The following is a 556541-nucleotide window of genomic DNA, read 5'->3' on the forward strand; positions in this document are numbered from 1 at the left end:
CTAAACTATCAACACTACTGAATCATCAATATCACCAAGTCTCCTTTCCATGTAATTATCTGATCCAACTGTGATTAGCATATGAAATCTGAGAAACTCCAAGCTCAAGATGGTAGGATGCAAGAAATAAGTAAGGAGGTTACTTTTAAGTTTCCTTTAAGTGACACAAAAATTCAGAGATATGCCATCTGGTTTTGAATTATGCCAGAGTCATCATTAATTAATTCATATAGAATGACTTGGAACAAAAAGAGCTTGCTTAAAGCAGACGTCTTTCCTGTCCATAGTGTGAACATTTTTTTGAATGAGATGGCATAAATCCAATGGCTCAGTTTCTTGCTAAATATTTTTCTCTAAAAACACTATCCCACACCTGTGGATGTGAAAGTAATACATATGATGGGGGAAAAACTGAGCATAAATTTACATCAAAATGATATATAGAATAATGGCTAAACATTAATTATATGTCTAAAGCTGAATGCAAAGAAATGTTGCAATTAAATAGCTGCACAGTATTTTTAAAGTAATAAATTAGGTAATAAGAAAAGGAGTATTAGGTAATTAGGTAATGTTAGTCAAATTAAAACAGTGGTGTACATCTGGAGCAGCAAGGGCCAACTATCTACTGCCCTACTTCCCTAATTTGCATATATATTTACAGATTTTTAATCAGGAATAATTTTATATATTTATTATTTTTATGAATGGAGCACTGTAAATGTAAATGTAAACAATGTATATAAAAAAAGACAACATAATTTTTGAGGGCTGCAAGAGAACAGAGTATCAATGTGAAGAATCTATTATTAACCACATTTAATGTGGTAGCACCTAGAGTCCCAGTAATAGACCAGGATCCCATTGGCCAGGAATGGTGAACTGCGGCCACTGAGAGCTGAGGGTGGCCGTGTCTGAGGACAGTCGATGTAAACAAACTGTCTCCCGGCTCGCCAGCGGATTACCCTGACCGGCCACAATTTGCCCACCACTGTGCTATGGGCTTTGCAAATACAGAGCAAAAAATTAAAAATAATAATAATGCTTCTCTAATACCATATTCTTCATGATTGATTTTAGTTTTGAGATGTCAACGTGCATTATAGAATGGAAGGCTGAGACCGTTAGTCAGCGGAAGTGTTTTGCTTTATTCAGACTATACTAGGAAAGGTCTGCTTACAAATACAAATACTTCCAAAGAGGCTTACACAAATAGCATACCTCTTATGTTACCCACAGTACCTTTCACCCAGCAAGATGGAAAATTAGTAAGTTTCCTTCCTAAAACTGTAAGCAGCACACCATCCTAAAGCAATCCAGTGGATTAAACAACCTGTAAAATTTTTGTGTCTTTTGAAGTCTCTGAAATGCTCAAGTAAATCTTGAATCTTCATGATCTGTTCCACACAGGAACAATTTATTCTTTTTTCTATAATCCAGAGGGAGTATGTAACCCACACTAACTCAGTGAAAAAGGTGATGTATAGCACCCACCCATGTGTATTGGTGATTAAAGTTAGTGACAACACACAAAACCTGGTACTTGTGATTAAAACTGTGTTCTGTAAGATAGCAAGACAATTCAAAGTAAATTAGAAGAGGTGTATAAACCCTGGAGACAGGTTAATCATTCTGTCAAGTGAGAAAAATCCTCATGAAGCTGCACCAGAAAAACTATTTGCTAAAACATCTGCTGAAGTGAGATGTTCCAGCTCATTGGAACGTCACTTAGTCTATGCTTGAATGCCCCCCAGAAAAACAAAAATCTGTGTGCATCACTAGCTATGAAAGTGGAAAATATGTAACACAGTTTTATTGACTTCCACTCACTAAAATTTAATAGCCAATTTAGTTGGGCCTTCTTCACATGCTGAGGACAGATTTATTGTAAGTTCTCCCCTATTTTGTATGTCAACGAAGGGGAACTGTTACTGTAACTCCAGCATATAACTTACCACCAATAAGATGTGACTCAACATTTTAGCACAATACAACATTGAAATCATACATCTGGTTCCATCACCTACACTAACCTGAGTCAGACAAATTGCAATGTAAGCATTTAAAGTGCAATGCCAACTTTATGGCATATTTATTTTATAAAAGGTAGAATCACACTGTCAGAAATATTAAAATATATACAGCAGTAAGTTTCCCTGTTGTTTGTGACCATGAAAAATTACACACTTGAAGCTTGTCATCTGTAAAATGTTGTGCAAGGTAAGAGAGCTAATAGAAAAACATGTATTTAAAATAATCTCACAAATTTCTCTGATTATACAACTCATCTTTCAATAATAATGGTAATGATGATTATAAATAAAAATAGCTTGAAAGATTGTATAAAGTGTAGGAGTTACAATACCCAAACGTTGCTACTTCTGAGGTACCTGATTCCATAAGTAGTATTTGTTATGCATGACACTTCGGTAACATCTCCTTAAGGGTTAGAAGAACTAATTATTTCTCAGTCAAATCAACCAGTCAAGTCTGCAAACAGAAAAATCTTTCTTCCTTTCTGCTGGTCTCCCTTGTCACCTTATCTTGGCACATTTCCCTTTTCCTTCCCAGCAGCTATTTGAATAGCAAACCAAATGTCAGCGACTGTTGTTTTAAACTTTTGCGAAGACATTTCTAATTTTTCTTCTACTGGTTAAGTACGTTAATTTGTGAAATTATAGTACAGATTTCCTAGGTGGGTTTTCATAATTATCAGGAGATGCAAGGCTTCCACAATTAAACCTCAGGCAAAAGCCTATCTCAGATTGTGTTGCTGCAATGAATCATACATGTGCTTAACTTTACAAACTTCAAATAGTACTATTGATTTCAAGCATGGGGGCAAACAACTTAGTTTTAAGAGAGAGAGGATCGAATTTAGGAGTGGGATAGTATGATGGGGTTCCTTATGATGGGGCAGGGCTTGAGAGCCCTGAGGGCATAGGCGCTGACTCCATGGGTGCTCTGAGGCTCAAGCACCCATGGAAAAAAATGTGGGAGTGCTCAGCACACACTGACCACAGTGGTTCTGGCCCCAGGCTGGCCACCGATCAGCTGTTTGGCTGGTGGGAGATGCTCGGGGGAGGCAGAGAGGAGCCAGCAGCAGACACATGGAAGGGGCTTTAGGGGAGGAGGCAGAGCAAGGGTGGGGTCTCGGGTGAGAGAACAGAGCAGGGGTGGGATGAGGCAGAGTGAGAGTAGGGCCTTGCGGGGGCAGAGCAGGGCAAGGAGAGGCAGAGCAAGGGCGTGGCCTGGGGGCACAGTGAGGTCTAGGAGAAGGGCCAGAGTGGGGGTGGGACCTCAGGGCAGAGGAGGGGTGGAGCACCCACCAGGGAAAAAAAGTCAGCACCTGTATCTAAGGGTCTGTTAGAAGCGTTATTTTAGGCTAATTTAACAAAAGGGTAACAAGGTTGTGGCCTGCCCTAAAGGAATTGCCGGAGGGTTAAAAGGGGCTGTCTCCAACCCACAGAGGGCTCCCCAGAGCAAGCTAACCCCTGAAAGGACACAGATACAGCCTTCTGCTCAATGACTGACACACACAAGCAGAAATTTTTTGAAAACAAAATAATTATTTATTTAACAGAAATAAAAGTTAGAGAGTTTAATAAAGCAAGAAAAAAATGCATAGGATTTAATAGAATTACACTGAAAAGCTATACAATAAAGAGGTACAGCAAAATAAAAGACACAGACTGCATTAAATATCTACCACACACAAAGAATACAGTAGTTTCAATGTAATATGCATATAAAGACCCCACATACAGAAAGGCTTTTTAGTCTTAGTGTTGTTATAATCTAACCCCCTACTTAGTGCAATTTAGTATATGTGGCCTCTATATACACATATGAGAAACCATCATCATATTCACAGATGAAAAAGAAAGCATTTTACTTAACATTTAGCATCTAACACTTAATATTTAACGTCCTGTGAGTGGTGATCAGCCAGTCACAGGCTGGGGAGGGGAGAGCTCATACAGAACCAGGCATCCAACTTTATGAACAGAGACACCCAGGCACTCTTAAATAATAGGTAGAAGATCAGACTTACACTTGTACTAAAATCCCTCTGATTCATCTAAAGAGCCTGATGCTCTGTCTGACGGAGAGGCTGGCACCAGAGATGGTGGCTGGTGTCGTCTTCATGGAGCCGAGGTGGTCGCTCCATCTCGGGGAAGCTGCTGCTGCGGCAGCAGTTATTTACCTCAGGCTGTCTGCCTTGGAGGTTTAGAACGCTGAGGCTTCTGGAAGCTTCGAACTGTTTCTAAAGGTAGTTGCTGTTGGTCGTTACTGCAGGCAGGTAGCTGTGCTGAAGGCCGTTGTCAAGGCAACCTCAGAGTTCTGCTGCTGTTTTTCTGGAATCTTCTTAAGATGCTGCTCCTTGAGGCTTCTGATGCACATGCACACACGGTCAGTCAGTCAGCTAGCTAGCTAGCTAGCTTGCTTGCTTGCTCGCTCGCACGCACGCACACACACACCACTCAGCCTGCTGTCAGCCTTATATACTTGTTGCTTTCTCAAGGTCAGCTTCTCTTAGCCAATCAGCTTCCAGCTTTTCTAGCTCCTCCCTGATATCATTCCTATTTTTGATGGCAAAGCTCCTCTCCGACTCCATCTTGGATTCTAGCCCTTTCTAAGCTCCTCCCCCTGATGCCATCTTGCTTGCTAGACCTTTCCACTCCTAAATTTAGACTATCATCCCTGTCTCTGCCATTTTAATCCACCATATTGGATTTTCTCAATTTAAACTATCATTAATCTCTACTCATTCAAAGCCTTAATCTTAAACTGCTTGCTGTTTTATGCAAATCAAAGTGTCCTGATACTGTTACCACCCTTGTTATGTCCTCTTGTAGGAGATGATTTAGCCTCATAGAAAAATCAAAGGCATGTTTTCCCAATTACTAGGTTGTTTAGTGGATACATGTTCTACTAAATGATATTTCAGGAACACGACCTTCTTGAATGTATGTTCCTTAATTGAGCTTTCAAGATCAAAGAATTGGTGTTTAAACATTGTAAAAATATTACTTCCATGTTTGGGAAAACACTGATTTATACATATTGTAGATGTAAACAAAAAATTCTGGATAGATTCTAATATTTCAAAGACATTTTTAATTCATAGCTACAGGAATCACAGCTTTTCCTAGCACAGTTTGCTCTAAACACAAATGGTATCATGTAGCCAAAATCTACTGTGATAGCATACATAAAAACTGCATTAACTATCACTCTCACCTTCCATCATTCCCCTATACTTTATGGATTTAGAAAGAAAGATGGGTTAGTGAGCAGAGAGGTATGCATGTTTCTCTCTGGCTCATGTCAGGAGTGGAATGCCAGGCATTCAGTGATAAGCATTAGAGAGACTTTGGCTGAAAATAATATTTTTGAAAGTAGGAAATTAAAAATCTGCTATTGAAGATATGCAGCCTTTGAGTGGATATGAGGGATCTGACCACACCACCCAACTAGTACTTTATTTTGTTCCTTCAGAAAACATGCTGTTCAGCCCATCCTCCTATGCACAATCACACAAAAAACTTAATCAAGCACAAGAACAGAGTAAATCCTGTGACTAAAAAATTCTATGTGCAGCTGTGAGTAAATGATAAAACTACCTGTGGGCTCAGCCATAAAGACATACAGAGCTCAATAGTATGAGGGTTTTTTTCTCCCTGCGGAATAATGAGACTAAGGCTTTGGTTGTCATGTTTGCAGTTTTGCCCTGTGGAGCCAAATAGTGGCATCAGGATGTGATATAACATTGGCATGTCATGGTGCTGCATCACATGACAATGTTTCATCACCATGTAGTGACACTGCTGTGTAGTGGGATGATGTTAAGAAATAAGATGCCATTGTCTGTTTTCCCCTTCTGAACTGAGGGCTCAAAAGCTGCAAAAGCTCTGTGTCAGGAATTGCCATTGACTTCAACAGGAGTTCCATACAAACGATAATTGTAGGATCAAGCTGTAAATGTGGAAATTTTTGCATCTCTCAGACTAATCTTGCAGGCACTGGACTGTCCTGCAATAATGATGAACTCTTAGAGACCCTACATTTGGACCATCTATATAATAAGATTCCAGGGATGTCATTCTGTGTGTCACTCTGAAGCCTAAAATGACTGGTGAGTCAGTGTGATGTGATGGAAGCAGCTACAAACCTGGCTAAGGGCTCTTTTTCTTCAAAATATCACCAGGATGAGTCATCTCTGGATTTTGTGGTCTTTACTATTCAATTTTTAAGTTTTCAGCCATTTTGACTTTACATATTATACCTATGTGATGTACATGCTATAGTAAGGCATGTATCTATGCCATGCCAGGGGTCTTAGACCATTGTGATATTAGAGGTAACTCAATTAGTCACCACCCTTACTTTGTAGCTAATTTGCATGCAACAATTTCATTGGTTGTGTTAGGGAGCCTGCGTAGATAGTGGACTATTGGGCCCAACTGCCACTCCCATGTGCTCCAAGTGCCACCAGCACAAACGAACACAAATCTCCCAGCACAACCCACACACAATACAAACAGCACACAAAATAACCCCAAGCATACATAGCCCCGCCCCATGGCACACACCCCTCGTTCATCACCTTCACAAATCCACACAAATCTCCCAGCACAATGCACACATTCATCCACTCTCGCTCATATGTATCATAAACTTGAGTGGCAAAGCTGTGGGTCCGTTGATAGTATCAAAATACAGTGCCAAAGAAAATTAATTGATTTTGACTAGTTAGCTTTACAGAATATATCAACCTTATACAGAACCATTATTTTTATAAGACTTCTGAAGCCTTGTATTGTCTTAAAAGCCATGTATAATTGCTGAAGATTATAAATGGAAGTAAGACTATGGACCAGATCCTGCAAACAGTTACTCTATGAATATGGCTACTCACTGATTTCCATGGGACTCCATATAAGAGTAAACTAACAAGTGGGATTTTCAAAAGTGCTCAGCATTGGTCTAACTTTGCTTCTACTGAAGTCAATTGGAACTTTACCACTGATTTCAATGGGAGAAAATTTAGGCCAATTTTAAGCACTTTTGAAAATACAACCCTATCTGTGTGATTATCTGTTAACAGGAGTCAGATATGAGAGTAAAAGAGTCAATAGGTTGGGACCTATATTATAAGGTAAAGAATTTACAGAACTGAATGCTCTGTGGTAGCGCACAACATATAATGAAGCACAGAGGTCATGAATAGTGAAACCATATGTGATTTATACAGGCTATTTCTCCCTGAACCTCATGAGGATGGATAAAGGATCATGGGTCATGAGTGGGGCTCCTTAGTGCTATGATAATTCAAATCATCACCATCATCATGATGGGGATTGGTCCTGCTTTGAGCAGGGGGTTGGACTAGATGATCTCCTGAGGTCCCTTCCAACTCTGATATTCTATGATTCTATGATCATCTACTACTCTATGTTTGTATAGTGCCCAGCATAATAGGATTCCATTCTTGGTTGGCCCTTAGGCACTACTATAATAAACATGATTATTAATAATAATTACTGAACTGGAAGTTGTTTGTTGCCTAGGGACCAGTGATCATGTCCTGATTACATTCAGTATGGGCAAACAGACAAGAATTCAAGTGTAACAGAGTAGTCGGCCCCTTTAAGGACCCGGGACCAGCTCTGTCAGATTATCAGAACATGCTGGGGAGGGGTGATGCTTCTAAGGGGCCAAGAGAGCTCAGCTGCAAGGAGAGTTGCAGAAGGGAGGTTGACCCCTGTGACTGGCCCTGGAGCAGAGAGGGGAGGTGTTGAGTGAAAGATCTCTAGGCTCCTGCATCCTGTGGTGGTAGCTTCATTTTGTTTCAATTTGTGAGTTGTTTTTGTTGTTTTTTTAATTAATTCATGCCCTGAGGGAAGAGCATAAAAGACATCTAGAATCATTTAATCCTTTGTGGGATAGGGAAACAGACCGGCAGATTACATGGTAATATACTTGGTGTTTCAAAAGGGCTAATTTTCCAAAGCTGAAGAAAATTCTTTGTGAAATAGATTAAGAGGAAAATGTTAGACAGTGGAGTTCTTTAGGAAGAGTTCATTAAATGGCCCAAAATCCACAAGTCCATAATTAAGAAAGAGGATAACTTTGGCTAAAACCCATCCCGTTTCAGTAGAGAAGTGAAGGCAGCAGTTAGAGATAAAAAAGTAATATATAATAAATGCGGCAAGGGGGGGGGCAATAGGTAGCACTCAGTATAATTAGAAGTCATGAAGTGTACAAAATTGATAAGGGAAGCTAAAGATATCAGAGAAAACTTCATAGCTGTTAGGTCTAATGACAATAAGAAGGAGTTTTTAAAGTATGTTGGGAACAAAACTAATTCTAGTAATCAGATGGTCCCATTACTATATGGAGATGATATATTGTTAATAATGATGCAGAGAAGGCAGAAGTGATTGATAAAATCTCTGATCTGTATTTGGAAGGAAGCAGGATGATGTACTGATATCATGTGAGTGTGATGTACCATCCAGTCCATTGGAAACTGAGGAGGATGTTACACTACATCAACTAGAAAGAAACATTTTTAAATCAGCAGGCCCAGAAACTTGCATCCGGGAGTCCTAAAAGAGTTGACTGAGGAGATCCGTGGCCCACTGATGTTACTTTTTTTATAATAAAAAATAAATCTCAGCATACCAAGAAAATTACAGAAGAATGAAAGAGTGCTTATGTTATGCCAATATTCAAAAAAGTGAAGTGGGATGACATGGGTAACTATAGACTGGTTAGCCTGATATCAAACCCAAGAAAAATAATAGAAAAGTTTATACAGAATTTAACTGATAAAGAATTAAAAGATGGGGAAATAATTAATGCCAGTCAACATGGTTTTATGGAAAATAGGTCTTTTCAAATAAACCTAATTTAATTCTTTGAGACTACACATTTGTTTGATAAAATTAACTTCATAGCTGAAATAGACTTTTGGAAGGTGTTTGACTTAGTACTATATGATATTATGATTAACAAATTAATGCTATGCAATAGAGCAAACATTAAAAGGAATAAGGACTACCTAACTGACACATCTTAAAAAGTAGTTGTCAACAGGGAAACATCATTAAATGGGGGTGTTTTTAGTGGGGTTCTGCAGGATTCTGTAGTAGGCCTGACACTATTCAACATTTATATCAGTGATCTGGAAGTAAATATAAAATTGCTGCTGCTAAAATTTGTGGATGACACAAAGATAGTGATGAGGACAGGGCAATCATACAGAGCAATCTGGATCACTTGGTAAACTGGATTAATTCACACAAAATGTGTTTTAATACAGCCAAATGGAAAGGTACACATCTAGGAACAAGGAATGCAGGCCATACCTACAAAATCGGGGACTCAGTTGCTCTGAAAAATATTTAGGGGTCATAGTGGATAAACAACTCAACATAAGCTCCCAGTACAGTGCTGCAGCAAAAAAGTCAAATGCAGTCTTTGGATGTTAACCAGGGGTGAAGTGAGTAGGAGCAGGGAGGTGATTTTACCTCAGTGTATGGCATTGATGAGACCAGTACTGGAATACTGAGTTCATTTCTGGTGTCCACATATTTAAAATAATATTGAAAAATTGGAGAGGGTTCAGAAAAGAGCCATAAATGATTCACCGACTGGAGAAAATGCCTTTCAGTGATTGACAAAGAGCCCAATCTGTTTAATTTATCAAAAAGATTGAGAGGTGACTCTATTACACTGCCTAATTACCTTCAAGGGTTCTTTAATATAGCGGAGAAAGGCAGCACAAGAATCAATGGCTGGAAGCTGAAGCCAGACAAATTCAAATTAAGAACAAGACAAAAAATTTTAACAGTGAGGGTAATTAATCATTGGAACAAACTACCAAGCAAAGTGGTGAATTCTTCATCTCTTGATGTCTTCAGATCAAGACTAGATGCCTTTCTGGAAGATAGGCTTTAGTGAAACACAAGTTATGATTTAGTCAAAAACAAGTTATTGGGCTCAATGCAGGATTAACTGGGTGACATTTCATGGCCTATGATTATTAGGTAGTCAGACTAGATGATCTAATGGTTCCTTCTATCCAGAAGCTATGAATACCGAATGAATGGCAATACAATCTCTATAGTACCCCATCATGCATTCTGTGCATGCAGCATATTTTACAGAAAAAAACATTTTAGAAATACTATTGTGAGTTTTAAGAAATATTATTAGTGTGACTTTTTTAATCATCTTCCACCTATGAAGTAAATTTTATGTCAGTATGAGTATACCTGTCTAGACCTATGATAAATTATAACTAATACATTCTGAGAGAAATTATAATTAATGTTTTTAGAAACTGAATACTTACATAAAATTGCCTTTTTTGAACATATCACTGATGTAAGGTCTAATATTTCAGGATCTACCATGACTAATAGTAAGCGCTGTACACATGCCATTGCTGTTCCAAGTCTATACACCTCCCATTTCTAGCCCCGATGAGTTGAAAAATATTGGCTCTTAATCCTGTCACTGGGATAATTCTGAATATTGCCCATCCTGGGCTTGAGGTAATTCTAAATTGGGCTGGGGATAGCGCCAGAGGTAGCAGGTTGGGTTTATTTCCTTTTTTTAGGAAAAAAAGTGGCTGTCTGAAGCATGAGTTTATAACATTACAAATAATCCAGCAGAGATTAGTAGGCAAAGTTCAGTGGAATCAATCAATGATGCATGATAAATAAGATATGTATCACATGGCTTTCAATGTATCATACAGATATTGTCACATCATATGTCGGGTATCTCAAAATATAAAATAGCATATATTTAGGCTTTGATATAAACCTAGTAGTAACATTCAAACTCTATTAGGATCATTTGTTTACGATTTTAAAAAATTCCATTGCTACTGTGGGAGGATTTATGCCACATATAGTATGGATATTCATACAATTTGATTTGAAAAAAGGCAGAACGTGACTATCCCATCTACTTCAGAAAAAATCAGCATTTTTAATACAAATAATTCGGACAAAGTCCCTGTGTTAAGGCAAAACCAACTTGCAGTTTAGGATAAATATGGATTCATTTGTACAGAATCAACAAGTTTATTGAAGTACTCATTGTACTGGTCATTTAGCCAATAGATGCTGACAGATCAGTTCCACTATTATTATTTTATTTATTTTAATAAAACAACAGAAGCAAATGATAAAATATTCATTTAAAGAATATGTTTTGTTCCCACTGCAAACAAAAGCACTTCAAATGTATTTACTGTGTTTTAAAAAGATTGGCACAAATCAGCTAACGATGTCGCTCCAAAGAGAGCTGAGAGAAGCATGTTCATATTCTGATGTCTTAACAGCAGGGCCGGCTCCAAGCACCAGCGTTCCAAGCAGGTGCTTGGGGCGGCAGTCAGAAAGGAGCGGCAGAGTTTCCACAGCGGCAATTCAGCGGCAGCTTCTCTCCCTCCTGCCATCCATGGCAGCAATTTGGTGGCGACAGGTTTTTTCACTGCTTGGGGCAGCAAAAACGGTAAAGCCGGCACTGCTTAACAGCAGGAATGGAATTCTCACCCCTACTCCAGCCCCTTTATGCCAGATAAAAGGGCCAACATAGTGTAAAGGGGCCCTAAAAGCAGGCACTGTACTAAGGCTGCTTTCAAGGACTCCCTCATAAGCCTGGTGTACGAGATATCCCAGAGGCCAGGCTGGAGGTGGAAGAGGCATGTCAGGGACAGAGGGCTCCAGGATTCTATCTGACCCAGCTCTGCAGTAATTAAAAATTATTGCCATAGAAATGATGGTTTTTCAATGGCCTATGTGGAGTGAATCAGTAACCTCATTCCATTTCTTAGTGAGCAAGTGTCCACAAAACCACCACTAACTTGGCAGTCTCAGCAGAAGCCGAGGACTGAATGGGCATGAAAATTACCTTCTTGTTCCTAAAGATGATCCTTTCTAAAGGCTCATAGGAGCCTGCATCACTGTCACTATGGTTATACTTGTACTGTGAATAAAAAGAGACCAGTACCAGTACTGTCATTCCAGCACCTTTCCTGGGCATCTAAAATCCATTTGAAGCAAACCCCCTGCCAAGTTTCTTCCAGAAAAGAAGAACCTGTCTTAGCATCCTGTGAAGAAGAGACCCCTGAACTGGGGGAACTACACATATAAAGGAGAACCTTAGATTTCTTTTAAATAAGTTTCTAGATCTTTTTCCTTGCAAAGATAAGCTAATATAAACCAATCTCCAAGGGCTCAATTCTTCCAGTCTTATGCTGAGTAGTCCCTCCCTTTATTTCAATGGGACAGCATACGGTGTAAGGAACTACTCAACATGAAGAAAGGGTAGGAAAAGCAGGCCCTAACAATGGAAAAAGCAGCTGAGCTCCACTTCCTGGCAGGAGACTGATAGGGGAAGGGTTGGGGATAGGGGAACAAACACAGAGATTACACACACATGATTTTAATGTGAAATGGGTCACATCAATATATGGGTATATCTCATGAGTGAAAGTAAGGGGGTACGGGCCGGTACGGCATAGCCGCCAGTACCAGCCTGTACCGCTGACTTTAAAGCGCTGCCGCAGCAGTGCTTTAACATCGCTGCCCCTTTTGCGCCCCCGGTTGGCGGCCCTGCCGGGTTCCTACCAGCAGGGCCACCAATGGGGGGCGCAAAAGGGGCAGCACTTTAATGTCGCTGCCCCTTTTGCCCCCCGGCCGCCAACAGTGGGGGAGGAGGCAAGAAGTAGCTGCCTCGGGGCTGCAATTTAAAAGGACACGGGGCTCCAGCCAAGCGCCGGCCGGAGCCCCAGGCCCTTTAAATTGCAGCTGGAGCCCTGGGTGGCACGGACCAGGGAAAACTGATGGACTGGCTGGGGGTTGCTGACCTCCAGCCCCACCCCTTCCACCCGAGGCCCTGCCTCTTTCAGGGGAGGCGGGCAGAGCGGCCCCGTACCGGTAAGAGCTCCATTTTACTTTCACCCCTGGTATATCTCCAAGAATTATCTCACAGATCCTTCCCCAGAATCCTCCAGTCAACCCTCTGCAGAGTGCTGTGATCATGGAATTCTGGACTTGGTTATGTTGGAGAGGAAGGTGTAAAAAATTTTACTTTGCAAGGTCACTCAAAACGTCTAAGGCCAGCCCTGGAAAGTGAATCTCATTGGTGAGGATCTCTGGGACTCATGTTCAAAGGACTGATTCTGATAAAATATTAATATATTTGCAATGAACATATGTGCCTGGAATATATATTAGAACTGAATAAAATACCTAGTCCCTACTATTTGACATTCATAGCAGCCTGTTAGAGTTTTATCAAAAAAAAAGAAAAGGAGTACCTGTGGCACCTTAGAGACTAACAAATTTATTTGAGCATAAGCTTTCATGAGCTACAGCTCACTTCATCAGCTGCATACCACTGTATGCATCCGATGAAGTGAGCTGTGGCTCACGAAAGCTTATGCTCAAATAAATTTGTTAGTCTCTAAGGTGCCACAAGTACTCCTTTTCTTTTTGCGGATACAGAAATATCTTTTTGCGGATACAGAAATATACAGAAATGGCTGCTACTCTGAAATCTTAGAGTTTTATGTTTCTCATGAAAATTTCCCTCTGATGAAATGCATAACAATGGGCAAATGAAAGGTTATTTGTCTCTTTTCTCAAATTAAAGTTTTGGCAGATACATGTTAACAGAAATCGAGAAATTATCTCCATGATAGGCAGGAGCAACAAAGTTTGAACTCAGGAAAATTCTTGCTTTTATCAATTAATTCAGCAGCTCAAATCATTCGAAAAAATGTGTCTTTTCATTTGGCTTCTCAGGTGCTAATCAATTGTTAATTATCTTTAACTATATCGACCTGCCCCCACTGTTTGTGCCATATAGATTAATGAATGGCATTATAAGGAACACAGCATCACACTCAGAGAGGAATAGATTCATGTATTATTCACTCCACATAAACTCAACTTTTACTGGGACTCCAAAAGGTCTCAGAAGGAACTGTTAGGGAGAGATCAGTCAATCATGCAGACAGAGGGGGTAAGAGGACAGAAAAACAGGAAAAATAACAAACACCTGCAGAAATCAGAGGGGAGAAAGACAGAGAAGTGCAGAGACAAAACAGACAGGAATTAATTTTTGCACTTACTCACATCTATAAGCCTTCCATTCCCACACATAACTCAGGTTTGACCTTTCCCTCTCTAGTGCACAAACACGTGGCCATCTGCATACTCACATATAAATTTCTGGAAAACGGACCCTATCAGCTCATTATATTAGATTTCTTAACTTTGTCCGTAATATTGAGGAAAGGGGGAAGGATAGATAGAAGGAATTGTGGACCTCCTAAACACCACAGGATTAATCTTCAGCTCTACTGAGTTTACACTCAGTTCACCTTTCTGCTCTCCTAAACCTGGGACAGCCTAAGTCATCCTGATCCAGGCTGTCACCCTGTCACATCAGGGCTGCTCTAAATTATCTCACCTGCAGCCAAATGCTTTGCCAGCCAAGAATCTGTCCCACATCTCACGTCTTCATATGCTGCCACCCTGGTGCGGGGCGGGGCGGGGGGGCAAGGCTGGTGGCATTGAGATGATTTTGCTGGCTTTGTGACACTCAAGGATTCCTCTATGTCAGGGGAAATCTTTGGTTACCCTTCTAGGCCACCTCTCCAGTTGCTTTGCATTGCCTCAGCATCATAAAGCAGATAGAAGAGGGGCCAAGCTCAAATTCTCTCTATGGCTTCATTGGTCTTATACCAAGGATGAATCTACCTCCAACTTTTGATGGATAAGTTGAGTATGTGATGTATCGGTCTGGACAGGATGCTGACTTTGACATTTTTTGAGGTAATGTCTATGGAACTAGATATTAGGGGCAGTGCCCTTGCTGATATAAATTAGCCTCATTTAATTTACTTCATTGGAACCAGATCAATTACACAAGCTGAGGATCTGGCCCTTCTACCAGAAATGGGACACAGGATGAAATTAACCCCTGTACAGAGAGCCCCCACAAAGCCTATATATCACTGAATTCTCACTTAAGACCTTTTACGAGGGTTTAAGCAGGATTTGAAGGGCACTTAGACTTATGCACGCCCTCTGCACAGGGATGAGTTTTACTCTGAAAGTGCAGTTATGATACGTCTTCCTTCCAGAGTAAACCAGTAGATCTTGATTTTCAAAGAGTGTCAGGTAAAATGATTTCAATCAGATGTGTCACAAAATGAACATTGGTGTCTTGAAAAGGTAATTTTAGTGACTTAGTATATCAGGTACATATTACTTTTTAAAGGTCTGATCTAGTGCTCCGTAAATTTTCAGAGCTTATTACCGTGAGCACGAAAAACCCCACTCGTCATCATCAGTCTTGACCTTCCTCAATATCCTGGATTTTTGAAAGTCCAGATACATGTCAAAGTGTATGGTTGTCTGAACAGTATTAGGTTACTTTACACATCCCTCTGCTAGACAGAAATATTACCTACAGTATATTTTCTAGTACTTTATCTAGTGTAGTTTTGAATGTTCTAAGAAAAGGGATTACTGCTTTTCCTGGGAGTCCAAAAGATTTCACTGTCAGGATATTCTTCCTATTTTTCTTTGTCCTTTGATATAATTGTACTTCATTGGCCCGGTGTACACAGCAAATGTGCCAAGCATTTATACTGTGATGACCAGACTGAGGTCTTGATCCAGATAAGCACTTAAGGACAGAAGCTTATTTTTAAGTACAGAAGTAATCCTTTCAAAGTCTTTGGAACTATACATGACCCTGATTCAGCAACGTACTTAAGCATGTGAGTAACTTTGTTTGTGACTAATCCCATTGACAAATGGGACTGCTTCTGTGCTTAAAGTTACACATGTGCTTAATGACAGGTTTCAGAGTAACAGCCGTGTTAGTCTGTATTCGCAAAAAGAAAAGGAGTACTTGTGGCACCTTAGAGACTAACCAATTTATTTGAGCATGAGCTTTCGTGAGCTACAGCTCACTTCATCAGATGCATACCGTGGAAACTGCAGCAGACTTTATATATACACAGAGAATATGAAACAATACCTCCTCCCACCCCAGTCAGGGCCCCTATGCTTAAAGTTAAGCATATGATAACATGCTTTGCTGGATTGGGGCCTGAGTGTGCTATTTTAGTTCCATTCTCTCTGCTTCTATCTAACACACATGCACAGTCTCTCTTGCTCTCTTTCTCTCTCTCTCTCTCTCACCTCCTTGTCCATGACTAGATGTCTCTGATTACGCAACTGAAGACTTTGACTGGCACTGCTGTCATCACTGCGTTGTATTGCAAGCACACAGAAAGTTTTCTGTCTATTATTACCAGTAGGTCATTTCTGGCATTATTACTTTCTATGCATTTCTCTCTCAGTGGATATCTGTGTTTTAGATTATTTTTCCCAAATGTCTTAGTTTGCATTTTTCAAGGTTGGATCTTATATTATCTTCTATTCATGTGTCTAATCTTCTACATCCATTTATATTATTTCTCTATGCTCTCTGGTGTTCACAAGTTAGTGTCATCTGTGAATTAATTCATGTGTGCTTTTACTGTTTCTTGCAGATCATTAGTAAAGATGTGAGATACGACCAAACCTAACATTAATTCACATGGCACATCATTGGGCACCCCCACACAACTTAGTTTCATTACACTTTGTTGTCATCCTTTCCCCCTTTTCATTCTTTGGGACACTGTTCATATCCAGCTGTACTGTCATTTGTCTAATGACACAAGGGCTGACTAACCTCTCTTTCTGTCTCCAGAGGGAGACCTAGGTGTCCTAGCAGGATCTCTGTATAACATTATTTTTTAATGTGACAGCTGGAATGTTGTGCTAGATAAAATTTAGAATACACAGAGTGATTAATATTTCATGTATCTCCAAATAATAGAAATCTATCCAAGCAGTGCTGCTCAGTGACCTCTGGAGTTGGTCTTGCAGTGGGAGACAAAAAGCAATAGATGTCCCTGTCATTCAAGAAGCTCTGAACACATGAACCAGAGAAGCTCTGGTTAAAAAGAAAAATCTCAAAGCGGCAGAACGTCAGAACAGTTTTACTCAATGACTGATTCTGGGTGAGTTTTCAATGACTAGCTAGTGGTGTGGGGGAAAAAAAACTGCACATTGCACTATATGAAATTATTTTTCAGGGCTGCTCTAACCTTTTTCAGCAATAACAGTCCAATTCTTCCAGTCCAGGATCATCAGAATATGAGGCGTGCCTCAGCCATGCCCCTGACCAGTCCACGGAACCGACCTAATCTGGGGAAGAGGTGCAGGCTGGTTATGCATACCTGGCCATGCTGAGTTTATGATACTTGGAGATTCCCCTTTGCAAGGGTAACCCCAGCTTTCCATATCTTTTCTTCTGCCGCAGCATCACAGAGGAGAAGGAATGAGGCTAATGGTCTGGCCTACTATTTCTCAGATACAGTATATTAAGTTAGCCTTGTAAGCCACACACGTTACAAGCTCAACACTGCTTTTTAAAACATGTTGCATATACTCAGTGTGATTTTTTTTATAAATGCTCATACTTTGAAAATAAGCCAGAATCAGTTCATGGGAACATTCAAAGGCATGCTTCCTCAATGAGATTTATTTTCATGCCAAATATTAACATTCTAGCCTAGTTGTTTTGACCCTAGAACTGTGAGAAAAAGTCACAGGAGTATGATATTTTATTCTATATAATGGGGGAAGTTTATTTTTTCATTCTCCTTGGACTCAAACAAGTGGAACTATTTTGGTTCAAACTTGCACACACACCAATCACTTTTGCACAGAGACTTGCACTGGAAAATTTCAGTCCAGAAGGTGTAAACTTTGGAAAGTTATGAGCAAATGAAAGCAGCAGTTAAACTAGAAGGCTTTATGCAACTTTAAATATAGCCATGGCTAACATTGCCAAGCTAATACATGTTAGGGATGGGACGATATTAATCAACCTACATCCAAACACTCCCAGCATTTAAAGGTTGGAATTAGAACTCAAGCCAAGACCTGGGCCTGAATTTTGTGACTTCATCCCATCTCTAATATATAAAGGCAACATTTTTATATCAGGGTGCCACAGATTTAGACTCCCAAATCTGTATTTAGCCATCTACATAAAAGTGACCTGCTTTTCAGAAGCGCTGTACATCTACAGATCCCATGGAAATCAAGGAGACTGCAGGTATTCAACACTTGAAAATCAAGCCACATTTATTAGGTGCCTAAATATAGTTTTAGGAGCCTAACTTGAGCCACCCAGGCTGGAACATTTTGGACAGAATTCCTAGCTTTATATTAAAAACAATGAGGAGTTCTTGTGGCACCTTAGAGACTAACAAATTTATTTGGGCATAAGCTTTCCTGGGCAAAGCTTATGCCCAAATAAATTTGTTAATCTCTAAGGTGCCACAAGGACTCCTCATTGTTTTTGCTGACACAGACTAACACAGTTACCACTCTGAAACCTAGCTTTATATTGTTTCTTTAAAAGGAAATCAAACAATAGGGCTGGGACAAAATTATGGAAAATGTACTTGTACAGATGAGGAAGGCTTCTTTGATGTAGATTTGAATTTTGAGATTCAGAGAGATGCATTATGATATTAAAGCAAATTGGAAGGAAGAATCCCTATGGTTGATAAGAAGCAGTAGATAAAAAGAGAGCATGGTTTTATTCTACCTGTATTTGTCTCTGTTTGACCAATAGCTGAGCCAGTTTTTTCCTAGTTTGATTCCTAGGCTGATTAATAAAAATAAATCTAATTTTAGCACTCAAATTGTGGTTTTCTTTCTTTGAAGAAATCTGGGGTTTTTATCTATCGTATGTCATATCCTATTGTATTGTATCCTTAGAGGTTTTTAAGGCCTGGCTTGACAAAGCCCTGGCTGGAATGATTTAGTTGCTGTTGGTCCTGCTTTGAGCAGGGGGTTGGACTAGATGACCTCATGAGGTCTCTTCCAAACCTAATCTTCTATGATTCTATATCATATAATCATTCTAATTCTGTAAGTCACATTTTAGATCCTGTTTCTAGGGTACTTATCCAGGGAAAAAGGACACTGAAATTTTGCCTGGGAAAGAACTACAGGATTTCATCCTCTATAAGGCAGAAATGCAAACCAAAAAAAAAAAAAGAACGTATACTAATCTGTAAAGCCATTTGAAAGATTAGCATAGATTTGAGGGCAGGTTTTTTCAGAAGTTGGACAACAGTTGTGTCAAGGTTCCTCCCCCACTCTGAACTCTAGGGTACAGATGTGGGGACCTGCATGAAAAACCTCCTAAGCTTATCTTTACCAGCTTAGGTCAAAACTTCCCCAAGGTACAAAGTATTCCACCCGTGGTCCTTGGAATGGCCGCTACCACCATCAAACTAATACTGGTTACTGGGGAAGAGCTGTTTGGACGCGTCTTTCCCCCCAGAATACTTCCCAAAACCTTGCACCCCACTTCCTGGACAAGGTTTGGTAAAAAAGCCTCACCAATTTGCCTAGGTGACTACAGACCCAGACCCTTAGATCTTAAGAACAATGAACAATCCTCCCAACACTTGCACCCCCCCTTTCCTGGGAAATGTTGGATAAAAAGCCTCACCAATTTGCATAGGTGACCACAGACCCAAACCCTTGGATCTGAGAACAATGAAAAAAGCATTCAGTTTTTTACAAGAAGACTTTTAATAGAAAATAGAAGTAAATAGAAATAAAGAAATCCCCCCTGTAAAATCAGGATGGTAGATATCTTACAGGGTAAATAGATTAAAAAAAACATAGAGAACCCCTCTAGGCAAAACCTTAAGTTACAAAAAAGATACACAGACAGAAATAGTTATTCTATTCAGCACAATTCTTTTCTCAGTCATTTAAAGAAAACATAATCTAACACATACCTAGCTAGATTACTTACTAAAAGTTCTAAGACTCCATTCCTGGTCTACCCCTGGCAAAGACCAGCATACAGACAGACACAGACCCTTTGTTTCTCTCCCTCCTCCCAGCTTTTGAAAGTATCTTGTCTCCTCATTGGTCATTTTGGTCAGGTGCCAGCGAGGTTACCTTTAGCTTCTTAACCCTTTACAGGTGAGAGGAGCTTTCCCCTGGCCAGGAGGGATTTCAAAGGGGTTTACCCTTCCCTTTATATTTATGACAAGTTGTATAAAACTTGTTTGTACACCAATATAATAAAAAGTATAGACATTATAAATGTACATCCAAAGCACATCACATCAGCCAGTCTGAATAATTTTATATATTTTTAAAAGTCTTTTAGACAATGATTTAAAACTTTTTTTTTGCTTACTTAAGTCTTTTTTCTCTATTTACATGCCTTGAATATGTTCCAGGTTAAAATTGAGACAGGGAATATGTTCCCTTTATACTCTCCGTACTGGGGAAAGTATTTTGGATATAGCCTTCTTTAAAAGGGATTTCACAGACACATTATTTCACACTTCTCTTTGTGATCAAAAGAAAAAAAAAAGCCTTGATAGCAATGATCAAAAGAAATTTTAAAAACCCACTAAAATAATTCACTTTAGCAAAACTAAATAAATAAATGTAAATCAGATAAAACCAAACAGACAGATGGTAAATAAAATCTTGCATAAATTAAATAACAATAAATTTATGACTTTGCATAAGATCTTTTATTCAGTACACAGAATCTACAAAGACAAAATCAGTAACAAATAGCTTTTTTTAATCTTGCTGTGTAAAATAAAATTTTCTGCTTAGAACTGAAAGACTATGTTTAGTAAAGATGGCTTTTTTCCTATCTTTGGCTGGACATTTTTGTCACATTACTGCTAGATATTTACAGTGATTCTCACATAATCCCTTGGGAATAACAATAATCTACATCAAAGGAATGTCCTGGGGTTCACAAAAGGAAGTCAAATATCAAGCTGTTAAAAGGCCAATATACATGCTTCAAAATGTACACGACACTACTGAAATGAAAATATTAGTAAGTTTTTAGCTTTATCATTTGACTCAATATTAAGTAGTAATGTTTGGGCTGGGTCTTTATGCTTGGAAAGTGCTTAGCACATTTTGGGCATTAGTACAGTGCCAGGCTCCTTACTGGAAAGATTTAGAGTAACTTTACTCAAGAGAGTAGTCCCATTAGTCTTGATAGTAAAGTTACTTGTACACATATACCTGTGCTCTAAAAGAATAGTGTTAATAATAACTGAGTGAATCATCATTGTATGCCACTATATAATTCAATATTAACACAAGATGACTGATTCACTATCAAATATCTACTTACTGTTTTTAAACCACCTTTGATGTCTTCTTGACAACCATAAGGTTATGCCATGAGAAGCCAGCCAAGACCAAGCAAGAATCAGACTGTGGCCATGGGCTGACAAATGGATAGAGCAACTTTGGGTAGAAAAATATTTAAGTACTGTAGTGATAATTAGTGTTGAAAAGCAGCAACAACAAAAAAGATTATGCCCCAATTGACTTCAGTAGGAGCACTGAGTAGACATGCACACTTCTGAGTGGTAATAAGCTGTAGTCAATGATCAGGGAAAGAATTGCGTGGGATCTTCTGGACTAATTTTGCAATTATACTATTATTATTCAATAATAATATTGCTATAGCACCGAAAGGCCACACTCAGGACTGAGGCCTCATTGTGCTAGACACTGTACAAATGAATATAAAAACAGTTTCCTGCCCATGAAGCTTAAAATCTAAGAAGGCAAGTTGCATACTAATGTTCAGGGAAGAGACAGACGTGGTCACCCCATCTCAAAAAAGATATATTGGAATTGGAAAAGGTTCAGAAAAGCGCAACAAATATGATTAGGGGTATGGAATGTCTGCTGTATGAGGAGAGATTAATAAGACTGGAAAAGAGATGACTAAAGGGGGATATGGTAGAGGTCTATAAAATCATGACTGGTGTGGAGAAAGTAAATAAGGAAGTGTTATTTACTCCTTCTCATAACACAAGAACTAGGGGTCACCAAATTAAATTAATCGGCAGCAGATTTTAAACAAACAAAAGGAAGTATTTTTTCATACAATTTTTGTCAACCTGTGGAACTCCTTGCCAGATGATATTGTGAAGGCCAAGACTATAACAGGATTCAAAAAACAATTAGATAAGTTCTTGGAAGATAGGTCCATCAATGGCTATTAGCCAGAATGGACAGGGATGTTGTCCCTAGCCTCTGTTTGCCAGAAGCTGGGAATGGGCAACGGGATGAATCACTTGATGATTCCCTGTTCTGTTCATTCCCTCTTGGCACCTGCCATTGGCCACTGTTGGAAGACAGGATACTGGGCTAGATGGACCTTTGGTCTGACCCAGTATGGCCTTCTTACGTTCTTATGAATACAGTCAAATATATAAATTTTTATAGACATATTTACAGTTGGGTTTTTTTTAACTGGTAGCTCTGCCTATGATTAAGGTTGCCTAACATTTCACATTATAAGACTCTGTTTTCAGTTGCTTGTAACTTTGCCAAACTTCAGCCATTTGGGCTGAAATTTTCCATGCCTTGTGTCTGCCTTAGGTTGAATGTTTTGGAATAACTCAAATAAAATGGTTCAGACATCTCTGAGAATGAGTTTAGGGAAAATACATTGTTATGCCCTGGTAAAAAAAATTCTTGTGACTTATTCTTTGAAAAACTCTAGCACCCGTGTTGGATCATATTAAAGAAGTTCTGTATTAAAATCACAAATGAGTTTGATTCCCCATAGTTTAAATTCCAGGGTATTACTAATTAAGAGGTCTCTTGGTTTTTGGTACTGTTTCTCTCCCTCTGTGTGTGAAACTTGCAAGCTGCTAATTGTGTTAGTACATTCTAAGACAGAGTCTGTTCTCAAAGCAATTCACAGAAAGAGAGACTCAAAGCAATACTCTAACAACAGAAACAGCACCCAGAGACTCCGCCCTTTTGTTGTATTAACAATTGTGATTAAAATAGAGATAGAGGATATATGTGGATGGATGCTTGGTGTGGATAATAACTGAAATGATCAGGGAGGTGCCAGCCTAAGAATCCAGTGTCCATCGGCTGAAGAAGGCATCAAGTGGAAATAACCAGAGGACCCCCGGAGGGCAGACTGGAATCCACCCAACAGCCTCAAGAATGGGAGAACCAAAGAACAAGATAACATCTAGCAGCAAGGAGCCGTCAGGAATGTCCTATCTGCTGATTGATTCAGCAACAGCATGATGAAGCAATTCCCATAGACTGGCATAGGAAGAAATTCCTATAAAAAGAGACTCTAAAAAGTGAGAACTTTGGGGTCTGATTCTGCAAACCAACTTCCAGGAGCATCAGATGAGCATCTGACAAGGCCCTGCTCCCTCCTCATGTCCAGGCCACTTGGCCAGGGGCTTGGCATGAGCAACTCTAAGGCTGGTAACTATGATAACAACCTTGCAGAACCTGTGTGTGTGTTTGTATGAATGAATGTGTGAATAAATATGAGATTGAATGGAATGTTATAACTATAACTAACTGCTTACTATGATTCTTTCTGTATTCACAATAAATGTGGTATTTTGCCTTTTTCCCTTTAATAAGATCCTGCTGGTTTTTATTTTATTGGTGTAACACCCGCCTGCTTTGGCGCAGGGATTTGACATTTGGCAGGGGAGTGACCTTTGTGCAAGGGATGTGCCTTTTGCCATTCTCATGAAAATCTGCCCAAATTTAGCCAATTTGAAAAGACTTTGCCAAATTGCAGGTCACACATGCTCAATAAAGATGTATTTGATTTTAGCAGCCAATTCCTGAAAGATTCCATCTGCACTGGGCATGTTCTAACCCAGGGCTGAACCAGACTTTCACAGCAATTGCAGCTCTGGGCTGCTGCAGGCCAGGTCAGGTACAGAAACCTGAATGGAGAGCAGGGAGCCTGTCTCTCCTGTGCTCCCAATGGCCTCCCTCCTGCCCCCCGCTGAGCCCAAATAACATGGAGAGGAAGCTCTCTGATTTGAATACAGAGGGGAAACAAGCTGGGACTGTGGGGAGAAGGCAGGGGAGTAGACTGGAACAAGGAGCCTGGTGGTGATGGGGAACAGAAACTTGGACTAGAGGCTGACAGGCATATGGGGTGTGGGTGAGAGCAGGACAGGTTTGCAAGGAGACTGGGACCTGGAGCAGGAGCTGGGATTGACTGGGTCAAGAGACAGGAGCTGGGAGCCAAGTGGGAGGACTGTGACTGGCTGGGCAAGGAAACTGGGAGATGGACAGTGAGACGGGGGCAGAGGACTGGGATGCAGTAGCTGGGAGTGGGTGAAGGGGGACTGGGAGTGGCTTGGCAAGGGTCCTGAGGGTGGGGTGGGGATACTGGAAGTCTGGAGAAATGAAACTCAGACTTTCTGGGTAAAAAGACTGTGATGAAAAGCCTGAGGAGTCGAGCCTAGGACTAGCTAGGTAAGGAGAATAGAGACTGGGCTAAGGAGCTAGAGGTAGGGAAGTGACAGTACTGGGACAGGGACAGGTTGGAAGAGGTTACACTTTGGGAGAAATGCGCTGAAGAGTCTGTCCCTCTAGAGCACACTCCCCTCCAGAGTCTGGAATGTAAACTCAGATTTCTGTGTCTGACTACTCCTCTGCTATCAGCAAATATCTGTGAAACCCACTGGCAAAGTGTGAGTCTCATTCCCCTCTAGTACAGGTCCACATATAGATTGACAACATACTACTCCTATCTGTTACTCCATTAGCTCAAGAGACTAGGGGCTGCACAGTAGATTTCAAGGTGCCAAACCTGCTGATGACCCATGTAGGCGTCAGTATGATGCCACATGATGGAATATCTGTTTTTTCAATTTGTTTAAAAAAAAAAAAACTAAAAAACTGCATGCAAAAAAAATATGTTAAAAGTACATTCTTAAAGTTGCAAAGTCAAGACCTCAAAAGTTAGGTCAGAATAAAGGGTTTTTTTTTCTGTTTTGGGCTAAAATCTCACAAGAACAACTTTGCTTGATCAAACGTAAACCCTACTCTAACCTAATTCAGATACATATTAGAACATCTGCTCTTTGCTCCATCTTTAATAATACCTGACCTGAGCGTTTTGAGACATCTGTGATGTGTTGCTGTTAACACAGTTCTCAGGACTTTTGCATTAAGGAGAACACACTAACTTTCTATACTTAGCACCCAAAAATAGCATAGTTGAATTAAAAAAACTAGATTCCTGCCCAAAAAGAGCTTATGATCAAATTTTAGAGGTGACATACAAGAGGATAACAGACAATAGGGGAAAAGTGTAAAGAAGGACAAGGCTCCCAAGATTAACAATTATGTCATAACTCAGTTTTCCCTACACAAAGTTTGATGGTTGCATTGCTTTTCATTTTATTTATTTACTTTTTTAAAACTTTATTTGCCTCAGCTCCACACATAATCAAGACACACATAAAATCAAAACTATAATTGGTCATGAATGTGTGCAAAGAATCTTTTTTGCCTATGCATCATATCAAAGAGAAATGAACACCAGGAGGGTTTATGTGATTTGGGCAGATTTCCAAAGCAAGTACACAATTTATACTGTGAGCTTTATCACATTCTCACTTTTCTAGTTGAGCATGCTTCCTATTGTTATTTTCTGTAAAGACTTTGACTTTTTAAAAGTGCCTGTGGGCTGGGTTGTTGTTTAACTCTATATATGTGTAAGCAGAGTCAGGATGAGCTGCACCCTGACATCTGGTGGTGAGTTGTGGCAAGCTGTGGAAAAGAACTTCAAGGGCTGATCTCATTTGAATAGGCACACCCACCCCGCCTAGCATGGTCACTTTGGCTGCTGTGGGATCCCCAGTTTCTCTGTTATTGAGGCAGGAAGAATAAATTGTTATTATCCTGATTATGTGAATCAAGGACAGTGGAACTGTACTTGGCCTTTTGTTATGATGGAGGGACTCGCCATCACCCAAATAGCACTCGCTAGGCAAGGGACATGGGTTCCAAAACTCAGCAAACTGAGAGAGGCTGAAGATGGATAGTGATACTTGGTGGTATAGTTCCCCTGGGTGAAGGTTTTACATGCTAATTGTACTGTCTTGTTTCTGTGTGGGAATATTAGAGCTAATTTTGATTCCCTTAGGAGTCTAGTTACAGGCTGCCGAGCTGAATTCACTTTAGGCTAATGGTGTACCAGCACTGAGGCTCCTCTACTACAAGCTGAAATCACTGAGTGGTGTATTAAGTAGGGGGGGAGCCTGAAGATCTATTGTGGAGCAGTTTGTGGGATGGCTGGCAGAGCAGAGCGGCTCTTGGAGGAGAGCGGTTCGTGGGATGGCTGGAGCAGTTCATGGGGGCGGCTGGCAGAGCGGAGCAATTCGCGGGACGGCTGGTGGAATGGAGCAGAGCCCCATGGAGAGGTTGGGGCAATTGGCTTTGGACCATGTAAGTTGCCCCTTAACCCACCCCCATCTCCACCCAGGTTGGGAGGTAAAACTCTGCAGATAAACTTTTGAACTCTGGTGTTGCACTGACCAGGGACAGAGACTTTTGGGACTTTGGGTGACTTTGGGTTGCTGGACTCAAGAACCAAAGGGAAAGGTCATGCCCCAATTTGCTTGGGGTGGGTTTTTTTGCTCATGTGTTATGAATCCTGTTGCTGGTGTTTCCCCAACATAATGCCACATTGTTTCTCTGTGTTATTAAAAGGCTTTTGCTACACTCAGACTCTGTGCTTGCGAAAGGGGAAGTATTGCCTCTTGGAGGTGCCCAGCGGGGGTGGTATATATTTGTCACTGGGTGGGGGCTCGAGCCGGTTTTGCATTGTGTTATTGGAATGAAACCCTAGATACTGAACCTGGCCCTTGTTGCTGCCAACTCTGACGGGCAGAAGGGCTACATATGGATGGGCAAACCTGGAGAAGTTTGGCCTTATATTTGGGTTCACCTGAAATTCAAATAGCTCAGAAAAATATCAGCTTGCCAGACCCCTAGTGAACCCTTCTGAAGATCCACTACAAACAGATTTCCATATGGACTCTGTAAAAGTGACATCATGGGTTCCATCTTTATTGTTTAAAAGTGTTAGTTACCAATCAGCCATGCAAACTCAATTCTGAAATTCAAGAGATCTGAAAAGTCAAGCATTCTCATTCATCATCATCAATAATATGATTTGGTCTGTGGTCCAAATTCTGCCTTAAATTACTGCACAGCCTTCTAATTATGCCCTGTAAATCCCATTGTTTTCAAGTTATGCCCTCAATTAATCTGTGCAACTAAGAGCAGAATTTGGCTCTGCATGTACAATATAGTTATTATGTTGATGAAGTGTGAAAAAGAATAGAATGCATCTTCTTCTCCTAGATCTGTGTGGATTCTGTAGGACTTTTGTCCTTGAAGTGGGCAGATAGACCCAGGGATCAGATCTGTTAAGTAAGAAGATGCCATTTTTACACAGTCAGTCTTTAGAGTGAAACCAGACTAACTTCAGATCTGTCCAAACTAAAATATATCTCCATCAGTTCCTGTTGTGAGAGAATGCAACATCTCCCATTACAGCAAAATAGGCATAAATGGAGTTATCTTGCTGAGAAAGTCAGAATCCCAAGGATATCTGGAGGACACAGATGGTCAAGAGAAATCCTGGATACACCCAATTCCCAGTAAATTAAGAGGGTCAAATGCAGGGCTGAATAGCTATTGAATATTTTTTAAATATTTTATAGATGAGAAAGAAGCAGTGGAATTTGGGAATGGACACTACTGTTGCACTCAAGAGTGGTAAAAATGATCAGATGAAATCCAGCAAGGGCTGAATAATATTCTATTTGTGTACATTGTTTATGGTAATAATTGGGCTTGAGTTTGGAAGTAGAGTGGACAATTCAGAATGGAAATTCACTGGACTAGTATTTGATACATCCCCAATTCCTAGCTCACTATAGAGAGACTGAGTTGGTCAATCCCAATCTCTTAGCTTATATCAAGTCACATAACATTCCAATTATTTAAATCTCTGATTGGCGACCAGTCTGGAATTATTTTTCACACTGTTTATCCACCTTTACTGATTTCCCAGGTGTTATTAATGAATATCCCAACCATCCAATATGACACAGCCTATCTTGCCAGCCACATGGGGCTCAAAAGCTCTTTCTACCTCCTTCCTCCACTGTTCAAGTATCCTTCTTGATTACATGATTGTCAAGTCTGACCAAGTATAAAAAAGCATTTGTCATTATTATACAATCCGATTTATTCTTTAGCAATAGTATTATCTGCATCATAGTAGCGCTCAGAGGCCTAGTCACTATCAATATCGTCGTGCTAGTTGCTATACTATGCATAGGAGAACATGGTCCCTACTCTTAAGAGACTGCAATCTAACTTAAGACAAAATGCAATGAGTAAATGTAGTAAACAGGAGGGAATGGAGGGTGAAGAAAGCATGAGCTCAACAGTAATTTGAACATGATCTTCAACAGGCTTGATGGCTTTCTAAAGAAGAGATGGCATTGTATGGAGAATCACATACAAGTGTACGCATGGGAGCCATGATTTACCTGTGGCAATTTCAGTTACCATTGACCAGGAGGACCTGGCAATGGGCATCTGCCATAGCACCATAGAGATCAGAAGACACTTTGCTGCTGTCACCTTCGTAGGATGACTTCTGAGTGCTGCAGTCATACCATTTATCTGGTATCAGGCAGAACGACATGCATGGCATTGGTGTGACTGTGAAGTTGCTTGGCTCGTAGACCTGCTTCAGAGTGACCCACTGTCACTGGAATCACACTCTCACATGTCCATCTGCTTTCTTCAAGGAAATGCAAGTGTTGAATAGAGAAATGGAGCCTGAGGTTGCAGAGAAACCCAGGAAAGCTCTTGTTAAAGTCACGAGTGCAGGCTATAAGAATGGACCAACAGCATAAACAATAAAATAGCAAGATTGAAAAACAAGTGGTTTACTACCCAGAGTTCTGACATTCTGGTAGTTTGGCCCCATCTCAGCATGTAACAGAACTCCACACAAAAAACTGTGAGGGAGGCACACCAGTCTAAGGTTCAGGTGAAAGAAGGATCTGCCCTTCCTCCAACATATGTCCTCCCATCCAGCATCAGAAGCATGATGATGAACTGCTTCTACAACACATATTAGTGCCTTCTATCTCTGGAGAGAATTATTTTTTGGACTATACCACCATAGCTAGGGCATCAGTCCTGAGTGCAAGCCATTCCTCTTGTCTTGCTCACCCGATAGCGTTGTCTATGGAAAACCACTCTTCAGTAAACCAGGACCATCAACATGGACTTGATATAAAGACCCATGGTGACCTTACTGAGAGAGTGTTGTGATAGCAAAAACAGCAAAAATATAGAGAATAAAAATACAATGACTGGGGCAGGAACTTCCATACAAGGAGAACTCAAAAAGAATAACAGCATACACCTTTTGGGGGTGAAAAGTTTGCTGAAAAGCATTCCGTGAGTTAGAACTGGTTAGCTTTCAATTCTACCCTCAGGACTGCAGCCATGAGGAGAGTAAAATGGGTGGCTTGCAAGCCATCCTCTGTATGATTCTTCTTGCCCTTTCTTCCCGGACTTCCTCTTTCCTGTGCCAGACTCCTTTAGTGCAGTTACACAAGACAAAAATTTTTAGAGGCTATCAGTCCCCATAGTTTATGGGCATAACACGGACACCAGCAAACATCAAGAAAAATATTCCTTCTTTGCAATAATGCACCAGGGCATTATGGTCATTTTACACCTTCCTCTGAAGCAGGTGACATTGACCTCTCTCCAGGACAGCCTTAAATAGCCACTAGCCTGTACTAGTACTTGATGTGGCATCCTGTTTTTCCATGCGGAAGGAATACACATTATTTCTGCAGAATAGAAACCTGGGCTAAGTTGTACTTTATTATATTTGTACATTGTTTAAAAACATGGAAGATAACAGCCAACAGATTCATTTCTGTTGTGTGTATTTCTCAAACACTGTCTGCTTTTTCATCTAAAATTTTAATTTCAATTCAACTAAAAAAAATCTGTATTTCTTTATATTTTTTTTCTTCTCCCCACCCTTTCTTTCCCATTTTCCCCTCTTTTCCAGGGAGAAATGGGTAGAGAAAAAAGGGGAGGGGGAAGAAAGTACTGTTAGGGGGCTTATTCCTTCACCCACTTATTTCCCTGGTCCTTCTCGCATGAATAGAGAGCAACAATACCCGAAGTCCAAAGGTGCAAATAATTCGATGTTTATTGGGGTGAACTTCCAGCAAGCATGATTCCAGTTTCCTTCCTTAGTGTCCCCCTTCCCAGCTCTGACACCACAGAGCCTTACCTGTGTCCTTGTTCCCATTTCCCCCCTTAGCAAAACATGATTCCAATTTCCTTACCCCCATTCCCTGTTCCCATTTCCCCCTTCACACACACACACACACCCACTCACTTCCTGATTGACTGCAGACTATATAGTAAAACTTGAGTTCTGCTTAGCTATACCTTAACCAATCATTTTCCTGAAATTTAACTAACCAATCCTAACATATTGTAACATGATTATGTAACCAATTATATCTCACCACCTTAATTAGTTTACACCCAGCAAAATTAATTATACAGCATACAGGAACAATCACAGAACTAGACAAAGATTATACAGACACAATAGCAAAGTGGGAACTATAATGACAAAACAGGTTTCAGAGTAACAGCCGTGTTAGTCTGTATTCACAAAAAGAAAAGGAGTACTTGTGGCACCTTAGAGACCAAATAAATTGGTTAGTCTCTAAGGTGCCATAAGTACTCCTTTTCTTTTTGCGAATGACAAAACAATACAGAAGTGAGGATTTCACATCCTAGCTATTGATAAGTGAGTTCTTGTCAGACAGGATGCTATCAGACTAAGTTTCCTTTTACATTTTCTAGGCACTTCCCTTTCCCTGGAGGTGATAGGCACTATCAGGACAGGATTGTATTCCTAACAGCGCAATAGCACTTTATTTCAATGTGACTAGTTTGGAATGTGAGGATGTGACTGTTCGCTTCCCAGCATATGGCTGCCTCTGCTGCTTAGCCAAAGGCCTTAGCCTAAGAACAGGGCTTCAGACTGTCACAGTAACAGACCGTCAGTCAGTGATTTTGATTCTTTCTTTTATACCTCTATAACTAGCCAAGTGATAAGAATACACCTAAATTCTTAGAGTACAGGTCTTTACAGACAGGCCTAAATAAAAAATGAGTACCACAAATATATTTTTATTTCAATAAATTTGAATGAAATAAAAACTGTTATTTCAAATCAAATGATATTTTTCCAATCAAAACAAAGTAATTTTTTTCTATTTGACAATTAACAATAATGGGACAGTCTCGCAGACTTTTTTTTTTTAAACAATGGCTTCGTCTTGGTGCAAAAACAACTACCAAAAAACCCTTAATTCTGCAAAATTTGAATGTTACTCACTGCTAAATGCACGTGGATTTAAGTGAAGAAGCAAATTTAACCATCAACTTGAAAAATCATATTTCCTTCTTAAAATTCAGTATTGGCAAGTAACTCCTAAGATTACTAGAGCAATTGGAAGAAGTGAGAGGAAAATTGGGACCCCTCTCTCTCTCTGTTCTTTTCTCTGCTTCATTACTGTGTATTGACAGTCATTTGCATCACTGTCATGCTGTCACTGCCATACATTACTGCAGGAAAGCTTGCATGCACACTCTTCTCTTGGTGGGGTACTTGGGTGACTATCTAGCATACATTGTGCACTGCGTGCTGATTATACATTTATTTTTACAGACTACATTTCTCTTCTATGATTCATCTGTCTTGCAGCCTTCACAAATTTCAAAGCAGAATAGCACCACCTAGTTGTTCACATACCAAAGCTAATGCCCTTTTTAGAAAAATGTGAGTCGGCTTTTGGCAACATTCTTGAGGATCAAACAGTAGATATGCAACCCAGTTACTGTTTCCCAGAAGACAATAAGATTTTCAATTCTCTATTACAGATATTAAAATGCTAAACAATTATAACAACCCTGGGTATAATAACAAAGCATACTCTTTGCATTGTTTAAAGTTTGTTGCTGTATGAGTGTAAAGGGGGGAATTGAACTGCTGAAGCCCTTGAACACAATAGAACTGATATGGTTCTATTGTGTGGTGGGGGAGGGGGGGAGTGTGTGTGTGTGTGTGTGAGAGAGAGAGCAGGATTCAAAGAACTCATGTAGGGCATCTGCACTCCATGCATCTGCAGAGCTGCTCTCAGTGAAAACTCTTTTTGTCTTCCCCCAGAGGGGTCTTCTGGGTGGGAGCTGAGTAGCCCACAAAAGTCCTGCTCTGCCGTGTGAAGGGGAGAGCAGTAGATGTGGGGGCTACAGCTTGTTAATGTAGGATTCAATCCTTCACAGCCCTTGTGGCCCTTCCCAAAGCACAGTCCAGTTACTCAGGATTTATCCTTTGTTTCTTGAATTTATCTAAATTTTTTGCAGAGTATTCTTGTCAACATATGCTTGCCATTTATTTTCTTACTTATGTTCCTCTCTGAACACCACTGTAGATATTTTATGTACACTGCAGATCAGTATTGTCCACAATGAGGATCTTTGTTTTACTCAGTCAAATCCACTGACAGATCATAAAGGTGAGTTTTACACTTTGACTTGCTCTTAGTCTGTTGTGTCTTTTACCAGTGCTCTTCTGTGTCACTGTGTCAAATTAAAACTTTGCAAATATGGATCAAATGAAGCCCCCTGAAGGATATGGACTGTAAAAGAATGTGGCAGAGAGCGGGCAAAGGGATTGTAGCCACTGGAAGAAAGTGGTAGTGTGTGTGTACATATATCAGAAAGACTGAAATCCTCCATACATCTTCATGTTCAGAGATCTAACATTACTTTCCAGCGGAAGCATGAAGGAGACTGCAAACTGTTAAACTTTCATTAAACAAAGTCAAGACCACTGTGATCCTTGCAAGAATGTCCTCTGTAAACTTCTTTACAAGAAATGAGTTGCCAAGTGAGATTACTGTAAAGGAAAAACCTCTCAATGGACAGGAACAAATGCCAGATCAGGTCAAAAGATTCTAGAAATGGGAGGAGATTTTTATAGTTAAAATCATTAAAATGTGCTGTAACTGGTTAATGTTTGTGGGATGAGGCTACCATCCCTTCCTATACATTGTTTATCTGAGGGTCACTAATAGATAGCAAGGGAAAACATGGATTGGAAGGAGTGAGCTTTACCATCATGGTTGCCACCTTCATTGTCTCTTGGGAACCTAGACTACCATGACACTGTTGGGTCTTCATTAGTCTGATCCTGAAGGAATCCTGATCGCATAGGGCCAGAGAGAGAGGGAGCCAATGACTTCACCGCCTCCACCTGACCTCTATCCTGACAAAAATGTGGAATGTGAGACTTGGGTTCCTCCCTTGTGTGTCATTTTCCTTCTCCACTTTATTTATTCTTTTTCCTATCTCTCCCCTTTTAGTATTCTGTCTTTTTAAAAAACGGAACAAAACAAAAGAGCAAAGAAGTTTTGCTAGCCAAGTCAACTCAATCTTTTGCAACACATCTTTTGCAAACCTGTGACAGAGAGGTAGCTGAAAGCTGACACTGACTGACACTGGTACAAGTTTGCCGGGTCTTGGAGGGCATGTCTGCATTGCAACTGGAATGTGTGATTGCCAGCGTCAGTAGACAGACTCGCACTAGCTCAGCTCAAGCAATGTAATAACACATTGGAAATAGAAATTTGGTCACCATGGGATGCCAAATGAGTAATAACCCACAATTCTTGTGGGTCTCATGTCAGCAAGTCTCTTTGATATTTCAGTTCAAACACACCCTGTCAAAGTACTGACTTCTGCATAGTCAAGTGGGTTAGCACAAAAGTCAGTAAAGTCAGTACAAGCAGCTACATATAAAATCTCTGGTAAATTTCATACTTACCATTGTTCAAATATTGCAACACACTTCACAATGCTTTATTAGGATCACTAACTCATGGGCAGGAGGATAGAAACCATCATGCTAACTTCTGTTAAGCTTCTTGAACCAAAAACCTTTAACCCTGAAATAGTTACAGAAGAGTCAGGAAAATAAAATAGAGGAAATACTTCAACAAAAATGCCAGACCCCCAATGGTAGTGGCAGAATGCGTCTGATTTGAAACAAAGTGATTGGCAACTTTCAAGATAACAATTGTGCCATACCCAGCAAGGTCATACATAAAAACACCTCAGGAGGAACACAGGATACCTAAATAAAACCAAAGAAGACATTGGCTCTCTACTTCTTCAGGATATCTGGTGTTATTGACCAGATCTCTCCACTAGACTGCATTTTGTAGTACAGTTGGCTTTGGACCCATTTGAGGCTCCCTGTTCTATCATACTGCCAGTGCTGGTAGTGTCCCACAGATGGCAAGGCAGTTTTAAGAGGCCAGGGTTACAGTCAGAAGCAAATGCTGGGTGGTGGGAACAGAAGGAGGAGGAGGCCATGCCTCTAAATGGTATACTGCCTGCATGTGCATGGTGGTGACATCATTACGCACAGGGTGCAGGCAGTGCGGGATTAAGTTATAGAAACCATGTAGGTTGCCTAAGGATATCAGCCCATGCATAGGGCCCCAGCTATGAAGTCATGTGATGAAGGCAGAATCTGAGCTTTCATTTAAATTGTCTTTTTCTCTATCCCTTGTGATTACAAAGAAACATTTAAAAGCATGAGTCACCTGAATCTGCAGATAGAATGGAACAGTACTAGCTCCAAGACGAGAAATGTCCCATGCATCTCTGTGGAATGTTAACTCCAAGATCCACTATTCCTTCTGAGATGATCTACCAATACCCTAGTTGCAGAAGAAGGTGCAATAACCTATGTGTGACAGGGAGCTATTTGTCTGTATGGTATGTATTATTATGTTTTGTTTGATTTAGGAAGAAACAAGCCAGACATAACAGTAGTCACTGTAGTTCACTGACCTCGTTCATGTGACAAGGGAATTTGATTCCGCTGGTGAGCAGAAAGTATCCAGGATGTTATTGGTGTTATACAATGTTAAACTGTCTGGTCCAGGTACTTTTACCATTTAATATGCAGCGTGCATACATACAGTGTTTTATACTTTTCATTTCTGGCATACAGATCTTGTCTGGATCTCAGCCATGCTCCTTCCCTGCTACTCTCCCATTCTTCTGTAACCATCTCCTTCTCCACTTCCTCTTCCCCTGACGCAAATTGTGTTGATAAGAGAGCTAAGCTCAGCCCCCTTAAAAAATATGTACAACTCCATCCTGTTTACTCCAGTTAGGGTTGACCTCTTGGTCAAAACTGTAGAGCTGCACCATTGTTTCACACTAAATTACAGAATTATGAAACAATGGAACTTCAAGGTAAATGTTTCTCTGCATGAAAGGACTTAATGGCACCCTAACAAAAAGAGTCTGCAAACGTTAATTAATAAATCCTCACAACACTCCTGTAAGTTAGGGAAGTAAAAAATTACTAAAGTGAACTGAGAAAAAGCAGCTGTATCTCCTTACATTTTGAAAACGTACCATTTAGTTTAACTCAGTTTACAGTAATAAAGGTTAAGAAAATTGAAGTTTGTCCCCTCATCCTTCTTTGCACCTGTTTATATTCAGAAATGAAAACCTTCCGTCATTATCTGTGAATCATTTTGACTACCCCTGAATTTACTAGACAAGATCTTTATCTCTGTTGGTCATAGCCTACTTTCAGAACCTGAGAGCAGCAACAATGTCCCTCAGTGTAAAAGAAAACTATTGGAAAAATTGCTAGCTGTGTTTTCTTTTAAGTTTCTAGTTGACTTTCTAAACTCAGTCTAAACCAAAAAGTTATGTAAGTATGGTGAAACAAATGAAGAAACTGCTTTCCCTGAAGCATTTTGTAGTTTCTCTGACATTAATGACACTCCTCATTTTCTCCTTGTAGCCAGAAGTATTGATCAGTTTTGATTTATGTAAAGATGAGCTTTTGGGTTGTTTCTTTTTGTGATGTTGTGGGTTTAATTTAATATGCTAAAACTTAATTTATTGTTTTAAAGCTTACTAGGAGAGTGTGATATTTCTGGATGTTATCCAGACCACTGAGGGGCTGTGTCATCACTTGCCCTGTAACTGGGATGCCTTGCAATACCTTGCTGCTGTAGCTCCCAACCTGGATTGCTCACAAACAGACACCAGCATGCATTATGTCCCTGGGTGTCTCTGTATAACTCAGCCTGCCAGCCACATTCTGGTCACACTCTGGCTCTCACTAGCCTTGGTTGCACTGCAGGGTGATCCCCCAACCCGCTCCCAGTCCCAGATTTCCCCCCAAAAATGTATGTTTTATACTGTCCAGCCCTCTCCTAGACAGTCCAGAGATATTGGGTCTGTTGTCCCTTTAAGGGAACAATATACAACAACTTGCCACCTTAAATGGATTTATCCAGACAATTTAACTTAAATACACTGGACTAGTTTCAATTAAAGAATAAAACAATCTTTTTAACTACAAAGAGATAGATTTGAAGTGAGTACAAGTAATGAGGCATAAAGGTTAGAATGGTATAGGACAAATAAGGATAACGCATTTCCTAGTGCCTAACTTAACAAACTATACTTGATTCAAAGTAAAGTCCTTACCATATCCTTCTAACAACACTTCTGACCAAACTTTTCAGGTCAGGACTCTTTCCTCAAAGTTCAACAGCTGTTTCTTTTGTCTTTGTAGGTGAAAAAGAGAGATGGACAGGGAGAGAGACAATCTGGGGTGGTTTTGCGCCTTACTTCTATAGTTCAGTCACACTTTGAAATGTATCTTGCTGAGAGTGTCCCTTACATAAAGTTCTTTCCAGCTGAAAGCACGGATGCATGGAGTCTGGTGTGGGGGAGGTTTGCTAAGTTGTTTGCTAGCATCTAGATCTTATTGTTCCTGCCCCCTTTCCTTGCCAAAGAATGGCCTAGTGATAGCTGATGAGCCATCAGCTTTGATGACACCTGACTGGGCATCAGCTTGTCCTTTGTCTTTGAGAAACAGGTTTACCCACTCCAGAGACCTATCATGACACACTTCATTCATGATTTCAACTAATGTTCATAACTTCACATATAATGTTGTTACATACATTTTACCATGATATTATTGATCAGTGAGCATTTGTTTTCAAATAATACCTTAAGGCATATATTGTACAAAGATTATTACAATAGTATGTTGGGTGCGAATACAGGAGTGCATTTGGTCACAGAAAGTTATTCTGATTATTTCATTTTTAATATTGATTTTTTTGTTGGGGATCAAACTGTGCCTGTTTCCTGTCTTTGCTAATCAGATAAAATCTTTTGCAGCAATGTGCAGAATATTCTCTACATTTTGGGTTCACAGTCTGGGAGTTGTTATCCCTACGGGTGGATCACAACAGGTCGGGAGAGGGAGCTTGTCATGATTCTCCTCCCTTTCTTTGTGTCTAGAAGAGAGGGAAGTCCTGAAACTTTTTTGTATTGTAACACAGGTTCATAATGTGGAAAAGGCTGAGAACCATCATAATGTGATGAAATGGCTAGGGTGTTTATGTATAGGGCCCTACCAAATTCACAGTCCATTTTGGTCAATTTCACAGTCATTGGATTTTTAAAATTGTAAATGTCATTATTTCAGCTATTTAAATCTGAAATTTCATGGTGGTGTAATTTTTGGGGTCCTGACCCATAAAAGAGTTGGGAGGGGTGGGGGTCACAAGGTTATTGTAGAGGAGATTGTGGTACTGCTACCATTATTTCTGTGCTGCTGGTGGCGACACTGCCCTCAGAGCTGGGCAGCTAGAGAGCAGTCGCTGCTGACCCGGAGTTCAGCTCTGAAGGCAGAGCAGCTGCCAGGAGCAGCACAGAAGTAAGGATGGCATGGTACAGTATTGCAACCCTTACTTCTGCACTGCTGCCTCCAGAGCTGGGCCTTCAGTCAGCAGATGCCACTCTCCAGCTGCCCAGATCTGAAGGCAGCAGCACAGAAGTAAGGATGGCATGGTATGATATTGCAACCCTTACTTCTGCGCTGCTGCCTCCAGAGCTGGGCCTTCAGTCAGCAGATGCCACTCTCCAGCTGCCCAGATCTGAAGGCAGCAGCACAGAAGTAAGGGTGGCATGGTATGGTATTGCAACCCTTACTTCTGCGCTGCTGCTGGCGGGGTGCTGCCTTCAGAGAAGGATACCCGGCTAACAACTGCTGCTCTCCAGCCGCCCGGATCTGAAAGCAGTGCAGAAGCAAGAGTGGCAATACTACAACCCCCCTAAAATAACTTTGTGACCCTCCTTTTTGGGTCAGGACCCACAATTTGAGTAACGCTGATCTCCCCTTGTGAAATCTGTATAGTAAAGGGAAAAAGCACATACAAGACCAGATTTCATGGGCGGACCCCAGATTTCATGGTCCATAACATGTTTTTCATGGCCGTGAATTTGGTAGGGCCCTATTTATGTACCACTACCATCTACTGAACAGAATGAGAATTGTGTGCCATCTGTCCTATGCTGCTAACAGCAAATTGAGGTTGTCCTTTAGTCCAAATAATAGAGGTCTGTAATTTTTGAAGCAGAAAAATGCAAGTTCTACCTCAGATGTTGCCAGGAAATATCAAGGGGTCATCGTGTTCATCATACTAGAATTATAATGATCCTACTTGGCAATGGATTTGTTAAAATATTGGACAGTTTATATCATCCCTGTAAGCTTGCAATTCTCTCACCCTGCTCTTAACACAGCACATACAATGCTGGACCAGATCCAAACGGTTCATCTTTACTGCAGAAAAGGATCTGTTAAAGGCTGTAGAGGACAGTGATCAATTGTTCTCCATGTCCACCAAAGGTAGGGCAATTAATAATAGGCTTATTGCAGCAAGGGAGATTTACTTTAGATATTAGGAAAAACTTCCTAACTATAAGGGTAGTTAAGTACTGGAAGAGGTTACCAATGGACCTTGTGGAATCCCCATCATTGGAGGTTTAGATGAACACCTGTCAGGGATGGGCTAGGTATATTTGGTCCTGCTACACCTCAGGGGGCTGGACTTAATGACTTCTCAGCTCCCTTTCAGCCCTACATTTCCGTGATTTAATGATTGTCAATATAAAAAAATCAAAAGCTCATCTTTACATAAATCAAAACTGATCAATGCTTCTGGTTACAAAGAGAAAATGAGGAGTGTCATTAATCTCAGAGTCAGATAAACTACACAATACTTCAGGAAAAGCAGTTGCTTCGTTTGTTTCACCGTCGTAGGACATTCAAGTGGACCAAATTTATTTCAGTTGTGACCTATTGACAGACAAATTGGAGTGCAAGTCTCAAAAGATGCAAAGGCAATGGGTTATCGTTTCGGATCACCAAATCTCACAGCCGCCATCTATATTCCTTCTTTATAATCCAGTTGGGCTCATCCTTTCACACGTCATCTGATACTAGATGGACCAAATTCATTATTGACTTCAAGGAATTCACACCAAGGGTAAATTTGGCCCCTGTCAACTAAGAGTATATTATAAACCACTTTAAAATGAACAAAATGTGTTTGTTCTTGCTGACAGTAACTACATGTTTACCTAACATTCGTAATTTCTATGGGAGGAACAACGTTTGCTGCTAGTCTATAATCTGTTTGCACATGTTACAGCACTGAGAGCTATACTTAGTTCTGTCACATCTGTTCTATCCACTTACCTTGATAATGAATGTAACTAACTAAACAGGAGCTAAGGAAATGCAAAAACATTTTGCAGCCATATTATACTGTATGCTGTTTAGATGTATTCATGGAGGAGGGGAGAAACAGAGAAGGCCGATGGAAGAGGAAGTAATATTGTGTTCATTTCATAGGCTATTCACTTCCAAAATGTACAGCATAAAGAAGATATTCCCTAAAGTACTAGAACATCTAATCAAATCTATTATATGCATTTACAGAATGCCTGTTGCTGTGGCATATGAGTGGCACAAGGCTTCAAAGGCAGTGGTCTCAATTTGGAGCTGTACCTCTCAGAAGGTTCTGCTTGGGGAGCGGGGAAAGGTGTATTTTAAACCACCTTTTTGCAACCTGTGATTTGGGAGCCTGGTCCCCCATGTAAGTTAGTGAACCACAGGGACTGCTCTAAATTATAAGGGCTTTAAATTGCCTCCTGGAGCCAGCCAAGACTAGCTGGAGCATGAAGCACTGACCACACACCTCCTTCTCTTGATACTCTCCTTCTTGGCTTAAGCTTGCCTCTAGCATGTCCCTCCACAAAAGACTGAACGGGGAGTGGGATAAAGCCACTATTTCAGCTCTACACTGCTGGGGGAACCACACAAACACTCACACCAGGGGTATTGCACAGAGGTCAGTTAAACTGGCTATACAGTCTCTTTACAGCTGCTGTCCAAAACTGCAGCCAGCTAGAGCTGTCTGGAGAGCAGTTAGTTAAGTTCACTAAACCCCACTACAGCACTCCATGAGCAATTAGGTCTCCTGTTTATTAGCATGGTGTTGAGTCCTGCTCTCAGTTCTGTGATGGGCTGTTATTTTTAAGCATGGCACTATGTTTTCCTCTATTCTGGCTCTTTGGGGAATGCTATGCCAAAGAGATGCGTTTTAATAGTATGACTAAAAAATCACAAGGGTAGGACTCTCTCCCATTATCAGCATTCCACAAACTCAAAAGTAAACCTGGTGCTGTGTCAGCAAATTAACTGCAGGTCCAAAAGCGGTCATTTTTAAAATTATAGGATGGAAAGAGAAAATAAAATTGGAGTCTCTGCTTCAGTTGAAGAACAAATATTTTTGCATTGATTTTTCTTTTTCTACAGCCTGAAGAAAGTTTTATACTTAGTACATATCACTTCCTTGACTGTGATCATCTGCACTAGAAAATTAGAAAAAAAGCCCTCACCTTGCTGAAAACATTTAAAAATTCTGCAAGACTCCAAGATATTATATTTTCTTTGTGACCAGAAACTGATGTTCCTCACAAGGTTTACCACATGCTGTTAGCAGGCTGGGAACATGTGTAATTCCATGCGAAAGTTAACGATAGAATCAAATGACACTTCTCTTACCTTTCTATCACTAACTTGTCATGGAATGAGATTTTATTACATTATCCTCCCAGACTGTAAATACAAATAAAGAGCAAGGCTATCAGTAAAGGTTTCTGAGAATAATATATACATATCCATTTGACAGGTTTACATAACACTCTCCTTTTGAAAACGCTTGCTAAAATACTTAGATTGTCTTAAAAACAACTCTAAGTTTTTTTTTTAACATCTTACAAAATAGAAGAAAGGGGAAGAGCTAAGAGGTAATAAATGCCCTATGTCTATTTAGGTTTTATTGCTTTGCAAAGAAAGATTTTTACTCTTTTGCGAAACAGAAGTGCAGAGCTATATTGTGGGGTTTTAACCAACAGTCACGTAAGAAGAGATCCAGGAGAAGGGGATCAACATACTATTGGCACTCCAGGGAGGGATTTTGTCTGTGGAGAAATTAGGCATGCAAAATACCCCTAGGGCCACTGACCAGTGACTCCTACATCGCCTTTTTAGAGGTGCAGTGTACTGTAAACTACTCCTAGTGCTGGTGTCAGACTGCTATTTGGTATGGAAGGTGGCAGGCTAACAGCATCCTCCCACATTGAATTTAATAGCACTAAGGTTCGGACAATGAGCTGGGTTCTCTGGTTTGCTAACGCCACTGGGCACTGTGTAATGTTGCCTCAAAGCAGCCGGATACAGCCAGCAGAGAATAACCCTGGCGCACCAACTACTCGCTGCTGGCATAAATTGGGCTGGGTGGTTCTGCTGCCTCCTACACAAACCCTGCCCTCCCATACAAGTACTGAAGTGCAATCTCTTTATCTTGAAAGTGTAACTTAAAAATTACATTTTTTTTTTTGGTCACATAGCTGCACTTAAAAACAAAACAGTGTAAAACTTTAGCGCCCACAAGTCCACTCAGTCCTACTCCTTATTCTGCCAATCGCTAACACAAGCAAGTTTGTTTACATTGTTTACATTGACAGGAGATAATGCTACCTGCTTCTCATTTACAATGTCACCTGAAAGTGAGAACAGGCATTCACATGGCACTTTTGTAGCCGGCACTGCAAGGTATTTACATGCCAGATATGCTAAACATTCATATTCCCTTTCCATGCTTTGGCCACCATTCCAGAGGACATGCTTCCATGCTGATGATGTTCGTTAAAAAAATAATGCGTCAATTAAGTTTGTGACTGTACTCCTTGGGGGGAGAATTGTATGTTTCCTGTTCTGTTTTACCTTCATGCTGCATATATTTCATATTATAGCAGTCTTGGATGATGACCTAGCACATGTTCACTTTAAGAACACTTTCACAGCAGATTTGACAAAACACAAAGAAGGTTCACATGTGAGATTTCTAAAATTAGCTACAGCATTCGACCCAAGGTTTAAGAATCTGAAGTTCCTTCCAAATTCTGAGAGGGACGAGGTGTGGAACATGCTTTTAGAAGTCTTAAAAGAGCAACACTTTGATGAGGAAACTACAGAACCCAAACCACCAAAAAAGAAAATCAACCTTTTGCTGATGGCATCAGACTCAGGGCTTGTCTACAGTGGCAATTTACATTGCTGCAACTTTCTTGCTCAGGGGTGTGAAAAACACCCCCCACCCCCGGAGCGCAGCAAGTTTCAGCACAGTAAAGCACCAGTGTAAACAGTGCACCAGCGCTGGGAGCCATGCGCTGAGCACACTGTTAGTTTATATAAGTTATATAATCAGTGTATACAAAGTATACACTGAGGGCTGAGAGAACTCTCTCCTAGCACTGTGCCGTGACTACACAAGCCATGTTAAAGTGCTTTAGCATAGCCAGTGTAGACTAGCCCACAGATGATGAAAATGAACATGCATCAGTCCACACTGCTTTGTATTGTTATCAAGCAGAACCCATCATCAGCATGGAAGCATGTCCTCTGGAATGGTGGTTGAAGCATGAAGGGACATATGAATCTTTAGCGCATCTGGCATGTAAATATATTGCAACGGTAGCTACAACAGTGCCATGCAAATGCCTGTTCTCACATTCAGATGACATTGTAAACAAGAAACAGGCAGCATTATTTCCAGCAAATTGTAACCAACCTTGTTTGTCTGAGTGATTGGCTGACCAAGAAGTAGGACTGAGTGGACTTGTAGACTCTAAAGTTTTCCATTGTTTTATTTTTAATGCAGGTTTTTTTGTACATAATTCTACATTTTGTAAGATCAATTTTCATGATAAAGAGATTGCACTACAGTACTTGTATGACGTCAATTGAAGAATACAATTATTTTGTTTACAGTGCAAATATTTGTAATAAAAATAAATGTGAAGTGAGCACTGTACACTTTGCATGCTGTGTTGTAATTTAAATTAATATATTTGAAAAGGTAGTAAACATTCAAAAATATTTAAAATAAATGGTATTCTATTGTCGTTTAACAGTGCAATTAATCATGCGATTAATCACAAATTTTTTTAATTGCTTGACAGCCCTAGTTTTGGGGTTTTTTTGTTTTTTTTTTTTACATTGTAGAATGGGATCATCTTTTTTTCTCACCTGAATGATAACGTAGTAAATATTTAATAGATTTCATTGCTTATATTCTCTTGGGTTTTGGAATTGTACTTTGTATACACTGATTATATAACTTGCATATATCGAAATTAATTCACCACTCATTTCTTGGTGGCTCTAATAAATTGTATATTTTAGAGAGGCCCGAAATGGAGGCACTTTGGTATGACACAGGAATCATCCAAATTTTGGTATTGCAAAAGTCAATGGCAAAATTCTCAATAATTTCAGGTTTCAGAGTAGCAGCTGAGTTAGTCTGTATCCGCAAAAAGAAAAGGAGGACTTGTGGCACCTTAGAGACTAACAAATTTATTTGAGCATAAACTTCCATGAGCTACAGCTCACTTCATCGGATGCATTCAGTGGAAAATCTTATGCTCAAATAAATTTGTTAGTCTCTAAGGTGCCACAAGTCCTCCTTTTCTTTTTTCAATAATTTCAGTGACGGCAGAACTGGGCCCAAATTCTCTGAATAAGGGCTGGAGTTGACCTTAGGACTTGAGCTTTGATCAAATATTCTTAACAAAATGCAAAATCATGGAGTTCAAGTAGTTTTCTTTTTGTAATGTTACCTACTTGAAAATGAACGGTTTCTTCCAAAATTAGGGCCTAGGTACACAATTTTTTTTATCTAACCACTCCCATATTGCTATGAAAATAGCCTGTTTGTTGAGTGAAGGTAGCTTTGCATCAAAAAACATGCAAGACTAACATTTTTATGTGAAACAGCTATTTAACCGAAACCTGCACTTATTGCCCCACCCAGTTGGATGGTAGAATTTCGCAAAATTTCATTTTGCAGGTTTTCACCTCTGCCTGTCACAAAAAGTCCACAGAGTGATGATGTTGTTGGATGGAGGGATAGATATCACTAGATCAAATGTCAAAAAATGTCATGATAAAGTTTGTGAATGTGTGTGTCCCCCCCCCCATAACACTGGCCTCAGTGGGGAATGTGTGTGTATTCACAACACTGCATGCAGTAGGGAATATGTGTGCGTGTGTGTTAGTCCCCACAACACTGCATGCAGTAGGGAATATGTGTGCGTGTGTGTTAGTCCCCACAACACTGCATGCAGTAGGGAATATGTGTGCGTGTGTGTGTTAGTCCCCACAACACTGCAGGCAGGGGGGAATGTGTGTTCTCATAATATTGCACTCAGTAGGGAATGCATGTGTGTGGCCCGAGATAGGTGGGGTGCTGAGAAACGTGCCGGGGGCGGGAGTGGTGATGCCTGCTCCGCGCACAGGGGCAGGCAGGGCTCCCAGGCGCAGAGATGGCCGCCAACCCTGCGTGGAGGGGGGCTTGGGCCAGCGCTGCAGGGGGAAGGGGGGCCGCTATCACCCTCTCACAGCGCTGCATTCACTGGGGAAGGCGTGCGCGCGTCCCCAAAGCAGGACACTCCGTGGGGAACGTGTTGTGTGTCCCCGTAACGCTGCGTACTCCGCGCTGTGTGTGTGTTTCCCCACCACGCCGCACGCGGTGATGCTTCTGGGAGACGATCCTGCAAGGGCCGTTTTCAGTATTTTGCATCATCCCCCTGGGGCGACACAGATACAAACGCAGCACTGACCTCGCCCTCCCCCCAGGTCATCACGAGGCTCTGAACATCCCGCCGCCCTTTTCCGCCAGCCGCAAGAGCAGGTCTCTCCTGGGCCGGGGAGGGGCGGGGCGAGGCGAGCGCAGTGCGCAGGCGCTGTCGGCTGGGCCGGGGCGGAAGCGGTTTGAACTGCGGCGGGAGCCGGCGGAGCTGATCCGGTCGTCGCGTAGCACAGAGCGTGACCGGCCCTGAGCGGGCAACATGGAGCCTGTGCTGGAAGGTACCGAGCCGCCCCTCAGGGCCCTTCCGCCAGCGTGTGGGGGGAGGTAGCAGCTGCTCTACGAGGGGGTGTAGCTGGAGGTAGCAGCTCGAGGAGCGGGGGGGGGGAGTCAGCAGCTCCAGGAGGAGGAAGAGGAGGAGGGGGTGGCTGGAGGGGGGGAGTCAGCAGCTCCAGGAGGAGGAGGAGGAGGGGGGTAGCTGGAGGGGGGGGGAGTCAGCAGCTCCAGGAGGAGGAGGAGGAGGGGGGTAGCTGGAGGGGGGGGGAGTCAGCAGCTCCAGGAGGAGGAGGAGGAGGGGGGTAGCTGGAGGGGGGGGGAGTCAGCAGCTCCAGGAGGAGGAGGAGGAGGAGGGTGGGGGTAGCTGGAGGGGGGGGAGTCAGCAGCTCCAGGAGGAGGAGGAGGAGGAGGAGGGTGGGGGTAGCTGGAGGGGGGGGAGTCAGCAGCTCCAGGAGGAGGAGGAGGAGGAGGAGGGTGGGGGTAGCTGGAGGGGGGGGAGTCAGCAGCTCCAGGAGGAGGAGGGGGGTAGCTGGAGGGGGGGGAGTCAGCAGCTCCAGGAGGAGGAGGGGGGTAGCTGGAGGGGGGGGAGTCAGCAGCTCCAGGAGGAGGAGGAGGAGGGTGGGGGTAGCTGGAGGGGGGGGAGTCAGCAGCTCCAGGAGGAGGAGGAGGAGGAGGGTGGGGGTAGCTGGAGGGGGGGGAGTCAGCAGCTCCAGGAGGAGGAGGAGGAGGAGGAGGGTGGGGGTAGCTGGAGGGGGGGGAGTCAGCAGCTCCAGGAGGAGGAGGAGGAGGAGGAGGGTGGGGGTAGCTGGAGGGGGGGGAGTCAGCAGCTCCAGGAGGAGGGTGGGGGTAGCTGGAGGGGGGGGGAGTCAGCAGCTCCAGGAGGAGGAGGAGGAGGGGGGTAGCTGGAGGGGGGGGGAGTCAGCAGCTCCAGGAGGAGGAGGAGGAGGGGGGTAGCTGGAGGGGGGGGGAGTCAGCAGCTCCAGGAGGAGGAGGAGGAGGAGGGTGGGGGTAGCTGGAGGGGGGGGAGTCAGCAGCTCCAGGAGGAGGAGGAGGAGGAGGAGGGTGGGGGTAGCTGGAGGGGGGGGAGTCAGCAGCTCCAGGAGGAGGGTGGGGGTAGCTGGAGGGGGGGGAGTCAGCAGCTCCAGGAGGAGGAGGGGGGTAGCTGGAGGGGGGGGAGTCAGCAGCTCCAGGAGGAGGAGGGGGGTAGCTGGAGGGGGGGGAGTCAGCAGCTCCAGGAGGAGGAGGAGGAGGGTGGGGGTAGCTGGAGGGGGGGGGAGTCAGCAGCTCCAGGAGGAGGAGGAGGGTGGGGGTAGCTGGAGGGGGGGGAGTCAGCAGCTCCAGGAGGAGGAGGAGGAGGAGGGTGGGGGTAGCTGGAGGGGGGGGAGACAGCAGCTCCAGGAGGAGGAGGAGGAGGAGGGTGGGGGTAGCTGGAGGGGGGGGAGTCAGCAGCTCCAGGAGGAGGAGGAGGAGGAGGGTGGGGGTAGCTGGAGGGGGGGGGAGTCAGCAGCTCCAGGAGGAGGAGGAGGGTGGGGGTAGCTGGAGGGGGGGGAGTCAGCAGCTCCAGGAGGAGGAGGAGGAGGAGGGTGGGGGTAGCTGGAGGGGGGGGAGACAGCAGCTCCAGGAGGAGGAGGAGGAGGAGGGTGGGGGTAGCTGGAGGGGGGGGAGTCAGCAGCTCCAGGAGGAGGAGGAGGAGGAGGGTGGGGGTAGCTGGAGGGGGGGGAGTCAGCAGCTCCAGGAGGAGGAGGAGGAGGAGGAGGGTGGGGGTAGCTGGAGGGGGGGGAGTCAGCAGCTCCAGGAGGAGGAGGGGGGTAGCTGGAGGGGGGGGAGTCAGCAGCTCCAGGAGGAGGAGGAGGAGGGTGGGGGTAGCTGGAGGGGGGGGAGTCAGCAGCTCCAGGAGGAGGAGGAGGAGGGTGGGGGTAGCTGGAGGGGGGGGAGTCAGCAGCTCCAGGAGGAGGAGGGTGGGGGTAGCTGGAGGGGGGGGAGTCAGCAGCTCCAGGAGGAGGAAGAGGAGGAGGAGGGTGGCTGGAGGGGGAGGAGTCAGCAGCTCCAGGAGGAGCAAGAGGAGGAGGGGGGTGGCTGGAGGGGGGGGAGTCAGCAGCTCCAGGAGGAGCAGGAGGAGGAGGGGGGTGCTGGAGGGGGGGGAGTCAGCAGCTCCAGGAGGAGGAGGAGGAGGAGGGTGGGGGTAGCTGGAGGGGGGGGAGTCAGCAGCTCCAGGAGGAGGAGGAGGAGGAGGGTGGGGGTAGCTGGAGGGGGGGGAGTCAGCAGCTCCAGGAGGAGGAGGAGGAGGAGGGTGGGGGTAGCTGGAGGGGGGGGGAGTCAGCAGCTCCAGGAGGAGGAGGAGGAGGAGGAGGGGGGGGTAGCTGGAGGAGGGGGAGTCAGCAGGAGGAGGAGGAGGAGGGTGGGGGTAGCTGGAGGGGGGGGAGTCAGCAGGAGGAGGAGGAGGAGGGTGGGGGTAGCTGGAGGGGGGGGGAGTCAGCAGCTCCAGGAGGAGGAGGAGGAGGGGGGGGTAGCTGGAGGGGGGGGAGTCAGCAGGAGGAGGAGGAGGAGGGTGGGGGTAGCTGGAGGGGGGGGAGTCAGCAGGAGGAGGAGGAGGAGGTGGGGGTAGCTGGAGGGGGGGGAGTCAGCAGCTCCAGGAGGAGGAGGAGGAGGGGGGTGGCTGGAGGGGGGGGAGTCAGCAGCTCCAGGAGGAGGAGGAGGAGGGGGGGGGTGGCTGGAGGGGGGGGAGTCAGCAGCTCCAGGAGGAGGAAGAGGAGGAGGGGGGTGGCTGGAGGGGGGGGAGTCAGCAGCTCCAGGAGGAGCAAGAGGAGGAGGGGGGTGGCTGGAGGGGGGGGGAGTCAGCAGCTCCAGGAGGAGCAAGAGGAGGAGGGGGGTGGCTGGAGGGGGGGGAGTCAGCAGCTCCAGGAGGAGCAAGAGGAGGAGGGGGGTGGCTGGAGGGGGGGGAGTCAGCAGGAGGAGGAGGAGGAGGAGGTGGGGGTAGCTGGAGGGGGGGAGTCAGCAGCTCCAGGAGGAGGAGGAGGGTGGGGGTAGCTGGAGGGGGGGGAGTCAGCAGCTCCAGGAGGAGGAGGAGGAGGAGGGTGGGGGTAGCTGGAGGGGGGGGAGTCAGCAGCTCGAGGAGGAGGAGGAGGAGGAGGGTGGGGGTAGCTGGAGGGGGGGGAGTCAGCAGCTCCAGGAGGAGGAGGAGGGTGGGGGTAGCTGGAGGGGGGGGAGTCAGCAGCTCCAGGAGGAGGAGGAGGGTGGGGGGAGTCAGCAGCTCCAGGAGGAGGAAGAGGAGGAGGGGGGTGGCTGGAGGGGGGGGAGTCAGCAGCTCCAGGAGGAGGAAGAGGAGGAGGGGGGTGGCTGGAGGGGGGGGAGTCAGCAGCTCCAGGAGGAGCAAGAGGAGGAGGGGGGGTGGCTGGTGGGGGGGGAGTCAGCAGCTCCAGGATGAGGGTGGGGGAAGAGGTTATTGGTTCACTTTATATTCCCCATTTTCTGTCCGTATTTTCAGGGCTTGTTGTTTAGCTTTTTGGTCTCTCTCATCGACAGAAATTGGTCCATTAAAATATTACCTCACGCACCTTGTCTTAGCTGGGACTTTACTTGGATTTAGGTAACTTAAGAACACACCTTTTCTCCTAGTGAAGATGCATCCTCTGTGGCACTCATTTGAATTGTTTCTTTCGACCTACCAGTTTCCCTGTCATTTTCAGTTTCCTCTTGTCCTGGCCAACAAGACAGTTGGGCCTTGTTAACATCTGAAAATCTTGTAACCATTCTCTATCAGCAGTGTAGCTGTGATTGCCTGAAGCAGTAGTGTAGATGGGATGGGGGTGTTTTTACCATCAGATTATGAAAACCTGCTAGGGTTGCCAATTTTCTAATCACACAAAACCGAATACCCTAGCCCTGCCCCTTCCCTGAGGCCACACACCCTGTTCACTCCATTCTGTCTCTATCGCCCTCACTCACTTTCACTGGGCTGGGGAAGGGCGTTGTGCCTCGGAAGCGACCAGTTAGTCCGGCTCCTAGCTGGAGGCACGGTAGGTGGCTCTGCAAGTGGCTCTCACCGACAGGCACTGCCCCCGCAGCTCCCATTGTCCGTGGTTCCTGGCCAATGGGAGTGCGGAGCCAGTGCTTGGGGCAAGGTCAGTGTGTGGAGACCTTTGGGGCCCCCCGCCTAGGAGCTAGACCTGCTGGCCGCTTCTGGGGTGCAACGCAGAGCAAGGACGGGTAGAGACTAGCCACAGCACCGCTGACTAGACTTTTAACAGCCCGCTCGACGGTGCTGACTGGAGCCGCCAGGGTCCCTTTCGACCGGGTGTTCCGGTCGTAAACTGGACACCTGGTCACCCTAAAAGCCGCTGTACCGTTTTCATGATTTGGAGAAAATCCCTGAGTTGTGCTACATTAACACACCATTGCAGGTACTGGTGCAACTGTACTGTTGTTGGAAAAATGATACATTTTGACACAGTAAGTTCAGGGTGGGAGTTGTTACTCCTGCAACTGCTCTCTGAGCTGTGTTTGTGGTGACTGGAAGGCACTTCTGGCCTGGTGTAGGTAGGGGAAGGGAAACTGCTACAGTGCTGTGAGCACCACATCCCATGTAAGAGTCCCTTAGGCCTTATTTACATGAGCAAAAATAAAAACTCAATTTCAGGAGCTGCCTGCAATATGAAGCAAGGTGAAGCTACACTGTTAGTAGCGGTAAAACAATAAGCACTAGTATAAAAACACTAGAACATTGTCTAACAATGAACATTGTCTACTGAGTAAGTCTTCATTAAATAGTAATAAAAATTCTAAAACCCTGTCTATACTAGCAGCGGCACCACTTCTAAATACATGTGCTAAATTTGCTTGTATAGACATGCTCAGAGATAGTGCCATGACAGTAGAAGCTGAAGTACGCCTGGAAGCATAAGGAATAAAAGTATATGGGATTTGTTGTCACCTCCCTAAAATAGAACGTTCACTTGCCAGTTGGGGGCCAATTAGCCTGAGTTTCCAACCCTGACAGCATCTGGCCCATAATGGATGCCACATGTGACAAACATGTCCTTGCTGGATGCCACTGTTGTGGCAGATGATGCAACCACTTCCTTTTCTTCAGTATTAGCAAGTGGCTGGTTATATTTCAGAATAATTCTTGAGTTTAGTTTGGAACAATTTAGATAAAACGTGTTGCTTATCATTATGCTCAACTTGTGGAGCAAGCCTGAGAAAAGGAGGCCAAGGAGAAACTCTTGATGTTATACCAATAAAATAAAAACCAGCAGGATCTTATTAAAGGGGAAAAGGCAAAATGCCACATTTATTATGAATACAGAAAGAATCATAGTAAGCAGTTAGTTATAGCTATAACATTCCATTCAATTTCATATTTATTCATACACACACACACACACAGGTTCTGCAAGGTTGTTATCATAGTTACCAGCCTTAGAGTTGCTCATGCCAAGCCACTGGCCAGGTGGCCTGGACATGAGGAGGGAGCAGGGCCTTGTCAGATGCTCATCTGATGCTCCTGGAAGTTGGTTTGCAGAATCAGACACCAAAGTTCTCACTTTCTAGAGTCCATTTTTATAGGAATTTCTTCCTGTGCTAATCTATGGGAATTGCTTCATCATGCTGTTGCTGAATCAATCAGCAGATGGAACATTCCTGATGGCTCCGTGCTGCCAGATGTTATCTTGTTCTTTGGTTCTCCCATTCTTGAGGCTGTTGGGTGGATTCCAGTCTGCCCTCCGGGGGTCCTCTGATTATTTCCACTTGACGCCTTCTTCAGCCGATGGACACTGGATTCTTAGGCTGGCACTTCCCTGATCATTCAGTTATTATCCACACCAAGCATCCATCCGCGTACATCCTCTATCTCTATTTTAATCACAATTGATAACAAAGCGAGATGAATACAACAAAAGGGTAGGGAGTCTCTGGGTGCTGTTTCTGTTGTTACAGAGTATTGCTTTGAGTCTCTCTCTGTGTGAGTAGTTGTTGTTACAAAGAATTGCTTTGAGAACAGACTGTCTTAGAATGTACTAACATAATTAGCAGCTTGCAAGTTTCACACATAGAGGGAGAGAAACAGTACCAAAAACCAAGAGACCTCTTAATTAGTAATACCCTGGAATTTAAACTATGGGGAATCAAACTCATTTGTGATTTTAATACAGAACTACTTTAATATGATCCAACATTGACACCTTAATTTTTTGGAGGCTAAGGATGATCCCTTGGTAAGGGTGCTAGTCTGGGACCTGGATTCAATTCGCTACTGCTCTGCAGACTACACGTGTAACATTGGGCAAGTCTCTCAAGTTCTCTGTGCCTCACCTTCCCATCAATAAAATGGATGTAATAGTATTTTCCTACCTCATAGGGATGCTGTGAGGATAAATACATTTAAAAAAAAAAAAGACACTGAGGTGCTCAGATGCCATGTTATTGGGGGACCGTATAAATACCTAAGAACATAAGTTTAAAAAAGAGAGAGGTTGTCAGGAAATAAATGCTGGATACCGTCCTGTTTTAAGCCGCATATTTAATATCCATTTGAACTTTGTGATTGTCTTTTTGGCAAGTCAGATAAAAGTATCTGGGTCATTTGGAAGGCCAGATTTAGCTGTACTTTCATGCTCTTACCAGGCTGAACTGGCCAACCATGGCAGTATATTCACCAACTTGTCAGTTTCAGTTTTACTAAAATTCTAGCAGCCCTTCTAAACAAGTCTTTTTAAAACAAAACAAAACAAAAAAACCCCTTCTGTTGCTGATGCATGGTGTTAAGTTTATTAAACACATGTAATTGCTGGTGATAAGCTTACACGCACTGACACTTCTTGCAGAGTAAGTTACTACTCAGTACAAATAAGGGTGGCAGAATCTGGTTTTAAAAGAGACTTGAGCAAGTTTTTTTTCAATATACAAACAGACAAAAGCACATGCTAATACACAGCTTTTGTTCCCCAGGTGTTTCAGCATATGTAGAAGTATGGTCATCCAACAGAACAGAGAATTATTCAAAAACATTTGCACAACAACTTCTGGATATGGGAGCAAAAGTAAGGAAATTATTTTCTTTCTTGCAAAGTTCCCTCTCAGACTGTTGCTTTCATATTCTACTTGTCTGTCTCCTTGTATGTATGGGTTAATCTAGGAGGGATGTTGTAAGAGTTGATACTGCTACCATCACTCAAATTCAGAATGTGAATGGCAGATGGGAAATGTGTTAAACCCTATTATATAGTAGTATACCAAAAAACACTTTGTTGTGAAGCAGTTAGACTTGCTAAACACCACATACTTGACACAAACCCACAAAAGCAAGGAAAAGAAAAGCTAAGCTGCTTACCAGGACATATCCAGTACTCTCACCCACCTTATCATTGCTACAATTATCATAAATCCCAAACCATGCACCACAATCGTACCTTTCACCTTGTTAACCCACTATCCTGCCAACATCCCTACTAGTGTGGCTCTGCTCCGAAGTGTGACTGTAAAAATAGTATTGGGGGATTCTGTGTATGTGTTTCAGTGGTGAATATCTCTAATGTGCTTGGTTTTCAAGCGTAAAAATGTTTAACTCCATTTTTTAGCTATGCTGAGCTTGAGCCGGAGGCTAGACATCCATGCGGATGTGTCAGAGGGACAGGCTGAGATTTTAGTTTGAATGGAAAGAGACAGGCCTGGATTAGAAAGGGAAATCTACTGTTTACTCATGTTAGCCTAGCAAAGCCCAGATGCGTGGGCTCCGTATCAAAGAGAGTGCGCTCAGTACTATCTTTCATGTGAATCAGAAAAATTGTTTACTAAATTACAATTAGACACCTGTGCAAGTCTATTAAAGGGGTTGGCATATGTGTCATTGACAGCATGGGCTATGGAATCTCTGTTAACTGGTGATGATGTGAAAGAAGGAAATATCCCAGCTTGACTCTAAGCTGATGGAACCTTACCTACGACTTCTCTGTTTCAGTCGGCCTACAAAAGGGAGTTCAGGAGAGCTGGCAGTTTCTCAGAGACAACATTAAAGGCACAATAGCAATCTGTCATAATGTGTATTGAGCTGTGACACTAAGGGCAACTCTACACTGCAAAATTAAGTCGACTTAAGTTATGTTGACGTACAGCCATCGCAGTAATTAAATTGCTTTTTCATGTCTCCACTACTTCTGTTGGTGGTGCTCATCCTCACTAAGAGCACTTCCACCGATTTAACTGACCGTGTGGGGCACTGTGGAGCATTGGGGCTGACAGCCGGAACAGTCAATGCAGTGTCTACACTAACTCTGTGTTGACCTGACTATGTTGACCTAACTCAGTAGTGTAGACCATACCTAATCTTCCCAGACCTGAAGAAGAGCTTTGCGAAACCTTGTCTCTCTCACCAACAAAAGTTGGTCCAATAAAAGATATTACCTCATTTTGTTGAGTCAGACAGTTTTCCAATTTGTCAGGGTTGGTTTGAATTCTAATTTTGTCCTCCAAAGCGCTGGCAGCCCCTCCCAGCTTGATGTTATCTGCATGGTGTTGTTCAGGTCATTAAAGAAAATAGTACAGGACCTAGGATAGACCACTGTTGTATTAATTTATATGGAATAAATGGGCCCAAAGAAGTTAACATCACCCTGAAACTGTCTAATGTTGAACAGTTTTTAAAAAAGTTCAGGGTTTAGTATACAGAGACTTCAGCCTGTTTAGCACCACGAGAAACACACTTTTTTTAACTTTAGTTAAAAAAAACAAACAGAAAAAGAAGGAAAAACAGTTCAAGAATTTGAAATATAAAGTGTTAAGGCTTTCATTTTACCCATATCCAGTGTTCCCTTTCGTTTAGCTATAGAGAATTTTTAAAAGGCTGTCAAACAAGTTTTTCCTTTATAGGTGCCATTAAAGATTATAACTGTCCTTTTTGTGCAAAGGAGCAAAAGTTGGTTGAGGTGGCCTGAAACTGTTGTTGCTGTTGCAGCTTGATTCCGTTTTTTAGAAGACAAAACGACAAACGAAGGCAGAGGAAAGAACAGCAAAAATAGCAAATGCAGCTTGTACCTCTGATATTGGCTTTCACTTGCAATCTTGCCGCTGGAAAAACACAGACACCACAGTGGTCTTATTAGCTCAGAGGCCTGGCAAACTTTTACCAGAATTAAGCTCTTTAGGGCACTGCATTTAGGCACAACAGCAAACTATCAAGATGTGAAGGAAAGTTAGGAAGAACAACAAGGCCAATATGGTTTCATCAGGAACTCTTTAAAGATCTGAAAATCAAAAAGGAATCCTACATAAAGTGAAAATATGGACAAATTGCTAAGGACAATGGCTGATGGTCTGTAATTGTCCGTGTCCTGTTTGTACCTCTCTTTAACCATAGGTTTTAGGTTTGTCCTTCTCCAATCCTCTGGGACGTCACCCATCGTACATGGGTTTTTGAAGATAATAGCTAGTCGTTCTCAGATTGCTTCACCTAGTTCCTTAAATGTCCTCGGGTGAATTCCATCATGCTGATTTGAATACATCTGGTGATATGTTTATAATATAGAGACTATACCAGTATAGCTACATCGCCATAGCTATTCTGGAATTACTGTATATGTAGATGCAGTCTACACCAAAGGAAGAATTATTTTCCATTAGTAGAGGGACACTACCTTCCCGAATGATGGTAGTTACATCGACAGAAGCATTCTTCTGTTCACATGACTGCATTTACGCTGGGAGTTAGGCTGGCATAGCTATATCAGTCAGGGGTGTAGATTTTTCACACTCATGGTCAATATAGTTACGTTGGTCTGCACTTAAGTCAGGTCAGGCCTAACTTGTCTAAATATTCTTTATCCTGTTCTTTCCTTATTCTGACTTGTGTTCCTTCCCCCTTGCTAATATTAATTGTGTTTTAAATATCTGGTCACAATTCACTGATTTAGTGAAGACTGAAGCAAAATAGGATTAAACACATCAGTCTTCTTGATGTCATACATTATTAGCTCTCCTTCCGTACTAAGTAGTGAGTACTAAGAGTACTAACTACACTCACCTTTGTCTTTTTCTTGCTCCCGACGTATGTATGAAACCTCTTCTTATTTCCTTTTGTATCCCCTTCTAGGAGTAACTCATTTTGTGTCTTAAGCTTTCTGATTTTGTCCTGACATGCTTGTGCTATCCTTTTTTCATTTGTCCTTAGCAGTTTGTCCATATTTTCACTTTATGTAGGATTCCTTTTTGATTTTCAGATCTTTAAAGAGTTCCTGATGAAACCATATTGGCCTTGTTGTTCTTCCTAACTTTCCTTCACATCTTGATAGTTTGCTGTTGTGCCTTTAATGTTGTCTCTCTGAGAAACTGCCAGCTGTCCTGAGATTTTCCCTTAGATTTTCTTCCCACCAAACCTTACCTACGACTTCTATGAGTTTTAGTCTGCCTTTTTGAAGCCACCCCTGAGACCAATCAGTCAGAGCACATTGTGCCCCACTTTTTGCATCCCTCATAGGATCATAGAATATCAGGGTTGGAAGGGACCTCAGGAGGTTATCTAGTCCAACCACCTGCTTAAAGCAGGACCAGTCCCCAACTAAATCATCCCAGCTAGGGCTTTGTCAAGCCTGACCTTAAAAACTTCAAAGGATGGAGATTCCACCACCTCCCTACGTAACGCATTCCAGTGTTTCACCACCCTCCTAGTGAAAAAGTTTTTCCTAATATCCAACCTAAATGTCCCCCACTGCAACTTGAGACCTTTACTCCTTGTTCTGTCATCTGCTACCACTGAGAACAGTCTAGATCCATCCTCTTTGGAACCCCCTTTCAGGTAGTTAAAAGCAGCTATCAAATCCCCCCTCATTCTTCTATTCTGCAGACTAAATAATCCCAGTTCTCTCAGCCTCTCCTCATAAGTCATGTGTTCCAGACCCCTAATCATTTTTGTTGCCCTCCGCTGGACTCTTTCCAATTTTTCCACATCCTCCTTGTAGTGTGGGGCCCAAAACTGGACACACTACTCCAGATGAGGCCTCACCAGTGTCGAATATAGGGGAACGATCACGTCCCTCGATCTGCTGGCAATGCCCCTACTTATACATCCCAAAATGCCATTGGCCTTCTTGGCAACAAGGGCACACTGTTGACTCATATCCAGCTTTTCGTCCACTGTCACCCCTAGGTCCTTTTCTGCAGAGCTGCTGCCTAGCCATTCGGTCCCTAGTCTGTAGCAGTGCAGTGGATTCTTCTGTCCTAAGTGCAGGACTCTGCACTTGTCCTTGTTGAACCTCATCAGATTTCTTTTGGCCCAATCCTCCAATTTGTCTAGGTCCCTCTGTATGCTATCCCTACCATCCAGCGTATCTACCTCTCCTCCCAGTTTAGTGTCATCTGCAAATTTGCTGAGGGTGCAATCCACACCATCCTCCAGATCATTAATGAAGATCTTTAATAAAACCAGCCCGAGGACCGACCCTTGGGGCACTCCACTTGATACCGGCTGCCAACTAGACATGGAGCCATTGATCACTACCCGTTGAGCCTGACAATCTAGCCAGGTTTCTATCCACCTTATCGTCCGTTCATCCAGCCCATACTTCTTTAACTTGCTGGCAAGAATACTGTGGGAGACCGTGTCAAAAGCTTTGCTAAAGTCAAGGAACAACACGTCCACTGCTTTCCCCTCATCCACAGAGCCAGTTATCTCGTCATAGAAGGCAGTTAGATTAGTTAGGCATGACTTGCCCTTGGTGAATACATGCTGACTGTTCCTGATCACTTTCCTCTCGTCTAAGTGCTTCAGAATTGATTCCTTGAGGACCTGCTCCATGATTTTTCCAGGGAGTGAGGTGAGGCTGACTGGCCTGTAGTTCCCCGGATCCTCCTCCTTCCCTTTTTTAAAGATGGGCACGATGTTAGCCTTTTTCCAGTCGTCCTGGACTTCCCCCGATCTCCATGAGTTTTCAAAGATAACGGCCAATGGGTCTGCAATCACATCCGCCAACTCCTTTAGCACACTCGGATGCAACGCATCCGGCCCCATGGACTTGTGCTCGTCCACCTTCTCTGTTGCATCAAAGATAAACTACTTGTCTTAACTTTCAAGGCCCTTCTTGACCTATGCCCACCTTACTTATCTTTCTTTTACTATGAAGATATTGGCACCACCTCTGTTTGACTCATGATGCCAGCCTCTCTTGCCCACTTGTTAAATTTTCAAACAAGCACCTTCATGCTTTCTACTATGCTGTCTCTCATGGTTGGGAGGAGCTCCCAAAGTTACCTCCTTCAAATTCTTCTTTGCTATGATGCCTGTGAAAAAGTTGACAATGATTAGAGACCATTGGAGTGCTCAGACCACTTCCTATCATGCAGATCAATGTTGTCTCATTGTGGGGAGTACAAAGAAACCATCTGTATGTCTGTATCCATCAGTTGTCTCTAGTCTTATACTTAGATTGTAAGCTTTCGGGAGCAGGGACCATCTTTGTTCTGTTTGTACCATGCCTAGCACCATGGGGATGTCGTCCATGACTAGTGCTCCTAGGTCTGTGGTAATATAATAATTTGTCACAAAAGCAATATGACTCGCAATGAACTCGGAGTAGATCTGTTGAATAAAGTGGTGTTGTTTCATGTGGACCAGGCTATAATTACACTGAGGTCTTGAAAATTCTGAGCTGCTGATTTTCAAGGTTCTCTGACAGTGGACGACAGCACAAGTAGCAAAATGCAGTTTGAAATTCTTCTGAATCCTTCTTTTTGGTCCATCTATTAATGAAACTTTTGATATCGCTCACTCTGACAGCCAGGAGTAAATTTGCACATCAAATTTCTTAGTCATTTGTGGAGGTAACTTATATATAAAAAAAATTTTTAAACACCTGTATTCTTCATCATTTGCAAAACACATTCTTAACTTTTAGCAAAGTCTTTAATTGTGTTTTAGGATGAGTGTCCCTGGTGCACGGTGAAGTTGGTTGACAGATGCTCAATATCTACACATCCCAAGAAGCTCTTTCAGTTTCAAGTCCAACACTATAATTTGTGCATAGGTCAGTTCAGCTTTCCCAATATGAGTTGTCTTTTGACAGACTGGTATCCGTTTGAACCCCACCAAAAGATTTCAAGATGCTAGTAATCTTCCAGCATCCTTTATTAGCGTGATTAATTGTGGTGCCACACATATGGATGGAACCTTAAACAGAGTACCTGCCTCAGAGAATTAAGTTGACAAGAACTATAAAAGATCAAAGAGGATGAGGTGAGGAGATGATCATGCAATCTCTTGAGTAATGCATGTGCTTCGAGGGCTACATGGATATTTTTGGTTTGGTTAAGATAATATTTTACAAGCCTGTCAAAAGCAAATTTTAAATAACTTAGATGAAGGAAGGGTGGAACATTAGAATTCTGTTCAAATTGTTTCACCACTCACCATCTTTCTAAACACTGGGCTTGTATTCACTACAAAATTTTACCATGTTTATATGTTTATGAAGGTTTAGTTAGGTGAAACTATGATCATGATTTAGTGGTCAGTGTAATACAGTTCCTGAGGGCTTAATTGTGATTAGTCAATATGATGATGAAAGTGACTTGTGCTGTTACACACTGACCGCATAGTTGTTCTCAGTATCTTGTCAGCTAACTTGATTCTTCCCAGCTGTGATTAGTTTTGTAGTGTAGACCAGCCCGCTGTGAGGGCCATTTCAAAAGTACAAATAAAGTATATATGGATGAAAATCAGTTACAGAGAGGTAACATTAGAACCCTTCAGCCTTGTGCATACTTTAATATTATATGATGATGCACTTATTATCATTTTGGATGATGCTGACTAGTTTCTGGGTCTACCTCTTGTGATACCTGATGCACGAAGACAGGTTTCAGAGTAACAGCCGTGTTAGTCTGTATTCGCAAAAAGAAAAGGAGTACTTGTGGCACCTTAGAGACTAACCAATTTATTTGAGCATGAGCTTTCGTGAGCTACAGCTCACTTCATCAGATGCATACCGTGGAAACTGCAGCAGACTTTATATATACACAGAGAATATGAAACAATACCTCCTCCCACCCCACTGTCCTGCTGGTAATAGCTTATCTAAAGTAATCATCAGGTTAGGCCATTTCCAGCACAAATCCAGGTTTTCTCACCCTCCACCCCCCCACACAAATTCACTCTCCTGCTGGTGATAGCCCATCCAAAGTGACAACTCTTTACACAATGTGCATGATAATCAGGTTAGGCCATTTCCTGCACAAATCCAGGTTCTCTCACTCCCTCACCCCCCTCCAAAAACCCACCCCCATACACACACAAACTCACTCTCCTGCTGGTAATAGCTCATCCAAACTGACTACTCTCCAAGTTTAAATCCAAGTTAAACCAGAACATCTGGGGGGGGGGTAGGAAAAAGAAGAGGAAATAGGCTACCTTGCATAATGACTTAGCCACTCCCAGTCTCTATTTAAGCCTAAATTAATAGTATCCAATTTGCAAATGAATTCCAATTCAGCAGTTTCTCGCTGGAGTCTGGATTTGAAGTTTTTTTGTTTTAAGATAGCGACCTTCATGTCTGTGATTGCGTGACCAGAGAGATTGAAGTGTTCTCCGACTGGTTTATGAATGTTATAATTCTTGACATCTGATTTGTGTCCATTTATTCTTTTACGTAGAGACTGTCCAGTTTGACCAATGTACATGGCAGAGGGGCATTGCTGGCACATGATGGCATAAATCACATTGGTGGATGTGCAGGTGAACGAGCCTCTGATAGCGTGGCTGATGTTATTAGGCCCTGTGATGGTGTCCCCTGAATAGATATGTGGGCACAATTGGCAACGGGCTTTGTTGCAAGGATAAGTTCCTGTGTTAGTGGTTCTGTTTTGTGGTATGTGGTTGTTGGTGAGTATTCGCTTCAGGTTGCGGGGCTGTCTGTAGGCAAGGACTGGCCTGTCTCCCAAGATTTGTGAGAGTGTTGGGTCATCCTTTAGGATAGGTTGTAGATACTTAATAATGCGTTGGAGGGGTTTTAGTTGGGGGCTGAAGGTGACAGCTAGTGGCGTTCTGTTATTTTCTTTGTTGGGCCTGTCCTGTAGTAGGTGACTTCTGGGAACTCTTCTGGCTCTATCAATCTGTTTCTTTACTTCCGCAGGTGGGTATTGTAGTTGTAAGAAAGCTTGACAGAGATCTTGTAGGTGTTTGTCTCTGTCTGAGGGGTTGGAGCAAATGCGGTTGTATCGCAGAGCTTGGCTGTAGACGATGGATCGTGTGGTGTGGTCAGGGTGAAAGCTGGAGGCATGCAGGTAGGAATAGCGGTCAGTAGGTTTCTGGTATAGGGTGGTGTTTATGTGACCATTGTTTATTAGCACTGTAGTGTCCAGGAAGTGGATCTCTTGTGTGGACTGGACCAGGCTGAGGTTGGTGGTGGGATGGAAATTGTTGAAATCATGGTGGAATTCCTCAAGGGCTTCTTTTCCATGGGTCCAGATGATGAAGATGTCATCAATATAGCGCAAGTAGAGTAGGGGATTTAGGGGACGAGAGCTGAGGAAGCGTTGTTCTAAATCAGCCATAAAAATGTTGGCATACTGTGGGGCCATGCGGGTACCCATAGCAGTGCCGCTGATCTGAAGGTATACATTGTCCCCAAATGTGAAATAGTTATGGGTAAGCACAAAGTCACAAAGTTCAGCCACCAGGTTAGCCGTGACATTATCGGGGATAGTGTTCCTGACGGCTTGTAGTCCATCTTTGTGTGGAATGTTGGTGTAGAGGGCTTCTACATCCATTGTGTAAAGAGTTGTCACTTTGGATGGGCTATCACCAGCAGGAGAGTGAATTTGTGTGGGGGGGATGGAGGGTGAGAACCTGGATTTGTGCTGGAAATGGCCTAACCTGATGATTACTTTAGATAAGCTATTACCAGCAGGACAGTGGGGTGGGAGGAGGTATTGTTTCATATTCTCTGTGTATATATAAAGTCTGCTGCAGTTTCCACGGTATGCATCTGATGAAGTGAGCTGTAGCTCACGAAAGCTCATGCTCAAATAAATTGGTTAGTCTCTAAGGTGCCACAAGTACTCCTTTCCTGATGCACGAAGTCATATTTAGGGCTTCTTAAATGAGGCAACCTTTCCAAGGCATTTGGAGGGTTGAAAATAAAGGTACAGCAGGCAGCTAAAAAGTGGTGGCCTAGAACAAACCTCTGTTTGAAATCATGAGTCCATTTTATCCTACCTTACATGGTGGAATTCTTGCTTTGAGGTGGTAAAAGCTCTTCTTTAGTAACGTACTGGTTTGACTAATGAATTAGCTTGTTTTTGGGTGTTTCTTGCTGAGAAAGGAAAGATCAAAACGATCTTTGACAATACACACTTTAAAATTTGTACAGTAACTTTTATGAAGTCCCTGAATTACTACTTGCAATAAAAGTGGACTATTTTATGTAATTTCATGAGGGTTTGCTGATCAGTGAACTGAAATTACTAATACTTCTCTTTGTATAATCCTGTAGGTTTCAAAAACTTTTAACAAGCAAGTGACTCATGTAGTCTTCAAAGAAGGACATTTGGCTACGTGGCGAAAGGCACAGAAGACTGGAGTAAAACTAGTTTCTGTACTCTGGGTAGAAAAGTGAGTAGTACTGGATATTAAAAATGTGACTTTTTCTAAGGGGAAGAGGAAATCTAAACAAGTCTAATTTAAACAAGCACTATGTTTTTAAGAACTGCAAGAAAGTACAATGTATGTTTTTTTATATATTTAAAATAACCTTCACAACTATGGCTAACTGGCCATTTTGAGAGGTCATACTGAAGTGATGTACATTTGGTATTTCTATTTTAAGGCATGTTGGTTCCCTAAAGAGGATGAGCGTGGTTCTATTTTGAAAAGTGAAATGACTGTAAACCTGATTTTACAATATATTCTCTAATAGTCATACAACCCTCTCTTCTCAGAGACCTGTGCCAAAACTACTTTGGACAGATGGGCAACGGAGGTAATACAGAATAAATGCACAGTAGAGTTTCTCCTTTTTCCTAGGAAACAGCTTCTAGTATGCTACCCCTCGCCCCCTCAAACAATCAGAGTAAATTGCCCAGCTTCTACAAATCAGCTCCATATAGAATGTGCCCGCATAGGAGAAAGAATGAGGGCCGTATTTAATCTGGTTCCTATGAGATCTGGCAGGGATAGATTGGTTCTGTGTTTGGAAGTTTCTCAGCAGCCACTTGAAAAAGTTCAAATTTGATGTTGACCCAGACAGCCATATCATAGGGAGGTTTTCTGTCATCCACAAGCCTCTGAGTGTCATAGACAATTTTGTCCAGCACAGAAGAAAATTATTTTACTTATGAATGCCAGCACTTAAATACAGAGCTTTGCCCTTCCAGTTAGTCACAGCATCTTGAGTTTTTGTCACAATCCTTCTGGTGCATGTGATTACTTTCTAAACACACAATTCAAATATTTTCTCAAAAAAATGTGATCCGGGGCTTTTGCTGTGGATGCAGTGTCTTAGGGTTGTTTACATTATCCGCTGGATCTACGGGCAGCGATCAATCCAGCCAGGGGTCGATCGGCCGCCAAATGCTCTCCCGTCGACTCCGGTACTCCAGCAGGGCATGCGGCACAGGAGAAGTCGACGGGAGAGTGTCAGCTGTCGACTTATCGCGGTAAGTAGATCTAAGTACATCAACTTCAGTTACGTTATTCACGTAGCTGAAGTTGCATAACTTAAATCGATTTTCCCCTGCCCCCAGTGTAAACCAGGTGTTAGACCTAGTCAGAGGATCTTCTACATATGTTTCCACCATTTGCTCTCTTCGAATAATCCAGAGAATGACGTGGGAGCAGAGCAACCATGGGGGTTCCAATGTTAAGAGCATAAGTTCTGTTTTATATAGGTTCTTAAACTACACTCATCACTGTGGTATCTGAGCATCTTCCAGTAGTCCATTAAGCAATGTGATAAACCTCTGTCACATATTTATCCTTTCACCTCCCTAGGGGGAGGAGAGTGTACAATGGAGTGTTTTGTTCTGGATTTTTTAAATAAATATTACTAAGGCTGCAGGTTCATCACGGGTTCCGTGACTTTCTGGGACCTCTGTGACTCCGTGGGTAGAAAGCTGGCTAGATTGTCGGGCTCAACGGGTAGTGATGAATGGCTCCATGTCTAGTTGGCAGCCGGCATCAAGTGGAGTGCCCCAAGGGTCGGTCCTGGGGCCGGTTTTGTTCAATATCTTCATAAATGATCTGGAGGATGGTGTGGATTGCACTCTCAGCAAATTTGCGGATGATACTAAACTGGGAGGAGTGGTAGATACGCTGGAGGGGAGGGATAGGATACAGAAGGACCTAAACAAATTGGAGGATTGGGCCAAAAGAAATCTGATGAGGTTCAATAAGGATAAGTGCAGAGTCCTGCACTTAGGATGGAAGAATCCAATGCACCGCTACAGACTAGGGACCGAATGGCTAGGCAGCAGTTCTGCAGAAAAGGACCTAGGGGTGACAGTGGACGAGAAGCTGGATATGAGTCAGCAGTGTGCCCTTGTTGCCAAGAAGGCCAATGGCATTTTGGGATGTATAAGTAGGGGCATAGCGAGCAGATCGAGGGAAGTGTTCGTTCCCCTCTATTCGACATTGGTGAGGCCTCATCTGGAGTACTGTGTCCAGTTTTGGGCCCCACACTACAAGAAGGATGTGGATAAATTGGAGAGAGTCCAGCGAAGGGCAACAAAAATGATTAGGGGTCTAGAACACATGACTTATGAGGAGAGGCTGAGGGAGCTGGGATTGTTTAGCCTGCAGAAGAGAAGAATGAGGGGGGATTTTATAGCTGCTTTCAACTACCTGAAAGGGGGTTCCAAAGAGGATGGCTCTAGACTGTTCTCAATGGTAGCAGATGACAGAACGAGGAGTAATGGTCTCAAGTTGCAGTGGGGGAGGTTTAGATTGGATATTAGGAAAAACTTTTTCACTAAGAGGGTGGTGAAACACTGGAATGCGTTACCTAGGGAGGTGGTAGAATCTCCTTCCTCAGAGGTTTTTAAGGTCAGGCTTGACAAAGCCCTGGCTGGGATGATTTAACTGGGAATTGGTCCTGCTTCGAGCAGGGGGTTGGACTAGATGACCTTCAGGGGTCCCTTCCAACCCTGATATTCTATGATTCTATGACTTTTGCAGTGGCCATTGCAGCTGGCCTGGGGGCTGCCTGAGCAGCTTGGGTGGCCCCCAGGCCAGCCGCACTGGCTACTGCTGGGGCAGTCTTGGGCCACCTCAGTCCCCCGTCTCCCTGCATCAGCAGCAGGAGCTTGGGTGTAAGAGGGGGCTCAGGGCTGGGCATTGGAGAGTGGGAGGAGGTGAGGGCTCTGGGCAGCGCTTACCTTGGTGGGTGGGGGTGCTCCCCGGACGTGGCAACATTCCTAGGCGGAGGTGCGGGCAGGTGGCTCTGCACGCTGCCTCTGTCTGCAGGCACCGCCCCCGCAGCTCCCATTGGCCGTGGTTCACGGCGAACCAATGAACGGTCAACCGTGAACCAATTTATTTGAGCATAAGCTTTCGTGAGCCACAGCTCACTTCATCGGATGCGATGAAGTGAGCTGTAGCTCACGAAAGCTTATGCTCAAATAAATTGGTTAGTCTCTAAGGTGCCACAAGTCCTTCTTTTCTTTTTGCGAATAAGGACTAACACGGCTGTTACTCTGAAACCTGTTCATGACCTGTCCATGACTCTTACTAAAAATACCCGTGACTAAAACGTAGCCTCATAGATTACACATGCTGCTATTAGTTTGTTAGACAAGGCAGGTCAAATAAATGAGCCTGATACTTGCAGAAGGTGGTGGTTTGTCATAGTCCTTATTTCCTGTGAGGGGTTCATTCGCAGACTTTAACCAGCCCCCAATGAAGCTCCGTCCCCTCAGCCAGAGGGGAGCACTAAGTATTCCATACTTTTGGAACTCATGCATCTGAGTAAACCCCTTGTGGTTGCTCTGCTCAGACAGGGCTTTATATTATAAAGACCAGTCCGTGGCCTAGAATAAAATACCATGTCATCTATAGCCAGGAAAATGGAATTAAGCTACCTGGTTGTTGAGAGGAAACAGCTAAAGAGCGAAGAGGCTATGGTGATTGATCACATTCCTGTCATTCAAAAGGAAAACAGCCAATTGTCTAGTTAGTTAAGTGAATAAAGTTCAAACACTGATGCAGAATATATCTCCCAGGTCAATCAGAATTCCATAAATACTGGAAACCTAAGTGCTGAGTATGGGAAAACCTCAATTATTTCTCAACCCTGACAGCAAGAGTTTCCTGAGAATAGCATCCCTACAGGTGCCTCAGACAATGTATAGAGTACCTCCATGAGAACCTAATTTAGTATTAGAGGCTTTTTACAAAACCACAGTTTGAGCTCCAACCTCATGTGTCTCTAGTGTTCGTGTTGCATCAGTCTGAATTTTATTTGAAAAGCTTTTTGGGGCAAGGGTAATCTCTATTTGTATCTGAGCGCAATATAATGCCACCACTTTACTTACAAGTCTATTAGAGAGAGAAATACTGTTAAAATAATGTTAAATTTGCAAGGCTAAGCACTGAAAAGTCAGAAAATGCCAAAAAGTAAAGAGAACTCAAAAGCAGAAGAGCAGAAATTATTCTTTGTGGAATATGTAGATCTGAAAGGTGTTTTTGTTTCATGTGTTAAGCAGAAAAACACTTATTTTTGCTTTAGAAATCCAGGTCTTGTCTATTTGTAAACATTATCTCACCAGTTTTTATGGAATATTTCATCAGAGATGCTATGCAATTCAACCTGATTGGCACTGATTTCTTCTTAGATTATTGAAAGTTGTGTGTGTGTTTAACACACACGTTCATCTTAGATCCCAAATTAAGTTTGGAGGAAAGGTGTTCAGATGCTACAGGGAACTGAAATTTCTAAATTCAATGTGTCTCTTTAAAAACTATACTGATGTAGCATTAAGGCTCCAGATTTCTACACAGAATGCTAGGAAATGCAAATCAATGTTCTCAGAAATGTGTAACTCATTCACATTGCATATATTAAATATTAAAAGGTGCTTTTATTAACAGTTTAACTGATCTTATGCGAATTGGACAAATGTTTTCATTTTCTGACTTCTGTTTAAATTTTCTCTGCCTCAGTGCTGTTAATATAACTTTTTTTCACATTTAAGATAGTCTAGTTATGTTCCATTGGTGGTAGCATCTGGGATTTAATAATAGCCAGTTGTTTAAAGCTCATTGATTATCATGTTTTTTGAAATCACTTTTGCTTGATGTTTCAGAAAACCCCAGTAAATTCAGATTAATGTACTAAAATTAACTATTTGAAACTGCACGTTTTGCATAAAACAGATCTGTGGCCGTGAAGAAATTCGTTCGTATATTTTCTACTCCAAAACTTAGAATTACTCAAATCATGCTGTACTGTAGTTCTGAAAATGTGTACTTTATAAATGTAAGATCACTAGGTGTCACTAGAATCACATATTTGAATTACTCTATCAGAAATTCCTAGTGCAGTGTTAATGATTCATAATTTTTTTTCCATAGTCAATTCTATTATTTATTGAAAGATTGTAGAGTAATGAAACTCTTTTACTGTTTCTGGTCAAAATTGTTTTTTTAGCTCTTTGTTTTATGTAGTGTATTCTATATTAGTACCCAAAATGGTGTCCCAACTTCCCTCAAATTATTCAAAACTACAGATGGATAGGACCCCAGCTAACAAAGATTTTAGTCCTAATATTCTCAGATCAAACTACCAGCAGGAAAAATGGAAGAAACATAGCTGACTGGCTTGAGGCAGCATGTTTGCCAAAGTCAGCTGGATGAGTAACAATGGACCTTGTCAGGGGCTTGTTCCTTCACAGAATTTCTTGTGTGGAGTGAGGAAACTGGGAGAAGACTGGGTGAGGAATGATTAAAAGTGAAAGTTAAGATGGGATAGGGCCTCTTTCTCATCTGCCTGATTGCAAACCCTTTCTTTTCAAACTATTGCTTACCCGTGAGATTTTGTGGACCCTGATTTGAGAGAATAGACTCTCGGCAAGGAAATTAAGTCCTTAATTTATAGGCACTTCAAAAGAAGTTCACTGCCTGATCAAAGGAGACCTTTAGTTCCCAGATGCAGGTCAAGGCCACTGGCATGATGGAGAGCTAAGTCATGCCAGATGGACTTTGTAAGGAGCTCTCTGCCTGCTGGGCAAACTAAGGAGTCAGAGAAACAGTTTTTGGGTTTTCCACTTCCCCTCAGGTATTCTTTCTTGGTCTGTTCTCTTTGTTAATTTAGATATTTGTTGTGGCTAATCGGTATGGCCTTTTTACCATTTTTAAATTAAATTCTATTTCTAAACAAAGTAAATGTATTAACTACTTATTTATTATATTGTACAGATGCAGAGAAGCTGGTGCCCGTGTTGATGAATCATTATTTCCTGCAATATATACTAATGAAGGGTTACCCCTTCTAATTAAAAAAGTGAGTGTGTAATTTTAAAATGCCACCCAAGTACAAGGCCATCTGACTCCCTGAGTCTGAGCTTGGACAGCTAGCATGAGCAGCTGCCTATGCTGTAACATACATGCACTGCTATTTCTAGCATGCTAACTCAAGCAGAGATAGGGTATCTGCCTGCCTGTGCTGGGACTCTTATCTCCCAGATGCAGTGTAGACATATGCTTAGGCACTTTAGAAAATGTTAATCCAAGTCTAAAATATTCCATATTTTCAAATGCTTATTAAAATGTCCACAGTGGTTTTGTCTGATTTCTTACTGGTCATTCTGATAACTCGGAAATCATTTTTTCCTTAATCCATACTGAAACTCTCATTGAAATTTCCCCCTAAATTTTTTAGTCTATCCATGGCTGGCTAAATGGGATTTACCTGGAGTCATAAATGATGTAGAATGATCATATAATACACATAGTATTACATGATAAAATTGAGAAATGTTAAGTACAAGTTAATTATGAGAGATTTATGCTGTGTTAATCTTGTAGCACAAATGCATGCAGCCCAAAGACTTCATTGAAAAAACACCAGAAAATGATAAAAGACTACAAAAAAAATTGGACCTGATGGCTAAAGAACTAGATATACAAAAAACAGCAACCGGTGAGTTAATACATAGTTCTGGTTAGATTGTAAAAATTAAACTCTGCGCCAAAAAGAAATGCCAAAATATCTTTGTTTTAAGTTTCAAGAGAACACATAAGATATAGCTTATTTTTCTTTTATCACTTTATAATTGAAGTTAACATAGTTATTTATAATATGAATTCTCATTAAGAAAAGCTACTATATGTATTATGCATGCTTTGATATTAAAGAATAATTTACTTTTTAGTAATTTAAAAAGTAGTATTGGACTTTTTTTTAAGGAGTTGTTTGGAATTCAGCATTATTAAACTTATGGTACTGACAGCATTATAGAAATGCAGTTTTTAAGTAACTTTGAATTTAAAAATACAACTTAGTACTTTTAAAAATTTATGCTCTGTTCAAATAATGCAGCCTCATATTTGCAAATTACAATTACTTTTTTAGAAACCGATATACCTGTTTTATTATTTGAGGATGATGGTTCACTTGCATATAGCCCTACAAATAAGATTAAAGATCAGTGCAGTGCAATGGAAAAGAGAATAAAGGACATGAAGGAAAAAAGGGAAAATCTTTCCCCTACCGGTAAGGAGTTAAGCCTTATGAATTAATTAAAAAGCATAAATGGTTGCATCTTTCTCGCTGAATTATGTTGATGCTAGCCCTGGACACATTCCAGGACTCTGTAATTTTCTTTTGATTTGATAAATGATGTTGCTGTGAAACATCTGCTTATCCTGACTTAAACTGAAAATGCATGATTAGAAATATATAAATATTTAAACCAAATAGAGGACTCTTGGTCCGACAACCAGTAGTGATGCGATTTTTATGTTGAAATCATTGAAGTCAAGCAGGGTTAAGTCATTGCTTGGATAAGGGATTTCCAAGGAACCCATAGGTGCTAGTAATCCATTAGAATGAGGGCTCTGCCCTCTGAGTGTTGAACTATTGACATAGCATAGTGTTGGGAGATGCTGTCTTTCAGAGAATATGTAAAACCAAATTCTTGACTGCTTGTAGTCTTTAAAGAACCTTTGACACCTCTTGCAAAAGTGGGGGTGCTGGTGAAATAATATCTTAATTACCTTCTTCCTGCAGTTAAAATTGTTTACAATATTTCTTGTAATCTAAACTGTTGATTATTGCTTTGTGCTCCATTTCAGCCCAGAATTAGTAGTTCAGTGGTAGATGAAGTCATCCTAGTTTCTAGAGTAGCTTAAGTTTTTTTTTTTTTTCCCAAAAAACTTTGGGTACTTCAAGATGATGATCATAAAGTAGAATTGAAGATGAGATGATATACCCCCTCCACAAATGAACCTCCATTGTTTTTACCCCTTACCCAGTGAAATCTGATGTGAACAACTGGTGGAACCCACAAATATCAGGATCGTTGCTCTCTGGAATTCCTTGCACCCTCTTTTGCCAGAGATAAAAATTGCATGGGCAGCATAGGTAACTCTGGATGGCAGCATGGATCTAAGCATGGTGGAGAGTAGTGGTACAATGCTCACAGTCCTACGGCCAGATCTGCACTAAAAGGTTACGTCGACTCAGCTACGTCGCTACACCTAACCCCCGGTGTAGACAGCGCTGGGTCAATGGAAGAATTCTTTTATCGACTTAACAATCACCTCTCAGGGCTGGGGTGAGGGGTGGAGTCCTTACGGTGATGGGAGAATCCCTCCCATCGCTGTAGTGAGTGTCTACACTGAAGCGCTACAGTGGTATAGTGGAAGTGCTGTCACTGTGCTAGTGTAGGGGTTTAAATATAGACATAGACTAATAGTCCAGTTTCATAAAATATCCCATGGTCAACCTCCTGGACTCTTCCTATTTTGGGGGTTGAAAACAGGTAGAAAATTGAGCTTTTTCCTTTGCACTCTGTCTTCAGAGTGTGTCGTTTAGGATCCGCAGATGTGTTAGTACGAATACCTGTCTACAATTCACCAACAGAACTTTGTTGCTCCACCCATTTAAAGAATTGTATTCTGCACTATTGCTACATGTTCCCTGGTCTAGTCCCCTTCTAGACAGTCACCAGTCTGTTGTAAGTGGACCCAAATGCTGGGTCCCATGTGTTTTTAAGCCACCTGGGTCTGGGCTGAGTCTAATCTGTTTCTAGTTTTGGACTCCAAGGTACACTCCTAGGGTGAGATCTTTTTGTCTGAGCCCATCCTTGGGACTCCACAGTCCAGCTACCCAAAACACTGGAACCAGTGTCTCAAACCGCGTGAGCTCCTATTTCCTTGCACACTCTCCTGCAGAGTTTGTCTTAAGGCTTAACTGTTAGCCACAGATTTCAGGGTCATTGTGGCAGAAAGGCAAGGAACATAGGCTTAGCAATGAAAGTTTTTTAACCACAGTCACTTTACTCTGAAAAAGCACTAGGGTTACAGATCTTTGCAAAATGACAGAATACCTGAGATGCACAACTCCTCCTGCCCAGTCTAATCTCAACCCGTCTGAGAGTGTGAGGTCTTGTCAGCATTTCAGGCTAGGCAGAGTCTCTCCTGCCTGACCGTTACTTTTGGCATGTGGCGATGAATGATCTACTTCAAAGAGAAACTCTTCTTAAATAGTCTTTACCACTTTGCCTTGTTCTCTCTCTGGGCTCCTGTGTAGAGAATCAGTTGTTCCATGGAGAACTGGTAGTTGAAAGACAACCGTTCAATGACCCTAGATTTTTTATTTTTTTGTTTGGCTTGGGGGCTTCTCAGATTGTTCTCCAATGTGTCGTCTCACACCTTTCTGGGCAGCCGATTGGAATATCTCATAATAGCCTGGCCTTGGACCAGGTTAGTCATGTGTTCAGCAAGTAATACCAAATGGATGTCCTAATACAACATGGAGCTTTTTGAAAACCTGACCTATGAGGAAAGGTTAAAAAACAAAAACTGGGCATGTTTAGTCTTGAGAAAAGAAGACTGAGGGGGGACCTGCTAAGTTAAGTGCTTCTATAAAGAGGATGGTGAACAAATGTTCATGTCCACTGAAAGTAGGACAGGATGTAATAGACTTAATCTTCGGCACTAGAGGTTTAGGCTAAATATTAAGAAAAACTTTCTAACTATAAGGGTAGTTAAGCACTGGAATAGGCTTCCAGGGGAGGTTGTGGAATCCCGATCATTGGAGGTTTTTAAAAACAGATTAGACAAACATCTATCAGGCATGGATGGGCTGGATGAATGCACTATAAGGTGGGTAGAAAGTTGGCTAGACTGTCGGGCTCAACGGGTAGTAATCAATGGCTCCATGTCTAGTTGGCAGCCGGTGTCACGTGGAGTGCCCCAGGGGTCGTTCCTGGGGCTGGTTTTGTTCAATATCTTCATAAATGATCTGGAGGATGGTGTGGATTGCACTCTCAGCAAATTTGCGGATGATACTAAACTGGGAGGAGTGGTAGGTATGTTGGAGGGCAGGGATAGGATACAGAGGGAGCTAGACAAATTGGAGGATTGGGCCAAAAGAAATCTGATGAGGTTCAACAAGGACAAGTGCAGAGTCCTGCACTTAGGACGGAAGAACCCAATGCACAGCTACAGACTAGGGACCGAATGGCTAGGCAACAGTTCTGCGGAAAAGGACCTAGGGGTGACAGTGGACGAGAAGCTGGATATGAGTCAACAGTGTGCCCTTGTTGCCAAGAAGGCCAATGGCATTTTGGGATGTATAAGTAGGGGCATAGCGAGCAGATCGAGGGACGTGATCGTCCCCCTCTATTTGACATTGGTGAGGCCTCATCTGGAGTACTGTGTCCAGTTTTGGGCCCCACACTACAAGAAGGATGTGGATAAATTGGAGAGAGTCCAGCGAAGGGCAACAAAAATGATTAGGGGTCTGGAACACATGACTTATGAGGAGAGGCTGAGGGAACTGGGATTGTTTAGCCTGCAGAAGAGAAGAATGAGGGGGGATTTGATAGCTGCTTTCAACTACCTGAGAGGTGGTTCCAGAGAGGATGGTTCTAGACTATTCTCAGTGGTGGAAGAGGACAGGACAAGGAGTAATGGTCTCAAGTTGCAGTGGGGGAGGTTTAGATTGGATATTAGGAAAAACTTTTTCACTAGGAGGGTGGTGAAACACTGGAATGCGTTGCCTAGGGAGGCGGTGTAATCTCCTTCCTTAGAAGTTTTTAAGGTCAGGCTTGACAAAGCCCTGGCTGGGATGATTTAATTGGGGATGGGTCCTGCTTTTGAGCAGGGGGTTGGACTAGATGACCTCCTGAGGTCCCTTCCAACCCTGATATTCTATGATTCTATGGTCCTGCCACAGTGCAGGGGGCTGGACTTTAACTTCTCAAGGTCCCTTTCAGCCCTACGTTTCTATAATACTTCATAATAACCAGCCACATACCACTCTGTCACACTCCAGTCATGAGCAGCAACTTGGTAAATTTAACATTTTTGTTCCTGCTACTAAAAACATTCCCACTAACCACAGAAATACTGGAAATTCTTAAAGATTCTTCCCACTCCCTAGTGCTATTATTTTAATATTCCCTAATATGTCTATTTAAATACTATCTGACGTTTCATACTTTAACTGAAATCCGTGATTGTCAGATAACATAAACTGCAGTGGTTCTGCTGATATGCATAGTAGAATTATGCAAGTAACACTTTGTGAGAGTGAAATCTTATTTAATCACATTTCTTGACTCATGTTTTTTTAGATTTAAAAATATATATTTCATAACAGAAACATGCTATTTTGCAGAATCTGTTTTTGTTTTGAAGTATGTTTTATGGGAATAAATTTGTTTAAAACAAATTGAATATTAAAATATTGATTTTTGTAATAGTATAGTCCTCTGGTTTTGAACAAAATTCCACAAATATGGACCTTTTTGAAAATTCAAACTAAACCAGCTTTTTCCTTTTTTTTTAAATTTTTATTCATATACTTAATGTCAGGTCACTGTAAAAGGGAGAGCTCATGATAGATAAAAATCGTATGCAATCTAAATGTTACTAATTTACTATACAAAGTAGCATTGGGTGGTCTGATTTGAAATAACTGATTTAAATATTTTTTTTAAGAAACAGGTTTAAATTGGCTTGTGGCTATATTAAGCTGTGCAAATTTGTGCTATTTGTAATATTAAAATTTACAATGAACTGAAGTATAAACACTGTATTTGCAAATGCTACAACTGGTATTTGAATTTACAGAACTATCTGCAGAATTCAAAACAATGAAGATTAAGGCCTCGATCCAGCAAACATTTAAGCACATCCATAACTTTACTCACATAAATAGTCCTACTGATTTCAATGGGATCATTCAAGTGCTTGAAATTTTAGTAGGTGCACGAGTGTTTGCAGCGTTAAGGGCTAAAATTGTATTTTCCCTTAGTGGCATAATTTATCTTTTCACTTCAAATTAAATTCCCTTCACTGTTTACAATACAAAGCTATTTAGACTTTCAGTACTTTAACAAAGCACTTGTGAACTTGTTTATACCCACAGGCCAAAATGTTCAGAAATAGGAGCCTAAAGTTAGGCTTCTAAACCCATACTTAGACACCTAAAAATATTTAGGGAGGGACTGAGATAGCCAGGTTGAAGCATTTTAGCTTTCTTGACTTATGGAAGTTTAATATATCAGAAAATGGTATTGGTTGCAAATATATCACAGGCCTGTTTGCTTATAATTTTGTATGTGCGTGTTTTGCCTCACAGTAAGGATGTTAATGATGTCTTGGATTTGTCTCTTAGCATAGATGAGCATTTTAAATTTGAAACTTTCCTAGGGAAAAAAAGTGTAATAAAGTATTCATAAATTATATTTTAGCTTCACAAATGTCTACACTTAATTCAACACAACCTGGATATGGAGAGTCTCTTGGTGTCACCAGTTCTGCAAGTGCATTGCTGCCAGGTAAATAATGTAATTTTAAGTTCTGTGAAATATATTTTTTAAAATTTTAAATGTACTAAGTAAAAAAATTTATTCTAGATAATTTGTATTATAGTGTAGTGTGACATACTCAGGTTTTGACTTCAATGAGACAACCTTTCTTATATAGCACTTTTTATTAGCATATCTCAGAGTGTTTCACAATCCTTAATGTGTTGTGAGGATAAATATCCCTGCGAGATTTGGGAAAACATGCTTATATTTGAATACAAGTGGTAAAAGTAAGCAAAAAGTTCTCCCCTTGATTTGAAAAGCATGTAAAGTGTAAGAACTGTAATGAAAGAGCATGAGGAACAACATGAGGTAAATACCCATCCTTGTTCTTGTGGCTTACTGTCTTGGTTCGCTATTGGTTATCTTTTCTTTTAGTAGTGCTATATAAACTTTTGTGTGTGTAGTTCAGACAGTCTGATGCTGGAAGCAAAAGGAGAACTTGAAGACAAGGCCGTTGTGGAGAAACTAAATGAATCCTTTGCATCAGTCTTCACTCAGAGAATGTGCGGAAGATTCCCACTGCTGAGACATTCTTTTTAGGTGACAAATGTGTGGAACTGTTCCAGATTTAGGTGTCTTAATTTTTTACAAGCTGATAAATTAAACAGTAATAAATCACTAAGCCCAAGGGTTCTGAAGAAACTCAAATATGAAATTGCAGAACTAGTAACTGTGGTATGTAACCTATCACTTAAATCAGCCTCTGTACCAGATGACTGGAGGATACCTAATGTAATGCTGATTTAAAAAAAAAAAAAAAAAAAAAAGACTCTAGAGGCGAGCCTTTCAATTAGGGCTGTCAAACTGTTAAAAAAATCGTGATTAATCACAAGATTTAAAAAAAATCACAATTAATTGCGGTTTAAATCGCACTGTTAAATGGTATTCTATTGTTTTTAAATATTTTTGGATTTTTTTTTACATTTTCAAATATTGATTTCAATCAAAATACAGAATACAAAGTGTACAGTGCAAATTTTTGCAATGTAAAAAAGAAACAAGAAATAGTATTTTTCAGTTCACCTCATACAATACTCCAGTGCAATCTCTTTACATAAAAGTGCAACTTACAAATGTAGATTTTTTTTTTTTGTATTACATAACTACACTCAAAAACAAAACAATGTATAACTTTATAGCCTACAAGTCCACTCAGTCCTACTTCTTGGTCAGCCAACCATTAAGACAAACAATTTTGGTTACGTTTACGGGAGATAATGCTGCCTGCTTCTTATTTACAATGTCACCTGAAAGTGAGAGCAGGGGTTCACATAACACTATTGTAGCTGGTGTTGCAAAGTATTTACGTGCCAGATATGCTAAACATTCATATGCGCCTTCGTGCTTCGGCCACCATTCCAGAGGACATGCTTCCATGCTGATGACTGGTTCTGCTCAATAACTGTCCAACACAGTATGGACTGACGCACATTCATTTTCATCATCTGAGTCTGACGCCACCAACAGGTGGTTCATTTTCTTTTTTGGTGGTTCAGGTTCTGTAGTTTCCAAATCGGAGTGTTGCTCTTTTAAGACTTCTGACATGTTCCATGCCTCCTTCTCACGTTTTGGAAGGCACTTCAGAGTCTTAAATGCTGGATTGAGTGCTATAGCTATCTTTAGAAATCTCATATTGGTACCTTCTTTGCGTTTTGTCAAATCTGCAGTGAAAATGTTCTTAAATCGAATAACATATGCTTAGTTGTCATCCGAGACTGCCATACCACAAAATATATGGCAGAATGCAAGTGAAACCATGGAGCAGGAGACATAAAATTCTCCCTCAAAGAGTTCTGTCACAAATTTAATTAACACGTTATTTTTTTAACGAGTGTCATCAGCATGTAGGCATGTCTTCTGGAATGGTGGGTGAAGCATGAAGGCGCATATGAATGTTTAGCATATCTGGCACATAAATACCTTGCAACGCAGGGTACAAAAATGCCATGTGAACTTCTGTTCTCGCTTTCAGGTGACATTGTAAATAAGAAGCAGGCAACAGTATCTCCTGTAAATGTAAACGAACTTGTTTGTCTTAGCAATTGGCTGAACATGAAGTAGGACTGAGTGGACTTGCAGGTTCTAAAGTTTGACATTGTGGTGTTTTTGAGTGCAGTTATGTAACAAACAAAAATCTACATTTGTAACTTGCACTCTCATATAAAGAGATTGCATTATAGTACTTGTATGAGGTGAATGGAAAAATAGTAGTTTTGTTTTTTACAGTGCAAATATTTGTAATAAAATATAATATAAACTGAGCACTGCAGACTTTGTGATCTGTGTTGTAATTGAAATCAATATATTTGAAAAAGTAGAAAAACATCAAATTTTTTATTATAAACAATAATAAAAAGTGACAGGTTTCAGAGTAACAGCCGTGTTAGTCTGTATTCGCAAAAAGAAAAGGAGTACTTGTGGCACCTTAGAGACTAACCAATTTATTTGAGCATGAGCTTTCGTGAGCTACAGCTCACTTCATCAGATGTATACCGTGGAAACTGCAGCAGACTTTATATATACACAGAGAATATGAAACAATACCTCCTCCCACCCCACTGTCCTGCTGGTACCAGCAGGACAGTGGGGTGGGAGGAGGTATTGTTTCATATTCTCTGTGTATATATAAAGTCTGCTGCAGTTTCCACGGTATACATCTGATGAAGTGAGCTGTAGCTCACGAAAGCTCATGCTCAAATAAATTGGTTAGTCTCTAAGGTGCCACAAGTACTCCTTTTCTTTTTGCGAATAATAAAAAGCAATTTAAATGTAAGTGTGATTAAAACTGTGATTAATCATGATTAATTTTTTACTCGAGTTTGTTTTGAGTTAATCGCTTGAGTCAACTGTGATGAATGGACAGCCCTATGGGCAATTATAGGCCAGTAAAGATAACTTCATTACCATGCAAACTGGTTGAAACTATATAGTAAATAACAGAATTACCAGACACAGATGAACATGGTGTGTAGGGAAAAAGTCAATAGGGCTTTCTAAAAGGAAATCATGCCTTACCAATCTATTAGAATTCTTTGAGGTATTCACCAAGCATGTGGACAAGGGTGATTCAGTTGATATTGTGTACTTGTACTTTTTCTGAAAGCCTTTAACAAGGTCCCTCACCAAAGGCTCTTAAGCAAAGTAAGTACTGCTGGGATAAGAGGGAAGGTCCTCTCATGGATCAGTAACTGGTTAAAAGACAGAAAACAAAGAGTAGGAATAAAGGGTCAGTTTTTTCAGAATTGAGAAAGGTAAATAAAGTGTGTGACTGGTTCCCCCTAGGATGCCACTTGAAACTAGGATACCACTAAGCCCCCCTGACCTAACAGCCTAGGTTCCCTTTACACTGTACTGCTGTCCCAGCCTGCCAAGCCCTCTCTCAGCCTGCAATTTTACCAGCACACATGCAGGTAGGGACACACCCAGCTGCAGTTACACAGAGATGCTGTGATCAGCTGTGCGTGGGGAAGCTTCAGCTAAGGAACTTTCCAGATACTCAGATACACCTCATTCCCCCTTTCCCCCCCGGGTGTAAACCCAAAATTTTACCTTCTTACGCTGCACAGAGGACTGTGCAGAGTAAGCTCATGAAATTCACCCCCTCCCTCAATGTGGAGAGGAAATATCCAACAGCTCTCTGCCCTGATTTATGATTTCCCCACACACACTGGTTTTAGACAAAGCAAAATCAAGTTTATTAACTACAAAAGATAGATTTTAAGTGATTATAAGGGATAGCAATATTAAAACAGATTACCTAGCTAATAAACACAAACTAAGCTTAATATACTACATAGATCAGATATGAATAGCAAATTCTCACTCTAAATGAAGATACCAGCATGTTTCAGATTCTAAAGGGGCAAGCTGCACTAACTTACAGCTTGGAATCTCCAGATGTTTCATTCACAGGTTAAAAATCCCTTCAGCCTGCGTCCAGCACTTCCCTCAGTTCAGTCTTTCTGTTCCTTAGGTGTTTTCAAGAGTCTTCTGGGTTGGGGAGTCAGTAAAGAACCCCCATGATGTCACTCCCCTTCCTTATATAGCTTTTGCATATCACAGGAACCCTTTGTTTCAAAGCTTGGTTCCCACATCTGTCAGTTGAAAAACACTGGTATCCCAAGATGGAGTCCAGCATCAGGTGACTGGGCACATGACCCTGTAGTGTTACAGTAGCCATAACTCGGAGTCTGTTTGTAGCGTCCCCAGGTTCAGGAAGATAAGCTTCTTCTAAGGCCTGTTGTTTTCCTAATGGCTCATTAACCTGAATGGGCCCTTCTTAACCAGCCATCTAGACTGAGAGTCTTTTGTCTAGTGGGCGTTACCCAGGTGTAGATATATTTGTAACACAGATACATAGTCAATATTTCTAATACAGATACAAAAATGACACGTGCATACAAATAGGATAATCATTCAGTAAATGATAACCTTTCCAGTGATATCTCTGTCATGGAGTCACCGGGCAATGCTCTGGAACTACTCCATACGAAGCCAGTCAGGACTCTGGGGAAGCCGCCTCTCTCTGAGCAGACTGTCTCCAGGCCAAGAAGCTTACACAACTTTGGCCTTCCTGAGACTGACCTTGGAGCATTTAGCATCCTCTCTTTGCACAGTGTGTTTCCTGCAGTGAGTCCGCACCAGCGGGGCGACTGGGGAAGCCAGAGGGCCCTGCACCCCAATTCCGCAGTCAGACATGACTCTTAGCCAGCCAGAAGGTTTATGAGAAGACAGGTGTACATGGTCTAAAACAGAGCTTGTAGGTACAGAGAACAGGACCCCTCAGTCAGGTCCATCTCGTGGGGTTGGGAGGCCATTTCCCCATCTGGGCCTCCCTCCATTTTCCCAGCCAGCTCCAAACTGAAACTCTCCAGCCCTTCCCCCAGCCTTTGTCTCTTTTCCAGGCCAGGAGGCCACCTGATCTCTTTGTTCTCCAATACCTTCAGTGGCACCTTGCAGAGGAGGGGTCCAGGCCATCAGTGGCCAGGAGACAGGGCATCAGCCATTCTCTGTGCAGACAGCATCACACTGGCTCTGCAACAATCACCCAGGTTATCCCACCACCTAGATACTTAAGAACTGCATAGGGGAAACTGAGGCACTCACACAGCATTCAGAGAAAACATTAAGAACATTCCCACTTCGTCACAACCTCACATGACCTATCTTGCATAAAATACATCATAATTATGCCAGTATCATATCATATATATATCTATATATATATACATATATATAAAATAATGTATCTGTGAGGAATATGGGGTTCAGTGTCACAAAACAATCTGTAGTAGGACTAGTGCTATTCAACATAGTCACAAATGATCTGGAAAAGTGGATGAATCGTGAGGTGACAACGTTTGCAGATAACAGTATTACTCAAGATAGTTAAATAGAAAGAGGACTGTGGGGAGGTACAAAGAGCTCTCGCTATACTAGGTCACTGGGCAACAACATGGGAGATCAAATACAATGTTGATAACTGGAAAGTAATGCACGTTTGAAAAAATAATCCCAAGTACACAGACAAAATGATGGGATTTGAATGAGCTGTTACCACTCAAGAAGGAAATCTTGGAGTTATCATGGATAGTTCTTGGAAAACATCTGCTCAATGTGCAGTGGCAGTCAAAAGAGCTAACAATGTTAGGAACAATTAGGAAAGGGAGAGAAAATAAGAAAATCATAATGTCACTCTGTAAATCCATGGTATGCCCACACCTTGAATATTATGTGCAGTTCTGGTCACCCCATCTCAAAAATATATGTAATAATTTGAAAAAGTACAGAGAAGAGCAACAAAAATGATTACGGGTCTCGAACAGCTTTTATAGGAGAGATTAAAAAGACTGGGATGGTTCAATTTAGAAAAAGACGACTATGGGGGGATATGATAGAGGTCTATGAAATCATGAATAGTGCGGAGAAAGTGAATAAGGAACTGATATTTACTAAATAACACAAAAAATAACGTGTTATTTACTCAGTAATACAATAACCAGGGTTCAGCCAGTGAAATTAATAGGCATCAGGTTTAAAACAAACATAAGGAAGTAATTCTTTACACAATGCACAACCTGTGGAGCTTGTTGCCAAGGAATGTTGTGAAGGGTATAATTCAGTTCAAAAAGGAAATAGATAAGTTCAAGAAGGATAGGTCCATCAATGGCTATTAGCCAGATGGTCAGGGACGCAAGCCCATGCTCTGGGCGTCTCCAACCCTCCAACTGCCAGAAGCTGGAACTGTGACAGGGGACCATTCAATAATTGTCCTGTTCTGTTCATTCCCTCTGAAACATCTGGCACTGGCCACTGTTGGAAGACAGGATACTGGGCTAAATGAACAATTGATCTGACCAGTGTGGCCATTCTTATGTTCTTACAAAACTTCCACACATACTGTAATGAACATATGGAATATTTTACTGAAGGCCATATAAACCAAAGTATGCAGCAATCTATTGCAGTAATAAAATGACAATATGTTTTTACATTTTCTTGCTCATGTTTTATGGTTACAGGTTAATCAGCGGCAGTATCGTAATCAGGGCTGCTGCTTAAGAAGCTAGATGCTTGCTTTGTATGATGTGCAGTATAGGAGATGACTTGCTGAGAGCTGCTCAGCTTTCTTTCATGCTCATCTGCCTATTAATCTTGTTGCTGGCACATGTAACTATGGCCTCATGCTTATTTTTTGTATTTGATGCAGCTTCTATGTTGGAGGCAAGAGCAAAGAACTAGATTTAGGTTGTAGCAATTGATCAAAGTAGAAAGTAAGATCTGCATAGCCATAAGAATTGTCATAATGGTAGATAGTTCAGTTGCCTGTCTAGTGTCTTACTCCTGACACTAGGCTGTACCATATGCTTCTTGCAGATGTTGTGCCTGTCACTAATGTACCATGTGGGTATTCTATAATTAATAAGAAAGCAGAGGGTTATAGGTATGTAAGAGTGGATCTGCCCCTGCGAATACAGCATGTGTTGGATTATTGTCATGATATGTCCTTCTGTGGCTTTGCTTTCAGTTATAAACATAGCAGTGTCTGGAGAGCAGTATTGATATTCCCATAAAAGAAGAAGCTGCCCTCTCTCTTTCCCCCGTAGCCTATGATCACCATCTTTTTGTCTGTACTGTAGGTTCCTTCAGGAATCTGTTGCAACACTAAAGCCACAACCAGCACACTTTTGACAAAGTGTGGCAAAGAAAAAGGAGAGATTAATTATAGTGTAGAAAGACTGCCATAATCCCCTGAAAAATTCAGATTTCTGTTTAGTTACATAACTGCAATAATAATTTCATCAGCACCTCTTTTAGAAAATGTTTAAAATTCAAATGCTTTAGTAGAATGAGCTGCAGTATGTAGATTTTTAGTTTGGTAGTGGTTAAAGTGATAATACAAATAATTTCCTCATTGTTTAAGGAAGAAGCTTCAGATGCTGTTTTTAACTCAAATTAACTTAATGTGGTGGATTGGCCCCGCCCCCCCTTCTGGGATGCCACCTCATGTACTGGGATTTCACTGAGCCTCTTCTGCTCAACCAGCCTGGGTTCGCTCTTCCTGATTTGCTGAATTAGGTTCTCTGGCCTCTTGCAGTGTGTGTGTGTGTGTGCGCGCGCGCGCACACACATGTAGGGTCACACCCTGCTGCAGACACAGACTGAAGTCAGCTGTGCGTGAGAGGGCTCCCCCAGCACTCACGTGCACACACCTTTTGGGAGATAAACAGTCTTGCACCGTAAAAAAAAAAAAAATCTGCACAGCGCAAGCTCATGAAAATCCGCCCTCTTTCTCGCTGTGAAGAGAGATGTGCATGACTTCTTCCCCATTCCGGTTAGAAATTACATAATCTGGGTTTAATAATAAACAAAATAAGTTTAACTACAAAAGGTAGATTTTAAGTGGTTAAAGGGATAGCAAACAGAACAAAGCAGATTACCGTAGTAAATAAACAAAAGCCAAAAACTGAGTTTAACACACTAGATAGGTGAGATACAAATTAGCGAATTCTCACCCTGAGTGATAAACAGGCTAGCAGATTCTTAAAGCACAAGTTGCCTTGGCTTTCCCAGGTTTCCATACACCGGCTAAAGATCTTGGCCTGGGACCATCATTTCTCACAGCTCAGTCTTTTTGTTCTTCAGGTGTTTTCAGGTGTGGTATTTTCGGGAGAGTCAGGACCCCCATGTTGTCATTTGTCCCTCTTTTATACCTTCCCCCCACTTGCTGGAAAGCTTTTTTGCTGTGACCTGGGTCAAACAGTTCTCCTTGTGTAGAGCTATCTCTGAGGGGTTTCTGTTGCACACAGTTGCTGGAGTAATCCTTTTGCTTGTGTGCATTTAAAGCCACTAACATTGTTTGGCCTCATTCAGTGTAGCACATTTGAAATATAGAGACATGGTCAATATTCCCAGCTTCAGATACAAAAATGATACATGCATACAAATTGGATAAACATATTCAGTAAATTATAACCTTTCTAATGATATCTTACAAGACCCATCTTGCATAAAGTATATCTTAATTATACCATATACATATCAATAACATATTTCTATGAAGAATATGGAAGTGTAACGTCACACTTAATTTTAGACATGAACTGAAGTCCTCTCTTTTATCTAGTATGTGCCCTTTTGTTTATGTCGGTTAAGCACAAATATGGATTTCACTTTCAGTTGCTGTCTCAGGTGTCTGATATGTTATGTGAAGTTTCAGCTCTCGTCTCCTCCAACTCAGTTAATCAGGATAATAGCCATATCATACTTAAATCAAGACAGCTAATAGACTTGTGCAATACCTATAAAACTTACTGTAATTCTTGTGGGAGAGCATTTCATTATAAACATAACTATTGCAATAAATGAGTATGTGTTTCAAAAAAGTAAGTATTGATATAGGGACCTCAGGTTTCTCAGAGCTGTTCTAGAATAATCAAAACTCTTCTAGTCTGTATCTGAGCATTGGTTTGCTAGAGTTCTGAAAAGGTTCTTTAAAATTATCACATTCTTCCACCAAACACTTTATAAAGTGAATATTGTAAGAGGAAAAGTACAGAAATGCATTTTTTCAATATTTAAGTGAAAATCTTAGCTGTGTGAATGTTAAGTGGCTAAATCTTCGGACAATTATTTTAGTAACTTCCCACATACTTCACTAACTTTTCTACTGTTCCATTTTGTTAGTGTTTATACTGCTGTTGTTAATGTCTTGCAGAAGAACACATCAGTGATTCTTTAAACTTGAGTTTTGATGACATTTGGGGAAACTGTAAATACAAAAATCAGAAACCAGCATCAGCTGAAAGTGATATTTACGTTTCAACACCTGCATCAGAGCATTCTCTGTTTTCAAGCAGTGACCAAGGGAATTTAACTCCAAAATCATCTAACAGAAAACATTTAAGCAAAAAACTAATTTTGCAACGCCCTCTAGAAGATAAACTGTTTGCTAAAAGGAGAAAATCTAAAGTCTCCCCTGACCTAAATCAGTGTGGTGAAGATACTCTGACTTCTGCATTGGTTTCAACCAAAAGTTCTTTTCTCCAGGAAAAAGACTTGAGTCACATCACTCTTTCCCAAAAAATTGTCCAATTGGAAGCTGCTGCAGTTACCACAGGTAATCAGTCTGATTCATTAGTGAGCAATGAAGATTCTATTAATATGCATTTGGGTGACATAAATATTCCTGTTGACACAAGGGATTGTAGTCTCCGATACAAAATAAGGGGAAAACCAAAAAGAGAAAAATATAATATGAAATTGACCACATTGGCGTTATGTAAGAGAGAGTCTGAAAATGAGTTTCTTCTAGCAATGACCACACGTAACAAGTCATCAGACATAGAGGAAGCTTCATATGAAGACTTTTTTTCACCTTCTAATTTGAAGAAAAGTGAAATGCATGTAAGACACTTCCCTTTGCAAGTTCAGCAGAATTCGCCAAGTGCTCCTGAAGTGAGTTGCAAAAGAGACTTTTTAAGCCACAAACAGGATAGATTGTTTGAAGGGTCAGATAAACAGTGCATTGCTCTTTCCAATAAAAGGAAAAGAACTGTTGAGACAAGTGGTGTTTCAACAGAGAGTGACTGCAAGCTAACTGAATTTTCAGAAAGTACAGTAAATGTGACCTTAAACTGCATGTCAGGTGGAGTAAACACTGAGACTGCAGAAGCCCTGGGTTCTAGCCCTCTGAATCAACTGCATCAAAATGTTCAGAAAATAACCTGCAGAACTAGCGTGAATAGCTGCCCTCAAGCTACTGGTAAGTTGCTCCATTCAAGTGAAAATTCAAAGATGCAGCATGATGATGCATTAAAAATGCTTGTGCAACTAAATTCTGAAATGGACTACCATGTTGAGGGAAAACAATGGCTTTCAGAAACTAGACTACCAGAAGAAAATACTGTATTGATGACATCAGATTCTTTAAAAAGTGACAAAATGGGTGCAGTGAAGCCAAAAGAACACCCACTTACTTTTCCAGACTCTGCAAATACAGAAAAGTCAACAGGAGAAAAGAAGGAAATCCTGCTCAAAAAATGCAGTCCAAGTATGTGAACTTCTTTTTCCTGGTATTTGGCACACTATAAAAACCCTGTGCTATTTTTCTTGTGTATCCTAAGAAACGGTATTATCATGGTTAATTATACTGTGATTTTACAAATTGTCCATATTATATAGTATTTAATTTGGAGTGTATATACCTTTCAATCCACCAGTGGAAAAACTCCCTTTAAATAAAATTGTGGTAAAAATCAGCAGGGGGAGATGCCCGTAAAAATATAAGTTGAAAACTTGCATTCCAGTAACTCATGCCATCGGTGTGGATGGAAGTGAAGGAGTGAGTCCAAGAGATATGGATGAATGGATTCAACTTAGAATTTGTTTTTCAGTATGTTGCAAGCTTAATTTTTAAGTCATCAGATTTTTTTTATTATTGGATAATCATTTAAGCTGGTTTAAAAACTACTAGAATCATTCTGGTATTAGAATATACTAGTATGATACAATACCATAGGAATTTCCCTGCAAAAAATTACTGCCTGTTGTGGGTACACTATTTTTAAAATTTGATATTTTTGACTTTTGAATATGGGAAAACTTTTTCATATAAGGTTAATTTCATTTTGTAAATTTAGTTAGACTTTTGTAAAAGAGTGCTAGAATGTCTAAATTTTATTATTAAAAACTTCATGCAAAGTTTTAGTGCACAGCAAACATAGCTGATTATGAATCATGGAAAAAAAGCCCAAGTTGACAGAGAACCTTAAATATAGCTGTATGTATGGTATCTCTACACCTCAGGCTACTGGTTTGGCTTAATTAATAAAATAAGTACCAATATTTTTAGGTCTGAAGTACCCCACAATTGTATAGCTTAAAAAAAATAGCTTTTGTCGCAAGTTTAAACCTAAATGATTATGGAGATCTATTTTTTGTGCCAGGTACCCAAACTTAGAAAATGGTCATCAAATTAATACCTTTCCTTTGTTCTTTTTACAAGATAAGCATAAGGACATCAAAGGTGCTTCTTCCAATTGTGTGGTTTTAAAGTTAGATATCTACATCAATTGCTTTGATTAACTTATAAATTCTAGCTCCAGATACAAAAATGAGCATGTCTTTGGGGGCACTCTGCTTTAATTCCCAAAGAAGAACTTTCAAACTTTGGCAAACTTGAAAATACAATCAATTTACTGAGCCTTTATATTTTTCTGCCTCCTGCTGCTGTTTGAAAATCTGTTTTTTGGTTAAGAACTTTCATTACTCAAGTTCTGCTTGATCAAATGATGTTATCTGACATTTACAATTGTTACTGTTTTCTTTGTTGGTGCTTCTGATGTCACATGTTCAGCCTTGTGACTTCACTGCAGGATCAAATAGAGCCTGAGTTTGGGGAGCCCTTGTTTAAAATCATTTGAAAGGGAAGGAGCAATAATAAAAAGAATAAGATTTGAATTTGTGTAAATATAAAGTTATGTGAAACACAAGTCCCACTTAAACTTTTAGAGTAGTTAATGTGGTGAATTTTCAGACTGAATCAGCGTGGTTATTAAATATTGGTGGCTTGTAAATAAAGCCTTCATTTTTATTTTGGATTGATTGTGAATTCCCTTCTAATGCAAGAGAATTTATTTGTTACTTTTTGTTGAAATAGTAAAAAATTTGTTAACTTTTATTTTTGTTCCTATGTTCCAGGTAATTGTTTGAAAGTGTTACATGCAAATGTTAATTAGAGCTAGCAGAGAGGAAACTGCTGTGTTTTTTAAAATGCTGAAAAAAATCTCTGATAAAATAAATCTTTGACCTTTCTCCTGAAACATGTAGACAAAAAGTAATCCAATATCCATGATGACAGAACTGATCTCCTTTCTGCATAAAAGATTTGTCCCTTGAAAAAAAATTTTTTTTGCTCTGGATACACTTATGCTAGAGTTTGAAACTTGGAGGAAAAAAAGATTTGAAATATTTCTCTTTCCTTTGGTTATTGGCAAAATTCCCATTGACTTCAATGAGAGAATACTTATTTGCAATGGATCCTCAATTCTGCCTTTGCCTGAGCATGTTGTTTTCCACCATCAAGACTTGTGTGAGCAGTTGATAAAATTTTTATGTGCAAACCATTTGTGGCCATAGATGTGAGTGCACAGGCAAGTGAAATCTGGGGTCTGACAATTCAGGTCCCCTGATCTGACTTTGCAAACTGTGCACAATTTCCCAAGCAGTTCACTTTTATAAGGCGCTGTTCCCACTGTTGTCTGTGTCTCTTCCTGAGCTGTGTAGGAATAAGAAAAGCTACGGTTAACATCTTACAGTGCTTTGTGATCAGTGACATTTGCACTGAACACAAGGGAGAGAATCGGTGGTTTCCTCATCTGTGAATAAGAGTTAATGGAGATGCAGCAGTATACACTATTTTCAGTGACCATTAATATACCATGAGATAAGGGAAGCCTAATGGATTTGCTAATTATCGAATTATGTAAAACTTACTTAATTAAACTATACATTTTATAGTAATACAATTTCCATCAGTCTGGTTGTGATTTATTTTTTGATAGGGATTAGATAATTTGGTGTTGTACTGTGGTCTAGAATGATCTATTTAATTCCTATAGCTACTTACCTAAAAACCCCAGCAATAAATGATAGGTGAGGCAAGGAATGGAACATTAATAGATTTTAAGAAAGATTAAACATTCTTCAATTGTTCAGATGACACTTGAACATAGGATTCTTTCATATTCTTTTTAGTCTTTCTGAATTAAAACTTGGGACTTGAGTGATTTTTTTTTTTTAAGATGCTTTATAGTGAATATAGAAACGATACATTCTCTTATGTGGCAAAAACTGTAATTTGCTCTGGTCCCCTATAGTCTTGTGGATGGAGCACAAGGCTGAAGAATCAGGAGTCCTGAAATCTCTTCATCGCTGCTATTTGCTTGTGGTGACAATGGGCAACTTTAGTCCCATTTTTTTGGATGGGAGCTCTGGGGGCGGGTGAGGGGGGTGTGATGGGAGCTCTGGGGGCGGGTGAGGGGACTGTCTTGAAGTCAACAGGAGTTTTGCCACAGATTTCAGTTGGGCCAGGCTTTCATCCTGGGTGTTCAGCACTGCTGATATTTGAGACATACAAATTTGAAAATACTAGCCTTAATTTCTTTACTTCATTTTTCCACCTCTGTAAAGACACAGACACTTTAAGGCTGGGTGTGCGTGTGTGTGGTTATATTACAGCTTGTCACGGGGTGTCAGGTTGAGGCAGACAATTTAAGAGTAGCTATGGCTCAAATGGCAAGAGTAACTAGGGTGTTCTCTGTCTTTAGGGCAGCTTGGCCTAGTGGCTAGAGTCCATAGGGCCACCATTGCTCCCAGGGCAGTGTGGCTTAGTGCCCAGAGTCCTTGGAGCTGCCCTTGGGCAGTCATGTCCACCCTACACGTGCCTGCACCCAGCGGTAAATGTGGGGCAGGATAGGGGGCTCCCGGCTCACCCTACCCCACCAGATCCTGACCCAGGACCTTATGAAACCCAGTCAGGCTTGTTTCCCATTTCAATCTTCGTATTCCCTGGGCTGCCTCCTACCCTTGATTCTGGCTCCATCAGGTCCTTTGGAGGTAGTGACCTCCTGTCGCTCTGTTCCTCTCTAGCTGAGGGGAGTTCCAGCTCAGATGCCGTGTCTTCAGCCTTGGCAGTCTGGAGCTCCAGCAGTTCTCTGGCAGGAGCCTGCAGCATACGTCCACACTTGTCCTCAGTCAGTCCAGCCTGGGCAGGGCTGCTACCTTTTATATCCTGCTTCCAGCTAGAGCATGCCCAGGAGGGGCAAGGGGCATGGCCTCTTCAGCCCACAATGTGTTGTCAATCCCAGGTGGGCCAGTGCGAGGTAGAGATACCCAGTCCCACAGCTACATATTATATTTCTTAAGGTTTTTAATCTTCTACTTGTAAATAAATATTTTATATAGGCTTGTCAAGCAATTAAAAATTAATCGCTATTAATCTCTCAAAAAAATTAATCACGCGATTAAACAATTATAGAATACCATTTATTTCAATATTTTTGATGTTTTCTACATTTTCAAATCTATTGATTTCAATTACAACACAGAATACAAAATGTACACTGCTCACTTTATATTCTTATTACAAATATTTTCACAGTAAAAAACAAAAGAAATAGTATTTTTCAGTTCATCTAATACACATATTGTAGTGCAATCTCTTTATCATGAAAGTTGAATTTACATATGTAGAATTATGTACAAAAAAGCCTGTATTCAAAAATAAAACAATGTAAAACTTTAGAGCCTACAAGTCCACTCAGTCCTACTTCAGCTAATTGCTCAGACAAATGTTTGGTTACAATTTGCAGGAGATAATGTTGCCCGCTTTTTGTTTACAGTGTCACCTGAAAGTGAGAACAGGAGATTGCATGGCACTGTTGTAGCCGGTATCACAAGATATTTACATGCCAGGTGCGCTAATGATTCATATGTTCCTTCATGCTTTGGCTACCATTCCAGAGGACATGCGTCCATGTTGATGACGAGTTTTGCTTGGTAACGATCCAAAGTAGAACAGACTGACATATGTTCATTTTCATCATCTGAGTCAGATGCCACCAGCAGGTTGATTTTTCTTTTTTTTTTTTTTTTGGTGGTTTGGGTTCTGTAGTTTCCTCATCGTAGTGTTACTCTTTTAAGACTTCTGAAAGCATGCTCCACACCCCATCCCTCTCAGATTTTGGAAGGCACTTCAGATTCTTAAACCTTGGCTTGAGTGCTGTAGCTATTTTTAGAAATCTCACATTGGTACCTTCTTTGTATTTTGTCAAATCTGCTGTGAAAATGTTCTTAAAATGAACAATATGTACTGGGTCATCATCCGAGACGGCTATAACAGGAAATATATGGTATTGTGCGGGTAAAACAGAACAGGAGACATACAATTCTCCCCTCAAGGAGTTCAGTCACAAATTTTATTGCACTATTTTTTTTTAACGCGCATTGTCGGCATGGATGCATGTCCCCTGGAATGGTGGCCGAAGCATGAAGGGGCGTACGAATGTTTAGCATATCTGGCACGTAAATACCTTGCAACGCCGGCTACAAAAGTGCCATGCACATGCCTGTTCTCATTCTCAAGTGACGTAAATAAAAAGCAGGCAGCAGTATCTCCTGTAAATGTAAACAAGCTTGTTTGTCTTCGCGAGTGGCTGAACAAGAAGTAGGACTGAGTGGACTTTTGTAGGCTCTAAAGTTTTACATTGTTTTGTTTTTGAGTGCAGTTATGTAACAAACAAAATTTACATTTGTAAATTACACTTTCACAATAAAGAGATTTCACTACAGTACTTATATGAGGTGAATTGAAAAATACTGTTTCTTCTGTTTATCATTTTACAGTCCAAATATTTTTAATAAAAAATTAATAAGTGAGAACTGTACACTTTGTGTTCTGTGTTGTAGTAGGTTTCAGAGTAGCAAACGTGTTAGTCTGTATTTGCAAAAAGAAAAGGAGTACTAGTGGCACCTTAGAGACTAATAAATTGGTTAGTCTCTAAGGTGCCACTAGTACTCCTTTTCTTTTTGTGTTGTAATAGAAATCCATACATTTGAAAATGTAGAAAAACATCCACAAATATTTAATAAATTTCAATCGGTATTCTATTGTTTCACAGGGCGATTAATCGCGATTAATTTTTTAAATGGTGATTTTTTTTGAGTTAATCGTGTGAGTTAAGTGCAACTAATCAGCAGCACTAGTTTTATAGTTTTCTATACATAGAATCATGAATATCAGGGTTGGAAGGGACCTCAGGAGGTCATCTAGTCCAACCCCTTGCTTATCCCAGCCAGGGCTTTGTCAAGCCTGATCTTAAAAATATCTAAGGAAGGAGATTCCAACACCTCCCTAGATAACGCATTCCAGTATTTCACCACCCTCCTAATGAAAAAGTTTTTCCTAATATCCAACCTAAACCTCCCCCACTGCAACTTGAGACCATTACTCCTTGTTCTGTCATCAGCTACCACTGAGAACGGTCTAGATCCATCCTCTTTGGAACCCCCTTTCAGGTAGTTGAAAGCAGCTATCAAATCCCCCCTCATTCTTCTCTTCTGCAGACTAAACAATCCTAGTTCCCTCAGCCTCTCCTCATAAGTCATGTGTTCCAGTTCCCTAATCATTTTTGTTGCCCTCCACTGGACTCTTTCCAATTTTTCCACATCATTCTTGTAGTGTGGGGCCCAAAACTGGACACAATACTCCAGATGAGGCCTCACCAATGTCAAATACAGGGGAACGATCACGTCTCTCAATCTGCTGGAAATGCCCCTACTTATGCCATTGGCCTTCTTGGCAACAAGGGCACACTGTTGACTCATATCCAGCTTCTCGTCCACTGTAACCCCAAGGTCCTTTTCTGCAGAACTGCTGCCTAGCCATTCGGTCCCTAGTCTGTAGCGGTGTATGGGATTCTTCCGTCCTAAATGCAGGATTCTGCACTTGTCCTTGTTGAACCTCATCAGATTTCTTTTGGCCCAATCCTCTTATTTGTCTAGGGCCCTCTGTATCCTATCCCTACCCTCCAGTGTATCTACCTCTCCTCCCAGTGGAGTGTCATCTGCAAACTTGCTGAGGGTGCAATCCACACCATCCTCCAGATCATTAATGAAGATACTGAACAAAACCGGCCCGAGGACCGACTTTTGGGGCACTCCACTTGATACCGGCTGCCAACTAGATATGGAGCCATTGATCACTACCCGTTGAGCCCGACAATCTAGCCAGGTTTCTATGCACCTTATCGTCCATTCATCCAGCCCATACTTCTATAACTTGCTGGCAAGAATACTGTGGGAAACCGTGTCAAAAGCTTTGCTAAAGTCAAGGAACAACACGTCCACTGCTTTCCCCTCATCCACAGAGCCAGTTATCTCGTCATAGAAGGCAGTTAGATTAGTCAGGCATGACTTTCCCTTGGTGAATCCATGCTGACTCTTCCTGATCACATTCCTCTCCTCTAAGTGCTTCAGAATTGATTCCTTGAGGACCTGCTCCATGATTTTTCCAGGGAGTGAGGTGAGGCTGACTGGCCTGTAGTTCCCCGGATCCTCCTCCTTCCCTTTTTTAAAGATGGGCACTACATTAGCCTTTTTCCAGTCGTCCGGGAATTCCCCTGATCGCCATGAGTTTTCAAAGATAATGGCCAATGGCTTTGCAATCATATCCGCCAACTCCTTTAGCACTCTCAGATGCAGCGCATCCGGCCCCATGGACTTGTGCTCGTCCAGCTTTTCTAAATAGTCCCGAACTACTACTTTCTTCACAGAGGGCTGGTCACCTCCTCCCCATGCTCTGCTGTCCAGTGCCGCAGCCTGGGAGCTGACCTTGTTCCTTGCCTGAATCCTGGTCTATGATTGGGGCCCATAGGCACAAATGTAATTCAAATAAAATATATATATAATAAACCAATAATGCTAAAGCTATGTAATGCTACTCTGCATTTAAAAGGACACTTTAATTTAAATTAAATCCCAATTTTAGCTTTTCCATATGAAAGGATTTTACCTGAAATGTAATATTAAGGTATATGCCTTCATGAATTAGTGAGAAATTTCATTATGTAAATATTACTCTGCAGTGCTGGAATTAAAATTTATCAGCTTTTTTCTGTTCTATGAGAACCAGAATGTGACACTCTAAAACCAAGTGAAACTTACTCATAACTTAGATGATAAAATTAAAATAGTAAGGCACAGACATTAAATAGAAGAAATGGTAGAACACTTAACTAGATTAAAACTGAAAAAATTTAAACACTAATAATGGATAAATGACACTCTTTTTGTTCTTAAATTACTTGCCATATTTTTGTCCTTTTAAGAAGTCATTTTTTAAAATGCTTGATAGAGAATTTGAAAGTTTTAGATTTTACTAATGAAGATTTTTTAAAAAAAAATCATTTGTACGATTCATTTTGCTTGGTCAAGTTTTAAATGCAGTTATATTCATGAATATTGATTTAGTACACTTTTGTATTTTATCCCCTAAAACAAATAGAAAATCAGCTTATTTTGGGGGAGTTGAATTTCGAATACCTGGGGCACTAAACTTTCTTTAACAAGACATTAACATTTTGAAATGAAAAATTGTGCAATGGCCTAGACTAGACTCTAGAAAATTAAATTGGCAATAATGACCTAGTTAAATCTTCAGTAATTAAACCTGCATTTATGAAAAGATTGATCAAAGAGTAAATATCTTAATCAGGCAAATTATCTTCTCAAAAGTGGTTTTGACAGCCCTGGAGACTGAAAGTTATTAAATCACAGAACAGATACAGCACAGGCAATGACAGTGCATGGTTCCTTTTGGCAGCCTCCCTATCAATGTGCTGTCTTCTTCTGGAGGGCCATATTTAGAGTAGTAGCTAGGCTCCATGCCCATTTAGTCCTCTTCCTGATGACAAGGTGCCAATTGCGTTTGGGGGTATGATTTGAAAATAGGTCTGAGACCGCCAATTTATTTTAAATAGGCTAATGTACATTGACATATAAGGGAAAATTCAAACATCTGTGCTTTATAATCCCCAAATTTAGGTTTTGTGTGGATACAAAGAAATTCTGAATACTTTTCTAAATAAAAATGCCTTTGTGTGTTTTGAAAATCCAGATACTGTATCATTGTACCACTGTGCATGAGCCTAGAAATTGAGAGGCTAAACCAGAGACATAGGATGGTAAATGCACTGTCATAGTTCGAGTGAAATAGAAAAGTAAACATGACAAATGTTAATATGCAAATTATATTTTGAAAAGATTTCAATCCTATTTGGTGGTACTTGGGTGAAAAGCTTTCCAAAACCTTTTTTTAGAAATTTTTTTTTTTACCAGATTGCACCTTGCTTTCCCTGCTAGGTTCTAAACTTGTAATGCACTTGGTTTTTAGGTATTGAAAATAAAACTTCAGTATGTGAGGCTACAGATGGCTCTTGTGAAGGTTTTAATGAAAAGAGTAAGCCCAGTGGGGAATCAAAGAAAACTGGGAGAATCAAAAAGGTCAGTCTTCGTAGACACAATGGCAAGACCATTTTTTATATGTAATATATAATTTTAACATCTTTAAAAGATAACTGTCCTCAGTATGCAATGCAAAATGATCTATTGAATTTTGTCATTTTTTTGTTTATATTTTGGGTGAATATTGAATAGGAAGGCCTAGACGGCCTACTCTAGTGAGGCTTGACTATGTATGAACTACATCATATGATTGTCAGTGTATTAGAATATGACTTGGAAACATGCCTTAAGTTTTTCTTTATCAGAGAACTACTAATTGTGATATTTTTAGCAGTTGTATTGTGAAGCATCCATTTAAACAAAGTGGGTTTCACTTCTATGTGATGTATAGTACTAAACAATTTATGGTTCAAGCAGGACTTGAATGTAAAACTTGGAAGATGAAGCATCACTATAGAACTACTGTCACTTAATCCTTCTAGTTTTTCACTTTTTAAAAACCTTGTTCTTGGTAAATGTAAAATTGATTAGCAGCAAATATAACTGGTAAAAGTAAATTAACACACTATGTACCAAATGGAAGAATGAAGATAAAGATGGCTGAAGTTTCTTGCAGACAAAATCACCCAGAGAGAATGCAGAGAGATGAAGTATAAATCAGCTAAAGTAGGATAGAAAGCTAGCTCATGTGTTTCAATGAATGTCTGTCTAAAGAATTTCAGAGATCTGCTGATCAAAAGATCTGTTTTCCTTCTACATTGAAATATTAAGTAGGTGCAATTATTAGAGAGCTTCCAAATTAAATGCCACTCTTGGTAGCAACTTGCTGGACTAGATAGACCAATGGTTGCTTTGGGTTGACTTTATTTCCTGCCTTTATGCTGCTTGATTCTTTTAACTGTTCACATACAGATTCTCTTTAAAAAGAAAGAACAGACTTGCTGAAATCGCAGCTGTTGCTATATTTGAAGATTTCTGGTCCACTATTTTGAAGAATTTAGTCAGAACCATCTCATGATTTGCCACAAAAATATGACACTGTATTGCACCCCCAGAAAATATCACCATTCAATCTTTGTTAGGACTACTTACAATAGCAGTGATTGAGATTTTGTATCAGATTTGTTGTTACTGATTCATTCATCTTTAGTCTGTGTAAATTATTTACTACCACAAGTGTATACAATAGTTCCAATTTTATCTCATTGCTCTTATCTATTTTGGGAACCTTGTTTATCTTAACTTTTTTTTTGCTTGCTTAGTATTAAGCATATTACATAATGCAATATACAAGCAGTATAGCAGAATCTATCTCATCACAATACAAATTCAAAGGCTCTTTCAAAAGTTCATAAATTGCTATTGCTTCCAGTCTAATTGAACCCAAGAGTGGTTCTGCAGAATTCCAGTTGTATAAGGCTGTGTTTGATCTTGCTATTGTAGTTACAGGTACTCATTTTGAAATGTGATCTGCTCAAGTTATTATTTAACCTGTAAAAAACAGTCGGGGAACAATATAATCTATAGTTAATTTTCCTTCAAAAGTTTGTTTAGAATCAGGACTCCCATAAGAAGTATTTTGAATGATAATTGACTTTAATACAGTCTCACAAGTGAAAAGGTTGTCATTATATTAACTGGGATTGAAGAATTGTGTCTCCAGCCCTCGCTCCTTCTCCATTAGTGTTGAACATCAATGATGCCTGTACTGTCTAGGTGAGATGTAGATTTCTGCAAAGTGCAGTATCTGTTGCTCCTTCCCACCCAGAACTCGAGAAGCCTGGGAGCTTCACCTATGAAAGCACCTGATGGAGAAGGCTATGAGGCCGCTCTCTGATCCGGGTCAGGGAGACCTCCCTATACATCAGCCTCAACTGACCAACAGCGCCCACCAAGTATGTGCCAACATCTAAGCCCCAAGACTCTTCTAGAGCTCCCCATGAGACTAGAGGGCACTCTCATGGGCATAAGGACAGATCCTCTTTGAGGACTGTCCATAAGAAACATGGTTCCCACCACCACCACCACCACCCCCACAAGCCACTTCAGGTCGGGTGGGACGTTATATTTTGACCTTAAAGAACTGGCTCCAGTGAAGACTCCCAGATTAGAAGGTAAAGCACGTGAAAAGAAAGATCAATCAGTCACCTTGGTACGAAAGCAAGAGGATAGGCGTTGGCTCATTCAGTCTGAGTGCTGGTCTGGACCCATCATCAGTAGAGCTTTGATCATCTAAAGACGGTCCAGCTGCCACAGGTGCACCAGGTTCTTCAGACTTGACTGCTGCACTCCCTATACTCCTGGAGGAATTCTATGCCAATAAATCTTAAAATTCTGCACACAATATTTCAAAGTTCTGCGTATTTTATTTGTCAAAATAACAATATAATCATGCCTCCCCCATGCAGATCCTGGCAGCAGTCTTCCCTTGCCGCTTCAGAGAAGCAACCATGGTACCGGGATCGGTGAGCGGAGCAGACTCTGACACTGGGGGAGAGCAGCAGGTGTCCACTGCAAAGAAGGCAGTCCCAGCCTCTTCCCCAGTGGTACAATTGTTGCCAGATGAGGCAGTTGCAGGGCCTGGGCGGGCTAGCTCACCCGATGACTTCAAGGAGCACCAAGCAATGCTGTGAAGGATGGCCTTGAATTTGGGCTTGGAGGTGGAGGAAATGGTGGAGCAATTGGACAACCTATTCAATGTGTTTACGTCATCAACCCCCTCACAGGTCGCATATCCTGTGCACAAAGGGGTTCTAAAGATAGCCAAGGCCTCTGGCAAACCCCATCCTCTATCCCCCCAACTTCCAAGTGGGCCTAAAAGAAATATTTTGTGCCTGCTAAAGGGTTTGAATATTTGTATACCTACCTGCCCCTGAGATCGCTGGTTCTGTGGCCAATGAAAGGAGCAGGCGAGTTCCACTCCCAAAAATAAAGATGGCAAGAGGTTGGACCTTTTCAGAAGGAAAGTTTATTCGATGGTCAGCCTTCAATTTAGTGTGTCTAACCATCAAGCCCCACTGGGCAGATACAACTTTAATTTTGTTGGACTCCCTAAACAAGTTTAAAGACTCCCTGCCTGAGGACCTGGGCCAGAGGTTTGCCACCATTTTGGAGGAGGATACCACTGTGGCGAGGAGCTCCCTCCGGATGGCCTGGGATGTGGCCAATTTGGCAGCATTTCAAAAATGGGTCTTCGGCCCCCTTTCATTTCTGAATTAAGAAATAGCAGGAGTAGAACCCTTTTCCCCTCATGTCCCGAGGGACCTCCTCCGCTTCCAGCCATAGGTGGTTTTCCACTTCTTGAATGAGGAGTTGCTCGTGGGAAGTGTCCCTGAAGAGGACACTGGGAAAGGAGGGAAGGCCGAAAATTACAGGGTGTTGCCCAGAGATATTATGTCAAGCACCCAGCAGTTTGAGGTTACTCGCAACCAAGCAGACCGGAAGGTGGCTGAGGAATGACTAGGGTGCTGGATCCTGAGGCATGCTTGGGCGCCATCCTTGAGCGCACCCTCAAAACTAGTGCTCTGATCCCCTTGGTCTTTTGAGGAGCTCAGCTGGACAGGTGAACGGGAAGTAGGGGGCAACAGTGACAGCTGAATGCCATGACTTCATCTCTTTTCTTAGAGGAGCCCTGACGGGGAGGCTAAGGCCTAGAAGATGGGGGTGGCCTGAACTGTCTCCTCACTGATTGCAGTGTATGCAAACCTAGTGAGTGGAGGGTAGCTTGAGTGTCCTTGAGTCCATGCAGCCTCGCAGCCATTTGCTCCAAGAAGAGCCCACTCCCATCAAAGGGAAGATCCTGGATGGAGGACTGCATTTCCTGGGACAGACCCGAAGATTGAAGCCAGGAACTCAGCCCCATCACCCTTTGTGGCCCTGTCGCTGATTGTGGTTTCCAGTGCCTTGGACCTTGGCTGGGGGGCCCACCAGAGCAATCTCAGCACTCAAGGCTGTTGGTCCCAAGACAATCGTTTGGCCTGCCAGGCTTTTCTGCCTTACCTGAAGGGCAAGGTGGTGCAGGTCCTGATGGACAAGGCCAGAATGTTTTACATTAGCAGGTAAGGCAGAGTCCGGTCGTCAGCTCTTTGTCAAGAAGCTCTCTGTCTGAGATTTCTGTGTGCAGCATGCCATTCATCTCATGGCTGCACACTTCCCCGGAGCCAGGAACATGGTGGCAGATTGCCACAGCACGACCTTCTCATTTCGCCACGAGTGATCTCTCCAACCGGAGGTGGTCAGCGTGATCTTCCGAAGGTGGGGGACTCCCTGGATGGACTTGTTCACTTCTTGGCAGAACAGAAAGTGCTACATATTCTTCTTGATTTGGGGGATTGATGGGGCTCCCTATCAGACGCCTTTTTGCTCCCATAGTTGTGGGCTCTAATGTACGCCTTCCCAAGGGTGCCATTAATCCATAAGTTCCTTGTGAAGGTCAGACAGGACAAGGCGAAGGTTGTCCTAATAACCCCGGTTTGGCCTCATCAATGCTGGTTCGGCATGCTGCTGGACCTCTCTGTGGCCACCCCACTGCGACTGCCACTCTGGATGGATCTACTGTTTCGGAACCACAGCACTCCTTTGCACCCGAACTTGGCAGTGCTGCACCTGATGGCTTGGCTGCTGCATGGCTAAACGCACAAGAGTAGCCCCAATCCCAGATCCTGTAGGGCTGGGTGGCGGCCCTGGACTCTGTGGGGCCGGCTTAGCCAGCAGCCCAATCCTAGACCCCCACCGGGCTGGGCAGCCTGGACCCCGCTGTGCAGGGCAGCCAGGAACCCAGTCCCCACCGTGCAGCCCGGCGGTCTTTAGCACACAGTTGGGCCGTAGCTGTGTGTTAATTGGGCCATGGGTTGAGAACCGCGGGACTAGATGATCTCAGTGGATCCTTCTGGCCTTATCTGTGAATCTATAAATTTCAGAAATATTATAGGTATAGTATATAGCAGGGGCTCTCAACCTTTTTCTTTTTGAGTCCACCCCCCCACTCTCCAACATGCTATAAAAACTCCCCGGCCGACCTGTGCCACAGTAACTGGTTTTCTGCATATAAAAGCCAAGGCCAGCGTTAAAGGGTAGCAAGCAGGGTAGTTGCTTGGGGCTGTGTGCCAGAGGCGCCCCTGCTAAACTACATTGCTCAGGCTTTGGCTGCAGCCCTGGGTGGTGGGCCTCCGGGCCCTGGACTTCAGCCCCGTGCGGTGGGCTTTCAGCTTTCTGCCTGGGCCCCAGGGAGTTTAATGCTGGCCCTGCTTGATGGCCTCCCTCAAACCTGCTTGTGGCCCCCTACGGGGCCCCGGAGCCCAGGTTGAGAATCACTGGTCTATAGAGTATCCCATTCCCAGCAAATTTCCTGTATACAATCGTCTTACCACTGTTTACCACTTTCAGATATTAATACACTTGTTTGCTTTTTTACCATCTATCCCAGGGTGTCTTACACCTTCTACAGAGGGGGCAAATTCCTTACTTTGTCTCCTGGACCATAAATATAAACTTACAGGCTACATTAGTATCCTTAATTTACAGTAGAACTCACACTGATAATCAATCAGTGGAGGCTTGCACAAAGGTAAAATATAGCTTCTATGGCAAACAACTGAAAGTTTAGTTACTGTTGTTGGGTACCTAATTGTTATTTTGAGGTTGTCATTATCATGCCAGAAAACCAAAGCAATTCAGTGGGCTGCAGCTGCCTTGTTGATGAGTCAGTATAAAACTGAATCTGTTCCCCTTTTGGCATGAAAATCACCAAGAGGAAAAGCCACTGCTGATGAGATCCTCCCATTTGGGATATTTAACTTTTGGAAAATGACTTTTGCAAGCTAACTGATATCTGGCATAATTCTGTATGTCGGAAACAGTCTAGTTTACGGAACTGCATTTTAAATTATATCCATACAGCTCTTGAAGATTGTTGTAAATCTCTCTGAACAACAGATTTCCTTTTTCCATTTCATTAGCAATTGACATAATTTTTTGTATTAGTAATATAACTCTTTTATTAAGTGAATTAGTTTGTATGTTTATGTCTTTATACATTTAAATTAACCACTTCTTTATGGATGCATATTGTAGGTTGAAGAGAATCTGTTAAGATTTATTTTACCTCTTTTGTATATTAGACTTATTTAAATAGTTGTGCCTTTCTTCATTACAGAAAACAGAAAACATAAAACGTGCTTGAAGCTGCAGATTCATTAGCTTTGAAATCAGTGGCAGTTTTGCCTCAGTGCAAACTGCAACATTTGACTGATAGCTTTTTAACACAAGGTGTGCTGCCATTGTTGGGGATGGGTGAAGAAATATTAATATTCATGGGGGTGCAAACTCCAACAAAGACAGAAACTGACTTTTAAAGCTGAAACTGTTGACACGCACAAACTGTGGCTTTAAATAACTTCATTGGCACTTATGTCAGCTTTTAAATTTTATTTTTTATATTTAAAAAGCAAATTCCTATAGTGGTGGTGGTGTATTAACTGAAAACCAACAAACTATCAAGTTAAACAACAAGCCAGTTGGGGAGGCAAGCAGATTCATCTGTCAAGGGACCAGGAAACTAAACCTCCTACATTTAAACAATTAGAGTAATGGTTGCAGGTGGTTTTTTTCTGTATGTGTCCAGTCATAGTTGTGCTAACTTTTTAATTGAAATTGTTGCTGTAGGAGATAAAACTTCTGTGACAGGTTTGGTCACAGAGACCCCCTTGGGACTGTCACCTGACGTGCTGGAATAGCCTCTGAGCTCATTTTCCCTGCCTGCTTGGGACTCCAGAACCCTGCCCTGTTGAGCCAGACACGCTATCTCCAGCACCCAGACACCCAGTTCCCAATGGGATCCAAACCCCAAATAAATCCATTTTACTCTGTATAAAGCTTATACAGGGTAAACTCATAAATTGTCCGCCCTCTATAACCTTGTTAGAGAGATATGCACAGCTGTTTGCTCCCCCAGGTATTAATCACTTATTCTGGGTTAATTAATAAACAAAAGTAATTTTATTAAGTATAAAAAGTAGGATTTAAGTGGTTTCACGTAATAACAGACAGAACAAAGTAAGTCACCAAGGAAAATAAAGCAAAGACACGCAAGTCTAAGCCTAATACATTAAGAAACTGAATACAGGTAAATCTCTCCCTCAGAGATGTTCCAATAAGCTTCTTTCACAGACTAGACTCCTTCCTAGTCTGGACCCAATCCTTTCCCTGGTACAGTCCTTGTTAGTTCCAGCTCAATGGTAACTAGGGGATTTCTCATGACTGCAGCCCCCTTTGTTCTGTTCCACCCCCTTTTATAGCTTTGGCACAAGGGGGGAATCTTTAGTCTCCCTGGGTCCTCACCCCTCCTTCTAAATGGAAAAGCACCAGGTTTAAGATGGATTCCAGCATCAGGTGACATGTTCACATGTCCTGTGAGACTCCAGCTCCCATTCTTCCAAGGCTGGCCCACACTACCCAGGAAGGTTTGCAAGTAAACAGAGGTCATTTACAGGTCATTGATTCTGAAGCACCCTTCATGACTTCCACTTAATGGATTTACATCAGTAATACAAGTTTATATCTTATTTTCCTAACTTCAGACATAGATATAATACATGCAAGCAAATAGGATAAACACACTCAGTAGATCATAAGCTTTGTAATGATACCTTACAAGAGACCTTTTGCATAAAGCATATTCCAGTTAAATTATATTCACACTCATAAGCATATTTCCATAAAACATTATGGATTGCAATGTCACAACTGCTCCGAATTAACTTTGAAAAAACTTTTTTCACATTGCTCAATGTTTTAATAAAAAGTAAAGTGTGCAAGATCTGCCTCCAGATCATTTGGAGAGATGAGCATACATTAGTCAGTATTTGGTATTTTTACAGGATTAAAATTAGATTCAGAGCAGTTTTAAAAATGTTTGACCTCTACTGTGTCTCTTTTCCAAACTTCCTCTTTTTTTATTTCATCCTCTTTTTCTCCTTTTTTCCAATAGTAGTCCATGGTGTATATTTTTCCAAATTGTCATCTTTGTGTGTTTCTTGTTTTCTACTCTCTCCCTTCGCCTGTTATCTTTGGCATTCTCTGTTGTCTTCTTTCTTCTGCCTCTAAAATCTCCCTCTCCTGAACTTCTTTTCTGACTTAAACAATTTAATCTCTCCCTGTCTAACTCTTCTTACATAAGAACAGCCATACTAGGTCAGACCAAAGGTCCATCTAGCCCAGTATACTGGGGGGACGGCGGGGGTGTTGAAGGTGGGATATTGGGATTCCTACCAGAATGCTGACTCTAGGGTCTGCAGGGGGTTTCCTCTTTCTTGTTCATCTCATGTCTTTAATTTGAAGCCATTCTCCCTGCCTTTGTAAAAGTATCTGGCTGTTGGAAAGGAGAGAAGATTTTCTCCTTCCCACTCCAAATTTCCCTGGCTTTTATGAGGGTGTGGAGCCTCTGTCGCTACTCCAGTCTCCTGGGTACTGTGATGGGAATTTTATGGTGCTGGTCTACCTTTCCATCTTTCTAGGAGGGAGGGATGCTACTCTGCTCTCACCCTTCTTTGTTTGTGGGTTGGCTGTCTAAGGGAATAACTCCGGTGCCTGTATTTGCTGTTAATCATAGCCAGGCAATTGTGTATTCTGAAACTGCAGAACTTGCCATGGAATTCTCCCCTTGCTGTAGAATTGTGCTCCGGGATTTGTTTTCATTTTAAAAGAACAGTTGTTTTTAGTCGTCGTTGTTGCAAAGGGAACACGGAAAATCTGAGCAGACTGTAAACTATTGCAGTGATGCCACCCACAGTGTGAAGACAGTCTGAAATAATAGCTCTTTGGCACTCCCTCAATCACAGGGAGGCCCCTTGGACTTTTGCTGTTCTGTGGCCATGGAATTTCATTCTTCCAAGGTGCAACAGAATCAATATTTTTGCAGTGAAATTTGCCATTTTGTTGCAGCCAACACCTGACATTTAGTTTTGTCTCCCTGTCTTGTCAGCACCTGTCTGTCACTTCCACTGATCTCTAGTGTCCCATGAGGAGTTAATTAAATTACAGTGCATATACCTTTAACTGCTGCATGGAGCTAGGAAGAAGAGCCAAGAATCTAAGTCTGGTATTCAGTTTGCAGGCAGGGGACAGAAAACCCAGAAATGTAGGCTGGCAAGCTGGGCAATTTTAGAGGTCCAGCAAGTAGAGCAGGGTTGTCTGGAGAGTATAGCAACAACAATTCCTTAACTTTAAAAACCACTGTGAATAACTGATGAATGTTGTCAGTGGGTGTTATCAATTGTGAGACAGTCATGCATTTATGTGTGGGAAGGTGAGGGATTGGGAATGAAAGGTGTTTCATGGTGATGCAATAAATGCCCTGGATTTTGGTGTCCTTGTGCTCTGAAATATGGGACCCTGATCATAGTTTTCCTAAGCTACACAGAGTGAAATTGACCTGATTCTTGCCCGTTTCATTGCAATCCACATGGTTCTGTGTTATGGACCTGGTTATTGAAGTACCTGATTTCTAAAATGCAACAGTGAACACTGAAAATATGTCCCTTAGTTCTGAGCCACTGGCAGAGGCCTGGGAGCTGGTAAGGCAAGCACATGACCTAGAAGAGATGGAGTAGGGCATCCCTAAACAAATGGAATATTGTTCTTTCACTCTGTTTTGCTTTTAACTGGACTTGACAAATCCAAACTAGTTATCTAGTGTGTGATCACCACTAGGAATGATTCCCCGGCCAAACCCTTGGCAGGATGAACATCTGAGTAACCTGTCTGAGCACCAAATATGGAAAGTTCAGTTTTTACCTGGCTTTCTCATCTGGTTGAGTAGATGTAAAGCACTTGTGGTCCTATTTCCTTTGTCACTGAAATAATTCCACTCTCTGTTATGGTTTTCTCCAGGTTTAGTGGTACAGCCAGTAGGGGAATATTTGGACAAAGTAGTGCATATTAAATAGGTGGCATATGTTGCTTGGACAAATTCTACTTGGCCTGTGAGGATGAGACACCTAACTTCCTCAGACCTTACGTCCAGAACTTAGCCAGGAACAAATGTAAAATATTATTGTTCCAAGTAAATTTTTATCATGGATGCATTTTGTTTAACAGTAAGAGAACAAATTTGGAGGTTGGGTGTGTCTCTTTGCAGAACAGGTCAGTTAACATACAGGAAATATCACATTGTTTTTAAGTATTGGCAGGATTTATAAATGCTGTTTCCTTTGAGAGGTATTGAAATACATGTTTTATATTTCATGTGACTTGGAAAAAATATGCTTGTTGGCAGACTCTAAAATGAAATATTTAATGCAACTGTATTTATGAGAAAGACTTAAAGAAAAAGCAGAAATCATGTAAAGGTCCTATAGGTGTCTAATTTATAACACAGCATGCCTTCCAGACTTTGTGTCATTTGGGAAAAATGTGTTCTGTTTTAGAATACAAATGTGAAGGTCTTTAGGAATCACAGATGAATGATAAATAAAAAGGGTCGGTTTGCCTACTGCCACCTTTTCCAGTGTTTTATTAACAATAATTCTGGTATAAAAGTGCATTAGAAACTCAGTGATACTCCCCAGATGGTTTTTTTTACCATTTAGAAAAGAAACTGCTAATTCAGAACATGTTTTATGATAAAAGCACAATGTAAAATAAACCAGACACAAATAGTGTAGATAGTGTATATAAAGGGGGAAAAGGGAGTAAAAGCAATTAATTTAAAAAATGTAGAACTAAAAATTAAAACACATAGTTTGGCTCAGTTTTCTACTGGCCAGCCATATTAAAACACATTGATTGTCCTATTGAAGCAATAGGACACATCTGCTTAATAGATGACACCTAGCTTACAGAAATGTGCACTTCTGAATGAAGAGGGAATAACTGTTCATTGGGAGTGAAATTCACCCCAGTTCGTAGTTTGCATATGGACTTCTGGGTGAATTTGGTGTTTCTTAAGCCTCATGGTAGACATTTTAAAAGAGAAGCTACTGACGGAGCATTCACACAGGCTAGTCGCTGTATCCATTCTGCGTGCTCCAGAGGCTCTCTGATGGCCCCACAAGGCTGTCTTTAAAGGGAGTGGTGTCAGGACAGGCTGAAGGATCCACAGTTGTGTGGACCCAGCAGTTTTTACACCCTGAGAATGTGCTCTGTAGGCTGCAGCCAATATCTCAGTTTATAGGCTTGAGAAGCAGCTGCATGAGGGCTGTACTAGAACTCTGTGTATTGACCTTCAGTTAAGCAGCTTTTGTGGTAGATTTGAGGTAACATATCTTTGAATGCAAGTTCAGCAAAGTTGGGAACCTGACTGTTAATACTAGTATATTCCAAAGTATTGAGTTCGTGCTGAGGCAACCCACAGTAATATAAGTACATAGGATGAGATTTGCCACCCAGGCGGAGGGAATTGGATGGGAAACTGTAGTCTTTTAAAGCCATCTTTGTGGTCTCCCAGACCATGGCTTCTGGGGGCTGGAGAGGCCTCAGTGTAACTTAGCCCCTAAGTTACAGCAGCCTCTCTGGGCTGTGCTATGTGCCACAGTGCTGCCTGGGATCTCTGCAGTGTGGCATGCTGGGGCCTTACCCTCCATAAGCCTCTGTTGCCCTAACCCCTGCCCCAATACACCCACTATGGCTACCTTTTGCAGTGCCTGTGCTGGGGCAATCCTTTCATAGCTAGATATGGGGCTTTTTAGGACTTCTTTACATGGCTCTAGCCCTTGCCCTGGGTGTAGAGTGGCCACAGTGGATCTGACTCCTAGTGTTTTACAGATATATAATCTAACTATTGATTGCACCAGTATTTTTGCTATCCACCATATTCTCCTAATGCCTTCCGTGACATTGCCCACAGGAAATATGCCCCATGCTGGTAGTAAACAGGACCATATCACCTGGATCCAGGTTGATATGGACTTTATTGGAGGGATGTATTTGAGTGCCTAATATGAAAATGAAAAGTCCAGAAGCTGGATTTATTTTTTTAGGAAATTGTATTAAGCTGATGAAGTTTCCAAGAGCTATTGACACTAACAGCTTATGTGAATTTGGCAAAAATAAAATGGAAAATCTTTTGGCTAAAAAAAGAATGAAATTTAATTATCTTAGATATGTACATTAAAAATCTTCTTTCCAGTCATTAGGATAGCAATAAGTACAGACATAATCAGCAGGTGCTACCATTAGCAAGTTAAGTGTTTGGTAAGATGCATTGTACGTTTCTAGTTAAGGTGCAGCAGGACTGAGTTAATAGCTTTTCACATTGGCTAATCTTCAGCTATCATTCATATTTATCACCACCATTTCAGCACACCACCTCACTCTTTGCACTGTTTTTTTTGTTTACTTTGTTATTCCTCTATGCTTGACTGTTTAATTTCTTTTGTATTCTATAATTGTTTACTTTTGAACTATTATATGCCTGTGTAATTTACAGCAGTGTTTCCTAAATCTCAGGTATAATAAATATAAATCTTTTCAAAAATATTTTTCATAACTGTGGCTAGCACTTGTCTGTTTTCAACACAAACATTTTTTTTGGTCCTGTTTCTGTATATGTGTAGAATCATAGAAGCATAAAGTCAGATGCAAGGGTCAATCTAGTCTAATCTCTTTCCAAGTTGCAGGTTTTGTTGAATCTAAACCATCCAAGATGGATGGCTATCCAGCCTCTTTTTGAAAACCTGCAATGATAGAGCTTCCATGTCTTCCCTAGGCAGTGTGTTTCATTGTCTTACTTTTCTTACAGTTAGAATTTTTTTTTATGTACTCTAAATCTCCTACGTTGTAGTTTGAACCCATTGCCTCTTGTTCTGTGCTCTGTGGCAAGAGAACAACTTTTCTTCATCTTTTTAATGGCAGCCTCTCGAGTATTTGAAGACCACTATCATGTCCTCCCTTAATCTCCTCTTTCCAAAGTAAACATACCTAGTTCCTTCAACCTTTGCTCATTTGGCTTGCATTCCATCCCTTTTATCAATTTTGTTGCTTGCCTCTGGATCTTTTCTAGTTTCTCTAAATTGGTGACCGAAATTGGACACAGTACTCTAGCTGAAGCCTAACCAGCATCATGTAGAGCCTCCCGTGACTTGTATGCTATGCCTCTGTTAAAGCAACCCAAAATTGCATTTTTTTTTAAATTTTGTTTTGCATCAGCATTGTATTGTTGACTCATGCTGAGGTTGTGATCCTCTACAACTCCCAGATCCTTCTCAGCAGTTATCCCCCATTCTGTATTTGTGCATTTGGTTTTTCTTCCCTAAGTGTAACACCTTACATTTGTCTTTGTTGAATTTCATTTTGTCATCTGTAGCCCAGTTCTCCAATTTATCAAGATCCCTCTGAATTTTAGCTCTATCCTCCAAAGTGTTTGTAGCGCCTCCCTCTCCAGTTTTGTCTCATCTGCAGATTTGATCAGTATGCTCTCTATTCCTACATCCAGATAATTAATAAAAATGTTAAATAACACCAGATCCAGAACTGATCCCTGTGGAACCCCACTTGAGACCTCCTTCCAAATTGCCATCATTTACTCCTAAGGGCATTCTGTGCCAAAAAATTAAAAATTCTGCAAGTTTTATTTGTCAATAAATAAATGCAGAGGCTCCAGCATGGCAGTGGGGAGCACAGGCCACTGGCTGTAGGAAGGTGGGAGATTACCCTGCGGCAACCCCACCCTGGGGACACAGACTCAGTGTGAGGCTGCACCCGACCCTGACACAGCACAAGGCCTAGGCCTGTCCCAGAAACCCCCTGAGGCCCTGCCCCTCTACACCAGGTGTGGGGCAGGCAGACTCAACCAGGCAGGATCCAAGTGTGGAAGGGGCTCAGTGTGGTGGGATCCAAGTGTAGGGCGAGAGGATTCTGTGTGGGACAGTTTGGGTGTAGGCAGTTCAGTGGGGGGGATCTGGATGCACAGAGGCTCGTTGCGGGGGTTCCATGTGGAGGGGCAATGGGACTCTGCAGGGGCTTGCAGGTGAAAGTGGTTGGGGCTTCCGCGGAGGGGTCTGGGTGCTGGGGGAGTGGGGCTTGTTGGAATGGTGGTCTGGGTGCATCTAGTTGGGGGTCTGGCTGGGGGTCTGCATGTGGGGGCACAGGGTGGTGTAGGGGGCTGGGGCTCATCAGGGTGGGGGTTTGAGTGCAGGGAGCTCAGTGGGGGGTGGTCTGGGTACAGGGGTTGGGGTCTGAAGGCAGGAAGTCTGAGTGAAGGGGGGCTCCAGATGCAGGGTTGAGGTTCAGTGGGGTGAGGTTCAGGTATGGAGGGCTAGGAGAGTTCTGTGTGTATGGGGTGAGCCCATCTGGGTATGGGAGGTCCAGATGCACGGGGCTCGGGTGGATGCGGGAGCAGCTCCCCGCACAGTGACCCCTCTCCCCACAGCTGAGGAGCGATGGGGGCAGGAAGCAGGGGAGATGCTGAGCTTCCTGCAGCTGGGGGAGGTTTCTGGAGGTGGGTCTGATACAGCCCCAGCCACTCTTTGCAGGGGAAGAGGAAGTCCCATCCTCTCCTGCCTCCAGCTGAGCCAATCCCAGCTCAGGGTAGGAGCCACCTCTCTGCCAGCTGCCTGAAATGGTGTAACTGCGCTGCTAGGGTGTGGTGCGTGACTGCTCTTGCAACTTCCCTTTGCATCCCTGTCAGTGGTGAAGAATTCCCCCAGGAGTAATCGTTCCATTAACAGTGACTCTTTGTTTGAGGTTGTGTAACAAATTATGTGGCCATTCAATGGTAGTTCCATCAAGCCCATGTTTCTCCAGCTTGTTTATCAGAATGTCATGTAGGACTGTATCAAAAGCATTGCTGAAGTCCAAATATATTATGTCCACCACATTCCTCCTATCTACCAAAACAATTACATTGTCAAAGAAGGAAATCAAGCTGGTTTGGCGTGATTTGTTCTTGGTAAATCCATGCTGGCTGCTAGTGATCGCCCCTTCAGTTATTCGCAAATTGAATGTACCGATATATACATTTCTAAAAATTCTATTTCTGTGTTAGTGTATTTATTTCTCAAAAGCTGAACTGTGGTTAGTCTCTCTTCTTTGGAATTTCCTTTAAGTTTTTATTGTCTATTTCAAACTCTGAAAACTGTCTTTTAATGGCTTTTCTGTGTCCTTGTCGCATTTCTTTTAAAAATAATATATTTAATTAACGCAGGATAGGAACAAAGCATTTAATCAAAAGGAAAAATGTGAACGTATTTATAACATTGATAGTTATAACTCACTGTATAATCTGAAGCCAAATTGTTTATTTAAAGTCCATTCACATCAAAGAGTGAAAATGCATTCTTGCTGCAAAGTAAAAGCCATTAGTCTAGTAAAATAATTCCAAGGAACTCTCCTCTTCTTATAGTGGATGAATTACTTAACTATACAATGGAGAACTATTCTGCACTGGTAGGGGAATTTATACTGTGGGTCTGTTCTTTCTCTAATTGTGATTCATTAATAAGTAAGATGCAGTGAGGCTTTCAGTCACCTCTTGAGCCTGTGCTACAAGCCTTAAGCTGATTTACAGTATCTTAAGCATTCTCAACTATGTACATGATTCAAAGGAAAGTAGTTGTGGGGAGGGGTCAGCAAACTTGGGGTTGTGGAATGGCATGGGGAAATATTAGAGGAGACACTGTTGGTCTCCTGTGGATCAATAGATTTGCAGGAAAAATTCTAGAACACAGATTTATTTAAAACAATATGAATCAGACAAATATTTTCAAACAGACCTTACATACTGTTTTGTTACTGTGGGTAGTATATGTAATATAGTACTAAGCAGATCTGCTTGCCTTCAGTTTTTGGAAAACTTATTTTAGGTATATCTGTTTCTTGGGTAGACAGGTTGATGCTATATGCTTCAGAAAGATGAATAAGTACTTTGCCACAATTTTCTATGTTAAATAAAAGCATAGACTTGCTAAGAGAATGAATATATTCTGTATCTAGGTAATATACCTAATTTTCTTCTAATGATTGGTTACCAGCTTGAAGGTATAACTCAAAGTATGGTAGCTGTACAATGGCATTGGACTGAAGTTTTTATAAACCAATTTGAAGTATTAATCATTATCTGAAATAATAACAGCTGAAACTAGTATTACAGAACCATCTTGTTTGCACCGTCTCTTGCCCAGGCACCACATTGGTGGTTTTACTCTTGTATCTTAACAAATGGTTGTCACAAGGGGGTTCCGAGGATCTGTCCCTCCTTTTATAATAGATTCTACGTTTTCCCCCAAGAAATAATTTTTTGTCCATATAAGTGATTAACATATTTGGATGGGCCCATTGGAGCATTTGTTTATGCTTCAGAGAAGGGCAGATGGCAGAAAGTTTTTGTGCAGTTTTTAGCGGTTGCCTTCCCTGATGCCGAAGTGCATCACTTGTGATATGCCTGAACATCACTGTCCTTGGAATCATGTGACATGTAATCTGTTCAGAGCTCTTATTTCCTGCAGCATGCAGCAGGCCTGCGAACTAGTGTCTTAATCCTGATTTACTTTGTGTCTTTAGTGGAATCTCTTACAACTTAGTTTCTGTGGGAAAAAGTTTTTTTCATATTTTTGACTGTTTTCTTGTTCTTCCTTTTCAAAATCTCTAGCCAACAAGAACATTAGTCATGACAAGCATGTCCTCTGAGTAAGTACTAGATATTTTTGTGATTTTCTATTCTGTGTAAATTTTGAACTTGTTTTCAGCCTTGGCTTTCACATACTATATTAAATTTATTTGTAGGTTATCCATGAAATATATTTCCTTCTGTTGACTGGCATGCATATGCTTAAATACATGGTGTTAATCTGTAGACTAGAGCATGGGTTCTCAACCTGGGATACGCGTACCCTTGGGGTACGCAGAGGTCTTCCAAGGGGTACATCAGCTCATCTGTATATTTGCCTAGTTTTACAGCAGGCAACATAAAAAGTACTAGCGAGGCCAGTACAAACTAAAATGTCACACAGACAATGGCTTGTTTATGCTGTTCTATATAATATACTATACACTCAAATGTAAGTACAGTATTTATATTCCAGTTGATATATTTTAGAATTATATGGTAAAAATGAGAAAATAAGCAATTTTTCAGTAGTGTGTTGTGACGCTTTTGTATTTTTAGGTCTGATTTTGTAAGCAAGTAATTTTTAAGTGAGGTGAAACTTGGGGTACAATAGGCAAATCAGACTCCTGAACGGGGTACAATACTCTGGAAATGTTGCGAGCCACTGAACTAGAGCACATGTTATACTTGTGCTACTCAGCACTTAACGGTAATAAAACTACAGTGAAAACTTCAATTTGAAATAAATTGGGAGTTTTGGGAAGGAAATGGAGGATTATACAGTAAATAGCATGGACTTTTTACCTGTGTCTTTGGTTTTGTCATTATATATTTGAATTGTTTTTGTAAAGAACATCATAACTGCCTGAAACATCAATTTAAATGTTTTATTTTACATAAATAGCTGCTAAAGTAGTATTTCTTTTAGGGTTTTTTAGACACTTGGTTACAAAGGTTGGATATTAGGAAAAACTTTTTCACTAGGAGGGTGGTGAAACACTGGAATACGTTACCTAGGGAGGTGGTAGAATCTCCTTCCTTAGAGGTTTTTAAGGTCAGGCTTGACAGAGCTCTGGCTGGGATGATTTAGTTGGGGATTGGTCCTGCTTTAAGCAGGGGGTTGGACTAGATGACCTCCTGAGGTCCCTTCCAACCCTGATATTCTATGATAAAGCATTAAAAGCCAGATGCCACTGCATATTTGTGGAAGAGTTAGTATTTTTATGGCATACTCTTTTTATTCTCCTTAAACTCCTACAAAATAAAGATCATCCGACAAAAACAAAATCCTATATTTTATGCTAAATTCCTTTAGAAAAAAAAAGAGTTATTTGTACCACCCGCATGTCTTTTTCAGGTTTGAAAACATTTGATAATCCATGATGGTTATATAAAGATGAATACTTTAAAAATGCACTTTTCTAAAGCATTTCTTTAAAGATAGCTTCTAACCGTGTTTCTGTCAATTTTTCCACTTTCATTATAAAATAATAGTTCAGGAAGCAGAAAAACTTAAAATATATTTTTAGTTTTATCTTCTTAATGCTTCATGAAACTCGACACATAACACCCATCCATTTTAGATCATCAGTGCACTTCATAAGCCTTATATTTAATTGCACAACGTGACATCCCCTATAAGGTTGGTAAATATGATCACCGTGTTACAGATGAGACAAATGAAGCACAGGGAGGTTGTGATTTGTCCAAAAACACAGAAAAAGTCTTGGCAGAGCTGGAAAAATAACGCAGGTCTCGTGGCCATATTGCAAAACCATCCTTTCTCACATTAAATGTAATCTTCTTGCACGGATCCTCCTTTTATATGTATTACTAAATCTGCTTAATATTTGAGTATTATTGCGCTCACTTAGTTTATGTTATGGTATGTTATATGGCTAATGGAAACCAACTTTGTTCCTCAAAAGTCTGTTTTCTACTTTGAGCTGACTGCATTCAGAGTAAAGAGAGCACATTATAGGTTGTGTTCCCCAGTATATGGGTGGGGCAGACTACCTCTGGAAAGAGGAGGAAATGCATCCCTCTAGAGAGAGAGAGAGAAACCATTGGCCAAGAGCCTGTTCTGTCTGAGTAGGAGCCAGGGCTACAGAAATGGGTCAGTGGAATTTAAGTAAATATAGGGTGTGAGATGAGTGGTGTCTTGACATTGTTTTCCTCTTATAAGAGCATAGCATCACCCGCTGGCCGGCAGCAATACCTAGCCATATTGTGCTTCATGGAATTGCAAACCCATAAATCTGCATGTAGTAGGTTTGTAGTTTATTGAAATGCGAATTGGCTAGTTTCTATTTAAACTATGATCTTAGAGCTATTTCAGTTCAGATTCATATTGTAAGACCTTTCCTCTCATTCCAGAGCATATCTCATATAGCTACCAAAAAGAGCCAAGATAAACTGCGTGTGTAAAACCTACTCCCTGAGCATATAGTCCAGGTAGGGTCAGCATCCCTGTGGGTTCAAAGTTGCCATGACCATCAAACACAATATCTGTCTAAAACACTCTTTGCAGGATAAAGGAAGCATAAATATATCCAGTGACAAATAAGGCTAAGATGATCACAAATGAGGGGCTAAAGTTAGGCTCCTAAGTATATATTCAGGCAGTTAAATAAGTTAAAAACAGTTCTGCGCTTGGCATCTCCTTCAGTGGGAAGTCAATTTGCTAAGCTATTTGTTTTCTTTAAATCTCATTTTAAAAGCTTTTGCTGTCTCTCTGAAGAATCCTTTTAGGATCTTCTTAGAGTTCTGTGCACTCTTTGTTTTAGCCAGTTTATTTTGGGAGCTTTTTTTATTGAGTTACTTTCTGCAGAGAGAAATGTGGATGGAATGAAAAAAATGCCCCACAAGCTATAAGAGATGTCCTGAACATGCTTTCAAGATGGCATTGATTGACTCATGAGCTCTGCCTATTTTTCCTGAGAAGATCAGTATTGCACTAGATGGGTAAATCTGCTCCAGGCTGTTTCTTAATTACTTGATCTTGAGTAGAGGTGTTTCTGAGCTTCCTCTCAAGCTCCCAGAAGTCAGGTGTATGGGCAGAAAAGACATTGGAATCAACCTTTTTGTTACAGCACTGCAGCAGTAAATAGTTCTCATACATCATCTTTCCTCAAGGGATACCAAGATCTCAGTGGTCACATGATGATGTATTTGTGTACTTCAATGTTCATACTCATAGATAATATACTTAGAACTCTAGTTACAGGTGGACATTCAGTATTTTACATGGGAATTGTATCTGGTGGCAATAATTTGTAGTACTAGTGAGCTTCATGCTCTGGTGATTGAACCAACATACAGTAATTTTTCTGATGGTTTTGAGGTGTCTACACAGTAGGGACAAAACTTTAAAATTAGGTATTTGAGATTGAGACACCTAGTTTAATATTTAGGCTAAATGTTGCCTGATGTTTGGAGGTGGTTGACGACTGGAATTTCCCAGTGAAATCTGTTAAGCAAAAGTTTTGTCTGAATTTTTACATTACTTTTTATACAGTAACTATTAAGGTGTATACATAAAACATTTAATATTGAGTTCTATTGATTGTGGATTCCCCGCCCCCCCCCCCCCCCTTCTGTGTTTTGGCAGGAAGCAGTGTGCAATAATTCAGGTGGTGAATAAACTGGGAGGCTTTTTGTTTTCGGATGATGTATGTGAAACGACTACTCATGTGGTTACAGGGAGTCCTCGTCGCACCTTGAATGTAATGCTGGGAATTGCCCGGGGCTGCTGGATTGTGTGTTACGAATGGGTAAGAGAGAGATCTGAATTTCACAGTAAAGTAAATCAAGTTTGTTTGTTCAGCATTAGCTAAGATATAACATCCCTATCAAAAACTTGCCATAAGCAATAGCATCTTCATTATTCTTTTGCATTAAATAGAATACTGTTCTGAAACATGTACAGTCAAACCTCGCAATAATACGCCCCGTGATAACGCGAATTCGGATATAACACAATCATAAGTTGGCTCCCCTTTAAGGCCGTAATACTGTTCGCGTTTTGCTGGAATACTTTTTTTATGACATTTATAAATAAACTGTGTTCTTCCATTATGGATATTCCAGTTTGCAAACACAAGTCATTTTCTGCCCAAGAGGAATTGTATGCCTTGGATCAACTAAAGAAGGGCAAACAATAAACTCAGCTTGCTAGAGATCTAGGAATTAGCAAGTCCACTCTGCGAGGGTGGAAAAAAGAAGAAAAGCTCCGTAGCCTACCCTGCATTCTTGAAGAGGAAACTGGTTTACAGCGTAAAAAGGTCAAGTTTGCTAGTGACGAAAGCCTAGATTCAGCCTTGTACCAATGGTTTGTCCAGGCTCACTCAGAAGGAGTTCCCATTTCTGGCTCTATTCTGAAAGCTCAAGCAGAGAAATTTTGATCGCCTTATCAATGGAAATGAATCCAAATTTAAGGTGAGTAACGGCTGGCTGGACAGATTCAAGAAAAGGCACACTATAAGCCAAGTTCTTGTTTCTGGGGAAATCCGCTCAGCTGTTAAAGAGGCTGCTGATTCCTACCCAACTGAGCTTAAAAAGTTGCTGGAGGAAGGTTGCTACACAGCCGATCAAGTTTACAACTGTGACAAGACTGGTTTATGCTTTAAGATGTTACCCGATCGCACCCTCGCAACCAGGACTAATAGTCACAAATGAGAAGGCTTTAAGCAGAGGAAGGACCGAATCACTCTCTTGTTTTGCGTCAACAAGTCTGGCAGCCACAAAGTCAGACCTCTGATGATTGGAAAAGCTGGGTCTCCCAGATTTTTCATCATGTTAATATGAAGACCCTTCCCTTTGAATACACCAACAGCAAGAATACATGGATAAATAGCTCCATATTTCAAGACTGGTTCCATAAAACTTTCGTGCCAGCAGTTTGGGCTCATTTGCAAAAACTCAAGCAGGAGCCAAAAAGCTCTCCTTCTGCTGGATAATTGCCCTGCCCACCCCCCAGCGGAAAATCTTGTAAGTCGTGACGGCAAGATTAAAGTCTCTTATCTCCCGAAGAACACTACATCAGAAATCCGGCCACTGGACCAAGGCATCATATCGGTATTTAAGCAAAACTATCGTTGCACAATGATCAAGCGGATGGTAGCAGATGATAACTCCTCCATTGACACATCACTGGCATCACACAACTTGAAAGAAGTCTGTCACCTTGGCGGGAAAGCCTGGGTTGCTATCTCTGCACGTTGGATTGAACGATGCTGGATAAAGGGTCTTGGTCCAGCTTTTCTGTCATCTACACACGATGATGGTAATGATGACGAGCCTGAATTTACAAGGTTCATTGAAGACGACGTACATTTAGCCGAAGAAGCACTCGGAGAATATGAGCACAGTCATCATGATATCCTCAACTCGTTTTCAGAAGATGACATCTGCCCCATATATGAACACATCTCAGATGGCAAAATTGTTGCAAATGTCAGTGGGAAGAATGAAGCTGCACCACCAGAGCCTGAAACCAGTGGCGCTAATGATGACTTCGATGACCATGATGGCACCTCAACTTCCCCACCAAAAGTGTCAGAGGCAGTAAAGCACCTAGAAGCTAGTTTGAGGTCGCTGGAAATTCAAGACTTGGACAGCGTCACAATCCTCCAACTCAGAAGCATTCTTGACTTTGCTAGAAGCCAACGGTCCACGGCAAATAAGCAGACCGCGCTAGATAGCTTTTTTAAGAAGAGATGAAATTTAAAATTATGGACTCATGCAAGCAGATTGACTTTGCACTCTGTGCAATGATTAGTTTAGTAGATTTCACAGGTTTCTTTCATGTACATGTAATTAAATTACTACTTTTGTGTTTAAAACACGCTAGGATAACCGTTGTTTTTTTTACAAGACTTTAAATGACGGGCTTGAAATGGTAAATTTTCGTGACCCCGCTATGAAGCGACCCCACATTTATCGTGATCGAATTTTTTGTACCCCAATTATTGCATTATAGCGGGGTTTCACTGTAGCTCTATTTTTGCAAATATTGAATACACAAGGATTATCATAAGGTTTTTTTTAGTATTTCTAAAGTGTTATTGAAACATCTGTTAAGGGAATCTATTTTTAGATAAAACAGTTTCTTCCTTTTTATGATCTACAAAAAGGAAGACGAAGATTGGAAAACATGCTTTATGAAAACCTTGTATACAAACAACTATGTAGTCTAAGGGTGTGCATAATGATTGCTTTGAATATGCGCTCTTGGTCAATTTCTTGTATTCTTATATATATTTAAAATGTAATAGTTTTTATTGTTTCAAGTATATCAATCATGTTGTTGCCTTATAACCAAGAACAGAGGACCAATGTCATAGGGCCAGATTTCTAAAGGTAATTAGGCACCTAAAGCAGCAGATATGTACCCAGGCACCTTTGAAAATCCCACTAAGTTCCTAACTTCCATGAAATCAATGGGAGTTAGGTGCGTAGGTGTTTGAAAATCCTACTAGGCTAGTGGTTCTCAACGTTTCCAGACTACTGTACCCCATTCAGGAATCTGATTTGTCTTGCATACCCCAAGTTTCACCTCGCTTGAAAACTACTTGCTTACAAAATCAGACCTAAAAATACAGAAGTGTCTCAGCACACTCTTACTAAAAAATTACTTACTTTCTCATTTTTACCATATAATTCTAAAATAAATCAATTGGAATATAAATATTGTACACCTCTACCCCGATATAACGCGTTCCTCGGGAGCCAAAAAAATCTTACTGTCTTATAGGTTATATCTGGTCTTATGGGTTATATCTGGGTAGGGAGAGGAACCACTCTCTGCCCTGGCTCACCTCCACTCCACCTCTGCCTCCTCCCCTGAGCACGCCACCACCACTCCGCTTCTCTCCCCCTCCCTCCCTCCTTCCATCCCTCCCTCCCTCCCAGGCTAGCTGCGCCAATCAGCTGATTGGCACGGCAAGCCTGAGAGGGAGAAGAAGCCAAGCTGTGGCTCTCTCATGGGAGGAGGTGGAGGTGTAACGGAGGCAAGCTGGGGGGAGGCGGGCAGCAAGTAAGGGGTTGGGGTGCAGAGGAACTGCTTGGGGTAACCTGAATTCGGATATAATGAGGTAAAGCAGCCCTGCTCCCCGGAGCGCTGCTTTACCGTGTTATATCCAAATTTGTGTTATAGTGGACCGCATTATATCGGGGTAGAGGTGTACCTACATTTAGTGTATAGTATATAGAGCGATATAAACAAGTCCATTGTCTGTTTGAAATTTTAATTTGTTCTGACTTTACTAGTGCTTTTTATGTAGCCTATTGTAAAACTAGGCAAATATCTATATGAGTTGATGTACCCCGTGGAAGACTTCTGTGTACCCCCCCAGGTACGTGTACCCCGGGTTGAGAACCACTGCACTAGGCAACTAGCTGATATTTTAAGTGCCTAATACTTTAAAAAATCTGGCCCATAATCATAGGTGCTGGAACTTGGGGTGCTGCCACATGACTGATTTGAAGTTGTTTCCATTACCTACTGGGTTTACAGTTTTGGTTCTGCGGGGTGTAAGCATCACCCACTATAAAAAATTGTTCCAGCACCCCTACCCATAGTCTTGTATAATTTAATACTTCACATAAAGGTATTTTAACAGTATATCTCTATAGGGTGCAGTTTTCATGAAAAGATGTAATGAACATGAAAATTATATATTTCCATCTGAAAATTGCTTCAAATAACTAAGATTATAAACAAATCTTAGTGATTTTTCCTGTTCTTTGTGTAGTTGACAATATTTACGTAGAATCAATTTCTCTGTTTTGTCGAATGTCAGTTGCACATCTCATGTAATATTCTATGTCAAGAGCTCCAACAGAGCATTAACTAGGAACAAAGCCAAAAGTATTGCTTGATTAGGAATAATCCACATAGGATCATATTAAGCTCAACGCTTTTACCCTTTGGGCCAACTTTATCCATACTATAATGCCAGTGAAGTGAATGGAATAGATTAGGGATTAATTTGTTCATTTAAGTATTATTGGACCAAATCTTTAGGCTGTCTTCACTCATTTTTTTTTTACTGAGTTGATGTGTGGGCAACACGCTCACTGAAGTAAGTAGGAGTTGTGGATGAGTAGGATATAGGCAAGTGCGATAGATGCTATGGAGTCATGGAATATATATGCAAAGACTATTGTATTAAGTTTATGTTATATGTATCTTTGTGGGCTTGCTTGTGATTGTATTCCTGACTAATGGGTCAGATAACAGATGCTTCCTGCAGGAACTAATCTCCAATACTTAAACAATGCAGGTAACAAGTCTTTTTGAAGTTTTGCCCCTTTGGGAAAATAGCACACAGATGGGTTTGACGCTTAGTTCAAAGGCTTTGGCAGACAAAGGACTTGAAAATAGATCTGGAGAGAGCGTCATGGACACAATCTGAAAACTGACATGCATAAAACTCAGTGCAGCAGAACTAGACCTTGACGGAGGATCTGAATTATTTTAGAACCTGCTAGTGTCTGCAGGTGGTAGGTGAGTGACCACCGGGTAAGCTAGCCTGTGTATGAGCTGTTTGTTGTTTTTAAGATACATTTACTCTAATATTTTTGTTTTGAATAAATAGTACTTTGTTTCTGAAAGCTGCCAGGACACTGGTTAACTCTGCCATTGCCCTAGAGAGAATAATGAACAGAGTTCAACAGAGCTCAACTGAGTTCACATCTGCTGAGGTGAACACAATGAATCGCAGGAGTCTGCAGCCTGAGACTGTGGTCTGAAGTGAGAGAATCATGGGATTCTATCCTGAGAAAGGTGTCAGGCCTTCAGCTGCCCCCTAGCTTGGGTGGCTTCCAGGAAGCCACAAGAGGGTCAGAGGTACAGGTAACTCAGGAATTTAAACTGCAAGGATAACAGGCATTAGTTTAATATTAATCACTAATTTATTTAATATTTAGATTCCTTTAACTGTGAATATTATAATATCATTTTGCTTTAACTGTCATCCAATCACTAAAAAAAGATTTTGGAGTCTGCAGAACTGCAGACGTTAAGTGCCAGTGGTCACTAGGAACTCTCCATATCAAAGGGTTCATAAACACTGTTTTCTAATGGATCTGAATAAAGTATTCCGTCTGTCACTAAGACCCTGAAATGAATTATTTCAAAAAAGGAAAAGCCTAATTAAGGGCACCTGTTATCTGACAGGTCCTTTTTGTCTCATTTCTAATTTTGTCATCAACATCAATTTACCATTATTTCACCCAAATTATTCATGACTCAACACCCTTATCAGAGGAGAGGAGATAGTTGAAGCCATACATATTTATATGAAAGTTCATCTGTCTTCCATGACCACAAGGAATACTGTAGAAAATTAGTTAGAGGAAATTCAGTAATGCAGAACATAGTCTGTCTTTTCCAATAATGCAAAAATAATGAATCCATAAAATGCTTTAACTTAAATCTTAATATTACTACTCTCAGTGGTAGAACATTTCAGATTGGACACTGAAAATAATTTATCATTTAGTTTTAGTATATAGAGTTGCTTTAAAAAGAGAATTAATTATAGAGACTTAGTAGTGATATTTAGGTTGCCTAATACTTTGCATTAAAAGGTTCTTTTGACCTTTTTGAGAAGCTTTAACATCTCCATTGTTTGCCACAGGCCTTTGAAAATCAGCAATGGAATTGAGGTTCGGCAAAGGAAGTGCCTTTTCTTTGGGAATTCCATACAAAAAATCTAGGTTAAAAAAACATTATTTAGGTTTCAAAATCAAACACACAAATGTTGGGGAATGCCAGATTTACAGTTGGCGAAGCAACCTTAATTCAATCCCCTTGTGCACATGTATTGAGATACGTTCTTTGATTACATGAGGGCATACTATTTTTCCCCTACGGGTGGATTTTTTTTTGTATGTAATATAGAGAATAGTTGCAGCATGGTACATTTTCCATATTATCCCACCAAAGTGCTTCAGCCAGGTTTTGGAGGTTCAATTGATAGTCTAGACTCACTAACTTACTTAATCATTGATTACTAGTAAAAATGCCAATGATACTGATGCTTTGTGTGATATGGATTGTTCCCCAATAGGAACTGAAACCACAAACTTACTTTACATAGATCAGTGTTGTTTTGTTTCAAATTCTAGAATATAATTCTAGAATATAATTCTCTTTGCCAGAAGCTGAGAATGGGCAACAGGGGATGGATCACTTAATGATTATCTGTTCTGTTCATTCCCTCTCGAGCACCTGGCATTGGCCACTGTCGGAAGACAGGATACTGGGCTAGATGGACCTTTGGTTTGACCCAGTATGGTCATTCTTAAATTCTTAGGTTCAGTAAATGACTTCTGGTCATTTCAGTATGTTCCATAACGACAGATGCTTAGACAACATCATCATTTCCTCATACATCACTCTGAACGCAAGACATGTCATTAATCAGCATGGCCATGTGGGCTTTTGTGTGTTACTGTTTAACAATGCTATAATACAACATGACAGTAATAAAGGAGTAAATATTAAGTAATAAATGAAGCTGTACAAACTAATGAATGGCATAACTAGTGCTTAAGCAGTGAATTTTTTTCTGGGGCAAAACTCTTTTGACATGAAAAACATGCACTAAAATCCCTTCCAGGCTAGGTTGGGAAGATTTCAGGAACAAGAAGTACTGAAGTGCCAAAGGTTTTATGCAACAGATGGATTATATTTGCTGTAATCATAATCAAAGAAATTATCTTAGGCCAGATACTCAGATACAGGAAACACACTTGAAATAAGTGTTGCTTTAACATACTTTGTAAGTTAAATCTTCTACTATACTTGAAAATATTATGAACTTTTCTCTTTTAGTATAATTTAAACACTTCAAATATATTCTGTAATTCTGCAACTTTCTTTAGCTTCTTATACATAAAAACATAAATTATTGTACAACGAATTTTGCGTTATCGCTAGCAGGTCAAAAGAAACTAGTTAACTCAAAGATGCTAATATATTTAATTGTCCCTTTTCATTTTATACTGTCAAAGTTACTTGGACTAATGTCCCTACGTCAGTTGTCTTTACAGAAAATATTTGGAAGTAGCTTATTTTGTTGTATTTTCTGAGTGCTGTTTTGAAAACTTATTGGATGAAATCCTGGTTCTGTTAAAGTTAGTGGCAAAACTCCCATTGACTTAGTAGAGACAGGATCTTGCCCACTTTATGAAAACTCTGAATTGACTCAGTGACAGATAAGTTATTTACCTCTGTGACCTGTTCATGGACTCTGTATCTAGTTTCCTACTTTAACAGAAAATTAGATACTGTGACTTTGCACTCCAGTCCAAAACCATGATAGACAGATGAGCTATAATCCATTTTATATTCAGATGAACAAAATTAGTGTCTAAACTAAATTGTGTAACTACTGTAAGGATTGATTTAGGGTTTAACTGTAAAATTGGATTTCATTTTGAAAACCAATTACCCAAACCTAACTAATCTTTTCGATTTATCTATTAATCTAGTTGATTGGTTGGTGTTTACTCTTGGTCAAAATATCTTTGTGGTTACAGCATTGACATGCTGCACATATTGTAGTTCATGGTACATCTGTTCCTGCTGGGTACTATCTGTAGAGGAACCAATTCTCATTTAATATATCTGAAATGTCTAAGGAAGTGCTGTGTGAAATACTACAATTTTCTCAGCTCAGCTGAATTTGAATTGCCAAACATTTTTCAAGCGATATATCTCAGACTAATGATGTCAAATGAAGCTGTAAATCTAAAGCTAACTGATATCTTAATGTTTATGTTTTAAGTGATATTAAATAAGAATGGCTTCCTTATTAGATGTTATCCTTTGTTCTACTTTGAGACATTACAATCTCTTGTCTGAAAAAAATTACAGCATATGTTGAGGCTAAATACAATACTGCATTATTACATATTTGGCATGATTTTTAAAAGAATAGACCATGCAAATTATACGACACAGTAATGACTTCTTTATTTTGGCATTTAACACATTAACTTTGGGTGCTACAGATCATAATTGCTAACTGTACTAAAAAAACAGTGTTGCAGTATCCAACGTCCAAATATTTTTTTTAAAGGTAAACATTATTTCTTTGGATTTCTGTAATAACAGACAAGTGTTCTAGGCTCCCTTTCCACTTACCAACAAGAATAAAATATAATTAAATAGCAGTTTATCCTCTCCAACATGCAGAAAAATTGACTTGCCCAACAATATACAATTTTCCTCTTGCATTGCAGGTCTCATCCCACCCTCTGTAGCAATCCGCGCAAACAGTTGTGGCATGTTCTGAAAGTCAGCAGCTCCTTCAGACTGAGAACTGCACATATTATACTTGATGATTAAGAGCCTGCAAAAGTTCATTTAAAAAACACAAAAGCTATTTTTAGTAACAGAAAATGGGCAAAAGAGCTCCTAAAACTGCCTTACTATAAAAAGTATTGCTGTTCTTTGAGTGGTAGTTTGTATTGTGTTCCACGGAGGGTTTTTGCAGAGAATTTGAAAATCATGTCCATTGGTCCGCTCATGCTCCTGACTCTCCTCCGAGGCAATAAAGCACAGGGCAGACTGACCACATCTCCAGTTACTTCTAACCGCTGCATGGTCCAGGTTGGAGCCTTCTGTGTCCTCATCTGACACAGTTCTAAAAAGCATAGTTGTAAATAGTTTTTGCAGTTTTAACTGTAGTTTTACTAGTTTTATTTCTTTCCTAGTTTTACTAGTTAGTAGTTTTAATGTCACTTTCAAGTAGACTTCAGGGATTTTCGTCCCCTCGCCTAGCCCTCGTGTCAGTACTGGACTGTGCCCAGAACTTCAGGCTCAAAATTTGCTGCTCCTGCCCCTAGACCAATGCTGCCTCTACTGCCTGGGAGAAGCTCACATCACGGCCAGGTGCAGTATTTCCCAGCCATGCCTGAGAAGGCCAGGCACTTTGTCTCCAGAAGTATCTTATGGAGGTGGCCATGAAACTGCATTCAGTCTCAGGACAGGGAACCCTCCATGTATATTGGACTGATTCAGCGAGGAGTGTGCCTCCCCCTACTGCATCTGATTCTGGTGTTGGTAGAACCAACCCCACTGACTCCATGGTGGGGCCTAGTCAGGAGATTAGGAAGAACTCTCATAAGCATGATACTTAGTCTTCCTCAAAGTCCAGCAAAATGAATGTTCCCTCCACCAGCATGACCCAAGGGGATGGAACACATTCCAAGTCCCACAGGTACAAGAAGATCCATAAACAATGGGATCCAGCACTTTCAGGGGATTAACCATTAACATTATTGGCTAAATACAATTTCCTGAATTACACTGTCACAATGGGATCATGTCTGCTTCTAGGCCCATGTCGAAGAAGGGAAACTCATAGTGAGAATTACCCTCCAGTCTGCAGTAGATGCAGCTGATACCTTTTCCAGACCCATGGCTACAACTATTATGGTGTGGAGGGCATCTTGGCTTCAAGTTTATAGTTTTCCTAGGGAGGATTAGAACACCATCAAGTAGCTCCCCTTTGATGAATCCCATCTCTTCAACCAGAAGACAGCTGAATCGTTACATACCCTGAAAGACTGCAGGGCTACTCTTGGTTCATTCCTGCCCCGAAATGAAAGTTTCACCACCTGTTGTCCATCCACTGGTACAGGTCTCCCTAATTTTACCAACAGAGACCTTACAAACCCCCTTGCAAACATCAAAAGGTGCAGAGGTCTCGCTTCCTGACCCTCCCTTCACAGGCCTTCGTGTCTCAAACCTAACCCCAAGAGGTATTTTTGATGCAGTTCAAGAGCCACCAACCACTGAGCCTAACACCTTATGACCTTCCCACTCCCTTTTGGGGGTTGTTTAGCATTCTTTTTCCATGCTTGGAGTGCAAAAACAAAGGAAAAATGGGTGTGAATGTCCTCTCTCATGGCTATACCATTGAATTTGTAATGCTACATCCTCAAAAATAAATAAATAAATCACTCTCCGTCCCCCTTTAGGGACCACTCTTGGGCAAGAATACTGTCATGAAAGGTGAACACTTTATTACAATGAGGAGCAATAGAATGCATTCCTCTAGAATATCAAGGAACTGAGTTCTACTCAATTTACTTCCTCAGACCCAAGTAAAAGGGAGATTGGAGAGCAATCCTCGATCTCTGCCACCTCGGTCACTTAATCTGCAAATTCAGGTTTCACATAGCCATCCTTGCAGAGATAACTCTAGCCTTAGAAAAAGGCATGTGGTTCATGGCTCTCGATATGAAGGATGCTTACTTCCATGTTGATATTCACCCCGCTGATAGATGTTTTCTCAGGTTTATGGTGGGTGCTAACCATTTCCAATACAGGGTACTTTCCTTCAGGATAGCTACCACTGCCAGTGTCTTCATCAAAGTATTTTCAGTAGTAGCAGCTCATGTCGGATGTTAGTCTCCTTTTTTTCCTACCCTTGATGAGTCGCTCCTAACTGCCAGGTCCCATCAGGAAGCTCACGTGTCAATCTCTCTGTTACTTAGCCTCCTTTCTTCACTGGGAGTCAGCTTCAACATCGAGAAGTTGATCCTCAAACACATGCAATCACTGGACTTCGTCAGGGCTACTATAAAGTCTATCACGACATGGGCATACCTACCCACAGACAGGTTTCAGAGAATGAACATCATTATAGCTTGTATCATGAACAACCCCTATGTACCAGCCAGGACTTGCTTGTCTCTTCTGGGCCACATGGCTTCGTGCACTTAGGTGACCCCCTTCCCGAGGCTTCACCTCCGCTGCCTTCAGACATGGCTTCGTTCCATGTACTTTTCGAATTGTCATCTGTGATAGACCCAGGCCAGTTGGGTACAACAAAGTAGTAGAAGGCAGATATACTGGCCACTGGATTAGCAGTTTTCTGTTCTCTGACTGACCAGAGCAGGGGCTGCTCCAAGCTAATGAGACCACCTGACTCCAATTAACCTGCAAAGAGTCAGGTGAGGCCATTAAGGTAATGGGAACACCTAATTAAGTCCCTTCTGATACTATAAAAGGGCTCACTCCAGTCAGGCTGAAGAGAGCCAGGGAGCCAGAGGAGAGGAAGTGCGGCTAAAGGGCTGGTTAATGAAGACACCCTTAAGCTATCAGTAAGGGAGCCCTAAGGTAAGGGTGAAGAAGAGAGAAGCGGAAGAGCTGTGGGGAAGTGGCCCAGGGAAATGTAGCAACTTTGGCAGTGAAAGGTTGGCTGCCAACAGCTGCTACCATTAGGGTGCTTGGGCCAGAACCTAGGGTAGAGGGAGGGCCTGGGTTCCCCCAACCTGCCACCTCAGACACATCTCCTGGGAGGGGAATACAGGCCTCTGTCAGGACAGTGGGCTAAACTGTTCTGAAATAAGCCCCTAGGGACAACAGACTGTGGGAGTTCTCTCACCAACTTCCTTGCTGGCTTATGATGAAAAGGGTTCAGTAGACTGTAACCTTGGCCCTAGAGAGAGAAGGGCTACATGGAGGGTCGCAGTGAGCCATTGAGGCTAGCATAAACCGCCTAGAAGCACGGGAGCCACGGGGACAAGTTCGGAGCTCTGCCACAGCTGGTGTAAGGTGTGGGATAGACATTGTTCAGCGCGTGGTGGAACAAAGAGGTTTTTTTATTTTTTAAAAAAAAGTGCACTGGGGTTTTGCGGTTTTGTTTGTACCACAATGGAGGAGGTGGTGAGAGCGCTGGTGCAAGCCACAGCGGCCCAGCAGGAGGTAACCCGGGCTCAGGCAATGGCGCCACAGGAGTCCATGAGGTTACAGCAGGAAACCAAACAATTATTCAGTGGACCAGCTGAAGATCCTCACCATCCAGGCCCGGGGGTCCAATGGGACGCAAACCCTGAGGGCCACTGGTTGTCTGCCAAAGATGGTGGCAGACGATGATGTAGAGGCGTATCTCCTTTCATTTGAAAGGACTGCTCAGTGTGAGGCGTGGATCCAGGAGCAGTGGGCTAGAATTCTCACCCCTTTTTTATGTGGAGAGGCCCAGAAGGCCTACTTTGATCTGCCCACTGAGGATGCTGCTGACTATTCCCGACTGAGGGCAGAGATCCTAGCATGATCAGGGTAACGGCAGCGGTACAGGCCCAGAGGTTCCAGGAGTGGAAATACGGGGAGAACAAACCTCCGAGGTCCCAACTATTAGACCTCCTACACCTCGCTCGGAAGTGGTTACAGCCCGAGGCATGCAGCCCAGAGGAGAGTTTAGAGACTTTGGTCATGGACCATTACATGCGGGGACTGCTGCCAGATCTCCGCAAATGGGTATGCCAGAACGATCTGTCCACCTACGACGAAATGATCACATTGGTGGAAAGACGGATGACAGCTAGGGACTTAACCCAACTACCTAAGGAAGGCCCCTCACGAATCAAACACTCGACCCTGACTGTGGAGGGTCGGGCGGCCAAACCCCTGGGAAGTCCTAGGTGGAAGAAGAGGGAGGCCGAAAACCAGTCGGAAACCCAGAAGGAAGGGGAAGGCCTGAGTGGGGGGGACCCTGGGACTAAATCCCCTAATCCACTTGATAGGGTGTGACTAGAAGCAATTATTGGTGTTACGGGTGCGCGGAGATGGGGCACATAGCTGCCCAGTGCCCCAGTGTTGTAGAGCCAATGCAGTGTAACCTGGGGGATGTAGCAGACCCATGCAGCCTACTCAATCTTGTATGGGTCGCAGTCACCCCACATAAATATACAAGGCAGGTAAAGTTGAATGGAGTAGAAACCATGGCACTCGTAGACTCGGGGAGTGCTATCACCCTAATTTTGGGTAAATTAGCGAAGTGCAGACAGTTAATGGAGGCTAAGCGTACGGGGGTAACCTGTGTCCATGGGACTGTTAGTTATTACCCCATCATACCAGTGAAAATTGAAATTCAGGGAAATGTCACCAGAGTGAAAGCAGGGGTAGTCCCAAACCTCCCGTACCCCGTGCTCATAGGTAGAGATTTCCCCAGGTTTGGAAACTTGCTCCCACCAGAAGGATTGGAGAGAGGGGAGCTCCCCGAGGAGACTTCCACGGCAGAAGGTCACCTCCCATTTTTCGCGGAAATGTCTCAGGAACTATTCCCTGTCCCAGGGAAAGGCAGGAAGACCAAAAGAGAAAGAAGGGTGGCTAAGGCTTTGGGTACCCAAATCCTGATGCAAGGACAGAGAGCTGCCTGTGTAGGCAGACGTACACAGCCAACTGAAGGGAAGGGCCCCGAGACGGAGGAGGGGTCAGAGACCAGTTCCAACCCCAATCTCACAGAGCTGGCTGAGAGGGCAGGGACAGATCCCTCAGAGTTCGGGCTGATAAGCCCTGGGAGAGAGACTTTTGGATGGGACCAGGTGGAAGACCCAAGGTACGAGAACACCTGGAAGGAGGTGGCTGAGATAGATGGGGTACCTATAGAGGGAAAGGCCCGGCGGCCAGGGCCTTATTTTGTGATCAAGAGGAATCTCCTATATCGGGTCATGCAAATGCGAGAGCAAGAGATACACCAGCTCCTAGTACCCCGGAAACACCAGAAGGCAATATTAAGCCTCACTCACGGTCACCTTTTTGGAGGGCACCTGGGAGTGGAGAAAACCCAGGTGCGAATCTTACGCAGGTTCTTTTGGCCGGGGGTACATGAAGATGTCCAGCAGTACTGTGCCTCCTGCCCTGAATGTCAACTGCACAGCCCTCACACACATCTAAAAGCTCCTTTGGTACTCCTGCTGATCATCAAAGTTCCGTTCAAGTGGATTACTTTGGATCTTGTGGGGCCGCTAGAGAAAATGACCCGAGGCCACCAGTATGTGCTTGTCATCCTTGACTATGCAACCAGGTACTCAGAAGCTGTCCCCTTACAAAACACAGCCTCCAAGAGCATTGCCAAAGAATTAGTGTCAATCTTCCCCTGGGTAGGGCTACCACAAGAAATCCTCACAGACCAGGGAACAGCATTCATGTCCAAGTTGATGAAGGACCTTTGTTCCCTGCTCCATGTCCAGACCCTGTGGACCTCGGTTTACCATCCACAAACCGATGGTCTGGTGGAAAGATTTAACCGGACCCTCAAGGCCATGATAAGAAAGGTGGTAAGCAAGGATGGGAAAGATTGGGACAATCTACTACCGTACCTCATGTTTGCCATCTGTGAGGTCCCACAAGTTTCCACTGGATTTTCCCCTTTTGAGCTGCTGTATGGACACAGCCCCTGAGGCATCCCGGACATAGCCAAGGAAATTTGGGAGGAGGAACCCAGTGAGGGGAAGAACGTAATAGAGTATGTGCTACGGATGAGGGACCGGATAGCCTGGGTCACTCCCATAGTGAGGGAGCACCTAGAGAAGGCCCAGAGAACCTACTACAACAGTCAAGCCAAGGTTCGTCAGTTTCAACCCAGTGACCGATAATGGTACTGTACCCACGGCCAAAAGTAAGCTGATGGCCCAGTGGCAAGGGCCCTATGAAATAGTCGAACCCGTAGGGGAAGTAAATTACAAGGTGCGACAACCGGGACTTTGAAAACTACAGCAGATATACCACGTCAACCTTCTGAAACACTGGCATGCCCGAGAGGCGTGCACAGTGGTGCGAGAAGACCTGCACCCAGGGAACAAAAACCTTGAACAAGTGAGGGTGTCTCCTGATCTGAAGACAGCCCAGAAGAAAGAGGTAACTGAGATGATCGCCCAATATCAAGATGTATTCTCAACAAAGCTGGGTCGCACAACTGGGAGATATCACCACATCGTCATGAACCCTGGGGCCAGAGTAACTATGAGGCCCTACTGAGTGCCAGCAGCCAAAAGGAAGGAAATAAAAGCGGAAGTCAGGAAAATGCTGGAGATGGGGATCATTGAAGAATCCCACAGTCAGTGGTCCAGCCCAGTAGTGTTGGTGCCCAAACCTGATGATACCACGAGGTTCTGCAACAATTTCCGTCAACTAAATGAGAGATCCCAGTTTGATGCCTACCCTATACCCTGCATAAACGAACTAGTGGACCGTCTGCGGAATGCCCGGTACTTGAGAACCCTAGATTTGACATAGGGGTACTGGCAGATTCCCCTAGCTGAAGATGCAAAGGAAAAGACGGCGTTTTCTACACCAGAGGGTCTCTTCCAATATACGGTTCTCCCTTTTGAACTACATGGGGGCCCTGCTACCTTTCAGCTCTTCATGAACAAGTTATTACGCCCCCATGCCAGTTATACTGCGGCCTACTTGGATGACATGGTGATTCATACCCCAGACTGGGAAACCCACTTGAAGAAAGTGGGGGCGGTCCTTGATACCTTCAGGTGAGAAGGCCTTATAGCGAACCCTGTTACGTGCGCTGTGGGGTTCACAAGAGGCCAAATATCTTGGCTATGTGGTAGGAAAAGGTCTGGTAAAACCCCAACTGAATAAGCTAGAGACCATCCAGAATTGGCCACAGCCGACTCATAAGAAGCAGGTCCGAGCATTCCTAGGGTGGTGGGGTATTACCGGCGTTTCATCCCCCATTTTGCCACAAGGGCAAGTCCATAGCAGACTTAGTGAAGGCCCATAGTCCTGATCCAGTCAGGTGATCCGACGCAGCAGAGCGAGCATTCGTGGACCTATGGACTGCCCTCTGCAGTAATCCCGTATTGATAGCCCCGGATTTCACCAAGAAATTCATCCTACAGACAGATGCATTTGAGGTGGGGCTAGGGGCCGTCCTGGGGTGTAGATTTGTCCTTGTGACCGACCATGCCCCTTTTCAATGGATGCAACGGAACAAGGAAAAGAGCACAAGGGTAACCAGGTGGTTCTTATCCCTCCAACCTTTCCAGTTCGGCATACAGCAGAGCAGGGAGTCGCCATGGCAACGCCGATGGCTTATCACGCTTACACTGTCTGGTGTCCCAAGCTGCCCAACCCCTTGGTGTTGAGCAGGGGGGAGGGATATGTGATAGACCGAGGCCAGTTGGGTACAACAAAGTGGTAGAAGGCAGATATACTGGCCACTGGATTAGTAGTTTTCTGTTCTCTGACTGACCAGAGCAGGGGCTGCTCCAAGCTAATGAGACCACCTGACTCCAATTAACCTGCAAAGAGTCAGGTGAGGCCATTAAGGTAATGTGAACACCTAATTAAGTCCCTTCTGATACTATAGAAGGGCTCACTCCAGTCAGGCTGAAGAGAGCCAGGGAGCCAGAGGAGAGGAAGTGCGGCTAAAGGGCTGGTTAATGAAGACACCCTTAAGCCATCAGTAAGGGAGCCCTAAGGTAAGGGTGAAGAAGAGAGAAGCAGGAGAAGCTGTGGGGAAGTGGCCCAGGGAAATGTAGCAACTCTGGCAGTGAAAGGTTGGCTGCCAACAGCTGCTACCATTAGGGTGCCTGGGCCGGAAACCGGGGTAGAGGGAGGGCCTGGGTTCCCCCCAACCTGCCACCTCAGACACATCTCCTGGGAGGGGAAGACAGGCCTCTGTCAGGACAGTGGGCTAAACTGTTCTGAAATAAGCTCCCACGGACAACAGAGACTGTGGGAGTTCTCTCACCAACTTCCTTGCTGGCTTATGGTGAAAAGGGTTCAGTAGACTGTAACCCTGGCCCTAGAGAGAAGGGCTACATGGAGGGTTGCAGTGAGCCACTGAGGCTAGCATAAACCGTCTAGAAGCATGGGAGCCATGGGGACAAGGTCGGAGCTCTGCCACACATCCTATGGACAGCATGCTGACAGTTCTAGCCAGGGTACTATACTCCTATGGTTCACAGACCCATATTATGTATTTGTGGAAGTCCTCTTTCTTTCCTCATGCCCCGACAAAACAGGTATAATAGACACATCCATGTTAGGCTGGGTTGACCACACAACGCAAGGAAGTGGATGCTTTGGGAATCCAGGATGCATGTCAATATGCTAGAATATCTAGCAGCAAGAAAGACATGAGTCCTTTCTTCTCTTCTTTGGCTCCCATCATGTCTTGATCATGTCGGACAACACTAACACTGTATTCTATGTCAACAAACAAGGGGGAAGGAGATCTGCCACTCTATGTGCAGAGGCAGTCAATCTCTGGAATTGGTTTATCAGCCATCGGATCATTCTCTCTGCAGTCTATTTTCTGAGGGCACAAAATGTAATCGTGGACTTGCTCAGGACATCAATAGACCAGGGTGGGAACTTCATGATACAGTGCTACACGACAGCTTCATGTGATTGGGGAGCCCAACCAAGGACCTGTTCGCCTCTCAGGTGAACAGCAAGTGGCCACATACTGTTCCAGGGAGCCCTCGACTACCACTCTCAGGGTGATGCTCTCCTCTTCTGGGCAGGCCAATTCAGCTACATCTTTCCCTCACTACCACCACTCCTTCAAATGCTTCACAAGATCTAATAAGACGGGTCATTCTGATCACCCCTTCTGGCCCAGATAATTCTGGTTCCCCAGTCTCCTGTGCATATCCTCCTGCCCACTGATTTCCATCCTGAGCTTTGTCAGTCTTCTGACCCAGTATAATGGCAGGATCAAGCATCCCAATACACATAAGCTCCACCTCAGGGTGTGGTATTTGGATGGGCATCTGCGCTAGAACAGATATGCTCCTCAGCTGTGCAAGATGTTGTCTCTGACAGTAGGAAGGGTTCCACTAGACAGTGTTACTGGGCTAAGTGGAAACATTTTTTATCTTGGACATAACACAAGGGGGTTTTACCAGAAGCAGCAGCAATTCCTCTCATTCTGGACTATATTCTATCCTTCCAGTCATCGGACCTCACCCTCAGCACTTTGAAAGTTCACCTGGTAGCGATCTGTGCTTTCCATCCTTCTGTGGAAGGTCACTCTCCCTTTATTCCTGCTAACTTCTAGATTTTGGAAAGGCTTCCTCTGCACTTCCCACCCCTCCAAACAATTGCACCTTGATGGGACCTGAATCTGGTACACTCGGTATTAAAAAAGCTCCCATTTGAACCACTGGCACTTTTTTTCATATTCCTCCTTTTGATGAAAGTTGCCTTCCTGGTTGCTGTCACCTGAGTGATGCGTCGGTGAACTCAGAGTTATGATGGAAGACCTGCCGTCTACAGTATTCCATAAGGATAGGGTCTACATCTAAAATTTTTACCAAAGGTAGTTTCCCAGTTTCACATTAAGCAATCCATTCACCCACCTGTTTTCTTCCCAAAACTGCACACATCTGCAGAAGAAGTTGACTCCATTCCCTCAATATCCGACAGGTTTTTGCCTTCTACCTGCAGAGGACAAAACTATTCAGAAAAATCCCTTAGACTGTTCCTTCCAGTAGCAAATAGACTTAGGGTACAGGCCATCTCCACCCAGAGAATTTCCAAATGGATTTCTGGCTGTATTAAACTCTGCTACCATCTGTCGAGCCTACCTCCCCCCTATAGGGGTATGGACTCACTCCACTAGAGTTCAAGCTATGACCATTGCATCCTTTAGGACATATGTGGAGCATATCTCATAGACATATGTAGAGCAGCCACATGGAGTTCTGTACGTACCGTCTCCACACACTACACCTTGGAGCAGGACTCTGTGGTGGATGCTTCTGCAAGACCCTTTTGTCCTCTCACCCTCCTTTTGACTTCGGTACTGCTTGTCATGAAGTTAGTGAAATAACTCAGGAAGTCATAACTCAGTGGAATACAATAGGGACCATCACTAGAAGAAGAGTAGGTTGCTTACCTGTAAATGGAGGTTCTTCAAGATGTGTGGTCCCTATCTGTATTCCACTTCCATGATTCTTTCCCCTCTGCTTTGGATCTGTCAGATTCATGGTGGAGAAGGAACTGGAGATGTAGTTGGTCTGCTCTGCCCTTCAACGCCTTGGACAGAAGCACAAGGCTGGTCATGGCATATGCGCAGACCAACGGATGCTGCTTTCTAATTTTTCGACTCTGTGCATGGTGCGCATGCATAAACCCTCAGTGGAATAACCATAGGGGCCACACATCTCGAAGAACCTCCATTTACAGGTAGGTAACTTCAGTGACATTCCTCAGGGTACAAGATGGACTTTTGAACAGCAGTGTCCCCTTAATTTTCCAGACCAGGGTGTCTCTTACACTGTTAGGCTAGTAAAAAGCAGCCTCTCCAGGCTCTGATCACACTGCCATGTCAAGGCACATAAAGGAAAGTTACTTGAATGCTTTCCTAGCCACTCATAAACTAATGCAGGACAACACCCGCATATCCCTCAGTCCCAGCCTTGCTCCCCAGAATTGTGCATCTTACACTGCTCAAGACCTCTTGGATCAGAGTAAGCTCATTAATTAGTTTGTCATTTTATCAATGGAAATGATCATGCAACAGCCTTTGTTTACTTGAGTAGAGATTCCCCCAGATACTTCAGTCAAAACGCACTGGTTTAGATAAAATATTAAAACAAGTTTATTAACTAGAGAGAGAGATTTTAAGTGATTATAAGTGATAAAAGCATAAAAGTCAGAATTGGTTACAAAAGAAAGAAAATATAGAATCACAATCTAATTCCTAAATTTAGCAAGCTAACCAAGACTTGAAGCAAGCAACTTGCTCACTCCATCAGATGCTACAGGTAGTTCACAGTTCATTTTTCTTAGTTCACAGGCTGGGTCTCCTTACAGCCTGGGAGGACTACTCCAGTTCAAAGGTTTTTCTTTGTTTTTTCTAAAGGATCTTTCTCTGTGGGTGCAGGGCAGAGGAGAAGAAGCCATTGTCTCTTATTTTATACCTTCCTTGTTGAGGAGCACACCCTTCCCCCTGCCCCCACTGGGGTGTAGATAAAGCAATCTCTTGTGTACGTGAGATTCAAAGTGTCTCTCAGGTGAATTGTAAATTTCTGGCTCATACCTTCTGTATACGTGACATTTGCGATACATGCAAGGCCTTTGTTTACAGTCCTCTGTTATTTCTGTGGAGGTGGTCTGTGGGCGTTCTCCAGACTCACAACTTGTTTCAGTAACAAACCTAAAGCAAAATTGAGTAACTATGTGTACAATGATGGTGTACACATGTTAACAGAACAACAATGTTCAGTAGATCATGAGTTTTCAAATGATACCTCACAAGGCATGCTTTGTACAAAATGTATCATAACCATACAAAAGTGGTGAACATGAGGTACAGGGTGCCACAACCTCCTCTTTAGAAACATAGGCGTTGCCATACTCGATCAGACCCATAGTCCATCTAGTCTAATACCCTCTCGGGCAGTAGCCAGTACCATTTTGAAGAATCAACATATCAGATGTGAGATCTGTTATGGCATCTTTCAGTGTAGTGTGTTTTATAGTTTATAGTATGGTTAATATCTTGGATTAGGTAGAACCTCTTTTTTACAGGATCCCAGAAATTTTGTAAATTTAAATCTAAAATATATAAAACTATCCACAGGAATAACTTCATGCACCAATAAAATTCAACTTGTTCTGGGATGAATTTTGGGAGTACTTTAACTGTGCATAGAAATGATAACAGAAAGAAATGGACCCCATTTGCCTGAAATGGCAGGAAGACTATGTAGGCATTTGCCAGAATGAGAATTGGGCTGGGACACAGGGATTTACCTTCTACATTCAGGCGGCCCTTTTTTGTACATATATACTTTTCCATTCAGGTTTTATTCTTATTGCTATGGAAACTGCCGAAAGCACTTAAAATTAATTGAATTAAATAATGCATGAACTATACTGTAATCCTTGTGGATGGGTGCCCATTTGGTCCACATTCAAGCCTTGCTAAATGGGAAGTACTGGAGGGATATTGTGGAACTTAAACGTTCTGAAAAGAGAGTGAGATGATTGAATTGGGGCAAGAGTGCATTAATTTATAAATAAATTATGCAAACAGCTTGTCAGCCATTCAATACTAGAGTGGGGACATTCATGACTCAGGACGAGGTAATAGGATGGAGCACGGTGGTCCTTCCTTTCAACAGAATGTGTATCTGTGCTTCAGAATTCTCAGACACCTACAATACAAAGGCTAAGATGAAAAATTGCAGGGGTTGGGGCTAGTACCCTGGTAGGAATTTCATTATTCTCTCCCTATCATATAGATGGGATGGGCTTCCTCTCCAAGACATTGTTCCTGAACACTATTAGTAAGGCTTCTCAACCGTATGTCCTATTAGCCACAGGTGAATAGGCTTAACGGTAAACTGTTTTCAAGAACTGATTATAATTTGTCTAGTGTTTCCTGATTTTTTTCTAAAGTCCTATGAAACTGATGTAATCCAGAAAATATAACATTTTCAAGAATCTGTAAAAATGAGTAAGTTTCTAGAGATGTGGCAAAGTATACTGCCCATTTATTTACCATATTAGGAGTAGACTATTTCTGCGACAGGTAGCGGAAGTGTCTCTGTTGAAACATGGACTGTCTCTGCAGGGAAAATGTCACTGAGCGATGTTAAAATACAATATTTTTTTAACTCCTTATCTAATCATTTTGTAATGGCCCTACTAGGAACAGAAAGCTGAAGTAACTGCTGAAAGTGTCACAGCTGCTCTGAAACTCTACCTCTGAAATGCTGAATGGCCAAGATCCTTGAATATAAATGATGTTGTTTTGGTCTATTTTATGCAGCTAGCCATTACGCTGTATCATTATTAGCCTTTTTTTTTTAGTGCTACAGTAAATACAATTCCCAAAGGATGATAGGGGAGGGAATTAATGAAATGGAGCCTTTCCTCTTTGCATATACACCTTGTGTAGTATGGGTTATGTATGATAGTTTTAAATTACAAGATCATATTATGTTTCCCCCACATGACCTCAATCTCATTTTACTCTGTAGGCTGAATTGTGAATGAAGCAGTTTTGTATAGGAAAGAAGCCTAACCTTATTTGTGTAGTAAATGAAGTAAGTCCTCAGGACACCTGCCTTATACAATGCAAGAGTCAGATGGTGTGTGAAGCCTGAAGCTTGCATTTGACAATGCGGATAAAAATAAACGTTAAGCAGCTGCTTCGTGCACTGAGCACCATCCATTTTGCACACTGAATGAGTTCGGGGCCTGCAGGGAAAAGTAGTATGTCGTTGTGCCACTTAAGACTGTATCATAGTGCGCCAGCATCTGGAAGAGAGTTAAGGTTGCAGGGAAACTCTTTATTTTATGAGTCTCAGTGTTTCACTTTGCAAACTTTGGTCTTCTAATTTGTTTTTATATGGGGTGATATATAATTTATGATCTTTCTAAACTCAAGATATGGACAGAGCATTGACACATTTACCCATATAAATAGGATTTCAGTGGTTTTTAGGGTATGTATAAATTAAGGGAATAAGATATGTTGTCATTACATAGTGCACGTTGGTTAAACCCTATTAATATAATTAGTTGCATATGACATTTGCGTAAATTTCAATATGATATAGAATTGTAATAATTTATTGGGAAAAATCTTTAAATTTACAATTTTGCATTATTAAACTGAAGAGCTAGATTTTTATTTTGGAGAAGTATATTGTCCTTAGGACTGTTTCCTAATACTACCTAATGAAGAACTGAATTGATTTGTTCACACTTAAAGCGTTAGAGAAATATTTACTATAATAATGATAGGGACCTCACCAGAGCACTCAGAAGGGTGTTCATTAGAATAAAAATAAATATAATGAAAACGTAAAAATACAAAACCTCTTAAAATATTAACACAAAAACAAATGAAAAGTGTCTAATTTTTTAATGGGAAAGACTGAAAAGGAAGGTAATATATTATAGGGTCAGTTGTCATTCTAGATTCACACTTTGTAAGAAGCACTTTAAAAACTTCCTTCCAAGTGAGGAGGTATGAAATCAGATAGTTTCAAGGTGGGGAGGAGTTGTGCGTGTTCAATATTGTAGTGTCAATCACAACATGGTGTGCTCCTGACTTCAAGCACAGCAATGGGATCCTTAAAAAAATGGTAGCCTGTGGGCACAGAAACCCACTACATAGCCCCATCAGTGTTATTTTCAGGTAATATTCCACATTATGCATCAATTTCTCTTAATGATCCTTTTTCAGTTACTTGTCTTGTGTCATAACCGTTATTCAGTAGCATTTAAATCATTAATGCAGACTTGCAGTTCTCTCTCAGGGCTAGATCCACAGATCCTCAGTGTGGGTTGTCTTCTGTCTGTAACTGTAGGAGGCAGAATCAAAGCTGATTGGACAGCTGACAAGGGACAAGCCCCCACCTTCTGAAGACCCCCTGTCATAAATATAAGGGGAAGGGTAAACCCCTTTGAAATTCCTCCTGGCCAGGGGAAAGCTCCTCTCACCTGTAAAGGGTTAAGAAGCTAAAGGTAACCTCGCTGGCACCTGACCAAAATGACCAATGAGGAGACAAGATACTTTCAAAAGCTGGGAGGAGGGAGAGAAACAAAGGGTCTGTGTCTGTCTGTGTGATGCTTTTGCCAGGGACAGAACAGGAATGGAGTCTTAGAACTTTTAATAAGTAATCTAGCTAGGTATGTGTTAGATTATGATTTCTTTAAATGGCTGAGAAAAGAATTGTGCTGAATAGAATAACTATTTCTGTCTGTGTATCTTTTTTGTAACTTAAGGTTTTGCCTAGAGGGGTTCTCTATGTTTTTTAATCTAATTACCCTGTAAGATATCTACCATCCTGATTTTACAGGGGGGATTTATTTATTTCTATTTACTTCTATTTTCTATTAAAAGTTTTCTTGTAAAAAACTGAATGCTTTTTCATTGTTCTCAGATCCAAGGGTTTGGGTCTGTGGTCACCTATGCAAATTGGTGAGGCTTTTTATCCAACATTTCCCAGGAAAGGGGGGGTGCAAGTGTTGGGAGGATTGTTCATTGTTCTTAAGATCTAAGGGTCTGGGTCTGTAGTCACCTAGGCAAATTGGTGAGGCTTTTTACCAAACCTTGTCCAGGAAGTGGGGTGCAGGGTTTTGGGAAGTATTTTGGGGGGAAGGACGCGTCCAAACAGCTCTTCCCCAGTAACCAGTATTAGTTTGGTGGTGGTAGCGGCCATTCCAAGGACCACGGGTGGAATACTTTGTACCTTGGGGAAGTTTTGACCTAAGCTGGTAAAGATAAGCTTAGGAGGTTTTTCATGCAGGTCCCCACATCTGTACCCTAGAGTTCAGAGTGGGGGAGGAACCTTGACACCCCCTGAGTTTTGTTCTGTCTCCACTGGCAGGCAGTGGAATCCAGCACCAACTGAGAGAGAATGGTGGGGAAAAAAGCCTGAAGAGGTAGTTTGTCTCTAGCCAGAATTATGACATCTCGCACTCCTGCACCCCCCATGACTGCTCAGGTAATAAGAGGTTGGCTAAGAATGGTCCAAATAGGAGACCAAGGCTGTGTTCCTCCTGCTTTTTATCTCTGCCAGAGCGTGCAGAAGAAGAGGCTTGTGCATTGTGCACTACAGCCGCTTGGTCAGAAAGGTTTCACTTTGGCCACCTTAGCCAGACTTAGGAGGCTGATTCCCCAGGAGTCTTGACAACCAGGCCACAAATGTCTCAGGGGATGATGGGAAAAATTGAGAGCCTTTCAGGTGGTTGCATGAAAAGGCAGCAGCCCTGCATGGGGAAACCATAAGTGAGACTGGCTGAATCCATCACAGGCGGAGCAAGGAGTGGTTGGTGAGACGATTTTGGGTGTGCATCTTCCTGCAGTGCAGGTTTCGTTACTCCTCACCCTTTCCGTCCCTTTTCAAGCAATTAAATCTCTTTCCCCATGGGAAGTCAGGAATTCTGCACAGAGGGGAGAAGGGACTCTCCCCCCAAGAAGAAATTACTTCTTGGGCTAGAGAGCCCCTGGATTTAGCACAAAAAGCTCCTTTACCTCAGATACCCAGGCAGCAGCTACAGTGTCCCATCACAGGCATTCTATTCTCTCTCTAAAGGACAAAGATAAAGAGGTACCTATTAGCAGAAGAGGTTCACAGGACTCCTCATCTGACCCAGGTTCCAAATCCCCACCTCCCTTAAGGAGAAAATTTTTTAAAAAGGGCAAACAAGGTTCAAGAAATTACCTCAGAAACTGAGAAAACTGGCCTGTCCTCCAGTTGACAGCAGTTCCTCTGACTTATCCCCAGAGGATGCCAGAGCTAAAGGCTCTTCACACAGGGTTTTCATACTCGGAAAGAAAAATCATAATAAAAGGAGTAGAATTTGTTGTCTGGTCCTTCATCATCATTTAATTCATTTTCATCCTTATCTTCATGGGTATCAACAAGGAAAAAAAAGAAGGCTAGGAAATCTGTTGAATCTAAATCGAAGGGAAGAAAAAAGAAGTCAAGGAGAAAGTCGGGACGTTCTTCACAGGAGTGTGGTGAACTCTCAGTCTCAGAATCTGAATCGCAGGATGAAGCGAATCAATAGGATTTTTTTCCAGCTGAATGATTTGAGAAATATTTATTAGATACTTAGGTATTCTATCCGATGAGCCTGCTAGAAAAAATTCTAAGGAGGAAGAAGAGAGGATTGATACGGAAATTACAAAAAAGTGTATTCCAACAGGTTAAGCTGAACCACACATTCCCCCTTCATGTCTTTTTGGAAAGAGGGATTAAGGCTGAATGGGAAACCTTGGCAAAAGTCTGACATTGTCCAGGTGTGAGAGAAAATTCTACAACATGCACCATAGCAAAGCAGATTTTGTCTTTTCGCAAAGTGGATGGGGCAGTTTCATCATTAGTCAAAGAGACTGCTATCCAAATGGAAGGGGACTTTTTCCTTAAAGAATCCAATGCCTGCAGAGTTGAAATATCACTGCATCATACATTTTGAGGCTGTTTCTTTCTCTCCGAGGGCTTCTGCTGTGGCAACATGTTGGGCAAGAACAGTATTGGCCTGGACAGACAATTTGGTAGTCAGACTGCCAAAAGCCTAAGCAATCATTGTGATTAGGTTCAGAGTTAAAGAAAATCTCAGTGGCTTCAGCATTCATAGCTGATGCAACCAGAGATGCTTTGAGGTTTTCAGCACTAAGCATGGTCTCCAATGAGGTGACCAGACAGCACCTCTGTTTACATTCCTGGAAGGGCTATATAGAGGCAAAAATCACATTAGTGGTTTATTTGATTTTTTTTAAATATTCAAGAGCTTGGTTATTTGGGGAGCCATTAGACAAAAGTTCCTTAGATAAATCAAAGATCTTGCAGAACCTTCCTAAGTCCAAATCCCAGTCTAAAGATTTTTACAGGTCTAAATATCCTTTTTGTGGCTTCTCTAAGTATAGAAGTCAACACAACGACAAAAGCAAACGTAACGAGTCTAAGCCCGGAAAGGAGAGAGACTAGTCTTTCCACAATGCAAATTCCAACTCTAGGAACAATGTTGTACTATGGTCAGGAGAATTCTGACAAGCAACACCTATGGGAGAGACTATTAAAGTTCAAGGACCCAGTGGCCTCTCTCCACATCAGACAGGTGGATCCCGGATGTGGTTTAACAATGGTACAGCACAGAATTTTAAAAGATTATGAATTGTCATTTTCCCTTTCACTAGTATCATCAAATCTGCAAAAGAGGTAAGATATGCTAAAGGCCATAGATCATCTTTTGTGAATCGGTGCAGTATAGTTCCTGAGATGGAGATGTTCTCTGGTCACTACTCAATCTCTTGTTCTGGTACCCAGGAGATCGGAGGAGGACAAAGCTGTGTTGGACTTAAAACACCAGAACAAGTTCATAAGGATCATGTTCATGAAGTCCATATCAGTGGCGATCTGCCAGGGGATTACTTTGTTAATTGATTTGAAGAAAACCTATATTCACCGGGCACACAGGAGATTTCAGCAGTTTGCCCATAGGACTGATCATTTTGCAGTGCAAAATGCTCTATTTTAGACTGTCATCTACACCTATGAGTGTTCTCAAAAATTCTCATTGTTCTGGTGGCTTTTTCTTAGGCAGAAGGGGATATGGGTATACCCTTTCCTATTCTAGGCAGGTCCCCGTCCAAGGAGGGGGTCTACTTGAGTGACTCAGTCAATGATCCAAACATTGGCAGCAAACCATTGATAACTACTCTGAGTGGTCTGTGAGGCTGAGGAAAGGTCTCTTCCAATCCTACGTTTCTATGAATCTATACTCAGCACCATGTAACGAAAGTGTCTCATGTTCTGGAATTTTTACAAGATGGTTTTGATATCAGGTTGCAGCTCCTGTAAGTTAAGTTTTTGAGTGCTTGCTCATGTTGATTCCAATGAGGTGTGTGCGTGCTGTGTGCACAGTAGCCGGAAGGTTTTTCCCCTAGCAGTACCTGTCGGGTTGGATCAGGTGTCCCCTAGAGTTGCGCCTTTATGGCATCTATATAGGGCCCCGCCACCACTTCAGTTCCTTCTTACTGCCTATGATGGATAGCTGGAATGCTCGTTTGCTCTTGCTTCGGCAAGCCTTCTTCCTAGTAGTCTTCAGACTGTCTTTCTGTAAATAGTTTGATCAGTTAGTTAATAGTTGTAGTTAGTCATTATATAGTTGGATTCCAGTAGGGAATTGTTCTGGGGGTATCTCCTGCTTCCCTACCCCCCTCCCCATTCCTTAGTGCCGGGGCATGTATTGGTCCCGGGGGTTTAAACCCTGTGCAGCTTGTAACAAGCCTATGACCAGGAGTGACCCCCACACTTCTTGCTTGAAGTGCCGGGGGAATCGCATCAGAAGGACCATTGCAAAATCTGTAGGGGGTTTTGCCCCAGGACTCAAAAAGAAAGAGACCAACGGTTGAAGATCCTTCTGATGGAGGCTGCCCTCTGCCCCCACTCGGAGCCGAGTTCAGCCAAATTGATACCTAATACCTCAGCGTTGGTGCGCAGTGCTCCGACATTGACAAAGGAAACTTCGTCCCTGAGAAAAGACTCTGATACAGACGCACGGCACTGTTCCCCAGTCCCTGGGGCCCTGCAAGAAGAGGAAGCTGGACAGAGGGCGCTCATCCACACCGAGGCCGGGATGGAAGGACTGTGGTGCAATGAGACCCATTTTGGGCCAAGTAAGTGTGGCACCACCTAGCCCGGCACTGCTGACTCCTGCACTGACAAGGGGTCAGTCGAGTCCAGCTCCTCATGACTCCCCTCCTTGGGAGAGTCGTGGAGAGGCTTTGGAGCTGCCCTTCACACCGGAGACCTTTGAGGCGGCGAGAGAGCTCATCGCCTTCATGGCACTACCTTCCCCGTCCAGGCGAGACAGCCTAGATCTCCATCTTGGAATTTGAACGTTGTACTCAGTGCCATAATGCAGGTGTCCTTTTTACTTGATTATCAAAACGACTCTTCTGACTGCTATCACTTCTTCAGCAAGAAAGATGTTAGAGTTGGGAGCTTTATCCATCCTGCTGCATCTTTTACAAAGATAAGGTGGTTTGAGAATGGATCCCACCTTTATTCCAAAAGTGAATTTGATTTTTCATTAAGCACAAGGGATCTCATTGTCTTCTTTTTGTCCACATCCTTCTCACCCAAAGGAGAAACTATGGCATTTGTTGAATGTAAGATAAGCCTTAAAGTTTAATGTGAAAAGGACTGAACATAAGAAAAACAGACTGACTGGTCTTATTTCATCCAAGAAAAAGAGGTGCTAAGGCATCTAAATCATCAATCTGAGTAGATATGCTGATGCATTGCTGAGGCATGTAGAGCAAAAGGATTCAATTCTCCAATGGGCATCAGAGTTCACTGTTCATCTATTTAAAGTACAAGTGGTGGTGGCATCGTGGGTGAGAAAGGACAGGCTGGTTGCAATGAAATCTGTAAAACTGCAGCTTGGTCCTCCCTGTGTATATTTACCTTGTTTTACAAGATAGATATTCAGTTTTCAGGTGACGCAGCCTTTGTCATGTGGCTTCTGCGCACTGGTGATTCCTTAGGGTAAGGAAATCCTTTCTTTCAGTGACATTATTTTGTTCTCTCCCTAGGAATTTTGTCACTGCTGAGAAAATCCCACGCAGAGATCTGTGGACCTAGCCCTGAGAGAGACAATGGGAGAAATTGTGGTTGCTTACCTGAAAATTTTCCCTTTTTGAAGGAATAGGCCCACAGATCTGTTCCTCCCTAAAAAGGGAGATCTGTTTGAAGTTCTCTGCAGTAGTTAAATTTTTCTTCGAGTATTATTTTTGCAAGGTGCTGATGCAGGATGAGATTCATTTTTTGTTTCACAATCCAGAGAGGCTAGCTTTGGAAGCATCTCAAAACTGAGGGGGTCTCCAGAAGATAAGGGCTAGTCTCTTATCAGCCATCCAATCAGCTTTTATTCAAAACCTACAGACAGGTGGTTATCCACACTGAAGTTATGTGGACGTATTCCTTTGAAGAAAAGAGACTACAAGTAAGCAACCACAAATTCTTATTTTTAAACCTCTTATTAATCTGCAGGAAAACATTTCATTTAGGTTTAAAAAAAAGTGTAACCAACTATTCTAATTTCATTGTTAATTTTTAGTTATATTTTCAAAGTGGCTGCTGTTTTATTGCCTCTTGAAAAGTACAATGGAATTTTAAGTGTCTACTTACTACTTAACTTTATTTTAGGTACTGTGGTCTTTGGAATGTGGACATTGGATTTCAGAGGAACCATACGAACTGTCAGCCAATTTCCCTGCAGCTCCTGTAAGTTAAATGTTCCTCTGTTTGTGAACTTACATTCATTTCTCCGTTAAATGAACAGTTATAGAAGTTGGGGGTAATAATGGTGACTGGCTCTCGTGAATAAGTGTCTTTATTAGAAAAAATATAGATACACATATTCACTCTCTCTCCCCACTCTTGTCCAATCTTCCTTCCGGAACAGTATGCAAAACCTGTGGTACATGTAAACATTTAGAAAGAGATTCACTTGTTGAATAACTTCTGAGTAAATAAGGGCAGGTCTACATGTAAAAAGCTGCAGTGGCGCAGCTTTAGTGAAGACGTTACTTTGCTGACAGGAGAGCTTCTCCCATCAGCATAGTTAATCTACCTCTGGGAGAGGCAGTAGCTGTCGACTGGAGAAACTCTCCTGTTGACATAACACTATCTTCAGTGGCGGTTAGGTCGCTATAACTGCCTCGCTCAGGAGTGAGGATTTTTCACACCCCTGAGCAATGTTATACTGTTACACTAATGTAAGTTTGTAGTCTAGACCTGGGCTAAGTTTCATGTTTAAATATGCACGTTCTTGAGTTTTGTAGTATCATGTCTTATTTCTTGCTGTGCTCGTGTCTCAGTTGGAGACTATCGTAAGGTGGGAAAAGGCAACAGGCCACATCTTTAATACTTCTGTTCCAGATGCTGCTTACATTACTGTTTTTTCCACTGAATGGATTTCAGGAACTTAAAGTCGCTATGGGCTTCACAACCCAGTAAGTGAGTAATACAGAGCAGTTCTTCTTAAATGCTAGCTTCCCAGCAATGACTTGAGCATTTGTGCAGAAAGTTTTATTACCTGTATATACTGGGCTATCTCCAGGTACACCCCCACTTCATGTTGTCTGAAGTTATTAAGCAGTAAATTCGTTTTGGGCTTTAATACAAGCAGGATTGTACCAACCTGATGGTTGATCACATCACAAAAGGGTTTACAATTTGTCTTAGCTGTGTAAGAGATATTTTCTTCAGCTACTTGTTTCATATAGTGTTTCAAACATTTTGATGAGAGAACATATAACTGGTGATTGAACTTTCCTAACTACAATTTTTTGAACTTGGGATTTTTAAAACCATTTTACATTCGTAATAGTTTTACCCAAACATTTCCAAGATAAGGGTTTCTCTTTGGTTTTAAATAACATGCTATTATAGTGTAGATAAAATACAAGTTATTCTAAAATGACTGTGTGACCGTGAAAAGAAACTAGTGATGCATTTATAGATTTGTTTAATGTAAGAGTCCTTTCAGAGAGAGGTAGAGGGATGTTTTGTGGGGCAGCAAATAACTAGCATGTTGTTTTCTATCCTGGTAGGTGTGCTGCTTCTGTTGTGTCAATCATTGTTCATAGAGTATGTTGAAGAGAGAAGCGGGAGAAAGCCAGATGATTTTAGCTTAAGGCTGTAGGGTTTTCTGTTTCTTTTAAACCCTTTTTCATGTTAATAACTTGGCATGTTATCAGTAGTTTTGCACAACATTCTGTAAAACCCCTTGAGAGTGATTTCTGCCTTTTGTTAACTTCCTCACTTCTGTCTAATATCTGCTTATCACCTTCATTCCTTCAGTAAAAATGGGAAGGCTTGGGGAACATTGAAAAGGCAGGTTGAGGCACATCAGGGCTGTGCAGAGAGTTAGTTTTGTTTTTGTCTGTGTTGTACTTTATCTGTGAATAAGTGAATCTATCATCTTTTCAAACATTCCCATCTCAAGGTGTTTTAATTTTTCTTGTTGTAATTAGTTGCGCTCAAAAGGGTTCCCTCCCTTTTCTTATTATACCTCATAAGAAGCATTTAGGAATGGAGAAATATAGAATGCTTATGCTTTTGAAGGTTGTTGGGGAAGGAGGCAGGAAAAGGCACTCTTACTACTTTGTAGTCGCTTCTTGCAGTCACTGCAGGCTGTGGTAAAAGTCACTGAATGGTTGACATTGCCTCATCCGACACCTGTATAGTCTTTTTAGATAGCGTTTGTGTGATGTTATTGATATAATCTGTAACTGTATAGATCATTGTTGCAACCACTGTTATATATTTGCAGCAAATATTGTATAAAGGTTATCATGTAAGGGGTCTATGGAGAGGTTATGGTTTGCTGGTTATGATTATGCTGTCTATATGTGTGTATCATTTTTGTAGTTGAAGTTATGAATATTGGCTCTATACTGTCTGTATTTCAAACTTATGCTATGCTTCTGACCCCAGACAAGTTGGTGTCAGCTCTGCCTAGCCTGCTTGATGGCACATTAAGACCATCAGCTATACAATTGACCCATTGAGAGAAGGCAGATAGGCCTTGTGACTCAGCAAAGTATGCAGGGACTTGCCCATGTGACTCCAAACTCCATTTTGCTGTAATTTTCCACAGTAAGGACAAAGAGGTGTTTTTACACCTGGAAAAGACTATAAAAGGCTTATGCCTCATCTTCATCTTGTCTTCAGACCTGCTTCTTACCTCTGGAGGGATTTTGCTACAAACTGAAGCTCTAAACAAAGGAATGAATGACCCATCCCAGCTGTGGATGTACTCCAGAGACTTGATTCGAACCTGGAGTTTATTCCATCACTTCTACAAGCCTGAACCAAGAACTTTGCCATTACTGTATGTAATTGATTCCATTTAACCAATTCTTGCGCTCATCTACATCTTTTTCCTTTTATGAATAAACCTTTAGATTTTAGATTCTAAAGGATTGGCAACAGCATGATTTGTGGGTAAGATCTATTTGTACCTTGACCTGGGTCTGGGGCTTGGTCCTTTTGGGATCGAGAGAACCTTTTTTCTTTTACTGGGGTATTGGTTTTCATAACCATTTGTCCCCATAATAAGTGGCACTGGTGGTGATACCAGGAAACTGTGGTGTCTAAGGGAATTGCTTGTGTGACTTGTGGTTAGCCAGTGGGGTAAAACCAAAGTCGTCTCTGTTTGGCTGATTTGGTTTGCCTTGGTGTTCACAGAAACCCCAGCCTTGGGCTGTAACTGCCCTACTTTAAGCAATTTGTCCTGAATTGGCACTCTCAGTTGGATCCTGCCAGAACCAGCATTGTTACAGTTTGCACCTTAAATAAGCCATGAAATCTTATTTAGTTAGAAAGGCATCTAAAATTGATTAATTGAATTCTAAACACAGGGCTGGCCTTACCATGAGGCAAATTGAGGCGGCCGCCTCAGGTGTCAGACTGTGGAGGGGAGCACCACTAGGACCCAGAGTATAGAAAATTGTGTCTGCTGCTGGTGCATATGTATTCTCTCTGCTCTAGATGCACAGAGATGGTGGAGTGCTGTGCTGGAGGAAGGAGGGCACAAGAGACATAACAGGCAGGCAGGAGAAAAGGTGAGAGGGAATAACAGAAAGCAGCAGGAGCTGCAGGGAGAGAGAGGAGGAGGATCCTCTTATGTACCTCTCTAGCATCCCCTGGACTGATTAACACCAGCTTCTATGGGAACTTCCTGTTTCCTGCTGCTTCCATGAACCCACTTGAGGACAACAGGCAGTCAACTGAAGTAGCAGGAGCCAGTTAGCAGCGTCTTAAGGACCTATCTTCCCTCACTCAGGCCCTGCTACCAGCCTGCTTAATTTTCTCCTTCAACTGAGTGTTGAGAGCCACTATAGTTGGCATGGAACAGCAGTCATGAGTGAAAGAAGAAAACACCCTTCTGGGGCAGCATTCAGAAAAAGAAAGAAAGCAAAGGAAGCTTTTCCATCTAAGCAGGAAGGATCTCTCCTGAGATACATAGACACAAATGTTCACAATGAGCCTTCCGGCCCCAGTGAGGATGAGAGTGGTGAGGAGATGCCTGATCTTCCAGTTAGTCAGAGTGCAGGTGACCTGGCAGCTACTGCAGGATCCATATCTCCATCTCAAATGGATGTAACCGTGCACATTCCTGAAGAAAAGTGTAGATCAGAGAAGAGTGTGGTGGAGGCGCAAGAAACGGCTGCTGCTGAGTTTAGTTCTTAAGTCTAGATGATCCAGGACTGTGGACACACTTGAGCAGTAGCCTGAGGGACTTCCTTCTAATGCATGGGCCACAGCAAGTGAAAAACTTCATGTTCTCTAAAGACAATGAAAATAGAAGTTTCCATCCAACACATTACTGGCGTGAAATCCCCAATGGTGACAAAGTGGAGAGTCCATGGCCTATGTACTCAAAAACACAGAACGCTGCATACCGTTTTTGTTGCAAACTCTTCCAGTCTAATGTTCCAGCCACATTGGGTTCTACAGGAACAAAGGACTGGAAAAATCTGGCTAGAAATCTTGCATGCCATGAGAAGGCAGCAAATCACCAGAGAGCATTCCATAGGTGGAAAGAGCTTGAGATGAGACTAAGGTTAAAGACCACCATAGATGATCAGCATCAAGAGAAGATTGCATCAGAGTCTCTTTACTGGCAAAATGTTCTGAAAAGGCTCATTGTGAGCGTGCTCGTTACCCAAAACCTAGCACTGCATGGCACTTCATGCCAAACAATGGAAACTTCCTTAAAATTGTGGAGATGATGGCTGAGCTTGATGCTGTACTCCAGGAGCATCTAAGAAGAGTCACCACCCAAGAAATGTACACACACCACTACCTTGGAAAAAGAATTCAAAATGAGATCATACAGTTACTGGCAACAAAAGTCAAACAGAAGATTTGTGGCAGATCTGACGTCAGCAAGATATTACTCTGTTATTCTGGACTGCATATCTGACATCAGCCATATGGAACAAATGACTTGAATGGTGCGTTCTGTAACAACAACTGAACTTAGTGAAAATGTCCCTTCAATGGTGACTGTCAGAGAGCATTTTCTAGAATTCATTGACTTTGATGACAGTGAACAGCAGAGAGGCTAGCAGAGGGAGTTTGCCTGGGATCTGCCTGAGAGGAGGTACGCTAAGGGCTGCATTAAGGAGGCTGTGTTGGTGAGTGTCTGAGTGTCTGTTGTGGGGACAGTTTGACCGTGTGCTTGACTGGTTGTTTGAAAAGTGTGAATTGGGAGTGCTTTGTTCCAGGTGAGCCTTGAGTGGGCCTGACTGTTATAAAAAGCCAGTCAGCTGCGAACCAGCTGAGCAGCGAACAGCAGAGAGGCTAACAGAGGGAGTTTGCCTGGGAGTTCGCCTGGGGAGAGCCCACTGAGGCTTACATCTTGCCGGCTTCTCTGAGTAGTTACTACAATTCCTGAGGAAGCTCGTAGAAGGAAAGTAATATGGATGGGGAGTGTTCAGCTGTTGTGACCTGCACTGGATGTGCCATGTTTGTCTTTCTTCCACAGGACAGAAGCGACTTTCTCTGTACAAAGTGCAAGCTGGTCTCCATATTGGAAGAGAAGGTTCAAGGTCTGGAGCAACAGGTATCGACCCTGCGTTGCATAAAAGAAACTGAAGATTTCCTGGACAGAGTCAGGATGTGCTTCTACGGAGACAACGTTCTGAAGGTTCAGAGCAGGCTGCACTGCGGGGACAGGAGGACGGTGAAGAAATTTGGCATCATGTGACCTCCAGAAGAAGAAAGGGGAGCATCCATATACTAGCAACGCAGATACAGGTAAGTAACCGTTGTCATGTTCTCTCCACAGGTATTAATGCAGAGAGTGGACTAGATGATACATCTGAGGGAAGGGAACAGAAAGAGACTCTGCTGATTGGAAGGCATGAGATGCACTGTCCTAGGGTTGGGGGTTCCACGACCACCGCTCCCAAGAGAAGGAGGCGGGTGGTGGTGGTCGGGGACTCTCTCCTCAGGGGGACTGAGTCATCTATCTGCTGCCCCGACCGGGAAGACCGAGAAGCCTGCTGCTTGCCAGGAGCTAGGATTCACGATGTGACTGAGAGACTGCCGAGACTCATCAAGCCCTGGGATCACTACCCCTTCCTGCTTCTCCACGTGGACACCAATGATACTGCCAAGAATGACCTTGAGCGGATCACTGCAGACTATGTGGCTCTGGGAAGAAGGATAAAGGAGTTTGAGGCACAAGTGGTGGTCTCGTTCATCCTCCCCGTGGAAGGAAAAGGCCTGGGTAGAGACTGTCGAATCGTGGATGTCAACGAATGGCTACACAGCTGGTGTCGGAGGGAAGGTTTTGGATTCTTTGACCATGGGATGGTGTTCCAAGAAGGAGGAGTGCTAGGCAGAGACGGGCTCCACCTAACGAAGAGAGGGAAGAGCATCTTTCCAAGAAGGCTGGCTAACCTAGTGAGCAGAGCTTTAATCTAGGGTCACCGGGGGAAGGAGACCAAAGCCCTGAGTTAAGTGAGGAAGTGGGATACCGGGAGGAAGCACGAGCAGGAGCGCGCGAGAGAGGAGAGCTCCTGCCTCATAATGAGAAAGAGGGACTATCAGTAAGTTATCTCAAGTGCCTATACACAAATGCAAGAAGCCTGGGAAACAAGCAGGGAGAACTGGAAGTCCTGGCACAGTCAAGGAATTATGACGTGATTGGAATAACAGAGACTTGGTGGGATAACTCACATGACTGGAGTACTGTCATGGATGGATATAAACTGTTCAGGAAGGACAGGCAGGGCAGAAAAGGTAGGGGAGTTGCATTGTATGTAAGGGAGCAGTATGACTGCTCAGAGCTCAGTCTGAAACTGCAGAAAAACCTGAGAGTCTCTGGATTAAGTTTAGAAGTGTGAGCAACAAGGGTGATGTTGTGGTGGGAGTCTGCTATAGACCACCGGACCAGGGGGATGAGGTGGACGAGGCTTTCTTCCGGCAACTCACAGAAGTTACTAGATCGCAGGCCCTGGTTCTCATGGGAGACTTCAATCACCTTGATATCTCCTGGAAGAGCACAGACAATCCAGGAAGTTTTTGGAAAGCATACAGGACAATTTCCTGGTGCAAGTGCTGGAGGAACCAACTCGGGGCAGAGCTCTTCTTGACCTGCTGCTCACAAACCGGGAAGAATTAGCAGGGGAAGCAAAAGTGGATGGGAACCTGGGAGGCAGCGACCATGAGATGGTCGAGTTCAAGATCCTGACACAGGGAAGAAAGGAGAGGAGCAGAATACAGACCCTGGACTTCAGAAAAGCAGACTTTGACTCTCTCAGGGAACTGATGGGCAGGATCCCCGTAGAGAATAACATGAGGGGGAAAGGAGTCCAGGAGAGCTAGCTGTATTTTAAAGAATCCTTATTGAGGTTACAGGGACAAACCATCCCGATGTGTAGAAAGAATAGTAAATATGGCAGGTGACCAGCTTGGCTTAACAGTGAAATTCTTGCTGATCTTAAACACAAAAAAGAAGCTTACAAGAAGTGGAAGACTGGACAGATGACCAGGGAAGAATATAAAAATATTGCTCGGGCATGCAGGAGTGAAATCAGGAAGGCCAAATCACACCTGGAGTTGCAGCTAGCAAGAGATGTTAAGAGTAACAAGAAGGGTTTCTTCAGGTATGTTAGCAACAAGAAGAAAGTCAGGGAAGGTGTGGGCCCCTTACTGAATGAGGGAGGCAACCTAGTGATAGAGGATGTGGAAAAAAGCTAATGTACGCAATGCTTTTTTTGCCTCTGTCTTCACGAACAAGGTCAGCTCCCAGACTACTGCACTGGGCGGCACAGCATGGGGAGGAGGTGACCAGCCCTTCTGTGGAGAAAGAAGTGGTTCGGGACTATTTAGAAAAGCTGGACGAGCACAAGTCCATGGGGCTGGATGCTAAAGGAGTTGGTGGAGTTGCTAAAGGAGTTGTATCACAGAATCACAGGGTTGGAAGGGACCTCAGGAGATCATCTAGTCCAACCCCCTGCTCAAAGCAGGACCAATCCCCATTTTTTGCCCCTGATCAACTTAACAGCCCCCTCAAGGATTGAACTCACAACCTGGGTTTAGCAGGCCAATGAGCTATCCCCCATGTGATTGCAGAGCCATTGGCCATTATCTTTGAAAACTCATGGCGATCAGGGGAAGTCCCGGACGACTGGAAAAAGGCTAATGTAGTGCCCAGCTTTAAAAAAGGGAAGGAGGAGGATCCGGGGAACTACAGGCCACTCAGCCTCACCTCAGTCCCTGGAAAAATCATGGAGCAGGTCCTCAAGGAATCAATTCTGAAGCACTTAGAGGAGAGGAAAGTGATCAGGAACAGTCAGCATGGATTCTCCAAAGGCAAGTCATGCCTGACTAATCTAAATCTCTTCTATGACGAGATAACCAGCTCTGTCGATGAGGGGAAATCGGTGGACGTGTTGTTCCTTGACTTTATCAAAGCTTTTGACACGGTCTCCGACAGTATTCTTGCCAGCAACTTAAAGAAGTATGGGCGGGATGAATGGACTATAAGGTGGATAGAAAGTTGGCTAGATTGTCGGGCTCAAGGTAAAGTGATCAATGTCTCCATGTCTAGTTGGCAGCCAGTATCAAGTGGAGTGCCCCAAGGGTTGGTCCTGGGGCCGGTTTTGTTCAATATCTTCATAAATGATCTCGAGGATGGTGTGGATTGCACCCTCAGCAAGTTTGCAGATGACACTAAACTGGGAGGAGAGGTAAATAGGCTGGAGGGTAGGGATAGGATACAGAGGGCCCTAGACAAATTAGAGGATTGGGCCAAAAGAAATCTGATGAGGTTCAACAAGGACAAGTGCAGAGTCCTGCACTTAGGACGGAAGAATCCCATGCACTGCTGCAGACTAGGGACTGAATGGCTCGGTAGCAGTTCTGTGGAAAAGGACCTAGGGGTTACAGTGGACAAGAATCTGGATATGAGTCAACAGTGTGCCCTTGTTGCCAAGAAGACCAATGGCATTTTGGGATGTATAAGTAGGGGCATTGCCAGCAGATCGAGGGACGCGATCGTTCCCCTCTATTTGACATTGGTGAGGCCTCATCTGGAGTACTGTGTCCAGTTTTGGGCCCCACGCTACAAGAAGGATGTGGAAAAATTGGAAAGAGTCCAGCGGAGGGCAACAAAAATGATTAGGGAACTGGAACACATGATTTATGAGGAGAGGCTGAGGGAACTGGGATTGTTTAGTCTGTGGAAGAGAAGAATGAGGGGGGATTTGATAGCTGCTTTCAACTACCTGAAAGGGGGTTCCAAAGAGGATGGCTCTAGACTGTTCTCAGTGGTAGCAGATGACAGAACAAGGAGTAATGGTCTCAAGTTGAAGTTGGGGAGGTTTAGGTTGGATATTAGGAAAAACTTTTTCACTAGGAGGGTGGTGAAACACTGGAATGCGTTACCTAGGGAGGTGATGGAATCTCCTTCCTTTGAAGTTTTTAAGGTCAGGCTTAACAAAGCCCTGGCTGGGATGATTTAGTTGGGGATTGGTCCTGCTTTGAGCAGGTGGTTGGACTAGATGACCTCCTGAGGTCCCTTCCAACCCTGATATTCTATGATTCTATGATACTACAGGAGCTGGTATGACAAATGTGCTTCTTAAAAAGCTGGAAGATACGGGAATTGCGATAGCTGACATGAGAGGTCAGGGCTACGATAATGGTGCCAACATGAGAGGAAAGAACAGAGGAGTGCAGACGTGGATCTGAGAGTTAAACCCTCGAGCTTTTTTTGTCCGATGCAGTTCTCATTCATTGAATTTGGTGGTCAGGGATGCAGCATCAGCTTCTACTGAGGCTGCTGAATTTTTTAATGTAATTCAAAGCATCTATATATTTTTCTCTGCATCAACTCATCAATGGTAAATTTTGAAGCAACATCTGGAAACATCCTCTCTGACACTGAAACCACTGAGTGCCACACGATGGGAAAGTCAAGTGGAGGTGATAAAACACCAATTTGGAAAGATAGATGATGCCATAGTTGCCATTATGGAGGATAACGCTATGACAGGAACTGTTCATGGGATAACAGTGGCAGAGGGAAATGAAATCACTAGAAACATACATAACTTCAAATTTCTGTGTGGCTTAGTGTTGTGGCATGACATACTGTTTGAAATAACTGTTGTAAGCAAGAGACTCCAAGGTGTTGACCTTGATATATCTGGAGCAATGGAACAACCTGACAAAACAAAGTCATACTACAGTCTTACCGGTCAGATGAGGGATTTCAAAACGTTCTGAAGAGTGCACAGAAGTTGGCACAGGAACTTCACACGGAAGCTATTTTCCCACCCATTCAAGAATACAAGAGTCACCGAAGAAGAAGACGACATTTTGATTATGAGGCATGGGATAATCCCATAAGAGACCCCAAACAACAATTCAAAGTTGAATTCTTTAACCAGGTGCTGGATTATGTAATACAGCCAGTTGAAGAACTTTTCATGCAGCTCAAGGAACATGCAATATATTTGGGCTGTTGTATGATATTCCAAAACTCCTCGCTATACCTGACGAAGACCTACACCAGAATGCAGGGCACTAGAGACAGTGTTGACACATGATGACATGCGCGATATTGATGTGAGTGATTTAGGTGATGAACTGAAAGCCCTTTCAAGATACATTTCAGCAGGATCAACTCCAAAGGCTGTTCTGGAATATCTGTGCACAAATAAGATGACCACCCTCTTTCCAAATGCTTTTGTTGCTGTGCGCATACTTCTAACGCTTCCTGTAACAGTTGCCGGTGGAGAACGCAGTTTCTCCAAGCTGAAGTTGTTAAAAACATATCTACGCTCCACGATGACACAGGAGAGGCTGGTCGGCCTTGCAACAATTTCAATAGAGCATGAGCTGGCCCAGACTGTGGACCTTCAGCAGGAAGCAGTTCAAATCTTTGGAACCAAGAAGGGACGGAAAGCACCACTTTGATTATTCAAACAGATAAAAATGCCAGTGTTTACTATGCAGACAAGAAAAGTTACATTTGCTGTTCAGGCGTTTGAAAGTTAAGTGTTACTTAAAATTTTTGAACAAGGCGTTTTAAGTTGTTAGTTCTCCTTTATTGGGGTACTTTTACTCAAGTGCCAAAATATTGTGGGTTGGCCCTGTCTAAACATTAAGGTTTGATTTTAAAAAAAACTACAGAGTTTTCAAATAAAATTAGAGATGGTAATTACAGAATGATGATTTTAAGACTTTGGTTGGGGTAATGATCAAGGTTAATACCCTGGTAATGATTGAGAGTATTGGAAAATCAAACTAGACCAGCAATGTCTGCTTGTTAGATGTGCTGAAAATTTTGAGCAACTCAACAGATAATTTTTAACAATATCATGAAACAAGAATTCATATTTTACAGATCTGACTCAAGCAACTCAATTCCTAATAGGAAAAAATAATTAAACCTTAAATCAGCATTAGTTTCATCATCTGATATTGTCCCTGTACTTTCCTTAGACAAACTGAAGATTATAGTTGAGGACAAGGAAGCATGGTTTTTATTTAATGACTGACCAGTCATTCATACTGTATCCATTGTTGTGCTGTCTGATACCAAGAGGTTCCTTAATGAGCACTTTTAAAGAATGGATTGTTGCTGTGGGTAATGACCTAAATCTTTCAGAAGTTGAGGATATCTTTTGTATTTCTTCATATGGATAAAAGTATTATGAGTATTTTGGTGATCTATTGAATTAAAAATGGGGAATAAAGTATCATTCCATTGTGAGACGGCTGTTTTATGGAAGTGATTTACAAAGTAATCTTTTGACTTAGTATGTTTGAAGAAGAATGTTATAAGCTTGATAGAAGTAATATTACATTTTTAAATAACGGTCTTAAGTATTTTACATAATAGGCAAAATATAATTGTTAGGGCAACTCAATTAACTTTTAATTCATGGGGTTCATATAAAACACTATGAAGTATTATTTTTATAAGTCTCATAATGTATATTTTGCCTCTATTCTCCTTGACTAATTCTGATACATTACTTGCTACCAGTACAGCAGTCTGTTTTTGCCACTGAAAGCAAGTAACTTGGGTAACTTTTTGAGAGCAGTTGATTTACAACAATATGGTTCTTCTTAACTCATTTCCCAACATCAGTCACAATTACTGATGTAATGTGCATATAGAAAAGATAAAAATACTTTAACATGTTTTGTTATCTGAGCCTCAGAAAAATCTAGAAAAATTTTCTGTACCGGAAACATGCTTTTTTGTTTCACTTTTGGAACTCAAAGTTCAATAGCGGTCAATGAAAAATTTCTAAAATTGTCGTGTTGGGGCTGATATCAAGCATGAGAAATTTCGACCCAGAAGTTATTTTTTTGGTGTGACTTCTATAAAACATTGAAAGGGTTTAGAAGAGAAGTGTCTTCTGAACCTTAATTTTAGCATTTCTGTCAATACTCTATAATACATACTTTTTCAGCATATTGTTACAATAAACATTGGGAAAAATCACCAAATAAAGCCATTTATTCACTTAAAGATCTACATTGAGGCCTAGATTATCACCACACTCAGAATTGTCTGAGTCTCATGCAGCTATTTCCCACACAGAAAAACTGTCTGACCATAGGATATTTTTAGGTTTCTCTTCTTTCTCTTTCTAAAATGTAATAACATTTATCTTAAGAAATAACATGACCTTTTTTCCATAAAAGAGCAGATTGGTTTTAAAGAAGTTATTAAAGTTAGCTTATTTTTCACAAAGGGTCTAAACAAACATCACCAGGTGATATTTAATTGCATGGAGAACAGCAGTTGTCTGATGTTTAAGTGAGGCAACAGCATTATGTAATACTTAATTCTCAGTTGTTATACATTAAACAACTAGAAAGGGGAAAAAGTGCAATCTTCATAGAAAATGTAATAAAACACACGATAGTATACTATAATTGGCAGGATTGTTTGTACTTTAAAATATCAACGGCAATAAGTACAACATCTGATAGTTTAAAAAAACCCTTAAAATAGTGATCAATTATACACAGTATTTTCCAAGAATAAATGCAAAGCACTTAAATGGAGATGCTATTTCTCCTAAGAGTGTTAAATAAACTAATGTGGACTGCAAGAAAAGCCCCAAATAAGTCTAAATGTTATTTAGAAACCTTTGCAAAGGAATGTATCCTTTAATTATGACAATGAGCTAATTACAAGGCACTATATAGTTTTATGTACATAAACTACAAACAAGGTATGGGATAGAAAAATAGTTCTAGATTTAGATTGCAAGTTAGGAGAGTTTTATATTAATGTTTTATTAAAGTTCAGTGATGAGCACAAAGGCGCATTTCTAAAACTAAGTTTTTAGATATTTTTCACAGTTCCAGTTATTTACTAACACACAGAACATAAACCATCAAGAAAACAAAGTCCTTAAATTGTCTGACAGTTTCTTGGACAGCCTTTAAACTCAGTCTTTCTGCCAAAATCATTGTTACACAGATTATTTCATGTTTTAGACTTTGCTGTGTCTAGTTGAGTAATGTGAGCTTGAACTGATGAAGACTATCACAATTCAAGAATTGGAACAAATTGATCCCTTCGGAATACTAGTGCATGTTTTCTGGGCTGGAAAATGACACATTGTAGCTGTGAGTTTAAATGTTTGGCAAATATAGTCTTTGAAGACTATACAATACACAATTCATATACAATGCAAAGGGCATTTAGAAATCTGCTGGTCGGATCATCATAGTTGTGGCTTTGAGAGAGTAGCCTGATCCTTTCCAGTAATACCACTTAATACCATTAAATTTGTTGGTGTTCTGCCGCAATGGATAGTACATTCCATTCAAGTTGGAGGGACCACATGCATCAAACCACCAGCCTGTAAGAACAGAAAGCAAACAAAGATCTGAAATAATGAAATTATCAGTGTAGTTTTCAAAATTGTATATACAAATACCTTACAGCGTCCTGGTCCTGAAACTAGAAAAAATATAGGAATATTAAAATACCTAGTTTTCAATTGTGTGCCTTCAGGTCTCTCCTCCTTGCTAACTTTAACCATGATGAAATGTATATAGCAGAGTAACATACTTGAGGAATAGGCACTACAAAATTTGGCTGTAAGAGTTGTAGCATTTTATGGGATGTGGTTGTAAGTTAAGGGAGAAGGCTTCAATCAACTCCTCAAAAGCTTAACTTACGACATATTTCAGAGGTTGATGGTGACAGATCTAAGGGCAGAATCTGGCTTGAAGACGATAATCATGATATTGTATCTTTCTCTTTTTCCTTCTGCCTTCTCTCAAGACTATATAATTTTCCACTTTTAAATCCTACATTTCTACTTAAATGAAAATTGCTTCCCTTGCAGTGAATTCAGCTTGCTTCAGTGCTTAAAGTCTGTAAAGATGTGCATTATTTCTAAGCCCCTCAGTACTGAAACTCTGTATAAAGGAATGATGAGAAAAAAGTAGTTGAACTTATTCAGTTTCACATCTTTTTCTTCAAATTTCGCTTGTTGTCCTGAGTTGTTAGTAAGGAATAGGGAAACTTTATTTTTATTAGTAAAAACAATATTTTTACACTTTTATTATACTGATGGTAATATGAGTGCTATGTTTTCCAAGGCAATAATCCAGTTCTCCCTTTGGATAAATTTAAACTGCCTTCAGACTTGCAATGTATACAGTCAGAAAGCAGATCACTGCTTTGTAAATTGAGTGTGACTCTCTTTATCTCTTAAGCAACATTTAAATTACAGAAAGTGTGACTGGATTGCAGAATTATAGAGGAAGTTAAACCTGCTTTCAGATACAGAAACAATCTAAAATGTAATGTCAATAAACCTGTGAACAAAATTGTTCCAGAATTTATCCACCTACATAATAATTTAGGTATGCTTTGAGTAAATGTATTCTCACTTCAAATTATATTTAAATATGAAAAAAAGTAATGTTTTATATTACTGAAATGTATTCTTTCATGACAACTACATTCTAATTGTCATGCTTTTAAAGAGCCTATAAAATGCTTAGTTCCCACAGGAACACTAGAGATTTCTTGTGCCTAATTAAACAATTAAAAACTATTTTGTTGATTTAAAAGATGATTTCTGATTTGTTTTGGGGGCATTTTGACCATTGGGCTACTTTCCCATGCTATTTGGAAGCGCACTGTGCTGTCTTCCACTCATACCAGTTTCACAGTACCATGCCTTGTTGCACCAGTTGTGAGAGAATGCTGGCCTATTTTCCCGCCCCTCCCCCCCCACCCCCCCGATTTTAACTCCTCTCATTTTTACTTTAGCTGAGCTGTCTGAAACGGTAAAATAGTAAATTTGAACTCACTGAACTAGCATTTCCAATCGTGAGTTTTGGACTTTGTCACTAGTCAGGATTTAATACGTCAAAATTACCATCTATTTACCTCATGGACTGTTTTACTGCCAATAAAAATAGGAAGATTGAGAAACAGAAAACCATTCCTACCTCCTGTTAGCATTTGTGAACATTTGCAAATACATTTGTCATTGTCTGCATCCTTTGTGCTAAAATCATTTCCTGGTTGGCTGATGCTACTTATTTTGCCCGCCGTCCCAGTAAGTCCTTTAAGGTGGATCCTGTAGAAGTGCAGAACGGAAAAACAAATGTTAGAAGCTAATGGTAGTTGATCTACACAGTAATGAGGAAATTTTTTGTAATAAATATCCTGTTTAAACAGTTTGGTTCTCCTCTTGTTAATGTACGGCTATAAACTTTGTTTGAAGGGTATTGTGTTGGTATGAACAATAACACTGTCAGCATAATATTATACTGAAGAGATAAAATCACCTCTGCTTTTATAGATGTTTGTTCCACCTGTGTGAAATTAACGGAGATTATATGGAGGTATATATTGATAATCCTTGAGAAATATACTCTATGTAAGAACTACTAATACTATAGTAACTTGTAATATTAAAGTGCATTGAATGCAAGCAATACTATTAATGGATTTTTAAATCCTTTACCTAATTTTCTCCCTGCCTTATTCTTACACTGTTTACTCCTGGGGGAATACTGCCCCTGCACAGAATTCATGTCCCCTGCAGATTTCTTTGCTTCCCACAGAAAAATGACTTTCTGACAGGAACATAAAAGGACGCTGCAAGAGCAATCATGCACCACTCCCTAGCAGCACAGGAACAACGTTTTAGGCACCCAGAGTAGCTGGCAGAGAGGTAAATCACCATGGGGCTAGGGACACCTCAGCCAGATACTCCTACCCTGAGCTGGGAACAGCTGCTAGTCCTGACTGGGCTGGAGGCAGGAGAGAATGGGACTTCCTCTTCCTCTGCAAGGAGTGGCCAGGGCTGTGTCAGACCCACCCTCAGAAACCAGGAAGCTCAGCATCCTCTCCTGCTTCCTGCCCCAATCACTCCTATGGGTGTGGGGGGTCACTGTGTGGGGAGCTGCTTCCTCCATCCGCGCAACCCCCATGCATCCAGACCTTCCATACCCAGACATCCCTGCCAAGCCTCACCTGGTACATCCAGAACCTCCTAGCCCTCCATACCGAAACCCCACCCTGCTAAACCTCAACCCCTGCATCTGGAGCCGCCCTGCACCCAGACTCCCTGCTTCCAGACCCTCACATCTGTACCCAGACCACCCTTACTGAGCTCCCTGCACTCAAACCCCCACCCTGATGCCCTACCCCCTGCACCACCCTGAGCCCCCACATCCAGACCCCCATGCCACTGACTGCCAACTAGCTGCACCCACACTCCCACCCTACCAAGCCCCACTCCCCCAGCATGCAGACACCCTCCACCCCCGCTGAGACCCCCAAACCCAGACCCCTCGGCTGGGCCCCAACAACCTTCACCTGGAAACCCCTGCAGAGTCCCATTGCCCCTGTACCTGGAAACTGCCCCAAGAGCCTCTGTGCATCCAGATCCCCACTAGACCTCCCACTGAGCTGCCTGCACCCAGATTGTCTCACACAGAATCCACTCACTCCACACCTGGATTCCCTACACTGAGCCCTTCCATACGTGGATTCTGCCTGGTTGAGCCTATCTGCCCTGCACCTGGTGCAGAGGGGCATGGCCCCAGGGTGTTTCTCGGGCAGGCACAGGCCTTGTGCTGTGTCAGGGTTGGGTGCAGCCTCACCACTGAGTCCGTGTCCTCGGGGTGGGGAGGCAGTAGGGTGATCTCCCACCTTCGTACAGCCAGTGGCCTGTGCTCCCTGCTGCCATGCTGGAGCCTCTGCATTTATTTATTGACAAATAAAACTTGCAGAATTTTAAAATATTGTGTGCAGAATTTTTAATTTTTTGGTGCAGAATGTCCTCAGGAATAACTGGTATTAATATGCTGTGGCAGTCTAATATGAAAACTGTGTATCAGTGATGGGTAAAATTTATTTGATAATAAGGATGATTTTCTCTGTCCTTTCCTTCCCACTTTCCAAAGGGACTCTTCCTTTGCAAATCTTTTAAGAATAAAAAAAAGTCAAATCAATTCATGGGCAACAGTGATGATTTTAATTTTCAAATATTGCAGCAAAGATACAGGCTATATAGCACTTCATAGTCATATGACAATTCTAACTTTCAAGTGAGGCTGCTACTATATTGTTTTTAAAAACTGAAAGATTTATATCCTTTGCATTATCAAGTAGTATAGAGCAGTGGTTCTCAAAGCCGGTCTGTCGCTTGTTCAGGGGCTTGTTTACCTGCCGCGTCCGCAGGTTCGGCCGATCGTGGCTCCCACTGGCCGCGGTTCGCTGCTCCAGGCCAATGGGGGCTGTGGGAAGGGCGGCCGGCATCCGATGAAGTGAGCTGTAGCTCAGGAAAGCTTATGCTCAAATAAATTTGTTAGTCTCTAAGGTGCCACAAGTACTCCTTTTCTTTCTACATAATTATTGTAATAATCTTTGTGCAAAATGTGTCTTATTGAGGTATCATTTAAAATCTAAGAACACACTGATCGTCAATATTCTTGTTATATATGAAACATGTATTAAGAGTTATGAATATAAACTGAAATTGATTACAATGTGTTTACCAGCAAGTTTGGAGAGTGGGTAAACCAGTTTCTCAAATATACAGGATAAACTGGCTCCTCTAGCCAGGTGTCAAAGTTGATTGCCAATCATCTGTCAAGTGACTATTGTTTGGCAATGAAGGAGGGGCAGGAACAGATCAGTCTGAATTTTAGCAAACAACAACATGGAAATGTTTTCGTCATGAGACTCCATGTCTCCGTCCGCACAGCTGGAATGAACTTTATTTAGGGGTAATCCTCAGGAAAATGCATTTCAACAGGTGACTGGACTATAAAAGCGAGGCGCAAAAAGCACCCCAAACTATATCAGTCTCTCATCTAAGAAGACCAAGGAACTAGCCCTTTGATTTCTGAGGCATACCTGACCTGAGAATTTAGTCAGTAATGTTGCTGGGAAACTGGTAAGGATTTTATCTTGAACCAAGTCTAGCTTGTTATGTTTAACTACTAAAAAGCATTTTATCTTTATTTCTCTCTTAACCATTTCTGACTCAAATACCTTATACTTGTACTCACTTAAAATCACTTTGTTGTTAAACTTGTTTTATTTTTTAATAAAACTAATCCAATTTTGTGTTTAAATTGAACAGTTGAAGTAACAAACTGTTGCATATTGACCCCTTACAGAGGCAATAGACCTCTAATATCTGAACTGTACAGTAGAGGGCTGGAAAGTGAAGAACACACTTTTTTGGGAAAATTCAGGACTACGAGTGTGTTGGGGTCACCCTGCAGGTAGTAACCAAGGCTACGAAAGCCAGAATGTGACTGGAGTGTTGTTGACAGGCAGCTGATGTCACTGCTGCTGGGCCAGGTCTGTAGCTATACACAGACACTCAGTGTGTGAGCTGCATGCTGTTAGATTTAGAGTTGCCAGACGTCTGATTTTCGACTGGAATGCCCGGTCAAAAAGGAACCCTGGTGGCTCCAGTCAGCACTGCTGACCGGTCTGTTAAAAGTCCAGTTGGTGGTGTCGCCGGGCTAAGGCACGCTCCCTGCAACTCATAGAAGCAGCCAGCATGTCCCTGCGACCCCTAGATGCCGGGGCAGCCAGGGAGGCTCTGCTCACTGCCCCGCTCCAAGTGCCATCTTTGCAGCTCCCATTGACCAAGGGGAACTGCGGGGGTGGCACCTGGGGACAGGGCAGCATACTGAGCTGCCTGGCTGCGCCTCTGCCTAGGAGACGGAGGGGGACATGCTGGCCGCTTCCAGGAGCCACCTGAGAGGTAAGCGCTGACTGGAGCCTGCACCTCAACCCCCAGCCCTCCTGCACCCAAATTACCTCCCAGAGCCTGCAACCCACACCCCGTCCTACACCCCTGCCCCAGCCCTGAGCACTCTCCTGCACTTCAAACCCTTTGGCCCCAGCCTGGAACCCCCTCCCAAGCCCCTCATTTCCTGGCCGCACCCCAACCCTCTGCCACAACCCACTGAAAGTGAGTGAGGGTGGGGGAGAGCGAGTGACGAAGGGAGGGGGGATGGAGTGAGTAGGGACAGGGCCACTGAGAAAGAGTGATGCAGGGGGTAGGGCAAGGGTGTTAGGTTTTCTGCAATCAGAAAGTTGGCAACCCTGGTTAGGCTGTTTGTGAGAAGCCCAGTTTGGGAGCTACAACAGTAGAGCATTATGAGGCACCGAGGTTACAGGCGGTGACGCAACCTCTCACTGGCCTGGATTGCACCCTGAAATGTGACAATGGCCTTATTTCCAAAAGTACCCAGCAACCAGCATCTCCCAGGGTAGACTATGTGAAATTAGAAACCTAAGTATAAATTATTGGCCAATGATGATAATTTGGATAGAAAGTGAGAGAGAGATTGTAAGTACAAAGGTCTCAAAGCACTTAATAGGCATTAAGTTAAGGTTAAGATTCACAGCCTCCTTTTCAGATAGATAGCTATAGTTCTCCCAGTTATATAGATGGAGAAACTGAGACAATAAGTTGCCATGTCCAAAGTCACCCAGCAAGTCTGTCAGAGGTGGGAATAGAACTAGATCTCATGACTTAGTCTTGTCTTGTTCTGACCATATATGTTCCTGTGTTAAGTGGATCAGTATATCATTTTGTTTCCTGGAACAGCTTACATTGTTTCTTTGAAGCATTTAAAAAACTTACTGATGTAAAAGGAAATCATTGTTATACCATGAACATTACAGTGTGCTGAATATTTTCCAGATAATTTTAAAATGTATATCCTTTTTATAATGTTAAATAAAATATACTTTAAACCACTGCATTTTATGGCATGTCAAATACTTGCTTGCATTTCAAGAGAAAATATCTATTTGCAGACAGCCATCTTAGTTTGCAGTAATTATTTTTTAATAATGTAAATGGACAAGGGTAATGACCCATTTTGCAAAGGTTGCCCTTATAAGTATTATAGTGCCTTAATTTAAAAATAAAATCTCTGCTATAGAGTCTAAATGTTTCCAGATGAGAAAATATTTGGTTTGGATTTGAAACAACCACATACTATTTAGGCATTAAGATCTAACTTTTGTTGGGGGAATGGGGGTAAGATACTGATAGTTCAAGTGGCCCTGCACATTCCCACTGATGGGGTACCTAGCTGCCTTTGGTAGAACCTCCTACTAACAGTGTCACCTACAGCACCCTCACCCCCTCATGGATGGATATGAACTTCAGTCTGTTTGTGAGCCAAAGCCTTTTTCTTCTTAAGGTAGTGGTAGCTTGTTAGTATATTTAATGTTTTCTGTCGTTTTGGGTTATAGTGGAATTGAAGCAGAGGACGTGACCACATGTGGAGGCTCAGCTGCCAGGGAGAAGGACACCCAGCTTCCAGATGTTTGATTTGCTGAACCTTTAGTCCCAGAGTCTGCAAGGACAGGGAGACTCACTTGAAGGTCCTTCTCCAGGAAGCTCTCAAGCCTAGACTCTCTGGATCTGATCAGTCCTCAGATCCAAGGTCTCAGAGGCCAGTCATGGCTCCTGTGAGTTCCAGTGACTGAAGGGTTCCAAGAAACTGAAATCCCTGTTGGGGCTGGATTCAATTCCTGTGGCTTCCTCAGTAAAGCTCCTGAGGCTACACATGTCCAAACCTGGGCTGCGTGGTCAGATCCGACTACCCTAGTTCTGGAAGAGAGGTCAAGCGACAGTTCGATCATCCTCACCAATACCATACCTCATGGCTTGCAACTTTCTGATCCTGATGGATCCCTCTCATCTGTAAGACCAAGGTCAATTCCTACTTCCACTTCTGGATCCAGGAAGATGGTTTCAATCAGTGTGTCAGAACTGGGGCCATCAGCACCTTCAATTCTGAGTGGTGTAGCACTGAAAAAAGCTACATAGGATCAAAGTAGCCACTGTTGGCTGTGCCACTTCCCATGCAACAGAATGATCTATTCTGTCCAACTCTGACAAGATTGATATGGTTCCAGAGCAGAGACCTGTTTCACCTCCAATTTCAGTAGCAATGGAGATGGATTTGTGTATAATGTTGGATCTGATGTTGTCCAAGTCTTTGGACTTGCTGTCAGTTCCTGCTTTGGTTCCAGTGTCAGTTCCAGCTACCTCCATGGTTCTGGAAAGGTCTGTCACCGTGCAGCCCAAGTTCACTTTTTGGCTCCAGTTCATGCTTCAGATCAGAGGGTGAAATGCAAGATTTCTAAAAGGAGGCATGCTTCCCTGGTTCTAAGATCCATCATCATCTTTGTCTATTGTTAAGAAGAAGAGGCCAGAAAGTGGCATGCTTCCTCTTTCTGAGACCCGTACAGGATCTCCACAAAGAGCTGGGTACTCAGACCTTCCTCTGGATTCATTGTCATCTCTGGTGCATTTTCTCTCTGATCCAGACCTGGATCAGTACCAGGGGGAAGATAGAGCAGCGGTTCTCATACTGTGGGTTTGGACCCCAAAGTGGATTGCAAGCCTGTTTTAATGGGGTCACGAGGGATGGCGTTAGACTTGCCAGGATGGAAGCTGAAACCTGAGCCCCACTGCCCAGGGTCAAAGCCGAAGCCCAAGGGCTTCAGCCCTGGGTGGTGGGGCTCAGGTTACAGTCTCCCCCGCCTGGGGCTGAAGCCCTTGGGCTTTGGCTTTGACCCCCAACCCGAGGTGGTGAGGTTTGGGCTTTGGATGGGCTCAGGAGGGCTCTGGCTTCGGTCCCCCCTTCTGGGGTCGTGTAGTAATTTTTGTTAGAAGGAGGTTGCGGAGCAATGAAGTTTGAGAATCCCTGAGACAGAGGAATGCAAAGACCTATAGCTTGCTTTGTATCACCCTTTGATCTATCTCCTGTAGACATGTTCTTGAATCCGAGTTGCTGGGGAGACTGGCGGTCCTGGGACTGATGGCTTTATTGAGGGCCACCTCAGGAATTCGTCAGTTATCCTCCATGTGGATGGAGAGGTAAAGTTTTGTCTATAAAGTATCCAACAGTTCAGAGATCTTCTGATCCAACTTCTCTGGGGCTGTTGACATTTCAGACCATGATGCCCGAAATGCTTTCTGAGGAAGAATGTGTGGGGATAGCTGCCCTCTTTGAGCAGGAACATATGGAAACAGACTGTGAACCTGATTTATCACCAGATGAACATGTGGGAGTGGCTTCAGCCTCCTTTTCTTTTGAAAACACTTTGCCCTTCCACGATTTGGTGTACTGTATGGCATCCACTTTGAATCTGCCTGCAGTGCCTGTGGAGGAGACTTCTCCCATGCTGTTTGATATCCTTGGTGCTACTTGTAGGAGTAGACTATCTCTACCCATTTTGGATGGTTTGCTACAGATGGCTAAATGTGTGTGGTCTGCTACTGCCTCTTGTCAACCTGCCTCCAAAAAGGTTGACAAGTTGTGTCAGATACCATCTGAGGGGTTTTCCTGTTTTCATACAAATCCTATACCTAATTCACTGTGGTGGCTGCTGCCAGTAACAGGGCAGCATCTGGACAATCACACTCCACCCCATCTGATAAGGAGAGGGGAAAAGATTGATTCATAAGGGGAGGAAAGGCGAATTATCAGGTAGTCATGGCCCACTACAGTTCCATTTATGGGAAAAGATGACATTGTTTTAACAAGACTTACATGACACTTCGGACCCTGCTGCCAGAACATTATCATTTGCTCTATCAGGAGGCAAGTTTGGCTTTGTTCCTCCTCTCTAGCTCTGGACATTTGGCTTATGTTGAAGGAGCTCCCTTTTCAAGGAGGGGGGAGAGCCTTTTTAGTGAAAAGCAGACAAATTACTAGAAAAATTAAAGGACAAGAGATTGACAGCCCACTCTCTGGATTTAATTTTCTCTGCTTGGAAAAGGCCCTCTATTTTATTTCTAGTACCAAAGGCAGTCCTATCTCAGTCTTCATTATTTTATTTTTTGTCAAGTCAAAGACTTCAACAATACCAGCAACCTGTAGCCGTCCAGAATCAATGTAGAAAGAGGCCTTTCAAACCAAGGTCTAAATCTAAAAAGCCCACTTCCTTGTCATCATCTTCATTGTGGAACAATCAGCTTCAGTTTTGATGAGAAAATTAAGAATCAAGGAACACCCAATCAGTTTCGGTCTAGCTTCTTCTTTCAAAACAGACTAGCCCACTTTATCAATGCATGGAGGCAAATTACATCAGACCAATGGGTTTTAGAGATTGTAGAAAGGGCTATGCCATACCTTTTGAGACTCACCCTTCCTCCCAGTTTCTTCTACCTTTAAATCTTCAGGGACCCTTCCAATGAGGCTATTCTTCTTGCAGAAGTTGAAAAATTGCTTCTGATAGGAGTAGTAGAGGCGGTCATGCAAATACCAGAGGGATTTGGGTTTTTTATTCCTGTTACTTTCTGATGCAGAAGAAAGATGACAGAATTTGTTTAATACTAGACTGAATAGTCTTGAACAAGTACATCTGGAGGGTTTGGTTCTGTTTGTTGCTCTATAGCAGTGGTTCCCAAACTTGTTCTGCCGCTTGTTCAGGGAAAGCCCCTGCTGGGATTGGACGGTTTGTTTACCAGCCATGTCTGCAGGTTTGGCCGATCGTGGCTCCCATTGTCCACAGTTCTCTGCTCCAGGCCAGTGGGAGCCGCTGGAAGCAGCGCGGGCTGAGGGACATGCTCACCGCCGCTTCCAGCAGCCCTCATTGGCCTGCAGCAGCGAACCGCGGTCAGTGAGAGCCGCAATTGGCTGAACCGGCGGACACAGCAGGTAAACAAACCGGCCTGGCCCACCAGGAGCTTTCCCTGCCCAAGCAGCAGAACAAGTTTGGGAACCACTGCTTTATAGCATCCCGTACTTACTTGACTCCATTTGCACATCTAGGAATGAAACCTATGTAGTACTGGATGTCTCAGCTCTACAGACCAGTTTGGGACAGCCTTTATAGGTTGATCACCATGCCTCAGAACATCATAGTTTTCCTAGAATGGTGGTCAGTCAGAAAGAATGTGCTCAGAGGTGTACAGTTCTTTCCCCCAGGCCATCCCTCAGGGTAATTTCAGATGCATCAAACAAGGTGTGGGGGGGACTCACGTGAATCATTTATGACAGTTCAAGGGCATGTGCAAGAGAGAGCACTGCACTGCACATCAATGTGTTGGAAGTGACAGCTGTTCATCTGGCCCTCAGACTTCCTCTCTCACCTACAAGGGAGGATTGTGACAGACAATGTATGGCTGATGTATTACAACAGCAAGCAAGAGAATGCTTACTCCACTCTCCTGTGTGCAGAGGCTTTAAGCCCATGGGATTGGTGTATCCATCACAACATTTTTACTGTGGCCCTATATCTGGCAGGGGGAAACAATGTAGTTGCAGATCATCTAAGCAAAGACAGCTTTCAGATGCACAAATGGTACCTAACAGATCAGTCAATTATCATATTCTCCAGCTGGAATTGACCAGATGTGAAGCTGTTTGCAACATGGTCCAACAAAAAGCGTGATCTCTTCTGTTCCAGAGTGGATAGGGACTATCTTGGTAAGATGCTTTCCTGCTTGCACTGGGGGGAAAGGGCTTGATGTATGCCTTCCCCCTGCTTCCCCCTCCAGTGATTCAGAAGGTGGTTAGATACACCAGGATAGGGTAAAGATAATTATCATTGCTCTGGCTTGGCTATGTCAACAGTGGTTTATTGATCTCCTTCAATTCTCTGGTGGAGTCTTAATGTGTCTGACACTGTCTCCAGACCTGCTGTTTCAGCAGGAGGGCAGGAATCTTTCACACAGATCCATAATTTCTTCACCTGTCGGCATTGGCAATTGGACTTTGACTCTGTCTGCTCTTGAGCAGTCATGTTCTTTGTTTTTGCAGGACATGCTAAGTAACTCTAGAAAACAGTCTAGTAGAAGCCGTTATTCTTAAAGTAGACCCAGGTTTCAGGCATGGATGAGGGAAAATCTGATTCCCTTATGTCTGCTTCTGTTCCTTGTGTTCTGAATTCTTAATGTACTTCAAATCTCAGGAATTATCTAACTCATTGTTAAAAGTTCATTTGGCAGCCATCTGACGTTAGTTGATGTTAGATTGATTTTTTTTTTTTCATAGTTCAGTTAGCCATGCTGGTGAAGTAGCCCTTTCAACCCTTGGCTCTGTGTTCTTTCTATTGTTTATTGATCAAAATGGCTTTCATTATTGCCATCACGTTGGCTTGGGGAGGGAGTGAACTGAATGTTCTTATGGCTTATACACCTTTTACTTCTCTTCATAAGGACAAAGGTAGTTTTCAGACTTGATCTCCAGTTCTTACCTAAAGTGGTGGTTGATTTTTTTTTCACATCAGACAGTTAATTTGCCACCCCCTCTTCCCCACCATACTCTAATAAGGAGAAATTGGTCCTGCTACACTCTTTGGAAGCCAGAAGGTCCCTTGCTTGTTGTTTAGATAAGAGTAAAATTTTCATATATCTTCTAGATTGTTAGTGTCTTATGCTAAAAACTACATAGATTATACAATTTCTTCTTCTCTCGATGGATAAAATGTATTAATGAAAGTTACACACTAGCAAAAGTTCCTATATTTGCTTCAATTCAACCACATTCCACTAGCTACTTCCTTTGTTTGTCTTAAGCAAGTGCCAGCTGCTGAAATTTGCAGGGCTGGAACCTGGACTTCAGTGCACACTATTACGAAGCATTATCCTTTGGATTTCGCCTATATGGCAGATGTTGGATTTGATAAAGTGGTGCTTCAGTCTCTATTCAGTTAGGACTTTGTTCCTGCCTCCAAGTTAGTTTTCACCACTGCTTCTCAATATGCAGAGCCACTCAAAGAAGAAATGAAGGTTACTTGCTCATAATTGGAGTTCTTTGAGAGGGCTCTGCATATTCACACTTCCCACCACCTTCCCCTCTCTGTCAGAGTCCTTGTTTGTTCTGTGTCTCTGGCTTTGCGGTGGATGCAACTAAGGTGGTGAGAGTGCTCTGCCTCCTACATAGCCTCACCCACAGAACATCAGTGACCCTGAGGGAAATGGTGGGAGCATGAGAGCTCTAGCTGACACTGCTAGAGGAGGTTCTACCACAAAGCACCACAAGGTGGCATGGTATACTGTAATTGTGACTATGCAGAGCCATCTAGAATAACTCCAATTACAGGTAAGAAACTTTCAGTTTGGACTGCTTTGTATATGGGAGTTGAGGTGAAGTCAAAGTATATTTCAATTTACCTTTGGTAATCTCTTGATAGCAAAAGTTTTCTATTCTAATTTTATTTTCCTTGATGAAAAAAATGAGCTCGTTGATTAATGGTTTCTGAGCTGCTTGGATACAGTTTAGTTTTTGGGTGCAAAATTGTATTTTATAAAGGTTTTCATTTAGAAATATATGAATTTGGGTATCATGAAATGTGTCAAATTGACCTTCCTTGTAGTCTCCTAACTCGTCTACTGGACAAAGCGTGGACAGCAGTACTATAAGCCTCCTCATGCTATTCTGTCCAGTGGTTCTCAAAGAACGGTAAACCTCCTCATGCTACTCCCTCTCATGGGTCTCAACTCTTTTCTAGATAGTTCGCCTAAAGCAATGTTTCCCAAAGTGAAAGGCTCCTTATCGCATTACCAATCCCCTTTGTCATCCAGCTCCCAAGACCTTATTTATCCATAGGAATCATGGCTTCAGTGACTCCTTTCTTTCTTTTTTTAAAGTAGTTCCTGACCTTAGTCTGGTAACTTCTTTTGCCCTAAAGACAAGACCATTTAATTCCATTCAAGAATAGAATTTTAAAGATCCCCCTGAAGACTTCCTTTTTTTACATATGGGTAAGTGTAACTGTGGACAGAATATATACAGGCTAAAGTTACGAGAACACTCTGCTAGGTATAAAGTTTTATTAAAATAAGAGGAACAATGAAACTAGAAATTAAACCCTTGCCATTTGGATAAACCGAGGACCCACCATTCAGCTTGAGTAACTCAAGTGGGAGCTGCATTGATTCTCAAAAATAAGAGAACAAATCAACCCTACTTTGGCAGATTGTGGGTCTGCTCTGCAGCTGCTACTGCAACCTTGTGGTTGCAGTGTGCATGTCTATGGGTGTAGATTGTGGGGACTGTCACTAGATGTAATTCCTGATTTGCTTACTTCTGCCTCTTCATCTCCTGAATAGAACAAATGCATGCAGGAGGCCACCCCTTCACGGCCCCCTGAGAGCTATGTGCCAACATCCAGTTCTGGGCTTGTTGGGTTCTCCCCCTACACACGCGATATCAGGTATATTGTGTGTTGGGCAACCTATAAGGGGAAGGAGGGGCCTGAAGGTAATTTACCTACTGTATACTGGTGAAAGGTATATACTGTTCTATTTTTTTAAAAATCTACTAAGATTATGTAGGCTATAGGTGAAAATTAGTAGCAGACATACTTTAAATGCATTCAGAGCAACTGCTTTGTAATTAATATAAAAAGAAAGTTATGTAGCTGAACAATTTACAGGAATTAATAACTGGCTGACTGTTTTTTCAATTCAGTGCTTTGTTTGCTTACCTGTACTTTAGTTCTTCACTTGCTAGATAGAAATGTTCATACAATGAATATGCTTCATTTCCTTCCCAGTCTTTCAGGTGTATTTTAAGAACATAGCGTTTCTGATTAGTCAGTTGAGAAACTAACTCATTTCCCAGCCAGTACTCCCCAGCAGGATCACCAAATCCCTGTAATCCAAGTTGTATATTTAAATAACTTTAATTTGTTTTTCTTTGATTTTGAAATAATCAGTTCATCAATTTTTAAATGTAATTGCTTTGTCAACACAAGAAGTGTACTACAAATATGAGGATCCTAGGTCTTTGGTATTTGAAATTTTGGATTTCAGCGGGGACCAATTTAGGAACTTTAAACAAAATGTATCACTATTAGACTTATTAGATCGGGGGAATATTTGCCAATAGAAACACAAATATAAATAACTTAATGAAAATTAAAGATGTGGACGCAACATGAAATAGCTGACTTAGGGGAAAAAATGCTATATTTCTTTGTAAAAACAAACATCACACTTGCAAGTCTCTGCTTAGGCAAACAGTTTATATTACTCTGACATTTCCCAAATGAAAGCACAATTTTTCATTTAAGAACTAAAATGCAACTTTAGAACCTGTTTAGGCAATACAACTTTAAGTAACTGATTAATATTCTTTTGTGATTGTCTGCGTAGATTTCAGAGATTATCAGAAAAATAATAAATTAGATTTAAAGCTTCAAAAGAGTGTGGCTCTTACCATCTTGTACTCTTTCCATGTCCGGTGAAAGTCCACACTGCCATCTTTACGCTGCTGAATAACTGTCCACCCCCCTCCACTGCTTTCCATATCACAGTATGTCTGTCAATAAGAAGAGTGTGTAATTGCATAAATGCAGGTACTCACATGTCAATTGACACATATTGCATATATATTTTATATAGCACAGTATACATTAAAACTACAGTTGTCTTTTGTTTGCCTAGCAGAGCATGCCAGGTTTGCTAACACCTATGAAGCTGAGCTGTTTTGAATAGCTTGTATTCTAATTAAAATTGTAATTAATGATATTGAATGTTTCTGAAATACTGTACTTACTGTATATTGGTTTTATGTTGTAGTAGTTTGGTGCATCAGAATTAAATCCTTCCCTGATGTGCCTTAGCTATAGTTATTGCTGTAAGTGTACAGTAGGCAGAGCCAGTTAAGACAATACTGCCAAATCTGCAGCTGATTGGGGCCCCAGAATATGGAATCCTCATTGGGAATGTCTACACTGCAAAAAAAAAAAAAGACCGACAGCAGCAAGTCTCAGAGCCTGGCTTGGTGTCACAGGGCTTGCACTACAGGGCTAAAAATAGCAAAAAAAAAGACTTCAACTCTTTAATTTACCCCACATGGCTGGACACCAGCTGAAGTCATTGGGGGCCTGCGTAGGTGCAGGAGACCGTCAAAATACCATTTTTACAAGAAATATGTACTAGTGTGCTAACAGTGGGAGAAAACTCCATGATCTTATCTAATTCTCTTTTGAACCCAGTTATAGTTTTGGCCTTCATAACATCCCATGGCAACAAGTTCCACAAGTTGACTTTGCATTGCACCTAATTTATACAAATATATGTTTACATGGATTATTTTAAAATGTCAATATTTACTAAATATTAAACACTTTGTTGTGCAAGATACTGTAAGTACATATATTTCCTATTCTAAGTGTATGCAAGTACTTTTTAATGGCCACCACTGTGCACATGCTCATTTTATGACTTTGCTTTTTTACATCATTTATTGCACTTACATGTAAGTAAGAATTTCTATTTGGAAGTCTTGTTTGCTTCAATTTATAAACCGGCTTGTAAGGAATTGCTTTTGTGCAAAAATTGTTTAAGCAACTCTCAAACAAAATATTTGTTTTATTTTTATGGTTTCTCAGAAAAAATATATATTTTAGTTAAAAGGACACATTGATTTTAAAACAATTTAGATTTTTAAAATGCCTTGCACAATGCAGAACATATAATTAATTCCATCAGTTTCTGCAATAATGGGATGAAAGACTGACTTCAAAAGCTGCGGCTAAACTAGTGGTTTAATAATATTGCTCTAAGCTAAGTTGTATATTAAAAACATAAAACAAAGTTAAGCCAGTATTTGTGACTTTTCTCAAAAGTTATCACAAAGCCTTGAGAATCTCTCAAGATGTTCACTTGAGCTAACCTTCACTTTAATATTATTTTTAGATATAAGTATTATTTCAACATAGGGATTGTTACCAATGTCTGAGTATAAATACAACAACATTTGCAGTCATACACTAGAAATTTGGATGGGTCTGCACCATGTTCTTAACTAGTCAAGAGTGTGTTAATTTTTTCATTTGTTACATAAGAATGAGCTATGTGATAGAGTAATTTGTCTGAGTGGTATTCCTGTCTCTGCCACTGACCTGCTGGGTGACTCGCCTCCTCTGTGCCTCAATTTCCCCTTCTGTAAAATGGAGATAATACTCCCCTCTTTTTGTAAAGCATTTTGCCATTGGCTAATGAAAAGTGCTATATCAGAGCTAATTGTTACTATCATATGTACAATATTATATGTAATATTACAGTACATTATATTATCTCCTAAAGCTTAGTAAACTTACTGTGACTTGGTCATTAAAGTATTACATGCAAAGAACTGCCTGTTACAGTTTAAGGGTCTCTGTGAACTACCTTTTAGTGTTCTGTCCTTTCCTGTTTCTTGTTATAGAAAATCCTTGGAGCAGCTTTACCAGTGTGAAAACACTGATAGAAACTAATTCATGTAACATACATTCTGGTTTAAAGAAGTGATAAAAATTAGATCACTTCAGTTTTAGAAATATTAGGCCATATTTAATTTGGTGGAGTTAGATTCACATTTGCCAGTGGCAATTTTGGTCCATTAACTACAGTAGTGTTTTGTTTTTCAGACCTTTTAATCTAATTTACCTTATAATATATAAGACTGAGGCTTCATACTTTCTTGGATATACCATTTATACTACTGTAGCTTAAACATGGAATAATTGTTCTATGTTAGTTTTAATGTGAACATATAAATTGATGCTCAATATGAGCTGTGTGTTGTAGGCTTAATTGCAACTCTTTAAATGTGAACGATGTATATATTAAATTAGACCCAAGCTTCCTAGTTCTGTGGGAAGGTGAACTGTGTTTCCACTGGATAAAGTAGCCACACGTCATGAAAAATGCCTGCAGCCAATCCCTTTGGGCTGAGATTTCATCAGCTAAGCAATGTTAGGTCTAGTTAATACTTAGATGGGAACCCTCTAAGGGAAATCTGAGCTAGAGGAAGTGGTTTGGTGAGTCAATTTGTAATCTTACAAAGAGATGCTAGAAAGACATTCTGCCGGAGACATAAAACGGAGGTTTGGACTACTTACGATCATTAAAGATCCCTTTGCTTATTCTGCCTGTATTAAAATTACACTGGTTGGTTAAAAAGAAAAAAAAAAAGTGGTGCTGTGTGACATGTGACTCAAGGACATTCAGCCACTAGTTTACGTTTTGCATAATGTAAGCTAATGGCTAGTTCATTGAGAACCTTTCCTTTAATTTTGCAGAATGTAAATGAAGTCCTAAAGACAACTAATATAAAGTATTAAAGGGACAGTGTCAACTTCAAATGTAGTTTGCAGTGTTATTGTAGCCATGTTGATCCCAGGATATTAGAGAGGCAAGATGGGTGAGGTAATATCTTTTATTGGACCAACCTCTGTTGGTGAAAGAGACTAGACAAGCTTCTGAGCTACACAGAACTCTTCTTCAGGTCTGGGAAATGTATTCAGAGTGTCACAGCTAAATACAGGGTGGGACAGACTGTTTAGCATAAGAATTGACACATTGTAAGAGATCATTCAAGATCAAGTGGCTGGTTAAGACTTCTGCAGTCAGCGGACAAAAAAAGTGGGAGTTAATGGATTAGATTGCTATAATAAAACCACAAATCCAGTGATTTCTAATCCATGATTTTTAGTGTCTAACAAAGCTATGAATTTAAGCTCCAGGCTTGTATTTTGAAAATGTTGTGCAGGTTTTCTTTGAGGATTCAGAGGTCAGATATGGAGTGATTGCATTATGAAAAGTGTTCAACTACAGGTGATATGGTGTTTTTGTCTTTTATTGTTTTTCTGTTCAAGTTCATTTGAGAGCGTAGCGATTGTCTCATTTCACCCACATAGTTGTAATTGGGGCCTTCAGTGCACTGGATGAGGTACACCACATGTTATGATAGGCATGTGTAGAACCCATGGGTCTTGAAAGACATGTTGTGTGGCGGGTATTGGTCATCTTAGCAGGGGAGATATGTCTGCAGGTTTTGCATCTGTTCTGGCAGGATCTGGCACTGCTTTGAGTTGTTGTGTTCTGATCTGGGGGAGCTTACTTCTGATGATGATCTTGGTGAGGTTGGGAGGTGTTTTAAAAGCCAGAAGAGGGGGTTCAGGAAAGATTTATTTAGGATGTGGTCCCCATCTAGTATGTATTGTAATTGTTTGTTTGATTTCCCCCTATGATCATCTACCTCCCAATGCTGAAATGTATATGGGCTAGCACTAAGATTCCAGCCGGTTTCATTTGGTATTATTAAAGACTGTATTCCCTGCTACCTATGCAGTGAAGGTCTGAATCTTTACAATATGCTTCCAACTCTGAAGGGTTAAAAATATCTGGATTTTTTAAACACTTGTTTGAAAAGGTTTAAATATATTTTTATTAATGTTAAGATAAGCTATCTTTTAGTCCTTATGTCAGACATTTCATCAAAAGAATTGAAGCATTTCTATTGAACCCAACTTAGTCGGCAAGGAAGCATTATCACCAATGTTTTGTTGATTTAATCTCTACCCTCTTTCTTCCATTTAACTCCGGGTGTCATATGGTCTAACATCAGATAAAGTTGTTCATTCCCACTTAAAACAATGGATCGATCATCATACCCATAAGTCAAAACAGTATACTTCAATGGAATATATTTTTATGTACTGCCCCCAGACTGGATTTAGGGGGAAAAAACCTGTAGACCACTGAATATCATCTACCACCTGATAACAAGAATTTTCCTTCATGGTTATGCTCCGACTCCTCCCCCCGCACCCGCCCCCCAAGAGACCTCTTATATATTCTCCCTCCTAAAGTTATCATTAACTGTTACAAGGTACACTTACATCCCCCAAAATCATGTCTACGCATGACCTTTAAGCTGTCTCCCTATTTCACACTGTCCTCTAGCTCAATTTCTATGTCCTCCTATCAAAGCTGTGAATTATTTTTTTTTTAATCCTTTGTATTGAGTTCCTGAAATCCTGGTTAATTGAAGTCAATGGCAAAACGTCCATTAACGTCAGTGGAGCCATGAGTTCTCTTGCATCCTTGAGTTCTCTTGCAGCCTTTGTATGTGGCAATAATGTGAAAGTCATCTTGGGATGACAAGTATGTCCCCTTAAGTATATGGGCACAGCAAGTGTGTATGACTATGCCTAATTATAAAGTAATCAGGGAAATGTGTACTGGTTCATTGTACCACTTTCCAAGGAGGAAGCTCTAAGAGTGTTAATATGAAATACAGGAAAGAGGTTTTATCAATTGATCTTAGGATGTAGGATATCCAAAGTAGAGAAGATACTAGTGATAGGTTGTACTTGGGGTGTGTGTTTAAGTTAGGATAGTCTTGTGTCATGCTATTGAAACTTGTTGGGAAGGCTAAAGAGAGGAAGAAAATGAGTTGGACTAGGGACAAATTTGGTGGCTATTAAATTGAAGGCAGCAACCTTACTATTTAACATTATTGGTAAATAAGGTTACATTCAGTTGAGCAGTTCTATTATACCCTATACCTGTTGTTTTTGATTCACTTCTATTTTATAGTTAATGATTTGGTACAGCATGCATATAAGATGTAGTAAAGACTAGGATTATTTATTTTGAAAAGGAAAAGTTGGAGCATTAAAAATGATGAAAGGTATGGTAAAAATGGATCAAATTTAAAATCAGTAAAAGTTGATTTATGTAATCGGTAATGCCTAGGTAAAATTCATTACCATGAGAGGCAATCGAGACAAATACCATGGCTGGATTTTAAAACGGGTGTAAATAAGTTTATTAAGCAGCTACCCAAGTTAAGATGTTGATATGGCAGAGTCATCAAGGCTTATTCATCAAACTGCGTTAATCATTGAAGGGGTCAGGAAGAATTTGTACCTGTATGTAAAGCATTGTATAATTTACCTGGTACATTATAAAGAATTTGTTCACCTTCCTCTGAACCATCAAGTATAGCCAATGACAGAGGCAGGATATTAATTTAGATGGACCTAATTTTACAATTTCCTTATCGCCTGAGAGCTTGGGCTAAACTTCAGTTCCACTGGAGTTTGTTTTCAAGTTATAAATTCCTTAAAATAGGATAAACAAATAGTTCTAATAAGCTTACAATGTTCTCAAACCGTGGGATTTTACATCACATAAAATAGAATAATTTACTTAAATTCTGCAGATGTCTTCCCTAAAATATTTATATGTTCTAGCAAATATTCATCTACCCCCAGAGCAGTAAGAGTGTATGCTTCTTTTTTAGATTTTACAATCTTAGGGCTAAAGACTGAGTTTTCACTTTTCTTTGGAAAGTACCTTGCACGCTGTAGTGGCTACAGAAGTACAAAAAATAAAATCCTCAAAACTAATAGGAATGAACACATGAAGTGGTTCCGGGGACTGGGGGGGGGGAGTTAGTCTTATTTAATAGATTTTCTTAGCAGTACTGATTTTATAAATATAATCTTAAAACAAAGGCAGGATGCATATTTCCACATCAAAGATTTCTGAATCAGTTGGGTTTTTAATGTGTATTATGTTCTTTTGAAAGGTGCCACTTTTATAGCCATGGAGTTCAAAGTCAATTTTATTGGCAGAAAAGGTATTGCAAGGTAATGTGAATGTGTCAGTGTACCTCACCTGAAGATACCAGTTTTAAGGGGTGAGAAGGTAGCTATCTACCTGAGATTTCAGTGTATGGACTCTGAAATCCATTTTGCATGTTATTACTTTACAGACCTCTCCTCAGGGAGATGGACTGGAGGAGAATCACACGCAGAGTACTAAATGGCCTTCAAACAGTGAAACTTTTTTTACTTACAATCTTGATTGGCAACCTAGGCCCCCAACCTGTAAACACTCATGTACTCAACTTTACTCATGTGAGTAAACCCCTTTGACTTCAAGATCAGTGCCCTCGAGGTGAAATTTAATATCCTGTTACTAACTACCTAACTGATGCAGGCTCCTATCTATATCTGCTAAATGTAATATATATTTAAATTACTATCTTTAAAATAAATATTTCAATAATTTTGTGTTTTAAAGATCAGTCCTTCAGGTTGGAGAATAACAAAGTAGAAAAATAAAGATGAAGAGTAAAGAGAAGGAAAGGTTAAGTTAAAGAAACTAAATTGAGGGGAATAAGATACTTTAGAAGGAGTTATCAACATTTTTAGAGATTACAGACAAAGATAGCTTGATTTTAAAAAAAAAAATTAAAAAAAATCTTAAAAGCCTAAGGAAAGAGATGGGCCATGTGAGTAAGGGGAAGACACAGGGGCAACTGCTTAGTTTAAAATAAACACAGTAGATTTACTTGTGTGAAAGTTTGCTTCCAAGGACACGGATTTCTTTTCATTTAGTAATTTATGTGAAAATTGAAAAATGAGAGATGGCTAATTGGTGGTGTATATAATTGGATCAAAATTCCTTTAAAAGGATTACATTAAAATGAAAACATATCAGTATATAGGACTTTCTTTAGCATGCTCTACTCAGGTACAACTCCCCTGGACTTTAAAATCTCAAAGATACGAGTGCCAGAGTTACAGACTTACCAGTCAACCAGACACCCTCTGGAACTGGAAATAGCGGAGACCAAAAAAAAAAAAGAGGCAAATGCTTAACTGCCTTGGGGCTTTTGGCGCAGGGAGGTTAGGGCTGCAGTTGCAGGGTGAAGGGGGGGATCGGTGGTTGGGTGTGTCAGGGCTTCTGATTCTCAGGGGCACGGGTCTTCAGCTCCACAGCTCCTTTCCCAGCTTCAGCCCTGTGGGGGCCACTGGGGCTTCAGCTATGCGGGAAGCACCGGTTTCAGCCCAGTGCTTCCCCCATAGCTAAAGCACCTGCGCTCTGGTGCTCCCCCTTCTCCCCCCCACCCCCCGGCTGAAACTGGGAGCGGAACCGTGAAGCCACCCCAAGCCCTGGCGCCCACCCTCCCCCCCTGTGGGGCAGAACCAGGAATGGAGATGCAGGGCTGAAGCCCTAAGTCCCGGCGCCTCTTGTAAGGCTGAAACTGGGCGCAGAGCCATGAGGCTGAAGCCCAGAGCCCTAGTGCCCCCCAGTCTAAAGCCCTGGTGATCCTGAGGGTCAGATGCCCTAACACCTATCCCCCCACAGTCATGGCTGAAGCCTCAAACGCTCTCCCCCACCCCTCCGGGGGGCTGAAGTCCGTAAAGTCTTGTTCAGAGTTACCTCCATTTCCGCGGCGTCCGTAACTCTGAGGTTCTACTGTAATGTTGGTTGGAATCAGGAAAAACAGATATCAGGTTTAGACACGCAGCAGGCGTCTTCAGACAGATGCCACACACAAATAAAGATATTAACCTCTCAGATTACAGCAAACTGGGCATGGGTGCGCATGCACGTATGTACCTATTTGATGTATTTTGTGAACAAACTGCTTGATGGCTCAAGGACCTAGCAGCTGTGGCACTATGTGGAAACAAAACTTGATTATTAGTTATTTGTATTATGGTGACATTAGTGGACTGAAGATCAGGGCCATATTGTATGAGGTGCTGTATGAAGGTCCTTGTCCCAAAGAGCCTAACTTCATGCATTGTGAGAAGTCAATGGGACTACTCAATGTGTAAAGTTGAGCATGTGTGTAAATCTTTTTAAGGATCCAGCCCTAAAAATTGATACTATTGGATGATATGCAATTTGAGTTAAACTCTGTACCTTGCCTAACAGGTTATGATGAAATGATAAACTAAACAGCAACCATTTAAGTGTTTCCTACATGTACAAAACACTAACATACGTCAAATACTGAACAAAGTTTCCCATTCAGGGAAAAGGAGAGATTCTGGATATACTTGCCACAGCACCAAAATAAGACAACAAGGACTATTTAAATTCATAAATTGTAAGTGACGTGACTTTTCAAATCATATAATGTTGCCACTCTCACAACTTCATTGCACAATATTAGATTGTTTTCAGATACATTGATGCATGCAATTAGTTGAGAATCTCAGGTTTCCTTTTCTTAAAAAAAAAAAAAAAAAAAAAGTTTCCAGTCTTCATGGCTGTGGGGAAAAACTTGAAAATGTGACTTCTAAAGGTTCAAACACCAGAAGGCAAATGCAAGGATACCATTTTTTTTAGTCTCATGATTTTTAAACCAATGTTATTGTTTTGGGGGACTTGACTCTCAATTTTTGGATGTTTGGCAACACTGAGTATAAAATGGAGTAACTTAAAACTTCAACAGGTCCCAGGAGTTTTATGCCAATGAAGAATGAGAACATTTTCAAAATCTCAAAAAAAATTCCTGTCAGGAAAACCATTTCCCACCTCGCTCTATACTACACTTATTTAATTCTGTGTTATGATGAAATCTACTGATAATGCAGTAACATAGGTTTACACAGAAATTGTTTATAAGCAATGGGAGGTCAGAAGGTAGTATAAGAGGAACAGATGAAAACATAAACAGTAGTGCAGCACTTTGGCAAATAAAAAGAAGTCATTCTGTTTCCTGGTCTGTATGGCAATCCACATCATAAACAGTAGAAAATTGTGTTACCATGTTGATTATCTAGAATATATATATATACACACACCACTTCTCTTGACACTTCATTTTATGCATTGTCAATACAAAACTGACTCTGACTGAAAATGTAGGGGTAGTGTAAAATAAAATTTAATTTGATACCCTAAAAAATAACAAAAATGTATTTTCTGTTCCCTTAATGTCTTCTTTTTTCCCCATCTGCAGTACACAAGGTGAATTTATTTTTCATTTTTAACATAGCTAATTACCCCATTCTCAGAATCTTCAGAGTATCTTAGGTCTTTCTGTTTAGACATTTATTGCAAAACTAAATATTCAAATATGAGCCCTACAAATATTTTACAGTCAGGTATATTTTGCATTCTAAAGAGTTTGATTGTAATTAATCAGAAGGATGATATATTTTGACTATTTTTACACACAATTTCAGAAGTTTGGTTTTTTTAAAGAAATAGGTGAATCATGCTATGAATACTTATACTGGAAACAATACAAAAGTTACTTAAAATGTTTTTGAATTTAAGCCATGTTATTAAACTCTCTAATAGTCATAAATCAGTTTTCTCTTGTACTGTTAACAGGCACATTAACTTCTGTTTTTACAAGCTACATAGTCATGATCCCATATATTATATTTGAAGGTGGAGTCAAGACCAAAGGCCAAAAAGTGGGACCACAACAGCTGTTCATAGAGCCACCATAATTTTACTGTAATGTTTGACTGCTGTAGTCCCGTGCTTACATATTCAGTGGTTTGCATCTCTTCTAACATTTGGAGTTGTGAATGCAAACTTCCATTGCTTTTAGGTATCTCAAACACGCCAACCTACCCCTCATTTCATTACAGTAGTGGAATCTCATGTTACATAATTTTCCTTGTAAGATAGATATATCAATTCACATATTAGTGTCTCCAAACATCCCCTTTTTTAATCTTTCATTTTGTACAATTTTTCTGATAATCTTTTTGTAAGTTCCATATGCTCTACAGAAAAAAAGCTATGAGAATTCATTAGATATTTTTTCTCTTTGTAAATATATGGCAGCAAGATTAAATCCTGAAGCACTCATTGTGCTGTTGCAACAAGTCTGAAAATTTAAACTTGTGCTGTCAGTCAAATGCTTTCAAATTGTCAGTTTGTCCACCAGTTGACCATGATGGTTTTCTTCCAAGAAACTATTAAATTGTGGGTGTATAAAAATCAGATGAGGCTATAAAATATGTAAAGCTGCCAAGTTCCATCCAGAGGCTGAGGGAGATTTGAGAAGGAGTGTTGAAGTAATTAGTGCAATCGTTTAATACACAGCCATTGCCATTGTCTAAATATTTGCCAAAAATGGACTTAAGAGCACACCACACTAACTCCTAACATTGCCTTGGAAACTCAAAACACAAAAATATGCATTAATCCAGCATCACTCCTGTGGATGCTCATTGAATTTTTGTTTTGTTTTGTTTTGCAGGTTTTCTTTGGCTCTGCATCCGGGCATTATCTGTCTTCCTAATTCTGTTGTCCTTATAAGAACATAAGAATGGCCCTACTGGGTCAGACCAAAGGTCCATCTAGCCCAGTATCCTGTCTTCTGACAGTGGCCTTAACTGACTCTGGTACCTCTCTCAAGTGTCCAACGTTTCACACAGTTGCATTTTGCTCAGGTTTTGTAGGCTTTTTCCACCATATTGCTACATCTCTAGACCTGCTTGCACTGGTGGTTCTTGCCAGAACTGTATGCAAGCTGCAGAGCCCACATAGCTTCTTCTCTGCCAGTCCTGCCAGCTATCCTTAGAGCCATCGTAGAACTCCTCCCTTAGGCCTTGTCTACATGGTGAAGTTACACTGATTTAAAATTGATTTTGGAAACTGATTTAAATTAAGGTGGTGCAAAACCCCAGATTCCTAAACTATTTAAAATAAACTGAAATAAACCTGGTTTAAACCAAAATAAATGTATCCATACAGGGGTTTGCACCAAATTAACTAACAGTATGTCTACACTACAAAAAGGTGTGTTCTTAACTTGCATGAGCTAATTTGGCAACTCAACTTTTAACTCTGGTTAGCATCTCAAATTTAAGGGGTGTTGCAATGTCTTCACTGCTATTTTAAACCAAATTAGCTCACGAGTTAGCTAATCTGAATTAAGAAAACATCTTTTCGTAGTGTAGACATAGCCTCAGTTTAAAGTCATATCTTCTAGTTAAACCAGTGCAATTTTCTTATGTAGATAAGGCCTCACTGACTGCATAGCTGGGCTGGCTGAGCCCCATGAGTGTGTTCACCCATGTTGGGCAGCTTCTGCCTGCCTACAGCATTCTGCCACCACTTACATTTACTCTCCCACATGCAGTTTCTTAGAGTAAGGTAGACTGCCAAAATGGCTTAACTGCTAGGCCTTTCTCCATATGAGAGGGCTGGGCTGGAGGGAACTGTGGTCTGTGTAAAGGGACAAAGACTGCAAGGCCTGCCTTTCCTCCTTTCCCATGCCCCACCTCACCCTCAACCACTGATGAGCATCAATGGTTTATTGGGCTTTCCTTTATTGGCAAAGGATTTATGGTCCTAAGATTGTGCTGGAGAATCCTGTTGGTGAACTGGCAGGTGCTGCTAAATTGAGGAGGTATTTACAGCAAGAATGCTCCAGTTGCTTACAGTGTTCCCTCTCATTTTTCCCACCCATGTGCGGAATGAATTTTATGTGCACCAATATCTTCATATAAAAATTCATGTGGGGGTGGGGCCGAGGGGTTTGGAGAGTGGGAGGGGACTCAAGGCTGGGACAGAGAATTGGAGTGCAGGGGTGTGAGGGCTCTAGCTGGGGGTGTGGGCTCTGGGGTGGGGCCAGGAATGAAGGGCTCAGGGCTTGGGCAGAGGGTTGGGTGCAGGGGGTTGGGTGCAGGGGGTGAGGGCTCCGGCTGGGAGTGCAGGCTCTGGGGTGGGGTTTGGAGTGCAGGAGGGTGCTCTGGGGCTACGGGGGGTGGAGAGAGGACTCCCCTCAGCGCTGTCTCCCCTCAGCAGCACCTGGGCTTGTGGGGGAAGAGGAGCCTCTCCCCACTGCTGGGGGGGGGCTTGTGGAGCTGGGACTGCAGGATAGGTGCCCCTCCCCTGATCCCAGCAGGTCTGCATTGTGCAGGAGGTCAGACTAGATGATCATAATGGTCCCTTCCGCACCTGGGTCTGGGCTGCTTCAGCTACTGCTGGGTCTGGGGTGCTCCAGAGTTGGGCTGTGGCAGGTCCAGGCTGAAGGCTGAGATGGGCCCAGGGGAGGGGCACCTCTCCCGTGGCAGGTTGGGGGCTGGGTTAGGTGGGGGCCGGAGGAGGGGCACCCCAGCTGCAGCATGTCCCTGGGCAGGTTCCTTGAGTGACTGCATGGTGGCCGCACAGCTTACAGGGAACTTAAGTTGCTTATACTGTCCTGCTGTCCTTGTTCAGTCAGGGTACATTTGAAGAGGCAGCTAGCCCGGTAATGTGTTAAATACAGCAGTGTGCTGATACATACAGTGATTTTAACTGTTGCAGCACAGTTAGTGGAAGTAAAACATCAGGACAGTAGAACCTCAAAGATACGAACACCAGAGTTCACTCCAGTGTCTACCAGATACCCTGTGAAACCAGAAGTTCTCAATCAGGCCTCAGCACGCATGCATGTGCACGCACACCCACACCCACACACACTACTGCCTCGGGGCTTCAGCCACTGGGGGGTTGGGGCTGCAGCTGCAGGAGGGTGGGAGTCAGAGCTCTGGGCGGATGTGGGGGCTCAGGACTTCTGACCCTTGGGAGCACCGGCGCTCACGGCTTTAAACTGGGCGGAGCGCTGGGGCTCGTGGCTTCAGCCCTGTGGATCTGTTCCCAGTTTCAGCGGGGGAGGGGGAGCGCATCCAGGATCAGGGCTTGAGCCCTGTGGCTCCACTCCCAGTTTCAGCCCCACGGTGCAGTCCGGGGCTCAGGGCTTTAGCTATGAGGGGAATCATAGAATATCAGGGTTGAAAGGGACCTCAGGAGGTCATCTCGTCCAACCCCCTGCTCAAAGCAGGACCAGTCCCCAATTAAATCATCCCAGCCAGGGCTTTGTCAAGCCCCCAGCACTCCCCCCGTAACTAAAAGACCCGATATCCAGTGCCCCCACTACCCAGCTGAAGCCGGGAATGGAGCTGTGGGTCTAAAGCCCAGAGCCCTGGTGCTCCCAGGGGGCAGAAGCCCTGAGCCCCCACTGGGAGCCCTGGTGGACCCCTAGGGTCAGAAGCCCTAACTGCGCCCTGTGCCCTGACCTCCCCTCAATCCCTGAGGCTGCAGCCCCGACTTCCCCTTGGTCCACCCTGGCTGAAGTCCGTAATGTCTTGTTCAGAGTTATGGACCATTTTGGAGTTATGGACAACCTCCATTCCCAAGGCGTCCATAACTCTGAGGTTCTACTGTAGTTTGTCTACACTAGCGTTCCTTTGTTACCTCCTGCGTAGTCCCACCCGTGTTATCAAGGGTACTTTTTTGGGGGGTTTTGTGTTTTGTTTCCAGAGAATAAAGGTTAGTGTAGACCAGGCCTTTTACTTTTTCCCAGGCAGTTATGCTGTGGCATGTGAGCTGTTGCACATACGCAGAGCTGTTGTGTTGTGTATGTAACAGAGATATGTTGAGGCAGAACCTTACGGTATCAATAGCATTAGTTTAGTTCTGTACTGTTCATGTGGAAATGAGGGGTGAAATCCTGGCCCCGCTGAAGTCAATGGTAAAACTCCAATTGACTTCAGTGGGCCCAAGATTTCACTTGAAGTGCTTTTTTCCCCCACAGAGTTCAAACCAAGTAATTCAGCTGAAATAATTTCCACATGGACAAGTGATAAGCTGCCATTAGCAAACATGAAGAAAATATTAGTTTAAAAGACTGGTTACCCAATTTGGATTTAAAATATCTTATTTGCTAGATAAATTAGAGTTGCAGACTTTGGGGAACACGCTACCTTTTTTTCTTCTGCACTATTAGGAACTGTTAAGGTGTAGATTCCACTGGTTGTAAGTCCTGATTTGAAAGCTTCGGCACAGTCTTTGAAACGGATTTGTTCTTCTTTAGCCACAAAGTTGTTCTTGGCTGCTAAAAATGAAATAAAGACATTGAAGGGATATAAAAATAGATAAATAGCTCTGAGCTCAGGTTCTTTTCCGAGAGAAAGTTACCATGATGTAATAGTAATTAATCATGTAATGAAGTAACGGTATATTGACTTTGCAGTCCTGAAGTAGGTTTCTTGCCCTGCCCCTGCTGGTGGAAAGCACCAGAGGAAATTAGCTTAACGTGCTAGTGATATTTTGCTTCTTCATATTCAGATACAAACATACCTGCTTGACAAGTATCAATTCCTTTATACCTATTTGCATGCTTGAATGGAATAACATAGGCATATTTTTTCCTTCAGTTGCGCAGTTTCAACTCATTAGAGAATTTGATGCTATCTGTATTACAAACTGATTACTAACATGTACAAAGATATCTGTACAACTATATGCCTTTGTGATAATCTTATAAGTGAGCAAATGTCTTCAGATGAGCAAGATGTCTGAATCATAAACGAGCTTTTTCTTAAACTGAAATCAGTTAATACAGTAGCTTTTGATGGGGGCAAATGGAGCTGGTCTACACCAGAAAGCATGTTCTTTTTGATGAATTAGAGTTCAAAAACATAGCCTCTTAGCCAGTACAGCAGTATGTCCTTTGCTTGCAGAGATGGGTCTCTCCATAGTATACACATATCTGGGGTTATCCGTAACTGTTGGTCAGAAGTTTCAGCTAGTGTGCAACGTACAGTCTCTGCACTCAGCATGAATGCTTCTGTGTGTTCAAGGGTGAAGCTGAGGGCATTCTCAGTGAGGGTTCCTCACTTCTGGAATTTGTTGATGTAAAAAAAAAAAATTACATCTGTGCCTATGCTTGGCCATGTTTTAAAGTGCAATCTAAAATGTATCTTCTTGTTTGTTGATAGAGGGTTTGGAATTTCCTGGCATTTAGTCGACTAGCTGATATCTATATTTGACCGTTTTGCGGTAGATACTGTGTTGGGGCAGTAGAATATATGTTCCCTATTTTTGATTCAAAGAGAGGCACGTGCCCACACACTACAATGGTAAAAACCCTGTAAATGTGTGTAAATAATACCTGCATAATTTTTTATTATTTTCAGCTTGTTTATCAATTTACCTGCTTACATAGTTAGTTTACCTCAAATATAAAAAGAACACATTCAACTTTATAATTGCTTTTCCACACACTATTGTTTGTAAGCTAGTTTAGAAGCTTTCCCTGTTGATTTTTTCTTGTTGGCAATCATTATTTTTTCCGCTCCAGGTTTAATGGTTCTGTAGCCAACATGAGTTTGACTTGCTTACTTATTTGTTCAGTAGCATAACAGATAACATCAGCAGGAATGTGCACAGCTTCAGGAATGATATTCAGTGAGATACTATCAGGTGCTATAGGGCTAAAGTTTGAGGGTTGTTTTCTTTTAAAAAATTGACAATCCTAGATATGTCTTCAAGATTTTTCAAAAAACAATGTTTTCTTATTTAAAAACTAATTGCTTGCATTTGCAATCAGACTTTGAAGCATTGTGCCTAGTCTTGAGAAATGCAAAGAGAAATTACTACAAATCAGCTAAACTAGACTGTTTTCATTACTTTCTATATTGCATTCATCTTAGATAGAGAAACAGAGTAAAATTTTAAAAATAAGGTTAGATTTTTAAACTTTTACTTTCAATAATAAAAGATATTGGTAATTAAGGAAAAAATCTAAACATAATTTGAATGTCCTTTTTAATTGCTGTGGCAGAGCCAGCATTTAAATTTATATGTTCCTTGGTTTTTTGGTGGAGTCTACAAAGTTGGTGCCAATGTTTGTTTATTAAAGAAAATACTCTTAAACAGTTTTAATTTTAATTTAACAATAAATATTTAGAATACACTGGAAATTCTTTTTGAGCTGCAACTTTTCAGATAGGTAAAAGTATAGGCCCAAACCATTTATGGTAGCTAAAATTTGGGTTCTGGGGAGATTGTTGAATTGAGAATACTGAAGTGATCCACACTTTCAATTGTACGGAAAACATTTGTTTTAAATTGTGCGTGTGGGGCGGGTAATTTCAGACATTATAAATTTAGAGGCTATGCATGCTGCACTGTATTCTCAGCCCCTGTCAACCTAAAGAACAAAGATTCTATAGTCTGTCTTGGAAATAATTTGCATATAGCAATAAACTTCAGCATCTGGTCAATGCACCCTTTCCCAAGTACTGGTAAGGTAGGATGTGGAGTGCACAGATCTTGCCAGCTATGGTTAGCATAGGTGGGTGAGGCTGGGGAATATCAAGTGCTGAGGTGAGTGGGGTATGTGGGGAGGGGTTGGGAAGTCTGGGTGGAGTTGTCAGCCCATGTCTGTGGGCTGGGGTCTTGCTTGAGGGAGCCTTGGCCTAATATTGAGCCCCTCTTCTTCAGCTGCCTATCCTGGCTGTTCCTTCCTTGCTCAAACCTGGAGAACTGAAAGGAGGAGACCGAGAGGTTGCTGGTGCCAACAAAGCTTGTGCCCACAGTGATCCTCAGGAAGAGAAACTACAACCCCTGGTGGCAGCCCAGCTGGATGTGCAAGGATCCAGCTTGGATGAGGGTTGTTTGACAAAGCTGCCAGATGTTTGTGCCATGTTGAGACTGTGTGCCACTTGGCATCCCTGTTGAGTTTGACTACTGGGAAACGAATATATGGGGTATTTGTTTTGTTTTTTGGCCGGGGGGGGGGGGGGGGGAAGGGTTGTGATTAATGGGCTTACCTCTTCAGGATAAGTCTTAAATTGTATAGCGAGTCAAACGATTAACTGATGCAGGATTTTAAGACAATACAATACATAAAGGCGTTTTTGAGATTCTAAGGTGGGGAGAAGATAGAACAACATGTAAGGATACATAAAGTTAGTGAGTGCTACTCAGCTGATATAGTAGTGTTTATACTTCACTTACAGTTTGGTGTAGCTATCATAGTAAGCAAGTTGTGAACAGTCTCCATCAGATCATGTTGCTGTTTTTGCAGAACTGAATTGTTTACCGTAGCCGTGACTAACTGTTTCTCTAGTTCTTCTATTATAGAATTTTGTCTGGATACTAGTACTTGAAGTTGATCTTTTTCATCCTTGATTGACTGAAGCTGAAATGTGTGCTTGTCTTCCATATCAAGGACTTTTTTTTCTAGAAAGCTAATAAAAAAAATATAATTAGGGTAAATTCAGCATTTCTGTGTTTTTAGCTGAAGACTATTAAGCCTGTTATAGAAGTTATTTTCCATTTTAACATATTTTTACTCTGACTTTTTTTCTAAGTGGATTCTGCAGAGAATGTTATACATGCAGTGTCATGCAGAACACTGTGAACTGTATTTAGTTTGACATATGCTTTGTTTGATGCATTACATAACTATAATCGTCCTAGTAGTCAAATAAATGAACAACCTATAGTTTTTTCGTTGTTGTTTTCGGACACTCTATAGTATGCTCCATATTGCTAGTTCATACACCATAACAACTCTTGCGTGTTCCACAATACTTCAGTAGTATGAAGGGAAAGATATTTTTCTTTCTGGACTTGAAAGAAAAACAATCTCTCTTGAGGGTAGTAGGAGAATCAGACATGAAACTGATTTAAACCTAGAGTAACTATTCTTTATGGTTATTCAAGTGTCGCGAATAATACTACTTTTCTCTTCAGTAATTTAAGGAAAAGCTAGCCTCGGAGACCTTTATCATTAGAATAAGTGACCCATTTAAAAATCAAATCTATTCAACTTTCTATTTTCTCTCCAGTTTTTAAATAAATACTTCTTTGGCCTCAACAAATATAAATTGGTTCTGACTGTTATGTTTGGGAAAGCTATGAATATACAGTTACCTAAAGTGTGCTTGCTACTTTTTCCAGCATTGGAGAGGTAGATGGTTAAAAGGATGTAACTCGTTCTGATGCTGGTCAAATCTTTAGTAGTGTTTATTTAAAACATAAGACTTTTGAGTTTGGTGGGTTTTGTTTTATTTTGTTTTTTTTAAGCGATAAACTGAATGCTGGAAAATTAAGAAATAATACTTCCAATATTCAGATCATTCTTACATGTTTCAGTAATGATGTGGTGATCTCAGGTCTGGTAACTGTAGTCAAAAACTATAGTGACATTTTAAAATTTAATATTTACTTTATTCCCATTGGATAAATATTCTTGTTTGTAGAAAGCTGGTAGATAAAGTCTTCAGGAAGTATACACAAATATAACAAGGCAGTAAACACATATCAAACCATGTCTGTCCAACTTTCTTTCTGATTGAAAAATATGATTTTGACGTAGACTAAAGTATTCTGCTATTGCTGCTTTTAGATTCATGTCCAAATTGTTTACTATTTGAAACAAAAATAAACTTCTGAGGCTTGACAGTTATGCTTCATTCATATTAGAAACTAGTTTTGTCCCCCTTGTAACATCCTTCAGAGATGATTAATATGACAATGTGGTGAATGAAGGTGGTTAAGCAAAAGCTATCGCACCTTTGCTGGCCAACGATTGGATATGGAAGAGGGCAGGGATAATGGCTAGATTTTAATCCTAGCTTTCAGCAAATTGAATGGTTGGGAGCCTGGGGCCTGAACAGGATCATCTCCTCCACAATATAATGGATTAGAAATGGTAGCAGTAATCTTTGGCAGTGATCTGGCTGTGCACCTGGATAGCCCTGTGCAAACGGACAACAACACAACTTTACTTTTAGCTGAGATGAGACAAGGTTTGATTGGGTTAGGCTGGATAGTAAGTAGCTGCAAGCCCCATTCCAGAGCCTGGCAGCTGCGACACAACGTCATCCAAGATCGCCTGATCAGAACCATCCTGCCACCCGTAGGGAAGGTTGCCGTGAACTACACCATCCCCGGAACCAACAACCAACTGTAACCGGACATCGTCATCACAAATGAGAACCGGAAGATGATCATCGTGGTGGATGTCACAGTGTCCTTCGAGAACAGGACCGCAGCCTTCCACAACGCCCGAGCTCGAAAGGTAGAGAAATACACCCCTCCGGCCGAAACCTTGAGCGCTAAGAGTTACCAGGTTCAGACACATGCTGATCATCAGAGCCTTGGGTACATGGGTCTCCAGTAGCCAGCGAGTGTCGAGAGAATGTGGAATCAGTCAACGCTATACTCGGCTGATGCGGCAACTCATGGTGTCTGACACCATCAGATGGTTGAGGGACATCTACATAAAACACATCACTGGACATCAGCAATACCAGGAGGGATGAGCTGGAGTTCCGATGAGAAATGCAGTCGGTAAAGTATCTGAAATACTTCCCTGATAGACTGTACTTTCTAAATGGACAACCTACCCTAAATTCTCAATTATTGAGGGACAATCTTCGCTCATCGATATATTTGCTTTCCACAACCAACTCTCTGTACAACTTCTCGCGAGTGATGTACCTGAATACTTGGATGTTAATATCTAAACTGTATTCTTAAATTTATTCATCTAAATTTGGGTTATTGCTGATTATGCACTATATGTATCTTATGACTTTTAAAACAAACTTTGTATTTGTGGATAAACTAAGCAATATATCCAGATTTACAGACACTCTTTTCTCAACCGATGTATTATATCATTTTTTAACACTAGCTCTAATAAAATTTTTTAAATCTGTCCTCTAATCCTGTGTCTAGCTCTGGTGGGCCTAGAGAAGAATTTGTATCTTGGTTGCAGTTAGCAGGTTCAGAAAGTTTGTCAAGAAGTGTTCAATTCTGAGAAGTAATTTTGACTCTACCTGGAAAACGCTTCAGTGCCAACTGTTCTATAAAACTCAGGCCTGACAAACTCACTACTACTAATGCACCACTTTCATGGCACTGATTCATAAACGGTGTTTTGTAGGGTATCAAATGAAAGCTGGTGACATACTGGTCACTAATATCTGTGTAAAATATATGTACTGACACTATATGAAGAATTATGTATACATTCTGAAAATGTTTTAAAGTCTGTATCACAGCAGAGTTAGCATGCAGGTTTTCTGCCAGACCCATATTCGCCTATCCCTGTCTCTCATGTAAATTAAGCATAGTAAACAAAACACAATGGGAGCTGTGTTTGCATTCCATGTTAACAGAGACTTGTGAAGTCAACAGGAAAGGAGTAGACAGGAAAACAAGCAGTGGGGGGGCGCGGGAAAGAGAGAAAAGAGTTTTATCTGGTGGTGCACTGCGAAAGGATATACTTCAAAGGTTTACTGGACTATCACTGGTGGACAAGTAAGACATTTTGTTATGAGTCACTGAGGGAGAAAATGGAAAGGTGCTTTTTACATCCATGAATGGCCAATCCCAGCCACATGGGTTGGTGACGCTGGGAAAGATTGCTTTAGGTGACAAATTACTTTAGACAGGGATTTTAGCCTGTTAAAGTTAAGTTTAGATGCTAATAACCATGTTATACTTTTGGTTTGTGTGTAACTATTTTGTTTCCAATACTCTTACTCACTACTCATTTGAATCTTTGAATTCCTGTGCTCTAATAAAATTATTCTCATTTTTATTATAAATATGTTTCAGTGCTGTGGTATTAAGCAGAGTGTGAATCCTCAGTAGACTCAAACAAGCTGAAGTATGCAGTTCCCTTTGGGGACAGCAAACCTGATCATTTCTGTGAGTGTCCAGTGACAAGAATACTGCAGGGGATGATTTTAGAGGGGTTCAGATGCTGGGGTATATCTTTTGTTACCCGCAAGGCAAAATAAGGCTAGCAGAGCCCTGAGGAGATTATTTTGGTGGGTAACAGACTTGTGTTGTCAGGGAGCTGATGAGCAGTTAAGCACAAGCAAGTCTCTCTCATACTGAGGCAGGGAGGGGGAGTAACAAGGTAACTCTGTCTTGGGCACCCCAAGGAAGTGTCACTGTGACTTAGGCACTTAGGAGCCTTTTGGTATGTCTACACTTAAACTGCTACAGCAGCACTAGTGCTGTCTATATCAGGGTTTAGTTCAGAATTTTTCATACCCCTGAGAGATACAGCTATGCTGCTATAAATTCCCAATGTAGACCATCCCTATGTCTCACTGCAAGTCAGTAGGACTTAGGCTGCTAAATGCCTAGTCATTTTTGATGATCGGACTTAGGAGTTTAAGTCACTTAGGGTAAACTTTTCAAAAGTGCCTAACTCAACAAGAACAATCTCTTTTCACATAAAGATATCACCTGTGACTTCCCAGGACTGTTTAACCAAGATGTGGTTTCCTGTATAACATAGATTAAAATCTTTTAAACCTAGACATCTTTACTTAGCTGTGCCCTTTATATTTAGGCTGGCTGGTGGAGAGAAGGTGCAGCCAAGCTTGTGTGTCCTGGCCCTGCAGTGAGCTCAGAACTGATGCTGGCCAGCTGGGGCTTTCGGACCCTGCTGGACCAATGGGCTCTGCAGACCATGCAGAAAACAAGGCTCGTAAGATGGCTCTCTGCCTGTCGTCTTATATGTATTGGATTGAATAAAGCTATGGCTTTTTTATCCAAACAAGTGTGCCAGTCCGTTTATTAGTTGGCTACTGTGTCTCCAAAGTAAGATACCATTCTAACAAAGGATCTATGTATTCATTATGAGAACTGTCATGACATGACAGTTGTTTGGTTTCCTCTTTAAATGCAACATTTCTCTTGCAAAACAATGGCATTAAAATGCATTGCTGAGCCCATTTCAGCTCCTTTCTAAATAACATTCACAGAGGCAGAGGGAGAGGTATGACAGAAAGTGAGCAGGCAATAGATTGGGCATGTGTGGCAATGTTTTTATATGCAGTATTATCAGTCCTAGGATATTAGAGAGACCAGGTGGGTGAGGTAATATCTTTTATTGGACCAACTTCTGTTGGTAAGAGAGGCAAGGTTTTGAGCTACACAGAGCTCTTCCTGAGGTCTGGGAAAGATACTCAGTGTCGTAGCTAAATAGAAGGTCAAACATAGTTTAGCATGAATAGTTAGCATGTATTCTAAGGGACCATTGGAGATGAAGTGGCCAGTTACATCACTCTAATCATAAGACAAAGAGTGGGTTACAGATTGTTGTAAGACCATGATTTTTAGTAACTAGCAAAGTTATGAACATAGGCTCTCTGGCTCATTATTTGAAGGTGTTGTGCGGGTTTCCTTTGAGGATGAGGACTGAAAGGTCAGATATAGAATAGAATCATAGAATCATAGAATATCAGGGTTGGAAGGGACCCCTGAAGGTCATCTAGTCCAACCCCCTGCTCGAAGCAGGACCAATTCCCAGTTAAATAATCCCAGCCAGGGCTTTGTCAAGCCTGACCTTAAAAACTTCCAAGGAAGGAGATTCCAACACCTCCCTAGGCAACGCATTCCAGTGTTTCACCACCCTCTTAGTGAAAAAGTTTTTCCTAATATCCAATCTAAACCTCCCCCACTGCAACTTGAGACCATTACTCCTCGTTCTGTCATCTGCTACCATTGAGAACAGTCTAGAGCCATCCTCTTTGGAACCCCCTTTCAGGTAGTTGAAAGCAGCTATCAAATCCCCCCTCATTCTTCTCTTCTGCAGGCTAAACAATCCCAGCTCCCTCAGCCTCTCCTCATAAGTCATGTGTTCTAGACCCCTAATCATTTTTGTTGCCCTTCGCTGGACTCTCTCCAATTTATCCACATCCTTCTTGTAGTGTGGGACCCAAAACTGGACACAGTACTCCAGATGAGACCTCACCAATGTCGAATAGAGGGGGACAATCACGTCCCTCGATCTGCTCGCTATGCCCCTACGTATACATCCCAAAATGCCATTGGCCTTCTTGGCAACAAGGGCACACTGCTGACTCATATCCAGCTTCTCGTCCACTGTCACCCCTAGGTCCTTTTCCGCAGAACTGCTGCCTAGCCATTCGGTCCCTAGTCTGTAGCGGTGCATTGGATTCTTCCGTCCTAAGTGCAGGACCCTGCACTTATCCTTATTGAACCTCATCAGATTTCTTTTGGCCCAATCCTCCAATTTGTCTAGGTCCGTCTGTATCCTATCCCTCCCCTCCAGCGTATCTACCACTCCTCCCAGTTTAGTATCGTCCGCAAATTTGCTGAGAGTGCAATCCACACCATCCTCCAGATCATTTATGAAGATATTGAACAAAACCGGCCCCAGGACCGACCCCTGGGGCACTCCACTTGACACCGGCTGCCAACTAGACATGGAGCCATTGATCACTACCCGTTGAGCCTGACAATCTAGCCAGCTTTCTACCCACCCTATAGTGCATTCATCCAGCCCATACTTCTTTAACTTGCTGATAAGAATACTGTGGGAGACCGTGTCAAAAGCTTTGCTAAAGTCAAGAAACAATACATCCACTGCTTTCCCTTCATCCACAGAACCAGTAATCTCATGATAAAAGGCGATTAGATTAGTCAGGCATGACCTTCCCTTGGTGAATCCATGCTGGCTGTTCCTGATCACTTTCCTCTCATGCAAGTACTTCAAGATTGATTCTTTGAGGACCTGCTCCATGATTTTTCCAGGGACTGAGGTGAGGCTGACTGGCCTGTAGTTCCCAGGATCCTCCTTCTTCCCTTTTTTAAAGATTGGCACTACATTAGCCTTTTTCCAGTCATCCGGGACTTCCCCGGTTCGCCACGAGTTTTCAAAGATAATGGCCAATGGCTCTGCAATCACAGCCGCCAATTCCTTCAGCACTCTCGGATGCAACTCGTGTGGCCCCATGGACTTGTGCACGTCCAGCTTTTCTAAATAGTCCCTAACCACCTCTATCTCCACAGAGGGCTGGCCATCTCTTCCCCATTTTGTGATGCCCAGCGTAGAGTGATTGCTTTGTGGAAAATGTTCACCAGTAGATGATATGGTGCTTTTGTCTTTGATCATTTTCCTGTGTGAGTTCATTCGAGAGCTTAGTGATGATCTGGTTTTACCCATAGTTGTTGGGGCATTTAGTGCACTGGATGAGGTATGCCGCATATAATAGGCATGCATATAATCCCTGGATTGTGAAAGGCTGTGTTGTGGGGGTATTGATCATTGTAGCAGTAGAGGAATAGCTGCAGGTTTTGCATTTGTTGTTCTGGCAGGGTCAGGTGCCACTTTCAGTTGGCGTGTCCTGGTCTGTTTTTTTTAGTCCTGGTAGTGCTTTTATTTGAGTCCTAAAGAAGATGTCTGAGCTTCTGCACATTTATGGCTTCATTGCACACAATGGTATTTCCTTTATTGGTCATGGGGAAAACCAAACCATCAAACTAAAAATGTTGAATTTAAGAACAATTTTGTAGTGCACAGAATGGAAATCACTACTGAAACAAATCAGTTATCCAACATTAATCCTTAACATTGCATAATAGAATGTGTAGCTAATATTAATAGTTGTATACAAAGACAATGCAGAAGTGAGGGTTTGTATTTATAATAATACATTTACACTTTGAGGAGCAAGAATTCATGAACAAAGCTAATCATTTATAAAATTAGTGGGTTCTAAAAATTTCAGTTTTTACATAATTTTTCTTTTGAGAATGTTTTAGTAGATGTTTTTTAAAAATTACTATTTCAGTAGAAAAATGGTAGAATAGTTAGGTTGAGACTTAATTTAGGCAATAATACCACCAATGACAATTTGTATAAATTGGAGAATACAGAGGTTCCAGTGGGGTTTTTTTGCTCTGCTCCTCTCATTCCAGCTTTATTATTTTATGCTTACCAAAATAAAGGATTTCCCCTTAGTATTTCTTAATTGAGTAAAGGTTCTGTAAGTTGGGCACAACCACTGAGGTATCATTTTGGAAGAGAAATGTTTTCATGCAGGAAAAAAATATTAAAAGGACAATTTAGTACGCTGGATAGGAAGAGCTATCTTACCTGTTTTTTTCTTGTAACTTAGTTATTTCATTGGTTTGATCTGAAATCTGCCTTTCTAATTTGTTGGTTGAAAGAGAATGTTCCAGAAGCTGAAGTTCAAGTCTCGTTGTCTGATTTAATACCTAAATAAAATAAATAAATAAATCAACTTTGAAAACCCAGACTAAGTTTTTTTGGCTAGTTATAATTTAATCCTATTCTAGAGTCACTAGTTATCACATGTAGAAAATAAAATAAAAATATATAGTTTGTCATATAATCTGAAAGATGTACGTATGCATGCATACGTATACTGATTTGGGCATGAATACATTAATTAGGAGTATAATGGAAAATGCTCAGAATTACTGTCGTTTTTTGTTCGACCACTAAACAAATGCATCATAATTTATATTTCCACTTATCTTTATCCTGAGGAATGTTTCAGTGGTGGTTTTCTAAGCCACATTTGTGATTGTGTTTCAAAATTACTTTGTCCATTAGCTTTCTAATGAGGTAGCTGAGAATCAGTATTTGAAATGTATTTACTCTTGGGGGGATTCTGCATGACTGCGTGCCCTCAGAAAATGCCCCTCTCTCGCCTCTTTCCACCCCCCCTCGCAGATTTCCTGTGTTTCCCTGAAGAAAGCAGCTTGCATGGGGGGAGAGCGGGAGACGACCATGGTCACAGTTTGGGGGGGATTGCCCCCCTCCAAACAGAAGCAAGGCATGAGGGGGGGCACAGGGGTTACATGCCACTGCCACTCCTCATTCTGCAAACGCAGAGCTGCCCCGATGAAGGAGGCTGTGTCTGTGCTCCACTGGCTCTGCAGCTGAACACCACCTCTTGGGTCCTAGTGCCGATCGTGCTCCCCTTCTGTGTGCTGGGAACCTTCCTATTTTCTATGCTGTGCAACAGTGAGTGCCTGTGGCAGAAGTGGGGAAATGAGAGAAGCGAGGTGGGGGGAAGAGACAGTGGGGAAGGAAGGGGAGGTGGAATAGGGAAGGGGGGAGGGAAATATGGGAGTGAGATGGAGCAGAAAAGGGGATATGGGGAACTGCGGGGGGAAGCGGGAGCCAGACATGCCGCATCCCCTCGGCAGCAACTGGGGCTCCCCCGTTAAACAGGCCCATCAAACCCTCACCGTGACAAACCCTACCCCCTACGCCTGGACCCCTTTGACGAGCCCCACCCCCCAACCAGCTGCACTTGGACCCCCACCCCATCAAGCTCCACTCCCCCACCACTCAGACCCCACACCCAGTCCCCCCCGCAGAGTCCCAACCACCTTCACCTAGATCCCCTGCAGAATTTTTAGGTGCAGATTTTTAAATTTTTTGGCGCAGAATTCCCTCGGGAGTATTTATTGTATTTGCTCTTTAAGAATAATTTCCTATGTAAGATTCTTGCCATTCTGATGTGAATATATAAAGCATTTTCTTTTAATATGACTGGGTGAAATCCTGGCCATGCTGAAGTCGTTGGGAATATTGCCTTTGACTTCAATGGGACCAGAAAGTCACGGGTGTCTAGAAGTGAAAAACATAATTTGGATTGAACTGTTTACCATGTGACCAAATTTTTAAGAGAGTCATTCCATGGTTTCAGTTTTAGTAAATTATTTCCTTATCTGAGTTCCTTTTTATTCAGTAATACATCTACTACTGAAAAAAACAATAGTATTGTGATGTGGCGTGGAAGATTGGTTTTGCTTTGTTACGTTACATTCTTGTGTGTTCTCTAGACAATGTCAGTTTTCTGTTTTAGAATAGCTTTTTTTAGTTCATCAGAATTTGGCTTTAGTTGACAGGAAGAATTGATTACTCACATCCTTCATGTTAAACAGTCATTCAGGACATGATTTCACACTTAAGTGTAATTGAGAATTATTGCCAAAGAATGAGTGTCCTTGAGAGAGCAATTGTTTGGTTAATCTCCATCTGTTATTAATTAAGCTTTTAACCTACTCAACAGTAATTTCAGAGAGAGAGAAAGAAAGTTGCAGTGACAGTCTTTTTCCTAGCTGGGTAATTTCTGTGAAGACTTTACTGTGAGTGAATACAAATATTTTCTCAGCAAGTGAAAAAACATGGGGATCCGTGAAAAATGGTGGTTCTTAGTGATAAAGCCATAAAGATGTATTTAACTTGTTTCTGAATGGAGCCATCAGTTTACCATACAGACTCAAACAAATATATATTGTAGGTGACAAATTACCTCTTCCAAGTAACCAGATAATATCTATAAATAGCAGTATGTGCTGTGAATATTTCTTAGTTAATATTTGTACAGTACTTTGAACATATGAAGCATAACATAAATGCTAAATACTTTAAATATCTTCTATAGAAATACATATCTGAATTTGCTTACCGTGTTAAAAGAAGTTACAAAATACACAATGCCATTTTACTTCAATCCAGGATTTATCCTTATATATCTTAGCTCTGGTCTACATTACAGGGTTAGATCGAATTTAGCCGCATTAGGTCGATTTTATAATGAATGCGTCTACACAAGCAACCCTAAAGGGCTCTTAAAATCGACTTCTGTATTTCTCCCCGGCGAGGGGAGTAGCACTAAAATCGACCTTGCTGGGTCGAATTTGGGGTAGTGCAGATGCAAATTGACGTTATTGGGCTCCGGGAGCTATCCCAGAGTGCTCTAATGTGACCCCTCTGGACAGCACTTTCAGCTCTGATGCACTAGCCCAGGTACACAGGAAAAGCCCTGGGAACTTTTGAATTTCATTTCCTGTTTGGTTTCAGAGTAGCAGCCGTGTTAGTCTGTATTCGCAAAAAGAAAAGGAGTACTAAGTGAGCTCTAGCTCATGAAAGCTTATGCTCAAATAAATTGGTTAGTCTCTAAGGTGCCACAAGTACTTATTTCCTGTTTGGTGGGTGTGGCAAGCTCAGCAGCACAGGTGAACATGCAGTCCCCCTATAATCGCAAATGAGCTCCAGCATGGAGCGAACAGGAGACACTGGATCTGATGCTGTATGGGGAGAAGAATCTGTGTAGGCTGAATTCCGATCAAAAAGAAGAAATGCTAATATATATGCCAAAATGGCACAGGGCGTGATGGACAGAGGTTACAACAGGGACACAGCAGTGTTGCATGAAAGTCAAGAAGCTCAGGCAAGCCTACCAAAAGACAAAGGAGACAAATAGTCGCTCTGGGTCAGAGCCCCATACATGCCAATTCTATGATCAGCTGCATGGCGTTCTGGGGGGGGACCCTACCACTACCTCACCACTGTCCGTGGACACCTGCAAGGGGGGAGTCTCACACAACCGGGAGAAGGATTTTGTGGATGAAGAAGAGAAGGAGGAGTAGGAGGAGGAGAATGAACAGCAGGCAAGTGGTGAATCCGTTCTCCCCAGCAGCCAGGACCTTTTCATCACCCTGAAGCCAATACCCTCCCAAGGCGGGCTCCCCGACCCTGAAGGCGGAGAAGGCAACTCTGGTGAGTGTACATTTGTAACTACAGTACAGGGTTTAAAAGCAATTGTGTTTAATGTTTGATTTGCCCTGAAGAATTGGGATGCATTCACAGCCAGTACAACTGGAAAATTCTGTTAACATGTCTGGGGATGGAGCGGGAATCCTCCAGGGACATCTCCAGGAAGCTCTCCTGGAGGTACTCTGAAAGCCTTTGCTGAAGGTTTCTGGGGAGGGCTGCCTTATTTCATCCTCCATGGTAGGACACTTTACCACGCCAAGCCAGTAGCAAGTAGTCTGGAATCATTGCAGCACAAAGTGTGGCAGCGAATGGTCCTGGGTTTTGGTGGCATTCAAGCAAGATTCAGTCTTTATCTTCCTGTGTTAGCCTCAGGAGAGTGATATCATTCATGGTCACCTGGTTGAAATAGGGAAATTTTTGTAAGGGAACAGTAAAAGGAGTCCAGGAGAGCTGGCTGTATTTCAAGGAATCCCTGTTGAGGTTACAGGGACAAACCATCCCGATGTGTCGAAAGAATAGTAAATATGGCAGGCGACCAGCTTGGCTTAACAGTGAAATCCTAGCGGATCTTAAACATAAAAAAGAAGCTTACAAGAAGTGGAAGGTTGGACATATGACCAGGGAAGAGTATAAAAATATTGCTCGGGCATGTAGGAATGAAATCAGGTGGGCCAAATCGCACCTGGAGCTGCAGCTAGCAAGAGATGTCAAGAGTAACAAGAAGGGTTTCTTCAGATATGTTGGCAACAAGAAGAAAGCCAAGGAAAGTGTGGGCTCCTTACTGAATGAGGGAGGCAACCTAGTGACAGAGGATGTGGAAAAAGCTAATGTACTCAATGCTTTTTTTGCCTCTGTCTTCACGAACAAGGTCAGCTCCCAGACTGCTGCGCTGGGCATCACAACATGGGGAATAGATGGCCAGCCTTCTGTGGAGAAAGAGGTGGTTAGGGACTATTTAGAAAAGCTGGACGTGCACAAGTCCATGGGGCCGGACGAGTTGCATCCGAGAGTGCTAAAGGAATTGGCGGCTGTGATTGCAGAGCCATTGGCCATTATCTTTGAAAACTCGTGGTGAACGAGGGAAGTCCCAGATGACTGGAAAAAAGCTAATGTAGTGCCAATCTTTAAAAAAGGGAAGAAGGAGGATCCTGGGAACTACAGGCCAGTCAGCCTCACCTCAGTCCCCGGAAAAATCATGGAGCAGGTCTTCAAAGAATCAATCCTGAAGCACTTACATGAGAGGAAAGTGATCAGGAACAGTCAGCATGGATTCACCAAGGGAAGGTCATGCCTGACTAATCTAATCGCCTTCTATGATGATATGGGCTGGATGAATGCACTGGATGAATAAGGTGGGTAGAAAGTTGGCTAGATTGTCGGGCTCAACGGGTAGTGATCAATGGCTCCATGTCTAGTTGGCAGCCGGTGTCAAGTGGAGTGCCCCAGGGGTCGGTCCTGGGGCCGGTTTTGTTCAATATCTTCATAAATGATCTGGAGGATGGTGTGGATTGCACTCTCAGCAAATTTGCGGATGATACTAAACTGGGAGGAGTGGTAGAAACGCTGGAGGGCAGGGATAGGATACAGAGGGACCTAGACAAATTGGAGGATTGGGCCAAAAGAAATCTGATGAGGTTCAACAAGGATAAGTGCAGGGTCCTGCACTTAAGACGGAAGAACCCAATGCACAGCTACAGACTAGGGACCAAATGGCTAGGCAGCAGTTCTGCGGAAAAGGACCTAGGGGTGACAGTGGACGAGAAGCTGGATATGAGTCAGCAATGTGCCCTTGTTGCCAAGAAGGCCAATGGCATTTTGGGATGTATAAGTAGGGACATAGCGAGCAGATCGAGGGATGTTATTGTCCCCCTCTATTCGATATTGGTGAGGCCTCATCTGGAGTACTGTGTCCAGTTTTGGGCCCCACACTACAAGAAGGATGTGGATAAATTGGAGAGAGTCCAGCGAAGGGCAATAAAAATTATTAGGGGTCTGGAACACATGACTTATGAGGAGAGGCTGAGGGCACTGGGATTGTTTAGCCTGCAGAAGAGAAGAATGAGGGGGGATCTGATAGCCGCTTTCAACTACCTGAGAGGTGGTTCCAGAGAGGATGGTTCTAGACTATTCTCAGTGGTGGAAGAGGACAGGACAAGGAGTAATGGTCTCAAGTTGCAGTAGGGGAGGTTTAGGTTGGATATTAGGAAAAACTTTTTCACTAGGAGGGTGGTGAAACACTGGAATGCGTTACCTAGGGAGGTGGTGGAATCTCCTTCCTTAGAAGTTTTTAAGGTCAGGCTTGACAAAGCCCTGGCTGGGATGATTTAATTGGGGATTGGTCCTGCTTTGAGCAGGGGGTTGGACTAGATGACCTCCTGAGGTCCCTTCCAACCCTGATATTCTATGATTCTATGACCTCGTTCATGCTGGGCTGTTTGCACTTGGCTAAAAGGGATCATCCCATAGCCATGCGGCAGGGGGAGAGGTGAAGGGATCATCCCAAATATCCACGCAGAAGGGTGGGGGCTGGTGTGTGCTGCACATCCTGAAAACCACAGCCCCTCCTTTTAAATGGCAAACCCAACCAGCATTGTTTGCTATGGGAAAGGAGGACGCTGCAGTTTGAAAACATTCCCACATGTTACGAAGGCGTTAGAAGCCAAACCCGTGTACCCTTTGGCTTACCATGGCTGCCTGGAAATTGAATTCTGTTGCCCAGCCGTGTGTGATGTGTCACCATACCGGCAGGTGCTCAGTATAAAAGGCAAAATGAGACCTTGTACCTAAAGCACATGTGCTATCTGCTGTGAATTGCTTGATTCACTGTGAAAGACTCTCCCTTTTATTCTCAGAAATGTATCATCTTAAATTTTACTTTCCCTTTTTATCCGCCTGCAGCTGCAAATGTTTCTATGCTCCTACTATCATCTCCGTCCCTGAGGTTATCACAGATCAGAAGGCGAAAAATATGCACTTGCAATTACATGTTTTCCAAGCTCATACAGTCCTCCCGCACTGATAGGGTACAGCTGAACGCATGGAGGCATTCAGTGGCAGAGTCCAGGAAAGCATTAAGTGAGCATGATGAGAAGAGGCGGGATGCAATGCTGAGGCTAATGGGGGAGCAAACGGATATGCTCAGGCATCTGGTGGAGCTGCAGGAAAGCCAACAAGCGCACAGACCGCCGCTGCATCCACTGTACAACTGCCTGCCCTCCTCCCCAGTTTCCATATCCTCCTCACCCAGACACCCAAGAACGCGGGCGGGTGGGGGAGGAGGGGAAGCGGGGAGGCTCCGGGCACCCAGCCACTCTACTCCAGAGGATGGCCCAAGCAACAGAAGGCTGTCATTCAAACAGTTTTGATTTGTAATGTGGCTACAATAAGCAATGTGTTCTTGTCCTTCCCTCCTCCCCCTCCCCACCCGGGCTACCTTATCAGTTATCTCCCTTTTTTTTAATTAATAAAGAAAGAATGCAAGGTTTCAAAACAATAGTGACTTTATTTCCATTGCCAGCTGTGATCGAAGGGGGGAGGGTGGTGGCTTACATGAAATTAAAATCAACAAAGGGGGTGGGATTGCATCAAGGAGAAACACACATACAATTGTCAAACCAAAGCCTGGCCAGTCATGAAACTGGTTTTCAAAGCCTCTTTGATGCGCAGTGCGCCTACCTGTGTTCTTCTAATCACCCTGGTGTCTGGCTGTTCAAAATTGGCAGCCAGGCGATTTGCCTCAATCTCCCACCCCTCCATAAACATCTCCCCCTTACTCTCACAGATATTATGGAGCACACAGCGAGCAGTAATAACAGTGGGAATATTGGTTGCGCTGAGGTCTAACCTAGTCAGCAAACAGCACCAGAGAGCTTTTAAACGTCCAAAGGCACATTTTACCATCATTCTGCACTTGCTCAGCCTATAGTTGAACTGCTCCTTACTACTGTCCAGCCTGCCTATGTATGGCTTCATGAGCCATGGGAACAAGGGGTAGGCTGGGTCTCCAAGGATAACTATTGGCACTTCAACATCCCCAATGATAATTTTCTGGTCTGGGAAGTAAGTCTCTTCTTGCAGCTGCTCAAACAGCACGGCGTTCCTAAAGATGCGAGTGTCATGCACCTTTCCCAGCCATCCCACGTTGATGTCAGTGAAAAAGTCCCTTGTGATCCACTAGTGCTTGCAGCACCATTGAGAAGTACCCCTTGTAGTTTATGTACTGGTTGACAAGGTGATCCGGTGCCAAGATAGGGATATGCGTTCCGTCTATTGCCCCACCTCAGTTAGGGAAACCCATCCACTATGACCTGCACATTTCCCAGAGTCACTAACCTTGATAGCAGAACGTCAGTGATTGCATTGGCTACTTGAATCACAGCAGTCCCTACAGTAGATTTGCCCAATCCAAATTGATTCCCGACAGACCAGTAGCAGTCAGGCGTTGCAAGCTTCTATAGTGCTATCGCCACTCGCTTCTCAACTGTCAGGGCAGCTCTCATCTTGGTATTCCTGTGCTTCAGGGCCAGGGAAAGCAATTCACAGAGTTCCAGGAAAGTGGTCTTACGCATGCGAAAGTTTCACAGCCACTGGGAATCATCCCATACCCGCAAGACTATGTGGTCCCACCAGTCTGTGCCTGTTTGCCAGGCCCAGAATCGGCATTCCACTGTATCAACCAGCCTTACTGCAGCCATGATGTCTCAATCGCCATGTCCTGTGCTTTCAGGAATGTCTGTGTCCATGACCTCCTCACATGTCCTCATGCTGCCGTCTCTTAGCTAGGTTCCGCATATACTGCAGTATAGTGCACGAGGTGTTTACAATGCTCAGAACAGCAGTGGTGAGCTGAGCGGGCTCCATGCTTGCCGTGCTATGGCGTCTACACGTGTAACCCAGGAAAAAAGGTGCCAAATGATTGTCTGCCATTGCTTTCATGGAGGGAGGGGAGACTGACGACATGTACCCAATACCACCCGCGACAATGTTTTTGCCGCATCAGGCATTGGGAGCTTAACCCAGTATTCCAATGGGCAGAGGAGACTGCGGGAACTGAGGGATAGCTTCCCACAGTGCAATACTCCGTGAGTCAATGCTAGCCATGGTAGTGAGGACGCACTCTGACGACTTAATGTGCTTAGTGGGGACATACACAATCGACTGTTTAAACTCGCTTTCTAAAGATCGACTTCTATAAAATTGACCTAATTTCATAGTGTAGACATACCCTTACTCTGCAATTTAGAACTGTTTGTTTGCTGAGGCATTTAGAAAAAATCAGTTTTTGATGATTTGTCTGCTAGCAGACTTTTCAATTAGAGCAATAATTAATGATACACCTTTAAATTCATTCATTTTGAAAACTGTGCGTCACTTATTGTGTGGTAATAATTGTTAAATTGTTTTTTGTTTGTTTTTTTTAACTACAGCAATAAGATAAAAGAAGGTATGTGGTTATTCAGTAGTGACCATACTTGTGGATGCAATTGTCTTGAGCCTTAAACCAGTGCTGGAATTCTGTAAAGTTTTTCCACTTTTAGTATGGGAACTTCTCAGTTTCTTTTAAAGACCCACACTTGAATTGGGACTTCACACTGAAGTCAACTAGAAAAAAAATTGCCCTTTACTTTTTCTAGTAGCTTCCTCTAATTCCTCAGCCTTTCTTCCACGAATTTAATCTTCTTGTGGTTCATCCCACAGTGAAATCATAAAAATGTACTTATGACATTAGTGTCTTATGGTGGAAATGACTGTGATTATCCTAGATTCATCATGATATCATAACAGTGTCCACAAGGAGAGAATAAGCTATCATGGAGGACACTTATTGATTAGGAAAAAATAAAATAAAGAGCAGAAATAAGAATCATTTTTATTTTTACAGTACTCTGAAGCCTAGAAAGTCATTTAGCAGATCAGAAGCATGGTCCCTGTCCCAAAGAAAATAAAACTCCACGTTAGCTGTGACTTGACAAATTGGACGTGAATAATCAGGAAGGGGAAGTAGTATGGGTTACAGCAGATCATATGATTATTCAATTTAGGCTGGGGCAGACCTTGGAGGTTTTAAATGTATTATTTATTAAAGAAATATGCAACTAACATTTTAAAATTTCCCTGTTATGACAATCCCTTGTATGGGTTGCTCCAAAGACCACTAAAGTCAATGAAAATCTGAAATGTATTACTTACTTGAGCTTCAACATCTGTCAACTTGCGGGTCTGTTCAGCTGTTTGATTCAGTAGGTTTGTGCCTATTTCAATCATTACTGCAGTCTGATTCTGCACTGCATTTTGCTGGATCTCTACCATTTCTTTCTTCATATTGTCTTGGATATAATTCTCAAGCTACAAGAGGAAAAGAAAGATAATTGCTTTCTTTACATTTTTGTTTAAGAATACAGTCAACATGCAGATTAGCTCCACCAGAGGGAGCAACAGCAGGAGTGCATGCCGAGTTAAAGATCTTGTGGCCACCAGAGTTAATCACTATTACGTAGAACTATTCTGGGCAGGTGTAGAAATAGAATCATAGAATATCAGGATTGGAAGAGACCTCAGGAGGTCATCTAGTCCAACCCCCTGCTCAAAGCAGGACCAATCCCCAATTTTTGCCCCAGATCCCTAAATGGCCCCCTCAAGGATTGAACTCACAACCCGGGTTTAGCAGGCCAATGCTCAAACCACTAAGCTATCCCTCCCCCCTCAAATGCTCAGAACAGCAGCGGTGAGCTGCTATATTACAACTATATTTGTCACCCTAAGGAATCAATGAGATTCCTTTTATAATCCAACACATTTTGAAAGGTTCATTCTTTAGTCTGAAGCTGCCAGGCTGTGCCTATATCTTGTTTTATTCAAAACCATTCACAAAACCAAATCCATAGAGTCTGAGATGAAGGATCAAAATGGACTCTTTAAAATCATTTTATGGATTTCAGTACTATGGGAGTTTTTTAAAAAAAAAAAGGTATTCTTTCAAAATCTCAGGATTTTAGAGCTTATATGAGTAAAATAAATAAAAACTTTCTGTTTGAGGATCTGAGAGGTTTTGGTCTCTATGATGAAACCTGTTAAAGAAAGAAAAGGAAGCTGGCATCTCCGAATTACATTTCAGAATTTCTGAAGGTCTACAGGCTTATAAAGCATCGAGGCCTTTCAGAAGAATTAAGAATAAAAGAAAGAAACCCCTGTTTGCTGAAGGGCCAGGTGTTTTCCCAGTGCTTTGGAATTAGAATAGAGCATCTCTCTCAAAACCCAACATCTTTATGGGGTTAAATATAGCGCACAAACCCCCTTTTCTCTTTTTACTGCTGCTTGAAGAGAAAAAGTCTCTAACCATAGTCAATACATGAGACTTTAGCGAGTTTTAACTTTATGGGAATTCTGCATCTTCGTTATTACATTAAGATTTTTGGGGAGGAAATGTTCAAACTCCAGCTGCAAAATTTTTTAAATTACCTGTTTTTTTATATTTGTTTTAATTCAGAAACTGATTTACCTGTAAATTCCCAGAAAATCTGTGTACTCGAAAGTGCTGTAATTTTGGAGAGAATACACAGTATTTGTCCTGCAAAGTAAAGTGGTTACATTCCTGTTTTTAAATGCAAAATTCAATTCAGCCTTAAAAAGAAGCACAGCTCACAGAACCACATAATAAACAGACTTCAAAGGTTCTGTTTTGAAGGATCGGGGAAAGGAGGTAGATTTCTGATAGAATTTGAAAGAAGGCACAATATGACAATATTCTAACTGCACCATGCAGTGATATTCTCCAAGGTTTTTTTGTCATGGAAGTTGGTACTGGATGAAATTTTTGTGTAAAAACCATATGTTTAATACATGTTAATGACACCTAATTAAAGAAAGTAACCCTGAGTGAATTCACAGAAAAGTAACCCTTTTAACACAGGTTTTGATCCCAAAGCTTTTAGAAAGAGTTAAAAAAAATACTTTAAAAATTAGTTTATTTCATAGTATAACGATGATAAAACATTTTTAGACACACATATAAAGCACTTTATTTAGATGTAAAATCTGGACTGTCATCCCTTATTACTTCAAATCGTATTAAATTATAAAATTTGACAGAAATGTTTAACTTAAATTGCCAAAAGAACGAGGGCAGATCAATCATATTGGAACACATTCTAAAACATCACTATTATAGCCAAGATTTTTTTAACAAACAGCAAGCTTGAAATTGGTGAGGGAAAGAAAAACATGTATCTGTTAATAGAAAATTATCTTTCAGCTGTTGGTTTGAGTATATTATTAATCACTTGCAGAAAGAATTGACTTGCCAATTCTTAGTTAAATGAAGAATCTTTGTGATCCATATTGTTTAGTTTGTGTTCATCTTACAGAACAACTTTGCTAATAGACTAACAAATGATTTGTGCTTTTCTGGAAACATTTTGTACTTTATCCATTTAAAATTATAAATGAGATTTTGGTTTTGTCTTCTTGAATGTTAAATGGTTTATCTAAACAAACTAAACATTCGTGTTCTTGGCAGCAATAATTCTTTTATTAATACACACATTAAAATCCCTACTTTGCCAAATGTCAACCCGCATGAATGGCACGAATAAGCATATAGTACATGATGCAGATCTCAGTATCAAAGATCCCTGGGTGGAGTGAACAATCAAACGTTTTAATCAAAGTAGGCTCATCCTGCTAACAGCCACATTTATGCCCCAGACAATGAGAGATATGTACCATGAACCATGAGTCCCTAACCCACCCTTGTAACCCAACTAATGAAGCCTTGCCATAGTAGAAGGACTTGATGATGAAATTGACTAAAAACTAAAACAAAAGGGAAACAGATTAGCTCATTTATTGTGGGTGGATGTAAAGTATCATCAGAATATAATTAGTGAATTTAAATTAAACTCATTTTTATTAATATAACATTATTAATTATGAGTATTAATCTAATTTATAACACAGTTAACAACATCTGTATTTTAACATCTAGTTTTAAGATGTTAGCATCTCTAAGGAGGGAGTGAAAATAATAGTAGGTGGAAATAAGTTATTCTGGTAACTATGATTAAAGCATGATGCTAACAAATTGGTTGAAGTAACTGATATCTGCTATTGAAATGAGCATGATCTTTTATTTAGTTTTCAGTCCAGAAAACATAAATCTAATACAAATTACCTCTCAGCAGGATGAGATGGGAGGAGAGAAGAGAACTCACAGCAATTACTAGTAACTGCTTGCTTATTTCCTTATAGCATTCTGATACTACTGTGCATGCAGTGTGATTATAATCTCGGACTACACTGAGGATTTTAGGGAAATCTCTCACAGATACTTTAGCACTGGCACAGCTCCTCTGGTACTAGCAACAATGGTAAAAATGCCTCCAGCTGAACTACACTAGTGCCTCTACCATTATTAACCTTGTGGGATCTGCATTTCTATTTGGAAATGGTACACAATTTCCGTGAAATCCTCAATATAGACTTTGTCTACGCTACCACTTTTGTCCGTCAGAGGTGTGAAAAAAGTTTCACTGACAAAAGTGCTGGTGTGGAGAGGCTCTCCTGCCGACATAGCTAATGCTGCTGATTGGGGTGGTTTAATTATGCTGGCAGGAGAGCTGTCTCCTGCCAGCAAAGAGTGGCTACCGGTGAGACCTTACAGCAGTACAGCCGTAGCGGTATAGCTCTACTGCTGTAAGGTCCGTAGTGTAGACATAGCCTTAGCCATCAATAGAATATGAGGCTATGTGAGGTTGGGTCATCAGCACTAAAACAACCATTCAGGCTCCCGAAGAGATCTCCCAGGTTCTGCAATAAAGGAGATGCAGTTAAGAAGAGAAAGCTGTAGCAAGTAGGTCACTGAGAGATTTCAGCTCTCTGGGAAAGTGCACACCCAACAGACAGAGGAAAATGGACAATCCATTGCTAAAGAGAGGAGAAATGTACTGTACCCACCCTCCTAAGAGAAAAATAGAGCAGAAGAATTCATTAAGCTTGGTACTTTGATTAGATGGCAGAGGAGGAAAGCCTGAACTGCCCACTCACTTGTGAAGAAGTATCTGAGGAGTAAACTCAGAGAAGAGAGATGTGAGGGGAAAAAAAACAAGAAAAGGCTCCTAAGCCGCTTACCTCAGTTTGTTGGAAGGATCTAGAGAGGAGAATTTTTTGAGCATAGCAGAGGTTTTCTGAGAAACTAGAAACAGTTTCATTCCCATAAGGTGACAATTGGACACCTAACAGAATGGATTTAGGAATAGTCTGTAGCACAGTAGGTTTGCCAGGATAGCTATACCGGCAAACTCTCTTAATATAGCTTATCCTGGATCCCCAAATGAAATAAACTATACCATCAAAAACACTTTTTGGGTAGTATAACTGCATCTAGTATAGGGCCTCTGCCATTAAAGAAATATTGTTTTTTTTGTTTTGTTTTTTTTAAACCCTCCTCTAACTACTATACCAGCAAAAATTTTAAGTGTAGACTTGGCTTAACACTTAACGGTACATTGTGAGGGTAGCAGTAAGAGGTGGTGTCCTCACAAAGTCATCCTCTCTCTGTGGTCAAGAGACCTGCAATGTCAGTTGATCATTTTCTGATAGTTTGTTTAAAGCCCTGCTCTCTCCCCTCTTGTTCTTTTCTCTGACAAACACTGAGAAATATGGTGAGACATGAAAGTAGGAGACATAGCAAACCTCCATATTTTCAGCAGAGGAGGCAAGAGTTTGAGAAGGCCATTTCTGACCCTCTTTTTATGTTAATCCTGTTTTTCAGCATTCCTATTAATCCCTTCCCCCAGAAATAGCTATAGTGGTTGTCTTTGCATATAGTGCTACAGTAGCGCAGCTATCGCATGTTAGTGAAGACACTATTCTGCCAACAGGAGAGTGTCTCCCCTTGGCATAGTTAATCCACCTTCCCAAAGAACTCTCCCATCAACATAGTGCTGTCTACATAGAGGGTTAGATAGGTATAACTGTTGCTCAGGGGTTTGGATTTTTCATACCCGTGAGTGACGTAGCTATACCAATATAGATCTGTAGTGTAGGCTTGGCCGTAGTTGTCCTCAGACTTTGATTATATTCAGCAGTGTGCTCTGCAAAATTATGTATTTTAAACTTTTGTAAAATACTAAACATTATTTGGCATTATGGAACACGAGTGAGTTAATATTCAAACTTACAAAGAGCTCTTCTTCAGGTCTGCGAAACATATTCAGAGTGTCACAGCTAAATACAAGGTGGAACAGATTGTTTAGTATAAACAGTTGAACATATTTCAAGGGACCATTCATGGTAAAGTGGCCCATTAACAGCTCTCTAGTCATAGATGGGGAAGAGGGGGGAAAAGCTGGGGGTGAATTAAGTGGGTTATAGACTGTTGTAAGAAGACCTAAAGGTATAGAATCTAGCAAAGTTATGAATTAAAGCTCAAGGCTTGTCTTTTGAGGGTGTTGTGCAGGTTTCCTTTGAGAACGAGGATTGAGAGGTCAGATATAGAATGATTGCTTTGTGAAAAGTGTTCACCCACAGGTATATTTGTTTTTGTCATTTATTGTTTTTCTGTGTGAGTTCATTCAAGAGCTTAGTGATTGTCTGGTTTCATCCACACAGTTGTTGTTGGGGCATTTAGTGCACTGGATGAGGTACAGCACATGTTGTGATAGGCATGTGTAGGACGCATGGACTGTGTTGTGGGGAGTGTTGATCATAGTAGCAGTGGAAATATGTGTACAGGATTTGCATATTTTATGGTAGGGTCAGTACTGCTTTGAGTTAGTGTGTCCTGATCTGTGGGGAGCATACTTCCGATGAGGAGGTTGGTGTGTGTGAAGGCCAGAAGATGGTGTTCAGGAACAATTTCTTTCAGGATGTGTTCCCCATGTGTATGGATTGTAATTGTATGATACCCCATATCCCAATGTGGGCTGGTAGGTGACAACTAGAGGTGTGTGCTCAGAGGGGGATTTATTTTTGTACTGAAGCAGGTTCTTCTAGGGTATTTGGGATGGCCTGTTTCATGATGCAATCTGTTTCTCTGCAGTGTCCTTATTTCATGAAAGTGGTGGTAAGTGTGTTAAGGTATATATCTTGGACTTCCTGTCGTACCTGAGTTCCTGGCTGTAGATAACGGATTTCTTGGTGTTTGGCATGGTCAATGGATCTGTGAAGATAGATCCATGGGTTTCTTGTATATAGTTGTCTCTAGGGTTCCATTGTTGAAGCTGATTGTGGTGCCCAAGAAGTGGATGTTAGTATGGGTGTGTTCTACAGAGAGTTTGATGGATGGGTGGTAGGGTTATTGAAGTTGTGGTGTAAATCCTGTGAGGGAGTTTAGGTTATCCCTCAAGAGAATGAAATATCATCAATGTAGCTCAAGTATATCATTGGTTTCATGCTGCATTCAACCAGAAATTCTTCTTCAAGGTGGCCCATGAAGAGGTTGGCATACTGGGTAACCATCCTACTATTCATGGCTGTCCTCATACTTTGTCCAAAGTGTTTTGTTCTTGAATGTAAAATTGTTATGTGTGAGGATGAAATGGATGAGTTTGACCATTTGATTGAGGTAGATATCTCAGGGTTTGAGATATCTGGTAAATATTTGAGGCAGACAGCGATGCCATCATTGAGTGATGTTGGTGTATAGGTAGGTGACATCCATGGAGGTAAGGTTGGTGTCTCTTTCACCAACAGAAGTTGGTCAAGTAAAAGATATTCCCTCAACCACCTTGTCTCAATAATGTCCTGAGACCAACATGGCTACAACAACACTGCATACATTATGGAACATAGCAATTATTTCGTGCAATTAATCTCCTAAATTGATTTAGAAAAAATCTGAGGGGAAAAAACTAAAATAAAACAAGGTCTGCATGATATTTAGTTAGGAAAATATGTATAATTGCTTTGTTTCTCTATACTGCATTCACTACGTTGTCTAAGTTTCCTGTTTCTAATTTTCTAGATTTTATTGGACAAAATGAGAGAGATTGAAAGAGTCACTGTAGTCACTTACAAAAAATAAACTATACCTCTAGCACAATTAGGGCCTTGGTCTCACTTTCTTGCCTGTTTCAGAGTGTCTGCTGTATGGCCCCATTCAGTTTCTCACTGGCTGACTGAGTTACATGAGGTAGCATCTGTCCCACAACCTGGAGCACCTTTTAAAGCACTTCCCCCAAATGTACAGATGTGGCAGTGGGAATTAGTTCAGGTGGCCCTGGTGGAACTCCTGGGAGTGCTAACCCACAGATGCATTCTTGCTCAGGCTGGAGATCATAGTGTATATAGACTTAAAATACAAGTCTCTGAAATCTACGTCATTTAAATGACTATGTTTTTTTAATTTAAAGCTAAGAGATTAAATATTACATTTTATGTTTTTATTCAAAATTAAAAGCTACACTAAGTGTTGCTTAAGGTGAAGTTGTTTTCCTGTATGTCAATGAACATGTATAACAGTGAAATATATTTCAGGCTTTATACGAAGGAAAAAGTATAGTTTGGTTAAACATACGAGCATACAAGTCTTCCATCATTCTTACAGGTACAGAAACATTAATATTTTTTCCAGAAATATCAAATTTGAGAAATCTTAAGCCAGTCTTTGACAGTGGGGTTCCTGAACTCAGATTTAGCTATCATGTATACTGTAATGTAGAAAGAATGAAAAAAGATATTAATTGTTCTCACCATACTCTGCATTAATTTGCTCACATTTGTCTCTGCATGGCTGTAACTTCTCAGTAATATGAAGGCTAAACACTTTAAGATTTCTATTTTGCAAACGTTCTAGTTTTCTTTATCTCCGTATTTGTTTTCACTTTCTGACAATGTTAGCTATTAACTAAAATGGAAGCATAAATTGAAAATATTGCTAGCACTTTCATGTTCCATTTATATTACTGGACCTAAGGAAACAAATTTTAAAGTATTATCTTCATGTTTAAAAAGAAAAAAGCTAGCTTCATTTGCCTATTTGTGATCATGTTCTCTTTGTATAAAAATTCCCAATTAAAAGTATGTAACATGAGGTTTTTGTTGCAACAGTATTAGAAAAATAAAATAAATCTTATTCCATTTTACTAAAAGCCAAAACGGAATCAGGAATTTAGTGTTCTGCAACTTGAAGAAAAATGAATAGACTATAAAATGAGCACATGATTTCAGGCTGGAAGAAAGTCAGTTTAAAATTGTTTGCAGTGTTGTCAATTTAAAACTGGTTTGTTGCTGTTGATGCTTAGGGCAGGAAGTCCCTTTAGACTTCTGTTTCACAAGGGAAAAATAATCCTCTTGAGAATGCATGTGGAAATGCTTGAGAAGCCTGCAGTGTTAGTTCTTTACATGCCCTACTGAGTGTATTTGTGCCAGACCAGGCCTCCTGCTAAGCTTTTGTCTCATCTCTCTTTTCTGTTGTCCCCCCCACCATCCCCCCCAAAAACAAAGTGAAAGTAAAAGTAAAAACATAAATGAATAATATCTGGACATCCATTGGGATATATTGGAAAATGTTCACAATACAATTTTAGAATAAAATGCTAAAGGTTTAAGTGATAGTGTTTAGAATAGTAAATAAGCACATTAAAAACAAATTATATGCCTGATGTCCCCTTCAGGGAAATAAACTGTTAAGATAAAGATGAAAATCAAATCTCCATTAATAACATGAAACCTAATGAATATAAATATCTCCATTGTCTTCACAAGCATATATAAAACATGACAATGTCAAGAGAAATTGTCTCATCTGAAAGCACAGTGGTTTATGTGGAGCTTCTCAATACTAAAAGATTTTGTAGCATTATATGAATATTTTCCCTTACGTATTTTGAGCTAACTGCAAATATTGTGACCCAAATGACTATTGTGAAAAAGCACAAGAGTACATAGTAGGTAGAGAGGGATTTTCAGATCTCAAGATATCCAAAAGCTCTTCACAATTCCAAATATTGTAATTTGTAATCTCACATATGCAAATCATATTTTTTCCTAAATAGTTTGCCATTTAAAAGAGAGTGAAGGTGTTTAATATCCTTGAAGATATTTAATATTGGGGTGGATGTATATTTTAGACTATCTGGACTATAAATGAAAATGACTCACATCTATTTTAATTTCTGTGCTTGAGGTTTCTTTAAATATTCTCGGCAAATAAATGCATGCTAGAAAACATTGTAATAGTTTTAATCACTTTCTGTATGAAACCCAATGTGTAAATATATCAGTAAAAAGCAAAAAACCCCAACCTATTATATAATCAGAAATAGATGAAATTACCTGAGCTTTTATTCTAAAACACTGTTTTTCAGGATCAAAGCTAAGTGGTATTTGCTCTTAGAAGGCAGGGAAGGAATTCATAAAGTTCCCATTAGTCTAAAAATAAAGGACAAATAAATAAATAAATGTCTGAGTCATTAATGGCATTTTGCCGAAGTTTAGTAGCAATGAAGCCAGGAAGACAGTGAGTCAGTGGTGCTCCTGCTATTCACTAGACTGTGTATAAAAAGTCTTGTGTGAACATAATGAATGGGTTCATCCAAACCACTTTAAGCTATTTAGAGTTAGGACTCCTCGTTTACAAAGAATATAAGTAACCTTGCCACACGTTACTTAATTTTTTATTCAAGATTCGTGTCAGGCCAGACTTTCATTATAACCAATTAAATATTCTCACTTTTTTGGAGAGGATGTGGGATATCTAAAGCCTTTGCATTGTCAGTATTAGTAATATTTGTACAGCACCAATAATGAGCGGGGACCTTTTGCAAACGGGTATAAAGACGTTCTTCCTGCCCTGAAGAAAATACAGTCTGAATAAATTGTCAGTACTCGGGAAGTGAAGTAATCCTTTGCTACTTGCTTAGTCTGTTTTCAGCAGGACAGTGAACGGGATAGAACAAATAGACTATAAGTGACTTGCTTCATTAGTAGTACTTATCACCAGGGATGCTCTGGGATCTGTATGCATACAGGTATTGTCCAACAAATTTACTAACACCATGAAGTTTTTAGGAAGTTAGTGGAGCTACTTGGGATTAAGCTCTCTCGTTACCTTTTTATTGTACTTTAGTTCCCAGATCCACTGAAGTCTGTCATAAATTTCTCCTTTGAGAAGATACCCTGTTTTACAAATGTCTTATGACATGGGCTGACCTATAATAACTGAATTATTTTAGGAGATAAAAAGTAAAAACTTCCTTTAAAAATTTGCTCGTAGTGGAAATGCTAGGCATTCACAATTTGCTCTAATATTTTATAGTAGTGCTTTTCAGGGAAGCAGTAATCTTACTTTGCACCCGCACCAGAAGAAAGAATGATTTGGAGTTCAGAGATCAAACTAGTTAGGAAACTGGAGAACACAATTAGTCCCTCGTTGGTTATAAAATTTGGGTGCGTCTCATTTCAAGAGTGTTCTCAGTGGACCTTTTAGCGTCAACCTGTTAGGTGCAGAATTATTGGCATTTTCCAGACTTACAGAGAGGGAGCACTGAAAACATTCACAATATTTCTTAAACCCTGGAACACTTTTGACTCCAAGTCAGTAACGTTTTGTAAAATAAACCTCCTCTTTCTGAAGAAACTTCATGTGAAAAATCAGCCACTTCTTTTTTTAGGATGAAGACAGGCATGGTTTTGAACATGTAGTATTTTGAACCAGTGCATGCATTGTTGTTTGCTGATGTTCACTTTTAGTGGATTACATTTTATTGCTAACAATATGTGTTGTAATGTTCCTCCCAGTGTCACTTTTTTTTTTAAAGTTATTATTTGCAGAGATTTTTCTTTACAGACTGTAGTAACTCTCTCTAGGTTGTTTCCCTTATTGATGTTTTTGAGTGGGTCCTGGGAGCCTCCTGTTAAAATTTCACCACCAAACAGAAGGAAAGGTGAGAAGGATTTCCCTGCCCCTTATGGCGTTAACCTCTCTGGATAGCACTAAAACAAACTTGTCAAAGATGACATCCCTGAGGCTCCTAACAGTACTTCTGAAGAGAAAATGTTTGACCTTTAAGTGGACCAGATTGCACTCAATGGCAGGTCTTTCAGAAAAATTTAGCTGGGAAGGACCTTATAAGACCACCCTGCTACAAAGTACACAAGCTGAATACTTTGCAACTTAATACATTCGTTTGCCAAATGGTATTTTTTACTCCTTTTCTTTTATTGTTCCCTCTGCACAGTTAGAGCTTTCAAAGTATTCCAACCTGAAGAACAGCTAGGATGCTATTCTGCCTAAGAACTAAAAAATACAAATATCTGGTGGAAGATTGAAGTCCTCCTGTAGGTGACATGTAATATCTCTTAAACAAAACACGACACTGCAAATGCTAATGATGGGAGTAGTGCCTAGTTCTGTGTTTAACATTGACACTCGAGGAAAATTATTTATAAATGTTACCTTAATTAAAAAGACTTCCCACCTCAATAGGCTTGTGCTTTGGGGTTAGTTCTCCTCATTTGTTTTGTTAAAAAGGCACCCACACTGCCTGGCTCACTGATGGTCAGAAAACTGGGCAGTCATGTTATAGTGTTGCCTCTTGTGTACAACTCCAGCCAGGACTCCTGAAAGCCAGGAGCCAGATCTTCCACTACTCTGTAAATGAAGCTGCCTCCTCCACACTTCCCAGAACCAAGAGCAGCCACTGTCTGGATAAAGCGGAACCCATTGCCACTGGCATCAGGCCAAGGGAAGTTCCTACCACATCTACTGAGAAATGAAGAGGGATGGAGAGATAAGAAAGTTTAAGTAGTAGGGACTGAGAAGAAATGAGTCTGGGTTGGGAGTCCTGAATAACAGGGGAAGTGGGGAAGGAGAAGGCTGGGCTGGGGAAGCTGGGCCCAGAATGAGTTAGAGGAGGAAATAAAGGGGTCCAAGCGCTAGAAGAAAACTGGACATGAACAGGTCATGTAAGTGGCTGCATGTGGAAGGAGGCCAAAGAGTCTTCAGGAGTAATGAATTGCAGGGAAAAGGGCTGAGAACTGATTTTAAAAACGGGTGGAAGGAAGGGGTTATTTTTGTATTTGCTTGAGGCTAAAGAGAATTGATTGCAAAGTTGGTGGGGAAATTCATTTGGAAAAATTATTGTAAGTGAAAGGAGGATGGAGAATTAATTTTATATGAAAGGAAATGGATTGGATGGGGAACTGAGAAAGAGAGCTCTCTCATGTGCTAGAGGAAGGGAGGAAGGTGGGGTAGTCTGTGTGATTGTGATTGGCTGGATGAAAAAGGAAGTGTTTCATGAGATGGCCTCACTATTAACAGGTTTCAGAGTAACAGCCGTGTTAGTGTGTATTCGCAAAAAGAAAAGGAGTACTTGTGGCACCTTAGAGACTAACTAATTTATTTGAGCATCCGATGAAGTGAGCTGTAGCTCACGAAAACTTATGCTCAAATAAATTGGTTAGTCTCTAAGGTGCCACAAGTACTCCTTTTCTTTTCACTATTAACAGTTGCTCTACAATATGACAGTGCTTGGGACTCACTGCTCTAATGTACTATTCTATTGTCTTCCTGGGATATTATTTTTTTTAAAAAGCTTCAAAAGAAAAATGCAGCAATCTAGTAACAAGACCCTTGCTGGAGCACAGTCCCCTTGTTTGGCAAACAGTATTTTTACATCTTTTGCTGTTTAATGGTCTCATAATCCTTGTATGTGCAATGGTTAGTACTTTCAAATGAGGCCATATTGTTTATATTGTGTTGTGGCTGACATGCCCTTCTAAGTATCTCTTTATTAACCTTAGATGTTGCCCTTTTGGAATTTGTACCATGTTTCATTATGTGTAAAGAATCTTTCAAAAAGCTTGGTTGTTAAAGGCTCCAGAGAGAGTCATGATGATATCCTTTTATTTAGTATTTATTTGTATCTGATTATAAAATAAAAGTTGAGGTGACAGGATAGAGGCTGAGGAGGTGTGTGAAACAGAAGTGCAAACGCAGGGATAGATATTATGGGCCAAAGTCAGCCCTCATGCAAGCAAGCTCTATTGAAGTCAACTGTGTCACTTTCATTCCGATATGTGTGTCTCAAGTTTGGGTATATTGTAATTGACTGTTCATCTAAAACTCTGTGACCTTTTGCTTTATCCAGCTGTGAAAATTGGGTCTAAGGAGGGGAGCCTGGTGTTTACTGAGTTTGACTTGCTCTGTTTTTGGAAAGGCCTTGTATTTAGATGTATTTAATTAGCTTACATTTCTGAAGGGATCAAGCAGAGACAAACAAGGGAATTGTTTCTTTAAACCCATGAAACTGCACTGGGGGAGTTTTCTTGCACATTAAATTGAGACTGATTGCACAGGTTACCCCCTGTTACAATGTAGGGAAATGTAAAAATGTACTGCACAGCTAGGCCAATGTATCTCAGTCTTGATCTGTGCCATTCTTGGCATTCTAGCACTGACTTCTTCCAGGACAGATATTGCCAATTGTGCACATTCTGTGTTGGTTTGTATTTTAAAAAAGCAAGAAATAGAGGATTACTGTTACTTGCCTGATTAGTGCCACTTAAGAGTATGCTTTATACTGTATTTGGTTACAAAACTGAACAAATTTGAATTAAGTGTCCAGAAGCTGACCAGTCCTTGTTGTGACTGAAATGAAGTGGGAGAAAAAATGGTTGTTTACCAAACAATTGATCTCAATTAACAGAATGTTGCTGTTGAAAGTAAAAATCTATGGGAAATATGTTCCATTATTCTTTAGCCTGAGCCCAATATAGCAGTAAACTCTCTCAAGCAACTGATTCCTGATGGATTATACAGATGTCACTAACCTGGATGGTTCTTGTAATGGAAGATAAAACTCTGGAAATTATTTAAGTGATGGCTTTCACATCTCTGTTTTGAACTGATGTGTTTATCTTTTGAGCACGGGATTTGAAGGTACTAATCCTCATTATAAAAAGCAACACTTTTTCCTATTCCAAATAATTGAAATTTTCTTCTCCTAAAAGTTCTAGCATATAGTCCTAAAAAGCCAAAGAAATTTATAAATTACAGAATATACATATAAAATTTTTTATTCTGGTATTATCTTAACTCATATTCCATTTGCTAGAAACAATCCCATTCTATTTAACTAGAATTGGAAAATGAAGAGAATTGAGACATCATGTTTTATATGCTAACTTTGGGGTCAAATTTAATTATCCAGGTCATGAAAGTTTCATTTTGTGTTTTTTTTTTTTTTTTAGTATACTTGTCAGTTTTCATTATCACAATGAGTGCGCTAACATAAGATTTTTCAGAGTCTAAAAATATAAATAATAAAATAAATAGATACGCCTGTTCAAGAATTCCTGTTGCACTAGACACAGCTGTTGCAATGTGTTCTACAGGCTTTCCTCTCTAGAAAATTTAAGATGAATAAGGCTGCCTTTGCTGTTCCGCGGGACATTGTAAAATTTCAGTTGTTGTATAAAGTCAACGATATATAGTTGAGGTGATATGAGTGAAGGGTTCTCTATAATCTCTAATTCTGTTCAGTACTCAAGCTGCACATGATACGAAACCTACAACTGTAAGGTATGATTTTCACTAGAGTATCAGATGGTGTCATAGGATATTGCACATTGCTTGGTTTCAGCAGGAATCTCTGAAGTCCATTGGTCTGGAAAGAAGTGGGCCAACTGCTGATTCACCAGCACCTTTTAGATGTTCTTCAAATGTCACCCATCCAGGGAAGTGACATCTCATTTCCAGGCCTCTTGTAAAGGAGAGAGCAAGTAAGAGAAACTCAAGGTCGTTGGGGAAGAGGAAGATGACTGAGGATAGGGAGTCTTTGTTATAGCCCCAGTAGGGCTGGAAGTCCTTGGGATAAGCTAACAAACATTTTGAGGCTTTTTGGAGGGAGCAGTGTAGAGACAGAGAGCCTGTAGCTTCATAGACTTCCCAAATTAATACATAATAATTCCTTAGTAGTGTACTAGAATCACCATTCTATAAATTATATGGGGGGAGGGGAGGAGTCTATTCACCATCTGAGAACTCTAGACTAATTCCTGTCCATGCTAGTTGCTGGATGCATTTTGACTCAAATCTTTCAGTATCCTAATTTGAGGTTTAGCCATGCTATACAGGCTGATGAAGACAAAAAGCATTTGCAGGAATATGTTTATGGTGTGATGCAGTGAAAATGCAGAAAGCAAGCTGTTAAAGAAGGGAGTTAATGCCATATGACATGCTTTCTTGGGCAACTTGAATTCTGACACTGAGAGTGTTTGCAGAACCATTTAGGTGTGGAATCTCTTGATACAAAATATGGATCTGGATTTTGTAATCTGAAGTGTTCTTGAACATTGTGTGGTTTATTTGGAGTGTAAGGCACTTGAGATGCACCAAACAGAGCATTCCATCCTGTCTTAAAGAGCAAACGTGTATTTTCCCTTGTACTCTGGAGATACCTTCAGAGAGTGGGATAAGTCTGTTAAAAAGAAAGCCAAGTTGATCAATAATTTTTCCAGTTGACAAGCAATTTTGTAGGAAGGGACATTAGCTTAAATCATTCTACTGTAAAATTTAACGGTATAGGTTCCATACTGCTAAAGCAGATATTTGTAGGGATTAAAACAGACTTTTAAAAAGCAAAATTTCATTTGACATGATTACACTTTGTAGATTTTTTGTGACATTTTCTGTCAAATTCTCTGGTGCTGCTTTTATTCACTTTTTATTTCTGGTATTAATTAATTATCATGAGGGACTTATAGGTGTCATCTGATGCATTTGTATTGCAAAGTCACTCAGGAATCCCTAGTCACCAGGCATCCTTGTTAGGCATCTAACACAAGCGTAGGAAAGACGAAGGTAATACTCCATTCCCCATTTTGTCGGTCTTCTTGCCTCTCCCTCAAACCAATGGTTTTGGAATTGTTCTGCTGCTCTTGCATGCCAGGCCAGGGTGAAGCAGCAATGCCAACCACAATAATTTAATTAGCAATGCTGACAAATTAGCACCTCCTGTGAAGGGTTTTCTCTCTTTCCCTCAATTCCCCCTCCCCCCTCTTCGCCCCAGCCAGAAGGGACTGATCTGACTGCTTTGATGCTGATTCAGATTCTATTTGAGTGAGCTGATGGGGCTATGTGGCTTGTTATTCTGATGATCCCTTCTCTAGCAGTTAAGTTATTCACCAATGTTGCAGACCTTAACACTAATCCAGAGACTGTATTTTCTAAATCACGTTATCTCCTTGTATATGTCCAATTCTATAATGTGACTATGATGCAGAAAGTAGCATTTCATTGCACCCTGTACTGGCTTTCAGCCAAAGCTATTAAAAAATAAAGCAATAAATGTGGCATGAGGCTGTTGTATAAAAAGTGTGGTAAAACTTGTCAAATAAAATGCATGTATTCTGCGCTCTTCACTGAACAGTCTTGATTTACTATGAGAAGTGGTTGTGAATCAAATAAGGAAAAATGCAGTGAACTTTTCAAAACCCCAAATACTGTAATACTAAATAATATATAATATGTATAGCTCTTGAGAGAATTAATGTTTAGAATTGTGGATTGTGAATGGACCCTGTTGTCTGTCTTATACAGAGCTCAATGCTGACAAAATACTTGTTTATAGTTGGGGCAAAGGAGTTTTCAGTGAGAGTAGTAATCACATCAGTGCTGCTGATTGTTTTGCTTGGTACGTTTTATAAAGAAATAGATACTGATGCACCTGTTGCATACATATTTTTAAAAAACAAATGCAAAAGGAGGACCAGTGGTAAGATAATTGTACCCATAAAAAAGAAACCCAGTTTTTAAAGGTAACTGTCTCTGCATGTAAGGCTATGGGAACTTTATGGAGATTATGCTCTCAGACTCCAAGGGCAGGCTCTGGCTGGAATGTGTGAAATGGGGATGCAAGCAGGCATCTTAGTCGGACTTTAGTCCTGGAAACTGTCTGCTCAGTCATCTCCAGGTTTGGCTGCTACATATGCAAGAAGAAGAGCAGTTTAAAGGGGAAAATGTCAGTCAGGAATGAATTGGGAAAGCCCCCAACTGCTGCTCCAACTATCATATGCCTAAATTGCGATCCTAGTTGATGCACAACTTGAGCCAGATGGTAAATCCTCAGTCTCATTTTTGTATTGTAGAATTGCACAAGAAACATTCTGCTACTGTTTGGCTGGTTTCATCTTGCCATAGAGTTTCATTCTTGTTTCATATTGAAAATTGGAATTTTGCAATTTAGAATAATGACATTAGCCTTTCCTTTAAGCTTGTGCGGGAATGCAATTTCAAAACATTTTTCTGGGATTTATCTACATGACTTACATTAATAAATTGAATAGTTGCTTGGAAAATTTGCCCCAAAACATAACACTGATACTGTCTCAAAGTGGGGAAAAAAAGGTATTTTCTTTGTGTCCTGCCAGTACTCTTCTGCTTAACAAATATGTAACTGGTAGATGGAAACATGTAAGTGAAAACAGATGTGTTATGTAGGAAAGGAATGTAGTTCTTAGATTTGAGAGTTAGAATCATCTGTTGGATCTGTCCCTATGCATTGCATAAAAGTTTGGTTTATGGAATATTTAATATATTTCCTTTTATATTCAAGGTGCTGAAAAATGTTTCATAATAATTTAATTAAGTAGTGATGCAGTAGTTGTGCAGGCAAATGAGCATTTGCTGGTAGTATTCTCATGTAGTCTAAGATTTTCGAACTTCTTTTGATTGAGAAGAAACATTGGTCAATTGAGGTAATTTCAAAGTGTCAGAGGATTTTTAATCTCAAACTGAACTGAGAAAGGAAAATGAATCTGTTTAATATTACCGAAAAGAGTGAAACTCTACCAATACACCTGCACCCCATAATAATCCACTTTAAGGTCAGTAGTGGATACGAACCAAGTTCTGCTGTTGTATTAGAGCTGGACTGTCCTGGTGCAGACTACTACCAGCTGGTCTGTGTTGTCCCAGTCAGCAGATACCCAATTTATTTTGTACAGTTTAAGTTCAGTACTCCATGGTCAATATGTTGTCTTTAACTGTTGCTAATAACATAGCCTAGGACTGCACAGCAAATTTGTTAAATAGGGTCACTCTTTATAGAGAGCCATCCCTCTTGTTTTAAAGTTGCTAGGTACAAAGATGTGAATACAATGATCTTAGCATCTGTTCTCAAGCTGATATACATGGAGCTTTGGCTGTGAAATTGCCATTATTCAAATGAGTGATATCTGCCACTAATTTTAATAGGATTTGGTTTATTCATAAACCTTAGGGACAGGAGTTGTATACCTTGCAGCAGCAATGTTTGAAGATCTGCTATTGCTGCATAACAAAAATTCACAATAGGAATAGTAACTACTGCATAAGCCTGGAAAATTAAAACGTTAGTGGTGTATCTTAATTGTCCCCTCCTTCTTCCCCTGAACTAGTTTAAAGTTGAAATGTACGCAGGGTTATTTGGCACTCCCCCACCCCCATTTCAAAACAAATAGGATAAACAAATACCATGTTACAATAGGTAAACTGATCCTTTGGGATGGGGGATGTCCAGAAGGATTGCTCCCTTTGGGTATGTCTATACAGCAAACAAAACCCTGTGGCTGGCCCTTGCCAGCCAATTCTGGCTCCCAGTGTCAGGCTGTGGGGCTGTTTCATTGCTCTGGGACCCTACAGGGTCCTAGAGCCGAGGCTGCAGCCTGAGCCCAGAAGTCTACACAGTAATGAAACAGCCTTGCAGCCTGAACCCTGTGAATCCAAGTCAGCTGGCACAGGCCAGTCGCTGGTTTTTCTTTGCTGTGTAGACATACCATTAATGTGCAGGATTGCACAATTGTGTTAGGTGCATTATGGCTTTTTTGCCTTCCACTGTAGCAGCTATTGCTAGATGCTTGATGGTATCTGATGGCTTATTCCCAGTTTCCTTCAAATTTAATGATCAACATCAGTTATCAGAAAGGTATCTCTGTTTATAAATCACTAAAAATGGTCGCAGTATAGATTTAGGTACTGTATTTACAGTGATAACATCTGTTATTAGCATGGTTCTCAGCGATGAATATGGTACCATGAAATAAGATACAATGTGTGGCAATTATAGGCCAAATTCTCCTCTTATTTACACAAAAGCAAAAACAGTCCTGTGCAACTAATTGTCTTCCCATTGTGTTTGTCTGTTAACCAGATACAGTGTACGTTTCTCAGGCTGTTCCATTCATATAGTCCAGTGTTCATTCAGAAACATAACATTTCCTTTGGTTGATAGATTAAAGGGGGAAATGTGAAATTGTTTTGGGATGTGCAATACACTTGGAACAAAGCCTGTAAAGTTAATTTACGTTAGAAGCTTGTGAGACAATTTTAGATCATTTTAATTTCACTTCAAAATAAAAAGATGCCACGTCTCAACTGTGCTTTCCTGAATAAATAATTTTTTAGAAGAACAAAAGACATAATACTTCTCAAGTTCAGTGTAATCACTAAAGAAGAAATTGCAGTGAATGTTACAATTTTCTGTCAGTGTTCTAGTAAATTTGATACAATTTAAATTATGAGTTGATCATTAAAGAGTTTTCATTAATAATCTGAAATATTAATGAAGTAGCATGTAGTATGGTATGTGATAGAATGAAAAAACAGCAAGTAGGGTAGATTAAGCACTTTAAGGCTTTCTATTTGCTTTTCACATCCCCTTAGACCAGGTGTGACTAACTAACAAAGTGAGTCTCAACAGAAGTTGACTTTCTGAGGTGCTCTTTGTAGATATAACAGAAAACATAAAGAACCAGGTGTTAAAGCAATGAAAAGGTAAACAGTAAGTCATTCTACAGGATGTTTAGCTGCTAAAACAGTTCAAAATCAGCACTGTGCTACTATGGAAACATTTGCAGAACTCAAAGAAATACTTCAATTTATTTGTGTCCTCTTTGGGGAAAAAAAAAAACCTTACCTTTTGAATTCTCAGTGTTGGATTTGCTTATCTATTCTTTTTTAAAAGGATTTCCCAGAGATTGACAGGAAAAAGAGTATTTTGACTAAGAATGGTGGAATTATCCTACAGGTTTTTGCTTTACCTGATGTCTCTTAATTAAGCAAATGCAACATTGTAATAACTGGCATTTAGCACAGAATTCTGCTGTTCACCTTTAATATTTATTTTATGAAATGGCTTATCAACTGAATAGATTAGACTGGTTTACTTTGTATATTTTCATCTTACATTGCACATCTGTTAGTGTTGGTCTTTAACACTGCAATGGGAAATATTGCTAAATAAATATGAATGTACATATGTGTGAAGGGAAATATTTTTTTCTTATGAAATGGGAAGTTAAAGCAAAAGAGTAGTTAATGGCTAGATATTTAAGCTGTAATTTGCAAACTGAGATGCCTAAAATATTAAACACCTTAAACCCCTAAAAGAAGGCTTGTTGTTTAGGGGCCTGCATAGAATCATCCAAGTTTCCAGATTATGGACAGAGTCCAAGGCCTACTTTTACATATGAAAGTACACATTGCTTTATATCTTGAAAATAGGGCTGTTGTGTTTTACACATGCAAATACACTTAGCTGGTTTCACAGGATACATCATACTGTGTATCTGTGTACCTGCTGGGAGGAAGTAAATCCTAATGAGAAAATAATATTTTATAATGATGATTCATTACAAATGTTAAAATAAAGAATAAAGTTTATGTTTAAGAAAGTCACTAACATACTGGACTAGTAATGAGCTACTTTCTCCTTTTGTTTACAATTCAGAACCATTTTTGTGCTGTCATTGAAGCATATGAAGAGGAGTATTTGCAGCATTATATTATGGTGATTATGTTAAAGCATCATAATACTTTTTGCTTAGAATATAGGCATAATAGTGTGAAACAGATTCAGGATTAGAGCTATACTGTGCAACTAAACTATTCTTCCTGTACTAAGATTAAAATGATACAGCTGCTGGTATAACTCAAGCTTAAGTCAAAATTTAACATACTGTTTAATGTTTTGGGAATGTCTGAATTAGTTTCTGTAAAAATGTAACTTGTTTGTGTGGAATTGAATGTAATTGTATCCTCTGTTAACATGAACGTTTAACAGTGAATTATTTAATTGCCTTTCCATTATTCATGTAGAAATATATAAATATTGCCTTGTTTGGGGTCTGTGTGTACATGTGCATCTGTGTGTACATGTGCATCTGTGTGTACATGTGCATCTGTGTGTGCGCACACTTATGTATTCCCTCAATTTATAACAGGTTGTTTTGTAGGAATTATGAGGACAGACGTACTTTCTGTACTAATGGAAACAATGTTTTGTTTCTGCTTTTTCCTTTGTAAACTCTGTAGTTGAGTGGAAGAATTACAGGATTCAAAGGTCTTTAGTTAGTGGAGCTTTCTTGAAATTGTCATTTCCCTAGGTTAATTTCACTACAAATCAGTCCCTGGAGATAATCAAAGAAGCATTTGTAGATTGCTAATCTTGAGTCTCATACTTAAATCTCTGTACAATGTGCTGAAAATGACTCCATGTAAATAAACTGTAGGCACTTTTAAATAGAGATAAGCTAGCCACTGTCAGTTGTTTGTAAATAACTAGCTGATCAAGTTTTTCCTATTACTGTTTCATGTTTCAGAGTAGCAGCCGTGTTAGTCTGTATTTGCAAAATGAAAAGGAGTACTTGTGGCACATTAGGTGCTCAGATAAATTTGTTAGTCTCTAAGGTGCCACAAGTATTCCTTTTCTTTTCACTGTTTCATGTGTGACTTTTCACATGTATGCCTGAAGCCAGCATATATAACTGCTAGTAACTGTTGTCATTAAATTTGAGTTGCTTACAAGCTAAACAGCATACGTGTTCTGCAGAATAATGCAGCTCTCGCTCCCCTTCTACTTATTATATAATGATCCCGGACTTCAAAATGAGCTTTTGATTGAACCTCTTAATTCACAAATGTAGCCTAGGAAAGAAAGTTTGGTGACAATTTTGTGAAATTAGAGATTTACAGAAGTAGAAAAAGCAGCATTAGCAAAAGTATAGAAACATATTACTGTAAGTCATACCCTGTGTTTAGAATAGAAATGATATTGTCTTACCTTCATTAGCCACTGAGTGTTGTTTTCCATGAGGTTTTCAAGTAGTTGCAGTCTTTGTACTGAATCATCATAATCTAGTGGTGCATCCCTCTGCACTGCATTAGACACATAAGAGCTAGAAGAAGAGCGGCAGTTGTCCATCTCAGGCAATAGAAAGGTATAGCTGCATGACCCATGCTGAACCTGATACTGCTTCTTGCCGATAGTCTCCATGCTTTTACGAAAGGAGCTATACCCTGAAGCTAAAACAAGATTACAGCTCAAAATAAAGTAAACAGCCAGCCACATTTTAATTGCTATGATAACCCAGCAAATCTAAAATACTGAAGTATTTTATTTTCAGTATGCTTAACAAGAGTCCAGATTATCAAGTTGACCTGCCCTGAAATTCAGTGCTTTACTGTCATGTGTAAAGTACTCTGAATGAGGGCTTTTTTTTTTTTTACTTTCCCGTTGCAAACTTGGTAAAAAAAAAAAAAAAAAAAAGTGCTGTCTTCTCTCCGGCTGTGCCCTAAACTGTCAGATGCAATAGAGAAACAGTCCTGTCTCAGCTGCAAGTTCTGTGTTAGTTTTAAAACTAAGCTTTAATGTTTTCTTCTGGTCTTTTGGCAAGATTTTACAGCTTCGGTATCTGAATCAATCACTTTCCTTTCCTTATATGATAAGTTGATAAGAGTAGCCAGACATGTGTAGCTAAACTGCTCCTCCCTCCTGGCTTATCCGTTATCTTCCTGTAGGGGGGGTCACTTGCAAGGCAGCACAAAGATCAGAGCACACTGCTGAATGCTGTATGGTATGCTGCACTAAATCTCTTGAAAAACTGATCAATTACAGGACCCCTGTGAATTTCTTAAGCACAACTCTAATTACGAATTTCCTAGACATCAGTTCTTATAGCCTCCAAGTATGTTTTCAGTGTGAGCTTGTAAATTTTTTCTTGTGATCATTTTAAAATATGCACACAAAAGTTCCTTTGTTTGTTCGGTCCTCTTAAAGAAAAATTCTTTTGAACTAGGAGTACTTGTGGCAACTTAGAGACTAATCAATTTATTTGAGCATAAGCTTTCGTGAGTTACAGCTCACTTCATTGGATGCATGTGAGCTGTAACTCACGAAAGCTCATGCTCAAATAAATTGGTTAGTCTCTAAGGTGCCACAAGTACGCCTTTTCTTTTTGCGAATACAGACTAACACCGCTGTTACTCTGAAACCGTTCTTTTGAACTGTTTCTCAGCCCAGCATTGCTTGGCTTATGTTTAATAGTTTGTATAAATAAGGAGGAAGACACTTTTCTAATCAGACAAAGGTAGGCTTCAGCTTATCCTTTCAGAAAGAAATCATGCTCTTTTTTAAGAATTGAACCTTCAACTGAACATATTGTGCATAAATACATTCTACTGTAATTAGAATAGAATGATCTTTTATATGAATCATGTAAAAAGTGAATAGGAAAGCTTGAAAACCGTTTTTTAAATGTTAGTCATGTTATTAACTGGCTATTTTAAATTATGTTCATTTTAAAAATATTCATCAGTTAAAAGTTTCGCAGCTGGGCAAAAGGGGATAATGTTTCAAACAGAGTGGCAGCAGGAATTCCTCAATAAATGCAGGACTGGCTCTAGGCACCAGCAAAGCAAGCACGTGCTTGGAGTGGCACATTTCCAGGGGCGGCGTTCCGGCCACCCTTTTTTTTCGGGGCAGTTGTGCTCTCAGAGCTGCGCCACTTAGATGAGGCAAGGAAGGGGAAGCCCCAGCCCTGGGATGCTGACCTGCCAGGGCCCAGCCGCTACCTGGGGAGGAGCGGGCGAGTCCTGCCGGGGAGCCAGGGCTGTGCTACCTCATCTGCGAGCTGGCTGCTGCGCTGCCTTGTGCCACCCCTTATATCAGGGCTTCTCTGCGCGGCCAGGCAGGGGAGGGGGTAAAGCCCCTGCAGGCGCTGGGAGAAGGTGACATCGCTGCCTCCACTTCCAGCACCGCCTGCGAGCCCCAGCCCCACCTGAGCTTGAGGTGGCAAATTTTTTGTTTGGGGCGGCAATAAACCTAGAGCCGGCTCTGAATAAATGACATGGGAGTATAGGATTTGTTATATTAGATCATACTGGCCTAATATCATGCCTCTGGTTGTGGTCAATAGTGGTGGTGGAAGATGAAGAAAAATACATCATGGAGCAATATTTAATAGTGCAGGGCTGTACATGGGGAGGACAGGGATTACTCTGTGTCCTGCAATGATCAGCTAACTTCAGAAAGCATGAGACTACTAAACAGCTAAGAAAGACCAGGAAAGAGTTTGCTTCCAATAAAATCTTGGAAAAAAAAATTGTCTGCTGTAGAAAATATGCTCTGGAAACCATCATGCTGGGGAACTGATTCTTGAGGAGAAATTGCCCTATAATTCCTTGGATCTGGACACAGAAACTGGACTTCTCTTATTAAATATTGCTTTTAATTTTAAGTGAATGTTGTGCTAAAGAAGGTTCCAAAATAATACGCACTGGAGACCAAAGTCCCCTATTTATCCATAGGACAAGCACTATATCATAAGAAGCGTCATTACAGGTTTCCCTATATATCTTTCTCTGCCAAAACACGTTAACACTGTTTTACTTTCTATGATATGGAAACTGTATAAAGGCTGTGAAAGCCAGTTGTAGGAATTAGGATCTCTACTTTGTTGCTCATTGGATGGTTGAGATGTCTTACTCCACCTTATGTTTTCATGACTGCCTTATCTAAAGACAACCCAAAAAGTTTACTTCTGGAGAACTCCAAAGGGGACAAAATGTGCTTGATTTATGTTTCATCTGCATGAGATATAAAACAAATATGTCAGATTTGCTTTCTGGGGAGTATTTGTTTGTCAACGACCATGCTTTGGATCTCAGTACATTGAGGTGTTTGTCTGAGGCTTAAGACATGGTGAGGATATTTCCTGTAAAATAAATGTAATAGTGAAACATTTGTTTTTGGCAAATAGAGAGAATGCATAGCCTGGTGTTGCTCTACCAGAACTAATAAATGTGACAGATACCCTGAAAGCTTGTTGATGCAGCCACAAAACTTTTTTGAAGAGAAGTTTCTACTTTTCAATCTATTGGTTTCTTTGAACAAAAATATCCTTCTGTTTGTATAACTGTTTCTTTCTCAAGGAATGAGACTACTTGTGGCAACCTTCAGGGAGTCTGCACAATCACATTTGTTCTCTTAAATTTTTTTAAAAATTTTTTGATGTCTAACCAGACAAAATTAGATTTATCGGGTCATTCGCATTATTAAAGTTGAGTTAAGTTGGATGCAGATCTTCCTTTACATTTTTAAGGGATTTTTGCTTCACATTTTTACTTAGATGCTGTCAGACTGGCTTCTCCCCTGGAAGTATATCCAAAGCACTTACGAACCTTGATAACTTAGTTTAAAAATACTGAAGAGGAAAATATCTTGCATGAGGTTCTGCCTCTGTTTCATGCTCCAGTGCTGAAAGTTTCCTTTTTCTTAGTGAGGAATACTTGGAAGATTTGTCTTACTTTTCTTACACTTTTTGGTGAGACCTGTGTGTGTTTTCATTCTTCAGTTTGACAGTGAAGTGGAGGATAATGTTTACCAGTGTGATCTGTTAAAGGTTTTCTTCTCAATTGTTAGAGCTGTGCTATCACCTTTATCTCAAGGAGACCGGGAGTTTGAGAAGTTGTCAGACAAGGAAGGGCCAAGAACCCTTTCCTGGGAGGATTTATAAAGTAGCTCTTGATCTGGAAAAACTCTTATGAGATGGCAGCTCTGATTTACTAAGGATGATGCATTCATCCCTCCATAACTGGACGACTAAGTCACGGAGAACATATTTGCACTTCAGTTCATCTGGGTTTTTGAGGAGGGATCAAAGGGACTGGATGTGATCCAGCAGCCTCTCAATGCCAACTGGCAAGAGGGTTACAAGAATATTCTGATTCTGGTTCACCAAAGAATGTCATATGAGGTCTTAAACAACTGAAAGCCAGCATCACACTGGTCATTAATATTGTTATGAAATGTACATACTGTGACAAAGCTCCAAGCCTGTATTGGTGGGTCCCGCACTTCCAGGCAGATTCAGTGGCCTCAGAAGCTCACTAACACCCTCAATATGACATCCCTTTCCCAGCATAGCAGCAAAGGTCACAGCTTATTGAGCTACTTTCATCACAGGCCAGTATGGAAGGTGGAATACCCACAGTCTCTGTTGCTCCTTAGAGCTCAGTAGGCTGAGTTTGGCCTCCTGCCTGGACCAAGTCTGCTACCCCTCTCAAGGGGATCTCTGTAGAACATGGAGGAAGGGGGGAACCCAGACCCGCCCTCCACTCTGGGTTCCAGCCCAGGGACCCTAATGGTAGCAGCTGTTCGCAGTTTTTCCCTTCACCAGTGATGCTGCTTCAATTCCCTGGGCCACTTCCCCATGGTCCCCTTTTCCCAAGCTTGGCACTTACCTCAGGATTCAGCAATGCTCCACTCCACTCCACTGGGCTTCTCAAGAGAGAGCTGGAAAGGAGAGCTTTAAAGCAGTATGAGTAGGACCTTAATTGGTTCCAGCTGTCTCCATTAGCCTAAGGGCCTTAACTGACCTGTTGCCAGTTAATTGAGGTCAGGTGCCAGCATTCACCTAACGACCTTAACTGGTTAAATTGGCATCAGGTGTCTTGATTGGCCTGGAGTAGCTTTGTTTGGCTATCTAGGGAACCTGCTCATTCTGAGGCTGATATACCAGCCTTCCACTACTCTCTTATATCCTTGTGGTCTGAGTCCGTCACAGTACAGATACTATCTAGGAGTTATGTATATATGTTGAAAATGAAGTTTTAAATTCTGTATTATGGCAGAGATAACAGAGCTTTTCTGTTAGACAAAAGATGTTTATTCACCCCTCTCTCTGTCAGCATATAAATTAAGTATTACAAAGTCAGCAGAGAGGTGTAGAGTCAACAGGGAACAGCACAGAGGAAAAACAAGCAACGGGGTTGTACTGTCTCAATACAGACTGAACTTGTTGGATGCAAGTATAAAGTAAAGAAGACACTGATCCTGCACCTTAGAAAGTAAACAGGCAGTGCATTTACATTCATGAAAATGGGATCACAACCAGCCTTGGTTGAAGATGCTGCAAAAGGCGTTGGTGAGATAAACATCTTTAGACATGAGATTAGCCTGTTAGTCTCTAGAAAATGTACTATGAGTTTGTTTTAAATGGTAACAAAATATCTTGAATCATGAATCTTTTGGTAATAAACTTATCCTTGTTTTCGCTATAAATATATCTCAGAGTTGTGATATTAGGAAAGATGCTGCTGAGCCTGAGTTAAATCATACAAGCTGGTATGTATACTGTTCCCTTGGGGACAGCAGACCTGGTATTTCTGTGAGTGTTCAGGGGATAAAGGGCTAGACACAAGAGGGGAATGCTTCAAATGAGCTCAAGGACTGGGGTTACACCTATTCTTAACTTTCAAGGCAAAGTTAGGGCTGGCACAGTCCAGTTGAGAGTGGTTGGATGGCTAACAGGCTGGTGATATTAGGGTGCTGACAGTTAAACACAAGCAAATCTCTCTCTCTGTCACTGAAGTCAAGGAAGTAACAAGATGAATCATAGTCATGGGTATCCTGAGAACCATCACACTGGAGCCCTGGCTTTTGAGGGTTGAACCTGCTTCTGTGTTGGGACTGCAGGAGTCTGAGAGGCTGTTTGAGTGTAGAGGGTCAAAAGCAAGATTGGAGTAGAAGACCCTTGATATATCTTGGACCTCCACAGGAAAGAACTCTAGTGGTTTGAATGTTGGAAAGATCAACCAATTTAGCATTTCTGTTGAATGTGTGGCTCCTAATTGCTGCAGTGGCATTCAGGAGTAGTGTGGAGAGTACAGAAATCTTTCTCCAGGAATGCTGGCTGGAACTCATGTGGAAGCAGTGGGCAAGTCAATAGCTTCCGAGCGCAGCAGCCTCTTCTGAGATCTGTGGCTGGGTGCACTGCTGTGACTAACCTTCTGTTTGTGGAGGATTAGTTTAGTGCTCCTGCACAAGGAGAGACTGCTCTTCTTTCCTGTCTGATACATGCTGTCCGGTGGTGAAGTAGATTGAATGTCCCCCCTCAGATACATCAGTGAGGACTTTGCTGTCTCGACATCTGTCTCAACTTACTCTCTACTTTGCTGCGAGCTTCTTAGCCTTTCCCACCATGTTTAGGAAGCTGAAAGTGAGGCACCTTGCCAACAAAATGAGCATAACCTCTCTTTAACCCTATGTTGGAAAAAGTTGCTGCATTTGGCGCGTCTTTTTGAACATTGGTTGCTCCTGTCATCCATTTGGGAGCAGCTTTCCCAGCAGAGGAGGGAAAGTTGTGCCTCGAAAGTAATTCCCTCCTGCAAAGCCAAACTAGCCATAGCTCAAGGGAATGGAAATGGAAATGGAAGAAGCTGAATTTGGAAAATTAAGTGTGAAATGTTAGGAAAGTTTAAATAAATTTTTGTCCTCGAAAGTTCCGGTGAGGAGGAGAAATTCTGAATGCTGCATTGTTACTGTATCTCTGAGGAGTTAGAACATGTCTGGCTTCTCGCTTGGAGGGCAGGGCTTATTCCACAACTGCTGAATGACAGGCTGATCTGCATCCTATCAACAGTGAGTGGGAACATCGTATTGTAAGATTGTAAGACATATTAAAGTAGGAGGATTCTGAATAGCTTGGCACAGGGTTTTTTATATTTCAGTACAAAATTCAATAAAAAGTTTATTATATTTCATATTAGTTGTAGTTGCCTTTCAATACTTTTGTTATGTTACTCATTTTGGTCATCTCCTTTTGGTGGTGCTTTATAGATGGAGGGGCCTGTTTGAATGTACAGTACAATGTATTATCCAAACTGAAATTGTGATGCTTAGTCTGCAGTTTCCTGATTGCCTTTTAGTTAAGTGAATAGAGTGTTTGACATAAAATAGCAAATACTGCCCAGTATATTTAAAGTAAAAATTAGATATTTCCCCCTTTAAAAAAAAAGCCATTCACTTTAGAGAACTCACCTTATAAAAAGGAGTGAAATGTATATTTTGCCATAATTAAGCATTTAAACCTTTTTGCCAGATGTGCTTCAGGCAATTTCCTTTCTTGGGAAACAGTAATTCCCTTACTCAACCAGTTCTGTTTTTATTTCTTACAGTATATGAGTATGCTGCATTAAAAGCAAGACCACTAATATTATCTTTCCAATTATCATTTTACATTCAGCTGCACAGCTTCTGTTTGTCAGGCAAGTAGAGAGGCACTTCTCTGAGATCTTTGATACTAAAGGAAGCATAAAAGTTTGTGAAGTAATATAAGAAAATGTTGACTCGGTCTTAGTCTCTGTTTGTAGATTTTTTTCCTCCATTTCATTTTAAGGTTGTTAATTTTGTAGGAGAGTGAATTGTCATTTTAATGCTTTTTTTATTCACATTTTTTGCAGTGAGACTAAATCTGAGGGGTAGAATAAGAAGCCAGGCTATGATAATGAGGCACAAGTGCTATTTGATTCACTATTATAGTAATATTTAACACTCCTGAATAATTTAAAGAATTGTTGTAATATGAGAGAATTAAACTTCAAAATAAAGTACTAGATGCAAATAAGAGATCTGAAATCTTGTCATAAATTTTAAAATCATAAAAACCTTTTTGTAGATTGCTGGTACCTGAATTTTTGCCATTTTGATACTTTTCTGCTCATCTTTGATTCTTGGGTCCTTTTAATATTATTAGTCTATAATAATTTCATTTGATGACTCCAAAAATTTTCTTTCCTTCATTTTTTTGGAATGTTTCTCAGAAACAAATGAAAACAAGGACAAGATTAATAAAATCACAAAATTATAAACAGTAAAAGGGTTTTGAATACTAACTACTAATCATGCCATCTAGTCTGCAGTCTTATTTTTTTTCCCCCAGGAGAAAGGAATGACAAATATTTTGTTGCAATGAGCTGAAATTAATGAACGTATTTTCTTCGTGACCCATAGTTAAATCAAGCCAACTCTAAATCCTTTCTGAAGTAAGCAGTAACTTCCTATCAGTTTATCTTATACCATGCCCATCACCTTATTATCCGAGCTTATCAATGTAGGATGTACTTGTATGTGTATTTCCTATGAAATTTGCTAAACTTATTGTGCAAAACAATGAGCTTATTTGAAAAAGCCAAGACATTCTGAATAACTTTAAGTTTACTGCAACCTGTCTCTTTTAAGCATATAAATAAGAAGTAATTTTTTTCAAATAAGTTTATTCTGGAAAATTATTTAGAAATGTATATTGTGCCAGTCTCAAATTGGTCGTATTGTATTGATGTAATGCCATGGAGAATTAGTTACAAAAGAGAGTAACAAAATCACTCTTTGTTCTTGACTCATCTGAGTGACTCACATGTCCTCAGTACCTGACATCTATTTGTTGCCACATTTTACTCTCCCTCTTCAGACAGAATCTTACCAAGTTTTTCGAAGACCTTCTTCCTTCATAAAATCATAGTGCTGGAGGGGACCTTGAGAGGTCATCAATTCCAGCCCTCTGCAGTGAGGCAGGACCAAGTAAATCTAGACCGTCCCTGAAAGTGTTTGTGCAATTGGTTCTTAAAAACCTCCAATTATGGGGATTCCACAACCTCCTCTGAAAGCCTATTCCAGAATGTAACTAACCTTTATAGTAGAAAGGATTTTTCTAACATCTAACCCAAAATCTCCCTTACTGCAGATTAAGCTCTTTACTTCTTGCCCAACTGTGATGGTTCTCAGGGACCTAGGACTGAGAGTCTCCTTATTATACCAATGCCTCCAGCATGTGAGAGACTTGTTTGTGTTTAACTGGGTGTCAGGCCGCTGACACCACTAGCCTGTTAGCCTTCCAAGCACTCTCTTCTGGGTACTGTCAGCCCTAACTTTGCCATGCAAGTTAACAATAGGTGCACCCCAATCCCTGAGTTCCTTTGAAGCATTCCTCTGCTTCAAAGTATCTTCTCCACTGAACACTCACAGAAATACCACGTCTGCTATCCCCCAGGGAATAGTATACACACCAACTTGTGTGATGTCACTGAAACCATGTACAAATAAGTGGTAATAGGTAACCAAGCCTATGAAAGATTTGCCTTGCTTTTTAGTTTGGGGGGAAAGGCCAGTTAACAATAGATTTGTACTCTCAAGGGATCAGGAGAAATTTGGCCACCACCTACCTACCTAAAAAAGACCTTTTGGCTACTTCTAGTTTACATTTTGACACTTTTCCAGTGAGACCCGCATCTTTGAGTCTTGTCAGCACTGTTCCCAAGTGGTTTTTATGATCTGACCAAGAATTGCTAAATATTGCAATGTCGTCAATATAAGCCTGTGCAAAGTCTTGTAACTTTTTAACACTTGATTTAAGATCCTTTGAAAGGTGGCTCCTGCATTAATCAAAAGGTAACAGATTCAACTCATAAAATCCCAAATCAGTAATGAACGTGGATTATTTTTCTGTACTGTCTAAAAGGATTTTCTAGTATCCCTTCATGAGGTTTAAAGTAATTAGATATTTCCCCTAGCCTAAAGTATCTAACATGCCATCAGTTCTGAGCATCGGATATGCATCAGGTACTGTGACAGTATTAAGTTTTCTGTAATCAACACACAACCTTATATTCCTATCCTTCTTAGGAACCATAACAACTAGTGAGACCCAAGGCCTGTCTGACTCTTTAACTATCTCCATTCCAGCATTCTTTGTATTTCCTTATTAAATTTATTCACATCTTTCCCAAAGTGTGGCACCCAGAATTGGACACAGTACTCCAGCTGCAGTCTCAACAGTGCTGAGTAGAGTGGGACAGTTACCTCTCATGTCTTAAATACAACATTCCTATTAATATACCCCAGAATGATATTAGCCTTTTGTGCAACTGTATCACATTAACTCATTTGTGTGATACACTACAGCCCCCAGATCCTTTTCAGCATGACTGTCACTTAGCTAATTATTCCTTATTTTGTAGCTGTACATTTAATTTTTCCTTCTCAAGAATAGTACTTTTCACTTGTATTTATTAAATTTCATATTGTTTTTAAACCAATTCTCTAATTTGTCAGTTCTAATCCTGTCTTCCAAAGTGCTTGCCACCCCTCCCAGCATGGTGTCATCTGCAAATTTTACAAGCATACTCTCCAGTCAAGTTGAAATAATATTAAATAACATAAACAACTCATTAATGAAAATACTGAATAGTACCAGACCCAGGACTGACCCCTGGAGACCTCACTAGATATGCCCTCCAAATTTGACAGCAAACCATTGATAACTTTGAGTACGGCCTTTCATTCAGCTGTGCATCCATTTTATAGTAATTTCATCTAGACTACATTTCCCTAAATTGACTATTAGAATGTCATGTGGGATCTTGTCATGTGAGATGTGTCAAGTGGAGTGACTCAGGGGTCGGTCCTGGAGCCGGTTTTGTTCAATATCTTCATAAATGATCTGGAGGATGGTGTGGATTGCACTCTCAGCAAATTTGCAGATGATACTAAACTGGGAGAAGTGGTAGATATGCTGGAGGGCAGGGATAGGATACAGAGGGACCTAGACAAATTGGAGGACTGGGCCAAAAGAAATCTGATGAGGTTCAATAAGGATAAGTGCAGGGTCCTGCACTTAGGACGGAAGAACCCAATGCACAGCTACAGACTAGGGACCGAATGGCTAGGCAGCAGTTCTGCGGAAAAGGACCTAGGGGTGACAGTGGACAAGAAGCTGGATATGAGTCAGCAGTGTGCCCTTGTTGCCAAGAAGGCCAATGGCATTTTGGGATGTATAAGTAGGGGCATAGCGAGCAGATCGAGGTACGTGATCGTCCCCCTCTATTTGACATTGGTGAGGCCTCATCTGGAGTACTGTGTCCAGTTTTGGGTCCCACACTACAAGAATGATGTGGAAAAATTGGAGAGGGTCCAACGAAGGGCAACAAAAATGATTAGGGGTCTGGAACACATGACTTATGAGGAGAGGCTGAGGGCACTGGGATTGTTTAGTCTGCAGAAGAGAAGAATGAAGGGGGATTTGATCGCTGCTTTCAACTACCTGAGAGGTGGTTCCAGAGAGGATGGTTCTAGACTATTCTCAGTGGTAGAAGAGGACAGGACAAGGAGTAATGGTCTCAAGTTGCAGTGGGGGAGGTTTAGGTTGGATATTAGGAAAAACTTTTTCACTAGGAGGGTGGTGAAACCCTGGAATGCGTTACCTAGGGAGGTGGTAGAATCTCCTTCCTTAGAAGTTTTTAAGGTCAGGCTTGACAAAGCCCTGGCTGGGATGATTTAATTGGGGATTGGTCCTGCTTTGAGCAGGGGGTTGGACTAGATGACCTCCTGAGGTCCCTTCCAACCCTGATATTCTATGATTCTATGATCTTCAAATTCCTTACTAATATCAAAATATATCAGGTCTACTGCTCTCCTCTCTTCCCCCATCCACCAGGCCAATAATACTGTCAAAGAAGGAAACTGGATTGCTTTGGCATGGTTTTTTCTTGATAGATACATGCTGGCTATTCCTTATAACCCTGGTATCATCTAGGTGCTTAAAAATTTATTGTGTAATAATTTGTTCCAGTATTTTTCCAGGTATTGAACTTAGGCTGACTGGTCTATAATACCACAGGTCCTCTTTGTTCCCTTTTTTAAAGATAGGTACTATACTTACCCTTCTCCAGTCCCCTGGGACCTCGCCCATCCTCCTTGAGTTCTCGAAGATAATTGCTAATGGTTCCAAGATTGCTTCAGCTAGTTCCTTAGGTTCCCTAGACTGAAGCAGAATAGGCGTTAAACACCTCAGCTTCTTGATGTCATCAGTTATTAGCTCTCCTTCCCCGCTAAGTAGAGGGCTTCCACTTTCTTTCATCTTTTTCTTGCTTCTAATGTATTTAAAGGTTTCAGAGTAACAGCCGTGTTAGTCTGTATTCGCAAAAAGAAGCAGGACAGTGGGGTGGGAGGAGGTATGGTTTCATATTCTCTGTGTATATATAAAGTCTGCTGCAGTTTCCACGGTATACATCTGATGAAGTGAGCTGTAGCTCACGAAAGCTCATGCTCAAATAAATTGGTTAGTCTCTAAGGTGCCACAAGTACTCCTTTTCTTTTTGCGAATGTATTTAAAGAATCTCCTCTTATTGCCTTTTATGTCCTTTGCTAGGTGTAACTCATTTTGTGTCTCAGCCTTTCTAATTTTGTACCTACATGCTTGTGATATTCTTTTGTACTCCTCCATTGCAAGTCATCCATGTTATCAGAGGAGTGCTTTTTGATTTTCAGGTCATTAAATTCTTCCTGATGGATATTAGACACTTCCCTCCTTCCTTCTTTGCATTGGGATAGTTTGCAATTGTGCCTTTAATATTGTCTCCTTGAGAAACTGTTAATCCTCCTGAATTCCTTTATACCTTAGATTTTCTTCCCATGGGACCTCATCTACCAGTTCTCTCTAATGTCCTCCTAACTTTGTTCTCTGCATCTAAAACTGGAGCCTCTCACCTGCTTTCTTCTCTTAATCTCTTCAAATGCATTGTGACCCCATTCCTTCCTGAATTAACCTTTGACTGGTTGCTTCCTCTCTACATAGAATATGCTCTGATCTCCCCCATCCTCAAAGAAAAATGTCCCTTGATTCCCAGTTGCCTCTCCTGTGGGATTTTGTCTTTTTTATTTTTTTTTTATTTTTGGCGGGGGAATCAAGTGTAAAATTAGTTGAATATGAAAGAGTCCTGAATGCTGTTGGAAAATAGGAAAACAGCTATGCTCAAAGAAGAAAGTTTATTATGCTTAATAACTTGTTTAAAGCAATGCCTTTTAAAAAATGTTTTAGGCATTAGACAGTAATCCAGCCTTCCAAACACCCTTAGCCCTTCTGATTTAAGCCTCTCCTCTGCTCCACAGCCATTCATATGTTAGTGATAGACTCTCTGATCTAATAATGGTATACTTATTAATAGCATGTCTTACTTCCCAAGAACATGTTATTTCAACTTAAGATTCAGAACTCAAAGAAAAATTTATGTCAAAGAGAGAATGAAAAGGAAGTGAGAAATTGTGCAAGAGGAATAAACAAAGGTTTCAGGGAGAGGACATTTATGGCACCAGTAAGGTACCGAGTTCCTGACATCTGTTTCCCTCAAGAAAAAAGTACAGTACATGTGTTAACCTTTTTTTAAGAGTGCAAGCAGAATATTTGCAGAGAGAGGTTTTCATGTCTTCATACTTGTTGCGGTGTATTTGGCTACACATTTGTAATGAGCAGAGCCACTGTAAACTAGACTTGTCTTCACTAAAGATGATTCTTTGTCTTCCTCTCTACTAAAGAACATGGTCAGGTGACTCATAAACAAAAAAACCAAACAAACCAAAAACCTGAGCTCTTGCATGTGCCCTTCTAGCTCGAAAGCAGCAGCTAATGATTACCATCCTCATTATTATTGGCTTACAAACAAGGAAATAAACAAATATGTTACAAAGACTTCCAAATAAGGTTAGGGCCAAAATGTAAGATTTTATGCTTATTTTTTTAAAGGTAAGAGTGTTAGGAATAAAGAAAAGGAGTACTTGTGGCACCTTAGAGACTAACCAATTTATTTGAGCATAAGCTTTCGTGAGCTACAGCTCACTTCATCGGATGCATAAAGTGGAAAATACAGTGAGGAGATTTATATACACACAGACCATGCAAAAATGGATGTTTACCATATACATTGTAAGGAGAAAAGGAGTACTTGTGGCACCTTAGAGACTAACCAATTTATTTGAGCATGAGCTTTCGTGAGCTACAGCTCACTTCATCGGATGCATACCGTGGAAACTGCAGCAGACTTTATATACACACAGAGAATATGAAACAATACCTCCTCCCACCCCACTGTCCTGCTGGTAATAGCTTATCTAAAGTGATCATCAAGTTGGGCCATTTCCAGCACAAATCCAGGTTTTCTCACCCTCCACCCCCCACGCACAAACTCACTCTCCTGCTGGTAATGAGAGGCTTTCCCAGTTCTAATGTAAATAGAAACATTGACTTTTTTTTTCAGTATTTCTCTTAAGATTGGCTGTGAGCATTTCCCTGGGGTATGGTGAACTGAAACAAAATAACAGCAATGTGTTAGTAACTAGGAGGAGAGGAGGTGAGACATTGTGTTAAGGCTAAGGAATCCCTTGCCTGGGGAGAAGAAACGGTAATAGTGGTATTTCTTCTCCATTATTATGTCCTAGTGATTTATCTGTCCCTATAATACAAGTACAAGAAGGCACCTGATGACAATAAAATGGAGCACATTATAAATAGTTAAAAGGAAATCCTTTTTTTATGCAACACAAATTTTCGATGGTCAAAACCACGTTTTTCCATGATCCTTTCGGATCTCATATCTAAGCAGCATCAGGTGAAGTGCTGGATGAAGTGATAGTGATTTTGGAAGCTGGCACAATTTTCTCTGAAACAGTATTGAAGCAATGCCTCAGCGAATTTGTACACACCAGCATGGCTGGAGTTGAGATGCCATGTTTCAGATGAGGTACAAAATTGAAATTTTACTATTTCTGGTATTAAAGCTACCATGGCAATTTAATTTAAGAAATTATATTCTGGAGATAGAAAAAACTATATAAATGCAGCAGTTAAACACACAAATCAGGAAATGAAAAGTTAAAGTTGAATACACACCCCAACTCTGCTCCATACATACATTGGCAATTCTGTCTTTAGTTATGATAACATGCTACTTCTCGGTTAATACTGTATGGTCTTTTTCTATAATGTGAAAAACACATTATGTAGCTAATAACCTGTGATTGTGTAATTATATGGTACTGCAGTGCAAACAGGACAGAGACGTAGTTGTGTATTCCATCATAACTTTTGTCAGTTCCTGAGTTGCATGTGCCATAACTGTGCATCCTTAATATTGCATTAATGTAGGGTTTTGTATCTAATTTTTGGTCACTTTCAGTTTTGTCCTTAATCCACATGAGAAAAAGAAGAAAAGTTCTCTGTCTTTTATAACTAGCAGACACTGTCCTGCAAAGTGACCTGTTAATTGATGTTAATCAGCATTTCTAGAAAACTACATGTCCGTCAATCATACTGCCAGTCACTGACTACAGATGAGCACCTTGCCTACCTGTGCGTAGACAGAGTAATAGATGCATTGTTTTGTTCACTAAAGTGGCTTCCTTTGAATATATCCCATTAAATTGAATTGGAGGCTCTTGGAAACTTCTTTTACAACATTCATATTAGAGTTATAATATCTTTTCCAGTAATTTCCAAAAAGAACCAAAGAGAGATTAAAGAAAAGAGAACAAAAAAATGTTCTCCAACCTGTATATCAAAAACTCTCAGAACACTAAGTGGTGCTTTTTAAAACGATATAAGTAGTAGTATCAGAATCTGCTTTACAGTCTGTTCTTTATTCATCTTGCTGAACAAATTATCTGCTAGAAAGATAATCATCCATCTATAATAGATTGTGTACAGCTAATAGCTGACCAAATCTTTTAGCAGCATCGTGATCCATAAAATGGTATCTTTTCTTCTCAACATGAATCACCAGTTTATCAGGCTATAAACCAATCAATCTGCTCATTTGCTTTTTAATTGTATAAATCTGCATCTATCAGTGAAAAGTAGATCTTGAAACATTACTATTGTATTCTACTACAAATTAAATGCAATCTTTTTTTAAATGGAATCCAAAAACACTTTTCATATCTGCCTTGACAGGAGAAAAATCACTAGTCAGCTTAGCCACAGCCAAATCTTGCTTCATATGAACATTAGAAGTAGAAATCTTATCTAATGCATCTATCTTAAGTTCCATTCCTGATTTTACTTATAAAAAAACTTATGTAATTATATATTCTCACATGATTTTGAGTCAGTTCCTTCCGTTAAAGGAGGCAATCAGAGAACTGTCAAATATCTATTTTAAAATATTCTCCCAAGGATTCACCTTTAAAATCAAGTGATACATTATCATTAGTTACTGCATTAACCATATCCTGTAGGATGTTGACTTAATGGTCAGTGACTGGCATTGTTCCTCAACATTAGTAACTTTAGATCTAATTCATCAAATTCCTGATCAGCTGACTGTTTTACTAGTTTATATCCTTTTCCAAATTCCCCACTCAAATATCATTTTTTCTTTTTCCATGATTATACTGCTAACAAAATTTAAATATTACTCTTATTAATCTCAGTAAATCGTTTAAACTGTTAAGGTGACATGGTGTCTGGAGGGAAAAAAGCCTGAAGCAGCGTGCTTAGAAAAATTTCCATGTCAAGCAATTTAAGTTTCATTTCCTGGAACAAGGCCCTAGGGTTTGGCCCACTAGTCCTTACAAATGTCTGTTTGCTGAATCCATTTTAAAGTAAAATGCTTTCTGTAGTCATGTGGATGAGGTAAAAGCCTTTTAGAAACCAGTTTTCTAGACTAGATGTAGTTCTGTTTATCTATTTTGTCTTCATCATCAAACATATCATGCATTCTGGCACAATACCACTTTCTAGACTGGAAGGTCAGAATGATCTGGAATTGGGGCTAGAGAAAATATTCTGATTACATGTATGCAGACAGCTAAGAATTCAAAGTAGATTCCCTAGAAAGAAAATGTGGTTGTCCTCGTTTTCGGCTGAGGTTCATTATCTCAAATAAATTTAAATGAAATACTTTTGATGGTATGGTCTAATAACATTTCTTTGTGTTCTACTTCTGCTTTTTTTGGACTGTTGTGCTAGGTTTTCTCATTTTATTCTCTTGTTTTTAACCTTTCTGACTCTGATTCTCACTTGGTCTATGAGTTGGTTAGAATTCAAAGGTGAGCAAGACCGATAATTGAGATGGAAGGTATTGATCTATGAGGAACGATGAAAGAGACTTGTTGCTGCTAAATGATTATTTAAGTGGAGATATATCTGAATGTAGGTATTCAAAGGGTATAAACATCATAAGGGAACAGAGTCTTAGCTGAAATTTTCACCCTTCTTCAGGCCCCTTTGTTCCATATAAAAAGACTATAGCGGCATAAAGGGGGTCTTAAATCTCTGTTAGTGGCTGTAGAAGTATTCCCCCAGTGCAGGTAGACAGCCAAGGAGTCCATTGTAAGCCCTTGTATTAGAGGGTGGGGCAGGTGTGAGGCCACATTAAGCAGCAATAGAGAAATTACAAGCAGCACTGTGATACAAGGTCTCTCCTGCCATAATTTAGAAAGGCCTCAAGGCTATCTAAATTACGTTGGGGACCTCTCCAGCCCCCAGAGTAGCCCAGTATCATAAGGGTGCAAAGATGGCTGAAAGCTACCTTGGCTCCCCCACACCCTGAGGAGCAAGATCTGTGCTGTGCCCCTTAGAGTTGTGGTACAGAATCCCCTCCCTTGCGTAGAACAAGGGGAACTAGCTCGGAATCATGGCCTAAATTTTATTTTTTTTAATTTCATGCCAAGTATCAAGAAATAGCTCTTAGTACTGAGACCTATTAGACCTGGGGGTTGGAACACCTCAGGGTGTTGCGAGGTTATTACATGGGGGGTCGTGAGCTGTCAGCAACCACCCCAAACCCCACTTTGCCTCCAGCATTTATAATGGTGTTAAATAAGTGTTTTTAATTTATAAGCAGGGGGGGGGGGGAGGTCACACTCAGAGTCTTGCTAAGTGAAAGGGGTTACCAGTAGAATAGTTTGAGAAACACTGTATTAGACTGTGGAATGGCCTCTCATGAGAAGTGGTACAATCCCTATTGCTTGTATAATTTAAAACTGCATGGACAAAACAGTAGAAAATGTACTGTAAGGAAAAATCCTGAATTGGCAGGAGTATGCACTAGATGATCTAATAGGCAGTTTTCATCTCTGATTAAATCCCACCACTTGCCTTTAGAAAAATATTTATCTTGGACCTTCATGTGAAAAGCACTTAAAGCAAAGATTTCTATACCCATAACATATAAATATAATTAATATATTTAGATAAATCATGCATTTTCTCACAGCCGTGAAATTAGAACCTTCACAAGTACATGAAAGTGTTAATGACTGCAAACTGCTAAACACAATATCTGAGATTATATTACAACATTAGCAACAATTTGCCTCTCAACATCAGACATCCCAACATCATTGAATTACATACCAATAGTGGAGTGACTGTATTATATTCAGACAGATTCCATCAGTGTTATATGTTCAGTAACATTCTAAGAGCTACAATATCACCTTGTTACTTTTGGTAACAGGATAAAGACTATTCTTCTACAATTTGGCCTGTTTTGCTAATCAAACACTCACAACCAGGCAAGTTATTCTAATTTATTAACACCTCAATTACTACTTTTGTCTTTAAATAAGAATTTTTTTAAAAAATGTAACACTTTAACAATATTAAAAAAGATACAAAATGCACCTCATAATAAGTAATACATATATAATAACCCTTCTTAATGGTAATTTATGTAAAATCAGAATGGAACTTATATCCCCATTTAATTTATCAGTTTAAGGGTGGTTATTTTCTCACTGGCCAGATAAATCCATTATTTGAAAGCATTTTTTCCTCAAAGAGATTACTTTTTATATTCATATATTTTATGACCTGCACTGGCCAGAGTCTCCTGGAATATGATGGGGAAATACACTCCTTTCTAAATCTGCTGAGCCAGTATCTCTTCATTGCCAGAGCATCATAATAATATCTAGCTCTTATAAAGTGCTTTTCGTGAACTGACAAATAGCTTGGATCATGAAAACTTTACTCTCCATAGCATACTACTACACCATTGTGATGCCATATAGAGGGCCTATGTCTTTTCTTGAGGCATCCAGCATTGGCCAAAGTCAGAAAGACTGACTCCTGAACTAGGTGGAATGGTCTGTTCTTCATTATAACAATTCTCATGTCCCCTGTCTCCACTGCTAACAAGCAGAAGATGGCCCAGGGCACCTGTATGTTGTTATTAATATGAACAAGGGGAGTATATACAATTTTAAAAAAAGAAGACAAAAGTAAATTCGAAAAATAGTCCTTGAGCGGAATCTGCAACCAGTTGCAGTTTGCATAATGATTGATGAAATTTTAAATGTCTCAACTTCGTACCCAATTTTAACTGCACTAATTTAACTATTAAAAAGAAACCAACAATAACACGTTTCTACAAGAGGTGTCACCATGGGCTAAAAGGCTGACCTTTCACACCTGGCAGCTTGGATTCAAACATGGACCAGGCTTCAAAGAAACTAATCTTCATGCAGTTTGACAAAATTCCAGTCAGTGTCAGTTCTTTCTTACAAGAAAAAGGCATCTATTTCTGGAAAATAAGAGGGCATCTAACTTATTCAACTTGGAGGAGGGACAAAGCTAAGAGATGAATAGCAAACTGGAGGAAAGTGAAGCAGGGAGAGAGAACTGGGAAAGGAGTAGGAGAAAAATGAGAGAATGCAGGGGGAAGAATGCCAGAGTGAAAAAGAATAGGAATAGGGAACAAAAAAGGAGGTGGTCATCTGATCTTTTTTTATTATTATTATTTTCTTTCACTGAAAGAAAAGGCAAGATAGTGAAGAGAGGATAAAATGGGAGAGAAGCAAATGAATGTCAAATCCTAATTCAGTCTCTAATGTTTCTTACAAGATTCAAATCTAATCTAATCTTTTCTGCTTGTAAACAGTGCCTTTAAGCGAAACATGTGAATTCATATAGCATATCTAGAATAGTCAGCCCTACAATTAAACACACTGAGGGTAAAAAATTCAAAAGTGTCTAAGTCCTATTTTCAAAAGTGATATAGGGTCAGGTTTTTAAAGTAAGGTATTTAGGCACGTACTGGGATTTTAAAAAGCACCTAACCTGCTTGGGCACCAGGGTCCCATTGCAATTAAGCACTTGAGCTGCTTCAGTGCTTTTTGAAAATCCTACTAGGCACCAGTCTACCTCTTTAGATGCCCAAATATCTTTGAAAATCTGGTCTTTAAGCACTAACAGGACTTTCAATGTGAGTTAAGCTCCTGAGTACCTCAATCTCAAACAAGTCTTGTAGCACTGGGGAAATGCCAGAAGACTGGAAGAAAGCTAATGGTGTGTCAATTTGTAAAAAGGCTTTATGGGGTGACCTGTGTAATTATAGGCCTGTCAGTCTGATAAAGGCAAGATAAAGGAGCAGCTGATATGGGACTTAATGAATAAGAAAGAAGAGTAATGTAATTAAATCAACATGGGTTTATGGAAAATAGATCCTGTCAAACTAACTTGATGTATGCAGTGTCGTTGTAGCCATGTCGGTCTGAGGTTGTTAGAGAAACAAGGTGGGTGAGGTAATAGGTTTTATTGGACCAACTTCTGTTTGTGAGAGAGACAAGCTTTCGAGCTTACGCATAGCTGTGACACTCTATATACATTTCCCAGACCTGAAGAAGAGATCTATATAACCTCGAAAGTTTCTCTCTCTCTCTCCAACAGAAGTTGATCCAATAAAAGGTATTACTTCACCAACCTTGTCTCTCTAAACTAACTTGCTATATTTTCTTATGAAATTACATGTTTGGCTGATAAAGGTAATAGTATTGACATAAAGAAAAGGAGTACATGTGGCACCTTAGAGACTAACACATTTATTTGAGCATAAGCTTTCATGAGCTACAGCTCACTTCATCAGATGCATTTAGTGGAAAATACATTTGACTTGGTACCCCAGGACATTCTGATAAAAAAAACAAACCTAGAATGATACAAATTAACGTGACACACATTAAATGGAGTAAAAACTGGCTAACTGATAGATCTCAAACGGTAAATGGGGGATCATCATCAAGTAGATCTGTTTCCAGTCAAGTCCACAGGGATCGGTTCTTGATCCTATGCTGTGTAACATTTTTATCCATGATCTGGAAGAAAACATAAAATCATTACTGAAGTTTTCAGGTGACACAAAAATTGGGGGAATGGTAAATAATGAAGAGGACAGGTCTTAGATTCAGAGTGATTTGGGCACAAGCAAACAATATGCATTTTAATACAGTTAAATGTATACATCTAGGAACAAAGAATGTATTTTATGCTTACACGGTGGGGGACCCTATTCTGAGAAGCAGTGACTCTGAAAAAGATTTGGCGGTCATGGTGGGTAATCAGTTGAACATGAGTTCCCAGCGTTATGCTGTGGCCGAAAGAGCTAATGCAATACAGGGATGCATAAACCGGGGAATCTTGACACAGGATTAGAGAGGTTATTTTACTTCTGTATTTGGCATATGTGCAACCACTGCTGGAATTCTGTGTCCAGTTCTGGTGCTCACAATTGAAGAAGGATGTTGATAAATTGGAGAGGGTTCAGAGAGGAGTCACAAGAATGCTTAGAGGATTAGAAAGCATGCCTTATAGTGGTAGACTCAAGGAGCTCAGTCTATTTAGTTTAACAAAGAGAAGGTTAAGGGGTGGCTTGACTACAGTCTATAAGTAGCTACATGGGGAACAAATATTCAGTCTAGGAGAGAAAGGTATAACAATCCAGTGGCTGGAAGTTGAAACAAGACAAATTCTGTCTGGAAATAGGGAATAATTTTTTGACAGTAAGGGTAATTAACCATTAAACAATGTACCATGGGTCACTGTGGATTCTCCATCACTGACCATTTTTAGGTCAAGATTGGATGTTTATTTAAAAAAAAAAATCTGCTCTAGGAATTATATTGAGGAAGTTTTATGGCCTGTGCTATACAGGAGGTCAGAGTGACCTTGGGATCTATGAATTTGAGTCAGTTTTGAAAATTGGACATATGTTCCTAAATCAGTGGGTGCTTTTGAAAATTTTGCATACAGTTATAACAATGTTCCCAGTTCTTTTATGGTGCAAAATGACATTTTACTATACTCACAAAGTATATTTCCCACTGCAAACCTGATGACAACAAAATCAGCAAAAAACTTTTTTTCAAATTTTCAGATTTGCTGATGTGGAAACAAACAAGGTTCTATGGTTTTGTTGTAAACCACTTGGCAAACAACTGGGTCTACTTCACCAGCTAGGATGGAGACATGACATGTCTGTTAGACAAGTTACAAAACAGAAGCATTCATCATCAAGTTAAATTCTACACAATAGATATTTGCCCAGTAGAGGGCAGAGGTAAAAAGCCAGAAATGATGAGTGGAACCGAACAAATATGTGCAACAGCACCCTAATGTCTAGATTTTATACTCATGACTATTCCTTGTTGAATCTAAAACACTAGTTAAATCTGCTCTAAAGCAGGGCTAAATTAAACTCCAGATGTAACCCAAGTTTTCAGTGTAATTGCAGTATTGCAGGGGTAGTATTTTCTTAGGATTTAACTGTTGAACATGTTAGCCAAATTACTCTTGATGACAGAAGTTTGTTTTCCTTAGATGTTAGATAAACATCTTATCTTTTTCAATTTTTTTCTGGGGCAAAGGTATTTACTGTAGCTAATGAAAAGCAAGTGCCTCTTGCTAAAAGCTGCATCCAATTGTGTTGAGCTATGGAGTTCAGCATCCTCCAAAACTTCAGATATATTTAGCGTCCTGCTAGCAGTATAGAACAGTGCGATCCCACAATTATGTACACTGCAACTGTCCCACAAGTTTCCTGTTTAAATGGGATCGTTTGGGTGAACACCACAGGGTAGCTGAAACATACTATGGTGGCCACAGCAAGAAATGTCATGGCATGTGACCCAGTGCAAATGCAGCTGTTTTTGAGCCTTTCAACTCACGGTCACCCATCCAACAGAAACCCTGGAAAACTTACAGCTCTTCTTCATTTACTGCCTGTTTGAGTAACTGTTAAGTTACCATTAAGTCCAAAGCCTGAGACAGAGATGACAGGGTCATATGTCAGCCATTTTCTTAGTCTGTCTGTTGGGACAGAGACTGAGCTATAGGATACCACGCTGGCAAATCCTGCAAGCCACATATTGTCTTTCCATGCATCATTCCACAGCTTATGCTGATGTCTGTTTTATGTTGGTGCATGGAATAGTCCATATTCCAATTCCCACAGACAAGAAAAAGATTCTTCAAATAGCCATCATGAACAATGCAAAAGTATACTACTACTATTTTTTATTAAATAAAGATACATGGTTGAAAGCTGGCACTAACTTTAAAGTTTATTACCAATTAAGACATGAGAACTTGAAGCCAAGTCATTAAAACAATATATCCGGCTTCCACACCAGGAAAGTTGGCTCAAGGTTGAAAAAGAAAGAGGTATTATAGTTTTTGTCTTTTAAATGTTAGTTTGCAAAGGTATCCAGAAATCAAGGGCCACTTTCACCATACAGATACTTCTAAATCTTCTTAAGATGGATATAATTTACCCAGACAGCAAACCAACCAGGACAAATCACAATTTTTGAAACCTCAGACTTTATGTATGCTTTGTGTTATTCCTCAGAAAGTTTAGTTTGCTGAGGACACCCAAGCTCCTGTATGATTTCCTTCTTTGTTGCATTGGATTTGTGTATGAGTAAGTGTGTGATGATGTCCTCTGGTGCTGGCTTACAGATAACATATGTGATCTCTCACTACTAGTTGCTAAGGGGGACTCATTGAGCTAGATTAGGGAGGTTGGTGACAAAGGTCCAGGGTTCTAATTCCACTCTGTGTGTTTTGTGTAATTCATATAGTGATTGTTTGCTGCACATGCATTTGTTACAGCTCCCAGCATCCTCCTTGCTGTCCCTGTCTTTTTCGTAATGGACTCCTATTGCCTCAGCAAACCTTGGCCCTCCCTTTCCCACAGACAACCCCTCATCCCAAAGTGTTCCTTTCCTTGCAGGAGTTGCCTTTCTGGTAAGCTTTCACATTTTGAATGTTGTGGCGTCCTCAGCATATCCTGTAAGGAAAAGTTAAAGTGAAGTTGTAGTCCCCATACATTATAATGCTCCCTGGTAGGCACACACTAATCTCTGAGATTTCTTTATTTAGCAGTTTAATTTAGGATAATTTTTTTAAAGATTTTTCCCTTTCAGTCCTTTGATTCTGATTCTATGAACACAAGACTTAAAATCAGAGGGTCAGATTTCTATTTTCAGTTATACCACTGGAGTTATTCTAGATTTACAAGTGTTACTGACACCAGATTTTGGACCAATATCACTGCTGTCAAATTTTTTCCCCCCCAAAAAAATTTTTAGTTACACATCATCATGTTGGTGATAGCTTTTGAAATGTTCTGACCCGCTCTAGTGATAACACATTGTACACTTACATTTATCTCTCCAGACTGAAATTGTAACCTTACACTTCCACAGGGCTTGGGGAAGTTAAGATTTTCATGTAAAAATACAAGTAAAATTTTATGTTGGTCTTTGTCCTCCCTAATGAAGGAGATAGTTGAAGTTATGTGCCTTTGGCTTTTTGCCAACTTTGTAATGATGACACTGATGGTATTTTGAGTTCCCTCATGCTTGAACTTGGCTCTGATGCTATGCTTTGCTCTAGGCTTGCCATCACACACACTGTCTGCAGACAGTCACCTGTATTTTGTGATAATTCCTGGTAACTAGTTAATGTCTAGCTTTATAGAATCCTTTCACCTGAGGTGAATGGATGAGACTTCATTCTTCATTAATATCTGGTACATCCTGAAAGTGTATCTGAAAGATATCTGCTTCTTACCATCCATTAAACAGCAGTACTGAATACTGATATATCTAGGCATGACCAGCATGATGAGCCAGAACCTCTGTGCCAGTTAGTACATCACAGGATGGGATAAGAAATAGACATTTTCTCCACTGGTAATTAGCTGCAAAGATAGTGTCTGTCACTTCACATCTAAATACCTTTTACCCTTTACAGTATAACTGGCTGTTTGCTCTCTGAGCATGCTCAGTGGTTTATAAGTAGTGACTATATTCCATATATGGGTCATGGTAAAGCATGAATTCTTGCTCCATCTTACTGGGATGTTGAAGGCTAAATTTTTCATGAGAGCAATCTAGGGTAGAAAACCTCTTGGTTCCTGTATACTTTGTGGTAGTTAAACCTTTGGAGCCCCACAGCAGCTGTAGAAATCTGTAAAATCACAGAAATCCTACTTTGTCTCATTTGATCCCTGCATTTGTTATAATAGAAGGGCATTGTTTATGTATATTTTATTTCATAATAGTAAATTTGGCTTTTATGCAGCATTTATCTATCTTTCATTAAATGTTAGTTATTCACAATATGGTCCATACATTTAAACTGCAGAAATGCAGGGGCTTTCTATTACAGTAAAATTAGTGCTATCAAGCAACTTTGTTATAAAGGAGAAGAAATGTGTGAAATATGTGATCTTATCACTATAACATGTCAAAGGCAGTCTTCATGGTTCTTTTAATACCCGTGGTTACAAATATTTAACAGTAGTTTTAGATGGAACAGCTGAAGAATCAACAATATGGTGAAGCTTTGTGGGGGGACTATTTATAGCTATCTTAAATCTCAGAAGGGAAAAATCCTAATTCCACAGTTTTAGTGAAGACAGCTGTTGAGGAGCCTTTGTTGGCTTTTGTTTATCAAGAACGTAGTACACTATATCCAGGCTATAAAAATTAGTTATAAATCTACTGCACTTATAACACTGACACATAGTGGTTCCAAAAAAAGTGAATCCATGTATTTTTATTTAAAGGTGTCTTGTTTTTCTTTGTTCTATAATTCCTGATTCATTTTCCACTTTCTTTTTAAAATAACATCAAAGGACTATGTGGTTCAGTGTAGACATACCTACGCTGATGGGAGAAGTTCTTTCATTGGCATATATAATCCACTTCCCTGACAGGCAGCAGCTAGGTCAATGGAAGAATACACAGGGACCCCTGAGCAACGTAGTTAACCGAGCTAATTTTCTAGTGTAGATGAGGCCTTGGTTATATTCTTGCAGCCCCACAACATGTAGACTACACAGGTCTATGCTAGGGGTTTCCAGAGCAGGATCAGGGTCTATCTCTTTTCATTAAAGATTACATACTTTGGTCCAGTTTCTGTCCTCAGTTATTCCTGTGCACGAGTCCCCTTGACTTCAGTGGGGCATCACAGGGTACACACTAGCAGACCACAATGCAGGTCCTTTTTTAGGGCTGCTTCAAGACTGTGACTGAGATGAGGTCTTTCCTTGCTGTTCTGTTCTGCTCTTCCAGCGTAGACTTAGAGCCCAGTTCAAAGAAGATACCATGCACTATGCTCTGCTAGTGTGGACACCTGTAAGTCGCATTGAAATTCGGGGACTCTGTATGGGTGCATGTTAGCTGATTCCAGGATCAGGATCTGTTTTTTAAAATAAAATAGATGCTCTTTTGTCCAAATTCTGCCCTGAGAAGGTCCATTTCCTCTGATGTTAAGCAAACGCTGTGAATAGCACCTTGGATTCCTGACTCCCAAACCCCTGCTCCAACCTCTGGAAAACACTCCCTCCCTCGTTTGAAAATGTTTTCATAAGATAGCTGCAAACCAGAGCTCCAGTTTGAATGTATTTGTTTTGGATTTTATTTGACTTATTGTATATATAAAAGTTTCTATTCTTGTCCATAACACATTTGATTTATTATGTGATGAGGAGATTCTGTTGTAGACCTTGCAAGCTTTTCCAAAGACAAGAACTTGTTCAATTATCAAGTTCTTATGATGATTTATGTGCTCTATACTGAAGCTATTTATCATCAGAACTATTTACCAGAGCATCTAAATTAGCAACGTTTGACAATATTATTTTTAATATTTATATTAAAAAAGCTCCCAGAGTCTCTAAGCAAGTGCCAGGCTCCATTGTTCTAGTTTATATACAAACATATTGTCATCATTATATATTTGTATTACTCTATCACTAGGTTGCGCTAGTCATCTTAGCATATGCGCAACGTGCCTCAGGTTGATTGTGACCAGGACTCTATTGTGCTGGGCACTGTACAAACACAGAACAAAGAGACGGTCTGTGTCCCAAGGAGCTTACAAGGTAATGAAGACAAAAACATAATTCCACTTTATTTCTAATAGAGTGCATCTAACCTAAATGTCTTGGTATCTTCTTGCCTGAAGAACCCATTCTTGCCCTCTTCCCTTGTCCTACTGACACAAATGCAATCAGAGGAAACACTCAAACTGGATCCCACTCAGTTTAAAAAGAGAGCAGATTGGCAGTACAACATTTTCTATGAGGGACCATTAACTGTGGACCTTAGTTCCTTCCTCCCCACTGATCAGAAATACACAGTTATATTGACTTTCAGTGCTTCATCCTGCAAGGCATGTCTGTTCTCTCAGGCTATTCCAGAGGGAGAAGTTTAGTGGGAATTATGTTTGCCTGGGAGGGGAACTTTGTGGGCAGTCTGAAAGAGATGTTGTTATTGTTTTGTTGTGGGGTTAGCTACTAAGTTAGTTTCTTTTGTTTTTGTAACTTATTTTGGGGCATCTAGGCCGTAGGGTAGATGGCCCTTTTTATTTTTAAGTTAGAAAACTCAAAAGGAAGAAGCATTAAGAAATCACCATAGAGATTGAAAATTGAAATGGTGCTGAACTTTTATACTGCAACCCCAAAACAAGCAGTTTCTTTACCAACCTAAAATTTGGGATAGCTGTACCAAAAGGTTTTCTTGATTAACTTGGATAAGTTTTATGTGATGGGGTTGGGATTTCTGGTTTAGAATCAGGTTAAACTCTGCCACTCTTGTTGAGTGTTAGTCTTTGAGATTCTGGGTCTACTCTAACATGAAATTCAAGAGATGAAAACCCATGTGGATAAAAAACCCACAAAAGTTTGCACAAAACCATGTCAGCTGATGGTCACATAACTCAACTGAAAAGCAACTAAACATTGTTGATAATACAGATCATTTATGTATATATTTATTTTACAAGGGTGACAGTGTATGATGAAATACTGTTCATGCACTTCAAAAAAGCAAAATTGTGTTTGTATCTGCATAGCTTTTATAGCTGAGTTAGTTCTAGCTGGTGAGAATCATAAAATAACAAAACTGTACACTACTGATAGGTAGTTTTGTTTGTTTGCTACTCGGTTCTATTGAATTTTCATCAGACAGTAATTAGTAAATAAATGTGACATTGTTATAGTTTCCTGCAGCTGTATCAACATGTGCTGTGATTCTGACTGATCTCTCTATGTAGATTGGACTGGGTCAGTTGTCCGTCAGTACTTGGATAGGAGACCTTTGAGCAAAACCTTCGGAGTCCACAGAGGTGGTACTGGTGGTGTAGAAGTTCTTCTCTCTTGGTCAGTATTAAATCAGTATCCCAGCAAATTGCTAGGGAAGGTGCCATTATTTGAGGCATGATATCATAGTCAATTTGCTACCACTTTCTTAACAGTTTGAGACTGAGGAGAAGTGAGATCATTTATGGCAAGTTTTGGATTCTTCATGACAGAACAGACTATCACATGTTTCAAGGTATGACAAATGTCCCCCTAAGAGAGGTAGTGTTGGCTATTTCTCTCAGCATTCTCTATTGGCCTTGACCAGCCAATAGTGGCATACCACAGTGGTACAGAGCTCTTTGAAAGTATCTAATACTTCCACCTACAGAACTGAACACAATTCTGACAAGGTTGGTAGTGATTCTATCTACATTTGACTGACAAATTATCCCAGATTTTTCAGAAAAATAGGAGCAATGTCTCCCACGATGGTATATAAAATGCACAAACAAACACCTTTAACATAGGCATTCCATTTTGGATAAGTAAATTATATGATGTCATTTTTTTAAGCTTCTGTTATAATTTAATTTTTGACCTTAGTTTTAGTACAGGTAAATCAGCTATTTAAAAGAGCAACCAATGTAGGTTACTAACATATTTCCAGTTTTATCACTGAGGTAGATTCTAAAACAAGGATGTTTGCATATTTTTCCTCAGCTTTGTTTTCAGGTGGTTTCTAAACAGAAGCTAGTTGACAGAAGTGACTATCACTCTGTGCAATGTATTGATTCTAGGAAAGAAAATGAAAGAAATGTTGCTCGGACAAAAGGCTTCGTCCTGTGCTTATTATAACTAAGTGATACCAATGAAATTAAGGAAAGAAACTAATGCATAGGGCTTGTATTGTACTTAACCAGACCATTATGCTGTAGTCATGTATTTGCAGCGCTGCGATTTAACTCTACTTGGGAGGTTGCCTTTCTCATAATAGCTCTAAATCAAGCAGAAAGAGCTTTTTTATTTGGATTCTTGATGTTAATGTAGACTGTTAATATGGAAGAAAGGGTAAGAACAATAAAAAGATACTTATTACTTTGATCAATTAGAACATGTTGAGACAAAAACAGTGATCACTTCCAATTAGGATGGGAATTATAATTTTCAAATTATATTTAATTGTGTTAAATGGTTTAATTGAGAGATAAAATTACCTACACAGAACAGTATGATATTTTAAAATACAATGCCATTTTCCCAGAAATACCTTTGATCCATTTCACACAGAAAGCATTCTGTTTTGTATGCCATTAGAATTTTAGTAAGAGAATTGTTAATCACTTTCCATTTTTATACTAATAGGACCTCATCAAAAGATATTACCTGTGTTTGATTTAGGACTAGCATATGCCAAAATGAAATCAAGCTCTTTAAAGCCAACTTAAAGTGAATGAAAGAATTAGCCAGCAAAGATGATCTTTCAAACATTTGCTCTGTGATGAATGATGCTTGTTTTTCTCTACTCTTTAATTAGAATGTTTCTGCATTTGCCAAAAAAAATGTTGGAATGCAGACAAAAACTGAAATTATAGGAACAGGACTTGATGTAAGAGCATATTTGTAAAGGAAACACAACTTGTTTGGTATTTTATTGAAACAGGAAGTTCAGAACCCCAGTACATACAAGCACAACAAATTCTCAGGTGCTAGTTGAGTCATCTGTTGTTGGAAGTAGTCTCATAGTAGGTTTCCCCTTGATTTGCTTTGAATCTTCAGTTAAAAAGGGGAAGGAAATTACGTACAGATTCAATTTTAGATTATGTATAAAATTCTCTTGTCTGCTAGCAAGCCTGATTAAACAACTCAATAAAACAGGTGTCTGTCTATGTCATCCTGATATACATATGTTTGTGAGTATATCATGTTGGCACAATAGCATTGTTTATGAATGAATATGTTCAGCTTTTAATGGATGTAAGTGATCTGTTACATTCTACCTTTAAAAGTAATATTTAAAAGGCAGTTAATAAAAATGTTCTGTTTTTTTCTCCCTTTATTCACTCTACCTGAATTATAATATACAGCTGTTCTTAATTTATATACCAATCAGGCATAATTTTCAGATCTTGCATGGTAATAATAGACAAAATAGCCACTTTCATTTAATTTGGGGCATATTTATTTTTAATATAAAATTATTTGGTCTACAATAGCAGACCCCAGTGGAAGATTTTACTTTTCCCCTTCCCTCAAAGTTCCATATAACACTGGTATTCTGCGAGTAAGTAGGGCTTTGAGCTCCCTTTAAATCCCATCAATACAACTACTTTGCTTAGCCACAGAGGTATATGCAGAGTGATCTCTCCTTCCCTCAACCCACAGGCTGAGTATGCTGCCTCTGCGGCACAAAAGTGAGCATGGGTGTTGGACAGTGGACAGCAGTGACCAAAGGGCCACCACTTCGTTCAGTAGTTGAGTTTTAAAAAGAACTTCCTTTTATGCTTCTGGAACTGTTATTTCAGCACTAATTAGTTACAAAAGGAAATGCCTCTTTTCAGTCCTCTAACCAGCCTGGGCATTTGAATATAGATCCTCTCAGCCTACATATGAAGACAGAACAGCTACGTCTTGTAATGATGTAATTCCCCAACATATATAGAATTCACAATGGCTTCACAGTTTGTCCACATGTTAGTAATTCTGAGTATCTTCCTGTGTAAAGGAGTCAGCATTGCCCTCCATATCTCATTTAGTCTGTATTGTATTGACCATGAATTCCTGTTGTGTCCACCAAAATTCCCACTGAACTCAATGGGAGTTTTGGGTGGACAAGGACTGCAGCCATCATTTTAAAACAAATAAATAAATAAATGGAAACTATATGTGGAACATCTTCTAACGAGAAGTTATTTAACTTGAATGTTCTTCAGGTCTATTCTTCTCTGAGTGACCCAGTCTGTTGGCTGGGAAAAACATCTCTAATCGGCTTGTGTGAAGCCCCATCTTATTTCTGTGTTTTAAAGTATTTTCTGCCTTTACTTATCCCTCACCTGAACTCTAATATCCAGCTGTTCATAATTTATGTACAATAGCTCTGGAGTCTTTAATCTCCATTTTCTTGTTTATGCTGTTAACAACCTACTGGAAAGGCTTTCTACTCTCACTAAAATACATTAACTGCAATGGAGCTTTAAAAAAAGAACTGTGGATCTCGCTGTCCTACATAGTCCTTAAAATATGAGAACACCTAGTCCACCTGACTAACAAAATAATAAAGGAAATGAGAAAAGAAACTAGAAAGGAGTCCTCCTAGAGGGAAGAGTCAGCAACTGGCAGTGCACGGTTCGTCCAACAACTCTGAAATGCCACCAACACTATCATATAAGGACTACTCAATTCTCCATATTTAGCCATGTCATATCAGCTTACCTTTTTTTAAAAAAAAAAAAAGCTTTGCAGCTTTATTTCAAATGCAAAGCAACTTTTCCAATATACAGAAAAATCTTAAATTACATTTACAGTAAATGGAATATCTTGATCTGTGCCTTCTCCGTGTCCTTATATGTTAGAGTCATGCACAATGATAGTCTTATCTACAAGCCAAGCCTTTTTTTTACCTGCAGCAAATCCTGCAAGGGTGAACGTAGACATCATGTAACTTAAATGAACATTGCTCCACTTTTTGTTTAAAACTATAGGGAAACTCTTAGTTAAGCAGAAAATAAGTAATATCAATAGTACTGTCTCAGAATGCACAATATGCTCCAATATCTTTTAAAGGTGAATGAAAACACTTAAAAAAATTAAAAATGTTTGAGATCCCAAAACAGAAGTTATATTATATTTTAAAATGACAGTATATTTGCAAAGAAAACATTTTGAAAATTTTCCTTCTTTTACTCCAAATACCTGCCAAGACCACTTCAAACTTCTGTTTTCCCTTCAGCATCTGATGTGATCACTGACAGTTAAAGTAGTGTGAAGAGTGCAGTTCCTTTGCTTTGCTTCAGGTTTCTGTAAGGTCACCAGCTCTTTATCAGAAAGCACAGGAGTGTGAAGTAATCTTGGCAAACAAAAATGATTTCTGTTAGCTGCTAACTGTGTACCAAACCACAAGATGGGGGGTGGCAGTTTCTGAAATTAGAAACATTGAAAATGAGTGCTTTGAGAAGAAAATCATTGGCCATAGACCATATCCTTTCTTTTTGGTTTTGTGTTTTGGGGTGGATTTTTTGTGATGTGGTTTTGTTTTGTTAAAACAAATCTTTTAAAGGGACACTGTCAACTTGAAATCTACGAAGTTTAAAAATGGGGTAAAAGTAGTTTCAGGTACTACAATTTGGCCCTAAGCCTCCCTGCCTATGTCTGTGGCATTAGAACTACTCTTGTCTATTTTTCCAGGGTTTTCTCTCCTTCTTTGCTGAATGAAAGGCCCACCCAAAGTGTGCTCAAAGCACACAGTAAGCAAACTGGAAAATACTACTTCTGTAATTTTTCATTTATAATCACTCTAAGGGTTATAACAGTAGTAGATAGATAAACTTCAAACAGAAGAGCATTTTTAAATGCCTCTGAAGGAAGAGCTGCTGCAGCAGCTATCATGGAATCCCTACCTTTTCGAAGTGACTGTTATTTAACATGTTAGTTAAAAAGCATACGACTAAATGTTTTTAAAACAGAACCATGTTTTACTATGGCAGGGTGTGTGCTTGAAGCTGCAACCACTACTATGTCAAGGGCAGGACTGAATGACTCCACACACTCCTTGTGTGCTGTATCTCCCGTGAGATTCTCTCCCTTAATCAGTCACAATAGTTTAAGTGGACACATCAGGAGAGATGGTGTTACCCACAAATAAAATGTTCTGCCATGAAGTGATGGTCATAAAAACCCTGGACCAGAAATATTCATAGTAGTAGGGCCATAAGGAGCTCCTGGAAGGCAGGTAACTTATTGTGTCCTATATTTCCTATGTTACATTGTTGCAGTAAGGATGCATTCCACAGAGGTCACATACAGTTGAATGATATATCAGCTAATATACTTCAACAATTTTGCACTGTTAGTTTCAGAATGGCTTTAAAGACTTTGCACATCTGTGCCAATTTTAGCTGGCCCCTCTGTTGGTAGTTGGGCAAGGTACACACTGTTTTCAAAGTGGTTTCATTTTAGTGCACGTGAAAAGAGTTTCATGATTAAAAGTTTTTTTCTTCATAAACTATTTTACAGAATTGGTGCATGATAATGACATTTTTAGTGTTAATATGAGATCTCTGAGCTTTGCATTACAAAATTATATGTACTGGTACCAATTACTGTTGTTTCATCATAAGATAATGTATTGTGATATTAAAGTGCATCATTTCTTGGACAGAGGTGTTTTTACAATGTTAAAAAAATATTGAGGGACTATTTTAAGCTGTCGTACTTGAATGGGTACATGTTGTTCTCTTTTAATATAACTGAAAAGAACAAAGCTAAACTTTAAGTAATTTTGTTGGTGCCTAATTTATTTTTTTAAAAGCAACGTCCTTTCTATTCGTTTCACTGAAGCATATCAAAAAAGATTGAGAAAAGTCAAGCCTAAGAAATGTGAAGAAAAAAGAACCTACTGTGTTCAAGCTTTTACATATTTTATGAAGCTGTTGAAAACTAAGGCATAAAAGCCAGATTTATGAGCTTTTTTAAAGTTATTTGTAGATTCCCAAGACAATTGTGTTCCCATCACTTACTGTAGCCTTTAAAACTCAAATGACGCTTAAAAAAATTCAAGTTTGGCACACATTGCGGTACTGTTGGGCGTTCTTAATGGCATTCAGCTTCAATTAAGGCGGGGGAGAGAATGTACTCTTGTCTTTGCTAAATAATTATGGTTTGTTTTAGATGGAATAGAAGGACTAGAATATGTATATTTTTAGGATAATAAAACTAGGAGTTACTTCAATGTAACATTACTTTTATGATGGGCTAATACAACTGTTTGGGGAGAGACTCTTTAGGGAGCATCTGTGTAACCCGTCGCATTTGCCAGGCTTTTCCTTTCAACAAGCTCACTGATTTTGTTATTACTGGAATAGGAAACCTTTTTCTTTATCAAAGTATTATTCATCTACACTTTGCCAGGTATAGCAAATCTGATGACAGCACTGGATTTATCATTTACTCCTAAAGGCTGATGGAAGCATTCCCCCTGCCTCAGTCACCAAAACAAATGTCATTCTTGGAGCTTTCTGCAAAATATCCTGTCATTTAAAATAATAATAATAATGTAGGGCTTCCCAAAGCAACAAATTAAATAAGAAACCTAAGATAATTCACATGATGCCATAATTTTAATATATTTCTTCTATGCAAACATTGCTCCCTTGCCTAGTAACTTGATCTGTACAATAAATTCCAGGATTGTCACACTGTGTGTCAGCCTGAAGCCTAGAGTGTCTGTTGAGTCAGTGTGAAACAGTTGAAAACAGCTGTAAGAAATGTTGATGTCTCTTTTTGTTCAAATATCACCAGGTGGAATCATAGGGTTTCATGGTCTGTTTCTGGCCAGGTTTTAAGTTTTCAGTCAATTTGACTTGATGAATTACACCCATGCAATGTATAGCTACAGTAGTAAGGCATGTATCTGTTCCATGCAGAGTCCTAGACCATTGTGCTATCAAAAGTATCACTCACACCCTTACTGTACAGCTAATTTGCATGCAACAGTTTGACTTGTATGAGGGAGACTGTATTGGTGGATTATTTGGCCCATTTGCCACAGTTCTTCTAAACCATCTACACAACAACACAGTCGCCATGGACAATAACCCTAGACACACTCCATGGCAGCACATACCTCTCATTCGATGCCTGCACAAATCTTCCAGGCCTGTCCCTCTGTCTGTCTATCATTCTGAAGTCTAGAATGTCTGAGTCATTATGAAGTGATGGAAACAGCTACACACATAGCTCAGAATGTCACCTGGTGCAGTCATCACTGGGCCCTGTGAGGACCAGATGGAATGTCGGCTTCCAAAGGTTCCGTGGCTATTGGAATGTGATAGCTGATCAGGGAAGGTGGGAGTAACAAAATGGTGAGGTAACAATGTGGAGTAACAAAATGGTGGTTGTGCTTCCAACCAGGGGGCAGTTCGGTGCGTTATCTTAGGGGAACATGTACAAACATCAACATGGCTCGCTACAGCACAGCCCATGGAAACAATAGTCCAAAAATACCTACAGGCATGGCCTTACTTCCACTCTATAGGATTTTCTGGTCAATAATACCCACTGCTTTGTGTTGGGTTCGTACGTTCACCTCTGTAGTGTTTTGTGAGTGTTTCCTGGTACAGTGTTTGGTGAAAGGGTATACAAGCATGCTGATGTGAAGACCTGCCACGACTACTGAAATAATCTGATTCCAAGCCGTGCAGAACTGGGTACAAGTGAAAACAGTTCCCATACGTCTAGTACCACTCTAAGCTCTGACCTCACACAATGCCAAGCAAGAAAGCTACCCTGACTGGCCCCAGAGGGTATGTCTACACTGCAGTTAGATCCCTGCGTTTGGCCTGTGCCAGATGACTCGGACCAAGAGGCTGTTTAATGATGGTGTAGACATTTGGGCTGGAGCCTGAATCAGCTGGCGCAGGCCAGCCGCAGGTGCCCAGTTGCAGGGTAGACCTATCCAGAGAGCTAAAACAAGGAGAACCCTAAGGAAAAATTAATCAGATACTGAACACAAATGGTGGATTACCTGGCCCAACTGCCATGCCCCTGAGACAGCACAGGCTTTCATCTACTAGTTCAGTGGTTTTCAAACTTTTTTTCTGGGGACCCACTTGAAGAAAATTGTTGATGCCCGTGACCCAATGGAGCTGGGGTTGAGGAGTTTGGGGTGTGGGAGGGGCTCAGGGTTGGGGTGAGGGCTGTGGGGTAGGGCCAGGAATGAGAGGTTCAGGGTGTGGGAGGGGGTCTGGGCTGGGGCAGGGGGTTGGGGTGCAGGAGGGAGTCAGGGCTCTGGGGTGGGGCCGGAGATGAAGGGTTTGGGATGCATGAGGGTTTTGGGTTGTGGGGCTCAGGGCTGGGGCAGGGGGTTGGGGTGTGGACTTACCTCTGGTGGCTCCTGGTCAGCAGTGCTACTGGGGTGCAGAGGCAGGCTTTCCGCCTGTCCTGGGACCGCAAACCGCGCTGCGCCTGAAGCGGCCAACAGCAGGTCCTGAGGCGCACAAGCAACACCACCCCCACAGCTCCCATTGGCCCGCAACTGGCCAATGGAAGTGCGGAGCTGGTGCCTGGGGCAGGGGCAGCACGTGGAACCCCGTGGCCTCCCTGCCTAAAAGCCGGACCCGCTCCTGGCTGCTTGCGGAGCGCAGCATGGTGTTGGAACAGGTAGGCCCTAGCCTGCCTTAGCTGGACAGCACCGCCGATGGGACTTTAACATCCCAGTTGGAGGTGCTGATCAGAGCGACCCAATGCCTGACATGCCACAACCCAGTACTGAGTTGCAACCCAAACTTTGAAAAATGCTGTACTAGTTGATATGTAACATTTAGCTGCATCGTACACAGGTTCTTCTTAATAAGTTATGGCTCTATGTTAGCCTGTGGTGCACCTCTCTTAAAGGGCTGCCTCTTGTCATACTGTAGTCAGCTTGTTAAGTACTCTACATTTCAGTGTCCTGTGTTAAGGCAGATATGTTTATGGTGTTCCTCAGTTTTGCTTTGGGTCAATACATGTTTGTATCTCTTGGCAATGTCCTTCTTATGTTTTTCTCTAACCAGATTTTGCCACTTACATTCAGTAGTACCTTACTACTCAAGCTGTTCTATTAAAATCAATGGGACTGCTCATGGAGTATGGGAAAACTCAGTAAGGGTATAACAACTGACATTGTATGAGCTGAGAAGGTAGATCGTATGTGAAAGCCACATGGCAAAAATGGAAAATGATCACAAAAAGAAGGATGGATATATCCAACAAAGTAGTGTTCCCTATTGCTGTCATACAGGAGACAGACTGTGTGAGAACAATAAGGTTGTATGCACAAAGGTTAATTAACTAAATTTAATTAAGTCAGCCATATTTCTTATGGGTCAATCCCAGATTGGCTTTCCTTTCTGTACCTGCATCTTTAGAGGCTATGGCTGGCTAAACATTCTCTCACATCTGTCAGAGTTAACCTCATACTCACTGCCATGTGACAGTGTTTGTAAGGATATGTGTGGTAGTAGTGAGCCTTTGGTAAAAGCATGCTCATTTTTGTATTATATGCCTTTTTCAGTTGTCCATAATGTTCTTAAACAAGTTCTTTGGAAACTAAAATGTGCAACGCTTTCTTATTTCAACAGTTTGTTTATTTTTGGTTCAGCTACTTTTGTCCTACAGCTTGTTGTGATCTAGGTTGCAGGTGGGGAAAGAGGGGGTGAAAGAATTTTATTCTCAACTACTTTTGAGGAAACAGAATCTAGACACTTAAAGAAGTAGTCCTTATTGAAACTTAAAATGTATTAAACTCTGGAGAAAATCTCTTAGTTCATTTGTAAATTATTGTCAATTGTGTGAGTCAATCACACACAGATGAATTTATTTTGTGTTTTTTCTGACCTAGTTGAATGGATGCAAGCAAGCAAGGATGCTCTCATTTAAAGCCATCCATCTTTCTTTTCCTTTTTTGTGGGTAGTTAAGACCTCATTTGTTAATGTAAGTTTGCATATTTAAGTCCCCATGCCTACACAGGTTTCAGAGTAGCAGCCGTGTTAGTCTGTATCGGCAAAAAGAACAGGAGTACTTGTGGCACCATAGAGACGAACAAATTTATTAGAGCACAAGCTTTTGTGGGCTACAGCCCTTCATCGGATGCATAGAATGGAACATATAGTAAGAAGAAATAGATATACATACATATAAGTTGGAAGTTGCCATACAAACTGTGAGAGGCAAATGTGGTTGTATCTTAGAACTTGGCTGTAGACAATGGAGCATGTGGTGTGTCCTGGATGGAAGCTGGAGGCATGTAGGTAAGTATAGTGGTTAGTAGGTTTCTGGTATAGGGTGGTGTTTATGTGACCATCGCTTATTAGTACAGTAGTGTCCAGGAAATGGACCGCTTGTGTGGATTGGTCTAGGCTGAGGTTAATGGTGCTCCAATCCCTCAGACAGAGACAAACACCTACAAGATCTCTATCAAGCATTCTTAAAACTACAATACCCACCTGCTGAAGTGAAAAAACAGATTGACAGACCCAGAAGAGTACTCAGAAGTCACCTACTACAGGACAGGCCCAACAAAGAAAATAACAGAACGCCACTAGCTGTCACCTTCAGCCCCCAACTAAAACCTCTCCAGCGCATCAACAACCTATCCTGAAAAATGATCCCTCACTCTCTCAGATCTTGGGAGACAAACCAGTCCTTGCTTACAGACGGCCCCCCAACTGGAAGCAAATACTCTCCAGGAACCACACACCACACAACAAAAACACTAACCCAGGAACCTATCCTTGCGACAAAGCCTGATGCCAACTCTGTCCACATATTTATTCAAGTGACACCATCATAGAACTTAATCACATTAGCCACCCCATCAGCGGCTTGTTTACCTGCACATCTACCAATGTGATATATACTGTCATGTGCCAGCAATGCCCCTCCGCCATGTACATTGGCCAAACCGGACAGTCTCTGTGCAAAAGAATAAATGGACACAAATCTGACATCAGGAATCATAACATTAAAAAACCGATAGAAGAATGCTTCAACCTCTCTGGCCACTCAATGAAAGATTTAAGGGTGGCAATTTTGCAACAGAAAAGCTTCAAAAACAGACTCCAATGAGAAATTGCTGAGCTTGAATTAATATGCAAACTAGATACCATTAAGTTGGATTTGAATAGAGACTGGGACTGGCTGGGTCATTACACATATTGAATCTATTTCCCTAAAGTTAAGTATCCTCACACCTTCTTGTCAACTGTCTAAATGGGCCATCTTGATTATCACTACAAAAGTTTTTTTCTTCTGCTGATAACTCATCTTAACTAATTAGCCTCTCACAGTTTGTATGGCAACTTCCAACTTATCTGTATGTATATATATTTCTTCTTACTATATGTTCCATTCTATGCATCCGATGAAGTGGGCTGTAGCCCACGAAAGCTTATGCTCTAATAAATTTGTTAATCTCTAAGGTGCCACAAGTACTCCTGTTCTTTTCACGCCTACACAGACTTTCACGTGAGTAGTTCCACTAAGGTCAACAGCATTTCTCACCTGTGTAAAGTTAAGCATACGTTCAAGTGATTGCAGGATCGAAGCCTACATTTCGAGGGATTTTCTTAAATTTTCCATAAAAATTCATTTGTGCTGAGACCAAATATGGAAACTTTCAGTTTAGAAAGAGATTTTTTTGGGGAAGTTATGTGCTAGTAAAATGGAATTATAATGAAACTTACTATATCTTGCAACCTTAAAGTTTCTGATGTGATGTATTTGCACTTGAAATACAAACCTTAGTTTTAAGTCCTATTGATCTACACTAGGGAAAAGCATATGTGTTCAATAAGCCTAATTTCTTTTCTTTTTTAAAATATATAGCTGTCATATATTTATGTTACACAGTATTTTATAAATTGTTCTGGTTCAGTGGGAAAAAAGCAAATCTAAACTAAAAGTAAGTAATTTTGTTCTGTTTTTTCTGCAAAAATTTGCTCTGGAGGAAGAAGTGATCCAAACATCTTCAAGTATGATTTTGAATATCTGCCAAACAGTAGATACGTTTGCCAAACATTTTTGTATAGTATTCCCAATACGACTATGTCTTTTAGAGAATATATTGTTGAAGTAAGCCTTACTTATCAGTCTATGAGATTTGAGAGAAGTAAGGCTTGTCTGTCAACACATAGTATAAAGAAACTTTATTAGTAAAATTGTCTTCATTCTAGTTTTCTTTCACCCTTCACTTTCTTTTTTGCCAGAAAACACTTCTGTAGAAAACTACTGAGGAAAAAAGAGAAGTATTTTGGAGGAATTTCCACAGTCTTTGCTGTGTATCAATTGTCTTTATAACACATTTCTCTTGATGTTGTCAACAGAAGAAATTGGCGGGTAATTTTTCTGCCTCAGATTTTCAAACAGATGCTCAAACTTTTTCAGACCCCCAAACCCATTAATGCACATACATGGATTTGCCCGCAAACAGTCTCCACTTGTGCATGTTGAGATGTTAACATTCCTTTATCAGTCATACAAAAAGGGTGTTAGCATTTCTGTCATTTGAAATCGTGTGCTTCTACAGTTTGACAAAATGGGAGCCCGTACTTTGGCTGGACAGTATTGATAGTTTATAGAAAAACATCAGTTCCAGTTAATATACTAGAATGTGGATATGGTATTTTCAATAATTTGCACTAAACATTACAGATTGAGTTTTCTTCACAGAATGATAAGTACCTGCCCTAGTAACGAAATTCTTTGATGCTGATAAAGGAAAGGTTGAGACAATTGTAGCTATTAGAGCAGACAAGCTAACCCAGGTAATTTTTGCTGAGCATACTGTTATGGCTCTGATCATGCCTGCTGGACTATGCACTCATGTGCAACCCCATTAACTTCAATAGAATTCTTCACAGGCAAAGAACAATGTCTGCATGGAACAGCTGGTAAGTTTAGGGAAAATCCAGTTCTTAACCAGATCGTATTAGTTATGAAGCACCTAATTTTAAAAATCCACTATTTAGTGCAGCATTCCAATATAGTTTTAAACTAAATATTTACTGAATAACATTTTCAAGTTTAAAACTGCTTATAATGTTAAATGACTAATAGCAAATTTCTAAAATAAATAAAGGACAAAAAAGATCAAACCAGCTTTTTAAGCACTATAACAAGTTTGCACTTTACTTTGTTACTATCTAAACAATGACACTGTTTGGTTTGATCATTTTCATCCTTTTATACTGACACTTAGAAAGATGAAAACCTAGGGCATTTCTCCTTGGACCTACCCAAGCTAGTGTATAATTATGCAGGCTTCCTTGATCCCTGTAGGATCCTGCAGATTCTTCAAGACCCTCACTGCAGGATAACTGTACTTCTAAGCTGTCTTCACTGCATTATACTATTCTTTATCAGAAGCAGGCTGATACTCTATTTCACTTTCATGTGTGTGTAATCTTCATCTTCAAATGTGCCTGGGGTTCCACATATGTGTTTTCCTTTCAATTTTTTAGAAAGTGACAGACTACCTGAAAATGTAGGACAATGTAAGTGTAATGTTTCCTATATATGCAATAAATTAGGCCCATATTCTTCCCTAGATGTTTCTGAAGAACTACAGTGTCAGCAAATACAAATACTAATGGCTCAATCCTCAGAGATACTGAGCACCCTTAACGATATTGAATCCCACTGAAACTGTAAACTCAGACCTTAAGATTTCACCAGCAATATTACCCAACTCCATTAAACTCCATTTTTAGAACTATCTTTCTTACTAAATTTGTAGCTTAATGGAGCATATTATTTTTTGTGCCTGATTTACCACTCTGTTACACCATAGTTTTATGCTGCTGTAAATCCATTGACTTCAGTGCCATTATACCAGCCTAAAACTGGTATAACAGAGTAGGGAATCAAACCTTTCCCCCTTTAGTGGTCAGAGCCTGTTCTGGTTAAAGGAAATGGTCAATTACCCATTGACTTCACAAGCAACAAGATTTGGTCCTCAAAGTGTGCCAAAAAAATATGTATCTCCTGCGAATGACAAGCATTATGGACAAAACTCTGCCATCATAATTTTGAAAATGTTCACTCTACCTCTCAATTATATAGCTATAAATCTGTATTAATGGTGGATTTTATTTGATGTTATACTTCAGAAGCTTGGTAAGTGGACTCAGCCTTCGTGACAGTAGCCTAAATTCAAGGTTTCCTTTAGCTGAAGTAATTTAGGGCAATATTTTTCCCTTAATCTTTGTGCAGAATTGCATGCTTACTACCATGTTTCAGGCAGGAGAGTACTTCAAATACAACACTGTTTTTCTTATAGGATATGCATTAACACTTGTGTAGTTCATAGGAAGGGAGCAGTTTCACTGATGAATAATTTTCCAGTGACATAAAAAAAAAGTAGGAACATTAGGCATGTCCTTATACTTTTATTACCTGAATTTGAAAGGCCACTCTGGAGTATATTGTGGGGAAACCACATGCATAATTCGCAAAGACAAAAGGACTAATAACCAAAACAAATCATGTTTTTTAAAATATATTTTCTTTAACCTAAATTTGTTTTATACCGAGTGCATTTTTAGTTAAACTCTGATACCTACTGTACTGTACCTTAAAAAGACTTAGAATAACTTAGATATTTAATGTAACTTTCAAAAGAATGCTAATGAACTGTGTGTGTCAGGTATATGGCCATTTGCTACTAACCTCCCCTCCTGTGCCAGCCATCCCTTTTCTCATACTTGACCTTATTCTCCCAAAATCAAAAAGGAGGCTGAGGGCAGATAGAAAAAGATAGAGATGCAGGTTACTATATACATGATACATATATACATTTTGTGGGGTCTTATTCCAACCTCACATTGGTGCAAATCAGAAGTAATTCCACTGATGTCAATATTTGCATCAGTGTCAGCAAGATCGGAATCAGCCCTATGACTTTTCTTTTGCAATCCTCACTCATCTCCTCCTCAACCTGATCATTTACCTTCTTTTACTCTGGTATGACTTGGGCTCCAATCTTACAAATACAGTAGAACCGCAGAGTTACAAACACCAGAGTTATGAACTGACTGGTCAACCACACACCTCACTTGGAACCAGAAGGATGCATTTTTCTTCTGCATAGTAAAGTTTCAAAACTGTATTAAGTCAATGTTCAGTTGTAAACTTTTGAAAGAACGACCATAACATTTTGTTTAGAGTTACAAACATTCCAGAGTTAAGAACAACCTCTATTCCCGAGGTGTCTGTAACTCTGAGGTTCAGCTGTAGGTGGATCTGGCCTTCTCCTGAGTCTGAAGGATCAAGGTCTTGGATTGGAAGTACTTTTGTCCAGGGACCTGTTTTTATACATTCTCATAAAGTTCCAGGCACAACTGTAGCACTTGTTACTAAAATGATAGTGTTTATGGAGGTGTCTAGTTCAGAAAGAGGAAGTTAAATGTAACGGCTGAAGCAAAAATCCCAATCCTGCATACGTGCAGTATATTTAAATACATCATATGTTACCTATTTGTTGCTATTGTTAATATTCTTTGTAACATACAACCCACAATCTGAAGAATTAAAAATGTAAGACATGAAAAGTGGAGGAAAGTTGATCAGTTGTTGTTATTGTAATGAAGAAATGCTGCATTACTACATCATAAATTCTCAATACCTTTAACTTTCAGTCAGTGTAATGATGATCTTTTTCAAATCCTCAATTCAAAGGGGATTATAAATTGTTAATTTCTATTATTTATGATTTATAACAGTGCCAAACAATGTAAGGGGGGTGCTATTGCCGGTTCATCTGTCTGATGAAAGAACTAAGCTAAATATCTAAATCCTGAATAACTACTATAGTCAGTGGGACTCTCTTCTCAGAGCCACCTGATAGGAATATACAGTAATTAGACAGGAGAATTAGCATCAATGTTTGATATCATAGCAGGTGCTGGTCGTGCCTATTATAGGTACAGTTATGAAATAGTTTCCATAATAACTGTTTGCACAAATGCTATTTGTGGAAATACTCACTTCTTTGGGCTGAATTTTTCTCACGTTTGGTCTCTGATTAGGATTGAAATGAGGAAGATTTTGCTCAAACTTTAAAAAAAAAAAAAAATCAAAGGGTGTGCAGCAGTCCTGGAGTGCTGCAAACTCTTTGATGTTACAAAGACAGTTGGGTAATTCAATTTGAAGAGGTGGATTGTGCCATTCAATCTCTAGTCCAAGTTGGGGGTGGTTAAATGGCTTCCAGAGCGTGCAATATGTTTTCTCTTCTAAGACTGGCTACCTCCACTCCTCTATGCGTAGGCTGGCTTTGAAAGCAATGCTAGCCCTGCAGAGTCCTTGTGCTGTCTGAATACAGGATTTTCAATTATTTCTAGCCTCTGGATGAGTTTCTCTCCTTGTTGTACACCTGAGCAGGATCCAAGCACAATCTGGCTGGAAAGCTGTACTTAAAAATAAAAGTGTCAGGAAAAGCAAAATGTAAGGTCCAAACAGAAACTTAATTTTGGTCATATTGCACAATGTACAATATGCTGTTCCTTTTATTCCAGTCAATATGTAGATTAATACATTATTCTGAGATTTTCAAAAGAGGCTAAAGGTAGGAGCTATCTCAAAGGGATTTCAGCATTTTAACTCCTTTGAAAATCCCAACCTTAGCGTTTATAACACAAACATATATACCAAACTACATGGATTGTGCAACACAGCTTGACCTAATGTTTCTGTTGGAATCATAACATTTACATTCCAGACTCTTTGTGATTAGCTGTGCAAATTTTTAACATAACATTCATGCAATTTTTGCCTTTAATATTAATTTAACCCAAGTGTATTTCCAGTAGTAGGACTAACTGTACAAATAACACAATTTTTCATTATGAGTCACCTGAACAATAAATGCATTCAGAGAAAATGTTTGAAGAAGTGGGAATACAACGGGCCTTTTAAAATCATGTCCTGTAAAATGTGTGAAACAGCAGGATTACAATCAAGTTAAATTGTATGTCTTCCATCTAAGAAACTCATGTCCTGTTGGGTTTTTAACATAAACAGATTTTGTCAATCCTAATCAGTTTAATCTTGAAGCCCTAGAGCGCCAGACTAAAAAAAGCAGCATGGCAAGTCGAGCACAAAGGTCCCTTGGAATCAAGTCTGATTGTTAATTTTAGATAAACTAACACTAAATTAATGTCTCCTGGTGATTATTTTTTCTCCTTTCAGATATAGTTGATTTGTCTATGTAAGCAACTCAGGAGATTCGTAGATGTTCTCAATTCTCTCTAACGGAAGAAGAAGGCTATTTGAGCCACCAAAGATAGGATCATGTTTATCATGAGGCTCTGTTTCTGTGTTGTTTTCATTAGAGTATAGTGTATAATTTGTTGAACTTCTTACCTGAATGCTTTTTAGCTAAAGCATTTTTATGTTTGCTTGGTGAATACACATTTTGAAATAACTGGTAATTCATGAAAGTGAGTAAGTGCAATCACAGGAATACCAGAATCCTGCCTTTTATTTGCACATCAGAGATTACAAAGTATATTACGGTCTTGAGCGTGTACTCATTGAAGTCAGTTGGGAAAGCTCTCTTTGACCTTATTGATGCATATGTTGTTTGAACACTGTAAGAATAAATAGCTACAACACATTTTTGACCATATTTTAGCCTTTTGGCCTGCCTTAACTCTGTCAGCTTCTGGCTTCTCTAAAATGTCCTGCAAGCTAGCTTATAGAAAACTAACAGTTTGTAGTTTCAGCAGAGCAGCCAAGGATTTCATGAGCATAAAAAGTTTTACCTTCATTTAGGACTGACTCCTCTGAAGAATGACATCGATGGAGATTGTGCAACTGCTGTCTGTGGTATCTCAGCATGGGCTTTGTTTTTCCTTGTTCGTCTGGCACTGATCACCAACACTAAGAAACTACCTCTTATAAAGATAATAAACATGCTTTGTAATTTTATCTGAGGATCTGAAAGCTCTTTACAAACATTAATTAATCTTCACAACCCCTTGTAAATTGGATGAGCATTTTCATCCCGACTCCATAGATTTGTGAACTAAAGCACAAAGATCTTAAGTGCCCAAAGTGACACAGTGAGTCAGTGTCAAAGTCAGGAGTCCACTGTTCAGATCATTTCCCTATTTTTCACATTCGTGAAAAACTACCAGCATCGAAAAATATCTCAGCCACTCTTGTGCCCAAACTTTTATTTTTGCCTTCATCTCTTCTTGTATTGGCAACTGTAGCTCTTGTTGTTTATTACCTAAGAGCCAGTTCACCAAGCTTCCACAAGGAAAACAGGGACAAAAAATATCAGATAGGTTTGGCAGATCCAGTTATCAGTTTGTGCATTTATTGTATATGTTGTTAAACCTGAACTAGACTGAGGAGGCGCTGCTGGCATGAGGAAGATATTTCAATGAACTAGTCAACAAGGACATCTGCTCCCTCACTGATCAAGTGGTATTGTAGCACAGTGTCCTCCTAGAACCTATACTTACCCTGGAAACCTAAATAGCAGCTGTTGTTGTGGTTTGTTTGTTTTTTTAAATGCCATCTTCTTCCTGTGGCTGGCCATGAGACTTTACCTAATCCTGGCAGACAAAGACTTAGATGTGATGTTCCATGTATTTGTGACCTCCAGATTTGATTGCTGTATTGAACTTTACCGGGAAGTGAAATCAGACACTGAAAAGACTTTAACTGGTGCAACACACATCTGTCATCTTTATGAACATCATTTTGAACCCCTGCCCGAATGCTCAAGTCATTATGTACTGCAACTAATTGGCTTATAAAAAAACCCTTTTATTATAATGGTTTGATTATTTCAGCTCTAGATAGTTTAGGGGTAATGGTTAGTCTTTAGTACTTGCAGTAGCAACCTGACCAGAATAGTTCTGAACTTCATAATTGAGCTAAAGAAAATGTTTTTTCATTCCACAGTACTCTATCTGCCCTTTCTAGAGCAGTGTTTCTCAACCAGGGGTCCAGGGCCCACTGGGGGGCCTCAAGCAAGTTGCAGGAGGTCCTCCAAGCATGGCCAGTGTTAGACTCACTAAGGCACAGGGTAGGAAGCTGAAGCCACACCGCATGGGGCTGAAGCCTGGAGACCTGAGCCCCATCACCCAGGGCTGAAGCCGAAGCCTGAGCAACTTAGCTTTGCAGGGGCTCCTGTGGCGTACAGCCCCACGCAGTTGCCCTGTTTTCTACCCCCTAACGCCAGCCCTGGCTTTTATATGCAGAAGACCTGTTGTTGTGGCACAGGTGGGCCATGGAGTTTTTCTAGCATGTTGGGGGGCCTCAGAAGGAAAAAGGTTGAGAACCCCTGTTCCAGAGTATACCAAACCAACCAGAAGAAGAAATTGCTAGACACTCCTCATGTATATCAATCAGCCCTTTTCTTGTTTAATTGTAAGTACACAACCACATTAATAGTGTTAAGGACTTCACAGATTTGTAAAGGACTTTCCTTTTCTCTTTCTATGTTACGCATGGAAAAAGTCTTCTAAAGAGGGAAAGAGTTTGCATGCAAGAGGTACAGTGTGTAATAGCCCCATTATATACACACATATGTTGTTAATCTTAAATCTGGATTTGGTTGTTTTAAGTAATCTTCTGTCCATTCATTCTCTGTATTCTTGGCCCAGTCTGATCCTAGACTGAACAGACTTCTCTGGTATTCTTTACCATAATTCCAGCATTTCTTCTGCTTAATCCTCAACACGGGGGGGAATCACAAAGGGGTCTTTATCCTTACCATGGCATATTTTCCCTGGTTCCATGTTCTGGTTGCCTAGGGTTTTTTTCACTTCATTATACCTACCAAACCTTCTAAGCAAATATAGACAGTGGACCTGCAGGGAAAATACTGTTTTCGGTTTTTCCCCGGGTTCAGGACTACATTTCTTTTCCTTGAAATATGTTAGGCTCTTTCAGCTCTGCAGCTGGATCCAGCTTCTTCCAACAATACAAGTCTATGATGTTTTGAATGTGGCCCTTACACTTAGTCATCTGCATTTTCTCAACCAAATTGCATGTGTGTTATTGTGACTAAGGATGCTGAGCACCAACTTCCATCGAGATCCATTAACATACCGTATCTTACTTTCCTAAAGCCCAGTTTACACTGGAGTTTTTAGCAGTAGTGTAACTACACAAATATAGTTGCCACCGGTAAACCTGGGTGTAAGCTGCACCAGCACAAGCCGTGTTTACAGTAGCATAGTGCATCTCAATACCAGGGGTGAAATCCTGGTCCCTTTTGAAGTCAATGGGAATTTTGCCATTGATTTCAGTGGAGCCAGGGTTTGAGGCGTTTACACATATGCATTGCTATATCAGTGCTAAAGCCCCTACTGCAGACAAGGCCTATTTTTAAAGGTTTCCCTTAATGCCTCTTAAAACTGGCTCAAAGTAAAATATAGGATTAAGTTTATTATGTGTTGGTCTTAATGGTCAAAGCCTTCCAATGGCTTGGACCTGAGCAGTCTCAAAAGACTTCATGACCAAGATTTACTGTGAACAATGATCTGTCTATAATCAGACCGATGATCTGTCTATAACCAGAAGAAGCAGGAGATAGAGGTTTTTCAGCATCTTGCCCACCAAAGTGGAATTACTTACTACAAGACCTAAAAGCGCCCACCATTCTCACTGCATTCAGAGAGAAACACAAAACCCGTCTCATCTACTTAGCTTTTTTATTAAAAATTACTATGCAAATACTATTAAACAAATTCCTTCAACCTGTGCTGCAGAAAGGGGGGGGAGAGAACCAAAGGTAGAGCTTATCTTTACACTGCCTGCTGCATTTATACACTTGTAAGGTATTCAAGTACCATGTTAGATTGAGCATTGAATAAATACCTGGCTAGATTATGGAAATCAAATAAATGGCACATGGATATTTTGGCTTTTGTATCAAGCCAAAAAAAGTCATAAATAAAAAAATAAATATATAGTGATTGTTAGCTAATCATGGTATGACTTACCCAAGAGTTTACATGGGAATGTAAAGAGTTGTTTTCATATCCTATAATTCTTTTCCTAAATGCAAAGACTAGCTTTACTTGCTGCTTATAAATGAAATTGAAACATGTTAGTTCTTAATTTCCTTGTTTCCTTAAAAACAGATCTGCAGACGTCAACGCCACCTGTCATCAGGAAAATATCAGCAGGACCTCTTTTCAAGTCAGCCTGTAATGTTTATATCTCTTGCCAGTCAACCGCCATGTGACAAGCTAAGTAAACTTGTTCAGTTGTGTGGAGGAAAAATATGTAAAACCCTACGTCAGGCCAAAATCTATATTGGAGAATATTTGGGAAAGAAGCAACCTGAAATAAAATATTTATCAGAAAAATGGATACTAGGTAAGAGATTTAATTTCAGCCCAATATAATATTATAAAATGTGCTTTCAAATGTGCTAAGGGGTTTTCTACACAGCGTGGTAATATGCCATATGGGGGATGTGATTTCAAAAGCACATTAATGTGTGTACATTAATCGGTTCTTGTAAACTTGCTGGTGTGTACTAAAAGATCCCTAGTGCGCTTTAGTGTAGTGCACTTGGTCTGTGTAAACCCTGCTGCTGCTCACTAAAGTTTCTGTTGGGCCTTAATGTAGTGCTCTGCACTATGTTCCAGAGCGCTAGGGAATCTTTAGTATGTACCAGCGGGGTTTACACAGACCAATTAATGCACAAGTGAATTTTAGAAATTGCATCCTCATACTGAGCGTTGCTGCTCCATTTAAACAATGGACGGAAGTATGGACGGAAGATTACCAGAGAGAGAGTGTGGAGAGAAGAGAATGGAACAGACTATGCTACAGTTGCTACCCTTTAGGAAGTCCTGACTTCATGCTGTCAGGAACTTTCTGGTAAAATTAGGGCTGGGCTGTGTTGATCTTCGGACCCACCTTTAGGGATTGGACCTAGCATAGTGCTGTCCAAATTACTTCAAATTGTGCCCTCCATATTTCATGGGAGTTGTTTCATTTAAATGTGATACTTGTCTAATTAAAGTAGGTTATGAGAGAACACTTAGGAAGCACTCTCTTGAAAATGTCTGGTGAAAAATTTGTCTTTCAAGATTATAAAAATACGTGGGGAATATGCTCAGCTAGTGCAAATTGTCAGAGCTTTGTTGACTTCAATACGCTTTGACATTTTGCACCAGCTGAGGATCTGCCTTGTAGTATATAATATGTAATTTAGTATGCATGTCTGAAATGTTCTTTGCTATGACTATCACTCTGGTTGAAGAAAATTTCTTGCTAAAATCTGTGGGTCCTGTGGTTTTTCCTAAGACACCATAGAAATTAGTTTTAAGCTTGAAGTTCTTGCAATAAATTGAGTGTACATTTGCAATATCCCCACAAAAGAAAACTTTTGGTGATCTACTTGGGATTCACAGTCCTAAGAGTATTTATCTTTTAGATTAGCTCCTTGTCTTCTCCTCCTAAAAAGAATCTTTTTGCATAATACAACATAAGAAAATAAGATATTTGTGTTTTGAATAACAGTTTTCTTAATAAGATAGCTTTAGTATCTGCTGCAAAGCAGAAAGTAAAGCTAAAGCTTTCAGATACTAGTTGTTAAATAAATCAGTCTGATCATAATGTTGCAAAGTCTGAGTAAAAACACTGCTGAAGGTTGAAGCAGAAAGAAAACCTGGGTTGTAAGGGAGAAAACACTTGTCTAAACAAAAGTATATTTCATACTTTATAAAAGATAAAATTATTGAAGAGTTGAAAGACAAGTGAGTTTTTAGTTAGATTGATCTGCAATGTGAGAGCCACTCTCTAAAGTCATAACAGAATTAAATAACAGGTGTGCCAAAAAAAGGAAAGATAAGATGAGACAGCATAGTATGGTATGTAAGAACTCCAGAGAACCAGAAATAGGGCATGAGGAGAAGACTGGAACTGTGATGTAGTAAATTAAACAATACATTTGGACATATTAGTATTTCAAGCATAACTTCCAGATGGACATAAATAATAATCCCAACTGACACTCTAACATCCGTTTAGCAATGTATGCATAACCAATAATTTATGTTGTTTGTGTTGTTTTTGAGTTGGTCCATAATTTTAGTCCAGGGATCCACTTTTTCTCCTGTGCCTTTTTCAAATAGTACAGCATGGCTACTATATTAAATTCTGGTGGGGAAATTAATACAATAATCTTTGCCCAAACATTATAGCCTCATCATGATTTTCTTATAATTGCATTCTTCTATTTTAAACATCTGACTTCTGTTGTTGTTTTTAATTGTTTCACCTTCTAGACAATTTTTAATAAAAGATCAATATTGGCACAAGAGCCTCAAAATATAGACATCAAGGGCTCTGGAGGTGAGATGTTTCCTCTACCTGACTGCCAGAAATGGTCATTAACGTCAAAATATGCACAAGTACTTGAACCATTAGGTACATGATCCATTGGCACCATGGAAGGATGGTGAGCCAGGCCATCAGTCTTCGAACATCAGCATCTGGAAAGAGTGCAGTGGACTAACACCTCTAACTTGGTGAATCTACGCCTATAAGAGGGGTGCTTTGGCACATCAGTGCTTTTGCAGCTTTAGCTCATCTCTAAAAATATTTTATATACATATAATTCTGAATTATATGTATATTTTCCATGGTGCACTGTGTAGCCTCTCCTGCCAGATTCTTAAGGTCCAAAATTGAGGATCCCAATTCCCCCATAGAACCTAGGGGGACAGTGAAACCATGCTCAAAGCAGAAACACTCTCAGGCCAGCTGTCTGTTTTTATTGTAAATTCCTTGAGGTGTGGACAGCAGCAGCCCACACTGTCAGCATGTAAAAAATAAACGATCTAGGAAATATTTTTAGTTCATTTAACTGATCTCCTTCCCAATGCAGAAAGAAAATCAAGCTGTTAAAAGAATGCTTGGTAATTACTGTGTATGAAACAGTTAATTTACAGCTCTCAGTAGGAAAGGGTACGACTACTCAGGGATAAAATATCCATGGCACAGCCACGGCTGGTCTGGGTCAGCAGCTTTGGGCTCATGGGGCAGCTGTGGGGCTAAAAATTGCTGTGTGGATGTTGGGACTCAGGCTGGAGCCTGAGCTCTAAGACCCTCCATCCTCACAGGGTCCCAGAGCTTGGGCTCCAGCACAAGCCCAAATGTCCACACTGCAATTTTTCAGCCCTGAAGCCCGAATCAACTGACCTGGGCCAGCTGTGGGCTTTTTATCGCTGTATAGACATACGCTAAGTGTCGTGCTCTGTATGTTAAGCTGTGAGAGTGTTCTATGTAATGCCTTGTGCTTGCCTTTCATTAGTTGCATATTGTCCCTTTGTATCCTGCTGTGAGAGCTGTGTGGGTGGAGCTCTGTGAAAACCAGTCTCAGCTGGAATTAGCTGCCACTTGAAACATTCCCCTTCATCTTGCTAGGGGTATTGAATTAACCTGTTATAATTAGGCGTGGAAGGATTAGATTTTTGTCAGTAAATGTTGGTAAACACAGATTTCACTGTACACACACAAACCAAATTAAAAATACTGATAGGCAAAGTAAAAAACTGCTGCTTGCGAACTTAATGTTTGATTTAAGGCTATTTCCTTTATATGTTTTGACACAGTATTTTTTAAACAGCTATAAAACTTTAACTTTTTGAATCTCAAAATCTACTGTCATTAGATAATTGTTTGATCCCCCATAATCTCCCACAACTATAAAAAATTAAATAAAAAAATAGAATAAAGTTTAAAACCCAAAACTATGGCAACTGTAAAAATTCAAATAGATTAAAATAAAAAAATGCTTAAAATGAACATTGATATAGTCTCCAATTTATTTTAAAAAAATTGAATTCTGCCATGCCTAGTTGTAATGAAGTAATTACTCTCCTAGTTCACCTCTTTGTAGTGCTTTAGAGTTGTGCCTGAACCAGATCTCTGAATCCAAACACTACTGAAGTTTGCAGGAGGGGCTGTCAACATCCAAATTAGACTCTCAATTTTGCAAAAAAGCCATATCTTTATAATGGGCTGACCCAAAATCCCATATCAATCAATCCAATCCTGAATCAATTCCAATAGATGCAAGTTTTCTAGGTATACACATAGGTTTGTAGATCCACACCTAGAATAGTTAAAGTGTGCACGCAGGTCAGTGTACCTATACATTGTGAGTGTACATACATACCCAAGAAAAAGTGGAGGCTGAGTACAGACCTGTATGAAAATGTGTCCCTTCCAATCTAATATTGAAAGTATGTGGGATATCAGATTTGTACAAATACAAATCCAGTCAAATGGCTAGATTCATATATTACTCAGGGATTTATCCAGTGTTGATGCTCTTATTCTTATCAGAATGTAGCCCTAGTTTATGTAACCTAGTTAGTTTCTGGTTATATACCTTCTGCTTTCCACACCCAATGCCAGTTGTTCGCTACTGAATAAATTAGTCCTACAGTCAATCACATATTTGATACCTAAGAGATAGAGCATTTTTTTAAAAAAGCAGATTGGAGGTATGTGCAGTGTACATACTATACCACTAGCATATATCTTTATGGTCCTTCTCATTCCCTATGTTCTCAGCTCCTCAGAGGTACTTTATACCAAAATTTCAGTCTGCTGAGTTTATTTTGTTAGTAGCGTATATTGTGTTATACAAAGCATATATTTCCTTTTTAATAAGAAGCTATTTGTTATGCATTCATCCTAATATGCTAGTATATAACATATTTCTTTTTGATTTCCTGTAGATTCAGTCACTCAGCACAGGATATGTCCTCTGGAAAACTACATGTTCCAGCAGTGAGCGAACTCAAGAGCCTCCTTATGGTTGTGAGGAAATTAGTAAAGGTGTCCAGTTTTCAATTAAGTAAGAAGCTGAACAAACAGTGAATACAAGATTTTATGAAGAGACAGTAATGGGTTTTTAAATACAGCCAAAAGTTTGGTATAGTGTGGTGAGTCTCATCTAAATGTCTGTCTAATGAAATCCTATGATTAGCCTTTTGTAATAAGGTATTTGCCCAATAAAAATCCTTTTGCTTTGTATTTATTTGTATACTGTGCAAGTCTTTGGACCTAATTCTGGTCTCATGTACAAGGATTATACACTGGAGGCAACATTTTCAAAAGCACCTAAGTGACTTCGGCTCCCAGGACCCCTTTTCGACTTAAGAGCCTGTCACTTAGGTGCTTATGGAAAGATTATCCTGGTGTAATAATTCCAAACACAAATCAGTCTGAAGACAACTTTTAAGTGGGCACAGGGTTATGTCTAATTTTTTTTAAACTTAGTATGTAGTATATATTTAGATATAATTATACAACCTCATATTTATGGGATGACATATGAGCACCAGTAAAAGTAACGGATAATCAAATAATTTCACTGCAGCATATTACACATGCCTTTCAACCCCAGTCCTCCCCTCAGAGAATTGTTAAACTAAGACAATGGAAATTCTGCACTAAAAATAAAAAGTTCCAAGCAAAAATCACAGACCTAACAAGATACATACTTCATAAACATCATCATTTCATCGCACTGCTCTAGTTCCCGCTTGTAGTTGTGCACTGAAGCTGAGATTTTCAAAGCTACACAAGGATTTGGATGCCCAATTTTCATTGAAATTGATGGTGATCCAAATTGCCTAGATTGCTTTGAAAATCTCAGCATCGTTATCTAGAGTGGAAGGTTTTGAGGCCAAGAACTTTGTTTTTATACCTGCCCTGTAAACATGTAACACACACAATGATAAAAACTCAGGGATGTGAATTAGCCACCCCCCCTGAGTGGCATAGCTCATGCTGACTTAAGTGCCAGTGTGGACATAAGAATGGCCATACTGGGTCAGACCAATGGTCATATAGCCCAGTATCCTGTCTTCCAACTATGACCAATACCCATACCAGGCTTCAGAGGAAATGAACAGAACAGGTCATCATCATCATCATCAAGACCCAATGGCCTGTGATGGGCTACTAGATGGGGTGAGATCTGAGTTACCCAGGAAAGAATTTTCTGTAGTATCTGGCTGATGAATCTTGCCCATATGCTCAGGGTTTAGCTGATTGCCATATTTGGGGTTGGGAAGGAATTTTCCTCCAGGGCAGATTGGAAGAGGCCCTGGAGGTTTTTCGCCTTCCTCTGTAGCATGGGGCACAGGTCACTTGCTGAAGGATTCTCTGCTCCTTGAAGTCTTTAAACTATGATTTGAGGACTTCAATAGCACAGATATAGATGTGAGGGTTTTTTTTGTAGGAGTGGTGGGTGAAATTCTGTGGCCTGCGTTGTGCAGGAGGTCAGACTAGATGATCATAATGGTCCCTACTGACCTAAATATCTATGAATCTATGAAAAGTGATCCAAGTGCTGCTGCACATTGAGTGGATTTTTTCAGAGAAGCAGCCACAATGACTCCAAGATCTCTTTCTTGAGTGGTAACAGCTAATTTAGACCCCATCATTATATATGGATAGTTAGAATTACATTTTCCAATGTGCATTACTTTGCATTTATCATCATTGGCCATGGTGCATTATGTATAATCATTAGCTGAATTCATGTTATTAAATATAGATTCTTATGTTAACAACAACATTGACATTGGGTGAGAGGAAATCAGCTAAAACGGTCTCCACTAGTCTTCAAATACTGTAAGTCTTCTATATTGGCATTAAAACTGAGAAGCATTATCTTTTTAGACTGAAATGTGAATAAAAGCAACAATAAGACTGCCATTAAGGGAGGATATTAAGACTCTCAGAAGCTACAAGACACACATTAACAAGAAAAAGTTACACACTAGTTTCTCTTTGCATGTCCACAAGCCCTTAAGTCAGTCAGTGCTACTGTGCAGCATTGTTCACTATAGCAAATTGCATATTAAGATCGTTGCTGAAATCAAAGAGAAAAGAAACGTCCCTGACCCCAGATCACAGTGTCATCCCTGCATGAGAGCTTTAACTGAAATTTGACTCCTGTGCTGTTCAATAACTACTCTCCATGACGGTTCAGAGGTCAACGTCAATTGAACATACGCATGTATTTAAGTGCTGAATTGGGCCCCAAACAATTAGCTGGCAGATAGTGGCTCACCCCTCGCACCCTGCATCATTCTAAAAGGGCTCCTTCCAAAACAAAATAGGGCCGAAAACATCCTCTTTACAGCCACAGTGGCTAATAATACAAGATTGACTGAAGAGTGTTTGATGGCAAGAGTGGAAACTAATGGTAGGTGTGTGGAATGGGCATTGATTTCCTTGCAAGCAGTTTTAGATTATAAATGCCTTTGGGCACTATAAAGAGTGGATAACAAGCCTGTAAATGGCTACGTTGTTGCTAATATAGGAGCCATCTGTTGTGGATTTATTAAAGCACAGATTTGTTTAGCTACTTTTATGTTTTTATTTTCCTGATCCATCCAGAGGGCCACATTTTGGAGGTTATTACTTTTTAAATAAAAATGCTTGTAAAATGTGTTGTGTAGCTTAGTTTTCTATTTATGGTTCCAATATAAGAAACTCCTGTGTCTTAATGAAACAGTACCCAGGATAACTGCATCATCTGGAAAGGTATATCAACAGATTCTGAGCCAGAAAGCTGCTATTAACTCTAAAGCTTGTTTCTCTGTGAAGGCACTCAAGATCTTAGTTGCAAAAGAATTTTTAATTAATGTTTCTGAATAAGAAGAGTGGCAGTCAGTGAAGTTTGGTTTGTATAATTTCCAAACCATGATCGGAGGTGTCGCAAAAACACTACGTCAGCTGAATAAGCTAGAATCCTGTGGTCAAGAAAGGTTAACAACTCAGAAATAGAAAGAAGTCTGGCTGAAAACTGGAGAATATGGAAGTTTGAGTGTCTGCAGTAACTGGAGTCTGGTTTGATCAATGAAAGGATGAATAACAGGTTAACAAATTGCAAGCTGCGTACCTACGTGTGTTAAGCAGTGATTTTTTTCTCTTAGTATTATTCTCCATCTTTAGGTCTTCTTATGGTAAGAGTAACTGGGTGGTTATTCTGGAACATTCTCTGCATAGTACAAACATTCAACCTTATGGTATTTTAAAGCTTTAGGTGGCAACTAGCAGCTGGTACTTTAAACTTGTATCTGATGAAGTGAGCTGTAGCTCACGAAAGCTCATGCTCAAATAAACTGGTTAGTCTCTAAGGTGCCACAAGTACTCCTTTTCTTTTTGCGAATACAGACTAACACGGCTGTTACTCTGAAACCTACTTTAAACTTGTTAGCTATGCTTTCTGTATAGAGCTCTTACTGGGAATTGGCAAAGCAGATCATAGTTCTATGGTTGGCCTAGATATGAGACAGTGCTCTGGCTTCTAACTGGAAGCTTAAACTCTTGCTCAAGGCTGAGGAGTTGATGGGGTAGCACGAGGGTGTAACTAACGTGGTGCCAAAGGTTTGTTTGAAGCTTCTGAGGTGACTTTCCTTTGCAGAGAGGCATTATCTGGTGGTTTGCAGCGTGTTCCTGGAAAGCCAATGCCCCAAAGCACTACCTGATAATCGTTGTGCAGAGGCCTGTTCTCTAAATTATCCAAAGTAACAAAAGTCCAACTCTCCCTGTTACATAAAATTGCTTTTAAAAGTCAGCAAAAATTAAAGACAGACTGAATTAGTCCAAACAAAGGTCTCACTCAGGACTGTGTCAAGATTGTGAGTGGTAAACAAAGGAGAATGGAATGGGAAATTATTGGACCAAAGTTGGAGTGTCAGAAATTAGGCCTAATTGGTGGACAAAATGAGAGGTTGGCCTATTCTATCCATCAGCCCTTTTTGCCATCCTTTAAAAAATAAACTTTGGGGAGGGAGGACCAAAACACCTGGGATAGGTGGACTGAAAGGAGCAAGTTTCACCATCATGGTTACCACCCCCACAAGTCTCCTGTGTAACTGATTTATGTGTTCTCAATTAATAGTTTAAAGATAAGGAATAGAACCAAACTGAACTCTTTATGGTTTGATCCTGCAGGGTTGGGCCTGATGTCTGCTATAACCCCATTGTGACTTGCAAACAGGCAAAACTCCTGAATCTGGAACTTGAATCTCTCCACTAAATAACCAGCTTCTGAGGCAGGTGAGACTTCTATAGATGCTACCTTTTAAGTGGTGGCAATCAAAACTTCATCATCTGATATCGTTAAAGTGAAATCGTTAAAGAAATATAGTTACTTTACCATGACCAGTGGAAATTAAATTTTGTCTCGTGGATAAACTTAAAACAGCAGCTTTTCAATCTCAGAATTGTGAACTTCAATACATACTGGGTACAATGTGTAGAAAAAGAGACAATAATAAACTTACTCCATGCTGTTGCACACTGAGAAATTGTCTACTGATTCCAAAGATGACATCATGTCCAAATTATAAAGCAGGATGTTTACATCTAAATATCAAAAGATCACAGACTGAAACACAGGGTAAACAAGGAAGAATTAGCCTTGACAAAGGTGGGAGAACTTCCTTTACATAAGGATGTCGCACAGACCCTGCTTACAGAGAAAGAGGACTTGTCGGCAAAAGGGCAGGTTCATTTACATGGGTGCATGTGTATACACATAATCTTTTGTTTAAATCAAAAGGAATTATAACCAGTATATCCCATTCTATCAGGCCACTGCCCTCTCTTCATTCAAATTGCTCCAAAACCCCACTTTTTCCATAATGCCCACAAAATTCCATGATCCTCTGTCATTCAATCCTATAATCCTGGATCCATCGTTGACTCGTCCCTCTCTTTTGAATCTTACCTCCAGATCATGTCTAAATCTTGCCACTCCCTGCATAGTATCTGTAAGATCTAATCTTTCCTCTCTGCCAAAACACTTGTCCAAACCCTCCCTGCTCATTGGCCCCTTATCTACTGTAATCTCACTGGCCTTGGTACCTGAACTTGCTCCCCACTCAAGTCCAGCTGAAATGCTTCTGCTTAAGATTATTTTCTTGGCTCATTGCTCTGACTTGCTATGAGCTCACCCTTTAAGTCCCTCTTACTGGCTCCCTTTCTTCCAATTTATCAGAGAGAAATTTCTTGTCCTTACCTACAAAGCTGTCCACAGTTTAGTCTCGCCCTATCCACCTGGCCAGTTTCTCTATCACAGGTCACCTCCCAGCTTCACTCTGCAAAGATGCCGGCCTTGATCACCTGATTTTCTGCTTCTCTGACAAGCACTTTTGCACTTTCTCACACACTACCTCTTGTGCCTAAGAAGAGCTCCCTAATCCTTAGAGCCACCACCTTCTTCAAAGTCCCTCCTTAAAAATCACTTCTTCCTTAATGCAAACAGTAAACTGCAACCTGATAATGGCTAGGCAGGTGGAGAGCTGTGATCAGTGCTACTGACTGGCTAAGAATTGTGCACATTCTGTTATATCTGTTGCCTTGTCTACCCCACTCTCACCCCCATGGCTTGTTTGTATTCTCTGACTGTTATGTCTTGTCTTTTAGATTGTAAGCTCTTCAGGGCATTATATGTTTTTACAATACTTTCTGTGACAGGATCCAACTTGGTTGTTGTCTTTAGCCACAACTGCAATACAAACGTTGAAAAATAATAGACATTTACTATATATTTTCTAATATAAACTGTTAAATTACCTCCTCTTAACTAGCACTTCTTGTGTCGTCTAGATTAGAATGTAAACTCTTTGGCAAGACTGTCTTTGTTTGTACTTTGGAGAGTTCTATGCCTGTTTTCAGAACGTAATAAATAATGCTGTAAGACTGTATCCTATCCCAATGAGGCTTTGTGTAGTCTCATGATATATACACCTAGAGATTTCACTTTATATCAGATGATGATGTTGTGATTGCCACCACTTAAAAGGTAGCATCTACAGGAGTCTCACCTGTTAGGATATAGATATTCAGGCCTGTCTGTAAAGGCCTATACTCTAAGAATGTAGGTATATGTTTATCATTTAGTTAGTAATAGAAGTATACAAGAAAGAATCTGTGTAAGGGCCTTCTCTCACTGTGACAGTCTGAGGCCCTGTTCTTAGGCCAATGCCTTTGGCTAAGCAGCAGAGGCAGCCATAAGCTGGGAAGCGTACGGTCACATCCTCACATTCCAAACTAGTCAATATGGGGCTGTTAGGAAGGTGATCCAATCTATCACCTCCAGAGAAAGAGAAGAGCCTAGAAGATGTAAAAGGAAATTTAGGTTGATAGTTTTCTGTCTGGTAAGAACTCACTTATCAATAGACACTGCTGGGACACTCCTTATGTCTTTATAGATGTAGTTGTTGTTTGCACGTTCGGACTTCAGGTATTGTTGCTCTCTGTTCATGCGAGAAGGACCAGGGAAGTGGTAGAGTGAAGGAATAAGCTCTCTAACATCACCTATCCCAGACGCTGACTCACTGGAGAGATCTAAAGTTCCAGGTTTCGGGAGTTTTGCCTTTTGTTAAAAGATCATGTCACAATGGGGATGTAGCAGACATCTGGCCCCTCTGCTTAACCTTTAATTGAATTTTCTCCGTTTTTATCTTGCATAAGTCTGGTTGTATTGAAGGGAACTTTTCAAATGTTGACTGCCATTTGGGGTAAGTACTGCAAGATCTTTTGGGGGTGTGGGTCAGAAGGAAAGCCACCCTTCAGATTTTGATGGCTTAGAGTGGAGACATAGATATCCTTCTGGTTTAGTCACTCAAAGTCAGGGGCACAGAAAGCTCAATTAGGAGAAGTGTTGTGGAGTGGTCACTTGAGTCCTGGGATAAACCTAAAGACAAAGAAGAACAGAGTGGATTTGATTTAAATCACTAGTTAGGAAGACTCTATTTAATTATGGATTTTACATAAAAGTGCATTCTTGTTGGTTGTTATACCCTTAATACATATTCTTCACAACTCAGAGATAGATGTAGGTTTCATTTTTAGAAGGTACACACTATACATTTTTAAAAAAAATTTATTTTAAAAACTTTTCAGATTACTTTTACAGCTATATCAGAAAATGAATGATTGTTTGGTTATTTCATTTACCAAAGGCAATTGAAGCAGATATTTATGAAGTCATGGGTAGGTGAACTATCTCCAGTTCAACAGGTTAATCATTAATATTTGGAGGATTTTCTTTCCATGCTGTATTAGGAGGAGAACATGATCAGACAGACATTTAAATTGTTTTATTTAACTAAAACAACAATGTTACGTATTCTGGATTTTTTTCTTCAACAGCAAACATAATATTTTAACAAAACAAGCATATTAATTTTTGAATTTAGTTAAACATTCACATTTTTTAAAATCAGGTTTGTTTTTGTTAAAATTGTTTTTAACTAAAATATTTAAATGAAATTTTTTTAAAAAAACAAAAACAAAAATTTAATCAACTATGTCAGCCAGCTCAACATGATCAACTTAAAATATTGGCTTCTGCAGCTAACTCAGTCGTCTCCACCTTCATTTTCCTGTTTGTTCATAATCTGGAAATGAAAAACAAGCTTTCCTGCTTTTTCAGGTCCCAAACGATTTCTCAATTTGGAATGAATTAGTCCAAAGGAAGAAAATATTCTTTCTACACCAGCAGAAGAAGCTACTGCTGTTAAAAGTGAGATTATCACTTCAACAGTCTCTGAATCCAAGTGCTTAAGTGACTTCCAGCAGTTCACTAGTGTGACTTTCTTTAAAACATCATCAGCAAACTTATATTTCTTGAATGGTTCTTATTTCCAAACTGGGTCTCTTTTACGGCCTGCTGCCATTATAGGTTTTCCCTTCTAGTGAGAGAATAAGGGATTGACTCTATGTACACAAATTTGCAGAGGGACAATAGGGGTGAGGTCTGTTATTTCTAAACCTCTATATATTTATTTATTTAAAAACATTTTTTCTGTTAACAAGCATGGAGACACAAATCCACAGTTTGGGAACTTCAAAACTAAGCATCTCTGATGGTATCTTCTAGATTAAGCACTGAGTCCCAGTGGGTAGATAGAAAGATTAACCTAAATAATCTATACAGAAACCTCTGGAGCCCCATAAGATTGGATCCATGAACTATTGCAACTCATTTACAAAACTTTTCTTAAACATTACATTAATATATTGTCTCATACTATAGAATTAGAATTTATAATCCCTATTCCATTATGAGATATCTTTGAGCTATAAAGTGTCTTAATTAAAACTATCTTTAGATAGGTTTTTTCCCTCAAAAAGCATTTTATCAAAAAAATCCAATTTTTTTGATTTTTTTTTTTTAAATCATTGGTTTTTATCCACCCTAAAGAGGAATGATGTGCATGGGGGACTGAAAGTGAATTGACCTGTAATACTCTGGATGCTAAATGAAGATAGGGGGAGGGATAGCTCAGTGGTTTGAGCATTGGCCTGCTAAACCCTGGGTTGTGAGTTCAATCCTTGAAGGGGCCATTTGAGATCTTGGGCAAAAAAAATTGGGGATTGTGCCTGCTTTGAGGAGGGGGTTGGACTTAGATGATTGCCTGAGGTCCCTTCCAACCCTGATATTCTATGATTCTATGTCTCTGTCCCTATACTGAGTAAACTGAACCAAAGTCCAAAATTCTGTATCTTAACCTTTAGATCAAGAAAATTCAGGGGCATCAGTTAAAACAGACAATTCTAGGAGCAACATAGCACTTTTATTAATGACGGGGCAAATTCAGACCTGCTCTGAATTTAGCCCATGTGTTACTGTGTAGGAAAACCAAGACATTTGAGACCATTACAATAAACTGTAACTTACATGTACTTGACTTTTGTGAAGAGGTTTCAAAGTGTTGATTCTTATGCCACTTTTAATGGACTCTTGAAGAAATCTGATATACCCCATTGATGGTTGAATCTCCCAGAATAACTTTTAAAATTCACACCCACTTGAAATTCTCCTGATTAGAAATATGATTTTTGGACACTTTCTCCATCATATTTCAGTAAAACACAAAGAGAGCCATTTCAGAAGTTTGGAGACAGAGTACTTCCTCTTTAAAGAACAGAATTTATATTTTTCCAGACATTGCCCAGGCAACACAGGCTTGAATAAAAAAATTGTCACTAAAAGCAGAGTTCTCTAGTCTGGGAATCAGTGCTGTTATTTTGTTCCCAGCTAAGTTCTGCTTCTTGCTTAATAAAAAGAGGAATGTCTTTAATGACTGTAATGATGCTGAACATTTTGATGTCTCACGTAAAAGAGATAAGATGCAAATAATGGAGTCTAGACTTTTAGAAAAGGGGCGAGGGGAGGGGGATTCTATTTTCCATGGGGTTTTTTTTTTCATTTCCACATCTGGGTATCTCTTGAAGATAGTTATTCAGTTGAATCTACATGTCCATAATTAAGGAAGATACTGAAGGATTTTGGGGTGCAAATTTGAATCCAGAAAGACCTCAGACTCTTGAAGATTTCAGTGGTAACACTCTGACACAATTTAACTGACAGCTAGAACCATAGTACCTTATTTATAATAAAAAAAATGAAAAATAAAAATGTAGAACTATTAAGACAAATGCGAAACATCACCATTCAATTATGTTACATTGTCAATTTCCACACCCTCTTCCTTATGTTTGTTCATTGTCTATTTAAGTGGTCTCTCTGGACTCTAAGGATTTTGTGGTCTGGAGGTTGTCTTTATATCCATCTCTAAAGTGCGTGGCACTCTACTTATGCTATACAAATAATGTTAAATCAGACACTTGTACATATGTAAAATTGTTATCACGAGTTAAACTTTTACATGTATAACTTAATATACATTGTTTGGATTGTGGCAGACTTAACTTGCTATTAGAAGCTTAAGTTTGCATCTCCTGACTTCTGTGTGCGCAAATTTGCAACCTTATAGTGTTAATATATATTTTGCAGCGAGATGGTTAGAGCATATGACTGACAGGTGCTCTGTGTCCTATTCCTGATTGTGCCTCTGATAGTCTGTGTCACTTTGGGAAAGTCATATATGTTCTCTGTACCTTAGTTTATCCATCCATACAATGAAAGAAATATTACTTCACACAGGCATTGCAAAGTTATTAAAATTAAAGTGCTTGTAAAGCATTTTGAGATCTTTGGCTGAAAAGCATTACCAAAGTGCACTGACTTTACTGTTACATTAACACATATCTTTCCTGTAACTGCAGCATGGTGGGGTGTTTCTTTTGGGATTCTTTGTCATTAAAGGTGTATTTATGATTAAGTTTATAAATATATTATGGCTGTCGATTAATTGGAGTTAACTCACATGATTAACTCAAAAAAAGTAATCACGATTTTAAAAATGTATCGCAATTAATCGCACTGTTAAACAGAATACCAATTGAAATTTATTAAATATTTAGATGTTTTTTAAAATTTTCATATGTATTGATTTCAATTACAACATAGTGTACAAAGTAGACAGTGCTCACTTTATACTGTTATTTTTTATTACAAATATTTGCACTGTAAAAATGGCAAACCAAAGAAATACTATTTTTCAACTCACCTCATACAAGTACTATAGGGCAATTTACAAATGTTGATTTTTTTTGTTACATAACTGCACTCAAAAACAAAATTATGTAAAACTTGAGAGCCTACAAGTCCACTCAGTCCTACTTCTTTAGCCAATTGCTAAGACAAACAAGTTTGTTTGCATTTACAGGAGATAATGCTGTCCACTTCTTATTTACAGTGTCACCTGAAAGTGAGAATAAGTGTCCGCCTGGCACTTTGGCAGCCGACGCTACAAGGTCTTTATGTGCCAGATATGCTAAACATTTGTATGCCCCTTCGTGCTTTGGCCACCATTCCAGAGGACATACTTACATGCTGATGACACTCATTAAAAAAATAATGCAAGAATTAAATTTGTGTCTGAATTCCTTGGGGGAGAACTGTATGTCTCCTACTCCGTTTTACTCACATTCTACCATATATTTCATATTATAGCAGTCTCGGATGGTGACCCAGCACATGTTGTTCGTTTTACGAATGCTTTCCCTGCAGATATGACAAAATGCAAAGAAGGTACCAGCGTGAGATTTCTAAAGATAGCTACATCACTCAACCCAAGGTTTAAGAAACTGAAGTGCCTTCCAAAATCTGAGAGGGATGAAGTGTGGAGCATGCTTTCAGAAGTCTTAAAAGACCAACACTCCAATGCGGAAACTACAGAACTCGAACCATCAAAAAGGAAAATCAACCTTCTGGCGGTGGCATCTGTCTCAGTCTATTCTATGCATCAGTCTACTCTTCTTTGGATGGTTATCGAGCAGAACCTGTTATCAGCATGGACACATGTCCTCTGGAATGGTGGTTGAAGCATGAACGGACATATGAATCTTTAGTTAATCTGGCACATAAATATCTTATGATGCCGGCTACAACAGTGCCATGTGAACACCTGTTCTCACTTTCAGGTGATATTGTAAACAAGAAGTGGGCAGCATTATCTCCTGCAAATGTAAACAAACTTGTTTGTCTGAGCGATTGGCTGAACAAGAAGTAGGACTGAGTGGACTTGTAGGCTCTAAAGTTTTACATTGTTTTATTTTTGAATACAGTTTTTTTTTTACACAAATCTACATTTGTAAGTTCAATTTTCATGACAAAGAGATTGCACTACAGTATTTGTATTGTGTGAATTGAAAAATACTATTTTTTTTACAGTGCAAACATTTGTAATAAAAATACACTGTACACTTTGTATTGTAATTGAAATCAATATATTTGAAAAGTAGAAAATATTCAAAAGTATTTAAATAAATGGTATTCTATTATTGTGTAACAGTGCGATTAATCATGCAATTAATTTTTTTAATCTCTTGACAGCTCTAAAATACATAAAAAAGAAAGTATTTATAACAATTTGTGTGGATAGTTGAAGGTTTAAATAGGAAGCTGGTGAACTGATCAGATCTGTTTTAAGATGTGGTTGTCTAAAGCTAGACACCTAAATCTATAATTAAGCACCTAAACCAGGTAATCAGTATATTCACACTTGCACCCTCCGAGGCACCTACATAAATTATGGATTTAGATGATTCATTTTAAGCATCTAAGTTTGAATACTTTTGGCTAACGTTTCAGAATTCAAGGTACTGAAAATAATTAATGTGGGAATTACTTGTGAAATGGCACAAAGAAGGGGCTGGTTAGGCATAAAAATTTCAGAAGTGCTTAAGTGATTTAGCAGCCTAAGTACCACATTCAAAAGTGATTTAGGCAGCTAGGAACCCAAATTCCATTGACTTTCAATGAGCAGGGCCCTACTAAATTCACATCCGTGAAAAATACATCATGGACCATGAAATCTGGTGTCCTCCGTGAAATCTGGTCTTTTGTGTACTTTTACCCTCTACTATACAGATTTAATGGGGGGGGAAACCAGTGTTTCTCAAACTGGGGGTCCTGATCTGAAAAGCTTTTGGGAGGGTCGCAAGATTTTTGTGGGGGTGGTCACTTCGACCTCAGGAGAAGGGGCAGGAACAGTAGAAGGAAGCCTTCAAATCCCACCTCTGGGCAAGGCCAGGGCCTGACTAAACCATCGTCAGATTCCAAGCAAGCCTTTTAAAGGGGTGCTCGAGGACGGTGCTCAGGTGTCTAGTCTAGATCCTTCCCTGTTTTTTCTGAATAGTCTGTCCCACTTCTACTGTGCTTGATCCCAAATAACTTCAGACCACTGGGTCCTCCACATGGTGGAAGTGGGATATTCTCTCCAGTTCTGCTCTTACCCTCCCTACCACTCCCTTCCCCGTCCCTGTTCAGAGACCCCTCTCAGGAGCAATTCCTTATCCAGGAGCTGCAGATGCTCCTCGCCATGGGAGCTGTCAAGACTGAATCCCACTCTGTCACTCTGAGTGCAGAAGGTAGGGGCCTGCAAGAATTCTAAAAACTAATACGTGCCACTTCAGGCTTGTATTAAACTCCCAAAGTTACAGCTTTTCTCTGACCTTGGCTTGGTAAACGCTGCCAAATGCAAAAATAACAAAACAACAAAAAACACAAAAACAAAACAAAAAAAAAACCACCCTTGGACCCAGGAAGGAACACTTGGGAATTCCTCCCTGTGGAGTACCCTCAAGCCCTTACACACACACACACACACACACTCACACAGAGAGAGAGAGAAAGAAAACAAAGGAAATTAGCTGTTGCCACCAGCTAATCAAACAGAATATGCACAAACCTCTTAGGACACCAAAAATCCAATCCTGTTTTTAAAAAAAGGTTAATTTTATTAAAAAGAATAAATTACATCTGAAACTTAGGCTTTTGCTAGATTTTAAAAGAGCAATTCCAAAAATTAAGCACCCAAACTAGCTTTCTTGGGGGGTTCAGCTTAAAGGTTACAAGCAAACAAAAGCATCAGGGGTTAGAACAGGGGAGATCCACAAGCCAAAATAAAAAATAAACCTGATTGTGTCTAACGAAACATTCCCTATCCAAATAATTTCTTCTTGAAGAAGACAGACCAAGGAGTAATGGTCTCAAGTTGCAGTGGGGGAGGTTTAGGTTGGATAGGAAAAACTTTTTCACTAGAAGGGTGGTGAAACACTGGAATGGGTTATCTAGGGAGGTGGTGGAATCTCCTTCCTCAGAGGTTTTTAAGGTCAGGCTTGACAAAGCCCTGGCTGGGATGATTTAGTTGAGGATTGGTCCTGCTTTGAGCAGGGGGTTGGACTAGATGACCTCCTGAGGTACCTTCCAACTCTGATATTCTATGATTCTATGAATTTTTATACCTGGTTCAAGCCTTACACAGCATTGCTGCTCCGTGTCTCCTTCTCCGGAGAACAACAGACACAGGGTAAGTTTCTTTCCCAATTTTAAAAGTTCTAGCCTTCCCATTGGGTCTTTTGGTCAGGTGCCCACTCCTTTTCTTTTACCTATGGGCTTATTAACACTTTACAGGTAAAGCAAGCAGAGAACAGACATCAAGAGGGACTGGTGGCTGGCTAGGTGTTTATAAAAGGGAGCTCCCCCACACCCTTCATTTGTCACAGGAGTGGTGGAGGGAGTTACTCAGGAGCTAAGGGGCAAGGGATTCTAATCCTGATACTTCCTAATCCCCAAGGCCAAGGAGGGTCTCGGACCCTTTCTAGATCTGCGTGGACTCAACAAATTCATGATAAAGTTGAAGTTCCGCATAGTCTCCCTGGGCGCCATTATCCCCTCCCTGGATCCAGGAGACTGGTATGCCGCACTCAAGATGAAGGACACATACTTCCATATAGTGATCCGTCCTGCACATCGGCACTTCCTATGCTTCGTGGTCAACCACAAGCATTACCAATTCACTGTCCTACCATTCGGCTTCTCAACCACCCCCCTAAGTGTTCACCAAGTGCATGTTGGTCGTGGCTGCTTTCTTCAATCGACAGCAGGTGCAAGTATACCCCTACCTCGACGACTTGTTGCTCAGGGGCTGCACCAGGGGGCAGGTGGAGTCCCAAATCCATTTGTCAGGTACACGTTCGAACAACTGGGTCTCCTCCTCAACTTGGGGAAGTCAACCTTGGAAGCAACCCAAAGAATAGAACTCATTAGGGCAGTGTTACACTCGGTCCAGGCAGGAGCTCTTCTGCCAGAGACCCGATTCTGAGCCATCACGGACATAATTCAAAGCCTCCAGCAATTCCCAACTATAACAGCAAGGGAGTGCCTAAGTCTCCTCGGCCACATGGCTGTTTGCGGTTCAGACCTTTGCAGGCATGGCTCACTACAGCCTACCGCCCGGGGCACAACAGCTTGAATTCAGTAGTCACGGTGCCAGGGCAGGTCCTCACATCCCTCCACTGGTGGCTCAATCCTCAAGCAGTGTGCGAAGGAGTCCCATTCCACAACCCCCAATCTTCCTTGTCCCTGGTTATGGACGCATCAGCTCTGGGATGGGAGACCTCCAAACACAGGGCCTGTGGTCGCAGGATGAGCTCTCCCTACATATCAACATCAAGGAGCTGAGGGCGGTGCGCCTAGCCTGCCAGCAGGCCTGACTGCAAGGCGAGTGCGGAGCAGTTCTAACGGACAACACCACGGCCATGTTTTACATCAACAAGCAGGGTGGAGCCCATTCCTCTCTCCTGTGCCAGGAGGCCCTCCGGCTGTGGGAGTTCTGCATAGCCCACTCCATTCAGCTAGAAGCATCCTTTCTACAAGGAGTTCAGAACATGCTGGCGGAACACCTCAGCAGGTCCTTCTGCACACACAAGTGGTCCATCCGGCTGGATGATATACACTCTGTTTTGCAAAGGTGGGGGTTTCCCCAGGTCAACCTGTTTACCACCCCACGCAACAAGAAGTGCCCAATGTTCTGCTCTTTCCAGGCTCACTCACGGATGCATTCCTGCTACCCTGGAAAGGTCACCTGCTCTACGCCTTTCCCCAGTTCCCTCTCGTGCACCAGGTCCTGCTCAAGGTCCACAGGGAGGGGACAAAGGTATACTGATAGCTCCAGCATGGCCTCGACAACACTGGTACACTTAGCTACTGGCGCCGTCGATGGATGCACCAGTCACATTACCTCTCCTCCCTGACTTACTCACTCAGGGCCACGGTTGCCTCCATCACTCCAGCCTGTGGTCCTTCCACCTCTCGGCTTGGAAGCTTTGTGGCTGAACCCCATGGAACTTCTGTGCTCAGAACAAGTAAGGGACGTCCTCCTTGGGAGCAGGAAACCCTCCACTAGAGCCACGTATCTGGCAAAGTGAAAGAGATTCTTGTGCTGGTCTGACCAGCATCGTATACCTCCCCCCTCCAGGCACCTGTACCTCTCATCTTGGATTACCTCCTACACCTGAAACAGCAAGGCCTGGCAGCGTCTTCCATAAGGGTACACCTCGCTGCTATCTCGGCCTTCCACCAGGAGCGTCTGGTTGATCCATCTTCCCCAACCCTATGGTTGATCGCTTCCTCAAAGGTCTGGACTGCCTACATCCCCAGATCAGGCAGCCTGTCCCTGTGCAGGACCTTAACCTGGTCCTCTCCAGGCCCATGGGGCCCCCATTCGAACCACTGGCACCTTGCTTCCTCCTGTATCTGTCATGGAAGGTAGCTTTCCTGGTCGCCATTACTTCTGTGAAGAGGGTGTCTGAGCTAAAGGCCCACAGCTCAGGCTGCACCCAGCCTTTCTCCCCAAGGTGGTGTTGCACTTCCTCACCAGACAGGACATTTTCCTGCCTGTCTTTTACCCTAAGCCTCATGGCAGTAACTGGGAGCAGAGGCTGCACTCCCTCGATGTTCGGCGAGCACTAACTTTCTACATCGAGTGCACTAAGCCGTTCAGAAAATTGAACCAGTTGTTCATAGAGGTGGCAGACTGGATGAAAGGGCTCCCAGTCTCATCTCAAAGAATATCTTCCTGGATCATGTTGTGCATCCGCATGTGCTATGAACTGGCCAAAGTACCAGCCCCAGCTCTTATAGCACACTCTACTAGGGCCCAGGCCTCGTCAGCAGCGTTCTTGGCCCAGGTCCCGATCCAAGAAATCTGCAGGGCAGCAACTTGGTCCTTGGTGCATACCTTTACCTCTCACTATGCCATCATCCGTCATGCCAGAGATGACGCGGCTTTCGGCAGAGCGGTGCTGCAATCAGCATTTCCTTAACTCCGACCCCACCACCTAGGTAAGGCTTGAGAGTCACCTAATTGGAATCAATATGAGCAATCATTCGAAGAAGAAAAAACGGTTACTCACCTCTCATAACTGTTGTTCTTCGAGATGTGTTGATCATATCCATTCCAAACCCACTTGCCTTCCCCTCTGTAGGAGTAACCAGCATGAAAGAACTGAGGAGGTGCCGGGTCAGCAGGGTCAAATATTGAGCGCCATGAAGATGCCACTTCAGGGGGCTCCACAGCTGACCTGATGGGTGCTGCTAAGGGAAAAACTGTCTGATGACTGAGCACGCAGCACGCACACACCTAATTGGAATGGATATGAGCAACACATCTCGAAGAACAACAGTTACGAGAGGTGAGTAACCATTTTTTTCAGGTAGTGCCTGAACATCACTTCCCCTGTAACTGGAAATTGGTGAAGTAGAACTCTGTTCCACTGTGGCTCTGGTCCTGAGGAAATCTGGGTAGTAGATTGTTGAATATAATATATTGTCATAGACTTTAGATAATCTTTCTACTGAGCATCAGGACCAAAATCTATCGAAATCTGCAAGTAAATTTTCCCATTTAAATTCAATGCTTTTCTGTGGTCAGATCGAGGAAAACATTAATATCTACTTATTTGCACATGAGTTACCACCTTTTCCATTTAATGATGTCAGCTAAGTGAAGCTAATTTTTGCATCCAAAAGAAAGCTGTTGAAATTCCATTTAAACTGGCTTTCCTCTCTCCACTATTTTTTTTTCCACCTCGTGTCTTCCTCCCATTGGCTAGATAAAGGAGAATTTCCTCCCACAATAGATGGCCTGTGGTGTGTCATCCCTTCCCAGTACCACTCACCTTGTGGGCTGTCTCCTCATAAAAGAGGAGGAGTCTATAATTGCAAAAATGTTCAACACAAACTCCATGTCCAACCATTCCAACTTTTTGCTGGGAGAGTTATACTACTTAATTTTCAGTGACTGGCACTAAAGTTTTACTTTACTATTTTTAAGAGATAGAGTTGATTTTTAGGATGTATGGGGTTAGGTAAAATGGTCCTCTACATAGTAGACAGCTGCACCCACAAAGGGTGGTTTGCTTGCAGCTGGTCCCTGTGAATCACTCAAATCTGACTAGTGGCTCCTAGTAGCTATATGTTCACTGCAGCACCACATCCTGAGACTTTGCTTTGACTTGCATACTAAACCTAGTGAGGGTAGCTAATGGTAAAAGCAACCAGTGAAAGGGCATGTCTGGCCTTCTGACTGCAGAAGTCTCCTACAGCGAATCTGACCAAAAAAACAACTTGCAAAGTATTATAATAGCAGAAACAGTGCTGGAGCAAACCAGTAGATAGCTTAGAGGAGTGTTGCAAATGGACTATGATACCCTGGTCAACACAACCAAGGAGCGAACACTTGGTGAATACTAGCCCACAGAAACTGAATGAAGAATGGAAAGAGAAACAAAAGCATGTCAGTTCAGTCATCACCGTACAAACAAGGGAAATTCACTACTCAGAAACTGAGGTGGGATGAAAAGTCTGAGATCAGAACGAACACAGCAACATGCAGAAACAAACAACTGGATAAGTGAACAGTGTAAAGATGAACAAAGCCATGGAGCTGGTACAAGACAAAGTGGTGGAAAGACTTCATTTGGCCCCATCATTCTCCTGAACTAATGGACAGGAATCAAAAGAGTTGATCTCATGAATATATGGGGAAAAGTGAAGTATATACTGTACCAGTACACTGGGAGAATACCTCTCCTTTGAAAAATACCTAATGTTGTCTCAGATGGTGCTAGGAGCAGTATATATGTTGCTGATAATGAGGCGATAAATGGCTGCACTAGTGTCAATATGGAAGCCCTCTGGGTAAGTCAGTCTGTTAGAACACAGGACTATCTAACTCTCTCTAAACCTGTTTTAGTTTTTTTAGAAGGTTGTGAAGTTGTTGGGAGAAATGCAGAGATATTAAGGCCTCCTGGTATAGTTCAAGCACTGTGTCGAAATCATGCTTAGTAAAAATAGAGGATGTGGAACCAGACATAAATGAACCAAATGAATGTGTATTAGGTCTAACTGGTGGACAAATAACAAGGAATTGGGCTATCCATCCATCACTCCCTTTTTGGGTCCTTAAAGAAAGAGACTTGGGGCAGGTGGGGAGATTGAAGAACAGACCAAGGCTCCTGGAGTGAGCTTCGCCATCATGGCTGCCAACCCTGCCATCCCCTGGGACTCTTCTTCATTCTAATCCTGAGGGATGTCCTGATCAGACTGTGCCAAAGAGAGGGATCCAGATGACATTGCCACCCCACCCACTCCAGCTGAATCCCACTGAAGATAAAATGGGATCAGATTTTAACAGCAGCAGTTCCAGCCTATCTCAACTAACTTATTTTCTTTCCCCCAAAAGGACAGTTATTACCATCTAAAAGACTGTCAAACAAGGGGTTTTTTTACTTCTAAAAACTCTCTCCAGGGAAAGGAAACAAGGGATATTGTTAAAATGAAAGCCTTACTTAATACTTAATTTCATATCCTTTAACTGTTTTTCCTTTTTTTTTTTTCTTAATAAAAGGTTTAAATGATTTTAATGATGTGTTTGTCACGGTACTAAGCAAGGTCTCTGTACAATCAAACTCTTGACCTTTGTTGAACACTGTTTAACGTTGGACAGTGACTGGGTTATGTTTACCCTTTGACCCACTTATTAATCTAAATTAATACAACAATACTAATAGAAGGATGTTGTGGTAAAGTGTTGGATTATGAAAGGAGAATCAGGTTGTATTTTTTGTATATTATATCTCCACAGTGGGGAGTAACTGAAGGCACACATTTGTCATAATATGACGTAGGTGACTTTTTAGCAACAGAACTGATTTTGCACTGTAATGCAATCACAGTGATGGACAAGTTTACTTAGTACACTCACAGGCATTTATTATTAACAGTGTTACAATATTATGCGTGTTATAATGGAGGAGACATATGCACGAAGATTATCAGAACAAAATAATATTGCTATATGAGACTGTTCTACTTATAAACTATATTTTGCCTTCTTTCTGTGTGAATACAACCTTTCACTTAATGCTGAGGTGACAGTTTATTTTGTCTGTTGATTATTTACATCACTGTTGTCAACTGTGTACTAGATAAGTCATTGTCTGTAGTGTACTTTGCAACACTGAATAACTGGAGTTGTTGGAGTTAAGAGATGCCAATTACTTGACTGTGGCAAAATTATCACAAACTTTACATGAAAAAAAACTTTTTAAATTGAGTATCAGTAGCCAATGTGATCTGTGCTGTATAAAAACATAAGAAGATGAGCACCTTTATTCAATCTGTGGTCCCAATCCTGCTAGGCATCTAACTGTGGAATCTATATTCCAAGAGTTGTAGGATTGGACCCTAATTTAAACAAATAAAACAAGATATACATATAATACACATGGTCATGCTGCAAGCACAAATCAGCAGTGATATCTAGAAAAGATTACCCATTAAAGGGCCTCCTGGAAAAAGTTCAAAAGAAAGATTTAAACAGAGAGCGAATTTGATGTATGAAAACAAGAAGAGACTGTAAGTTTGTTTTTAATAATTTTGGGGGGCTATTATACTATAGTTCTGCAACTTTACAATAAAATAGTTTGTTATTCAGTCACAATTGTTTAGGTAATTTCAGCTGGAATAACTCAGTTTATGGTAACTCAGCAATAGTGTCAGTTTACCCGATATGAAGATTTTCTGTAGCAGTTGGTATAAAAAATCCTGAAGCAAAAAGTCCCCATCAATCAAACTGTCTAATTTGCAGTTATTATGAAAAACTGAAACCACCTGGGCCCTGATCCTTCAAGGAGCTGATCAGCCTCAATTCCTAGTGAAATCAACAGGAGATCAGGATGATCAGCACCTCAGAGAATGGGGCCCTCCAGCAGTATGGAAAAAAAATGATACTCCTTTCCAAATGTAAAGTGTATGTTTGCTCTGCTGAACACCATGTACTGTATTTATCTTGTTTCTAGAGTTCTTTTTATTAGTTATCACTAATATTTCAAACGGCTGTTCCCCCTTCCCCACCCCCCAAAAAAAAACAACCTAAACCAAAACTTATTAGTTTAACTTGGATAAAAGATATGTAGATTTTTGAATAAAATTTCTGGGCTTTACCCTTTTAACCCAAAGAATATATATAAATAGATGATAATGTCTGGGATTTCCACAGCCTAAGAGCTGCTATAAATAGTTCTAAACATTTTCCCACTTCATGCTTTTCAAAAGAACATTCTTTACTTCCTTTCTTGGAGAACCCCTGGGAATAATGCTAGATCACAACTCAGAAAATATGTATATTAGGAGAGTTTAAGAAAACAGAGCTTACAAACTTGCTAACAGCAGCTCTCAAATTAATTTCACACAGGAGAAAGGGTTAAATATATTCTGTTGCAAGTTCATGTTCATAATTCACACCAAAATGTCCCAGCTAATCATTTGTTGCATGTGTCTATTCACTTCGTCTGTAACTATCTTTTTTTTTTTTTCATTTTACTAAGGAATTAATTTTTTTCTGGCCTCACAAGCGATAGTGGAATTTATTTGTATTTACTTGATATATATGCATGCATTTGACATTCTGTAGATCTAACACTAAAGCAAAACACATCCCTTCATATTTTTTTAAATATAAACTGGATAGCCTTCTAGAGACATCTGTTTGACTTCAACATTGAAGTCAAACTGTTCAGACTAGACGTAAAGTTTCTATCTAAAATCTCTGTTCTCTAAGTTTTTCCCATGACAGCAGAATCCCTAGCTGCAGGCTAGGCTAAGTGCTTTGTGAAACTGCCTACATCTCTAGAGAAAGGTGCCAACTGCCTGAATTGCAGCACCCCCTGCAGGAGTTGAGCCATGTAGCAAAGAACGTTTTGAGTGTAAAAGAAAATAGTCACAGCTGCCCTTCTGAAGCGTGACAGGGCAATGTAAGGACAGAAAGGTATAAAAGAATTGCTCTGTGACTATTCATAATAATGAAAGCCAGGGCCTTAATATAGCATTGGTCTCACAAAAAGAAAAAATGAAAGAAAATAGACATTCACATCTTGTGCAAATTAATATAGTTGTAAAAGGGCTTGTAAATCTGAAGCCCAGGAGGAATTAATTCTAAAGAAAAACCGTATAATTGGTGTATGGTAAATGTGACAAATATAGCTCCCTGCCACTCTGCCCCTCATCCTTTTAGAATATCCTCTTATCTGATCCTTAAACTCCTATAGTCCTTTTAATTAGACAGGCGCCAAGTATCTGTGCCAGTCTTGACTTGCAGTTATTTGAAGCAACTACAGTTGGTGACCTGAAAAGACTGAGATTTACTGTTACAGGGGACAGTAAGAAATTATTTGTCTAGGAAAGCAAATCACACATCCTCTCGTAATGGACGGTCCCTTGCAACATTCAACTATACAGAATAGCTTCCAGCTGAAAAATGTGGCAAGTAGAGCGTGATAGAGCAGTTCAATTTCAGTGACCCTGAATGGCTCAAAAAGTATACATATGAAAGCAAAAACTCCCAAACGCTTTTAAACTATTACAAAATATATAGCTGTTTACTGGAAGTGTTTCATGCATGGCTTAAATGTATGCAAAGATCTAGATAAACATTAATGAAAGACCAGATTCAAAACACACATTTTAAAATGGGGTCTAAAAACTGGCAGCAATATGGAGTTCCTAATGTTAGATGACAGTAACTTCTGTAAACAAGAATTATGAAAAGAGAAAATCCTAACTGCACAGGACCTCCAGTAAAACAAGACAACCTCTGCTTTGTGAGGTGCAAAAAGTATGATCAAAGAGATTAACCAGTCAAAAATATATACTGGATGCACCCCTGTGTGAAATGCCTTGCAAGTCATGGGTAAGTCAACAACGGATGCCTCATGAATCCAGGTTTGCTTTGTTTTGTTCGATGAGTTTTTAAAAAATGTATTGTACTAAGTCATACTTGGAGTCTGAAAGTTACTTATGTCATCCAATTTCTCAAGGAATGGCCCGATTATCTTTATATTTTTCATACCTCAAGAACCACAGTTCTTTTTCAGATCCCTAGTTAATTCATAATATGGTGTGTGATCACTACACTAACTTAAATAGTGAAGAGGTTTAAGGCCTACATGTTCCAAAGTGGCTCTATTTTGAGTATTTCTGACTTTGGGTACCCATGTTTAGAAACCTTAGGGACTCATTTTTCAGAGCTGCTCCAAATGTGATTGATTTGGATTGTGAAGACGGAAAATTCTTAATAACAAAAAAGATTTTACTCTGTATGTGAGCAGAGAAAGCTCTTATTCACTAGACTGGTGACCTCTCAGGACACTGCTCTAGACTTTGCACATGCTGTGGTGAGAGGAAAACTTTCTTAGACTCCACTGCAGCCAGAACACAGGGACATAAAAACTCTATTACAGCTGGTTGGCCACAGAATAGGGCAACTGCACCCTAGTTCCCTTCCAAAATACTTCATCTGTCACTGGTTACCTATACACTAAGGTGCTGTGAGGACAGTATAAAGAGAAGAACATCTAAGAACCACAGTATCGATGGACAATGACAAATGATGATCATGATGTCTTACTAGCTCACTGGGCGAGTAACCCAAAGGCTGAACATTATTCTCACTAGTATTCTGCAACAACATTGAGTCTATTGGTCTACACCGGCAAACCAATATTATAGGTTTGCCATTTTGATGGTAGCAAGGTAACCCAGAAACAGAATTGGTGACGTAATCAAGACAATGCTTTGATCATCACTCCCTCTAACTTCCAAGTCTACCCTGAAAACAGAATATACCAGCCAATGTGTTGTACCAGAAACCACCTGGGATAGTGTTATGTTTTTCCCACAAACTCTGTAGAGTCAAATAAAAACGACAGTAGAACCTCAGAGTTACACACTGACCAGTCAACCACAGACCTGGCACTGGAAGTACACAATCAGGCAAAGACCAAAAAAAAGCGAATAATAGAATATCAGGGTTGCAAGGGGACCGCAGGAGGTCATCTAGTCCAATCCACTGTACAGTACAGTATTGTATTAAGCATAACCAACAAAAAAATACAGGGAAAGCAGCATTTTTCTTCTGCATAGTAAAGTTTCAAAGCTGTATTGTTAATGTTCAATTGTAGACTTTTGAAAGAAAATATATATTTTGTTCCATTATGAACATTTCAGAGTTATGAATAACCTCCATTCCCCAGGTGTTCATAACTCTGAGGTTCTACTGTATGATTCTCTGAAGGCCTTCATCCCAGTCGTCTGCCTTTCCCCAAATCTTCTGATTTTTCAGTTACAATCTTTTACCATCAAACTTTGTTTTTAACATTCACAGTATTATAGATCAGTGGTTCCCAAACTTGTTCTGCTGCTTGTGCAGGGAAAGGCCTGGCCGGGACGGGCCAGTTTGTTTACCAGCCGCGTCCGCAGGTTCAGCCGATCGCGGCTCCCACTGGCCGCGGTTCGCTGCTCCAGACCAATGGGGCCTGTGGGAAGTGGCACAAGCCAAGGGACGTACTGGCTGCCGCTTCCAGCAGCTCCCATTGGTCTGGAGCTGCGAACCGCGGTCAGTGGGAGCTGCGATTGGCCGAACCTGCGGACGCGGCAGGTAAACAAACCGGCCCGGCCCGGCCGGAGCTTTCCCTGCACAAGCAGCAGAACAAGTTTGGGAACCACTGATCTATAGCCATCTCTTTTCCAGGAAGTGGCAATCTCATTCTCTTCTCCCACCCATGCCATATTTGTCTATGTAGCCCTCATCACTGTAGTATCTGAGTGCCTCACAATCTTTAATATATTTATCTCCAGAAAGCTACTATAATACCACATGTAGTAAGGACATTTGAACCCCCGAGCCAAACTGATCATTTCAAAAAAGGAGTAAGATGCTAAGATGGCTTAGTCCCAGGAGAAGCTTTGTTGCTGTACCCTAGATAAACTATAGTGGGCAGCTGGACTGAACAGGAAGTTCCGCAAACAAGGAGTTACAGTGATCAAGTTGAATTATTAAAAATCAGCAATTAAAAGATTCAGGCCAGCTGTAGAGAAGAAAAAAGGCAGAGTTTGGCAGTGTCCCTAAGAAGGTAAATGGAATGTTTAGAGACAGAAATCTATATCTGAATCCAAATAGGAAACTAAAATCAACAAAGTGGAGCAAGGAAAATAATTTTGGTTTATGACAAACAACAGAAAAACAGCTAGAAAAATAATTTCCTCAAATACAAGGAGACTCAATATATCTTAGTGTGACTGGTGTCACTGATCTTACTTCATAAAACAGTGAGGATTAAAGAGAGTTATGGGCCACTCATGGTATATTTTTTTAAATGTCTGTTTTAACTTGAAAGTGCATGTTTCTATCTGCATCTCACTCTCCTCCATCCTTCAGTCATCTAGGAACAGCAGACGCACCCCCACCAACTGCCTAAGAAAATCTTGATTTCAACCAGCATAGATGGCCCAGGATAGCAGCCACCTGTGCCTCTTCCAAAGAAAACTGCCAGCCTGGGAAGAAGCACCTCCAGTAGCCTCTATGTTAGGGCTGAAAGGAAAAAAGGTGAAGAAATCTAGGGAGAGCAACGGATGGGTCACTTGTCATCAAACTGGCATATTCAGTGCCGAGTTTCCCTCTCCCCTCTTGCAGAACCATCTGTCTATCTGCCTATACCTGGAGTGGAGTGGAGAAAGGTAATTCCTTTTTGCAGAGAATTTTGATATTTTGTAATCTGGTTTCATTCTGATTAGGAATGAAAACCAAAAATTTAGATATCCTCCATGAAAGGAAAGAGCCCTGGCTCCAGAGCAGTCTGCATAGTGGGCTGCCCTAGAACTGCAGAGCCTGGAAGTAAGGGCTACCCAGTAGCACTCCACTGGGGCTCCTGAAGTGCTTGGCAGGTGAACTGGTAGGATACCAGGCAGGTTTCCATCAGAACTGTGGTGAAATTGAACCCATCTCTGAGAATAGTTCAGATTTCACCAAACTGGCAAATTCCAACAAAACAGTGTTTTATCTGAGTTTTTCTGACCAGCTCTACAATCACTTCTAATCTCTCTTCCTTGATGCTGCTGTCAAAAGGGAAGCAATCACTGGACATTAGTAAATTTCACCTACTCCTCTCTTCCACAACCCCCCAGCCCCCGCAAAGCAGAGGACTGAGTACCCCACACCTAAGAGGGGAGAGATGGGATGTTCCTGATTCTACAGAAACATGCTGACTCACTGAAAACCAAAAAAGTGTTGTTAAAGAATTCCTATTTACACTAAAAACTGGCTATAAGAACAAACCCCAGAACAATTTAGTGGTCCATTTAGCTCAGTATACTGCTGCTAGCAGTGATCAATTCCATATACTTCAGAGAAAAGCATAAAACTCCATTATATACAAAATTGGGCAAACCAAGATCAAGTGTAAACTTCCGGATTCAGCTATAGGCACAGTAATTTTATCCTAAATAATGTAATTGCAGAGGCTATTTAACAATTTCCTGTGGGAACAGGAATTGCAGGTTAGTTTTCAGAACTTATCAATTACACAGGCTAAAGTAGAACTCTTCCAAAGAAGATTTTCCATAAACTCAAAGATCAAAATAAATTAATAGGATACTATTTGACTGACTAGTGGGTCAGACAGCCTCTGTTTGAATATAGAGTATGCCTTCTCCTAGATCAGATATCTACTGGGGCTAAGGAGTCTGGTCTATCCCTACAATGGACTGCTATTTGTTTGGTCCCTACCCTTTGACCTGTTCAGTTGGGGTGATCCTATAGCACAGCTCTCCAGGTCACTGGAACTCACAAACCTTCCCACCACATCAAGATACAACCCCCAGGGAAGGCTGACTTGACTATAGGAAGGGGAGAGTACCGGGGAGAGGAGAAGGAGTAGACACAGACTGGAAGGGGAAGGAGAGAAACTGTAACTAGGAAGTGTGGGGTTCGAGGGACTGGGACTTGCTGGACAAGTAGATTGCAACTGGGAGCTGGACAGGGAGAATGGGACTGGAAGGAAGTGAAGGAAAGGGGGGGGGGAGGAGCCAGATGATTGCCGGGTGGGAGCAATAAGATTGAACAGGGAGCTGGAGGAAAAGTGAGACTGATTGGACAAGAAGACTGGGTCTGAATGTCAGTGAAGGGGAAACATGGGTTGGGGTGGACAACTGGAGGCCAAGGGGAAGAAACAGATTGGACAAGGAGCCAGGATGGAGGACTGGGGAAAAGAGATTGAGTCACAGCAGGGAAACTAGGACTGGGCTGAGAAGCCTGAGGAATGCAGTATTGAACTGGGAAAGAAGAGACAGGGCTGGGCCAGGAATAGGTTAGAGCAGTAGTCTCCAACCTTTTTACGCCCAAGATCACTTTTTGAATTTAAGGGCAACCCAGGATGTACCCTTCCCCGAGGCCCCACCCCTTCCCCAAAGACCCGCCCCGCTCACTCCATTGCTCGCTCTCCCACACCCTCACTCACTTTCTCTGGGCTGGGGCCCAGGAGTTCACAGTGTGGGAGAAGGCTCTGGGCTGAACATGGGGCAGAGGGTTGGGGTGCAGGAGGGAGTGATAGGTGCAAGCTCTGGGAGGGTGTTTGGATGTAGGAGGGAGTTCCAGGCGGGGGCAGAGTGTTGGGGTGCAGGAGGGGGTTTGGAGTGCTGGTTCTGTAAGGGGGCTCAGGGCTGGGGGTTGGGGTGCGGCCTCCCACTGGGCAGTACTTAGCACGGGTGGCTCCCGGTCAGTGGCGCAGCAAGGCTAAGGCAGGGTCCCTGCTTACCCCAGCCCCACGTTGCTCCCGGAAGGAGACAACGTGCTTCTGTGGCCCCTGGGAGGGGCGGGCAGGGGCATGTGGCTCTGCACGCTACCCATCTCTGCGAGCACCGCCCCCAAAGCTCCCATTGGCCACAGTTCCCTGTTCTGGCCAAAGGGAGCTGTGGGGGTGGTGCTTGCAGGCAGGAGCAGCGCACGGAGACCCCTGCCCCTTCCATGGGTCCGCAGGGGCGTGCTGGCCACTTCCAGGAGCAGCGTGGGGCTGCGGCAGGCAGGGAGCCTGCCTTAGTGGCTGCTCTGCTACACCGCCGGAAATCACGAGAGATGGTGTCATAAATATAAAGGGAAGGGTTACCACCTTTCTGTATACAGTGCAATAAAATCCCTCCTGGCCAGAGGCAACATCCTGTTACCTGTAAAGGGTTAAGAAGCTCAGCTAACCTGGCTGGCACCTGACCCAAAGGACCAATAAGGGAACAAGATACTTTCAAATCTTGGGGTTGGGGGAGGGAGAGAAGGCTTTTGTTTGTGCTCTTTGTTTACGTGTTTGTTTTCTCTTGGGACTGAGAGAGGCCAGACAGAAATCCATTTTCTCCAACCCATCCTAATCCAAGTCTCCAATATTGCAACCAGTATAGGTAAGCCAAGCAAGGCGGATTAGTTTATCTTTTGTTTTATGTGAATTTTACCTGCATTAAGAGGGAGGTTTATTCCTGTTTTCTGTATCTTTAAGGTTTTGCCCAGAGGGGGATCCTCTGTGTTTTGAATCTGAATACCCTGTAAAGTATTTTCAATCCTGATTTTACAGAGGTGATTCTTTTACCTTTTCTTTAATTAAAATTCTTCTTTTAAGAACCTGATTGCTTTTTCATTGTTCTTAAGATCCAAGGGTTTGGGTCTGTGTTCACCTGTACAAATTGGTGAGGATTCTTATCAAGCCTTCCCCAGGAAAGGGGGTGTAGGGCTTGGGGGGATATTTTGGGGGAAGACATCTCCAAGTGGTCTCTTTTCCTGTTCTTTGTTTAAAACACTTGGTGGTGGCAGCATAGGGTTCAAGGACAAGGCAAAGTTGTACCTTGGGGAGGTGTTTAACCTAAACTGGTAAGAATAAGCTTAGGGAGTCTTTCATGTGGGTCCCCACATCTGTACCCTAGAGTTCAGAGTGGGGAAGGAACCTTGACAGATGGGTTGGTGACCACTGGGTTAGAGGGACAGGATAGAAAGGCTTAATCTTGGGGGCGGGTGGGGAGGGAAATTGGGAAGAAGAGTCCTACTACAGCACATTGCCCTCCAGAGCCCAGAACAGAATCCAAGATTCCTGAACCTTGCCATACCTCTGTGGTCTGAAAATATTTGTGAAAATCATTGGCAAATGTCTCTCAATCCCCTGTAGCGCTGGTCCACATAGAGGATGACAACCTACTGTTGCATTCAGTTATTCCATTAGCTCAAGTGGCAGGGGTCTTTGGGGCAGAGCTAAAGGATGAACCCACATGAGTATCAATATGCCACATGATGCAATTTCTATTATTTCAGTTTGCTTTTTTTAAACACTTAGGAAATTACACACAAGAAAAGCCTATGTTAAAACAACATTAAGGTTGCAAAGTCAAAAGCTCAAAAGTTAGCAAATGCCAGAATTAAGACTGCCCACAACCTTAATTCGGTCACCCTGTGTGTATGCATTATAATACAGTCTTTATAAACATGATCACATACTATTTTTGACACAGGACTCCTGCCTCATTCAGTGCACAGGCCTATTTGGTCCCTATGTTCTCGATGGATTCCTTGAAGGGCCAAAAAAGAAGAGAGGGACCAACTAAATCTGGGAGATAACAAATGAAAAAAATACAGAGTGCAGGTTAAAGATTCAAAATCAGCATTCCATAGAGGGCCACCGAGCAGAAAACACCAGTGACCACCACTCCTTGAAGGAATTGAACAAACCAGTGGATACTTCCCAGAGGAACTCTGCCTGGAGATGTGAACAAACTACTGACTGGAAATGAGGCACATGGTCACAGAGCACCCCCCCACACACATCCAGCTCAGTCCGGTCCCTTTCTGTGATTAACAGAAAAATTAAATCTTAACTCAAATTAGCCACCAAGGCATTAAAGTCCATGATGTAAATATTAGTTCTTCATGGAGAGCCACGGCCAATGTGGTCCAATCTAGGCCCCTGACTAGGCCAGGTTATTTGGGTTAGGGTAGGTATAGCTTTCCTTCCCTGTCCTGGCTTCACCTTTTACTGGCTCCAAAAAGCAGACAGCCCTTTTTATCGGTCTTGCTGGGAACTGACATGTTAAGAGTAACAAGAAGGGTTTCTTCAGGTATGTTAGCAACAAGAAGAAAGTCAAGAGAAGTGTGGGCCCCTTACTGAATGAGGGAGGCAACCTAGTGACAGAGGATGTGGAAAAAGCTAATGTACTCAATGCTTTTTTTGCCTCTGTCTTCACGAACAAGGTCAGCTTCCAGACTACTGCACTGGGCAGCACAGCATGGGGAGGAGGTGACCAGCCCTCTGTGGAGAAAGAAGTGGTTTGGGACTATTTAGAAAAGCTAGACGAGCACAAGTCAATGGGGCCAGATGCACTGAATCCGAGAGCGCTAAAGGAGTTGGCGGATGTGATTGCAGACCCATTGGCCATTATCTTTGAAAACTCATGGCAATCAGGGGAAGTCCCGGACGATTGGAAAAAGGCTAATGTTGTGCCCATCTTTTAAAAAGGGAAGGAGGAGGATCCTGGGAACTACAGGCCAGTCAGCCTCACTTCAGTCCCCGGAAAAATCATGGAGCAGGTCCTCAAGGAATCAATTCTGAAGCACTTAGAGGAGAGGAAAGTGATCAGGAACAGTCAGCATGGATTCACCAAGGGAAAGTCATGCCTGACTAATCTAATTGCCTTCTATGACAAGATAACTGGCTCTGTGTATGAGGGGAAAGCCGTGGACGTGTTGTTCCTTGACTTTAGCAAAGCTTTTGACACGGTCTCCCACAGTATTCTTGCCAGCAAGTTAAAGAAGTATGGGCCGGATGAATGGACTATAAGGTGGATAGAAAGCTGGCTAGATTGTCGGGCTCAACAGGTAGTGATCAATGGCTCCATGTCTAGTTGGCAGCCGGTATCAAGTGGAGTGCCCCAAGGGTCAGTCCTCGGGCCGGTTTTGTTCAGTATCTTCATTAATGATCTGGAGGATGGTGTGGATTGCACCCTCAGCAAGTTTGCAGATGACACTAAACGGGGAGGAGTGGTAGATACGCTGGAGGGTAGGGATAGGATACAGAGGGCCCTAGACAAATTAGAGGATTGGGCCAAAAGAAATCTGATGAGGTTCAACAAGGACAAGTACAGAGTCCTGCACTTAGGACGGAAGAATCCCATGCACTGCTACAGACTAGGGACCGAATGGCTAGGCAGCAGTTCTGCAGAAAAGGACCTAGGGGTTACAGTAGACGAAAAGCTGGATATGAGTCAACAGTGTGCCCTTGTTGCCAAGAAGGCCAATGGCATTTTGGGATGTATAAGTAGGGGCATTGACAGCAGAGAGGGGAACGATCACGTCCCTCTCTATTTGACATTGGTGAGGCCTCATCTGGAGTACTGTGTCCAGTTTTGGGCCCCACACTACAAGAAGGATGTGGAAAAATTGGAAAGAATCCAGCAGAGGGCAACAAAAATGATTAGGGGACTGGAACATGACTTACGAGGAGAGGCTGAAGGAACTGGGATTGTTTAGTCTGTGGAAGAGAAGAATGAGGGGGGATTTGATAGCTGCTTTCAACTACCTGAAAGGGGGTTCCAAAGAGGATGGAGCTAGACTGTTCTCAGTGATAGCAGATGACAGAACGAGGAGCAATGGTCTCAAGTTGCAGTGGGGGAGGTTTAGGTTGGATATTAGGAAAAACTTTTTCACTGGGGGGTGGTGAAACACTGGAATGCATTACCTAGGGAGGTGGTGGAATCTCCTTCCTTAGAAGTTTTTAAGGTCAGGCTTGACAAAGCCCTGGCTGGGATGATTTAGTTGGGGATTGGTCCTACTTTGAGCAGGGGATTGGACAAGATGACCTCCTGAGGTCCCTTCCAACCCTGATATTCTATGATTCTATGAATGGCCTCAGCCTGCTACCAGCCCTTATAAGTGCTGAAAGGCCAACTCTTGCTGGTTCTGCCTGGAGTTCATCATCATCTCTAGGCAACCCTGTAGATCTAAACTTGCTGCTCTTCCCTACCAACTGGGCACCTTCTTAGTGCAGGGAGTGCCAAGGTGGTGGGGCCTTTGGTCAGGTGTAGCAAATGCCTAGTACATCCTGCCACAGTGCTCAGCTTGATACCATAGGGTCTGATACGGGGAAGTGCTGAGCTGTGGAAGCTGTGCTTCAAATGTAAAAAATGCTAAGTAATCTGAAAAATCAGATGCTAGTCATTTCTAATTAGGCACTGAATTACTGAATACTTTTGACCTTGTTCTCTCTGTATTTCAATTTCTTATTTGTAAAATGGGGATAATACTACCACCCACTCATCTTCACAAAAGGGGTAGTAAAGCATTCTGACACTAAAGTGATGCACACCATAGAAGAGCCATGAGAAAATTTATAATTCTGTCTTCAGAACAGGGTTTGAATACTGTGCACTAAATAAGGTATGGAGAGACACATTGAACAATGAGGAGAAAACACAATATTTAAAAGCTGCCAGGTAGAAGTCCTATAAAAAAATACCATATGATCATATAACTAGAGACTTTATCACAATCATATGCACAGGGGACCAAATTTAAGTTGCAAAGTCAAGTTTGCTTCAGAATTCCATCTTTCCAGGTGCAAAAATAATTAATCTCCAGCCCGAGCAGAGCATAAGATATCAGACCACAAGATCATAATGTTCTAATTACCACCTTGCCTTTTTCCCCTCCGTTCGAGTTCTGACATGATCTTATTGGCTTCTGTCTCAAACTTATATCTAAACATGAATGGAATACCAGTTTTGAAATGGTATAAAAAGTATGAATTTCCATCTCTAGAAAGTCAAAAGATGTTGGTTGCAAAAATCACATCGAAACTGAAGTGAAAAAACAAAATGGTAATCAGAATAACATGATTTTATGGACTGTTATGTGACTTGTTGATAGTAGGACACCTTTGGTAGAGCAGAGCAAATTATTTCCAAACAGGATGTTTTTCCAAATAGTGGTCCTAGACCAGTGAACAGAAACAAAATACTGTGATCTTATGAAAAGTAACTTGAAATACTATGTCATCTGTGCAATATGACCATGTTAATGTTGCTGTGAACTTTGACTTTCCAAACTTGTGAGTTTAAATGTTCATACTTAAGTTGGTATTCACATAGTATTTTATATTTATGTGTTTGATTTTTTTGTGACATTATCTGGTTTCATGCATTCTAATTAATATTTACTGGTTGTGGGTGGATTAAATTTGCCAATACCATCATATAATTAACGCTATGAGGAATAGTTTTAATATTTTAAGCTGTTGCCTCTAGTGCTTTACATTTCAGCGTTCCTTCTGGAGGAAAAGGGTGGAGTTAGGTAAAATGCCATTGTATGGTATGAATTGTTTAGTTTGATTTGTGGGGTGGGGGAATTTATAGGTGGAAGCTCTAGACAGAGAAATGAATACACACACATCTGTGAACCAAACAAACCTCGTTTGCAAGGCTGGAAGGCCTAACCGAAATTCCTCTCACCAACAACCAAACTACATGAACTTTAGACACACCAGGTTGCTATCTCATCTTAAAAAAACCACAATTTGTCAAACATGCTGTTTCATTTAAACTGAAATGCTTTGCAGAGACATTTTGGTTTCAACAAAATTTTCAGCATGAAAGGGGAGGAGAGAGGGAGTGTATGGCTTTAGCCTGGTAGACACACACAAACTTCCTGAATTGAAAAACTCAATCAAAAAAAAAATTTTGATACAATTTCATTTTCACAAAAGCATTCAAAAGATTTGGGTTTCATTCCAGATTTCAAAAGCTGTCATGAAACAGAATTGTGTTCTGGTCAGCTCTAATACATAGCACCTGAGGGCTTGTCCACATAGAGAAATTTACCAGCATAATTTTACTGATATATAATTATGCTGATGTATGTTCCCACGTGGACACTTATTCCAGAATAAATGCTTCCACATGTGGAATTATACCAGTATAACTGTAGCGGTATATTAGTAAATTTCCCCATGTAGACAAACCTTAAACATCAGTGCAAGAGTTGTACTCTTTAAATGATCATGAAAACTACATGGAAAAAGCTGAACCATTTTGGGTGAAATTAAACAAACAAACAAAAAACCCCAAAACAATCAGTTTGAGGCAGACACCCAGGATACAAAATTTCAGGCTGAACAGTTACACTATGGCAAAACGATAAACAACTGAAAACAGGGTCTTAGAATGGGATACGTCAGGCACCTTGCTAATAGGTGGCCCTAGCAGCCCTTTCCATAATAATGAGCAGCCCAGGTTTCTAGAAAAGAACTTTTTTGATAGGTATAAACAATCCACTGACAGGGCTTAGTAAGAAATTTCCTCTGTGGGCCGCTTATTATATAAGCGTCCCCTACATGGTGTCTTGTACCTTTCTCTGAAGCAGGTGGCCACGGTTAAAGATAGCATATTGTTATTATTTATTTGTGTTGCAGTAATGCTTTGGACCCCATGGTGCTCGACACTGTACAAACATGGGTCAGACAGATGGTCCCTGTCTCAAGGAGCCTGCAGTTTACTGTCCAGTATGGCAACTCCTAGGCAACACTCACAGAGAAGGACCGCCAGCACACACTGATGCTGGTGACACAGTTTTCTTGCTACACTGGCATCCCAGCAGCTATAAACTGGGGGAACCCTCACTAAGCCTGCTCCCCTGGTGACAGGGGTTGGGGTGGTGGGCACCCAGGATGGGGGCGTATCTGTGTGGATGAGGGCAGGCGTCCAGAATAGGGGTTAAGGGTGGGAGGAGCCCAGGATGGGGCTGTGAGGCAGCGGGTGACTAGAATATGGCTGGGGAGGGGACAGCAGGGCCCAAGACGGCGGTGAGGGCTGGCGGTACCTGAGACGGCCTATGGGGGGAAAGGGGTGCCCGCGACTGGGGAGGGGGCAGCAGGTGCCCAGGATGGGGGTTGGGAGGAGAGGGTGGCCAGGGCTGGGGGGGGGGGGGAGAGAAGGAGAGCGGGTGCCCAGGATGGACCTGGGGCGGCGGGCGGTTGCCCGGGACGCAGCAAGGGGGGAGGGGAAGGGCGGAGGCCCGGAGCTGCGGAGGGGGCGGGGAGGGCAAGAGCTGCCTGTTCCCCGCCGTCGCTACCCAGCCCTGTCCCGGGGACGCACCTCACGCCGCCCAGGCTCCAGCCCCACCAGCACCCGCCGCCGAGCTAGGCGGGGCGGGGCGGCGGCCTCCGGTCTCTGCCCGCCCCCGGAAGTCTCCCCGCAGCCACTGAGGAGCCACCTTGTTGCGGCCCGCGCCGCTGCTGCCGGGCAATCTGGGGCCAAGCGGAGGCGTTTGAGGGGCAGCGCTGAGCCTGGCCCAGCCCCCAGCGCCGCCGCCGCCGCGCTCGCCCTAGCCCTAGCCTGGGCGCCGCCCCTGCCCGCGCCCGCCGGGCGGGCCATGCGGCTGGGGGCCGGAGGCGGCTGGAGGCAGACCGGACGCGCTCTCAGCCCCGCCGGGCGCCGCGCACGTGGATGCTGAGGGGCGGCGAGGCCGGGCCGGGAAGATGCTGTTGTCCCTGGTGCTGCACACCTACTCCATGCGTTACGTCCTGCCCGCCGCCGTGATGATGGGCACCGCGCCGACCTACGTGCTGGCCTGGGGCGCCTGGCGCTTGCTCTCCGCCCTGCTGCCCGCCCGCGTCTACCGGGAGCTGGATGACCGGTTCTACACCATCTACCAGAGCATGGTGCTCTTCTTCTTCGAGCGCTACACTGGCGTGCAGGTGAACCCCCCGCGCCTGGCACCGGGAGAGGGCAGCGAGCAGAGCGGGGGGCCCGGGGCGGGGGGAAGGGAGGGCTGCATTTGGGGTCACTGCCAGTCAGCTGCCACGTGGAGGGACCGGGATCTGCCCTGGGACTCGGGTGCCACTACATGGACTGCTCAGAGCGGGCGGAGCCTGGTCGCCCCGCGGCAAGCATTTGTTGCACCTAAACTGGTGCCCTCGTAAATACTTAGGCAGATGTTGGCCTTGCTCCCCCGAGTAGTCTCACTGAGGTCAGAGTAGCATGAAGGCAAAGAAAATATACTCAGACCACCACTGGATGTTGTGATTGCCCACCTAACCCTCTGTTTGCACCTCTCCCTTCAACCTCGTCACTCCTTCCTGTTCTTGTCTCGGTTTTGCAACTAAGCGAGCTGCCCTTGATTGCTGCCACTGACCTTGAAGCCCTTGAGCAGCACTCTTGGAAGTCAGTGGTAAAACTCCTACTGACTTCTGTGAAGGCTCTGACCTTTCCATTGTAAGCTCTTGGGGGGGCTCCGAGTCTCTTATTTTGTAAAGAATCATCACAATAAGTTTTTATCTGCACTTTTCATTCACAGCTCTAAAAGTACTTTACAAAGGAAGGCAAGTATTGTTATGCTCATTTTACAGGTGTGGAAACTGAGTCATACAGTGGAGAAGAGACATGGGCACAATAATGCTATGGAATCCAGACCCCCCAGTTAGTGCTTTTAACAACTGAACCGTGTTGTCTCTTTTGCACAATCATGATACTAAATAGATAGGTATTAAAATAATAGTCACGAGTAAGGCAAGCAGAGTTAATGAAACTACTAGATGTTGCTACTGCTACCCAAAGCAAAACTTGAGTGACCTTCCTTCAGTGCTTTGCAAATAATGGATCCAAACATATCTGTAGTGCTGAACACTATGAATACAGCTTGGATTATAATTGCTGATGTCTGACTTGGGTTTCAGGTTGGACTTTTTCTATTATCCTCTAATTCAAAGTAGAGGGAGTGTTAAAGGGATACCTTTGAGATAAAATAGTATGTAAAATGAAATTCCTTACTATATTGCTGCTAATAGTTTAAATTATTATAACTAATGAAAGTAAACATAATGTCTCAATATTTGTACTGCTCATTTGCCCAAGTTTTGGGTCAACTGAAGTTAATAGGAGCTGTGATCACTCAGCAGCTCTGAATTCAGGTTCAAGACGTCAAGTTAGGAACCCAGAATTGGTGGCCTCTCTTGCAAGTTTCAGCCGTCTGTTGCTGCTGTCAATGTGCATCTGTGTGCAAATAATTATACTTCATATTTATTGAGCACCTTATCTTGGAGAATCTCAAAACACTGTACAGATATTAATGAAAAGTCTCCTAATGCCGCTGTGGGGGGTTACATCTCCATTTAGAGTAGGAGAAACTGAAGTATAGAGATGTTAAGGCCTACATTTTCAAAAATGTCTTAGTTTTGGATCTCCATTATGAATCACCTATGCCCTGATTTTCAGAGCAACTGAGCACCCCTTATAGGTCCAACTGTAGTCAATAAGAGCTGCAGGTGCTCTACACGTATGAATATAAGCCCTAAGTGTCTGAAGATGGGTAACCAAAATTGTTTACGCTTCTGAACATGTAGGACTAAATCGTTTGGCCAGGTTCACACAGGAAGTTTGTTACAGAACTGGAAATGGAGCCCAGATCTCTTGACTCCAGTTCTGTAACAAGACTATGCCTCCAAGCATTAGCATTCTTGGAGACTTCAGGAGCCAAGTTAGCGATGTGCATATTTTTGTTTACAAGCTTGTTAGTGCCTTTCAATGCTAAACTTGGACTTCTCCTGTGTGGAAGTTAAATGCATAAGGAGCACTAACTCATTTGATTTGTGATATAAACTAGAACAGGGGGAAGGATAGTCCTGTGTTTAAGGCACAGGACTAAGATCTGGGAGTTCTGTTCCCCGCTGTGCCACAAGTTGTGTTACTGTGGCCAACTCAATTAACTTCTGTCTCTGTTTCCACATCTGTACAATCAGAAAAACAATACTTCCTTATGTCACAGGGTGATGTTAATTGCTTACTCTTTGTTCACAGCCTTGTATTCACATAACATCTTCCATCCAAAGATCTCAGGACATTATTATTTATTAGAAATGATCCGCCAGAGGTGAAAGGCTAGCCGTTTAACTCAACCAATCTTAAGGACAAAATTCAAAATCAAGAATATATGTATGATGTAAACCATAACAGAATAAATATTTTGTTCAGATTTCCTATTAGGAAGGTGCACTGGGGTAAATATTATGAACAGGACACTTATCATTGAAAAATGCCTGCTCTGTTTGAAAATCTAGCACTAACTCATAAGAAAATAAGAATAGAGAATGTCCAGGAAAGACATAGAAGGGAAAACATCAAGAAAACCACTAGCTATGCCAATGCTGTGCTTTTTTCTTAATTTCCCTCAGTTACTTCAGTGCAAGTCTATCAGTGATGGCAACATAGACCATCAGTTGCTATTTTTGTCATAGGATCAAGTAACCCTGCTAAGAATTGCAGCAGTGGATGATCTTTGGAAAAAGTGCAGTGCAGGCAAGGCTAAAAAGAAAGAGGGAACAGAAAGGAACCGAAAGCTAACAAAGGGGAGAGTCCCCAAGACCAGTGCTTGTGGAATAAAGCTTGTGGCTTAAAACCAGGAGATGGAAAAATAAAGGGAGGGAAGAGGGAAACTGAGAGTAAGAATTAGTCAGAGAAATGCCAAATACCTGGTACTTTCAGCATTTTCAGGTGTAGGAGAGAGAATCCCTGAAACTCATTTTATGTACACATTTTACTGCTCTTGATTGCATTTCTCTGAAAAATATTCCATAGCTCTTAACTTGGAGAGGGGTCAGGTCATGGCATAGGCCCCAGCCTTGCAAACACTTAAGTAGGTGTTTGCTGGATTGGGGCCATAATCTTGAAACTGCTACTTTTGGGCACATAATTAGGTTAACAGGGCAGGCAACAATTTTCCCCTAAACTTCAAGGCCTGGTGCTTATAGTAAAATATCACTAAACTGAAATCAAACCACAAAAATAGGATATAAGAATGTTAACATTATACTTCTATAGCATTCTTCATCAGGGCTCTCAAATTGCTTTACAAACATTAAAGCATCCTAACATCTCCCTTGGGGGAACTAAATTACTGGATGATGAATTGCATAAATTAGTAGAAATGAAAAAGATCTAGCTTAAATCATTCTCTGGTTTTACAGACAGGGAAACAAGATGTTAAGGACCTGATCAAGCAAAGCACTTAAGTATATACATAGTGTCATTGAAGTCAATAAAACTACACATAAGTTAAAATGCTTTGCTGGATTAGGGCTTTAAGTGACTTGCTCAAAGTTGTACTGTGAGACAGTGGCAGAACTGGAAAAGATAATTTTATTTGAGACTGTATCCTGTCCAGGATTCTTTGGATCTGTTATATTTGCATGATTTGTGGATTTTTAATGGAATAATATATCTATTCTGTCATAAATATTGGATGTGCCTGCTTTTAAAATCCTATCGGTCATGAAATTTCCATTGATATCAATGGAAGTTTTACTGGGTTAACACTGTGAGTTGAGTCCTATATGTAGATTATTTTTTTAACTAAATTAAATAATAGTGTATCTTATTTTTGCAGGAATGGAGAGGAGAGAAAAGGAGGTTTCTGTGTAGCAACAGCTATTAATCCACTAAGTATCTAATTACACACAGTTTTTTCATTCCTCTAACTTAGGGTTTCTAACCAACTTGAGTTTATAAAAACAAAAACCCTCCTCCTTGCTGCATATGAATTTTAACTTTATAGCAAACACTTTAAATTTAAATTTGTGAAATAAAATGGAAACTGGGATATATATTTAATTATGTAGCAGAGCTAGTCTGATATGTAATAACCTATAGGGATTGGGACTAGAAATATATTTAAATATATAGTTGTTATTGCAGAGCTCTACAACTGTAGGAACCACTGCTCCAGCGTTTTGTTTTAGAGTGTGGTTCTGGTCAGTGATCATGTAGAAGCAGTGCCTTCTTACTCAATCAGCTGCTGTTCTTATATTTTCTGAGTCATATCTGCTTACCTTCCTGCCAAAAATATGCTTTTTGCTCCTGATAGATTTGCAGATCCCGTACAGCAATGAAAGAGAGAACTAGATTCTGTTGTGGCTCTCACGTAATCAACAAAACTGTTAATGGATTTTCAAATGCAGTCTTATTACTGATAATGATGCGTCGCTTGGCTTTCAGAACCCAGAGTGAATTTACAGAGTTGGCAATTAGAAAAAACTTCCTAACCTGCAAATGAAGTCAGTTTAGTCAGACACATTGTGACTGTAAACATGAAATCCCATGATGCCACTTAGAGCCATTTTTCAGCATATAACTATATTTTAACTGATATTCGTGCATTTTGTTGTGACTCACATGCTATAAATATTTATTAAAATAAATCTGTATGCTACGTTCTGACAATGCCCAGGAGCACGAGCTTGGATTACAAACTTATAATACTGAAATGTGTAAATGCAATCTGCTGAAAAGTGGGACATGGTTAATCGCCACATTCCTTTCCCTCACATGTCTATCTTGTTGCGAGATCATTGTGTTCTTAAGATACATTTTCTATTTTTCTTTGACTTAGCTGTTGACTCCTCTTTGCTCTGCTGTGAGCTACAGCAGTGTTACAATATATTTTTTCTAGCTAGCACATATATAAGATGTTTAAATACTTTTTAAATTTAGTTTAAAGTGATAGAAAATTTGACAGCAAAGGATGTTACTGAATGACATGGTGGGTCAGAACGGCCACTGACACAAACAGGTGCAACTCCTCTGAGTCATTGGGGTAGCATTTGCTATGCTAATTGTAGATTTGGCCCCAAGTTTCTAAATCTTCAAATATGTGGGCTATTTGCAGTTGGTTCACTTAGTTTATTGTCTGTTAGTATGTCTATTGTTTCTTTTTGAATTCACCTTTGTGTTTTGAAGCAGTACTGTACCCTTGCCTTCAGGGAGCCCAGAGTTTGTATGGTTTCAGAGTAACAGCCGTGTTAGTCTGTATTCGCAAAAAGAAAAGGAGTACTTGTGGCACCTTAGAGACTAACCAATTTAGCTCACGAAAGCTCATGCTCAAATAAATTGGTTAGTCTCTAAGGTGCCACAAGTACTCCTTTTCTTTTTTCAGAGTTTGTATGTTCTTATTTCAAGGTGTGACTGTGAAAACTAAAATGTTTAAAAATATTTCTGTGATTAGAGTGCTTGAATGGCTGAAAGAATTGGAAATGGGATATGGTAAAGCCTTTCACCTCTCAGTGACTATTTAGACCAGGTGTTCTCAGGACAACGTTTTTGGTGGACTGGCCTCAGAGTGCGGCCACCAACTCTTGTTGGTGGCTGCTCTCATTTTTTTCCTAAAATACTTGCGGGCTGGAGCCTGAAGCCCTGTGTCCAGCTCCTGAAGCCCCACAGATGGGGCCGTGTGGCTGGAGCCTGAGGCCTGCTGCCACACAGCCAGAGTCCAGGTCTGGAATCTGAAGCCCCATGGTCAGAGCCTGCCTCCACTGGGCTGAAACCCAAAGACTGAGCCTCACTGCCCCTGTGAAGGTGGGGAACTCAGTGGCTGCCTGCTCCTCCAGCGTTGTGCCCCAGGTGTCTCCAGAAGGGGGCAGAATCCAACCCCTGCTGGCAGCCCCAGCAACCAACACCAAGGCAGTGCATCCAGGAGCAACAGGGAGGGACCACTACTTTGCCACTTCCCCCCACCACCCCCAGTTAACAGCCCAGGAGGCTTTGGCCGCATTTGAGAAACGCTGATTTAGACTCCTATCCCAGTTGCCGTCAGGGTGGTGAAATTAATGCCTGTGGTGGTTGTGCATGTGTTTCACAGCTGGTGAGGGGTAAATGCTCTTTATTGTAATCTTTTCTAATTTTGTTTGGTATTTGGGTTGACTGGCAATGTAGAAATGTTAAAGAAGCAGCCAGAGTGATGATTTCTTTAAGAATTATATTCAAACTGCAGGGTTTTGACAATGATATAAAATCCATGCCTGATTTACTGTGAATGGTTTTTGGGTTTATTTTCCTTGTCCAGCATGCACACGTCTACATTTCTGTCTCCTTCTGGACCCTCTTTGGAGCAGGAAATGTTAGAAGTGATGCTTCTAGAAGCGTTATGAAATTCTAATTTTAATAGGGCTCAAGTTATTAGGAGAATTGGATGTGTCTCATTGGTAATGCTTCCACAATTATAGTCAGCACAACCATGTTGTTTCTAACATCCATTACAGAGTATGTACTACACCACAAGTACGCTACATTGTATAATATGCTTTCTGCAATGGGAGTTAAAGTTTGGACCTGTATACATTCATAGACAAATAGTTTTTAACGCTTTGGCCTAGTCTGTACTGGGAAAATGGCATGGTGTTAGAAAATGTGCTGAATAACACATAGTTAAAAAACAACTTGGCACCTAGTAGACAAGGACAGCTGTGTTTAAAAATGTTAGCTGCTGATGGCCAGGAATGCCTTGTTTGTCCTAGAGCTCTCACTGACATTGCCACTGGAGATGCTATAATAGCAATCATGAGATATGTTGGGGGGGAAAAGTCCAGTATAGTCACAGCCTGGTATTTCTGTCTAATGCTAGAAGCTCTTGGTGAGGCAAATGGGTGGCAAAAGTTTGGGAATGGTTAAGGGGACAGGTTTGAGACTATAATGAGTGTGTTGATGGGAATGAAAGTTAACTATCCCTAGAAAGGGCATCCCTTTAGTGACAGACACTATAGAGGAGTGCTAAATCTCATGATATAAGGTAATGAAACAAGGAAATGTTGGGACCTGACCCTAAGTTTTAAAATTATGACCAATTTGTTTGGGTCTGACTTTCACAAACTTTAGAAAGGTTTTTCACAATTATTTCCCAACTGGACACTCACAGAGACTGGTTTTAGAATAAACTGTCTCACCAGGGATGTTAGATAGACCAGGTGGGGGAGGTAAAATCTTTTATTGGACCAACTTCGGGATAGTCAGGAAGAGGATTCTTACTAAGGAATATGTGCCTTATATAGTGCAATATTTCTTTGTGTATATTATTGTACAGGTGTTAAATGATGCTGCTTAAGCACGATGGATAAAGTTTCCAAACGTAGATACCTAACTTTAGATACCTAAATCCACAAATAGATCTAGGTAGCTAAAGTTAGGCACCTGAGTGAAACTTTGGCCATACTCTGTATGTCTCAAACATATTTTTGGATATGTGTTTCGTACTACAAGATGCAGAAAATCCCACACTGGGGGTGCATGTATGCATGCAAGATAGATAATGTGTGTTTAATTTCTATTCTGATTGCCTTTGACTGCCACTGAGGGTGAAAGTGATGTCCCATTTAAACACACAGAGACGGTGTTTACCATTCAGTTGGATGCCAAGTAGAAGTTTGGTATATTGCAGCCTGTGACTATATGTTAGGGGCCAGCACTGGGAAATTCAGTTAAATCATACAGGGCCTGACATTGAGGTGTTTTGTGCTTGTTGCTCCCATTGTCTTTGATTGAAGTTGTGGGTACTTAGCATTTCTGAAATCAATCTTCTATTGTCAAAACCAAAAGTAACCTAAAAGCTCCGGCAGTTGGCAAACTAGTAAAAACCTGTTTGGACAGTCTTGTAAACTGCACTGTCTTTTTGATCTCCAAGTTATGACTGTACTTGAGTTTCATAATGATGTCAGCGATCGAAGGTTGTATCTGTATCTAGTACCAACATGTGGAATTGTCAGTAAATATAAAGTTAGGCATCTAGGGAAATCCTAAGAAGTCAAAAATATATGCTGGCTAGCACTAAAGAGAAAAGGACTTATGAATAATACCATGGGGGATTAAAACAAAAAAGGCTTTGTGTTTGAAGGCAGGTTCAACTGCAAGAACAAGAGGATGAACTAGAAGGATTTGCATTTCTAAACAATCATTTAAACAATCCTGTTTGTGATTGAGAGTCAGGAGATTTAACTTAATCACAAACAGGATTGTTTAGATTAAGTCAGATCTCTTGACTCTCCATTTTTACAATCCTGTTTGTAATTAAGTCAAATCTCCTGGCTCTCAATCTAGTGCTCTATCCTCTCAACCTTCATATAGGGATAGTTTCTCTCCTCAGATACATTTTACCCCAGTGGTGACTGAGCAACTGAAAGGGTGACCAATGTGTAGCTGTTGCCTTATTTAGTATAGTGAAACCACCTTCTCTTATTAAGCATCTGTTTTGCAGATTTTCCTACTTTGATTGACCTTATAACTCTTCAGGAATTGTTTGAACTACATTGACCCTTTTTTGTCATCATAGTTATTAACTAGTGCATAATGGATTATGGAAATATCCACAACAGCTTTATATTTAATACAACCAAATAGTTTATGTACAGTTGACTGTTAACAGAATGAGAAAAGACTCCTTTATATTTGGTATAGTGCCCCTCTTGCTCTGCTATTGCCATTCTTAACATTGTTTGAAAAAATTGGGTGTTACTCTGGATTGACAGTGAATTATTCAGATTTAAAGTGGTATAGCAGAACAGAATTTATCCTAGGGTCCCTTAGTAGTGTTTAGATTTGAAAATAGGTTTGGATGAAAGAGATCCTGACACTTCAGATATAAAGAAGTGTTCTGTTGAGGAGAAAACTTCCCTTATCTATTTTGGATTATTTTTTAAAGAACTTTATGCAGAGTGAAATGGGGAAAATCTTCTTTCCCTCCCCCTGCTTCTGTCACTCAATATGTACAAAGCAACCCCACTATAATAGATGGGGAGCTGGACGATCATAAGTATTGGAGGGAGAGACTAGTTTGTTTCAAGTTATTTTGATTTGCATTTAAAATTAGTCACTCATACTTGGGTGAATTCTGCTTATTTGAACATATGCCTATATACTAAAAAATTAAATTTCAGACTGCATCATGTTTATAACATGAATATCATTTACGGAATCACACATTGCTGTTAGACCAGAGAAGTGTTGGAGAACTAAGTAAGGCACTTTTGAAAATTTTTAAGTAACATTTTCAAAAGTAACTTTGGCGCCTGCATTCCACTGAAAGTCAGTAGTATTTAGGCTTCAAAAGCACTTTTGAAAATAGAGAATAGGTGCTTATGAAAATCTTATCCTGAGTCACAAATGAAGAAACTCTAGCATTTTCACTATCTTCCTTTTCCATCCCTCATGATTCATTGATAAGTACATGCCAGCCTAAGAGTTTAGGGCAGAGGTGGCCAACCTGTGGCTCCGGAGCCACATGCAGCTCTTCAGAAGTTAACGTGCGGCTCCTTGTACAGGCACCGACTTTGGGGCTGGAGCTACAGACACCAACTTTCCAATGTGCTGGCGGGTGCTCACTGCTCAAACCCTGGCTCTGCCACAGGCCCTGCCCCCACTCCACCCCTTCCTGCCCCTCCCCTAAGCCTGCCATGCCCTCACTTCTCCCCTATGCCCCCAGAGCCTCCTGCATGCCATGAAATAACTGATCAGGGAGGGAGAGGGAGGTGCTGATCAGTGGGGCTGCCAGTGGGTGGGAGGCACTGGGAGCAGGATGGGGGAAGTGATGGGAGCTGCTGACGTATTACTGTGACTCTTCGGCAGTGTACATTGGTACATTTTGGCTTCTTCTCTGGCTCAGGTTGGCCACCCCTGGTTTAGTACAAACATTTGTACAATGTTACAGATAACATTTAACGAGCGCCCTCTTCAAGTCCTTAGCAAGAGGTTAACTATAAGGTCCTGTACAAGAGTGTTTCTCTCGCTAGAACTCCTAAAGATGTCGTCTGTCAGAATGTCCCTGATTCTTGCTGTTAGGGGAGGGACTAAGGATAATATTTTCAAAAAGCACCTAAGTGATTTAGGCTCCTAAGTGTCATGTCACTTTTGAAAATTTTAGCATTATTCTAATTATTCATTAAAGGAAGGTGTGTTTTTGGGAAACAATAGTTCTTACATTGCATTTGAGTCACTCAGCTCTCTTTTGAGGAAATCCCAAATTTTCATAAGTCTTGAACGGCTTTGCTACAGGATTATAGGGGAGACTATTTCAGGCATTTTTGCTATCTTAATGAAGTCAGTTAGAACAGCTTGTTCTAGGTGGGAAATGGTTTCAAGTTTTTAAAAAATCAAGATGTTTACTTTCCAGGTAACACTCTTCATCTGGTTCAGCTGAAATCTCAGCTTGTAAATAGATTTCTTCTCACTTTACTTTTTCAGTGTGTGCTTGAGGGACCTGCAGTCCTCTCTAGAAAATGCAGTGTTTTAGTAATTTATATTAGGGCCTGCTTAAAGGGTGTATTGACTTTCGTCTTCCCATCAATCACCCACTATAAGGACTGCAAATTTTTGCCAATGCAAGTAATGTCGGCATAAAGCCACTGCAGTTAGTATATTGCTTGACTCCTTGTGTCGGCAATGGGTGTGTTCACCAGGAGTGCTTATTTTGAGGCACAGTGCAGTGCACCATGGATATGTATCCCAGCATGCAACTCGCCACCGTTCAGCGCACTTTCTTTTGGTAAGTTTTTGTAATGCATTGAAGGGCAGAAACGGGTGACTGGGACTATAGGGTCAAGTCCCCATCATACTGTTTTCGCCACCCCATAATGCCATCTCTATTCCATAAATTTTGCGCCTATTTTAAAAATCCCATGAACCCACACAGGATTTATCACTGTCTGCCATCTTGGACAGAAGCATGTACCTTTACAGCTTTGCACTGTTGTCATGAGCTTTGCAAGAACAGGATGCATAATCTTTGGTTTTTGCAGAGCCACAAGAAGAGCCATGGGGAACATAGAATCATAGAATATCAGGGTTGGAAGAGACCTCAGGAGGTCATCTAGTCCAACCCCTTGCTCAAAGCAGGACCAATCCCCAACTAAATCATCCCAGCCAGGGTTTTGTCAAGCCTGACCTTAAAAACTTCTAAGGAAGGAGATTCCACCACCTCCCTAGGTAATGCATTCCAGTGTTTCACCACCCTCCTAGTGAAAAAGTTTCTCCTAATATCCAACCTAAACCTCCCCCACTGCAACTTGATGATTTCCTGGAGGGCATACTGCTGTGGTGTTCATGGAGCAGCTGGAAATGGTGGAGTGCTCCTTCTGGGCTGGAGAAATGAGCACTGACTGGTGGGATTGCATCATAATGCAGACTTGGGATGATGAGCAGTGGCTGAAGAACTTTCAGATGCATAGGGCCGTATTCCTGTGTGCTGAGCTTGCTCCAGCGCTCCAGTTTAGGAACACCAGAATGAAAGTTGCATTGACAGTGGAGACGCAAGTGGTGATTGCATGGTGGGAACTTGCAACGCTGAGTTGTTACCATCGGTCAGTCGGAAATCATTTTGAAGTTGTAAAATCCACTGTGGAGGCCCGTTGCGATGTGAGACTCACCTCGCCTCAGTATATGGCTACTGCCAGTCACCACCTAGCCCCCATTCACTGTGGCGGACTGCAGTGTACAAGCCACTCATCACAGGCAAGGGGGGTTTGGACCTGCTGCCTCTACCTACCCTTGGGGTGCCCTGTGGCAACCCCAGTACCCTGTCTTAGGCCATCTGCCAGGCCTGCAGCCTGGAGCTTTTCCAGTCTGGAGCCTCCTAGCTCCTCTGGCCTTCCCCAGCACTGCTTCACCTCAGGTACCCTGGTACACTCCCCAGCAGTCAGGCCGGTCTCTCTCCACAGCTAGAGGAGACTCTGAGCGTCTGGCTCACAGTCGTTTTATAAGGGCCAGCTGTAGTCTGTTTGGGGCGTGGTCCCAGCTGCGCCTACTTTCCCAGTCAGCCTGGGAGCTACTTGCCCCCAGCCACAGCCCTCTCCTGGGCTGTTTTAAGCCCCTCTGGGCAGGAGCGGGTGACTACCCCACTACAAGGCCATTGTCATGCAATGGTACAGGGCCATTAATCATCTCCTGCTACGCAGAACTGTGACTCTCGGCAATTTGCAGAACATAATGGATGGCTTTGCAGCAATAGAGTTCCTGAACTGCGGTACTCCAGCGATAGACGGCACTCTTCTTCACTATTTTGGCACCAGACCACCTTGCCACAGAGTATATCAACAGAAAAGGCTATTTTTCTATGGTTACGCAAGTGCTCGTGGGTCACTCGGAATGCTCCAATGACATCAGTGTTGGCTGGTAAAGGAATGATGCTTGCATCTTTAAGAACATAGATCAGTTCAGAAAGCTACAAGCATAGACTTTTTCCCCGACCAGCGGATTACCATTGGTGATGTTGAAATGTCAGTAGTGATCCTAGTGGACCCAGCCTACCCGTAGTCCCCTGGCTCATGAAGCTGTACACTGGCCACCTCAACAGGACCAAGGGAAAATTCAGATATTGGCTCAGCAGGTGCAGAATGGCAGTTGAATGCACTTTTGGTAGATTGAAGGAACAGTGGCATTGTTTACTCACAAGATTGGATCTCAGTGAGAAAAATATCCCAATGGTTATAGCAGTCTGCTGTGTCCTGCATAATATCTTTAAAGCAAAAGGGGAAAAGTTGTTGCCGGGGTGGTGGGCGGAGGTGGAACAGTTCTCTGCTGCGTTTGAACAGCCAGACATAAGGGCTATCAGAAGAACTCAATGCAGAGCTATAAGGCACTTGAAAGAGCATTTTAACAGCGAACCACAGTAATGCATCATGGTGTACAGTGCTCTACCTGCAATTTGGGTGCCTGTTAAGGAATTGTTTGGTGCTTAGTGCACATCTGTGAATATAACACTGACAATGCACATACTAATTTTGTGGAGCTTGCTGTACATTTGATTGTTACACTGTGTTTGCCACTGATCCTATGAGTTGTGTCACAGTGTGTAAAACAACTAGTGGGTGCTTCCAGTACCGTCAGGCACTCTGCAGCATATGTTGGGAACTAATAAAGATGAATTGTTTTCCCAAACAATGGAATTTTATTGAGTAGCAAAAACACTTTAAAAATTCTGTGCAAGTTAAAAGCAAATACATTAAAACCTCAATAAATTTATGGAACAGAGCGTAAAGAAGAGGAAGGAACATTCAGGTTCATTTTAGCTACAAATACATCAGTCATAGCTCTCAAAGGTCAGTGTATGTGAAGCTGTGATTCTCCTGAATGTTCCCTGGTGTGCAGCGGTAAGAAAGGGATGTAGCCCTCGATGCCACGTGGAATGTAGCGGGGGTGTAGGGAGGTGCTATACTGGGGTTGTCCAGGGACTGCAAAGGGAGGTGAGCCTGGGATTGTTGTGCCTATAGATCCACAAGAGTTTGCAGCATCTGTTTGCGCTGCCAGAGAAGCCCCATTATGTCCTGGTGCATCTACCTGTCCTTTTCCTGCGGGGCCTCTTGGACCTTTCTCCTGTTTGCTGTTTCCTTCTCCATATAGTCTGTATTATTCATCCTCCAGGCCCTCTGTTCATGATCTGATGCAGCCCTGGCTTACAGAATCTCACTGAATGTGTCACCCCAAGTCATCTTGTTTCTCCTCCTTATCTGGCACAGGCATTCTCTGGGTGTGGAAGGGGAACCCCTCAAGGCCTCAACAGCAGCAGCTACAGATAAAACACACAGAGCTATGATTGCCAATATAATCACAATGGAAAGTGAAAGTTAAGATTCAGAACTCCCTTTCCTTGTTCCCCTAAAATCTAAAACAAGACATGGTTATTACATACTTCTGCTTTATGGTGCCACGCACAAGCACTCTAGCACCAGCCATGGTGACTGTGGACGACCAGGAGTGAGGGAAATGAGGAGGAGATTGCTCGGTTGCACGAAACTATGATTATAGGGCAATGGCACTGAAAATTGGTACCATTTTCCATAGGCTTTGGTGACATTAGCTGATATCTCACTCATGAGGGTAACAAAGGCAGAGAGCGCACAGCTCCTGTGGGCATCCCAAAGCTACTCAGTCCCTTTTTACTGGAACTTTTCCTGCCAAAGTTGTCACTGACTGGCGAGGGAAAGTGTCCTGCTGTGGAGGAAGAAATAGGGCTGCCATCCTAGAAACGTTCTGGAGAGGATTGCAGAGCACCGCCATGAAAATTTCATCAAGATCGTTCAGGTAAATTCTAGGGACATCCCTATACATAAACAAAGGGCTCTGCATGGCCCCTCTCTTGCTCTACAGAGGAATGGAAAGCAGATGACAATGCGCTCTCTTTTTGTTCTACTGCTATCTCTTCTAGTACGAGTAAATAAATGAAAAGTTGATAGCTGTGTCCTGCTAAGTTGGGGCTGCCATCACTGTAATGTAAAATAAATTTACACACTTAGCCAAGGTTTCTTTCCTGCATTGAGCTCACCCATGCTCAACTGCCAGGACTGACTGGACTGCGGTGGAGTCTCAAACAGGTCGTGACTCATGGCATCGCCGCCTCTTTCTCCTCCTCCTCCTTGTTCATGCCAGGGGCCTGTGACTTAAGCTTCATGGCGATGTCGGTGGTGTGCGGGCTGGTGGTAGGTATGCAGCTCTTTGTAAAAGTGGCAAGTCTGTGGCTTGGCATTGGATTGACTGCTGGCTTCCCTGGCTGCCTGATATGTCTGACACACTCTCTTCACTTTCACGTGGCACTACTGCTGATCCCTGTTGTACCCCTTCTCTTGCATCCCCCATGCAATCTGCTTGTAGGTTTCCACATTTCTACAGCTGGTCAGGAGCTGTGCTTGCATACCCTCTTCTCCCCACAGGCCCAGGAGATCCTGTCTGTTCCAGTCCAGAGAACATCTGGAGCATGTAGCCAGCATGGTCAGCTGCGAAGTTGTGCACGGCAATGAAGAGCTGCTAGGTGTGCTCGCCAAGTTGGGCAATCAGGATAAGGCATTTTAAAAATTCACAGGGTTTTGAAAGGCTTCTGGTCTCCGTGACCTCTGGGCAGTGGAGTTCATAACTGTGATCAGAGAAGTCAGTGTTGGGCATTGTGGGACAGCTGCTGGAGGACTGTTAAGATTGACATAGGTAACACAGTGTCTACATTCGCACGGTGTCAGCTTCAGTTTATTGACTGTAGGTCACCATTGTTGGGGAGTGGTGTTACAATGTAGGCGTAATGGAAAGCTTACGTCAGTGGGAGACAAATACAAGTGTAGATACATGCACAGCATCCTCGATGCAAGCCATCTTAGATAGACCTAACTTCGTACTGTAGACTAGGCCTCGCTCTCCGCGGGGCTCCAGTTCCAGCTCTGCCACAGACTTTCTGAATGGCCTGGGGCAGGTCACTTGGGTGTTTATTTTAAGAAGTGTCCACTAATTGAAATTACTTGAAGATATTTGGCATGTGGTTGTTCAGTATCTCCAAAAAATAAAGGCCCTCAATTTAGTACCCCAAATTAGTGGATATTTTTGAACATTTTGTTTTTCTCTCGCTTAGTTTTTCCATCTCTTAAAATGGGGTCAGTAAAGCACGTTGAGACTATTCAGGCAAAAAAGTGTTAATAAAAGAAACTCAGGACTGCGTTTTGTATTTTTCTGTATCTAGGCAGAACAAGTAAACGCATTTGTAGCTAGCTTTCCTCCTGTGAACTTAGTTAACTGAAATTAGTGGTTTAATATTTATAAAATGTCTTTCCTGCTATTATCACCTGCCTCTTGTTCTTTTGAGTAAGGTGAAGATAATGAGCCTTTTTTCACTTTACATTTTTCCCTTCCAATGGGTTATCTGCTGTGGAAATATCTTTTTACCCATTTTAATAGAAGCTTTATGATTCTAGATGGGTAGATTACTATAGTTTAAGCCTGAATATTTGAAAGTTTACATTTTTAGGGTCAAATACTAAAAATATATGTAGTCAGAGAAATATATAAGCAGAATGAAAGACTTCAAAACTATATTTTTCGTGCCATTTATAATGCTATTTTATTACAATTATTGTTGTATGTTTTCTTTGGCTGACTAAAATAATCCCATTTCCTTTTAAAATGTCAATGATTCCTTTTAGCTAGGAATAGCACCTGCTGGCAATGCTAGATCAGATCCTTTGCAATTCAGACTCAAGACACATTCATAACTGTCAGATGTTCTTCTTGTTTAATTCAGGTGGGAAAACTAGTGGAGCAATTCTTTATATTTTAGTGCCTGTAGCGGTGCAGGACTCACCCCTGCGGCGCCTCTTGCTGGTCGTCCAGGGAATTAGCGTTCCAGCCTCCAGAGCACCCTCTGCAGGCCAGTGTCCCACTTGCCACTGGCCCCCCGTGTCCTTCCTGGACCCCGGTGCCCCTTTTACCTGGGGTGCTTCCCCCTGGCAGTACCCCCACAGATCTGGGTCTCCCCACCCCGGGGAACCCCCACCCTCTCTCCCACACCTTGCCTCAGTCTATAGCCACTGCCAGTCATCAACTAGCCCCCATTCCCTGCAGTGTAAACGCCACTCATCATAGGCAAGGGGAGTTGGGACCTGCTGCCTTTGCCTACCTTTGGCTGCCCCCTGCAACCCCAGTACCTATTTGGCTTAACTCCCCAGCTCCTCTGGCCTTCCCCCAGCCCTGCTCCACCTCAGGTGCTCCATTCAGCTTCCCAGCAGCCAGGCCCCTCTCCCTCAGCAAATGCGAGGAAGAATCCTCTCAGCTGCTGGCTTCCCTGGCCTTTATAGGGCCAGCTGAGTCTGTCTGGGACATGGTCCCAGCTCTAGCTGCTCTGCCAATCAGCCCAACTTTCCCCCTGCCCCAGCCCTCTCCCAGGGCTGTTTTAAGCCCTTCCAGATAGGAGTGGGTGACCACCCCGCTACAGTACCCAAAACCCTGACCCTACAAAACTTGAACATTTGCCTAATTTTATGCTCGTGAGTAATCTCATTCACTTCAGAGTAAATACTCAGGTGTTTAAGTGTTTGCAGGACTAGCGTGTAAGAATAAAAGTCAAGGCAAACAGTTGAGGTACAGAAGTTTAGTACTCTACATCAAATGACATAATAGGAGTAAACAAAATAATAAATTGCTAGCTCTAAGTATCATTTCTAGACAGAGCAAATAAAATAAATCAGAATATCTTTTTATTAAATCCTCTGCTTCTCAATACAGCCAAGTAAAGGATTTCTCAAACATCTTAATTTACTCATAAGATTCTCTGCAAGGTGCCTGTAAAGTTCAGTCTGTGGGGTTTGGCAACAGTTTCCTTCCCTGAAGACAAACAGAACACACAAGTACCTCTATTTCTGAGTGAATTACCTGCTTTAGTAATCTGGATTGGATGTAAACTGTGACTTCATTGTCTGATGAGGTGTTCAAGCCAGGAAATTGCACTTTGTGACTATGAAGTCTCTTTGCCCACTGTATTGCTATACCTCATATCTTATTAAGCAGTTGTATAAAAATATGTGAATGTAAAGGATTTTTTTTTCAGGAAAAATGTTATTTAGAGCCAAGAAGTTTGGAGTTGCCCTTTCGTAAGAACGGCCATACTGGGTCAGACCAAAGGTCCATCTAGCCCAGTATCCTGTCTTCCGATAGTGACCAATGCCAGGTGCCCCAGAGGGAATGAACAGAACAGATAATCACCAAGTGATCCATCCCCTGTCACCCTTTGCCAGTTTCTGGCAAATAGGGGCTAGGGACATTATCCCTGCCCATCCTGGCTAATAGCCATTGATGAGCCTATCCTCCATGAATTTACCTAGTTCTCAAATTAATGGACTAAAAAATTAAAGGACTCTTTCCTTCCCTCTCCTTTCATCTCTCCTGTCAGATGGGGGTTTGAACAATACTCTCTCTCTCCCCCCCATGCCCCCCCTCCCCGAGTATTTTGTTGCCCTTGAAGCACTGGTCCAGTGGTAAGGGCATTAGCCTGTGGACTGGAAGACCTGAGTTAAAATCCCTTTTCTGCCACAGATGTCCTGTGTAACAAGTCATTCGGTCTCTCTGTTCCTCAGTTCCCCATGTGAGGGGGAGAATGGGGGTAATAATACTTCCCTACCTACAGGAATGTTGTGAGGATACTATACATGAAAAGATTGTGAGATGTTCAGTTACTGTGATTTTGGGGGCCTTATAAGTACCTGAGAGAGAGAGAGTTCGATCTTCCAGCGCCTACAGTAGCATTCTCTCTCAAGCCCCATTACTGCTAAATGAAGGAGAAGGTTCCGTGATCTGAACTACTTCTCCTGAGAAGCCCATTGTGGGCTATTCTCATCAGCTGAATAAGTAGGAAAGAAAGAAGGGAGACAAAAAACCCAGGATTTTTTTAAAAAGTAAAAATGTAAACAATCTCAAACATACAGAAGCTGTTGTGATTTAATAGTAAATAAAACTGACATCAGAATGGTTATAAATAGTTATTTGTTTCCTCCAGTAAATCCTTTTATAAGAGCAGTAACATCACAGGACCTCAGTACATACACAGTGTATGTTGGTTTCTGAATGCATACCTTACAGTTTGTTTGGTGTTTTGTGGGTGATACCCCATTGGACACTGCTATGAAAATATCTCCATACTGATCAGTTGCCATTTTGAAAGAAAGAAACAAATGAAGTAATGCCCCCGAACTTACTGTATTGGAGTCTCTTTGTTGTAGGTGTTGTATTAGAATGAGTTGGGCTCCACCCCAAAGAGCTCACAGCCAAAAACTATAGTATCATGATAAGCTGTAGTTATTTGGGCTGTTATTGTACAATACTTCTTTGAGGTTGAAATATGTACTTTTTTGAGGTTGAATCTAGGGCTAATGATTTCTTTAAAAAATCATAATCGCAAGATTTAAAAAAATAGTTGCAATTAATCACAGTGAATTGAAAAATACTATTTCTTTTGTTTTTTACAGTGCAAATATTTGTAATAAAAATAATATAAAGTGAGCACTGTACACTTTGTATTCTGTCAATATATTTGAAAATGTAGAAAAACATCCAAAAATATTTATAATAATTTTAAATTGGTATTTTATTATTGCTTAACAGTGCGATTAAAACTGTGATTAATCACAACTATTTTTTAACCTAGTTAATTTGTTTTAAATTAATTGTATGCATTAGCTGCGGTTAGTTGACAGCCCTAGTTGAATCCTTACCCTCTACTAGATCTGATTAGTTTAAAAGGACCTGATCCACCTTCCATTAAAGTAAATAGGAACATTTCCAGTGACTTCAGTGGAAATTGGATTGGTACAAGTATCCCTTTATAGAAACGTAATAACCTTTATATATAAACAAAAGGGAGATCAGGCAGCACTTGAAACCTACCACTGTGCAGGAAGAAAGAATAACCAGGTATTTGCTTGCATGGACAGCTGGCTTTTTCTATCTGCTTTATTCTCTTTTTCTTCAGCTCACTACTCTGACACTGTTTTCTCACTCTCTTTAGCCTGCTCCCCATTATTGTTAAGTTTCAGTGCTACTTCATTAAACAGATAACAAAGTCCTGGTGCCAGAGAGCTCACAATCTTAAATTAGTAACACAGGAAAAGGAGGAGATGACAACACAGAGCTGGGAGTTGTGGGTAAGGGAAGATTGAGAACAATAGGATCTTGTGGTTGTTTGGAGGAGAAATGCTGGTAGCTTGAGTGTGTGTTTCTATGAACTCTTTAACCCTTGACTGTTCCCTATTTCTTTTTCACCTATGGACAGGAGGGAGAGTAGCCCTGCTAGTATTTTTATACTTCCAGTTCCTCTCTAATTGGCATTCCCCATGTACTTGAAACCTTATGTAACTTTCTGATTACACAGTCTGCCCTTTCCTTCTGTAAAAGGAGCATGGTGCAAAACACTTAGCTTGGTGCTGGAATAGCAGCAAAGAGGAGAAGACTGTTACTTATTGTGTATTTCAATGTGCAGCTGCCATCCAGAAAGCTAACAGAATGTTAGGAACCGTTAGGAAAGAGATAATAAGACAAAAATATTATAATGCTACTGTCTAAATCTATGGTATGCCCACATCTTGAATACTGCATGCAGTTCTGGTCACCCCATCTCAAATATATATATATATTTGAATTTTTAAAAAGTACTGAGAAGGCAACATAAATGATTAGGGGTATGGAACAGCTTCCATATGAGGAGAAATTAAAAAGACTGGGACTGTACAGCTTAGAAAAGAGATGATCAAGAGGGATATGTATATATATAAAATAGAGGTCTATAAAATCATGAATGGTGTGGAGAAAGTGACTAGGGAAGTGTTATTTACCACTTCACATAACACAAGAACTAGGAGTCTTTTAACAGGCAGCAGGTTTAAAACGAACAAAAGGAAGTACTTCACAAACAAACACAGTCAGCCTGTGAAACTCATTGCCAAGGGTTGTTGTGAAGGCCAAGAGTATAACCCGGTTCAAAAAAGAATTAGATAAGTTCATGGAGGATAGGTACATCAGCGGCTATTAGCTAAGATGGTCAGGGACGCTGCCCCATGCTTTGGGTTTCTCAACTTCTGACTCCTAGAAGCTGGGATTGGATGACAGGTATGGATCACTTGATAAATTGCCCTGTTCTGTTTACTCCCTCTGCATCTGGCATTGGCCACTGTCGTAAAACAGAATACTGGGCTAGATGGACTGTTGATCTACCCAGTATGACCATCTTTATGTTCTTATCCAGTTTCCTTTTACATTGGAGAAGAATTTCTGCAACTGACACTGCAGCTGGTTAACCTGTTGGGACTGCCCTGCACGGCTCTTCTACGAATGAAGCATTTGCCTATAGTGATAGACCTCTCTTCTGAACCTTTGTATCTAGAATATAATTAAGAGACCTGCTTTATTTTCTTTAGCATATGTGGGGCTTCCTAAGTGCAAAGCTTTTTTATTACTATTATTCTTTAAATCTTTGCCTAAATGAAATGATCTCACATATTCTGTTAATCATAGAATCATAGAAGTGTAGGACTGAAAGGGACAACAGTAGGTCATCTGGTCCAACCCCCTGCACTCAAGGACTAAGTAATAATTAGACCATTCCTGACAGGTGTTTGTCTAACCTGTTCTTAAATACAGTACCTCCAATACCAGAGATTCCACAGTCTTCCTAGGCAATAGTGCTTAACTACCATGACAGAAAGTTTTTCCTAATGTCCAAACCTAAACCTTCCTTGCTGCAGTTGAAGCCCACTGCTTCTTGTCCTATCCTCAGAGGTTAAGTGCAATTTTTCACCCTCCTCCTTGTGCACAACCACCATTTATGTACTAGAAAACTGTTATCATGTCCCCCCGCAGTCTTCTCCACACTAAACAAACCCAGTTTTTTCAGTCTTACCTCATAGGTCATGTTTTCTAGATCTTTAATCATTTTTGTTGCTCTCTTCCGGACTTTTTCCAGTTTGTCCATGTCTTTCCTGAAATGTGGCGCCAAGAACTTTAGACACAGTACACCAGTTGAGGCCTTATTAGCGTGGAATAGAGTGGAAGAATTACTTCACGTGTCTTGCTTACAACACTCCTGCTGATACGTCCCGGAATGATATTCACTTTTTTTGCAACAGTGTTATACCGTTGATTTGAATTTAGCTTGCGACCACTATATTCCCCAGATCCCTTTCTCCAGTGCTCCTTCCTAGGCAGTCATTTCCCATTCTGTATGTGTGCAACCGATTGTTCCTTCTTAAGTGGAGTACTGTGCATTTGTTCTTACTGAATTTCATCCTGTTTATTTCAGACCATTTCTCCAGTTTGTCAGATTTTGAATTTTAATCCTATCCTCCAAAGCAGTTGCAACCCTTCCCAGTGTGGGTATTGTCCACAAATTCTATAAGTATACTCGCTATGCCGGTAGTCACCAACCCATTGATCACGATCGACTGGTCGATCCTGGAGCCTCTGCCAGTCTGTTGCAATTTCCGGGCTGCTAAAAGTCCAGCAGTGCAGCTGGGCGCAGGCAGCAGGCAGCCTGCCTGAGCTCGGCTCTGCCGCCGGCTGAGGCCGCCTGTGTAAGCACCTCCCAGCCGGAGCCTGCACCTCACATCCCCTATGCCCCCCAACCTGCTGCCCCAGGTCAGAATCCCCTTCTGCACCTAAACTCCCTCCCAGACCCCACACGCTCTACTGCACCCTAACCCTCTGCCTCAGGTCAGAATTCCCTCCTGCACCAAACTCCCTCCCAGAGCCCGCACCCCTCACTCTCTCTTGCACCCCAATCTCCTGCACCAGCCCGGAGCCACCTCCTGCATCAAACTACCTCCCAGAGCCTACACCTCTCACCTTCTCCTGCACCCCAACACTCTATCCCAGCATGGAGCCCCCTTCTGCACCCAAACTCACTCTCAGAGCTTGCACCCCTCACTCCTGCATTCCATCCCTCTGCCCCAGGCTCAGCCAATGCACACCCCACAGTTGAGAATGTTACACTGATTTGTGACAATCCCTGAAGGATTTTGGATCTATAAACCACAAACGACACTAATAAAAAGTAAAATTCATGAAATGTCCAGTGGATTCTATGAGATTATGTGCAGTGTGACCATATGACCCCTGCACCCAAACTCCCTCCCAGAGCTTGCACCCCTCACTTCTGCACCCCAACGCCCTGCCCCAGGCTCAGCCAAGAGCTACCTCCCACACTCCAAACCCCTCAGCCCCAGCCCAGTGAAAGTGAGTGAGGGTGGGGGAGAGTAAGCAATGGAGGGAGGAATGGAGTGAGCGTGGCAGGGGCCGGGCCTTGGGGAAGGGGTAGGGTAGATCCTGGATTGATTTTACATTCAAAAAATGATCTTGTGCATAAAAAGGTTGGAGACCACTGCTCTATGCCATTATCTAAATCACTGATGAAGGTAGTGAACAGAACCAGGACTCATCCCTGCAGGACACCACTCGATATCCCTTCCATCTGGACTGTGAACCACTGATAACTATTCTCTGGGAACAGTTTGCCAACCAGTTATGTATCCACCTTATAGTAGCTCCATCTAGGCTGTATCTCCCTAATTCGTTTATGAGAGGGTCATGCGAGACAATATCAAAAGCCTTACTAAAGTCAAGATATACGATGTCTACCACTTTTCCCAATCCACAAGGCTTGTTGCCCTGTCAAAGAAAGGTATTAGATTGGTTTGACATGATTTGTTCTTGGCAAATCCATGCTGACTGTTACTTATCACCTTATTATCTTCTAGGTGTTTGCAAATTGATTGATTGGTTATTTGCTCCATTATCTTTCCAGGTTCTGAAGTTAAGATGACTGGTCTGTTATTCTCTGGGCTGTCCTTATTCCCCTATTTAGAGATTGGCACTATATTTTCCCTTTTCCAGTCCTCTGGAATCTCTCCCATCTTCCATGAGTTTTCAAACATAATTGCGAATGGCTCAGATATCTCCTCAGTCAGCTCCTTGAGTATTCTAGGATATATTTCATCAGGCCTCGATGACTTGAAGACCTCTAAGTTGTCTAAGTAATTTTTAACTTGTTCTGTACCCTATTTTAACCTCAGATCCTACCTCATTTTCACTGATGTTCACCATGTTAGATGTTTGATCGCTCCTAACCTTTTTAGTGAAAATTGAAACAAAATACGCATTTAGCACTTCCGCCATTTCCACATTTTCTCTTACTGTCTTTCCCCCTCATTAATCAGTTAGCAACCTACGTCTGTGACCTGATTGAACTGCTGGTTTGACTATGACCAAATTGGTGTTTTAAACATGGATGAGCTAGTCTGTAGGCAGCAAGTCAAATTGCATAGACTACAAGCAGGGCTTTGAAATAACCAAAACTGACTAACCGAGACACTTGCATAAAAGTCAGGGTTAGAAATAGAATCCTAGGACTGGAAGGGACCTCGAGAGGTCATCTAGTCCAGTCCCCTGCATTCATGGAAGGACTAAGTATTATGTAGACCATCCCTGACAGGTGTTTGTCTAACCGGCTCTTAAAAATCTCCAATGATGGAAATTCTACAACCTCCTTAGGCGATTTATTCCAGTGTTTAACCCCCCTTACAGGAAGTTTTTCCTAATGTTCAACCTCAAACTCCCTTGCTGCAATTTAAGCCCATTGTTTCTTGTCCTATCCTCAGAGGCTAAGAACAACAATTTTTCTCCCTCCTGCTTGTAAGAACCTTTTATGTACTTGAAAACTGTTATCATGTCCCCTCTCAGTCTTCTCTTTTCCAGACTGAACAAACACAATTTTTTCAATCTTCCCTCATAGGTCATTTTTTCTAGACCTTTTATCATTTTTGTGGCTCTTCTCTGGACTCTCCAATTTGTCCACATTTTTCCTGAAATGTGGTTCCCAGAACTGGACACAATACTCCAGTTGAGGCCTAATCAAGCACAGAGTAGAGCGGAAGAATTACTTCTCGTGTCTTGCTGTGCTCTAACATAGTTGCAATTTAAAGCCTAAAATAGTTGTCTGCTTTACTTTCTATATTGTCAATCACATTCCTGGTTAAAAAACGTAGCTCACTATATTGCTCTTCCCTTTAACTTATTTTCCTTTCCTGGCTTCACTATGCTATTTTTCTCTTCCTGTGTTGTCTTCAATGTTTTTCCCCCCCTTCTTCTCCACTTGCCTTAATCTCTCTCTCATAAGAACATACTCTTCTTTCTTAAGCCACTGATCTCTCCCACTAATGCATCGGTAAGGCTTAAACACTTTTACATGGTAGGTAGAGGACTAAACTTACAAGCCAAAGTTTGATATGAAAGGCTGGGATGAGGGTGGGAGGTATTCTGCAGTGAAACTCCCAACAGCCCATGCTTCCTCTCCCTCAAGCTGTTGGAATTGACAAGACTAATCAGGTCACTTTGCTGCAGCTTGGCAAAATTATAAGCAGCAGGAAGGAGGCTGAAGCTATCTGTCTGCGGACTTCAGAGTACAGCACTGCATTGTTGACACTCGTTTCATTTTGCAACCATAAATGTTAGGCTCTCTTGTTCATAGTAAGGCCTAGATTGGCTAGAAGTTGAAGGCATTTGCTGAGGAAAGCTTCCCACACTCGTCATGGAAAAGTAGATTTTTCAAAATCCATCTCTGAGCATTAGGTCTAGTCAGTGTTTTCAAGCGCTCCAGTCAGGAACACCTGCCTTTATATACCAGTTATATGTCATAGCTAGTCCACAATGTTGAAGGGTCAGAAATTACATTTTTTTGCTGTCTGCTGTGGATCATATTGGACTGATTTGAAGAGAGATTTTTATAATGTACTTTCTAGCGCCATCATTTAAGGTCTTTGTGAGACTCTTCAGCTGAACTTGCTAAGGAAGGGGTGTATTATTTCTGTTCAATAGAGTCCTTGAAGTCTCCGCTAGTCCTGTGTTTAGTGCCCATGAAGATACTAGGTATACGGCACTGAAAACAAAACTTATCCATCCAACGGAATAGTATGACATGAGTGACAACAGTGCAAGCTTCTCGACTGTTCCCTGCTGTGTCCCTCAACTCAGACCTCTTAGAGTGAGAGGGTGGCCCTGTAGTTTCCATCAGGTTCTTCTTGCCAACAAAGCTAATGAGGGTTTAGATGATGTAGTTTCAGTGCAGTTCCTAGCGGATGAGTGTCTAAATTCAGTTCACTAAGGCCACCAAACAGCTGTCAGATGGTAACAACCTTTTGGTTGTCACTGAAATGGGCCAAATTGAAATCGGTGACCTAGGAGTGAAAGTCTTTACATCCTGTTAACCTGAGCCATCCTGTCCCTCAAGACTTGACAGTATTTGGATCCTCTCTTTCTCGTTTATAAAATAAGAGGTAAAAAAGGCTGGAAATGCTCTCTTCAGTTCAAAACAGGAGAATATAGATTTTATCTATATAACTAAATAATGTGTCTCTTTTATTGGATATAGCTGTATTTTGTGCTTAACGTGTGTCTTGAATAAATCAATTTTTCTTTGGTCATGTACATGGAAAACCTGTTATGAACATGGAATACTCACTATGAAAAAAATTGATTTAGAAAAAGCATCGTAAAGGTTCTTTATAAAAAAGGTTATTTATAAAAAATAAATTATAGGGAAAGATCCAACTCTGTAGAAATAAATAATGTAGATTTCCTCTTGGATTTGGTGGATAATCATAGCTATATCATAGGATGCTATCTTGGGAAACAGTACTGTTTGTTTTTTAAATTCATTTTTCTTATTTATTAGTCATAAGTCAATTGTGTATCTCAATACTAGTGTGGGGTTTGGGAGGAGAAAAGGAGGCACTAAAATTTTGTTTTTTAAAATATTTGTTTCTCACTGGTAGCTTTATCCCTCTTTTGTTGTACAAGGTTAGTGATAGTACACAGTTTTGTTGTTGTTGTTGTTCTTGCAAGACTTAAATGTTGTGAAATAGCTGTTACTGTTCAGTGACCTTCTGCATGAGCGTTTGTTTCGTAGGGATGGATTTAGATTTAGTTTTCCTTCTTCATCTGAAGCTTTATCTTTGCCAGGAAGGGTGTCATTTGATTCAGAAAAATCTACATAATTTCAAGAATGTCACCCTCTGCAGCATGGCCAGTGGAGACTTGCTTCCTTCCCTTTCCCGCCGGCTCCTAGCTCCAGGTCTTGGTCAATGTTCCCTCTGATTTTTTCTGTCTATGTGTGGAATGAATTTTATGTGCACCATATCGAGTTAATGTGCAGATGTGTACCACCAGTAGAAACAAAAAACCTAGGTATAATATATATATTTTTTAAAGTTACCATAGGGATAATTATTCCAGTCAGGACAGATTAGGCATTATAGAACTCACTACTCACAAAATTAAATTTAAGCGTAAGAGAGAAATAAAAATTATGAAATGCATAGAACAGTCAAAACACTAAAATAAGAGCACTTTGAAAGAATATATGTGTATTGCATGAGGTGTCAAGAAGTAACAACAATAATACAAGTTTGTACTGGGAGGTGAGCGTGAAAGACAGACACATAGAGTGTGTGTGTGAGAAAGAGAGAGATGGGGGGGTGGGTGTGTGTGTGTGTGTCAGACAGACAATGCATGTGTGTGAGTGAGTGAGAGAAAGACACACGCTGCCCCTTTAAGTATGCTGCCCCTTTAAGTAGATTGGCACTCGCCACTCTGAACCCTGCTTGTTCAGACACAGCAGCAGCCACTAGCAAGCTCTGTCCGGTGTCCCACTCCTGAGCCTTGTCATGTTGTCCCCCTCGCTCTGGAGATGGGGTACAGAGGAGGACATCAGTGCCCCTCCCTGGCCCCCCAGCTCTGCACAGCAAGCAGAAGGCTCCTGGGAGCAGCTAGCCAGGGGCTCCAAGGTGGAGGGCAGGAGCAGTGCAGCAGTGGGGGTAGGGGCACCTGAAGTGCATGGCATTTGATAGATTGCTGGGCGGCCACGCAGCTTAGGTGTTGGTGGAAATTTTGATAATACAGTGTCATCAGAAATGGGTCAACTTGGGTATTATTAAAAACCCTTTATCCCATGAACACAATGGTACCAAACATGGCAAACCTAAACAATTATGTAAATGTATATTCAAGAAAATTTTTAAAAATCAACATTTTTTTAAATGATACTCTGACACTGGCATATCAAACATGCAGCCCTCACAAAGTTAGATTGAGGCCGTCAACTGACTGTTCTTTATCACTTCCTAAAATGACACCAGATTAATTTTTTTGAATGCTTAACAGATTACTATAAATTGATTTGCCATCATGGGCCAAAAGAAAAAAAAGTGGCTCAGTGGTATTATCAGATTTATTATGCCAAAAGAGTTATAATGGGGCACCAGTTAAAACGTCAACAGCCAACCAGAAATTACTGAAATCCCTCTTCAAATAAGTATGCACTTATTTATATAACATATAGTACATAACATAATATAATTACAATCCCAAAGTAATTTATTACAAAATCCTTGTCTTTACTTTGGTCTTCATGATTTTTAGGCATCAATGGGGAGACGAACAGTACTGACTAGTAGTTGAATCTTTGGAGATTATTTCTGGGGAGGATCTGGTTAAACACAACGCTCAGTGGCTTCTGACATTCTGTAAGAAGTGCACCCGTAAACTGAATTTGGCAAGGTTGGAGTGGAAATCCATCAGGAAAAAGTTGAAAATGCCAGGACGAATGCCAGCTGTGCATAAGACTCACCTTCTATTAGGTCCCATGACATGGGTTTAGAGAAGAATGCCTGCTTCTTCTGCAGTAAGCTGGAAACCCAATGGCATCCACTGAGCACAGTTTCAACATGTGAGATAGATGAGAAACTGTATGAGGCAGTCACTCTTAGCAAGAATGTTGCATGGAAAGTAAGTATGTGCATTAACTCAAAAGACATACATGCATACAACATTACATATCACATCATGTGCTATGCCAAGAGTAAATGTAATGTGTTGCACCCAAAGGAAAAAGCAACAGAAATAACAACTGTTTTTTTTACTGTAAACTGTGCAACTCAGCTGGAGTTCATAAATTGCCTCGCAGAGGCTCTAATGGATGGGAAAGTGGTGGTGGTGGCCGTTACAGAGGCTAAGAACAGAGAAATATGTGTTTTGTATGGAATTGAAGGGGAACAAATGCTCAGCAGAGAGGCTCTTAAAGGACTTATTGAAGATGAACAGTGGGATATGGATATAGTTTTTAGCAATCCTATCTGTAGAAATGAATCACAGCGCATATCTTTAAAAACTGCAAAATAGGTGATCCTATCAAAAGCAGAAGAAAGTGCTGATGTCAACAGTAATATGAGGACTGTTTGCAGATGCTAAATTTTTAAGAAAAACTATTTTGTCTTGTAATATATGGGAGTTCCAGAGATTCATAACTGATGGCAAACTGAAGAAATAATATTGTGTGACCTGTATTACTTGAAGTTTTGCATTGGTAGTCTCAGTGACTTCATCACCATCAAGTATGACAGTAAGCAAATGGAGCACAAGGATGCCATTTTATTGCAAAGCCTCATATATGAGAGTTTGAGCAAAAGATAAGTTTCCAACACGTACACAACAACTGTATGGGATCTGCATAATTACAGGTAGGTGTTGGCTTAACAGTTCATTCCAAAATCCATAGCAAATTGCTTGTGTAGCTTATGCACAGGATTGGCTCCTCCATTGACTATAGCAAAGTAGTCCGCCTGGAGACTGCAATTGCAAATGAGGTTCTTCACTGAATGGAAGTGAATGGAGAGATGTGCGTTCCCCCAGAACTCGTCAAGGGTGGGTTTACATTTTGTGCTGATTTCCTTGAAGATACATCAGGTGACAAACATACCTTCGTGCTTCAGTTATGGTCTGCTATCAGGAACATATTAAGGGGGACCTGTCCCAGTGTCAAGTCCTGTCTGGATCAGCAAAGACCATTCCATGAAGGGGCTTCCTGTCTTCATGGCTTGCTTACTTTCCTGCCAAGGTCCAAAAATTCTGAAGCCAAGAAGTCCAGTTTTCAATGAATCAGCAGTTGAATTGAATATAGTAGAGCTTTCAACATTCACTAACCTTGACTTCACTTGATCATTGTGCAGAAATCAGGTACATTCCAGGGGTGAAAAATCATTGAGTACGCCATCAGCTGAAGAGAGAGAAGACATATCCTCAAATGATCCAGATGCTCAGCACATAGCATACCACACACCCTTTCAGGAGAAAGCTACATTCCGACATGGTCAGCCTTCAACTTGGCACTACGTGAAATGCAAGAGTGAATGACCTGCAGATGCATCCTGCCAATTGTTACTGTTTGCCCCATGGTTGCTGTTTGAATGTGACAGAACATTGCATACGTGCCTGGGGAAAAGCAAACTAATGCGTATCTTGCATGGTCTTCCTAAGCCAGCACCTACTGACAGTTTGGCTAGTACCCTATGCCAACAGAGGTCTCTCAGCATAGCAATCATAGATGGTACGAGGTACAAGCTTTTGACCATCCAGAAAAAGTTAATCTTCTGAGATTGGCTGAATTCTTCATTATAAAGCAACAGAGAAAATACTGGACTTATGACAAAGTCCGCTTTGTGTTTGACACGTATGCAGGAGAATCAATTAAAATATTACAGAAACAAAAGACTCCATGGGATTGCACCAGTCCACTACAAAATCATTGACTCCACAAACATCTCCAATGTCACAATGAAGAAGTTATTGTCTCATTCTCACAAGAATGAGGATTTAACCACATACATTGCAGGAAAAACCGCTCCAGCATGCAAAGAATTTTGTCATTGCATGGCATAACAAAGTTGCTGCTTCACACTGTTCTGTGGAGTTTCTTTGTAGGTCCCATGAGTAGGCTGACACTAAAATTATCTTGCATGCCATCGGTGCCACAGAGAGAGGTGCTACTAAATTATTGATTTTTTGCACAAGACACAGGTATTCTAGTGCTCTCTATGAAATGCGACCAAAGACTTTTGCAAGACTCTTTTTGTGCCTAATGCTATAGAACAGAATTGCTGGGTATCCCTCAGCAATGTGTTCATATCACTTGGACCATTTAAGCCACCACACTGCCAGGTTACCACACCCTTTCAGGATATGACACTACTGGAAGGTTGGCTGGAAAGACCAAATTATCTTTTTCTGGAAAGCATTTGATTAGCCTCCGAAGACTTTTCTTGCTGTGAAGATGCTTGGAATAGCTGAGACAATCACTGATATGCTGTGTGGGTGAGGATCCGTGTGATAACGTGTCTAGCAGTGGTGCCCTAGACTAAGACAACACTGATGATGACTTTGATTTGAATAAGTATTTTCAGTCCAACATGTCAAGGCTAACTTCCCTAGAATTATCAAAGATCAATGCCTGTTTTATGTAAGCAAACCATCCCTATTTTAAAGTATAGTTTTAAAAAGTTGATTTAAAAAAAATCTTCTCAAATATATAGCTACATAATTATTCTAGGCTTGTCGCATTTGGTACCATTGCATTCATGGGAGAAAGGACTTTTGAGTAATACCCAGCTTGATCCATTTCCAACTACCAGAGGATCTGGATCTGGGCCTCAGGGGGACAGCAAGTCCCCCCCAGCACTCTGCAGAGGGTGACGCTGTTGAAATTATGATTCTGTGGATTTTTACAAATCAAATGATACCTCCCTTGCCTTTCTATCACTAAATTGCCCATGAAATAAGATTTTACTACATTATGCTCCCACACTAAGAAGACAAAGCTTTGTTTCGCAAACTAGATGATTTATAATTTCAGTGGAATTCCTGTAAATGACTTGTAGGATCAGGCCCCTAAACTGTTGCTTTGTTCCTGAACAATGCGTAATATCTACAGTTAGCATTAAAATTTAAAATGTCCAGTGTAATGCAGTGGCCAAACGGGTTTATGTGATCCTGGAATGGTATAAACAGGAGAATAGCAAATAAGAGTGAGGAGATTACACCTTCTTTGTATTTACAGTGGTGTGACTGCTGCTGGAATACTGTCCAGTTCTGGTGTCTACAGTTCAAGAATAATGTTGATAAATTGGAGAAGGTTCAAAGAGCCACAAGAATGATTAAAGAATTGAAAAACCTACCATATTGAGATAGACTGTTTAGTTTAACAAGAGAAGATTAAGTGGTGACTTGATCACAATTCATGGAGAACAAAAATTTCATAATGGACTTTTCTGTGTAGCTGACAAAGGTATAATGGGATCTAGTGGCTGGAAGTTGATGCTAGACACATTCGGACTAGAAATTAGGTGCAGATTTTTATCAGTTAAGGTAATTAACCATTGGAACAGGTTACCAAGATTTGTGGTGAATTTTCCATCAACTTTTAAAATCAAGATGGGATGTTTTTCTAAATGATGTTCTCTAGATAAAACCTTAATTCAGGGAAGTCTTATCGTTTGTGGTTGTGCAGGAGATCAGACTAGACTAGCACAGTGATCTTTTGTGGCGTCAGCATCTATGAAATCTTTACATAAGAAAATGTTCAGACAAATTCCATGAAGGTTTTGGAGGGCTTTCATTCTGGATATTTTCCTTGAATTGTTGACTGTCCTACCATTCAAATTACAAAGACAGTTTTAAATTGGAGTACTGACTCTTGGGCTAATTTTGACTCAGTGGGAGTTACACCCATTTATGCCAGGCCTGAATTTGACGTGTCTCTTTGCCATATACTGATGTAATTCTCTGCAGACATTGTAATCAAGTAATTTGTGTCTGTGTGTATAAATCCACTAAAGCAGTAGTCCAGTATTTTCTATGTTTTCTCTGTCTTTAGTAGTAGAGGAGCTGAACGTGTATGTAACATAGTTTAAAAAAAAATGGTTACAGGGATTATGAATAGGAAAGTTTGCCACACTTATTATAAACTTCCCTGGGCCTGAACAGAGACGTCTGTTCATAAGAGCCAAGAACTAAAGCTAATCCACAGAAAAATGCTTTGAGACAGTTTTATTATGGAAGTTGGTGGTTTCTCATGACCTGATTACATTCAATATGGGCAGAGGACAGTCCCAACCCGTACTATATATTGAGTGTTTCAAAGGGCCTATTTTCCCAAAACTGAGGGAAATTATCAATACAGTTATTTAGGGGGGAAAAATTGAGACCAAAAACGTGATTCAAAATTGGCAGTTTCTTTTAAATGTTTATCAAATGGCCAAAAAAGCACAATGCCACAATTAATAAAAGAGGACTGTGCCGCACTCTATATGATTTTATAAAAATATGCTAATGAGTGTGAATATAATGTAGCTGGAATATGCTTCATGCAAAAGGTCTCTTGTAAGGTATCATTACAAAGCTTATAATCTACTGAGTGTGGTCATCCTATTTGTATAAATGTATCACTCTTGTATCTGAAACTAGAAATATAAAATGTAACTGTGAGGGCCTATTGTAATTATGCAAAGTGTGGGCTATTAATGGTGGTTTGGAATCTTGATGGCTCCCATTAACCAGGACAATCTAGATGGCTCTGTTTCACTTGTAAGCCTTCCTGTATACGGGTGTGCTGGCAAGTGGGTAATGAAGTCTTACAGTGACATGTGATCATGTCACCTGAACTGGAATCCATCTTTAACCTGGTGCTTTCCATTGAGAAGGAGGGGGTAGGAACCCAGAGAGGGACAAAGGATTCCCGCCTTATGCAAAAGATATATAAGTGGGTGGAACAGAACAAAGTGAGGCAGCCATCATGATAAATCCCCTAGTTACCACCTGAGCTGGAACAAGGGCTGTACCAGGGGAAAGGATTGTGCCCAGACTAGAAAGGTGTCCAGTCTGTAAAAGAAACTTATTGAAACATCTCTGAGGGTGAGCTTTTATCTGTATTCAGTTTTACCCTGTATAAGCTTCACACAGGGTAAAATGGATTTATTTAGGGTTTGGACCCCATTGGGAGTTGGGCATCTGAGTGTTAAAGGCAGCACCACTTCTTAAGTTGCTTTCAATCAAGCCTGTGGCTTTGGGGCACATGGATCAGACCCTGGGTCTGTGTTGGAGCAGACTGGCGTGTCTGGCTCAGCAAGACAGGGTGCTGGAGTCCCAAGCTGCCAGGGAAAGCAGGGACAGAAGTAGTCTTGGCATATCAGGTGGCAGTCCCAGGGGGGCTATTTTCCCAAAACTGAGGAAAATTATCAGTAGAATTGTTTGGGGGGAAAAAATTGAGACCAAAAAATGTGAATCAAAATTGGCAGTTTCTTTTAAGTTTATCAAATGGCCAAAAAGCACGATGCCACAATTAATAAAAGAGGACATCTTTGGCTAAAAGCTCATCCTGTTTCAGTGCTACAGTAAAGGCAGCAATTAGCTATGAAAAAACAATATATAACAAATGGAAAAAAGGGGAAAGATGTAACAGTCAGTGTAAAGTAGAAGTCATGAAGTGCAGAAAATGTATAAGGAAAGCTAAAGATAACAGGGAAAAATCCCTGGCTGGCAGGGGTAACAACAATAAGAAGAGATGGTTGCATGTGTTTTATAAAGTTTGTTGTTAACAAAAGAGATCCTAGCAATGGAAGAGTTCCATCACTAGACGGAGATGGTAAAGTTGTTAGTCATGATGCAGAAAAGGCAGAAATATTCAATAAATATTTCTGTTCTGTATTTGGAAAGAAGTGGGATGATGTACTCCTATCATATAAGTATTAAGTACTTTCCAGTCAATTGGTAACTAAGGTGTCTGTTAGACAACATCTACTAGGAATAAACATTTTTAAATCAACAGGCCCAGATAACTTGCAGTCAAGAGTCGTAAAAGAGCTGTATGAGGAGATCTCTGGCCCACTGATAATTTTTAATAAATCTTGGGGTACCGGGCAAATACCAGGGAGTGGAAGAGTGCAAATGTTGTGCCAATGTACAAGAAGTGCTGGGTTGACCCAGATAAATGTACGCCAGTGGTTAGCTTGACATTATTCTGAGGCAAAATAATAGAAAAGTTGATACAGGAGCCTGCATTCAATTTAATTGATAGAGAATTGGAGGATAGGAATATAATTGTCAGTGGACATGGATTTATGGAACATAGTCTGTCAAACCTTATTTTATTCTTTGTTGAGATTGGTTGATAAAGGGAACTGCTTAAATGTAATATACTTAGACTTTTATTAGCTATTTCATTTAGTATCAAACAACATTCTGATTAAAAAATTAGCACTGTACAAGATCATTAAATGGATTAAAATCTAGCTAACTGACAGATCTCAAAAAGCTGTCATTCGGGAATCATGATTTAATGGGGTTGTCTCTAGTGGGGCTCCGTAGCAATTAGTCCCAGGCCTAATGCTATTCAACATTTTCATCAATGATCTGGAAGCATAAAATCAGAGTTGATAGCAGATGATGCAAAGATTGGTGGAGTGGTACCATAATGATGACAGGGCATTTATACAGAGCAATCTGGATCACTTGGTAAGCTGGGCCCATTCAAACAAAATGTCTTAATACAGCCAAATGCAAAGTTATCCATCTAGGATGAAAAGCAGGCCATGCCTACAGATTGAAGGATTGTATCTTGGATAGCAATGGGTCTGAAAAAGATAGCATGTCCCAGTGGACAAACAAATCAACATGAGCTCCCCATGTAATGTTGTGGGAGAAAGGGCTACATGTGATTGGGCCCAGTTTTGGTGTCCACGTTTTAAAAAAAAATATTGAAAAATTAGAGAAAGTGCAGAAAAGAACCACAAAAGTGATTTCAGGGCTGGAGAAAATGCCGTACAGCGAGAGCTTAAAGATCTAAATCTGTTTCGCTTATCAAAAAGATGAAGAGGTGATTTGATTGCATAAATACCTTCACAGGGAGAAAATACCAGGTACTAACATACTCTTTAGTCTAGCAGAAAAAGGCATAACAAGAACTAGTGGCTGGAAGCAGAAACCAGACAAATTCAAATTGGAAGTTAAGCACAAATTTTTAACATTGGGACGCACTACCAAGGGAAATGGTGGATTCTCCATCTCTTGATGTCTACAAGTCAAGACTGGATGCTTTTCTGGATGATATGCATTAGTCAAGCGCAGGTTATTGGGCTCAATGTAGGGGTAGTTGGGTGAAATTGTGTGTCCTGTGTAATCCAGGAAGTCAGACTAGGTGATATAATGGTCCTTTTTTTGCCTGAAATGCTATGAATTTATGAATCGCATGGGCATAAGGATCTGCCTTCCTCGATCCAGTGGCAGGATTGAGACTCAAATAAGGAAATGTCTTTCTTACTTCAGAAGCGGCTTATAGACATTACTCACTATTTGGAAATAGAGTATACACATAACGGGTCCTGATAAGATCTCATTAGAGGTTATTTTAGTTAATGGTGGTAACTGGCTGAGAAGTTCTGTTGCTTATTCATTAAGTCTCTTTATTAATTGAAGTAATGAATGTAAATAATGAAGTAATGTTTTATTTCTTTTTTTAGATTATAATCTATGGGGATTTGCCAAAAAATAAAGAAAATGTAGTATATTTATCAAATCATCAGTGTACAGGTTTGTATCTCATTTGTTTGCACTTTTTTTTTTTTAACTGAAAGATAGAAAAACAGAATTTTAAAGCTGTTGGTCATGCCATTCCTCTGAATAATCTTAAACTATAGATAGTAAATATGTTTTAGCTAAATCTCGGTAGTATTTATGTAATCTGTATTTTTTAAAAACAACCTTAGCAACAAAGTAGGAGATTTTTTTTAACAGAAAGTCATAAACTGACCTTGAAAATGTGTATTATAGCCACTTATTTCTTAAATTAGTTTCTTAAAAGGAGGGTGTCACGGATTGTTAACTCAGATTATTAGCTAATGTGAGTCCAGACAAATATAATCTCCACATCAGAACCTGTGCTTTAAATTTCTGTTGGTGTTTCTGGACCTGAACCTGCAAAGTGTCTTTGCATATGATCCTATTCAGCACTGCGTGCAGCTAATGAGAGGCACTTGGCACCTTGCAAGGCTCAGCCCTATCTGAATTACCACAAAATGTAAGTCATAACATTTAAACTCTAAAAACCAATATGCACCGTAAACGGAGGGGATGAGGAGGCAGCTAAATTCAGTAAGAAAAACTCCTGAAATGATTTCCTCTCTCAAGCACCTTTCAGGATCAGGTCCTGAGTACCTTAACTTCCATTGACTTCAGTGAAGGCACTCAGCACCTTAGAGAAGTAAGCCTTTTAGTCCAATCTGCTATGCATTATAAGGTAACATGGTTCAGCTCTGCTCATCCAAGTTTCCTTATGTCTGGATTTCTCTACAGGGAAGACAGATACCACCTGTAACTCAAGGATAAAGGTTCAGTTACCTCCCTGCTAAACATTTGATTGAGTCTGTGCACCTCCTCAAACAAAGGTTGAGTGAGAAATCCCCCTGAAAACTACAGCTAAGAATTGGTACCTACAAACTTATGTGATTTATGGTCCATTTGTTTTAGCTTTCCTCAGAGGATTTAGGTGTACAGTTGGCTGATATGTGGGGGTGTTGGTATTAGATTTGTGGTGCTGCTCGGTACAGGGGTGAACTGACAGTATTGCATTTTGTTTTTGTAACTTTAAAGGATTGGCTGGGTGCTCAGACCTTCTGTATGAGAGCTTTTTATTTATTCTAAATTGAATGAAATGTATTCATGAAGCTGTCTACAGCATGGTGTCTGGGCAATGATCAACAGTAATGATTCTGTACCTAACTTGTTGATCATTGTCAACTCTGGAAGAGTCTCACTCATCATTTAAATTATATAGCACCCCTTAAATGCCCCCATTAGGCAAAAGCCCAGGAGAAAACAGTCTTGCACTGTGCTCTGAAGATCAATGGAATCTGGCTTTGGCAACCTAGGGAGAGCAGCAAGTTCCAGAGCTAAAGGCCCTCCACTGGAGTGATGCCACTGTATTTCTTTTGATTGATTTGACAAAGTCTGTTCTTGCTTTAGATAAGTGTTTTGCGCTATTGATCATTGGTCTTTGCAGCTGATCTAAAAAGCAGCAATGAAGGACTCCAAAGGAGAAATACATGGTGTCCTCAGAGGTAGGGGTCATAAAGAAGAAAAAATTAAATGGCAAGGAAGTGAGGGAATCTCTCAAGCTTGAGTAGGGACATACAAAGTAGGGGACCTTCCAGGCTTGGAGGAGAGGAAAATGTTTTTCATACATGGTAGAGAAAACTAGTAACCTAAAACAAAATTGCCTGATAAATTCAGTGCACCTGATGGCTCTTTGTACGAGCAAATTGCAGAGGTACGTGCCTAAATGCCACAAATTGGACTTTGTTTATCAATGAAACCGGAAAACAGGCAAGGCCCCTTTAAAATATATTGACTGTAATGTTTAACATATTAAAATAAGATGATTGTTATCAGATGTCTGCTTTCCATATTGTGGGACATGTAAGAAGTTGCCAATATGGAAATGGATTCTGATGCAAGGTTTTTCAGAAAGATGTAATTTGTGTATGCACATGGCCATACACACAAAATGAGTGTCATGTAAGGTTATTGCAAGCAACATGCCTAATGCAAATCTTCAACAACAAAGAAACAAAAAGTTAAGTAACAGTACATACTGTCTGTTCTTCTACCCAGAAAGATATACCTCACCACTAGCTCAATCACTGTATACCACAGATAATGTATCTCAACCTTAACTCTGCCCCATTAGGAATGCCCCTCTTTCAGTGACCACTTTCTGAAACCTCCACTACAGTTATCTTCATAAAGACCAGATACCACCCACTGTGTTACTTCTACACAGTTTTGGGAATCCACGTGAACTCAAACTTTATAGAATTTAAGTCAATGTGGCTACTTGCATGCATAAAGTTATGCTTGTGCAAGATCAGCCCCTTAATCTTTGCAGGTAGTTGATGACAAAATTTCAAGTGTCACCAAGTTTTTGGATCTGGAACTAAATTTTTTTTTTCTTGTTAAAGATGTAGTGAAGTGCTGTCCGTGCATGGGAAATGACTGCCTGGGAAGGAGTACTGCAGAAAAGAATCTGGGGGTTATAGTGGATCACAGACTAAATAGGAGTCTACACTGTAATACTGTTGTTTAAAAATAAATAAATAAATAAACATTCTGGGATTTATTAGAGAAGCATTGTAAGCAGGACACAAGAAGTAATTCTTTCACTCTATTGAGCACTAATAAGGCCTCAACTGGAGTACTGTGTCCAGTTGTAGACACCACACTTCAGGAAAGATAACGGACAAATTGGAGAAAGTCCAGAGAAGAGCAACAAAAAAGATTGAAGGTCTAGAAAACATGACCTATGAGGAAAGATTACTTCTCCAGATTAAACCCCATTTTTTTCAAAGACTGCGGCGGAGGGACATGATAACAATGTTCAGGTACATAAAAGATTGTAAAGAGCAGGGTGATAAATTGTTCTCTTTATCCACTGAGGATAGGACGAAAAGTAATGGGCTTAAATTCCAGCAAGGGAGATTTAGGTTAGATATTAGGAAAAAATTACTTGGGGTTGTGGACTCTTTGTCATTGGAGATTTTTAAGAACAGGTTAGACAGACATCTGTCAGAGACAGTCTAGACAAAACTTAGTCCTGCCTCACTGTATGGGAATGGACTAGATGATTTATCAAGGTTCTTTCCAGTCCTACATTTCTATGATTCTGTAAAACTAAAAAACAAACAAAACCCCAACACCCATCTCTTGGAATGAAATATTTAAAGTTATGAATGAACAGGAGTAATTAATGTGTCGGGAAAAGTTGACAAGGAAGTAACAAATAGACATGATTCTGGGAAGATTTCTTAGTATTGCCATTGAAAAATATCAGTTATCTTGAGTGTTTACTACATGCTTTTTTCCTCTCATGAGATTTCTGTTATGAACATCAGAACCATAATTACTGTTTCAGAAGCACTTTACTACTATCTTATGTACAAAATGTTTTTTGTTTCCTCAGGGATATTTGAGGCCTAGTTTGACTAAAGAGTTCTGGATTTTTGTCTTTGCAGTTGACTGGATTGTTGCAGACATGTTGGCAATCAGACAGAATGCTCTGGGACATGTCCGATACGTTTTGAAAGATGGGTTAAAATGGCTTCCCTTGTATGGGTGGTATTTTTCTCAGGTAACTCCCGTTTGTTTGGTTGGTTTTTTTTCCTACTGTTTGCACAGGTAGCGTAAAATTTATTATCTTCTTTACTGTGTATTTCTAATACTACTTGTCCAAAAGCAGTAGCAATGAGTCAAAATTTTCTTGGTGTGCCTTTATTTTAAGAAGAAAATTACTTGGTCTCATTCAGAAGTGTGTACATTTGAACATTTATCTAACATTGATGTAAAAAACAGCTGTTTATCAGAGGATCGATTCAGCTTTTTTAACTAATATTTCTAATTAACAAAATACTGTGTTTTAGAGTAATATCAAAATTAAAAACATGGGGCAAAATTTAGAGGTGGTGTCTAACTTGGGGTCCTTTACACTTGTTCTCCTTTTCAGATATTTACATATGTGTGCTTGTCAATGTGTAAGAGCCTGATTCTCCTTTCATACTTCTGTAAATTGGGGGTAATTTCATTGGGGACAATGGAGTAATACTGATGTAAAACCAGTAAGAGAGGAGAACTGGGAAAATATTCTCTCAATCATTTTGTCAAGGGAGGTTGAAGTTTGCCTTCATGCTATTGCCACTACAGAATGGTCAGGGTCACCTTAACCTGCAGGTGTCATGAGAGCTGCACGGATCTCATTACACCAATAACGGACTAGTGGTTCTGCACAAGCTTCTAGGCCAACCTCTCCCGCATGACAGCATGGCTCCTTTAGTACAGTAGAACCTCAGAGTTACAAACACCTTGGGAACAGATGTTGTTTGTAACTTTGAAATGTGTATAACTCTGAACAAAACGTTACATTTGTTCTTTCAAAAGTTTACAACTGAATATTGACTCAATACAGCATTGAACTTTACTATGCAGAAGAAAAATGCTGCTTTTAACCATCTTAATTTAAATGAAGCAAGCACACAAACATTTACCTTATCTTATCATATCTTTTTTTAAACATTCCCTTTATTCTTTTTTAGTAGTTTATGTTTAACACAATACTGCACTGTATTTGCTCTTTTTGGTCTCTGCTGCTGCCTGACTGCGTACTTCCAGTTTCAAATGAGGCATGTGGTTCACTGATTATTTCATAACTCTGGTCATAATTGAGGTTGAACTGTAACTACTGCCAGTGGCTGGCATCTCCATAGCTTGGGACTAGTAGTTGTAGAGATGGTTTACTCAAAATCAGTGCTGCTTGGAGCAAGCATCAATTCTCAAACACCTTGTGGGTATGGATGGGAGCATGCCACAGAAGGTATCTGCTTCCTTGCTCCACTCAACTCAATACGCACAGAGCCCAAACCCTGTGGTGCTCCAGTGAAGGGGCTTCTATTGGGTCCTGAGAAAAGGGGAGAATGTGCTGTGGAGACAGTGACCCTTCCTTCTGTGTTTCCTCCCCTACCCACTTAAGCCCCCAAACCAAAGTGACAGTTTCTAATGCTCTTTTATTTCTCCTCTGCCTTGCAGAGTGCAAGGAGAGACTATGATTTGTGGAAAGAGCACTATTGTTTCCCTTGCATATAGTCACTATGTCTCTGGTGGTCTAATTCTGCTTTTATTATAATGCTAACAATTCAGGTTCTCTATTGCATCCACTGTCACTAGGTCTCCAAAGTTATTTTTGTTATTTTCCAAAATCTTGCAATGGCTCGCTGGAATATTCTGTGTTCAACTTCCTGACTACTATACTGACTGTTAATAGACTGTTCCTCTGGAAATTAGTGTAAATGTAGGCTACACTTTTATACAGAACATAGTTATTAACTTAAACCTGTGTAGTTTTGTGTGCCCCACAATATTTTTCACACAATTAAAGACATTAAACAGAGATGGATATATTACTAATCCATGGACACAAATGGAAGACTGTTTACAGACACTAGTGTTGGGTGTGTATTAAAGAAAATGTGTTTAAATGACTGAAAAGGGATACACCAGGACTGTAGTGCAAGCTATTAGGTATTTTTATTGTCTTTATCACACCAAACACTGCAAAAACATAAAACACTTCCTCCTCTTCCTGTTGATGCTCTGTCAGTGATGTCACTCACACTCCACTAAAACTTTCCAGTGATATGTACTTACGGAATACTCATGGAATTTATATTCCCTACCTCAGGTAAACATCCTGTTTGGAATATACACATATTTTGGCTACTCAGTTGTGCAGAATTCAGGCGCTAAGGAAACATATTTGTAAACATAGTTCATTGTTGATCTAGAAACATGTTTTGAAGTACAGAGGGAAAAAATTGAAAATATAGACAGTGTGCTTATGGACCTCCAGAAATCTGTTTTTGAGACATACACATATATTTTGATATTATTCAAAAGCAAATACAGTAGAAATTCAATATAAATTAGGAAACTGGATCTATAGATGACTGCATAGCTAACAAATTCCTTTTTTTAAATATGTATTTCTAATGGTAACAAACAAAGAAGCGCCTTACATTCATCTGCTATGGCACAGGATTGTTCTGTTAGCTAAAAATATAAAAATCTGTGTATCTAAAGTTGTCCTTAGTGTTTTTGTGTGGGTCTGCAGAACAGTTTCTGCCCAGTCCTTCTCCACTAAAATGCAACCATGCTGGATAAAAGGTCAGCAGAGAATTTTGGGAAAAATTTAGCAAAAAATATTATATACTCTTTTTTCTGTGCTTCCTTCTAGTCCCCTACTAGCCATCACTGCTTGTCTGGGTAAGTAGCCATGCCTCAACTGGCTATCAGCCTGTAGTGGTTTTGTGATTCCCTTCTGAGGTGGAGTGACAGAACAAGTAATGCGGAGTTAATGCTCCATTGAATTTATGCTCGCTTTTTATGCTTTTTTTTGGAGAGCAACATGCTAAGTGTGGCTCTTACTCTTCAAACAGAATATCACTTCTAATACTATGTGGGCTTCTGCAACCCACAAAGCTCATTTGGGCAAGTCCATCCTCAGTTTAGTCAGTGTCTAAAAAGATGGACAAATTATATGAATATTTACCGCAAGAGGATTTTTCAGACTCTTTGGTAGCAGAAGCTGCTGTTCAGAGACCTAAGGGTGGATTAGTACACTCTATTTCCTCAGATAAAAATAGAAAGAAAATGAATACATTGGGAAGAAAAGTCTTCTCATCTTCCACATTAAGTTAAATTCCATGAATTACCAAGCCACAGTGCACTAACAATGCCGTCTTTGGAAGAAAATGTCAGTGTTTATTGACTTGCTCCTGAATGAACAGAGAAAACATGCTATCATAACAGAAGGTCTCTGAGTAGCATGACATGCCTTGATAGCATCTATTGACTTCAGATGCAGCAACTAGAGCTGTAGCTACTATGATTTCTATCAGAAGGTCTGCTTGGCTTAAATTTTTGGGACTGCCTCTATAGAGCTAAGGTGGAGGATCTTCCTTTTAAAGGAGGAGGACCATTGGGAACCAGCACTGATGAGTTTCTGTAAAAGATGGAAAATAGATATACTGCCAGTTAGTTGGGCATCTGGAAAAGGCCACAAGTACTAGGTTTTAAATACCAAAGAGAACACTACCCTTGATTGTCTTCTTACCTTACTCAAAGGAGACAGTAATATCACCAGCAACAGCCTCTTTGGCAGTTTTCTAAACCAAAAAAAAAGAGCTTCAAACTGAGATCAAGGGGCAACCAGGCATCTTGAGTAGCTATGTTATTGGGCAGTATGTCAACTTTGTGATCTAAGGCCCGAGAGCTCTGATCCAGTCTTAATCCAGGTTCACGCCCCTCCATTTGAGGACTGGCTATATCATTTTTTTGCACTGTTGGACTTTTATAACCATGGATAAGGCTACGATTTTTTTACGGAGCTCACAGAAGTCACAGAATCCATGACTTCCAGCGATCTCCGTGAATTCAGCCGGGAGCTGCAGGGTCCCCCGTAGCTCCCGGCCCCCATGGGAGGCAGGAGCTCCTGGCCACTGCAGGGGGACCACGCCATAAATTCAACCAGAGCTGGGAGCAGGCCTCTGCAGCTGCCCAGCCTCTATAGGTAGTGTGCCGATCCCACAGCTGAGCTCCCCATTTTGTCATAGATATTCTTAGTAAAAGTCACGAGGTCAAAGGCTTCCATGATTTTTTCTTTAATGCCTGTGACCTGCCCCGACTTTTACTAAAAATAGCCATGACAAAAACTTAGCCTTACCTATGGACAAGTGTATTTTAGAGATTGTCTGTAGAAGATATTCAATACAATTTAAAAAAAAAAATCCATCCTTCCAATCATACTCTCATAGAATATCAGGTTTGGAAGGGACCTCAGGAGGTCATCTAGTCCAACCCCCTGCTCAAAGCAGGACCAATCCCCAATTAAATCATCCCAGCCAGGGCTTTGTCAAGCCTGACCTTAAAAACTTCTAAGGAAGGAGATTCTACCACCTCCCTAGGTAACGCATTCCAGTGTTTCACCACCCTCCTAGTGAAAAAGTTTTTCCTAATATCCAACCTAAACCTCCCCCGCTGCAACTTGAGACCATTACTCCTTGTCCTGTCCTCTTCTACCACTGAGAATAGTCTAGAACCATCCTCTCTGGAACCACCTCTCAGGTAGTTGAAAGCAGCTATCAAATCCCCCCTCATTCTTCTCTTCTGCAGACTAACCAATCCCAGTTCCCTCAGCCTCTCCTCATAAGTCATGTGTTCCAGACCCCTAATCATTTTTGTTGCCCTTTGCTGGACTCTCTCCAATTTTTCCACATCCTTCTTGTAGTGTGGGGCCCAAAACTGCACACAGTACTCCAGATGAGGCCTCACCAATGTCGAATAGAGGGGAACGATCACGTCCCTCGATCTGCTCGCTATGGCCCTACTTATACATTCCAAAATGCCATTGGCCTTCTTGGCAACAAGGGCACACTGCTGACTCATATCTCGTCCACTGTCACCCCTAGTTCCTTTTCCGCAGAACTGCTGCCTAGCCATTCGGTCCCTAGTCTGTAGCGGTGCATTGGGTTCTTCCGTCCTAAGTGCAGGACCCTGCACTTATCCTTATTGAACCTCATCAGATTTCTTTTGGCCCAATCCTCCAGTTTGTCTAGGTCCCTCTGTATCCTATCCCTGCCCTCCAGCATATCTACCACTCCTCCCAGTTTAGTATCATCCGCAAATTTGCTGAGAGTGCAATCCACACCATCCTCCAGATCATTTATGAAGATACTGAACAAAACCGGCCCCAGGACCGACCCCTGGGGCACTCCACTTGACACCGGCTGCCAACTAGACATGGAGCCATTGATCACTACCCGTTGAGCCCGATAATCTAGCCAACTTTCTACCTACCTTATAGTGCATTCATCCAGCCCATACTTCTTTAACTTGCTGACAAGAATACTGTGGGAGACCGTGTCAAAAGCTTTGCTAAAGTCAAGAAACAGTACATCCACTGCTTTCCCTTCATCCACAGAACCAGTAATCTCATCATAGAAGGCGATTAGATTAGTCAGGCATGATCTTCCCTTGGTGAATCCATGCTGACTGTTGCTGATCACTTTCCTGTCATGTAAGTGCTTCAGGATTGATTCCTTGAGGACCTGCTCCATGATTTTTCCGGGGACTGAGGTGAGGCTGACTGGCCTGTAGTTCCCAGGATCCTCCTTCTTCCCTTTTTTAAAGATTGGCACTACATTAGCCTTTTTCCAGTCATCTGGGACTTCCCTCGTTCGCCACGAGTTTTCAAAGATAATGGCCAATGGCTCTGCAATCACAGCCGCCAATTCCTTTAGCACTCTCGGATGCAACTCGTCCGGCCCCAAGGACTTGTGCACGTCCAGCTTTTCTAAATAGTCCCTAACTACCTCTTTCTCCACAGAGGGCTGGCCATCTACTCCCCATGTTGTGATGCCCAGCGCAGCAGTCTGGGAGCTGTCCTTGTTAGTGAAGACAGAGGCAAAAAAAGCATTGAGCACATTAGCTTTTTCCACATCCTCTGTCACTAGGTTGCCTCCCTCATTCAGTAAGGGGCCCACACTTTCCTTGTCTTTCTTCTTGTTGCCAACATACCTGAAGAAACCCTTCTTGTTACTCTTGACATCTCTTGCTAGCTGCAGTTCCAGGTGCGATTTGGCCCTCCTGATTTCATTCCTACATGCCCGAGCAATATTTTTATACTCTTCCCTGGTCATATGTCCAACCTTCCACTTCTTGTGAGCTTCTTTTTTATGTTTAAGATCCGCTAGGATTTCACCGTTAAGCCAAGCTGGTTGCCTGCCATATTTACTATTCTTTCGACTCATCGGGATGGTTTGTCCCTGTAACCTCAACAGGGATTCCTTGAAATACAGCCAGCTCTCCTGGACTCCTTTCCCCTTCATGTTAGTCCCCCAGGGGATCCTACCCATCCGTTCCCTGAGGGAGTCGAAGTCTGCTTTCCTGAAGTCCAGGGTCCGTATCTTGCTGCTTACCTTTCTTCCCTGTGTCAGGATCCTGAACTCAACCAACTCATGGTCACCAACTCTCCTTCCCTCTCACAGGAACCTTTTGAGATCAGAGATTCTAGCTCTCCTCAAAATAGGGCTAAAGAGGAGATAATATGTACTGCACCCCATAGAACCTGCATCACTCAATCCTTGAGATGGTACTTCTAAAAAAAAGTTTATCATCTAATTTAAAATAAACCTGCACGCTTATATAACAGTAAAACTGAATAAAATAATAGTGTCTTTCACTGACATAATACCAATCACTTGAGGGCCACAAAAGGCTTTGTAAACATGAGTCATATCAGTATCACGATCATGCTGTGAAGTAGATGGTCCTCATGCTCCAGGACTTCCACTGGTTGCCTAGAGGGGTCAGGAAAGAATTTTTTCTCCAGTACACAATTGGCTAGGTGTAGTCTAAGCTGATTTATTTAGCCTTCCTCTTAAGCAGAGACTGGCCAGAGCAGGAGACGGGATAATAAATGGTTCGGACTAGTGCTCTGAGGTGGTACAGAGAATCCTTTTTCTATATGTTGGACTGGTGTATCTTGCTCACATGTTCAGGGTTATAACAGGTTGCCAGATTTCAGGTTGGGAAGCAACTTCCCCATGTCAGATTGGCTGGGACTTTGGGGGTTTGGTGGTTGGTTGTGTGTGTGTGTGTGTTTGTTTGTTTGTTTGGCCTTCCTTTGAAGCAGTGGGCATGGTTCATATGCTGGGATCATCTGGGCATCTCTCACCTAATCAAGTCCCTGCTATTGCAGAAGTCTTGGGTATTCATGGCACTTTGGTCTCTCACAATCTCTCCTTGTGACACAAAATAAAAGGTGGAAGCCTTTGCCTTATATTAAACCTCAAGAAGTTCAATACTTTCATCAACACATCTTGTTTCTGTATGCTACCCTAGCCTCTGTCATACCCTCACTTTGAAAGATTGGCTTGCAGCTCATGATTTAAAGGACAGGCATTTCCATATTTCCTCTTGTTCTTATTGCAAATACCGTCGTTTCTTAGTGGGAGAGGACTACTTCCAGTACAGGATCCTTCCATTTGGACGTTATGCTGCCCGCATAGTATTCTCAAAATATCAATCAGCAGTAGCAGCTCACCTAAGAAGAGAGGGAATTCTCGTATACCCTTATTTGGAGGATTGACTAATAAAAGTGTCATTAAAGGAACATTTTTGTAATGCTGTCCTCTGCACATGTACTCTCTTCAGAAATATGGTTTCATGATAAACCCTAAGAAGTCACTCTAACAAATCAGTTAGCAAATCTTATCTCTGTTAGACTCTGAGATAAGCAGAGTACTTCTTTCTCAAGAGAGGTTCCTGAATGTAAAATCAGCAGTAGAAACTTGGCACTCTCAAAGGGTAATGTTCTATCTCAAGTTGATAGGACTCTTAACTTCAACAACATATGCATGTCTCAAAATAAGAACTTCATAGCGCTGGCTGTCAGCAAACTATAGACAAAGTGCAGACAGATGAATCAAAAGCTTTCCATTCCAAAGAAAGTGCTAATATCTCTAGATTAGCAAGCTCAACCTTACGATGTCCTCAAAGGGGTATCGTTCAGTCATCTTCCGTCCATAACAGATACTGCATGTGCATCCAACATAGAATGGTATGCTCACTGCTGCAGGTTCACAGTCCAGGGACATTGGAATCCCCCCAAAGACAACATTACGTTAAATTATATTAAAACCTTCTAGAGCTCAGAGCAGTTTGTTGGGCATTTAAAAACATTCTAACCTCACGTCCAGCACAAAGTTGTTCAGGTGCTTATGGACAGCATCTCTAATATTATATATATGAAGAATCAGGAAGGTGCCCATTCTTAATTTTGCAGTGAGGCAATGGAAATGGTGCCCTCTCCACAACATGTGGCTATGCATCTAACAGGGAAAAACAGCCATCTGGAAGACCAGCTAAGCAGAATCAAGATAGCCACCTTTGAGCTGTCACTGAAAACTTCAGTGATACAGGAAATCTTCACATGCTAGGGACACCCATAGACAGACTTCTTCACAATGAAAGAAAATGCAAAATGGCAGAAGTTTTGTTCGGGAGCAGAGACGGACAGACATTCAATTTCAGATGTGTTCCTCATATCATCATGCCTTTCCTCCTATTATGTCTAATAACAGAGTGTTATGGGGGACATGAAGATAATTTTAATAGCGCCCATTTGTTCACAGATTTACTACACATCTCATAAGGGATGTACAAAATGTTGCCTGTCATTCCAGATTTGCGTACTCAACAGGATGGTTGAGTCTGCCAATCAGACACATACTCTGTTCACCTTATTTAGTTTTCTAATGGAACTGAATTTATTCCTATCTTGTTCCATTTCTGTTCAGGATATATTAGTGAGCTCTGGAAAACATTACATTATTTTAAAATAGAAAAGGTTCACAATTTGGGCAGAGGATGACGATAATGATCCCATCTCACAGCCTCAATCTAATGTATACTGAGTACTTCCTCCAGCTCAAAATAGCAGACCTATCTGTCTCTTCAATTGAAGGTTCATTTATTAGCCTTATCCGCCTTCCATTCTCTCAATGATAATAAATTGTTGTTTGCTCATAAGACCATATTTACCATCCTATTGAAAATCCATCATCCTCTTGGCACCTTAATGTAGTTTTCATATATTTAATGAAACATCTATTTGAGACACTAAGAGAATGTTCTTTACTTATGTGTTTAAATCTCTCAAAGATTTTTATTGAAAAAAATCAATGCAAGTAGTCTATTACAGTACTTAGAAAAAGCAGTAAATATGCAGCAGTGATGAAAAGATGATTTGGTAAGATAACAGATTTTAATTTTGAACATTCAAAAATATTGTTATTTATAACAATGAGGAATTTATTTTAAGAGGCAAATTTTATTTATATCCTCTTTTTTATCTTTTTTGCTTTCATTGTGTTTCTCTCTTTTCAAACTTAATAGTGCAATCGGTCTCTCAGTTTTAAAATGTTAATAGTAATATGTCTGGGACAAGTTATAAAACTAATCTTTTCCAGGAAATGGTTTAGTTTTTCATAAGGTTTTCCAGTGAAAATGCTATTGTTGTGAAGAATCTTTTGCCTTCTAAAGCAAGTAGTTATTTTCATTTATCTGAGTATCATCAGTGGTTAATGTTCTCTTTGCAATTACCAGACTTTCTTTTGTTTGTGAAAGTGTATAATAGTGTGATATGATCAGTGCTGCTTGTTACTACATACGCACATACATACATACATATGTGTATCTTCAATATGATACCTATTACATGTGTCTTCAATATTTGTCTTGTGTTGCTATTTACAGCATGACATCCAGATTTGAAAATTCTGATCTGCAAATACTTATGCAAATGAATAACTTTACTCATGTGAGCAGTCCCACTAATCTCAGTGGTACTACTTGCATTAATAAAGTTACTTCTTTGTGTGTATTTGTAGGAATAGACCATCGTGTCAGTTCCAGTGTTGACTTCTGATTCAGTAACATTATTAAATGAGACAGGTCAGGTGCTTTCTAATTATTTGTGTGGACATTGTGATCTGCATGTATAACATTTCTCCTTTATATGTAACTTTGTTGAAGAGTATGTATTGCTTATGCAAATGTAAAATAGTGTGTCTTTCATCCTGAGAGAGAATGTTCTTTACTATGCAGGCTGCTAATTTTATCTCAGTAGATACTTCTAATGACCTGTCACCATAATATCTAAAAAATTTTGTATCCAAATTCAAACATTTGTTTTTTCATCAAATGTAGTACGTGATAAATACTAAATACTTTTCATTTTGAAATGTTTATGTCCTAGCATGGAGGAATCTATGTAAAACGAAGTGCCAAATTTAATGAAAAAGAAATGAGAAACAAGTTGCAGGCCCAGGTGAAAGCTGAGACTCCCGTAAGATTACACTTTTTTCTCTTTATTTTATTATTATTTTTAAATAATCAATCTTTGTACTGGAAATGACTACATCAGAGGAATTAGAAATAACTAATATTTGTAAATTACAAGACAAGCAACCATGTGCATGTTTTCTTTATGTATTTTCACTGATTATTCTTGATAATTAAGACTTCTAGTTAGTCACTGTTTATAAAGTCTCTAAAGTCTATATTACATAGGAAAAATTAAGTGTTCAAACTTTTCTTCTCCAGTAAACCTTAGAGCTACCATTACAGCAGCTGAATTTCTTTCCAGAAACAGCCAATTTCACTGTTCCCTATATTTTAAAATAGCTTCTTGCTTACTGTAGTAATGCCTGTCAGACTGATTTTTTTTTTAAACTGTATATCAAATTAGTTTGGTCTTTTGAAAGTCAAGAAACATTCTTACAAAATGTTTAATTAATCAGCTGTCAGGATGATTAATCATTTTTAATGTAAGTGACATTTTAAAGCTGAATAACTTAGTCTGCTACAGGGAAAATCTCTTGATAATTTTCTATTTGAAGAACAACTGTTACTGCCAAGTGACTTTTCTCATGACTCCCTCTATGGTCCGTGGATCAGTGGTTGGAATCACTATGCTTTCATTTGTATTAGTTATTGTACATTAATATGTTGTGTTTCCCCCCTTGTTGGCTTTGTGCATTATAACCCAGTTGGTAACACTTGAGATATCTCAGTTGATCAGCTATGCTTTAAATTATATGAAAAAGGAATATTACAAAAAGTGGAAACATGGACAAATTGCTAAGGATGAGTACAAAAGAATAGCACAAGCATGTAGGGACAAAATCAGAAAGGCTAAGGCACAAAATGGGTTACACCTACCAAGGGACATAGAAGGCATTAAGAAGAGGTCTTATAAGTACAGTAGGAGCAAGAGAAAGACAAAGGAAAGTGTAGGTCCTCTACTTAGCGGGGAAGGAGAGCTAATGATGGATGACATCAAGAAGTATGAGGTGTTTAATGCCTGTTTTGCGTCAGTCTTCACTAAAATGGTTAATTTTGTCCAGATACTTAACACAATTAACATTAACAACATGGGGAAAGGACCATAATCCAGAATAGGGAATGTACAGGTTAAAGAATATTTAGATAAGTTAAGCCTGGTCTGCACTTAAAAGTTAGGTCAACATAGCTGCATCCAGTTAGGAATGTGAAAAATCTACACCCCTGCCTGAGGTAGCTATGCCAACCGAACCCCCAGGATAGACACAGTTATATCAAAGGAAGAATGCTTCTGTCAACATAGCTACCATCATTTAGGAAGATGATGTTTGTACTCCGATGGCAAAGACCCATACCGTTGATATAGGCTGCATCTACACTAACAGAGTTTTGCTGCCATAACTACAGAGATTTGGCTGTGCCAGTATAGTCTCTGTACTGTAGGCATACTTCCAAATGTATCCAAGTTGATGGAATTCCCCTTTGGGTACTTAAGGAACTAGCTGAAGCAATCTCAGAATTACTAGCTATTATCTTCGAGAACTCACAGAGGATGGGTGAGGTCCCAAAGGATTGGAACAGAACAAACATATTACCTGTCTTTAAAGAGGGGAACAAGAGGACCAAGGGAATTATAGACCAGTTTGCCTGACTTCGGTTCCAGGAAGGATACTGGAACAAATTAGTAAACAATCAGTTTGTAAGCATCTGAAGCATAATAGGGTTATAAGTAGTAGCCAACATGGATTTGTCAAGAACAGATCATGCCAAACCAATCTAATTTTCTTTCTTGACAGTGTTACTGGCCTACTGGATAGGGGAGAAGCAGTAGACACTAATTATCTTGATTTTAATAAGGCTTTTGACAGAGTCCCACATGACATCCTCATAGTCAAACTAAAGAAATAAGTCTGTCCTGTGTCTAGTACCGTTTAATATTTTCATTAATGACTTGGATAATGTGGTGGAGAGTGTGCACATAAAATGTGTGAATAAATCCAAACTTGGTGGGTTGTAAGTGCTATGGAGGAAGTGCAAAATATTATACTTAAGAAGGAAAAATAAAATGGGGAATAAATGGGCAAGGCAGTAGTACTTCTGTAAAGGATCTGCAGATTATGGTGGATCACACTTTGAGTATGGGTCAAGAAAGTGACACATTTTGAAAAAGAATGGTGATCAGTTGTTCTCCATGTCCATTGAAGGCAGGACAAGAAATAATCAGCTTAATCTGCAGCAAGGGAGATTTAGGTTAGATGTTAGCAAAATCTTTCTCACTATAAGGATAGTTAACTACTAGAATGGGCTTCCAGGGGAGGTTGTAGAATCCCTGTCTTTGGAGGTTTTAAGAACAGGATAGACCAACACCAGTAAGGGATGGTCAGTACACTGGACTAGATGTCCTCTTGAAGTCACTTCCAGCCCTACCTTTCTATGAAATATACACACAAACATTTTTAATGATGAGTCCTAATGATGGCACTTGTTTTAAAGCTGAAACCATGGTAAAGATTATTTGGTCTTAATACTCTTCAGTATTCAAGGATTCAGCATGGTATGACTTTCTTCAAATATTAAAGTGGCCTTTTTGAATAGTCAATCAAAAGAAGTTTATACTCGATAGTATGTTTTCAGTCAAAGCTCTAATGTGCTTACTTAAGGCCCTAATTCCAGAAGGCATCTGTACTCAGAACAGCATTTAAGCACATTCTATCCTCAATTGGGGCTTAGTATGGACATATTTTGTTAAAATGAAAAGAGCAAACTTGTCTGTTCAGGTTTATAAAAGTAAAAAGTGGATTTAAGTTGACAACTAAATAGTTGACAGAGTTTTTCTGTCGGTCTTTGGCTAGTGCAGGGGTCGGCAACCTTTGGCACACGGCCCATTGGGGTAATCCGCTGGCGGGCCGCGAGACATTGACCGTCCACAGGCACAGCACTCCGCAGCTCCCGGTAGCCACGGTTCACCATTCCTGGCCAATGGGAGCTGCAGGAAGCGGCGCAGGCTGCAGGGACATGCTGGCCGCCACCTCCCGCAGCTCCCATTGGCCAGGAATGGCAAACCGTGGCCACTGGGAACTGCGGGGGGCCGTGCCTGAAGATGGTCAACATAAACAAAATGTCTGGTGGCCCGCCAGTGGATTACCCTGATGGGCCACGTGCTGAAGGTTGCCAACCCCTGGGCTAGCGTGTGAAATGTCATTTAGTTTAGCAATGCAAAACTCTTATTTGCCCTGTGTGAGAACTTTTTTTTGTGGGTAGGTAAGTGATACAATTATTATTATTAGGGCATGGTAGAAGGCGAATTAGTACATGTCTTGGTGGTTAGATTTTCATGACACTTCTGTAATGCTGGCTTAGTTCAGTTTTAGTAGCTATATATTATCATATCTGTGTTTGTGTGTGTATTTTGTTTTTTAAAAGGGCCAAATTCTGCCCTATGTTATATGGGTAAAATTTACTTTGAATTAAGTTATACCTCATAGCAATTTCATGTTATAATTAACAATAAATGCTCTCAAAATTGTTGGCTGCTTAAAAATATTTCTGCTAATGAAAGTGATCATTTTTTGCACAAAGCAAGCTTACGTTCAAATATTTATGTAATATATCTAACCAGTTTTAAGTATTAATATTACAGTGAAGTCAGATTTATACTGTTGCGTTTGTGTTTGAAATTTTACCACGTGAATACATTAAATATTTGTGCTTCCTGTCAATCTGGATAAGAATCCTTCCATTTTCTTTCCAGCCCAATGTGCCATGAAATAATAGCATAGTGAACACATACATTACATTTAACTCGTACTAGCAAATGGCAAATACCCAAGTTGCAAAATAACCTACAGAAAAAAATGCTTGCATACAATACGTTGTCCTCTCATCACAAATTAGAACCATTTTATTCTTTCTGTAAATAGACAGCATATTAATTATTATAAATCTGCAGAAAGACTCTTTCTCTGCCTTTATCATACACAAAAATGTCTCAACATAACTTGAAGACCCAGCTTGAAGTAACCGTGAAAAATAAATAATTGGAAAAATCTTTCCTTTCCCTGTTTTAAGATATGAGATTATGTCAGGATTTTGGGTGCTTCCAGTATTTAAATTTGAGTCACTAAAGTCTAGGCCATGTGCATGTTTAACTTAATCCTTGGAGTTGGGTGGAGACTGAGTGACACTGCCATATCGTTTAAACAAAATGATGCTTCAGAATCCTCTTTAGCAATCCATCAGAGATTACTAGTATTTCTGAAATGGCTTAACATATTTACATTTAGTAGTGAGCACAGTAGCAAATGTGTTAATCAACACTGCCTAGTCTGTTGAGGTGAATATAAAATAGAAATAATTACTGAATACCTGGATTGATGTTATGACAGCATGTCTTAAACCTTTAGACCTGGTCTACGCGCGAGGGGGGGGGAGGGGTGGTATCGATCTAAGTTATGCAACTTCAGCTATGTGAATAACATAGCTGAAGTGGATGTACTTAGATCTACTTACTGCGGTGTCTACACTGCTGTAGGTCCATTGCTGACGCTCCCCCATCAACTCCGCCTACGCTTCTCGCTCCGGTGGAGTACTGGAGTCGACGGGAGAGTGCTCGGCAGTCAATTTATCGTGTCTTCACTAGACACGATAAATCGACCCCCCGCCAGATCAATCGCTCCGGAGGAAAGTATAGATGTGCCCAGAGTATGAGTGGCCTGTTTCATTTCAAGTATTCTAAAGCTATGAAAACAGGTTCAGGAAAAATAAACAGTCAAAAAACACACTCTAGATACAGGCTGGATTACTGTAATGTTCTCTACATGGCATGACTCTTGAAGTTCACTCAAAAGTTATGGCTGGTATGTTATTCAACTGCTTATTTATTGATTGGTGGTAGTCACCGGGAGCTTTGCTTCGGTGCTCCAATTGATTTGCTGGCTCTCTATTCACTTCTGGGATCTTTTTATTGATATAAAGCAGGAGTTCTCAACCTTTTTGGGCTCAGAATCCATTTGTAAACCTTAGTGGACTGTCACACCTCACAGGCAACCCGCCCTTCCCCAATTACTCCAGCCATGATAAAGACTAATGCAAACCTAGGATGCGTGAGGTGATGTATTTCCAGTAGAGAGAGGGAAGTGTTGTTACCATTGTACAAGGCACTGGTGAGACCTCATCTGGAATACTGTGTGCAATTCTGGTCTCCCATGTTTAAGAAAGATGAGTTCCGACTGGAACAGATGCTACTAGGATAATCAGAGAAATGGAGAATCTGGCTTATGAGAGGAAACTTAAGGAATTTGGCTTCTTTAGCCTAACAAAAAGAGAAGCTGAGGGAGATATGACTGCTCTCTCTCAATACATCAGAAGGATAAATACCAGGGAGGGAGAGGCATTATTTAAGTTAAGGGCTAGTGGCGGCACAGGAACAGATGGATATAAACTATCCATGAACAAGTTTAGGCTTGAAATTAGTTGTAGGATTCTACCCATCAGAGAAGTGAAGTTCTGGAACAGCCTTTCAAGGAGAGCAGTGGAGGCAAAAAATTTAACTGGTTACAGGTCTGAGTTTGTTACATTTATGGAGGGAGTGATATGGTGAGGTTGCCTACAATGGCATATGGCCTGTCTGCATTTGCTGTAGTAAATATCTCCAACAGCCAGAGATGGAAGAGGAAGGCTCTGATTTACAACAGAAAATTGTTTCTCAGGTGCTCAGGGTATAACTGATCTCCACATTTGGGGTCAGGAAGCAATTTTCTCTCAGGTCAGTTTGCCTGGGACCTGGAATATTTTTTGCCTTCTTCTGCTATATGGGACACGGGTCACTTGCTGGTTTGAATTAGAGTAAACGGTGGATTCTGTATAACTTGAAGTCTTTACATCAAGTTTTGAAGACTTCAGTAGTTCAGCCAGAGGTTATGAGTTGCAGGAGCGGGTGGGTGAGGTACTCTGGCCTGAAATATGCAGGAGGTCAGACTAGATGATCATGATGGTCCCTTCTGGCCTTAAAGTCTGAGACTGAGATGCTCCTTGACCCAATTTCAAAATGTTGACAGAGGGCATTGTTCTGCAAACTTTTCTTACATTGAGTAGCACTTACTCATGAAACTGTTCGTAGTGAACTTTTGAAAATGGTTTTCAAGTGAAATTGGGACTGTTCCAGCATTTTAGTGGAGGATGGTGTGGATTGCACTCTCAGCAAATTTGCGGACGATACTAAACTGGGAGGAGTGGTAGATACGCTGGAGGGGAGGGATAGGATACAGAAGGACCTAGACAAATTGGAGGATTGGGCCAAAAGAAATCTGATGAGGTTCAATAAGGATAAGTGCAGGGTCCTGCACTTAGGACGGAAGAATCCAATGCACCGCTACAGACTAGGGACCGAATGGCTAGGCAGCAGTTCTACGGAAAAGGACCTAGGGGTGACAGTGGACGAGAAGCTGGATATGAGTCAGCAGTGTGCCCTTGTTGCCAAGAAGGCCAATGGCATTTTGGGATGTATAAGTAGGGGCATAGCGAGCAGATCGAGGGACGTGATCGTCCCCCTCTATTCGACATTGGTGAGGCCTCATCTGGAGTACTGTGTCCAGTTTTGGGCCCCACACTACAAGAAGGATGTGGATAAATTGGAAAGAGTCCAGCAAAGGGCAACAAAAATGATTAGGGGTCTAGAACACATGACTTATGAGGAGAGGCTGAGGGAGCTGGGATTGTTTAGCCTGCAGAAGAGAAGAATGAGGGGGGATTTGATAGCTGCTTTCAACTACCTGAAAGGGGGTTCCAAAGAGGATGGCTCTAGACTGTTCTCAATGGTAGCAGATGACAGAACGAGGAGTAATGGTCTCAAGTTGCAGTGGGGGAGGTTTAGATTGGATATTAGGAAAAACTTTTTCACTAAGAGGGTGGTGAAACACTGGAATGCGTTGCCTAGGGAGGTGGTGGAATCTCCTTCCTTGGAAGTTTTTAAGGTCAGGCTTGACAAAGCCCTGGCTGGGATGATTTAACTGGGAATTGGTCCTGCTTAGAGCAGGGGGTTGGACTAGATGACCTTCAGCGGTCCCTTCCAACCCTGATATTCTATGATTCTATGATGGTGTAGGTGTGAACTTATCAGTGTAGCTAACATATAAATGGGTGTACTGTTTTATAAACTTCTTTCCAACCAAAGAAGAGAATGTAAGTTTACCAGGTTGAAATAGAACTGTCAAGATTATACTTACTAAACCAAATGCTCATGTCTGTTAAGATAAAAGAAGCAGTGCTTCTGAGTCATTATTTCAGGGGAGACTTAAGTTTCTATTATCTACTCTGTCTGAGAATAGTTTAAATATAGATGTTGTAAATACCCTTTAATTTACAATTACCATATTGAGACAAGAAAGTGATAGCTTTATGCATTTAACACACTATTCATGAAGATACTTGATAGTTCTGAAATCTAACATGACATGTCCACAAGACATCAAATTGTGTTTTTAATGGAAGACCTTTTAGTCAGACAGAGCTTATGTGCCAATGAATTTAGCACAAGCATAAATATTGCTATATACCTTGACATGACAAATAATGGCAGACATTCCAGAATAATAATTTGTTTACCTGATGCTGCAGTCAGGGCAGAAAAGCAGTGTGACAACATGCACAAAATAAAACAAACCCTTTTATTTGGTGTTTCTAAAAAACCTTATCTTATTCATTTCTTTAAGTGTCAGGGTACATTTAACTTAGGCTTGAATAGAGACTGGGAGTAGCTACGTCATTATGCAAGGTAACCTATTTCCCCTTGTTTTTTCCTACCCCCACCCCCTCAGACGTTCTTGTTAAACCCTGGATTTGTACTGGAAATGGCCCACCTTGATTATCATACACATTGTAAGGAGAGTGATCACTTTAGATAAGCTATTACCAGCAGGAGAGTGGGGTGGGGGGAGAGAAAACCTTTTGTAGTGGTAAACACCCATTTTTTCATGCTTTGTGTGTATAAAAAGATCTTCTGTACTTTCCACAGTATGCATCCCATGAAGTGAGCTGTAGCTCATGAAAGCTTATGCTCAAATTGGTTAGTCTCTAAAGTGCCACAAGTACTCCTTTTCTTTTTGCGAATACAGACTAACACGCTGTTACTCTGAAACCAGGGAAAAGGTTGTTTGCAGATTGAGAGAAATGGGGGAATCTGGACTTGGGATCACTTTATTATTTATCATTTTCACCTACAGTTTTAAAAAAAATTCAAAATGATCAATGTTTAGGCTTTCTGGAGTAATGCCTGTTCCCATTAACAGAGAAACTTGAGAGTTCAAGGAAGACAGGAACGGAGTTGAGGCAGACCAGCTCTTAGTTGAGTGCATCTTTTTACATATATATATATATATATATATTTGTCCTACCTCATGTCATGTGGTCCCGTTCATTTTTCATTCTTTTAAAAAATAACACTTGAGTAAAAAGGAAAAAAACTTGGCTGCCTCCTGTATTAAACTGCTGCAAAGATAAACTGCCCCTTCTTGTGTCTGCTGCTCAGAGTGGTTTCATTCTTTCCAAATAATGCGTACCAGAAGAGTTTTCTTTCAAGAGCTGGAATTTGATTTTTAAACTTGTTAGAAATTCTCACAGTATAGTAAGCTGAAACTTCTTGCTAAAATTTGGAGATTATCAACTACTAAATTGCCTTGTTCTTTCAGGAAATTTCCCTTTTGCTTGCTAAATCCACATTGAAATAGATAGTCAGCTGTGCCAGCATCATATCTTTTTTTTTAAATAGGCAAAGCATTTAAGTACCTGTGCAAAAGGGAAATAATGGAAAACCCAATCAAAAAACTATTAAATTGTGTTACTTCAGTATCAGCTATTTCTTATATAATTTGCATTTGCATCATAAGGGCAATAACTGTTGTCACAAGAGTTTGTATGGCAGCTTTATAATCATATTATCATGAAATGGGGGCATTATTACTAGTTTTTTAATATTACTACAACTTGTGCATTAGTATTGTTGCAGTCAAAAAAGTGACTGAAAAAATTACTTTAGTATTCAATATTCTTCAACAATTACCGATCTACTTAATATGCTAATTCATAAATAAAGTTGACCTTTCCTAACTGCAAGTTGTGAATCTTAACTTGTTTCCTGAAAAGTAGCCTGTATTCTCTCTCACTAACCATCTAGAAGAACAAATCCAAAATCTAAATCCTGCCTCTCTTGTGCACTGCAAGACAGCTTGGAGGTGTTCCAGATGTTCTGCCCATGAATCTCAGAATATAGCCACATCATCAAGATAGGCGACTGCAAATTCCCCAAATCTAGCCAGAAGGTTATCTACCAGTCTCTGAAAGGTGGTGGGTGCATTTTGCAGTCCAAAAGGGAGCACATTAAATTAATACAGCCCTACATGGGTGATGAAGGCTGACCTTTCCTTGGCGGGGTCATCTAGTGGCACTTGCCAGTGCCCCTTAGTTAAGTCTAAGGTGGAGATGAACTGGGCACGTCCCAGTTTCTCCAATAGCTCATCTATGCATGGCATTGGATAGTTTTCTGGGAGAGTTACAGCATTTAGTTTATGGTAGTCCACGCAAAAGTTTAGGAACCAGAACCACTGGAGAGGCCCATGTACTCTCAGAGGGACGGATTACACCCATCTGCAACATGTCCTTGATCTCCCTTTCTCTTGCAGTTTTGGCTTGAGGAGCCATCCGGTAGGGTTCAGCTCTAATTGGGCGAGCATCACCTGTGTCAATGGAGTGGTACGCCTATTCTGTCTGTCCTGGGGTGGCTGAAAACATTGGTACAAAGCTGGTGCACAGCTCCTGGATTTGTTGTCGCTGCTTGCGTCCAAGGGTCATGGAAAGGCTCACCTCTTCTATGCCACCATTTCTTTTTCCTTCATAGTATACTCCTTCCGGCCACTCAGCGTCCTCTCCTTCCTGGGCTGTAAACTGGAGAACCTTAATTTCTGAGGAATAAAAGGGCTTTAGAGAATTAGCATGGTATACTTTAGGTAGGGCCTGGGAATGTTATGAGATAATTAACGGCTCCCAGGCACTCTCAGACCATAAATGGCCCCTCCCAAGATGCTTATTGGCCTGGAGCATTTTCAGGACCATGACTTGGTCACCTACTTCAAAGGTTTCAGAGTAGCAGCCATGTTAGTCTGTATTCGCAAAAAGAAAAGGAGTACTTGTGGCACCTTAGAGACTAACAAATTTATTTGAGCATAAGCTTTCGTGAGCTACAGCTCACTTCATCGGATGCATTCAGTGGAAAATACAGTGGGGAGATTTATATACATAGAGAACATGAAACAATGGGTGTTACCATACACACTGTAACGAGAGTGATCACTTAAGGTTAGATATTACCGGTGGGAGGGGGGGAAACCTTTTGTAGTGGTAATCAAGGTGGGCCATTTCCAGCAGTTGACAAGAACATCTGAGGAACAGTGGGGGGTGGAATAAACATGGGGAAATAGTTTTACTTTGTGTAATGACCCATCCACTCCCAGTCTCTATTCAAGCCTAAGTTAATTGTATCCAGTTTGCAAATTAATTCCAATTCAGCAGTCTCTCATTGGAGTCTGTTTTTGAAGTTTTTTTGTTGAAGAATTGCAACTTTTAGGTCTGTAATCGAGTGACCAAATAGATTGAAGTGTTCTCCTACTGGTTTTTGAATGTTATAATTCTTGATGTCTGATTTGTGTCCATTTATTCTTTTACGTAGAGACTGTCCAGTTTGACCAATGTACATGGCAGAGGGGCATTGCTGGCACGTGATGGCATATATCACATTGGTAGATGTGCAGGTGAACGAGCCTCTGATAGTGTGGCTGATGTGATTAGGCCCTATGATGGAGTCCCCTGAATAGATATGTGGACACAGTTGGCAATGGGCTTTGTTGCAAGGATAGGTTCCTGGGTTAGTGGTTCTGTTGTTTGGTGTGTGGTTGCTGGTGAGTATTTGCTTCAGGTTGGGGAGCTGTCTGTAAGCAAGGGCTGGCCTGTCTCCCAAGATCTGTGAGAGTGATTGGTCGTCCTTCAGGATAGGTTGTAGATCCTTGATGATGTGTTGGAGAGGTTTTAGTTGGGGGCTGACGGTGATGGCTAGTGGCGTTCTGTTATTTTCTTTGTTGGGCCTGTCCTGTAGTAGGTGACTTCTGGGTACTCTTCTGGCTCTGTCAGTCTGTTTCTTCACTTCAGCAGGTGGGTATTGTAGTTGTAAGAATGCTTGATAGAGATCTTGTAGGTGTTTGCCTCTGTCTGAGGGGTTAGAGCAAATGTGGTTGTATCGTAGAGCTTGACTATAGACAATGGATCATGTGGTGTGGTCTGGATGAAAGCTGGAGGCATGTAGGAAGGAATAGCGGTCAGTAGGTTTCCGGTATAGGGTGGTGTTTATGTGACCGTCGCTTATTAGCACCATAGTGTCCAGGAAGTGATCTCTTGCGTGGACTGGTCCAGGCTGAGGTTGATGGTGGGATGGAAATTGTTGAACTCATGACGGAATTCCTCAAGGGCTTCTTTTCCATGGGTTCAGATGATGAAGATGGCATGTTTATCATTCCAGGCCTTTTGCTCTTGTTGAGCATCCTGTAGGGTTTCTTGAGCAAGGGCTAGAGGGTCTTTGAGAGTGTTTTGCAGGTTGGTTACAAAGTCCAAAATGTTAGTTTCTGGAGAAGATGTAACCACCACCCCACCACCACCCCCATTGCTGCTTCACCAACTGTAATGGCCCCTTAACTTCGTAGCCATAAACAAGTTCAAAGGGTGGAAATCCCAAACTGGGATGTTGTACAGCCCTGTAGGCAAAGAGCAACTGCTGCAGCTCTAGGTCCCCAATCATTGGAGTGCTCATTCACAAATTTACGTATCATGGCCCCCAAAGTCCCATTAAAATTCTCCACTAGGCCATTCATTTGACGGTGGTAAGGGGTGGCAACTAAGTGGCTCACCCCATGAGCTTCCCAAAGAAGTTTCATGGTCCCTGACAGGATGTTAGTTCCCAAATCTGCAGGCCTTCCCATTGGGTCTTTTGGTCAGGTGCCCACTCCTTCTCTTTTACCTGTAGGCTTGTTAACCCTTTACAGGTAAAGCAAGCAGAGAACAGACACCAAGAGGGATTTTACAGCTAACTGCCTGGCTGCATGTCCATAAAAGGGAGCTACCCCCACTTCATTTATCACAGGAGCATAAACTCTAGCAAATGAAATGTAAAAATATAATTAGGAATGCCAAAAAATGAATTTGAAGAACAGCTAGCCAAAGACTCAGAAAGTGATAGCAAAAAAATGTTTAAGTACATCAAAAATGTTTAAGTACATCAAAAGCAGGAAGCCTACTAAACAACCAGTGGGGTCACTGGACCATCAAAATGTTAAAGGAGCACTCAAGGATAAGGCAATTGCAGAGAAACTAAATGAATTCTTTGCATCAGTCTTCACGGCTCAAGATGTGAGGGAGATTCCCAAACCCGAGGCATTCTTTTCAGGTGACAAATCTGAGGAACTGTCCCAGATTGAGGTGTTGTTAGAGGAGGTTTTGGAATAAGTTGATAAACTAAACAGTAATAAGTCAATAGGACCAGATGGTATTCACCCAAGAGTTCTGAAGGAACTCAAATGTGAAATTGAAGAACTACTAACTGTAGTCTGTAACCTATCATTTAAATCAGCTTCTCTACCAAATGACTGGAGGATAGCTAATGTGACGTCAATTTTTAAAAAGGGCTCCAAAGGTGATCCCGGCAATTATAGGCCGGTAAACTTGACTTCAGTACCGAGCAGATTGGTTGAAACTATAGTAAAGAACAAAATTGTCAGACACATAGATGAACATAAGATGTTGGGGAAGAGTCAGCATGGTTTTTGTAAAGGGAAATCAGGCCTCACCAGTCTACTAGAATTCTTTGAGGGGGTCAATAACCATGTGGACAAGGGAGATCCAATGGATATAGTGTACTTTGATTTTCAGTAAGCCCTTGACAAGGTCCCTCACCAAAGGCTCTTAAGCAATGTAAGATGTCATGGGATAAGAGGGAAGGTCCTCTCATGGATTGGTAACTGGTTAAAAGATAGGAAACAAAGGGTAGGAATTAAATGGTCAGTTTTCAGAATGGAGAGAGGTAAATAGTGGTGCCCCCCAAGGGTCTGTACTGGGCCCAGTCCTATTTAATATATTCATAAATGATCTGGGAAAAGGGGCAAATGGTGAGGTTGCAAAATTTGCAGATGATACAAAATTACTCAAGATAGTTAAGTCCCAGGCAGACTGCAAAGAGCTACAAAAGAATCTCTCAAAACTGGGTGACTGGGCAACAAAATGGCAGATGAAATTAAGTGTTGATAAAAGCAAAGTAGTGCACATTGGAAAACATAATCCCAACTATAAATACATATAAAACAATGGGGTCTAAATTAGCTCTTACCACTCAAGAAAGAGATCTTGGAGTCATTGTGGCTAGCTCTCTGAAAATATCCACTGAATGTGCAGCAGCAGTTCAAAAAAGTGAACAGAATGTTGGGAATCATTAAGAAAGGGATAGATAATAAGACAGAAAATATCATATTGCCTCTATATAAATCCATGATACATTCACATCTTGAATACTGCATGCAGATGTGGTCGCCCCATCTCAAAAAAGATATATTGGAATTAGAAAAGGTTCAGAAAAGGGCAACAAAAACTATGGGTATGGAACAGCTGCCATATAAGGAGAGATTAATAAGACTGGGACTTTTCAGCTTGGAAAAGAGACGATTAAGGGGGGATATGATAGAGGTCTATAAAATCATGACTGGTGTAGAGAAAGTAGATAAGGAAGTGTTGTTTACTACTTCTCATAACACAAGAACAAGGGGTCACCAAATGAAATTAATAGGCAGCAGGTTTAAAACAAATAATAGGAAGTATTTTTTCACACAATGCACAGTCAACCTGTGGAACTCCTTGCCAGAGGATGTTGTGAAGGCCAAGACTATAACAGGGTTCAAAAAAGAACTAGATAATTTCATGGAAGATAGGTTCATCAATGGCTATTAGCCAGGATGGACAGGGACGATGTCCCTAGCCTCTGTTTGCTAGAAGCTGACAATGGGCGACAGGGGATGGATCACTTGATGATTACCTGTTCTGTTCATCCCCTGTGAGACACCTGGCATTGGCCATTGTTGGAAGACAGGATACTGGGCTAGATGGACCTTTGGTCTGACCCAGTATGGCTTTCTTACGTTCTTATGAAAGATTGAAAAATTTGTGTGTGGTTAGTCTGGAGGAAAAAAGACTGAGAGGGGACATAACAACCTTAATGTATGTAAAAGATTGTTATAAAAAGGAGGGGTGATAAATTGTAGTTCTTACCCACAGAGGACAGGACAAGAAGTAAGGGACTTAAATTGCAGTAAGGGAGATTTAGGTTACACATTAGGAAAAACTTCCTAACTGTAAGGGTAGTTAAGCACTGGAATAAATTACCCGGGGAGGTTGTGAATATCTGAGATTTGGAGGCTTTTAAGAACAGGTTAGATAAACACCTCTCAGAGATGGCCTAATACTTAGTCCTGTCTCAGTGCAGGGGACTGGACTAGATGACCTATCGAGGGTCCTTCCAGTCCTATGATACTATGACTACTCTACTCAGTGTCACTCTGGCCTGGTGTCATCTTTGACTCCTCCCTCTCTTTTCCTCTACACGTCCAGGCTGTGTCCAAGTCCTGTCACTTCTTCATCTACAGCCTTTAAATTCCTTCCTGTTTTTTTCTCGTCCATGCAGCTGAAGTTTTCTTATTCAAATCTTTCTCATGGCAATCAAGATATTGTCTCTTTCTCTACACTTTTGCAAACCACCCAAGTTGGTCCCTCCAGTTAGTTTAAAATGTAGCTGCTAAGATTTTTGCATGTTGCTCTGACCATATCACCTCCATTTTCTCACTAAGTTCCACTGCATAAATCTTAAGCTTCTTTTCCTACCATTTAGGGCCCTTCATAACTTTGACCTTTGATAATGGTCTATTTCTGTCTCGTATCACATCCCTTCTCCCTCCAAAGACTTCATACCACAAATGCCAGTCGTGTCCTCTCAGGTATCAGCTTCTCATTCCAACCTCTCCGTAACTTCTTCTCCACTGCCCTTATGCATGGAACACCTTCCTTTCACTATCTGCGAAGCCACTACGTTTTCTTCCTTCACATCTTTTTCCACAAGAGCAACCTCTGCTATGACACCAGAGAAATCGGCTATTTGGGTTAACCGTAACTGGCTGACATGATTTTTACACTGAGTAAAATCAAATCATGTTTAATTTCATGCTAGTTAACATTTGCTATAACATGGCATTTCCAATGCGTATTATGTATGTTTTTAATGCAAATCCAATCAAAGGTATGGAGCATTTTTATGTAACATTGTGGAATTTATATTTGATCAACTAATAGAACTTCTGGTGATTATGCAGTCTGAGATAAAGTTTAAGTTAAAAATAACATCAGTAGTAACGGAGAAAATCCAGTTTAGATCCTCTGTGATATGTCAGTGGAAAAGAGTAAACAGGTTATATTTAAAGTTCATTCTGCCACTGTATTTTGAGTTGAATACTATCTATATTACTAAAAATTATTACATGAGAACAGGAATTTTGTTCTTAGCTCAGCTGCTCCTGCTGTTTATTTCCTCAATTGATTTCCTAATCTTCCTTTTGATATGTGGCTTTTTTATCTTTCCTCTTAACATTTGTTAAATCACTGCAGACTTATAAAACCCTGAAAATTGGGTTAATGATGGAAAATAGTTTTAAACCCTAAACTGTAGCATTACAAATGTACCAGCTATGTATGCGACATGGTTAAAGTAAGCCTCCTGTAGCTTTGTAATGAGCGTTCATTTTCTTCCAATACTTGCAGCTGTATCTGACATGTGATGTTAATCTCATGTGTAAGGCCAAAATTGTATTAATGTTTTCAGAAATTATCTGCTATGTCTGATTTTTAAAATATGTGCATATATATTTTTTTAATCCCACAGATGTATCTTGTGATTTTTCCAGAGGGAACTCGTTACAATCCAGAGATGCCAAAAGTCATTGCAGATAGTCAGTTATTTGCTGATAAAGAAGGTAAGCAAAACTTCAAAGAACTTTGGTGAATGAAGAGGGAGAGAAAATTATTCTTTTATAACATCACGTGTTTGTGTTTGTGTGAGTGAGATAGAGAACAAGAGAGACTTTTTTGTTTATTTTGTAACATATAAAAGATTACTTCATATGTCTTCTGATTTGAATTAGGAATTAAGTTTGTCCACTCCATAAATCACTCTTAACAAAATGACAACCTTCATGCGGTGCTTCTGTTAAGTGCTGGGGGGTTTTGTGGTCTGTGTTTTGTACAAATCCACCAACATACCAATGTCGTCAATTGGCCACTGGACATCGTTTTACCGACCTCCAAGTGAACGTAGCAATGATTATACGTCCTCATAAATTTGTAGTTGTTGCTACCTACCCAAGCTATACGAAAGAAGAAGAACAACAAAATCAGCTACCATTTTTATTTTGTCATTATTGATTTACTGATGTTTTTTAATAAAATAGTAGTTTACTTTTTGAAGTTTTAATGTATGTTTTCACTTTGTACAAGCTTGTGTCCATTTTCTAAAACAAGGTTGTCTGTTTGATTTTTATCTATAATATCTATACTTCAGGGGAATTACTTCAGAAGAGCTTTTAGGAACATGGATCAGACTACTGGTCCATCAAGTTCAGCATCTTGCCTCTAATGATGATCAGTACTACATGTGTAATGAACCCATTGTATAGAATGACCCGCCCAAGGGAAAAGTTTGTTCCTGGCATTCATTTCTAGGAGCCCTCATCGTGGATCCGGACCCCATTGTGCTAGGCACTGTATAAACAAAGGACAGTTCTTGTCTCAAAAAGTTTACAATCTACGTACAAGACAAGAGACTACAGATGGTGGAGTATAAAGGAACAATGAGACCATATTGATCAGCATAATAGGCTGTGGTCTCAGCACACCAGTGCTCTAACTGTTGAGGTTTTTGTAGGCATTATGACAGAGGAGAGTTTGAAGGAGGATAATGAGTTCGTTTGGCAGAAGTTTATGGGGTGCTCCTTGCATGTGGTCAAGGAAAGCAAGGGAAAAAGCAAGAAGGTGCTTGTTTGAAAATTTAATAAGGAGGCAGTGGAAGCTGACATCATGAGCCAATTGAACACAGGAGTCAACATCTCCAAATGTTTGCACTTTTAAGTGTAGCTGTTGGGAGAATGCATTTCTTGGTTTTTGTTTGTCCTTTTTCATTTTTTTTTTTCCTGTTGATCAGAAGTGAAATCAAAAATACAACAATGGTTCTGAGAAAGTCATTTCTGTGACACTGAATTGAATTGAGAAGTATGTGAATCAGCATGGTGATATTGTCAGGCTGTTGAACTTTTGTTAATTTTAGCCCAAAGAGAGACTTTTTTTTTCTGCTTCTCAAGAAGAATGGAATTTGTGTATATGTACGTTGTGTGCATGTTTAAGTCATAATGTATACGTCGCTTCAGTTTCCTGTTGAAAATGAGCGACGGGTGTTAGTGATATTTTTTCCTGGTCTTAATTATATCTGTTCTATTTTGTCACGTTATTATGTTTTTTTCATGGTCCTTGATGTTTCATAGCATCTGTTTACTTATTCCAGCACCTTCTGGGACGATATATTCTGTTGTTGTTCTAAATCTTAAGAGAAACTCTTGTGTAAAAATACTAAAAATTGATCCTTTTAATATAAATATTTCTAGGTTATAAAATGCTTTTAGTTTTAAAGCAGAATCTTCCTCTTCTGCATTTTTCTAATTCTCACATTTTGTTGGATAAAAATGGTCTTTCCTCAACCCCGCGGGCAAGATATAATAGCTCAGTGTGGATTTATTCCTGCTTCCATTCATGACAATGGAAAGAGTCTTAAAGTAAAGTTTACTAATATGTTATGAAGTATCATAAAAATGAACTACAGTTGTGAAAATAGTGCATTTTGTTTGCAGTATCCTTTTTTGTTCACTTGTAATTTCACAAAATTTAGTAATTCAATTGTAATTTCACAATTTAGTAATTCAGAATTCGTTGCCTACTGTTTAAACTTTGCTTGACTTGGACAATAAAAATAGTCTGGTCAGTTTTATCTTTTGTTACAGTCAGTTCCACTTTGATTTTTATGCACTAGCACAATGAATCGATGTTTGGGTTGCAAACACTGTAAGGTGTTGGTTTTTTTTTCCTTAAAAAAATTGAAACTTGAATAAAAATACAAGGAGACATTTCTATTGATATTTTTTTAAGTTTATTTTTGCTAAACTTAAATTTTGATACAAAATTTATTGAATATAATTCTCTTAAAATATTTGTTCAGCATCAGTTGAAGTGATGAGACCTAAAGCATAAAAAATGTTGCTGTAACTACTATATGAATATACAAAATTGTTGAAGATCACAAAGCTGTCCCAGATCACACAAAGTTCTTTTATACTTTGTTCTGGTGTTTGAGCTCTGGAAACATTGACTGCTTTGAGCATGATTGAGTATACCTGAAAAGTTTATTTTGCTTTTACAAAGTGAGAAGTATGGAAACCTTCCTCTATTTTTACCTTCTGTAGGACAAATTGATTCCCTGGACAAGCTTTCTGAAAACAGGAAGAATTTATTTCCCCTCTCCCCCCAGTCTTTGGTGTATAAGATAGATATGTATCTTTGTCTGATTATTGATATTACTTAAACATCAGTTATAAAAAGGCTGCAGTGACTACACATTCAAATTGACTGGATTGCAAGATAGTTTGGGACTGTAGAAGAAAAAAATCAGACACTTCGGTGAACATCCAAGGACTTGATTTTCAGGTTACTGACCTGAAATACATGCCCGTGACATGATGCAATGTGAAAATGTAAATAAGCTTAAATGTGCATGGATAAGATGGAAGAATATCAAACACAAAGAATTTAAGCCAGTTGAGATCTCTGGTGAAGCAGAGAGGTGATTTTTATTTTTTTTATTTTAGTTTATTAAATAGATTTCCACGTGATGGTTTGCTGAACCATGAAATTTGGGATCTTGTCTGCCTGATTTGGTTAGGAAGCCTCCTGTTTCTAAAACAGAAGCAAATGAGATGCATAGAATTGTTTCTGCCTTGTGGAAATCTGGGTATGAAAAAGATGAGGCTGAAGATTGTGGAACATGGGGAAACTTCCCTGTTAGGAAAATGGGCCTCCTCCTTACCCCAGTGCTCTCAGAAAAAAGGATAGATTCTCTAACATGAAAAATGAGCTCAATGAACTGGATTTGAAAATTGCCATAATGCACTCTGCCAAGTTCTCAGTCGAGTATACTGCCAGGTTTTTTGTTTACAAAAATTCAAAGGATGCCAGAAACTTCTGGAGGCTAAAGATAGAGTTAGGGGGCATTAATATTCCTGTTTGGGGGAGAAACTGAAATGGACAAACACTGATTAGACAGTACAATCAAATATTCCTGTATATCTGATGAAAAATATTATAAATTGTTCCACATCCTTAAACCTGTGTGTGCAAATATGAGTTAATTTGTAGCCTACAATCTATCCCATAGATAGTATCTGTAGATATGAAAGGGGATGGATACAAAAATATGAAAAGTATGAAAAAACAGCTTTTTTCTGTGATCTGGGACAGCTTTGTGATCTTCAACAATTTTTGTATATTCATATAGCAGTTACAGCAAACTTTTTTATAGCGGACTTGCTTCAGAAATAACTTAACTCCATAGCATTCCTGCAGTACATCATACTGGATGCTGTAAAGCAGGGGTTCTCAAACTGGGAGTCACGACCCCTCAGGGGGTTGCAAGGTTATTACGTGGGGGGGGGTCGCAAGATGTCAGCCTCCACCCCAAATCCTCTTTGCCCTCAGCATTTATAATGGTGTTAAATATATTTAAGTGTTTTTAATTTATAAGGGGGTCGCACTCAGAGGCTTGCTGTGTGAAACGGGTCACCAGTACAAAAGTTTGAGAATGATTGCTGTAAAGTATTTTGGATGGAGGCTATGCCTCAGTTTCAAATTATGCCCCAGTGAGTGGGGGGCTGAACCCTGATGGGCTGCTGTGAAGTTAACTTTTTACTACTACTATAGCAGAAGTAGAAGTAACTTTGAGCCAGGGGTAGCAACCTCCATGACATTGCCTACAAGCATTTTGTCAGTAGAGAGGCTTTCAGAAAAACTGAAAAAGACCATATATGCATTTTTTCCCATGTGTTCATTTTGTTGTTGTTTATATTTGGGCGAGGAAGCACTGTTATTGATAATTGGTAAAATAGTCGAGAGTTTTACCACTGAATTCATTTGGGCCAGGATTTTACCCACTGCTTGTAAGGTACTTTTGAATATGTAAAGGACTATAGAAGCACTGTTTATAAACATGAGTTTTTTGAATTTTAAAAATGTTTTACTTATCTAAGTGTTGTGATATTTTTCACTTTTTAAATTATAGGCTGAGATTTTAAAAGGAGCCTAAAGAAGTTAAGCACCCAAATCCCATTGTAATTCCTTTAGGTTCCATTGAAAATTCCAGGCATGAGTGTATTCTAAAATACTAAATATAGGCATTGCTTTATTGAGATGTTGATTGTGTTGTGGTATGGTGAGATACTTGTATAATCAAATATTGAGGTGACATCAACTCTAAGGAACTAAAAATATTTACTATTCACATTCAGTGGGTGCCAGAAAGTTCTAGGCAACCTCTTACATTTTAGTTGGAATAAGAATAGTCAACATTTTAAAAACAAAATCAGATATTTGATGCAATTCAGTGCATTTCAGAAGCGAAAAATGTACTCTCCAGAAAGAAGTATTTAATGAGCCTGTGATATAAAAGTGATTTCTGAGAGGCATGGTACAACAATACCCAGAAAAATGAGGATGCTCTGTAGAGAGAGGGAAATCACTTGAACCTTTCTTTCAGCTTGGTGCCATAAATATAACAATTCAAGAGACTTTATAGGCATAACAATCTATGCAAGTTTTGTCAGAGGGCAAGAGAGGCCCTCGGGTATCTGTCAGAGGCAGACACAACCTACCCCATGATAGGGTTACACACTATGTCTGCATTTGATCCCCTGTATCCATTTATAGTCTATTCCTGACATGGTATAGGTGACTGTGTAATACAATGCCATATCTCCTTTCTCCCAGAGTCGGGCACAATTGTTTTCCTCATCATTTTCTGATGAGATGTCTTTTAATGATTCCTGATAATTTGAGGAAATTTCTTTCTCACGCTTCTTCGTATTTGGGGTATTGGAGTAGAAAGTGTGTCCATTTCAGTTCCCCCTGTGTCCCATTGTGTGCATAGTCACTCCTTTCCACATTTAGACTATGTTTTTTGCGTCCCGCTTTCCACGAATTCCATATTTCAGTTTGTGGTCACTGATTCTGCAGTTGGGGAAAGTCTGTCTTAGTTTTGCAAATTTCATTGTGATGAGGTAGTTAGCTACCTGGTTGTGATAGTTCTGTGTATGATCTGTAGCAGTCCAGTTTGTTGGTGTCTTTGGTTTGTTCTTCCCAATGACATGTATACTGGTATTTTAGGTAGTGGTCTAGCATCTTAAGCAGCTCTCAGTTTTTAATTGTTGACTGCACTGGTCAGAGGTTTTGAGTTGTTGAGCCTGAGGAGCAATAACATATAGGTGTGGATTGTATTTTAATTTGGATTTAGTATTTGATCATTTAGTTCTTTGTAGTGGAAGTAGTGTTTACTGCCTTCTTTGGTAAAAATCTACAAACCCTTGATAGCATATTACTGGCCCTCTGCTGGAGACAAATATTGCTGTAAAACGCACAAAATATACATACATTTTTCTTTACACTTTTACATCTAAGTTAGGAGCTGCTTTACACTTCACTATAGATACCATGTTTAATTGTGATCTTTCTCTAGTGGTTAGGCCTATACCATCACAAACAGGAAAGCAGGACCTCATTTTCAAAATTCTATTAGGTTTAGTAAAACATGAAATTCACTAGATTTCACAAAGGGCACTCAAAAGTTTTGAAAACAAATGGCAGTGAACTTGAGCCTTACCATTCCTAAAATTTCTTTAGTAACTTTTGAACTGATGAAAAGATGTTTTAAAATGATCAAAAATTAAACTTGGCTTATTATTACCAAACCAAGACAAAACAATCTCCCCAGGCAAAATGCATTCAGGAATTTTCTATAAATGCCTATGCCAGAAACTAGACACATTTTTGCACACATGTTCATACCCACACCAAATAAAAATTAATTTATTAAATGAAGAGAGTTGAAAATATTTATTTTAAAATGTTATTTAAATGTAAATATTATCTTGATTGAGATTGCTCTTTCAATTTAAGCTTATTCTGCATGTACAAACATTTGTCTTAAATTATCTGTAAAAGTGGTCTGTAAAAGTGATATTTCAATTGACTTAATTAGGTCCTGATACTTGTTTTGGTTTGCATTTAAATAATTTGTAGTATTTTTATATCTAGAAATGATTATTTGGAACCCCCTCTTACAGAAATAGCAGCTTTGGTGATATCTTGCTTTTGCATACTTTCTTAGAAGCAAATTAAATACAAAATACAGCACAAAATGTGGAGAGGAAGATGTAGAATAAATTGAAAGTGTGACTCCTGTGTTGCATTGGAAACGTTGGAGAGTCATGCTTAGGAAAAAGAACATAAGAATTCCCTAGTGTCCTTTGTTTCTTTCCATGGGGGTGTCTAATACTGGCAATGGTATGTTAAGCAGTTTTTTCTGGGATTGGTTTGTTATGGGAAAGCCCTGCTGCATTGGGTGTCAGTTTCTTTCCTTGTAGTTAAGTATATAGTAACAGGAGTCCATCTTACCCAGAAGGGTTTGTAATACTCATATTAATGTCTTTAATTATCATTTGGGTCCTACCTCTTGAAATTGGTGGGAAGGCAATGCAGAAATGGCATTCTTGACTGTGGCGGGTTGTTACACAGCACTTCTCTTTAGAATTGTTCATTGTCACAGGCAGTGTAGGATAGGGCATTCTCTTTTGCTTGTTCTAAAAGAAACAGTAATAAGGAAGGGACATTGTTATCCCAAGCCATAATCAAAGGCTAAAATATTTAACCTAAGGTTCCATACTTAGGCAACTAATTAAGTAACCTGATTTTCTTCTTCGAGTGCTTGCTCATGTCAATTCCGTTCTAGGTGTGCGTGTGCCCATGTGCATGGTCGTCGGAGATTTATGCCTTAGCGGTACCCGTAGAGTCGGATATGGCGCCCCCTTGAGTTCCGTGTTCATGTGTCGGTATATCAGGCACCGCCAGCTCTGCGCCCTCTCAATTCCTTCTTACCACCCATGGTGATTAGTCGGAGTGCCTTTCCTTGCATAGCAAGGACTAGCAGTTTTGTCTCTTCTGACTTCGAGCCTTAGGGCCTCGTAAATAGTTGTTTATAGTAGTTAGTGTTAAGTAGTTAAGTGTAGTTAGAAGTTAGAGTCCCAGCAGTGACTTCGCCCCAAGCGGGGCATGCCTTGGTCGCCAGGGCTTAAGCCCTGTGTGGACTGTGACAGGCCTATGCCTGTAAGTGACCGCCACAGCAGCTGCCTCAAGTGCTTGGGGGAATCACATTTGAAGGACAAGTGTTGTATTTGTAAAAAAATCTTGGCCCAGAACTCAGAAAGAGTGGGATAGTTGGTTGAGGGCTCTCCTCATGGAGGCTGCCCTTCATCTGGCTTCAGAGCCATTCCCACCAAGACTTAACTCCTAGTATCTTGGCCTTGGTGCGCAGTGAACCCATGGCACTGGGTTCCACCTGGCACCACTCCCCATCACTCGTGCCCAGAAAGAAAGCTAAAAATCAGGGCTCCCCGGCACCGTGCAAGAAAGGCCATGGGGCATCGGGCAAAGGACACAGTTTGGGCTGCCCAGCCACTCCAGAGCCAAGTGGATGTGCCTCCCTGGTCGGGGCCCTTAATCCCTTAAAGGATCCACCACCAACTCAGGAGTCATAGGGGACCCAAACTTGTGGCGACATTGATGCCTTCCCAAGCTCCCCTGGCACTGAGAGAGCAGAGGCCTCCGCCCATGCCACAGGAAACATCAAAGTCTCCCTACAAGGGAAAGCCAGCCTTGAATACCACCCTCCACCCCCAGGGGGGCAGTGGAGTGCTGCCGATCCCCCGAGCCGAGGCAGTGCTCTCCATCTCCGCGTCACAGATCTCCGTCGTCACAGCCCAGATCCTCTGGGTTCACCCTCAGTCACCGGCACTGCATTCATGATTCCTGCCATCTCAGCGCGGATCACCTAGGAGGAGGCACCGGTCTTCATACTACCAGCACCGTTTGCCCTCCCGCTGGTCGTCCTCTCGGCACAGATCTCGGTCGCATGCCCCGTGGGAATGCTCCCGTCATGATACCGATCCCCCTTATACTGGCACCAATCCTCCCACTCCAAGCACTAGTCTCTGGCGGTGACAGTCAGCAAGTAGACCCAGGCTGCGATGGCTCCACGATAGTCACCAGAAGGTCACCCCTCACTGAGATTCCACCGGTGCGACTGGACACCTGAGGCCTCATTGACTTCTATGGCACGACCTAGGCAGCAAGGCCAGTGACCAGTGCAGGGGCCTTATTGGAGTGTGTGGTGCATGACGAATTTAGAAAACAAGCCCAAGAGAAATAAAGTATATTTGATAATCAACAGTACGGTTCTGATGTGATAGATATGCAATTTCCTGCAATATCCTTGAAAAACCTTACTGAATTAAGTTTAAGTATCTTTGGAGTCCATTGTATTAAATGCAAAGGTTATGTGTTATTGTAGGCTGGGTTTCATGTAACTTCATGAAGTTGGACATATGACCAGGGAAGAGTATAAAAATATTGCTCGGGCATGTAGGAATGAAATCAGGAGGGCCAAATCGCACCTGGAGCTGCAGCTAGCGAGAGATGTCAAGAGTAACAAGAAGGGTTTCTTCAGGTATGTTGGCAACAAGAAGAAAGCCAAGGAAAGTGTGGGACCCTTACTGAATGAGGGAGGCAACCTAGTGACAGAGGATGTGGAAAAAGCTAATGTACTCAATGCTTTTTTTGCCTCTGTTTTCACTAACAAGGACAGCTCCCAGACTGCTACGCTGGGCATCACAAAATGGGGAAGAGATGGCCAGCCCTCTGTGGAGATAGAGGTGGTTAGGGACTATTTAGAAAAGCTGGACGTGCACAAGTCCATGGGGCCGGACGAGTTGCATCCGAGAGTGCTGAAGGAATTGGCGGCTGTGATTGCAGAGCCATTGGCCATTATCTTTGAAAACTCGTGGCGAACCGGGGAAGTCCCGGATGACTGGAAAAAGGCTAATGTAGTGCCAATCTTTAAAAAAGGGAAGAAGGAGGATCCTGGGAACTACAGGCCAGTCAGCCTCACCTCAGTCCCTGGAAAAATCATGGAGCAGGTCCTCAAAGAATCAATCTTGAAGTACTTGCATGAAAGGAAAGTGATCAGGAACAGCCAGCATGGATTCACCAAGGGAAGGTCATGCCTGACTAATCTAATCGCCTTTTATCATGAGATTACTGGTTCTGTGGATGAAGGGAAAGCAGTGGATGTATTGTTTCTTGACTTTAGCAAAGCTTTTGACACGGTCTCCCACAGTATTCTTGTCAGCAAGTTAAGGAAGTATGGGCTGGATGAATGCACTATAGGGTGGGTAGAAAGCTGGCTAGATTGTCGGGCTCAACGGGTAGTGATCAATGGCTCCATGTCTAGTTGGCAGCCGGTGTCAAGTGGAGTGCCCCAGGGGTCGGTCCTGGGGCCGGTTTTGTTCAATATCTTCATAAATGATCTGGAGGATGGTGTGGATTGCACTCTCAGCAAATTTGCGGACGATACTAAACTGGGAGGAGTGGTAGATACGCTGGAGGGGAGGGATAGGATACAGAAGGACCTAGACAAATTGGAGGATTGGGCCAAAAGAAATCTGATGAGGTTCAGTAAGGATAAGTGCAGGGTCCTGCACTTAGGACGGAAGAATCCAATGCACCGCTACAGACTAGGGACCGAATGGCTAGGCAGCAGTTCTGCGGAAAAGGACCTAGGGGTGACAGTGGACGAGAAGCTGGATATGAGTCAGCAGTGTGCCCTTGTTGCCAAGAAGGCCAATGGCATTTTGGGATGTATACGTAGGGGCATAGCGAGCAGATCGAGGGACGTGATCGTCCCCCTCTATTCGACATTGGTGAGGCCTCATCTGGAGTACTGTGTCCAGTTTTGGGCCCCACACTACAAGAAGGATGTGGATAAATTGGAGAGAGTCCAGCGAAGGGCAACAAAAATGATTAGGGGTCTAGAACACATGACTTATGAGGAGAGGCTGAGGGAGCTGGGATTGTTTAGCCTGCAGAAGAGAAGAATGAGGGGGGATTTGATAGCTGCTTTCAACTACCTGAAAGGGGGTTCCAAAGAGGATGGCTCTAGACTGTTCTCAATGGTAGCAGATGACAGAACGAGGAGTAATGGCTTCAAGTTGCAGTGGGGGAGGTTTAGATTGGATATTAGGAAAAACTTTTTCACTAAGAGGGTGGTGAAACACTGGAATGCGTTGCCTAGGGAGGTGGTGGAATCTCCTTCCTTGGAAGTTTTTAAGGTCAGGCTTGACAAAGCCCTGGCTGGGATGATTTAACTGGGAATTGGTCCTGCTTCGAGCAGGGGGTTGGACTAGATGACCTTCAGGGGTCCCTTCCAACCCTGATATTCTATGATTCTATGATTCTGTAGGGGGAGGTGAATGCAAATTTCCTACCCCCTGCTTATGCAAAAAAAAGTCTAGCCTTTTGAAGCTGCGCCCTGAGGAGTGTACCATTGTCATAAGAACATAAGAATGATCATCCTGGGTCAGACCAATAGTCCATCAAGCTCGGTGTTCAATCTTCCAACAGTGGCCGATTTCATTATCAACATTGAATTTCATCTGCCATTTTGTTGCCCAGTCACCCAGTTTTGTAAGATTCCTTTGTAATTCTTCACATTCTGCTTTGTTTGCTGATCACCTGTTCTTGGAATCTGAAGATCAAAGGCCCAACCTGTATAAAGGAAAGACTGAATTATTCGTGGTTGTGCTAATTGTGAGCTTAGGCTGTTATGAACTTGTAACCACAGAAAAAACCCTTGGTGGAGTTTGAAGGACTGATTCCTTCCAAAGCCCTTCAGGTGTGACCTTTAGTAAGTTTATTAACAGAGGCGATGTGTGGGGGAGCATGTAGGGTCACGTGCCCTCTCCCCAACTTCTGCCAGTTTTTTCCACCCCCCGCTCAGCCACATGGTGCAGCCAGATCCCTCCTCCCTGCCGGCAGCTGCCAGACCCAGCAAGCTGCGTGCCATGGGGAGAGGCAGGAGCAACACCTGGGAGCTTCAGGGAGGGGCCACTGCTTTCTGGGAGGGGAGATTGAGGGTACATCTCCCGGGGGGAAGGGGCAGCACATGACTCAAGCTGTTCAAGGGGCAGCCAAACCTTTAAACTGTGGGTCCCCCATCAGCAGGTATAGGTCGTATCTGCTTATTAGCATGTGTGTAGGTTCTTTTGTTTTTATTAATATTTTTCTCTGCAATGCTTTCACCTTACAAATAAATGTGCTTGCTTACAGGGAGCTGTATGGTAACGTGTAACTGCTGACAGTTACATTGTTCATAGTGCTGAAAAGAGAAAGAAGCGCACAGATGCTGGCCTGTTTAGGCAGTCTGGCTTGCTGGGGAAATCACAGTGTGGGCAGGGAATTGTGGAGCCTGGAAAATCCCCAGGCAGGAGGGCAAGAGGTGTGGATCTCTACCCAAGGGAGGTGATGGCTAAAGAGCCAGCAGCCTAGAGTTGGGTGCCATTGGTAGACCACAGAGGGGGAATTCAGGCATAGTTGCCCTGAACTATGATATCTGGTAATGCAAGTCCAGCCCTACGTTGGATGTTCCAAAGTCATGAACAAAATGGCATTGTCACCAGAGTAGAAGTGTCTTTCAAACACAGCAGTGAGATGGTTTGTTGTGTAATATAGCCTATCAGACATATAGTACGTTCTGCATCATGATTTTCATTTTAAGAGTTCGCAAAACAAAACAACCTTCACTTGCTACTTGTCTGCATGTTTTCATATGTTTTCTTGATGTTCCCCCTTCACCTTCCTCCTCTGTCTCCAAAGTCCCTCCACCAGGAAGTTGCATATTTGTTCCTTGATTGTATGAATCTTTTGCGGGAGATTTATAAATTTCTGATGCTAGACTCATTTTAAGATTGTGGCCTAACAAATGGTTGTCTGTCTGTGTGGGTGGTCTGGTAATGTGTATCTTATTGGTTGGATAGCAGACAGTGTCTTTATCTGAAGATACTAGAAACAGGAGATGTGAATTTGCTGCAGAGCAGCTAACTCGCCCACTGTGGAAATAGCTGTGATATTTTTGTAACCTCACTTTTGATCAGTTCTTTAGCATAGTGGTGTTATCATAGTTCTCTACAGTCTAGTCCTGTAAAGGGAGAGTATGTGACCCTAATAATATAAGAGACTCCCACCCAGACATCCCAGGTTAGCAAGGGCTTCTTCTTCCATACTTAATTTAGAACTGTCTTTCTCTGTTTAACTTTTAAAAACAAAGCTGTTAACCATGTAGAGCGAAGAAATTGTAGGACTAAAAAAGAGTTACCAGGTGGATAAAATGCATCTAGCTTATCCAGCTTGTCAGCAGAATTTATCACTTATCAATAGATGTAACCATACAGTAGAACCCTGATTTTATGAACATCAATCTTCTGAATGATCGGTTATATGAACGATTTTTCTGCTGTCTAAGCCAGGTTCCTGCTGCCAAATATGAACTTCAGTCCTTCAACCAACGTTCAAGGAATTGTACAGGGTTAAAAACTAAGAGATTTGATGGCAAGGGATTCCGTTCTCTCAAAGAAAAATCATTTTTATTGTATACATTTATTATTGTTCATTATGTATACTATGCACTGTACCTATTGTAATTTTCAGATGTTCGATGTTATGAACTTTTTGATTTTATGGACTGTTCAATTCTCAATTAGTTCATAAAATAAGGCTTTTACTGTATATAAATCCAATCAGCTGGATATTGATCTATCTGAACCTATTAGAAAGTATTTTAAAAGTGTTAAACTCAATGATTCTCTCGCCACTTTCATCCACAGAAAATACCATTGTGGAGTTTTAAAATTAACATTGCTAAATCTTGTATTTTTCTCCATAAACCTCAAAATTGCTCAATGCCAGTCTGTGAACCATGATGTTCTTGGTGGGGATTGGGGTGAGACAGAATACTTTGAAAGTATCCATAAATGTTGTTAGAATGTAATGAGTATGTCCCATAGATGTTTCTTACTCGTTGGTCTGTTCGTTGGGTGGAGTTTCCCATAAGTAAGTTTTGGAATTTCACAGTGTCCCTGAATTTTTGGTAATCACAATCGTAATTTTTTTCTTGCCTTGCAGAAGACTTTTCATTTATCTCTGGAGGACGAAGATTGGGGGAGGAAAGGAGGTGTTTGCATTTCCTGTGTTCATACCTCATGGTATGCTCCACAGTTCAGTTTGTTCTGGGTCAGAGACTGTGTGAGAATCCTAATGTGTATTTTTGGAAAAGTAGATTTTGGACTACTCAGAGAGTTTGTGAAGATGTTTAAGTTTTACAAGTTAGCTAGTCTTATGGATTTCTTCGCTATGTTAGACAGTGTCTCTGTCCGTTTCTGTGGGAAGCCTTTCGTGTCTGATTTTTAGATTAGAACAATGTCCAGGTTAGTCCCTTTTGGCTCTCAGTGGACATACTCAAGGGATTCCGATTCAAATTAGATTTTCCTGTGTCTGAACATAGTAGGAAATATCATGGCTCCTCTCCTCCAGATATGTTCTCTCTTGGGCTGTGGTGAATACAGTTTCTGGGGATAAGATTAAAAAGAGGGGAACCAGCTGACCTAACATTAGTCCTGGCTGATCAGTGAGCCAGGTTTCTTGTCCAGTGATTTGTCTGCAGTAAAATTATGAATGGTATAAGGCATATTAGACACTGATCTTTAGTTGATCAACCTGACTCTGAGGTCTAGGTTTCGGTCTGTTTTGGGCTCTGGTGACACAGGCATTCACTGACTTTACCAGATTCATTATAACTATCCACTGATTTTTCCAGGCTCTGGTTGGCGTTGTCTCTGTTCGTTGCCTTCAGATACGACTTGTATCGAGGAGGAAAAAAAGTGAATGGTCAGACATTTATTTTTAATTTAAAAGGTTAATTTCTAAAGGTGGTGGTGGCTGGGGCTTTCACACTCATGAGGGAAAACTTCCCATTCATCTCTGCTAAGTGGTTATTTTTTCTGAGTTGAAATAATCTTTACTTTTACTAGATCTGTTCACCAGAATGATACTTGAAGCATCGTTGTGCTCTTGATTTTCTTTAGATTATCTGACCATTTTAATAGAGGCCAGTTCTTTTTTGGTTTTATTGGCCTCCCTAGCTTGTCTGTTAAGACTTTGTATTTTTTATAATAGTTTACTAACTTGATAAAATTCAAAAATTAGGTTCTCCTCTATATAATAGCAATGAGAATAGCATTACAAGGTAAAGTATGACATTATTAGATATTTAGCTTGTTTTCTTTGGCTTTTAAAGTAAAATCTCATGACCTCAAATATTTTAACATAGAGTCTTAACTTTGTATTGCCCAATATTAAAAACAGTTTAAGCACAGCTTGTTTTGTGAATTGCATGCAGACAGGCTGCCAAAATAATTGTAACTAGTTGTTTTTAAATTATGGTATGTTGACTTTAGCAAAGATTATCAAGTGATTGCAAGAATATCTAACATTTTTTATAAAACAGATACTTTTAAAAGATGTGATGTATGCCCAGTACTTTCATTTGTCTACAATATACTGAGCTAGGCATATTAAATAGTGCATTACAGCTTTTATTTTTTAAGATATTTCTTGGACCATCTTCATTATTAACCAAATGGAAGGCCCAAAATCAGAGCTTACTTTGTGCTTAGGCGTTCAGAGCTCACCAGTAACTCCTGGAATGGGAAGGAAATGAACTCTACTTTCACAGTTAACAGCTTCCCAGTGACCACCCTAATCTCCAAAACAGGATCATATTTTCAAAATTTCATGTTCATTGAGTGCTTGCTCATATCCATTCCATGTTAGATGTGTGCATACCCCATGCACCATTGCCAGAGATTTTTCCCTCACTGGTATCCATCAGGATGGCTCTAGTACCTTCTGGTGCCACGTTCTTATGTGCTGGTGTAAGGGGTGCCACCAGCCATGCACCCTCTCAGTTCCTTGTTTCCACCCACAACTGTTGCTGGAACAACCCCTCCTGCTTCAGCAAGGTTTCCCTCTCCCTATTGCCAAGGGACTGGGGTCAGGCATGCCCTGGTCCCTGGGTTTCAAACCTTGTGCTTCCTGTGGCAAGCCTATGCCCATGAGTGACCCACACTCCAGCTGAAGTTTTTGGGAGAGACTTACGTGAGAGACAGGTGACAGATCCCTCTGGACTTTTGACCCCATACAAAAAGGGACTCAGAGATTAGAGGTTATCCAAATGGAAGCCGTGTTCAGACCAGCCTCAGAGCCAGGCCACTCCCATTCTGCACCAAGCACTTGAGACTCAGTACAAAGTGCTCCTCCGGCAACACGCACTTCCTGGCACCATTCCCCATCTCCAGTGACGAGAAAGCAGCACACTGACAGAGGGTGCTCACCGATGCAGAAGAAAGACAAACATGGGGAAGGCAGTAGAGTGTGACCAGGCCACTCCTCCAGCCCAGGTCCCACGGTGGCACCATCGACTCCATTCAGAGCATTGAGTCTATCCACCTCGAGGTTTCACATCTTCTGAGAGCTCGGAATGCACTGACGGGTCACTGAGCAGATTCTTTTCCTCTCACCATGAGTGGTCCCTTCACCCGGAATTCACCAGGTTTATCTTCCAAAGGGGGTGGGTCTCCTCAGGTAGACTTGTTTGCGACCGAGCAGAACAGGAAATGTCATCAGTTCTGCTCACTCTGCAGGCACAGCCCAGGTTCCCTCTCAGATGCCTTCCTGCTTCCCTGGACAGAGCTCCTGTTCTACACATTTCCCCCCAACCCCTCTGGTTCACAAGGTCCTCCTGAAAATCAGATGGGAGAAGGCAAAAGTCTTATAGCTTCAGCGTGGGCATGCCAGCAGTGGTTCGTCACGCTACTGGGTCTATCAAGAGCAATCCTGCTTCCACTCTGCCCTGGCCTGATCTCTCAAGACCATGGTCGGTTACGCCACCCAAATCTCGATTCCCTTCACCCACCAGTGCATGGATGTTACATGGCTGAACACAAAAGAGCAGACCTGTTCATAACAAGTTTGGCAGGTCTTGTTAGGTATTAGAAGGCCATCCACTAGGGCCGAATATAAGCACTTCTCAATATGGGCATCCCAACAAGGCCTCTCTCCAGTTCCGTCTTCCCTTTAGTCTGTCTCGGACTACTTGCTCCATCTAAAACAGCAAGGTCTGGCCTTCGCATCTATCAAAGTGCATTTAGCAGCAGTTTCAGCCCTTCACCCACCCGTGAATGGAAGGTCAGTGTTCTCTCACAAGAGGATGGTCCTTTTACTTAAGAGACTGGAGAGACTTTATCCTCAGGTCCATGAGACAATTCCCCCATGCAACTTAAACCTGGTTTTCTCAAGGCTCAAGACTTCACTTTGAGCCACTAATGTCGTGCCCTCTACTGTTTCTCTCTTGGAAGGTCACCGCCTTGGTGGCGATCACCTCACTCAGAAGGGTCTCTGAAATCAAAGCTCTTATGTCAGAACCACCATACCTGGTTTTCTTCAAAGACAAGGTCCAACTGCGACCCCACCCAGCCTTCCTGCCAAAGGTGGTTTCGCAGTTCCATAGCAACCAGGCCATTTTCCTGTCAGTCTTCTTCCCAAAGCCTCACAAGAACTCAGAAGAGCAGTTGTACATTAGGCGTGCCCTCACCTTCTATATCAAGAGGACTAAATCCTTTCGCAAATCCACACAACTCTTTGTAGCAGTAGCAGAAAGGATGAAAGGGTGTCCAGTGTCAGCCCAGAGAATCTCATCCTGGATAACCTTGTGCATTTGGGCATGTTACGAGCAGGCAAATGTCCCACCTCCAGTCATCTTAACCATTCACTCCATTAGAGCTTGGGCTTCTTCAGCAGCATTCCTAGTGCAGGTTCCAATCCAAGACATTTGCAGGACTGCAACTTGGTTGTCGGTGCATACCTTCACATCGCACTACACCATTACCCAACAGGCTCAAGATGATGCCAGGTTTGGAAGAGCAGTGTTGTTGTCAGCATGTTCATGAACTCCAAGCCCACCTCCTGAGGTACTGCTTGTGAGTCGCCTGAATGGACGTGAGCAAGCACTTGAAGAAGAAAAAACAGTTACTAACCTTCCATAACTGTTGTTCTTTAAGATGTGTTGCTCATGTCCATTCCATGACCCACCCTCCTACCCCTCTGTCGGAGTTAGCCAGCAGGAAGGAACTTGAGAGGGTGCGTGGCTGGCAGTACCCCTTATACTGGCGCATAAGCGCACAGCACCAGAGGGAATAGAACTGGCCCAACAGATACCATTGAGGGAAGAATCTCTGGCAGCGGTCGCACACACACCTAATGTGGAATGGACGTGAGCAGTACATCTTGAAGAACAGCAGTTATGGAAGGTTAGTAACCGGGTTTTTTCTGTAAGTACCTACATGGGGAACAAATATGGAATAATGGGCTCTTCAGACTAGCAGAGAAAAGCATAACACGGTCTAAGGCTGGAAGTTGAAGCTAGACAAATTCAGACTGGAAATAAGGTGTAAAATTTTAACACTGATGCTACTTAATCATTGAAACAATTTTCCAAGGGTCGTGGTATCACTGGCAATTTTTAAATCAAGATTGGATGTTTTTTCTAAAAGATATAGTCTAGGAATTATTTGAGGAAGTTCTATGACTTGTGTTATACAGGAGGTCAGACTAGATGATCACTGTGGTCCCTTATGGCCTTGAAATCTATGAAAACAGCTCAGCACCTAATAACTCCCATATAGACACCTAAATGAATGACCGGTCATGAAAAGAACTCTGTTCCCATTTAGGCTTGATTTCCAGTTGTGCTCCTCCCCTATTAAGACTAATGATCCCATTCATGGTCATACTTTTTAAAAAAAAACTAACAAAACACACTCCTCTGAGTACAGTGTACACGCAGAGTTTGAAAATCATGTCAGTATAGAGTTAATTGAACATGCGCAAATCATAGAGCATTCCTTGAATGTTGAGAGGGTTGGTTTTTTTCTTTGTCTGAATGGATGTAAATGTTTCCAGAAAGATCTACATGGTGATGGTAGCAGAGGGAATGATAAATTTCAGTCCACAAGGAGTATATTTGGGGAAAATGAAGCAACATTAGGTGTGTTGAATGGAACGTCCACACCCATAACTATATAATTGCAGGTACAACACTGTAATCTTCAGCAACATATTTACCGAATAAATATTTTGAAACACAACATAGTGGCATCGTTTGAAGTGACAGTTCACAAAATAGAAAAATATGGCCACCATATTATGCTTCTAAATATTTACATAATTGATGTACAATTGAGTAAACAAATATAACTGGGGCAAGTAGAGCTTGTTGTATATGAGGTGTACCTCATTCAGTGCACTAAATGCACCGATAACAACTATGTGGGTGAAATGAGACAATCATTACACTCTCAAATGAACTCACATAGAGAAATGATAATAGACAAAAACACTGTATCACCTGTGGGTGAACACTTTTCACAAAGCAATCACTCTATAGCTGACCTCTGAGTCCTCATCCTGAAAAGATGAGGACTTCACCTTCAAAAGTTGAGCCTGGGAGCTTAAATTCATAACTTTGCTAGATACTAAAAATCATAAACTGAATAGAGACACTGGATTTATGGCTTATTACAACAATCTAGAACCCATTTAACCCTCTTCCCCCCTCCAGCTTTTTTTTTTAATGGTTATTTCTTTCCCCCCTGTAACTGGAGAGGTGTTAATGGGTTACTTCACATTGAATGATCTCTCGAAATGTGTTAACTACTTATACTAAACAATCTGTTCCAGCTTCTTTTTAGCTGTGACACTCTGGGTATGTCTATACTGAAATTAAAAACCGATGGCTGGCCCGTGACAGCTGACTTGGGCTTGTGAGGCTCGGGCTTGTGGCTGTTTAATTGCAGTGTAGATGTTCGATCTTGGGCTGCAGGGACCCTGTGAGATGGGAAGCTCCCAGAGCTTGGGCTATAGCCCAAGCCCAAATGTCTGCACCACAGTTAAACAGCCCCTTAGCCTGAGCCTTGCAAGCGTGAGTCAGCTGGTTTGGGCCAGCCATGGGTGTCCAACTGCAATGTAGACATACTCTTTTGAGTATCTTCCCACAACGTGAAGAGCTCTGTGTAAGCTCAAAAGCTTGTCTTTCTCACCAACAGAAGTTAGTCCATTAAAAGATATTACCTCACCCACCGTGATGCTCTAATATCCTGGCACCAACATCGCTATACCATTGCATACTCCTAAAGAAGCAAGATAGGGATAATGACTTATACAGATCCTTTCAACTTTAAGGATCCCAGAGCACTTTAGAAATGAATTGTTTAATAGCACTCAGTAGTACTACAGGGCAATTTCAAAATTTTAGGTCAGGAAGTGAAGGAAATCCCAGAGGTTCTCCCCAAAATACTTCAAGGTGTCTCAAACTTTGTCATAGCATTCTTATAGGCTTCTGCATTGTAACGATTTATTTAAAGAATGTAGAGGTAACAGACGGTCACTGGCAAACCTTTTCAATGTTGCAATGATTTTGTCAAGTCCTAAGGAAAAAGAAACTGTTAATATTTTAACTCTGTAAATTCAAAAATTCTTAAGCAGTACTGCAGTATTTAATATGTTTACACTCTGCTTTGGAAATTCTGCTGTTCAGTGAGCAGGTGGCCTGGGGAACATTTTTGAGACAGAAATAACAAAAGATAGAATATCTCCTTGTAACAGTTGAGGCTAAAAGTGAGTAACCTCCAAAGCCTTCTGATATTTTACTTGGAGAAGAAATTTTGTTAACAGCAAGAGACTGAAATTTTTCACTTCACATGCGGTCCATTTTATAGAAGTATTTTTAAAACATCAAAACACTGACTTCAAATCATCTGTTTCTGAGATTCAGTGCACGTTCAAACTCTGTGGAACTAGACCATGGTTTCACTGTCAAACAGATAAAAGTACATATATTCTGGACATGCTCAAAAGTATGTTTTCTTATATAGAAATGGATATGGTCAGCCACAGCATTCATGGATTTTAAACATTTTGGTTAAAACTTTTAGGGTGCTATGAAACTGTATACTTTTTTGTGTCCAGTCACATAGATCTTCAGACTGAACCAGTGTGCAAGCCATGGGGCACCTCGATGTTCCTCAGGAAAACTCGGAAGGTTTAGCTGTTCAGGGAGTGTAGACCTCTTAACTTTCCTTCAGAGTTGTTTTCTTAATTTCAGATTTTCCAACTACAAATACAGCCACATCTGCTCAACTTATCTTCTGTTATGCACCTGTCAGCTGAAGTAAGCTTTTTTCCCAGTTTTTGTCTAAGCCAGTGGTTCCCAAACTTGTTCCGCCACTTGTGCAGGGAAAGCCCCTGGCGCGCTGGGCCGGTTTGTTTACCTGCTGCATCCACAGGTTTGGCCGATCGCGGCTCCCACTGGCCGCAGTTCGCTGCTCGAGGCTAATGGGAGCTCCTGGAAGCGGCAGCCAGTACATCCCTTGGCCCACGCCGCTTCCAGCAGCTCCCACTGGCCTGGAGCAGTGAACCGCGGCCACTGGGAAGCACAATCGGCCGAACCTGCGGACGCGGCAGGTAAACAAACTGGCCCGGCCCGCCAGGGGCTTTCCCTGCACAAGCAGCAGAACAAGTTTGGGAACCACTGGTCTAAGCCATTTCTGAGACCTCAATTCAGTGTCTCACTTTTAGCAGGAGATAGTCCCATTAACCAATAGTCAATGAGATTATATGTTTAAGAGTATCTTGTTGAATTAGATCTTCATCCGCTCATCTTTACTGTGTGTGAAAAATACAGCAGGTATTCTGGCATCCCCAGGAGGAGTGAGTGTTCCATCCATTTCACTATGTGCCTGCCTGCCTTAATGGAGTTGAGAGTAAGTTACCTTTGAAAACTGTTTTCCCATGAATTGTTGGACTAGTCTTAAACCATATTTGCAAATAACAAGGTGCTTGTTTGCCTGAGGATCTAGTCTTCTTGGAGACCACATAAAACTTTACTGACTTTAATGGGAGTTGTTATAGTTTATTGATGGAAGGCTATGAGCAGTCATTGGCAAATACCATTCATTAGTTCTCATATCTTGAGGGTTTTTAAACGTTTTTTCCTCCTTCCTGGTGGGCAAGGAATTCTTTCCCAGTTATATACAAAGGAAGATACAGAGAATAAACTGGGAGAGTATTCAAGGCTTATGAGTTCTTCAGTTAGCATGAAGAGATATTTTCTAATGGAAACTTTTGAAAGCCCTCCATTTTTAAATTATTAAAAACAAAAACAACAACAAAAAAAACCCACAGGCGAGGAGTAAATTTCACAAGAATAAAGCTTCAGTTTCCAGTTGCTAAGCAGCTCCCAGGTCAGATGTGCAAAGACTTCATTTTTCATGTGAAATGCGAAGTGTTTTTAAACAAATATCTTGTCAGTTGTATTAACAAAAATTATACATCATATGGCTTTGCTGAGCTAATCAAAACACACAGCTGCATTACTACTGTCCTAAGGATGGATTGTTTAGTGAGCCAAATGGTATAATTAGCAATAATGGAATAGAAATAAGGAAAGAACAATGTAGGTTGCATCGAAGGGATAATATACTGTGAGATCTGTTAGACTTATAGTAATCTCTCAAGTGAAGTTGTGAAAGCCCCACTGCTTGAATCCATTTTAAATTGGAGCGGTCAAAGCACTCAAGTATATTCTACAGGGAACAGTTATCCACTGCAGATATCTGAACAAAACAACCTTGTCTCTTTTCAGTCTACAGCTTCTGTGATGCTCCATGAGTCACATTATTATCAAAATATTATTTCTGTAAAATAAATGGGTAGTGATACTTCCTGATACTCATTTCACACCTTAGGTATTATCACTTTCCTTCTATCCTATCTCAACATGATATTTCGTACTCTTTTCTGTTACTTGCTTGATTTTATAGAAGTGTCGAAACAGGATTAATCAAATATCTCCAGGTTAAATGTGATCTGGAGCTGGAGAACGTGCATGTTTTTACTGTCCGTCCTTGCTTTTTTCAAAAATTCTTTAATAGCAGAATCCAATTTGTCATGCTGCTGCTACTATTTCAAACAGTGCTCCCTTGGCAGTGGCGGTATAAGCAGCAGGGATGCGGTGTTGAGCAAAGTGAAAACAAAATTGTAGAGAAAATGGGATGAGGAAGAGCCAGGAACAGAAGTTGCAAAGATGTGTGCACACACAGAGAGGGGGACTGCACCATTAAAGTATAGCCACATCATTTTAGTTAGGAACAGAATTTGGTTACTTGTATGAGGAAAGACCTTTGATTGCTCTTAATCAGCCCCTTTTGGCAAACTGAAAAATTGGATGGTTTCAGAGTAGCAGCCGTGTTAGTCTGTATTCGCAAAAAGAAAAGGAGTACTTGCGGCAGCTCGCTTCGTCGGATGCATCCGATGAAGTGAGCTGTAGCTCACGAAAGCTTATGCTCAAATAAATTGGTTAGTCTCTAAGGTGCCACAAGTACTCCTTTTCTTTTTGAAAAAGTGGAGTTGATGGGCTATCAGAATAACATCTCAGACAGTGGGATGGTTGCGGTTATACAGTGCATTTGAAAGAGGGAGAATTAGTATTTAGGGAGGAGAAACAATGTAAGCATATTGGAATCACCAATTACACTTTGACAGTGGGGCCAAGAATAGCATCCTGTCTAATCACACACAATTTGAATAGATTTCTATGTCACTGATATTGAGGGGTAATGGAACTCAATATTTAGTGGACAAAAAATTTGTTTCACACAGGGAGTAAGATGTTGGGTGAATATTAAACTTGTTTGAATTTACCTGTGTTTATGTTTTGCCTTCTGAGTTGGTTCCAGGAAACAACCTTTATGTTCTAACACTTCTTCACAATTTCAACTCACTTTATACCCCTGTGAGACAGAAAGAAGCTATAGAAGGGACATTTTTCACACTCCCCACTCGTAGAATTTAAATGGTGTTCATTACTACTTACAGAGGTTCCCAAACCTTTCCACAGTGAACCATATATTTAATACAGAGATTGTTTTGTGGACCAGCCTCCCTTTCCATTAACAATCACATAATATCTCTATTGCAACTACACAGTTGTTTAGGTAAAAATACATTAAATATGTTCTATCTTCTTAATACAGTTTAGGAAATGGATATCAGTAGGTGAAACCAGCAACATGTAGCCAGACCGCTCTACACAGACCATAGTTTGGAAACCACTGAACAGTCATCTTTTGAAAATGGCTTTTCCTTTGTATATTTTCAGTATTTAAGTCCAGCTAATTTTATCCTTCCAATGTGTATTTGTGCTCTTTCCTAGGGCTTGCAGTATTAAAACATGTGCTGACGCCACGTGTAAAGGCAACTCATGTTGCCATTGACTCAATGAAGAATTACTTAGATGCAGTTTATGATGTTACAGTAGCATATGAAGGTACTGTGGACCACAAAGGGCAAAGAAAAGTGGCACCATCCATGACTGGTGAGTTGACATTATTTATTAATTCATACATGCACTTATAAAAATACAGGGCCAGATCCATCGCACAGTTCAGTTTGCGCTGCTCAGATGGTTAATAGCAGCAGTATAGCTTGGTGAATCCAACCCACTGAGGACTTTGCATTGGGGATCCATGGATGATGAACATATATAGTGACTCCTACACAATTTGGTAGGAGGTTCCCAAACTGTAGGCTCCTATACCAGGTCACTGCTTCTGGCTCTCAATTCAGGGAGTATTCCCATGGCCAAGTCCTGCCAAATGATTAAGATGAACTCTTGTGGCCATTGGCAGCCAGATGACATTAACTTTTAGGCTTGTGCTGACTCCAGGTTTGGGAGACTATAACAGTTGCTTAACGCCTTCCTCTCTGGACCCCCTATTTTTGTCATGCTTTTGGATTTCTGTGGAACACCTTAGAATATAACTGCTAAAATTTACATGGGAAAGTATATACTTAATAGTATTATTTGAAAAATTAAAATACAATTATTACAGTTTAATGTAATCTAAAATCTTATAGGAAAATATAGCATTTTGTCTCCTAGGCCCAACCAAGTCATATGGACACATGTCCAATAAAACTTTAAACAGTGCCAATTTTAAATCAACATCTTTTATTGCACTGTAGCTTTTCCAGAGTTTTTTTTTTTTTAAATATAACCTTCTGCTCTTATAAAGTTCAATTGCTTTCAATTATCATGTGCTATTAGGATGAATTAATGGAGATTTCTAACTTAACTAAGTAGTAGTAGTTCCTTTAACTCTCTTAAAACAGGAGACAGAATTTATTTTTTACTGTAACAAAGTAACTCAAGTTTGCTTGCAACCGTATTGACATGCCAGATGTTTTCCTTTTGCCAGCTTCAATTGGTGAATTATCATCACTTCTAGGCATCACTATCTGGATACATTAAGTTTCCTTTGTCAGTAATGAAGGCCAAAATGTTCATTGTCAAACCTGATCTTTAATTGTAATTTGTCTTTTCAGTACATTAGAGATCTGACTTTGCATATTAGCTGACTAGGCCTTTTTGACTTCAGAGTCTGCTTTGGTGCAGAATTGTTTTTTTAAGTCGGGGCAAGACTAAAAAGGATTGCATGAGCATTTTTACTCTATTCTATAAATATAAAGTATGCAGCTGAGCTTTGGGTTTCTCTTCTGTGCTAGTATGAAGGAGGAGCCTGGATCTTTATCTAACCAATATGACCATTGTTTTGTTACAGTTTAATGGTGGGTTTCTTGTACAAATCTTAAGTGTGACCCACACGTTTTTTTCAAAATAATTATTCAACATATTCCTTCATTGCAAAAATTATGTATATAAAAATCTGACTTTTCAGAGACCTTCAGGTCTCCTTACAGATAGACATCCTTATTCTTCTTCCATCTAAGAATAACTCTTAGATGGTAGACAGAAATGTAGTTCAGCTGTTCCCAAATCCAAATTATTTTTTGTTCAATTATAAAATATTTTCAAGAACATTTGAAACTTTTTGCTATGACTTGCATTTTTTTCCCTATTTAATGTTCCGAACTCCAAAAACATTTTGTCTCCTAGGCCCAACCTAGTCATATGAACGCATGTCCAATAAAACTTTAAACAGTGTCAATTTTTAATCAACATTTTATTGCACTGTAGCTTTTCCAGAATTTTTTTAATATAACTTTCTGCTCTCAAAGTTCAATTGACTTCCCCATTACTGTTATAATACAAGTTTGTTTATTAAATATATTTGTCTAGTTATTTTAGGTAAGGATTCCATACATTATTACTTTTCATCTTAAATTTCTCTTCAAACTTTTTTGGCAGGTCCCTTGTACTGAGTATTGCCAAGATGCACTTTTGTAAAACCTGATTCAGTTTGTAATTCTGCAAGCCTGATGAATATCTGTAGTGAACATTTTGAGAACACTATTTTCCATTCAGTTCTTCAATATTAACATTTAGCTTTCTCTTTTTTAAAAAAAAAAATCTTTTTGAACTTTTATCTTGTCTTAAGTGTTATGATCAACGAATATATTCTGTTTGTAAAGTGCTGCGTAAGTTTATGATAAACAAATATATAAAAAAATTTGAGATGTATCCTTCGGCCAACTAATTGTGAAGGTTGAGATGATTACGGCCTCACACTTGTCTGTACTTTCAGCAACAGAAAAAATAACACATGTGATGAACATTCAGCTAAATAGTTATTTTATTCATAACCAAGTAGCCGTATGAAACATCTATCCAAAACATACCAGATTCTTGTAATAGTCACATAATCTACGTAATTTATTATTGGACATATAAAAGCTAGGGCTGTTAAGTGATTAAAAAAATGATGATTAATCATGCAATTAAAAAAATTAATCATGATTAATTGCTTTGTTAATAATAGAATACCATTTATTTAAATATTTTTGGATGTTTTCTACATTTTCAAATATATTGATTTCAATTACAACACAATACAGTGTACAGTGCTCATGTTATATATTTTTATTACAAATATTTGTGCTGTAAAAAACAAAAGAAATAGTATTTTTCAATTCATCTCATACAAGTACTGTAATGCAATCTCTTTATCATGAAAGTTGAACTTACAAATGTGGAATTATATACCAAAAAAAACTGCATTCAAAAACAAAACAATGTAAAACTTTAAAGCCTACAAGTCCACTCAGTCCTACTTCTTGTTCAGCTAGTCATTCATACAAACAAGTTTGTTTACATTTGCAGGAGATAATGCTGTCCACTTCTTGTTTACAATGTCACCTGAAAGCGAGGACAGACGTTTGCATAGTACTGTTGTAGCCGGAGTTGCAAGATTTTTTCGTGCCAGATGTGCTAAAGATTCATATGTCCTTTCATCTTCAACCATCATTCCAGAAGACATGCATCCATGCTGATGACAGATTCTGCTCGATAATGATCCAAAGCAGTGCAGACCAACGCATGTTCACTTTCATCATCTGAGTCACATGCCACTAGCAGAAGGTTGATTTTCTTTTTTGATGGTTTCGGGTTCTGAAGTTTCCACACCTAGGTGTTGCTCTTTTAAGACTTCTGAAAGCATGCTCCACACCTCGTCCCTCTCAGATTTTGTAAGACACTTCAGATTCTTAAACCTTGGAATGAGTGCTGTTGCTATCTTTAGAAATCTCACACTAGTACTTTCTTTGCATTTTGTCAAATATGCAGTGAAAGTGTTCTTAAAACGAACATGTGCTGGGTCACCGTCCGAGACTGCTATAATATGAAATACTTGTCAGAATGCAGGTAAAACAGAACAGGAGACATACTATTCTCTCCCTAGGAGTTCAGTCAAAATTTAAGTATATTATTTTTTTAATAAGCATCGTGATCATGAAGGCATTTCCTCTGGAATGGTGGCCAAAGCGTAAAGGGGCATACAAATGTTTAGCATATCTGGCAAGTAAATACCTTGCAGTGCCAGCTACAAAAGTGCCATGCAAACCCCTGTTGTCACTTTCAGGTGACATTGTAAATAAGAAGCCGGCAGCATTATCTCCCGCAAATGTAAACAAACTTGTTTGTCTTAGCGATTGGCTGAACAAGAGGTAGGACTGAGTGGACTTGTAGGCTCTAAAGTTTTACATTGCATTGTTTTTCACTGCAGTTATGTAACAAAAAAAAAAATCTACATTTGTAAGTTGCACTATCACGATAGAGACATTGCATAATAGTAGTTGTATGAAGTGAATTGAAAAATACTATTTTTTATCTTTTTTATAGTGCAAATATTTGTAATCAAAATAATATTTTGAAGTGAACAATGTATACTTTATTCTGTGTTGTAATTGAAATCAATATATTTGAAAATATAGAAAAACATCCAAAGATAGTTAATAAATTTCAATTTGTATTCTATTAACAGTGCGATTAATTGCGATTAATTTTTTCAATTGTGATTTACTATTTTTGAGTTAATCACGTGAGTTAACTGCGATTAATCAACAGCCCTCGTAAGGATATATGAAAAATTACTAATATGGTCATATTTGTCATTCTCTTGAACCCTCAAGCCACAAAATAGAAGAAAAGTATATGTTCTGAAAAGTCAAGACCATTCTACCATTTGCCAGGCAATAGCCGAAGAACTGTTTTGTTCAAGAATTAATATAACATGGTTTGAGGGCACTGGGAATCAATACAGAAAAATTCCTAAAATTACTATTATAGAACATCCAGTATATGATATGTAGATATTCATGTCAGAATTAAAAGGGGAAAAAAATGTAACTCACATCAAAAACAAAATGGCAGCACAATCATGTTAACTTCCAAAAGAAGATAAAGTTGACATTCCTTTTTCAATTTAGTAGCTTTGATTGGAATTTATTGCATGGAAAACAAACTTTTGATAAGCACAACTCTAATTGAAGGCAATAGATTTATTATGTTAAAGCATTATTTCCCATGTGAATGAAATTTGACTTCCATAAAGTTAAAACATATTTCTCAAGAAATCCAACATGTTTTCATAACTGTAAAACAAAATTCTTCACAAAAGCCCCTGTCATTCTCAGAACCCATGTGTGTCTAGGGACTTGGTTAATTCTTTGCTCACAATTTTTGTTCAGTGGTAGTCATGAGTAAGGCTACGCTTTAGTCACGGGTATTTTTAGTACAAGTCATGGACAGGTCACAGGCAGTAAACAAAAATTCATGGCCCGTGACCTGTCCATGACTTGTACTAAAAATACCCGTGACTAAATCTTGAGGGGAGGTATCGCCAGTGGGGGGCGGCCCAGGGATCACTGCGGGTGCAGGGGGTGGCCCGGTGCTGGTGCTGGGGAGGTGATTGGCAAGGCTGACAGGCTTCCTGCCTGGCTCCTCGCACCACCCTGGAAGCAGCGACATATCCCTCCCTCAGCTTCTAGCTCTGTGTGCTGCCCCCACCTCAAGCATCGGCTCTGCAGTTCCCATTGGCTGGGAACCGCAGCCAATGGGAGCTGCGGGGGCGGTGCCTGCAGGCAGAGGCAGCGCACGGAGCTAGAAGCTGAGGAGGAGGGACATGCCGCCACTTCCGAGGAGCCTCCCATGGTAAGTGCCACCCAGAGCCCGCACCCCTCCCACTCCCCAGCCCTGATTCTCCTTCCACACGCACCCAAACTGCTGCTTGGTGGGGGAAGGGACACAGTGGCCCAAGACAGACCCAGCAAAGGCTGGTGCGGCTGGCCCAGGGGCTGCCTGAGCTCCTCAGGCAGCCCTCGGGCCAGCTGCTGCAGAAGTCACGGAGGTCTCGGAAAGTCACGGAATCTGTGATCTCCGTGACAAACTCGCAGCCTTAATCATGAGAGAGAAGGTAAAGTGGGCACTATGTACTCTATGGTTAAAATACAGTGCCTCTCCAGACAAGCAAGATGTCAATGTAAATGACTAAAGAAACAGAACCTAAGAACTGTATTAGATCAGACCAATGGTCCATCTAGCCCAGTATCATGTCTCTGACAGTGGCCAGTGACAGATGCTTCAGAGGGAATTGACAAAACATTTGACAGAATTTACAGTCAATTCTGAAAAGTCCTTGTGGCACCTTAGAGACTAACAAATTTATTTGGGCATAAGCTTTTGTGGGCTAAAGCCCACTTCCCTCAGATGCATGGAGTGAAAAATACAGTAAGCAGTATACATATATAGCACATGAAAAGATGGGAGTTGCTTTACCAAGTGTTGGGGGGGCGGGGTCAGTGCTAACGAGGCCAATTCAGCTAAGGTGGAAGTGGCCTATTCTCAACAGTTGAAAAGAAGGGGTGAATATCAAGAGAGGGAAAATTACTTTTGTAGTGCTAATGAGGCCAATGCAATCAAGGTGGATGTCGGCCATTTCCAACAGTTGACAAGAAGGTGTGAGTATTAGCAGAGGGAAGATTACTTTTTGTAATCAATTCTAAGTCAGCCTCTGTCATCCAGTCTCAGTTTCTGGCAGTTGGAGGTTTAGGGACACCTGGAGCATGGGGTTGCGTCCCTAATAGCTGTTGATGTACCTATCCTCCATGAACTTACCTAATTCTTTTTTTAACCGTTATACTTTTGGCCTTCACAACATCATTTAGACCGCAAGATTTTGTATTTATAGTTGGAAGGTTTTTTATTCCAATATGCATTACTTTGCACTTTTCAACATAGAATTTCATTTGCTATTTTGTCACTCAGTCACCTAGTTTAAATGAGATTCCTTTGTGGTTCTTCACTGTCCACTTTGGACTTAACTGCCTTGAGTAATTTTGTTTCATCTGCACATTTTTCCACCTGACTGTTCACCCACTTTTCCAGATAATTTATGAACATGTTGAACAGCACAGGTTCCAGTACAGATCCTTGGTGAACCCTGTGTTGTCTCTTTTCACTGTGAAAACTAACCATTTGTTCCTACCCTTTGTTTCCTATCTATTAACCAGTTACTGATCCAGGGGAAGATCTTCCCACTTATCTCATGACACCTTAGTTTACTTAAGAGCTTTAGTTGTGGGATCTTGTTGAAGGCTTTCTGAAATCCAAGTACACTATAGTCACTGAATCACTTGTGTCCCCATGCTTTTTGACTCCCTCAGAGAATTCTAATTGATTGGTGGGGCATGATTTTCCTTTTCAATAGTTATGTTGACTCTTCCCCAACCTATCTTTTTCATCTATGTGTCTAATAATTCTGTTCTTTACTTTCAACTAATTTGCTTGGTACTGGATTTAGACTTGCCAGGATTGCCTCTGGAGCTTTTTTTAAAAATCAAAATTATATTTGCTACTGTCCAGTCAACTGTTTCAGAGGCTGACTTAAGCAATAGGTTACATACCACAATTAGTAGTTCTGCGGGAAGCGGCGTGGCCCGGGCCACCACTTCCCTCCGTTCACATTGGCCAGGAACGGCGAACCGCGGCCACTGGGAGCTGCGAGCGGCCATACCTGCAGACACTCAGGTAAACAACGCGTCTCACAGCCCGCCAGGGGCTTACCCTGAACAAGCCGCAAACCAAGTTTGGGAACCCCTGGTCTACTGGCACCACTGATCGTTTGACAGACTTTCTGCTTCAGATGTACTTTAAAAAAATTGCTGTTCATGTCTTTTGTTAGTAGTCCTTCAAATTCTTTTTTGGCCTGCTTTATACTTCTACATTTGACTTGCCAGATTTTGTTCCTTTCTATTTTCCTCACTACGATTTGACTTCCAATTTTTAAAAGTATGCCTTTTTGCTTCTTATCACCTCTTTTTTACTCTCTTGTTTAGCCATGGTAGGATTTTTTGGTCCTCTTATTATTTTTTTTTAATTTGGGATATACATTTAATTTGAGTCTCTATTATGGTGTTTTTTAAATAGTTTCTGTGCAGCTTACAGGCATTTTGCTCTTGTGACTGGTCCTCTTAATTTCCATTTAACTAGCTTCCTCATTTTTGTGTAGTTTTCCTTTTTGAAATTAAATGCTACTGTGATGGGTTTCTTCAGTATTCCCCACCCCCAAAGGATGTTACCTTATGGTCGCTATTGGCAAGCGGTTCAGCTATAGTCATCTCTTAGGACCCCATCCTGTATACCACTTAAGACTAAATCAAGAATTCCTTTCCCCTTCAGGGTCTCAGGAATAGCTGCTTTGAGAAGCAGTCAGATGGTGTCTAGAAATGTTTTCTGTCCTGAGGTGAGGGGTACCGACTGTGGGGATAGTTGAAAGCCCCATTATTATTGGGTTTTCTTTTTTGTAGCCTCTCTAATCTCCCTGAGCATTTCACAGTCAATGGCCTCATACTGGTCAGGTGGTCAATAGTATATTCTTACTGCTATATTCTTATTTTTCAGCCAAGGAATTTCTATCCATAAGGGTTCCATCGTATATTTGATTCATTTAAGATTTTTACTATATTTGACTATGCTTTCTTTAACTTAGTATCACTCCCAGCTACTCTGTCATTCCTGTGTATTTTGTATTCTGCTATTACTGTGTTCCATTGATGACCATTGGTCCACCAAGTTTCTGTGATGACTATTATATCAGTATCCTCATTTAATACCATACACTCAAGTTCATCCATCTTAGAATTTAGACTTCTAGCATTTGTATACAAGCACTTATAAAATTTGTCTATATTTAGTTATCTGCCTTCATGTGATGTAATGGAATGGGACTCTTTTTCATTTGAGTATTTTTCTTCATTTCCTGCTTGTACTTTATCAACTTCTGTCCTCACTCTATTATCCTAGGAAAGAGGAATCTCCTTTAATAAATTCTTCCCTATGGGATGTCTCTGTCCAAACCATGTGCTCCTCCACCCCAATCAGCTTTCCCTCAGACCTTAGTTTAAAAATTGTGCCAAGAATACCTGTCCTCCATTCCTCACCCCAATCTCAGCAATATCTCAGGAGTCTCCAAGCATGCCTGTTCGTAACTCCCCATCCAGAGGGGCAGAGCATCCCCAGATCCTGGTGCGCACACATTAGAGTAGACATCCCTAGAAGGGCAGTTATCAAAGAGCACTTCGGAGGGAAGGATGGTGAGAAGAAGGGCTTAGCCCATCTCTCCCCCCCGCCCCCCCGAAAGGCAAGTCCTCTCCAGTACCTGGCTTACATGAAGGGGGACATGGAGGGGAGTCAGATACCCATAAATGGTTAACCACCTCCCCACCCACCCCGATCCTGGCACACATACAGGAGCACAGGGAATGGGGCTCAAAGAGAGGCAAGATCCTCATATCTCAGCAGGGAGAGGGGCTGTGACCCTCCTAGATGGTCCTGACACACACACACAAAAGTAGTGAGTGGGGCTCAGACCCGCCCAGATCCTGCCCCACGCTCAGAAGGCAAGAATGTAGGTGTGAGGCAGCCCTGCCCCTATTCTCCCCTGCCACTCCCTTCCCTGTGTCCCTTACCTCTTCCACCTCCCTCCCACTGAGGTAGGCCCAAACCCCCTGACCCCTTTCCTCCCACTCTCCCATCCATAAAATGCCCCTCCCCTTCCAGCAAACATTTGTATGTCTAATTATTTTTGCAAAAATACTTTGATTACACCCCACACCACCCCCATCAGAGACAGATTTTTAGCAATATGCCTTGTGTTTGAGGTGGGACTCAAACTGACGCTCATTGGATGTGCCAGTTTCAGAAGGAGTACTGCTTATCTTGAGCCATCTAGTTGATGTGAAACTTTCAGCACTAAATCCCGTTGGCTCCTCTGTCTGTGTATGCTCAGTGTAATCTGTTTGGTGCAATGCCAAACATTGCAAAGGTTGAAGTGCCTAATTAAAGAACTAAACCCTTTGGCTAATAATATTTTCCAAGCTAATGCACTCTATTGGAGTCGCTCACAAGCACTTGAGACTCTCGTGTAATCATCTCAGCCCTCGTTTGATCTGTATCTGCACAAAAATTAGCTGCTAGAATGTGTCAGCTTGAAGAAAAGCTGTTTGATTCCAGGGCTATGTTTTGAGAACTCCTTGTTTAAATAGCCCCAAATTTGGATCACTGACCAAACTCCATGCCCCCATGAGGCACACAAAATTTAAAGGCAATCTGAGTAACCACACAGATTTTAGAGTATTTAGAAGAGTCGAGCTTTATACATAAAGCTGGTTTTAATCTGAGGCCTTGTCTACCCTATGAAATTAGGTCGATTTTATAAAAGTCGATTTTTAGAAACCAATTTTATACAGTCAATTGCGTATCTCCACACTAAGCGCATTAAGTCGGCGGAGTGTGTCCTCACTACCGTGGCTAGCGTCAACTTACAGAGCGGTGCTCGGTGGGTGGCTATCCCACAGTTCCCGCAGTCGCCACTGCCCATTGGAATTCTGGGTTAAGCTCCCAATGCCTGATGGGGCAAAAACGTTGTTGGGGGTGGTTTTGGATACATGTCATCAGGCCTCCCTCTCTCCGTGAAAGCAATGGCAGACAATTGTCTTGCACCTTTTTGCCTGGGTTACCCATGCAGATGCCATACCACGGCAAGCATGGAGCCTGCTCAGCTCACCGTTCGTCTCCTGGGTGCTGCTGGCAGATGCGGTACTGCATTGCTACACAGCAGCAGCTCCTTGCCTTCGCGGCAGACGGTGCAGTAGGACTGATAGCCATTGTACATCTCCTGGGTGCTCCTGGCAGACCTCGGTGAAGTCGACAGACATGGCTATCCTCCTCTTAAAGCACCGAATGGGAGCCAGAGACTCCAGGTCATTCTCTTCTTTAAGTTTCGTCTCATGGAGATTCAGTCCTGCCTGGAATATCATGCGAGCTGGAGGCTTCTTGATGCAAACCCGCCTCCTTCGTTGATTTTAATTCCCTGTAAGCCAACCACTCTCACCCTTCGAAATAAAGTAACTGTTGTTTTGAAACCATGCATTCTTTCTTTATTCATTTTTAAAAAATGAGATAATGGACAAGGTAGCCCAGGTGGGGTGGGGGAGGAGGGAAGGACAAGGCCACATTGCTTATTGTAGCCACACTAAAAATCAAACTGTTTGAATGACAGCCTTCTGTTGCTTGGGCCATTCTCTGGAGTGGAGTGGCTGGGTGCCTGGAGCCTCCCCCTCTGCGTTCTTGGGCATCTGGGTGAGGAGGCTACCATGGAGAGGAGGGTAGGCGGTTGTACAGTGGATGCAGCATGGGTCTGTGCTCTTGTTGGCTTTCCTGCAGCTCCAACAGACGCTTCATCATGTCCATTTGCTGCCCCATTAGCCTCAGTATTGCGTCCTGCCTCCGCTCTTCACGCTCACTTAATTCTTTCCTGGCCTCTGCCACTGAATGCCTCCATGTATTAAGCTGTGCCCTATCAGTGCAGGAGGACTACATGAGCTCGGAAAACATGTCATCGTGAGTGTGTTTTTTTTCCGCCTTCTAATCTGCGATAACCTCAGGGACGGAGATGGTAGGGGATTCTAGGCTCTACGATTCTGGGGGGACTACGTGGTCACCTGTGCAGCCGATTTTGCCACACTGACCAAACAGGAAATGAAATTCAAAAGTTCCCAGGGCTTTTCCTGTGTACCTGGCTAGTGCATCAGAGTTGAAAGTGCTGTCCGGAGCGGTCACAATGGAGCACTTCGGGATAGCTCCTGGAGGCCAATCTCGTCAATTTGCATCCGCACTACCCCAAATTCAACCAAGCAAGGTCAATTTTAGTGCTGTTCCCCCCCTTGTTGGGGAGAAGTACAGAAGTCTATTTTAAGAGCCCTTTCAGTCGACGGAACGGGGTTGGTTGTGTGGACCCAGTTTTTTTCTTAAATTGACCTAACGCAGCTAAATTCGACCTAACCCCGTAGTGTAGACCAGGCCTTAACTATATCAAAGTTGGTGCAGGGCTCCTTACTGCTGTGGTACGGCATCACAATCCAGCCCCAATCACTGAACGAAAGTTCTTCCTATTTGTTGGTTATTCATTGCCTCTTGTGACATGAGTGAGTGGTCTCAGTCAAGTTTCTTGAGGACATCCCTCAAAAGAACTGGTGGTTACACAAAATTATCTTCTCCCACACCTCTCAAGTTGGTATCTCCTGGTAAGGGATGAGACAGTTTGGTGGACCAGTTTGGGGAAGCTTGCACTGCTAGTTACCTGTTTATTTTTAATAATCTCTGTTAGACTCCAGTGTTGTCATTGGTACTTCGGTGAACACGAAATTCATATTTGTCTCTTTATATACTCTGCCTGGGGTTTTTAACACAAGCAGATGGTATTTATCTGGGATTCGAGATTAAATGAAGTGTGAAGTAGTAGCATCTGACAATGATAAACACTGAATAAAGATAGCAAGTGACATAAAGATAGACTCTGTGTTACAGGAGCCAAAGGAAATCCTGAGAAGTACTGACTGAGCCCTATCGCCATTCCAGACAACATGATCTGAAAAGTTTTGTTTTGTTTTATAGTTACTACAGCATTTTGGTCAATATAACCTGAGAGGATTAAACCAGTTTGACTTTCTTGAGGGAAAATGATGCCTTTCTTATTCCTTAAATTTTTGGTACAATCTAATAAAATGGTAGATAAGTAACCCAGTGAGAATAATTTCCTGGATTTTTCAAAAGCATTTAGATTAAATCCCTCAAAAGATGATTAATGAAGATTGAATTGCTATGGATTAATGGTCAATATCTTGTGAATTAAAAGATGGCTAACAGATAGAAAATAGTCATAGTGAGTGATTACCACCTGATGTAGTGAGGAGGTAATAGTGGGTTAGCCAGAGTGCAGCGTCAATAAAAAGAAATCTGAGATATAGAAAATAATCCTCATCAGGAGTACTGGCCAAATTTTATTTAACCTTTTATGTCTTAAGCTCCAAAGAAAGGTAATAGAGATAGCTAGAGATATGATGTAAGAATCTGAAACTAGATGTACTAACCTGTTAAAGAAAAGAGTGAGAGGGGCTTGAATAGCTAATTGGAATGATGATGGTCATAGTGAGAAATGATTGAGTCACATCACTTCAACCTGTCCCTTAATATAAGAGCAAAGGGACACTTAGCGAAAATTAAAGAACTGTGAATTTAGAGCAGGGGAAGTAAAGAAAACACTACCATTCTTGATGCTGCGTATTGTTGGCATGTGGAATTCAGTACTGCAGAAAGTAATTGACCTGAGTATGTGGCTGGCTTTTGAATATGACTAGATAACTAGATGCCTTGAACAACCTCTGAATAGGTAAAAGCTAAAATAAAAATACTTCTATTTCCTGGTGTAAACTTGCCATTTGAAAGATGCAGGAGGAATTTTCATTTAAGAAACTTTTAGCTTGAATGACAGGTTTCAGAGTAGCAGCCGTGTTAGTCTGTATCCACAAAAAGAACAGTACTTGTGGCAGCTTAGAGACTACCAAATTTATTAGAGCATAAGCTTTCATGGGCTACAGCTCACTTCATCAGATGCATAGAATGGAACATATAGTGACATACATACATACATACATACATACACACACACACACACACAGAGAGAGAGAGAGATAAGTTAGAAGTTACCATACAAACTGTGAGAGGCTAATTTGTTAAGATGAGCTATTATCAGCAGGAGAAAAAAAAACTTTTGTAGTGATAATCAAGATGGCCCATTTAGACAGTTGACAAGAAGGTGTCAGGATACTTAACTTCAGGAAATAGATTCAATATGTGTAATGACCCAGCCACTCCCAGTCTCTAGTCAAACCCAAGTTAATGGTATCTAGTTTGCATATTAATTCAAGCTCAGCAGTTTCTCCTTGGAGTCTGTTTTTGAAGCTTTTCTGTTGCAAAATTGCCACCCTTAGATCTTTTACTGACTGGCCACAGAGGTTGAAGTTTCAGAGTAGCAGCCGTGTTAGTCTGTATCCGCAAAAAGAAAAGGAGGACTTGTGGCACCTTAGATACTAACAAATTTATTTGAGCAAAAGCTTTCATGAGCTACAGCTTACTTCATCGGATGCATTCAGTGGAAAATACAGTGGGGAGATTTATATACACAGAGAACATGAAACAATGGGTGTTACCATACACACTGTAAGGAGAGTGATCAGGTAAGGTGAGCTACGACCAGTAGGGGGCGGGGGGAAAACCTTTTGTAGTGATAATCAAGGTGGGCCATTTCCAGCAGTTGACAAGCACGTCTGAGGAACAGTGGGGGTGGGGGGATTATAAACATGGGAAAATAGTTTTACTTTGTGTAATGATCCATCCGCTCCCAGTTTTTATTCAAGCATAAGTTAATTGTATCCAGTTTGCAAATTAATTCCAATTCAGCAGTCTCTCGTTGGAGTCTGTTTTTGAAGTTTTTTTGTTGAAGTATTACCACTTTTAGGTCTGTAATCGAGTGACCAAAGAGATTGAAGTTTTTGAATGTTATGATTCCTGATGTCAGATTTATGTCCATTTATTCTTTTGCATAGAAACTGTCCAGTTTGGCCAATGTACATGGCGGAGGGGCATTGCTGGCACATGATCTCATATATCACATTGGTAGATGTGCAGGTGAATGAGCCCCTGATGGCGTGGCTAATGTGATTAGGTCCTATCATGGTGTCACTTGAATAAATATTTGTGGCCAGTCAGTAAAAGATCTAAGGGTGGCAATTTTGCAACAGAAAAGCTTCAAAAACAGACTCCAAGGAGAAACTGCTGAGCTTGAATTAATATGCAAACTAGATACCATTAACTTGGGTTTGACTAGAGACTGGGAGTGGCTGGGTCATTACACATATTGAATCTATTTCCTGAAGTTAAGTATCCTGACACCTTCTTGTCAACTGTCTAAATGGGCCATCTTGATTATCACTACAAAGGTTTTTTTTTCTCCTGCTGATAATAGCTCATCTTAACAAATTAGCCTCTCACAGTTTGTATGGTAACTTCTAACTTATCTGTGTGTGTGTGTGTGTGTGTGTGTGTGTGTGTGTATATATATATATATATATATGTCACTATATGTTCCATTCTGTGCATCCGATGAAGTGAGCTGTAGCCCATGAAAGCTTATGCTCTAATAAATTTGTTAGTCTCTAAAGTGCCACAAGTACTCCTGTTCTTTTTAGCTTAAATGTCAGTTTTGCTATATTTTACCATATCATATGACTTTTTTAAAAACAAAAACCATGGTTTTACCCTGAGAAAGGTATTAGAGAATTTTTTTTTAAATTAACAGAGCTTTAACCTGGGGTAGGTAAAAAAGATAATATTAAAGCTTAAGTGAAAATATGCTGTGTTTATTCTATATAGGAATAGATACATAATGGTAGAACCATATGTTAAAGATTAATTCTGGCAACCTGGGAGCCCCTCTAGGAATTGGTGGTTAATGAAAATGCTGGTATCCTTGTATGTATGTCATTGATGTAAATGGAACTATTAACATACATACATTTAAGTACATGCATTAAGTTTTTGCCAGTCAGGCTCGTAAGAAAAGTAATGTGTTGTGGTAATGTTCATATGCTTAAGTCTTTCAGCAGTGTAACAATGAATAATGTGCTTCTATTTGGTCATATGAAAATAATCTAATAAAATATGCTATAATACCAATTTCTGGAATGTGCATATAGCCTGTAGTAGTCTTTTCTATAGAAAATCCATTCAGATTAATGGAAGAAATCAGGATGTTCTGGGAATGTCTGATGTCTGTCACAGTTTATGGAGCTAATTGCACCTTTGACTCCTTACTGATCTCTGAGTGCACATACTTCACCTCCCTCTTCTCCCCCCCCACAGGTGTGAAGCCTCATGCCTTTACCTGTCTTGGGTGGAATTTAGCAGTTTTCACACTCTTAGATTAGGACCTGGGCTGAGGTAACCTGTGCGTCTGCCATTATTACGCTGCAGGTCTGACCGAGTTTGGGCACCCGCAGTTCTTCCCTTTGGTAGTCTGTGGTCAGTGGTATACAAAACAGCCTTCTCAAATGTGTTTTGTTTTGCAGTAGGAGCCACACATTTGGGAAAAAAGGATTTTAAAGCAATAGTCTACACACATCTATTTTACCTAAAGGCTCATAATCCTCTGATGATAATCTAGGCAGGCCTGACTTCTTTAGGCACCCCGACAGGGTCCTGTGTGTGAGTGGTTCCTCTGAATTACAACTACCCCATCTTCAGGGAGTGTGTCTTTTCAATCTTGCCAGAGTTCTTCTGTGTTCCTGGGCCCTTTCGCTGCTGGTCAAAATCAGTTTTTTAGGTTTGCTGGAGGAGAGGTAGAAACATCAAGCAAACAGTTCTGACATTGTTCCTGAATGATGTTTGCTAAGAGGTGGCAATCTTGAGCTAATCTTTTCCTTCCTGCTTGTTTTTTTCCAAACAGCCTCCTATTGAGCTAAACCAGTATATTCATACCAAAAAAAAAGGGAGTACTTGTGGCACCTTAGAGACTAACACATTTATTTGAGCATAAGCTTTCGTGAGCTACAGCCCACTTCATCGGATGCATTCAGCTGTAGCTCACGAAAGCTTATGCTCAAATAAATGTGTTAGTCTCTAAGGTACCACAAGTACTCCTTTTCTTTTTGCAAATACAGACTAACACGGCTGCTACTCTGAAACCTATATTCATACAGTAAGTATCCCAGTAATCTGCCCAACATACAGTATTCATATATTACAGATCAGCTTCAAATCTCTCACAATGTGTGTCTACACTAGAGGAGAGTATTTACTTTATATTTTCAGTCTGACAGAATGGAAGGGATTTACTCAGTGAACAAAGCCCTATAAATACTGCCGTTCTCTGTCAAATATTGTCTTGTTTCAGCTAAACAGTGTGCATTAGCCCTTTCAAATGTCTGATCTCCTGTGCTAATAGCACTATAGAAAAACACAGTATACCACTTACCTTTCTGGAATAGCGAAAGCTAATTATTTGACAGCCTCCATCTCTAGATCTACATGTCTTGGGAACCTCAATCTACATATAATTTCCTGAAGAGACCCTGTAATTCAGAAGTTTCTAATTACCTGTTTTCTTTGACCTTAAGAGATTAACAATTTCATGATAGATTTATCTTTAATCAAGTAATTGTTCCCTGCATTGTCAGACAGAATGTCCCCTTCCCCATAATGCTACTTCCCTGTATAAGGTTGCTGCCTTTCAACAGCCAACTTTGCAATGGAATGTCACCATTTTTCACTGGAACTAGCAGTGAAAGGGTTTTCTGTCAACTGGATTCAAGATGGTTACAGATGTGAATCTGAGAGATACTCTGGCATTCAGAATTAATGTTTGATTTACTTATTGATTGCTAATTTTGGCTATAAAACAGTAAAAAGCAGAGAGGTAGTGTGTCTTACTCTATAGATCAAATCCGTTAATAATGGCTTGAGTCTAAACGTTCAGTCTAGACTAATGATTGTATGAACTGCAAAGTGAAAAACATTATAAAATAACTAGAGGAGGACACTTGCACTTTGGACAAGAGCTTTATTTACATGAATTGTAGCCATAACAGGCAGGGCTTATATACCACAACTTTCAATATTCTATTGCTAAAAGGATACATTTTCTGATACATTTTCAATTTTATTTCTATTAATAAGATCTCCTTCAGGTCAGATTTCAACCTCCTATGATGTCATGTTCAGTGTGTTCCAAACATTGCCAAAGTCCTTCAAGGTTAAAGGGGAAATCTGGATCTGATATTGATATATATTGTAGAGTATAGGTAGGAACTGGTTATTATGCTTTAAATAGTTTGGAAACCCTCTAGTAGCCCTCCGTCTTCAATTGCAGAAGCCATTAGAACCCTCAGACCAGCAGTGAACATAGGTACCTAGGTCTTTTGTTTTTACGTAGTTGATAAACATGGTTATGTGGAATGCCAACTTTGCCAGCGTGGTTTCCCATATTCTTAATGTTGTATTGAAAGCAAGGATGCAACAATTGGCATTGAGGATGTGATGATCCTCATCCAGGTATAAAGGTTAACTGGAGCAAATGAAACACCTTTGTTGTGCCAATGCTGAAAAAGAATGGGGCTGTCCTGATCTGTGAGGACAAGGTTACCATTAATTCAGTATTGCATTCAAACCAGTTTCCTTTACCTAGAATAGAGAATATGTTTGCCTCAATAACTGGTGGTATGCTGTTCTCCAAGATCAGCCTAGCCCGAGCCTGTCTAAAAATGGGGATTGAAGACAATGTACCTCACAATTAACACACAGAAGGTCTTATTTCAATATAACAGGGTAGTGTTTGGAATAGTCAGCACCCACTTTTTAGTAGCAAGACCTGTATCAGGTATTAAGGGTGTTCCGAGTATTCAGTGTTATTTGGATGATTAACAGGTCACAGGCTGTAGTGCTGTCCACCACTTTGAGAACCTCATAAAGGTACTTGCAAGTTTGGCTGAGTATGGTCTGTGACAAAGTTCCTCCTCTGCCTTGGTGGGTCCTGCGCTTTTTGGCGGATTGCTCACCTCAGAGGTTCATGGCAGCCCTCAGTTTGGCCATTCTGCTAGAGGCTCAAACCGGCTGTTCACTCAGCTAACCTCATCACTGGCCAGCATGGGGGAAACAGAGAACAGTCTCCGCAGTCTCTGTTGTCCCACCTAGTGAGTCGGGGACAGGCCAGATTCCTTCCCAAATTAGACCTTCCCTTCTGGTGTTGCTCACAGACCAGGTCAACTCCTCCTGTGTCCGATCAGGAGTTGGGCGAATGGGGGGAACCTGGGGCCACGCTCTACACCGGGTTCCAAACCAGGGCCCTGTGGATAGCAGCTGTCTACAATGTCTCCTGTATCAGCTGCATGACAGCTACAACTCCCTGAGCTACTTCCCCATGACCTCCCCACAGCACCTTCTTTATCCTCACCGTAGGATCTTCCTCCTGAAGCCTGATCACGTTTGTACTCCTCAGTCCTCCAGCAGCATGCCTTCTCACTCCTTGCACGCCCTCCACTAACTGGTGAGAGGTCCTTTTAAAATCAGATATCCTGATTAGTTTGCCTGCCATAATTGATTCTAGTATGTTCTTAATTGGCTCCAGGTGTCTTAATTAGCTTGCCTGTCTTAATTGGTTCTAGCAGGTTCCTGATTGCTCTAGCGCGGCCCCTGCTCTGGTCACTCAGGGAACAGAAAATTATTCATCCAGTGGCCAGTATATTTACCTTCTACCAGACTCCTACACCCCACTGGTCTGGGTCTGTCACAAGTCTTAAAGCAACTAAGAGAAAATGTGAATTTTTCAAAGATTCAGTAGCATATAGTGGCCACATCATTGACAAAGATGATTTCTGTAAATTCCAAGAAAAAGTTGAAACTATCCTTAAGGCACCTGTAATGCAAAACGTGTCAGTCACACTCCTTTCTGAGGATGGTCAATTATTAGCATAGGTTCCTACCTCATGCAGCAACACTGTTATACCCTCTGAATGAATTGTGACCCAAAGGACAGAGATGGCATTGATTCCTACAGTGTAACGAGGCTTTTGATGAAGCCAAGAGGCTCATATAATTTGAAATGGTTCCTACACACCTAAAGGCATCTTTTTCTATAAAGTTAGCTTGTGACACTTCCTTGTATGGAATAGGAACAGTAAATTCATATGTAATGGAGGATCATACTGAAAAAGCCTATTGTCTTTGCTTCTAGGTCTGTAGCCTCAGCAGAATGTAACAATGCTCAAATTGATAGAGAAGGGCTGAGTTTAGTCTGGGGAGTTTTAAAGTTTCGCCAGCATCTCTATAGGAAACAATGTACTTTTGTTACAGATCATCAACAGCTAGTTTCAGTTTTTAGAAAAGGAATACTGGCAATGACTGCAGCACAGTGACAGAAATGGACATTCTTGAGTGCTCACTGTTCCAACATTACGTTCAATGGTACCAGCCAACCTGGTAATGAAGATTGCTTATCACATCCACCATTAGAAGTGGTAGGAAAGGATAATGAAGTGGAGACACAGAGAGTAAATATGTTCTATATGGCACAAATTGAACCCTTGCCAGTAACAAATGCAATGTGAAATTTAAAATGATCCAGTGCTGGCTAAAGTTCATGACATTATGATGAGTGGATGGACTCAGGCACACAAATAACTGTGTCCAGTTTTCTTAGCTTTAAAAGAATAGTTAAGTGTATGTCAAGATTACATAATATGTGACACGAGTGGTTATTCCTATTTAGTCAAGGTCTCACAAACTCCAAGAGTTACCCAAAGGACATGTGGGAATTGCAAAAGTGAAAGTCCTAGCCAGGAGTTTTGTGTGTTAGCCTGGGATTGATAGACAAATAGTGAAAATGGCCAAACAGTGTCAGGGTTGTGAGCAAACTCCATACATGCTCCATTGCATCCTTTGGAGCATTCAGCTACCTTGTGGCAACAAGTCCTTACAGACTGTTTGAAACATTTATGGGACATATGTGTTTGGTCGCAATAGATGCTCATTTTAAATGGCATCTGTATGAATTGAGCTAGTTCAGTGGAAGTGTTAAAATTTTTGTTTTCAAGGACAGGAATTCCTGAACAGACTGTAAGTGACAATGGAACTCAGTTCACATACGAAGAGTTCCAGTTATTTGTCAGAAGAAATGGTATCAAACGTTGTGATGTTGCACTTCATATGTTTTATGGAAATATGCTTATGAGTGTGAATATGGTGTAATGGAATATGCTTTATGCCAAAGGTCTCTTGTAAGGTATCATAACAAAGGTTATAACCTACAGAATATATTCCTCCTATTTGTATTTATGTATCATTCTTGTATCTGAAGCTAGAAATATGAAGTATAACTCTTAGGTCCTTTTGTAATTATGCAAAGTGTGAGCCATTGATGGTGGTTTAGAATCTTGATGACTCGCATTGACTAGGACAATTGGTTGTAAATGGTTTATTTACTTGCAAGCCTCCCTGGGTACGTGTAGGCCAGCCCATGGGTAATGATGAATGAGGTCTCACAGGACATGTGGCCATGTCACATGATACTGGAATCCATCTTAAATCTGGTACTTTTCCATTTAGAAGGAGGGATGGGGACCCAGAGATACAAAAGATTCCCACCTTGTGCCAAAGCTATAAAAGGGGGTGGAACAGAACAAAGGGGACTGCAGTCATGAGAAAGTCCCTGTTTTCCACCTAAGATGTCTGTTGGAACTACAAGGACTGTACCAGGGGAAAGGATTGGGCCCAGACTAGGAAGGAGACTAGTCTGTGAAAGAAGCTTATTGGAACATCTCTGAGGGTGAGATACTATCTGTAATCAGTTTCTTAATGTATTAGACTTAGACTTGTATGTTTTTGCTTTATTTTGCTTGGTGACTTACTCTGTTCTGTCTGTTATTACTTGAAACCACTTAAATCCTACTTTATAAAATCACTTTTGTTAATGAACCCAGAGTAAGTGATTAATACCTGGGGGAGCAAACAACTGTGCATATCTCTCTATCAGTGTTATTGAGTGTGGACAATTTATGAGTTTACCCTGTATAAGCTTTATACAGAGTAAAACGGATTTATTTGGGATTTGGATCCCATTGGGAATTGGGCTTTGGAGATAGGTGACCTGCTGAGCAGTTTTTGGTTAAAGTCTGCAGTTTGGGGGCATGGACCAGACCTATCTGTGCTGAAGCAGGCTAACATGTCTGGCTCCATAGGGCAGGGTTCTGGAGTCCCAAGCTGGCAGGGGAAACGGGCTCAGAGGTAATTCCAAAACGTCAGGTGACAGTCCCAAGGGCGTCTCTGTGACCGAACCCGTCACACATGTCACATTGTATTTTTACCATCCTGCTGCAAAGGAGTTAGTGGAAAGATTTATTCAGATGTTCAAGCACGTGATTCATGCTACAACCCTGGATAAAGGTAGCTTTGCAGACAGGTTTGTAGATTTTCCATTAGCCTATAGGAATTCAGTACATGCTACTACTAATCAGGGACCAATCATGTTTATGGGTCATAATTTAAAAATCTCACCTACACTTGTTAAAACCTGACCTACAGAAAGACATTTGAAAGAAACTGTGATCCAATGGCCCCAAATAGTCCCACTTGCACACCTTCATGCAGAAGGAAAAAATCTTAGCAATTTCCAAGAATTCATGGAAGCCTAGCGTGATTACATCCCATTCCAGTACCCTCTCTTATTGGGTAGAAGTAGCACCAAATATGTAATGGAAAAGACACAAACCAGTTTTTGAGCGCAAGTTCAACAGGATATTCTGCACCTGTGATGCCTGCTGAAAATCCTGAGCCTTCAGTACAGCTACAGACAGTGACTTGGGATAGTGCCTGTGAACCTCATGTCCCTGTTTCTTCTACGAAAAGACCCTAACACTTCAGAGCAGGAAGATGTTGTTGATACAGCTATACCAGAAAGTGCAGTTACTTTCAGAAACTGTTGCTATGCCTATGAGACTTTATTTAGAAAGAAGCCTTTAATAGATTACCTCTCAAACTTAATTTGTAGCATGTGTATTAGTAGTTTATATAGTAATACGTTTATAATTATTTGTATGTCCTTTCATGCAAAGGGGGGAAGACTATAGAAATTGTAATAGAAATTGGGTAGTATTTCTTTAAATAGTTTGGGAAACCTGTAGTGGGTCACCCCTTCTATTGCAGAAGCCACCAGAACCCAGTCACAGCAGCAGTGTACATAGGTAGCTTGGTTGTGTATATTTGTACATAGTCAGTAAACACAGTTATTTGGAATCCATCTGTGACCGTACGATTCCACAAAAAAACTTATTTCTGGGGAGTGAAGAGGTTGAGGCTTTTCATATCCATCATTCAGTGGAAGTTTTATATTTATATAAGTAGTGTTTTTGTGTTTGAGGGCGCTTGGTTTTTGCTTTGCAGTTCATCTTTTATGGACTCGTCTGTGCCTTCCTCGATACAGAAGACTGAAATTCCTCGATACAGAAGACTGAAAATGTTAATCTGTTTTGAAAGTACGGCATTAATATATAAAAAGTGGTGGAATTTTACTGGAGGCTTAGCTTGTGAAATACCATTGACTAAGATATTTGTTTGAGATTGAAATACATTTGAGATTTGATTGTCCCTTGGAGACTATCAGTGACATTTTTAAGAATCTAAATAATACATTATAAGTCTCTATGCTACATTACCATGAATTCTTTCTTATATATGGGGCTTGGAATTTCACTAATGGATTTAACATTCTTGCCTTAAAACATTGTAAATTGCCGTATTTTCCTTCCTCTTGCTTTGATTGGTCATTAGTATTATTATAAGAGTTTTATACTCTTAGATCTTAACTTGCTGCTAAGTCATTTTGTGAGACTGAAAACTTTTATTAGCAAGTTATCTCCCATACGAGAGTCAGTCCACTTTGGTCCCATGTGAATTATTAATGTTCATTTAACACTTATTATACTTGGTTCTTGATTTATAATCATAACTAAAGTTGTCCCTTATCAAAAGTTTGATACAGTGCATGATTCTCAATTATATTATATCTTTTACAGGAAAGTTCAGACTTTTTTGTTCCTCCTGTTTATTGTAACAAATTCTGTCGAGAGCCGGGATTTGCAAAGCCTGTCAAATGTTGGCTTTTAGGGCCAACAACCCTAAAGTTGAATTTAATTTGTGCATAATAAATTGCTACAATAAGCTTTCTTAGCTTAATTACAAAAGCCTTTTGGGAGTTAAACTGATGTGAAATTGAGGGTCATGGGACTACCACAAACTTCTGGAGGTTATAGTGATAAAATCCATCTGTTTCTTCTCAAAAGCGGCAGCTCAATAAATAGTTCTTATCCACTGGTGTACGTAAGTGGTTGCAGTTGCACTGTGTGTCTAAAAAATAAAAAAATGGATTAGTCACATTAAACCCTAATATGAATTGCATAATAAAAATAGCTCAAGTAGCTGGCATGATTGCTTGCATTTGAGCATTTTGTATAGATGTACTGGAGAGCACAGTTTAAAAATGATCCTGCGGCTAAGAGCAAGGGGATTGGGGTGGGGAGGGAAAAGGATCTTTTAACACTTGTAGCTACAGATAAGAAAGTAGCACAGCAGCCTTGGATGCAGGCCAATCCGGCCATCCAGCTGCAAGGGTGAGTTCGGTGCAGATATGAGGAAAGGGATTAGGTTTACATAGTGAGGAAACCTGGATGGGTAGGAAGGTTTAGGACTTTGATTTAGGTGAGTTAAACTTATGCTTAAAGCTAGAGGAGGAAGTAAGGCTACACATGCATTGGCATTTGCTGGAGAGAGGCAGCATCAGTGCTCAGATACATGGAATTTTTTTGCCATGAAAGTAGCGTTTAGTTTTAAGTTTGATTAAAATTGTTTTTAAGTAGCAAATCATGAGGAATCAAATCCTCCTTTGTTTAGCTGTATGGATAAAACTGCAGAAACTTTGAAACATTTTTTCAGTTTGCGTCTATTGATCTACATATGTTCTATTCCCTTTTGTTAGCAGTACTGTAATGAGGTAACGTTGTCCTTTGCTATTTTACAATGACATTGGGAGCTAATCAATATTCTTCTACAGAGTTTGATAATAGTTGTAAAAATACCATATGGCTGTTAACAATGGTTTTCAAATGCTATTTTAAACTGGTTGGGGTTTTGTTTGTTTTTACTTAATTGTGTATAAATAAATGTCAGGGAAGAGCTATTTGTTCCTTTATAGAATAAAGTCATAAAATAAAACTTGAAATAAATGTACACTGTGAAAGTTCCACCATACTCCAGAACAATATTTTAAATATATTTTAAAGGTAAATGGATACATTTGTATTTAGCAGCAGTTCTCAAACTTTAGGAACCCAAAGACCCCCATTTTGATTTAAAATTTTTCGGGGACCCACCAGCCCCCCTGCTCAGGCCCCGCCCCCACTTCACCTCTTCCCCCAAGGCCCCACCCCGTCCCACCTCTTCCCACCCCCTCTCACTCTATCCCCCCTCCCACCATCACTAACTCTCCCCCACCCTCACTCACTTTCACAAGGATGGGATAGGGGGTTGAGGTGCAGGAGGGGGTGCAGGGTGTAGGCTCTGGAAGGGAGTTTGGGTGTGGGAGGAGGTGCGGGTGTGAGCTCTGGGAGAGAGTTTGGGTGCGGGCTCTGGCAGGGAGTTTGGGTGCATGATGGGGTGCGGGCAGAGGGTTGGGGTACAGTAGGAGGTTCGGGGTGCAGGCTCTGACTGGGCAGCACTTACCTCAGGCATCCCCAGAGGCCACAGGGACGTGCTGTCGGCTTCTGGGAGTAGCGCAGTGCCAGGGCAGGTAGGAAGCCTGCCTTAGCCCTGCTTTGCCGCCAGACTTTTAGTGCCTAAAATCTCCCTGTTTGGCTTCAGTAGATAGAAAGAGGTGGAGGAGTTTATCAGCAGGGACCACAGACCCCCTGGAGTACCCTCAGGGGCCTGGGGACCCCAATTTGAAAAATTCTGGTGTATATGGTAAAATGCTGCCTAAAACCAAGTAGAAAAAAGACTCGATAAGACAGCTTCCAACCGTTTGTTTCCTATTTTTGCATATTTTAGAAAGTTCCATGTTAAGGCTTCTCTCCCTTGCCCAAAGGATGAGTTGTTCCGTAATGAAAGTTAGTTATTAGTATTTATTAAGACACAGATAATGCCCCTTTGGTTTTAAAATATGAATTGTGCACTCTTAGGCATCCCCACTCCATTAGTTTCAGGATTAGAATCTATGGTATGGATCTCTCATTTGTTTTGTTAAAGTATTTCAGAATCTTAAATGTGTGAAAATTGAAATACTTGGAAACTGTTTTCCTCTAAAGAGACAGTCTGTGCCACCTTCTAAAGATTTTGTCCTGTATCACATCTTCCCGCATATTACCACATAATAGATATTGGTGTGGTCGTGCAAGAATCAGGATGGGTTTCAGCTTTGACAGTGGTTCATATGTCTCTCACTCTTTGGTCAAGTTTTAATTATTCCTCAACATAGCCCATATCTTGCATGACTGCACTGTTCACTAAGTAAAATTACAGCCACTTATTATATGCACCGTGGCCATCTGTTTTCCATCTGTTGTCTGTCTATAATATATAAAGGCATTTTTGGACCCTTTTCAAGGTTTAACATTGTCCAAATGTGGAGGTACTGCCACCTTCCCCAAAAATGCAGCATCAGGATGAGAAAGTGTGTTAAGGGTTTCTGTTGGTGGGACACCATGGTCACTACCTTTTAAACTTACATTTTCATCATTATTCATGAACACAAAGTGATATTATCAACAAAAAATCCAATACAGGATGTAAGATCCATTTGTATGTAACCATTTAAACAGTTTAGCTGAGGTAACAGCTTCCAATAGGCTGTTCAGATAATAAAGAGTTCTATTCATAATTGGCTCAGTATTTGCATAGTGAACTGCTCTAAGCATAAATATGAGGTGAAAAAAAAAAGAAGCAACAATCAAGCAATATAATGCTCTCTATAAAAACAGAAAAATGAAGAGGTATCAGAGGATCTGCCTTCTAACCAGGGGCGTGAAATAACTCCAGGTGACTATATTTTAAAACAAGTTTACCATCATGGAGATTATATTGATTATCAGACAGTGTAAAACATAAGTATACCCTGTGCTCTATCAAGAACAGAGAAGCCAAGATTCACTGCCTACAACTAGCATCACCTACGACTTGTCTCTGGTGATGCCAGTATAAAAGAGTCATAGAATCATCATAGAATCATAGAATATCAAGCTTGGAAGGGACCTCAGGAGGTCATCTGGTCCAACCCCCTGCTCAATGCAGGACCAATCCCCAACTAAATCATCCCCGCCAGGGCTTTGTCAAGCCTGACCTTAAAAACTTCTAAGGAGGGAGATTCCACCACCTCCCTAGGTAACGCATTCCAGTGTTTCACCACCCTCCTAGTGAAAAAGTTTTTCCTAATATCCAACCTAAACCTCCCCCACTGCAACTTGAGACTATTACTCCTCGTTCTGTCATCTGCTACCACTGAGAACAGTCTAGATCCATCCTCTTTGGAACCCCCTTTCAGGTAGTTGAAAGCAGCTATCAAATCCCCCCTCATTCTTCTCTTCCACAGACCAAACAATCCCAGTTCCCTCAGCCTCTCCTCGTAAGTCATGTGTTCCAGTCCCCTAATCATTTTTGTTGCCCTCCGCTGAACATTTTCCAGTTTTTCCACATCCTTCTTGTAGTGTGGGGCCCAAAACTAGACACAGTACTCCAGATGAGGCCTCACCAATGTCAAATAGAGGGGAACGATCACATCCCTCGATCTGCTGTCAATGCCCCTACTTATACATCCCAAAATGCCATTGGCCTTCTTGGCAACAAGGGCACGCTGTTGACTCATATCCAGCTTCTCGTCCACTGTCACCCCTAGGTTCTTTTCTGCAGAACTATTGCCTAGCCATTCGGTCCTGAGTCTGTAGCGGTGCATGGGATTCTTCCGTCCTAAGTGCAGGACTCTGCACTTGTCCTTATTGAACCTCATCAGATTTCTTTTGGCCCAATCTTCTAATTTGTCTAGGTCTCTCTGTATCCTATCCCTACCCTCCAGCGTATCTACCACTCCTCCCAGTTTAGTGTCATCTGCAAACATGCTGAGAGTGCAATCCACACCATTCTCCAGATCATTAATGAAGATATTGAACAAAACCAGCCCGAGGACCGACCCTTGGGGCACTCCACTTGATAGCAGCTGCCAACTAGACATGGAGCCATTGATCACTACCCGCTGAGCACGACGTCTAGCCAGCTTTCTATCCACCTTATCGTCCATTCATCCAGCCCATACTTCTTTAACTTGCTGGCAAGAATACTGTGGGAGACCGTGTCAAAAGCTTTGCTAAAGTCAAGGAACAACACGTCCACTGCTTTCCCCTCATCCACAAAGCCAGTTATCTCGTCATAGAAGGCAATTAGATTAGTCAGGCATGACTTTCCCTTGGTGAATCCATGCTGACTGTTCCTGATCACTTTCCTCTCCTCTACGTGCTTCAGAATTGATTCCTTGAGGACCTGCTCCATGATTTTTCCAGGGACTGAGGTGAGGCTGACTGGCCTGTAGTTCTCCAGATCCTCCTCCTTCCCTTTTTTAAAGATGGGCACTACATTAGTCTTTTTCAAGTCGTCCGGTACCTCCCCCGATCGCTATGAGTTTTCAAAGATAATGGCCAATGGCTCTGCAATCGCATCTGCCAACTCCTTTAGCACTCTCGGATGCAGCACATCCGGCCCCATGGACTTGTGCTCGTCCAGCTTTTCTAAATGGTCCCGAACCACTTCTTTCTTCACAGAGGGCTGGTCATCTCCTCCCCATGCTGTGCTCCCAGTGCAGTAGTCTGGGAGCTGACCATGTTCGTGAAGACAGAGGCAAAAAAAGCATTGAGTACATTAGCTTTTTTCCACATCCTCTGTCACTAGGTTGCCTCCCTCATTCAGTAAGAGGCCCACACTTCCCTTGACTTTCTTCTTGTTGCTAACATACCTGAAGAAACCCTTCTTGTTACTCTTAACATCTCTGGCTAGCTGCACCTCCAGGTGTGATTTGGCCTTCTTGATTTCACTCCTGCATGCCCAAACAATATTTTTATACTCTTCCCTGGTCATCTGTCCAATCTTCCACTTCTTGTAAGCGTCTTTTTTGGGTTTAAGATCAGCAAGGATTTCACTGTTAAGCCAAGCTGGTCACTTGCCATATTTACTATTCTTTCTACACATCGGGATGGTTTGTCCCTGTAACCTCAATAAGGATTCTTTAAAATACAGCCAGCTCTCCTGGACTCCTTTCCCCCTCATGTTATTGTCCCAGGGGATCCTGCCCATCAGATCCCCGAGGTTGTCAAAGTCTGCTTTTCTGAAGTCCAGGGTCTGTATTCTACTGCTCTCCTTTCTTCCCTGTGTCAGGATCCTGAACTCGACTATCTCATGGTCACTGCCTCCCAGGTTCCCATCCACTTTTGCTTCCCCTACTAATTCTTCCCGGTTTGTGAGCAGCAGGTCAAGAAGAGCTCTGCCCCGAGTTGGTTCCTCCAGCACTTGCACCAGGAAATTGTCCCCTACACAGTCCTTTATATATCTCAGACAGCCAAGTTAACTAAAGGAAAAAAATACCCAAGTCCTGTGTAGTTCACTTTCCTTTAACAAATTATGATGACTGTGTTCTGACATTAGGCTGTAACTGATTGATTTAGGATGCATAACAAGCCAATCAGGCTATTTCCCCAGAATCTTTTTGAAGTATTTTCGTTCAATGTATGTTAAGTAAATGAAATACCTGATCTGGGAGTAAAAGATACTATCAATCCTACACAGTCCATTCCAGTTAAGAATAGGTTGGAATTTTCGCTCACTTTACACTGTTCTATCAGGAATGACTTGATACTGAAGTCAGTAGCATTGTACAATGTAAAAGAAGTATGCAATCCCAATCAAACCCCATGACTATTGGCAATTAATGGAAGACAGAAGTGTATGTTTTGAGGACTGCATTTGATTTTTAGCTATTACACACTTAAATTATAGGTTATTTCGATTCTAACCCACATCCTCTTAGAGATGGCCAGGGAAGTTACAGTAATTTGAATTTTGTTATACAATATTTCAGGCTAGGAGCTATTTTAAAAAAAAAAACTGTAACTTTTGATTTTAAAAGGGACAAGACATGGGTATTAGATTTTAAGCAGTTTAATCCAAAATCTAAAAATCGTAGACTGGATGATTTTATGACCAATAACATTTAATAAAATATGCTGAAACAGAAGTAATCATATCTCACATTACAGAACATCTGCTGATTGCTACTGGGATCTGGAAGGAACTTTCTCCATGTTGTACAATTGGGTTGATGGATTGTTGGAGGGTTTCCCACACTGGATAAGATAATGGATAAAATTTTCAGAAGCACCTGGGTCACTTAGCAGCCTAAATTTCCCCCAGTGACTTAGGTGCTTTTGAAAATGGTACTTAGGTTCCAAAGTCACTTAGACATTTTGAACATTTTGCTCTATATCTGTCTCTATTATTTAGTATTTATTTGGGGAACGTTTTTTCTACCATGTAAAAAGTACTTACAAGACTCGATTGCGGTTTTTTTGTTTGTTAGAGTTTCTGTGTAAGGAATGCCCAAAAGTTCATATTTACCTTGATCGGATCGAATTGAAAGATATTCCAGAAGAACAGATGTATCTGAGAAGATGGCTTCATGAACGCTTTGAAGTAAAGGATAAGTGAGTAGCGATAGTCATGTCACATCTGAGATTTAAGATTTGATATGCTTCAGAGTTACTTATTTTTAGTATTAACACAATGAGCAGTCTTAGACCTTCTAAACATTTCCATGGACCAGATCACCCACTCTGCTAAGAATCCCATGGTAGGGGTCTGCTGGAAGCAAACTCTTAAGTTTTCCCCCAAATTGTTCCAACGATGGGGGTAAATGGCGTTTCCCACACTGGAATGTCTTATGAGGGGGGCACACAAACAGAGTGGATCCACATGAGGGTCTGGCATACTTGCAGAGGTCTGTGCCTCCACATCAGCTCAGATTCCCTTCCCGTTCTCTCTCGTTCCCATGCAGCATGGTTCAGCAGGAACTGGCCTGCCAGAGTTTCCTCAGTTGGCAGCTGCTCCTAGGTATAAATAGGTGATTACTAATTCCTAACCGTCTATATACCTGCATACATCCTATAAGTGAAAGGCTGCCACTTGTGACTCAACGGGTTCTGTAGGGATATATACCATTTCAAAGTCACAAGGCTATAATTGTCCCTGGTGTAACTTCATTGAGGTCAATGAATAGATTACATTAATTTGATCTTTGAGCCCATGTGTAAGGCAACTATAGATCTAGGCATCTATATATGGCCCTCATCACCACAGTATCTGAGCATCTCACAACCATTAATACACTTTCTCTTCACCGCACTCCTGTGAGGTAGAAATGTACTATTATCCCTATTGTGCAGATACAGAACTGAGTCACAGGCAGAGGAAGTGACTTGTGCAGGGTTACACAGGAAGTGTGTGGAGGCAGGAACTGAATGGAGGTCTATAGTCCCAGTTCGGTGCCCTGTTCACTAGATCATCCTGCCTACCTAGATACATTACTGCTTGGCATGTGAATTTTAGGGATATGAAACATTCAGTATTTTCAGAATTTAGTTACATGCTAAAATATTACTCTCCAAACACAGTAGAAGGAAACTGTTTTTGTTGCTGAGCCAATAAAGCAATATCCACTGTAGACATTTTGACTTCAACATGTAAGAATAAAATGTTGGTGTTTATTTCCAAAACCCTTTGAGTCTCCTGAGACTTCATTATCTTCCTGTTTTGTTACATGCAGACACTTTTCCTTTTGTTCACAGAGTTGCTTTTGTTATTGACAAGAAAATATTATTTTATTTAATATTTATTTTACAGGATTGGGGACTTGTTTTGCTAGGGACTGAGTAAATATAAATGTAGACACAATAATATACATTGAAAATAATTGTTTTTAGGATTAGCATGGGATGACAGGAAAAATCATTTGTGTTCTTTTAAGGGATTAAGTTTAAGCACGCAGGTACAGAACATAACTTTAATTGATTGACAATATACTTACAGTATGTTGTCTGTTCTTACCAAACCATTGCTATATGCACTGCTAAATATTTGATAGGTAATATAGGATAAGATATAAAATTATTAGATGAAAGAAAATTGCTTTAAGCATGAACTAACACATGAATTTGTCTCTCACAGATTACTAATAGAGTTTTATGATGCAAAGGATTCTAAAAGAAGAAACAAGTTCCCAGGGAAATGTGTTCATTCCAAACTAAGCCTCAAGAAAACTTTACCATCCTTGCTGTTTCTAGGTGGCCTGACTGCTAGTATGCTTCTGACAGAATCTGGAAGGAAACTTTATGTAAAAACATGGATATATGGGACTTTAATTGGCTACTTATGGGTTAGTGTAAAAGCATAAGTAGATGCTGGTCTCTAATGAGAGAAATGTGCTCTCTTGTCTTGCACATTGCACCAAACTTTTTCCTGAATTTGTAAAGAAATGTAAATAAAGCCTTATTGATTGAACATTGGATAAATTGGAATTTGTGACTTACACCTCGGTGTGGTTGGTCTGGGGAAAATATACTTAGTTTTACAAATTTGCTACTGATTTTGCTGTAAAAATGACAGATAAACTAAGTTTTGTTACACATTGCTTTCCCCATGAATGAACATCCATCTGTATCTGCTGAAGATTAGTGGAAGTATGTCTTAATAGATACATAACTAAAGTGGACCAGTGAATGTATTTACTAACATTAATTTAGGGGATATATATATTCTTCTACTACTATTATTCATGTTTAGTTTTTGTTACTTTTCAATTCATTGCAGCAACTCAGTTATATCTATTCTAGCTGCATTACAGCTAACAGCAAAGCTAATGTTCTTCAGTATCTTGCTTTTCAGTTTTATCTAAATATGTTCTCAGAAGCTGATCAAATAAATTCGTAAATCATGACATGTTATGCAAGGTAGGGAAAAAGTTCCTAAGAACCATTGTTCATCGGGAAGAAGTTTTGTTTATCTAGTGCATGATCTTTTGATTGCATTGCACTATTACCTGATTTAATTATTTTACATATGCAAAACATTTAATTATAATTAATATTATTGAACCAACAGCTTATTTTGTGCACCCTGTGTTTGTGCAGAAGAGAATATGTGCAGTATAATGAAATGTTAAGTTTAATTGTGGCCTAACCAGATTGTAGCCTACCTTATGTCTAAATCGTCAATAGTTTGTTGAAGATTCAGCTCAGCTAATAGAACTGTAGAGTTTATGTGCCATACACGGTATGAACATTCAGAAGTTTCCTGTTACCTCATCATTATCTCTAAGCAAATTGATGTAATCTGTATAATACATAGTAATACTATTACTTCAGCAGGAGTGTATATTATGGTAACAAGGAACTTTCAGATGTTCCTACTAAACTTAAAGCATGTGCCTTTGTCTGGTAATAATCTATGATTTAGCCTGATATTCATTGTCAAGAAATCATTTAGTGTTATAATATTACATTAGACTTTCACAGCATCCTAGTTGATGTACACTTCAGATGGATTGAAGATTTTGGTGTGGATACATGTGGTTTGCACGGTAGAATAATTGTGAAAGAAATGCATATCTGACCAGTATTTCACCTGCTTGAAAATACACATTTTGAAAACCCCTTGTGGTCAGCAAGCCTATGGTTCTCATGACTATTGTATCTGTGTGTTACGTGGGGAAATTCCATTTCCTCTTGTCCAGGAAATAGGCTATCTGCACTAGGGTTCAGATAGAGAAGAGGATCCTGTATTATCTTCTTCTATTAGGAAATCAGACTCCCAGCATCACAAGACCTAGAGTATGCTTTTATCTCACTTCTCCAAGCTTTAAATGTGCATCTCTTATTAGCTTTAATGGCATTTACATTGCATAAGCTCCTTATGCATTAAAATAATAATATACATCTTGAAATTATCATTGTTCTCAAATTCCATCATAGTCAGAGTAATTGAACAAGTGCTTGCTTTTAATACATATTTTTAAAAAAAATTTATAGAAGAATATTTACAAATCCACCTTAAAAATGATCCAGTACAATTTTCAGTTTGCAATTCTGTATCTTTCCATAATGGATTTTGTCACTAGACATATTTGTATCATTCATTTATGCAGGAGGTGTTGATGAACCATCTTAAAACAATGCCAGGGAACAATGTTTAGAATAGTATTGTTGTGAGGCTCTGAAACCATGGAAAAATAAGCCATTTTATGTAATAGGCAAACATGCTTCCCATGTGCGTCGTACAGCTTGTGCTGTTCTCAACAGAATGGCCAATGGATGCAATCAGAACGCAGTGTTCTCCTGTTAATCTGACTTTGACGTATGAAATGTAAATTTACAATGAATCCTCACTGTGTCATGATTTTATGTAACAGTCCAAAAGTTAAGAATAACACTTAACTGTACAACAAAAATAAATGCAAACTGCTTAACTCACTTGTAGCAGAATTACTGCTGTTTTGGAGGTCCTAATGACTACAATTTTGGCTCTCTCGTGTTAAATTATCTAGAATATAATTGATTCAGTGAAACAAAGCAACTGGCCTGTTTATTTTGAATGTCATTCTCCTGGCTACTCTTACACAATTTTTTTCCTCACAATTAGTTTATACTTGTTATGAATTTGCTCATGTATTGGGTGTTCGGAGTATTGTATGCGATTTCTTAATATGCACTGGTGTCAACTTGAAATATTTCTTTATTAAAAAGGAAAGAGCCAGATGCTCATTCAACTTTTTTGCTGTTCCTACTCTTGTTTGGAGTAATTTTTTAAGCTTTTATGTTTGTAACTGTTTACAGCTGAATTATTCTTTACAAAAACAGTCAACATGCATGATTCTAACACTCTTCAGTAAAAAGGTTTGTGTGAACAAAAGTCAAATAAAAATACACTTGTCTTTCTTTTCTGTGCTGCTAAAAATTTTCAGAAGCTTGGAATGTTTTATAAATGCCCATGTTCAGAACAAAGGAGATGGCTAGACTGTGATAGTAGCTTCGCAACTGACAATGCCTGCAAGATTTCGTTTTTAGTATTATTAATCATGTTTATTATGGCAGTGCCTAAGGACCAACAAAGAGTGGGGCGCAGTACAGAGTAGTTGACAATCCCTCCCCGAAGAGCTTGCAGTCTAAATAGGCCAGGCAGACAGAGAGTGAGGGGCAGGGAGGAATAACGTGCAAAGCAGTGTGATGGCACAAGCATGATGGCACAGTGCCATGACTTTTTTGTGAGGGGAGGGGAGTTAGTTAGGAGGGGATGAGTTAACAGGAAAGGAAGATGAGTGAGTACGACAGGGCAGGAGAAGGGGAGGCAGTTGTGGAGTGAAGCTGAGATGAGGAGACGGGGAGAGGCAGGTTTGGAGCAAACAGACAATTAGTACAGAGCAGAGGAAGTCCAGTCAAAACTGGAGAAAGTTCTCTGTGTCCACAAGCCTCTGCTTTAGGTGCTTCTGTAACTGCTCCTCCAGACAAGTCTCTGGTTGGCTCCTCTGTGGAGTTCTTTTTCACCAAGGCCACAGTGGGAGTGGGGGAGTGGAGAAGGGAGGTACCATCTGTGTCCTTGTGCCCCCAGAGTTGTGGAGGAGCCTTCCTTGCAACATTCTTCAGCTCTGCAAAGCTCAAAAGATATGATTGCTCTCTATAAATGCATCACAGGGATAAATAGCAGAGAGGGAGAGGAGTTTTTTAAGCACCAATGTGGACACAAGAACAAATGGATATACACTGCCCATCAACAAGTTTAGGCTTGAAATTAGACAAATGTTTCTAACCATCAGAGAAGTGAACTTCTGGAACAGCCTTCCAAGGCAAGCAGTGGGGGCAAAAAACCTAATTGGTTTCAAGATTGAGCTGGATATATTTGTGAAGGGAGTGGTATGGTGAGACTGCCTACAATGACGTGTATCCAATCTGCAATTGCTAGTAGCAAATATCCCCAATGAGCTGGAGATTGGACACTAGATGAGGAGGGCTCTGAGTTACTATGGAGAATTCTTTCCCAGATGTCTGGCTGATGGGTCTTGCGAAAATGATCAGGGTCCAACTGACTACCATATTTGGAGTCAGGAAGGAATTTTCTCTCAGGTCAGATGGTCAGAGACCCTGGGCTTTTTTCCCCTTCCTTTGCAGTATTGGGCACAGGCCACTTGCAGGTTTAAATTAGAGTAAATGGTGAATTCTCTGTAACTTGACATCTTTAAATCATGATTTGAGGACTTCAATAACTCAGCCAGAGGTTAGAGGTCTATTACAGGAGTGGGAGATGAAGTTCTGTGTCCTGCAATGTGCAGGTCAGACTAGATCATGATTGTCCCTTCTATATGAAAGCTTGTCTCTCACAAACAGAAGTTGGTCCAATAAAAGATACTACCTCACCCACCTAGTCTCTTAGTTTAGTATGTTCAATACTGCTAGATTTTGTGGATAGTCATGTATTTTAGGTGTCTGTGTGCCAACGGTAAGGAACGGAAGTGGAGGTTTTGTGGAGCTTGTTTATTTTGGTGAAAAATAAATAATGGAAGGTGATTTAATTTTAATTTTTAATTTTATTTTAATTTTTTTCTCACACAGAGAAGGAATCCCCTAGCCTGGGGACTGTAGGATTAACCATGCCCACAAAAGCCATAGAAACAGCTAATAGGCTACGGATCTTATCACCTCCCAGCCTTCTGCCTTATAAGCCTGGGAACTGCAGCACAGCCTTTCATAGAATATCAGGGTTGGAAGGGACCTCAGGAGATCTAGTCCAACCCCCTGCTCAAAGCAGGACCGATCCCCGACTAAATCAGTCCCCAACTTTGCCTGCTATGGCTGTGCTACATTGAACAGATCTACTCCAAGTATAGGAATTTAAGTGGAAGTGGTGGCGGTTTTTGTGAGCTCACCCTTTCCAGTATTTTTTTGTCTTTTGTTATCTGGCCTATCTCACTGATGTAGAGTCCTGTGGTCCCAGTGAGAAGGAGCTTGGAATGTTTTACAACAACTTGCTGAACACGAAATAAACAGGAAGTTTATAGGTATGTTTGCACAAGTCTGGTCCATGATAAAATTCAAGCAACAAAATATATAGATAATCAAGTGAGTGAAAACCAGTGAAAAATACCAGTTCATTTCATTAATTTAAAAGATCTACTGTAACTTACAGTAATTGAGTTCCCTATTTTGTAGTTCATGTAACCTTGTCTTCTGAGAAATGGTTTGGCTTCTTATATTTCTATGTTATGAGCTGTGTCCCTGTTCTGAAGGGGTTGTGATCCATAGTAATGGAATGGATTTTGCTGTTCTGTGTGTGGAAATTAAATATTTACGCCAGGTCTATATTAAACATACATTCCACTAGAAATGAGGGTGTGTGGGGAATAATATCAAAGGAACATACTATTGATTTTGAACGTGCACAATGACAAGTAAATATTGAAACTGGAACCATCCCTTCTAAATGGTCAGTTGTATCTGGTTCATGTTTATATGGTGAAAACTTACCCTTATTAGTTATTTTTGTACAAACTGAATATTTCTTGGCTGCTCTGTAATTTTTTTATATTGTATAAAATTAAGTCTCCAATAGAAACAACTCTGCTTTTTGTTAGTCTCAAGATGACTACAAATTCAATGTAGGATTTTCCATCAAACCAGAATTAACCTAACCTACAAACCTGATTGTATTATCTGTGTGTGTTTTATGGCACCCATGGCCAGGGGAGTCCCCAACAGTGCAGCTCCATTGGCCGGAGCTACTGCAGAGCCTCTGTGCAGAATATCCTGGCCAGCTGTTCATGTCCCAGAAGCCATATGGGGGGGAAGGGAGCCTGCTCTGATTTTGTGTTCTGTTGAATTCAGTGGACTTTGTATCAGACTGATGAATTATACACACCAACGCTTGGTGTTATGAGCACTCTCCTTTTTTTTTTTAAGCCTTTGGAACCTTGATTGCAGAGGGTTAGGTACTTTATTTAAAAAAAAAATACTGTGTGTGTGAATTTGTGCTAGTAAAATAGAAGATTGACAGAACAAGGGATGTGCTAATACAAGCTTCCCTGCTGATGTGCTTCAACCATGACCTTGGCGGGATTGCCGCTAGGGATGAAAGATTAGGTCAGTCTCTATAGAGTAGCTATAGGTCTGGCTAGGCGTGACTAAGCTTGTATATAGCTTGATTTGAGTGCAGAGTTAAACTGTAAACTGAGTGTGATATGCTGTGTGCAGGAGATGGTGTTTTCGGGTGAGTTGAGATAATTGGGAACCCCCTGAACTGATAAGCTTCAAATGCAGTTAAGGTGAGGACATAAGTGATTGGTCCTTACATGATCTATACGATAGCCAAACCAATTGGATTCAAGATGTATAGATGTTAGTAGCTAGTAAAAATGTGTGTGATAGGTTTGGAATTGTGGTGTTACCCTCTACCTAAGCCACCTGCATTGTGGCCTGGCCAGCATGGGCTTAGGGCTGTTACATGCCTAATAAAAGTAACCTGAGTGACGAGCTGGAGTTGAACTGAGGTGTTTTGGATCCCAGAAAACTGGATGAAATGTTCTCCCAGAACTGGACAAGGTGCTTTGAATAAGCCGAGTGGAAAAGGTCTTGGAGGGAATTCCACATGTAGGCCATTCGTTCCTTGGCCTCTCGTTTAGGACTGCTAATAAAGAAGCCAGTTAGTGTGATTAATGTGTGTGCATCTTTTCATAGGACATGAACTTAGCCTGTATGAAATGACTATCTACCAGCCATCCCATAGTAACCACTTTCAATCTCTACCTGCCCTGGCTTCATTAGAACCAGGAACTTGGAGCTGAATGCTCCTTACTGTCCTGTTACCCTCCCCAGGGCCTGTGCAGTCATCTGGGTTCAGCCATTTTATGAATTAAGGGTTAACTCTTTTTACCTTAAGGAAGCATTTACCTGTTCTCAGTAAATTGTAGTGAGGACAGGTATACTCCACCTAGCCATTTCATTGTTCTCGTATATCATCATAGCAGCTGTGCCCCCAATACAGCATGGCTCCCCACTACCAGTTTCTGTGAAAAGACGTGGGTGCACGCACGTGCGCCTCTCTCTCCCCCTCTCCTGGTCCCCTACTGTTGCTAGTAGGAGAGTTCCAATTACCCAGCTGGAAGCCAGCTGTACTCTTCCTGCCCAGCTGCTTTCTGCAGCTGGCCTATGCTTGAGCATGCAAGCACTCTGGGCCCCATGGCAGGAAGCATCTATCCTGTCTTCTGCTGCAGGCATATGCCATCTCCCCAGTGCTGCTGCTCTACAGTCAAGTATTTCTCAGTCAGGACTTTTGAGTTCTGTTCCCAGCTCTGTCACAGACTTGCATGATGCCCTGGGGAAATCAGTCACCTTCTCTATGCCCCACTTTATAAAGAATGAGATATGAGACAATTTGCTTCTGAGTTTTTCCAAAGAGGTTTTATTTGATCAAATCAGAGCCAAATGTCTTGTCCACTTTCCCGTACTCAGGACACTAAACTATTCTGTGCCAGGCAGAGAAGAGAGACCAAGGTGCTGCCAACACCGGAGGCCCCTACCATGGCAGGGAATTGATTAGGTGGGATGTTATGTTATGTTGAGATGATCCTAGCAGGTGATCCCTGCCCCATGCTGCTGAGGAAGCTGAACCTCCCTTCCACAAGTCCTTGCCAATCTGATATTGGGAAAATTCCTCATCCCTGATGCTGATGAGGAAGATGGGGGGGGGGGTGAGGGGGAAAACATCCCAGGATGCATCTGGCCAGTTATGCAGGGGCAGGAGGGAAGGATTCTTCCTGACCATTGCAAATGACCAGCTGGAGTCTTAAAGCATGAGATTTGATTACATCATTATTTGAATGCAGAGCTGCAGGGTTTATGAGCATGCTGAGAGGAGCAAGGCTGAATGTCCTGTTCTCTCCATGGCCTAGAAGGGATGGAAGGAGGTAGATGGATGTGGGGAGGGGAGAGATTTGTGGTCTTTGCTTGGAGCTAAAACGGAATTCATGTCAGGGATGGGGCTAGAGTACCTCACAAGGATAGTCCCTTAAACTCACTCTGCCCTTACACAAGACAAATACAACATGTCCCTGACCTAAGGAGCTCACAGACTAAATAAGGGAAGACACAGAAGCAGAAAAATTCCATCTGATCTTATCTCTGTTGTGTGAGAGCAAAACAAGCTCAGTGCACTGTCCTTGTGGCGTGCACTGGGCTTTGCTGAGGGACCCCAATCTCTCTCTCTATGTAGTGAGGATGCTTGTGGATGTAGGGTATTGACTGAGTCTCCTCATCATCATTCTGACTCTCAGTGAAGGCTGTGTCATCCCCAATAGCAATAGAGACAGAGAAGGGGTGTGGCTGCTCCTGATATTGGGCTTATCCTGACACTAAAACTGAAGGAGAGAGAGCTGGTCCTGACTGAAAAGAGCATTGTGAAACCCCATGGATCAAGCCAGCAGCTCTGAAGAGTTTCTTCCCAGTGAAACGGCTGTATTTTGAGTAGCCCTGAGAGTAAATGGTAAGTCCTGGGAGTTGTAGTTTGGGTGCCTCTTGCTCCTTTTCTCCTCTCAGCTCTCAGGTTGGACTCTGACAGTGCACCTGCAGTCACATGACTCCCCTGATGCACCAAACGACTCAATGAGAGATGAGATCCCAATTCATTTTGGATCCTTAGCAGAGAATGGAGAGACAAATTCCCTAAACTACAACTTTCCTGGCTTCCAGTGTCCTTGCCCAGCCAGTCACAGTCTTCCCATTCCTCTCCAAGGCTCCTAGTCCCAGTCTACTCCCACCATCCTCACCGGTACATCTCTTGTCCCGCTGCATTCAAATCAGGAAGCTTCCACCTCCATGCTGCCTGAGCCCAGCAGAGGGATCAATGAGAGCACAGGAGAGACAGTCTCCCTGCTTTCAGTTGTTGGTGCTCAGCCCTGGTCTGTCCTGGCCTGAAGCAACCCAGAGCAGCAATTCCAGGGAAAGTCCTGTTTAGACCTGGGCTGCATCATGCTCATTGTGATGGAATCTGAGTTATTACAGAGAATTCTTTCCTGGGTATCTGGCTGGTAAATCTTACCCACATGCTCAGGGTTCAGCTGATCGCCATATTTGGGGTCGGGAAGGAATTTTCCTCCAGGGCAGATTGGAAGAGGCCCTGGGGGGTTTTCGCCTTCCTCTGTAGCATGGGGTATGGGTCACTTGCTGGAGGATTCTCTGCACCTTGAAGTCTTTAAACCATGATTTGAGGACTTCAATAGCTCAGACATAGGTTTATCTCAGGACTGGGTGGGTGAGATTCTGTGGCCTGCATTGTGCAGGAGGTCAGACTAGATGATCATAATGGTCCCTTCTGACCTTAATATCTATGAATCTTTGGAGATTTTAGGGGCTAAAATCTAATAAGGCCTTAGTGAGAATGTCCAAACTGAGATTTTTTCAAAGGCTGATAATTTTGCCAAATTTAATTGGATTTTCATGGGGACAGCAAAAGGCACATCCCTGTCACATAGCCCCTCCTTCTGTCAAATTTCAATTCCCTGCTACAAAGCAGAGGAGTGCTAAAGCTTTTCAAACAAAAGGTTGCTGGAATTTTGCCAAAACAACATTTTTGCCTAGCTTTTGTTCTGAGAAATGGCTGCAACATTTTGGCTGAAATTTTCTAAAAAATTCAGCGTGAGGCACTCATCATATGAAATTTCAGCCAACATGAATAAAGTTTGGCAAAGTGATAGGGAACGGAAAACAGGGTTTTATAATGAGAGCTGTTGGGCAACATTAATAATAGGCAGTTCTGCCAGCTCTATCTATAATATCTCTGTTTCTGACACTGATGATTATTCTGGCATCTAGCTCTTCCCTAAGTAGTTTCCAGAATTCGGATGTGAACACTTGCTGTATCATTTTTTCTGGTTTCTAAATTACCCATTACCCAAAACTTTTCTTCCTTAACTCCTAGGAAACTCGCCACTGGATATAACCTTGGGTTTGGCCAGTTTCCAGGCTTTAAGAGTAGGCCACTAAGGAGGTATGTGCCAGAGGAGAATAAGGGGCAGGGGCCACTAGAGGAAGGAGCTGTGTAGAACTCCTTCCTACAGCCAGTCCTGCTTTGCCTTGCTACATCTTCTTGGTGGGAGCTGCCTCCCTCCTCTCCTAAGCCTAGGGAGCTGCAATGTGAGGCAGCACGTGTCTGTAGCAGAAGCTAAGGGGCTTCCTGTCCCAGAGCCCCGAACAGCTGCATGCTGAAGAGTAGGATCACTGCTAAACACAAGTGAGAAAGGAGGGTAAGCGTGATGTCTTGGGGTGGATGGGGCTCTTCAAAAACCTGTAGTTGGAGCTAGCAGAGGGCATAAGAGGAGGTGATCTCATTTACATAGGAGAGGAAAAGAGAGAGAACTGTGTTAACACAGGACATAGGCTATATGCAAGGGAGGCTGCAGGTCCACGGGATGAGTATATTAGTCTGAGGCATTGCAGGACATTGTAGTATACTTGTCCTGAGGGAGGGAGAGACCTTGCTCACCAGGTGATTTCTCTCAGCTCTAGTATTTACTACCATCTAGTGGTGAGATGGAAAATACCAGCTGTACTCAATTTCTATTTAACCCTATAAATAACGGGGAAAGGAAACAAGTTTTTCTCAGTTTCCAAGCTTTAGAGATGCTACCCAGCTCTGTGCTGCTCTGAATCATCTTTTCAATTTCCTGACAGAAAAGAAGGCAGGCAGCTTCCGGGAAACATTTTCAAGTTAAGTTGCTATAGTTAATATAGATGTTGTTTTTCAGTGAGTGGAGCTATAGGGGGGAAATTCTCAGCTAGGCTATGGCCCTGACCCACTGTTTGCAGATGGGAATTGTGTCCACAAAAAAGGCCTCGATATGAATTACAAATATGGGTCTTGGAAGATTTACATGTCTACTACCTGTTTTGTACCTGCCATGAAACTATTAGGATTTGTGCCCATAGTTCAACTGCGGTGCAAAATTGTGTGCGCAGATTTTGTGCTTATAAAAGTCATGGGTGCAAACTGTGCCTGAAAAAAGGTGCCGATCTGAAAATGTATCCCTTTAAATGTATCCCTTCAGAGTGGCACCCTAAATTAGGTTCAACTAGAATTGTTGGATGTAGTAAAGTGATCATCAAGATGTTAACTCGGTTAGTCAGCAAATTATGGGTTGGAGCCATACTCTAGCCCTCTCTTACTTCCTGTTTAGTGTGTGTTTTCTTCCCTCTTTGTTTGTTTATATAGCTGAATAAAGCAGCATGTTCCCAGCATGCTCAACTGTCAATCAAGTATGTTTCTTGTGCATTGCAAGGTCCCTTTACAAAATTGGAGCAGCCAATTGTTTCAGTGTATCAGCACTTTAAACTTCTGATGTTGGGGGTAAGAGGGATCCTCTTTACTTTTCTGTGGAATAGTAAAACAAGTTGTTACGGCATTAATAATAAACCAGCACCAGACATGCGACAGTTTTCTTGTGCCACAGTGAAAGGGAATCCTGTAGAAATCCTGTGCTTCTGTATCAGTTTGGAGAAACAGAATTTCATAAGTGCTGAGAATAAAGACACAGGAGATTTAGGATAATGGCTTCTTGCTAGAAATATATTAAACCAGTGGTTCTCAAACTTTTTTTTGCGCGGACCACTTGAAAATTGCTGAGGGTCTTAGTGGACTATTTAATGATCTTTCCAAATGTTGTTTGTACCGTTAGCGATCTATTGTAAAGCGCTTTGGATAAAAGCGCTATATAAAAGAAAAAACCCTTAATAAATAATTAACTTTTTTTGTTTTACAAATAAAAGCACCCAACTCATATTTTAATATCAGTAGTCTTACCTTTCTAATGCAATAGTTATGCACTCTCCCCTGCTGTGGCAGCTCCCAAGCTGGGGCTGGGAAGGATGGGGGGATCTCTCCCTCTCTCCCCCACTGCAGCAGCCCCAGAGCTGGAGCTGGGAGGGAGGGGGGTCTTTCCCCCACCACAGCAGCCACAGAGCGGAGGCTGGGAAGGAGGGCCAACTCTCTCTGGCAGCTGCAGCCCTGGAGCTGAGGAAAGTCGCCTCTTTCTCTGGCCACCGCAGCCCTGCATGTACCAAATTTTGCCCTACCCCCCTCTTCTCACCCCACTGCCCACTCCCACCTACACCCTATTCCTCCCAAGGCCACCACCTCACCTTACATGTGCGTCTTCTCCAGGGTCCAGGCACCTAATTAGTGGAGCCGCGCCTGTTCATTTCTGTTCAGTGGCACAGTGATGAGTCTTATTGCACTATATTTTATTTAAGAAGCCTGCATAATGCACAAAGGGATAGATTTCATGTTTGAGAATCACTTCAGCCTGCTAATAAATAACAAAATTTCTCCAGTGATTGTTTTGCTTGGTGTTTGCTTGTTAAAACCTGACTGGGTGGGTGGGAGCTGAGAGAGCACTAAGGAGCTGCAGCCACAATGTGCTTTTACTGACTGATTTCATTAATCAAAAACAAGTGTATAAACCAGCCACCTGGCTCATGGGATGGACTTTTAACCTACAGTTTCTCAATATGGGGGCAGTTGGACCTGCTTTCATCTCAGATTCTCCATTGAACCATTGAGCCCCAAACAGCTAGCCGCTCTTCTATGCTGCATCCTGGTTTCTAGAGCTCTGTGGAAATCCATGGAAGGTCACCTGTCGTCATATCCTGTCCCTTCAATCCGAGCCCTGAAAGCATTTTGCAGACATTGATGGATTGAGCCCTACAGTGCCCTGTGAGGTAAGGGGTAATATAGTTCCTGCTCTGCATATGGGGAGCTGATACCTGGAGAAGGGGATTGGCAAGCCAAGGTCACACAGAGAGTCTGTGGTAGTGTAAGGAATAGAACCCAGTATGACTCAAAGGAATCTGTGATTGTGTGGAGAATTAAAGATAATATCTTGCCTTAGAAGACTCTAAATCAAAATACCCTTAAGCCCAGAAGTACTGAGTGCAAATCCATGCCTCACTCGTCAGGACTAACAAGTTTCGTGGGTTATATCCCACAAAAGCGCATGCCCAGATAAATTTGTTAGTCTCTAAGGTGCCACAAGGACTCCTCGTTGTTTTTAGTTGCTATTATGTTCTCTATTTTTGCAGCACCAGAGAAAGAAAGGGAGGGAGGAAAAGAAACAGTTTCCCTGACTCTGACTTTCATCCCCTTATAGCAGAATATTGTAAGGACGTTCCCCTCCCTTTCCCCAGTGCAGGGAAGGGATACAACCTTCTTTGTGAACTGGTTTGCCTCCAGGTCCAATGTTAAACACCTCAGATTCTGCACTTAAGTGTTTGACAGTTTATCTTTATTGTGGGGTGCCCGCAGGGAGGATGTATTAACAGGAGTATTGTAGGTAAGACCCGGAAGCTAATTGTACCACTCTACTCAACACCAGTGAGGATTCAGCTGGAATATTGCATCCAGAGTTGAGCATCACACTTTAAGAAAGATGTGGAAAAATTGGATAGAGTCCAGAGGAGATTTGGGAAACCTAACCTATGAAGAAAAGTTAATAGAGTTGGGCATGTTTAATCCACAGGAGAGAAGACTAAGAGAGGATGTAAGTTTTCAAATATGTTAAGGGCTCTTCTAAAGAGGATGGTGATCAGTTGTTCTCCGTTTCCACTGAAAGTAGGGCAAGAAGTAATCATCTTAGTTTGCAGCAAGGAAGATTTAGTTTAATTATTAGGAAAAACTTTCAAACTATATAGATAGTTAAGCACTGGAACAGTTTACCAAGAGATGTTGTGGAATCCCCATCATTGGCAGTTTTTTAAGAACAGGTTAGACAGCCCCCTATTGGGGATGGTCTGGGTATGCTTAATTTTGCCTCAGCACAGGGGATAGACTAGATGACCTTTTGAGATCCCTTCCCGCCTTACATGCCTATAATTTTGTGATCTCTGATCCATAGGTCCTGTGCTATACCTGAGTAGTAACTATTCTGATTACCTTCAGGTGGCACTGGGGACCCTGGTTCTCTTAGCTCTTGGACTTTGTGATGGACCCATCCTATTCATCTTATTCTTCTCTTCCAAGGAAGAGTCTCCTTGCACAACTCTGCCTTCCTGTTCTTTATGGTTTGGAGCTCAGAGGAACAAGTTCAGAGACGAAGCCTTCTCCCAGGAGGTTGTGCAGATTATGGCCAGGGAGCCAAAAGAAGTTCAATCAACAAATTGTACTCAGACACTTGATCCAAAGTCATAACTGTGAGGCACACAGATATACCACACCCCCTGCTGGTTTGGATTTAGGAATAGATCTGCCATTGTATATGCTCTGCTTTTCACTATTTCCTGGTTTCTTAATAGGTGGTGCCATAGTGCTAGCTGTATTGAATCGTATCTGAAGATGACATAAGAAGAGGGTTGCCAACAAACTCACTTCCTATTAAGATACATTCCCATATGAAATATTAGAAAGGGCACAATTCATCTTCTGGAAGTGCTTACTCTACTTCACACACTGAAAGATGGACCACTGCTGTGATCCAGGCTAGCAACTAATATGTTCCTATTGCAAAACAAACAAACAAAAACCCAAACCAAAAAAGAATAAAACTCTGACATCTGCTGTTTGGTCTACATAAATATCGGGGAACACTCTCTAAAAAATAAAAATGATGATAGCTCCACAAGCTAAATTTACAATACTACCACAGATATCTTTAAAAGTTCTCTTTAAGGTAATACAAGGCATTGTATCAATAATCTTGTAGAATGGTAAAACAAGATCAGATGGGCGTTAACAATGTTAACAGCTCTGTATAGTGTGTGGGGATTGGGATTCCCAGGTTTTGCAAAATATTCCTTAGAGCCTGATATGGCACCCTGTTGCCAGTGGGTTCCAGTTATACTGTTCCTTTCTACTTGTGTTTGGAAGTTTGTGTAAATAATAAGCTTGTTATGCTGTTGATATGAGTTATTTGTCCTATGTGGAAGGCTCACTTTCTGTTTGGTGTTGATAATCTTTTAAACATTGCTATTGTTTGACTTTCCATGAAGAGTGATGCACGATGAAAGGCTGCATTGTATTATGTTACATTTTTATAGTGTTTCTCACACTGACATAATGAAATACCTGCAGTGGAGCCAGAGTGTCCAAAGCATCCCGGTGGGTACTAAACAATATACGAGATGCAGCTGTGCATATTTCTGCTAGTGCAATCGGTGGTCAAAGAAAACTGAAGAATCTAAAATGGAGGAACTTGTCTAGTCTAACATTACAGAACTGGGCACTGCAACAGTGCATAGTTTATTTATGGAGAAACTTGAGGCCTGTATTAAGTTAACAGGTGAACAGTGGAAGGATAGACTGAGTAGACTGATCTGTCTAAAATAGATAACTGCTATAACTTTTATAACTGTATGTATCCTTCTTATAACCCATAACTTATACTGCCCGCACTGTGCTGTATCCCCTTATCTGTGTATCTAACGCCACTCTTATTGCTTATACAAACAATAATTTGTACTGTCAACAGCTTGGTTTAATAGTTATTTTAAAAGTGGGAGGAAAAAGCAAAAGGAAAGGAAGAAAGTGGTGCTGGGAAGAGCCCTACACTGCAGGGGAACAGACTAGTTGACCTAATAGGTCTCTTCCATCTCTCATTGCTGTGATAATCCCTGCTGTTTAGAAAAACTAATACAAATAGAACAAATTCAATGCACAATTGTGTTAAGTTTTTCTATATTTATTTTGGGTTTATCTTGCTATTTCTCATCCCACGCTCTCATCTCTCACCTTTGTCTCTCTGTTGGTTAACTTTTCTAAAGGTTTCTTTTACTTTCTGCAGGTCTGTTATCTTCCCCTTTCTTGGTCCCCTTCCCCTCCATTGGTTTCCACATCATCCTTCTCCTAACTTCTGCTCTTTCTCCCATTTGCTTTGTGTTGTATTCTTGTTCCTGTGTGCCATCTTTCCCAGCTCCTTTTCTTTGTTACTTTCTCTCTCTCCCCACCCCCTCTTCCCAGTTCTCCCCTTCTCTTTCAGGATGGTTTTTTTTTTTTTTGTCCATCTTTGACTGGTCTTGTAATATTCTTTAAACATGGGATGCCTGATCTTCCTCTCGCTCATAATTGCTTTTACTCCACTGAATTTAATGTCACCCCAGCCACCTGCGCTGGTGTGAGAAGAGGAGAATCCAGCCCCTGGCACAGCACAGTACTTGAGTAAAGGAGAGGCAGCAAAAATCTCTGGGCTAAATCCTCCCCTCTTGTGGGGGGAGGGGAAAATCCTTCAAAAGGGTAAAACCTGCTAGAACCGTCTCACAGAGACCCTGGTGGCATTAGTGCCATATTCTGCACCCAGCGGAGCACAGGGTGAAGCCTTTAAACTCATTTGAACATGAGAATCCAACTCAGCAGAGCCCAGGACATGTGGTACAACTTTTTTGCATGGCTTTTGCATAGCATTGCTTAGAAGTAATATTCCCCTCCCATAATCCTCCCACATTCTAAACCTGTATTTGGGGCTCCAACCACAGATTCTTAGGAAAGGAGGAGGTGCCATGTAGCCCCCTTTTCTCCACTCATTCCATTGGTGGCAAATCATTTTAGCTATTCTTTCTTCCATATTGTTTGCATTTTTGCTCTGAAGCAGAGCAAGCACTTGACCCTTTGGTCTTCTTTAATGAAAGCCAGATCTACTCAGTTTTTGTACCGGTATACCTATTTTGGTTAGGGAAGTGATTTTTTCCCCCAAAATAGTTTTACCAGTACAATCCCTGGTGTGAATGCAGGTATACTGCTATAAAGGTGCCTTATACTGTTATAGCTTATTCCCCTTCTTGTATTTGTTTAATCAAGGCTGTGCCCATCAAAACCTTCTATTGTGGCATCCATCTAGAGTATTTTTAATTTGTACAAAAATGTGTAAGAGCAAAATTGAGGAAATAGACCAAATAAAAATGTCATTTAAAAAAAAAAAAAAACCCAAACTCCAATTTTTAAGCCAATCTCCCAGTAATTTTAGTCTCTCATTTTTCAACTCCTAGGGTTGGTAATGCTGCTAGCACCGCATTAGAAATCAGAAGAAAGTCTCCCAAGAAGTAGTCAATCAGTCTGCAGACATAAAAGTTACATACAGTACACCCTTCTTTAGTCAGAACTATTTCATATATGAAACATGGTCATCTCTCCTGATGCCTATTAATAATAATAAAAATTCCCTCTGTCATCCAAAAACTTGATTATCCAAACCCATTCAAAGTTCCCCATAACACTGGGATAATCAAGACTGTACTGTAGTTTCTTCAGCTGCTCTGTTTCCTGCTATGCAGGGCCATCCTTACTTTTCAGGCTCCAAACTAAGAACAATATTCGTGTGTTCAAGTTTTGTTTCCCACATTGTGTGTGGGTTTTTTGTTTGTTTTGGTTTATAGAATTGGCAGTTGAGGGCTCTGGAGAAATGATTTTCTTGGACGTGACACTTTGAATCACCTTTAGTTTGCAAGTACAGCCCTTAATGACAAAGATCAGTTCAATGGATGTTGACCCATTTGAAGTGCAGAACAGCTATGGTTTGGGTTTCTGAGAGTCACGGTAACTTTTGAATGCTTTCTGAGCTGCAGTGTGTGTATTAGCAATTGACACTTATGATCATAAGTGTTGAGGATCATTGTACATTAAAATTGCTACAGAGAGCTACTGTAAACATTGGAGCTGCTCTGTGACCCCAGCAAAATAGGGAAAGGGACTTGAGAAGTGTCATGGATATATATGTCACATAACCCAATGCTATCTACACTAGAAGTTTGGCTTGAGAAAATCCATGATGGAAAATAGCCTGCAATTTTTGTAGCTTGTACGTAGAGTAATTTTAGGGAAATATAAATATACCACAAATCTTAAATGCTTTACATTTATTGTGGTGATGTGAATGAAATAAATATTATATTCAACTTACAGTATGTAAATTTTTCAAGCCAGGAAAAACATTCCTTCCCTCTCCCACCATGTGGGCTTGGGAGAAAACTGCAGAGAGGAGCCAGCCAGAGACTCTAGCTGATAGGGGCAGAAGATGCCAAAGCAGGGACCTTGGTTCTTTGGACACTCTGGGTGTGTCTACATAGCAATGTAAACCCCTGGTGAGTGGAACTTTAGTCATCTGACCCTTACTTAGAGAACCCAGAGCTTGAGCGTCTACACTGATTGTTAACCCTATGGTAAGAATTTTCTAACACAGGCTGGAACCTGGGGCTCTGGCATTCATGCTGCAGCATGGAGACCCAAGTCAAACCAAGCATACCCCAGACTCCATAGTACCCTCCTGAAATGTGGCTAGTCTAGGTCTTTGACTGTTGTGCATTCTGGAAACACTTGGCTGTCCACCCTGCAGGTTACTGAAAGTTTGAACAGCTGCCAATGCTGCCTGCTGAGCAGTCCTTTTGGTCTGAGAGCTCCCAGCTACCAGAGCCAGCAACCAGGAGGAGGCACCTTTTGAAGAACTTCTCTCACTTGCGCTTTCACTTCTGTGTCAGGAAATGGGCAGAGCACTTGGGAGGTGCTGGTGGACATTTCAATGGCCTTTTCTGACCCACCAAATGTACCTGACACAGTTTATGATGGAGCAGGAGGAAGAGGGGGCGGCAGACGGGTGCCCCCAGGCCTGGCAGACTTGAACTGGCTCATGCTATTCATGACACTCGGTGCAGCTGCTGATGCCCCCTATGTAGACCGGCACTTCTGGCCCAGGGCCACAGGCACAGACTGGTGGGATTACATCACCAGGCAGACCTGGGATGACCAGCAACAGGTCCAGAACTTTTGCATGAAGAAAGCTATATTTATGGAACTTGGTGAGCAGCTTTCCCCAACTTTCCAACATCATCATGGTCCAGAAGCAGAGTGCTATAACCATCTGGAAGCTGGCTACACTGCATGGCTACAGGTCTGTTGCCAACCAGTTTGGTGTTGGAAAGTTGATCTGGGTAAAGTGGTGGAGGAGGTGTCTGAGGCAATCAGGCATGTGGTTTACCCCAGGGTGACAGCATAAAAGATGTTCCTGAGGTAATTACTGGCTTTCAGACTATTAGATTTCCAAACTGAGCTGGGGTCATTGATGGGACTCATGTACCACAGTTTGGCCTCCTTAAGGAGCACAGGAGTACATAAACAGCAAAGGGTGCTACTCCGTTGTTACGCAGGCCCTTGTGGACCATAGAGGGCGATTTATGAATGCCAATGTGGGTTGCACTGGGCAAGTTAATGAGGCCAGGGTTTTTTGCTGATTGGGATTCTACATCCCCCACTAGGGATGGCCCTGGCCCTGGGACCTGGAATTGCTGTTGGCAGGCCTGGCTACTCCTTAGAGGGGGCATCAAACAGCTCTTCCAAATATGGCCCCAGGAGGTGCTGCTGCTGCTTCTGCTCCTGCTCTAAAGCTGCCTTTGGGTCCAGTTTCAGCAACAGAGTGACTTTTGCTGTCCTCACTCAGCGCCTGCTGCTGGCTCCCATCAGTCCCCGTGTTGGATTCTGGGGGTTACCAGCAGGTGACCATCCTAGCTGACCAGCTCATCATGCACATGCACCACTGTTGGCACCATGCTTGGTGCAAGGCCCAGCACACCTCAAAACAGGCATAATGTTAGTGAGTTGCCCAACACGTGGTTCTGGTCCCTGGGTTTCCTGTGCTCGGTCTTGAGCCACTTAATCCACTCCCTGCACAATTCACCAGTATGGTAAATTTGCAGCGTTTCTAGCTTCCTCACTACTTGCTGGTATGCACGGTCATTCCTGGTACTCTTACTAAAGGCCACTGTTTTGCGGGCCTCCCACCAGAGATTTATCAAAATCTGGCTGTGCTCCCATGACCATGAAGCAGTGCACTTGGCAAAAGGCCTCTTCTCTTCAGTCTCCGTTGCAAACACAGAAGGCTCTCTGGTAGAATGTTTGCAGCTTGGTGGTCAGAAGACAATGGAAGGGTTAAACGCTGACTCCCAAGCTGCTGCAGTACACCAAAGGGGTTGGGGGGGCTTTAATTTTCACTGCAGTTGATTGGAGATTCTTGGGATAGAGAGGACAAAGGAAATTGGCCCATGGGATTGTGGGATACTTTTGGCTCACTCCCAGGACCCAAGTTGGGGGGAAGCATCTATACTGCAAAGCAAGAGCATTTGAAGCCTGAATCCCGGCCAGATTTTGGTCTTGCAATGTCATAGATCCCTAGGTTCAAGCCCAAGACTGACAGATTTGCGAGTACACAGAACAGGAGTTTGGGCTCAAGCCTGATTCTGAGCCTGAGCTTACGCTGCAGTGTAGACATACCTACAGAGAACTTGCTACAGTTTTAACTGGACTTTCTGTGCCCTGTGCTGATTGACTGTTTATTCCAACCCTTTCCCTCACAGTCTTTTCACCTCATCGTCACTCCACACCTGTCCTGTCTTCTCCCCATTCTCCCTTCCCTTCCCTTCCCTTTCCCTTTAGCCTATATGCTCCTAACGACTCTCCCCACAAAACAAACACGAACACTGCGAAACTAACATGCTTGCTGCCATTACATTGTTCACGTTGCTCGCATGTTATCCCTTCCCCCAGTCTGCCTTGTCTGGTTAGACTGTAAACTCTTCAGGGTGGGGACTGACTGCTACTCTGTTTGCACAGTGCCTAGCACAGTGGGGCCCCACTTAGGTACTACCATCATAAACATGTTAAATAATATCACGTTTATGACTATCTCATATAAGCAGCAGGGTAGCTCTCCCATGTTCCTCTACTATCTTATTCTTGCCCTACAGTGACTAAGGGCACTGATTTACAGTGAACAAATTGTACAAATTCCATGTTCAAGCTTCGCAATCCCAGGACTGGAATGGTCTCTGATGAACTTGTGGGGGGCTGTGGGGGAGGAGAGGGTTGCTTGTTAGACAGTTCTCTGAAATGTTTCATGTAGCTCTGTGCCCTCCAATCCGCCATTCATGTCACTGCTTGCGCTTGGCCTGCTTTCTTCTTGCCCCTACTGAAAAGTGTCTGAGTGGCACTTTTGGCTGGGGGGTGTCCTTGGCCGTGTGCTCCAGGATAGGTGCCATTGGCTCCCTGACTCCATCAAATGCTTCTTCTGAGAGCATATAATGCAGTGGTTTTACCTAGAAAGAAAGGATGTTCTGGTGGTTAAAGCACTGGACTGGGACTTGGGAGATGTGTGTTTAATTCCCAACTTTGTGATCTCAGGCAAGCCACTTTAATATCTCTGTCTTAGTTCTAGACCTAATTCACTGCAAGTTCTATGCAGCAGCATCTGTCTCTTGCTGCAGGTATCTATGGTGCCTATCCAATGGAATCCCAGTCTCAGCTGAGGGTATGTCTACACTACGGAATAAGGTAGAATTTATAGAAGTTGGTTTTTTAGAAATCGGTTTTATATATTCGAGTGTGTGTGTCCCCACAGAAAATGCTCGAAGTGCATTAAGTGCATTAACTCGGCGGAGTGCTTCCACAGTACCGAGGCTAGAGTCGACTTCCAGAGCGTTGCACTGTGGGTAGCTATCCCACAGTTCCCGCAGTCTCCGCTGCCCATTGGAATTCTGGGTTGAGATCCCAATGCCTGATGGGGCTAAAACATTGTCACGGGTGGTTCTGGGTACATATCGTCAGGCCCCCCTTCCCTTCCTCCCTCCATGAAAGCAAGGGCAGACAATCGTTTCGTGCCTTTTTTCCTGAGTTACCTGTGCAGACGCCATACCACGGCAAGCATGGAGCCCACTCAGGTAACCGTCACCGTATGTCTCCTGGGTGCTGGCAGACGGGGTATGGCATTGCTACACAGTAGCAGCAACCCATTGCCTTCTGGCAGCAGACAGTGCAATACGACTGGTAGCCGTCATTGTTGTGTCCGAGGTGCTCCTGGCCACGTCGGCTGGGAGCGCCTGGGCAGACATGGGCGCAGGGACTAAATTTGGAGTGACTTGACCAGGTCATTCTCTTTAGTCCTGCAGTCAGTCCTATTGAACCATCTTATGGTGAGCAGGCAGGCGATACGGATTGCTAGCAGTCCTATTGCATCATCTTCTGCCGGGCAGGCAAGAGATGAGGATGGCTAGTAGTCCTACTGCACCATCTTCTGCCGAGCAGCCATGAGATGTGGATGGCATGCAGTCTTTCTGCACCGTCTGCTGCCAGCAAAAGATGTAAAAGATAGATGGAGTGGATCAAAACAAGAAATAGACCAGATTTGTTTTGCACTCATTTGCCTCCTCCCCCGTCTAGGGGACTCATTCCTCTAGGTCACACTGCAGTCACTCACAGAGAAGGTGCAGCGAGGTAAATCTAGCCATGTATCAATCAGAGGCCAGACTAACCTCCTTGTTCCAATAAGAACAATAACTTAGGTGCACCATTTCTTATTGGAACCCTCCGTGAAGTCCTGCCTGAAATACTCCTTGATGTAAAGCCACCCCTTTGTTGATTTTAGCTCCCTGAAGCCAACCCTGTAAGCCGTGTCGTCAGTCGCCCCTCCCTCCATCAGAGCAACGGCAGACAATCGTTCCGCGCCTTTTTTCTGTGCGGACGCCATACCAAGGCAAGCATGGAGGCCGCTCAGCTCACTTTGGCAATTAGGAGCACATTAAACACCACACGCATTATCCAGCAGTATATGCAGCACCAGAACCTGCCAAAGCGATACCGGGCGAGGAGGTGACGTCAGCGCAGTCACGTGAGTGATCAGGACATGGACACAGATTTCTCTGAAAGCATGGGCCCTGCCAATGCATGCATCATGGTGCTAATGGGGCAGGTTCATGCTGTGGAATGCCGATTCTGGGCTCGGGAAACAAGCACAGACTGGTGGGACTGCATAGTGTTGCAGGTCTGGGACGATTCCCAGTGGCTGCGAAACTTTCGCATGCGTAAGGGCACTTTCATGGAACTTTGTGACTTGCTTTCCCCTGCCCTGAGGCGCATGAATACCAAGATGAGAGCAGCCCTCACAGTTGAGAAGCGAGTGGCGATAGCCCTGTGGAAGCTTGCAACGCCAGACAGCTACCGGTCAGTTGGGAATCAATTTGGAGTGGGCAAATCTACTGTTGGGGCTGCTGTGATGCAAGTAGCCCACGCAATCAAAGATCTGCTGATATCAAGGGTAGTGACCCTGGGAAATGTGCAGGTCATAGTGGATGGCTTTGCTGCAATGGGATTCCCTAACTGTGGTGAGGCGATAGACAAAACCCATATCCCTATCTTGGCACCGGAGCACCAAACCGCCGAGTACATAAACCGCAAGGGGTACTTTTCAATAGTGCTGCAAGCTCTGGTGGATCACAAGGGACATTTCACCAACATCAACGTGGGATGGCCGGGAAAGGTACATGACACTCGCATCTTCAGGAACTCTGGTCTGTTTCAAAAGCTGCAGGAAGGGACTTTATTCCCAGACCAGAAGATAACTGTTGGGGATGTTGAAATGCCTATATGTATCCTTGGGGACCCAGCTTACCCCTTAATGCCATGGCTCATGAAGCCGTACACAGGCAGCCTGGACAGTAGTCAGGAGCTGTTCAACTACAGGCTGAGCAAGTGCAGAATGGTGGTAGAATATGCATTTGGACGTTTAAAGGCGCGCTGGTGCAGTTTACTGACTCGCTTAGACCTCAGCGAAACTAATATTCCCACTGTTATTACTGCTTGCTGTGTGCCCCACAATATCTGTGAGAGTAAGGGGGAGATGTTTATGGCGGGGTGGGAGGTTGAGGCAAATCGCCTGGCTGCTGGTTACGTGCAGCCAGACACCAGGGCGGTTAGAAGAGCACAGGAGGGCGCGGTACGCATCAGAGAAGCTTTGAAAACCAGTTTCATGACTGGCCAGGCTACGGTGTGAAAGTTCTGTTTCTCCTTGATGAAACCCCCCTCCCCTTGGTTCACTCTACTTCCCTGTAAGCTAACTACCCTCCCCTCCTCCCTTCGATCACCACTTGCAGAGGCAATAAAGTCATTGTTGCTTCACATTCATGCATTCTTTATTCATTCATCACACAAATAGGGGGATGGCTACCAAGGTAGCCCAGGAGGAGTGGTGGAGGAGGGAAGGAAAATGCCACACAGCACTTTAAAAGTTTACAACTTTAAAATTTATTGAATGCCAGCCTTCTTTTTTTTTGGGCAGTCCTCTGTGGCGGAGTGGCTGGTTGGCCGGTGGCCCCCCCACCGCGTTCTTGGGCATCTGGTTGTGGAGGCTATGGAACTTGGGGAGGAGGGCGGTTGGTTACACAGGGGCTGTAGTGGCAGTCTGTGCTCCAGCTGCCTTTGCTGCAGCTCAACCATACACTGGAGCATACTGGTTTGGTCCTCCAGGAGCCTCAGCATTGAATCCTGCCTCCTCTCATCACGCTGCTGCCACATTTGAGCTTCAGCCCTGTCTTAAGCCTGCAACTTACTCTCTTCAGTCCGCCACCTCTCCTCCCAGTCATTTTGTGCTTTCCTGCACTCTGACATTATTTGCCTCCACGCATTCGTCTGTGCTCTGTCAGTGTGGGAGGACAGCATGAGCTTGGAGAACATTTCATCTCGAGTGCGTTTTTTTTTCTTTCTAATCTTCACTAGCATCTGAGAAGGAGAAGATCCTGTGATCATTGAAACACATGCAGCTGGTGGAGAAAAAAAAAGGGACAGCGATATTTAAAAAGACACATTTTATAAAACAGTGGCTACACTCTTTCAGGGTAAACCTTGCTGTTAACATTACATACATAGCACATGTGCTTTCGTTACAAGGTCGCATTTTGCCTCCCCCCACCGCGTGGCTACCCCCTCAACCCTCCCCCCTCCCCGTGGCTAACAGCGGGAAACATTTCTGTTTAGCCACAGGCAAACAGCCCAGCAGGAACGGGCTCCTCTGAGTGTCCCCTGAAGAAAAGCACTCTATTTCAACCAGGTGACCATGAATTATATCTCACTCTCCTGAGGATAACACAAAGAGATAAAGAACGGATGTTGTTTGAACGCCGGCAAACATACACTGCAATGCTTTGTTGTACAGTGATTCCCGAATATGTGTTACTGGCCTGGAGTGGTAAAGTGTCCTACCATGAAGGACGCAATAAGGCTGCCCTCCCCAGAAACCTTTTGCAAAGGCTGTGGGAGTACATCCAGGAGAGCCGCGAATGCCAGGGCAAATTAATCCTTTCACATGCTTGCTTTTAAACCATGTATAGTATTTTAAAAGGTACACTCACCGGAGGTCCCTTCTCCACCTGCTGGGTCCAGGAAGCAGCCTTGGGTGGGTTCAGGGGGTACTGGCTCCAGGTCCAGGGTGAGAAACAGTTCCTGGCTGTCGGGAAAACCGGTTTCTCTGCTTGCTTGCTGTGAGCTATCTGCAACCTCATCATCATCATCATCTTCTTCGTCCCCAAAACCTGCTTCCATGTTGCCTCCATCTCCATTGAAGGAGTCAAACAACGCGGCTGGGGTAGTGGTGGCTGAACCCCCTAAAATGGCATGCAGCTCATCATAGAAGCAGCATGTTTGGGGCTCTGACCCGGAGTGGCCGTTCGCCTCTCTGGTTTGCTGGTAGGCTTGCCTCAGCTCCTTAAGTTTCACGCGGCACTGCTTTGGGTCCCTGTTAGGCCTTTGTCCTTCATGCCCGGGGAGATTTTGACAAAGGTTTTGGCATTTCGAAAACTGGAACGGAGTTCTGATAGCACGGATTCCTCTCCCCATACAGCGATCAGATCCCATACCTCCCGTTCGGTCCATGCTGGAGCTCTTTTGCGATTCTGGGACTCCATCATGGTCACCTCTGCTGATAAGCTCTGCATCGTCACCTGAAGTTTGCCACGCTGGCCAAACAGGAAATGAGATTCAAAAGTTCGCGGTTCTTTTCCTGTCTACCTGGCCAGTGCATCTGAGTTGAGAGTGCTGTCCAGAGCGGTCACAATGGAGCACTCTGGGATAGCTCCCAGAGGCCAATACCATCGAACTGCATCCACAGTACCCCAAATTCGAGCCGGCAAGGCCGATTTAAGCGCTAATCCACTTGTCAGGGGTGGAGTAAGGAAATCGATTTTAAGAGCCTTTAAATTGAAATAAAGGGCTTCATCGTGTGGACGGGTGCAGGTTTACATCGATTTAACGCTCCTAAATTCGACCTAAAGTCCTAGTGTAGACCAGGGCTTAGACTGCTAGGTTCTACGGCAACACCACAGCTACTCATAATACAACAATCTAAGACTCAAAGGATCTTACTAAGAAACCAGATTTATGATGAATAGCCGAGAAAAAAATCAGATTAAAACAAAAGAAATGGTGGAATCCCTGTAATCTTCAATCTACTAAAGTAAAGTCTAAAGTAATCCACTCCCCCAACCTTCGGTCCTTCTCTGACCCCTTGGCAGGTCAGAATGTCAGAATTCCCCCTTGGGATAAAATGTTTTGTTGTCATCTTGCTTTGCTCCCCAGGATCCAAATCTTTTATAGTCTGTGTCCCTTTAGATGATGCAGGTGCAACAGTATGCGTCCTCATATCAGGCAGGAAGGTGGAGAATCACATCAACATTGCAAACTATGTAATGTTTGATCAGGTGCACTGTCTGGGGGCTGGGAACAGGCAGAGTTCAAACAATCTCTTATGTGTACAATAGCTATAGTCCCCTATATCTATTAACTCCAGAGCTAGAAAGGGGAGATGTTGTTTCCCAATTTTCTCTCCCAAAGTCTAGCATTCAAAATACCCCTTTGATCTTGCGTTTACCTAGAGTGTCAAGGAAACAGGATCCTGGTTTGCCTATTAAGGGCTCTCTTTCCTCACTTGGAGCATTAGAGCTAATAAGATTTGGGGCCTGGGTCTCCGTTGCCTTCCCCCTCATGTTGTCATTTATACTTGTGCAAAGAAGGTGTAAAATGCTGCCATTTTGATCTGGAATGTTTATACTTTGCAGAGCTGTAAATGGTTGTTCAAGGCAGTGGAGCAGCAAGCCCTATAGGGCTCATATTTCCTAATCCTCCTATTTCATCTCCAAACTCTCAGTTTCACAGGATATAAACTATTGTTCCCTTTTGTTGACCCGAGCAGCTCGTCAAAGTTCAGGGCCCTGGGGATGTTCTAGTTGGAAGTAGAAATTGATGGAGTCTGGTACTTCCTTTGATGCAGTTTTGTTTAATTACAAGGAACATACACAGTCCTGCTTCTCCAAATGCAGGAGGCATCAAGAACAAAAGGAGCATTTTCTTAGCTTACAATCCCAAGCCTCTTTAGCCAACAGACCCAAAACCACATTCTTTAGCTTGTTCCAAAGTCACACAGTGCTCACCAGCTACTGCTTGGCTTTCTTGTTCCACCCCCCACAGCCACCCGGCTTCTATTTCTCTGTTCATGTCTGTCCTCAGTTTCTGTGTTTTCCCTTCTCTCTCCCTCTCTCACACACACACACATAAGAACATAAGAAGTGCCATACAGCATCAGATCAATGGTTCATATATCCAGAGTCCCAGCGCTTCAGGGGAAGTACACAGAACAGGGCTATTGGCATGACCCATCCCTGTCTTCCCCTTCCAGCTTTTGGCAGTCACATGATACTCAGGGTATGTCTACACTATGAAATTAGGTCGATCTTACGGAAGTCTATTTTTAGAAATTGATTTTATACTGTCGATTGCGTATGTCCACACTAAGCACATTAAGTCAGTGGAGTGCATCCTCACTACCATGGCTAGCGTCGACTTTCGGAGCATTGCACTGTGGGTAGCTATCCCACAGTCTCTGCTGCCCATTGGAATTCTGAGTTGAGCTCCCAATGCCTGATGGGGCAAAAACATTGTTGCGGGTGGTTTTGGGTACATGTCATCAGTCGCCCCTCCCTCCATGAAAGCAATGGCAGACAATCGTTTCGCGTCTTTATTCCGTGCAGATGCCACACTGCTGTCAGCAGACGGTGCAGCAGGACTGCTAACCGTCATCGTCATCCACCACTTCCGCTGCAACTCTGCTCTCCTGCAGACGCCATACCATGGCAAGCATGGAGCCTGCTTAGCTCACCACTGCTGTTGCGAGCATTGCAAACACCTCACGCATTATCCTGCAGTATGTGCAGAACCTGCAAAAGCCGGCGAGGAGACGACGACAGCGTGATCACAATAGTGATGAGGACATGGACACAGACTTCTTTCAAAGCACGGGCCCTGGCAATTTGGACATCATGGTGGAAATGGGGCAGATTCATGCCATGGCATGCCGATTCTGGGCCCAGAAAACAAGCACAGACTGGTGGGACCGCATAGTGTTGCAGGTCTGGGATGATTCCCAGTGGCTGCGAAATTTTCGCATGCGTAAGGGCACTTTCATGGAACTTTGCTTTCCACTGCCCTGAAGCGCAAGAGTACCAAGATGAGAGCAACCCTCACAGTTCACAAGCGAGTGGCAACAGCCCTCTGGAAGCTTGCAACGCCAGTCAGCTGCTGGTCAGTTGGGAATCAATTTGGAGTGGGCAAATCTACTGTGGGGGCTGCTGTGATGCAACTTGCCAACACAATCACTGAGCTGCTGCTATCAAGGGTAGCGACTCTGGGACATGTGCAGCTCATAGTGGATGGCTTTGCTGCAATGGGGTTCCCTAACTGTGGTGGGGCAATAGATGGAACACATATCCCTATCTTGGGAATGGACCACCTTGGCAGCCAGCACGTAAACCACAAGGGGTACTTTTCAATGGTGCTGCAACCACTGGTGGATCACAAGGGACATTTTGCTGACATCAACCTGGGTTGGCTGGGAAAGGTGCATGATGCTCGCATCTTCAGGAACTCTGGTCTGTTTGAACAGCTGCAGGAAGGAACTTACTTCCCAGACCAGAAAATTACTGTTGGGAATGTTGATATGCTTACAGTTATCCTTGGGGACACAGCCTACCCCTTAATGCCATTGCTCATGAAACCATACATAAGCACCCTGGACAGTAGGAAAAGTAGTTCAACTATAGGCTGAGCAAGTGCAGAATGGTAGTAGAATGTGCATTTGGATGTTTAATAGCACGCTGGTGCAGTTTGCTGACTAGGTTAGACCTCAGCGAAACCAATATTCCCATTGTTATTGCTGCTGGCTGTGTGCTCCACAATATCTGTGAGAGTAAGGGGGAGATGTTTATGGTGGAATGGAAGGTTGAGGCAAATTTCCTGGTGGCTGATTATGCACAGCCAGACACCAGGGCGATTAAAAGAGCACAGCTGGGTGCCCTGCGCATCAGAGAAGCTTTGAAAACCAGTTTCATGACTGGCCAGGCTATGGTGTGATAGTTCTGTGTCTCCTTGATGAAAACCCATTCCTTGGTTGACTCTACTTCCCTGTAAGCCAACTGACCTCCCCCCTTCAATCACTACTTTCAGAGGCAATAAAGTCATTGTTGTTTCAAAATCATGCATTCTTTATTAATTCATCACACAAATAGGGGGGAAACTCGCAAGGTAACCGGGGGCAGAGGGGTGAGGAGGGAAGCACTGGATAGGGTGATAGATGAGGAGAGGCAGGAAGGACAAGCCCACACTACAGTTCAAAACTTATTGAATGCCAGCCTTCTGTTGCTTGGGCAGTCCTCTGGGGTGGAGTGGCTGGGTGCCCGTAGCCTTCCCTCCCCCTACCCACCCCCCGCGTTCTTGGGTGTCTGGGTGAGGAGGATACGGAACATGGGGAGGAGGGCAGGCGGTTATACAGGAGCTGCAGTGGCGGTCTGTGCTCCTGCTGCCTTTCCTGCTGCTCCACCAGATGCCTGAGCATGTTAGTTTGCTCCCCCATTAGACTCAGTATTGCATCCTGCTTCCTTTCAATCGCGCTCCTGCCTACTCTTATCGCGTTCATTTAATGCTTTCCTGGACTCTGCCATTGTTTGCCTCCATGCATTCTGCTGAGCTCTTTCAGTGCTGGAGGACTGCATGAGCTCTGAGAACATTTCATCATGAGTGCTTTTTTTCGCCTTCTAATCTGTGCTAGCCTCTGGGACAGAGATGATAGGGGGAGCGTAGAAACATTTTCAGCTGCGGGAGGAAAAAAGGAAGCGTAGTATTTAAAAAGATACATTTTAGAGAACAAAGGAAAGACTATTTCACACTGAATCAAGCGATTCACATTACATAGCACATGTGCTTTTGGTACAAGGTTGCATTTTGCCTCTTCTATTGAGTGCCTGTGGTTTGGTGTGGGACATCACACACTCTCAACTGGGCAACAGAATTCAGCTTGCAGGCAGCCATGGTAAGGCAAAGGGTTTCGGCATCTTCAACCTTCATAACATGTGGGAATGGTTTCAAACAGCAGCGCACTCCTTTCCCATACCAAGCAAAGCCCGTTGGATTGGCCATTTAAAAGGAGGGACTGTGGTTTTAGGGTGAATGTACAGCACAACCCAAATCCCTCCGGCCCAATTCTCTGGGATGATCGCTTCACCCCCTCCCCCACTGCGTGGCTAGTATCAGGGACGATCCTTGCCAGCCAAATGCGAACAGCTCAGCATGAACAGGCCTCCCCCCACCACGTGACTAACAGTGGGGATGATTTCTTTTCAGCCAAAGGCAAACAGCCCAGCAGGAATAGGCACCTCTGAATGTCCCCTTAAACAAATTTTCCGTGTTTGAACCAGGGGACCATGAATGATATCACTCTCCTGAGGCTAACACTGAGAGTACCTCCAGGACAGCTTCATGGAGATGTCCCTGGAGGATTTCCGCACCATCCCCAGACACGTTAACAGACTTTTCCAGTAGCTATACTGTCCGAAATGCATCCCAAGTCTTCAGGGCAAATTAATCATTAAACACACTTGCCTTTAAACCCTGTATTATATTTACAAAGGTACACTCACCAGAGGTGCCTTCTCCAGCTTCTCCGGGAGTCCGCCTTGGGAGGGTATTGGCTCCAGGGTGCTGAACAGTTCCTGGCTGCTGGGGAGAAGGGATTCTCCGCTTGCCTGCTGTGCGCTATCCTCAACCTCCTCCTCATCATCGTCGTCTTCATCCACAAAATCCTCATCCCTGTTGCGTGAGACTCCCCCCTTGCAGGCGTCCATTGATAGTGGTGGGGAAGTGGTAGGGGCTCCCCCTAGAATTGCATGCAGCTCATCATAGAGGCAGCATGTATGGGGCTCTGACCCGGAGCGACCGTTTGCATCCTTTGTTTTTTGGTAGGCTTGCCTCTGCTCCTTAACTTTCATGCGGCACTGCTGTGTGTCCCTGTTGTAGCCTCTGTCCATCATGCCCTTGGAGATTTTGGCAAATATTTTGGCATTTCGTCTTTTGGAACGGAGTTCTGCCTCCACGGATTCTTCTCCCCATACAGCAATCAGATCCAATAGCTCCCATTCGGTCCATGCTGGAGCTCTTTTGCGATTCTGGGACTCCATGGTCACCTGTGCTGATCAGCTCGCCATGCTGGCCAAACAGGAAATGAAATTCAAAAGTTTCCAGGGCTTTTCCTGTCTACCTGGCCAGTGCATCTGAGTTGAGAGTGCTGTCCAGAGTGGTCACAATGGAACACTCTGGGATAGCTCCCAGAGGCCAATACCATCGAATTGCATCCACACTATCCCAAATTCGACCCAGCAAGGTTGATTTTAGCACTACTCCCCTCGCTGGGGAGGAGTACAGAAATAGATTTTAAGATCCCTTTAAGTCGACAAAACAAGCTTGGTCGTGTGGACAGGTGCATGGTTAAATCGATCTAACACTGCTAAATTAGACGTAAACTCGTAGTGTAGACCAGGGCTCAGACAACAAGCTCCTCCGCCTACCCAATCCAAAACTCCTGGGTGGGGTCTATTAGGCTTTATTTTAGGTATAGCCCCTTAACTGCCTCACAACTATTTTAAGTGAAAGGGGCATTCACCCATCACCTCTAATGAGGTGTTTGTCTTTAACTCCTCTCTCCCACTCCCTCTTATTATCTACATTGATTGTAAGCAACTTGGTTCAGGGATCTCTCTCATTACACACAGTTCTTACTTTGTAAAGAAAGAGGTGCCAGGGCTCAAAATGGCATCCTCCACAGAGTGTGACCTCCCATGCACTGTCGGTGCAAGGTCACGCCTTGCATGGAGGTGTAGATTGCATGCATTACTAAACACCACCGACAGAAGAGGTGCTGGGGCTGTGCCCCAGCATGAAAAGAGGTGCTGAGGCTCGGCAGCAGCAAGCCTGGCACAAATTAAGCTCTGATTATATGTCTCTAAAATGCCTAGTTTGCTTTTGGGTGTAATGGGCTCCCTGGAAGGAGGGTGGTCTACTGCACAGGATTGATGCTCAGGATTCCTGGGTTCAATTCTTCACTCAGATGCAGACTCCCTGTAAGACCCTGGGTAAATCATTTAATCCGTGTGTCTCAGTTCCCCATCTGTGAAATGGAGGCAATACTTCCTTACTTCACAGGGGTATTATGATGGTGAATTAATTAATGACTGTGAATTTCTCAGATACTAATGGTGAAAGCCATATTTAAATGGATAGTAGACGTGTTGGGTTATATATGCTCTTTGAGGCTTGTACGTGGAACCCTCTTGTTCTAGGCCTGGCTGTAGTAATACTGTATCACAGGGAGGGAAAGCACTCCCAAACAGGGGAAGGGAGTTGTCTTGGAAAAGCAGACTGCAATTTATAAAGAAGCCCTTCCTGCCAACCCCTTCTTCAGGGTCCAATAGCAGAGTTCCTTGAAGAGGGTGGGCTGAAACTCCCCTCTTCCCTCAGTCAGGAAAAACAAGACTGGTTATTAGTAGCTTCCAGCTGACCTCTCTCCCATTATCATGGAATTTAAGGCCAGAAGGGACCACCAGATCATCTAGTCTGACCTCCTGTGCATCACCATCTGAGCATAGCTTTAGGGGTGGTGGGGTGACTGGGGCAGGACCTTTGAGGGAGAGCTACACTCCAGGAATGAGTGACTGAGATGGGACTGGGGAGGGAGAGCCACGCTCCAGGAGTGGAGGGGTGATGGACATAGGATGGGGGTGGGATAACCAGGCTCCAGGGGTGGAGGAGTGACAGGAGTGGATGGGGGAGGGAGAGCCATGCTCTGGGGGTGGAGGGGTGACAGGGACAGGAGGGGGAGGGAGAGCCACGTTCCACGGGTGGAGGGTTGATGGGGGTGGAAGAGCCATGCTCCAGAGGCAGTGGTGCGATGGGCGCAGGATGGGGATGGGAGAACCAGGCTCCAAGGGTAACGGGGTGATGGGGGGCAGGATGGGGAAGGGAGAGCCGTGCTCCAGGGGTGGAGGGGTGACGGGGACAGGACTCGGTAGGGAGATCCACGCTCCAGGAGTGGAAGGGTGATGGGGGCAGGACAAAGGAGGGGGAGCCATGGTCTGAGGGTGGAGGGGTGACAGAGGCAGGATGGGGGAGGGCGAGCCATGCTCTGAGGGTGGAGGGGTGACAGGAGTGGGATGGGGGAGGGAGAGCCGCACTCCAGGGGTTGAGGAGTGAAAGGGGCAGGACGATGGAGGGATGACTTGGGCAGGACAGGGAAGGGAGAGTGATGCTCCAGGGGTTGAGGAGTGACAGGAGCAGGATGGGGAAGCGAGAGTCGTGCTCTGGGGGTAAAGGAGTGATGGGGGCAGAACTGGGGAGGGACAGCTTCGCTCTGGTGATGGGGGAGGGGATGACTGGGACAGGACCGGGCAGGGAGAGCCATGCTCCAGGGGCGGAGGGGCGACTGGGGCTCAAGCTGGAGGCAGGGCTGAGAGTGGGGCCTGGACAGTGAACCCAGCCACTGGCCCTGCTCCTCAAACGCCACACGCTTCAGGATCCCTCCCCCTGGCTGCCAGTACCTCTCTCCACCGGATCCAGGCAGTTTCTGCGTGATCCTCCAGCTCCAGCAGCAGCTGCTCTTCCCACCCTCCCAGAATGGAATGGAAGCTGATTGAGGACCAACTTTTGGTGTCTGGTCAGTAGTAGTGACTGGACACTGTCACGTCCCCTTTTCAACCAGACTTTCCAGTCAAAAACCGACACCTGGTGCCCCTAAGCTGAGACCCAAGAGAGCCAGTCAGGCTGAGATATGGCATCCATGACAGCCATATTTATTGTCCTGGGTTTTGGCAAGGCCTGCTGGGAAGTAGGAATGTGTATATAAAGATCACCCTTCTCACAGATCAGGCAGAAATTTGGAAGGAGCCTGCCTGACTGCGGGAAGAGGTATCTTTTCAAGAAGTATTGGCTAAGCTACTTATTGCTTGTTTTATTGAGTAATATTTCTTTGTAAGGACTCTGGGGCAGACACTTCCATAAAATGTGTGGTACAGACCCTGAGGCTGGATGGAGGGATGTTTCCTCTTTTTTCATTTAAAGCCATATGAACCAGAGACCCTGACAATGGGAATTTTTGTTAAAAAATTCAGGAACTTTCTGTTTTGTGGCTTGGCCTGTAATCATAAATGATATTGTACCTAACTAGCTAGGTAATTTTATGGCCTGTCATTTCTTTCAAATCCTTTGTCTGTCCTGCTGCTGCACAGCACAGTGTCTGCCCTTTGCCACGCAGATCGCCTTTGGAGCGTCAGTGAAAGGAAGTGCTGTGTGTGTCCCAGAAAGCCGTGTTAGCACATTGCTGCAGCCACACCGGCAGACTACCACCAGCAGGACTGGTACAGTAGCAGAAATAATCTTTTTTATGCCATGTGAGTGAAATGGCAGCCATCATGCTGTAGAAAGCAGCTGGTGGAAGATATGGTTCTGATCAAACCTAGCAAGATTAGGGACGGGGTACACCTGAGACATGTACAAGGGCAGCAACAGCAGAGGCTTAGAGATGGGAGTGGGCCTGGGAGTCCAGAAAGGCAGCAGTAAATGATTGGGAATTTGATGTTTATACACCAAACAAGAATGTCACATTCTCCCTAGGGTAAAATTCACATTGCCTGGCTTACATTTGTTTGTGTGCAAATAAAAGACACTTGTCCCTGATAAGTGAGCGTCAAAGCTGAATAAAGATAAAGTTCCAAATACAGATGCAGATAGTGAGAGCAGCTGTCCAGCCAGCCTGCTGGAGAAGATATAGCTGTACAAATACAACAACATCCCTTTTATCATGAAACAGCCTACAGAGGCGAGTTATTTATTTAAAACGTTTGCTCTCAGAGAGCCTGCCTTGCTGAGATATACATCTTGCTTTTATGAGAGTCCCAGAGGACACCAGTTAATTATTATTTCACCCAAGCATACTTCAACGGGCACTCAGATAATTACAACGCATACCACTCATGCAAAAGGTGCAGACAACACTGAGCAGTCGTGATGGCACTGAGAAGCTTTCTTAATGAAGGATTAAGATTTTCTTAAAATCAGAAAACAGGGGTGTCTGTTCTAATGGACTAGGGAGCTGACTCCAGCTTTCTTGGGCACAGCAACCCTAAAGCCTCCCTCCCACAGTCCATTTGAATGCTGGATTCTTTAATAATAATAGCACTTCAATATTTTTGTCTGTAGATTCCAAAGCTAGAAAAACTGAGGCCTGGAGAGAAAAATAACTTAGCCAAGGTCACCTAGCAGGAACTGAACCATGGTCTCCTGATGCCCCATTCATTGCCCTGTGCACGAAGATGCATTGTTTCCTTTAATACAGAGATATATTACAATGTATATGAGTGTTATCAAAGCTGGCTTTCAGTCTGCATGACGTCTTTCAGGTGACCTGCAAGGGGGGGAAAGTTGGTTACAATACACTTTTGGTTCTTCTTACAGATGGACTAAAATGCTACTCTCTGGATAAGGGCAAGTTTTTTACAGAGCCATTTTACTGCTTGCCTTTTAGTAGAGTATCCTGATAATACTTTACACGTGGAGGTTAGTACTTCCCTGCAGTACACCTGTGCCACGACCATTACCCCACTGCTCAACCCTTGGTTCTTCACACGGTTTTAGCTGCATCACTCCACAGGACAGAGCTGTCTAACTGAGGGGTACATTTTCCAGTGTATAGAGGCTCAGGAACCGAACTTCCATTAACAACATTAGCAGGAGTTCTGCAGCTAAGCCCTTGTGTATTACATCAAGCTTGACCCTATTGAATTAAATGGCAAAAACACCCATTGACTTACAGGTGACTGCTTGCCTTATTTAAGTGTTGTGGCCACATGCAGAAAATCTTTAAAAAATATATTTGCACACAATACTTTAGTGAAACCTAGCCAGGTTAATGGAGTTACACCAGTGTAAAACTGGAGTGACAGAGGGGTGAATCAGGACCCGCCCCACCATGTGCACTATTTCCCCCTCCCCTTCATTTTATAGTTGCTCATCTTAAAGCTACACTACAGTATTTCCCACAGAACTTTCACACGTGCCCATTATCTGGCTGTTTAGAAGGCTTTGTCCCACAGAACTCATGTACACTGCTACCAGTGGGTAGGAGCAGGCCTCAGCCACTACCCCAGGACTTGTTAGGCAACTACTGTATTTCTTGGGGGTGGGGTGACAATTCCCCCCCTGTTCCCCAAGTGTGGAACACACACCAATGCTTAGAGGGCCTGAATTGACAGGACGGGGATATGATCTGTTTTATGGATTAGATATTGACCAGAGTGTTTCCAGGACTGATGGAGACTGGTTCACGTGTAGCCCCAATCTCTTTGTATTATTTCTGGTAACTACCAGCTGTATGGAGGGGCTGAGTCAAGCCTTGTGTGCATATATAGTCTTGGACTGTGCAAGGAGATCATGCTGAGCTCCCCAACAGAATTATCATGGAAAGAAGAAAACTGAGAAAAAGAATGGCCTAGTGGTTATGGCAATGGCATGGGCCTGAGGATCTTTTGGGTTCAAATCCTACCTCTGCTGTAAGCTTCCTTTGTGACCTTGGGCAAGTCACTTAATATCTCTGTGTTTTAGTTCCCCATCTGTAAAATGGGAATAACAATATTTCCTTTCTTCTACCTTTTGTTTGATCTGTTATTACAGATTGTAAGATCATTGAGGCAGGGATTGCCTTTTACTACATGTCACCCAATGCCTAGAATACAGGGGAGGGGAGGGTTCCTCGCTCTGTTAGGGCCACTTGCACTAACATAATACTCCTACCATTAATAATGATGGAAATGAAAGAGGAACACTGGGAATGAGAAAATCTTGGCGTACATATAAAACCCCTGTACAAAAACATTGTACAGGGAAAATGAGATGATGAATTTCCATGATTTTCAAAAGTCTGTCAGTATTTTGAACGGCTGCCGACTTTAAATCTAAACGGACATGTTTCTTATGTTACTGTGTGTAGGGGGAGATAATTGCATCTCATTTCTCCACAGTTCACTGTGTAAAATGCTGAACCGCATTTCCACTCTGTCTGTTCTTCTTAACTCTGAGGAGCTTTAACTACTTTTGATTCTGGAGTCCCAGAAAGTCACTATTTAGAAATTAACTTTTTTTATGAACTATTAAGCCAAATATGACTGAAAATGCCAACAAAAATATGTCTGAAAAGATAGATAACATGGCTGTGCCAATAGAAACAGATTGTCGCACTATATGTTTCCAATGTATTTAATGAACATTTTGTCAAATGGAAAGGTATACTGATTCTGACTCTCTAAAAATAATTGTCTTAAAACTCGGAATTTTAAAAATACAAATAATAATCCTATGCTGCAGCTTTAAAAACATAAATTCTTCAACTATTCATATGTGTTTCTTTTGTGACCTGGAGTTCAAATTTTGCTGCTGTTTCACTGCCTACAGTGAAGCTGGAAAAAGCATGTTTGGTTTTGAGCTCTAGCACTGTTACACAATTGTGAAGGCCGAAGTTCCTATCTGTTTTCCTCCTGTAAGCTGCGAAGGGAAATAGCTGCCTCAATAGCTATTTCAAAAAACATTTGTAGGCCTCTCTGTAATATCAGTCTGTACATGAAAAAGGGATTCCTCCATTCTTTAATTCAAACTTTCATTCAAAGGTACCTGATTAGAAAGATTTGTTTAGGGTTTTCCTTACTTTAATTGTAGAAGACTGTTCGCAATGATAGTACAAGGGCAAAGGCTACATGGTCTTTCTCAGCAAGGTACAGGGGTTCTTGTTTGTAAATGGTCTTGTTAGCGTAATTTTAGTTAGGTGTTTGTTTGTGCATCCTAATTACCAGGTAGCATGCTCTGCAATATATTGCCATTGCAATGTGAATTACAATATCAGTAGAGTATGTTTTATTGAGGAGACTCTTTAGTACACTTCCAACCTAGTTTCCTGGCATGTCATGTTCCTACTAATCTTATCTCCCTCTCCTCTAGCCTGAACTTTTCTAATGTAAAGCACTGATAGATCCTTTCCTCTGGATGTTGGAAAGAAAGCAAGTTGGCTTACTTGGACAGAAATGATGATTTATGAAGGCTGAATAGATGTGCATGGCAGAAAAGGTGGGACTAGTGTGACTGATTCAGTTTTTGTCCAAAGAGGTACAAGTTAACAAAATTATTCTAGGCAAAATATAGAAGTGCACATATATATCAGAATCACTGATATAGTCGTAGCAATTAAACATAGCAAATTCTACTTTTAATTTTAAACACTTCTTAGCAATCTTTGTTTATCTTAATTGACAGCCAATGTAGGTGATGTACATATCATAGAATCATAGAATATCAGGGTTGGAAGGGACCTCAGGAGGTCATCTAGTCCAACCCCCTGCTCAAAGCAGGACCAATCCCCAATTAAATCATCCCAGCCAGGGCTTTGTCAAGCCTGACCTTAAAAACTTCTAAGGAAGGAGATTCTACCACCTCCCTAGGTAATGCATTCCAGTGTTTCACCACTCTCCTAGTGAAAAAGTTTTTCCTAATATCCAACCTAAACCTCCCCCACTGCAACTTGAGACCATTACTCCTTGTCCTGTCTTCTTCTACCACTGAGAATAGTCTAGAACCATCCTCTCTGGAACCACCTCTCAGGTAGTTGAAAGCAGCTATCAAATCCCCCCTCATTCTTCTCTTCTGCAGACTAAACCATCCCAGTTCCCTCAGCCTCTCCTCATAAGTCATGTGTTCCAGACCCCTAATCATTTTTGTTGTCCTTCGCTGGACTCTCTCCAATTTATCCACATCCTTCTTGTAGTGTGGGGCCCAAAACTGGACACAGTACTCCAGATGAGGCCTCACCAATGTCGAATAGAGGGGAACGATCACATCCCTCAATCTGCTCGCTATGCCCCTACTTATACATCCCAAAATGCCATTGGCCTTCTTGGCAACAAGGGCACACTGCTGACTCATATCCAGCTTCTCGTCCACTGTCACCCCTAGGCCCTTTTCCGCAGAACTGCTGCCTAGCCATTCGGTCCCTAGTCTGTAGCTGTGCATTGGGTTCTTCCGTCCTAAGTGCAGGACCCTGCACTTATCCTTATTGAACCTCATCAGATTTCTTTTGGCCCAATCCTCCAATTTGTCTAGGTCCCTTTGTATCCTATCCCTGCCCTCCAGCGTATCTACCACTCCTCCTAGTTTAGTATCATCCGCAAATAACATGGCGCCATAACCGTTGTTTGCAATATTTACCAATTGGAACCTGATGATATAGTCCAGATACAATAAGTTAGTCTTTGCTTCATCCAGCCCACTAGACAAACAAAGTAAACTGATATAAAGTTATAGTCTAAGAATACAGGAAAGCTGCAGAAGTTTTCACTAATTGTCAGGGACACAGACTGGGCACCTGAACAGGAAATATTGTCCAATATTTGCTTCTCTTTACAAAAATTTGGTGACAAACACCCATGCTAATTTTAATATGATAAAGCACTAAATCATTTAAGTAATGTCCACTATTTCTGAAAATCATGTGTAATGGGGTGTGTGGTAGACCTTCTTTGGAAAACCAGTGTGATTTGTGCTTCTAAATCTTTCTGGTAAGTCTGAAAATCACCTTTAAGTGAGTTGTGTTTTATGGGGAAGATTTTCAAAGGCACAGAAGGGAGTTGGATACTTTGAAAATCTTCCCCATAATACACAACTACATAGGGTTTTCAGAAGTCCCTAAAAGATTTAAAAGCACAAGTCCCATTGGTTTTCCAAGGAAGGTATAGCTACACCCCATTACATACAACTTTTGAAAGTCTATGGCTATTGGGCATATAACTCCACTTTGGGTCTCTGAAAATCTCTGTCTACAATGGACTTTGAAATGAATCCTACATATTCAGCAAAGTTTTCAGAATAATGATTCAGCTGCAAATCGGTTATGATCCCTCAGAATGTAAGTGGGGGAATTAAAATCCTGGAGCATGATTTGTCAAACAAAAGGGAGGGAGATTAAGTCAAGTACATAAGACATAAATATGAGGTTAGAAATGACATTTGGCTGTGAGGTCATGTTTAAAACTTTTCCAATTTGGTTTGCAGCCAGTACACTGCCTAAACCACACATTTTTGTTTAATAGTTTACATGATATGTGCTTCTGCTTGCATGTTCTTTCCTACCATTTAAATCACTGAAGGAATATGAAATGTTATCTGTGGAATACTTTTCTTTTAGGCACAACACATATGGTCTGAGTTGCTTTACTTAAATGTTTGGAAATACAGAGACCAACTGCCTTGACAGAGGTATGGTACCTGTCTTGTCCACTCCTTCCTGTTATGAGGGTCGAAAGATTAGAGGTATTTGGAACGATTTATGTTTTTTTCACATGCTTGGGTAACTCGTCCTTTGGTTCAAATATGGACCTGTGAGTGAGTAATACCAGTGATCATTTTGACCCTTTGTGGATAGCTAACATGTATGGAGCATTAAGATCTTAAGAAAGGATCATGTGGTCAGTCAAATCCTGCCAGCCTCTTTTCTGTTTTGTTTTGTTTTTTTCTGGAAGAGATTTGTAACATAGCATTGAGATTAAAGGGCTCATTCACTCTTTTGATAGATTATGGGGGAGGGTCTGGGATGGAAAGAAAAGAGTAAGGAAATATAATATAATTTTAATATCATATGTATATAGTGCTTTTCTCTCAAAATAATCTCATGCACAATAAACCTACATGCCTGCTTTCACCCGCAACTGAATGTAGCCACTTCTCAGGTAGAAAGCAGAAGTGATTTAAGACAGGAAGCAAAGAATACCATAGACAATGAAAACTGCAGAGAGAATTGAAGTAGGCAGAATGTTCTTAACTAAACTAGGTTGGCCAAGACCCAAAGATTACCACCAGGGCTGGCCTTACCATGAGGTGAACAGAGGCAGCCGCCTCAGGTGCCAGACACTGTGTGTGTGTGTGGGGGGCCCTAGGACCCAGAGAGTAGAAAATTGTGTCTGCTGCTGGTGCATATGTATTCTCTCTGCTCTAGATGCACAGAGATCGTGGAGTGCTGGGCTGGAGGAAGGAGGGCACAAGAGACATAACAGGCAGGCAGGAGAAAAGGTGAGAGGGAATAACAGAAACCAGCAGGAGCTGCAGGGAGAGAGAGGAAGAGGAGCCTCTTATATACCTCTCTAGCACTCCCAGGAGCCTGGACTGATTAACACCAGCTTCTCAGGGAGCTTCCTGTTTCCTGCTGCTTCCCTGAACCCACTTGAGGAGAACAGGCAGTCAACTGAAGTAGTAAGAGCCAGTTAGGCCCTTAAGACGCTGCTATCTTCCCTCACTCAGGCCCTACTACCAGCCTGCTCATTTGTCCCCTTCAATTGAGTATTGAGAGCCACTATAGCTGGCACAGAACAGCAGTCATGAGTGAAAGAAGAAAACGCCCTTCTGGGGCAGCATTCAGAAAAAGAAAGAAAGCAAAGGAAGCTTTTCCATCTAAGCAGGAAGGATCTCTCCTGAGATACACAGACACAAATGTTCACAGTGAGCCTTCCAGCCCCAGTGAGGATGAGAGTGGTGAGGAGATGCCTGATCTTCCAGTTAGTTAGAGTGCAGGTGACCTGGCAGCTACTGCAGGATCCATATCTCCATCTCAAATGGATGTAACCATTTTCCTGAAGAAAAGTGTAGCTCAGAGAAGAGCGTGGTAGAGGTGCAAGAAACAGCTGCTGCTCCGTTTAGTTCCTTAAGTCTAGATAATCCAGGACTGTGGACCCACTTGAGTAGTAACCTGAGGGACTTCCCTGTACTGAATGGGTCACAGCAAGTGAAAAACTTCATGTTGCCCAAAGTCAATGAAAATAGATGCTTCCATCCAACACATTACTGGCATGAAATCCCCAATGGTGACAAAGTGGAGGGTCCATGGCTTATGTACTCAAAAACACAGAATGCTGCATACCGTTTTTGTTGCAAACTCTTCCAGTCTAATGTTCCAGCCACATTGGGTTCTACAGGAACAAAGGACTGGAAAAATCTGGCTAGAAATCTTGCATGCCATGAGAAGGCAGCAAATCACCAGAGAGCATTCCATAGGTGGAAAGAGCCTGAGATGAGACTAAGGTTAAAGGCCAACATAGATGATCAGCATCAAGAGAAGATTGCATCAGAGTCTAGCAAAATGTTCTGAAAAGGCTCATTGCCATTGTGAGAATGCTTGCTACCCAAAACCTAGCACTGCGTGGCACTTCAGATCAGCTGTATGTGCCAAACAATGGAAACTTCCTTAAAATTGTGGAACTGATGGCTGAGTTTGATGCTGTACTCCAGGAGCATCTAAGAAGAGTCACCACCCAAGAAATGTACACACACCACTACCTTGGAAAAACAATTCAAAACGAGATCATACAGTTACTGGCAACAAAAGTCAAACAGAAGATTGTGGCAGATCTGAAGTCAGCAAGATATTACTCTGTTATTCTGAACTGCACACCTGACATCAGCCATATGGAACAAATGACTTGAATGGTGCGTTTTGTAACAACAGAACCTAGTGAAAATGTCCCTGCAATGGTGACTGTCAGAGAGCATTTTCTAGAATTTATTGACTTTGATGATAATACAGGAGCTTAAAAAGCTGGAAGATACGGGAATTGCGATAGCTGACATGAGAGGTCAGGGCTACGATAATGGTGCCAACATGAGGGGAAAGAACAGAGGAGTGCAGACACGGATCTGAGAGTTAAGTCCTCGAGCTTTTTTTGTCCCATGCAGTTCTCATTCATTGAATTTGGTGGTCAGTGATGCACCATCAGCTTCTAGTAAGGCTGCTGAATTTTTTAATGTCATTCAAAGCATCTATGTATTTTTCTCTGCATCAACTCATCGATGGCAAATTTTGAAGCAACATCTGGGAACATCCTCTCTGACACTGAAACCATTGAGTGCCAAATGATGGGAAAGTCGAGTGGAGGCGATCAAACACCAAATTGGGAAGATAGATGATGCCATAGTTGCCATTATGGAGGATAATAACAGGAACTGTTCGTGGGATAACAGTGGCAGGGGGAAATGGAATCACCAGAAACATACATAAATTCAAATTTCTGTGTGGCTTAGTGTTGTGGCATGACATACTGTTTGAAATAAATGTTGTAAGCAAGAGACTCCAAGGTGTTGACCTTGATATATCTGGAGCAATGGAACAACCTGACAAAGCAAAGTCATACTGACAGTCTTACCGGTCAGATGGGGGATTTCAAAACGTTCTGAAGAGTGCACAGAAGTTGGCAGAGGAACTTCACACGGAAGCTATTTTCCCACCCATTTAAGAATACAAGAGTCACCGAAGAAGAAGACGACATTTTGATTATGAGGCACGGGATAATCCCATAAGAGACCCCAAACAACAATTCAAAGTTGAATTCTTTAACCAGGTGCTAGATTATGTAATACAGTCAGTTGAAGAACGTTTCATGCAGCTTAAGGAACACAGCAGTATATTTGGGCTGTTGTATGATATTCCAAAACTCCTCGCTATACCTGAAGAAGACCTACACCAGCAATGCAGGGCACTAGAGACAGTGTTGACACATGATGACATGCACGATATTGATGTGAGTGATTTAGGTGATGAACTGAAAGCCCTTTCAAGATACATTTCAGCAGGATTAACTCCAAAGGCTGTTCTGGAATATAAGTGCACAAATAAGATGACCACCCTCTTTCCAATTGCTTTTGTTGCTGTGCGCATACTTCTAACACTTCCTGTAACAGTTGCCGGTGGAGAACGCAGTTTCTCCAAGCTGAAGTTGTTAAAAACATATCTACGGTCCACGATGACACAGGAGAGGCTGGTCGGCCTTGCAACCATCTCAATAGAGCATGAGCTGACCCAGATTGTGGACCTTCAGGAAGTTGTTCAAATCTTTGGAACCAAGAAGGGACGGAAAGCACCACTTTGATTATTCAAACAGATAAAAATGCCAGTGTTTACTATGCAGACAAGAAAAGTTACATTTGCTGTTCAGGCGTTTGAAAGTTAAGTGTTACTTAAAATTTTTGATCAAGGCATTTTAAGTTGTTAGTTCTCCTTTATTGGAGTAGGTAGCAGAGCATTTCCATGAGAGGAGTAGAACAGGAGGAAAGCAGAATTGAGATTTTTCAAAGTTTTGGCCCAAGCGAGGGGGCATGGGAGCGTCATTTGAGCTCCCCGCCTCAAGTGCCAAAATGTTGTGGGCTGGCCCTGATTACCACTCAATTTACAAAAAGTGCTATGGCTTCTTAAATGATTACAGTTGGTCAGGACCTTGGGAAAGACATCTCCTAACAGCACAGTGTCCCCTAGCACCAGGCTGGGATACTGCTATAGTACTGACTCAGAGGAATTAATGTCATTTACTAAATCAACAACACCACTTCCTATGGCCCAGTCCTACAAATCTCCAATCCTGACCAATCTCCCAGCTCCACCCAAGCATGCTGTTAAGTGAATGTTCTGCAGCTTCTTCCTGCTGCCAAAAGTAGATACTATGGAAAGGCAGAGGAGCCTACTCAAGCAGAACAGGGTATTTTGGAAAGTTTACTTCACAAAAGCTCACCTCAAAGCTGGCATATGGTTTTTCAGTGAGACTATGGTTTCAGCAGCAGCAGCCAAATGCAAAGGTGTCAATTTCAGGGTTTTGCCTGAAGGTTTGGTGAAATACCATCTATGTTGCTATGCAAATGTCATGATGCCCATCCACATATTGGGGGTGGTGCAGCAGTGGTAGAAGATGCAAACTTCATATGGCAAGTTTAAATCCAATTAACTCATTTATGTTTGGATGCAGTTTGGCTGATACAAATGTGTCTGAAACAGACGCATTCAGCTTGTTCCCGAATGGTACATGAAACCCTTATTTTTACCCAATTTTACAGCTAAGATGACTAAACTACAAAGTCAAGTAGCTCACTGAAGGTCATGTCTTGAGTCATAGGAATAGAACTCTCCCGTTCTGGGCTCTAGGTCCATTGCTTTAATCTTTAGTATACAAAATGTAATGAAATGTTGGCATATCCCCAAAAGAGAGTTTTGCTTAGACCACTTCCTCTGTAGTTCACTACCACAATTCTGGGTTTAGGCATATTTCCAGCTCAAATACATGATCCTAAACAGCAGCATTTTAAGTTAAATTTCAAGCAGGATAATGAGCATCTACAGTATTTCAAACTACAATCATTGTTCTACATTTAAATATAATAGCAAGGAAGAATGTTAGCGAATATTCAAGAGACTAAACAACATATAGGATAGGAAAATATATGACAGGCTCATTGTTAGTCACTACTTAACATGTTTAAAACAGTTCTTTGCATTTAGTAATATCTGTTTTTCACCAACTTTTTTCACTTAACAAATATCCCTTCCTCTTCCCTCTGTCCCAGGGTAAAGTGAAAACTGAAGAGCTGGTAAAGCTAACTGGCTGTGCTGACTTGCTGAGAAATCATTGATAGCAATAGACATTTTATTAAACTTTTACTATTTAATAAATATTGTAAAGAGGACTTCATTTTATAAAGTCTTAGGGTGTTGGAAGGAAAGATGTGATAATTCCCATGTAACCTCATAAATTCTCTTCCTAGTCAATCCTGAGTCTATGAATGCTAATAAAATTCTCATGAGAACACAGCATCCATCCATAAAAACTCCTGAACTCCCCATGGGAATCGGCTGGTTTAGAAGGGTTCAGGGGTTCAAGTCTGTGGTTTATTTATTAAAATTTTCTCAGTAAATAGATCATGGTACACGAGATAACACACTGTTCTATACAAGAAACAACCATCCTTTATATAATACATGAACATTAAGCCTTAAAAATAGAAATATGGAAGAAGCTTAAGCTAGATTGAAATGAAAATATATTGGATTTTCTCTAATAGAGTCTCAAAACACAGAGAACGGTTGATTTGCTTTAAATACAAGAAGCAGCTCAAATTTTGCTATGTTAGATTATGAAAAGAAAATTCAGTTCACTTGTGGTGTTGTTAATAGATTGTGGTGTGGCTAGGTGCTTACAACATAACTGAGTCAGAGAAGACAGTGGTGAGTTGAAGCTAAAAAACAAGGACTAATATTAGAAGAGTGTTTCTGATCCAGAATCTTGGCGGGAGCATGCCAATACCAAATGCTGGAACTATGTTCCTTTTGTGTATTTTGTGGTTACAGCTTTCGACCATAATGGGTATGACTTAGACCTACCCACCTCTCAAAAACCAGAAATCCAAGCAGATCCTCCTACAACTGGGGAAGAAAAGTCGAAGACTCCAGTAAGTCCACAAGGGATCCTCTACAAGGATTTAATTTACCCAGGAGGCACTGAAATAGTATGGTGATGAGTCTGATAGTTAAATTATATAAATCTAATTACTCTAACATCAGCTCTAGATATTCATTTCCCTGTGTGAAGACATGTATCACCAAAATACTTATTGATATATCCTTTTTTGCTGAAAAAGCAAAACCTGTTGGCCTAAATCTTGAGCCTGTTGTTCCACATACATGAAGAATGCTCACAGAACATACATCCTGAATCAGTCCTCCAGGAAGCATAGAGATGCCATGCTCTCCATACACTCTAGATACAGTCTTTAGTTTCCTGGGATGCATTTCTGCTAATGCAGAAATGAAGAAGCCCAGGACAGGTTGCAGCTTCACAGAGCAGTAGAAAGTTTAATCTCATTTCTGTACATAGTTCTGTTCAGAATACAGTGCTTCTCTTGACGCCAGTCTGCTTGTCAGTAAGATCCTACATGGCACCAGGAGCGGAAGGCACAACGTGCTGGGAGACCCAGTGAGAGACAACATTGCAATGGCTGCTAACAGAGCCTGTGCATTGCAACTACTTCCCCCCCACCCTGAGAATCAGGGGAAATAATAAAGATGCCTGGAAACAGTGAAACTGCAGTTTTAGCTGTATATGAAAGCCATGAAACTGGAGGATGAGCAAAAGATTGCTTTGCTCTTAACAGTGGCAAGCACAGAAGCCCTAGATTCTACAATGCATTCCACACAGAAGAGGTGTGGGGTTGATGAGGGGAGGCAAAAGCCTTGTGGAAATAATGAAAATATTTGCGGATCACAGAGTCCCTAGGAAAAAAGTTACTTATATGTTCAGGAGGAAAACACAGAATGAATGAGAAACAGTAGAGAAGTCTGTCACAGTCTTAAAACTAAAAAGTCAGTCCTGTGAATATGGAATATTAAAAGACTCAATAAAAAGAGAGGCATAACAATAAAAATTCCATGAACAGTTACTAAGGGAGAAGGATCTGACACTAGAAAGGGCAATATGTATATGGCAAGCAGCAGAATGCATAGGAACAGAAATAAAAAGCATAGACTGGCACAGTGCACATGACTGTGAGTACGAAAGCTGAACCAGTCAGAGAAAAGTTCACAGAAATTAAATTGGCCAAGGACAGAAACATGGAAAGCAGGAAACAATGCCAGAGATGTGGCAATCAGAATGAGTATAGAAAATGCCCAGCATTCAGGCAAATACGTAGACACTGTAATAAAACCGACCAGTATGCGAAAATGTACAGAGAAACAGGAAAGAGCACTTATTAAGTGCAGAAAGGGATTACTTAAGTGAAGAGAAAGAACTGTCCTTAAGCACAATAGCGGATGCATAAATTGCAAACGATCGGCTACTTAAAATGTGCACAAATGGCACTTATGTGATAGACAAGATAGACATGGGGAACAAGTAAATGTAATAACAGAAACTGAAATAGATGTAAGGACCATATGAAAGAGAAAAGTTAAAAATATTTGTGAAATAGACAATAATGAAGGAACAATTCCAGTGCTGGGAGAGTGCACACTGACTCTTTAATACAAAGGGGAAACGATAAAACAAAAGTTTGTGGTGGTACACAGAGGCAAGCCACCAGTCTTGGGCCTATACATGTGTGAGGAGCTTGGTCTGATTAAGAGGGTGCAAACCATAGAGAGACAGAAAGAGAACACAGAACCAGTTATGAGAGTATTAAAAGCATTGAATAAAACGTATTCACAGGCAATAGGTGCCTCCCAGTAACATACAAGATTTAGTTAAGAAAAGACGCAGAACCTGTAGTACAGGCCACGAGGGCTTAAGAAGGAGGCTGAAGAAGAGCTGCAAAATATGACGGCAAATGGTATGCTTTGGAGTACAGTGGACTCAACAGATTGGGTTAACTCCTTAGTAATTGGTTTCCAAATAGTAAAAAGTAATTAACTCCTTAGTAATTGTAGAGGAAAAAAGGAGGGGGACTGTTGCTGTGCGTGGCCCCTAAGGAGTTGAACAAAGACATAGAAAGAACATACTTTCACTAGCCCACAAGAAATAAACTGTTGTCTGAGATGACAGGAGCCAAATTCTTCAGCAAATTAGATGAATTGGCAGAATTCTGGCAGAACCCCATGGACACTGAGAGCTCCAAGATCTGCTGTTTCAACATATCTGACAGATACTGCTTCCTAAGACTACCTTTCAGAATATGTTCGGATCCTGAAGTATTTCATTGTACAATGAGCCAGATGCTAGAGGGACTATCAGGCATGCATGTGTACATTGGTAATGTAACAATTTGGCATGGTGCTGCCATTGAACATCAGGAATGACTGAGGAGTGTACTGGAAATTGCAAGAGTTAATAACCTTAAACTAAATAAGGCCAAATGTCAATATCAAACAACAAAAATAACATCCTTGGGAGAGAAACTGAGCTCCAAGGGAATCTTGCATGATAAACCAATGATTCAAGCAATAATGAACATGCCAAGAGTTCAAAGACTGATAGGCATGTTGAATCATGTCAGCAAATTCATACCTAACTATACAGCTTGCTCAACTTGCTGCCAACGTCTCCTCCGCAAATGAGTACGAATGCAAAGCATAACAGATAGTCAACTGTTTTAAAGCCTATTCTGACATCAGCTGCAATTTTTTAACCTGTTGAAAGTCATCAAACTCTTCACGGATGCCTCAGAAGGAGGGCTGGGACCAGTACAGTGTCAGGAGTGGCGTATGGATATATACAATGTCATGACTTTATCTATAGTTGGAGCTTCAAAGCAGAAATGGATCAAAAGCCGCTGATTACAATACACAAAAAAGGACTTGGAGAAGCACCTCCAAAGTTACAGCATCGACCATTGAAAATACACAAGTATGACATGACCCTAGAGTTCCTACCTGGACACCATTTAGTAATGGCAGACACGCTCTCAGGAGCATGTGCTCCGTCTGATGATACACAGCCTGATGAGCTGGAAGAAGCAAAAACATATATGTGAACATGATAAAAGTTCTGTATCTTCAGGCATATGGGATGAACTGGAGACAAACAGCTAAAGATGAAATGCTGCAAGCAGTGATACAAGTAATAAGCAAAGGAGGAAAAAATCAACACTTCCCACCTACATATTCCCACTATACACAAGAGCTTTCAGTGGCCTCAAGAGTGCTCTTGGAGAAAACACAGATTGTGGTTCCCACAGTGATGAGAAGGAAAATATTAGAACCAATACAGAGAGGGCACCTGGGAATGACCAAATCAAAAAAGAAAGATAGAGAAACTGTCATCTGGCCACAGCTGAATAGTGCCATGAGAAATGCTGAGCAAGTGTAGAACATGTCAGAAGCGTGGAGATTCCCAACAGAAAGAACTAATTATACTGCATGAACAACTCTCAGTTTATGGGACAAAGTTGGAACTGACATTCAACTTGGGAAGACACAATCGCCTGGTTATAATGGACTATTTTAGCAATTTCCCAGTAGTCAGACTTGACGATACTACTGCAGTGACAGTTGTCACACAATTAAATCTGTAGTTGTGTAATGCCAACAGAACCCGGCCATCGGCAGCTGGGATCAAACCTGGGACCTCTGGAGCTTAATGCATAAGCTCCTACTGTATGAGCTAAAAGATGAATCTCTTACCTAACGCTGTAGCAGACTCATCAATCTCTAGCTGGTCTAGATGCCACTAGAGGAGGACCGAGTGCCACACCAAGCAGGCATGGGTAATATTTGAATGTCATGGAATTCCAGGAACAGTAATAACTGACAATGGACCACAGTTCAAGAATAGGAAATTACTGGACTTTGCTAAAAGGTCTGACTTTCATTAGGAGACATCTAGTTCCAGATAGCCTCAAGACAGTGGATTAGCTGAATTGTGGATTACATATCGTGAAGAATTTGTTCAAAATATCAGTGGTTGCAAGAGAAGATCCATATGTAGCAACTACAGTGTTACATTGCTGAAATGTGGAAAGTCACCTGCTGAACTCCTCTATAACAGATGTATAAATACTTGATTACTGGGTATGGGACAAAAGCAAAGGATGACAAAGGAGTTTATGAGAGTGAAGAAAAGATTGAGAAAGAACAATCAGACAAAATATTACAATAAAGGAGCAAGACCTCTTCCACAGTTAAAAAGCAAAGATTTGGTAAGAATTTGGCATGATGTCCTCTGGCCAGTCAAAGCCACAATGGTCAAAGAGGAGTCATCTGGCTTATAGTCATACATAGATCAAAGAAAATCTTATGAAGGAATCATAAGAATCTGCTGAAGATATCTGAAAACTTGGTTGAGACGAAGTGAGAACAGGTGCACAAGGTGAAAACAATTGACAAACTGACCATGTTATTGACCAGGAGACTGAACAACTGGTTACAAAGACTTGACTAAAGAAGATTTGGAATACAGCACACGAGGAGGCTTGCTGAAATGCCCTGATCGAGATGTATTTGGGTTGTGTTTAAGAAACCTGGTGAGTTAATTCAGAAAATTTTATAAAGAGAAGATGTGCTATAAAAGAAGTTCTGCAGCAAATGTGGAAATGCCATACTTCCTGCACACTTTAGATGCAGCCTTTGGTTTCCTGGGACACACTTCCTACTGGGGCAGAAATATAGAAGCTCAGGACAGGGCACATGCAGGCTGCAGCTACAGAGAACAGTAGAAAGTTTGTTACCTCATTTCTGTACATAGTTCTATTAATAATAAAGAACAGGAGTACTTGTGGCACCTTAGAGACTAATAAATTTATTAGAGCATAAGCTTTCGTGGGCTACAGCCCACTTCATCAGATGAAAGCTTATGCTTTAATAAATTTGTTAGTCTCGAAGGTGCCACAAGTACTCCTGTTCTTTTTGCGGATACAGACTAACACGGCTGCTACTCTGAAACCTAATAATAAAGGGTTTATCCTGACATTGGTTTGCACATCAGCAGTAAACTACAGAGGGAGGGAAGGGGGATATTCCTAGACAGTGATCTTAGAAATGTTCTACTGTTGCCCAGTCCTGCCTTGCCCTACCCGGCCCCATCCCACCCCTTCCCTCCTAGGAGGCAGAGACCTGCTTACTACTGTATGTGGCAGTGAGAAACATCAGAGGAGGTGGTGTGTCTGAGACTACCTCTGAGTAGTTTCTGAGATAATGGGGAGACACTGAGAGGGGAGGTCAAATAGTCCATGCTGTCCAGCATCAGAGCCATCCGACAAATCTGAAAATTAGCTGCCAGTGAACAACAGAGCCCCCCAGCCCCAAGACACTGCCTTATGCAGGCAGTGTGGGAGGGCAGTGGGACCCTCCTTCCCTCTCACTGAGCCCTCAATGCCGCTCCCACCAAAAGCATTGTTGCTTTCAGAGGTTCTGAAAGAGTTCACCATCACTTCCACCTTGTAGGCATCTCCACAGTGGGGAAAAAGAGCCATCTAGGACAGTGGATGTCACGCAGAGGGGGTGGGAAGCTTATTTCCATGCGCTTCTCCCTCCACTGACACACACATGCATCCATATACACAGGCACACACACACATATACACACGCGTGTGCGCACACACACACACACAGGCTCTCTGTGGGACCCAAATGTGGTCTGTCTGCTTAGCTGCTGTGTGCACCTATTGTGCTAGCTTACCCATCCTCATGGTCATTAAGGCCAGGGCAGAGCTCTCCTTCAAAGAGCAGGGGTCCTTTGCAGCAGCTGAGCCACATTACATTTCAGTCTGCTTCTTTCCATAGTTTGCTTGCACGTAGCTCTTGGTCTGAAATATGGACTGCATTGTGAACCAGGTAACCCTTACCATTCAATGAAATTTAAAATAATGTTCTCTTTGATTCTTGGTATGTTTGTATTGAATCCAAGGAACAACTGGCTCCCTCCACTGACCATAATAACACCTGGACATTCCAATGTATATGTTACAAAAATTTGTTTTGTCCTGGGAAGAAAGTGCTAGCTTTATATTTTAAAGCTGTCAAGTTCAAACACTGTTGGATTGCATTTTTATTAAAAAATTGTGTTATCTTTTCTCTCAATGTGCGCTCACTACATCTACAGAACTCAAATGCCTGAATTAGAAAGATAATTAACAAAAACAGTCAAACAACACTTTTTCTTGAAGAAGCCAAACTTAATATCCTGCATCCTTAACACCGTGGCAACCAAAAATGTTTAGGCACAGAAGTGTGTGCAAAATCAATCTGTCCAACTGATTTTACACACAATATGTTTTAACTTCAATCTAGTTTAAGCGTCTTCCATGTTGCTATTTTTAAGGCTTAATATTCATGTATTATATAAAGGATGGTTGTTCCTTGTACAGAACAGTGTGTTATCTCGTGTACCATGATCTATTTACTAAGCAGTATCTGTCAGATGTGTTGAAACAGCAGATCTTGGAGCTCTCAGTGTCCATGGGGTTCTGCCAAAATTCTGCCAGTTCATCTAATTTGCTGAAGAATTTGGCTCCTGTCATCTCAGACAACAGTTTACTTCTTGTGGGCTAGTGAAAGTATGTTCTTTCTATGTCTTTGTTCAACTCCTTAGGGGCCATGCACAGCAACAGTCCCCCTCCTTTTTTCCTCTACAATTACTAAGGGGTTAATTACTTTTTACTATTTGGAAACCAATTACTAAGGAGTTAACCCAATCTATTGAGTCCACTGTACTCCAAAGCATACCATTTGCCGTCATATTTTGCAGCTCTTCTTCAGCCTCCTCCTTAAGCCCTCGTGGCCTGTACTACAGGTTCTGCGTCTTTTCTTAACTAAATCTTGTATGTTACTGGGAGGCACCTATTGCCTGCGAATACGTTTTATTCAATGCTTTTAATACTCTCATAACTGGTTCTGTGTTCTCTTTCTGTCTCTCCATGGTTTGCACCCTCTTAACCAGACCAAGCTCCTCACACGTGTATAGGCCCAAGACTGGTGGCTTGCTTCTGTGTACCACCACAAACTTTTGTTTTATCGTTTCCCCGTTGTATTAAAGAGTCAGTGTGCACTCTCCCAGCACTGGAATTGTTCCTTCATTATTGTCTATTTCACAAATATTTTTAACTTTTCTCTTTCATATGGTCCTTACATCTATTTCAGTTTCTGTTATTACATTTACTTGTTCCCCATGTCTATCTTGTCTATCACATAAGTGTCATTTGTGCACATTTTAAGTAGCCAATCGTTTGCATTTTCAGCATCCTCTGCTATTGTGCTTAAGGACAGTTCTTTCTCTTCACTTAAGTAATCCCTTTCTGCACTTAATAAGTGCTCTTTCCTGTTTCTCTGTACATTTTCGCATACTGGTCGGTTTTATTACAGTGTCTACGTATTTGCCTGAATGCTGGGCATTTTCTATACTCATTCTGATTGCCACATCTCTGGCATTGTTTCCTGCTTTCCATGTTTCTGTCCTTGGCCAATTTAATTTCTGTGAACTTTTCTCTGACTGGTTCAGCTTTCGTACTCACAGTCATGTGCACTGTGCCAGTCTATGCTTTTTATTTCTGTTCCTATGCATTCTGCTGCTTGCCATATACATATTGCCCTTTCTAGTGTCAGATCCTTCTCCCTTAGTAACTGTTCATGGAATTTTTATTATTATGCCTCTCTTTTTATTGAATCTTTTAATATTCCATATTCACAGGACTGACTTTTTAGTTTTAAGACTGTGACAGACTTCTCTACTGTTTCTCATTCATTCTGTGTTCTCCTCCTGAACATATAAGTAACTTTTTTCCTAGGGACTCTGTGGTCCTCAAATATTTTCATTATTTCCACAAGGCTTTCTGCTCCCCTTTCCTCTCCCGTTAGATTTTCCTCCCAGGGGACCTTATCTACCTGTTCTCTGAGTCTATTAATCTGCTTTTTAGAAGTCCATTATACTTGTTCTGTGATTTTCACTCCTTCCTTTCCTGTCAATCAGGTTATTAAGGACCTGTCCATATTACAACTTTCAAACAAGTTTGTTACCATCTGTTTATAAGATTTGTGTCCATGCACAACATGGTTAAAATGGTGGCAACTAACAACTTTTTTTCCTTGCCAGAGACCCAGACTGGCCGATGGCTAGTTGTCTTCCTGTAACTGGTTGAGCACACTCTTCTTAGCAGTGTGGTCAGATCCTCTTAATTGTGCCTGTGTAAGTGGTCTGGCCAATTCTCCTTCCTCCTAGCTCTGCAGTAGGACATTCCAGAGTTCACTGCCTCCTGTATTGTTTCTGCTGTTCTGTGTGCGTGTCCTTTGGGACCTGTATCCTGTGCTAATGCACTGTGGGAGAGCTGCCTAGATTTTCCCAGCTGTGGATACATACTGACCTGTGTTACTTGCAATCAGATCAGGAGACCATGCTTCTGAATGGTACAAAAGTGCAGTTAGGACAGGACCTAAGCAAGCAATCAGTAATGGTCTGTCATTTTGAACAGAAACAATTTTGTCTGAATTTGTAAATGGACCAAAAAAAATTGCTGGGGGGCTGGGAATCTCTCTGCTGGGTATTCCAGTCAGAAATAATTGCATTTCACAAAATTATAAACCTCAAATTAGGGTTTATAGTGGAAATACTGATGGGCCATTATCTGTATCATTGTACTCTCAATGCTATAATTACACTCATCATGGTGGAGCTATAACTTGTGGTTAAAATGATGGCTGAAGTATGGTATTTTCCCATGGGATATTTCTTCCTTAACAGATGTTTAACTTGAAATCTGGAATATAGGCTGTAGTTTTATTTGGCATCATTTTTCTGATACTCACATGCATAGGGCTTCCTTATTTATTTTTTATTTTTTCGTTCTTAAAAGCCTCGAGCTGGTTTCTCCTTTTGTGCCTGCAAATAAATGTAAATGCACAATAAATTGCAGGTTCAAATAAAAGTGTATAGACCTCATATGGTAATTTGATGTCAACATGATGGCATTTGGACCCACAAAATTACTTACACAGTTATTATCAGTCACAAAAAGTAGGGCTGCATTTCGAAAATGAGCTGACTAATGTTTCATGCCAGATCTGTGGGTCTGACCAACGTGCACTCCCACAATCTTGGGGACAGTTTTGGGGTTGTTTTGGCCTCTGGAGTAAGTTAGAGCAGATTCAGGACTGCTCTTAACCTATGTTGGCTGATAACAACTCCCACTGGGTGCTGGTTTCACCAGCTCTATCCCAGCCAGACATTCCCTCAGGCTAGGAGAATCACTAGCTGCTCCTTGGCACTATGGGAGTGGAACCAAGGAAATGGAGCAGGGGCTCAGGGTCTGGCCTTATTACTGTACTAACCTGAAATATGGTTCTATAAAACAGTCACCATTGTATCTGGTTTGGCTGTGTTTTGGAAGGGGAGGATCAGAGAAAGAAAATTCGAATTTGAAAATGTTCAAAAATGATGTAAGTAGCCCCCATCATGGAAAAGTTGACGCAGTACTGACTGAAATGGCTGAGTCATATGAGACAACAAAATGTGGAAGAGTACAAGAGCTAGTAGTCACAGGACAAGACCATGAGGAAGACCTAGAAAATGGTGGTTTAATAAGCTGAAGGAAGGTGTGAAGGTTGGGATAGCTGCCTAGATTTATGTATGAAGGTTGGTTTCAGCTTGGCAAACATACTTGACAAGAACACTTAGAGATGAAGAACAAGAGCTGCCAACCCCGATTGATGGGATAAAGCAAAGAAAAAGAAAAAAGAAGAAAAAGTTCAAAAAGGTCTGATAGTCTTGGGGTGAGAACCATAAACAGATGCAGCTGAATATTGGTATGGGTTCTTTCCCTCCAAATGTCCCAGCTCTAATAAGTTTTGGATAGGAAACTATACCAAAAACCTCACTGAGAAAAGAAGTGGAGCATAGAAATGGCTACACTAGAACAAACTAGGAGCCCAGTCCTGTTAAACATTATTTACCTGAGCAGTGTTTATGAGAGTAGTCAGTTGGACTACCTGAGAGAATAAATACTACTCACATAGGTAAGGGTTTTCAGAATTAGGTCCTAAACATAGAATCATAGAAAATCGGGGTTGGGAGGGACCTCAGGAGGTCAACTAGTCCAACCCCCTGCTCAAAGAAGGACCAATCCCCAACTAAATCATCCCAGCCAGGGCTTTGTCAAGCCTGACCTTAAAAATCTCTAAGGAAGGAGATTCCCCAGGTAACCCATTCCAGTGCTTCACCACCCTCCTAGTGAAAAAGTTTTTCCTAATATCCAACCTAAACGTCCCCCACTGCAACTTGAGACCATTACTCCTTGTTCTGTCATCTGCTACCACTGAGAACAGTCTAGATCCATCCTCTTTGGAACCCCCTTTCAGGTAGTTGAAAGCAGCTATCAAATCCCCCCTCATTCTTCTCTTCTGCAGACTAAATAATCCCAGTCCCCTGAGCCTCTTCTCATAAGTCATGTGCTCCAGCCCCCTAATCATTTTTGTTGCCCTCCGCTGGACTCTTTCCAATTTTTCCACATCCTTCTTGTAGTGTGGGGCCCAAAGTACACACAGTACTCCAGATGTGGCCTCTGCACACAGTACTCCAGATGTGGCCTCATCAGTGTCAAATAGAGGGGACTGATCACGTCCCTCGATCTGCTGGCAATGCTCTACTTATACAGCCCAATTTGCCGTTAGCCTTCTTGGCAACAAGGACATACTGTTGACTCGTATCCAGCTTCTCATCCACTGTAACACTTAGGTCCTTTTCTGCAGAACTGCTGCCTAGCCACTCAGTCCCTAGTCTATAGCAATGCATGGGATTCTTCCGTCCTAAGTGCAGAACTCTGCACTTGTCCTTGTTGAACCTCATCAGATTTCTTTTGGCCCAATCCTCTAATTTGTCTAGGTCCCTCTGTATCCTATGCCTACCCTCCAGCGTATCTACCACTCCTCCCAGTTTAGTGTCATCTGCAAATTTGCTGAGGGTGCAATCCACACCATCCTCCAGATCATTAATGAAGATATTGAACAAAACTGGCCCCAGGATCGACCGTTGGGGCACTCCGCTTGATACCGGCTGCCAACTAGACATGGCGCCATTGATCACTACCTGCTGAGCCCGATGATCTAGCCAGCTTTTTATCCACCTTATAGCCCATTCATTCAGCTCATACTTCTTTAACTTGCTGGCAAGAATACTGTGGGAGACCGTATCAAAAGCTTTGCTAAAGTCAAGGAATAACACGTCCACTGCTTTCCCCTCATCTACAGAGCCAGTAATCTCATCATAGAATGTAATTAGATTAGTCAGGCATGACTTGCCCTTGGTGAATCCATCTGTTCTGGTATCCTTTCTCCATATTGGCCCATGCCAGATGCTGCACTAGAAGGCATATCCCTCCCACAGTTGACTGCAGATAATTCATCTAAAAGATGTCATGAACTTAAAATAGTAATATATCACTGGGCTCTCTGAAATCCCTGTGACATCAACAGGGCTCCATGCTGGCACCTGAGTCTGTCCACATAGAGTTAGTTGTAGGATAAGAGACTATATTTGTCACAAGGATTTTGGGACAACAGACACCAGAGTGTTCCCAGAGAATCCTTCCCAGATTTTACATGGCCCCCATTGGGACCGGACATTTACTGATGATTTCATTTAGCACTATGGGATACTCAACCACTGAAGACAAATCTCATAGTTAGGGTACATTAAGAGAATATTAAGGTTGCAAAGTCAAACATGCAGAAGTTAGGAAATGCCAGAATTAAGGTCGCCCATGCAGGGGAACACACCATGAGTGAACTTTGAAGCAACATTTATAGCACTTTAATAATACAGACCATCATCTCCTGCTTTTCCTTTTCTTGCCTGGTTTCCTCCTGTGATGACCAACAGGAAAAAAAAGGGTTTGCTGCCACCTTATGGAAAAAGTAGGGTATTACCAGCTCAGCAGCACCCACAATGCACACCGGTAAAGCTGGGCAAAAAAACCATTTCTGGCAAATAGTAAATTTGCTGAAGAATGTATTTTTCAGGGCACTGAAACGATTTCCAAATTTAGGCTCAATTTGGCAAGTAGTTTCACCTGGAAAAAATGGGGAACATTTTCTAAAAAGTCAAAGCAGTTCATTTCAACCATTGTGAAACGGTTTGTTTTGACTTTTCATTTTGAAACAGAAATTTAGCTAATTTTTAACAATTCAGTTTAGAAATTTAGCATTTTTTAAAGAAATAAGTGAAATACAACATCAACAACAAAAGGTAAAAATCCCCAAACTAAAAATAAGAAAAATGTTGGTCAACCAAAACATTCTGTTCGGCCCAAAATGGGTTGTTGTTGTCGTTGTTGTTGTTTTTGGTTTGAAAAAAGGGATGGGAAATCAGTTTTCATTTGAACTGAACCAAACAAATGTTTCAGTTCAGCAGCCCCCAAACTGGTTGGTGTGTCTTCTGCAGTGTCCTTTTGTCATTAATGTCCATTCCTGATCTGGTGGCCATTTGCTACAATGTTCAATGCCATCTCTGTTGTCTTTCCATGGTAGTAGTATCTGAAATGCTTCCACTTCCATGTGCAGGACCAGTTAGACAGGGTCTCAATGTGTGGCTAAGATGATGGTGTAGGGAGAAGAGTTTTAGGTTTATTAGGAAAGGAGGAGCCTATACAGGAAGGATGGGCTCCACCTCAACCAAAATGGAACCAGATTGCTGGCATGTAAAATTAAAAAGGTTTTAGAGAAGTGGTGCCCAAATTTTTCCTGGGCCTGGAGCTGGGTGGTGGAATGGAGGTGCGGCTGGGGCTGGAGCTGGGCTGGGGATGGAGTGGAGTGTAGCGGAGCTGCGGATGGGATTGGAGCTGGGCTGGGGGGCAGAGAGGTGCTGATTGGTGCTCCCTCTCCATCCCCAATGGGGGCTGGCCCAGGCCCCACCACACACCCCCCACCAATGTTCCTCTGTGCCCCGTAGGGGAGTGCACCCCACAGTTTGGGGACCACTATTTTAGAAGATTTTTTAAACTAAGGGCTGGGGAAAAGCCAGCAGATGTGGAGGAGTACATGGTTTGGGCAGAGACATCCCTAAGGGATGAATTTATTAAAGCAGGAACTCTATCTCCTAGTAAAGGGAATAGGAAAGAAGTTGGTAAAGTAGAGGCAGGAGCTAGTGGGGAACAGTCAAAAGTAAAAGAGTCCCGTTTAAATATAAGGCAAGCACCTGAATGTTGACATAATGTACAAGTGCTTATATACAAATGCTAGAAGTCTAAATACTAACATGCGTGAACTAGAGTGCCTGGCATTAAATGAGGATTTTAACATAATAGGCATTGCAGAAACTTGGTGGAATGAGGGTAATCAATGGGACATGGTAATATTAGGGTACAAAATATATAGGAATGACAGAGCGGGTCACACTGGTGCGGGAGTGGCACAATATCTGAAAGAAAATATAGAGTCAAATATAGTACAAATCTTAAATGAATCAAACTATAAAATCTCTATGCATAAAAATCCCATGCTTGAACAATAGGAGTATAAGAGTAAGAATATACAATGAACCACCTGACCAGGATTGTGACAGTGACTGTGAAATGCACAGGGAGATTAGTGAGGCTACAAAGATAGAAAATGCAATAATAATGGGGGATTTAAACTATCCCCATACTGACAGGGTAAATGTCACCTCAGGAAGGGATGCAGAGATAAAATTTCTAGACACATTAAATGAGTGCTTCTTAGAGCAGTTTGTCATGGGACCTACAAGGGGAAAGGCAATTCTTGATTTAGTCCTAAGTGAAACACAGGATCTAGTCCAAGAAATGAATATAGCTTTACCACTCAGTAATAGTGACGATAATGTAATTAAATGTAACATTCTCATATGGATAAAAATATCAGAAACCCACCACAGTAGCATTTAACTTCAAAAAGAGGAACTACACAAAAATGAAGAAGCTAGTTAAATTGAAATTAAAAGGAACAGGGTGAAATGCCTGCAAACTGCCTGGAGACTGTTTAAAATCACCACAACAGAGACTTAAACTAAATGTATGCCCCATATAAATAAATAAAAAACAAAATACCCATAAAATGTCACCATGGCTAAACAGCAGAGTAAAAGAGATGGTTAGAGGCAAAAAAGGGAATGTTTAAAAAATTGGATGTCAAATCCTGCTGAGGAAAATAGAAAGGAGCATAAACTCTATTAAGTCACGTGGAAAAGTATAAATAGGCAGGACAAGAAAGAATTTGAGGAGCAACTAGCAGAGGACATAAAAACTAATGGCAAAACATTATGTAAGTATATCTGAAGCAGGAAGCCTGCCAAACAGTCAGTGGGGCCAATGGACCATCAAGGTGCTAAAGGAGCAGAACCTAAAATTCTTTGCATTGGTCTTCACTGCAGAGGATGTAGGAGAGATCCCCTCACCCTATCCATTCTTTTTAGGGGAAAAATAAGGAATTGTTCTATACTGAGGTGTCAATAGAAGACATTTTGGAACAAACTGATACATTGAACAGTAATAAGTCACCAGGACCAGATGCTATACACCCAAGAGTTCTGAAAGAAATCATATATGAAATTGCAGCACTTCTAACTGTGGTATGTAACTGTAAAAGGGTATACAAACCTCACACTGGGCAGCCAGGGTTTAGGGAGTTGGTCTGGGCCCAGCCAGACCTGCCCTGCCACACCTGCAAGAGATGCACAGACTAGAGAAAGAGTTAAAAGGGCAGAGCAGCTCATTTGTGGGCTGACCAGGGAAAAGAAAGGATCTTTAACTTGCAGCTGCTGAGGCAAAGCAGGATCTCTCCCATCAGTAACCACCTGAGGATCCCTCCATGACGAAAAGGAGGACTTGTGTCTGATAGACCCTGAGAGAGTGTAATTTCCCCCTCTTGCGTACTGGCTCAGTTTGCTTGTGTTCATTTCCTTTGTTTTGTTTATGGACTACGGGGATGGATTACTTGATGATTACTGGTTCTGTTCATTCCCTCGGAAGCACCTAGCATTAGCCCCTGTCGGAAGACAGGATAATGGGATAGATGAACAATCGGTCTGATCTAGTATAGCTGTTCTTATGTTCTTACCATGGATAGGAAGAGACTTGAAACTGACCTGGCTGGAGGCTCAAGTCACAGGAGGCTCAAGTGGTTGCCACACCACATCTGGCCACAAAGAGGCCTCATATGGTGAACTGACTCCCTTCAAACCCTCTTGTTACGGACAGCAAAATTTCAACATTAGAGGGGTGATAGGAAGTGGCATAGGGAGGGCAGCCTTAAGGTGCTCTTGAGGCCAGACCCTTTTGTTAGCCCTCACAGGGCCCTGGGTCCAAGTCTGGTGGAGTGAGAGGGCCCAGGCTCCCCTACCAACCCCCTCTCCTGCTGTATTTCAAAGGGCCTAACTCTTTGACCACTAGGTGATACTCTCCATGAGCACTGGCCATCACAGTAACCTATTGCTTAAATCAGCCTATGTGTGAGATGATTGGAGACTAGCTAATGTAACACTGATATTTTTAAAAATAATAGGCTCTACAGGCAATCCTGGCAATTACAGACCAATAAGTCTAAATTCAGTACCATGCTACTTGGTTGAAACTACAGTAAAGAACAAAACTTTCAGACACATAGAAGAACACGATACATTGGGGAAGAGTCAAGAGAGCTTTTGTAAAGGGAAATCGTGCCTCACTAATCTATTAGAATTCTTTGAGGGACTCAACAAGCATGTGGACAAGGGTGATCCAGTCCATATAGTGTACTTAGACTTTCAGAAAGACTTTGATAAGGTTCTACACCAAATGCTGTTCAGTAAACTAAGTATGAGAAGGAAGGTCCTCTCACGGATCAGTCACTGGATAACAGATAGGAAACAAAGTGTAGGAATACTGGTCAGTTTTCACAATAGAGAGAAGTAAATAGCAGGTTTCTCAAGGATCTGTACTGGGATCAGTACTGTTCAACATATTCATAAATTATCTGGAAAAAGGGGTAAACAGTGAGGCAGCATAATTTGTAGACATTACACAATTACTCAAGATAGTTAAATGCAAAGCTGACTGTGGAGAGTTACAAAGAGCTCTCACTAAACTGGGTGACTGAATGAGACAATGTGGGTGAGGTAATATCTTTTATTGGACCAACTTCGGTTGGTGAGAGAAACAAGCTTTTGAGTTTACAAAGCGCTCTTCTTCAGGCGTGGGAAAAATACTCAGAGTATCACAGCTAAATAATTATATTAAACCGGAGATAAATATAACATACCAGGGTAAAATACTATTCTCACTGGGATCACCGGTGCCCATACTGAATTTCACATGACTTGATATAGCAAACATAAAATTCGTGTCCCATTGTTACGAGTACTTTTTGCGGGCCCTTGATGACCTGTGACCACAGTATCGACTGTGCAGCAGTTAGCAATATGGCTCACTGAGTTTAGTACAACCCAAAAGATTCACAAGTGGGATGAGGTGGTAAGTCCCGCCAAAGATTTAATAGGCAGCAGGTAATAAAATCCCCAAACCCTTATCATGTGTCCCTAGCCTTTGTTTGCAAGAAGCTGGGAATGGATGACAGGGGATAGATCACTTGATGATTACCTGTTCTGTTCACTCCTTCTGAAGCACCTGGCATTGGCCACTGTCAGAAGGCAGGATACTGGGCTAAATCGACCTTTGGTCTGACCCAGTAAGGCCGTTCTTAAATACATGGTGAAACAGACTGTTTAACATAAGTAGTTAACGCATATTTCAAGAGATCTTTCAAGGTGAAATGGCTTGTTAAAATCCCTCCAGTCACAGGGGGAAAGGAAGGTGGGGAAGTTAGCTGATGGTGGTTGTTAGTGGGTTATAGGTTGTTGTAATAAGCCATAAATTCAGTGTCTGTCTTCAGTCTATGATTTTTAGTATCTAGCAAAGTTATGGGGTGTTGGGAAGTCTAAAAGTATAACTGGGTTCAAAAACATTAGCTAAGCTCATAGAGGATAGGTCCATCAATTCTATTAGCCAAGATGGTCAGGGATGCAGCCCCCTTGCTCTGGACCTCCCTAAAACTCCAACTTCCAGAAGTTGGGACTGTATGACAGGGGATGGATCACTTGAAATTGTCCTGTTAATTCCCTCTGAAGCATTTAGCACTGGTCACAATACTAGGCTAGATGGACCAGTATTGACTGGTCTGCTCTGACAACAATCCTGATTTGGCTTGGTCATGGACTCTGACCCCAGTTCTAATCCATGGTCTGTCCCCAGACCCTGGTTTCAGAGCTGTCCTTGGCCTGATCAACTCTATGTCTGACTTTGACCACTGCTCCAGCCTTCAGACCTGACCACCTAGAACCCAGAGCCTGACATTTTTGTGTTCTCAGTGCCCCCAGTGGATGCCCAGGCGATTAGGAGGAGGAGGAGGAGGATGCAGCCTCACTTAGAATGCAAAGGAGTGAGTAGACATGGGAGAGGGGGTTGCAAGAACCAGAGGGTTGAGGAGGTGACGCTAGCTAGGAAGATGAGAGGGGGACAGAAGGGGAGAAAGCTGGAGGGGGTGCAGCAAAGTAGGAGGGTTGGATAGGAGAAGAAGATGGGAAACAATTTGGGGCTTGAATGGGGGGTTAGACGGGGCAGGAGCTGGGGAGTGGATGGTGCAAAAGGAGTGGGGCAGGAACAGGGCCGTCCCTACCTGGGTGCAGGCCCCGGGACATTAGAAACTCGGCGCCTATTTGCCAGGGGGTACTCCTCCTGCCTCGACCCCGGCCCCACTCCACCCCTTCTGATGAGGCCCCGCCCACCCTGCATCTTCCTGCCCCGCCTGTTCCCTGCCCAGTCTCGCCCCCTCCCCCGAGCCTGCTGAGCCCTTGCTCCTTCCCCCTCCCCCCCGCATTGCCTCCTGATGCTGCAAAACATCTGATCCGTGGCAAGCAGTAGTAGCTGGGAGGGAGGGAGGGAAGGGGAGGTGCTGATCAGCGGGGCCTGCCAGAGGGCAGGAGGCACTGGGGGAGAGAGGGGTTCTGGTAGGGGGGCTCCTCCTCCCCCCGCCCCCGCTGCCTGCCTGCCGCTCGCCTCCCCATTCGCCTCCTCACCCAGCTTGCCCTCCTGCCTCACCTCCCCACCTGTGGGGCCCCCCCAAATTGCAGGGCCCAGGGCAGTTGCCCTGATTTGCTATACCCAAGACACGGCTCTGGGCAGGAAGGATAGGAAGATGCAGACTGGGGCAAGAGGGCATCTCATCCCCCTCGGGTGCCTGATCCACATACTCAGTCTACCACTGCTATCAGTTACTACATTAGCTCAAGTGGTAGAGGATATGCTGTGGATCTAAAAGTTCAAACACTGGTGATGACCCAAGCTGGGGGTTAATATGGTACCATGTGATGTAATATCTGTTTTTTCAGGTTGGTTTTTTTAAAATCAGGAATGATATTCCAAAAAACCGCATTAAAAGAACATTAAGGTTGTAAAGTCAAACACCCAGAAGTTAGGAAATGTCAGATTTAAGGTTTCCTTGCAATCTTAATTAAGCCCCTTGGTGTGTAATACAATCTTTAATTACATGCTAACATATTATTTGTTCCACAGGACCGCTACCTCATTCAAAGTAGAGTGAACTGGGAATGCTCTGGGAATGAATCAGCATTGTATAGTGAAGAAGGGTATTGTTTTTAGGACCTTTGCTTATTTGCTCATTTGCAGAAGTTGGAAGGTGTGTAGTGAATGAGACAAGATTACAGAAAGAAAGGATGGTCTTGGTTGAGGAACTTGAATGCTACCCTGGAGAACTAGATGAATAGATTGTAAGGCTAGAAGGGACCACTGTGATTATCTAGTCTGACTTTCTGCATAACACAGGTCACAGAATGAATAATTCCTGTTTGAACATATTAGAGTATATCTTTTCGAAAAACATCCAATCTTGATTTTAAAATGGCCACCAATGAAGAATCTACCACAACCCTGGGTAAATTGTTTCAATGTTTAATTAACCTCATTGTTAAAAATTTACATCTTATTTCCAGTCTGAATTTGTTTATCTTCAACTTCCAACTATGGGAACTTGTTATTCCTTTGTCTGCTAGACTGAACAGCCCATTATTAAATATTGGTTCATCGGGTAGGTATTTATAAACTGATCAAGTCACCCCTTAACCTTCTTTTTGTGAGCTCTTTGAGACTAAATCTATGTAGCTTATTACTATAAGGGCATGTCAGTACATGCGCTAGTGCATAGCAAGCTGAGGTGTAAAATCTACAGTGCTCTAACACAGCACTAACTGGCTTTACAGACCTTTCTACCATGAACTAAAAGTTCTGTATTGTGCTCTTACCTACTGTTGTTTCAAACTGAACTTTTAGTATGTGGTCACAGGGTCCACATAGCCAGTTGTAGATTTACACCCCAGCTTGCTGAGCACTAACTCCTAGTATAGACAAGCTCTGAGGCATGTTTCCAATTTTTTAAACATTCTTCTACGGGCCCTTAGAGACGAAAACAAGTACTCCTTTTCTTTTTGCGGATACAGACTAACATGATTGCTACTCTGAAACCTAAATCTTTTTGTGATTCTGGGCCTCTGTTCCTATGTTCCCTATTTAAAATGGATGCTATTACCACCTCTTCTCACAGGGGCACTGTGTGAAATTCATTCATGTTTGTGGAGCAGTCAGATACTATGGGGAAGGCATCCCAGAAAGGCCAAGGAGGAAATTAATAAAGTTGGATTCAGGTGCAGGATTTGGATGGTGTGTGTTGAAGAAGACCTCCTTCAATTAAGATGATAAAAAGAAACAGTGAATGTATTCATTCAGTGAATGCAGCAGGGGTTGGTCCAGTGGAAAAAATAGTATGTGAGCATGTAATTAGACTGTATGAGAAAGCATAAGCACAAGGGGTCAACCTGAAGTCTAGCCGTGTGTGTGTAAAAACATTTTACACAGATTTCAGAGTAGCAGCCGTGTTAGTCTGTATCCGTAAAAAGAAAAGGGAGGACTTGTGGCACCTTAGAGACTAACAAATTTATTAGAGCATAAGCTTTCATGAGCTACAGCTCATTTGATGCAACCTTCCACACAAACTTCCTTGTGGCTGGACTTTACAAAAACTAGACAAGCCATTTACAACACACACTTTTCTTCTCTACAAAAGAAAAAGGACACTAAACTATCTAAACTACTACATGCCACAAGGGGCCACAACAGTGGTTCCCTTAACCCACCCAGCAATATTGTTAATCTATCCAACTATACTCTTAGCCCAGCAGAAGAATCTGTCCTATCTCGGGGCCTCTCCTTCTGTCCCTCCACCCCCACGAACATGATACAGTTCTGTGGTGACCTAAAATCCTATTTTTGATGCCTCCGACTCAAGGAATATTTCCAACACACCTCTGAACAACATACTAACCCACAGAGAGCTTTCTACCAAGACTACAAAAAGAAGGATTCTGGGTGGACTCCTCCTGAAGGTCGAAAAAACAGACTGGACTTCTACATAGAGTGCTTCTGCCGACGTGCACGGGCTGAAATTGTGGAAAAGCAGCATCACTTGCCCCATAACCTCAGCCGTGCAGAACACAATGCCATCCACAGCCTCAGAAACAACTCTGACATCATAATCAAAAAGGCTGACAAAAGAGGTGCTGTCGTCATCATGAATAGGTCGGAATATGAACAAGAGGCTGCTAGGCAGCTCTTCAACACCACTTTCTACAAGCTATTACCCTCTGATCCCACTGAGGGTTACCAAAAGAAACTACAGCACTTGCTCAAGAAACTCCCTGAAAAAGCACAAGAACAAATCTGCACAGACACACCCCTGGAACCCCAACTGGGGTATTCTATCTGCTACCCAAGATCCATAAACCTGGAAATCCTGGACGCTCCATCATCTCAGGCATTGGCACCCTGACAGCAGGATTCTCTGGCTGTGGAGACTCCCTCCTCAGACCCTACGCTACCAGCACTCCCAGCTATCTTCGAGACACCACTAACTTCCTGAGGAAACTACAATCCATCGGTGATCTTCCTGAAAACACCATCCTGGCCACTATGGATGTAGAAGCCCTCTACACCAACATTCCACACAAAGATGGACTACAAGCCATAAGGAACAGTATCCCTGATAATATTACGGCAAACCTGGTGGCTGAACTTTGTGACTTTGTCCTCACCCATAACTATTTCACTATTTCACTCTACTTGTGCTACACTGATGACATCTTCATCATCTGAACCCATTGAAAAGAAGCCCTTGAGGAATTCCACCATGATTTCAACAATTTCCATCCCACCATCAACCTCAGCCTGGACCAGTCCACACAAGAGATCCACTTCCTGGACACTACGGTGCTAATAAGCGACGGTCACATAAACACCACCCTATACTGGAAACCTACTGACCGCTATTCCTACCTACATGCATCCAGCTTTCATCCAGTCCACACCACACGATCCATTGTCTACAGCCAAGCTCTACGATACAACCGCATTTGCTCCAACCCCTCAGACAGAGACAAACACCTACAAGATCTCTATCTTACAACTACAATATCCACCTGCTGAAGTGAAGAAACAGGTTGACAGAGCCAGAAGAGTACCCAGAAGTCACCTACTACAGGACAGGCCCAACAAAGAAAATAACAAAACGCCATTAGCCATCACATTCAGCCCCCAACTAAAACTTCTCCAACGCGTCATCAAGGATCTACAACCTATCCTGAAGGATAATCCATAACTCTCACAGATCTTGGGAGACAGGCCAGTCCTTGCTTAAAGACAGTCCCCCAACCTGAAGCAAATACTCACCAGCAACCACACATCACACAACAGAACCACTAACCCAGGAACCTATCCTTGCAACAAAGCCCATTGCCAACTGTGTCCACATATCTATTCAGGGGACACCATCATAGGGCCTAATCACATCAGCCACACTATCAGAGGCTTGTTCACCTGCACATCTACCAATGTGATATATGCCATCATGTGCCAGCAATGCCCCTCTGCCATGTACATTGGTCAAACTGGACAGTCTCTACATAGAAGAATAAATAGACACAAATCAGACGTAAAGAATTATAACATTCAAAAACTAGTAAGAGAACACTTCAATCTCTCTGGTCACTCGATTACAGACCTAAAAGTGGCAATACTTCAACAAAAAAACTTCAAAAACAGACTCCAATGAGAGACTGCTGAATTGGAATTAATTTGCAAACTGGATACAATTAACTTAGGCTTGAATAGAGACTGGGAGTGGATGGGTCATTACACAAAGTAAAACTATTTCCCCATGTTTATCCCCGCCCCCACTGTTCCTCAGACCTTCTTGTCAACTGCTGGAAATGGCCCACCTTGATTACCACTACAAAAGGTCCCTCCCCGCTGGTAATAGCTCACCTTAAGTGATCACTGGCCCACCTTGATTATCATACACATTGTAAGGAGAGTGGTCAGTTTGGATGAGCTATTACCAGCAGGAGAGTGAGTTTGTGGGGGGGTGAGAAAACCTGGATTTGTGCTGGAACTGGCCCACCTTGATTATCATGCACATTGTAGAGAGAGTGGTCACTTTGGATAAGCTATTACCAGCAGGAGAGTGAGTTTGTGTGTGTGTGTTTTGGGTGGGGGAGGGTGAGAAAACCTGGATTTGTGCTGGAAATGGCCCACCTTGATTATCATACACATTGTAAAGAGAGTGGTCACTTTGGATGGGCTATTACCAGCAGGAGAGTGAGTTTGTGTGGGAGGGGGGCGGAGGGTGAGAAAACCTGGATTTGTGCTGGAAATGGCCCAACTTGATTATCATACACATTGTAAGGAGAGTGATCACTTTAGATAAGCTATTACCAGCAGGAGAGTGGGGTGGGAGGAGGTATTGTTTCATGGTCTCTGTGTATATAATGTCTTCTGCAGTTTCCACAGTATGCATCCGATGCAGTGAGCTGTAGCTCACGAAAGCTTATGCTCAAATAAATTTGTTAGTCTCTAAGGTGCCACAAGTCCTCCTCTTCTTTTTACGAATACAGACTAACACGGCTGCTACTCTGAAATCTAATAAATTTGTTAGTCTCTAAGGTGCCACAAGTCCACCTGTTCTTTTTGCACAGAGTTCTTCACCTAAGGCCTCTGTTTTAGTGCAGGGCAAAGCACCAGCCATAGGCAAGAAAAGGTAGGGCAGCGTGGGTGCTGTGGGCCTGGCAATACCCTACGTTTCCCATGAGGGGGCAGCACGCCCGTGTGTTACGATGCGGCGTCCACAGAGAGGAAGCAAGTGCGGGGCTTGGAAGCGTTGTAAGCAGGGCCGCTCCGGTGCACGCCCCGGGGCCCTCCCTCAGGCAGGGGCTCCGGCTCAGCAGCAGCAGGAGGCGCGCGGAGGAGAGTGCAGAGGGCGTTGGAGGCTGGAGCCGGGGAGGTCTGTTCAGGTACAAAGGGCTCCTGGGCTCGGCCGGCCTGCAGGGGCGCTTCCCCCTTTCCACCAAGGAGCCCGGACGCCTGGCTTGGGGGCAGCCGGTGTCGGTGTCTCTGCAGAGGAACGGACGGGACGGCGGGAGCTGCAGTCCTTCGCCGGGACTCGGGAGAGGACATGAACGCGCAGCTGCTAATGCCCTGCGGAGGCAAGCGCGAGGTGTGCGGGGAGAGGTGCCCAGCTTGTCCCCCGGGATCCCCCGCTGGTCAGAGCCTCCCTCCCGCCACTCCCCGCGCGCGATGGTGAACGTTCCCGCGGGGCCAGAGCCGGGTTCTCAGCTGCAGCCCTGCGCGGTCTGCAAAGCGCGACCCCCGCCTTGCGCCAGCGCTTTGACATTCCCTGGGAGGGCACGGACGGGGGGGGCGCCCTGCCCTCTCCCACCACCCAGCTGTGCCTGAGAGCGGCCCCGGCCACACCCCCGTTTGCACGGGGCAGAGCAGGGTCTCGCCAGGCCTACGCAGCAGGCTGAGGCGGGCAGTATTGGTCTGCGTGGTTACTAGAGCACCCTAACCAGCGCGGAGCGGGGCTGCTTTCGGGTTCACCCCCTTCTAGAGTGTGCGCACTTGTGTCCCCCTCTCTAGTGCTGACAGGTCAAACACCTCTGGACTTGAACAACCCCCTCTCACTCCTACTTAGTTCTGGCCTTACTGCTTGGTGAAGTGCCTAGGCCAGATTACAGCTGGAAGATGGGATGCAACATAAAAAGGAAAGTGACCTGCTATGTTGGTGCCAAGTTATTGATCATAACTGGGACTGCTTGTCACCCTGTAAAGCTAGTCACCGCTTCAGAGTTGGCGTGATGGGGCCTTTGGGTAGTGAGCTCTAGGCCGGCGGACCACAGGACAGATCTTGGCAGCTTTGGTGCTCTGTGCTGGGGCAAAGGTGTGCCTGTGTGGAACTCATTGCAGGACGAGGAGCCCTAGATTGTACCCTCTTCAAACCATGTCTCTACCTGCGGGGTTTGTAGGCCTCTAGTGCATATCTCGAGGGTCAAAATAAGTGCAGTCATAATGTTGGTGGTTAAATTATAATACGTGCTTGATCAACTCTCTCCCTGCCTACTCTGTGTTTTGTTTTTTAACATTTAAGATCTAGAAAACCTCCCTTCCCAGGACACAACCCAAGGCAGATGGAGAAAGGAATGAGCAGAAAGGAGGAGGCTAGCTCTTTGGTTGGGAAGGGGGGAGATTTTATCTACATAGGAATAGCAAACTTTTGCGTGATTTTTTTTTACACATTTAATGTTTTTACTATTGGATTTTTAATGTAACACTCCATTATTTGTAGTTCTGTATTTGGTGAATTATATTACTTATTTGTATAGCACCCAAAAATGTGCAAGGAACTTTGCAGAAGGGACAGGCCAGCAATAATACCTAGCTCTGGTATAACACTAGCACTTTTCATCAGCAGAGCTCAAAACATGTTTTTATATCATGTGGTAAAAAGGAGGTCAGTATCATTGTCGCCATTTTACTCATGGAGAGATTGCTTGTTCCCCTCCCTGTGCCTGAGAGAGCGAGCTCCCTACCCCAGTCAGTTTACTGCCTGTAGCTTCTAAGGCCCTAATCTTGGCAAGGACTTGCTCATGCGCATAAGTCTCTGAAGGACTGGAGCCTAATTTTAGATATGCTACAATGTGTAAGGTAAAAGGGCATAGACAGCTAGGAAGATGTGAGAAGGAACAAGAATTATAGTAAAAAGATCACGCAGTCAGGCCTGCCCAAAGGGGACAATTGCTCAGGGTCCCGGGCGATTTAAAAGGGCCCGGGGCCCCTGGCCGCCGCTGCTGCCACTGTGGTGGTGGTGGTGGCAGTGGCCAGGAGCCCTGAGCCCTTTTGAATCACCCAGGCAGGCTGCAGGGCTCAGAGGCGACGCTGGGGTGGGGAGACAGGAAGGTCGGCCACCCACCTGCCCTCCCCAGATGCCCGCTTGGGCAACTTGTCGACCGCAGCCAGCCCCAGCTGGGGAGTGGAAGGACAGGGCCAGAGCTGGAAGGGAAGAGGCAGGGCCAGAGCCTCTCTTCTTCCGGCCACGCTGCCCAGTGCAGTGCAGCGGCTGCCCCGGGGGCTCAGCTTGTCTAGGGACAGTGACCGAGAGAGCTGGAGCCCTTCCTGGCATGCTCAGAGTCAGCTCCTGTCCCCAGAGGCTGAGCCTGGGCAAGGCAGGGAACGGCAACAGCGGCAGCCCTCTCCCTGCCCAGGGTCAGCTTCTGGGGACAGGAGCCAACTCTGAGCATGCCGGGGAGGGCAGGGGAGCCCTGGGTCACTGGCCCACAGTCACCAGAAGCTGAGCCCGGGGCGGGGGTGGCCTGCTGCTGCCGCAGCCAGGAGCTCTCCCAGGCAGCTGCAGTGCTGCATCGGGCAGCATCCAGGAGTGGCTCCGGAGCCTGGCTACCAGAAGAGCAGCCGAACAGCCAGGGAGAGCCAGGCTGGCACAGCAGGACAGAGCACCATGCTCAGCTAACATGGTATGGGGAGGAGAGGACGGGGAGAGCGCGAGGGCCCCAAGCTGGGGGCAGGGTGGGGAGAAGTCACATGGGAGGTCATGCAGGAGGGGTCACGGGGGGGTGTCACGTGTCCCCCTTCTTAGCTGGTGCCCCCATTTGTGTCCCTCCCGCTAGTTGTCTCTGGCAGGGCCAGCAGCGCAGCGCTGCTCACACATCAGGAGGACCAGGGGCCCATTGACTGTTCAGCTGTGGGGCCTGGAATTGTTGTCGGTGGGTCAGCCAGTTTAAGCACATTTTGAATATTGCCACAATACTGAAACTTGTAACTTATTATTTATTATTGTTTGGGATCCTCATGGATAGCACTTCATAATCCTAAACAGGAAAACTATTTTTAAAGCAGAATTTGTCCTTCATTGTTGCAATTTGTTGTCTTTTTTAGAGTTGTGATCATGGCTATTGACTGGATTGGTTTTTGTTATGCGGCAGTGGTGGCTCTTGGCGGTGTTGTAGGATATACTCGCAAAGGTAAATGTGGGGGTGGCAGGATTTGGAAATGGAGGGATTGATTCTCTACTGCCTTACACCTTGTGAAGTCATTTACACCAATGCAAAGGGGATAAATTGCTCCTAAACCAGAATGATGGTATTTTAAATCCACTTCATGCTAGTGTAAATGGCTACGAGTCAGATCCTGACAAGTAGTTCAGATCAAGTCAGGAAAGAATTACTGCATCTGCTGTCTAGATAAGTGGTGGGCAACCTGCGGCCCATCAGGGTAATCCGCTGGTGGGCCGTGAGACAGTTTGTTTACGTTGACTGTCCACAGGCACGGCTGCCTGCAGCTCCCAGTGGCCGCGGTTCGCCATTCCCAGCCAATGGGAGCTGCAGGAAGCAGCGTGGGCACCCAGGGCTCCGCTCCCTCACCCAGCTGTGGTCCCGGCATTGGCCCCCTTACCCCTGTCCACGTCCCTCCCCTCCTGGAGCCGCGGCCCTGCTCCCTGCCCCAGGTGGGAGTATGGACGGGGTAAGGGGCGGCACGAGGTAAAAGGTTTGGGGATCACTGTTCTGTAGTGATGGAAGAATCCCTTTTGTCTCTGTAGTAAGTGTCTACCCTAAATAGGCACAGCGCCGTAGTGTTTCTAGTGTAGACATACCCTAAAACAGAACTCAATAGAGAATCTGGTGTATGGACTTCACAATACCCAGCATTGGGACTTTTATTTATTTATTTATTTATTTATTTATTTTCATTTTAGCAGTTCTTTTAATGGGTGACACACAGGAGACCATTCTATTCTTGCATCTTTTCAATGGTTTCTTCTTTGTATTTGCCCTTCTCCTTGTCAACTTGGCCAGACTTATCAGGCTGTTATACAAGACCTACTCTTTGAAAATTACATAGTAAAAATTATTCTTTTCCAGAGTAATTCGTAGCCAAAATGTGGGAAAACTCCAGTTCATCTCAGATTTTAGTTGTAGCAGCAAAGTATACAGTAAATTGTCTAATAATAATAATAAGGTATTCTGTAGTCTATTTTTTTCAGTTGTTCCTCACGTTTTCATTTTCATATTCCTTTAAATGGTTTGCTGCAGGAAGTATAGTCTCTTTGGTTGCTGGTCTCTTCTTTGGTTTGGTGTCTGGTTATGGAGCGTATTGTGTAACACATGACTCCAGAGATGTGAAGATATCATTTTGTAAGTATTAAAATGTGTACAGTTTTAAAATAGACTTTTACATTAATGAAAGACTGTTCAAAATACATATTCTGTTTAATTTTTTGCATCGTATGACACCTCAGTCTTCCTGACAGTTTAACTAGTTAGACACTTTGTTTCAATTTAGTCTTTTAAAGTTGGAGGCTTTATACATACAAAATACAGGTAATAGGATATGACAGATGTTCGACCAACTTCTGTTGGTGGACGGTACAAGCTTTCAAGCTCCACAGAGTTCTTCTTCAAGTCTGGGGAAGGTAACCAGAGTTTCTAAGCTGCACATGCTGCAGGAGGCCACTTAAAATGAAGTGGGCAATTAAGGGTTAGCTCACCTATCTTGTCTCATATCCTGGAACTAACAAGGCTACAACAATGCTGCAGACAGGTAAATGTTCTCTTTACATATACACCTCTACCCTGATATAACGCTGTCCTCGGGAGCCAAAAAATCTTAGCGCGTTATAGGTGAAACTGCATTACATCGAACTTGCTTTGATCCACTGGAGCGCGCAGCCCCGCCCCCTCGGAGCGCTGCTTTACCGCATTATATCCGAATTTGTGTTATATCAGGTCACGTTATACTGGGGTAGAGGTGTATTTTAAAAACTCTCTTCTACTGTTAGATTTTTTTTAAAAAAATTGTTTTTGACTGCTTGCAAAGGTCTGAGCCTGCAAAAACCTACATGCATGTTTAACTTTGTGCATGGCAACAGCCCTAGTGACTCTGGAGCTCAATAAGATGATTAGGTCTGATAAAGCTAAGCATGTGCATAAGTTTTTACAGGATCTAGGCCTAAAAAACAATAGTCACAACTATCTCCATCTCCAACTCTGATTGTAACAAGGGTATCCTATACTAAATGGTAATGCAGGGGTCGGCAGCCTTTCAGAAGTGGTGTGCCGAGTCTTTGTTTATTCACTCTAATTTAAGGTTTCGCATGACAGCAATACATTTTAACGTTTTTAGAAGGTCTCTTTATATAAGTCTATAATATATAACTAAACTATTGTTGTATGTAAAGTAGATAAGGGAAAATGTTTAAGAAGCTTCATTTAAAGTTAAATTAAAATGCAGAGCCCCCCGGACTGGTGGCCAGGACCCGGGCATTGTGAGTGCCACTGAAAATCAGCTCGCGTGCCGCTTTGGCACACGTGCCATAGGTTGCCTACCCCTGGGTAATGCTTTGCTAGGAAACCAGGATAGTAGCACTCCTACTTTTTACATGTATGGGAAATTATACCATACAAACACGAAAGGCGTGTGTTACCAGATTTGCCCGTTACTTTGGGGTATGTTCATTTATGAGGGTAACTCTTTGGGGTGGGGTATTCTGTAATTCTATCAATGTACTGCTTGTGTTTTCATCCAGAGCTCTACTTCTCCCTGCTGCAAGTTCTCTCCCAATGGAGCTCTCCTGCAAGGACCTAGGTTTCCCAGAGCTGGGTTCCTCCTGTCCCAGAACCAGTTGAACACACACACACATACATTAACAGAGCGCATCTGAGCGGACTGGGTCAATCAGCACTCCCAAGCTGACCCCTTATGTCCCTGGACTCAGCAGGCTGGGTCGAACAGCACTTCCAGGCTGACACCCTCATATGCCACACGTTGTGGTGGGGGGGAAGCAACCAGCTTAATCATAAAAGTTATTTATTGCCAAGTAATAACCATACAAGGAGAGCCAAACAAACAAAACAGTTACAGTATTAAATCTATCTTAAATTTCTTAAATTTCATTACAAAAGTCAGGTTTAGAAAACTATAACTGATCACACAAGTCAGGGTTAGAAAGCTATACCTAGAAGGAGACTCAAGGAGTTTGGCTGGTTTAGCCTAACTAAAAGAAGGTTGAGGGGAGATATGATTGCTCTCTATAAATATATCAGAGGGATAAATACCGGAGAGGGAGAGGAATTATTTAAGCTCAGTACCAATGTGGATAAAAGAACAAATGGATATAAATTGGTCATTGGGAAGTTTAGACTTGAAATTAGACGAAGGTTTGTAACCATCAGAGGAGTGAAGTTTTGGAATAGCCTTCCAAGGGAAGCAGTGGGGGCAAAAGACCTATCTGGCTTTAAGATTAAACTCAATAAGTTTATGGAGGAGATGGTATGATGGGATAATATGATTTTGGCAATTAATTGATCTTTAAATATTCCTGGTAAATCGGCCCAATGGCCTGTGATGGAATGTTAGATGGGGTGGGATCTGAGTTATTACAGAGAATTCTTTCCTGGGTATCTGGTTGGTGAATCTTGCCCATATGCTCAGGGTTCAGCTGATCGCCATATTTGGGGTCGGGAAGGAATTTTTCTCCAGGGCAGATTGGAAAAGGCCCTGGGGGTTTTCGCCTTTCTCTGTAGCATGGGGCATGGGTCACTTGCTGGAGGATTCTCTGCTCCTTGAAGTCTTTAAATCATGATTTGAGGACTTCAATAGCTTAGACATAGGTGAGAGGTTTATCGCAGGAGTGGGTGGGTGAGATTCTGTGGCCTGCATTGTGCAGGAGGTCAGACTAGATGATCATAATGGTCCCTTCTGACCTTAATATCTATGAATCTATGAATAGAAAACAAAAACAAAAAAACCCAGCAGAGAGAGAGAATTGGGTTCTCACCACTCTGTGAAGCTTGAACCGGTCAGGGTTCCCAGGTGGTGGTGGTAGCTGAGGGTCCAGAGTTCTGGAGACAGGCAGAGCCCCCAGCACAGTCAGTGAGGAGAAGATGAAGTCCCAATAGAACTGATGCAGATTTTGGATCCAGGCATCAGAACCCTTATTTGAGCGTGGGTAGGGGTTTTTGTAGGGAAATGACGATGGTTCAAAGGAGAACACTAGATTTGTTTATGGGTAAACTGGTGGCTCAAGGGAGTATACCAATGTTGTTTGTTCAGGCTGGATAATAGGAACTGATCATTCCTGGCTCTGGGTGGTGTTTCTTCGAGGGAGCTCACAATGCAAGTAGGCAGCTTCAGTATTTTGGATACCAATAAAGGATTTATTACAAGAATTCGTCTAATAACTACTGAGCTGGGTGTGTGCAGGCGTGGGTTCATTAACATCTGGAGGAGAGATACCCCATCATGCAGTGCTTCCCTGCTTTTCTGGTCCCAGAGTTCAGTGCAGTTCTTACCTTCGAATCTCTGTTCTCTATTCTGTATGCTAATAGAGATGCCTCCCTGTTCTATTCTCGATGCAATTGAGGCTAGGGGAGTTGCCTTAATCCTGTCACCCTTGTTCCAGAGGGGTTTAGGTGTGTCTTTCGCTACCTTCTCATTGCTTTTTGTAAGTCTCTTTCTTCTGATTGGTTTTGGTTCAAGCAGAGACTATGGAGGGGTTGGGGGGGAGATGTCCTTCGTGAGTCAGGCAGGCTGGTTACTGGGCCTGATTTCACAAGAACACAGAGCTGACAGAGAACATGAGTTTCCATCTTCAGTGTTTTTATAAATACATTGTATACTATGTTCTGATTTCCTTGAACTCTTGAATTCAGATTTCTATGACTGGAGCAGTTGTGAGAATTTAGGCCTAAATATTCAGAAATAGTCCATCGTTTTTGAGTGCCGAATTTGAGACGCCTGAAGCCTGATTTTTCTTAGGTGGCTGAGTGCCTACAGCTCCCATTGGCTTCACTGGGAGCTGGGGATGCTCAGCACCTATGAAAATTGGACCCAAGGTGTCTCAGCATTCTTGAATAATCCAGGCACGGGTGCCTGGTCAGTAGAGCCCTTATGAAATGGGCACACTTTTTAACCTGGAATGGTGGTAAGTATATTCAGGGCTACAGGCGAAGGTCATGAGATGGAGCAGTCTTGTTTTTGCCGAGGCACATGCCTGAGGTCAGATTATGGGAGCATAAAAGAAAAGCGGTGATTAGAAATCACTTTTGCTTCATTGCTCAGTGAGTGGAATTTTATGATCTGTGTGTAGCTGTCAGAACTTGTCTTAGTATTGTGGGATGAGCCTAAAGAATAAGTTTATGCTCCCTTCCCAAGCAAATTCTTGTCCACTGTGACTACACTGCTGTGCATAGGGCTGGCTTGTGGGTTCTGGAAAGGGATACTTTGGGTTGCTCCATAATAAAAGAGGAGGAATTTAGCTTCACTGCCAGCTGCAGGAGAAGTAGAGGCCTGCTGCCTATGGTGAGACCCATGTTCTTGCCGACACTTAAAAATTATTTCAAGTGATAGTTCTTCATCTCCCCCCACCCTCCCAAATAGCTGTCTGTATTTTCTGGTGAATCTTTCCATTCATATAGCATTCTACTAATGTATCAAAAACCCCTATGATGGACAGTTAAGGATTCATTGGCATTTCCATTTTACAGATGGGGAAAGAGTGGTAGGAGCATTGTATGATTCCCACAGTAGCCTTAATTATGCCAGTGTTGGAGTTGGGGTTAGAACCTGTATTACACTGCATCAGATACCCTGTCACACTACTGAGCTATCCCATCTCTTTTAGGCCAATGTGTGGCATTGGCCAATGTCAGAGGAACTAGCTGGGCTGGAACTTTTGGCTCCCCTGATGCCATTAGTGGCAACTCAGATGGCACTGCCTCTCACAGCCAAGAATTGGTGTCAGGTCTGCCCCCCCCCCGTGAACCAAAGAGCCTGGGGCCATGTCATAGGCCACATCAATAGCAATGTTCTTTAGGGAAAATATGTGACAAGCAGCTGTTTATATTTTCAAGGCAAACTTTGCAACTAAAAGACTTAACTTTTTTTTATTGAAAGCAGAGATTAGCCTTAGCATTTATAGGTTCCTGAAACTGGGGGTTGGGAAAGGAGCTATATGATGCGGGGATTTGTGAGGCAGTGTCAGTCAACTGGTACAATGTGTAGTGGCTTATACAACTCTCCTAATTGCTCTTTGCACGCAAATGTAGCGGAATAATTCACATTGTTTGACAGTGTTACGAGTGTCTGCAAAGTAAGATTCTGCATGTTTCTATATTTAGAAATGTTACTTACAGCTGAGAAAATCAGAATACTGTATTTGAAAGATTTTGGGGACTGTAGGTTAAATTAACAGTGCACAGTTGTTCCATCTCTAGATCTCAAAATACTCGACAAAGGAGGTAAGCATCATTACCCCCATTTTACAGATGGGGAAACTGAGGCACAAGGAATTGCCAAGTGTTAACTAACAATCTAGTGACTGAGCCAGGACAAGAACCCAGGTCTCCTGAGTTCTAGTCTGATGCTTTATCCGTTAGGCCAAACATGTAGCTTGGTGCAATATGCTGTTAGACCAGGGAGAGTTCTATCACATAAAGTTTCACAGCAGAAGGTAGTGAAAAGTGTATTTGGTAGTCCTTTGATAAGTAACCACAATCTTGAAAATTCCACTGATGAATAGTGTTGGGGAAAACAGTAAATGTGGTGTTGATTTGTCTGTTACAGTTTCAGCTTTTATTTTGACCATTGTAATGGGAATGAGGTTCAAGAGATCCAAGAAACTAATTCCGGGTGGACTAATAGCTGGTTTAAGGTAGGTGTGTATATTTATGTTCAGTTCCTGCTGCAATGATTTCAGCCTATTTCAAATGGTAGCCAGTTGACATCCAATCCAAGAACTTGGTGATTGAAGTTGTTACTATCCAGTGATTGTTAGATGGACTAAATGAAATGACCATGAAGTCCAGTTTCCAGTAGACAGCTGTCCACAAAAAATGCACATCTGATAGTAATTGGGAGCCTCAGAAAAGAGGATACTAACAGTTAGGTATCAGTGTGTATTGATGAAGGCCTTAAAAAGTATGTGAGGTAATTATGTGCCAAAGTTTTCAAACAGGAGTACTTAAATTTGGGCTCTTAAGTTCATATTCAGTGACCTAAAGAAAAATGGCCTGGCTTTTCAGAAGTTCTGAGCAAATTTCACTGTAGTCCATGGAAGATGTAGGTGCGTTGAAAATAAGGCTACTTTTATTTAGTTGTCTTGATTTAGGTAGCCAGGTTTGAAAATTTTGGCCAGTATTACTGCATATGATGACTCAACTGTTTCATTCTCTGCTGCTGTTCTTTATTCTTACATATAAAGAACAATTTCCATATTTATTCCCTAATTTGGTTCCATAGTAATTCCAGACTTATTCTCTGTGACTCCATCTCGCAAAACATTTTTCAGTTTGCAGGTAAATTGTTTTTCTAACTGTTCATACTGCAAGATGAACGTGCAAATCAATTTTTTCCTACATTTTACATCATCCTTATTGAATGATTTAGCTGTGAGAACTTTCATTGATGGTGCATGCAATAGAATAAAAAATATCCTCCTTTCTCGCAGGTATAGTGTCTGTGCATGGCTAACAAAGATACGCATCAACCAAACTGTCAGCTCGGTTCTCATGGTAGAATCTTCAGTAGGGATTCATAAATTTTAAGGCCCCAAGTAAATATTATGATCATAACACAAGCCACAGAATTTCACCCAGTAATTCCTGCCACAAACCCTTAACTTCTGGCGGAGCTAAAGTATTGTCAAGTGATGTAAGATGCAGAAAGTATTCGGGTCGATATTCAGGTCCTAGGCTGAATTTGTAGGGAAGATACTTAGAAATATCTTTTTAACTTGTAAAAAGAAATTGGATATGTTGTCACTGAGAGAATAAATATGGAAGTCTCGTGTCACTCTTCTGACAATAACTGCATTTCATGCATGCAGGCCATGAATAAAACAATCCCCTTAGATTAATTATGGTGTCTTCATTAACATCTAGTACAGAACTCTTTGTACGGCTAAACCAGCTCACTACTAAAACTAAACATACTGGATGAAATTCTGCTCTGAATTCACTGGGGCTACCCAGAGTGCAAGTCAAGACTAAGACTGTGTTTCAAAATGGAACCATTGCTGGCAACTGTTATCAGCAAACTTTGCAAGTGAAGTAGTGCAACTGCAAGTGTAGATAAGGTGAAACCATGTTCAGCATCATTTCAACTAACTGTTGTAAACAACGGCTCCATTTCCAAGTGCAGACGCAGCCAAATACTCTGTTTTAACCCATATAGGGTTAAAAGATACTTAAGCGTTTCACACCACTCTTAATTAAATCTTCCTTGTAGCAACTCTGTGTTGGACTGTGCCTTTTACTGTATTTATTGAAACACTGTGAAGACTATTTCAGTTAGAACATGAACTTTATGCCTGGACATGAGCACTTTGTCTGGAAATCATTAAAACATGCGAAAGAATTCTGGTAACTTTGAAACCTAGAACACACTGGAAAAGCAATTCAGTATTTTTGTTTTCAAAATCTCTCCCTCTAATGGATCAAAACTTAGAAGAGTGGTGTCTCCAATCATGTATACCTTAATTATATTCATATAACTCAGGGGTGAGCAAACTTTTTGGCCCGAGGGCCACATCGGGGGTACAAAACTGTATGGAGGGCCGGGTAGGGAAGGCTGTGCCTCCCCAAACAGCCTGGCCCCGGCCCCTATCTGCCCCCTTCCACTTCCCACCCCCTGACTGCTCCCCTCAGAACCCCCGACCCATCCAACGCTCCTTGTCCCTTGACAGCCCCCTCCCGGGACCCCCGCCCCTAACCGCCCCCTGGGATCCCACCACCTGTCCAACCCGCCAATCAACCCCCCCCGCTCCTCGTCCCCTGACTGCCCCGACCCCTATCCACACCCCCATCCAACACCCCCCGTTCCCTGACCACCACCTCTCCACCCCATCCAACCATTCCCTGTCCTCTGCCCCTTATCCAATCCCCTCCCCGCCCCCTGACCATGCCAGAGCTAGTCATGCCGCTGCACTGCCTGGCAGGAGCTCAGCCCCGCCGCCCAGAGCACTGGCGGCATGGCGAGCTGCAGGGCAGCGGGAACAGTGGGGGTGGGGCCGGGGGCTAGCCTCTCTGTCCGGGAGCTCAGGGGCCAGGCAGGATGGTCCCGCGAGCCATAGTTTGCCCACCTCTGATATAACTCCATTCACACAATTATAGGTGACAGGAGAATCAGGCCCAAAAGATCTAGAAGATTGCACTTTTTAGAACCCGTAAGTCCCGATTCTCACTAGTGTTATATTGGTGTAATTTCACTGACATCTTCCAAGGTATGCTGGTATACAATTGGTAAATGCAATGGAGAACCAGATTCCAGAGGTATTTTAACAGATTTTAGGCTCCAGATTCTTTCATTTGTACCCAATAGCAAATTCAGGAATGGGCTTTATGCTATTTGATTGTTCATACCCAAACTTTGTGTTTTTTACTTTTGTTCTGTGTTTTGATGCAGCCTTTTGATGATTTTGAGATTGGTTTTTCTGCTGCTGTAAGAGACAACAGCAACTAAGGACTGAAGTAGGAGGATCATTTCCCTTCAACAAGCAGACAAGCTATTTGTACTTGAAGTATGTCTGTCTGGTTTTTGTGGTTTTTTTTCACTGTAAAAGTTAACAAATACATCTGAAATTTAATTCCTCAAAGTTCTTTCATATGTTGAAAGCTTTTTCAATTAAACAAGAAGGTTTTTGATAGTTTGTATCATTGTTTTCATTTAAGCAATTTATTGGCTGGATTTTTTTTTTCCAGAGGTGCTGAGGGGGCATAGCACCACAAAGAAATCAGTGGATGTTAGAAATGTTCTGCCCCTTTGAAACTTGAGCTATGTTTGGATGTGTCACTAAACTAAAAAGGGGTATAGTATTAAACCATAATCTTGGAAGCTTCTAATATCAAGTAATCAATAGAAGCTCGACATAACATGCAAACTAAAGTCTTGTCAATATTGATCATGTAATGCACTGTGTTTTATCAAAATCACTAACAGATGAGGGTATATGCTTCTGCTCCATATTGCACTGGAATATATTTTGTTTCCAAACATGTAAATATCTTCTTCCACTGGATGGAGAATGTATAAATTGTTACCAGTAATCAAATAAAAGATGGAACATTTAAAGCAGTTTCTCTTTTAATCTTTCATGTTGACCAACAAACTCCAGAAACCATTATTTGTAGTGTCACCTGTGAGTTTTGATTGGTAGCTGTGTACACTTTACCTACTAAGGGTCCAATTCAGTAAGGTGCCCTCAACTTCTATTGAAATGAATGGAAGTTGAAGAATGCTGAATGTTTTGCAGGATTGGGTCCTAAAAATCTCACTTCCAAACAAAACATGCCCAGTTTGCAGTTGTGATATGAAGCTGACTCTCAGAATTGAGTGGAGCTGCACAGGGATTCACTTCACCTCTTTACAATAACACTCCCGCACCAGCATCTGGATATTTCCAGCAGCTAACTGTAGTTGGCTTCTGGCTGATCAGCGAGGGCTGCAGCTCTCCCTGTAGCTTCAAGGGATGACTGACTGGCCTTGTCCTAGCTCTTCATAGGGCAACTTTGCTACTTGTTTCTTGAACATTTGAGGAGGTGCCAGTAACACTGTGCCTCCCTCTTCGCCACATGCAGTAGGGGTTCCTGGGAAGGGGAAGGAAGGCAGAACTCCTGTTCCTCAGAAAGATTGGTTGAGAAGACTTTATAATTAGTACCACTGTGTTTTTTCGTTTAATGTGGTTAAACAGCAGTTCTCAAACTGTGGGTCCCAACCCCATTTGAATGGGTTTGCCAGGGCTGGCTTAGACTTGCCTAGATCTTAGACTAATATCTGTGAACACAGACACTGTGTGTTGCTTCTGCCTAGCCAGATGGGTTTGTTAGTACAATGGGAACAGATAAGAACAGCTACAGTGTTACTGGGCACGGTGGGAGTATAATATACGAGTGCACACTTTTAGACTGCCTCAACTCCTATCTCAAGGCAAGGTCAAGCAACCAGCTGGGAAGGGCAAGGGAGGATGTGTGTTGTGGGGAGCAAGGGGCAGACATAAACAAGAAAAGCCTGGCCTTGGCCAGTACACAACCTCACTCCTTACCCCTCCCATGGGATTCAAAAGAGGTGGGAGGAAGACCTCCCTCCCACCCCAGACTCATGACCCTTCAAAATGGAACATGACCGTAAGTTGTAAGGGGTGGCATTGCACGTACATTTGGGCCTGCTAAGGAGGAGGAGGTGGGAATGAGGAACAGAGACACAGGCAAGGCTCTGTAGCATCAGAGCTGGGAAGGGGGATGCTATGTAAATGCTTTGCAGCATCAGAGCTGGGAATGGAACACTGAGAAACAGACTCTGCGGGCTTGAAGAGCTATGGATATGCTTGCTTACAACTAAACCCAATAAACATCGCATTGCCAGCACTTCTGGTCTTCTGTTTTTTGTCTGCATGACAGGAACCAGGGGAGGAGGTGAAGGGAAAGCCCTCTAACACTCAAGGTACAGGCCTCGTGCCTGGTGCTGAGGCCCTTGGTCTTCCGCTTTGGACCCCATCCCTAAGGCGGAGGGGGCTTGGGTGGGCTCAGGCTTTGGTCTTCCCTGCTGGGGTCATGTAGTAATTTTTATTGTCAGAAGCGGGTTGCGGTGTAATGAAGTTTGATGAACCCCTGGATTAGAACAGTGGATGAAAAGGGTTTAAGGTGTTGCTTGTTTCCATGCAATACTCAGAGCTGTGCATTCTCTCCTGCAACTAGGAGCCTAAGTCAGGTCAGCCATTTCTCAAAAAAACACACATGCCAGTCACCCTAACCTCCAGCCCATTGTAGCTACTAGGTCTCTAAGATCCTTGTTTTCAAATCCCACTTCTGCCTGCTTTGGGGCAAGGACTTGAAGTTGGGTCTCCCACAACCCAGGGGAGTGCCCTGACCACCAGGATACAGTGTCCATCTCTCTCTCTGACCCAGTGAAAATTTATTGATACAGAGTGGAACAACTTCAACAGGGAGATCAAGATTCAGCCCATAATACCCAGGGGCTAGGATACTGGAGAACTGGATTCTAGTCCCTGCTCCAAAAAAGGTCACCCACATCCCAGGAGAATGTCATGATCACTGGTTCTTACTACCCACACCCATTCCCAGTTAGGTTGTTCATGGGTGTGTTTTGGGAAGATGATCTGAATATATAGGCAGGGAAGATGTAGTTTGAGAATCCCCCTAGGGCTTAGGTGTTATCCAGCAATGGGCACCTAGAGGACTTTGCCAGCAGAAATTTAGGGCACCTCCAGCATTAGGCAGCAGCTTTTGGGGAGGTTTAAAGGTGTTAAATTCCTCTAGGGATCTAGCCTATAGTCTATCAACAAGATTTGTCTCTTGTACAGCTACAAAGTTAGTCCTTGGAGTAGCAAGAGGAGCTAGCAGCCCCCTCCCCAAAGTCCTTGTTTTTTCATTTTATTTACATGGTATATTTAGCTGCCCTCCTGTATATGCAGAGGAAACAGTGTAGCAAAGTAATCAGTCAGATCTAACCCTCTTGAAAAGAAATAAAAGAAATAAAGAAAATAAAGAAAGAAATAAAACAAAGAAATAAAACCAACCCCTTTATGTTCCCTGTCCTCATTAAAGAGGTCATTGGCAGACTGGAACTTATTGAAATTAGCCAAGGCTCAAGTGTAGTTGCTGAAAGGATACTGAGTGCACTTTGGGCTTGTCTAAATGGCTTTACACCCATTAATGATTGATTCTTGTCAGGCCCAGGGAAATCTCCTCTTGTAGCAACTGCTCTCCAGTGTCAGGTCACAGCATAACCTGTGCACCTGCCTTAGGGTTCCCAGAAATAGTCCAAACAACCTGAGTAGGAATAGCCCTTGCAGGGTTAGTTTATTACAAAGGAAAGCTCCAGCATCTCTCCCCACACTCATGTCCAGGTGTCGCACTGGCATATCTCATTATGCCTCCCCTCAGCTTTCAGCCCCCTCTGGCTTCAGCTCTCCCACTCAGAATCAGCAGGCATCTCCCTTGGCTGCTCTCCGACTGCAGCACTCTCAGGCCATGGTCCTCTGGTTCAGGAAGCTCAGCAGGCTTTGCTCTCTGCTGCTTCCTGCCCATTCCTTCCTCCTTCCAGGGAGGGGCTGCATAGCTTTCTGCAGGTTTTCTCAGGGCAACTCTTCTGTACCTTCTGTTTCTCCTGTGTTCAGACAGCCCTCATCTGCCCCAGGTGCCCTCTTAAGCTTAATTGGAGATCAACTGACCAGACACGTGCACTGGCTTCTTCCCTCTTCAAGGGATATTGGTGTTATAAGGTGACACTAAAACTTCAGAGGCCAGCAGCCATCACATCTCTCCCTCCACCCACCATCTCTTCAAAATGGCCTAGCAGTGGGGAACTGAGCTCATTGGGAAACAGTAACATCCTCCCCTTGCCCACCTTGGCAAGGTGAGGAGTCAAGGATGATATGCAGCATGGCTGGCTGTTCCTCCAGTCACTCATCTCCCCTTCGAGTTGCCTCATAATGGGCTGGAAATGTGGTAAAAGAAGAGCATAAACATCTGCCAGCTCCCTTTGCTACTCAATCATGTGTTGTATTTAATTAGTTTGGCATATTTGCAAACAAAACATTTAAAATGAGAGTTTAACCCAAATTTTGAAAACTTCAGAGATTAAAATGGTTTTTCCTTTCTGCTTATAAAATACCAATTACTGTAGAGTTCTGAACTCAGCATATTTCCTTGTGTATGGGAAGTACTTCATGCAGCAGAAAAGGTATTAAAAGCTTTCAAGGTCATTGGGAGCACCAGTGTGATCAAAATCCAACTGCCATGAAATACTAATGGAGGTAGCATGGTCCAGCGGGTAGGAAAATGGAGAGGGAATCAGGGATCGGGCACACCCACTTTTCTAAAGCACTTCAAGAGGTACAGCTGTGCATACTAACCTACATGTGTTATTAATAAATGAGCTCCAACAGAAAGCAATGAGTGTTTTATTTCAAGTAAATGTATCTTCCAATTACAAAATTATTTAACAAGTTACCCTAATCTACAATACGTTGTAATCTAGTTATAGCTATTGCAGTGACATTTTTAAAGTGTTATGTTTCTGCATGCTAGCATTTAACATGTCTTGCTAAAAACTTTCAAAATCCAGTTTCACAGACTAAAGCCAAGAAGAGCCCACTATCATCTAATCTGACTTCCTGTATAGCTCAGGTCATTAAATGTTTGAGTTATGTGAAGTTTACAGCTATATTGAGCATGGCTGAGCTACTATACTGTTGGTGCAGTGATTTTTAGTAACCACATAGTGATTAGATGTTGAATATTTTCTTCACCTGTGCAACGTGCTTGTCATCTGCTGGTGATTTCCTTTGGCTACCAGGCTGCAAGAATTTCTTAATTGTGGGGATGTTGCTTATTCTTCCTTTAAAAGCCTAAAAGAAGAAGCAGTAAAAAGCCTTTCAGATTAAGGAAATGACATTCAACTTCATAGATTAAAATTCACAATGTATTTAACAAAAAATTTGCATGAGCAAAAAAACACACAAAACAAAACAATTGGTAGCTATTTGTGGCCAGATTTCCAGAAGAGGTCAGTTCTAGAGCTGGCCAGAGGATGAGCGTACATTTTTGTGGCGACTTTCAAGGTTTCAAAATTTGTTTTGTTCCAGATTGTAACCTTTCTAAGGTGTTCACACAAATGAAATTGTGATAATGTCTGTTTTCAATTTGGGGAGCAACAGCATGTGACAGCATGGTGATTTGGGCACCAGCCTAGGACCTAGAAGACCCAGGTTCAAGTCCTTGCTCTGCTTTGAGTTGGTCAGAGCAACTTGAACCTGGGTCTTCCACACCCCAGGCCAGTGCATGAGAGTGTCTCCCTCTAAAAAACCGTCTTCATCAAAATTGAAACGTCTCTCTTAAGCATTTTGGCTTCAATGCAGGGGGTTTTTTTGCTGAAAATGTCCTGAGCAGCTCGACTCTTTCCACAGCATCTACCACTGCGAATAATGAGAGCTCAAGTGCTGCAGTGGCTCCAAGGACTTAAACATCAATACTTTACATTGGGCAACAGAGTCTGAATATAAGTGTATGTTCCTTGGTGAGATCAGGCGATTCAGTTACCTGTAACTGCGGGAATGGGGAGAGTATATCAGGCTTGCACTCTTCTGCCATTAAAATGGCCTCAAGCAGATGGACATCCGCCCAGCTAAATTGGTTACCAACAAGAAACTGCTGGCTATGCTCCTTTAAAACCTATGGAAGATGAGAAAACAGAGAGGTCTTAGGGGTACAAATGGGAAATAGCTTACTTACTTGGTTAAATATGGATTTGTCAGGACTAGTCCAAGCAAGAGGTCTGAGGTGATAAGTAGAGGATTGTGGGCAATCAGAATGCAAAGTCATTTAATTAAAATTGGGTCCACAATTCAGTGTATAACCTCTCCTAGGTCAGGATAACTGCAGGACTTCAGTCCCCAAGAAGGAGATTCATGGCAATGGTGCAAACAGAAGGGGATTATTTGTAGAAGTGGTTAAGAAATAGCCTGATTTTGTAGATTTCCAAAAAAACATTTGATAGTGTAGCTAGAGAACCACCATAGTAAATAGTATGAATCTATCTATGAGTCTCCAACAAAATCATCAAAATTATTTAAAACTTGCATCAAAACACTCAGTGTGAAGCAAAGATAAACCAGGAGCTAACAGACTGGTTTAATGTTAACATTGGTCTCAGACAAAGTAATACCTTGTCCCTCATCTTGTTTGGAGTTGCTATTGAATTTAAGTGACTGATTGTCACAGTATGGAAATGAGCACTGCATGGATAAATGGCGAGCTTGGAGATTTAGACTTTGCAGATGACATCTGTCTTCTAAATAAGACAGCTGAAGATAGACAGCCAAAGACAGATGGTCTTGCAAGTTCTGCCAAGCAAACAGGTCTTATTACTAAATCAAAGATGGAAGTTATGAAAATTAAATTTACCTACAATGATTTTCTGTACTTGGAAGGTGAAGCCTTAAAAACAGTCAATAAGTGGACTAATCTAGACAGTATCACTCCCAGTACTGGTGACTGTGTTTGAAATAGAATCCAGCATAGGTTAAGCAAGTGCTATATTTCCAAGTCTCAAGTCCAATGTGGTTAACAAAACAAACTTAAGATCTTTAAAAGCAACATCCTAAGCATCCTCCAAATGGAGAAGAGTCCATCCAATGCAAACTGAATATTGTTCAGTGCAGATGTATGTGTAACATATTCATAGTAAAATGGACTAAAAATAAGTAATGAAGAGATCCTAGAATGGGCACAACTAGCTACAACAATACAAGCAGAAAGGAAGAAGAGCTTGACTTATTTGGGAAACCTTGCCCAAAAGGAGGTTACCTAAACAAGCACTATTTGGCAACTCCAGGCAAGAGTGAGAGAGGCCAACCTAGAGACACACTCCGTAGCATTATAATAGCTGAAGTGGCATTATTACATCTCAATAAAAAAGACCTGGAAAAGTGAACCCAGGACAGGGATGATTGGTGCTGTTTGACTTTGAACATATGCAGCTGATGGTACAGGAAGAATGATGAGGATGGTGATGACTGAATTTCTTGCATATTGTAAACACTGATTCTGCTTGTGCAAATCTGAGGTTCTGCTGAGGAGACATCAGATGAAGCTGCATAATTGAGGTTTTGCATTCTTACTGACAAATCCACCCTTGGGCATTTCTGCTTTACATGTGACACTTCCTGTACAACTCTCTTCCAGTCAGCTCTCCATGAACTCCTGCTGTGTGCATATTTTTTACAGTGCCCAAAGATTTTAGAAAAGGCTGCATATTTGTCTACAGCTCAAGAGTGAATAAAGAGATAGAACTCATGTACCAAATCATGAAAAATGTATTCAAATTTCCTCATTACTCCCAAGGTGACTTCAATGGGAATTTTAGTAACCATGACTAGGGCCCTACCAAATTCACAGTCCATTTTGGTAAATTTCAGTCATAGGATTTTTTAAATCTGAATTTTCACGGTGTTGTAACTCTGGAGGTCCTGACCAAAAAGGGATTGTGCGGGGTGACACAAGGCCATTGTAGGGGGCTCACGGTATTGTCACCCTTACTTCTGAGCTGCTGCTGGTGGCAGCTGGAGAGTGGCGGCTGCTGGCTGGGAGCCCAGTTCTGAAGGCAGCTTCACTGCCAGCAGCAGCGCAGAAGCAAGGGTGGAATAGTATGGTATTGCCACCCTTACTTCTGCCCTGCTGCTGGAGGTGGGTCTGACCCAGCCCCAGGAGCAGCCTATGCAAGGGAAGAGGAAGTCCTGTCCCTCTACAACCTGGCTGGGGCTAGCAGCTGGTGCCTGGCACATGGTAAGAGCCCCCAGCCAGGACGCCTCCAGCCCTGCTCCTCTCCAGCACTTGGAGGTCAAAGGGGCCTCGGGGGTGTGTGTGTGTTGGGGGGAGACCACAGCACCCTAAGTGATCACCCACCCGTAATGCTGGCCCTGCCCCCCCCAAAATGATGATCCCCATACCATGCCACCCTCGCTTCTCTCCTCCTGCTGGTGGGAGCGCTGCCTTCAAAGCTGGATGCCCAGCCAGCAGCCACTGCCCTCTGGCCACCCAGCTCTGAAGGCAGTGCAGAAGTAAGGGTGGGAATATCACGACGCCCCTACAATAGCCAGATTTCATGAGGGAGACAAGATTTCACGGTCCGTGAAACATTTTTCACAGCCATGAATTTGGTAGGGACCTAACCATGACAAAGGGACCCTCAATCCTAGCTGGAGCCACTAGGAGCTATTACAATTCAAATAAATAACAGTTTTGCCTGAGTAAAGATTGTAGGATTAGCTATTAACACTTCTGAATCACAACTATATTTAATTCAGAACAGCAGAAACACTTGAACTTCTTGGAAAAATATACCCTGATATATGCTCTCAGGACTGTATCCCAGCCATTGATGTGGATGCATATACCACTATGGTGCTAGTGAAGAGTTGGTATCACTGTGTTACCATGGTCTAAACTACTTTAGAAGAGCTGGATTCTGCCATCCCTGCTCACAGTGAATTGCATCCTACTCTGTGAGTGGTCCTACTGAGGTCAATGGGGGCTCTCCGTGCCAGAATCAGCACCAGGTTGTTTGGTGGCCCCCATTCTATGAGGTTTCCCCGAGCAGTCCTGCAGTCCTACAACTCCACCTGCCCTGAGGACATTTCCTCCTGTGCAAGGGAAATTTCAGCAAACACCATCGTACAAACTGTTCTTCTCTATGATCTGTCATGTCTGAACTGTTGCCTCACTGTTACTTACCTTTTCATAGACTGGGAAGTATCTGGTTGTGGCCCTCTCGATGATTAAAGCAAAATTCTTCTCCTTTGCCTCAGGAGGTTGGAAAGGGAGAAACATGATCATTCCCATCAGATCTGTTGTTCCTTCCACGTACATATCAATCCTGAAACAAATGGTTTTTATTTTCCATTTAGAGGTGTCCATTTATTTCTGAACACTTGACTTTTTGTCCAGTCAGCTTGTTATTTTATTGTAGTGCAATGGCAGCTGTACTCAGGAGGCTAACTCAGCCGCTGCACTACAACAAAATTGATTTGACCTCCTGATCTTTACCTGTGCTATTAGTAATACTTTAGACTAGAGGTTCTCAGTCTTCATTAATATGAGATCCATGCTGTCATAAATATAAAGGGAAGGGTAAACCCCTTTAAAATCCCTCCTGGCCAGAGGAAAACTCCTCTCACCTGTAAAGGGTTAAGAAGCTAAAGGTAACCTCGCTGGCACCTGACCAAAATGGCCAATGAGGAGACAAGATACTTTCAAAAGCTGGGAGGAGGGAGAGAAACAAAGGGTCTCTGTCTGTCTATATGCTGTTTTTGGCGGGGATAGACCAGGAATGGAGTCTTAGAACTTTTAGTAAGTAATCTAGCTAGGTATGTGTTAGATTATGATTTCTTTAAATGGCTGAGAAAAGAATTGTGCTGAATAGAATAACTATTTCTGTCTGTGTATCTTTTTTGTAACTTAAGGTTTTGCCTAGAGGGATTCTCTATGTTTTGAATCTAATTACCCTGTAAGGTATCTACCATCCTGATTTTACAGAGGGGATTTCTTTACTTCTATTTACTCCTATTTCTATTAAAAGTCTTCTTGTAAGAAAACTGAATGCTTTTTCATTGTTCTCAGATCCAAGGGTTTGGGTCTGTGGTCACCTATGCAGATTGGTGAGGCTTTTTACCAAACCTTGTCCGGGAAGTGGGGTGCAAGGTTTTGGGAAGTATTTGGGGGGAAAGACGTTTCCAAACAGCTCTTCCCCAGTAACCAGTATTTGTTTGGTGGTGGTCGCGGCCAATCCAAGGACAAAGGGTGGAATATTTTGTACCTTGGGGAAGTTTTGACCTAAGCTGGTAAAGATAAGCTTAGGAGTTTTTCATGCAGGTCCCCACATCTGTACGCTAGTGTTCAGAGTGGGGAAGGAACCTTGACACATGCTATGAAAGAGAGATTGTCCCAGTGGCAAGAACAGCAATAGTTCACATGAAGAGTAATATTAGGAACATATCTCTGTATTTTTAGTTGTGCTATTCAAAAGCTGTTTACATTTTGAAATTCCAAAAAAAAAAAAAAAAGCAGGAAAACCAACTACAACCAGAGCTACACTGCTGATCAGAAAAACTTTTTGAATTTTGACAATAAATGGAAATTTTGGAAGAGGTTTTCACCCTTTGTTTTCCCTCTTTCAACAAACTCCAATTTGTAGCAGATCTTTTTTTTCTTTTTTAGTAGCAGGAAACACAGAGGCACCAGCAAGATATATACGTATATAACCAGCAAGAGCTCTACAGAACATTTTGAGAACCAGCACCTTCGGTTTTTGACAACAATAATGCTGAACAGGTAGCAAATGGTGGAATCTAGATTTACATGATCAGTCCTATTCTAGTCAAGGGTAGAATATAGGCTTCAGAATTGTTAACTTGTTGGTAATGATGCTGAAAGAATCAGAGCTGAAAATGAGTTCACAGGGCAGGGGAGGGTTGGGGCGAAGGCTTTCCTGGTAAAATGAACACATTTATTTGTATATAATTGATACCACAAACATTGAACCCCATAAAAGGATTCCCACTGAGTTAATTTTCAGGAGAAAGCTTAATATGTTCTTAATACGTTCTCTCAACACTGATGTTTTTGTTATGACTTCGTTAGGAGGGGTGGACAAGGAAAATTTCATTGCTCACATGTTAAGCTATAGCACAGCAGTTCTCAAACGGTGGGTACTCAAATGGTGGGTACCCCAAAGTGGGTCACGACCCAATTTTAATGGGGTCGCCAGGGCTAGCTTAGGCTTGCTGGGGCCTGGGGCCGAAGCCAAAGCCCAAGGGCTTCAGCCATGGGCAGTGGGGCTCAGCTTACAAGCTCCCAGCCTGGGGTTGAAGCCCTTGGACTTCAGCCCCCCACCCACGGCAATGGGGCTTGGGATTTGGCCCCCCGCACCCAGGACAGTGGGGCTCAGGCAGGCTCAGGCTTCGGCCCCACCTCTTGGGGTTGTGTAGTCATTTTTGTTGTCAGAAGGGGGTCACAGTGCAATGAAGTTTGAGAACCCCTGCTAATGCTGTGAAACTAGAATTCTTATATACGATGAAGTCCTTGTCTAAGCAACAGAGTATCCAAAAATTGTTTTGCTTTAGGAGATTGTAGAGTGCATATGTACAAACAACAATCTATGGTAATTTTTAAAGTGAACAGAAGTTTTCAGCTGAAACTGGCTGTTTTTAAATTGGGCCAACAGGCACAAACACACCCCAGGCTTCCTCCAAAGATTAAGTTCTCCGAATCGTTATCATTAAATAGAAAAGAAATCAAAGTAAGTACCAAGGCATATGAGGCCTTTATTATTATCCCATTAAGGATTGGAAGTTGCCTCAGGAACTTAAGATACTTCTGGTCTCTATATAAATTAAGAAACTCTGTGGAGAGCCTTAACAGTATCATCAATTTGTTCGTGTTCATCAACAGTCATAGGGAACAAGTATTTAATCATGAGCTCTTCAATTTAGCAGAGAAAGGTATAACATGATCCAATGGCTGGAAGTTGAAGCTAGACAAATTCTTACTGGAAATAAGGTGTAAATATTTTAACAGTGAGAGTAAGTAACCATTGGAACAATTTACCAAGGTCGTGGTGAACTCTCCATCACTGGCACTTTTAAAATCAAGATTGGATGTTTTTCCAAAGGATGTGCTCTAGGAATTATTTGGGAGGTTCTGTGGCCTGTGATATACAGGAGGTCAGAAAAGATCACAATAGTCTCTTCTGGCCTTGGAATGTATGAATCTACCAGGTACATAATGACCATGAATCAAAACTCTGGGTTTGAGACATCAATGGTGTTTGGACAGGTTTATCATTTTAATATATATGCGGGGGAGAAGGGGGTTAAATTTCTAAGCAGTATTCTTCTTTATCTATTTCAGGCAAATGTTCAAATAAAGGTAGTGTATATTAATAAGGGTCGTGTTACAGTACAGTGCTCTCTCCCTCAGGTCCTTCCCATAGAGGTTGTGTTTCCCTGCTATGTAGCTGAGAATGGCTCTGGTCTGCACCATCTTCATCCCGTCAATTTCCACCATGGGCACTTGTTGAAACAGCAGGACTCCATCTTTGGAAAGGAAAAGAAGTTAAGTCACTCAGTTCTCAAACTGTTGTATCATTGCTTGGATCTGAGAGAAAACGCCTTATAATTTACATGGACATTTCCAGTTATGTTAGAGAGATCCTAAGCTTCTATTGCCAGAGTGAAGGAATATGCAGTACACCTCTCACGCAGGCCATATCACATTAGAGAAGTGGTCTCATGAACAAAACTCCCCTTCCATTGACAATCCAGATTAAGCCAAACAGAAGAAAGTTGTTCTTAAAATATGACTGTCCAGACTGTGGCTCTCAACCTATTTACCAATGTGGGTTGCCTGTGCAGCTCTCTCTGTGTTATGTGGGCCGCATCAACAATCCATTATACACACACACACACACATGCTGTACATCTACAAAAAAAATAAAGTTTACTATTTGTAAAACGACAGCAATACCATGCAAATCGACATAGTACCTTTCTTTTCAACACTGGCAAATATCTACCAAGAGCATTTTAAATTAGCAAAATAAGTCAAAACATCAAACTGTTAAAATTAATTAATTTACTGAAAGGGTGGCATGGCATGATATATTGTTACCCTCACTTCCGCTCCGCTGCTGGCAGCATAGCTGGCCTGAGCGCCTGGAGAGCATGGCTGTGGAGCCTGTCTGCAAAGATGGGGAGCCCTACCCGGTGCAGGGCACCCCCCACCCAGGGGCTGCCCCTACAGCCAGGGAGTGCTCCCCCATCATCCAGAGCCCCCAAACACTGGATGACCATCCAGAGACTGTGCCCCAGACACCTAGAGTCTGTCCCCCATACAGTGGCTGCACCCCCCTCCCTGAAGCCCTAGCCCCCTGCACTCCCTCCCAGCGCCCCTGCCCCACCCTCCCTGTGGCCCTAGCCCCCTGCATCCCCCCTCTCAGCACCTGCTGTCTACCATCTCACCTGCATGTAGTTCAGCTTGGCAGCCCACCCTGCCCCTGCAGTTCTAGTGCCAGGGAGCCTGCTCCAGCCAGGGTCACTGGACTCACAATCCTACTAGGGTAGGAGGGGGGAGCTGACACCTGGGCCTGGTCTCGCACCACCCCATTTTTGCACCCCCGGGGCAGGTGCCCCTCCTGCGCCACCCTAGTTATGGCACTGAGGATGTCACACGGGCCACAGCTGTGTACTGATTGGGCCGCAAGTGGCCCACAGGTTATGAACCACTGGTCTAGACACAAACTTGCACCAGTTTAAAAACTACATCTTTAAGGGTATGTCTACACTACAAAATTATGTCTAATTTATAGAAGTCAATTTTTAGGAAGCAATTTTATACAGCCGATTGTGTGTTGTCCCCACTAAATGCATTAAGTTGGCGGAGTAAGTTCACACTACCGAGGCTAGCGTCGACTTTCGGAGCGTTGCACTGTGGGTAGCTATCCCACAGTTTCTGCAGTCTCCGCTGCCCATAGGAATTAAGCTCCTAATGCCTGATGGGGCAAAAACATTGTCGCAGGTGGTTTTGGGTACAAGTCATCAGTCGCCCCTCCCTCCATGAAAGCAACGGCAGACAATCATTTCGCGCCTTTTTTCCGTGCGGGCGCCACACTGCTTTCAGCAGACGGTGCAGTAGGACTGCTAACCGTCATCATCCACCGCTTCCACTGCCACTCTGCTCTCCTGGTGGTCTCGCCTGGCCGCTTCCGCTGCAACTCTGCTCAGCTGCTCTTGTCTCGCCATAACACGGCAAGCGTGCAGCCCACTCAGCTGTTGTGTCCTGGCAGCAGACGGTGCAGTCGGTCTGCAAAACTGGTCATCCAACCACTGTTTCCCCTGCAACTCTGCTCTCCTGCAGACGCCATACCATGGCGAGCATGGAGCCTGCTCAGATCACCGCAGCAGTAATGAGCATTGTAAACACCTCGCTCATTATCATGCAGTATATGCAGAAACAGACCTACAAAAGCAGGTGAGGAGGCGATGGCAGCGCAGTGATGAGAGTGATGAGGACATGGACACAGACTTCTCCCAGCAATTTGGCCATCCTGGTGGCAATGGGGCAGGCTCATGCCATGGAATGCCAATTCTGGGCCCATGAAACAAGCACAGACTGGTGGGACCGCATAGGGTTGCGGTTCTGGAATGATTCCCAGTGGCTGCGAAACTTTCGCATGCGTAAGGGCACTTTCGTGGAACTTTGTGACTATTCTTGCACTTTAGGGCAGGGGAAAGCAAGATGAGAGCAACCCTCACAGTTCACAAGAAAGTGGCGATAGCCCTCTGGAAGCTTGCAACGCTTCCAGACAGCTGCTACTGGTCAGTCGGGAATCAATTTGGAGTGGGCAAATCTACTGTGGGGGCCGCTGTGATTCAAGTAGCCAGCGCAATCACTGAGCTGCTGCTATCAAGGGTAGTGACTCTGGGAAACATACAGGTCACACTAGATGGCTTTGCTGCAATGGGATTCCCTAACTGTGGTGGGGCAATAGAAGGAACGCATATCCCTGTCTTGGGACCGGAGCACCAAGGCAACCAGTACATAAACCGAAAGGGGTACTTTTCAGTGGCGCTGCAAGCACTGGTGGATCACAAGGGACGTTTCCCCAACATCAGTGTGGGATGGCTGGGAAAGGTACATGATGCTCTCATCTTCAGGAATTCTGGTCCGTATGAACAGCTGCAGCAAGGGACTTACTTTCCATACCCGAAAATAACCATTGGGGATGTTGAAATGCCTATAGTTATCCTTGGGGACCCAGCCTACCCTCAATGCCATGGCTCATGAAGCCGTACACAGGCACCCTGGACAGTAATCAGGAGCTGTTCAACTATAGACTGAGCAAGTGCAGAATGGTGGTAGAATGTGCATTTGGACGTTTAAAAGCTCGCTGGCGCGGTTTACTGACTCGGTTAGACCTCAGCGAAACCAATATTCCCATTGTTATTACTGCTTGCTGTGTGCTCCGCAATATCTGTGATAGTAAGGGGGAGACATTTATGGCAGGGTGGGAAGTTGAGGCAAATCGCCTGGCCACTGATAACGCGCAGCCAGACACCAGGGCAGTTAGAAGAGCACAGCAGGGCGTGCTGCGCATCAGAGAAGCTTTGAAAACCAGTTTCATGGCTGACCAGGCTACATTGTGACAGTTCTGTTTGTTTCTCCTTGATGAAAACCCACCCGCTTGGTTCACTGTACTTCTCTGTAAGCCAACCACCCTCCCCTCCCTCCTTCGATCACCGCTTGCAGAGGCAATAAAGTCATTGTTATTTCAAATTCATGCATTCTTTATTAATTCATCACACAAATAGGGGGAATAACTGCCAATGTGGCCCGGGAGGGGTGAGGGAGGAAGGGAGGAGGGAAGTTCAAGGCCACGATGCACTTCAAAACTTACTGAATGCCAGCCTTCTGCTGCTTCAGCAATCCTCTGGGGTGGACTGGTTGGGTGCCTGAAGGGGCCCCCCCACCACATTCTTGGGCATCTGGGTGAGGAGGCTATGGACTTGGGGAGGAGGGTGGTTGGTTACACAGGGGCTGCAGTGGCGGTCTGTGCCTTTCCTGCACCTCAACTATACGCCGGAGCATATCAGTTTGATCCTCCAGTAGCCTCAGCATTGCACCCTGCCTCCTTTCATCATGCTGCTGCCACCTTTCCTCTTGATCCCACCACTTGTCCTTGCGTTCATTTTGTGCTTTCCTGGACTCTGCCATTGTCTGCCTCCATGCATTCTGCTGGGCTCTTTCAGTTTGGGTGGACTGCATGAGCTCAGAGAATATTTCATCACGAGTGCGTTTTTTTCGCCTTCTTGTCTGCACTAGTCTCTGGGATGGAGATGCTAGTGGCAACGTTGAAACATCTGCAGCTGATAGATAAAGAACAGATGTTGCTTGAATGCCAGCAAACATTAGGACCACATGCTGCCATGCTTTCTTATGCAATGATTCCAGACTATGTGCTACTGGCCTGCCGTGATAAAGTGTCCTACCATGGAGGATGCAATAAGGCTGCCCTCCCCAGAAACCTTTTGCAAAGCCTTTGGGAGTACCTCCAGGACAGCTTCATGGAGATGTCCCTGGAGGATTTCTGCTCCATCCCCAGAGACGTTAACAGACTTTTCCAGTAGCTGTAGTGGCCGCAAAATCATCCCAAGTCTTCAGGACAAAGTAATCATTAAACACGCTTGATTTTAAAGCATGTATTATATTTACAAAGGTACACTCACCAGAGGTGCCTTCTCCGCCTTCAAGGTCCGGGAGCCCGGGTTGGGAGGGTACTGTCACCAGGGTGATAAACAGTTCCTGGCTGTCGGGGAGAACGGTTTCTCCGCTTGCCTGCTGTCCGCTATCTCCTCCTCATCATCTTCCTCGTCCCCAAAATTCTCATCCCTATTGCGTGAGACTCCCTTGCAGGAGTCCATGTACAGGGGTGCGGTAGTTGTAGGGGCACCCACTAGAATTGCATGCAGCTCATCATAGAAGCGGCACATCTGGGGCTCTGACCCCGAGCGGGTGTTTGCCTCTTGGGTTTTTTGGTAGGCTTGCCTGAGCTCCTTAAGTTTCACGCGGCACTGCTGCGGGTCCCTGTGATAGCCTCTGTCCTTCATGCCCTTGATGATTTTTTCAAATATTTTGGCATTTTGTCTTTTGGAATGGAGTTCTGATAGCACGGATTCATCTCCCCATACAGCGATCAGATCCAGTACCTCCCGTTCGGTCCATGCTGGAGCTCTTTTGCGATTCTGGGGCTCCATGGTCACCTCTGCTGATGAGTTCTGTATGGTCACCTGTGCTGATCAGCTTGCCACACGCTGGCCAAACAGGAAATGAAATTCAAAAGTTCGCAGCGCTTTTCCCCGTCTACCTGGCCAGTGCATCTGAGTTCAGAGTACTGTCCAGAGTGGTCAGAATGGAACACTGTGGGATAGCTCCCGGAGGCCAATACCGTCAAATTGCATCCACACTAACCCAAATTCAACCTGGCGATGTCAATTTCAGCGCTAATCCCCTTGTCGGGGAGGAGTATAGAAATAGATTTTAACAGCCCATTAAGTCGACAAAAATGACTTCGTCGTGTGGATGGGTGTAGGGTTAAATCGACCTAATACTGCTGTCATAAATATAAGGGGAAGGGTAAACCCCTTTGAAATTCCTCCTGGCCAGGGGAAAGCTCCTCTCACCTGTAAAGGGTTAAGAAGCTAAAGGTAACCTCGCTGGCACCTGACCAAAATGACCAATGAGGAGACAAGATACTTTCAAAAGCTGGGAGGAGGGAGAGAAACAAAGGGTCTGTGTCTGTCTGTATGCTGCTTTTGCCAGGGACAGAACAGGAATGGAGTCTTAGAACTTTTAGTAAGTAATCTAGCTAGGTATGTGTTAGATTATGATTTCTTTAAATGGCTGAGAAAAGAATTGTGCTGAATAGAATAACTATTTCTGTCTGTGTATCTTTTTGTAACTTAAGGTTTTGCCTAGAGGGGTTCTCTATGTTTTTGAATCTAATTACCCTGTAAGATATCTACCATCCTGATTTTACAGGGGGGATTTCTTCATTTCTATTTACTTCTATTTTCTATTAAAAGTCTTCTTGTAAAAAACTGAATGTTTTTTCATTGTTCTCAGATCCAAGGGTTTGGGTCTGTGGTCACCTATGCAAATTGGTGAGGCTTTTTATCCAACATTTCCCAGGAAAGGGGGGGGTGCAAGTGTTGGGAGGATTGTTCATTGTTCTTAAGATCCAAGGGTCTGGGTCTGTAGTCACCTAGGCAAATTGGTGAGGCTTTTTACCAAACCTTGTCCAGGAAGTGGGGTGCAGGGTTTTGGGAAGTATTTTGGGGGGAAAGACGCGTCCAAACAGCTCTTCCCCAGTAACCAGTATTAGTTTGGTGGTGGTAGCGGCCATTCCAAGGACCACGGGTGGAATACTTTGTACCTTGGGGAAGTTTTGACCTAAGCTGGTAAAGATAAGCTTAGGAGGTTTTTCATGCAGGTCCCCACATCTGTACCCTAGAGTTCAGAGTGGGGGAGGAACCTTGACATGGTGGCATAGTGGTGGGATTAACCTGAAATCATTTTGAGATCCAGTTGAGATTTTTTGAACTAGAAATACAGATTTTAAAAAGGAATTTTTTTTTCCTGTGGCTTTGAAGCAGCTTTGAAACTGAAAGCAGCTTCGGTTTTCCCTGCTTTGTGGCCAAGCAGAGACAAAAGGGGATTATCTTGTGAATTGCAGGTTTTCTTTGCCTGGAGGCAGGGTACTTAACTCCTGCAGGGAAATTCACAGTCTTCCAACCCAGAGGTTTTTTTTCTTTTCTTCCTAAAAGTAAATAAGGGGTGTGTGTTCTACCCATTTGCTTTTTCTTTGGGCTGGGTAAGCAGGTTTCCAAGTAGTTGGAGGTTTTTTGCTTTAAGTTGGGCCCAGAGCAGAGACAAGGGAACTGTCTTTTTCTGTAGGCTGACAATCACTATCAGAGAATAGGTATTCTATTCCAGCACAGCAAAATTTTACAGCCAAGTTTTGTTTGTTTATTTCTAAACCTCGGGTGTAAAGTTAGTTAAAAACAGAGAGGTTAGAATGACCAAATCCTCAGCTCGACTACAGCTGGAATTAGCCAAATTTCAGGCTGAGGAAAGACAAAGGGAACATGAAAGACAGATAGAACTCATGCGGCTGAAGAAGGAACAAGAAAGGGAGGCAGAACAACACCAAGCGGCTGCTCACAGGAGAGCTATGGAAGCGAGGGACAAAGAACTGGAGGAGAAGGAAAAAGAGAGGAAGTATGTGGAGGAGATGGAGAAGATAAAGGCTCAGCAGAATATCCCAACAAACCCTAGTAATCCTTCTCCAAGTACCACTTCCCATCCCAGAAAGTTCCCCACCTACAAGGCAGGCGATGATACTGAGGCCTTCCTAGAAAACTTCGAAAGGGCCTGCCTTGGATACAACCTCTCTACTGACCAGTACATGGTAGAGCTGAGGCCGCAGCTCAGTGGACCCTTAGCTGAGGTGGCAGCTGAAATGCCTAAAGAACACATGAACAAGTATGAACTGTTTAAATCCAAGGCGAGAGTCAGAATGGGGATAACACCCGAGCAGTCTCGTCGGAGGTTCAGAACCCTAAGGTGGAAACCAGACATGTCATTTACCCGACATGCCTACCACATTGTGAAACATTGGGATGCCTGGATATCAGGAGCAAGTGTTGAATCTCCAGTAAATTTGCCCTTCCTAATGCAAATGGAACAGTTCTTAGAGGGTGTTCCTGAGGAAATAGAAAGATACATCCTAGATGGGAAACCCAAAACTGTAATCGAGGCAGGAGAGATTGGAGCCAGATGGGTGGAGGTGGCAGAGAAGAAGAAAACTGGTCGCAGTTGGAGCGGAGACCAGAAGGGACCACCCCAGACCACACCCTATTACCGGGGGCCGCCCAAGGCCCCACCTACCTCCCAAAGAACCCTCCAGACCCCTTATCGTCCTGCCATCCCGTTCTCCAGCAACCCTCCTCGCCCCAGTGACCCGTCAGCTGGACGATGTTTTAAATGTAACGAGCTGGGGCATGTAAAGGCCAACTGCCCCAAGAACCCCAACAGATTACAGTTCATTGCACCGGAATCACACCAGAGGTCCACAGGCCCAGATACTTCCCAGATACCCTTAGAGCGGAGGGAAACTGTGAGTGTGGGCGGGAAGAAGGTCACCGCGTGGAGGGACACCGGAGCACAAGTGTCAGCTATCCATGCTTCCTTAGTGGACCCCAATTTAATCAACCCAGAGATCCAAGTGACGATTCAACCCTTCAAGTCCAACTCTTTCAATTTGCCTACAGCCAAGTTGCCTGTCCAGTACAAGGGCTGGTCAGGAATGTGGACTTTTGCAGTCTATGATGATTATCCCATCCCCATGCTGTTGGGGGAAGACTTGGCCAATCATGTGAAGCAGGCCAAGAGGGTGGGAACGGTCACCCGCAGCCAGGCTAAACAAGCCGTGAGGCCTAGCTCTGTTCCGGAAACTGCTATCAGGACCCAGTCAGAGGTGATGGACCTGGACCTTAGGCCAATGTCTGCAACAGCAGTAGTGGATCCAGTCCCAGAGACCCAGACGGAACCAGTCCCAGAACCGGAACCAGCCGAACAACCAACACCAGACCCTGTGTCAGCACTGAATCCAGTACTTGCAACCTCAACACCAGAGGGCCCCACTGAACCTGAACTGGCAGCAGCCGATAACCCTACACAAGAGGCTCAGCCGGAGCCTGAATCCCAACATAGTGCACCAGCGGAGAGCGGTTCACAGTCAACAGAAACAGCTCCATCCCCTATATTGCTTCCAGAGGGACCAAGCCTAGGTCCACAATCCAATGAGGGACTGATGTCTCCAGCATCAAGGGAACAGTTCCAGACCGAACAGGAAGCAGATGAAAGCCTCCAGAGAGCTTGGACAGCGGCACGGAGCAACCCACCGCCTCTCAGCTCTTCTAATCGATCCAGGTTTGTTGTAGAAAGAGGACTTTTATACAAGGAAACTCTTTCTGGTGGACACCAGGAAGACTGGCATCCTCAGAGACAGTTGGTAGTTCCAACTAAATACCGGGCCAAGCTCTTGAGCTTAGCCCACGATCACCCTAGTGGCCATGCTGGGGTGAACAGGACCAAAGACCGTTTGGGGGGGTCATTCCACTGGGAGGGAATGGGCAAGGATGTTTCTACCTATGTCCAGTCTTGTGAGGTGTGCCAAAGAGTGGGAAAACCCCAAGACCAGGTCAAAGCCCCTCTACAACCACTCCCCATCATTGAAGTTCCATTTCAGCGAGTAGCTGTGGATATTCTGGGTCCTTTTCCGAAAAAGACAGCCAGAGGAAAGCAGTACATACTGACTTTCATGGATTTTGCCACCCGATGGCCGGAAGCAGTAGCTCTAAGCAACACCAGGGCTAAAAGTGTATGCCAGGCACTAGCAGACATTTTTGCCAGGGTAGGTTGGCCCTCCGACATCCTCACAGATGCAGGGACTAATTTCCTGGCAGGAACTATGAAAAACCTTTGGGAAGCTCATGGGGTAAATCACTTGGTTGCCACTCCTTACCACCATCAAACAAATGGCATGGTGGAGAAGTTTAATGGAACTTTGGGGGCCATGATACGTAAATTCGTAAATGAGCACTCCAATGATTGGGACCTAGTGTTGCAGCAGTTGCTCTTTGCCTACAGAGCTGTACCACATCCCAGTTTAGGGTTTTCCCCATTTGAACTTGTATATGGCCGTGAGGTTAAGGGGCCATTGCAGTTGGTGAAGCAGCAATGGGAGGGATTTACACCTTCTCCAGGAACTAACATTCTGGACTTTGTAACCAACCTACAAAACACCCTCCGAACCTCTTTAGCCCTTGCTAAAGAAAACTTACAGGATGCTCAAAAAGAGCAAAAAGCCTGGTATGATAAACATGCCAGAGAGCGTTCCTTCAAAGTAGGAGACCAGGTCATGGTCTTAAGGGCGCTCCAGGCCCATAAAATGGAAGCATCGTGGGAAGGGCCATTCACGGTCCAGGAGCGCCTGGGAGCTGTTAATTATCTCATAGCATTCCCCACCTCCAACCGAAAGCCTAAGGTGTACCATATTAATTCTCTAAAGCCCTTTTATTCCAGAGAATTAAAGGTTTGTCAGTTTACAGCCCAGGGAGAAGATGATGCTGAGTGGCCTGAAGGTGTCTACTACGAAGGGAAATGTGCTGGTGGTGTGGAAGAGGTGAACCTCTCCATGACCCTTGGGCGTATGCAGCGACAGCAGATCCAGGAGCTGTGCACTAGCTACGCGCCAACGTTCTCAGCCACCCCAGGACTGACTGAACGGGCATACCACTCCATTGACACAGGTAATGCTCACCCAATTAGGGTCCAACCTTACCGGGTGTCTCCTCAAGCTAAAACTGCTATAGAACGGGAGATCCAGGATATGTTACAGATGGGTGTAATCCGCCCCTCTGAAAGTGCATGGGCATCTCCAGTGGTTCTAGTTCCCAAACCAGATGGGGAAATACGTTTTTGCGTGGACTACCGTAAGCTAAATGCTGTAACTCGCCCAGACAACTATCCAATGCCACGCACAGATGAACTGTTAGAGAAACTGGGACGGGCCCAGTTCATCTCTACCTTGGACTTAACAAAGGGGTACTGGCAGGTACCGCTAGATGAATCTGCCAAGGAAAGGTCAGCCTTCATCACACATCTCGGGCTGTATGAATTTAATGTACTCCCTTTCGGGCTGCGAAATGCACCCGCCACTTTCCAAAGACTTGTAGATGGTCTCCTAGCGGGATTAGGAGAATATGCAGTCGCCTACCTTGACGATGTGGCCATATTTTCGGATTCCTGGGTAGACCACCTGGAACATCTACAAAAAGTCCTTGAGCGCATAAGGGAGGCAGGACTAACTGTTAAGGCTAAGAAGTGTCAAATAGGCCTAAACAGAGTGACTTACCTTGGACACCAGGTGGGTCAAGGAACTATCAGCCCCCTACAGGCCAAAGTGGATGCTATCCAAAAGTGGCCTGTCCCAAAGTCAAAGAAACAGGTTCAATCCTTCTTAGGCTTGGCCGGTTATTACAGACGATTTGTACCGCACTACAGCCAAATCGCTGCCCCACTGACAGACCTAACCAAAAAGAAACAGCCAAATGCTGTTCAGTGGACCGGAAAGTGTCAGAAGGCCTTTAACAAGCTTAAAGCGACACTCATGTCTGACCCTGTACTAAGGGCCCCAGACTTTGACAAACCGTTCCTAGTAACCACAGATGCATCCGAGCGTGGTGTGGGAGCAGTTTTAATGCAGAAAGGACCTGATCAAGAATTCCACCCTGTAGTGTTTCTCAGCAAAAAACTGTCTGAGAGGGAAAGCAACTGGTCAGTCACTGAAAAAGAATGTTATGCCATTGTCTACGCTCTGGAAAAGCTACGCCCATATGTTTGGGGACGGCGTTTCCACCTGCAAACCGACCATGCTGCACTGAAGTGGCTTCACACCGTCAAAGAAACTAACAAAAAACTTCTTCGGTGGAGTTTAGCTCTCCAAGATTTTGATTTCGACATCCAACACATCTCAGGAGCTTCTAACAAAGTGGCTGATGCACTCTCCCGTGAAAGTTTCCCAGAATCAACTGGTTAAAATCGTCCTTAAGATGTGGAAAATATTGTTAGTCTTTATGTACTTGGTAGTATATTTAGAGATGCATGTGTCTTATTAACTCTGTTTTTCCTAGAGCTCCAGGAAGAAATCCCAGCCAGTGTTTCACCCTAGCTGAGATTTGGGGGGCGTGTCATAAATATAAGGGGAAGGGTAAACCCCTTTGAAATTCCTCCTGGCCAGGGGAAAGCTCCTCTCACCTGTAAAGGGTTAAGAAGCTAAAGGTAACCTCGCTGGCACCTGACCAAAATGACCAATGAGGAGACAAGATACTTTCAAAAGCTGGGAGGAGGGAGAGAAACAAAGGGTCTGTGTCTGTCTGTATGCTGCTTTTGCCAGGGACAGAACAGGAATGGAGTCTTAGAACTTTTAGTAAGTAATCTAGCTAGGTATGTGTTAGATTATGATTTCTTTAAATGGCTGAGAAAAGAATTGTGCTGAATAGAATAACTATTTCTGTCTGTGTATCTTTTTGTAACTTAAGGTTTTGCCTAGAGGGGTTCTCTATGTTTTTGAATCTAATTACCCTGTAAGATATCTACCATCCTGATTTTACAGGGGGGATTTCTTCATTTCTATTTACTTCTATTTTCTATTAAAAGTCTTCTTGTAAAAAACTGAATGTTTTTTCATTGTTCTCAGATCCAAGGGTTTGGGTCTGTGGTCACCTATGCAAATTGGTGAGGCTTTTTATCCAACATTTCCCAGGAAAGGGGGGGGTGCAAGTGTTGGGAGGATTGTTCATTGTTCTTAAGATCCAAGGGTCTGGGTCTGTAGTCACCTAGGCAAATTGGTGAGGCTTTTTACCAAACCTTGTCCAGGAAGTGGGGTGCAGGGTTTTGGGAAGTATTTTGGGGGGAAAGACGCGTCCAAACAGCTCTTCCCCAGTAACCAGTATTAGTTTGGTGGTGGTAGCGGCCATTCCAAGGACCACGGGTGGAATACTTTGTACCTTGGGGAAGTTTTGACCTAAGCTGGTAAAGATAAGCTTAGGAGGTTTTTCATGCAGGTCCCCACATCTGTACCCTAGAGTTCAGAGTGGGGGAGGAACCTTGACAACTGCTAAATTCGACCTAAACTTGTAGTGTAGACCAGGGCTAAGTTAAATCAGTGCAAGTTTGTGTCTGGACTAGGCCCTAGACTCACCGTTGCGTAACTTTTCTAAGTCTTCCTTTGTTTCCACATACTCTTCTTCAAACTGGAAAACAGAAATAAAGGGGGTTGATTGCTATATTTCATGGATCATGAATGAACAATTAGTGGATATTCGCCTTTGGGTACTTTATTTAAAAAGCAGCTAATGCCACATGGAAAATGTTGAGAAACTACAAGAGACAATTCTGCCTTTATGTTTCTTGCCTTAATTTAAAAAATAAAAATAAAAGACATTTGAATGAGAATAGGATCTTTGTTGCTCCATAACTTGTTCTCTAGCAGCTTATCTCCCCCAGTAACATACATCACTGCAAGTCATAAAGAAGATTTTTCACTTCAAGTGTTGAGAAGCCAAAGAGGAAAATGAATTCCTAGGAAATGACAATAATTTCAAGAAAATATTCAGCACAGAAATTAAGCCATATCATGCCACACTTTTGCTTGATGTGAATCAAGGTAGCTTTGTTGACTTCGGGAGAGCTGTGCTAATTTATACAAGTTTGAGGATCTGGACAAAAAGTATACAAAATTATCTCTAAACAAAATGTTTTTCAAAGTTATTCATATGGTGTGACTGGGTCTTTAAAGCAAGAGTAAATGAGAGACAATTGCAAATAGCAATCATTCAAAAGAAGTTGGAGAGATTCCTGACTTTGAACAGCAGCAACAATTCAAGATCTCTTCAAATTAATTTTTCTGAACAAGACGATAGCCAAGGACAGTTTCTCCTTGGAAACAGAAACCCTTGTTATTGCAAAGAATGAAATGAATACATTCTACAGGACACGAAATGCCAGTTTCACTAATATCCTTGCTGAATATTATTAGGACCGTGTAAGTAACATATAGGACAGCTGACGTGCAGAATTTACATCCAGCTTCTTGTGACTCTTGTACACGTAATCACTTGTGTGTTAGGAGATTGTGCTAATAACTAGTCATTAGTCATACTGTCAAAATAGAACAGTCATTTCAACCATTGATTAATCTGATCACTTTATGAGAAATACAAACCTCAACCCCAGCTGCTGCTAACAGCCATCGGATAGATTCCATTTTACCTCTTCCTTTAGTGTAGTGCAGTTTGGGTTTTCCTGCCATGTTTTCAGATTTCTTGTTGCCTGACAAATACAGCAAAGGAAAATTATTTTAAAAGGAAGTATTTAATTTCAAGGGGGGATTTTGAATTTTACGTGCCAATGCAGTAAATATTGCAATGGACATGCACATGAGGAAGAGAGAGGTAATCATGACCTAAATATCTGGGCTTGAGTCATACAAGCCCTCTATGGGCTCAGTGGAGAAAGAGTACCCTCTGTCTGTTTATTGAATGGAAGAGCGAACTGTTTTATAGGGAATTATGGAGCTAATGTTGAACTAGCATTGTTTTATTGATCTGCTTTTTTAAAATTATGATTTATTAGGAATAAGGCAGCAGTGACAGTTTTTATGCCTCCGTGACATTTGGGGATGCAATCTAAACCAGCAAGTGGTTATACCACCGTCTGCCCTACAACCCTGGGTGCATTAAATGCTCTACTGGTGCGGTTTACAGCCCAGACACCAACAGCTAGCAGACAAGGAGGCAATCCCCTGAGCGTCGGTATACTTTGCAGATCTGATTCAGCACCCTGACCCCAGCAGCGTGCCTACCACACATCAGTCCCATAGGTTAAGTGATACCAAGTAGAAGTAATAAGGGTTAAGAGAGGGTTACAAACAAACAAAAGTAGGAATGTGCTTCTAAGACTAAAACTTAATTTCAGCCAGTTACAATCTTTGCCTAAGCAGGTTTTTCCCTATAATCAATTTTATACATGGGGGAAAATCTGCACCACTGTGGGCACGCAGAATTCATGTCCCCTACAGATTTCTTTGCTTCCCTGGATAAAAAATGACTTTCTGATGGGGAAGCAAAGGGAAGCCACAAGACCATTCACATGCCCCTCCACAGCAGCACAGACACGTCCTTTTGGATGCCCAGAAAGGGTGGGGGGGACCCCTCCCATGAGCCTCACCCCCCCCCCTGCACCCAGAACCCCCCCCCCACCAAGCCCCCGGCACCCAAACCCCAACCCTGCTGAGCCCCACCTGCATGTGGTCCTCCTACTGAGCCCCAACCCCCCTGCATCCAGACCCTCCATATCCAGAACCCCCCCAAACCCTCCCACACCCAAACTTCCACGCTACCAAGTCCCACCCCCCTGCACCCAGAACCCCACACCAAGACCTCTGTACCTGACCCCGACCCCTGCACCCAGACCACCCCCAGCTGAGTCCCCATCACTCAAACCCCCACCCTGATGAGCCACACCCCTTATGCACCTGGACCACCCTGATGAGCCCCCCCACACCCAGACCCCCACCCCACCAAGCCCCAAGCACCTGGACCCCCTGCTGAGCTCCATTTCCCCCCAAACGCAGACCCCCCGTTTAGTCCCAACCACCTTCACCTGTACCCCCCTGCAGAGTCCTATTGACCCTGCACCCAGAACCCTCCCAACGACCACCTATGCCCCCAGACCTCCCACTGAGCCATTCGCACCCTCATAGAACCCTCTCACCCCACACCTGGATCTTGCCAGGCTGAGCCTGCCTGCCCACACCTGGTGCCGAGGAGCTTGGACCCCGAGGTGTTTCTGGGGCAGGCCCAGCCCTTGTGCTGTGTCAAGGTTGTGTGCGGTTGTGTGCAGCCTCACCATCAAGTCTGTGTCCCAGGGAGGGCAGGGGGCTGCAGAGTAATCTTCCACCTCCCTGTAACCAGTAGCCTGTGCTCCCCACTGCTGGAGCCTCCACATTTATTTATTGACAAATAAAATGTGCAGAATTTTAAAATATTATGTGCCAAATTTTTATTTTTGGAGGGTAGAATTTTATTTATTTATTTATTTATTTTTGGTGCAGAATTCTTTCAGGAGTAGCAAACATGACAAGAATTGCTGACACGACAGTGAACCACAAATGGTCCTCTGTGTTACAGCCACCCACTAGTGGAAAAATCTCTAGACTGAAGAAGAACTGTAGAGCTTAAGTATCTGCGAGATTATTTAAATACATTGAAAAAAAATAATTTTCAACTCAGCCTTCAGCACTCACTTTGACCTTATATCCTGAACAGATCTGTAGGTTGTACTTGGATAAACTACTTAGTCCTTCAGGCTCCAGCCAAAGGCCAATCAATCCCCTCCTAGGATCTAGGCTATCCAGTCTCAGCCACCCAACCTATAAGCCAGTACCTGATCCAACAATGTTTAAATGTGGCTTTGGGACTGGGCTGTGACCCTTTTGGTCTTGCTCTGCAACTCTGCATCTTTTTCACCAATCTGTTCTACATCTACAGCTAAAGCAAAGGCAGCTGCATACACGGTCCCCACCATTTCTATAAACACCAACTGGCAGAATACTTAGGACACCTATGCAGGGATGGCTTCACTCACACCCTGTGGTTCCCATTTGTCTCACTTCCCATCTCAGATATCACCAAGGGGCAGCACTGAGCCTACAATGCTAGTTTCAGTAGTTTCCCGTTTTGTTAACAGTGCTCATCTCACAGCAGCCTTTGCATTCTGCTAAGTCTCCTCTCCAAGGACACAAAGGAAAAGATCTAGAACCCTTGAGGATGACCAGCCTTAAGGCTGAGGGCAAACTCAACACATTGTACGCAAGGTAAATGAATTACTCCATTGTCAGAGACAAAGTTTAATTATTTATGGAACAGCTTTGCAACAATTTTTCAATCTCTTATCAGGGCTCAAAGGTTAACTCTGGTAGCGGAGAATCAGGAAAACACCAGTGAAATAGAGGCCATGAATAAAAGAGTGCATGCCAGTTGGGTGGTGGAATCTTTTGCATCATTGGCTGTCCCTACCCAAGTCTCCCCATCGGATGTTTTCCTCAACAATTCCCAAATGAATGACTACTGCAATCACTAGAAATTTTGCCTGAGTAAAGACAACAGAATTTGGCTCTCTCTCCCAGCTTCTATTTTGCTTTTCATTCTGCTTTCTGTCTTTTCCTCCGCTCTTTCCTGTTTCCTAACAGCCTGCCTGAAACCACAGACAGCCAATTGCTTCTTCCCTACCCCCTCGATCCTCTTGTTCTCATCCACCCTGCTCACAGGCACCCAAGGCTTCACTGAGCAGCAAACTGAAGCCACTAGAGAGCAAACTGTACTTATCAGTCGAGCTCTGCCCCTATTTGCCTCCATCTGTTCAAATTTGAACAACAAAATGCAATTAAGAGATAGAGCATTTATAGTTTGTTCATTTCAATCCCCCCTTCCCCAGGAGTAGTGAAAGGGAAGTCAAATGAACACTTAAACACAAAAGCAGGTTAATAGCAGTTGGCTGCTCCACTCAGAACAGCTGGGGAGTGGAAAAGAAATCTGAGCTGAAAAAGAAGTGCTGTACGTACACAAGCAGTACTTACCCAATCCAGTTTCCCGCAGGGAGAAATCAACCTGGAGACGAGTCTATTTGCAAGGGGCCTACGTCAAGGCAGCTTTGGAACACACGGGAATTATGCAAATTGTTCTGAGATTGCCCCACTCCCTGATTGGTTCAGGTACGTCCAGCCTGCACATCTGATCATGGCTTATAGTAGCAAGGCAGTTAAGTGACTCTGTAGCTACATTTTGTGATGGATACATGTTTTTAAAACATTAATAATGTAAGAGAAGTTAAACCATTGTTAAGTTGCCTCTGACTTGATAATAAGATACTAGACATAACCTTTATATTTTGAAAATCTCAGGATTTCCTATCTATTCTAATGTGATGTATTTTCTGTGTCTCAAACAGCATTGCCAGACTCTCAAGGTCCCAGATCCCACTCTGACTGTTAAATATAATTCACACATACTTTTTTGTTTAACCTGATTTAGGTTCTGATCCTGCAATAAGCTCCATACAGGTGGGCCCCCATTTATACAAAGGCCATTGCACGGCCTTATTCCATCTTTCTAATCAGATGTGGTGTTCACAGTAGCTTTTGTATCGTAATGCAGTATTCATTTAACAAAGCCTTATGAGGGCTGTTCTAGCAGATTGATCACATGGCATACATCCCATATTAAATCAAATCTGACTCAGTCTAGAGATGTGTGAACCAGTGAACTGGTCTCTGCAGGGACTTGGACCAACAGCGTTTGGATCCAGACCACAAAGTGCCCTAATAGGATTAAGGATAAATTACCTCTGAAGGTTTAAAATTTACAAGTGGTGATAAAACCTTAATCTCTCTTCAGATATGACTAAGAGCTAGAGCCATACTCCTCCCCAGGCCAAGGTGCACAGCTCCATGTCCCAACCCTGCATGATGCTGAGTCCCATAGAGTCAGTGGAAGTTGAGGGTGCTCAACCCCTTGCAGGAGGCACTCTGCACCACTCAGTACCAGCTGCCAAATGAAGAGTCTAGTTTTTCATCCATGTAAATCTAGCCTTTTGCTTTCACGGCAGCCAAAATGCAGTTCAGCAGTGCACAGGCGACCCTATCTTTTCATGGAGAGTAAAACACCTGTTAGGTCAAACACCCAGAGGCAGACAAGTTAAACCTAGTGCCACTGCAGACAGTCCTAGACATGTCTGCAGAAAAGAACTATCAAAATGTAACAATGTTAAACAATTCACACAGTGCTGCAAGTTATGCAAAATAAATTGTCCTAAGGCCAGATAGCAATTTGGGCTACATGCCTGTGGGGAGTCTTCAGAGCCCAAACTGCAACTTCAAAGCGCTCTCTACACAGCTATGTTTAGAGCCCGAGCATGAGTCAGTCAACCTGGGCTGGGAGGCTCACTCCCACAGGCTCCCAAATGCTGGGTAGATGTACCGTAAAAGTTCAGATGCCTGTGTCATGCCTAAACCCCAGGCCAAACCACAAAGTGGGGACAGAGGAGCAGGCACCTCCAAGACACAGGAAAAACAACTACTGGCCACCCCTCCCACCAGCAAAAAGGATCCTAGTGATGACTATTGCGGATTATTACTAAAATTAGTGACAGGTTTCACAGTAACAGCCGTGTTAGTCTGTATTCGCAAAAAGAAATGGAGTACTTGTGGCACCTTAGAGACTAACCAATTTATTTGAGCATGAGCTTTTGTGAGCTACAGTTCACTTCATCAGATGAAGTGAGCTGTAGCTCACGAAAGCTCATGCTCAAATAAATTGGTTAGTCTCTAAGGTGCCACAAGTACTCCATTTCTTTTTTTAAAATTAGTGAGAGAACCATTTCCCCCTTCTCCTCCCCCCATCCCATTTTTATGTTATTTTATCATTTGTCTTACTTTATCCTAACACGGTGCCACAGTCCACATCTCAGGCATGTGAACTGTGAGCACTTTAATGTGTCCCAAGTAAAAAATACCATGGCATAGTAAATCTTTTGACCGATATAAAAACTGTCCAAGTGGCAACCCTAGATAACCACCTGACTCATCCGTGGGGCCCAATGCAATAGATGTGCTCAGAGTATGCCTAATGCCACGCAAAACGGCAAGGTCACAAGGAGGCAGCCTCTTCCACAAGGATGTGGGGGAACCCTGGTTCAATTCCCCCCTCCACCTGATGAGGCGATGGGATTTGAACAATGGTTCTCCAGCTCTCGGGTGAGTGCACTAGCTTCTGGACTATGGGATGTTTCCTATTTAAATTGCTTTACTTTAATTAATATCTGATAATTAAATATCGATTGGATCAGAGTGAGAATCACTCTGTAGCCTAGTGGTTAGGACACTCACCTAAGAGGTGGCAGATACCTCCTCAGATCCTTTCTCCTCAGTGGGAAGAGGAGGGAACTGAACAGGGGTGAGTATCCTAACTACTGAGGTAAAGATTAAGGGAGGAGGCTGCTTTCTTCTCCCAACCCCAAAACTATTTTGTATAGAGTTAGGCAGGCAACTAACTCTCTCTTGCAAGAGAGTTGCTAAATGGCTAAGCTGCCAGACTCCCGGTCATGGATCGCAAACAGAGATAGGACCCTCCCTCGAGCCTGGATTTAGGCACCTAACTCTATGGGAAGGGTGGGATTTAGGACACATCCATCTCATTAGCAAGCATCTCCAATTGGCTATTTTAGGCTATGTCTACACTTAAAATGCTACAGTGTAGACACTCACTGCAGCAATGGGAGAGGTTCTCCCATCACTGTCATTAATCCACCTCCCCAAGAGATGGTAGCAAGGTTGACAGAAGAATTCTGTCTACACCTGGTGCTAGGCTGGCTTTTCACACCTCTGAGTGCCATAGCTGGCTTGACCCAACTTTTCAGTTTAGACCAGCCCTTAAGCAGCTCTCTGCCTAACATGCTGGCTCTTATTTGTCCATTCTTAGGCTCCTGTCTCCATAGGCACACACTTCCCTACCGAGGGGGTGCCCGACCCCCCCCACTCCACCCCTTCCCCCAAGTGCACCCCATTCCTGCTCTTCCCTCTCCCACCCAAAGCCGACCTGCATGCCAGGAAACAGCAGCAGGCAGGAGGCGCTGGGATGGAGGGGGAGGAGGCAGCCAGCGGGGGAAAGGCCCTGCAGGTGCTAATTTTTCTCCGCAGGTGCTCCAGCACTGGAGGACCCACGGAGTCAGCGCCTATGCCCGTCTCTCCCCACGCACTGTATACCAAGCCTAGACACCTAACTCAGGCTTTGTGGATCCCATTATTGTTCCAGTGGTTTTTTTAGACATCTGAGCATTGCCACACCTAAGTCCCTTTATAGAACAATGTCTTAGTGCTAGCTTAAGGAGCAAGAATCACAGAAGTGCAGGATTGGAAAGGACCTCGAGAGGTCATCTAGTTCAGTTCCCTGCATTCATGGAAGGACTATGTAATAACTAGACCATTCCTGACAGGTGTTTATCTAACTTGTTCTTAAAAACCTCCAAAAGAAGGAAGCAAATATGTCTCATAAGGGAGTCAAAATGCCTTCTGCGGCAGTACAGCTCATGCAGCTCTCTTTGCTCAGGCCTGAAGATAAAGTCACAGTCTAGGTCCAAAACCCTTAAAGGCATTTATTTAGTGCCTAACTCCCTAAACTTTGAGGAACGGGGGACCAAATCCTTAGTGTTAAATACATATACACACTCTCCAGCAAGGTTCAAAACATACAGAATGGGCATTTATGACTTGGTTGATGTCAATGAGAGTTGAGTGCTCAGCGTCTCCGAGGATCAGGCCCTTAACTGGATGCCAAAGTGTTAAAACAGGAAGAACAAAACTCTCCTGGGTGAGTTCAAACAATGGAATTAGGAGCTTGGACTACTTCAAAGAAAAAGTTAGGTAAGGGGACTACAGCTACTACATTACTGAACTCTGCAGCTACAACTAGAGGTTACGAAATCACTGCGTGCTTTGCAAGTTATGTAGTCTGACAGGCTCTTCAGCTAACAGCCAGAAGGCTGAAGACAACAGTAAACAAAGCAGCAAACTTTTTGGAGCAAAGGGTCGGTTTCAATGTCTTTTCCCATTTTGGAAAAAGGTTTCAAAATTGTCAGTGTCCCATTTTGACATTTTTCAAAACAAAAGGGTGCATTTTTCAGTTTGAAACGACATTCTGTTTAGAAATCTAAGTTTACCATAAAAACAAACCAAAATGTTTCATTTCAGCTGATCCAATTTCCACAACCCAACCCAACCCCCTTTCAGATTTATGGTTCATGAAAAACAGATGTTTGACTGTGCCCCGATTTGGGACTAGAAAAGTTTTCAAACCTCAAGAATCCATATAGGTAGGGTTGCCAATTTTGGTTAGCCCAATTCCTGGAGGTTTCATCACATCACATAATCTTTAATTAAAAATTAAGCTTTAATTCCTGCAGACTCCAGAACAAACTGGGGGGGCGGGGGAAGGTTGGCAACCCTACTTACAGGAGAGGGAAGGCACTTCCTGGATCCCAGTAAGGCTAGTGGGATCACGGCCCAGCCCGCGCCCACACCCGCACTGCAGGGTAGCGGGGTTGGAGCAGACAATCGCCCTCTCCAGCTGGAGGCATCTGTGCACCGAACCCTCCCTGGGGCTGGGGCCTCAATCCACAGCCGGGCTCGGAGCTCAGCCCGCACCCTGTGACAGGCTGCCTGCGCCCCTCGCTGGCCAGCGTTGCTTCAGCCATCTCAGCCCTGCACAGTCAGTGCCAGCTAACACCGCCTGCGCGACAGCGGCGCTTCCCCCAGTGACTCGGGGCCCTGCCGCCCCTGCGAGAGGGCCCGGGGGGAAGCTGACTCCCGCCCCATTCCCGCGCCGAGCAAAGGCTGGATTCCCCCTGCTCTCCCACCGCAGGTGCACTCACTCAGCGAGCAACACAGTCACCTCACCGACCCCTCTGCTCTTAGAGAGCCCCCAACCCCGGGAGCTACTAACTCCTGACTGGCCCCCAGCTGCAGAAAATCCAGAGGCAGCCTCGCAAGCCCGCTGCGTAACCCACGAACGCTACCCGGGAGCAGAGCCGGTACCTGGCGGGTTCGGAGCACTGATCTCGGACTCCTGCCTCACTCCTCCTCAGACACAGCCCGTGACAGTGTGGCTGCCTTCAACCCGTGTCTGGCTCCACCTCCTGAGGGCCCTATGAGGAGGAGAAGCTCCCACCAGAGATCAGTTTTCTCTGGCTTCATTTCCAAGTCTCTCTCGCCCAGCAGTGCAAGGGGGAGGGAGGCTGGCTGTGTTTTGTTCCAAGAGATTTGTTTGTTAACAATAAACAAACAAAAATGAATAAGATGTTTTTCATGCTGCTGGCTTCTGACTCCAGGCCTTGCTTGGTTCTGACTCCAGGCCTTGCTTGGTTTGAGAAACTGAGTGATATTGAGGCTTTGCTCCAAAATGTTAGTCAGACAAATGCAGAGAGAACATGTGCTCTTGGATTCTGAGGAACAGCCAGATCAAACACACTGGTGGCCTAGCTTATGTTCTGTAATTGTCAGGTTATTTCCCAACACAGTTCTGTGTTATGAGAATGTTCTTTGGTCCTGTCTACCCAAGCAAGGCTACCAGCGCCCGGTGTCTTGTGATAATCAAGGAATCAATTTTATAACAGTCTCTACCGTGCGCACACACAGTCAATCTGGGGCTAAAAGCCACCCTTCAGTGTGAGAGACCAACATGGTAACATGGATATATAAACTGTGTGTATGTGTATATATATATGGCAAGGTATACAGAGTCTGGGTTCGGTTCTGGACATTAAAACCAGAATCCTAAACTCATCAGACAGCCCATGCACAGGGTGAAAACCCCACAGTTTACCCCCCATTACTAATCATCATCCTTCTTCCTGTACCAGACACCTCAACTTTTCCACAATCTATGCTGTTTTATCTAGAGCGGATTTTGACATTTTTTCACCTCCCTGCCTCTGTCCCCCTCTCTTATTCCCTGTTAAGCTCTGTGTTGCCACCAGTGTCCCTCAATCTGCCTACCAAGCCTATCTAGGTTTTCATAGTGCATTCATCTGTGTTGATGGATGCTCTGTATGGGATGTGGGCCTGGGTGCTGGTGCAGCAGAAGGAAAGCTAGGAGCTGCAGTAGGGTATAGGAGCTGCAGTAGGGTATTGGAGCTGGACACTTGGGAGCAGATCTTCAACAAATGCTAGAACAAGATGGCCCAATGGCTGTTGCTACAGTAGCCTGTTGCTCCCCAGGCAGAGTTGGGGAGGGGGGAGCTTGTGTATTATTCTTCAGAGGAATGCTCTCTGATAACAGTACCTAGAACCCATTTCCAAATTAAGGTCATGAGCAGCTAAGGGGAATCATATCACTCAGGGGAGTGGACTAATGACCCTCACCCCCACCACTTTACTTTTGCTGTAGTTACAAATGGTAACAGAGGTGGGTTCCTTTAATGATCCAGAGAAACCCCTTCATGATTCAG

General features: G+C 41.8%; 5 protein-coding genes and 1 long non-coding RNA gene across 15 annotated transcripts; 4 read left to right on the forward strand and 2 right to left on the reverse strand.

Moving 5' to 3' along the window:
* Positions 1-45443: 45443 nt before the first annotated feature.
* On the forward strand, positions 45444-283016 carry MCPH1 (microcephalin 1). Its single transcript, XM_077811576.1, is given in 16 exon segments — positions 45444-45462; positions 52406-52497; positions 61933-62051; positions 67848-67932; positions 68457-68571; positions 69004-69144; positions 74357-74443; positions 83694-85028; positions 93930-94039; positions 110583-110620; positions 114151-114313; positions 143997-144074; positions 144732-144779; positions 144782-144805; positions 278125-278362; positions 282748-283016. Coding segments are annotated over 16 exon segments (2748 nt in total). The 3' UTR covers positions 282804-283016.
* On the reverse strand, positions 157551-229360 carry ANGPT2 (angiopoietin 2). 4 transcript variants are annotated; one of them, XM_077811573.1, is made up of 9 exons: positions 229073-229360; positions 207222-207377; positions 197589-197710; positions 189668-189900; positions 186628-186755; positions 172548-172649; positions 171814-171980; positions 159321-159451; positions 157551-157711 (listed from the first exon to the last, which is right to left on the reverse strand). In XM_077811573.1, exons 1-9 carry the CDS (start codon positions 229358-229360, stop codon positions 157551-157553), a joined length of 1488 nt encoding a protein of 495 aa, XP_077667699.1. The 4 variants fall into 4 exon arrangements, with proteins under 4 accessions (XP_077667699.1, XP_077667698.1, XP_077667701.1 ...); XM_077811572.1 differs by having other exon boundaries at positions 186628-186758; XM_077811575.1 differs by lacking the exon at positions 207222-207377.
* Positions 283017-317889: 34873 nt separating the features above from the next.
* Positions 317890-441657, forward strand: AGPAT5 (1-acylglycerol-3-phosphate O-acyltransferase 5). 4 transcript variants are annotated; one of them, XM_077812628.1, is made up of 8 exons: positions 317891-318346; positions 354089-354158; positions 357635-357750; positions 367987-368076; positions 384082-384172; positions 407776-407937; positions 437408-437520; positions 439051-439218. In XM_077812628.1, exons 1-8 carry the CDS (start codon positions 318128-318130, stop codon positions 439069-439071), a joined length of 882 nt encoding a protein of 293 aa, XP_077668754.1. In that variant the 5' UTR covers positions 317891-318127; the 3' UTR covers positions 439072-439218. The 4 variants fall into 4 exon arrangements, with proteins under 4 accessions (XP_077668753.1, XP_077668754.1, XP_077668752.1 ...); XM_077812625.1 differs by having other exon boundaries at positions 317895-318346; positions 437408-437531; positions 439051-441657; XM_077812627.1 differs by lacking the exon at positions 407776-407937 and having other exon boundaries at positions 317890-318346; positions 437408-437531; positions 439051-441657.
* Positions 441658-508599: 66942 nt separating this feature from the next.
* On the forward strand, positions 508600-521856 carry TMEM14A (transmembrane protein 14A). 3 transcript variants are annotated; one of them, XM_077812632.1, is made up of 5 exons: positions 508600-508733; positions 511669-511754; positions 512823-512924; positions 518353-518440; positions 521191-521856. In XM_077812632.1, the coding sequence occupies exons 2-5, from the start codon at positions 511679-511681 to the stop codon at positions 521228-521230; spliced, it is 306 nt and encodes a 101-aa protein (XP_077668758.1). In that variant the 5' UTR covers positions 508600-508733; positions 511669-511678; the 3' UTR covers positions 521231-521856. The 3 variants fall into 3 exon arrangements, with proteins under 3 accessions (XP_077668758.1, XP_077668760.1, XP_077668757.1); XM_077812634.1 differs by having other exon boundaries at positions 508602-508925; XM_077812631.1 differs by lacking the exon at positions 508600-508733 and adding an exon at positions 508783-508936.
* Positions 521857-525690: 3834 nt separating this feature from the next.
* Positions 525691-555277, reverse strand: LOC144262623 (glutathione S-transferase-like). Of its 2 annotated transcripts, XM_077812630.1 has the most exons (8): positions 555130-555214; positions 550120-550317; positions 546706-546812; positions 545683-545734; positions 533263-533395; positions 530037-530178; positions 526845-526976; positions 525691-526153 (listed from the first exon to the last, which is right to left on the reverse strand). In XM_077812630.1, the coding sequence occupies exons 3-8, from the start codon at positions 546790-546792 to the stop codon at positions 526031-526033; spliced, it is 669 nt and encodes a 222-aa protein (XP_077668756.1). In that variant the 5' UTR covers positions 546793-546812; positions 550120-550317; positions 555130-555214; the 3' UTR covers positions 525691-526030. The 2 variants fall into 2 exon arrangements, with proteins under 2 accessions (XP_077668756.1, XP_077668755.1); XM_077812629.1 differs by lacking the exon at positions 550120-550317 and having other exon boundaries at positions 555130-555277.
* On the forward strand, positions 530858-533827 carry LOC144262625 (uncharacterized). Its single transcript, XR_013345572.1, has 2 exons — positions 530858-531632; positions 533280-533827. It is a non-coding gene; the product is annotated as an uncharacterized LOC144262625 (long non-coding RNA).
* Positions 555278-556541: the final 1264 nt, after the last annotated feature.

Source organism: Eretmochelys imbricata, chromosome 3 (genome assembly GCF_965152235.1).
Source record: "Eretmochelys imbricata isolate rEreImb1 chromosome 3, rEreImb1.hap1, whole genome shotgun sequence".
Lineage (NCBI taxonomy): Eukaryota > Metazoa > Chordata > Testudines > Cheloniidae > Eretmochelys > Eretmochelys imbricata.

Bases quoted from the DNA above. Each gene is read 5' to 3' on its own strand.
- LOC144262623 (XM_077812629.1), bottom strand. From the start codon at position 546,792: ATGGCAGGAAAACCCAAACTGCACTACACTAAAGGAAGAGGTAAAATG. The intron at 545,735-546,705 runs GTTTGTATTTCT...TCTGTTTTCCAG, and splicing joins TAGCAGCAGCTGGGGTTGAG to TTTGAAGAAGAGTATGTGGA. The intron at 533,396-545,682 runs GTGAGTCTAGGG...TCCTTTCCAAAG, and splicing joins CTTAGAAAAGTTACGCAACG to ATGGAGTCCTGCTGTTTCAA.
- TMEM14A (XM_077812632.1), top strand. From the start codon at position 511,679: ATGGCTATTGACTGGATTGGTTTTTGTTATGCGGCAGTGGTGGCTCTT. The intron at 511,755-512,822 runs GTAAATGTGGGG...GGTTTGCTGCAG, and splicing joins TGTAGGATATACTCGCAAAG to GAAGTATAGTCTCTTTGGTT. The intron at 512,925-518,352 runs GTAAGTATTAAA...TGTCTGTTACAG, and splicing joins AGATGTGAAGATATCATTTT to TTTCAGCTTTTATTTTGACC.
- ANGPT2 (XM_077811572.1), bottom strand. From the start codon at position 229,360: ATGTGGCTGGCTGTTTACTTTATTTTGAGCTGTAATCTTGTTTTAGCT. The intron at 207,378-229,072 runs GTAAGACAATAT...TTCCTCTTGTAG, and splicing joins ACACTCAGTGGCTAATGAAG to CTTGAGAATTATATCCAAGA. The intron at 171,981-172,547 runs GTAAGAGCCACA...CTTGGATTACAG, and splicing joins CATGGAAAGAGTACAAGATG to GGATTTGGTGATCCTGCTGG.
- AGPAT5 (XM_077812625.1), top strand. From the start codon at position 318,128: ATGCTGTTGTCCCTGGTGCTGCACACCTACTCCATGCGTTACGTCCTG. The intron at 318,347-354,088 runs GTGAACCCCCCG...TTCTTTTTTTAG, and splicing joins AGCGCTACACTGGCGTGCAG to ATTATAATCTATGGGGATTT. The intron at 357,751-367,986 runs GTAACTCCCGTT...TTTATGTCCTAG, and splicing joins ATGGGTGGTATTTTTCTCAG to CATGGAGGAATCTATGTAAA.